This window comes from Aulonocara stuartgranti (genome assembly GCF_965226115.1).
Source record: "Aulonocara stuartgranti genome assembly, chromosome: 5".
Classification (NCBI taxonomy): domain Eukaryota; kingdom Metazoa; phylum Chordata; class Actinopteri; order Cichliformes; family Cichlidae; genus Aulonocara; species Aulonocara stuartgranti.
In genome coordinates this window covers 35,265,702-35,824,703 of record NC_138943.1, presented here as the reverse complement: position 1 = coordinate 35,824,703, position 559,002 = coordinate 35,265,702, and the positions used below count along the sequence as shown (strand labels likewise).

Genomic DNA, 559,002 nt, shown 5'->3' with positions numbered 1-559,002 from the left:
AAACAGCAACTGGGATAAAGCTAAGCAAGTTTACAGCTAGGCCTATCTTGTGTCTTTTATTTGAAGTATCCCTCTTGGGCGTCATTTTAAATTTATCATAAATTAGGAGTGTGGGTTCAAAGAGCACAGGGAGACCAAGTGTTTGGGTGGAAATGTGGCATGCATGACATTTGAATGGACTCACTCATCATGCTGCAGCAAAGTAACACAATCGTAAGTCTGGACGACACCCAGCAGCTCATATAAAAGTCCTAATGAGGAACTGTCAGGGCCTGAGGTGAAGTGGTGTGATAAACACATCGGCCCTGATCGCAGATAAGGCCGCTGCCAGGGGAGTGGGCCTGCTTTCAAGTGGAGATGAAAGATGAGGTAAAACAATAGATTCAGAGTGTTCAGAGCTGGGTCAGTGGAAGGACATGTCAAAACTTGCTAGTAGGTCTACTTTAAAAAAAATAAAATCTGCTGTACCCTGGCCCAGCTGTCTTGTTTTTCCACATATAAAAATAGATTTGTCTGTGCCACTCCTTTGAGTTAAATGCAGCTTTGTGTGATGTCGTACAGATGACACAGTGTACGATAACAAGATGAAAAACAGAGCTTGCCATGGTGTAGAGAACAAACTTGGGTTTTGCATGGACATAACAAGATCAGGCTAAGCCTGCTATAAAACACTGAGTGGGACTTCAAAACACATGAGTGAGATTTGTAGAAGCCCAGTGTGATAAAGGCAACGCAGCCAGACACAGACGAGCCTTTAGAAAGGCTGGAGCTGAGGCTCAGACAGACATACTTCACATGTGGGGTGACTCGTGAGCATCTGGCTCAGGGTTTGCTGGTGTCCTTGTTGTATGGTTTAGTGATCACATGGGGGCCAAACTGTTAGAACCAAAGGTTAAAATGACCCAGGATGATGTGGAATAGCAGGTTTAGTGCATAATTCCTGGTTGAATCCTTGCACTTCCCTGTATGATACTCACATAACTTTCAAAAGTAGATTTTTATTGATATTTCCGATAAAGTACAGAGACGTGATTGTACGTCACTTGTTTATTTCAATTATCAATAGCTTATTTTTCATATACTGCAGCCTGTCACTGCTTTTAGTTAATGGTGCTACTCCAGAAATACCCTTTTTTGTCTTTCTCCTCATAAAAAGTCAATAAAGTTGTGACGTTAATGCTGCTGTTAACGTGGGATCGCTTCACTCTCGGAGGTCTAGAAAGACACGAGAAAAACAGGAGAGGAGAGGAAAATGAGAAACTGTCTTCAAAGAAGAAGAAACGTGACATTCAAAGAAGAAGAAACATGACATTCAAAGAAGAAGAAACATGACATTCAAAGAAGAAGAAACATGACATTCATAGAAGAAGAAACGTGACATTCAAAGAATTCTCAAAATGAAATTAATGAAGAATTCTATCATTCTAAAAGTGGCAGCCTGTCACCAAAGAGCCAATAAACAGCTCAAACAGGAAACACATGAACTCTCTAGTGGGCTGACGTGGAATGTGTAGCAGCAGGCATATCTGCTACAACATGAATTTAGATTTGTTCCGCTGTCTGGTGGGAGACACCAAAGATGTTGCTCCTGTTAGTGTGTCTTTTGTCATGTCTCCCTCCCATCACCTCCAACTGGTTCCAACAGTTGGCTGCCCCTCCCTGAGCTTGGTTCTGCCAGAGGTTTCTTCCTGTTAAAAAGATGTTTTTCCTTCCCACTGTCACCAAGTTCTCGCTCAAAGGGGTGCGTCTGATTGTTGGGGTTTTCTTTGTATTATTGTCGAGTCTTTACTTGACAATATAAATCACCTAGAGGTGACTGTTGTTGTTATTCGGTGCTATATAAAAAACTGAATTGAATTAAATTTAGTGCCATTTTGTTCCTACACCCGCTAATTGTGTTGTTTAATCACCATGAAGCCACATTTAGTGAAAAGCAAACAAAGCATATCTGCACAAACACCTCATAACAACTATCATGCATGGTGGGTGGTGGGTGGTGGAGGGATGATGATTGGGGCTTGTTTTGTTGTCACAGGACCTGCGTATCCTGTAAACACCTTTGTATACTAAATCTTTCTAGAGGCAAAGCTTGACTCAGCCAGACTCATGCAAGAGGACAATAATCTAACGCTCACCAGCAAATCTGCAAGTTATTGTTATTTCTTGTACAAGGTGTTGAAGCATGGGGCACATTTACACAGTTTCAGCATTTTGGCCTCATTTTTATTGAATAAATAATTAATTTCAGTTCAATTTAATCAAAGCGCTTAAGCACACCGCACACATATCAGCACACATATGTGTTGCTGAGGTTGTGAATAAATAATCATTTTAGAACCTGGTCAGGACCAGATGTTATGATGACGATGATGATGAGTAATAACAATAATAATAATATTATATTGTCTTTTAGTTTGCTTCTTTGGCTACACATGACTCCCTATTATTGCCCTTTCAAAATTTTAATTGCGAAATGCACAAGCTATCTCAGACCACACCAAAAGACAAGCTGGTTCACATTAGCCACCTAATCATGCAGTCCCCTCATTACACAGGGCACACGGTGCACCTCAAACACCAGCATCTGCTCAGGAGTTCACACATGGGTCACCAAAATGCTGCATGTGACGTGATCATCATGCAAATGATCTACACATCCTGTCTTTATCATGTGTCATTGCTTTCTTAATAGTTTATACGCATTTCTGTTGATGTCTCAACTGACTCTAGTTTGCCTGGAATGGCATTATTTAATTATGGGTGGAAATACAGTGAAACATAATGGAGATATTTAATTTTTGGAATGTTTTTGATTCAGTCCGTCTGCGTGTTTCTGGCTAAAAGAATAAATGCATTAAATTGCTTCCAGGCTAACTATGTTCAGAGTGTAATGTGTACTCAAAGTATAAATAAAATATTATGGGAACATTTTTTCCAAATCACTGACTGACGGGGAGACTAAAAGGTTTTGGGAATTTCTGCCAAAACCTTTTAGTCTGCAAATTCTTGTAGAACACGAAGGATTAGAACACGTATCCTCTGAAGTCAGTGACTGACAGCATCATGGCAGCACTATAGAAATATGTAGCCTGCGCACAAAGAGTCAGCACATAGGCTCAGAAGATGGAGATGACTGACCTTCACATGGGCCTCAGTCTGCAGGCTGATTTGCAGGACAAAGGTGAACTGTGAAGAGAGGAGGGAAGTGGGTGTTGTCATGCTCTGGAATCTCCTTTGGCCAGGCACTGTAGGGGACAAAGCAGCCCTGCCCCATATCTCTAACACTGGGTAAAGTAGCTAAAGGCCATTTATAAGTAAGTGCAAAGCATGCTGTCAGTGGACTGTTTCATAAGAATAATATGTGCTGAAATCTAGACTCTAATCCCTGCATAGAGTGGATCCATGCTGAGCTCCATCTGTGTTTGGATTTGCACATGAATGTACCGAGCACCCACAAGAGCTATGGCTCGAGCTAAATCAAAAACTGTCACCTGGGTGGAAGAAACAAAAGCCCACTGTCTGACCACCTTTCTACCCAAAAGGGTGCCGATTTGCACAAAACAGAATGAAGCTTTCCACTTATATTGTTAAAACAGTGTCACCAAACACAGTCAGTTTTGATGAATAAAACTGGAAAAATGAGCATCACAATGCCAGGTCTGTGTTTGTGTCAGCTTGTCTGTGTTAGTGGCTGACCTGCCTCGTTTGGCAGTGCAGCTTGTTTGTGTGTTTGGACGGAGCAGAGCAAGCAAAGAGGAAGCACTGACAGACATGTGCTCTGACTGCTGCCTGTGCCAGTCAACAGGATGTTACACTTTTCTCCTCTGTGCACTGATTGAGTTTAATAGCTTCATGTTGACTACTGAGGAACAAATAAGCAATCATTTAGGTCAAGACTAAAATTAGCAAATGTGGGCTGATGCATGTGTGTGTGAATATGGAAGTGAATGAAATAGTATTCAAAGAAATAAAGTAATTTTGATGCATTGTGAGTTGCATCTAGCCTATAAATTACTGACTTCTTGTGGTTGACAATCTATGAGTGCATATATAGATTCCCATGGAATAGAATCAACCTGACTTCCAACTTTCTCATTTTCAACAAATGCTAGAGCTAGACTTTGGTTGTTTGCATAGTGTGGAAAACTTGTGGTCCTTGATGGGAAACAGACAGAAGACAAATGTGTTTAATGTGTGTTGGAACAGAGGTAGAACTACGAGTTAATGAGCAAATTACTGTAAGATTCATCATCTCAGCAGATAAGTTTTCTCTTAATGAGGACCTTGGCGATGCAGAGGAAATACAGCGTATCTAATTTAACACATTAGAAATTAAGGCCTTCATAGAGAAACAGACATCAGCTACTACCATGTTGGTTGTGATAAATGCGGCTCTGTACCAGGCAGACATGTGACAGGTCATTAGCGTTCTTATGGACTTAATGTGACATTAAGTATAACCCAAAACTAGCAACTGAGCCTTTAAACTCATCAGACTTTTATCTAATTTCTTTTGTCAACTGCAAGGTCTGCTCCCTCGTGGGGCCATTCAGTAGAACGCAGGTTACATTCATCTGTTACCCTGCCTATAGAAAATAAGATAACAAAATACTGGGTACTTATGTGAAACTCAATTTGGGGATGAAATGTCTTGCTCACGTAGAACTGCTGCAGAGTCTAACAAGTAAACCGGAGAAGAAAAAAGTTTTCTTGAGAGTTAGCTAACTAAGATAATAAAGTAATGTGCTTAAAAGACAGCTAACCTCTGTTCTTATTAATCTCTTATTACACACAAAAAGTGGAATCAGTTACTTCATAGCTATCCAGTATTTTATTTTATTTTATAGCGAATTTAGTTGTACTTTCCTTTAGTTCCTGCCAGTTAATGAACTGTTTTTGTGCACTGCAATTATAAATTAAAATATATGCACAATGTTATAAAATGTCATGTCTTATCTAAAAGGTAATTTCGCCTATACTAAAATAAAAAGATCTTTATATTAAGTGATTATTTTGATGAATCTGACTATTCGCACCCATTCAGTTAATCAGCCTCTGATTTCATGAAATATGCATGGGCAAGTAGCAGGCACTCAGCGGGGAGCTTTGGATTCCAGGGGATGTTGCTCGATACGGAGGAGGCATCCAAATTATGCATTGCTCCAAATTGGCTCCCCATGTCTTCACACAGGAAGAAAAAAACGTGGCATTACAGCCCAAAAGTTTCAACTGTGTAATTCTGACATCACCAACTGCAAATTGCCTGAAATGTTCCTTCATCCTCTTAACCCGTACGGTTAGAAAGACCGGCTGCAGCAGAACTGATTCAATCCTGCACTGACAGAAAGATGTGTTTCTGTTCTGAGCTGATGGATGAGCCCTCAAGTAATGCAAACATCCACAGCCTCAGCCTGTTATCGGCCTTTGTTGTGATGGAAGCTGGGAGTGAGCTAATGCTCTAAGCTTACCTTTAAACACAAAGCCACACCTGGAGGAGAGTCAGTGAAGCTGTGGCACTGAGAACTTCATCATGTCATAACACTCTGAACTTTGTCTTGAATGAACTTCGCTTCTGTTAGACAAGGTTTATAAATATTACACATTGTCCTTGTTTACTCTGGAAAATCCCTGCCTGCAGATTTCTGGATCCTCATCCAGCTATTTTGGTCATGTTCATATCTTTATCAGGTCAGCAGTGCACTTTATGGTACATGTATATAAAAAACAAACAAACTGAGAAGCAGAAAGGCTAATTCTGTCGAATTACAAATGTTATGATTTATTAAGCATAGCTGATGCTTTCAACAAACAAGCAACAGCAGATTACTCAAACATTCTAGATGGCATTAAAAATGCAAGGTGCAAAACAGAAAATGAGAAAAACAAAGACAAATGAAAGATGAATAGCAAGAATGGATATAAATGATAAACTGAAAAAGGATAGTGACAGTAAAAGACTAAGTCTTATTTCTTATTCTTGGGCTCCCCGGGAGTCAGCTGTGGAACCTTCACATTACCAGTTGTTAAAAATACTATGTCGACCTATTAGCATCCACCAGGTTACAGGCAACCCATTAATATAAGAACAAACATTTGTTTTAGCTACCTGCCAAATGGGTCATAAAGTTGCATACTTGGAAATAAAAGAATAAAAGTGCTCAGTGTGTTCTTTCTCCAATCAGTTTATTACAACAGCTACTCAAATGAGTATTATTATTAACCTTTATTTTACCAGGAAAAGTCCCATTGAGATTAAAAACCTCTTTTTCAAGGGAGTCCTGGCCAAGAGGCGACAACATGTTAAAATTACAAAGTTACATACATGTTATAAGTAACAATTACAGTAGCCCTTGAATTCTGCAAATGTCGCCCCAATCAACAGTCATGCTGAATGTCAACAGTACACCATTGTTTCATCCAGCCTTGAAAGAGCAGTGGTTTTGGAGAAACTACAAAAAAATGCTCCTACTCCATATGGACAGCAGATTTGGCTGAGTCGGGGGGGCTCAGGGATTGCCGGGACAAAATAATACAATGTCTTCTAAAGGTTGTTGAGAAATGTGACCGTCATGTTGCATCACCACATCAAGCCCCTGAAGAGGTATTCACCTAGCGTCTCTGTTTAGGAATGCACCAAGCACACTTTTTAGTCTCACAGTAAAACCCGACGGGCCAGATCAGTTGTACACCACTGGTCCCACAGGCCAAAACCTCCATTTGTGTTCTGCTTAGTGATGTGTGTGTGTGTTGCTTAGCTGCTCAAACAGACAAACTGACCAGAATAAAACATCTGTCAGGTGGTGCTAATCCCGTGACATTAAAAGAGTGTTAGGAGTAAATGTGAATTCTAAAGAGGTTGATGTGACACATTTGCTCCAGGACATTCCAACATGATGATTAAAAGGGCTTTCAGGTGACATAATCCACCCCTTGGGCCGGGGTGTTGGAAGTCTTAGGCTCTGTGGCAATAAAACACACAACATGTGCTCGAGTCTCTAAGTGAACATCTCCAATGTCTCAGCAAAAAAGCACATTTGTTTTGCTCTGGATTTTATATAACTAATACACATGCTTCTTCAAGCTCAATGCAAACTGGATTTATACATTTTTCTGTTTCCTACATACAGTGAGGCAAAAAAGTATTTAGTCAGCCACCGATTGTGCAAGTTCCCCCACTTAAAATGATGACAGAGGTCAGTAATTTGCACCAGAGGTACACTTCAACTGTGAGAGACAGAATGTGAAAGACAAATCCATGAATCCACATGGTAGGATTTGTAAAGAATTTATTCGTAAATCAGGGTGGAAAATAAGTATTTGGTCACCTCAAACAAGGAAAATCTCTGGCTCTCACAGACCTGTAACGTCTTCTGTAAGAAGCTTTTCTGTCCCCCACTCGTTACCTGTATGAATGGCACCTGTTTGAACTCATCATCTGTATAAAAGACACCTGTCCACAGCCTCAAACAGTCAGACTCCAAACTCCGCCATGGCCAAGACCAAAGAGCTTTCGAAGGACACCAGGAAAAGTATTGTAGACCTGCACCAGACTGGGAAGAGTGAATCTACAATAGGCAAGCAGCTTGGTGTGAAAAAATCAACTGTGGGAGCAATCATCAGAAAATGGAAGACATACAAGACCACTGATAATCTCCCTCGATCTGGGGCTCCACGCAAGATCTCATCCCGTGGGGTCAAAATGATCATGAGAACGGTGAGCAAAGATCCCAGAACCACACGGGGGGACCTGGTGAATGACCTGCAGAGAGCTGGGACCAAAGTAACAAAGGTCACCATCAGTAACACACTACAACGGCAGGGAATCAAATCCCGCAGTGCCAGACGTGTTCCGCTGCTGAAGCCAGTGCATGTCCAGGCCCGTCTGAAGTTTGCCAGAGAGCACATGGATGATACAGCAGAGGATTGGAAGAATGTCATGTGGTCAGATGAAACCAAAGTAGAACTTTTTGGTATAAACTCAACTCGTCGTGTTTGGAGGAAGAAGAATACTGAGTTGCATCCCAAGAACACTACTGTGAAGCATGGGGGTGGAAACATCATGCTATGGGGCTGTTTTTCTGCCAAGGGGACAGGACGACTGATCCGTGTTAAGGACAGAATGAATGGGGCCATGTATCGTGAGATTTTGAGCCAAAACCTCCTTCCATCAGTGAGAACTTTGAAGATGAAACGAGGCTGGGTCTTCCAACATGACAATGATCCAAAACACACCGCCCGGGCAACAAAGGAGTGGCTCCGTAAGAAGCATTTGAAAGTCCTGGAGTGGCCTAGCCAGTCTCCAGACCTCAACCCCATAGAAAATCTGTGGCGGGAGTTGAAAGTCCGTGTTGCTCGGCGACAGCCCCAAAACATCACTGCTCTCGAGAAGATCTGCATGGAGGAATGGGCCAAAATACCAGCTACTGTGTGTGCAAACCTGGTAAAGACCTATAGTAAACGTTTGACCTCTGTTATTGCCAACAAAGGTTATGTTACAAAGTATTGAGTTGTATTTTTGTTATTGACCAAATACTTATTTTCCACCCTGATTTACGAATAAATTCTTTACAAATCCTACCATGTGGATTCATGGATTTTTTTTTCACATTCTGTCTCTCACAGTTGAAGTGTACCTCTGGTGCAAATTACTGACCTCTGTCATCATTTTAGGTGGGGGAACTTGCACAATCGGTGGCTGACTAAATACTTTTTTGCCCCACTGTATCTTGTCTCACTGTATTCATGTTGCCATGTTAAAAGATGTTTTACACATTGCTTGCCTCACCTGATGGCTGCAAGAAGCTGTTGCAAAAAAATATGGGACATGGCTTTGGCCCTGCTCTCTGGTCTGGTTTAAAACAGAACACGGAAACACAAGGTGAGAAAATCTCTCGTTTGAAGTAACCAAAATGTTTTGAACAGCAGAAAAAGGTTTAATAGCCACATAATCACCATCACCATTATTGGCCACAAAAGGCTAACTGAGGTCCTCAGAGTCTATAACATATGACTTGAAACTGAAAACAGCTGTACAAAGAAAAACGTTCCAGATTTCATTTGGACTACTTTTTATTCAAATTTGCAAGTTAAAGCAATAAGATTATTAAGCAATAAGTCTAGACATCGGGGCTGCACCTAAATTGTTTCACCATCCCCAAAGGTGGAGGTAAGAGCCTTAGGCAAAGTGCCAGCCCAGTGTCACATTAGGAGGAGAGTTTTATGCATTAGTCATAATGGGTCATTCCACTCTGACAGTGCTAGCCCGTCCAAGGCAGAGTAAGTGAGACACTAATAACCTTACAGACTGGCTGTAAAACTTTACACATTTCAAATGTGTGTAAAGAGTGTCTTAATAAAATGTAAGAGTATCAAGGTGTGATTTTGTTGAAAGCAAAAATTCCGGAACACCAAACTAAAAGAACCAACGTCTACACTTTAATGTGCGTTTGGCCTCATGCCTTAATGAAACTGCTGGCTCTGCTGATGACAGCAATGGGGTAACCGTGGTTACTTAAGCAAGCAAGCCAAGCTTTGAGTGACATCATACATTTCTCTATTGGTCACGTAACCCTCACCACCTCCCACTCCCTCAAATATCACATCATTCACACCTTGAGAGGCAGGTGTGTCACCCACAGGCTGGTGGGCGGGGCTGCTGAAGTGGTGCACAGCTGTCCAGCAGTCAGGTTCTCAGGTCACATCTATATTTAGTCCACTTGTGTCATTAATGAGATAAAGATACATACACAGACACTCACACGATGTATGTATGTATATATATATATGTAAAATATATTTGTCCTCTTCAAAGCCGACTCCTTGAGAGGGGCTGAGACTATTTCACATCTCCTGTTAATATTTCAGACTGACCATCTGTGATTTCACCGCTGACACCAGGAGGGACCGGCCATCTCTTGGATTTATGTAAGCATCTTGCGTGTAGTTAACATAATTGCCTCATGCTTTAAAGTTAAGTGTAACTATATAGTGTAGAAACGACATGATATACAGAGAGATTAATTTGTTCATATCATGTTCAAGTGAAGTAAGTCAATAATATAGCAATGTTAAATCTTGCGACACCCTCCCAGTCTGAAATTTCATGTTTTTATCTTGAACGTAATAAAATCATGTAGGATCTGTATGAAATTCAAGAACTTAATTTGTTCTTGTTTAGATGTCATGATACAATCTAGTGAGAGTGGTAAGTTGCTGGACTCATGAAATTCACAAGATCGCACGAGATCTCAAACTGCAGGGAAATCACCAGGGTAATAAGAGGCAGACAACTACACACACACACCACGTGTATGCTATCGCTATTTATTGTGGTTTAACCTGTCAAGGACAAAAATGTATAGAAACTTCAGCATCAAGCCTTGAAATCATAGCTTTCCTACTTTTGTTAAGCCTGGATTGGTGGCGTGGTGATTAGTGCTGTTACCTCACAGCAAGAGGGGCCTTGGTTCAAATCCACAATCTGGCTCGTTTGCAGTGGTTTCTCTCTGGGTATTCAGTTAAAAGTCATGCAGTTATTAGATTTAGGTTAATTGGTGATTCTAAATTACCTGTGAATGTGACAAATGGTTGTTTGTTTCTATGTTATAGACTGGTGAGCTGTCCAGGGTGTACCCTGCCTCTTAACCTATCACTTCAGGGTTATGCCCCAGCCCCCCCCTGCAACCTGGATGAGGATAGTCATTGTAAATCCATGCAATTTTTAGGTTGAATGACCAGACTCTAGACTTTGTTGAACATTATGTAATATGAAGACAGCATGTAGTATTTAAGTGACCAAGTAGTACTGGGGTAAAAGTTATTGAATAGTGTTGAAATAAAATGACAAAATTGTGAAGCATTACAATATTCCTAGAGCTCAACTTACTGCATCTAAACATGTTTCAATTGCATTTTATCAACACAAAATGCACATGTTCATTGAGTATGAATAAGTTGTGTTGATTTAACTCAGTTGCTTAAGTTTCAGCCAAAGCAAAACAGTTGTGTGCAACCAATGTCCACTATTGAATTAAGTAAATCCAACATCTGATGCCCACACAGTGGGGTGGTGGTTAGCACGGTTGTTCCACACCAAGAAGGTCCTAGGTTCATCCCCACCATCTGTGCGGAGCTTGCGCGTTCTGTCGATGTCTACTTGGGTTCTCTCTGGGTACTCAATTATATTAAATTTTATTTGTGCCAAATCACAACAACAGTTGCCTCAAGGTGCTTACTTCAGCATCCTCCCACAGTCCAAAGACATGCAATATGCGGTATTAGGTTAACTGGTGATTCTAAATTCCCCAGAGATGCAGATGGTTGGCTAACACTCTGTGTTAGCACTGCAACAGACTGGCAGCCTGTCCAGGGTGTATCCTGCCTTTTGCCGTATTGGAGCTGGGATAGGTTTCAAATCCTGTTACCATGAATTGGATAAGTTGGAGAGGATGGATGGATACAAGACTTTATAGTTCAAATGAACTCTCGTACATTTTGGCATTACAGAAGAAGTGTAATGCCAAAATGCATAAGAGTAATCTGTCTTTGCATTTCCGTGTTCCAAATACAAAAAGAGGTGGAAGCTAACCAAGCTGTGAAACCTTTGCTCACACCCTCAATGAATGGTCAGTGAGCTGGATGCTAACAGGTTTCCATTCCAGGGTTCAGACTGTCAATACTAAGTGGGTCAGGCTTGCAGAGTTCTTTGGCTACACTAATACACATTTCAAATTAAATGTCTATTTGGCTCGCTGCAACTTTGCTTCCCAGAATAAAATTCCATTAAAAGGGCAATAGGCTTGACATAGTGGAAGAGATCCAGCACTGAAAATGCACCAGTACATCTCACTTTGGTTTTATTTTTCAGCCTTCTGGGCTGAAAACTCAGAAATGCCAAAAAACTGTTTTGTGTAATGACTACTTGACCACAGGTATTTTAAGACAGAGATGTAGCACTCTCAGACTCTGAATTTCAGTCTATGGGATAATTTGGTAGCAGCAAATATTAAGTTTAATTCATATTTCTACAGCGCCAAATCACATCAACAGTTGCCTCAAGGTGCTTTATATTGTAAGGTAGACTCTACAATATTACATACAGAGAAAACCCAACAATTATATGGCCCCCTATGAGCTAGCACTTTGGTGACAGTGGGAAGGAAAAGGAAAGAAAAACTCCCTATTAACAGGAAGAAACCTCTTCAGAACCAGGCTCAGGGAGGGGCGGTAAAATGTGGCGGTAAAAATATAACATCCTGGAGAAAAAAGGAAAAAAAAGCTTTTGAACCTTATTTTGATACAGAATCACCAAACTTTAAGTGCCCTGAGTCATTTCATCTGAGGATACAACAAAGGTTAACTTTAAGGACATGACTTCTTTGATTAGCATACACCCCAACAGAACCCGACACTGATGGTAGCGTTTTGCTATGCTTCAGCTCCTCTTAACTTTATCACTGAACTTGACCTCACTAGCATGTTTCTTCTGTTGGTGCCTTTTTGGAGCTGCAATTACGAGTCAAGTAGTATCACCTGCTGTATGGAACAAACCATCCAAGACCATGTGCTCTTGGATGGTTTGTTCCATACAGCAGGTGATACTACTTGACTCGTAATCCGGTCGTAAAGTCTGACGTCACTAGCCGTGTCTGGACCTAAACTCCGCTGCAGGTCCATATATCAAACGATCACTATGGCATTACTGAGAGTTGAAAAACTGTCTAAAGTCTTTCATCTTTAATAAAATGATCAGCGTTCTGCTCTACCAGGTGTAACAATTGAGTTTAACATCCAGGCATCCATGAAAATGGAATTTATGACATTTAACGGAGTTAGAAGTTAGCAGGAAGTTAGCTCGCTAGCTTCTATCTAAATACAATATAGCATGTCCTGACTGCAGGGTTTTGGAAACAAATTAAAACGTACAGCTCTGTTATCACTTCCAAGACAGAAAACTAAACAGCAGTGACGTTTGTAGGGTTACTGAAGTTTGGCTAGCTGGTATATAATGATGTGCTACGTGACCGCTAGCGACACAGCTATGTTAGCATAATATAAACAAGCTAACTTTTTTTCCACTCGATAAAAGTTGAACGTGAGTGTTCTCGGTGGTCAGGAACAAATGTAATCGCATGGCAGGATGCTGTAAAAGGACCAAACTTCAGCCAGGAGAACAACTGAGATAATCTATCCACAATACGAGGTTAGTCATTCATATACTGCTGCATGGGCTGGGCTGTAGTTACATCCTAAGGTTTTAAAAACTGAGCTTAAATAAATGGTTAGCGGTAATAAAAGCCGAGGGAGGTCAACAGTGATCACTGACTGTTTTAGGAGCTTTTTGAGATTAAATAGAAGAAAATACATAACATTAAACATGTTAACAACACAAAAGCCATATTAAACACAGACTACTTTAGGCCCGGAAGTAGGATTCGTCACGTCATCACTTAATGACCGTATTGCAGCTCCAAAAAGGCACCAACAGAACAAACATGCTAGTGAGGTCCAGTTGAGTGATACAGTTAAACACAACTAAACATCATTAGCTGATAACTTGGCATCCCACACATATGGTCACTGGGTTTGCTGTAGCTCAGGAGGTAGAGCAGGAGGAAGGTTGGTGGTTTGACCCCTAGGTATTCCAGTCTGCATGCCAAATATCATTAAGCAAGATACGTAACCCCCAGATGGTCTCATCCACCAGAGTATGAAAGTGTGTGAATGTTAGATAGAAAGTAGTGCTTTTAATGAGGCATGTTGTATAAAGTATTTTGAGTGCTCTGGGTTATTAGAAAAGCAGTTTATAAGAATGGGAATTAATTCTGTGAGTCTGTCATTATTTTATTCGTATTACTTTCTTATCTTTTATTTTATTTTTATCTATCTGATTATTTTATTGTACAGTACTTTGGTCAACAGTTGTTGTTTTTAAAAGTGCTACATAAGTAAAATTGATTGATTGATTGAGTCCGATTACCATTTACCACTGCAGACTTAAAAACAAACAAACACAACACAGACAGAAGCAGCCAAAATACTACAGTTGAGCTTCTGGTACTGGGTATCTGTTATTTATACCTAGCACCAGATCATGAGCAAACGTGAGCACAGATTGGATTTTGTCTTGTCCTCAAAGTAAACCTCCAAATCCAATAACCATGGACACCACTTGTAAAGGTGTGCAAACAACAGACAGAAGGCATCAGTGAAGTTTCCCTGGGAATTTCCTTTTGTTATTCTTTAACATCTGCTGTATCTTTCTCTGTCTACATCGAACACAATGAAAACTTTTGCTCATTTATGCGCTTGATTATTGTTTGTCTCCGTGACTTCAAGCTTTCTAACTGTCCCGGCTGTACAGAAAGTGGACTTTCTAACTGTATGGTGCTCATTCGTTCGAATCATCCTGAACCCTTAAGGAATTATACAGTGCAACTTTTTTCTATTCATGAAGGGGAAGGATGGTTTTTAGGAAAAAGATTCTGTCATTTTTGGGGTGTGAGCAGGAGATTGATGCCACCTGGCCCTGGGACATTTCCTGATCAAAAATAGCTATTCCTGTACAGGGAGGAGTATTTGTTATTTCCAGAAAACATGGGTTATTTTTATGTGGATCAAAAATATGAAATAGAACTTCACAAGCAAGGAAGAAGAGATATTAAAGTAAATCTTGTGCTGGTGCTGGAAACCTGATTTTGGCTGCCAAAGTAAGGGAACTTCCCTGTGGCATGTTCTCAGGGTGCATCTTATGTGATCCAGAGCTCTGCTGAGGCCTGTGGGAGCCGGGGCTGTGGGCAGTCTGCTGGATTTCACTGGAACACAGTTAACGCCATCTGTCTCAGCAGCTAATCAGTGTCTCACAACTTCCTGCACTCTCCTTTTCTGTCTGCAGCTAGTGGGAAGCAGAGACATGCAAGAAATCTGCAGAGGCTTTTCTCTCCTTTAGGTGCTTTGTTTCTACAGATAACATCTGTTTTAGCTTATAACATGACAATATACAGATCATCTGCAAGTCTTTATTGAACTAAAACTTTATAACTATTTATCCTCTCTGCTCTACCTTATGGGGGAAGATTGTGTTACAACTGGGGCGAACTGTGCCACAAAGAGAAATTCAGACAGCACAGAGGATGTGTTGCAGAATGACAAAAGCACTCAAAGCACTTGAAGGACTTGATTTTCAGAACAAAAGCGTATACTTTTCCATTTGATCTTCCCCTTAAAGTATTCAGGCCTCTGCACAGACTTAGATAACCCCTGTAGAAGTCCTCGACAGTCTCTTTGTCTCAGCCAATATAAAGGATTTTTGATGGTAGACACTGCAGGGTGCATGTGCTGCTTGAAAGGGCTTCGTGGCAGGGACAGTGTGGCTGCTGGGAAGGGAGCACACCAGTTTTATACCTCCATCACTGTCATTTAATGAAGATGCATGTGTATGCAAAACTACAACAGAGCCCATTTTTTAAATCATACAAAGGTTTACCTTTTGACATGACTGTGAAATAAGCAGGAGTCAGAAATTTCAATAAAACATACATTACAGTAAGCTCATTTTAAAGCAGCTCTTATTTTGGCATTTCGATCCCTTTTTACGTTGGGACAAGCATCTCTGTCTATCTCAACAACTGTTTATCTAATCTACTTCAAACTGATCAAGTGAACTGTTAGTGCAGCGACTGCTCACTCGTGATGTCTTTCAGCAACAGCTAAAAGCTCTCAGCTTGAGGCTTCACAACATCACCAACCAACAAAGAACATCTACATCCATCTTTATATACAGTCTGTGGCTGTGACCACACACACACACACACACACACATACACACACACACACACACACACACACACACGTACATAACATAACAGTGGAGTGGACCCTAAGTGTAAGTTTGCTTACAGTGGGGCAAAAAAGTATTTAGTCAGCCACCGATTGTGCAAGTTCCCCCACCTAAAATGATGACAGAGGTCAGTAATTTGCACCAGAGGTACACTTCAACTGTGAGAGACAGAATGTGAAAAAAAAATCCATGAATCCACATGGTAGGATTTGTAAAGAATTTATTCGTAAATCAGGGTGGAAAATAAGTATTTGGTCAATAACAAAAATACAACTCAATACTTTGTAACATAACCTTTGTTGGCAATAACAGAGGTCAAACGTTTACTATAGGTCTTTACCAGGTTTGCACACACAGTAGCTGGTATTTTGGCCCATTCCTCCATGCAGATCTTCTCGAGAGCAGTGATGTTTTGGGGCTGTCGCCGAGCAACACGGACTTTCAACTCCCGCCACAGATTTTCTATGGGGTTGAGGTCTGGAGACTGGCTAGGCCACTCCAGGACTTTCAAATGCTTCTTACGGAGCCACTCCTTTGTTGCCCGGGCGGTGTGTTTTGGATCATTGTCATGTTGGAAGACCCAGCCTCGTTTCATCTTCAAAGTTCTCACTGATGGAAGGAGGTTTTGGCTCAAAATCTCACGATACATGGCCCCATTCATTCTGTCCTTAACACGGATCAGTCGTCCTGTCCCCTTGGCAGAAAAACAGCCCCATAGCATGATGTTTCCACCCCCATGCTTCACAGTAGGTATGGTGTTCTTGGGATGCAACTCAGTATTCTTCTTCCTCCAAACACGACGAGTTGAGTTTATACCAAAAAGTTCTACTTTGGTTTCATCTGACCACATGACATTCTCCCAATCCTCTGCTGTATCATCCATGTGCTCTCTGGCAAACTTCAGACGGGCCTGGACATGCACTGGCTTCAGCAGCGGAACACGTCTGGCACTGCGGGATTTGATTCCCTGCCGTTGTAGTGTGTTACTGATGGTGACCTTTGTTATTTTGGTCCCAGCTCTCTGCAGGTCATTCACCAGGTCCCCCCATGTGGTTCTGGGATCTTTGCTCACCGTTCTCATGATCATTTTGACCCCACGGGATGAGATCTTACGTGGAGCCCCAGATCGAGGGAGATTATCAGTGGTCTTGTATGTCTTCATTTTCTGATGATTGCTCCCACAGTTGATTTTTCACACCAAGCTGCTTGCCTATTGTAGATTCACTCTTCCCAGTCTGGTGCAGGTCTACAATACTTTTCCTGGTGTCCTTCGAAAGCTCTTTGGTCTTGGCCATGGCGGAGTTTGGAGTCTGACTGTTTGAGGCTGTGGACAGGTGTCTTTTATACAGATGATGAGTTCAAACAGGTGCCATTCATACAGGTAACGAGTGGGGGACAGAAAAGCTTCTTACAGAAGACGTTACAGGTCTGTGAGAGCCAGAGATTTTCCTTGTTTGAGGTGACCAAATACTTATTTTCCACCCTAATTTACGAATAAATTCTTTACAAATCCTACCATGTGGATTCATGGATTTTTTTTTCACATTCTGTCTCTCACAGTTGAAGTGTACCTCTGGTGCAAATTACTGACATCTGTCATCATTTTAAGTGGGGGAACTTGCACAATCGGTGGCTGACTAAATACTTTTTTGCCCCACTGTATACTCTATGTATCACCCCAAGTAGAAATGTTTAAAATCAAATTTATTTAAATATATACATATACATATATGTATATATGCTTTTTGTGAATTTGGTCTCAGTAACAAAAATCATATTGCGAGCTGCCGTCTCTGTGACTTTGCCGACTCTCCGCTGCAGAGTTAGAGTCGTGGCCAGCCTGATCCATGTAAACCAATTTAACATGACCAATTTGATTGAGTTGGAATGCACGCCTGTTTTTGATTAAAACACTTCAAAATAATCCCTCTTTTAGTCAGAATGCATCGAGCGGTTCATGTTCAACTGAATTCAAATCCCAAGCCCTGCTTTGCCTCATTTATGAGGCCTGACATTATGTAGCTTTAAGTCTTCGCAGGCTTTTCTTTGCTCAGGTTTCTTCTTTTTTGTCCTGCCAAGAATTCCTGAGATGGAAGTCGTGAATCAGTTGCAGCAGGCAGAGTGTGGATGGGACTCCAGGCGACATGTGTTTTGCTCATTCCTTCATGTGCCATCAGTGAAATAATACTAACTGTAAGAATAACATCCCAAGGTTAAATTGGGATTTCGTGCCAATATGTGGATCAACTGAGATGGAAGTGTAAAGGCAGACTGACTTCATCTGAATGCAGATAAAGGTGAGGATAGGAGGACTACCTGCCTTAGAGAAGCTAAAGGAGTTATCACACTGGCCCAAATATAATATTTAATGGTAAATTACAATAAAATTCACTTTATAGACTTTATAGACTTTTCAGGCTATTCCACTGACTGAAAGTGGCTCCTTATATACTCCTGTTGATGCAAACACATTTTTTAAAAAACAGAACTGCGGAGCTCTGCCATGTCAGCTACAATAGTTGTAAAAAAATTTTTAAAAAACTTTAATAGATGATCCCTTGTTATGAAAGACTTATTGTGTTCTGCGATCTTTGGTCCTGCAGTAATTGACTGTGGCAGCTTGGATGTGGATAGTGGTTTCTCCACTTGTTTGTGGTGGTTTGAGAGACTTCCTGTGAGACGGCTGAAATAAATGCCTGGCTTCCATCCGAGGCCCACCAGCAGGTCGATCAAATGAAGGCTAGAATATGATTTCTTCGCTGCCTGCACAGCAAGAGCAGCCGGTTTCCCAGAGGAACAGTTTTAATGGGTCAGATAATCAACCTCTGAGTCTCCAAACATCTTCCCCGGTGTGTCTCCTGAACTTGAACACCACTCTTCCATGCTTTCTTTCACCAAATGTTACCACTTTGTCTCAGATATTCAGATAAATACAGAAAATAAAAAATCACTACCTGTAGCATTCCACTAGAAAATATGTTTCTGACTTCCTTTGAGGATATTTTAAGACCGTCTTTTTAAAATAGTTTTCTACACTCTAAGAAACAGGGATACAGTAAGGGTCAGATTCTGCTCCTAAAGGTATAACAAGTGCAAATGTCCCCTGTAGGTACAAATGTCTATAAGGTGGTCACTAAGACTAGAAAGGTGTCATTAAAAGAGAGTCTGTTTTGAGAAATAAATAAATAGAATTGGACGAATGTATTGATACCAAATCCTGCACCATTCAACACTACGTACAACAATAATACCTTAAGGTACCGCAACATTCACATTTTAACAGCTGATGCCTTTTGGTGTCACTCCTCCTGATAGTAAATTTTGAGTGCTTTTCCAACTATCTTGCCCACAGTCACTCTGATGGGGAAATTTAGGGTTCAGTATCCTGTCACCTTCCGGGCACTTCAGCCAGAGGAGCCTGGGATCAAACCACTGACCTTCTCATTTGGAAATGACCTGTTTTATCTCCTGAGAAGGGAAGGAAGGCATGACAGCATGCACGCAAGCAGTGGTAGCATATATTACTGTGGGGGTGCAGAAAATGTACGATTATACAGACGGAGATGCTGCAACAGCTTGAAAGGAGTAGGCTGCTTTAGACAACTTAAAAAAAACTAAAAAAACTAAAATCTTTTTCTATTTAAACTGTATTTTCTGAGTTATGACAACTGGTGTTCAGAAAAAGACCTCAGTGAGTTTCATGTGTTTTTTTCAGAGTTGTAGTGTTTTCTGGATTTTGAGACCTCGGTTCTTTATTATTGTGGTGATCTTTGTTTCGTAGTCTTGATTTGTGCTTCCCAGTTTAACTCTTTATATTTATAGTCCTTATTTACTTGGTCATGTAGTCTGTTCCCTTCCCTGTCCCTAGCCTGTTATGCCTCCCTCGCTCTCGGTCTCTATGTTGTGTTTCCTGTTTTATTTTGGTAGTCCTGTCTCATGTGTGTTGTGTTTAGTTTTGATCCGCTCCCATCTCGTTATAGCTGATTTGTTCCTCCTGTATTCCTACCTGTTGCCCATCACCTGTATTTAAATCCTCTCCCTCTGCTTGTTGTTGTGTCATTCCTGCTTGCGGTGTGTTTTGGGACCCTTTGGTTATAGTTGTAAATTCATAGTTGCAAAATTCTTAGTTTCTAGTCTATCTTTTGTTTGTTTTTATCAGGGTTTTTTTTTTTTTGTATTTTCATTTTGAGCACATTGTTACAGTAAATAACGCCGCCTCCTTTAGTTCACTCAAAGCCAGTATAAGTGGTTCCAGGGTTGTGATGACATAGTCTGCACTAACAATGCAGTGACCAGAAAATTGGTAAGGTACTTCATCCTGTGAGAGTGTATGACTCAACTGAGGTTGTGCAAGTAGACAAAACATTTTACAAAGCTTGGTCATTAAACCTCAGTGGATGCTGGACTGACTATGGTGTCCTGGTCTTGTTTTTCTGTGATTTTATTGGCATAATTAAAAGAGCAGCTCTATATTTTCATTTATTTTATATATTTTCAGAATTTCAACTTATTACAAGCTGTACTTCCTATTAAACAACCTTTTTAAGCTTCTAAAGACATAAATAGAAACGCTTGTAGGAGAAAAACCGTAATGCCAAAATGCATATTAACTACATTTGAAATTTGAAAAATCTTCTCTTTTCTGTGGATAACAAAAACTAACCACAACTGCACCAATCAATCTAGAAAGCCTGAACTAGTGGATGTTAAAGGTTAAGTAGCTGCTATCTTTAGCTAGCTCCAGTTTTTTGCAGTCGACTTTAGCGGGACAAAATTTAAAGGTGGCGCTTACAGTTGTTTGTTTTAACTTTGGAGCAGAGAGTGAGTTAACAGGCCAACTGATTCAAGGATCTTTCACATTTAATCCCGAGGCATGGCTTCGATGTGGAACTTCCCTTCTATTTCTCTGTTAGACAGAATGTCAACAAATTTCCACAAACTATTTCCTGAACAGCAGTTAAGGCTCAGGCCAAAGAAAGCTGTACTCAGCATCGCCTCTTTGTGGCTTTTCAGGCTTTGGTATAAAATCATCACTTTCACATTACATGATTTCTGGGTATTGAACACCTCACAGACCTGAATCATAAACTCTAATGAAAAAAAGAATGTAAGAGATGATTTAAGCAAAATACCATCTAAATCTCTCCAGAGCAGAACAACAACACACCGCAGACACCAGTGTTAAAGAGACGCAGACACAAACTCATCACTTACTCCCGTCACTGGAAGTCTGCAGTGATTCTTGGTGCAATACGTCAACAGCTTGATTGATTATTGTTCGGTTTGTGTCCAGGCAGAGGGCCATGTCTCTGCGGCTGTTAGTGGACTGAAGGAGGAAAGCTCAGTCTGGAGCCCTGTGTGGTCCAGCGGCTCCAGAGGTCTCTGGTTTGGCAGGATTTTCCTGCCTTGAACACACCTACAGACATCTTGTGAGATAATAGGAAGGGGAATACATAGTTTTATGAGTAGGAACTGGACAAAAAGCAAAATTTGGGGGAATGTGTTGAATTACTGACAGCTGAGAAATCTTTTCAGGGTACATTGTCTGCTGTGATTTGTAGCCTTGGAAAGCAGGAGACTCACCATGCCAACAATCACAGCAAGGGCTCAAGGAATGTTGGATGTAACTCCTGATCCTTACAGCGTGATCATACGAAAACTTAACCGCACCGTGAACTAGACTCTTATTTCAGACACTACTTATCTTATTGCCATTTTATACATACTGCCATTTTTCTATAATTTAGCAAAATTTTAAAATAAAAAGCTTCAATTAGAAATATATGGTCATTTAAATGAAAATCTGAGAATATGACAGTCACAGCAGACTGTGGATTTCTTAAGTATGCTGTTTTCTTAAGAGACTGTTCACCTAATGACCCAGAAGGCCATCTAGTGGCTGTGTTTAAAAGTGCATGTAAAATGTGCGCTAGTCGAGATGCAACATCCGGAACTGAAAAATGAAGACGTGTCGGTGGTAGCTCCTTTCATATTTCCAGGGAAAAACTTGGCAGATAATTAGTTAGGGCACTGCTATGGCTTAAAGTTCGGGGTCTGGCTGCTTTGACAGATTTGTCAGTGCTGCTGACCTCACTTCAGAACAAAACGTTGACACGATCACTTAGATCAAGGACTAAGGGGCCTTTGTTATCATCTGATAAACTAATGTTTGATTTAAACTCATGACTGGACAAAACAAGACTTTGAAAGCTTGGGTTGTGGGACATTTGGGCTATTTCTGGTAGACAAAACAAGTGAGTGAATCCAACAGACAGACTCACCGATGATAAATCCTCGTTGTTTAAATGTTGTGGTTGTTTCTTGCTGACAGTTGCTGGGTGCTCTTAGAAATTCAGTCTGCAACTTGATGTAATTTTACTGCGATTTTATACCCCTCTCCTGCACAAACCTCTTAATGTTTCCTCTGTTTAAAGCCAATTTCAATTCAACACCACCTTCCCCAAACACCACCAATGTCCAATCATATGTCACATTCATCTCCAAGAAGATCCGTTCGGGACAAGCTGAGCGCTTTGTGCTGCTGTGCATGTTTGTGTTGTTCAGTCCAGGCTTACATTCTCATGGCAGACATAATGAGCTCTTTTTCAGAGAAAATCTGTCTAATGATCACTGTGAACAAATGGAGGTCTACGGTTAACAGAAGCGAGGATCCTTGATTGCTGTGTAGCGTTTGCATTTTGGGAGTGTAATCCATTATTCATACTTCCTGCCCGTGTTATTGTTGGTTTCTGTTGCCCAGAACACTCACACAAACTAAAAGTTAAAAAGTCTCATTGTTTAACCCTCCTGCCATCCTTTAAAAAACTCACACCCATCACCCTAGGGACCATTCTCAGCCACGCCATAAAAAGACCATATATCCATATTTTATTCCACTTTAAATTAGCCAACCTTGTAAAACTACTTCTCCCTGAAATATTCATGTAAAGTTTTAATTATATTTTCGTTGTTTTAACCCTTCAAATCCCAGTGTTATTACATGAGCGCCCTGTGTTATAAGCCCCAAAAACCAAAAAACGAAACTAAATATTTCCACAAAAAACCAGTTGAAGTAATATGTGATTGTCATTATAAGTAGGCCTTTAGATGGACCAAAGATTGGCACCAACATACATTTTGACCTGCCATTATTTTTTTTGCATTTTTTTTTGCAATTTAAAAATTAAAACGTCAAGGCCCTGAGTCTTCATTGACATCCAAGAAAAGAAGAAAAAATAAAATCATATGATGATAATTTGGGGTTGAAAAATAGCGTTTATAATGGAAGTCAATGGGCAGAAAATGGTCCCCAGGGTGATGGGTGTGGGGATTTCTGCTGCTCAGCCATTTTAGGCTGATTTAAGGAATTCACACTGGAATATTAACATTGACAGGTAAAAACTATCCTGTGGCAAGTTTGGTTATATTCCACTGAACACAGTGGAAATGGCAGCCATTTAACACATAGCAGTGGCACAAAAAGGTCCCAAGAAGGCAGGAAGGTTAAGTGAGAAAACATGTTCCAACCCCAAAGAGTGCAGCATTATAGCCAGCAAACTGCCTTCTCTCATCACAGGGCCGCCTGTTGGTTAGGGGCTAGAATTACAAGTTCAGCTTTTGAATAATTCATGGCCATTTGTAAGGGTGCAGGAACTTCAGAGCAAGCCAAACAGCGAGGCAGCCTGACTCATACCGTTCAAGATATCAACAAATCACACACAGCTGCCAGCTTCGCTCTTTTGGCTCAACATCACATATCACAATACAGACTAGCAACAACTGTTTGAACGACAGTCTTCGCCACAGGAGGCATATGCACTAAGTGAGATATGATAAAAGAAGGCGCCGGGTGAATTGCCCTGAGGGGAGATGTAAAATGTTCCACGCTTCTGTGATGAGTTGTGTTGTTTTTGACTTCAGTGCGAAATACAAAGTTGGGAAAGGTGTAGTGTTTACTATTGAACACTTGGGTAGTGGGACATATTTTAGACTGAGCTTAAATCCCTGAGCACCTCTGCAAGCACAGATGAAGATTTTTGACATTTTTACAGTGTAGACTAAATTTTAATTGAATTTCCAAAAATGCATAATGAAAAAGATAAACGTGTCTATAAAACCAAAAGGCAAACATTTATTTTTTCAGACGTATGTAGAATTTTAATTCAGCACTTTGCAGTAAAACCCCTTTGGCAGCAATTACAGCTTTGAGTCTCCTGGGGTGAGGCTGGATTTGAGCAGTTTATTCACTTCTTCCTGGCTGATCCTGTCAAGCTCTGACAAACTGGCTGGAGATGTCTGTGAACTGCCATCACGAGGTTTCTCCACAGACAGTCTGCAGGATTGAAGGTTTAGCTTCGGGTGGGCAACTCAAGGACGGTCAGAGATTGTCCTTTGCTCATCTTGGCCGTTTGATTAAGATTGCTGATTACCCCAGCGACAGATCTCTGTACCTTAGACCAAGTTTCCTTTACCAGGCCTCTTTCAATAGAGGGCTACTTAGGCTAATTAACCTAGCTTCAAGCTTCAAAGTGATGTCCAGTGAGTGAATCACTCCTGTCTCTGCAGCTTAAATCTGTTGCGGGCAATTTAATGTATATAATTATAAATTTCACTTAAACACATAACCACTGCATTCAAAGTGGCCTTTTAATTATTTTATTTAGAACCTAACAAACTGCTCTGTAACAGTCTTGGTCTCTTTCAGCAGCACTCAACTTTATTTTAACATATCAGAAATCTGGCCAGGCATGCCAACATCAATATTTAATAAATAATCTCAAAATGCAACACACATGCTGTTAATCAAATACATGAATAAACAGGAAGCAAAACTGTGCCAAGGCAGCTCACGCTCTCAGCAGTAATTACTTTTAAGGCAATAACATTCTGTTTTATTTATTTTTTTAAACATACTTTAAGAAGTTTGTAGTGCAGTAAAAATCAGACAAGGGTAGCATGACAGGTATTTACTTTGATTACACAAGCATAATGTAGGAGTAGGTCATCGACGATGGGTGTTGATTTGTAAATAACTGGACACATATGAGCATCCTAGAGAATCAATAATATGTAATTATTATACTACAGTATTTTTTTAGACACCTCATTCTCTTTCTCTTGACAATGCTTTCTTTAAAGATAGAACGCAACCTGTGGCCAACTTGAAAGGAAAGCAGATGTGAAATGTAAAAGTGAGGTCAGAGGTCAAATGAGACATGATATTTGGATGAAAACTAAAAATTGATTCCCCATATCCCAGTATCATTCCCTAAATGCTGCCAAACAAACAAAGGGAGCAGAAAATTGAAGCACGGTTTAAAGATAAAAGACATACATCTAAAAAAGATAAATGTTTGAGCCTGAAAAAAGTAAGAAAGTGAAGCCGTGGAGTTGTTATTAGTTTGTTGTTTTCCAGAGTGCGTTCCTCCCCTGACCCCTCCATGTGGTTTAGCCTTGTCTTGCTGAAATTTGCAGGCCCTTTCCCGAAAAAAAGACGTTGTCTGGATGGGAACATGTGCTGCTCTAAAGCTCGTCTATACCTTTCTGCGATGATGGTACCACATGTACAGGCTGCCGGTTCCATAGGCACTAATGCACCTCCACACAATCAGATGATCGTATGGAACTGAGTGCTGTAACAAACTAGATGGTCCTCCTCCTCTTTAGTCCAAAGGCCGCATTATTCATGTTTAAAAAAAAGAATCTCGAGAATTGATTGGTGTGACCACAAAGCAGTTTTCCACTTTGCCTCAGTCCATTTTAAACGAGCCTTGGCCCAAAGAAGACAGCTTTCTGGATTACATTCACATACAGCTTCTTCTTTGCGTGATAGAGCTGCTGATTTTTGGTGTTTTTGTGATATTTTGTACTTTAGCGGGTGAGATACTGAAAGTCTTCATGGTGAGAAACATTATTCTGAAATTCAAACATTCGTAGAGGTTTTTTTTTTTTGCAGATTGGTGAACCTGTGACCATCTTTACGTCTCTCTAAGACTACACCAGCCGTGTCACTGACCTGTTGTCAGTTGGAAAACGTTTCTCTTTGTAACATTTAGTTTTCCACCTTTTTGTCCTCCCATCACAAGTTTTTTGACTCATGTTGCTACTGCCAAACGCAAAGTGATAATAGTTTTCTTAAAATATAAAAATCAAGTAAACATATCAATTATTTTGAACATTTAATGTTTTCTGTGTTCTATTGTGAACAAAATTGGGTTTATGAGATGTGCAAATCATTGTGTTCTGTTTTTATTTACACAGCTTCCCAACTGTTGTGGAGGTGGATCATAAAAATAACACCAGGTAAATGGAAAATGCCTTCAGTGAAAATAATAAAAGAAAACAGAGTGTCAAGCAAATACAATAATATCACCTCATAAGGCTGTGTACTCACAGTCCTTGTCTTTCACTGTAAGTGAACAAAGGCTTTCATGCACAGCAACTCTACCCGTTTCATTAAATGTTATACAGCAGCCCAGTGGGTGTTACCCTTTTGTTAGCGTTCAAATAAAAACGTGTACAGGGATCGCCTACATTTAATTAACAAATCAAAAAACGGCACCGTGGAATTTGTTGCTGAATAAAACCAGCATCCAAATAAAAGGACGAGCTGTGTAATTAGAGTGACATAATGGCTGCTGTGTTTATTGAACTGGCACGCTGGAAATGTTCCTTTATTGTTATTATTATCTGGGTTAAAGTGATCTTTGGCTGGTGGGGTAACACTATGATCGGTATAGCAGCGCTAAGAAACACTGGCCTGACTTATAATGTGAGCTTTCTTCATTGAGGACAGGCTGTGATCAGCTGACCTGTGCTGCTGCTCTCAGCTTTACTGCTCTTCGTGCATTTACACACTTGCAATGATTGTGTAACCTTTTAACAACATTTAATTGTTATTATCAAAACCTCCCTCAGTTATGCAGGCCTAGACTTCCCATGATGCACTGAGTGCTTCTTCTTCACTCACCTTTTGTCACTCACTGTGTTTATACACCATTCTGCATTTAATCATTAGTTACTTTTAGACTCTGGCTCTCTTCCACAGTGTTTCTTTGTCTCAGTCCCCTCACTCTGAATCAATCGCGAGGGTCATTGCATCTCCCTGAGCCTGGTTCTGTCTGAGGTTCCTGTTTCCCACTGTTGCCACATGCTTCCTCACTGGGAGTTGTTCAGTTGTTGCAGTATTCCCTGTATTATCTTCACCTTACAATCCAAAGTCCCATGCTGTGAATGCGGTTGAGATTTGCAGCTATAAACAACATTGAATTGAAATAACCAGATAACTTTTGCAGCACATTGTGTAGAGGTCCACTGCACATGAACACGACTGAGCAGTCCTTAAATGTCAGAATAATATAATAATATTTCCTCATCTTTCTCTGCTTTTCTTTTTTTTGTGTCTTTCTGCATCTCTAACAGTCAAGTTTGTTCTTGGAAAAAACAGCAACTGCACTTTTAGCTGGCAGACACAATATGATCCAAACTGCATAAAAACACCAGTTTGGTTGTATTTGGTAAATGGTTGGTTCCTATTCTAATATATATGTGAAACACATTTGCAGTTTTCTAAGGGTCACATTTAACCCTGACTGATGAAGCTGATTCAGAGTTAGCCATGTAGGCACTAATGCCTATGTGGCACTAAGGTTAGGCCTAAAATTCAGGTGACATTTGGGTCATGTTTGGCCCTCACAACACTTGCTCTTGCCCAAGGGTTAGACTTCTCTTCAATCTAAGACTGTTGCAAGCCACAGAACACCTGACAGTACTGTTACCAAGGTGAATGTTCCTGTCTCTGGGGATCAGATCCTGTTTCTATCAAATGGTAAATGGACTGATTCTTATATAGTGCTTTTTCTCTCCCGGAGCACTCAAAGCACTTTATGCAACACGCCTCATTCACACTATGCTATGCCTAAGTCCTTTCTATCTAACATTCACCTATGGATGCACTGGAGAGCAGCTTGGGGTTAGTATCTTCCTCAAGGATTTTTGCATGCAGACCGGGGATCAAACCACCAACCTTCTGATTAGTAGTTGACCTTCCCTGATAAACCCCAACCCCCATTTGTGGAGCTGTTTGTAACACTGCATTTGAAATTAATTGCCACTTCAAAATAAGCTTGTAATTATTCCTCCTCCGTGGCTAAAAGGATGGGTGAAGAGTGTGCAGGGTGAACCACGGGGTGAGACATTATTTTGTCTTTATAGATTTGTTTAGAAGCATTCAACAAAACTGAGTAGCATCAGCAGGAAGCGACCTGAGTTTGCAGCGCATAGTGAATGAACTGATACTGACATCACTATGTTTAAAACTTCGTGTTAAATGCATTGCTTATCAGCCCAAGGTGCCATGTTGTTTTGTTCTGGCACATTCTAATATTATTAGGTTGTCCTGCCATGTTCTTACTTAAATTCTGGCTGTTTACATTGATCGTGTTACCTGGCGTGCATTTATACAGCTCCATTAAATGTACTCAGATCTACCTGTTTATAGCTGAAAATGATGGATCGCTGCTTCTGGACAGGTGCTGTAGAACTCTTCTGATGTTTGGCTCTGAAAAAATCAGACAGTCTAACCCAGTTACTGCAGCCTTGAAGTCAGTGTGATGTGGGAGGACCAGCCTCGCTGCTTGTGCACAACAAATCTGTTCTTAAACTGCCGACTCATGGACTGCCTGCATTCTAATACAAAGAAAATATCCATTTAATGTCTTTGAAGATGGCTGCTAAGTCCTTGTGATTACATTCGAACCACTGGGAGTTTAAAAAACAGATAATACTCACCAGTGTGTGGGAAGTCTTCTTACAACACAAATCTGACAAGGAAGAGTGCAACAACTTAATATTCCCGCTGCATTGCAGGAGAAGAATTGCGTAATTTGTTACCCATTAGGTTGTAAATAAGTTCCATTGTGAAGCATTCAGTGAACTGGTGGGAAACAATGACAAAAAGTCTGTCTGCCACAAATATCTCACTGACTCTGAGCTCACAGGTGACTGAATCACTGAACACTAATCCGGAGGAAGGGAGGAGGGTAACGGAAAACAAGATTTGTTGAGATTTTTGTGGGTTTTGTTGTCAGACATGTTACCTAAGCTGTGACAACATAACTAGTCTGTCACAGCTGCACCTCACAGTTGTGTCACACTGGGATCAGAAGCTGTTAACTCAGAACCCAATTCTCCCCATTCAGGGTCTCAGTTAGGCTTGCATTCAGTGACATATTTCCCAGGAGAAACTTGGTGCCACTGAGTAATTGCAACACCGTTTCTGGATGTTGCTGTTTCTACCTTTTAATGACACTGGCTGATGCTTTGACCGATTAGAAATGAACTCAGAAACCTTTTTTAAAATTTGGCAAAAACCAAACTACTTGAGGAGAAATCTTACAAAAGGCATAAAAGACGGATGTTTCTATCCAACCATGAAGTGACATCCAAGTGAAACGGTGAATGTCTTCACACATAATGAGGAAGAGTTGGATTAGACCAAGATCATGGGGCAAAGGCATACATGTTGAGATCTGATCGTAGTTCTAGGTTAGAAGTATTACTTTTTATTTAGTTTCCTTGTTCTTAAATGTGTTCATTCATAGGACTTGACAGGTAAACAAATAAAAGAACTATAATGTGCGTTTTAGGAGCTTTCGCCTCATTGTCTGTTTTTCCTGCTTTGGTTCAGTCTCGGTGCTCTCGTCAAATACATTTTCAGGTTAAACAGGCAGAATTTTTTCATTTAAAAAATGGATAATTCACTTGTTTTCTTCATACCACACCCAGGGCAAAATGTCAGGAAGAAATAATAAAAGGTTAACTGATGATTGGATTGAACAGCAAGACTGATTTCTGACTCTAGGAGCTGCTCAACGCAAACTTCAATTCTGATTTATTTTTTAATAACCATAATTAAGTTTACATTTATTAACACGACTTGAAAGCAGCATATGCAACAATCACCACTGAAAGATCTCGAGCCGTTTTTGAACCAAATATCACCAAACGTCCTGCTTTGTCAGATGTTTTGGATGTTGAGCTCTGGAAGCTAGCGCTAAGTGAGCCATAAATAATTCTATCAATAAATAATAATTTTGAAGTAGTGTGCCCAAACTTAAATGCTGCTTTTTAATACAGGACAGCACATGTTAAGGGTCATTAGTTCACCAGGTTAAAATAAACTGTAATTATCCTTCAAACCTGTGTCTGGTTAAAATAATAGTATATAATAATATATAAAAGATGGCTACAGCTACTGTGACAACACCCACAGGTTTTTCTACAACACGTGTTTTGGCCACCAACAAGCACTAATTAGCAGATATGTGTTTAATAGTGTGGAGTAAAACACTAATAAAATAATTGACATTTTCACACTGAAGTGCAGACTTCTGTTTTATACAGTAAGCCATATTATTTATGAGATAATTGTGTTGCACAAACAGCACATATATGGTGAATCACTGCAGCTCAGTGAATAAATTGGCAGAGATGATACCTAGCAGACAGCTGATGACTGCAGGTTTTGTATTGGCACACCTGTCAGGGTAGCCATGTCTCTAACTTTAAACCTTAACAGTGGTATGCACCTGTACTCGCTGTGGCTCAGGATGTAGAGCAGGTCATCTACTAACTGGAAGGTTGGTGGTTCAGTCTCCTGGCTGCTCCAGTGTGCAGGCCAGATATGCAAGATGGGCAAAATATTTAACTTTGAGTTGCTCCTGATATGAATGTTCAATATAAAGCACTTAGGTGTAGACAATGAGTGAAAGAGACGTATTGTGTGGAATGCTTGAGTAGAAAAGTGCTACACATTTAAATGAAATTCTTCCAAACACTGATGAAAAGGGTCAATTATCTACCATCAACAACTTTTAATGTACCAGGTTGTAAACATGCTCACAGTCTATGGAGACCGACTCAACCTTCACAGCCAACTTCACATTAGCTTTTCTAACTAGTTTCCTGAACTTTATATAGGGATGCAAATCAAGCTTCATCCACCTTGGCAAAACTGTCAAACAGAAAAATTGAAACTGACATTAGTCAGTCCTTTTGGAAGGCCGCCATGTAGCAAGTGGTTAGTTTAATGCATACTTTAAGTGACTGATGAAGCCAGAGTCAGTTTGAATCTTCTCCAACGTCCCTCTCATACGTTCAGCTTGACCAGAGACCAATGGGCCAAAGGTCTACCAACATTTACTCAATGTTTGGCCAATAACCCAGAAAATGAGGCACTTTCATGCAAAATTTGCTCTCAGCTATTTTATGGCCATGCCAGAAACTCACTTTGATCTGCAGTTATAAACAGTCATTAGGAGTACTTAGTGAAACTCTCTTTGCAGAAGGCTTTGTTGTAAGATGGCCGAGGCACCAAGTCTGTGTTCTTTAAAAGATCGCGTTTCTCTGTGAGGGCTGACCATGTTTTTGCAAATTTCTCAATGACAGATAGGCACAAGAAATACAGCTTTGAACCTGTTTGCCAGTGAATGCGTTTTCAGCAGACTTTGATTGGACGCAACGGCAGACCTGACATTATGCAAAACACGCCAGTAATTGATGACTTAGTGTAAACACCTGAGAAAACCCCAATACAACTGCATGATCAAATTTCCATTCCTGTAAGATCTCCTTCCCGTTCTGCTGGCTTGGCCCATTTATTCTGACAGCACAGCCAGTGAACCTTGATGTTTCTTAATCGTGGTCTTTTTTAATAATTTTGCTTTGATGGGCATGTAGGGAGATGTCATATTTACCACTATAAACCATAACCGGAGGGGAGGTGAACTTTTATTTCGGGACAAATAAAACCATTTAAAATCTGTGAAGCAGGTACTGGACCACTGAATACAGTTATTTGCTCAAAGAATGAAATGGATCTCCAGACAGCACTGCATGGGTATCTGAAAACAGCAAGAATGTCAAATGTAATACACAAAACATTACTCTATTCGATTTAGGATTCAGCTTCCAAAATTATGGACTCAAAGGTTAAAATCAATCTAATAATACTCCTGCACTAATATTCATTAGCTTAGCATCGTTGTGGATCAGCTGCCCTCCAGCAGATTTTGATACAGATGAACAATGTGTGTCACAGTGTCGTTATTATAGAACAAAAAACAAGTGCAATCCAGGATTCAGTAGTTTGTAGGACCAATTTTAGCACTTTTAACTTTGTTTATGCACAGCTCTCTTAAGGTCCCACCACAGCATCTCAGTCAGGTTGTGATCTAGATGTCAACTCCAACTACTCAGTTTTATGCAAATCTTTAGCCTTAAACAAAACAAATAAAATAATAAAATAAAATGAAAATGGCTAAACACACACGTGTTTACCACACTATGCGATACACAGCGTGTTACCAGCTTAAAACAACATCACCCACCTTTACTTGTGATGTATGACAGACCTAGTTCAACAAATGAGCTCGTTAGTGATGCAAAGTAGGAAAGCTATTGCAGTAATGGGTGCACCATTAAGTGTTATTATACTTGCTGAAGGAAACTCTGAAATACAGTCATGCAGAGTCTGTGGTGTGATGTGGCTATCTGGTATTGTTATGGTAACATATGTCTGCTCACAGGCAGATAGACATCATTTCCTGGAGACCATGTGCTGGTGCGCTAGGACAAAGAAACCTTGCAGGAAACATCATTAAACCGGATTCCCTGGCTGTGTGCCTGGCCCCTGGACTGCGTCTTACCTCAGATGAACCGCTTCAGGAGTTCATCAGGACATGCGCCGAGACAGCTGAGCAGTCCTCGTCGGTGCTGCTTTCGCCTCTCCACATGATCCAACCCAAGTGAGGCATGAACAGCGCCCAATCAGCTGCCCCGAATTAGGCTAGACTAAAAACAACATCACAACAAGAACACTCTGCTCAGTGTGTATCTCAGCTTGAAAAGGAGCAATTTAAACATGAATTTTGTCACGTGTGCTTAAATTTTGTACATTTTATTTATTTATTTTTTTCCGTGAGCCTTTCGAGCAGCATGACTGTGGGATGGAAAAGTTGGGCTGTCAGTTGATTCATCACAACTGTTAGACGGATTGGGGCAGAAATGATGAGTAATAAGTAACAGCACAAGCTATTTTAGTCATCATGTTGGTCGTTTTGGAATCTAAAATAGGTTTAAATCTTAAATCTTTAAGGACTTTGAGAACCCTTTTAGGGCTCTTTAAAAGAAACAACAATATCCCCCTGAGAGCCGAGGAAACAAGTATCTTTCAGTTTAACTTGTTTGTGATTATTTCGAGCTAAAGGAGCCCCCCAAACACATGACAGATCATTGGAAAGGCCAGGATGTCCTCTTATTAGGGTAGCAAATAAAGAAATAAATCAAATAAGTCAAACGATAGAGCCCAAAAACAAATATCCATTAAAGGCGAAACAAATGAAAAGGCTGGTTCTCAGGAGCCAATACACAGCAAAGCCTCAAAATACAGAGTCCGAAATCAGCTCATTTTATTCCAGTGGCTAAATTCATCTTGAATATACAGTGTATGATTGACTGCATATGAGTAAATGAAAACATTGTTGAGCACTTTGTAGTGTATAACTAGGTTAAAAGGCATTCTTTAAGAGCACAGCATTTAGGATATCAATTACAACTATTCTGTTTTTTGAATGTGTTTTAGCCTTTAACAAAATAAACAAAATAAAAATACCTTTAAATGAGTAAGCACACAGGTGTTTACCACACTATGGATTTCGAGGTGTGCTGCCTGCTTAAAACAACATCGCCCACCTACTTTAGAATATTCACTATGAGGTACGACAGACCTGTTTCAACAACAGCTCCTTACTAATGCACGTTGCTGTAGTATTAACGAGTGCACTGGAAGTATTATATTTACTGTGATGTCCATAGGACCTCCGTGTACAGGCTATTTATAGTCCAAATGTGGTCACTGTGTGTTTTCAATATCAAACTTAGACTCATTGTAGACGTGGTTTTTATACTGCTTCTATAGGCTCTGTAGGCCTGTTTTCTATTGGTTAGTTTTTCTGCAGCTTTATTTAGACTTTTCTATGCGTCTCCAGTTATCATCTGTGGCTGCAACAATCAAATGAAGTTAATGGAAAATGATCTGGAGCAGTATGCTACCTTCTTCTGACACCTTCAGGATGTCTATATCTATAAATCAGCAAATATCTATATGATCTTTACATATCATGAATCCCAATTTGTTTGATAAATTATTGATATATTATGCTAATTTCACCATCCACCTCTGAATGATTCTGATGTTTTCCATTTGCATTGTTGTTTCATACATCACACTCAATGCAAGTTGTCCGTCTGTAACGTGGTCACCAGAAGCTGTGTCTGGAACAGAAGTTTGTTCATCTCATTGTTAAATGGAATCAACAATTTGAGAGACTGCAGGAGGCCTGACTTAACATTTTTGAATTACATAATTCATGTAAGACTGGAGGTACTGGAATTCAGAGGGTATCATCCAACTGCTGCCCTCCTTAATGTGTCTGTAGCAGATTAGCTAATGAGCTAAAAGGTTTGTAAACTGTCAGTTAGCAAGCTTGGAGAGCTTTGTGTTTCTTCTTCATTGGTGCACAATATTAAACAGCCAAATTTAGGTGATCAGTGACTTGACCGGCAATTAATTTGAATTATGTCAAAAATCTTGTTGACCCATTTTTTTCTTAAGGACGACTGTCTTTCGGATGTTGCTTTGTGCTGTCACCGCTACTTTTAGTCCATTGTCATTTTAGCCTCTTTAATAATCGGCTGCAATAATTAAAACACTGACACTGCGATTGTGTTTTTAAATCTCACTGTATAAAGTGATAGTATAAATGGGCTGCTTATTTTCTGAACTTGCATAGAATTAAGAGCTAATTTAACAGCTTGTTGTTGGTGGGAATCATTAATTTTCAATTATATAACCACCAGTCACCACTGTTTTGTGAAACGCACTGCTAGCTGTAAACAAACAAAAAAACTAAAACCGTAAAAAGAATTCAAAGCAGCTAATTGTCCTATTTTACAGGAGTCTTGCTAATTAATCCCACAAATATTCCTACTATCAAATACATGATAATCATCAGAATTTCCTACAAAAGTCAGATCTGCAGCTCCTTATTACAACTTTACGTTTATCACCTGGACAGCTTTCTGTGACATCCAGCTACAAAACTAATATTCATCTCAATTTAATTATAGATAAAAAAAATATTCTGTTATACTAATTATACTACAAATGTTACATTGATACTAGTAATAAATAATAAACACAGTAAAAGCCACCAAAGTATGAAGGCACACTGTGGTTCCTAAATTATTTTCAAGGAACAAAAAAATCTCTTCCCCTCCTGTTTTAAATTATCAACATCTTTGTGGTGTGTTAGATAGATGTAGCTTAAGCAGCAGACACGTTGACAAGCCAGCTCGTGGACTGGACCAATCTGCAGAGCAGAAAGAAGAACTCTCAACAGAAGAGAGTCTTATACAAAACACATATAAAACACTAAACTACAATGAATTTGGCCTGGACCATATATAGCCACAGTTTTAAATGCACATTTTTTTAATGGCCACTAGGGGATGAAATGTGTGGTTTGAAAAAGGGCTTCATGTCCTATAGAGGTCGACAGCATTTAGCCAGTGTTGGGAAGGTTATTCCACTACAGATTACAGAATACATGCCCCAAAATGTATTTTGTAACGTATTCCGTTACTCAATGAGAGTAACGTATTCTGAATACTTTGGATTACTTAATATATTGTCATGCTAAATGAATGTACTATTGCTGTGTGATTTATTACTATTAATGAACATTGTTAGCTGGTGTTAGCGGAGGCTAGTTCATAGACTGCAGACTGTTAGACTTGATGGATAACATTAACAACCTGCTACCTGCAAATAATCATGTGCAGTCCTTCCCTCCCCATCTCCAGCTGCCTCCCTCTTCCCGCTCCACCACAACCACCCACACATGCAGGGCCTTGGAGTAGGGGTATGTCACCAGGGTGCAGAGGAGGCTACCCCCCCTCTGTCCCCTTCTGGCTGCCTCTGCCTCAATTTTATCCCACAACTTAGACATTCACATTACTCACACTCTCATTACACATACATATAGGATCTTGGGGGTGGGCACGATACACGGAGTCCAAAGTACCATCAGGGTGTACACCCCACCCCTGGCATCGTTGCCCACCTCTCAATTTTAAATACACGTAGACATTGAGGGCTAGCAGGAGGGACCATGCGCTTACCTGCTGCTCTCTGGCAGGTAGCTCCATGCCCTCCTGGGTTTTAAATGCACCTTAGAACACACATGCATCAACATTACAATGAGCGGGTGGAGGGAGGTTTGGAGTCTTCTCTCACCCCCGTTCTCTGCGACCTGCTGGAGCAGGGGGGCTAGGACTAGGAGGAGGAGTTGGCCGTCCGACTGCGGTCTGGAGTGTGGAGCCTTCCTGCTGCTGCGGAGTCGGGGCGGTCTGCCTCCCCCCACCGCAGGGAAAAGGGAAACACCACCTGGGTCTGGGTGCAGTTCCCCCCTCCAGGGGCGAGGGCACCTAGACCCGGTTTGTAGAGTACGCTTGGGGAGTGTGATCGTGTGTACAACGTCTCTTTATGTCTGTCTGCACGTTGGTTGAGTGTGGAGTAAGTGCATATGAGAGCATGAGGGTGGGAATGGATGTTTGTATCTGTGTGTGCCTGTATGTCTGTGTCTATATGTCAGATTGGGTGTCAGGCGCCACCTCTCTGGGGACATCTCAGGCCCTCCAAGGTTTGGAGGCCTATCTCCCCCTACCACCACTTCCCCTGCCAGTGGCGGACCCCCTCAGACATCGGTGCGTTGGTGGTTCTTTGTGTCCGGGGATGGGCGTCCAGGTACACACCGGCTCACTCCTTGGCGGCCGCTTATCGGGGCCTGGAGCCTGGGGCTCGCTCGGGCCACTTCGGAGGTGGGGTGCCCCCGGCCTCTCGGCCTGGGGCTCGGTCACTCAGGCGCAGCTGGCTGCCGGCGGAGCTCACGGGCGCGTCACTGCAACTCCCCCTGGCTTCTGCTCCGCGGCTGCTGAGTGAGCCCTCATCTGGGACTCTCCTCAGCTCTTTCCGGGACAGTGGCGCGGCTGCCCCTCTGTTGGTCTTCCTTGGTCTCTTGTGTTCTGGGGGCCTCTGGATGTCTGGAGTTTTGATCTCCTCCACACCTGCTTCATGCCCTGGAGGACGGGGCTGTGGCCCCCCCACACCCTCTAGCAGATTATTACATGAAGGAACCTTTTAAAAAAACAAAAAACAAGCGCGTCCATGCTCACAGGTGTACACACGGGTGATCACACCCACAAACTACACCCTTTTTGGCTCCTACCTCAAAGCACACTGTGTTCTGTTGATCTTATGTGCTGCACAATAATGTTTAACATTTAGTATTTACTGTCATATTCCCATATATCATTGTGATGTTGTTTATTCTATTACTCTTGTTCTCTTCTGCTTGTTTTCTTTTTTCTTTCTCAGCAGGTGATCCAGGTGATTGATATATGCATTTTTTTTTCTCTGCCCGTTCGGTTGGTTTTTGTCTTTTGCCCTTCTCCCCCGTCCCTCTTCTCAGCTGTTTCTCTTTCCCTCTTTCTTTCTCCCCTTCTTTCCCCCAGTCAAGTCTGTCCCGTATTCAGTAAGTGAAAATAAAATAAACAATAAAAGGTGAATCAAATGGACCATTACGGCAAGGCTGGGATGGTCAGTTTGGTAAAGTAAATCCGTTGGGCATCTTTCTTTGCCTTTAGACAACAATTCTGATGGCAAAAGAGCCAAACGGGACAGGCCAAAAAAAAAAAAAAAAAAAAAAAAAAGTGCAGTTCTGAAAGCAGTACCAACTAGATTTTTCAATCTTAATGGAAAATGAGTAACAGTAGGGTGGACATAAGGTAAGGCTGCACCTTTTGCAGTGATCTCATAAAGAAAACTATTTCTGTACCAGTAATGTGTTTTCTTTCTGTCTGCTTTCAGAACTGCACATGATTATTTGCAGGTAGCAGGTTGTAATGCAGCCTTCAGTAATGGTAATATATTACACAGCAATAGTACATTGAAGATGCTGAAGTGGCACGTAATCCAGGTAGCTACCACAACCAAAACAAGGTAGTTGCAGTAGGCTAATGTGAGTTTTTAAACAAGAACTTACTTCCAGATGTTTCTTTAGGTTGGAGGTGGAGTCTTTTGACACTGAGAGCAGCTTGGTTGCACGGTTAGATTCCACCCTTTCTTCTTCAGATGTGAAGATTTAAGCAGTAACTGTAACAGGATACAGTTACTCATATTTTGTATTTTAAATACGTAACGCTTGTTCATGTATTCCGTCACCCTCGAACACTACATTTAGCCATTTCGTAATTTTTTTGGAGCATGTTTCAGAAAGGAAGATTATCCAGGATATGCTCATTGATTACAAACTTATGACTGATAACTCAGCAATCATCACGGGTGTGGCAAAAACACTCATTTCAAGGCTTCAGAATCAGACTTCACAATGTCTTAGGTGAGGTGGCTACATCCACTTTTATGCTGCCTATGGCTATGCTAAGGAATCATAAGGATCGGTTGCTATTATATTGTCTGCTTGTTTATGTATATATGGGCTTCGCACTGAGGAAAGAACGCCAAAACTGAATTACCCCCAGGTGACCAAGTTTGATTTCTGTACATGAAACTAAACAGCTACTTTTACAAACCTGTACCAGGACATTTAGTCAGTAATGTAAAATTGTATGACCTCCTTTGCACAACAGTCATGTGGAATATGATCATTTTAATAGATGAAGAATTAATTTAAGGTTTAAAACATGGAAAAGAACCTCATTGGTTGTTATAGAATTTATTCATGTCATGATAAATGCATAGAAGGAATTTTCAGTGTTTACACACAGCAAAAACATACAGTACAGCTTTTAAGTTCTATTTTGGCACATAAGATTCAGTAATAAAAACTGGCTGACACAGAAAGGCTCTGACGAGCTGTGATGGCATTGTGTATTAAGAACAAACCTCCAACAGCAACACTTTCATAGTCCTAATTAAAGGTAGACTGCACTAAACCTTTTAGCTGCATTCAAAAGCAGCATGCCAGATCAAAGGCTTTAACTAATTAGCACAGACACCACTATGGCCCGCCTTTCAGTTTGGTTTTGAGTGTTTCCAAACAGCTTCCAGGATAAGTACCCCAATACGGCTTTCACGCTGTTCAAAGATGCACCTTTGAATCTTTCAAATAACTGCAAGTCTGCATTACAGCCATAAACTTTCAGAGTACAGCTGTAGCAATGGCAAACAACAAACATGAAGATTACAGCCACTTCAGGTCTAATCAGCCACAAAATAGCAAAGAACAACTGAATGCAATGACAAACACTAGGATTAAAACCCTCGTACCACCTTCACGGTGATATTGCAGAACCCTTGTCTGCTGTTATTAAACACTTAAACATGCTTTCATTGTATGTTACTGGGCCAAATGGGGAAAGTATTTTCACACTTAATAATCTGAAGCCAAATCCAAACTGTAGCCTCAACAGCAGAAATGAATTAGTACAAGGGGTTTAAGGTTTTCTTTTTTGATAATTATTTCCATCCATTTTTTAAATACACATTCAAAACAGGGTTGTAGCTTGGCTGTAGCCAATGCCTGTTCACTATAGGGTGAAAGGTGATTGGTCCCAAATCCACCACATGGTTAACACTGAGGGACAACTGCACAACTACCCTACGACCAGTTTAGTTACCATTCAACTGAACATGCATGTCTTTGGCCTGTGGGAGGAAACTATTTAATATTCCAGAAAAAGGCATCCCAACATATAGGGCAACATTTACTGTGTAAGTGCGAATACCTACGTTTTTGTACTTGTTCAATCAATCAAATTACTCTGAATTTAACACTTAAAGCATGCATTGTACCTAATGTGGTTTTGACAGTTGCAACCAGGAGTGTTCATTTAGTATGAATGAGAGAGGAGGGTTCAGAGTGAGTTCATAATTTGATGTGGGTGGATGAGTCAAAGCTGTCGCTGCAGTGCCCAAGCTTTGGCTCAGTCCTGTAATCCTAATATGTTTCGGGGAGAGCACCACATTTTCACCTTTCTGCCTAAAGCAGCCTCAGATAGGTTGCCAGTGACCTGGTGGATGTAAAAAGTTGAAAGCCATTTTTGTAATGCTAAGTGAAAAAAGTTGTTTACCATAGTGGGATGCTTGGGTGGATTTCACGTTCACACAGCATTTATGGCCACGTGTCTGTTGATGTTTTAAATACATGTGGCTGGTTAACTAGCTTTAGCTATACCGACACCAGCGGTAACCAGTATTTGCAATGTGGCCATCATAGCTGCAAGGCCAATTATAAAGTGCTCACAAAATGTTTTCCATTGATGTTTGTCTTTTGATTTGGGGTAGATGGACACACACAAAACTGTACATATAAAAAATAGCAACTTTAAATTCTCCTATATGTACATGAACAAATACATCATTGCAATGCCAAAAACATGAGACACCCAAAATAAAATGAATGTTAAATGATTCCACAGCCAACACTGATGTATGCATCAGTGTACATCAGATTTAAGAATATGTATACATATTCTTAAATCTGACAAAAGTTTCTTGTTTTGAGAAGAAAAAAAATCTGCCAGTGGGCTGAGCAAAAGTTGCTTGACTAGAATTGTCAAAACTAGAAATTAATCGATGCCTTTTAACTAGACAAAACTGTCTAAAATTTGTGCTTAAATGAAGAAAATTTGACTTATTACAAGGAAAGAGAGCCCTGCGACAGACTGGCAACCTGTCCAGGGTGTGCCCCGCCTCTCGCCCTATGACAGCTGGGATTGGCTCCGGCGCCCCCCGCGACCCTGAAAAGGATAAGCGGTAGCGAATGGATGGATGGATGGACAAGGAAAGAGACTGAATTGTTTCTTTCTTGATTGAGTTAAATATAAGAATTAAATCTCAACTCTGAGAACAATAATTAGAAAAAATTGCTGAGAATAAGACACCATCTGTTCAAAAAGCTACAAAAAATATGAGACTTTAGCAAGACACCAGAAGCACTCTTATTTTTTGCACTTTTATTGACACAGCAACGGGTCAGTAACTCAACTTTAACAGTACTGAGGTCTAATTCCAGGAGACTCATGTCTCACAGTGTAACATGGCCACTGTAAGAAGTGCATATTCCAGATACTCTTAACAGGAATAATAACAGTATAAAATACTCATGACTGAATGTATCAAAGATACATTTTGCTGCAGCTTGAAGCAAGCAGCATTCAAAATCCTAGATTGCATAACTTTTTAGAAGAACAGCTTTAAAGATCACACAAACAAACGTGTCTTACATGAAGATGCAGCGACTGAGCATAACAGAGTGGAAAAGGTTACAGCTCCTGGTATTGCATAAACAGATTATTTTGATTTTGTGCAAAAATTATGATTACTTCACATTTTAATATTTTTAATGATAACATTATTAGGTTTTTAATGTCCCTTACTGCAGAATAAAGATTTCTTATGAAAGTTTGGCTTTGTTTTGGTTTTATCTTTAGCTCCATTCTAAGAAAATGACCAGCTTCAAGTGTCCTCAGTGTAGGACACATACAGGATGCCATGCTGAAATGTAAAGCACTTACAATAGAAGCCACTAGAAACAAATTATTCCAGCCTAATTGATGACATTTATGGCACTTGTTTTCTGTGCTGACTGATATGCTGCTCAGTGCTTTGCTGCCTGCTTTTAAATCAGATGTCACTCTGAACATAAACACAAGCTACATGTGATGTCTCTGATGTTTCTACCCGTGCTGATGCTACCGTGACTAAAGCTAGCCAAGCAGCAGTAAATATGTGAAGTAAGGCAGAAGGATATACTCATCAAATAAACAGGATCATAAGAATATAAGACCATGAGCACTACAAATGTAACAGAAATATGCTGACATAAAATGGCATGTTATTTGAAATCTACATGAAACAATGACACAACTACTTTTTTTTCAATTTTTCTAATTTTTTTTTTTTTTTACCAATTGTCCAAATTAGTCTGTGATTGGCCTTAGTGTGACAGAAATCATATTTATATACAACTAAATATGCCTCAGCAAACATGTTTTAAATGGATGCTTCCTCACTTGATGACGAATGATCCTTTTCCATATTTGCTGAGTCTTAAATTTGATGTCAGTGAGCTTATCAGTGGTTGGTGTTAAAAAAAGCCCCCAAATCCCCTATGAGCAAGCACTTGGCGACAGTGGAGAGGAAAAACTCCCTCTTAATGGGGAGAAACCTCTGACAGAACCAGGCTCAGGAAGGGGTGGCCTTCTGTCTCGACCGAGAGGGGTTCAAATGTTCACTGACAATTTAGTTGTATATAAATATGATTTTTAGGACGTGATGTTGAGACCAATTAGGTGAAATTGGGGACGCGCACAGTTCCGCTTCTTCTTGTTCTTCTTCTTACTTGGCGGAGTCTCTGGCAGGCTCTTAACTCCAGTCTCGAGTTCAGCCACCTTGACATTGAGCATTTTCTGTTTGTCTTGTAGACTTTGCAAAGATTCCTGTACAGAGAATGCAGCTGACTCTTCTTTTTCTATCTTCTGTTGTTCTGTGGTGTCCTTTTCTTTCTGAGGCTCCTGCAGAGACATTGCAGTGGATGGCAGTGAGTCCTCTTTTTCCATCTTCTCCTGTTCTCCAGTCTCGTTTTCTTTCAGAGGCTCACGTTTGAGCATTTCATTTGCAGCAGTGGAATTTTGTTCTTTGTGCTGCTGTGGGATTTTAAGGGAGGAAGCTTTGGCCTCTCTCAGCTCTCGCTCAAGAGACTCTACCTTCAAATCATGAAGGGCCTTGTTGGGGCAGAGCTGGGATTTCAGGTCACTGATTTCCAGGTTGAGTGTCTCCTGCTCCTGCCTATGTTTAACGGCCTGCTCTTCAAGCTGATTTTGAGCTGCTAGGAGCTGTTTATGGAGCATCTTAATCTGCTCTTGCTGAATCCTACATTTGAGCTCAAATTCAGCCTCCTTAGAGGACTTCAGTCCTACAGAGTCAGTGTGTGAAGCCTCTGTGGTTGGAGTGGCAGACTCCACACACTGCTCTGTGGTAGGGTGGCTGATTTGGTCCTGCAGGGTAACCATCACCTCATCCAATATGACAATAGCTTCATTGTCATTTGCGAGAGTGTCTGTCTCACTGATGTCATTGGGCTTATTACCAGAAGCCTCTTCCAGCTGCTCTAAGAGGTCTTTAATCATTTCCTCATGATTTCGCTTGTTCTCGTGAATTTGTTCATGAAGCTTGTTCACCTGAAACTGGTGATAAGAGGCCCTCTTGTTTGCACCTACCATTTTCCAGTAAAAGTTGTTCTGATGGTATTGGGAGGCTTCCAGTTGGTGTCTGAGAGCAGCAATCTCGTGCCAGGGATTAAACGGGGGTCTAAATGTGGGAATGGTTTGATATTAGCAAGTCCCTCCATTAGGCCCAGGGTTTGGTCTGCTGAGGTTCTTCCCATTTCCCTCTCTCTCCATGTCCTCCTTTGCATTTGAAATGGGGAGGGATTCAGCCTTTTCTTTTTCAGAAGTGGCTTCAGTGTTTTTTTGCATTTCTTCTTTTTCCGGGTTTGCTCCATCACCCATGCTGTTTTGAGCTTCAAGAAGAGCCCGAGTAATTGGTCTTCTTGGTTCTTCAGCCACTCTTTTCTGTTTTTGCTTTTTTTGTTTCTTTGGTTTCACAACCATTTCCTTTGGTGGTTGTGCCACAGGAGACTTTTCAGTATTTGGTTGTGCGGCTTTATCAACCTCAGGTTTTGGTCTTTCTAAGACTTTTGGTGTGACCAGCCTCTAACCAGCCAACAAAAACATGTGTTCATAATACAAAACAAGTTTACTTTGTGAAATGTTAAAAGGTACAAAAAATAAAACAATAAAATAAAACAGATTTATTGTCTTAAATTTAGCCAGTCCATCTTGTTTTGAACATTACAAGCTAGTTTCCAGTCTCATGTGTGAGATGATTAGACTTGTTTCAAGTATATATTACTTATTTTTCTTAGTTAGTCTGTAAATCTAAAAATGAACCATTTTACATTTATTTCGGGGCGATCGTGGCTCAAGAGTTGGGCGTTTGTCTTGTAATCGGAAGGTTGCCGGTTTGAGCCCCAGCTCCGACAGTCTCGGTCGTTGTGTCCTTGGGCAAGACACTTCACCCGTTGCCTACTGGTGCTGGTCAGAGGGCCCAGTGGCGCCAGTGTCCGGCAGCCTTGCCTCTGTCAGTGCACCCCAGGGTGGCTGTGGCTACGCTTTAGCTTGCCATCACCAGTGTGTGAATGTGTGTGTGAATGACTGAATAAAATAAATAATGAATAATAATAATAATTTAAATGAATAAAATACTGCACATTTATGAATGACATCTTTACCTATAGATTTAAGATTCATTTCCGACAGATTATGATTAATCATATAAACTATTGTACGTTGGAGATGTGAACTTACTTCCAATTATTTATGTTGTAAACTATTAATATAAATCAGGTCACTTTAACCTTGCTGAACTGAGGTAACTTTTTTTCTTATGGATGAAGTGGCCTAATCTGAGCTTTGATCATTTGTTGAATGATTTGACAAGCAGTTGGGCACTATTAGTTTTAGTTTGAAAACTAGTTTGGAATAGCCTTGTCATAAATTTTATGTGAGCAATTTTATAAGACTTAACCATGGAATTAACACGGTCTCTACTTAGTCTGTCTTTTGCACCTTATCCAGGTGTCTGATTGCATAGACTTTGGATCCATGGCAGGTGGTGTCTTGACTCAGTTTTTCTTTTGACCCAAACATATGTTTTTCTGTCCTCAGGGAAAAGTTCTGACAAAAGCTACACCAGAAAATCATGGAGGGTTTGGATGATTGCAACCTTTCAGTTCTAAATGGTAGGCCAAGCATATGCATATTTATGCAAATTAATGTCTAAATGAATTTTGTGTTGCACACACTGACAGTGATCCTACATAGAATCAGTTTTATGTTGTCAAATCAATAAAATATTTAAATTACATATAAAATGTATTTGACAAAATGACCATTTGGAATTGTTTCCTTTTTTGGACAGTGACATGTATACATTTAAAGAGATGTACAACTTTGACATTTCTGAAAGTTACTGACTTTTATTTACAGCTGCCAACATAGACGAGGTCTTGCTCCACACCCTCAGTAGGGGCGATTTAAGGGACCTGCTTCCAGGGCCTGAACATTTTATGAGGAGGAAACAGTTGTGGGCTCAAGTTCACAAAGAGGCAAGTTTTGCCACTTTCGATTTAAAAACACCTAGCACGACACATTTTGTTTAGGACTCCTGTAATATAACTATTTTTGTTTTCTTATTTAGGATGAAACTAAAGAAAAGGCGTCTCATGGATATCTCACCATGCGACCAGGGAGAAGATTATGATGCAGATTCAAGTGGTGGATCAAACATGCTTTTGCCACCAAGGAGCAGTTCTGGTGACGACAGTTGTAAGTGAAACATTACAATTATGGCTATAATATTGAATATTCAACTGAAAGTTGATTTAGTTCTTTCTTTCCTCTTCTGTTTAAACATAGCCCTGTTCAGAGCACTACCAACTCTCTTCCCATCATGAGCTGCACCACCCAAGAAGATGGGACATGCCAGTGAAGCACTGATTCATGTCCTTCAGGTCTGGGTTTCTTCACATTTGTTATCAAATAATGCCCCTAAAGCCTTCACTTTAACAGATTATTTGGCATATGGCCTTTTTATCCATGCCAAGTCCTCCAACAATGTAGTTTATATTTGGAAAAGTGTGCAGAAATCTGAAATGGCACAAATACTGATAGATCAAAAATTTCAATAAAAATAATAAAGAAAATCATAAAGAAATTAAAAACAAAATGGAAATAATTACATATTTAACTATCACAGGTGCAGTACCTTTGTCATTTCCTAAAGTGTGTAAAGACATAATCCTAACGGTGATGAGGCAGAATTTATTACATTTTTCAATGGCATGAATATTAGGGAATTTCTATACAGTATTTGTCAATCTAAAGAAAAATAACATTAATATGGTCTGTAGCACATCTGATCTATGGTTGTCATCATTCATATATCACCCCAAGGGTGCACCCCAAAGGGATCAATAAAGTGAAGTCTAAGTCTAATACATACTTGTGGTTAAGTATTTGAACGACCCTGATAGCTTTGGAGTTTCTCCGTACATTGTAAAATTTTCTTTGTTTTTCTTTTTGCCAACAGAAGATCCAGCGTCAGCCCTGTTCTGCTCTTAGAAGGGTCCCGTTGTCTTATTGCAGTTGGAACCACTCCCATCACCACATTTGCCACAGATGACCTTGGAGAAGGTTTGCTGTATCTTATGGCATACTACTACACCCTGCATCTCACCTATCCTAAATGTGTGGCAACGCTTCTGTCTGTCATTCAGACTGAAGTGTTAAAGGACAAAATCCATGAGCAAGACACCACAGGCTCATACAAAAAAGTCATGGCAGGCTGTAGAAATTTTTATTGAAACGTAGAGCTGTTTGAGCAAGATTAGGTCTGTGTTGGAAGGTTTGGACTTGATAGCTTTGAAGTTGCAATTTACACTTGAATTCTTTTTTTTTTTAAATTCTTATTAATGTAATACAGAGTACTTTCTTTCTTTAAACACATCTGTTCTGCAAATTCTGTTTAAAATTGCAAATGCTCTTTTTATTACATTTTATATGTTGAGTAGCTAACTGGTTTAGTACGGAGCCCCGCAGGGGACATTGGAGAAAAAAAAGTTTTGTGAGATCTCGCAAAACAAACTCGGGATCTCGCAAAAGTTTTAGCCGCCAGCTCGAAGCCGACCGGGAGGTCCAGGCACGATGTGCCGGGAAAGCGGTGTTCCTCCCGGCTGTAGTAGGTCTCGACCTCCCGTTAGCTTCGAGATGGTTGATGTCAGATCTCCGAAAATGTCGGAGCACTTTTGCAAATATGTGATGTCTTGTAAACCGAGCAGATATCTGACATTTACACAACTACATTCACGCCTCAAAATATCTTAAAAGTGTATTTTATGATCCAGAAAGAGTAATATTACAACTAAGTAGCTGCCGCCATTGTTGGAATTCAACTTTTGTGAGTTTGTTTTGCGAGATACCGAGTTTGTTTTGCGAGATCTTGCAAAAGTTTTGCGAGATCCTGAGTTAGTTTTGCGAGATCTCGATCTCTGTCTGTTTCAACGTGTGACCCCGCCCCTCCCTCGGACAGTCGGGGATGAGTGCGCTAACATACAGTGGGGCAAAAAAGTATTTAGTCAGCCACCGATTGTGCAAGTTCCCCCACCTAAAATGATGACAGAGGTCAGTAATTTGCACCAGAGGTACACTTCAACTGTGAGAGACAGAATGTGAAAAAAAAATCCATGAATCCACATGGTAGGATTTGTAAAGAATTTATTCGTAAATCAGGGTGGAAAATAAGTATTTGGTCAATAACAAAAATACAACTCAATACTTTGTAACATAACCTTTGTTGGCAATAACAGAGGTCAAACGTTTACTATAGGTCTTTACCAGGTTTGCACACACAGTAGCTGGTATTTTGGCCCATTCCTCCATGCAGTGATGTTTCGGGGCTGTCGCCGAGCAACACGGACTTTCAACTCCCGCCACAGATTTTCTATGGGGTTGAGGTCTGGAGACTGGCTAGGCCACTCCAGGACTTTCAAATGCTTCTTACGGAGCCACTCCTTTGTTGCCCGGGCGGTGTGTTTTGGATCGTTGTCATGTTGGAAGACCCAGCCTCGTTTCATCTTCAAAGTTCTCACTGATGGAAGGAGGTTTTGGCTCAAAATCTCACGATACATGGCCCCATTCATTCTGTCCTTAACACGGATCAGTCGTCCTGTCCCCTTGGCAGAAAAACAGCCCCATAGCATGATGTTTCCACCCCCATGCTTCACAGTAGGTATGGTGTTCTTGGGATGCAACTCAGTATTCTTCTTCCTCCAAACACGACGAGTTGAGTTTATACCAAAAAGTTCTACTTTGGTTTCATCTGACCACATGACATTCTCCCAATCCTCTGCTGTATCATCCATGTGCTCTCTGGCAAACTTCAGACGGGCCTGGACATGCACTGGCTTCAGCAGCGGAACACGTCTGGCACTGCGGGATTTGATTCCCTGCCGTTGTAGTGTGTTACTGATGGTGACCTTTGTTACTTTGGTCCCAGCTCTCTGCAGGTCATTCACCAGGTCCCCCCGTGTGGTTCTGGGATCTTTGCTCACCGTTCTCATGATCATTTTGACCCCACGGGATGAGATCTTGCGTGGAGCCCCAGATCGAGGGAGATTATCAGTGGTCTTGTATGTCTTCCATTTTCTGATGATTGCTCCCACAGTTGATTTTTTCACACCAAGCTGCTTGCCTATTGTAGATTCACTCTTCCCAGTCTGGTGCAGGTCTATAATACTTTTCCTGGTGTCCTTCGAAAGCTCTTTGGTCTTGACCATGGCGGAGCTTGGAGTCTGACTGTTTGAGGCTGTGGACAGGTGTCTTTTATACAGATGATGAGTTCAAACAGGTGCCATTCATACAGGTAACGAGTGGGGGACAGAAAAGCTTCTTACAGAAGACGTTACAGGTCTGTGAGAGCCAGAGATTTTCCTTGTTTGAGGTGACCAAATACTTATTTTCCACCCTAATTTACGAATGAATTCTTTACAAATCCTACCATGTGGATTCATGGATTTTTTTTTCACATTCTGTCTCTCACAGTTGAAGTGTACCTCTGGTGCAAATTACTGACCTCTGTCATCATTTTAAGTGGGGGAACTTGCACAATCGGTGGCTCACTAAATACTTTTTTGCCCCACTGTATCTGTAGGTTGCTGTTTTAATGAGTGTTTGATGGAAAACAACAATGGCGGAGTTTGCGCTCTCCAGTCGCATGATAGGTGAGTCCTAGTAAATAATTTTCCAGTACGTGTACGTTCCACATGCTATTTTAAAAAAATTATGATTATTATTTTGCTAGCTATCAAACTCGCTGGAGAAATGATTGAAATGCACTGAGTGTGATGCAGTATGGCAGCGCTATTATGGAATATGCTGTGAACTTAGCTAACATTACTTAGCAGTGATATGAGTTAATTTACTCAAGTGAAAGCTTTAAACATTAGCCTGATACATAACTAGCTAACTTAAGGCTTTCTGGTTAACCTCTGGGGTCGACGGACCCAGAGTCTCCATTTCAACTTGGGTCGAACGTGCGAACTTCAAACTATATACTAGTGTTTAAATTGTGTAGGCCACGTAAAACCGGTGTTTTTTGTTTTCAATAAAACAGTGGCGTTTACTCTGGAAAGAAACGGAAAAAACAGCGTTTTCTAAGGAGAGCGCTAGCAAACACGCTTTGCTTGTGAGTGAAAAGCAACAGTCATTGGTGAAAAAAGAAAAAAACACTCCTTCCCTATTGGTGGAAAAATGTACCACGTCGACCAATCAAAAAAATGATATGGCAACATGTGGCATTTGGTTGTTTGGGAAGAGGGGGAAGTTTTAGGAGTGAGCGAAAGAGAGAGCGAGACAGTTTTGATACATGAGAAATTTGTGAGGTTTACTGTGTTTGGAGTCTCAAGTTAGTGTGTTGTCTTGTGTAGTTAGTGTGTAGTGTAGTCGTTGTTTTGTGTGTCAGTTCTACTAGTGATCGTCACAGTTGCTGCAAAAAAGCCACCAAAGGCAGATTGCAGTGTAAACGCTGAGTGACACAGATGCTGTCAGACCTGCAGGTTTATCCCTGTGCTGTTCTCATCTGTGTTATAGTGGACACAAACTATTTTTGGAGTTGCATAAATAATTTTTGTGCCTTCTTATTTGATGCAGAACAGCTGATTGTTCTGTAAATAGTTTGAAATGGTTATATAAAAAACGTCTGAGCCTTGGCTGCATTTTTAGGTAAATAGTACCATATAACTTTTTAAAAATGTACAATTTCTATTTGCAATTTAAGTTATGAAAACGATTCGTTAAACATGCTTGTGGTTTTTACAGTCAAAAATATCACTTTCTACTTGTAAAATTTGGTCTGTATTTAGATAAATTGTGCTGATACAGTTTGTCAAAATGAGAAAATAACAGATTGGCAAGATAAAGTTTTTAAAGGTAAAATTTAGAGGCCAAATCAAAAGTAGTCAAAAACGGCCAATTATACCCTGGACCCCAGCTTTTTTGAGTATTTGAAATAATGGTAATATGAGTGATCCATATGGTCACAAAGAATAGCCACTTGTTTCTGTGCTACCAAAGTTCCCCAGCTTTCATTCAAAATGTGTTTATCTTCAGCACCTGCACATTAAACTACTTAAACATTATAAATGTCTTCAAGCTCACACTGAGGCCTGTGGAGCACTATCAGCCACTGAGATAGTTCACACATTTATATGTGTATTTGTATATGAATATTTCATACTTTAAGGCTGCCTGTTTATTTAAGGGAGATGAACAAAATACATTGGACTTGTACATAATAATATCACAGATGATAAATTAAATAGATTTTAAGTAGATGCTTGTGCATTCTTAAAGCATTATATGTTGAATTGAACTATGTGATCTGTTCAAAGCCTCTCAGTGCTGTTCTCCATGCCTGTCTGACTGTACATGATGTTATTAGCACAAACACTTTAAAGGTGACGTTTAGGACTTCAACAATAATACAGGCAGCAATGTAGTTAGCAATAAAACAGTTTAATTGGGAATTAACTTAAAAAACAAACAAACAACAAACAAACATCTGTCTCCTATTTTTTGTCACACAGGAAAGAAGCATCAATTTCTGATGAGAAGACTTATTTAAAATGATTTAATGTACTAGTTTTTTAGATTATTTGCCTTGATTTGTTCCTTAGAATAAGTGTTTTATGCCCATTTTCCTCAACATTTTGCTTAGAACAAGTGGTTAAAGCTTATTTTAGGTTTCAATTGCCATGATTGGTTGCCTGGAATAAGTGTGTAAGGCTTATTTTAAGATTTAACGATCTAATTGTTCCCTAGAATAAGTGGTTAAAGCTTATTTTAAGTTTCAATGTTCTGATTTGTTCCCTGGAATAAGTGTAAAAGACTTATTTTTTTAGCTTTATTTAAATTTAGATATTGTTCTTGTTTCAAGAAATCTTAATAAGAAAAAATAACTTACCCCACTGGCAGATAATTTCACTTGTTTTAAGCAAATCTTCACCAAAAATAAGTGTATTTATCTAGTATTAAGGAGGTGGGTTTTTGCAGTGTAGGTTCACGTGGGACCACCACTATGCCCTGTCATATGATATCAGCTTATATTAGCAAAGAAGGACAATGCCAGTATTTCACAGAAAGGCTGGTGATGCACTGTGACCTCAGTTCGTGCATGTTTTAGGCAGAGATTGATAGTAAAATGTCGTAGTGATCATTACACCCCAGCACACAGCTTGTATTCAGTCTGTGTCAGACGATGTCTTTAGTATCGTTTGGAAGCGGTGATTTTGTTTCAGCTGCTGCATTAATCATATTGATCTGAGTGTTTTTGTGGCTCCTTTTACAAAGTTTCGACATGTGTAAACATCATTAGGGAAGCTCTGTGTCTAACTATAAACAACCAATCAAAAGTGAAAGCCACTGGAAACCCTGCTGTACAGGCTTTCTCATTAATCACTGAACACTCTGGGTTTTAGACTTAAATCTAGACATGCTGGAAGAAGCAGACTGAATTTCAGGAGTCTAAAACATTGGGGGACGTGAGTTTCAGCAGTTAAAGTGCTCAGTCAAAAGTTTTAGTGTCTCAAATCTTTCCAATTACAGGGACAATTAGTACCTGTAATAACTTTAAACATTAACTGTACATATTAGATTGGATTCAAAGCACAAAACTCATCTCAATTAAGACACTAGTCACTTATATATATAGATTTGATCTTCTTTCAATGTTAAAATTCACCCAACGATTACTTCTGATTAAGATAATTACACTTTCATGTGCGGTTATGTTTGTTTTTATATTATATATGTTTTATATTTATAACTTGAGACATTATTTACACATACATTGGAAGTATATTATTTAAGTACATCAAGCCTTAATATAGCATATGCTTCATATGCTATTATTAGTTTTGCATTTCCTGAGATTAAAGATTACCTTTAGCCAAAATGCTGATCACACATTACACATAAAACCCATAACTCTCCTACTGATTAAACATTTAAAAAGCTCTTTTGTGCCATATGAAAGTCGTAGCTGTGAAAACACGGTTGTTTAAAGACAGCTTTTTCCCTCGGAATGATTATTCTCTTTGAGTACGTGTCAACCTGCGCATAACAAATGTGAAAATGTTACCAAAGCTTGTGAATATTTAAGTGTACATGTGCAAACTTCTTGTTACATAATCTGAGTTTAGACAAGTGTTGAATGTTACAACAGCTGTCACACGATCACAGCACAATATAAAGTTACTTAGTGCTTTAAAGTCAGGTATCTTAGTGTTAGCTCCAGGATTAAGGCTCCTCAGACAGCTGTGGATGTTGACCCTGCCGATCCAGAGGTGGGCGTCATGTGGGTCGTCAGCGGTGTCGATCCCTCTCCTTCCGCCGCGTTGCCTTCTATTAGACCTTGCCGGTGCAGGTTGAGGATGGAGTCTGCGATTATGCGGGCTGTTTTCTTCTGATATCCTCCGGATGTCATCATGAGTACGGGGATCCCCCGACGCTTCGCAGCCCTGAACACGAGCTCATCTCTCTTTATAATGCCCTGGCAGAGAAGAAGGAGAAGAAAGTTAGAAGAAGAGGCAGCCTGTCTATGCTTTCAAGCACTACCTTCTCTGGATTCTCTGGACTTCTTTTCTCATCTCTGCATCTCATTGATAAAAGATTTGATAGAACATGCTGATAACATCGGCATGTCTAGTCCAGAGTCCTGATCTGAACCCAAGGACAAAGTCATGAAATCCACTACACTGAGTTACTGAGCTCTGGAACAGCTAGAGGAAGAAGCACACATGCATGTCTGTGGAGGGATTCAAACAGTCAATAGTTTGTGTCAACACTGTCATTTATTATGGAACATCTGTTAAAACACTGAGTGATTTGGAACATTATTAAGCATGGCAGAAACACATGTTCAGCCAGAACTTCAAATAATAATTATTTAAGCTGCACGCTGCTTTTTTTTTTTAAAGGACATTTACCAGTTTAAATGAACAAAATAGGTCTGCAACATACAAGAGCGTGCCACCACAACTAACACATCCTGCACATTTACCTTATTTGCGCCAATTACTTTCTGGGATTCACAGGATCACTGGCTGGAAATCTCTGCACAGTAAGTAATAAATTCCAATTTGGCTCATTTTGACCAGCTCTCAGTACAATTTGAAATTTCCTGATAAATTAGTTACATGAAGAGCCCATGTGGCCTGATTCAGCTGAGCCTGCCAGTTACACATTTTTCTTTCCTGCTACTAAAGCAGTGCAGATTCATTCAATATTAGACACGAATGGGCTGGAATCATAGGCCTGGGCATGTTATAGTTCAACACAAAAGAACATCTGCATTGCACCAAACAGATTTACCTCATCCATAACATTAAATACCTTACAGTACACAAGGCCTAACTTAAAAGATACTAGCAAACCCAGATCTTAAATCAAAAACTATTAAACAGGCCCTGGATCAGGGGCATATCATTTTTTTCACAGGTTTTTTCCAATAGTTAGATAGCAAATTCATAAAGGCAAAATGAACACAAGGAAGCGAACAGATGCTGGGGTCTCCAATGCCAAAACAACAAATTCTGTAACAATGTGTTACAAGAAAAGTAAAACCCTGTTTTGGCCTCCCACCTGGACATTCAATTCAATTCTTCTTTATATAGATACTGACTAATTGGTGCCACCCACACCATTTATGAATGCATCTGCTAACTAGCTAATGTTAGCAGCCAAAACACCAACGCTAAAACTTCAAATTGTGGGACTCAAAACCCAACTGTTGACATCCTGGTGTGCAAGTGACAAACATACAAATGACTTTAATGTTTAACCATCTATTAACCATGTTAATACTACTTTGCTTCAAAATACATTTCAGTGAAACCTTAGATTCAGGCTACACGGCTCAACTTCACACAGCTGCACAGCAGTTAACAGCTGGTTTTGTATCTCGGGCCCCCCATTTACTCTAATGACTTAATGCAAGCGCTCCAACAAATGCAAATACATGCAGTCTATCCAAAACGTGTTTTTAATTAATGATTAATCACTTGCTGTCTACACCCACGCACATTCAAACACCACTTGATACTGGTCTGACAGGAGAAATAATGAACCAGTTAGCACTGAATAAACATGCTTGACACAGTGTTTTTTATTTCAGTAATTAGAGGAAATTAGTAAGGCTTCCATCTGCATTTAAAATTGATTGTGGTGAAAACAAATGATTTACAGTTATACAAGTCTCTGTACATACATTTAATGATATACACTAATGAAATGGTTCTAGGAAAGTTAATACACTATGTAACGAATATCAAGCACATGAATTCAAATTGCTGACTGCCAAAATGAAGTACAATACTCAGTGATCAGCTGCAGCTACAGCGTGCTCTCATTCTTTGATGTGTGCTTCAGTCTACCAAAACATAATTGTTATTTTAAATAAATAAAGCAGACTAGGCCCAGTCTTGAGTCTTGTCTTCACCCCACTCACTTAAACTGCCAGCATAGTCAAGCATATTTAGTAGAGACTCGATTCAGTGAAATGTGGTGCATACTCAGAGTCACTTCTGACTATCCAGGCTCAATGAAAACCCTGTTTGAGAGAAGGAACTGAGTGGCGCATTTTTCTCACATATAAGACAGTTTGTATGTTTCCCATTTTAAACCAAAATCAGCCTAACAAACAAACGAAAGCTGTTGAAATTCTATGACATCAGATATTTAATTTCTTTCTTTCCTTTTGTTTTTGCATCTTGTAATTTATATACTGGTTTCAGTGACCTTAATAAATCTTAGTAACTTGAATCTTCATTGTTTTTTGTTCCCAAATTAATCACATCCTGATGTTTTCCCTCCAAGTCATGGTTGTCTCAGCTAATAATCCCGGCTGGCAGTGTACAGGACCGATGGTGGGAGAGCAAGTAACACTTAAATATTTGAGGCTGAAATCTGTATAAAAATTTGCACCTCCAAGTTGCGTAGTGTATCCAATGAATGTTGTCCTAATTGTGTCAAACCCAACCATGCTTTTGCTTAGTTGTGGTGGACAGGAAAGCTGTTTAGAGCTATTATTATTTATTTAATAAAGAAACCTACACAGTTCGTCTGATAAGCAATGTCTGAATAAGACATAATAATACAACGTAAGATTATGAGCCTAAAGACTTTTAACACTGTGTGTCCTCTAATGTCCCAAAATCATCTGATAGAGCATCCAGCTGCCAATTACATGCAACTGGTTCTAAGAAACTGTGGGATACACAGAAACGCTGCGCCCAGATGAATATGATTATTAGCTTTAACCCTCACATCTTTTAACTGCTTCATTCATTCTCTGTTTTGCATTGACTTTTGAGCTGCAGGTCGTCCTCATTAAAAGAAATGTCTCCCACTGAGCTCTGCCATAGCTCGGCTACAGACTCAGCACCCGAGTGCCTTTATTGTGATCTCGGGTGACTTCAACCATGTATCACTGGACAATACACTACCAACATTCAAACAATATGTGGACTGTCCCACCAGGGGAGAGAAAACTTTAGACTTACTGTATGCTAACGTCAAGGATGCATACAGCTCCTCCTCCCTCCCCCCACTTGGTAGGTCAGATCATAACCTGATTCACCTCACCCCCCGCTATGTGCCAATTGTGAGGAGGGAACCTGTGACCACCAGGACTGTTAGGAGGTGGTCAGAGGAGGCAATAGCGGAACTACAGGGCTGTTTCGAGGTGACCGACTGGGAAACACTCTGTGAGCCTCACGCCGAGGACATCAATGGGCTTACTGAGTGTATCACAGGCTACATAACTTTCTGCACCGACTCCATTGTTCCAGCTCAGACTGTTCATTGTTACCCAAATAACAAGCCGTGGGTGACTAAGGACATCAAAGCCCTCCTCAACAACAAGAAGAGGGCTTTCAGAGGGGGCAACAAAGAGGAGGTGAGGAAGGTCCAGGTGTTACTAAAGGACAAGATCAGAGAGGCTAAGGACAATTACAGGAGGAAGCTGGAGTGGAAACTCCAGCAGAACAGCATGAGAGAGGTGTGGAGGGGCATGAAGACCATCACTGGATTCAGGCCAACCAACAGCAGGGGAGCTGAGGGAGGTGAGAATAGAGCCGACGAGTTGAATCTGTTTTTCAATAGATTCGACAGCACAGTGTCTGCTCCCACCCCCACAACCTCACCTGCAGTCAGCCTGGAATCCAGAGCCACACCACTGTGCCAGCCTCTCTCTTCACATGTTGCCTCCTGTGAGATTCCTGACACCCCTCCCCCACCCATCACCTTCACTCAATACCAGGTTGAGATGCAAATGAGGAGACTTCACTCAGGCAAGTCTGCTGGACCAGACGGAGTGAGTCCCCTTGTCCTCAAGGCCTGTGCCCCCCAGCTGTGTGGAGTCTTTCATAAACTGTTTATGCTGAGTCTGAGTCTGCAGAGGGTCCCGGTGATGTGGAAGACATCATGCCTCGTCCCTGTACCAAAGACGCCTCGTCCCAGTGGCCCCCAGGATTACAGGCCCGTGGCACTGACCTCCCACATCATGAAGACCCTGGAAAGGCTCATCCTGGACCAGCTGCGACCCATAGTAAGACCACATCTGGATCCCCTTCAGTTCGCTTATCAGCCTCGTCTCGGAACAGAGGACGCCATCATCTACCTGCTCAATCGTGTCTACACCCATCTGGACCAGCCGGCGAGCACTGTGAGGGTCATGTTTTTTGACTTTTCCAGTGCTTTCAACACCATCAGGCCGACCCTCCTGGGTGATAAGTTAGCAGCGATGCAGGTGGATGCTTCTCTGGTGTCCTGGATTGTTGATTACCTGACAGGAAGACCACAATATGTACGTCTCCCACAGTGTGTGTCTGACAAGGTGATCAGCAACACAGGGGCACCACAGGGGACTGTCCTCTCCCCCTTCCTCTTCACCCTCTACACCACAGACTTCAGCCACTGCACAGAGACCTGCCATCTTCAGAAGTTTTCTGATGACTCTGCGGTGGTTGGATGCATCAGCAGGGATGATGAGACAGAGTACCGGGCTGTGGTCGACTCCTTTGTCACGTGGTGTGAGCAGAATCATCTGCAGCTCAACGTGGCAAAGACCAAGGAACTGATCGTGGACTTCAGGAAGACCAGGAAACACTTGACCCCTGTTTCAATCCAGGGGGTCAGTGTTGACATTGTGGAGGACTATAAATACCTTGGAGTACACATTGACAATAAACTGGACTGGGCTAAAAACACCACAGCACTTTACAGGAAGGGCCAGAGTCGTCTCTATTTTTTGAGGCGACTGAGGTCCTTCAACATCTGCCAGAAAATGCTGAGGATTTTCTATGAGTCTGTGGTGGCCAGTGCGATCCTCTATGCTGTTGCATGCTGGGGGAGCAGGCTGAGGGTCGCAGATGCCAACAGACTTAATAAACTGATCCGTAAGGCCAGCAATGTTGTGGGGATGGAGCTGGACTCCCTCAAGGTGGTGTCGGAGAGGCGGATGCTGTCCAAGATAAAGACAATGTTGGATAACACTTCCCACCCACTCCATGACATGTTGGTCAGTCACAGGAGCTCGTTCAGTGAGAGACTGAGATTACCGAAAAGCACCACTGAACGACACAGGAAATCATTCCTGCCTGTGGCCATCTCCCTGTACAACGCATCCACTTAACACACTGTTTGCTGCTACAGCTACACATGTTTCTTTTCCAGCTATTTATTTATGAGTGACTTATGTATGTATGTATGTATATATATATATGTATATATTGTACTATTCTTAGTTAGCGTATTGTCTGTCTTGTCTTAATGTTGGTTTAAAATGGAGCACTGTAACAAAAAATTATTTCCCCCAGGGATCAATAAAGTATTCTGATTCTGATTCTGATTCTGATAAACCTCCAGAGAACCACTCTGTCACCGAAGCAAACATTTGAAAACTTCCAAATGTCACAAACATGAGTTTTGGGGCAGGCCCAGCGATTATGTTTTGTAGACATGTTATTATAGGATTAAGGTGAGGAATGAATTCAGCAGCTGTGGTGAAGTGATTTGGCCCCAGCTGAAACAATGATGTGGTCTAGATTTACTACAGCTACAGAGATTTTTCTCTGCCTAGGCTCTTCTCCATGGCAACAGGAGCTGAGCGCATGTGTCACATTATTACCAGACACTGTTTTCTCTTTTGGGGATTTCAATAAACACACTTCCATACATTTAAGCTTTTTACAGTAATTAAAAACACTTCCAGAATCAGCTATCCCTACTCAGTGCCCGATTCATCATGTATACCTATGACACATTTCAACTTTCATATCAACTTTACCTTTATACATTTTTCCAGCACTGACAAATGTTTGATCATCCTCTGACTGCCTAGTCCAGGGGTCTGCAACCTTTAACACCCAAAGAGCCACTTGGACCCGGTTTCCACACAAAAGAAAACACTGGGAGCTGCAAATACTTTTTGAAATCTAAAATGAAGATAACACTGTATATATTGTTTTTTTTTTACCTTTATGCTTTGTGTGAACAACTAAAGTAAGTAAGTAAAGTTTATTTATTAAGCGCTTTTCACAGACAGGCACTCACAAAGTGCTGTACACAAATATTAAAATAAACAATACAATCAATAGACATTATACACAATGTAAAAGATCAAATGTAAATAATGTAAAGAATATAAAATGCGTAGATCAACAAAAGGCTTGTTTGAACAGAAAAGTTTTTAACTGCTTTTTAAAAGTAAAAAGCAACTACAGTGTGTTGCTTATGAGATCCATGAAGTGCTACAGAGAAAATTACATTTTATTTATGTAATTAACACATTTTGAACTCTTAAAGAAATATGACAAAAGGAAAGCTGAACTAAAATGATCCATGTAGCAAACAAAAACTGTCGTGAGCCACCCTTATATCTCCTTTGGGCTTTTGGAGCCTTGACCTGACTTTTAAAAAGTAATTGGAAAAAAAGCTCCATGCTGCTAAAAAAAAAAAAAAATAGATATTTGCAAAATTCTGCCTAAATATGTATTTTACCTGGTTAATGTGTGTGGCGGGGCGTGGTCTGCGGACGCACAACCCACAATCACGCCTCGCTGCCTTAAAGTCTCTGCTGTTGTGTTGGTATGTGTCGGGCTGTGAGCTGAAAAGCTACAGCCGGCTGTATGCGTACAGCAACCGTGTGAAAAGTGGTCAATAAAGAGATGCTGAAAAGCGTGTTCATGGAAACATCGTCGGGTTTCTCGTGATATGTTTACAATAAGACTTATGGTCCCGAACCTCTGCGCACAGCGTCTGCAAAACGGGGCTTTCATCTTTACGCAGGACTGTAAGCTGTCGTCTGTGAGGCGTGAGCGGTGTTTGTTTTTAACATAGTTCAGCTGGAGAACAGCTGCTGACATAATGTGGATCCGAAGATCCATAATTGGCCTACCTGGGGATGAAAGTCTCGATAAATGCACGGCGTTTCGGCGGGTAAACCGGCTTCCGCGAGTGTGACGCTTATTTTGAGTGATGAAAAAATAATAAGATATAATTTTATTTTTATATTTCAATATCACAATAATCTTCCAATTTAGAACTACAAGTTAAAAAAAGAACTAAACACAAATAAAATACACTTCAGCTAAATACTTCTAACTTATTTTCCCAAACCACCCGGAGCCGCAAAATAAAGACTGAAGAGCCGCATGCTCTTTATTCAGCCGCGGGTTGCCGACCCCTGACCTAGTCATAGGTGGTGAAGTTCTTACAAGACTGCACTGTATTTATACTTCCTGTTTATAAACTACATACTACAATAAATATTGGGTACAGGACATTGACCACACCGCTAAAGTAATAAACCTGGATGTGAGGTAAGTATTAGAAGCAGGGCTAAATATAAAAACATATAGTTCAGTAAAACCCAATGTTATGACCTCAGTGCTAGGGCTGTTCGATATAACGATATATATCAGATGACGATATAAAAACGTCTATCGTTTCATTTTACGCTATCGTTTGTTTCGTGGTGTTGCAAAATAAACTGTGTACGGCAATATTTTTTCATGGTTTTGATGGTCACTGTAGTGGTTCTATTAATTCCTTAAAGTTCTCTCTTTCTCTTATATTTAATATAACCACACTACAGATGGACAAGCGCCTGTTTTTATGCGTTGTCCCTAGCAACAACAACGGTAAAACCATCGCATGTCCGCTTGTTTATTTTCCACATAAACCTTTCACAATAAAGCTCAAGATCCTGTTGAGACTTTTCAAAATAAACTGAATCACGTGAAAGAGCAGATTATTTACGGGTGAGAATTAAAAAAGAGCCGCCAGGTGCTAAAACATAAACCTTAGACTCAAACGTTAGAACAGGCTTTTCCCCGCAGCACGCCGTGTAACAAATACAAAGAAAACGGCGGCCGTTACAACTTATGTCTAAAAATGTATCGTTTCATGCAAGGGCGTAGATTTGGTTTAGGCATTGGTGGGGACGGATGATTCAACCACCGAACACTGCCTGTTTCTTTTTTTTTTCCTTTTTGTCTTTGCTTCTTGATAAAAGGAGAAATATTCTGGCCTACATATGCTATTCTACATGCTTTTTAACCATTTAAAATTACAATTCGTAGTTTTATAAGTGAATTATATAATGTTAAATTACTATTAGGCAAATGACTAAGTATTTTAGGCTTTAGTTTACTTCAGCCATAATCCATATAAATCAAGTATCATACAAAAATAAAAATAGCTTCAAATACAGTTAAGACAATAAAAGAATATGACTTTAAGGACTTCACAACATTGGTTCAGTTATAGTACACCAACATCTCTTATACATTAGCACTAAGGGAACACTGAATGACCTGGTGGCTTTTGTCCATAAAACTACTCGTCTAAGATTACCACAAAGTAAAAGATCTCTCAGCAAAATTATGCAACATTTTAGGCACTATTGCTCCTATCAACTCAGTGAGCTGGGATTTTTTATTCTCAACATGAACTACTGTTACAGCAACAGACATGGACTACTGGTGTCCCACACAACAACTCAATGTCCACTATGTGAAAGAGCCAAACACATGCCTGCTCCTCTCGTTAATCTATAGCACCAAAACATCAGTCAGTCACCCGTGACCTCGCCTCTTCACCTCTGTCCGAGCTACAACACGGCAGAGCTGCCTCTGTCACCTGATAAATAACAGTAAGACATTCCAAATACATGCAGTCACACATGTGCTTCAAATACAGTCATGAACCAACAGGTCATCAGCCAATAAGACTAAAATGTGTAGCTGCTTCAGTGTTTCTGTCAGTTTGTGCAGATCTAGACTCATCAGTAATGTTTGTAGTGTGAGTGCATTTTAAAAACAATTTGTGCAAACTGCACTACGAGGTGGAATATTTGCAAAATCATGACTACTTTGTGATATTTTGTCTCAAAAATTAACCCTATGAAATTATCATTACCATTAGGATGAAATTATTGTGTCTCCAACATTTTAACGTTAGACATATAATTCTAACAGCCTCTGTAAACTAATATACTGGCTTGCTCGAGGCTGCTGTTTTCTCTGACACTTTCAATCAAAAATAGAAATGCTGCTCTGAGACCGAGATAACTAATAGTGCTGCATGTTGTGCAGGTAGTTTCCAAAAAACGTTATTCGTGGTTACATACAGTTTTAGACTGATGTGGGCCAAAGCCTAGCATAGCCTGTAACGTTATTGTGACGGACACATTTTATGAGTTAACTTGGCTTTAAGTGACTTACAGGTTTCTTTGAAAAACACTTTCTTATATCCAGGTTCTTCCTTTTTGCTGCCATCCTCCTCTCCTCCTTGCAGGTCCTCGCAGCGCAGGCTTGCTGCTGCTAAAACTAAACAGAGCTCCCTGAGAGGCACAGCCAATCACATTGCCCATATTTGTCACATGAAGTAGGACTCCAGTAGAGAACGTAATTTAGCTCTTTCTGCACCGCTGGGTGAATGAGACGCTGACAGATCGTTTTTTTTTTTCTTTCTATCTGTTTTTTTTTTTCTTTACTTGAAGAGATCAAATTATTCGTGGGGACATGTCCCTTCCGTCCATGCCAACTCTACGCCCTTGGTTTCATGCATCGGTTAAAACACTTGACTCAAGGTACACCACGCCCAGCTGGAAACACTTCACGCAAGTCAAGCTGCCCGAGATTCACAGAATTTACAGAAAATGTAAAATTTTTGTGATTTATATCGTTATCGGACGATAGATGTCTTACATCAGGATATGAGATTTTGGTCATATCGCACAGCCCTACTCCGTGCTAAAATAAGGAGCTGAATCTGTGACACTGTAGGGATAGTCACAAAAAACAAACAAACAAAAAACAGAACATATCAAAGGTATCAGACTAACATTAGTTCTCTGAACACATGCAGCCCAATTTTTGGTTAAATGTTGCTAATTTTTAACTGTGTGGTCGCTCAGACAGACTGCATATGTGCAGCTCTGGAGGGAGAGGACAGAATGAGACACCATGGAAAAAGTAACGCGTATATAACCAAAGGAAGTGTGCCGTATCATATTCATCCTCAGTCAGATACAGCAATAAATGGTTTATTTTGATTAGCTGACAAAAACGGATGGATATTGTCAGAACAGATAAAACAGTAATATGTTATAGGATTTCTCTGGTTTTTAAATGTCCTCCATTGTTGCTTTTAGCAGTGTGTGTGTGTGTGTGTGTGTGTGTGTGTGTGTGTGTGTGTGTGTGTGTGCATATCCAGTACATAACTGGTTTTAAAAAGAGGTAAATACCACCACAAAAATAAAGCCAAAATACAGAAGCCGTGTGTGAAAAACAAAGTACATTGTTATGGCTTCCATGGGAATTAATAGGGTTAAGTATCATCCAGGTATGGATAATCCAAATGTATGTTAACACATTTCCCAGGAAGAAAGACATATACAACTATCCAGTTGCTGTCGATTAACATGGACACGGACTTAAAGGGTTATATAACTTATATAACCCTTTAAGTCCAGCAGTCAGTTTTCCCAGGAGTGGTTGTCCTAGCAAATTCATCCCAAGATCAGACTGTACAATGCTTATGTTATAGATAAGAGGCAAAACAAAATAGGAGTAAGCTTGAAGGAAGAGAATGTGAACAGTGTTGTGGAGGTGAAGAGAGTGTCAGACAGGAGTTTGTGGCTGCAAGTCAAAGGGCTGATATTAAACATTGTCAGTGCATATGTCCTACAGGACATGTAGGTGAAGGGAACAGAGGTGATGAGGAGGAGTTGGGTAGGTAAGGTATTAGGCAGAGAAATTATGTTGTTGGTTAGGGTGATTAAGGACAGAGATGAAAATGTACTAAAGACTGAAGAGAGTGTGTTGGACAGAGCACTTTGTGAAACTCATTAAAATAGAAAATATGAGAGAGAGGAGGACAGATGGAGGACAGTTAGTGAATCACAAAGTGTAGAGTATTAGTAAGGAGGAAGTGAGGGCAGATATGAAGAGTGGATCCAGATGTCGAGGACAGAGGGCACTGGACATTTTCATCAGACTTTTTAACGTGATTGTGGAGACTGACAGGATGCCCGAGGAGTAGAAGAACTGTACTGGCAGCTATTTTCATGAACAAGGGTTATGTGCAGAAGGTACAGAGAGATAAAGCTGATGAGCTATACCATGAAGCTATTGGAAAGAGTAGTTGAAGTTAGGTTTAGAAGAGAAATGACAATCAGAAGAGCACTGCAGATGCGATGTATACTTTCAGAGTGTTGATGGAGAAGTATAGAGGTCGGAAGGAGCTTCATTGCTTCTTTGCTGATCTAGAGAAAGCATATGACCAGTGTTGGGAAGGTTACTTTTAAAATGTATTCCATTACAGAATACAGAATACATGCCCCAAAATGTATTCTGTAACGTATTCCGTTACGTTACTCAATGACAGTAACGTATTCTGCATACTTTGGATTACTTAATATATTATCATGCTTTTTACAACAACGTGAATGTACTATTGCTGTGTGATTTATTACTATTACTGAAGGTCCGTGACTCCGAACTGTAGTAAAGGGACCTCTGACTAATACGGCGGGGTCCCTGTCGGCTCGTAGCCGAAAAATAGCTTTACTTTGTTGTGTGGGTCAACTCTGCTTGCCAGAGACAGAGAGAGGCGTTGAAAGGCTGCTCCAACGGAACTTATTGTTTTCGGAGGAAAACAGGAACACGGTGTACAGTCGAGTCTTAATAGCTTACTTACAACTGGGCTCGTCAGGCACTCTTCTTGGCTGCAGTGGTTATTATTATATTTACATGCTTCCAGCTCCCGTTTTTCCTCGATGACAACTCGTACCTTTCCACTCCCCTTTTTCTCCCTCCTCGCGCTCACAGACCCATAACGTGTATGGCAGTCCATTCTCTCTGCAACACGGACTACACTGCCCATGATGCTACATTCTTTAGAGCTATGCTTGTAGCATTCTGCCTGTTAGCTTAGCACAACAACAACAACAACAACGAAAAGGCCTCTCTCACCCAGGAAACACACAGTCGCAGAGAGAGAGAGAGAGCGTCGCCCTGTAACCATGGCAACCGTAACGCTGCCGCCTGGAACAACAGAACGTAGCTGTCAAACAAAACCCAAACAGTCCTGACCCGCGACAAAGTGAAACAGGAAAGTACCGCAGTGTAATCCATTTATTTCAACAAAGTAACTGTATTCTGAATACCACCTTTTTAAACGGTAACTGTAACGGAATACAGTTACTCATATTTTGTATTTTAAATACGTAACGGCGGTACATGTATTCCGTTACTCCCCAACACTGCATATGACAGGCACAAGAGAGGAACTGTGGTACGGCACGAGGAAGTCTAGTGGCAGAGAAGCATGTAAGGGTGTTACAGGACATGTATGAGGACAGCAAGACAGTGATGAGGTATATGGTAGGAGTCACATATGGGTTCAGGGATCAGCTCTGCACCCCATGTTGTTTGCGATGGTGATGTACAGGTTGACTAATGAGGTCAAGCAGGAGTCTCAGTGGACAATTATGTTGACAGATGACACTGTGATCTGTAGTAGAGAGCAGGTGATAAAGAGCCTGGACGGGTGCAGGTATGCTCTGGAGAAAAGGCGAACTGAAGTTAGTAGAAGCAGGACAGAATACATGTGGATGAATGAGATGGAGACAGCTGGAAAGGTTATCATGCAAGGAGCTGGCAGACAAAACAAAACAGGAGCCTGAGCTCCTGACAGAGTTGAAGATGTTAAGATTTTCATTGAGAGTGACCAGGATGGGCAAGATTAGAAATAAGTACATCAGAGTGACAGCTCAGGTTGAGCAGTTCGAACACGTGTGGAGGAGGGACGGAGGATACATTAGATAAAGGATTTTAAAGATGGAGCGTCGAGGCAGGAGGAAAAGAGGAAGACCACAAAAAAATACATGGATGTAGTGCAGGAGGACAGCATGGATGGATGTGATGGAACACTATGGATATGGATAGGGTGAGATGGAGAAAGTTCATCTCCTGTGGTGACCCATAAAGCAAATTAAGAAGCACGTTCTTTTTACCTGACTATAGGTTTGCTGGGCTGCTAAACTTTTATTGCATGAGTGGAAACTCCACTGATGATGACCCAGACATCTGGACCGTCATTAGCAGAGGTCATTTGCCAGCTCAAAAATGGCAAATGAATGCTACTCTGAAACCCTTGTATAAAATAATCAGTAGTGACAGTACCTGTGGTGATATTGAGAGTCCCCCAAGTGGGTCCCCATCCAAGATGTCTGTCCCTGCATTATAAACGATGATATCAGGCAAGACCTCATTCAGTGTTCCCTCCATGTGGAGCTCAACCTTCTGAAGGTACTCTGAGTCTTCCGTGCCCCAGTCCAGCTCCACCTTCCTTTTTATTGCTCCTGTTGTTGAATAAAAAATTAATACAAGACTGGTGCATAAAAGACACAGTGAAGCTACCGGACATAGCAACTCAATAATCCAACTGATACAAAGTAGAAGCATTTATGGGGAGTTGATTCCAAAGACATCACTTATACATGGTCTAGGAATTGCTGCAGTATTTCAACAGGATTTCTTTTAGAACTGGCAGAGTTCTGAGAGCAATAAAAGAAATGAATATTATGAGAAAGTGTAAGAATAAATCGTCGACTGACTGTAATAAAACTGGTGTGGCAATAGTGAAGGAAGCCATTGATGGTATTGTAAAACTTCTGACTCGTATCTGTAATATGTGCTTCCAAATGGATACTTTTCCAAGTAAATTGAAAATCTTTCTACTGTTAGATAAAGCAGGAAGTAGCCATCATCTTTCCAACCTCAGATTTGTGTCTATACTTCCCCTGTTTTAATACATATTAGAAAAACTTTTTATTAATAGGTTAGACAGTTTTATTGAAAAGTACAAGCAGTTTGACATAGTATGACACTGAGTGAGACCATTAACCACCAAGTATAAATCAGTGAAATGGAAGGGTAAAGCTTAGATTAGATTAGATTAGATTAGATTAGATAGAACTTTATTAATCCCTCGGGTGGGTTCCTCTGGGAAATTCGATTTCCAAAAAAGCACAGCACCGACAGAAGTTACAGAGTTACAGAATATTATATATATATATATATATATATAATACACACACACACACACACATATATATATAAATACAGAGACAATATAAATAAAATATACGAAGGGGATAAATAGAATAAATAGGAATAAAAATAAAAATACAAGTGAATTGCACATTTCAAGTATTGAGTCTATTGCACCGTTGACTATTTACAAAAGTATTGCACAAAAGGTATTGCACAGTGAGGTGAAGAGGCACTACAGCTTAGTTGTTCCCCCCTCCTTTGTCCTCCTGTTTCCCCTCCCTCTCCCCTCAGGGAGGAGTTAAACAGTCTGATGGCGTGTGGGACAAAGGAGTTTTTAAGTAAAGCTTAAACACGGCCCACGCCATATTTTTGGTTAACAGAAGTCACACAGGAGTGGGGCTACAGACAGAGCAAATAAAGCATTAATGATACTTTAATTCGATTTACTCATGGATGCTAATCGTAGTTTTCATTCTAAAGAGCATTTGCACCTGAAAAACGGTGGTGTAAAAAGACAATGAATAAGATATTGAAATCAATGCATATCTACTTTGGAGTCTTTGTGTTTGTATATGGATACTTTATAGATACCTTACTGGTCCCAGGTCGGAGCCCTTTCTGCTCTCAGAACTCCTTTAATTCTTCATAAAACAGACTCAACGCAGCGCTGGAAACAATCCTTAGAGATTTTGTTCCATAGCATCACATAGAGATTTTTCAGCTTTGAATTTCACCAAATCCCAAGAGTGCTCTCTTGGATTGAGATCTGCTACTGAGGCCAGCTTTGTGAAATCATGCTGCGTCCTGTGGAAGCATCCATAAAAAGATGGCTACACTCTGGTCATACAATACTACATATACGTTGTGTTTAAATCATGCTCACTGGGTACTAAGTGATCCAATATGTGCCAAGAAAATATCTTAATATATTTTACACCAAATCCTGACCCTACCTTTCAAATGTTGAAATCAACACTGATCAGGCAACATTTTTACAGCCTTATGCCGTCCTATTTTAGTGAGTCTGTGTTTCTTGTTCTTGGTGCTTCAAAGTTCAGTAAGGATGCCCTCTTTGTTCCCATGGTTATAATGTGTTTATTTGAGTTACTGTTGCCATTTTCAGTCAGAGAGCTGCTGTTCATTGGAAAACTATGAGCTAGCTAAGACTATTAGCAGAATCTAAAATAACAGCTGTCAGTTTAGACACCTGTGTATTCATGTTGCATGCCTGGTCTGTACCACTGCATATGACCACATTTCATTAATGGGAAAAGCTTCTAATTCCTTGTAATTCTTTGTTTCTTATTTCAGAGCTAGACACCTAAAGTTACACTTGTAACTTGTGAACATTAATCTTACATATTGCACCTTTAAAGTGTACTGAATACAGTGTTAATTTTTACAGCAAATGTTGATTTAGTTTTAGTCATAATTTAGACATCAGATTTATTTTAGTTTAGTTTCAGTTGATAAAATATAAGATTATCACAGATAAACTCTGAAGTAGATTCCTTTGACTAAAATGTTTTACCGGTGAGAGTTTCTCCACACCGTTTGCAAAAATCTTATTTTCCTTAACATCAAACACGAAATGTGTCTGCTCTTCTCTTCCTCCCAAGAATTCTCATCACGTTGTGTTTTAATGGGAGCATTTAATTCATCGACGAAAGTGTCAATACATTTTATCATAGTGTTTTTCCTCAAGCATTCGTTCTTGTCGCCAACGAAAACTAATGAAAATTATAAGTTGACAAAATTATCACTGATTGATTAAAGCGCTGTGTCAGTAGGTGAAAGTGGCTTTAGGTGTAAAAACAACTTAAATTACATCTTCAGCATCCCCAGTTTAAAAAAAATAAACTAACCAAACTTCTATAACAAGGATGCTGGATGTTACGTGTCTGATCTTCAACACAGTGGATGTGACATGTAAAAGCAGCACCCACATCAATTACATGTTTAACCAGCAATACATTAAACTGTAACAATAAGGTCAACATTGCTCCCTTTACCTGTATTTGTGTATGACGGACACTGGAGAAGATGGCTAATTATTTATAACAAGTATCAAGTAAGGATGCCAGACCAATGTGTGATTTAGCTCTTCCGACTTTTGTTTATGAGACCTTTTCATGTATATTTTACAGTAGATTTTATTGACTTTCTTTAGTAATACTCTGTTTCTAACATGATTAACAAATCAAACTAAAACAACATCTGATTTTTTTAATAGAATATCAATGTAGGTAACTGGATTTCTTCATTCTAAAATTTTACAATTCTGCAGAAGTGCTTTAACTCCATTGATACTAATTAAACTTGAAAATTATGAAAAAGGTTAATTATTCTGTTTTTAAACAGAATAAGGCAGTAAAAGCAGGACGAGCCAGTGCAACGGCACATTAAAGTCAAACAAAAAGTTCTTGGTAGTTTTTACAAGACTTTCAAGAAAAAAAAAACATAAGCTTGGGCTCTAAAGGTACAGAGAAATAATGTGTCTCAGAGAAAAAATATGAAAAAGAATACGACGGCAGTTTTTTTTATCTTAAACAAGCCAGAATATACATTTATTTTACTCTCTTAAGGGGACAGACAATTATAAAATGTCTTAAATTCAATTAATTGTGCAAAGCAAGATAACTGGATGGAGGACGGAGAGAATTTTTTTAAAGGCAGACTGCGACATTTGCTCTGCAGAGTATTGTTAGAATCGGGGCTACACAGTGGAATGTGGTCCCTGTCAGAGGAGCTTCAATGTATTGACAGATTAATTTGTGCAGAAGCCATGATTATGGTGTTGCAGGGACTGCTGCGTGCTAGATTTCCCACTGAGTGCTAACAGAGTGAGTTGTAGTGTTCGGGGAAATCACAGCATAATTAAAACACAGTGACATCTAAGGGATGGGAGTGGGGGAAGGCAACTAACCACTGCTACTACCTCAACCTTGATGGGGTATTTGGACAAGTGTTGGGTTTGTTTTTCTCATGCATTTACGTCCTATAGAACATGTGAACGGCATAAACCTGTTTGAAGGTACGAATTATTTCAAAATTGTTATGAATTGAAAGGTCAAAAGAGGCAGTTTGAGAGGAAAATCGACGGTGCTTTTCACTCACTTTTGGCATATTCGTCTCCAGGATAAATGTAGCGATTGTACATATCCATGATGAACACTCGCCTGTCGTCCAGAAAGTCACGCTCGTGTCCATTTCCCTGTAAAACAGCAGGACCACGTGCCATTAAAAAAAACCATGAAAACATTTTGATGCTGTCGCTGTTTCTCCAAACATCATTAAGCACTGACAAACTGAATCAAGTAAGCCTTTTTCACCCTTGAAGATGTCTTTGACAGTCAGCTACAGTACATCATTTGAAAGTGGCGAGGTCCACACAGGTGTCCCTCAGACCCATTTGTTTACCCGAGACATGCTGCGCTGACTGACAGCAGCAGATGAGGAATAAATAGTCTTGTCATCTGGCGGCATTAAATGTTAAAAATGCTTTCAAAAAACTCACAGCTGTTCCATCACTCATTCCCTCCCCTCCATTTGTCACTCAAAGTGTCTGGCTGCTGTCAGGAGATTAGGCTTTGTGCCAAGTTTAGTAGTACTGGATGGAATAATGGCTGTATGGGACGTGAAGGACTGTTCTGTACCAGCTGAGCATCATGCTCAATGACTGTGTAATGCATTTTTATATGATGAATGGTAAAGATGGCTGCTTGATAGGCTCTCATGTCTGGTTCAACGACAAATCCAAAGTAAAGATCAAGTGAGTGAGTGGAGCAAAGCAGGGCTTAGGACTGCAACATCTATAGAAATTCATCATTAAACTTAAATATTACATTTATGACAAATGTCACAGATAAATGCAGAACTAAATATAATAATGTTTATATAAAAAATAGCATGGATCTAAAACAATGACAAATGAACAAAGTGGTGGGCACAGTGTCACCGAGGACCCAACATTAGCTCAAATGCTGTGAAAGCAGAGAAGGCAGATGCTGCATCGAGAGCAGACAATTAAATAAAGAATCACCAGTCTCCAGAACGCTGACTCCACGATGCAACAACAGCTTCACTGTGTGAACAGCTCAGTCTGACGCTGTGGGTTTGCTTGTGAGAAGTAAATCTCTCCCAGCTGCAGTCAAAAAAGGAACGCTTTCAGTGGGTTGATGCCATGATGTCCGTCATGCATGTCACTCCATGACATGCATGACGGACATGCAGTGGCAAACATACAATTTCTAAAAGAGCAGCAAAAAACTACACTGAGTCTGTAACCCGAACTGTACTTCCGCTGGATTGTTCATTATTAATTACTTTTAATTTAATTATTATTATATTATAAAACTCCCTGATACCAAACTCTGACTTCACTTTATGTGAAGGCTAAACTTAGTAGAAAACATGACTTTTTTAGATGAACGATATTAACAAACATTCTTATAAATCCTGAAGAAACTAGATGTACTAGTTATTTAGTGAGAGTGAAACTGAATATTACAGCAATTATTATTCAACAAGAGGGTTTGAGAATATGTTTAGGCTTAGTTTTTCATGAATAAATAATGGGACAGTTTAACATGTGACATGTTGTTGAGGTTGTATTTACCAAATCTTAAGACCTGCAAAGGACCAGATGATCTTTTTATTATATGATGATGATGCATAAAACCTCCAATTAAAAGAGGGCACATTTTTCTTTTACTCGATTATCAGCTATAGCGTTGAATGTCAATTTGGACTAAGCCTTTAGATTTTTTCTGGTCTCAATTTGCAAAAAATGTATTTCAATGAATATTACAATTTGATTTATAATAAATTTCCTCTCATCGAGGAAACCAAGCCAAGCAGCCAAGTCAATTTTGATGAACAACTTTATCAAGGCCGTGCAGATATATTACAGCCGGTTTGCTGTCGGGTAATCCAAGAAGAAGAAAAAAAAGAAAGAAAACCTTTACATTTATTTTTATTTTTCTTAAACCATTTGCAATCAGCTCTCCCATCATCCATCAGCAGCCCATATAGACATATAACCCAGATAACTTTAGGTGTGTGAATGAAAACAACTTCTGAATAAGGGGGAAAAAAGTCTATATTAGAGATGTGCTGGGACATTTTTTATGATCCTATTACCCTGGTCAGAGAGGACAGAAGAGTATCATAATAATCAACAGATACAGTTATAAAAAAACTTCACTCCATTAGTGGAATTGATTCATCAAACCAAATAAAAATGGCTGACTCCAGTAATCTATATATTCATAATCATAAACTTTGAAATCAAAAATATCATGCATGGTTGTCCCTCTAAAACAAAAGGTTTTGAAGAGCATGTGGGTGGGGCTACAGTGCTCAGCCAGACTGGTGTGGCAAATAGCAAATCACAGGTATTTATGCAACAATTTTCTGCTCTTACTGAGCACTTAAAGTGCTTCTATACTAAAAGCCATATTCACCAAGGACACTTCGACATGCGGTTTGGAGAAAGGTAAGTCACGTTGCCCCCTTACAGCCACCGAGCTCTGTTCCTTAGACAACCACATTAAAGAGGCATCAAAACAGGAAGACAGTAGTAGTGACGTGGCAAGCAGAGATCACGGGATGTCAGTTAAATTGAACAATTGTACCACTGCGGGGTCCAACAATGAGTCCAAGGATTTCATACTGATACCTAATGGCAGCCAGGGTGCCATTGCCTAGTCTGTGGAGGTCTCTGTGTCCATGCATGGTTAAGCTTTCACAGGCCATCAAGGACTTACCACCAGACTGCTCATGGTGGCCAATGTTACAGGCAGGATAATGTTCCCCACAGCTTTTCCAGACCCTGAAAATCACAGGGTGCAAATACCAAATATACAGGACCTATACTAGAGGAGACTGGGTCCTCAGCCCACCCTAATGAAGTCAGTCTCTGATTGTTTGGTTAGAGACATTCACACCAGTGGTGTGTTGGAGGGCATTTTGTAGGCACTACAATGTCCATCCTGTTCCTCTTTGCATATCCAGTCAGAAACAATGATGAGGGAAAAACTGTCCAACTGTAAACCCATTCCAGTTTGGGGATTGTCTCATTGTTGACCCTTTAGTGCATCAGTTGTTAATTTCAGTAACAGCAAAGCAGCTGAAACCGATTAACAACACCCTCTGCTACCTAACTGACCAGAGGTTTCACTGAATAAACTCTGTATAATAGTATATATATGACAGGAAATACAGAAAAGCAGAATACATCCTATTTTAATTGGTAACTTTGGATGGACATGTAATGATATACACACAGATTGTTTTCTTTCTCCTCTCTTTTTTAATAGTTTGGAGAACTTGAGATGAAATGGGACTGCATGTAGCACATAGGTTAAAGAATTTGAAAGACCCACCTGAAGCTTCTCCAGAACAGCCAAGACATATTTATTTGCTCTTAGGTTATTTTAGAGATGCATTGTAGACATCACATAATAACAATCAAGACACGGATGCATCTGAAGGTTATAGACAACTGTAACTTTTGCATGTAGTTGTATTTTATACTGTATGAATAAACCAACATACTGAACTGAGGGGTCACACTGACTTCTTTTAGAAAATGACTACATAAGTGAATGCCCTGTCCTCTAAATCCAAAAGATATGCGGAGACTATAAATCATCTCATATGCTGCCTGAGCTCCTGCTGCCTCCAGTCTTATTCATCTTATCTTCTTCCTCACATCCTGTACTGTACAATAAAAGACTGCTGTTTCACTGTCATTTGTTAGTGTCAGCTGAAAGCCTTCAAACAGGATTTTTCCCTCAGTTCTTTGGAACATATCCTCCCTAACTTAGCTTGAACATCTGTATTAAATATAAGAACCATCCATTAATGCTTAACAAATCATAATCAAAGAGTATTAAAGAAAAATCCATTTTTTCCATCTCAGAGATGCAGAGAATATTTTTTTAGGCTGCTGACTGTTTATACACATACACTGTAGTTGTGGTGATTTATAATTAATGTCTGTTTTAATTCAATGCCAATAAAACAGAGTTAAAGTCAAAATTGGAACACAGAATAACAAGGTTTCAGTATGGAAAAGAAAGATTGATTTCAAAATGAGAAGCTGTTTAGAAAACCACTTCTCATACATGCTCACCCACGTAGTGATAGCATATCCCATCATTTCATTTCACTCTCACAAATAGAGATTTATAAAAATTAATATAATCCTCAGGCTACAGACACAAAGACAAATTTCTGATCTAATGAGGACACACGTACGATTTTTCTCGAAAAGGTATTCATACGAAAGGTATGAACACAAAGCGACAGCACAAAGCAAAGATGGAAACCGGCACAGAGAGACTTTAAAGAGATCCCTGCGGTGATTCAACTGTAGAAACATTAACAAGTACAAAATGAAGATGCAGACTGACTGCTCATCAGTTTGTTAACTGTTCAGAGTCTGGCTGCTGGCCTGGGTTCAAAGTTCACTCAGCTTTACCATCACTCTGGGTTCTTGGCTAGTTTAGCATTAGCATGCTGTCTGTGCAGCTGCTTGCTAATGCCAAAGTTGTGTAAGCAACATAATGCAGCTGTTTCTGTCCTGGTGCAAGTGGAACCAATAAGCTGAATCGATAAGCAGACTAAAAATTCCAAGTAATGGAAGTACTGGTTCTTGTTTCCCCATCCCTACTCATAAAGCATAAGATGAGTATTTGTCCCTTTCTTTGTATTCTATATTAAAATATTCCAACTATTATCTACGTTCCAGAAAAAAACTTTTATAAATTTTATAAAAACAACACAGGAAAAAAAGAAAAGAAAAACACAAATTAGTGAGCAAACAAAAACTATCAAGATATTGACGAGCAACATCTTAACCCCCTAATCTCCTAGAATGGGATTATTTTACCCACCATCATCATAAAATTGTTGCATGTCAGTGATGGTGAACGGTCCCTGGAATTTCTAACTGTACTAATGTATTTGTCAGCATCAGTTGTGTTTTACCAATGTATAGTTAAAACATTAAAAGTTTCAAATACAATCTTGAAAACCTTCAAATGCTAGAATGAGGACTGCCTGAAGAAACAGAAGACCAAGAGTTCCCTCTGCTGCAGAGAATGAGTCCATTAGTGTTAGCCACCTAAATTACCAGCTAACTTCACCTCACATTAGAGCCTGCATCAATCCTTAAGAGTTTAAGTAGTAGACCTTTCTCAACATCAACTGTTACAAGAAATTGTGTGGATAAAGACTTCATGACTAAATTGCTGCAAAGAAACCAGCACTGAGAGAGGCCAATAAAAATTGGGTAACTTCTTAGGGCAAGAAATGTAAGCAATGGACTTTGTGCCAGCGAAATCTTGACACTGGCTTATAGTGTATGTTTGTTTGTGTGAGTGTGTGTTTGTGAGAGCGAGAAAGCAGTAATCATTCAGTCTAAGCCTGGTTGAGATGATTTGGAATGAACTCCTAGGAGAATGAAGGTAATAACTTAAAAGCTGGTTGACAGTCCCAAGGGTCTTTGTGAAAAAGTTTCAACTTATTTCAACAGTTTGAAGTATTGTAGTTGTACATCGCCAGCAGGCAAAGATGTGTACATGAAAAAAGAAGGCGCATCCATGCTTACTTAAATACGAGGGCTGTGAACTAGTGTACACAACAAAAACACAAACCCAGACATGTCTGAAAGCGAGCACCACTTGTCGGCCACTGATGATGATTTGGTACAAAATACAATGCAGTAAAATGCTGCGGCTGCGACCTTGTGTCGCTGCTTGGGCCTTCCTGCGTGGACTTTCTCTGGTTACCTGAGCTACTTCTCACAGTCCAAAGACATGCATGTTAGATTAACTGTGAATGCGAGTACGAGTAATTGTCTGTCTCTCTGCCTTAGCCCTGTGCCACCTTTCCAGAGTGTACCTCACTTTTTGCCCTTTATAGCTGACATAGGCCAAACCGATGGTTGGGTAAAAAATATACATAAATATTTCATTAATATAGCTGGCCCACCCAAGCATTTATTCAAAGTGACGAAACCTGTGATTAGGGCTGCTCAATTAATCGAATTTTAATCACGATTACGATCTGGGCTTTCAACGATCATTAAAAATGACTGAGCCGATTATTAGCCCCTCCCTAATTTATCCGCGACACCTTAAAGGCCGTTCCGTGAAAATATTGTCGGGCATAAACCGGTCCGTGGCGCAAAAAAGGTTGGAGACCGCTGATTAAGAGGACCCGAGGGAAGCTCGGAAAGCTAAGCAGAAGTTATTTGGAGAGTGACTGCCGTTGGTTGAAAAGAGAGTTTTAAAAAAAAAAACTTCAGTGGTGTTGCACACTATTTTATATTATTTTTTTAAAGTCATTGTTAACCCTTTAAAGCCGGTCAGAGCAGCACGCTCCGTTTTGCGTAACTATTTTTAAATCCCTGAAGAACCCTGAGCCGTGTAAGCTAGCGCAATAATTTGTTTTGCATATGAAACCGGAGGAGTTGTACTTACATCTGATGCCATCAGCTTGTCCTCGGTCACGGTTTCGTTCCACATATAGCTTTGCAAAAATTGCATAAAAAGTGCTTGCAGCAACAAAAACATAATATTCCAGAAACACGCTTTGCCGTTCCATCAGCTGTTCGTAACACTTCCCACAGTGAAATGATGCACATGCTGTTTTCTTTGCAAATTTGCATCATAGGATTGTTTTTTGTTTTTCCTGCAGTATATAAAAATTGCTGTATCTCCAAAATAAAACTATGAAGACACTCAAAATAAATTTCCTGTTGTTGTAAACTATTTTTTGCAACTTTATTGTATTTAAAGTTTTGAGGGATAAGCCTCTTAAATTTCTCCAAGTAGAAATATATGTAAACAAAACAAAAGCGATTTTCAATTTTTTTTGTAGTTTATTGCACTTTTTTGCAATTTATGTAATTACTATGGACTTAATGCATACATATTAGTAAAATATGGGCTATAACAGTTGTATAGCAACTTGAAATGCTCCCACAAATGGCACTACAGCATGTAAAAAAAATAATATAAGCTCTGGTGGACTTGGTTCTATAGTAGGTCTTAAAGGGTTAAATAAATATCGTCAAATAATCGTGATCTCAATTTCAGTGAAAATAATCGTGATTATCATTTTTGCCATAATCGAGCAGCCCTACCTGTGATGCAATACTGAGCTATGAAAAAACACACTGCAGAGATGTCATCATAGCAAACGATTTTAGAAAGCATCAGTGATTGTCCTGGTACAGGTAAGTCAGGTTTGAACAGATTCTCTCCTTCCAGACATAGTGTTGCTCTATATTGCAGAAAATAATTAACTGTTCCCCTTTATTAAGCATTAAGTATTATAGACTATATAATGATCAATAGATATCTGTATCTGAGATCACAAAATCCATATTTTCAGTTTTGCATCACACAGGTGATGCTTTATAAACGTAACAGACAGATAAGAATATGCTCTCAGAGCTGGACTCCAAGCAAGCGTCTTATAAACTCAACCTAAAAATCATTACTGCTTCGCTGTGAAAAAGCATCACAGCGTCGTAGAATCTATTACACTGCTCACAAGAAAACGTTATATGTCATAGTAAATGGACCGATACTTATATAGTGCCTTTCTACTCAATTTGAGCACACAGAGTGCTTTCAACTACAAGTCACACACACATTTGTACAATGCTTTTTCTCTGTACCTCAGCACTTCTATCCAATATTCACACACATGCTAACCTGAAAATCTTAGAAATATGGTAACTAACCAGATTCTTACTCTGGATGGCATTACCTTGGCCTCCAGTAATGCTGTGAGGAACCTTGGAGTCATTTTTGACCAGGACATATTAAACAAATATGTAAGACTGCGTTCTTCCATTTGTGCAACATCTCTAAAGTTAGAAATATCCTGTCTCAGAGTGACGCTGAAAAACTAGTTCATGCATTTATTACTTCCAGGCTGGACGACTGTAATTCATTATTATCAGGATGTCCAAAAAACTCGCTGAAAAGCCTTCAGCTAATCCAAAATGCTGCAGCAAGAGTCCTGACAGGGACTAGAAAGAGAGAGCAGATTTCTCCTGTTTTGGCTTCCCTTCATTGGCTTCCTGTTAAATCCAGAATTGAATTCAAAATCCTGCTCCTCACATACAAGGTCTTAAATAATCAGGCCCCATCTTATCTTAATGACCTTGTAGTACCATATCACCCTATTAGAGCACTTCGCTCTCGCTCTGCAGGCCTACTTGTTGTTCCTAGAGTATTTAAAAGTAGAATGGGAGGCAGAGCCTTCAGTTTTCAGGCCCCTCTTCTGTGGAACCAGCTTCCAGTTTGGATTCAGGAGACAGACACTATCTCTACTTTTAAGATTAGGCTTAAAACTTTCCTTTTTGCTAAAGCATATAGTTAGGGCTGGACCAGGTGATCCTGAATCCTCCCTTAGTTATGCTGCAATAGACGTAGGCTGCCGGGGCATTCCCATGATGCATTGAGTTTTTCCTTTCCAGTCACCTTTCTCGCTCACTATGTGTTAATAGACCTCTCTGCATTGAATCATATCTGTTATTAACCTCTGTCTCTCTTCCACAGCATGTCTTTTATCCTGTCTTCCTTCTCTCACCCCAACCGGTCGCAGCAGATGGCCCCGCCCCTCCCTGAGCCTGGTTCTGCCGGAGGTTTCTTCCTGTTAAAAGGGAGTTTTTCCTTCCCACTGTCGCCAAAGTGCTTGCTCACAGGGGATCATATGATTGTTGGGTTTTTCTCTGTGTCAATGAAGCGCCTTGAGGCGACTTATGTTGTGATTTGGCGCTATATACAGTAAATAAAATTGAATTGAATTGAATTAACACTGGATGGTTGCACTGGGGGCAACTCCGACACATGGACAGGAGAAACCGGGGATCAATCCACCGACCTGCTCAATCACCTGAGCCACAGGTTACTGCTTTTCTCTCGGCCCAATTATCTGCTAAGAGGACAGTGTAGGTTTATTCTTTGGTCTTAATGAATAATTCACTCAGCATCTATATTGATCCCTACCATTTGTCAATAGATGTAGGTTATTACGTGCAAACTGGTCTCAAAAATGAATGCCAGGCTATTACAGTTTTTCTCGATTGCTTAAACACTATAACCAGGCCTCTAAACTAAAATTTCAAAACCGTAACGCTATTGTTCAAAAAGCTCACCCATTTCCCTGAACTATAAACACTATTCCCTGCTTTGACACATGACTCAAATTTGGTGAACTGTTACTGCAAAACTCTACACACAAATCCCTACATTTTACAGTGCTTACACCATGTAGTCATTTAGAAAGCACTAGCATGCAATAATGTTAACTTAAGTCAGCATAGCTTGAGCTCAATTAGCACACAATTAACCAGGTGGAAACACTAGGAGTCAAAATTTAGCACACACCAATCAGAACCTGCGATGGATAGATAAAAGGGCCAAAGTCAGCTCATTCAGGTTTGAAACAATGGATCCAAAGAGATGCAAAGGAAGAGGACGTGGTGGAGAAAGAGGACGTGGTGAAGGAGGAGGACGTGGTGAAAGAGGAGGACGTGGTGGAAGAGGAGGAGGAGGTGTTCTAGGACAACAGGAAGGTGGTGGAGGAGGAGGGAGAGGTGGAGGAGGAGGAGGACGTGGTGAAGGAGGTGGAGGTGGAGAACGACGGCGACAAGGAAGGGGAAGAGCAAGGGCAAGAAGACAGTCAGTCTCGGATGAAATTCGAGCCACTTTAGTTGACCATGTCCTTGTCCATGGGATGACTATGAGGGAGGCTGGGCAACAAGTACAACCAAATTTGAGTCGCTTCACTGTTGCCTCCATCATCAGAACCTTCAGGGAGGATAACAGGTAGGTGTACTTGCAGTAAGACTGCTTTGTACAGTAACGTTTAAGTTACTGAACTTATGTGTCTTGAGTTTCAGTATGTTTCCATTATTTGCCTGTAAAATGAATGTGTGACAGTTACAGTAATGAGTGCTTCTATTTTTGTAGGACACAGAGACGACCACCTGGTGGAGGCAGGTTAAGGCTTTTGTCGGAGGAGCAAGAGAGGGAACTTGTAAACATGGTAATTGCAAATAATGTAATCCGCCTGCAAGAGATTCAAAGGAGAGTGATTGAGGATGATCATCTTTTTCGAGGCATAAATGCCATCAGCCTCTCCACAATTGACCGCATCCTCCGAAAGAATCAATTCCGGATGAAACAGGCATACCGAGTCCCTTTCGAACGAAACTCTGACAGAGTGAAAAACCAACGTGTGGAATATGTTCAGGTATGAGTTTTGATACTGTATAAAGTATTGTGTACCATCACAGCATGGCAGTTTATGCTGCCATTTCAGCACTCTTGAACTGTGGTTCAGGGTACCGATTGACTCTACTGTGTTATGTGTTTTGCAGAGAATCTTTGAGATTGAAGGACGGCCTGTTCCCCATGAAATAATCTTTGTGGATGAGGCAGGTTTTAACCTGACCAAAAGAAGGAAAAGGGGGAGGAACATAATTGGCCATCGGGCTATTGTAAATGTCCCTGGTCAGTGTGGGGGGAATGTCACTATGTGCGCAGCCATCTGCCAACGAGGGGTACTCCACCGCCATGCCGTACTAGGACCCTATAACACTATGCTTCTCCTTGCTTTTCTTGATGGTTTAAGACAACATATGTTCCAGCTGGACTACAGGGAACCAGCACAGCCAGAGCAGCCTCACTACGTTGTTGTGTGGGATAACGTCAGCTTCCATCGCGCTGCTCTGGTTCGTGACTGGTTTACCAATAACCCAAGGTTTTCTAATATCTTTCTGCCTGCATACTCTCCCTTTCTAAACCCAATAGAGGAGTTATTTTCGGCATGGCGGTGGAAAGTGTATGACCGAGAACCTTATGTCCGTGTTCACCTCCTTCAGGCCATGGAAGAGGCCTGCCTAGACATATCAGTAGATGCATGCCAGGGGTGGATCAGGCATGCAAGAGGATTTTACCCCCGCTGCCTGGCTGGGGCCAATGTAGCCTGTGATGTGGATGAGATTCTCTGGCCTGACCCAGACCAAAGACAAGATGCTGAGGTGGGATAATGTTTCTGGTGTGTGTTGTACTGTATAGTACATGAATGACAATGTGCCACTGTACATACATTGGTTGCGTCTTTTGTGTTTATCATGTGACAAGGGTTTTGAAGGGGAGAACCATAAGCAACCTATTTGTTTTGGAACTATTGTTTTGAATTAATTGTACCAGTGTGCAAAACTCTGTTGTAGTGTGTGTGTTTTTGAGGGCTTGTGTTTGATGTCTGAGGGCAAAGTTTGGTTTTTCAGCAGGAGTGAATAGTTTTGGGTGTAGAGCTTCATTTTGACCTGGAAATAGGATGTTTGGGAAATTGAGTGAGATGTTATGGATTTGTGTTTACTGTTGTGAGGATATGAGGCGTAGTTTCAAGAAATGTGTTTTAGCAATCGAGAAAAACTGTAATACAATGCAGCCTTGAACACGGGTTGTTAAGACATCATCAGTGTTTGCATAATTCTTAAGCCTAATTGGTGGTGGATACAAGTCATTATGCTGAAAATACATCTTAAGGCAAATATATGTTAATCAGGGTCTTAAAAAGGTTGAGTCATTGTTTTCTACAGCTTAAGAGAGTTCAGCCCACAAATGATGCACAGCATTATTATACAGTGTTAAATGTATTACACCACCACCTAATGCAAGTTTATGTCAAAGCTGCCTTAAACTAACAGCACTGGTAATTACCAAATTAATTGTTAATCCACCTGTATGCACAACCTCTTTAGTCATAATTTATTTTTAATTTCTAAAATAAAACTATTGTTGTTACTTATGATTTTTTTTTACAAATGTACTGTTTTACAAAAACAAAGAAAAATAATAAAGAACATTATTATTTTTGATTAAGATGCCAAATTACAGCTACTTGCATTCATAAACAAATACACCCCTCCACCTTTTAACATAGCAAGAGGCACCCGCCATGTGCCCAGAAGGACACACGAACAAACACGTGAGTGAGATGGGGATTAGGTCAGTGGGGAAGTATCCCATGATGGACGGAGATCCCTGCATTTATCAAAATTCTCACAAAGTATATCAAACAGTTTTTGGAAACATGCAGGAATACAGAAATATGATGTCTGGATGCTGGTTTTTCACTCATTTTCCTCAAATCTCCACAACAAAGGTGAAATGACCTTCAAGAACAGCATTCATTCTGTTTTTTCCAACATTATTGAAAAAACATCAGAATGAAATTAATCAATATTGGCCTTAAACATTTTCAAGCTGTAGTTGTAAGAATAGCCATTGTTTTAATTAAAAAAATATCAAAAGTGATTCTTTATCATGGTTAGGACGCATTTTTCACAATATGAAAAAAGCCCAAACAAACAAGGTACCTAACATTGCTGAAGACATCCTACTGTTTGCATAGGCCTGTATTCATTCGGCTGTTTGTCAGCGGAGACGTTTTAAGATATATTCTGCTGAATCTGATGGTAAGGGCCAAATTTGCCTGCAGGGAGGCTCTGGCAGTAAAAGTGGGGCTATTTTGTCATCAATGATGGCTGCTAAGCAGCGGTGTGAATTGACATGGAGAGAAGTGATGTATCGGCTCACCTGATGAGCATCCAGATCGATGATGGTCACCCTGGAGATGCCTTCGACTCTCTCAAACAGAAACTGAGAGATAAATCAGAAAATATTTGCTTTCTGAACACACATCCCCAGCATGAGAAAAACTTTTACATCTCACATAGAATTACATTAAAAACTCAAGCAGAACAATGTTCACAATGCCCAAATTAATCTTTTAACTCGTCCATAAAGAACAATGAGCTTCATGCGATTCCTGTTTGTACTTTATGGCTGTTCTGGTGAAAACTTTCCTTTTTCCAACTGTGCGTTTGGGTTCATGCCTTGATTTTTAATAATGGCAGTTTTAACAATGAGTGTCAAGTCAATGTGTTAAATAATGGGGAATCTAAAAAAAAAAAGTGTCTGATTCAGTTTTACCTTGATGGCCAAAGTGATGTCAGCATAGGCACAAAATCCACCTCCTCTGTCGCTGGAGCAGTGGTGGAAGCCTCCTCCTGGGAAACAGAAAATTCACAGGCTCTGTCTCAGGGCCATTAGACTAACCGAGCAGGTTTCTAAGAAGTCCATTATTCAAAATGGCTATAAATGCCGATTTAAAATGGGCTGTTATTGAGTTTATTGCACCTTATAAAAATGGCTGACACCAAATGGGACTGTTCTAATGCTGCTGTAATGCTAGGACAGCAGCAGTCTACAGGGAAAAGCACTGTGTGAAGAGACCTTTTTAACAACTGGGATGAGAAGCCTTCGTTCAGGTTAAGAAATATAGTCTCCTCTGACCTGATTTGGTCACGTTCATTAAAATACAGAGTATTAAAATACAGAGAAATATGTGGTGGCTGGTGAAATATGACCATCATTATTGCCTAGCTTTCAAAAACAGTCCTTTATAAGGGTTCTTCATCCTTATGGTGTTGAGAAAAGATGTTTCTATATTTGTGTAAAGCTAACTGAAGGTGGTGCTATATTAACATACAGTTGCTCTCATAAGTTGATTTACCCTGAAAGAATTTATGATTTCTTAACCATTTTTCAGAGAATATGAATGATAGCACAAAAACTTTACTTTCATTCATGGTTTCTGGAAGGCTAAACACATTTATTGTCAAACAATTGTGTTTATTCTTTTTAAATCATAATCTCAACACAAACTACCCCAATGACCCTGATCTGAGGTTTACATACCCCAGTTCCTAATACAGTGTACGGCCCCTTTAACATCAGTAACAGCTAAATGAGACTCTTTATCTTCTCGGTCAGTAAAGCTGCCCATCGTTTTTTTTGGATACTATTCAGACAGACAGCAATTTAAGGAGAACATGCGGCTAAACATGTCACTCCTGATTTGATTGCTGCTAGCGAGTAGGCTAGGAGCTAAGGGGACAAGAGAAAAGTACTGTGGCGGGGCGTGGTCTGCGGCGCGGCTGCTGGGGAGGCGGACGCACCTGAGCGGCATCCACAATCACGTCTCGCCGACCTGTCGCCATCGTTGTGCAGGATGCTGCCGTTTCCAACAATGGCGGCAGCTGGTTAGTTTTAATGTTACTCTTATTATTCTTTCTGGGTCACAAAATAAACGTTTAACATATTTTCAGGCGAGAATGTAGCTGTGTAAACTTCAAATATCTGCTCAGTTTATCAAGACACCACATATTTTCAAAAGCGCTCCGATGTTTTCAGAGACGTCTGTTACCCACCAGCTCGATAGCTAGCCGGGGGCTAGGCTCACTAGAGCCGTGAGAACACCGGACTCCCGGCAGATCGTTTTCAAACCCACCGCCGTCTTTCGCTACTCAGGTTAAACATGATATATAAGTCACTTAGATAACTTAAAAATGTTATTGTTTGGCTTTTTTTAGTATTTTATTTGTTCCTGAGTAAATCGGTTTGGCTGAGATTAAAGTTATAGTTTTTACACAGCTGAATAAACGTCAAGCAGACAGCTGATTATCAGAAGTGTGAGATGCTCGAGAATATACTCCGGTGTCCTGTTATATTTTAGATAGCAAGGAGTTTATTAAACTTCACCGAAACAATCTGCAAATTTCATTAAAATTTAATAAACTATCATCTTGTCTTTATTTTTAGTTAGCACAGACCTTAAACACTTAAAGCTGTAAGATAATGATAGTTATATAAGAGCAGATGCTGCTGGTGCAATAAGCTGTACGTTGTACATCCAATGGATGATGATCTGATTAGTCGACTAATCAGAAAAATAATCGGTGACTGGTCGACTATCAAAATAATTGTTTGTGGCAGCCCTATAAGAAAGTAATAAAAATATGACCATGCAATAATTTCAGAAACAGCAATGATGTGTGTCCAATGAGGAAAAAAGGGAAAAGTGTGTTTTATGCTATATTCTCAGTGTTGTCATTGTAATATAACAATATGGTTGGGTGAATAAGGAAAGAAAATACAGTGCACATTTTTTCATAACATGCTTTGTAAAACTGTTGGTGCAAAAGTGTATACAGCAATGTGGAGCTTGTTTATGTCTTCAAACTGACGCGGTTCCATTCTTTACGGTTTCCCTGATGCCAACTTATAAATAAACTATCGTCAGTTGCAGCCCTGTCTGAAACAGCACAGCTCATCAGAGAGGACAACATTTAATCCAACAACAAAAATGAACAAGTCACTAAAACCTCACTGGAGTTCTTTGTCAGGCTATAAATTAGCCAAGTTGCTACAGGACTCTGATAATCAGAAGAGGAAGCTCGCTTCACAAGTGGAAAAGCTGAAGAATCAACTCCAAAGTGCTGAGACTCTTTGTGCTTGCCTAGAAAAAAAGGCTGCTCAAGGGGCCGCCAAGCTGGAAGAACAGAAAACTGAAATAGAGCACCTCCAAAGGCAGATGAAGGAAAAGGATACGAATTTGCAGAGTGCTATGAGACACGGTAACAGACTTCTCAGTCAGATCAACGTCATGATGGCACAGAATACATCAATGAAACAGTCAACTGAAAAGACGGATCGGCTACATCAACAGCTGGACAATGCGACAAATAAACTAAAACAGGAGAAACGTCTGAAGAACAAGTACATGAATGCAGAGAAGAAAGCAAAGAAAGAGGCACGAAGGTTGCAAAAGATCTGTGACAAATTCAAGCAGCAAAAGAATAACAACAGGGAGCTACTAGCTAGCGCAGCTCTTCAACAAGAACTCGGGCAAATTCAACATCATCTAAACCAGGAGAACAGACTGCACGTAGAAAACGCATTAACAGATCGGTTCCTCATCAGAGACCCGAGGGCCACGAGGGAACACCTAGAACAGCAAATATGTGAGCTCCGAGCCCAGCAAAATGATACCTCGGAGAAGGAGCGGTCACTTATCCGAGAGGTGGAGAGATTAAGATCACAAATCAAAGAAGTGATTGCAACCAGCCTCAACACTGCTGAGAAGGTTTCAGAGCAGGAGGAACACCTTGTCCCCGAATCACAGGCCGTCCTGGGGGAAGCTGCTGCTCCAGTAGAAAATCTCCCAGGAAAAACAAAGAAGAATACATCGTGGAAAAGACTCCTCGTGGCTGTGGGCCTAAAACAGAAAAAGAAGGCCCCAGGGTCCACCGAAAAATGAGATTAGATCTTGAATAACAAGATCTTGAATAAAATGCTAATATAGAGTCCTAAGAGTTTTATTTCTTTTCAAATTTATTAAGAGGTCCTACAGTCAATACTAAATGCTTCCAAACCTATCTTTTCAAATTGCTCCTTCATACAGATGAGTCTCACGATTTCTGCTTAAATCAGAGTAGTTGATTTCATTTAAGAATTGCATACATGTATTTTTTAAGCTTATATTACAGATTTGTAGGTTTAATTAACAATCAGCTCTGATTAGATACATTTTAAACAGATTTTAAAATGATCACTTCTAGTTTAGTCAGGTCTTCTATGTATTAGTTATAGTTGTGGTGTGATGCACATGTGGTAACCTATTATTTTGTGAAATGTTCAGGTGTGCTTGGGAAAAGAAATGCTGTTTTATTGCATAAAATAGTGCTGCACGGTACACACGGCCAGAAGAGGGGAAAAAAATCCCAGTTTTTCTGACTCTAGCTTGTTTCAGTGAACCACCTGTCACCTCACTCAAAACAGGCTCGAACCTGCTGGTTTCTTTGGTTTTTCAACATGCAGTATAAAAGTGACGTCATGCTCTGTACTGGCAAAAAACATGCTCTAAAAATTTTAAGCACTTATTTCTTAAATCCAGCTTCACTGAGAATGTTAACGTCCTAAGACCCGGAATCTTCCACGGCATGCATTTTTAATTTCTCTTATTTCTCTTACTTATATTTGGGCTGATTGTTTTTACAGTCATCAGCTGCCAAAGCATTACCAGATTTGTTTTTTAAACCAAATTTTGTTTCTGAGAAAAATGAGATCCACATATGAGCATAATTGTTTCAAATTTCAATAGAACAGTGGCAGTGTAATGTCCTCATGAGTGGATATCAAGCCAGATCCTAGGAGGTTAAGTTTAAGTTTTTTTTAAAACCAGGGCTCCATGTAGTATTTCATGTCCACTTTAATGTCATTGTCTTTATGAATGACTTTTATATAGATACACCCTGCATGTTTCTGCTGTGAGCCTGCAGCAAAGTTTACAACAAAAAAATCCCAAATGAAAACATTGTGGCCGCTTAACTGAGCAATTTATTTGTTTGACGCTTCATCACAGAGTCAAACAAACGCATTTATTTAAGCTGAGACATTAGCTGCTGTGATACAGAATATCCAGGAAAGCAATGTGTACATATACCTGACTCTAGCTGGCTGCTGCTTAAATGGCAGACCAGTAGCACTTGTAAAAATGCTAACGTATTTTCCGCACTATAAGGCGCACTATATTAAAATCCTTTAATTTTCTCAAAAATCAACAGCGGTGCATCGTATGTATGAATTATGTATTTTTTTAAGCATCTTGCTGCATTTTGTATAAGTTCATACTCAAGTTTTAAACAAAGCAACACTAAAGCTATTCTGTTATACCTGTATGCAAAAATACACTGCACCCAAAATATTTCATAGTTCAGCAACACTGATCAATCTAATAAACTTAAACCTGCACCATCCTCCCTATTCTGGTATTTTAAAGAGTACTTAGTGGAAATATAAAACAACCTAACTAATAGGGCTGCAAACTCCCAGCAAAAACAAAACAAAATAGGGAACCACCCTCCACACTCATGCTTAATTGATGTAATGGACTTTAATTTAAAGCACGTATAAAAAAAAAAAAAAAAAAAAAAAAAAAAAAAATGCACAGAAGTCAAATTTTTTTTTACAATAATTAAATAGATTCAACATCTTTCTTCAACAGAATTGCAAAGGTAAAAGTACTGTAGCTTTCTAGGTTATAAATTTGACTTTATTGTTACTATATACAATAATGGACTTCTATACATTGAAAAATGAAAAATTATTTATTAAAAGCTAGACATGACAATTAGAAAAAAAAAAGTATGTTTTTGTGCCCCCCTTTCCCTGTTAATGCCCTATCGAACCCCCTGGCAAAACTTTGCTAGACCCGCCCCTGCACAGTTACCAGCCGTCAGCTGCATAGAAAAGGATCCTGGTGTAACAACAGTTTATCAAGCTTAAACGTGCGGCTGTTGTTTATCCGCTGGTTTCCTCTTTCTGGCGCGAAGTGGGCGATAAACAAACAAGACAGACGGGAGTCGCGACAGAAAAGCCAATCAGCTGATCATTGATCAGTTTCATGATTGAAGTAGCAGCAAGAGAGGGAGAGGAGAGAGAAGAGGCAGTCGCTCCATATATCGGTTGTTAAGCTTTACTAACATACAGAGATGAACTTACACACTTGCTTTACTTCTCTGGGATAGCTTTCTCAGAGATGAAATGCCGGTTTGGAAGCACGCAGCGAGGCTCCAAATGCTCAACCAGACTGCCGACAGGTCTCACACGCTACAGCCGCTCTATCACGAGACGCATACTGCTCCGACGTGCTAAGGTTATGAGCTGGGATACGTTATTTTATTTACGTTTTTTATTTCTCTTCGATATCTGATACAGTAATTTAGGTCAGTATTGGACAGATACTGATACGTAATATCGAATCGGTCCATCTCTAGTTCTGCCTGAGAGATTTTTGAAAAAATTCAAACGTACAGCTCTGCTATCACTTCAAACATAAAAGAAGACAGAAAACTAAACAGCAGTGACTTTTGCAGGGTTACTGAAGTTGAACTAGCTGGTATATAATGATGTGCTACGTGACTGCTAGCGACACAGCTATGTTAGCATAATATAAACAAGCTAACTTTTTTCCCACTCGATAAAAGTTAACGTGAGTGTTCTCGGTGGTCAGGGACAAATGCAATCGCATAGCAGGATGCTGTAAACGGACAAAACTTCAGTCAGGAGAAAAATACGAGGTTAGTCATTAATAAACTGCAACAACATGGGAATAGAGCAGCTGCCAGAGATTTCAGCATTAATGAATCAATGGTGTGGAAGTGGAGGAAGCAAGAAGAATGAGATGAATAAAATTTGACTTGTCTGACTGTTTTGTTTTGCTTAACGCGCCTTATGATGCGAAAAATACGGTCCATGTCTGGCGAGTGTTATGTTTGCGCCACTCCTCCTCTAGGCGATAAGCAGCTAAGGAAACTGATCAGCATGTTCTACTTTACGTTGAACACTGTTTCACTCACAGCTACCAGAAACAGATGCTGATGTTGAAGAGTTTATAGCATCTCGTTAACACGGAGCATTCCCTTTGTAAATGATTCAAAAACATATTTGTGCTAAGTGGGGAAAGAAAAACAAACATTTTTTTGTTTGTTTTGTTTAGTTTTTCCCATTCTAGCAGCTGGTGCTGTTAGTTTTCTTTTTTTACTAAAATAAATAAAAAATAATAATAATTCACCACCTAATTTAAGCTATATGCAAAGACTGCATACAAATACCACTGTGGGAAATGAAGGCTTTTGTTGCATGCTGAAGACACTGGAAACCTGGCATGTGACACCACTATCTTATGGAAACCTCCATAGCTAGGCTCTATAGGGAGGTGAAGAGTGTGGGGTAAACCGTTTCCCATATCAAAGCTAAACATATATCAGCTGATTGCAGATAGACGTATTACTGATGCATGGATCAGTGCATATATTGCAAACTCACCTACGTTTATGGCCCACCCTCGCTCAACAGCAAGTTTTCCTGCCTGTGAAAGAGACAATATTTCAGTTCAGTTGCCTTTAAGTGACCATAAAAATGTATAAATGATCCTTTCTGGTTGACAGAGACAGAAAATCCCCTGAAAGGAAAATGACCTTTTAAAAAATAAACTACAGAATGCAACAGGAATCTTCAAGTGGCTCCTGCAGTCACCATGAACTGATTCATGTTGACTGAAAAACAACAACAAATAAAAGGTGCAAAGTGATGCATTCTAATGCTGGTTTTCTGTGCATGGCACGGATTTAAAAACGAGTAAGTACCACTAGTGAATCTGACTTCTAACTATGTAAAACATGTACTATTTCTAAATATGCATATGGACAACAACAGACTTAATTACTGCCAAAGTTAATGGGTTAACCGGAAAAATAAAGTGGACTCGTGCTCTTTTCTTTTCTTTTCTTTGTCCCATGCGAAGCGCTCTGCTCTGCTGAGACTTCAACAGTGACGTGTAATTAAAAGGTGACAGGTTTCCAAACAACTTGTCCATGGGAGCCCTGTCACTGTGTCATGGAACAAAAACCCGAAGCCACACAGACCAGCTTGTGGTGTACAGCAGGATATTATAAAAGTCAAACAAAAAGAAATAAAGAAAGTGGGACTAAAGAGCACTACCCTCCAAAAACCTAAAATCTTTAAAAGTTAATATATCTGAAGCCAAGAATTATTCAGCAGAATACCAACGTAAAAGGAATATTTACAATTCCTTTTGGAGATTTCATTGCAGAGCCTCACTGATCCAGATCTACTCCTGAGAGTAGCTTTCTTAAGAAACATGAGACGGGCAGCGTTTCAAGTTCATTAGTGTCTTCCTGATGTGCCTGCTTACACCTCAGGAAGACATTAATTGGGCCTGGTTGCACTCCTGGTTTAGCTAAAGGCTTATTTATCTAAGCCGCTTCACAAATAAAGGGCATTCTTAGGAAAGTAGTTTCAATCTTCAAACTCAAAATGTTCTCAAGTATGTCGTCAGTCAGACGTTTTTTGTTTTTTTTTAAACAACGATAAGGCCGTGGTAGGTCACGATTTCTCTCTTGGAAAAGGCAAGAGTGGCTGCTCTGCCATGTTCTTCTACAGACCAGCATGTGTGAGAGCTGATGAGAGGAGATGTGACCTGGGGAGATTGTGTGTAAATGCCAGTATGGTTCTCTGATGGATGAGTAATAATACAAATTTGCATGTATGCACACAGTCTGGCTATGAACAGAGTGTGTGGGTAACACTCCACTCTGTCTGGGGAAAACAAGAACTCTGTTTCAGAGCGTATCAGGCATATTTTACAACAGCCCTCGAATCTCATGTGCACCATCGACCACCAGGCCCAGAATGCAGTCTTCGAGAGAAAATACATTTGTTATCAAGCGTATGCTGAGAAAACCATATGATATGCGTTGTTTGCATTATAGTGGGCATATAGTTCAGGTTCATTTAGGTCTTCTTCTTGTACTCCATTTATTTCTTATTCTCTATTTCTCCGTTTTCAATAAGAACGCTCCAAAAGGCAGATCCCAGATTCCAGTTTCTCCCTATGCGCCACTAAAAACTACCTGAGAAAAATCTATCAATTTATAGGATTTATGATTTCCACTGGACTCCCACCTTTCAATTTAATATTTTCTTAACAATCAGATCAGCCAAAAATATTAAGATATAAATCCAAGAGAAATAATGTGTCAATATGAGTTTTAGCTTTTATGCGCCTGTCAGACAGAAAGAATGCGTTCCAGATAAACTTGGATATAAATATTAATGTTTTCAAACCAATTTGCCTCACACACACACACAGACAGCTAACAGGATTTTAAAGAAGAAACCTTCTACATAACCATTACAGATTTAAAGAAGTGAATCACAACAAACGTTTCAAATAAAGTCACATAGACTGTTCATCCTACTTAAAACAACTTGAGTAACCATTCCCCAAAACACATGAAAGAGAATTTCCATTTAAAAGTGCAAACACACGATATGTTCAACAAAGAAAACCCATCTTCCCCCTAAAACTCTGTCGCCACAGAGATTAGCTTTTATATATGAAATATATATATTTAACACAGGTTTTCTATTAGGCTGCTTTCCCTTGGAAGTCTCCACCCTCACAAGACAAAACAAGAACCTTTATTTCCTTTGAATTCACAACTTTTACAGAAAGCATCAATTTAAAGCAAAGTCTGCACAAGTCTTTTCAAGAAACCCTTTTGTTAATACAAAATTGTCACAGAGCTTGAACATGAAGGTAATGTAAAGTTTCTAAAGGTAATAAAACAATGTGAACACCTCAGGTTCTGTAGTTAGTACTAAATGTAGATTCTGCAGCTACATAAAAAATAGCCCTGTGTAAGCACAGTCTTCCATGCCAGATAAAGCAGTATATGGTCGGCAACAGGCCAGAACCTTCCAAAAGAAAAAACACCTAAAAACTTAAAGAGCGTTGCACTTTACTGCAGAACAGTGATCTGTGTGCTGGAATGTGGCGGCGTTGTCCTGCTCCTGGAATTTTCTGCTGAGTACTGTACAGTTATTTCATGCATCTAGATGTTTTTTTGTAAAACACACACTAAAACCATATGCAGATTATCTACTAAGGTGGGCAACTTGAGTTCAACTTAAGGTCATTGAAAATTCAAGGCCTTGTTGTGGAAGAACCTCATTGTGTTGGCTGGATGCTGAGTGCAGTGGGTGTGAACTATAACGTTTCTGCTGCACTCGTATTAGTTGATAAAAGTAAACGGAGCCAAGAGTGGATCTCATCATTATGTGATGGTGGTACACTACAGGACATTATCTCCATTTCTACTTCTGACAAATGAGGCTAGATAACATGTCATTATCAGCCACAAGCATGAAGAGGAAATGAGGGTGTCAGATACCTACCATTATTGTTCCCCCTGTCTGAGTCCGCAAAGGCCTTAGCACCTTCCGCTGCACCAGGAAATTAGGCAGAAACAGGAGAGGTGGAATTTCTGTGATGGTTGCCACCACCAGAGACCACTAAATGGAAGCAGAACATAATTAGAGCGGTATAGATTTTTTTTCTTTGCCATCTGTCACAAGACAAACTAAGTGAACAGCACGGAAAGCAAAGCAAAAAAAGAAAGGTAAAAAAGGATGTGGATATAAAGGTGGAGAAAAACGAAATAATGATGCCAGGGGGTTCAGGCTGAAGCTTGAATTCTCATGAAAAAACGACAGTAAAGAATAAAGCTATTGCACCTCACTTGGGCAGCTGAGGGAAAACAGAATAAATACAAAGCCTCTGAATGTGACAGAAATACTGTTATCAGCTTTGCTTCCTCTGTAGCAGGCACTCTACTAGAAGAGCTTTACAATGAAACGTCAGCATTCCTGACATCCACAGACAGCTTAAAATTCCCAAATCCGCTCAGGGAAAGGTAAATAAATGTAGACACTAATCAGTCCCTCTAGATGATAAATTAAAATGACAAAAGCTCAAAGGAGATTTGCCATGTTGTTAATATGCGTGACATGATATTCCCTGAGGACTAAGGATTAATCAGATGAGGACTGATTGGTGACTGATAACTGACTGGAGAGAAAGAGAAAGAAGAATTCTGATGTAAGATGAAGTGATAGAGACTGTCACCCACCTGGTTGGGTGACAGTTGTGAATTGAGCAGACTTCAGTGGACATGAACAGAAGTAATGAGGAGGTGCTGGGAAGGTATGGTGTTAAAGAGACAAAAAAAAGTATAATAGAAAAATAGTGATTGATTTTGTGAAAAGGATAAAACAGGAGTAATGTATAAGAGTGGAGGAGACTACATCTTATGCAGAAGGTGAAAGAGAGAGCAGACTGCAAGGTATTGGCAGGGAAGAAGCAAGTGAAGCCAAGGATTAAATGGTGGAAGCTGAAGAAAGAATGTTGCATAGAGTTCAGGAAAGAGTTAAGACAGGCAATAGGTGTTACAGAAGAGTTGCCAAAGAAGGGGAAAAGGGCTTGCATTGATTAGTTAGGCAGAGAGACAGAGCTGGAAAAGATGTGCAGTAGGGCTGGGTCATATCATACCGTTCACGGTAACACCGGTGTAATGTTGGGCAACGATAAGAAAATGAAATATCGCGACAGAATATGAGTAAAACGCGCATGTGCAGTGCCTTTGTTTTCATACGCACATGGCGGAAAAAGCATGTCGGTGACGGAGAATGAGAAGGGCGAAAGCGGATCGTTGAATGAAACAGATGAACCAGAACTGGTTTGTAAAAATGCTGCAGCTTCAGTGGTGTGGAACTGGTTTAGCTTTCGCCTAGAGCTGGGCGATAGAACGATAACGATATGTATCGCGATATAACTTTTACTCGATAGAGAAATTAAGCTATCGCGATAGACCTCGCCGCTCTTGTCCTCTTAAAAAAAAAAAAAAAAAAAAAAAAAGGTCAGCCAATCCAAATTCAGTAGCGCAGAGCCGAACCAATCACAGCCGCAGCGTCACGTCGCGTGACTTGTTACGTACAGCACAAGTGCCAAGCCGCACGTGTGTTTGTTTGGGAAGCAGCCAGCGGGTAATGGAGCCAGCGCGTAATGGAGGAAATGAGTGTGCCGACTAGAAAAATCAACCGAGCGTGACCGAAGAGAAAACAGATGATGGTTCCAATGCCGGAGAGATTGTCGAACGGAAGAGCCATAGAAGGTCCGTAGTGTGAAGGTATTTCGGCTATTTCAAGTCTGACAAAAAACAGAGTAGCGTGCACTGTAAATTGTGCCGAAAGCAAGTCTGGAAATACAATAAACTGGTGCATGCGTCACACTGTGCGCCACGTTATTGTTTCGGTGAAATGAATTTCTACAATACTGTTACTGTTAATTCTACTCTCTGCAGTGTTTAAATGCTTACATATACACACAGTTACTGTCCCTCCACACATACGACTCGGTTCTGCTTCTATGCCCCAGCTTTGTTTACTTTTTCCCACCGAGGCTTCTAGACTTCTGATTGGCCAACATTTCTGCACGGTTAGGAATCTAGCTACACCTGCTGCTTTGGCATGTTCATAGCAGCGTTTTCCTTCATTTCTGCCTTTATGTGTGGACGGGATTATTTTTTAAAACGAAAACGGAAAATCTCCGTTTTCAAAAATACCCGTGTACGTGTGGACGTAGCCTCAGTCTCTGACTGGAAGCGCTAATTCGTCATTCGGCTTTTGTCAGACTAAAGTAACTGTTAAAACTGTTTGAAAAGCTCAGCTATACAACAAGGAGAGATTGAGAATTTCCTTTTAGTTCTCAGTTTATTTGATATTGACAAAAGTTAGTCAGTTTTGTCTGTTCTTCTGTAAAACAAACTAAGATTTATTTTTAGAATTAATATTTTGTTTCTAAGTGGAATTGACAATTTAGTCTGTTTCGTTTGTTCTATTTTGAAACTTAAACGCTTTAGCGGCTGCCTTTTGTGTAGTTTGCAATATTTGCCTTTATTTATCTGAAAAAGTCTCATGTTCCTTAAGTACATCTACCCTGTTGAATTTATTATGGGAAATAAATATTTAAAAACAAGCTGCTGATAATTTCACATTTTACTTGTGAGCAACGGCACATTTAAATCTTACAAATACAGTTATTTGGCTTATATCGTGATAGATATCGTTATCGCCTGAAATAAAAAAAACATATCGTGATATGAAAAAATCTCATATCGCCCAGCTCTACTTTCGCCCGTCAGATACACAACAAAGCAGTATTTTTGGTAGCGCATGCTAGCGGGCCGTCGTTATTACCGTGTTTTTTGGAAAATACGTCACACTTAAAATCAATCCTTTGATTTTTCTGAAAATCGACAGAGCCTCTTATAATCCCGTTTGCCTTATGTATGAACTCTGGTTGTTTACTGACCTCGAAACGATTTTATGTCGTACACGGCGCTGGAAAATCTGTCACGTTTCAGTACAACTTTGCTAAGCCACGAAGCCGCACCGCTTGATGGATTGTCGGAGCATTACAGCTATCGTAGGCAGGCGCCTCGCGGAGTGATACGTACTGTGCTTCAACATAATATTACCGTATTGTGTGTGTATAACCTCTTTTCAAGTTTTGTGGATATTAAACATGGTTGTGCTGAGGATATGTCGGCCAGTTTCCACTTGGTTAAACTGTCAGCGAGGAATTTGCATTTGCACTTTAAATTTTTACATAACTTTAATGCTGCTTGTTTAAGTGAAAATACATTGATTTATTTTCTTTTGCACTAATAAAGTTGTGGAGTTGTAAAGTATTTTGTCTAGTGTCAATTATATCGTCAGTTATATCGTTATCGCAAATTTTCAAATGTATATCGTGATAAATATTTTTGGTCATATCGCCCTGCTCTAATGTGCAGCAGGTTAGGGTGAAAAGATTATAGGGGCAGCAGTCAAAGTAGAGGCTAGACCTCCATCTCCTGGGCAACCTCCTCTAATTCTCATGCAGTGGAAAGCTAGACATCCCCAAGCCAGCTGAAAGACGTAATCTCTACAGTTTATCCAAGCAGGCCCTCTTCCCAGTAGGACACACCTGAAACACTATACCCAGACCTCCAGGAGACATCCTAGTAAGACACCTGAACCATCTCAAAGGGGAGACTGATCCCCCTTAAAGTTTGTGCACACCCTCTGATTCCCTGTCTTGAAGAGGGGAATCGTCACCCAAGTCTGCCAATTCAGAGGCACTGTCCCCAGCTTCCACGTGTTGCAGAGGTACATCATCTAAGACGGAGCTACAGCATCCAGAGCCTTAAGGAACTCTGGGCAAATCCCATAAACGTCACAATGTTCCCAACGCTTTCACTTCCACCTGATCCAACTCATCACCAGGTGGTGATCAGCTGACAGCTCTGCTCCCACCTTCACCTGCAAATCTGACAATTTGATTACAAAATCCATCAACCTACAACCTAGAGCATCCTGGTGCCATGTGCACTTGAGAATAGCCGTCTGAACTGCCACAGATGACAGTCAGCACAGAGCACAGTACCTGTCTGCAACCTCTCACTGCAGGTAACTCCAGTTTTGTATAAAGTTTAAAACATGTTCAGGAGATTCGTCTCAGAATCCAAGCTATGCGTTGAGGTGAGCCCGATTACATCATAGTCACTATGTCTTGACCTCGCATACAGGTTCAGACTTCATCCACTCCAGTGAGATGACACTCCATGTCAAATGAATTTGATTAAATTCATGTGTTACGGCAGGAAAGATGGAAGAATAATGATGCCAGTCAAAGTGATAGATGCTGCACTATGGATGAGATAAAGCAAGCAACTCTACCTTTAATCTGTTGAGGTAGCGTTTGGTGTGAACGATCAGCAGATCCTCCTCAGCAGCTTCACGAGCTTCCACAAGGTTCCCATCATTGATAAACTGCTCCTCTGCAACACATACAGAGGGAGGGAGCACAGTTACAAAACGCTGGATGTTAGAGGGGGAGCTTCTACAACTTTTGTGCTCCTCAATTTGTAGGAATTAGTTTGGTATTCAGTATGTTTTACTAAAATACAATATCTGAACCAAGATGTCAGCATTCATTGAAACTCTTATCAGTAACCAGACTAATTTGCATGCAGAAACAGAAGAACGTAACAAATCCTACATTTATGAAAGCTGTAATATTTAGTTTTTCAAAGCCGATTGTCATTAAACTGCACAGGAATTATGAGGCTGCAGTATGTGGTGCTTATTGCATTATAGCAACAGGAGTTTCTATTCTAAAGAGAGTGGACTGTATAACAGAAACAGTTCTCTTGAAAATACAATGCAGTATGAGAGGACCATGTTGAGGACCACAATTTTAAGAGACTTGGTATGAAAAAGATTTTCTGAGCATCTAGAGTTCAGAATATCATTTTACAATGAGGGCCACAGAAAGGAGTTTCACTTGCCCAGCCCACTTTACATCAAAGTGAGCTGGGCAAGTGAAACTCTCCTTTCTGTCCGCATAAAGACATTTAACTACACATTTAACCCCAGGGATATATTAATATAACATTTTTTTTTTTTTAACATAATTTCAACAGTCCACCTCAGTGTTTTTACAAGACAAATGTGTAAAATTACAGAAAAAGTTCTGGTGGCTCATTGCCCAGTGTTACGGCCCTAGCAGGGCCTCCTCCTGAAGGTGCCTGTGTGGGCGTGTCCCACCACCTCTTCTGCCTGAGGTGCCACCTTTCCCTGTTACACAGCTGACTCACATCAGTAATTAAAAGTATTTAAGCCCAGGGAAAGGTGAGCTCTGGGCCAGAGTGCCAGTAGTGTGGTTACAGCTTGTGAGCTGAGTGGTCGTTGTGTTTGCAGCTAGTGAGCTGTGTTTTTGGTGGTTTTCAGCTAGTGAGCTGCTCTTTCTTTTTGGCTTACGTTTTACTTTATTGACCAACGCCTGAGTTCTGTTTGTTTTCTTAAATGGTGATAGCGGCTTGTCCGTCTCTTTTAGTTAGTATAAATTGAAACTTTAATAAAACTCTTTAATTTAACCCTTTTGCCTCCCTTGACTCCTTTTTCTGACCCGGTCACTTTTTGTTACTTCCCCCTCCCCGCTTAGACCCCTCAGGGGAACGTAACACCAGACTGCCCCATATTTATAAAAACGAGTATCAGTTACTTGCTTAAAATTCTTTTTTTTTTTTTAAACTGAAATTTCTATAGCAGACAATGAAAAACGGGAACTTTTCTATAATTGTTTATTTTTTTAACTACTTTTGTGTGGCTAAAACACAAAAGTAGTCACTAAAACTTATAAATATACAGTTAAAAGTTCAAAAATATGCATCTTTCCCCAGACCCTTTGGGCCACCCCTGACAGTCCTCATTTATAAGGTGCTTTACAAACCCAAACAGTATAGCTAACGGGTGGATTTTCCCGGAAACAATGACTGCTTAAAGACAGGCAGTGTGAAAGTGGATAGTACATCCTTGGTTTCTTAACATCATTGCTGCAGCCAGGGGTACAAAAGTGGCCTTAGAAGCACCTTAGACAGCTTTCTTAGGTTTAACCCCCTTGTTTTCCAGTGAGTTATCAGTTCTGTTACATAAACAAATCTAAGTCTATGTTTATGACACTATATTGCCGAAGATATTCACTCAATCAGGTATTCATCCAATCGCTTTCATAGCCAGATGGCAAATGGTAAATGGACTGGTTCTTATATAGGGTTTTTCTACTCTGAGCACTCTACGCGCTTTACATGCCATTTTATTTTTTACTCTATGCTGTTTCCAAGTGCTTACTACTAGCATTCATACAATCCATTGGAGATGGATGCATTCACCAATGCAATGGGGCAACATGGGGTTGGAATGCAGACTGGGATCAAACCTCCAACCTTCCAGTTAGTAGATGACCCACTCTACCACCTGAGGTACATCTGTATAAAATCAAGCACGTAGGCATGTGGATTTCTTCTACAAACATTTGTGAAGCAATAGGTTCTCAGTATCTCAGTGAATTCCAGTATGGTACCATGATAGGGTGCCCTCTCACTGACTTGTTAATTACAACTCAACAGCATCATCTTAACTGCTGTTGAGTTATCAGTTCATTACTGAGATAAACACGGGCCGCGTGGGCTGAATTGTAGACGGCAACGGTGACCACCCACTTTAAGGGCTCTGGTTTCAGAAGCGAATTCCCTATTCATGTGACATTTCAGAATGTCGTTAGATAAAAAATTTAAGCCTTGAACCAAACCTACAAGCTACATGGTGAATCATGAGCAAAAAAAGATTTGATGTGGATCAAAAAAATAAAATAAAAACTGAAAAAAGAAAAAGTTGAAGGTACAGGACCGTGTACATAGATGCTGTTGTTGGTTGCTCTTTTATTCAGAAGGGCTCATTGACTCATGAATGTTTGCTTGTTAGGCAAATGTGTAAACAGTATGCCTCCCATAATGCCTTAACCTCTTAAGACCCGAACTCTTTCATGGCATGCATTTTAAATTTTTCTTTGCTATTTGGGTTGATTGGGACCTGAAGAATATAAAAACAAAGATTTATCAGATATTCTTTTACCTAATTTTCGTTTCATAGACAAATGAGATCCATGTATGAGATTTTGCTCTCACTAACTGACCTGATCTTGATAGGTTTAAACATCTCCATGGTAACAGTAAAATCCACCAAGCAGAGGCATTGCCGTTTCAATACAGGATTATGGGCAAAGTAGTTTTTTTCCTTGGTATTGCAAGGTTGAAATAATACAGATGTGTGTTTTCTACGGGAGCACATACCATCATTTCACAACCTTTCATGTTAAGTTTACATTATATGGTTACATTATGGCTCATAACCAAAATTTCTATGGAGAATATGAATGGGACTTTTGCATCCAGAACCTCAGTGTTGCACTATATACATTGTTTATACATACAAATGCATGTATATTCTTTTAAGAGATTACATGAGAAAGCACATGGTCTATGGTTTGTTCGCCACAATTTTTATTTCAATAATTGCAATAAAAAAAGAACTGTTGAAAACTCATAGCTGTGATTGGTGAAAACACAAACACAGACCTGAACAGACAGGCCAGCTAACCTGTCTGAATCAATTTTGAACTGATAAGTACAATACTTGTCAAGTCCTGTAGCTTCAAAGAAAGTGCGCCACAAAAATGTTTTTTGGATTCATTTAATTCTTAGAGATAAATATTTTAGGCAACTTGTGCTTTTTATTTAATGCTAAAATTTAAACCGTTAACCATGAAGCCATGGAGCTGTAGTGTTTGCATAAGAAGTGATAAAGCATTAAAGAGAGGTTTGTAAAATCAGGCAGAAACAGTCCCAAAGTAGCTGCTTAAAAGCATGGAGTTTAAATTTTTAGTTTCATTATAAATTAATGTCACTATATCAAGAAGCGTAGGTTATTTTTGATGAGCACCAGCCGGTCAATTGTGGGCCATTTTACATGTTATTCCCTTAGACTGCTGAAACGCGGTGGTCCAAAATTGGCTTCCAACTCTGGACGTAACACAGAGGGCTCATTAAAAACCCAGTGCACAACCAGTTCCTTTGTATCACTCTCTAAATATGCTGAGTAATTCTGCAATATCATCCAGTTTTCTTCCAATTACTGCATGGCTAAATTTAGAAAAACCAAGGTTTCCCTCTGTCAGCACAAGCTCAGCTCTTTATTTGCACTCTTAACTTCTGAAAGTTTTGTGAATTCATTAAGCTGCGTGCGACACGTTTAACAGCACAGATGATCCACCGTGAAGCCTGACAACAGCTCTGTGTGAAGTCATGCCAGTTATCCAGCAACTGTTTTCCCTCAGCCTCCAAAACCACACTGGCCTTCATCTACTATACCTGCACAAACTCCCACAGGGACTTTTCTCTAATTATCTGTGCTCTATTGCTCTGCCTCCCCTACTCCCTCTTCTTCAACTACAACTACCTCTTCCACTGTTTCTGCTTTGTTCTCCGGCTCTTTTCGCCTTTATGACCTCAGTCTGAGTGCTTCAGTGTTCATCAGCTCAGGGAGATATCCTCCCCATCTGCCACTCTGTTCTTCACTCGCTTACCTTTCAAGAAGCGGATGACTTTCCCCCACTTTCCCGCATCAAACGGGTGAAGCTTTTCAAGGCCCATAAAAGTGATGTTGTAGTCTGGGTGGTACACAATAGGCAGACATGTTCGAGGGATGCTGGCATACAAATCAGTGCGGTGGCAGCTGAAAGAGGAAAGTCAAAAGTGTGTATTTCATTTACATGCAGTGATTTCCCCAGTGCGTTAATAAGGGCTATTGAAAGTGTCATGCTGTTTGTTTGTACTCCTTACCGCCTCTTCTCCTCGTTATCTTCTTTGTGAGACATGTTTTTCAGGCATTGCTTCTTTCATCTAATTGGAAAAAAAAGGAATGAGATAAAAAATTTCATAAACTTGTGACTGCCGTAAATATGCACAGGAAGTCTCAGGACACAATTCATCTATTTTAAAAGAAGACTAAGAGCTTGAAATGCCTTCAAAATGTCTTTGTGTCACACTGTAACCAACTGTCGTCATTAGTACACAAACGGTACACGAGGACCTAAGCTTTAGCTCGTCAAAAAAAGGGGGCTCGTGTCTCGCGCATGCGCAGTGATTTGTATACATATTAGAAAGACGCAACGGGACAAGGAAATGTTCCTGCCGTAAACACAGCCGCCAAACCTGTTTGAGTGCTGGCCGTTTTCAACGATAAACACGAATCATTTTTATGTTTGTTTGTTTTCATCGTGGAGGACAAAAACAGCACCAGAGACGCTGTATATGGCATAGCAGCCTGGAACCGTTTCAGAGAACAGAAACTAGCAACAACCCGATGTGACTCACCTGCTGCTGTTCTGTGGAATAACGCAGGCCACCAAACAGCAGCTGGATGTAAAGAGACGGAGACTCTCTGTCCCTGATGACGGTGTTTAAGCGGGGCTGTTGTCAGAATTGAGTGAACGAAACGAAAGAAAACGTTTTTCTTCAGTGTTTCTTGGACAGTTCGCTTAATTTCTGTTCCAGCTCCACGTACGTGCGTCGACTACGCGCGAGCTCCAAACCCGCGTAACTGACGTACAGTTACGCTGTTAGCGGAGATTTAAAGAAGAAACGTGTTCGTAGTGTGAGGGAGCTTCTCGGAGTATTATCTGCCTAATTGTCAGCTCAACTTAACGTTTTCACAAAGTGGCGTCGTAAACTTTGTTGTGCATTTTTCAGTGCGGATTATTTTGTTTTGCTTTTATTTTGAAAGGTAACCTTGTGTTGTGGTTGAGGTCCGTCTTTAATTAAAGGCCCGTTTTTGAACTCAGTGAAAGGGAAACAAACTTGTTTCCCTGCTGCGCTTAATTTTGTAATTATGATATTTTTTTATTTGTTTCATTTAATGTGTTTTAAATGTAAAACGTGTCCTTTTGATATATTTTGCATTGTCTGAACAATATCACATAAACATGGATAATGTGTTGAAAATTTTAAAAAAAAGTATCAAAGAAAGATGTGAAACCTTTAGCAGGTCCACTGAGATCTACGGTGAGCAGGGACACTTTATTGCCCTATTGTGTAATCTGTTTTGGAATTAGTGTTCTTTATATTTTTGTTAAATTCCCGAATGAATGTGAAAACTCTTCAAATAGCATACTGAGGCAGAACAAGTCTAAATACTAACTGTAGGCCTCTAACAGCAGTTTGATCCTAACAGCAGTGAATAGTGCACTTGGTGTTTTTTCCCAAGACTTGTACGTTCCTGTTGATAATATAAATGGAGATGAGATGTGAAGCACTCTTAAAGCCTTGGCAGGAAAGCTTTAGAAATAAATCAGGTGGCTCCTATTTCATCATCACTGTATAATACAAGTCCATCCAACCTTTTGAGACAATACTGCATCGTTATATGAAGGGTTTAACCACTGGAGCATTGATGAGACAGCATGATGATGAGTGTAGTGAATGCCAGGCACAGTGGCTTTATGACTAGAAGATAACAGAGACTTTGATTCTACACAACAGGGCTACTGATTTTTTTTTATTCATATTTTTTAGGCTGTGTGCCACAGAATGAATTTGAATTTGAATCTTCTATGAACTGGAGCTATTTTAAGTTTTGCTTGGAAGAAAAGTACACATATAATAGAAGAGAAGCAGCATAGGATTCAATTCAGGTATTAGGTGTATCAAGCTCATTTGATCCAGTTAATTTTCTTTGTATGTTGAATGATGTATACACAGAGCCCTTTTCACACATGCCTTCCAGCTATGAACAGTGCAGGACATATTTGCATATAGGTGACTAATATGCATTAAGTCATAGAGCATATGCTGTAACAGCCAGCTTCCTAATTAACTAACCTTTATACTAATTTCTTTTGCCATCCACAATTATTGTACTTTCACAGGCCACTCTAATGAGTATCTTTCCCAGCGGCATTTACAAAGTTTTACCTCGTCAAACTGTGCAACAAGGGAAGAAGAAAAACCAAATCCTTTCATTTCACAACCGCACCACGGGGTGTGCATTGCAACCATAGGGATCAATGACATTTTTATCTTATCTGAGCTCAGTGTGTGTGATAATGTGCAGTTCCTCGTAATAATTCCCCTGAAATGTTGCTGGTATGTCTGTGTTGCCACAGAGCAATCATGAGTTCACATACTCACAGTTTTCACCACTGCAATGGAGGCGGTGGCTGGCAGTGTTACCTGCAGTTGCAGTGAACTGTGATTCTGCCATTTGGCAGCTGAAGAGGCAGTGCAATCAAAAAGTATTTGGCCTCTTCCTGATGTCTTGTTTGTTGCATATTTGTCACGTTTGCATTTCATAATGCAAATCCAATGATCATTTACAAAGCAATCCAAGCCCACCTGGCCTTTGTGAAAAAGTAATCGCTCTTAAACTTAATTGCTGGTTGTGCACAAGAACTGCAGACAAGCTGTTGCAGTAACTGACCCTTTCACATCTTCACTTTGATTAGGTCACTCCAAAACCTTCATGTAGTTTCATGTGTTTTGTTTGTGACCCATCCATAGCTGAACTTGCTGCTGTGTTTCATATCTTTGTCCTGCTGCGTAACTCAAGTGAGTTTGTGCTTCAGGGCCTGAATTGATGAACTGATGAGCATTCTCCTTCAGGATTTTCTGGTGTGGGGCAGAGTTCATGGTTCCATCATTTACAGCAAGTCGTTCAGGTCCTGAAGCAGCAAAGCAGACCCAGACCATCACACTAACACTACCATGACTGATTGCTGGTATGATGTTCTTTTTATGAAATGATGTTTTTAGTTTGATGCCGCATGTAACGGGATTCAAACCTTTAGGAAAGCTCAGCTTTTGTCTGCTAGCTCACAGAATGTTTTGGTCAGTGGTGGTTTTCGCGTGGGAACTCCCGCATGAATACAAGTTTTGCAAACTCTCTTTCTTGTTGTTGAATCATAAACACTGAGCCTGCAGTTCTTCACATGTTGTTCTGGGTTGTTTTGTTAACACGTGGATGAGTTGTCAATGCTAACTCTCACTGTGGTTCACTGCAGTGTCAAAGCCTTAGAAATAGCTTTGTAACCCTTTCCAGTTTGATGAATGTCAGTGGCTTTGTTTCTGTTCTGTTCTTTAGCTTCATTAGATTGAGACACAGTGTGTTGCTTTATGAGATCTTTCAGCCTACTTCAGTTTGTCAGACATCTTTTATTTTAGTGATTTCTAATTCAGCAGCTCTGCCAGTAATCAGGTCTGAATGTAGTACAGTTGAAATCAGCTTTCCAAAAAATGTGGCTGATCGCAGTTAATTCATGATTTTACTTTTTCACATAGGTAGTGAAAAAGGTAGTTCTGGATCGCTGTCCCCCCTTAATACATGAAATTGTCATTTATAAACTTTAAAAAAAAACATTTAAAAATTCACCTCCATCTGATATTAAAACATCTTTGATGATGTGAAACGTGTGACAAATGTGCAAAAACCTAAGAAATCAGGAATTCACATAATTGTATGTGAATACCTGTGAACCAATACAGAGATTTAGAGATAGAGATTTTTTGCTTCTGATGCAAGGAGAGCTGTGGTCCCTCTCCTGGGTCAGCAGTCTGAAAACGTTCAGTCACACACGCTTGTGATACTCGAGTACAATTACCTTATTGTGGCCTGTGGTGTATTTTTAGTTCATGTTTATTCCCTTTAGTGGATATAGTGACGTTTATACACAATCTCTAGAGACATGTTTCAGTTATCTCTCTGCAAACATGGCTAGAACAGAGATTTTATCTTCTATGTCGAACCTGACGGCAAAATGTGAACAAACATTGAAACTGTTTTAAGCAGAAAAGACATCTCTTCAGACTGTCCCAGAAAATGAGAAATATTCATCACATTATTGCAAAGAAGGAATTAAGTGCATGTTTTTTTGTAGTTGTTGATGTGTGATGGTGGAGTAGGAGCTGTTCAGAGTGTTATTGCAAGAGCCTGCTGTTTGCATACAGAGTCACTGGTTAAACCCAGAAATAGTTATGCTGAATATCTGAATTGACAGATATACAGCAGTCTCTTTAAACCTTTTTTTATATATCAGCTACCACAATTTCAAGGAGTGAGAGAAGAAGAGCAAGGTCAGCAGGGATTAAATCCAGGAGACACTGGATCTTCTCATGTTTGTTTATATTTTTGAAAATGCAACTTAATATATGCATGCAGTTTCACGATAAGATGAATATACATTTCAGACCATTAAATGTGTATGTGGACCTAATTTAAAGGTATTTTTCACATTCATTATGGTTTACACATTAACATCTGTGAATGACCTTTCCTTGTCATTTCCTATTCTGTAATATGAAAATGCATTTTGTTTTTTGTGAGCAGAGCTGGACTCTGAACACATAAACATCAGCATGGCAATTTGTCTGATGTTTCCCTGACTTAAATTCAAGTATACGCTGCTTACCTCGAACCTATTCTCGTCCTTCTTCTACCACCACACCTCTCCTTCCCACCTCATCTACAGCTTTCCTTTCCTTCATGTATTCCTTCATTTTAATTCATATAAAATAAACACATTTTTGTGAATTAAACATAATATACTTTGTCATTATACTGGAAGTACTGAATGTGGAGTTCGCAGGTTAGAGTTCTGCATCCCTTTTATATACAACAATAGTCAAAGGTCTACACACACACACTGACAAAATACTGAACCAAAACCCTGAATCTTTGAATTCATGTAGCACTTCCTTTGCTGTATTTCAACCATGCCAGCCTAATTCAGAAAAGTGCCTTCAGTTGATGTTGAAAATGCATCTCACACATGACATAAGATCTATTCTGAGGTAAAGTTTACAGCTCATTTACATGACTGGTAATCCTTGGATTACCTAATCTGCATCTTTTTACCCAACTGACCTTCATGGCTTAAATGCCACCCCCCCTCCTTTTTTTTCCCTTCATAATATAAATTAGATCAGTAGAAAAGGGCTCTAAACAAATAGTCTTTGACAAAACACAACTACCTCCAACACATTAAGAAGGCAGAATATCCATCCAGTTAAGATGGACAAAAGTCCATCTGTTACCTGGAAGCCATTCAAGTGGATGTCCACCTGAATCTGTTTGACATCAGAAATCAGGTTTTAAAAACAGTTACAGCTTGCTATAATCTTACCTGCCTGTCTCCTCTAATGAAGTAGAATGTCTAAAGGCATTTCCAGCACACTTGACTGCTTTACATAATCATTATGGGCTTGGTAAAAAATTATATGAGAATGGGTGAAAATATCCTGTCCATGTGTGAGATAATTGCTCCTTCTGGCTTTGGTTGTGCAGATGGTAACGGTGTGTTTTGATCCAAGAATACCTCCCTGCAGACTTTGAGAAGCTCCTTTCTCATTCATTTCCAAAACAGCCCTGAGTGACACGTGCAACCATATGGAGCGACTGCAAGCTCACACATACAGGAAGATCTATGACGTCATCGTATAGATGCTACTGTTACATTAGTGCTTTGCATGTACCATCAGCATCTCTGCGTCACATTTATTTTTTCATTTTGGCTAGAAGGGGTGGCTGTAAAATCAGCTTTGACAGTTGCCATGGTAACCCATAGTGCTCAGTATTGTTGGCGAGGTGTTTATTGCCCAAAACAGGCTGTCTAATTCATGTCAGATCTGGGATTCAGACTGTCAATCACTTCTACTGAGGCAGCAAAAACAAACTTACAAAGTGACTCAGAAGAACATTAATGTTGCTGAAAACAGGATCTGTTCATTCAAAATCGTATGTACATTAAAGTGTGTCCTATTTCAGATAAGACAGTCATTAATTTGCACACACGTCTTAAAAAAGACACACACAGAGAGATACAAGGCTAGAGTTTTACAACCTTACAATAGTTTGTCATTACATTAATTTTAATATATCTCTTTATAAGTTACTATACCAAGTAGGCTTTCTTCAAAAGGTTATTGTACATGCACCTGGTTAAACGTTTAACACATCTCCCCATTCAGTTAAAGGCAGTATAATAACAACAATCAACCAAAAATAAACTATTCTTTTTTGGATTGTTCAGATTAGCCTTACCTTTATAACAAAAGTGCCCACTATTGGGAGAAATGTTACATTTTGATTAAAAGTTACCCAAAGCTAAACAGTGTAGAGGCAGAGATTTTGCAAATAGTCGTGGTCACTTTAGAGGCACTAAATCCTTACCACAGTATATTTCCACTCAGTATGGCTGTTGTTGCTCCATAGGTCACTTCCACCATAGAAATGTAGTAAATTCTGAAGTTACAATGTGACTGTAAAAAGCAGTAGTGCACAGTATACCCCTCCTGCCCCCTTCAGTAATTAAGCAATATAAAAATAAAGCTTCCTTAAGTCTTTAGACCAGTTTAAAACATACCATTCTGACAGCGTCTTGCTGCACCTTTCCTGGATACCTTTGCTTCTCTTCGCTACCTTCTGGCTGTAGAATTTTAAAATTTTATTACTACTATAGTTATCTACCTATTTATTACTAGCTGGCAGTGGCATTTTTACTGGTAGGCTCTGGTTTTTGGCTGGACTGAACAAGTTGAGACAAAACGTCTAGGGTTGCTAAGACAAATGAAAAGCCTTGTTTGATCCTCTCCCTCTACCTGTGATCGGTTTTGCTTGGTTATCCTGCATCGACTCCTCCAAGGAACCTACTGAGGAAACTGGAATGAAACTGGAATGAAAGAGGAAGGCAAGGAGGACCAGGAAGTGGAAGCAGAAAGCATATTATAATTCGTAAAGGGTTGGGACTCGATTCAATTATCAATTCTGATGGTCAAGATCATCAAACCATCTAAGGTTTTGCGTTCATCACAGATTGGTCACTCCTCCTTTATTTATTAATTTAAAGAGTAAAATTTAAAGAGTAAAAAAATGTCACTTTTGACATTCCTCACATTTGTTATTATGATCATTATTCTATTTTTAGAGAAGAAAAATGGATGAGTAGCTTCCTTTCACATGATATGAGAAAGTCACACCCTCAGTATTACTTGGCTTGGTGAATTTCTTTATAGCGTGTACTCAATAAATACTATTCTTTGAGAGGGATCACACATCGTCTGTTTTGCTTATTAGACTAGTTTTTGGTTTTAAAAAATGCAGGCAGGCAGTTAACAAATAGCAGAGATAAATGAATCTTGTCAACATTTGTTTGGTCTCATTTATATCCAAAATAAATAGTCAAGTTAGAGCAAATTTGTGTAATGTTCAGCCAATGTTTCAAGGGACAACACTTTTAGTTCATTAACAGGTTTTCGGCATGGGACCTTCCCTCCTGAACTTGTGAGTCTTATTGTCTGATTAGAAAGAAAAATGTTATTAAGGTTTAAAGTTATTTAGAGAATACATTCCCAAAGTCATGACTGCAGCAGCCGGTTTAAAAACCAGAAGCTCCCACAGGGCCCACCCAATCTTCACTCTAAACAAAATACAAGAGAAAACTTTATTTTTAAAAAAGGAAAAGAAAAGAAAAGAACAACAAAAAACAAACAAACATACACATAGTCTCTTGGCTATATATTGCTGATGCTACCCAGTCATATGCAAAGTTTTAAGACCAATGCTGGACCCACTGTCCACTGGGACTTAATACAGAGCGATAAAGGTCAGAGTAATGAATAACATCACTAACAAACCCCTTCCTATTACCATTTTAATTCACTTTAATTCACAAAATATCTAATTGTACATACTTAATGTCAACCTGAACACTGCCGTCCACCTGCAGTACCCTTGTGGCCAAAACCCTGGGAAACACAGCAAAGTAAAGTACAGTAAAGGTTGAGACTGGTCATTCTTCAAAAAACAAACAGCGGATTCTTGTGTTAAAGGGAGATGTTTTGTTGCTCCATTCATCTATATCTTCTAAATGTGAACTCTATAAAATTTGTACCTTTTGTCCAGTGTCGATTTCCATGACCAATAATTTGCATCATACTTGTTATACTTCTGACGAAAAAAAGATGATAACTAAATAAAACTAGTGCACAAGGACAAACTCTGTAATGAAATGTACTGACACCTTCTTCAGCATATAGTTAGGGCTGGATCAGGTGACCCTGAGCCCTCCGTTAGTTATGCTGCAATAGCTGTAGGCTGCTGGGTGATTCCCATGATGCATTGAGTGTTTCTTCTTCAGTCGCCTTTCTCATTCACTATGTGTTAATAAACCTCTCTGCACTGAATCATGCGTATTATTAATCTCTGTCTCTCTCCCACAGCATGTCTTCATCCTGTCTTCCTTCTCTCGCCCCAGCCAGTTGCAGCAGATGGCCCCGCCCCTCCCTGAGGCTGGTCCTGCTGGAGGTTTCTTCCTGTTAAAAGGGAGTTTTTCTTTCCTGCTGTCGCCAAAGTGCTTGCTCATATGATTGTTGGGTTTTTCTCTGTATGTATTATTGTAGGGTCCACCTTACAATATAAAGCACCTTGAGCGACTGTTGTTATTTGGCGCTATATAAATAAAATTGAATTGAATTGAATTGAATGTTTTAGTTTGATGCCACATGTCACGAGATTCAAAGCTTTAAGAAAGCTCAGTTTTTGTCTGGTAGCTCACAGAATGTTTTGGTCAGTACTTTTTACACTTTTTACTTTACTAAAAAGAATGTAAATGCCTAGATTATGACGAATTTAGCCTTTTAACAAAAACTAAACTAAAAAGTTTTAGTCAAAAGACTAAGAAAAGACTAGAAATAAAACTAGATTAAAATTTGCCGTCAAAATGAACATTGCTTTCATCCTTCCAATTTGGTCCATTGTTTGTTTACTTGAGTCAAAATGAAATACTATTCCAATAGTTTCTTGGCCTTTAATTCAACTTCCACGTTTTTGTGGCTGCTTTGATTAGGGGAGTGGCTTATTCAGAGAAATGTGTGTCACCGGGGTTTTGTGGTCATCTGAAGGTATATATGAACCCCAACAATCATGCTGGGTTCTTCTCCAGGTTGTTTGATATTTGTTTTAGTTCTTGTGTTACTTACACAGCAACGTTTCACATGTTTCTAATGATATATTTAACTTCTTAATTTTGGACTCTACATGCTTTAAATTCAATTATATAATCACAAGGACAGTTGCCTCAAGGTGCTTCATATTGTAAGGTAAAGACCCAGCGATAATACAAAGAAAACAGAGAAAACCCAACAATCAGATGGTCCAAGCTTGGAAACCAATGCCAGTGTTTCCCAACCACTGTGCTGCGGCACATAGGTGTGCCGTGAGAAATGATCAGGTGTGCCATGGAAGATCATTTGGTTCCACCTGATTAGTACTCTAAGCGATTGGCATGAGTAACGGGCAGAACAATTACATTCTCTTCCACTAGAGGGCAGTACCTGATCTAATTTAATGGGTTGCCAACTGCCAGTAAAACAGAAGACGAAGAAGAAATTACATAATAGTCATGCTGTGAAACGATGCAGCAATAGATAAATATTTGAAAAGAAAAAGTAGTCAGTCTGACCTGGGTCCTGGAGAAGATTCGGACCCAGATGAAGGCCCTAGCATGAGTGGTGATCAGAAGAAAGGTATACAGGGGACAAACTGAGCCTATTGCACTATGCCTGGTGCACAGGGAAAAATTATCCATATGCTTTGTGTGACATTTTTGTTTGGTGATGTGTCGTGTGATTTTTCTAGTGTGAAATATGTGCTGTGGCTCCAAAGGTTTTCCGAAACACTGCCCTATGGAACTCTAAAATTAACCTCGGTGTGTGAAGAGGTCTCCCCGTTTTCTACAGAGAAAGGGGAATGACATGCAGGAAATGGTTTGGATTAGAGTGAAGGCTTGAAACTAATCTCAGGAGAAACGTTGTAGCCTTAATATTTAAATTTCGTTGTTTTGTCTGCACATCTTTTGCTCATTGTTACTGGTAATATGTAAGCCATGAAAGCTGCCATTCATATTAACTAAAGTCCTCAAACCAGTGGGTGACATCATGCGAAAACACGATGACACCAGCACTCTTTGTAGACCGATGCTTTCAGCCTGCTCTGAATATATGAGTGAACATTATTACTGCTCTTGAATTTCATTAGGAAAATCTCTTGTTTTGTGAGTCAATTTCTCCACAAGGAATACTTTATCATTTGGTTTCGAGAAGCATCACACATCATTCGTTTTGCTTACTGCCTTCACTTAAACAATAATTTAACTGCAGGGAAAAGGACAGTGAAATTCAGATCATTTCTGTTGTTGTGATAAAAGTACACCATATAACTTTGCTCATATTGTAAAGGAGATGTAATGTTTTATATCTCAAACTATTTTAATTGACAGTGGGACAGTACTGTGCTATAATGCAGCTTGAGATTTTTTTCTTGGACTTTTAGTTGAGAGAGCAGAGACAGAGCACAATTTATATTCAGTCAAACAATGCCTTTCTGTCCATCCAGGCTGCTGTAAACATCATCTGATTCTCAAAGCCAGGCAGTGATGAATCACGAAACACTGCCTTTATGGGTGTTTGCCTTGCTATCCTGCCAGCCCTCTGTTGTGGTTCTTTCACTCGCCAAACCAAACCTCATGCAATATGCAAATCATCAGTGGATAAATTGTAGATCACAAATGGAGTCTGGCTATAAAACAGGACATAAAGCAAAACTTTTAACAGAAAACATAAATCCAGCTAGCATCCTAACATCTATGTATTATCATATGCTGACAAACAAAACAAAATAAACACAGGAGCCTCTGAGGAAGAGATGCTTTACTTTTGGAAACCTGGTTTCCTTATTTTGGTTTAGAAATTCTGATCTCACACTGACTCACTGAGTGAAGAAAAGTGAAGCCCAAGTGTAAGTGAAGGAGACTGTAATGTGGATGTTGCTTTGGTAAGAAACATACTTGTGTTTGAGGTGTGACACACATGTAGTAACTTGTTATGTTGCAAATTGTTTGGATGTAATTGGGAAACAAGATCATTTATTGCATAAAATACTGCTGATTCTTGCGGAGAGTAGCTGATTGTGGCACTCAGTACACCCAACCAGCAAGGAAAAATCATCAGTGTCAGTTTGCAGCTTCACACTCCTCATTCATAAAGTGCTCTAAAAACCAGAACATTATAGCTAATAGGTGAATCGTCCCTTTTCAATTCTACTAGCCAACTACGAAGAACCACCTACGGCTAAAGAGATTGATTACAAGAAGGCCTATGACTCAATGCCCCACAGCTGGATCCTGGAATGCCTAGAATTGTACAAGATCAATGGGACCCTAAGAGCCTTCATCAGGAACTCAATGGGGATGTGGCGTACAACACTAGAGGCCAACTCCAAGCCCATAGCACAAGTCACAATCAAGTGCGGGATCTACCAAGGAGATGCTCTGTCCCCACTGCTGTTCTGCATAGGCCTGAACCCCCTCAGTGAGATCATTAACAAGACTGGCTACGGATACCGACTACGGAACGGAGCAGTTGTCAGCCACCTCCTGTACATGGATGACATCAAGCTGTATGCCAAGAGTGAACGAGACATCGATTCACTGATCCACACTACCAGGCTATACAGCAATGACATTGGAATGTCGTTCGGACTGGAGAAGTGTAGTCGGATGGTAACAAAGAGAGGGAAGGTAGTCAGAACTGAGGGGATTGAACTACCAGAAGGCAACATTGCAGACATAGAGGACAGTTACAAGTACCTGGGGATCCCGCAGGTGAATGGGAACCATGAAGAGGCCGCTAGAAAAGCTGCAACCACCAAGTACCTGCAGAGGGTCAGGCAAGTCCTGAGGAGTCAGCTGAATGGTAAGAACAAGATCCGGGCCATCAACACGTACGCCCTGCCTGTGATCAGGTACCCTGCTGGGGTAATAGGCTGGCCAAAGGAGGAGATAGAAGCCACTGACATAAAGACAAGAAAGCTCCTTACCATGCATGGAGGGTTTCACCCCAAGTCCAGCACTCTGAGGCTGTACGCTAAGCGGAAGGAAGGGGGCCGGGGACTGGTGAGTGTCAGCACCACAGTCCAGGATGAGACAACGAACATCCAAGAATACATTGGGAAGATGGCCCCAACTGACCGAGTGCTCAGTGAATACCTCAGGCAGCAGAAACCCAAGAAAGAGGAGGAAGACGAGGAACCATCATGGAAGGACAGGCCCCTGCACGGTATGTACCACCGGCAGATAGAGGAGGTGGCTGATATCCAGAAATCCTACCAGTGGCTGGACAAAGCTGGACTGAAAGACAGCACAGAGGCACTAATCATGGCAGCACAGGAACAAGCTCTGAGCACAAGATCCATAGAGGCTGGGGTCTATCACACCAGGCAAGACCCCAGGTGCAGGCTGTGTAAAGATGCCCCAGAGGCAATCCAGCACATAACAGCAGGGTGCAAGATGCTAGCAGGCAAGGCATACATGGAACGCCATAACCAAGTGGCCGGCATAGTGTACAGGAACATCTGTGCCGAGTATAACCTGGAAGTCCCGAGGTCAAAATGGGAGATGCCCCCAAGGGTGGTGGAGAATGACCGAGCTAAGATCCTGTGGGACTTCCAGATACAGACGGACAAAATGGTGGTGGCTAACCAACCGGACATAGTGGTGGTAGACAAACAGAAGAAGACGGCCGTAGTGATCGATATAGCGGTTCCAAATGACAGCAATATCAGGAAGAAGGAACACGAGAAGCTGGAGAAATACCAAGGGCTCAGAGAAGAGCTCGAGAGGATGTGGAGGGTGAAGGTAACGGTGGTCCCAGTGGTAATCGGAGCACTAGGTGCGGTGACTCCCAAGCTAGGCGAGTGGCTCCAGCAGATCCCGGGAACAACATCGGAGATCTCTGTCCAGAAGAGCGCAGTCCTGGGAACAGCTAAGATACTGCGCAGGACCCTCAAGCTCCCAGGCCTCCGGTAGAGGAACCGAGCTTGAAGGATAAACCGCCCGCAGGGGCGTGCTGGGTGTTTTTATATATATATATATATATATATATATATATATATATATATGTGTATATATATATATATATATATATATGTGTGTGTGTGTGTGTTATTCTACTTTATCTTATTCTATTCCATTATTTTTCTTGATTTTTGCTGCTCTTAACTTTGTACTTTCTGCCGTAACCAAAAGATTTCCCATGTGTGGGACGTCAATCCAGTGAGGTCACGTTCTGTACTGGCACAAGGTGGCTTTAAACATGCTCTAAAATCATTCAGTTTAAACACTTATTTGATGAATCCAGTTTCAGAGACATATACATAGTGTTAGGATATAATTCTGTGATTCAGGTAAAACGATTTCTAGTAGTTTTGGTCAGGTGATCAGTTGCACATCACCTGCATGCACACAAACTGCTGCTGCCAAATCACACATTTCTCAGATATATTGAAATTCCTCACCATCTTTGTTGCAGTACTTTGACACTGGTAATAAGCTCAGGGAGTTACGTTTCCCTCACTCATATTTTTGCATCAATGTTTTACTTATGAAATTAACCTGCGATCACCAATTAATAGTCACAAGGAGCTATGTCAGATGGCCTGTCTTGGGTCGTGCCTGGGTCAGTGGTTTCAATGAGGTGTGAAAAACAGAAGGAATTTTATTTGATTAAATTCTAACACAAATCCCCCTGCCTGCTGGGGGACTAAGGATGCCCCTTTCATTAATAGTGCATATAGTGATATAGTAATGCCATATTTTCATGCTCTGGATCTGATTTCACTCTTTTACTCTCTAGATCTCGCTTTATATTTTCCAGCTCTACGACCCTCTTGCAGAAGATGCTTACACCATCTGGTCTGGTCTGAATCAGTGATAATCACCTTAAAACGCTCAGTAGAAAGCTCCACATTTTCTTTACCATTTTTGGTCACCGTGAACACAATTAAGTCATGACAGAGAATGACTTCTCTGCACTGATCTCTGTCTGAAGAATGATTGGAGATATCCATTGGTGGGTGAAGCACATGAGCAAACACTGATAAGTGCACAGGACTCTTATGGCTGTATGGGGGACATAGTATCTACTTCAGCTGCAGACACAGATGTCCTTATACATTTACACAGTTTCCATTCATTTCCCAACATCTCTGTTCTGCACTATTTACACCAACATTGTTGCATTTGCTATTTTGTTTTAAAATATTGTTAATAGCTGTTCATTTAAACCACTTTACTGAAGCAGGCGAAGTGCTCAGTGAAGGCTCAAATGATGTGTCAATTACACCCTTTATATCAGCGTGCACAGAGGGAGTGTTAACAAAGAAACCTGATAACTGCTGCGATGACAGCCATTATCTGATTGTGGCTTTAGGTTTCGTTAAGCCAGCTCATGCAAAAAGCCTTGCTATCGTTATGGCAAATGCAGATGGACCCAGGGAGCAGAATGCACGGAGGCAGAGTTGCGGTGAAGACAGTTTATTTACAGTGATGGGGAGGTTTTACAAGGACAAAGCATGTACAATAGTGCATGAATGGGGACGCGGAGCCAGGACGTGCAGATGATGGAAGCACACACAGGTAGTGCACTCGATTTGGTACTGTTTATTGCCAAAACCTCCAGACGGAAACAAACCAGACGGGGCGAAATCCTGGGGAGGAAACAAAACTCCTTACAATCACCAGAAATAATCCAACGGCTCCAGCAGGCAGGGGCAGAATTACAGACTCTCCAAAAACGTCAATACTCCGACACTAGTCTTCTGTCAGGTACTCACCTGAAACTGTGAGATGTTACAGTATGAGTGAGTCACTGAACCTGGCACACCTGTTACTCAACAGGTGTGCCAGGTTCAGTGACTCACTGCCCCGCCTACCTATACAAAAAGGGAGGCGCCAATTGAAATCATTGAAATCTGACCTTTGCTACACATGTGTTTACACAATCAGCATCGTTAGATCTACACAATGAGAAATGCAAAATATGTCTTTTCCTTTTAACATCTCACAGTTTTCTCTGGAATGTTTCTAACTCTTCAGATTTGTAAGTTATTTCTATATTTGCTTGATAATATAACACATTTTTGAAGTGGTCTCAGAGTTTTCACTCAGCTTGACTTGATTTGTCTGTGTGCCTCATAGAGCAGACGTTATTACCTCTGCCAAAGAGGTCATGTTTTTGGCAGTGTTTGCATGCATGTCATTCTTTCTGTTTGTAAGCATCAAGGCTCAAAAAGTTTTTAATGAATTCGGATCAAACTTTGTAGGAGTGTAATGTTGAAGTGTAACATCCAAATATTCCACTTCTTCAAGGTCAAATAAAGTCAAGCTTTCATAAAATGTCTTTTACCTTTAACACTATGTTTAAAACTCTGCCTTTGTTTGTGTTGCCACCATTTAGGAAATGATACTGATATATGGGGATTCTAAATATCACATTATGGTTTGCATCCAATAATGTCGTTGACATTTGACCTCTAAGCTCATTTTGTTATATTTCACATCTGTTTTCAGTCAAGTTGCCTTCAAAATGTTTTATATCTCTAAAAAAACTGTTGTCAAAAGAAAGAAAGAGGTAGAAATTTTCTGTAGTGTAATATTATATACTAAGCTCAAGTTATTCATTCCCAGTCATTTACAAATCAGTACATCTCATCCATTATCTACATCTACATAATATTTGTTTAATCAAAGCAAACATCTGTCATGCTACGCTTATTTTACTGCACTACAAACTTCCCTAAAGTGCATTTCAGAAGAACAAAGAAAACTAAATTAATAGATATAAAATACAATACCCTTAAAAATTCCCTTTGAAGTAAGTACTGCCCAGAGCTTGAGCCACTTCAGTTTGTGCTCTCGGAGCACTTCTTGTTCCCATTAGTGTTGCTGCTGCACATCAGAAAATAATATATGCAAATACAGTGGACTAATGACATTTCACTGGGCTAAAGAGAGGTGAACTTACTCAAATCTATAAAGATATGGGCTATTTACAAAAGTCTTTCTTGGAGCAAGAATCCCTGTGTAAGGAATTGCTCCAACACACGTCTTTGGCTCAAGATACTGGTATACTGTTTGGTATATTGATTTTCTAAAGACCACACTAATACCATGGACAGTTTGGAGATATTTTACACAATAAGTAATAAATCTGAGCACGGTAAGGACAAGCAAAGGCTAGCACCCTGTTTCCTGTGAATGACTGTTTCTGCATATCAAATAGTCAGCTAGACATAGACAGACTTCATTTGATCCCACGCTGGGAAAAATCGTATGGTTACATTGTCACCTTGGTTCTCTGAGTGAGAGACTACCTCTCCACTCCGTTACATATATGTACGGGGTATGATGCCACGACCAAGGGGGGTCATACCCCGTACATATGGAATATGTAACGGAGTGGAGAGGTAGTCTTGATGTCATAGAGAACACGTGTTATTGCAGCACAAAATGGACCAAGATTTTTCTTTTTTATATGTACATAAAGTGCAGTAGTGTGATACTAATATGCAAGTATTTTTAAACAGTATTGTTTATGTGTGGATGTTGTCCAGTCTGACTACCGATGATATGAAATTCCTGGGTGGTTGTTTCCTCAAGAAGTCAATCACCATCTCCTTCTCATTGGTCTTCTTACTGGTGCTGATGTGGAGGTAGTTGAGTTCACTCCAGATGACAAAGTCATCAATGATTAAACTATGCTTGTTTAGCTTGTGAATAAAATGGAGCCGAAGTGTAACTCAGTGTGGTTTAGCTGTAAGAACGTGGTTGGTGTTAAGAGATGAATTCTTCAGTCAGACTGTGGAACGTTTCCTGAGCTAACAACAGTGGCTGATGTCCTCACTGTCCTCACTCGCTGTATATTTCCTAGTGAAGAACTGAGGCTCTTTCCCTTCTCATTATAATAAACATGATGGCGTTAGCAGAAGCCACAAATGATGAACAATGTTTCCCTCTTTTAGCTTTTTTGTTCATTTATCCTTGTTAAAGACAATTTTAATGATGATTACCATGGTAACATCAGTCTTAGATACCATATTACTTGGCTAACTCAGGTCAAATTATTTTATCATTAAATTAATTAGTCTATATTTTAATCAACCTAACTTGAATTAGATTAAGTCACCACCAAGCTTTTTGAGATGTTTTGTGGCAATGATCTGTAACAGTTGGTTGTTCTTGTGCAGCTGTGAGAAAAAACTGACTTTGAATATCATTTAGCTTTAAACCAGCTCACAGCATTCTGTTCATGGCGGCGCACTGTCACTGTCCTAGGATTTAAATTGTGTGCCCTAGCATGTACCCATGCCTCCCACAGGAGCCTTGATCACTGCCACTCACAGCACAATGGTCCTGACAGAGAATATGCTGTGGAGCCACGGGAGGGAGTGGTAGACCCCCACAGCACGGACATCAATACGCTGTCACAGCGTGCACCCAATTTCCTCTTATCCAGCCACACATCTGACAGCTGCTCCCACGTCACCACAACACTCTCATTCCTGACAGGAGAGGAGCGCAACACAAAGAGACGCCACTCTGTAGGGTTTTCTTCAGACAAGAGTTCAGGCAGTGTGTTTCATCATAGCTGCAGCATGGATCATGTTTTGACCCGCGGCAGAATTATCTTTCTTCATCAAACAGAATTAAAGATGTGTAAGGCAGTGATCCTCTGGCCCAAACCAAACAACAACAAAAACAAACAAATATGAATTGTGATTTAATAAAAGTGTGCAATAAAAAAGTAAAGAAGCTTAAAGGAAGTTTTCTTTGGGGTTTTTTGCTAAATATAATAAACAGCTGAAGGTTGTGTATTAAACTATTTACTACCTAGAGTAGTAAATAGTTGCCATGTACAAAAAAAATGCCAACATGAATAGAAGAATTACAATAATGGATGTTTCTGGGACATGCTTTTCTTAGCAGAACTTATAGTGCACGATTGCCTCCACACAAACGTTTGCATGTAGTCCTGGATGAAAAAAGGGTGACCACAAACTGCACACTGATTGGCAAGAGCATACTCTGGATTGTTTTTGTCAGCGGACATTTAGAATAACCAACATTCACAAAATGGACAACTGCGCCTGTAATGTCCAGTGAGTCCTCAGGAAAGTGGTCACAGAGGTCAAACAAGAGGAGCCCATTTTACATGTTCTTCCAAATATTTGATGCTGACTCCTGGTAGCAGTACATAGCTAAAACATGGTTCTGGGTGTTGAAGGTAGTTATGCCAAATATCAACTTTCAAGCTTGTTTTGTCTATTTTTACCCTATATACTATATTCTGTGTATATCTGCAGATGTTTGAATAAATTGCTACCCCTGTTTCTCATTTAACTAGTTAAATACTTTTTTAGAAGTGAGACTTTAGCACAGTACGATATGTGTCAGAGTGAGGCTTGTTCCTAAACACCATGTGTCAATAAACAATGTAGAACAGGTTACAGAGAAACAAAACCCAGGAAAGAAAGACTCCACCCAGACAAGCTGAGAATCACCAGCCTACCCTAACCCTTACCTTATCTACCAGGTTATATTATACTTTTATTTAATTAATTATTATTATAATTATTTATAAAACGCCAGATCAGAACTTGAGTACTCTGGTCAGGGCGCTTTACATTGCATTTACATTACAGCTAATTTACTGCTTATGTATTGAGGTTCGAGTACCTAATTACACCACCATCTAAAAAACTAAACATGGACAGAAATCAAGCTACGAGATAAATAAAAAACCTGTACTGCACACAAAGGCTGAAGACTTAATGTAGACTAAATGTAACTCAAGTTATAAACACAGACAGTTAATGAGTGAGCGAACATGGCTGGATATGCACAGTGAGCTTACTGGGAAAACAGACATATGGTGTGAACAAACAATCAGGAAATGTGGAAGCAGAACAAAGGCAAGCGAGTATAAACTGCAATCAAACAGAGGAGAAGCTTTTCAACTCTGTATAACTGAAAGAAAAGTATCACTGACAAACAGACAAGCGAGTACAAGTCAGGAGGGAAAGATGGAACTGAAAACCAAGAAATATTCAAAGACTGTAACAGGATGCAAACTTCACTGAATCACTGAACACTTTATGTGCAGTTTATAATTTCAATAAATGAACACATTTAGAACACGATGGTTCTAAATGCACAAATATGCAAACATATGTAAAAGCATCAGCATGTCACTGCATTGACCATATTAGGCATTTTAGCATGAAGTTGATATGAAGATCCCAACCATACCGTCCTATTGTAGGAGTCAAACAATTATTATTTAATAGACTATTCCCTCCATGGTCGCGGATAAGGTCATAATGTTTGAAGCTATCACACCAATAAGTTTAGCAGCTATAAATAAACCTAATGATGGTATTAATGAATAGGTGGCAGGTGGGCACACGTAGTCATTTCATGTAGATGTTCAATTCAAATCAATACTCTCAGGAATACAGATTCATGTAAAAGGGAAAAGCACCTGTAAAACAGCAAATATGATCTTGACCTTGATCACGAATGGGATGAAGACCCATTAGTGATCTTTGTGTGTACGTTTGATTAAATTCTGACCAGTGATGCAGAAGAATCAGTGACTCTTGTGAACTGTCGACAAATGATCTGGTGGACAGTGGACACTTCACCTTGGGAGGAGCTCATTAGTCCTTTGGATGGCTGACCTAAAGATGTTCATTTATTATTTAAAGTGGGCTTTGTAAAAATGGAAGAGACATTTTGTTGTATCATATAATAAATACTGGAATAGATGCTATTCTTCTTGTACTTGGAGTTGAATTTAGATGAAATACTCCATTCCAAAAGCAGAACCTGTCATTATGAAAACCACAGCTGTTACTAATAACATTAACAATGGCTCTGTTCTGTTCAAATGTCCCTGTAATCCATTACAGCATGACAGCGAGACGTGAGCTATAGCCCCTGAAACTAAAATAGCCGTGTGGATTTCAGCCATTAATCATTATATTATTTTGATGTAATTGTGACATTTGCACTGTAACATTTAAAACATTCCTTCTGGTGTGGGGGAAGAAAAAAACATTTACAGCTTTGACATTACTGTAACGGTGTACATGGTATAAACTGCTTTTTAATAGTGAACTGATGCACAGGGAGGGAAAAACTGCTGGTTGCTTATAACAGGTCTTGATGCGTTGCGGGAACTGAAAAAACAAATGAAACATACAAACTTGCCGTCTTACTTCATGGTTAACTTCATTTCTGTTGTTTCCAGTAGTTCCAGATATTTCAGAGAGCACTCAGTTTTGATTAAAATAGGTCTTGAGACATAACAGTTTGCTTTTCACGTTGACTGTGCATGTGTCACTGTTGTTTTAAGGATGTTTTCTTTTGCTTTACACAGTGATGCATGATGTTGAGCCTTGAGTTGTAATCAAACAGCAAGTGTAGCCAATTATCTGTGATGGCCATTAAACTGGAAAGATGGATTACCAATTATTAATGACACTAGTGGGCATTCAGCTCTTCAGTCCCCAAATCTTGATGTACTAAACACCATGAATCTTGGTTAGAACTATTTTTTATTTTCACGCTGGAGTTCATGTTCAATGGGAAAAACCAAACGCAGACAAAAACAGGATGCCAAAGGACAAGGCATGTTGACTGGTACTGAAATAGCAAGAAAAACTATTCTCACAAAAGGTGGCAGAATAAATTTGATGCTACATGGAGCCAGCGAAGCATAATAAGGCAGATACACATACAGTGGATCTAAAAAAGTCCACTCAAGGAGGTGAGGAGAAGGGTAATGAAGATTTTTCAATGCGTTATAGATATACCATGGAACATGGTTTTACAGTAATCCACAAGTGAAGAACTAGACATCCCTCCAAAACTGATGAAAAGAAAAGACTAAACCTGTTCAGGGAAGGTACCCAAAGGCCTACATGTGACAGCAGCCTCAGTATTTTAGGGTTTCAAGATGGAAGCAAAACATCCATACACAACTAAACCATACAAAGCTACACATCAAGTCTTTCAAGGCTTTAAAAGCAGCAAATATGTTCAGGTTAATTTTGGGGGCTATAATGGTATACTAGGAGCAACGGAGCAAAAACATTTCTACATATCACCAAAAGAGCAACCTGCCAATGGTGAAGCATGGTGGTGGCAGCATTAAGCTTTGGGGATTTTCTTTAGCTTAAACTGAAATTTTGATGAATGGTGAGCAGTGAGGACACAGTAATGACGTGGAAAAAGACTGAAAAAAGAGAATTAAACTAAATGTTGGTGACCTGGTTGTATTTTTTCCAGTGTATGGTTGTCCGACTGATTTTACTTCATTTAAATTAGCTCAGCCCAATCAGACCTGACCAGTCAAACCATCGTATAGTAAGAATTATACAAAACGACTGTTTTCCTTTTATGTAGTGTAAAGATATACCAATACAGTATAACAGACTGAGATGAGAAAAATACAGCTCCTCAATATGTTTGCTTTGTACATCCAATCAGTCTATTGTCATTGGAAAGAAATGTCACTGATTAAAGAAAAGCATTTGGTTTTATTTGGCAGGTCAGGCCAGCCTGTCAGTAAGAAGCCTGTGTTTTTGATATGATGCTTTTTAATGACTGCAACAGAATACCATAAAAAGTGCCCCAAATCTTCCCGTTATCTGGAAGCTTTACTCTTTGCAAATCCAGTTTGCCAAAAAATTCCCCATCGAAGTGTGCAGGATCTTCATTGGCCAGAATTTGGAGGCATTTGAGTGAACAAGGGGTCGAAGGTCACTGAATAAACTGCTCTCCATTATGGACAGTAAGTTTTATTTTCTATTTTACTTTAACTTAGTTTATATTAAAAAATCTGTCGGAATACCTCACATTATAAGGCTTTCACCGTGGCCTGTGGTTTTAACAATGTAGCCTACACTAGCTTTATTCTTTATTTTGCTACTTTATCCTGCTTGCAGTTGTGCAGAAGAGCAGACCAAGATTCCACCACAGTGATGTGAAACACTCATAGCCAGTTATCACAAACACTTGTTTGCAGCTCTTGTTGCCAAAGGTGGCACAACCACTTATTACGTTTAATGGGCAATTGGTTTTTCACATAGGGTCAGCTAGCTTTGGATAGGTCTTTTTTCCTTAAATAAAAAATATCATCATTTGAAAACTGTATTTTGTGTTTAGTTGAGTTACCTTTGTCTAATATTACAGTTTTGTTTTTTTTTAATCTGAAACAGGAAAGTGTGACAAATGACTTGTTCCACTGACTCATAAAAAGGAAGAGATGCCACTAAATTTAATGTGGCCTAATAAAGACAGTACAGTGCTCCAGCCAAAAGTGGTTAATGGACTCTGCTGGAAACTGAATTTAGTTATTTCTCCTGCAAAACAATAAAGAAAATTTACTTTATTCAAAATAGATAACAGCGCTGGGTGATTCAATTATTGAGTGACTACACAAGCAATTTGATAATAAAACAATAATAAAAATTGTTCTCTCTTAATGTAAATGATTTCTCATTACACACTTACACTGAAGTGCTTCAGTTCTTGGCATTTAATTACTTTTTTAAATTTGGTGTGAAAGGCTTGAACACGAAGCTAAATAGAATCATGATTATATGAAAAATGTGCCAAATGGTCATTTTGTGATCTGTGAGTCATGCAGTCAGGCCTGGTCTTAGCACAGTGGGAAGTGCTAATGAAAATATACATTGAGTGTGTTCATGTGTGTGCGTGTGTGTGATTTTTCTCTCTGTGTGAGCTGAACGGGATCAGTGAGAGTTTGTGTTGCAATCCTATGTTTTGAGAATCTACGAAGCCATGGGACTTCAGTGTGTCATAGTCCTGATTCGTATTTCACAAGGAAAATCAATCACGCTAATGATAATCACCGTGGAGGAACCTTCCGATGGGTGCGAGCTGTTCGTGTTCATTCAAACTAATCCATAATGTGGCATAGCTTCCAGCTAACAGCCTTCTCTTTCATTCATCAGTCACTAACCATTTGGGCTGGGCCTGTGTTGTGATTGATTGTGTTTATACTTTGTGCCTGCTGTGTGACTGATGAAGTGAAATGTGTGTGCACCGTTCATGTGCACTCTATGCATGCTGCACACAGAATCAGTGGTACAGTTGGAGCTGCTCTGAGACACAAGTTTAAAGAAATTGAAACTTTTCAGCCTACAAACCAAAGTAATCCTGCTCTTTCAATTTCAGTTGTAATCACCTTTAGTTGGTCACCAGTTCTCTGTAAACAAGTTTGTTGCCTCTTGAAGACTAATGTTAGCCTAGTAGAGGCATTGGCTGGAGGGACCAGGTTATCTATTTGTTGGGAAGCACTAATGTAACAAAGTGTTCTGCAGGTTACCTCTGTGGCGGCCATCTTGTTTTCCCTGTAAAGAGGAGGCCTGCCTCAATTGCAGCTCTTTTATAGGCCAGTCTGAATTGAGAAGGCGTGGTCTTTAGAGTATTTAAAGTGGGCAGGAAATGGATTGGGGGCAATTTTGAAAAGATAGAATAGAATAGAATAGAATTCAACTTTATTGTCATTGCACATGCACAGGTACAGGGCAACGAAAGATGCTGTCTGTATGTGCATGATATTGGCATGAGACAATAAAGTAATTACTTCAGTTAAGATAGAGTGAAGACTGATGTTTCCCTCACCACACCTCTCTGCGTAACAGTGATGTAGGAGTGGGATTTGGTTATGCCTGTGAATGAGGGAGAGAACACGCTGAGTGAGGGGTGTAGGATGTGGAAGAAACCGTGGGACATGGAAGAAAGAGAAGGAGGACTAACAATTGAGCCAGGTCCACCACCTGAAGGAGCAATGGCTGATGAGGATGATTTTGAACCAGTAGTACGACCTAAGCAGACTGCAGTTGGTGTCGTGAGTAAAGAACTTTCTGAACCAGATATCTTTGATGAAATTAGAGAATTTATGCGGCATTCCAAAAGAACAGAAGCAATACTGTTTGAACAGATTAAACAACTGAGTGACAATATACCAACATGATGTACATTCTGAACTTCAGCCTTCTGTCCAGAGTGACATTTCTACAGCAGCTGTTTTCCCAAAGCAAGAGGCTGGGCAACTGGCTCCACTATCAGCTGTGCAGCCACCTCACGGAGCCACTGAGCACCAAGCTGAGCTGCCTCCTCCATCTCAACCACTGCATGCACAGCCTCAAATGCATGTTGTTCAACCTGCTCCAGTGCAGAGAGCAGACAAACACCGTGGAGGTGAGCCAAGAATACCTGACTTCAGGGAAGGTGAGGATTCTGAAAGTTTCTTTGTACGATTCAAATGCATAGCTAAAACGTGGGGATGGCCACAAGTGGAATGGGCGGCTAGAGTGGTCACGTTATTGACTGGAAAAGCCCTTGAAGCTTATGCTGGCATGGATGAAGAACAGTCTGACTCTTATGAGGCCATTAAAGCTGCAGTGTTATCCAAGTTTAATGTAACAGAGGAGACCTACAGATACCGGTTCCGGAGCACCAGTGTACCAGTGGGAGAGAGTGTGCGTGAAACCTACAATCGGATAAAGGGACTCTATAAGCATGGATGCGTCCTGACAGTCGGAGCAAAGAAGAGATTGGCGAAACCATTATTTTGGAACAGTTTCTTCCCGCGCTGCAGCCAGACGTCTGCACATGGGTGAAGGAGAACAACCCAAAGACAGGAGAGGAAGCTGAACGTTACCTAGCTGCTCATCGTGAACCTTTAAGTCAAAGATGACTGTGGGGAGACCAAGGTTTGTGGAGGTAAAACCTCCAGGGGTGACTAGTGTTGAAAGCTTGGACACTAGGGGTGGTAAGAAGCCTATACATCGCAGTCAAAGGTACAACCTCATTTGCTATTACTGTCAGCAGCCTGGTCATAAAGCTTCTTTATGTCCCCTAAGAAACCAAAGTCAGTAGAGTTGTGTGTAGTTCCCTCCACAGGTCTTGAGGGTGAACTAATGATGGTTTAGTGCCACATAAACATGTGGTAGATGTTTCAATAAATGGCCATACAGTAAAGGCTCTTGCTGACACTGGTAGCTCACAAACCTTGGTTAAATCTTCTATGTTGAGCAATGTATTACCTAACTTTAACAAACCTGTAAATATTACTTGTGTTCATGGGTGTCAAAAAGATTATCCAACAGCAGATGTCACTATTGAAGTTGAGGGCCAAGCATTTATGTTAACTGTAGGAGTGTTGGATCAGTTAGCATATGATGTCATTCTGGGAGAAGACTTGCCAATTTTAGACAGTTTGGTTCACAATAACTCTGAAGCCTATTCCTGTGCTGTTGTCACTTGTTCATTGAAAATGGGTTTAGAACCACTGCCAGATGTAGATGATGACTTATTTGAAGTAAGGAGTAAAATCAGGAAAACAAAACGACAACGCAGGCAGGAGAAAAATAACAACAGGGGTAGGGCAAAACTTCCGGAACCAACCGTACCAATGTCTCCACCTATTGATCTTCAGTGGGAGTTTCCCAATAATTTTAGAGAAAGACAGGAAAATGATCCATCTTTAAAACCTCTCTTTAAGAAAGCATGCAACGTGGACGATGGAAAAGAAAATGCTGTAGGGCTTAAAAGTGTAACTGGAGAACCTTTCATAATAAAGGATAAACTTCTGTATCTAGCAGACATGGAGAAACCCAGACTTGTTGTACCAAAAGAGTACCGATCAGTAATTCTGCATTTGGGCCACACTGTACCATGGTCAGGACATTTGGGACAGGCAAAGACTTATAATCGTGTTGCTCAACGTTTTTACTGGCCAGGATTGTACAAAGATGTGGTTGACTACTGCAAAACATGTCATAAATGTCAGAAAGTGGCTCCCACCAAAATTTCAGACCGAGCCCAGTTGAAAACATTACCAATAATGGATGTAACTTATGAGAGAATAGCTATGGATATCATAGGTCCTTTACCTAAGAGCAGTAGTGGTCATAAATATGCATTAGTCATTTGTGATTATGCCACAAGATATCCGGATGTTTATCCACTGCGTTCTCTGCAGGTCAAACACATTGTTTGATGCTTAGTAGACCTTTTTTTCCAGAGTTGGCATTCCAAAGGAGATCCTGACAGGTCAGGGTACCAGTTTTATGTCACATTTGATAAAGTCTCTTTATGACCAACTTGGTGAAAAAGGTATTCGAACTACTCCCTACCATCCAGAAACGGACGGTTTGGTGGAACTCTACCTCACCACACCTCTCTGCGTAACACTATTTATACGTGTGTGTGTGTGTGTGTGTGTGTGTTACAGAGTATAGCATGGTGGAAAAGGATGGAGAGAATTCCCCACTAAGCTTTTGGGTTGGCATTTCTTTAGATTTTGTTTTGTATTAATTGCATGCTTTTGTGTTTTTTGTGTTTGATGTGAGGTGTGGGCCACACCCATGTGGGAGTGGAGATTCTACTCTAGTCCAGCTGCCAGCTATTTGGAGTTGAATACAGGGAGCAGCTGATTGGGGAGGACTGGAGCCCTTCTCTATAAAGGGGAGAGGAAACAGGAAGTAGGGGTTGTCGTTGTTTTTTTTTTTTTTAGTAGGACACTGGTGAAGCAGGGAAGCCTCGAAGATCCAGGATGAAGTGTGCACATTTTAATGGAAAAGATTTTTAACCTGGCCTGGTTTTGCTTTTAAAATAAACTGAGGATGTTGGAGGGAGGACTCATTCTTATTGGGATGTGAGTGGATGTGCTGGAAGGCAGGAAAACAAACACTGGACTGGAGACTCTCTGTGCCCTTGACAAGGAAACTGGACCAGTTTTGGGGAAGTTCCAGCTCCCAGGATGTGATGTGGAGACCCAGCCTCGAACGAAGTCAGGCCTGAAAAGGTGGGTGGCAAGCCTTTTTGAGGAAGCTGCAGGATTGATACGTTTTGGCTGCTTGTTCTTCCAAGTGACCACCTTTCCCCTGTTTGTAACCAGGCTAACAACCCTGACCGCGGTGGCTTTGGGCCTTGGATTCCTGGCCAGAGTTGTGTCTTCAGCCAGTAGTTTTACCCGGAGAAAGAACAAATAAATCTTGTGTAACCCATTACAGTGTGCGTGTGGTGGTTCGTTACTGGTCAATATTAGAGCTACTACTTTCTTGTACGGAGGCCATTTTGGGCCTTACGTAACATGTGCGTGTGTGTGTGTATGTGTGGACCATATAATGATGTCCATATATATTCATATATTTTATGGACATCATTATATGGACAGATCATAACAATCTAGCATAGCTACACTCAATCAGCAGGATCACAAGACCTGGTTGTCTCTAACGGACTCTCCTGAACAACCTGAGCCCATCACCCTCCCTCATTTATTATGGGTGCCCTTACTTCCGTTATGCCCAGATAGATGAGCCTGAACCAGGAGATTAACTAGCCAACTATTCAATAGTTTGTTCCTATATCAGCCCATTCAAAGGATATCACAAGAGCTCACACAACAAAATTCACCCGGCACCCCTTGAAGAAGACTTTGACCATGTATGATGCTGCTATAAAAGTTGGAGGGCACTGCCCAAAACCTCAAATGAAGCATTTGGCCCGAGATTGGGCCCCCGTGCCAGAGTATGAGTTGTCGCTTTTTTCTTGAGATATCCTCTTAAAAAAAATTGAAAACATTGTCGGCTAAATTTTTTGGGCACTTTGAAATTGAGTGCATGATGACAGAATGATGCCTGATTTTTTATTTTTTTTATTTTTTATGCACAGCAGCCGACACCCGTTCTGCACTTTACTACCAAATTAGTATCTTTTTTTTTTAACAATCATTCAACATCTTTATCACCTGTCTTTCTGAGGATGTCTCTGATTGGAGGCAGTCCTCAATTGATCACTTTTGTGCAGAAAAAGAGTCAGTGACACATCAAATGTATGCATAGCAATACAGTATGACCATCTGCCTATTGTGTTGGTCCCTTGACCCATCACAGATTCCAATACACCTCTGAAGGTGTGCTGTGGTATCTGGCAACCAAGATGTTAGGAACTGATCCTTTAAATCCTGTAAGATGTGAGGCGGGCCCTCCATGAATCAGACTTGATTGTCCAACACAGATGCTGATTTGGATTGAGATCTGGGGAATTTGGAGGTGAAGTCAACCTCAAACTTGTTAAACTAGCAGTACACATTATCATGCTAAAAGTGGCCACAACCATCAGGGAATACCATTTACATGTAAGGGTGAATGCACATTTAGGTGCCAGGTGTTCTGCAGGTAAGCAATGCATACACATCGGCAATCCACATGATCCCGGCCGCCTTCTTCCGTTGCTCCGTAGTCCAGTTCTGATAGTGCCAACAATGTGCATGAGAGCACATTGTTGGCACTATTCAGCATGAATACCCTGACTGGTCTGCAGATACACAGCTCCATATGCAACGAACTGCAATGCACTGGATATTCTGACACCTTTCTATCAGAATCAACATTAAGTTTTCCACAGTTTCAGCCAGAGTAGTTCACCCGTTGGACTGGACCAGAAGGGCCGGTGTTCACTCCCCACATGCATGAGTGATCCTTGGCCGCCCATAACCCCGTAGTTTCCTTTACTTCTGTTGGTTCCTTGAACGACTTTTAATACATACTGACCACTGCAGATCAGGAACACTCCACAGCACTCTCTGACACAGTCATCTAGACATCACAATTTGGCCAAAAACCTTATGCTTACCTATTTTTTCTACTTCTGACAAATCAACTTTGAGAACAATACATGTACTTGCTCCTTCATATGTCACAGGTGCCATTGCTCCTTTTGTCCTTTGTCATGGTGTTGTTCCTCTCCTGCGTATATCCTGCTGTCTGCTAACTTTTTGGAATTTGGTCTTGTTTGAGTTTTTGTATCAACTTTGGAGATTTGATGAGCTCAATAAAGGCTTGCCTTTTGTTTCAAATTCTGCCTGCAATGTTGTACATTTCCATGTTATTGTGTCATTTGACACATTAACTGTGTCAGACAGGGCCTTACCGTGTTCCAACATGTCTTGGCAACACCAATTATGAAATGTACTTAACTGAAGCAAAAAAAAATCTAGTGGTTCATGTAAACGCTTTGCAGTCATGATGCATTCTTTAATGTTCCTTTTGCGTTACAGACTGACATCAAAAAGAACATTAAAATATATAAAATGACCAGAATGCGATATACAATTACCACAAAGCAAAGCGACATGACCACAAAATAGGAATACATTTACAGACAGAATGGGCAAGAAAACACAGATACAGAATTACCACAAAGAAATGAAAATCAACTACCTGAGTGGTCATTCCTTGTCTCTTTGTGCTCGTCTTCCATTCCTAAGAGACGCACAATGACCACAAACAAATGCAGCACAAGTACAAAGATAGTGATTTAAAAGAGAAATCCTGACTATAAACTAAATACAAAATGACAGTTATGTAATTTAAATTACTACAAGTGGATGCAACAAGGCCATAGAGAGATGCAGAAGGATCATTGACACAGAATGGAATTGCAAATAAAGACATTACAGGGACTCAGAATGACCACAGCGATGAGGATGAGGAAATGAAGCTATATATCTGAATCACATTGCATTTTGAAAATGATGTATGCATGCATATAAATATCAAAACTGTGTGGGTTTTTTTAATTTATATTTCTCAGTGTGCCCTTTTATTCTTTTGCTATAATACAAGTGTAGCAAGTGTGGGCTTGTTTAACAGTTAACATAGCCTCTGGAGCTGAAAAATGAAGCTAATGTGCATGTGTCAAAAGTTTTCCTTAGAAGGCCACTGGAGGCTGTAGCTGAAAGTAATACAGCCTGCAGAGTTTCATACTAAAGTGTTCAACTTTTCTGTAAAAAATAAGAAGATATTCAACCTGGAACAAAAACAGCTTTGCTCTGTAGCTCATCTATTAAGGATTAGAGTCAGGGGTGTGACTGCTTTGACGAATGTGCCGATGCAAGCACCTGTAGCTGATAGCTGTCACTGAACTGTACATATCAAAGAAAAAAACATAATCCCCCTACCAAGTCTGTGCACTACTTTTTGGAGTGTGGATAGAGCAAAGTTTTGTTAAACATGTTTTTAAGGATGTCAGACTCTGCTTATGATTTATTGTATGATGCCTGATAGCTATGATCTTCTTTGTGTATACCTACAGTATGTGACTGGATCACATAAATCACATGGAAAATATAGTTTTAAAAATAACCAGACAAACAACAACAAACGCTGTGCTTCCTTTTTAAATGATCCAGAAGAAAAAAGAACATTTGCACGTTGCATGTGAGGAAATGTGCTATGCTGAGAGGAGTCAAGTCTTTGTTCAAGTACATGTGCCTTCCTTTTGTGTGTTTAATTAAAATGTTACTTGATTATTATGTTTGTTTTTCCCCCTGAACATCATCTGTCCAAGTTCTAGCACAGACTGTTACTTCCTGCCCAAGGGTGCCTTTCAATTGCTATCTCTGTCTTTCTGGTCTGCCCTCCTCTCTCCTCCCCCTCCATAGCTTAATCTTCACTGCCCTTTTCACAGTTACGTCCATAAGCATTTGAAGGATGTGGCACATTTTGTATGACTTTCCTTCATGACACAACCAGAGTAGATTTTAGATCAAACAATGAAAATGTGACTGAAGTCCACATGTTCAGCTCTAATTAAAGCAGTTTAACAATAGTATTGTACTAACTGTTTAGGAATTACCATTTTTATAAATAGTTCATTAATTATTTACAGGGAGTTGCACAATTGACTGAGAGGCAGTTTCATGTCCAAGTGAAGCGTGATCCACCAGATTAGATTATGTATGTGTGTGTGTGTGTGTATATATATATACAACCCGTTCTCACTCCCAAAGCGTAACATTTTACGCTAGGTGACAAATCGTCACCATATTACGTTTTCGGCTACCCACCACGTTCCTAAATGACGACCTCGGAAAAAGAGGAAATATGAGAACCGTCTGGACTGAACCTACACATGTTCGCTCTTTTTCTTCAAATCGCTTAGAAACACGCTATTTAACGTCATTAAAGTCCTGGTTAAGGTCAGGAATAAGGTTATGGTCAGGGCTAGGGATAAGGTTAGGTTTAGGGCTGGAATACAGGGCTGGAACGTCTACTCCCGCGGGAGCGTCATTGCACTGGATTCCAGCCATAACCCGCCGCGTACCATAAGAACGCCGAAGGTCTCCTTTCGCGTTCCTCAGGAACGCCGCGGGACGTGACAAAACGTCGACATGTTACGCCTCGGGAGTGAGAACGCTCTGATATATATATATATATATTAGGGGTGCAACGATATTCATATCGATATTGAACCGTTCGATACAGTGCTTTCGGTTCGGTACGCATATGTATCGAACAATACAACATTTGTAATTTATTTTATTAAATTTTCCTTCCGACGATGCTGTCTGTGTTGAGCGCTCAGTGAATCTGTGTTTGACTACTCCGCCTAGGCTGCACTGTCCAGCGCAGATCCACTGAGCGCTCAACACAGACAGCATAGTCCAGGGGTGGGCAATCTCAGTCCACGAGGGCCGGTGTCCCTGCAGGTTTTAGATGTGTCCTCGAACCAACACAGCTGGTTTAAATGGCTAAATTAGCTCCTCAACATGTCCTGAAGTTCTCCAGAGGCCTGGTAACGAACTAATCATGTGATTCAGGTGTGTTGACCCAAGGTGAGATCTAAAACCTGCAGGGACACCGGCCCTCGTGGACTGAGATTGCCCACCCCTGGCATAGTCAGAAGGAAGAGCGCAGGGCAAGCTAGCGAGACAGAAGTTAAGCTCTCCTTTTAACATGGACCTCCCCCACCCTCATTCAGATCTGGCGTTTGGAATTATTTTGGTTTTCATGTGACGTATGACCCTGAAGGTAAGCGAGTCATGGACTAAAGTAAAACAGTATGTTGGATGTGCCATGCAATGCTCAATTACATTGGTGTGAACTAGTGTGTTAGCGCAGTTAGCTCGTTAACGTGTTGGCCGTCTAGCCCCATGCACGGAGCGATCGGCGGTAGCTCGTTAACGGAGATTTGCCGTGTTGTGGCGTTAAGGTCATTTCAACGAGATTAACCTGAAAGCACTAGTGGGAACACAACGAATATGACTGCACATTTACGCCGACATCATCCTAGTGCAAAGACAAAAACAACAAGCATGCTACTAACTTTAGCCGAATCATTTAGACAGCTGTTAGCACATGATTCTCCTTATGCTGCTGAGAATATAGCCCAGAAGAAGCGGATAGTATAGCTTTTATTTTGGAAAGAGCCATTTCTCTGTAATAAACTCTCTTTTCCAAAGATGAGTGATTCCTCAATCAGATACAGGGTTTGCAATATCGCTAGCCCGACGTCCTGGAGCTAGCGATTTTTTCAGTCGGGCTACCAAAATCTATCTCTTCCCTGCCCGTCGGGCTATTGTAGGAAGGAAAAATATATGTCAATGCTTTTGCATTCTTTCAGAAATGTAGCTGGGTAATTATGTCATTGGCATCGGTGAGCCACTGTCAATATGTGACATATTGAAATCGCGTTTGAATTTGCGCTTGTTTTCTTGCTTTCACTTTGAAATCATGCGAACTGTGTATAGAGAGCGACAGCACTGATCTGTGAGTGATGATAATTTGTGCACCAATTCCTCTGACACCGTCTTATTAATCGTTAGCTTACTATGCAAACATGACAAGTGAAATCTCCCGCAGCTTACACATGTGAGAGGTTGATCGCGCAGAGAATCGCTGAGCTTATGTGAGTCCGTGTGTAAAAGCATTTCAGTTCTGCTGAGCCAAATAAGACAGGTCAGGGTGAAGAAGTGACAGCCAAAGAAAAGCTTACCACAAAACGGAAAAGTTATGACAAATCAGATTATAAGGCAAAAAGAAAGTGCAGCTTTATGGTTTCATGGACAAAATAATTTCTGTGGCTGCAATATGACGAGCTAAATAACCAGGGCTGCACATAAGTGGTCCGCAGGTGCGCATTCGCTGTCAAAATAAAAAACACGCACAAGGATTAGGGTTAAATTTAAAAACTGTACTTTTGAGTTAAAATATATATTTATAAGTTTAATAAATGACAAATTAAAAAGACATGAACATTTTTTTGGATCGAAAACATATCGAACCGTGACACCAAAGTATCGAACCGAACCGAACCGTGAATTTTGTGTATCGTTGCACCCCTAATATATATATATATATATATATATATATATATATATATATATATATATATATACATACCAGTGTGAGAGGAAGAGAAAAATATTGAGAAGGAACGAACAGCTCATGACACAGAGCATATTACAAACCCAAGAAAGTTGATTCTGTTTTTCAGAGGGAGAAATGTTTGCTATTTGAATTCTGTGCCATAAAACAGTCACACAAACATTTGATCTTTTATGTAACAAATTCATTTCCACTTGCTCATCATAAATCCTTGCTCATGAATTCCATAAATCTAAAACTAAGCAGCCAAGTGTGGAAGCCATTGCCACCATCGATTTCACTTGCAGTGTAATCACTGCTGTTTTATAAACTAATTATTTACAATAAAGCTCGACAATATATTCATTGTCAGTGCTATTACTCATGCGCCAGTGATGGTGAAGAAATCTAAAAAAAAAAAAGGGATTTATGGGACATTTCTTTTTTTAAATTTTTTAAATTTTTTAAATTTGTGCCTGTCCCGTTTGGCTCTTTTGCATCAGAATTGTTGTCTAAAGGCAAAGAAAGATGCCCAACGGATTTACTTTACCAAACTGACCATCCCAGCCTTGCCATAATGGTCCATTTGATTCACCTTTTATTGTTTATTTTATTTTCACTTACTAAATACGGGACAGACTTGACTGGGGGAAAGAAGGGGAGAAAGAAAGAGGGAAAGAGAAACAGCTGAGAAGAGGGACGGGGGAGAAGGGCAAAAAACAAAAACCAACAGAACGGGCAGAGAAAAAAAATGCATCTATCGATCACCTGGATCACCTGCTGAGAAAGAAAAAAGAAAGCAAGCAGAAGAGAACAAGAGTAATAGAATAAACAACATCACAATGATATATGGGAATATGACAGTAAATACTAAATATTAAACATTATTGTGCAGCACATAAGATCAACAGAACACAGTGTGCTTTGAGGTACGAGCCAAAAAGGGTGTAGTTTGTGGGTGTGATCACCCGTGTGTACACCTGTGAGCATGGACGCGCTTGTTTTTAAAAGGTTCCTTCATGTAATGATCTGCTAGAGGGTGTGGGGGGGCCACAGCCCCGTCCTCCAGGGCATGAAGCAGGTATGGAGGAGATCAAAACTCCAGACATCCAGAGGCCCCCAGAACACAAGAGACCAAGGAAGACCAACAGAGGGGCAGCCGCGCCACTGTCCCAGAAAGAGCTGAGGAGAGTCTCAGATGAGGGCTCACTCAGCAGCCGCGGAGCAGAAGCCAGGGGGGATTGCAGTGACGCGCCCGTGAGCTCCGCCGGCAGCCAGCCGTGCCTGAGTGACCGAGCCCCAGGCCGAGAGGCCGGGGGCACCCCACCTCCGAAGTGGCCCGAGCGAGCCAGGCCAGGCCCCGATAAGCGGCCGCCAAGGAGTGAGCCGGTGTGTACCTGGACGCCCATCCCCGGACACAAAGAACCACCAACGCACCGATGTCTGAGGGAGTCCGCCACTGGCAGGGGAGGTGGTGGTAGGGGGAGATAGGCCTCCATACCTTGGAGGGCCTAAGATGTCCCCAGGGAGGTGGCGCCTGACACCCAACCTGACATATAGACACAGACATACAGGCACACACAGATACAAACATCCATTCCCACCCTCATGCTCTCATATGCACTTACTCCACACTCAACCAACATGGAGACAGACATAAAGAGACGCTGTACACACGATCACACTCCCCAAGCGTACTCTACAAACCGGGTCTAGGTACCCTTGCCCCTGGAGGGGGGAACTGCACCCAGACCCAGGTGATGTTACCCTTTTCCCTGCGGTGGGGGGAGGCAGACCGCCCCGACTCCGCAGCAGCAGGGAGGCCCCACACTCCAGACCGCAGTCGGACGGCCAACTCCTCCTCCTAGCCCCCCCACTCCAGCAGGTCGCAGAGAATGGGGGTGAGAGAAGACTCCAAACCTCCCTCCACCTGCTCATTGTAGTGTTGATGCATGTGTGTTCTAAGGTGCATTTAAAACCCAGGAGGGCATGGAGCTACCTGCCAGAGAGCAGCAGGTAAGCGCATGGTCCCTCCTGATAGCCCTCAATGTCTACGTGTATTTAACATTGATTTTTGGGACATTTCTGAAGTAGTCCCACTTTGTCCCAATTCATGTAGAGTTAATTTGAAATGGTGAAACTGCAGGCCTACAGACATGTGAAGAGAACAGGCATCACTCTTTTATCCAAACAAACCGCACATGATGTCAGAAGTAAGACTTTTGTTGACATTCACACAATGAATATTTCCTCCATGGTGCTGTGTGACCAACTGGAATTTAATCATCAACATTCATCATTTGCTCACCAACCAACCTGTTCACCAGATGTAATTGACTTTTAGGGTTAATCGAAATAAAGTAGGAGTAGTAGAAACAGCCCTGAAGTGGAGGAGGAGATGACCTTGAAGTGGTTTTAAGATTTCTTCAGCATCAAAGTCAAACATTCACACAAGGAGCTTCCAAGAATGCTTTGTGCTCTTGATACTTGTCTTCCCATACCATTATTTCCTCAGCTAGATTTCATGGCTTTAAAAGCTGTATTGATTTTGAGATTACAGTTTAGCCCTACAGTTAAAGTCAAGAATATTTGGGCAATACTCTGCGATGTATTTATAGTTTACTTATAGGGTAAACAGTAGATTGCATGTCTTTTTAGCAGAGCAGGCAAAGGTAGTGATAAGTGGAGAAACAGATATCAGTGGGAAATGAGGTGTTATTTTCTCCAGAATCTTTTCTTGAGCTTGATAATTGAAGGTGACTTTGTCCTGCTGACTACTTTAAAAGCAGTAAAGCTGTCTAATCTGAGACCTAGCATGCCAAAGCATGTCTGACCACCACACAACATTTGGAGACAAGTTTCTAACATTAACATTTTAGTATGCACAAGCTTTAGAGGCAGGTCCATTTAAGGGTTTAAATTCTACTTGCAGGGGTTTTAAGAAAAGGATTTTTGATGGATTGTCCTCTGTGCTTACTCTGCCTCTCACCAAGCTGAGCAGAACACACGGTGTCATGAGTGTTACATAACCCACCATGAAAAATAGTGCAGTCTAAGGTCTTGGTGAGGTTTTCGGCCTCGTTGCTACATGCATGGTGATGGAGCAGTATAATAAAATGCTAATGAGAAGCCAGAAGCTGGAGCTTAATTCACTGTGCTCTCTTCTCAGTAAGAATATTGACTGTTTCCCCTCCCTCTCTCCTCGTTTAATTGCTGCACAGCGAAACTCACTAAAGACTCTGGTGTACATTTATGACAGCGTTTCTGTGTGCAGTCTCCCCGGATAAGACCTCAGTATCATTAAGTCAGGAACTTAGGTAATATGCCTCAGAATGCACACCGGGGATTTGACAGATTACGATGGGTTGTAAATCCAAGTGGATGTAACTGTAACATAATTAAAGTGAGCTATTAACAACAAGAAAGCTTCTCGGATGAGAGGTGAAACGTCTTCAAGCAAACTTAAAGAAGTCCGGATGCTTTTCTTTCCAAGCTCCTTAGACTCCTCATTAATGTATTGCATTAGTATCATTGATGTGCTAAGATTCATAATGTATTACATCTGAAAAGCCATAGCTTCATGTGCCACACCCATGTATAACTGACATATCACATGTGTCACATCACAGATGTGTCTGGGTGTGCAAGGCTTTCCTGTCAATATTGGCTTTCAATACAGTTTCATACACTGGACAGGTCACCAGTCAGTCACAGGGCTGTATTTGATCATGGCGTATCCAGTTTCAGGTACATTAGCATGGATGGAGATGACTGGTACTTGAAGGCTCTGGGTGAGTTTGAAATTCAGTGAGGAACTTTTCAGCTGGACTTTAGTAGATCATCTTCAGGAAAGCCAACAAACATTCATTTAAAACCATGTCCAGGTTGGCCTTGTGATGCTACCAAACACAACTGGGAACACCAAAGAACCATCAGGCTACCACTTCCATCTAACCATTATTATTCATGTCTTCTTTGTCAGTAAATGTTGCCTGGGGTTGTGGTTCTGGCTCTGAAAGTTATTATTAGAAAGTCAGTGTCAAAAATCCTATTACAGAGCTCAATAGTAGAACCATTTCCATGAATGGTTTTAGTAATTAATGTTTTTGTTCTGTTTTTGTTTGTTGTGTTTCAAGATTTGGGGTAATTTGGGGTAAGTGTTGGGAATTAGTTTTGATAACATATTTCAATTTCATTCTTTATTTTTAAGGTAAGGACACTCAGAAGAGCTAATCTTTTTTCCTTTCACATAAACCAAACCTGCTGGCTTTTTAGCATTTGCTTCTATCATCCAAATGTGTGCATGTAAACTTTGTTCTCCAATAACTCAAACTGAGTTGATTTATTGGCCTAGTGTTGATAAATTAAACATTGTCATTTCAGTTGCTGCTACAGGCTCCATCTAACGTGTTGGGGTAAAATAATGACCTTTCACGCGTACATCTGCATGGCTTATTTTTATTGTCTTTTGTCTAATTTATTTGTTTCAAAGAAAAGCCCACTATATTTGTTGCAGTTAGTGGGAGTGAAAAGCCTCTTCTCCCAGTTTAATGACAACTGAATGACCCTTCTTAATGTCATTAACTGCCAGAGGCATAGTGTGTGACTAATCTGCCTGTGCTTTATCTTAGTGGGTATTATAGTCCGTATTTACAAAGCACTTTGGATCAAGCTGTATACAAATTAGCTCTCTGTGTGTGGTAAATATGTGCCATATGGATGTTAAATAATTGATTTGCTATTGGACTTAATTTATTGCTGCGTAATGTGATTGACCTGATGTGTCATTTGAGCACATTACCGTTGTTGTTTTTTCACATCACCTTAATTAATAGCAAATCAAATATATCTGCAGTGTCTGATTGAACTACCCTTTGGGGAAGTTTTTTCAACACTTATGCAAACTTTGGCTTCATTCTGTTTCTTTCCTTTCTTCTAATATGTTGAATCACTCTAGAGTTCTTATAGTTTCTCATTAGTTTTTATTTTTATTTCATTTCAAAGGTTATGCATAAGTTCAATAAGGAAGATCTGTATTCAGTGTAGGCTGCTGGGGGATTCCCATGATGCATTGAGTGTTTCTTCTTCAGTCACCTTTCTCACTCACTATGTGTTAATAGACCTCTCTGCATTGAATCATACTTGTTATCAATCTCTGGCTCTCTTTCACAACCGGTCGCAGCAGATGGCCCCGCCCCTCCCTGAGCCTGGTTCTGCCTGAGGTTTCTTCCTGTTAAAAGGGAGTTCTTCCTTTCCAATGTCGCCAAAGTTCTTGCTCATAGGGGTCATCTGATTGTTGGGTTTTTCTCTGTATGTATTATTGTAGAGTCTACCTTACAATATAAAGCACCTTGAGGCGACTGTTGTTGTGATTTGGCGCTGTATAAATAAAACTGAATTGAATTGAATTGAACTGAATCAATCACACACCTGCCTGCTTCCCAGGAGTTTGGTCTCTAACTATGCTTTACATCACATCCACTTTCCCACGCTGTCAAGCTCATTGGTGACTTCACTGGTCTAGTCCAATTATTTTTTGGCCTGCCTTATGTTTTGCTTTTTTTTCCTTCATTTTTGTCTTTTTATTGTTATTTTACTTACAAAAATGAAACAGAATTTTAAAACACATTTCAATCCATTACACCACCACCAATGAGACCTAAATATCATATTTCATTATTGTCTAAATTATTGTTTTAGCAACAACATAAACTACAAAGTGTCCACTGAACAATGAATAGGTGTTGGGCTAACTTGGTTTTCTGTGACATACAGTAGAGGAGGCGTCAGTGGAATATTACAAGACTAAAGGAACACAAATGATGGAGGAAGAATATATTTTGTGTTCATAAGTTTACACTGACTTTCTTTATCTATTATCAGGAAAGCATTTATTTTACACACGCACGCACGCACGCACGCACGCACGCACGCACACACACACACACACACACACACACACACACACACATATGTGATAATCCCAGACATAATCACCTTTGCTCTTCACAGACTTCCCCTGCATCCTGACGGACAGATAATTGACCTCAGGCCGAGTGTCCATCTGGAGGAAAAAGTCATCAGGGTAAATAAGACAGTGCACAAACTGTTGGACCACACGAATGTTCCTGCTATCACTCAGGACAGCGATCATTAAGGACAGCGTGTTTCACTTGCGAGCTGTCTTTCAATCAAATATTGTCAGATGACAGCAGCACTTCGGATTCTTACCTGCTTAATCGACGATGAATTTCAAGAGGAATTGCACACATCTTTCTATGAAACTATTTTTGAATTAATTGTCCATTTGATAGAATTGTATCCTTGATAAAAAACAAACAAATGCTATTTAAAAATATATATTTTCGTGTTAGTGCAATCCCATGAGAATAAAGTGCACTAGAAAACATCTGAACATGAAATATAAAGTCTATGGGACTGTGACTGTTGTATACCTTTGTCTTTTTGCCATATTAATTGTATTAACAGTTTATGATGGAATATATTTGGGCCTGAGGCCATACCTGTGGTGCATAACTTTAGAGATGTAAAGGCTGGAGAAGATTGTTCAGGTAAATAAGAGTGTGATAGAAAACGGCAAGTTCTGTAACTTAGATCATCGGGGAATGATAGCATCTTTAATTTGGATCTTATAATCCCTTTCCATCATTGATGGTTATAGAAATTAACAACAACAACAACATAATAATAATAATAATAATAATAATAATAATAATAATAATAATAATAATAATAAAAGAACAATAATTGGGTGAATGAGAAAAGGACATCACATATCATCAGCTGCTTCAAGGCTCAGCATGAGAGATGACATATGGAGAAACTTAAAAAGTAAATAAAATAAAATGTTGGTTAGATTGTTTGTTCTCAGGTTCCTCTCATTCAGAAAATCCCCTAATGTCAAAGTTAATAAACCCAGTTTTCACTAGGCCTGTTTCCTGTAATTCGCCACAGTAGTTCACAAAAGCATTTTGGATAAGGTTCAATAAAAAAATATTGGTTCTAAACAAATGTAACACATGTTGTGTCCAAGTCATTGTGGACCTTTTTCTGTGTGAAATTGAACCATATTCTTTCCATTACAGTAAGAGAAGATCTGACAGTGTAACATAAACCCTAAATGGGTGAAAAATTCTGTAGTCATTACAAGTAAATAATACACAGACAGATTATAAAAATCACCTGTCACTGAACTTCTTTAATTGGTATCAACACATTTGTTGTGATACAGTAATTAAAAACTGACTAATTACAGATGTAATCAGACACAGCTGTGTTTCCTTCTTCACATCATATTTGTTGTTAAAGTTTAGCTGACTAAAAGTGTAAGCAGGTAATGTGGAAGAACAGACTGACTGTTGATGGTTTTTAGCTCGGAGAGTCAACAGCAGAAGGCTTCGTCTGCTTTGTGCTGCAAGAATAGAGTTTTATGACAACAGTTAAGGGTCAGTGAAATTTTGAGCCTGGGTGATTACAAATCATTTCAAAGTTGACTTTACTAATCAGCCTTTGTACACTTCATGACAACTATTTAACCATGAATGCAAAAACAATAATCACATCCTTCCCACAGATGTATCATCACAGTAGCTAACCACAGTGCTAACCTCAATAATTACTTCCTCCAAATCATCAGCATGTTTGTTCCTACAAGACAGTTCAAAGATGTCTTACCATTAATTAAACCCCCAATATTAAACATGATCAATTTATCTTTATTAATGGGTCTTTTAATGCTGTTATAATAAAGTATTATTTAAAAAGCCTTCATTCGAGTCAGCTGTCTTTGCCAATTGTACACCAATTTGCAATCTAACCACCATGTCAAGAAGCAATGTTGTAAATCAGCTGTGTGGTAAGTTGAGGAGGAACGGTAATAGCTATGTGTAGCTAAAGAGTTCATCATAGCACAGACAACACTGGCCTATGGCAGGGGATTGGCTTCTGTGTTTGTCCTGCAAGACCTCAGTGTTCAATACTGGAACGTTTTAATAGAATACATAACTGTAAGCAAAGGAACTGAGCAGTGCTGACTTAAGTTGTACTTTGTGATAGATTGCACTTGGTTAATATGAGCAATGAGTCTTCTTAATACAAAAAAGTTAGCATTGGAGTTCCAAAGGGTTCTGTGTTAGGCCCAATAGTATTTGGATTATCCAGACTTCCAAACAAACAAATCAATTAATTAAATAAAAAATAATTAGACCCCTTTCATCAAACTTTGTTGAACTGGTTGGGGTTTTTTGGAGTCAGGTTATGTTGAGAACAGTGGTTATTAAGTTTTTTGTTTATAATACATCAGGTTTTAAATGAAAAAGCAAAAAAAACCAAACAAACAAAAAACTGTGGACCACCTGTGTTGAGTATAACTTTACCATGTGAGACATCCTCTCTCCCTGAAAAACATCCTTTCATTCGACGGGAGCAAAGCCTCTGTAGGAGTACCAGCTGTTCAGAAAGAGTATACTGGGATACAAGCTGAGAGATGATTGCACCTTCACAGTGCAATGTTTGTAACCTTACTTCTGATCACAGTTTAGATACTTTTCTGAATGAATGAACATCTGTTTCTTAGTAAAATCTGAACAATACTAGAACACATTACCAATACATGTCTAGCAGGTATGTACCAGATATTCTACCAAAGTATCCTGAAATTAGAATGCAACACAAGTAGAAAGTCAATCTTTTATGTGATCACAATTTAGAGGACTGCATGCTGATTTACCCATTAGCTGTTTGTACATTGTACCAAGGCTCAGTTCAACACCATTAAACAGCACAACACTATTGCAAATGCAGCCTGAGACTCTGGTCTATGTTGAGGCTCTAGTAATGAATTAAATGAGCCTCTGTGTGTGGTACATGTGTATTTATGTGTTGCTATCAGCTGGGAACGTAATGGCAAATCAGACCCATTTTCATTTCTGCTCTCCCCTGGAGGCCCTTTGTTGACTGCCTTTATTGGATTACACCGACTCTAATGGTGTCCCCTATTGTGTATCTGAGAATGCTAATTGATCCACACCAGCAGAGAATATCTTCCGTGCATTTAATATGTGTGGACACTGAGAGTAAAAACACCTTCCACCTTCCTCAGCAGCCGTTAACAAACGCTTGCATTCAGTGCACCCAATCTTCAGTCGGTATAAGAGCTGATGTTTAGTACATCGTGGGAAACACTGCATACGTTGGCCAACCCACATGAATGGTTTTACGCTATGTTAAACTATTTACACTGTTAACATTAACACATTTAATAGTGACTTACAAGATCTAGAACATTTAATTGTGACAAATGTAAATCAGAAGGAGGGCAAACAGTTTTCATGGCACTGAAATACAGATATGTACAAATACATACATGCATACATAGGCACACAAAAATATGAAATGTTTGAATTGTTTCCTACTGTCTAATAGTATCTACTTCATACTTATACCAATAAATTATTACTATTAAGATATATCATAATTATTATGATTTGTTTTGCAGTAATAACAATAACAACAGATTCGATGTACATGTTGCTCTTCTAGGTGTGGTGCTATACCATAATACTATAATCTGATATTCTTCCTCAACGTCATCATCATTTTGTTACTTTTCATGTTTTTATTTTTAAAATGGATCTGATGTTGGTTATCAAGGATTACTGTGTGTTCTGAGTACATGAAACATGCAGTGTTTTTTTCATTTAATTAGGTGAGATTACAACCCCGTATATTATTCTTGATCATTCACTGTATCATAACTGTATCATACTATAATCATATTACAAGATTATTTCTTTCATAAATTGTAATATACACAGTTATTCATTTAATGCAGTACATTTACAGAGTGATGACACATTAATATATAATAAACAATTATAAATCAACTCTCCTCAAAAGGGGGCAAAATGCGGGCTGGAGAAAGAATAAAAACTAAACAACAAATTGTTTTTACATTTTTTAAGGCTTGAATTTCATACAGGAAGTTTGCTAAGTATTTATTCACTCTGATTTTCTCCTAATCATTGTTTTGTAAAATCTGGCTATTTAGCAGTTAGATACTCAGTGTAGGAGGCTTAAGCCACAGGTGACATGCAGAATATCCAACAGTGAACACATACATAAATACTAGCAGTGGTTCTGAATACTAATAGTGTAGCCTACACAGTTTGTGAGCCTTCTAGAAACTGGTTACATTGTATAATCTCTTCTGACCTCAACCACTAAAAAAGTACAGAGAAGTCTAACCCTGCATCTTATCAGAACTTCATATATATAAAAATGTATAAAAAATTTCAACACTTTGAAACTTGAAGTTTTATTATTACTGTGAGTCACTTTATGCATTACTTAAAATGATAGTAAATTTAAACTAATACCCCTCATTGAATTCCTACTTGGTGTCTCCCAGAAACTTAAATTGGTGTTGGGAGGTTTTGGGGAAACTTTTAGTCAGAAGACCTTGGAGAAGGAGATAGAAGAGAAGAGGTGAGAAGTGAGCAAAGAGAATTCACTTTTATCTTAATTACTTCAAAAACAAGTGACTCTAGTTAAATTAAACAAAGGCATTTAATTTAAGTGTTTTGGAATGGAAACAACAATGGGAACTAGTGATCAGTGTTGCTGCAAGTGCTTTTTAACAGGTGGGCAGTGAATTGAAAAGGGTTGTGCAATTTAGTTTTTTAATGATTGATCCTATAAACTTGCAGTCTTTTCATATAAACTGCTTTTGTTGGTTTAATCGTGTCACCTTGCTTAATGCCTAACTTAAAGACTGATAATAATGTGCTTTTAATTCAAAGGTAAACAAACAGGCCACATGAAGAAAATCAACAATAAATGTGTTTTTTAGTTCAACTTACAAGGAAGGAATATCCAGATTCTGGCCTGCTGTCGCCTTCAACCAGCTTGGAGTGAGAGTAGAAATATCAGATGAACACTGGAAAAACTGGGCCCATAAATCAGTGGAGTGCCCTTTTAAACTGGAGTGCATAATATTTGTTTTAAAATGTCTATTTTATGGTCTAGCAACTTGGATGTGATTTCACTTTTATTAATGGCCAAAACTATGCAGAACTTGTCCTTTTATTACTACTTGACAACCGTATTACCTCAAAACACAATTTTTTTATATGACACTTAAATTGAGATTTATGTGTCGAGCATCAGAGAAGCCCATAGCTCATTTCTCTCATTGTTCTCATCATCTTAAAGCTCAGATTTGAGTTATTTTACAAGCTAAATCAGTACTTACGCTGTATCTAACAAAGAAGCATTTGGAAAGAAAAAGTGATTTTAGCCTCCACAAAATGTATTCCACAAGCTGTGGCTGCTGACAGCTCCATATGGTAATGTTTCCACTCTGCTTCAGCCCTGAGGCAGTGATTCCAACATATTAAGGTAGTCTGTTATTTTAGATCTTAAATCAGAAGGCCTATGAATTTTTTATCAGATGCCTCATAGGATCAGTTGACTGCAGGAAATGGACCCTGTCAATGAACAAACCCTGTAAGAGCTTACACAAGGTTACTGCTGATAGGCACTTTCCCTGATAGTATGTAGAGATGTTGGCAAAAATGAGGGGACATATAAAAAGTATATGATATAAATGTGATCCACCTCCTTAACCCCTTTTCCTCTCAGTGTTATCGTTCACTTTGTGTGGCTATGTAATTCACTTCTATTGTGTTCTGCAAAGAACTGTGTGATTTCCTCCTATAAGCGTCATCTAATCCTGTGCCTCTCCCGAGCCTGACAGGGTGTTAAAAAATTCTTTACAATGGGATTAAATAGCCCTGATTTAAGCTTTTAGTGTTTTAGTGAAAGATTTAATAGTGCTGTATGACACTCACTGCACCCCCTCAATGCTGGATGGGAACCATCCCGTCTACATCTCAATTAATCTGCAACTGCATGCATGGTTCATGGGTTTCAGTAATGAACAGAAGACTGTGACATTGGTATCATAGTTGATCACTGAAGTGTTTTGTTGCTTAAACCTGCACACCTACACAATGTTGCTCAAATGTGGCAAGGTGAAAATGAATGTTGAAACAAGTAGTCACCTTCACACCGGTGCTCTTGTCACCCCAAATATTATTTTTGGCTGTGGTGAGTTCATGTCAAGCAGCAACGCCCTGGAAAATGACATGCCAAAAACTGGGGCATACCGGGGCAAAAGGTATGGTTACCCACCAGGGACATTCCTCTAGGGCTGCCTTCCCGCAAGTTGGTCCCCCGCTTCGTCGGCCCATATGAGATTGACACCATCATCAGTCCAATGCCAGTGTGGCTAAAGCTTCCTGCATCCTGGAGAACTCCTCCGAGGTTCCACATTTCCCAATTTAATCCAGACGAGGGAGGCAGTATCTGGTGGACTGGGAGGGTTATGGTCCGGAGGAGCGTTCCTGGGTTCCACAGTCATTTATTCTGGATCCCTGTCTGATCACCAATTTTCACGCTTCTCTCCGCAGGCTCCGGTCTGGACGGCCACCAGGAAGCAACCCTTGAGGGGAGGGGGGTTGCTGTGATGGTCCATGGGAGCAGATGAGGGTTTTTTGCATTTTGTTATCAGGATGGTTCAATAGCTACTCTCCTGGACGGAGCCACCTGCGTCGCACCCGACCCCTACCCACTGCCAGTTACAGCCGGACTCATCCCTAGTTTGTTTACTCACCTACTGTGGTAACTAGGCGTTGTCTACGCTCCGCTCTTCGAGTTTAACTTGTGCATAGGTCTCTGCACTATCCCACCCTGGACTGTTGTTCATTTCCTCCAGCATTGGCTTCCTCGTTCCACCTCCGTTGTCAGTTCTTATTAAGGAAATCATCTGCTCCCTTACCTGCCAGTAAGTTCTCCCTCTGTCACAGAGCTCCCAGGGTCCTGATCGCAGCCTCTCAGGACAGCCTTCCTTATGAGCTGTGCCGGTCCCTCCGGCTCCTGCTTCACTCTTAAAAAATAGACATAAAACAGTAGTAGTTGTATCAGCTACAGAGCAGTTAGCTTCACTTATCCTCGCTTTGCTCCCGTTCCCTCTGTAAATAAAGTCTTGTACATAGTTCTCAGTGAGTGCATTGAGTCTGCTTTTGGGTCCAGCTCTTGTATGAACCTCGGTTCATGACAGTGTAACAGACAGAGGGAAAAGATAGACGTAAAATAATAGTAGTTGTATCAGCTACAGAGCAGTTAGAAAGAATGATAAGCAAAGTGTAAGAATTAGTAATATATATATATATAAATAGATACCTAGAATCCCTAAAAGTCTGAGTGGTAAATGGACTGGTTCTTATATAGCACTTCTACTGTACTTGAGCACTCAAAGCTCTTTATACCATTTGATACAAGCACTTGTTTCTATGTCTAAGTGCTTTCTACCTAACATCCACACTCTGATTAACACATCACAGCACTTGGGGTTCAGTATGTTGCCCAAGGATACTTGGGCATGCAGACTGGAGCACTCAAGGATTGAACCACCAAATTTCAGATTGGTAGATGACCTGCTCTGTTGCCTCAGCTACAGCCATCCTACTTTTGTCTTTTACAGCAAAATGCTAACTCTGATGCTTCAAAATGCAGGATGCAAAAACCTGTAAATAGCTTTTTGCACCCTCCGGATGCCTTTTTTAGTTAAAGGAGAAAAGCAGCAGCAGCCTCAACTACATGGTTGAAACAGAAACACACTAGCAATAGTGTAATTCCTAATGCCAAGCAACTGCAGTCTTAAATTGATGATATAGTCACCTCCTCTGCTTTATGCCATCAGATTATTGCTGCTGTCATTTATTTTCCTCTATGCCATCTTTCTCTTGTCAGCGATTAATGAAAATAAACTTCAAATGCTCTGACGGGTCCTTTTCCCCTCCATTTATGCCCCTTCCTCGCTACTCATCATCACTTCTTGTCAGCTTGTTTCCCTAGCCCCGGGAAAAGGAGTGAACCTACTGTGATAACCACTTGTTTCCGTGGATATACATGGTCACCAACTGCTGCTTTTTGTCAAACAGCTTGAAGCCTCATCTGGGGCAATGCAAAGCTCCAAACTCAAACTAAACTAAAACCCATATTCCAACAGCCAGTTGCACAGGTGCAATGTTCAATCAAAAGACATCACTAAAAAGACAGAATCCCCTTATAGCATCATATGTAGACCAATTATTTTTACCCATTGCCATTCCTCCTTCAGACTTCACTGGAGCCTCTAAAGTCCAAGAAAAATAACGACTGTTCTCATTTGTTTAACTGTTAGCGTGTAAATGATCTTGAGTGTCAGCATAAAGCTGTTAAACATTAACATGTCAGACTGCTTGCAAGTTGGGAAGCTAATGTTATTCTATCCAAAGTTGTTCTAAATACTGGATCTTAGTGGTTGTTTAGTGAAGCAACACTGGTTAAAAAATGTGCCAATGAGTGTAGAATATGTAGCACAAGAGCAGAGCTATCTCTACTGCAATCTGTCATGCACCTTTAATGTTGTTTTTACAGTGTAGGGCACTGCAAATCTCAGCCGATGTATTGTGTCTATCATGTTTCATAAAAAATACAAAAAGACTGATGCATTTGATTCGTTAGCTACAGCTAATAGCGTTGTAACTTTTATAGAAACATTTATGGTGCAATGGGAAACAAACTCTTCCTGTTTTGTCATTTTTTGTTTGGTTGTTTTTATTCATAAAATTTATAGTACTTGGTGAGGCGGTGATAGCTGATGACAAATCATCACATCAGCTTTTGTAATTACAAGCTTTCATCATATTTGCATTTCTCATCCTCCTGAAATATGATGCAATAACTAGTACAGTAGCTTATCCTCTTGAAGTATGATGCAGTGGGGTTACATCAGTATTTCTGCCTGAGCTTTTCACTTTATGATCATAAGTTCTTCACCTCATCTGCTTGGCATAAATGTGAACGCTCTCATGACTTCCGTGACTGAGTGTTGGCAGACTCATCAAAAGCTGAGTAAAGCATTTGGAAATTCAGTTTACATTTAAGTGACAACAGTGAAAAATCATGTTTTTGTCTGAATTGGTTTGTTCAGTAGAATATTTGAAAAATCATATGACTAAACAGGAACACTTGAACTTTTAAAACAACAAGCACTGATTCAGACTCCCCCGGTTCTCGCTGGCATGACTTGTCATTTCCTCGTTGGAGAAAACTCTCAAACCTTAGTAAATATTTCTGTGGGGACTGAAGAGATCATGTATCCAAAGACAGATTATTGCACCAGGAGCTGGGATTCTTCACTGTGGAGGAAATCACGTCTTTGTTGGAACTGTTTTGCACATTGTTAATCACTTTAAATAAACAAACTGTCACTGTCTTCCTTCCCTCACCCCAACGGGTGGCAGTAGATGATCACCCCTCCCTGAGCCTGGTTCTGCTGGAGGTTTCTTCCTGTTAAAAGGAAGTTTTTCCTTCACACTGTAGCCAAAGTGCTTGCTCACAGGGGGTCTGTAACAGGAATGACGGACAGGACCACATAGTTCATACATTCAATACTTTATATTTCCAGTTGCTGTTCTCACAACACTCGGCTGCAGCTTTCCAGCTACAGCCACACAACAACAACAACAACAACAACAACAACCTCAGGTCCTGGCACGCTCTTTTATGCAGGGGAGGCAGGATGAGCTAATGGAGCTCCGGTGTGTCTCAGCCTCCCCTGCAGCTCCGCCCAAGCCACACCCCGCCACAGGATCATATGATTGTTGAGGTTTTTTCTGTTGTATTATTGTAACGTCTACCTTACAATATAAAGAGCTTTGAGGTGACTGCTGTGATTTGACGCTGTATAAATAAAACTGAACTGAACTGAATTAAATGTGGTGGCTAAAAACATGTGGCGCCTAAAGCTACATCCAGACTGGGAGCAATTAGCCCATCGCACATCAGCTTGAAGCTGATGGCCGGTTGCTTGAGGACATTTCAGGCTTCACTTGCCTAGGTAACCCGCTAATATATTTATTACCAGGTCATATGTCATATTCTTCACTCTCTTGGTATTCACTTCATTCTCTTGTCTGGAAATGGAGACATGTTTATCTTTGGTCCCACACACCTCCTGTCGCCAGCAGTTATACCTACTGCAGCACTGATTACCTAACAATGATGTCTTAGCAAGAAATACAACATAAAACAAAATAAAATTAGTTTATTCATCAAAACCATCAACATATGAGATGAAAACGAGTAAAAAGAACTTAAATAAATAAAATGAAGAAAACTTACATTTTCAATGATTTCTGCCAAGCCTACTAACGTGTCATGAAAAGGAAAGTTAATGAGGTGCTAGAGCCAGAGTTTATGTAATCAGTTTACACAAGAAGCATAAATTTTGGCTCAGACTGAAAGATTTTTACAAGTTTTTGCTGTATAGCCATGGAGTTTTGTACAGACATTCATGGTCCTCAGAGGATGAATGCGAGGGATATTTAAGAAACTGGTTGCACCATGACATTTACAATGTTTTATATTCCTATCAGCTACTGTTTGTTTGAGTGCTAGCTGACAAATGTTGTTCAGTAACATAGTGAAACAGATCAAATTAGATCCAGTGAATCCAGTATATTTATGGTTGACATTAGAATGATGGTGCATGTAGCTCATAATAAGTTTGCCCAGTTTAAACCAACTACTAGCATTCTTGTTCTATGAGCAATGAAACAGCGTTAACCAAGATCCCGTAATATTTGTGATAATTAAAACCTATAAATCTATTGCCTGTAGTTCTCTCTAAACAGAGGTGTCAGTTAGGCATGTAGATCATAAACAATGACTCTAGGTGCATGCTAAATGTTTCATCAGTACTTGTGTTAAAATAATTAAAACCGGCTTGTTGTTGTTGCTGTACTGATGTGGTTTATCACTCAGTTGTGCTTTTTGGCCCTCACTCTCAACAAGCAGGCAACTATTTAAACACATCTCCACCTTGTATGTTAAAACCAAAGTGTCAGCAGATGAAAGAAGGTGCTTGAGGTTAAGGGTAGTTGCCAGGATGCCTTCTGTTCAGCCTAACTTTCAAAACTCCTCTTCATGTGGTGTCTTAACAAGTTAGGATGCCTCCCTAAAGACAATACAGGTCAGAAAAGGTCATAACAAAGTTGAATGGCAAACAGCACTTACCACGATGAGGAGTGAACCACCAAGCTTTATAACCTCTTTTTTGCAGTTGCTGCTTCCTGTCAGATTTTCCCTTAGTTAAGGCTCACAAGGCTCATATGTTAATATTATGGAATAACTGTTGAACGTTTAAATGAAAGAAGAGACTTGGACCATTACATTTTAAAGCATACCTTTTCAGTGGCATGAAAGCCTGGACAAGAGTATGCCCATCTTCCGCCAACAGGAGCAAAATATAATGATACAAATAAATTCACTGTGCTAGAGGTTCTTGTTCAATCTTAATGTTGTTTAGAAATATTGCTGGTGATACTTAAAAATATCTGAATATTTTATTAAACATGGATCCTTGTATTAAGATGAGTTGACAGGTTTGAGTTGGATAACAGGGAAAAGTACATGTAAACTGTTTCGCTGTGACTAAAATGTACATTCTGTTTGGATTTCATTGATTCCTGAAGCTTGCAGCGTGGTCTTATGCGCTCTGTACCTGTTGTTATTGACCCCTTCATATTCCCTTTGTGTCCTGCTGTTTTTGATTAGTTTCGGACCCTGTTTATCAGACATAGTCATATTAACTACATTAATAATTTCAAACTTGTGCACCCACTTCTTGTGTTTTCATGAATGATGTATGCTTTACAATCAAACAATACAATGTAAACCATCAATATGATTCTGAGAGCATGATCCTGACAATTTGCTCTATAGTCATGGTGGAGAATATCTCCTTGTCATGATCTGGTTCAGCCCCTGTTTGTTAGACATAGTCAGGTAACAATATCCTGGTAATTGCTCTGTCGACTTTATCCCTGCTTCCTTATTATTAGATCATCATTTGATTGATTGATTCATTAGCAATACTAAGGTGAAAAGACTTGTCTTAAGGACTTTGAACACAATTACATAAACATGCATTTTTTGTATGAGTATCAATGCTAGTACATCACCATATATGAAGAAAGCAGCTAAGATCAATTATCCACTCATCAGGAGAAAAAAACCCAACAATCATATGACCCTCTATGAGCAAGCACTTTGGCAACAGTGGGAAGGAAAAACTCCCTTTTAACAGGAAGAAACCTTCAACAGAACCAGGCTCAGGGAGGGGCGGGGCCATCTGCTGCGACCGGTTGGGGTGAGAGAAAGAAAACAGGATGAAAGACATGCTGTGGAAGAGAGACAGAGGTTAATAACAGATATGATTCAGTGCAGAGAGGTCTATTAACACATGTTGAGTGTGTTCAGGTGACTGAAAAGGAAAAACTCAATGCATCATGGGAATCCCCCGGCAGCCTACGTCTATTGCAGCATAACTAAGGGAGGATTCAGGGTCACCTGGTCCAGCCCTAACTATATGCTTTAGCAAAAAGGAAAGTTTGAAGCCTAATCTTAAAAGTAGAGATAGTGTCTGTCTCCTGAATCCAAACTGGAAGCTGGTTCCACAGAAGAGGGGCCTGAAAACTGAAGGCTCTGCCTCCCATTCTACTTTTAAATACTCTAGGAACAACAAGTAGGCCTGCAGAGCGAGAGCGAAGTGCTCTAATAGGGTGATATGGTACTACAAGGTCATTAAGATAAGATTGCTCAAGGAGGACTGGCGGTGCTGCTGCCGTAGGCCCCGGTCTGGATGGGCCTGGGCTCCCTTGCCTTGGTGGGTGCCGAAGGACAGGGGTGCCTACTGGGGTCAGCAGGGGAGCTGGCCCCAGGCTTCTTTTCCTCCCCATTCCCGGCTGCCTCCCTCTTCCCGCTACAACACGCCCACCCACACAAGTAGGGCCTTGGGGCGATCGTGGCTCAAGAGTTGGGAGTTCGCCTTGTAATCGGAAGGTTGCCGGTTCGAGCCCCGGCTTGGACAGTCTCGGTCGTTGTGTCCTTGGGCAAGACACTTCACCCGTTGCCTACTGGTGGTGGTCAGAGGGCCCGGTGGTGCCAGTGTCCGGCAGCCTCGCCTCTGTCAGTGCGCCCCAGGGTGGCTGTGGCTACAATGTAGCTTGCCATCACCAGTGTGTGAATGGGTGGATGACTGGATATGTAAAGCGCTTTGGGGTCCTTAGGGCACTATATAAATACAGGCCATTTACAGGTGTGTCACCAGGGTGCAGGGGAGGCATCCCCCCCCCCCCCCCCCTCTCTGTCCCCTTCTGGCCACCTGTGCCTCAATTTTATTCCACAACTTAGACATCCACATTACTCACACTCTCATAACACATACATATAGGGCCTTGAGGGTGGGCACGTTAACAGCGTCCAGTGGACGGTCTGTGTACTCAAACCTACCTTTGGCGCCGGTGCCCACCTCTCAATTTTAAATCCATGTAGACACTGAGGGTTCTCGGGAGGGGCCGTGCTAACACCTGCTGCTCTCTGGCAGCAGCACCATGCTCTCCCGTGTTTTAAATGCACCTTAGCACAACACGCAGCAACACTACACATGAGCGAGAGGAGGGAGGTTTGGGGTCTTCACACACCCCTGTTCTCTCTGCTGGCCATTGGGGCGGGGGGCTGGAAGGAGGTGTTGGTCGTCCGATTGGGATCTGGGATGCGGGGCCTCTCTGCTGCTGGGGAGCCTGGGGCGGTCTGCTTGCCTCCACCCCGGGGAAAAGGGTAACATCTCCTGGGTCTAGGTGCTGTTTCCCCCTCTGGGGGTGAGGGTACCTGGACCCGGGGTATAGAGTATGTTTGGGGAGTGTGATTGTGTGTACAGTGTCCATTTATGTCTATCCCTACGTTGGGTGAGTGCTGAGTATTTGTACATGTGTGCATGAGGGTGGGAATGCATGTTTGTGTCTGTGTGTGCCTGTTTGTCTGTGTCTATATGTCAGATCGGGTATTAGACTCCACCTCTCTTGGAACTCCCAGGCCCTCCAAAGGCCTGTCTCCCCTCACCACACTCCCTGTCGGTGACTGATGCGCTCAGGGGTCGGTGCGTTGGTGGTTCTTGGTGTCCGGGGCTGGGCGCTCAGGTATGTACCAGCTCACTCCCGGTGGCTACTGGACGGGGCCTGGCGCCTGTTGCTCAGTCAGGCCTCTTCCGGAGTGTAGGGGGCCCTCGAGGCTCCGGCCTCTGGGCATGCGGCTCGGTTCACTCTGGCACAGCTGGCTGCTGGCAGAGCCCGCGGGCACGCCAGTGCAGCCCCCTCTAGCTTCTGCTCCGTGGCTACTGGGTGACCCCTTTTGAATCTTTTGAATACAAGCGCGCTGATCCACACAGGTGTGCACACGGGTGTTCACTGTTCATAGACATAAACTACACCTTTCTTGGCTGCTATTTCCAAGCACATTGTGCGCTGTCGGTCCTGCGTACTACACAACAAGATTCATTATTTAGTATTTACTGCTGTTTACACTTTAGATTTAGATTATCTTCATTTCTAATGAACAAACTTCTGTTAGGACATTTAAGATTAATTGTTCAATAGCCTTAATTCATAAGCTATTAAATTCATTGGTACAACCGATGTTTAGATGCAGAAAAAAAATCAGTTTAGTTTTAATTCATTGACTTGTTCAATTCTTTAAATCCAAATAAATGTAAAATACATGACTGAAACTTGAAGTGCAGGGTACAGAGCTGGAGACATAAACTGCACCTACTACATGGATGCAGCTATAAAGACATTCCCTGTTACAGTGGGGCAAAAAAGTATTTAGTCAGCCACCGATTGTGCAAGTTCCCCCACCTAAAATGATGACAGAGGTCAGTAATTTGCACCAGAGGTACACTTCAACTGTGAGAGACAGAATGTGAAAAAAAAACCATGAATCCACATGGTAGGATTTGTAAAGAATTTATTCGTAAATCAGGGTGGAAAATAAGTATTTGGTCAATAACAAAAATACAACTCAATACTTTGTAACATAACCTTTGTTGGCAATAACAGAGGTCAAACGTTTACTATAGGTCTTTACCAGGTTTGCACACACAGTAGCTGGTATTTTGGCCCATTCCTCCATGCAGATCTTCTCGAGAGCAGTGATGTTTTGGGGCTGTCGCCGAGCAACACGGACTTTCAACTCCCGCCACAGATTTTCTATGGGGTTGAGGTCTGGAGACTGGCTAGGCCACTCCAGGACTTTCAAATGCTTCTTACGGAGCCACTCCTTTGTTGCCCGGGCGGTGTGTTTTGGATCATTGTCATGTTGGAAGACCCAGCCTCGTTTCATCTTCAAAGTTCTCACTGATGGAAGGAGGTTTTGGCTCAAAATCTCACGATACATGGCCCCATTCATTCTGTCCTTAACACGGATCAGTCGTCCTGTCCCCTTGGCAGAAAAACAGCCCCATAGCATGATGTTTCCACCCCCATGCTTCACAGTAGGTATGGTGTTCTTGGGATGCAACTCAGTATTCTTCTTCCTCCAAACACGACGAGTTGAGTTTATACCAAAAAGTTCTACTTTGGTTTCATCTGACCACATGACATTCTCCCAATCCTCTGCTGTATCATCCATGTGCTCTCTGGCAAACTTCAGACGGGCCTGGACATGCACTGGCTTCAGCAGCGGAACACGTCTGGCACTGCGGGATTTGATTCCCTGCCGTTGTAGTGTGTTACTGATGGTGACCTTTGTTACTTTGGTCCCAGCTCTCTGCAGGTCATTCACCAGGTCCCCCCGTGTGGTTCTGGGATCTTTGCTCACCGTTCTCATGATCATTTTGACCCCACGGGATGAGATCTTGCGTGGAGCCCCAGATCGAGGGAGATTATCAGTGGTCTTGTATGTCTTCCATTTTCTGATGATTGCTCCCACAGTTGATTTTTTCACACCAAGCTGCTTGCCTATTGTAGATTCACTCTTCCCAGTCTGGTGCAGGTCTACAATACTTTTCCTGGTGTCCTTCGAAAGCTCTTTGGTCTTGGCCATGGCGGAGTTTGGAGTCTGACTGTTTGAGGCTGTGGACAGGTGTCTTTTATACAGATGATGAGTTCAAACAGGTGCCATTCATACAGGTAACGAGTGGGGGACAGAAAAGCTTCTTACAGAAGACGTTACAGGTCTGTGAGAGCCAGAGATTTTCCTTGTTTGAGGTGACCAAATACTTATTTTCCACCCTAATTTACGAATAAATTCTTTACAAATCCTACCATGTGAATTCATGGATTTTTTTTTCACATTCTGTCTCTCACAGTTGAAGTGAACCTCTGGTGCAAATTACTGACCTCTGTCATCATTTTAAGTGGGGGAACTTGCACAATCGGTGGCTGACTAAATACTTTTTTGCCCCACTGTAGCTAGATTAACATGATGGTGTTGTGTTTAGTATGTTGCTCTGTTTCTTTTGCTTGTTTTCTCTTCTTTTTCTCTCAACAGGTGATCCAGGAGGTTTTTTCTCTCTCTCTTTCTCTTTTTAAGTGCTCTCTCTCACTGTCCCTCACCCCTTCTGTTTTTCTTTTCCTTCATCTTTCTTTCTCCCTTTCCTATCCCTCAGTCATGTCTGTCCCGTCTGTAACAACTGAAAATAAAATAAAATAAATAATAACAACAAAGGCCGATCAAATGGACCAATACGGCAAGGCCGTGATGATCCATTTGGCAAAGTAAATCCATTGGGTATCCTTGTTGGTCCACAGACAACAATTCTGACGGCTAAAGAACCAAATGGGACAGGCAAAAAAAACTGTCCATGACAACTCACCTGCCTCCTTATGTTTAACAGAAATACAGCTATGTTGTTTGGAAAACTCTCAAGAAAATTTACATTATATATTATGTGATAACCATCATTTCCTACTGCGACTTCCCATGTGACTATTAGCTTTATAATCTCCTAATTGCCCTCTATTGTATTTTCAACTTGTGGTGGCAGCATGAAGACAGCAACTCAGCAGGAGTGTATACACTGTATGTGGCTTTTGTTGTGGATTTATTAAACACCTGCATCTCTTAACACAGCCACAGGCATTATACCTTGAATGCAGTGAATTACAGGCTTTAGTCGATCCACCTGAATAAGTCCCATTACAGAGAAGTCATCCAACGAATAATGTTTATTGGAGAGTAAACAAAGCACAGAGTGCAAAGCATTAGGGGGCTCCAAAGAAGTAATTTTGTTATTTTCCCACTGAAAAAACTGAGCAATAGGAAATGTTCAAGACAAATTGAACTTTAGATTGAAAGAACCATGTAGTCAGAAAAGAAAACCCTAGTAAGGATTAGATTAGATTTTTAAATGATGATTTGATTTATTAAGTGATAAAACAAAACTTTCCATACCTACCTTGCCCTATGTGAAACAATATTTCTTCATCTTGTTAAATCATGAATTAACTATGAGATGGTGGCCACGTGGAGGGAGCAGGTGGCGACACCGACAGCAGGAAGAACTGCAGGACTGGATCAAGCGCCGCATGCAGATGATTAAGAGGCTGTGGACGTACATCTTTGTTTGACCCTTGCACTAACAGTGTCCACATCAAAGAATAGTTTGACACTCCAGTGCATCAGCTTCAGTTTCCAGGTGCTAACACATTGGAAAACCTGTTTGATTGGAAAGACAGCCTTGGTAAAGGGGTCTTCCAGTAAACACCACATAACAACAAGCCTGCTATGTTTGTGGAAGACAAAGTCTTTCTGGAAATAATGGACAAGGAGGCTTTCACGAATTACTCACATAGTTGGGTGGCACCACTACCCTTCAAGCAACCAAGGCACAAACTCACCAACAATTGAGCCCAAGCAGTCAACCATCCTTTGATGTTACGGCACTTGCTGTAAAAGAGGTCAGACATGAAAGAACATATGATTGCCTTTATGAAGAAGCTCTTTGAGGCAGGTCATGCTGAACCAGTGCCACTACCCACTGGTGAACAAGAGTGCTGGTATTTGTATCTTTGGAGTGTATCATCCAAGTTAACCAGGTCAAGTATGGGCAGTGCTCAACTCCAGCCTTAAGAATGATGGTGTCTCCCTTAATGACATCCTGCTATGTTGCCCTAACTTAAATAATACACTTTTAGGTGTCCTCACTCACTTCCGTAAGGAAACTCTGGCTCCGATGTAGAACAGTTGTTCTATTTTTTCATGGTCTCCCAGGATCACCAGGACTTCCTACGTTTCCCCTGGTTCAAGGACAATGACCCCACCGAAAAAATTGCAGAGTATAGGATGAATGTACATTTATTCCCCAATAGCCCCTCTCCCGCTGTTGCCATATACGGCTTGAGAAGGGCAGCTCTGCAAGGAGAGGAAGAACATAGCACAGAGGCAAAACAATTCGTTCTAAAGAACTTTTACATTGATGATGGTCTTGCCTCATTCCCCGCCGGTGATGATGCCACCCGACTCCTGAAAGAAAACAAAGAAACGTTAGTTGACTCAAACATACGGCTACATAAGATGGTGCTGTGCCAAACATGGCGTTGTGCAGAAGAGACCAAAGTAGAGAATACTTTGCTGTCTTCTGTCCAAAAAACATTGTTTCAGAACATTGTTTCTTCTCATTTGTTCAGCTGCAACTTTGCAAACCCGAGCCATGATATCATGTTCATGCTCTTTTCAGAGTGAAGCTCTCTCTCTATTTTTCTACGAATAAGTCATACTCAGTCTTTTTCTGATCGTACTGTCATGGATTTTAACATTTAACATGCTTGGTGAGGCCTGTGGAGTTTGAGATGTAGGTCTGACCTTTGGTTGAAATTACTCTTGGATCCACACTTAAGGATATTGTGATATTGTGTTTACACACAGCATATCATAATGCTCTGACAAATCGACAAAACTTCCGCTGTTATGGAGGTGGTCACACCTGCTGAAAATAAACTAATTGAGTGCGTTTGATTAGCAGCACCTGGCTGCTACTTACCCTTTTAATTCCCCTGGCAGAAGATGTACCTGGTTTTTGTACATCCTGTTAAAACTTTTAAAAAGGGTAAAAATTCAAAAACAACACAAACTGATGTTAAATTAATGCACTGAATTTGTACTATTTACTACAGCTTGTCCTATAGTTGTGATTTAATATTCTTACTTTAGAGGTGCTCCTGAATGTGCTCTTAAAGACAGGAAACCACATTAAAGAATGTGTTTAATTTTGGCCAAGAACGCATTAAAACTACTTTAACAAGAGTAAAGTGTCATTTTCTGCTTCCAGACTTAACAGTAACCTTTCTGTAACAGCAAAGAAAATACCTTATTCAGAACCTGATGGAAAGCTAAAGCACTTTGTGAAATATACAATGAAATATAATAGGATGATATTATCACCAGAAGCCAGCAGAAAAATGATTTAAGGGTGTGATGTATAAAGTAAATGCAGAAATGGATACATCGTTGGCATTTTCAGTTCTACTGGGTTACCTACTGCAACCACCGCTCTTATTCTGATCAGCCCTGTGCTGACTGTCAGCTCAGGGACTGATTTATTGCACACATCAAGAAGAGTACATGCTTCCTCCTCTGTGAGAGATAGCTAGCACACTAGTACTGACAATGAGGATAGAGCCAGGCAGCAGTGGTTTTGGGTCTGTGCTGCTTTTCCAAGCTTTGATAGTTCTAATAATAAGAATGCATAAAAACCAAATGAACAATGCTCAATCAGTACCTTTACTTAAATCAGATACCCAAGCAGGTGACTAAGCATCACGCCAATATCAATCCCTGATGAGAGTGAAAGAAGCCAACATTCAGATACTGATGGACCTATTACTATTTTGAGTGGGCTGTGGTTATCTTTGGAATAACAAGACAAAGTGTTTGACACATAGTCTTCCTTTTTTCTATTTGTTAGGGAGGAATATGACATCTGGCAGTTTCCTCCTTAAAGCTTTGTCTGCTCAGTGCTATTTTGATAAGAGACCCTTGTTTTGATTCATTTTCAATCACTGCTAGTGTTTACAAAACTGCAAAGTGCCATTTTGCTGAAATGTGTTACATTTATTTCTCCTCTCTCATTATGTGGGTCTGCAAGCAGCAAACCATGTATTTAACTCTGCTGACAGTAAAGAAATTTTTTAAAGTGTCAATTTTATTCCCAGCAAAAGCATCAGTATTGGTATAAACACATATTCTAGCTCAGGTAATAGCATCTGTCGGTATTTTATTAAAAGAAAAAAGAATGCCAGTAATCTGCATGCATTTACTTTTGATTTTGTATACATCTGAAGATAAAATATAAAATTGCTCCCTTACACAACATGAAAAACCAACATGGTTGATACCCACAACCAGATAAATACCATGACCTTTTTAACCCCTGGGTTAAAATCTGTTTATTGGACCCCTGCTGACTGCTATAATATATGTCAGCTTCATTATTTCCCCAGGAACTGTGAAAGTGAAATGATTAGTTGATTAATCAGTGTAAAGATCAAATGTTGCCATTTATTTTCCTACTAGCAGTATTTAAAGAAAAAAAGTGCTCGTGTCGGCTTTTGGGCAAAGTTAGTGACAAAATATTTGTGAAAATGATAGCTGGTGTCAGGCACACAAGACTTTTGTGGTTACATAGCAGTTCCCTGAAATAGAAAAAGGGAAGCAATTTGATCAAATCTGCTTTAAAACAAATGTCAGTAAGGCCAGTGTGAATTCAAACTACCTGTCAGTATTTTACCTCCATGGTACAGATTTCTAATATTTTTTGTTTTGACCTTTTTCAGCTTTTATTTGACAGATACAGTGTCTAAAGGACAGGAAAGCAGGGGCAGAGCGAGAGAAGAGCTGCAGGTCGGACTCAAACGTGCGCCGGCCGCTCTCAGCCGTATGGTATGTGGTCGCCCTTTCAATGCACTGAGCTAAACCAGCAACCCATTCTAATACATTTCTGGCTTTCAGTCCTATGTCAAACCCTTCTTGATTTCTTTGATTTTGTTCTAGACTTGTTTAGATATACGTTCATTTGTATGTCAAAGTAAAATTATATAGTTGGGTTCAGAAGATTGTGGAAATTGGCACATTTTATATATAATTTTGATCCTGTATACCACAACATTAGATCTGAAATGACATGAATTAAGATGCAATTAAATTATTTCACTGCAGTAATCACTGTGTGTGAAAACAGTTCACCATGCCATCCACATTCAGGTTAAAGCTTCATCATGCAAGAAGTCAGATACAAACATGGTCCAGAAATAGTGATTTTTCAATATTTCCATACCTGAATTTTTGTTCAAAGACTATTAAATTCATGTATTTATACCCATGTACTCCCATTAAATATTTATTCTAATTAAAATATTTAATCTACCAGAAGCAGGAAGTTTTGTTTTTTTTTGTGATGTAGCCAATAATGACAGAACAACTTAAATTTCTGGTGCCACAGAATTCCACATATGTCATTAACATATGTAATAACCTGCTCTAAGTTATTACAACCTGTGGCTTCAAAAGACAGCTACTCTTCAGAGACCAAGTAAATATGAAGAGAGTGATGAATAACTTTTCAGCTGTTTCCAGCTGCAAAGAAAGTTTAAAAAAATTCCCTTATGATGACTAATGTCAGAGTAACATGCTATGGGGTATGGCCCTGCGACAGACTGGCGACCTGTCCAGGGTGTACCCCGCCTTTCGCCCTATGACAGCTGGGATAGGCTCCAGCGCCCCCCGCGACCCTGAAAAGGATAAGCGGAAGCGAATGGATGGATGGATGCTATGGGGTATTCCATGGCATTGCAGGAATACCAGACACCCCTGGAGCAATAGACTGAACCCATCTACTAACTCCATTCAGTAAATGCATCATAAAAATTATCAGTGTATTAATGTTCTGGTAATATTTGATTCTGACTCCCACATGCTCGACATTGTAGCACATTATATATTTTTTTTTCATTTTAAAACATTTTCAACTTTTTTTTTGTCATTTTGGGATATTGTGTGCAGAATTCTGAAGTGAAAATGAATGAATTAATCCAAAATGTATTGAATCCATTTTGGATTAAAGGCATAATGTAACTGTGACTGAAGGTAAGATATAGTATAGTATAGAGTAAATTGGATAAATGTTTTATGTAATCTAGTTTTTAAACAGCGGCTCCCACTCTGACGTTACAATTCTTCACTTTTTAGATTCCAGGTTTGCTTTCACGTTGTGCAACCATCGACCCATGCACACCAGTATTTCCTCCAATGGCTCCAGTCACATGTTACTGCTTCATAGACTTTAAAATGAGATGATTTCATACGAATAAAACATGTTACGATTAGAAACCTTACATGGACCAAAAATTCACAAATTCTCCTCTATGGTACTGGCAATAAAGTCGTTTTTTAACCATCAGTCAAGAGTTTATGACGTTTGTAAGTGAAACTAGCACAAAATAATAAAGGCCTGAATAAAGACCAATATTTATGAAATTTAAAATATACCATCTAACCACAATATCAACATAACGTTGTGTTCTGTATGCTGTCAACATAGATGGCAGAGAAGTTTTCTTACTGCTGCACTGCATCCCAGATATTCTAGTTTCACCTGAGCTCTCTCTACACATCAGCTTTTGTATTTTTGCTTTGGGGACCAAATTGAATAGAAAAAGCGATGATACATATTATGTTTTGGTGCATAGTCTAAAGCTTTCCTGTCGATCATTTTGACAAACCACCACAGATGTCAGATGCCAGATAGCATATCTGTGGTCACATTGCTGGCTCCAACTCGCTGCTCATCCTATCAGAGACAGACGATGAAAAGTGCTGATATGGTTCTGGAAACAGAAAAATAAAACTCACTGGTTGGTGGCCACTGATGGATCTGAGTATTGAGCATCCAGACAGGCTGTCGAAATTCCCTGCATTCAGCTGAGGATAGCTTTGTTTGCCAGACAAAGAGGCACAGAATGCATGCATTTTCAGTGGGCATTGTATTGTCCACACCATCATATATCTAAAGACATCCGATAGTTGTAGAAAAATCAATATCCCAGTCTGGTTTGCTGCACTACTGTGGATCCTTTTCAACTATTACAACATTTACATGGATACGTGTTGGGACATGCAATGCATGTGTGTCCAGCTGAAAAGAAATGCAGCATCTTCTTGGCAGCAGATGAAGAAATTCTCATTTATTCTTGCTTCAGCTGTGGGAAAGAAGCTTTTTAAATTCCTGTTCCAAGAAAAAAAATAGAAGACTGAAATGCCGTGCCTCTCATGTAATCAAAGGGTTACATTCAGATATTGCGCAAGGACAAAACTCAGATGTTGCAAGGCCCAATCATTCTAAATAAAACACCCCAAACAGCAGGGGAGCTTGAAAGTAAGCTTTTCTCAACCTTCAGTCTACTTATCGTTCAACCTGAATAACAAGGGAGAGGGAGAGAGCGTGCTGCATATTAACAGCTGCCCGTGTCTGTTTCTACATACTGGGATCTTTTGTGCGTATTAACAAATCCCATGTGAGACACCTAACACAGGGTCATCAACAAACAGTAACACAAAACGCCTAGGTGCATCAACAAAATGTCAAAATTCTGACAAAAAGACAGACTCTCATCATCTGTCAGCAGTTTTGTTAAAAGCTGCACCTCCTACACCTGAGTGCAAACAAGTCTGAGAGTCCAAACTCTGCCAAACCCTGACCATATGACCCATGAAGGAAAAATGCTCGTTTTGTGTTATAATAAATACAATAGGAAATTTATTTTGACTAACTGTCCATCACAAATCATTAGTTGCAGCAGTGAAAACACTCAGCTAAATTGTTATAACAGGGCTTCACTATATAACAGGGAATGTCTTTATAGCTGCATCCATGTAGTAGGTGCAGTTTATGTCTCCAGCTCTGTACCCTGCACTTCAAGTTTCAGTCATGTATTTTACATTTATTTGGATTTAAAGAATTGAACAAGTCAATGAATTAAAACTAAACTGATTTTTTTCTGCATCTAAACATCGGTTGTACCAATGAATTTAATAGCTTATGAATTAAGGCTGTTTTAATTAATCTTAAATGTCCTAACAGAAGTTTGTTCATTAGAAATGAAGATAATCTAAGGGCAGATTAACATGTGGAATCAGACTAACTCTGTTAAGATCACTGTATTACACATCAGGCAGGAAAGCCTGCTCATTGAAGCTAAAATGTATTTTTTTTAAACATAACAGCATTTTTACCTTAGGGATTTTTGTGTTCTGTACACATGCAGTTACACAATGAACAGTAATATTGTTGCAAAATATCCCAGTTCATATAAATTTATGAACAGTAGCAGGCAGATTTTTGTGTATTTGGCCTTGTAGGAGCATTTATACTTTGCACAAGGTTTAAGAAGTTGCACAGGTCTTTAAAACAATCTGAGGTCCCTTAAAGTGAGTCCCAATGTAAATGCAACCATAAGGATAAATTCAGATTAATTCAATTTATGTGAAATATCTGAAATAGATTTAAGAGCATCCTTGGAGGAAAACGAGGTCTGTAACCACAGCCACCACATGAATATAAGAATCCTGTGACATACTGAATTTATTGGCTTTAAGGTTTTCCTTTAATAACAGAGTTACAAAACCAGTAAGGTTACAAAACCAGTAAGGTTACAAAACCAGTAAGGATTTGACATATATGGTTAGTTCACCTCCTTAACTCACATAAAGGCGTTGCAGAGGGTCGTGAAAACTGCCCAGCGCATCGCCGGAGCACCACTTCCTGCCATAAAAGACATCTACAGGAAGCGGTGTCTGAAAAGGGCTGGGAAAATCATCAAAGACCCCAGTCACCCATCACATGGACTCTTCACCCTCCTGCCCTCTGGGAGGCGCCACAGGAGCCTCCGGACTAAGACCACCAGGTACCGGAACAGCTTCTTCCCCACAGCTGTCAGACTCCTGAACTCTGCCTCCTGACATCTGACCCACGTTAAACTCATGGACTGAACATACACACACCCACAATGGACAACTGTACCCTCAAACACAATAATAACATGGAGTGAACCACCACTCACAACCACTAGCACTTTATATAGCCTCTGTAGAAACTATCTACACCCTCACTTATCTTAACTGCACTACTGTATAGCTCTGTGTAAATAATCATTCTGTACATTCAATAATCTTTAATCCTACAACTGTTTACAACTTGCATAGTTCCCATTTCTGTATAGCTGGATATCTCAGATTTCTGTAAAGTTATTTATTTCATATTCTGTATAGTTTTTCATATTTATATCCTGTTCATAGCCTGTACTCACTACAGCCTGTACATACTTAGTTATAGAATATTCACAACATACTTCATACCGTGTACATTATAACATACCATAATAGACCCATTTCTGTAATATACTTACATATCTATACTATTGCTAATATATATTGTAATATATCTATATCACTAAAGCACTTCTGGATGGATGCAAACTGCATTTCGTTGCCCTGTACCTGTGCATGTGCAATGACAATAAAGTTGAATTCTATTCTAATTCTATTCTATTCTATAAACAAGCCCTTTGAAACGGTAGATGTTGGCTGAACAACCTCTGGTAGAAAAAAAATATTAACATTGTTAAACAGTTTGAATTTCTGAAGATACAAAATGTTGTTAATTTGTACTTTTTTTTAAGTCTTCAGTGGATAAAATGGGCTGATTAACTGATGTAATGTGATGATGTTGCTGTCTGAATGTAGGGTGAAATCACTCTCTCCATTATCCCTGAGTACATTTAAATATACATAAATACACAATGATGGCTTCAGTGTGTTTTGTTGGAAACAGAAGTATATAAATTTAACCTGAACAGTCACATCAGCAGACCAGGAAGAGCACTCTCTCCCTAAAAATGATTCATCCTCGTAGTTTGCTACAAGGCCATGAGAACCAGAATTGAAGAGAAACAGATGTAATCCACATCCATAGAGTGCTGCTATTGCCCTTTTAGGGGCTACATGTAAACTCCAGTGGGCAGACTCCAACAGTTTCAGAGTTCAGAGGTAATCTGCAGATTCCAAACTAAGAGGACTTGTTGTTCTTTCAGGTGCTACTCACTCAGGTTTAAATGTCATACATAGAAACATTCATTCCTAAACTTCACGTGCAGACATACAAAGAATAGAGCTGCATGGCTGCTATCTTGGAATGATCGTATGTGTCTGTGTGGCTAAAGAGAAAAATATCCAGCTAAAAATTGACCAAATTAGCACAAAACTCTCACCAGTTGTTCATTGGTTAGGTGAACACTGTATGACTGTGTGCGTTGGGACACTGTGCATTTTCTGTGATTAACACAACCCACTCAGAGAATCTACAGTGATGTTTAAAGGGCTGTAATGTTTGCTATAATCAAAGACATAATTAAGAGAACAAAAAAATGGTAACCAGAGTGCAATGCTGAACCCTACGTAGCTTCGGGTTTCAGCATTGCACTTGTGTTCATGTTTTGTGAGTTGTGAGTTTCATTTCTTGTTATGCTATTATTGATTCTTTTTTCCTTTTTTTTTTACTTTTCCCCTTTATGCTAAACTCCACTGTCACCACTTTTCCTGTTCAGGCCTGCTTCTTAACCAATCAGCATTCAACATATACCATCATCTCAATCAGGCAAATTGCACACAAGCATATGTTTGTAGGTTTCATACCCAAAATTCTTCACTCTGCACAGCTATAGACCTGAATCCTGCTTTAGTCCTCATTGCATAAATGCTCCTGTCCATCTGTGCTACTCTGTTGTTTTTTTCTGTTTGGATTTGGTCACCTTTATTAGTTCTTTAAATAAAGGTCACTTTTTTTAACTCAGTATTTTTGGTCTACATTTGCATTCACCTTTAAACTGATCTCGAAATCTCCAGATCAGTTAAAACTACAAAAGGGCTCATGAGTGCCTCCTAGAATGGAGGGATTATTACAAGGTAGGCAGAAATGAAAGCTATTATAGAGCTGTTGGATAATTTCACTCGAGTGCATAGAATATTTTACAGTTAACCCACCAACTACACTTAATATTGTAATAAATTGCTTCAGGTGCTCATTTTGTTTATTTCCAATTAGGCTTTTTTTTTTTTTTTGGGGGGGGGGGGTCTGTTGTTCATTTATCTGAATTGCTGTTAATTTTCTTTTCATTACTGAAACACTTTGTGGACTGCCATAAACCAAAGCATTACTGATGATGGCTGAAATATCATTGCTGCTCGTTGTAAACATGTGATGGATTGATGTTATGGCTGTTTAAATATGCTTATACAGCCGATGTGTAATGGTGGTGGTGATGCTAGGAGCATTTATTACAACTGTGCTTCTTATTTGTTTTTGGTTTTTTTAATCAATGCAACTGAACTGACTAAGATGGTGGATTAGTCAGTTACTTTCTTTTTTGTTCACTAAGGATAAGCAAATGGCACTAATGTGTAAACAGTATTTATAATTTGCATCAAGAATTTATTAGTTCACTTTTTCTCAATTCTTTACACATTCAGCAAAGGAGCAGCCAGTGTGGACAAAACTGTAGATCTGATGAGGCACAGGTGTTTCCTCCTCCGAGGCCGTGAACCCATAATGAGTTCCACCCAGGTGAGAGAGAGAGAGAGCGAACCAGAGAGATAGAGAGAAACAGCTGATCAGCGACCAGCTGAACCTCCAGGCCGTGGCACCTAAGACCCGAACTCTTCCACAGCATGCATTTTTAATTTCTCTTTGCTATTTGGGCTGATTGGGACCTGATGAACGTAAAAACAAAGAATGATCTTTTTATCCGCTGTAGTTTCTAAGAAATGGATACCAGATCCTTGTAGAGTAAAATTTAGTATTGTGGTCTAGACAACCCAAAATGTGATGTCCACACATGTGGATGCCAGGTCCAAGGAGGTTAAAGATAAACTGCACACCATGCTGAGACATGCTAAGTTTTCTGCTAATAGTTCTTTGGCAGTGTCTTTGTTGACAAACCATTTCATGTCTTTCAAACTTTTTATCTTTGGAATTTTTTCACATTCTGCTAAAGAAATGAGAACAAACTGCGTATTTTTGTGTTGAATTTAAATTTGGTTCATCCACTGAGTTAGGTGCCTTTTAAATGATAAACGATTCATTTTTAAAAAATCATCTATTACAATCCTGGTCAGATACAAGGACAGATACATCTGTGAAGACGATGATTACATGCACTAGTTTATTATAAAGAATAGTGAGGGTGTCCCAATGCTCATCTCCATATTTCTATCCTATCCTTACATTAAAGATCCATTCGGTGGCTTCAAAGGACTCCACATGGAGTTAGACTCTTCACAAAGTGAGAGGGTGAAGGGGCCAGATTGGAATTGGGCAATGCAGGCTAAAAGGTCAGGGGCCATAAATGTATTTTATATTTGTGTATTTCATCACAGATTTCACCATGCTCAATGCCTCAGCAATTTTTAAATGTAATTTTAAGCTAGGTGATTTAGCTAATCCATGTTATTAGCTATGTTATTTCCGGCAACTTTTTTTTGCCAGAAAGTGGAAGAACATCAGCGAATGAGCTACACCACGCAGGTCAACAGCAAATTCAGCAATTCATATCTTGATGTTGGTACAACTACAACCATGACTAGTCTTTGAGAAAAGACTGCCTGCAGTTAGTCAGTGTTGAAATGTTTTCTGGGATACAGCCGGACTTACATCTCACCCTACAATTAAATTTTTTCTGGTAAATCCACAGCTTTGTATTCAGAATTTGGGAGAGACTTTTTTTTCCCACAATCAATTGTTAATTTTCAACAAATACCTAATCTTTATTTATTGTTTTCTCAACAATCAGATTTAGAATATTCACTGACAAAATAGTCATTAACCTTGAAACCTCAATCCTTCACAAATTTTCCCGAGGGGTCAGTTTGTTTTTCATCAAAACTAGATGAAGCAGCTGATGGAGTAGATACAATACCCTAACTACCTGCTTGAAGTCATAAGAATTAATAAGAGGCTGTAAAATCATATCTTCATCATCCATCACTGACACGAAACCATCTCCTCTCTGCAGTGAAGGAAGGAAACGGTCCACTGAGGTTTTTGTAAAAAGGCCATCTCTCCGTCTTAAAGCAGAAAGAAGGATAGCATCTCTCCACAGCTGAATTAAATCGCAAGCTGTGAGCTTGACAAGAATAACACACACTCCCATGTGTGTTTTCCAATTTGCCACCCAACACAGGTTCCTCCTTATCGACGTCTGAGGAGGAGAATATGAGGCTCACGCTTCAGCCACTTCAGTCTGTATTTCTTTCAGGGGTCACATGGGTTCTGGCGTTACAGCCACTCCTGTCACTGTTACTGTAGCAACCTTTGGCACGATGGCCTTCTATGAAATGAAGCTAAAGATTCACCGTGAGCCAGAGATCAAGAAAATATTCTCTTCGTGAGCATGCGCTGTGACCATGGAGCTCCGATACAAGACTGAACTTATTTCATCATCAGACAGCAAAGAATACCACGGGTGTCTAAATATAACTTGTGAAAAAGAGGAGGGAAAAAAATCTCTCTTTTTCTACAATGCACTCTGTCTCCACTCTCCTCCATGCTTTGAAGATTTCTACAAGCGAATGATCACAGGATCTTTTTTGGTGAATTATGCACATTATCATTCCACGCTTTCTCATCAGAGCTGTGGTGCAATGCATCAAAGTGGCTGGCAGGTGATGGCAGAGAGGATTTGGCTTGCTGTACTGTGTTTGTGAGTCCTGCAAATCCAAGAATTTTAATTTGTTTGTATGTTTTGACTTAGTGTGATTTTTGTGCATTACTGGCCATGCACAGAACGAGCAAAGGTTGTCAAAAGTCACTTACCCTGTCACTGGTGAATGTATGTGTCCTGACCCCAGCAAACCACTAGAGGGCAATCAGTGTGTGAAACAACCACTCAGCAGTTCCAGCATGTGAGTATCAGAGGTAATGACAAGCTTCACATGTTTGTTTGTTTTGTTTTCTTCTATATTATATCCCAAAAGTGCAGAAACAAGACAATTAAGGTTGCAGTTTAAGATCTATATTATGCGCTACGGTGTGGTTTCAGCACCAATATGAGATGAAGGTTGCATCTGCTTATGTTGCTGCAATATAGCGAAAAACAAGATAAATGGCTGTATTAACTCATAGGCTGTGATGCACCGTGATGTAAGGTGTAGTTAATCTAAAAGATGTGCACACTGCAGCAGCCTGCACACATCGGAGGCAATACTGTTCTCCTATTGAGGAGAGGGGGGTTTCGCTTACCCTGGATCATAAACCATTAATTATTGCATTTATTTGACATTTATATGACAGGATTAATTTTAAAATGAGTACTGGTTTAATTTATTTGTTTGATTAGCAAGCTTTTTTTTTTATTGTAGGAAGAAACTTTATTTGATTCACTGTTAAAAATAATAATTATCTTACACTGGGGCTCGGTGTCTGAAACATTTCCTAGTTCCCCTCCAACTGTCTTTTGATTGAGTGCCCATGCAGAGTGGAGGTTTGAACAGCAGTTGGGTGGAGCATCTGCACTCACAACCAAAGCACCGTGCCTTAGACGACCATATTAGGGACATCCTGTCTCTAGTGTATTAAAAAAATGTTTTGAGAAGGTTGAAGCTCGAGTTTTTGGATCAGAGATTACTTCACATACACCATCTGAAACTATAGTCATGTCTAATATGAGCAAATAAAGTAAAGGCAGAATAACCACTTTAACTCCAGGTGATGTAAAAATATAAATGTACTCTTTTGGTCATTTCTCACATACAGTGCAACAAGTAAAACTGAAAAAAAAAATCTTTTACAATTAAAAACAATTTTTTAATTTTTCAGATTTCATTACTCTTTACAACTGCACTCAGCTGACCTTTTTTGCTATTACTGCTTGACCTTCTGATTGCATTTTCAATACATCCCTTAGGCCATAAAGTGCAATACTGATAAACTGGCTGCCGGCGGAGCTCACGGGCGCGTCACTGCAACTCCCCCTGGCTTCTGCTCCGCGGCTGCTGAGTGAGCCCTCATCTGGGACTCTCCTCAGCTCTTTCTGGGACAGTGGCGCGGCTGCCCCTCTGTTAGTCTTCCTTGGTCTCTTGTCTTCTGAGGGCCTCTGGATGTCTGGAGTTTTGATCTCCTCCATACCTAGCAGATCATTACATGAAGGAACCTTTTAAAAACAAGCGCGTCCATGCTCACAGGTGTACACACGGGTGATCACACCCACAAACTACACCCTTTTTGGCTCCTACCTCAAAGCACACTGTGTTCTGTTGATCTTACGTGCTGCACAATAATGTTTAATATTTAGTATTTACAGTTATATTCCCATATATCATCGTGATGTTGTTTATTCTATTACTCTCGTTTTCTTCTGCTGGTTTTCATTTTTCATTCTCAACAAGGGGAAATTAAAAAAGTATCTACTGTTATCTATTGTTAGCTAGTTTATTGTGATGGTGTTGTTTTTATTATGTTGCTCTTTGTTGTTTGTTTTCTCTTCTGTTTTTTTTCTCCATACAGGTGATCCAGGTGTTTTGTTTGTTTTTCTTTTTTTCTTCCCCCCTTTCTCACCATCTCCTCTCCCCTCTATTTTTCTTTCTCTCCCTCTCTTTCATTCTTCCTCCCTGTCCTATCCCCCAGTCATGTCTGTCCCGTCTTTAAAAAATGAAAAATAAAATAAATACATAATTATAATAAAGGTCAATCAAATGGACCAATATGGCAAGGCCATGGTGATCCACTTGGTAAAATAAATCCGCTTGGCATCTTTCTTGGCCTTCAGACAACAATTCTGATGGCTAAAGATCCAAACGGGACGGGCAAAAAAAAAATACTGACAAGCTGAGAAGTCACACTGTTACACAAGTTATCCATCCACTGTAGCAGTGTGACCTGCTACAGTGAGCAGCAGTTGGCTTGGCTGCTCTTGACATGACTGTTCTTCCACGTTCATATATGGTAATGCTTGGATGAGGAGGCCCAACCAAGTGGTGCATGGCATCCAGAATAGCAATTTACCAACCAAAGGTCAGGAGTGTGGGGTATTGAAGAAGGTTAGGAAAAAATGCACCAGCAGCAGCTGCATGTGCATGTGATTGGCTGCAGAGCTTCAGGGGGGGATGAGGGCTTTATATATAACAATGGTAATTTCATTGCTATTTGAGACACTGCAGCGTTCCCCTTTCGTTCCCTTTCTCCAGAGACGATAATTCAGCATTTTGAAAAGATCTCTTTTCTTAATAGATTCTTGTTTTCTTCTAATGAGCTCTCTTCCCTCTAACACCTGTACTCGTGCCGGAAGATTCCTCTTAAAAGGAATATTCTAATGCTGAAGACAGCATAATGTCTATATTATAGCCCAACTTTAATAAAGTCTAATGTAGCATTAAAAAGCAAAGCAGCTGTGCACTAAAATGTGTAGCTCATAATACAAAGACCTGTGTTTTAACACAGGTTAATGCTGGCAACTCCATTGCAGATATCAGTTTAATGTTTGGCTTCTGGAGCAATATTGCTTTTAAAGTTAGTGAATGTTACAAGATTACTGCCATTTAAGAGTACTTTTATCATGAGTAAACACCCCCTTTACAATTATCTTGCACATATTACGTCTGAGAACATTTACTTCTGAGTGTACTCTGCATCATTAAGTACTGAATGAGCTCATATTGGTAGCATCTTGATCACACAACCAGCGTCAAGCTTGCCAATTCCCCTCTTCTCGGGGTCTTGAAACTATCTCCCTTACTGTGTAATAAAACTAGCATATTGTCTAAGAGGTCTTCGTGACTTAAAAAAGATATAATTTTACTATAATGGATGGATGGATGGATGGATGGATGGACAATCAGCCGTACAATCTATGGTGGATCCTGCTGGCAACGCTGATAAGTTAGCCAGGAAGTTATTTGGTAATTTTTTTGGTAAAAACAAAGCAAGATGATGATACCACACCATTAATTTTAATTGAATTCACTGTTTTATTGAAGCGAACAGCATATCCTGAGGGTAGACTGCAATCAGACTAACCCCTGGGATCGCACAGAGGTGGACTGATGTAGAAGCTTCCGCTTTTACTTGAATAAACATGCAGTTATGCAGTGACGTGGGTTTGCACCAGTGTGAAGGAGCAGCGACGCTCTACCTGTTGATTAGACCCACGTGCAAAAACCCAAACTTGGTGTGTGTGTGTGTGTGTGTGTGTGACTGTGTGAGAGTGAGTGTGAGCGAGACAGCTGAGCGCAGGCGGAGCGCTTAGCCGCCGGCCGTGAAGGGGTTAAAGAGTTTTCAGTGTGCGGAGCGGCAGGCTGGAGGTTAGAGTGTTGCGGTGCAGAGCTCGTGGACGCGGCGGCAGTAGCGGCGTACAGCAGCGCACCGAGCGCGGTCAACTTCGCCACTACTGCACAATAAACACGCCATGTCGGAGCGAAGGAGACTCTGTGGATCTGACTGCGCGCGGTCCTACTACTAGCGAGCGTGTGTGCGCGCGCGTGAGAGAGAGAGAGAGAGAGAGAGAGAGAGAGGAGTGAAAGAGAGAGACAAGGAGAGGGCTGCTCTTTTGCTTTCTGTGGATATCGCCTTCATGGACGGGCAACGGGGCTTTTACGAGATGGAGAACCCAACAGAGAACCCCAGCAAGGCGGCGGAGTATCTGAAGGAGCTGAATAAAATCATCGAGACCCAGCAGGGGCTGCTGGAGAAGCAGAGGGTCCGGATTGAGGAGCTGGAGCTCCAGGTGACGGATCTTTGCAAGGAAAACGTCTGTCTAAAAGATCAGCACCAACGGCACCTGGCCACCTGCAGGCTCCAACAGGGCAACCACTCCGCCCTGGGAGCCATCAAAGAGAATGTCATGCAGGAAAAGTAAGTTATCTGGCATTGGGTGGTGCTTGGTTTGGCTGAATAGGATGCTGTCAAAGTTTATTTTCCTCATCTTGTTATTCGCTCCGCGGCTGGAGAGATATGTTGTGTGTCTGTTTCATCTCAACAACCAAACCAAATTCCCAGTTCTTCGCCACTTTGTCACGGATCAGCTCTTTAATTGTCCGTGTAACGTGCACACTGTCAGGGATTATTTCAGGCTTACACAAGGCTGTGCGAGCTGTGCACGCGTATTGCGTAATGGATCCCGTCAGGCGCATCGCTCAATAGATATGCAACCCCATGAAAATGATATTGTGTGGAGCTCAAACTGTATCGGATCATGGTGGTCGAAGTCTGAATCAGTGGGTGTGACTTTGTATTTTCGCAGGAGAGAAAAGCGCGACCCGTCTGTAGTTGCGTTGTGAGGAAACAAGTTTACGCATCCTTTGCTTAGTTAAGAGTTCAACCCCAGGCGAGTGGTCAGATGCTGTGTGTCATACATTTCCTGTGCCAGGAGCTCTCAGTGAGATGAGGAATTAATGTATGCAAACACCTTCAATTTGACTTGGACTCCTCACCAAAGTGGAGGGCTTTTACAATTGGAAAAGACGTAGTTGTGTTGGAGAGCAGCCGAGTGCCACTATCAGGAGAGAAATGTTCAATCAAAGCTGCCTAAACATGCTGGGTTAACTGCTTAGCAGATGGAAGTACAAAATCAGGCTGTGATACTCTTGTGGTATTGCATCTAAACAAGGATTCCCCATGGATTTATTGTGCACTGTGTTACTGACAAAAACAAGCAGCTTTACACATTCAGGACACTGCTCCCTGCTGATGAGATTACTTATTTGTACTTTTTCATTATGTTTGAATATGATGGACATATAAATTAAAAAAAAGTATTTATTAATTCTCACTCAAAAATATATATCATTTCACACACTTTGAGACACTTATCTCGAATTGGACACGGAAAGGAAATGTCTGAAAAAGCAGGTCCATCCAGGACTACTGCAGAGTGCTCAAGCTGCTCGCTTTCAGAAATGTTGCACTGTCGATTAATTTTCCATGAATCTATGCAATCAATACATGAAATGCAAAGTTAACATGAGACATTGATCACCAATATAGCAATGTTACAGTCTACTTGTTCATGTACTTCATGGGCCATATGCATCCTTGTTTGATTTCACAGTTTGAGCAGTTACCCTACGCAGGTTCCTTATCAGTTCTCTTATCAGTTCTCAATTCTTTAGTATTTAGGTATGAGCACAAAGCAACAGTACAAAATAAAAATAATAAACAGCACACGCAGACTTCAAAGTGGTCACCACAGAGATTGTGCTATAGACAGTTGAACAGGCGGAAACAGAGGATGCAAACTGACTGCTCATCAGTTGAAGTTCATCTACCTGTTGAAGTTCAGGCTGCTGGGCTGGGGTCAGCACTCACTCAGCTTCATCATCAACCTGGATTCTTGGTTAGCTTAGCCTTAGCATGCTTTGTGTGCAGACCCTTGCAAAGAGCTGAAGTTTTGTTAGCAGCATAATGCGTTTGTTTCTGTTCTGTACGCAGTTTGCACTTCACCATCGCACTCTCATCCTTTTGTGCAATAAAATTAAAAGCAATATCCCTAACCACGCTGTAGACTGTGCCACTATTTTCCTCCTCCAGCAAACAAACTGAAATCGTGATTGTAGTGCAAGTGCAATTGGAACCAATAAGCACAATTCATAGGCAAGCAGCTGTGTTTGATTAACAATGAAAATATGGAGCCAAGGAGGTTCCTTCCTGTCGAAAGGGACTTTTTCCTTCCTACCATCGCCAAACTGAAGTAACATGGAATACAACACAGTTACACAAACATGTTCATTCAGACCTTGTGAAATAAAAGTTGGTAGCCTTCAATTGGGCAGTAACCACTTCATGGGCATTCTTTGCATAAACTTTTAATGAAAAAGACCATTTGGATTTATTTTGTGATTCTTTCAAGTTGCTTGCACATTACTTGAAACACTTGCTATCATCAAGTGAGTTAGCTTTTTCAATATCCCTTCTGTCACAAACCCGCTCACTGTTATGAACGAAGCTTTGACGGAGACGTTTGACTTCCAGGAGATATAAGATACACAGCATACAGCCCTGCATTAAAGGATTTCTTTCTGGAGTCATCTGAAAATTTGTTTTGTGGTGAATTGCTTGAACTATAAAGTGTGAAAACATAAAACAGAGAATAGCAGAAAGTGATAAATGACTACAGCAATTATTTTATTATCAAAGCTGCTGGGAACTGACTAAATACAGTTGCATTTAAAAATATAATACTGTATGGAGGGTATGATCTCTGTTTAAAGCCTGTCCAGTGAATGAAACACCTTGAAGTTATCTTTTGAAGTTTAAGCACTAAACTTTAAGAACAATTTGAAAGCGAAGCAGCTGAAGCTGCAATATTCTGACATGTTTTGTGATTGTCAGCCAAAATATCTACTGGCTTTGTAAAATAAGGCAGTTTTGTCAGATGCTGTCTGCATCGATTACATTTATCATTTTTACATTACATTTGCCTTTAATGTACAAGCTGCCGGACTGCTGACCACAAAGAGAAAATCAGACCTGTGCATTAAAATGGGCTTTGTCACAGGTTCTATGGATAATTTCTTTCAGTGGTGGTTTGACTGCTCCTTGCAAATTATGGAAATCTACTCACTGTTAATTTGGATTTGTGGTGTTAGTTTGAAATAACTTCTACCATCCGGCAACTGTTCCGACTGACTTAGGAACATTTTGAAATGTTTTTAAGGGTATAAATTTAGACTCATTTTGTAAATACATTGTCCTGACTTTTTGGACTTTTATATTGCACATAGACAACATAAAAAATGAATGTTGTTACCGTGACTTCACTCGCTGGGTAGTGAAGGCTGGGTTTGAAGCCTCGAGATGAGCCTTTTTGCTGCTGTGAAAGTATTGATAACGTTGCCTGAGGGGATATTAGATACGATGTGATAAAATCTCTGATTACAGTGCTGTCATGGTTTCCTTCACGTCCTACATCCTCCTATGTGCTTTTAATGTAAATGTGAAACTACAGCATCTCCAGTGGTGAATGATCAGCTCTACAGTCTAATGGCTCGTTTAATGATCCCTGCACAAGTTCAGACACCAACAGCAGCTACTGCTCAAAATGCTGCCTTCACAAAAAGTAGTTCTGCTCAGAAAAGCTGCTTCTGCTGCAATAACCTGGCTGTTTATGTGTGCAGTGCGTGATGCAATAAAGCCCTTTTTCACCTATGACATCATTATCATATTTACTTGCTTACCACTTGTATGGGACTATAAATAGCTCTTGGTGCGACACAGATGATGGCAGCTCGTTTCACCTCCTGGGATTTTCCGTCCTATTATGGCTTTTTAGTTTCCAAGTGGGGAAGATATGTCTCTGAATTCTCCCGAAATTTTGTAAAACTGTATTACATAAGAGTTTGGTCAAAATCACTTCTTTTATGCACAAACACACACAGCTGACAGGGAGTCCTGTCCCCTGTGTTCTGTCCACAGTTGGGCCACGTCAGCTGTTCTTTTTGTGCTGACCACAGTCAGCATATAGTCCTGGCCTTGACTGGAGGACCAATGGGAGAGCTCTGTTCCTCGTGGGCCCTCTGACAGACGTCTACACACAGACACGGAGTGGATAATGTTAGTCTGTCACCACACAGTCACCCTGTTACTCTGGGTAGTCAGTGAAGTAAGAGCTGCTTCAGAGTCTGTTTGTGTTTTGCTACAGTGGGATCTTGTTATTCTCAACTTTACTCCCTATGAGCTAATCCTCTGTGGAAGGGCTGCTTTCCCCTGTTTACGCTTAAATGTTTAAAGTTTACATAGGACACAAGGTCACCCAGCTCTTATCAAGGTCACGTGTGATGTGTTGTGGGATCTGGAACAGAAGTGTGTAGAAGATTCTTTTGACATTACAGTTTTCATGTCCATTGCTAAGTTTTTAAGAAGGATCAGTGATATAAAGAACAATATATAATGTTTCTAGGCAGGGTCATTTTACCATTCAAGATACTTTTGGATGCTTTAATGGAGGGCTACACATACAGTACATCATAGTTTTTGAATTGCAGTGAAAGTCAATAAAGGGATTTGAGGTTTTAAGGGTATTTAATAATCCACATTCATTAAGTGAATTCCAGCGTATTTTGCATTTGCACACAGCTCAGGCTCAAACATTATATACAGCAGAGAAATCAGTGATGATACACAAGACTAGCTGCACAGTTGCATGTACTGTCATTTATCTTTTACATCAACAGACAGAGCAATGCATATGTTAATAATAATAACACATTTCCTCTCTATTGCTGAAAGTCAGGATTTCAGCCTGTCCTTAGTTTACAAGGATCTGTCAAATTTGAATAGCTTTTATAAATTGGAAATATTTTGCGCACACAGATTTCTGATACATTAAGCGACACGTTGGGCAGTATCCCTTTCAAATAAACTGACTCGTAAATCTGACTAAACTGGCTAATCACTTAGAATACTTCAAAGCAAAACAACAAAAAATCTGCAGTTTTTCTGGCTTTGGCTGGTCTGGACAAAAAAGATATTTGAAGACATCATCTTAGGGTCTGTGAAGCTGCCTGGAACTACTACAAGAAATCAGCAGATAAATGAATGCACACAGACCTCACGTGTGCAAATGTGAGTTTCTGTTTCATCACTGGGGCGATCGTGGCTCAAGAGTTGGGAGGTCGCCTTGTAATCGGAAGGTTGCCGGTTTGAGCCCTGGCTCAGACAGTCTCGGTCGTTCTGTTCTTGGGCAAGATACTTCACCCGTTGCCTACTGGTGGTGGTCAGAGGGCCCGGTGGCGCCAGTGTCCGGCAGCCTCGCCTCTGTCAGTGCGCCCCAGGGCAGCTGTAGCTACATTGTAGCTTGCCATCACCAGTGTGTGAATGTGTGTGTGAATGGGTGGATGACTGAATGTGTAAAGCGCTTTGGAGTCCTTAGGACCTAGAAAAGCGCTATACAAATACAGGCCATCACTTAGAAGTTCATAACAATGGCTAAATAAGGCCCACGTGAACAAACTTGTTTCAAACAGAGAGAATTCTGTTAATATTCTGGGTACCAGTTTCAGCTGTAAATTAATACACATTTGGATCTGCGCAGTAATGTGTTTCTAATAGTTTTTGGATGCAAGTACGTGAGCAGACTTAAAAGCCAAGAAGAATCAAGTATATCAGACTTCGATGAACAGACGGTAGACGGTTCACATCACGCTCATTTTTCTTTTGCATTTGTTCACAAGAAGAATTTGAAGACGTCCTTCTTAAGGGGTGGATCGTTACTATCATTTGGTTTTTTGGGTTTTTTTACAGGTCAGAACAAAGTGGTTGTAACTAATCTGGCTGTAAGGGGTATTAAGTCGATCAGCTGTTGGGAATTATTTGCTTAGTTGCTTTTGCTTTAATGTCATCTCAGTTTGAGTATGAAAAAGACATTTGACTACTTTAGCCTTGATCTGTGAAACTGGCAAAAAATAACCACACGAGTAGGTAATAAGAAAATTAATTATTAACTAATTATTAATTATGAATTTTGGAATCCCTACAGCTGAAATTTTGTCCTTCCTTAATCGCTATATTTTGGTATTTCTGTGAGTTCAAATTGCAACCCAAGTTTTAATATGGAATTAATTTAATATTTCCTTAAAAATATGATTTCTAGACCATTTATGAGCATGTCCTCTGCAGCATATAGAGCAGTAGCTGCTGTATAACATGCTTTAAAGCCTTATACTTAATAGGGTTTATTCAGCCAGCTCTGTGTCACATTGCGTTCCCTCAAAGGGACCGGAGAATGAACAATCCCCTGGACGTCCTTCACCCATCCCAAGAGCTGTTCTTTTGAAAGGGTGTTTATTTCAAAGTTGGACTCGAGGCTTTATCACTTCAGTGTTTACATGTGTGTGCGCAGCGCTGCAGGGAATAACATCTCGCTGGTCAGCAGCTCAGATTTCACAGCAAATCGCGAGTCAGAATTGTTCCCTGCCAGAAGACATATGAAAATTGGTCCGGAATACAACATCGTTTTGACTTTATGAGTAAGCACATATGCCACAGATGCTGTGGGAGAGCTGTGAAATATGAGCTGTTCTTTTAAAAATATATATTTATTTATTTGATTTAAAGCCAAAGCTGAAATACATTTCACACAGAGAACAGTGTGGATTTTGAACCCCGAGGGTGGTCTTGACAGGCTGCCATTTGAATGCAGAAGATGAGAAGAATAAATAAAGTTTCAAAAGGAGAGAACACATTTTGCAGTGAAATGTTCATGGAGACTGTTTTGGAGGTAGAAGAGACCTTCTGCTTTATATGATTCTGTTAATGTTTATTCTCAGTATGTTACACCCTCTGTTGTTATGATGTGGGGTAAACTTTCAAAAGAGTTAATAGAAAAACATAAAAAAAAACCTGCAACCCTGCACATGAGAAGTGCAAAATGTGGTGATTTATCACACAATCAGGACAGGCATTAGAAGGCAGATGGTAATGAGAAATTGATAGATTGCCAGACCCAAAGGGGAGAAATAAACTCTAACTTGGTGAACACAAACTCCAGGACTGCATTCAATCAAAGTTGAGAGACTATTTCCTCTAATATACCAAATCTTTTCCCATGATGCTCCTCTTACCCTGTGGGGTCTGATCACTGTATGAGATTGAAAAGTTAATTAACCTTCTTTTTTATTCCTCCTTGAAAGGTCTTTATTGTCTGTGTTGGTGTCAACCAGATATAATTTCCAATTAAAACATATTTTTGTGGATAATAACCGTAACCAAACTGTGTCACATCAGGGCTTTTTTTTTTTTTTTTACAATGACTCCTCTTGTTGTGGAGCTACAACAGGATCTGTGGTGTTCTGTAAGCACGGCAGCAGTGCTTGACAAGTGAAGTCTAAAACTAGATTAATACACGCCAAAGTGTCTGTGGCCCATTAAGGTTGTCAAGAAGCCCAGTAACTTATTTTGGTTGTTTGTTGCATTGTGGATAAACCTAAGGTCTTTTACAGGAGACTCAAGGGGGACCGACTTGCTAGATAAGCTGTGAGATCAATTGGCATCTATAAAAAAAATCACTGTTTAGAATGAATGGGCAATCTGCTGTTTTTCTCTCCAAGACCATCTCTCTGTGTTAGCCTCGCAGAAGACTAGCAACCTGTCCAGGGTGTATGCTGCTTCTCGCACTATGGTAGGTGTGTTAGGCTGGTTACAAGTTTCACAAGTTTTGGTGTTGCAGATTCCTTTGGGGTTGGGTCGCCAAGGACATCCAGCATCACAAATGTGCCAAATCAAATGGAGTGGACCCTCATGAATAAGGGAACAACTGAACGGAGCCTCTTTGATCGTAACTATAGATAAAATGATATTTTACAATTTTTCAGATAGAAAGTGGTGCAGAAAGGTGAAGATGTCAGTGCACAGCTCAAAATATCTAACATAAGATAAAATCGCCAGCATTAAATGATGAAACTTTAAACCTTAATGTGGTCCAATTCCAGTTTGTCTTGTTGTTGATGGTTAGTATATCCATTTACAATGCATTATTCTGCAGCTGTGACGTGAGCTGAAAGAGATGCTTATTAGCTATACACGCTTTCACACAATAACTGCAACAGAGTTTCTATGTAACCATAAGTAACAATACAATAAGGCTTGTTTTCAACTCTTGGACCAACAGAATATAGCACAAAGCTTATGTCGAGCTATATGAATAATTTGATAATAGACTGTAATGGTTTTCACCCTGGAGGCTCCTGTACTGGCACCAGACAGTATCTGTTAACATAGTAGAGGGCTCTGATAGCCAAAGGCTCTCCCTCCTAGGAACTACAAGTAAGCCTGCAGTCTGAAAGCTCTATTGGCATAATAAGTCCATGAGACTCAGAGCCCGTAGTTGCTCTGCCCCAAGACTGTGGAATGCACTTCCACCAGATCTCTGGTTTATAAATTCTTTCTACTTTTAAATCACCTCTCAAAACCCGTCTGTTCAGGACTGCACAGCCGTCATTATTACTTGGCCGTAGTGGATTGTTACCTTCATTAGTTTTATAGTTGTGGTTTTATTTGTTTCCTTTTTGTGTATATGTTTTTATTTTGCTTTTCTAGTGTAAGGTGACCTTGAGGGTCTTTAAAGATTATTATTATTATTATAACTGTGAGGATTTTGACATTAGAGGCACCAGAATTCCAAAAAACTGGCCAGACTGAGCGACAAATAAGCTGTTTCTTGAAGAAGTTATTACTTAAGTTTCTTCTAAAATTTGTAATTTTAAATAGAATTTGATACAAACAAGTATTTAAGATTAATTTTGGGGGGCTTTTATTAGTTTTACAAAGTTCAAATTAATTTTGGATCACATTCGGTCGCACGGTGTCATTGTGAACAACTTATTGCCTGCATTTTAAAACTGATCTCACAGTTGGCTCCAACAGCATAGGAAGCACATTTTAAAGAATTCATTTGTGCTTCACGTGCAGCCTTTCTCTCACTGCTGCGACTCAGTTCACAGCCCTTCACCTCATCAGCTCTTCTCCTCAAGCCCGAAACCCATCCGATTCTGCAGCTCCGCTACAGATTTTCACTTTACTTTTCTTGGATTAGTTCTCCACACTCTGTGACTCTGTGTTCAGTTCAGCTACGCTTCCCTGCTGCTCTACACCGCCAGCAACCTGTCCATTTTTTCACACGTTCCATTAAACACTGCTCTGACCTGGCTCAGCACCCTGTTTGTGTCTCTTTCAGCCCTGCAGTAATTCTTCATCTTTCATCTAACTTCATTTCCCTATATATTAATCAATTACAGCTAGCTAGCTCATGTTAGAGCAGCCCCTTTGGTGGAGTTACTATACTCATGTACTTAAATTGTTCTTTGCTGGTTATTGGTTTTTGATTTGGTGGTCTGTGAGCACACACACACACACACACACACACACACACACACACACACACACACACACACACACACACACACTCTCCGGAGGGAAGTTTTGGGGAGAAGACAGGAGGAGAGGAACTGAAGAGCAGCATATCAGACTGTAATTCTGCTTCCTGGTCCCAGCTCTGGACAGTCGTGTTTCGGGGTGTTTAATACATTTGTTCACATTTCTAGAACTACTTTAGCTCCATCTAAAGTATGATGGATGCCATCTCTCTTCTAATTATGTATGAAGCCAATGTTCTTTTCTGGTTTCAGGAGCACGTGCAGCAGAACATATCACTACTGGTAGTATCAGAGTGCTACATGGTTTTAGCAAAAGTACACACTGACTGGTTATTCATTTTAGTCACCTCTGATGGATGTAGATTACCAAATCTGTACTTATCCACAGTTGTATGTAGTTGATTATGTTCATTTTTGTAACAGCTGATTGTTTATGGTCATTTTGACACAGGAGGCTGTGGGGATTGAGTCGTGTGGCTATTCGGTTTGTCTGTGTTTTTCAGCCCTGCAGGTGTCTCCCTAATAAAGAGGCCACCTTATGGTGTGATCATTAACAAAGTTAGCTGAATTGCTGTTGCGTATATTTAGAACTGATTCAATAACACTGACCCGTGACTCATTGTTAAAAGGATAACTGATTGGACAGAAGTAAAAATGTAAATTATTTTGCATATAATATCATATCATAGCCTGGTGATGATAATGAGGAATTTTATTGATAGCAGCCTATGATTGTTCTGTTTGGGTTTAGTTGGGCTGATCCTGATTGAACCAAGTTCATGTGAAAAATGTAAAGAAAATTACTGCAAACACAAAAGAAAAAAAATGGCATTATTTATGCAAAGTGCATACTTTGTGCTGTCTGAAAGGTAATGATCTGACCTTAGATTCAGTTTCTAAAATGAGTTTTAGTAATATATAAGAGATAATAAGACAATAACATATTTTTAAAATATTGTAATACCATAAAAAGCTCCAGTACGACTGCTGGGGTTGAACAGTTGAATTTTCAGATTCAGCCTCTTTGTGTTCTTGTTCAGGCTCCAGTGTCATTACTCTTTACTTGTTACTTTTAAAAACGGTAATGTGTTACTCCTTGGAGCGTGTGATTCATTATCATAGTACCGTGATGAATTACATTCTCATTTAATCCTGGATGACTACTAGTCAGCTCTTCTAGCACCAATGTATGAAATGCATAATGCATACGATAGCAGATATGAGAGTTATGAGGTTGATCGTCCGTTGCATCACCTTTGCATCAACTTTTTTAGTAGCAATTAGCATAAAGATGGTGCTTTGGATGCAGTTGAACTGTCACGAAAGACTCTTTTAAGAATTCGTATTAAGATTCAAATCAGCTGTGACTGTTTCCTTGAAATAAATCGGACCCCTCTGGGAGCTCTGTGTTGAGTCATGCTTATCGATAATCTCATGGCAGTGCAGGAGCACATAATGTTTACTGGAACAGAACGGTACAAATTAGATTTTTTTTTCCTGAGTTTTTGCCAAGAAGTGTTTGATGTATGAGGTACCAGTGTAAAGATGCCCAGAGTGTTAAGAGACAGTTTTATTTGCATTCGTCATTAATCATGGCAATTGGTTTAAGACCAAACAAACCTTCACTCATAAAACACCTGTAAAGTTCCTTTTGAAGGTTTAGAAAGCTCTGTTGTTCGCGTTAGCTTTCAGCGGTCCTTTCTGTTAGCGCCTGTCTGCCTTTGACAGCACTTTAGCCCCAATAACTGTCATCTCAGTCAGCAGATTTCCACGTGACTGTTGTCAGAGAACTGTTGTGAACCTGCTCTAATATTTTATGGGTTGTATTCTTTATGATGTGAATGTCTTTACTCACACTGTGCTACAATCAAAAGAACTTGCTTGCAAAACAGATATGCACTTTCCTTTTCAAAGTATTTCAGTGAAGTGCTCAAAATTTCAGCCATTTAATGGTCATTGAATATGGTAATGATCATATATTGTGCAGGTTGTGTGAACAGGGAAGGGAAAAGTCTGGAACCAAAGGCATGGAATATGCACGGCTTGTTGGAGGATGGGGGAAATTGTCCAAAAATGTCCAAAAAATGAACCTTTTATGATTGATGTCACCAATTTCTACCTATTTACTCACTGATTGCACTCCATTAAACAATAGGCACCTACTTTCCTGCATTGTGGTGAATTTATTTACACCAATTTTGTGTATTTTAATAGCTCACACTTATAGTTACTTACAGTTTACTTACAGTTTGCAGTTTTAGTAACTTACAGTTACTTGAAAAAGTCGTTTCCGGTTGGTTAACAAACGTGTGCAGCACACAAAGACACATACCTGCTAGTGCAAAGTAAGAAATTCATGAAGTACTGAATTACATTCAGCAAAACAGAAACAGAAATCAGAAGACACGAACAACATCATTTCTCTACTGAGTGAACGTGAGGCTTTTACACACAAACTCGCTACAGCTGTAACTGGTCATATCCTTAACTCAAGTATCCAAAAAGATGACTTATGAAAGAATTGACCCATAGAACCATTCAAGGGGGGAAGCTGTCCATAGAGGTTTAACCCTGTTTAGTAACAGGCTGTAAACATTCCTAATGTTAAAAAGATGGCGATTTTAACAAAGGAGGCAGTCTCCACGTGGCCATTTTTGATTTGCAAGACATATTTCAGGAGTCTGAGACATTACTCACTGAGAAATGTCCTCATGCTTTTCCGTCTTCTTTTCTGTTTTTATGGAAAATCTATTATGTACAGCAGTCCTGGAATTTAGTCAAAGACATGACATTAAATTGATCTACCCTGGCACCATCCACTTCAGAGGAGATGATAACATTTTTCAGTAGGATTTTATCAGGTGTGCAAATGGAGGCCATCTATCATTGAGGTGAATCCATTTCTCTGCCAGCTGAAGGACCTATCATGTAGACTGCTCATCTGTTGCATTGTTGTGCGCCCAAAGTGCAAAAATGAGCTGGAATTGTACATTTAAGTCACTAACCATATTAGGCAGGAAGTTGCGTGCATACATGTAGGTTATGTTAAAGTTTAGCATGGTATGAGGATTTGTCAGCTTGATTCCACTCTCCTCTACTGTTTCGTATTCAGTCACTAGTTTAACAATAGCTGCACGGGATGCTTTCTGGAGAACATATGATGAACACATTTAATATGAAACAGCGCCCCTCCTCTTCTACCCTCAGCCTTGCACCCTTTCAAAATACTTTATATCCAGGTGTGCTGGCCTCGGGTGGATAGTTGTTTTACAGGATTCTTAGGACAAACTCAATATATCTAAATTAAAATTTACAAGTAGCTGTTTCATGTATTTAGTCTCGGGAACAAAGGAACATTTTCTACTTCCCTAAAAGACCTTTGGTTTTAATGGAGAGGTCCCATATATTTATTAACCATTTGATTTATCGGTTAGCTGATCTTTGTTCAGTATTTTTATGAAATATCGGTTGGCTGATGACTAAAAGAGTGATTTTGGATTCCATTCATTTCAATGGTGGTTGAACATAAGGCATTCGAGTTGTGTTTGCTGGATATGTTGGTGAACTTGTCATACAAATATTTCATGTAGATAACTGGCTTATCAACACGTTCTCACTCCCAAAGCGTAACATATTACGTTTTTGGCTACCCACCACGTTTCTAAATGACGACCTCAGAAAAAAGAGGAAATATGAGAACCGTCTGGACTGAATCTACACATGTTCGCTCTTAGCTTCTGAAGATTTTTACAGTTCTGGCTGGTTACACCAGCTGTGGATGAACTCCCATTCCCCGTGCGAACACACCTTTCAGCAGCCACCCACACTCCATCTGTTATTACAGGTAGTTCAAAGACTTGTCCATCTGGTAACAAATCGATGTGTCTGTTTCTCCCAGACAACAATTAAAAAATTAGAGAGGGAACATGAGCTTACTGTTTTTATTTCATGGCTTATTATCAGGAATGCAGACGGCAGAATGACCCTTCTGTGGTTTGGCTTTGTTGTCCACAAGGACCAAGATGATGGAAAGATGGACATAGGAATCTCTATAGAAAAGGCCAATATTAAATAAGACAAATGCATTCAAGTATAGCCCCACTGTTTGATTGCATCTGTCAGTGTTAGCAGTGGTCCGTCAATACAACCGAGAACAACTCATTTTAGAAATTTTTTTATTTTTATATCCAACTCAATCCATGTGAACCGTGTCCTTGCACTTAATTAGAAGACAGACAGAAAGTCACAAACAAGTACTGTTAGATTATTTCAGGAACTGAGTGAGTGGGACTATAATGACATGCTGAAAAAGAATTGTGTTTTTAGAGAAAATGTTATGCTTTTAAGATCCAGTCAGTCATTGTGCTGTAAGGTAGTTGCGCATCGGCTTTACACTGTAGCTATAGTTATTGTTTGATTTGTACTGGCAAATTAGTTCAGTGGCGCTGATCACTGTCTGTTAGTAACATTAGTCTAATTAGACACATCCTGCTGGTCTCTGTGTATGGCTGCCTCTCCCTCAAACTGGTTCTGCTGGGGGCTTATTCCTGTTAAAAGGGAGTTTTTCTTTCCCACTGTCGCCAAGTGTTTGTTCATCGAAGGCCATCTGGTCATTGGGTTTTTTCTGTACTACCCCATGGTCTAATATAAGTCCCTAGACTATTGTGATACTATTGTGACTGTTGATGTGTATGTTGTGCATTGCTCTTGCCTTCTCATGCATCTTTTACCATGGACTATTGCTTATTAATGTTTTACAGCATCACAGAAGTAAGGAAACTTCAACTGGCACAATCTAGCAAGCTGCATGCTTTTGGGAAATATCCAGAGGTGTCAGTGATACAACAAACTACAAAAGTCATTGTTTCTGTTGTGGTCTAAAATTTAGATCACAACATAAAGAACGCAGAGATTTAGAGATTTTTACATAAAGCAAACTTTAACTAAAAATAAAGTATGACATGAGAGGCAGGATCACCTTGAAATGGGGCATTGTCCCATTAATTTATTCCTAATCTACATATTGTTCCTGTCCATCAAACATAAAATGTGTATTTTTCAGTCCATGATCAAATATTTGTTATCCTCCTCTGAGGGCAGAATATCTAAAGGTCAGGTGTGAGTATAAATGAGCTCTGTGAAAGATCCACTCACAGAGCTACTTTGTTAAATTCCTATGTGAGATGTCATCTTGACATTTTCGGTCAGAACAGTTTAGAGGTTCAGTCTGATGTCGGTTTGAAAGTCTTTTGTTGAATATGGTTCAGAACTTAAAAAAAGGGACATGAAAACATAAAGTCGTCGAGTTTCATAAATGGTATGATGGTGATGTGTTCAGCTGTTTCTTGCCACCTTTGTTTATTCAGATAATTTTATATATGTGTACTGGAACGAGTGGTGTTGGTCATGATAATGCGTGGCTTCAGTAATCTTCATGAAATACAACAACCCAAGACAGCTGTTATCTCATGAAACCACATGGTGAGATTTTAAGTGAAAAAACTCTCCAAATATATTTGCCTTTTTCTTTTCAGCTGAAATGTTGACTCTGCAGTCTTGACCTGTATTGGTTTTAAGCCACCCTCTACCTGCTCATGACAAAGTAAAAGCTTCACAGATGTTGACTGTAGCTAAAATGTATTTATGATATTACTGCGGTATCTACCCAGTCTGTGCTTGGGGTCAGACATGTCCTTCAGGGCCAGGCAGCCGATATGGATCTGTTGACAGCATTGAGGTGAGTTCTATTTGATTTCACATCCCCCAGAAGACTGAATACTTGAGCTGCTCTGGAAGCACAGATTTTCCACTCAGCTTATTATTGAATGCTGCAGGTTTTCTCAGCAGTTATCGGAGGTTCAGTATGGAGTTGACTAACGGTTAGTGTTAATGACAACTTTAACTTTCAGAGCCATGCACATAGTTAAATGATAACATATCCATGCCAGTTCTCAACTGTAATGACCAAACTATCAATCCCTAAATGTTAAATAGCTCAGATTCCCAATGTCTGTTTTTTTAAGTAATTTATTAATGAAATATAGAATACAAAAATATTAGAAATACTTAGATTTGGAATTTGTTTTGCTCTCTCCTTCCTGTTTTTATGGACAGAAACCAAACTAATACCACTGCTTCATCATGCATATTGGTATGTTTTATTAGAACGGTATCAAATGTGACATCCATAGGCTCGAGCCAAGTCGTTACCATAGGCAAGAGGCAGGGACCACCCTGCACAGGTCGCCTATCTGGACTAACGCAGAAAGAGACAACCATTCACACTCACTTTCAAACCTGTGGACAATTTAGAATCACCAGTTAACCTAGCATAACATGTCTTTGGACTGTGGGAGGAAGCTGGAGTACCCGGAGAGAACCCATGCAAAAACAGTTGTGTTTTGAAATTATTTACATTTTTGTATGATTTTAAGGCAGTTAAGAGGTAATCCAAAAACACTATAAAAGTAAAGTGTAATTTTAAAAAAATGTAGTGGTGGTGTGAAACTAATATGAGATACCAAATATATGAAAACCTCTTTGGTATCAGTGAAAGAACATGCTTGTCTGGGTTGTACACTGCCTCTCGCCTACTGTCAGCTCGGACAATCTCAAATGCCAGTGTGCCCCAGAGTTAAATAAGCATTTACAAAATGCATAGAGGGATGAATAGATGACTGACAATAGCACTGGATGGAATCAGATGGAACTGGTTTTGGAAAAACATAAAATTAAGTGATTAGACATCCTCAAAAACAGGAGCAGAGTCTAAAGTCGTGCCAGTAACTCTCTGAAAGAGCATTCTCACCTAGCATCTAATGGTTCTGTATGAGAAAAAGTCTTGACCTGGCGATTGCAGAAGATAAAAACCTCATTTACAACTTGTTATTAATAGAACATTCATGTTCATACAAACAGAACCGGGATCGGGATCGGGTGTTAATGCAGTTCTGCGCAGCATGAATATAGTGCGAAAATAAAATCAGTTCCAGAAGTTCAAAGGCTATCTTATTTTTGTTACCCATTCCTGTTAACTCAGAAAGCCTGATAGAAGCAACGTGTAGCTGCAGTGATGATATCTCAACAGCAGCACATAATTACCACACAGCAGTGTTACCTCTTATGAGCAGCACTCTGTGATATTTTGGTATGTGCATACCAAAGTAAAATCAGATTGTATCTCGAGTTTAAATGCAAACCCTTCTCATCCATTTGGAAACATTAAGGTTTCAAGTAAGAGGCTTGACTGCTTCGATTGACAAGTGTGCCAACATAGACAGTGGTATTGTTAGGTGTCTGCTATGGTTGTGCTGTTGGGACTTTTTGATCATTTTTATTTGAGTTATCTGATAAATTATGAGCTTCTCTGTGATGCAGTTTTTCAGGTTTAGTGAGTGAAATTCTGCCATTTCTTTAGCTTGTTACTTCACACTGTGTCTGTCTGTATGTGTTTTAGTGATGTAGCTACCTGATCACTTTACTCTCATCAACTTCAAAATGTCGAGAAGTGAATAGGTGACTGCATCCATCTTTTATATACAGTCTATGGATTTCTCTGATGATTTGTCTCCTGGTATTTGAGTAATTTCAGTCGACACATGTGTCTGGTGGCGACCTGGCAGCCTCACCTCTAGCCTTGCCACAAACTTGTTTTCATTAACTTTGTGCATCATAAAGAAAATGAAACCCTGAGAGGTATTTTCAAAGTGGTAAGATTAGATATTCCAAACATGTGTGGCTGTTTTTTCAGGAACTATGATGGGAGCCCACACTGCCCATACTATTTATTTCACTAAACTGTAGCACAACATTGACGATGTTCCAGATTGCTGCAGTCTTCACCCTGAGCCTGGCTATGCCAACCTAATCTCCAGTTCTTGTGACATAATTTTTTTCGTTGTCTTGAACAGTCCAAAGGTCACAGCAGGTCACGGAAGAGCTCTTCTTGGTTTGTCAGCCTTTATTTCACAGCTACATTCCAGTCCCTGTGGTTATATAATTACATATCTCTGGTGCACTGGTAAAATCTGGTTGTATGGTCCAGTTGCTTGTGTGGTTTGAAACTGTAAGTTGTGCACCAAGGAAGAATTTCCAGAGAGTAAACAAACACTGAGTTTAAAATGCAGAAAAGTATAGTGGGTTGTCTGTATAATATACTTATGTAGTTGTTAGTTTACCTAGTATGGAGTTGTATAATTTTAGAAATATGCTTACTTTACTCCCCAAAAGGAACCGGCCCAATGAGCTGAATGACTTCCGACCGGTGGCACTGACGTCACATCTTATGAAGACTCTAGAGCGGCTCTTCCTCAACCTCCTCCGACCACAGGTACAACATGCCCAGGACCCACTACAGTTTGCATACAAGGCGGGTGTCGGAGTGGAGGATGCCATCCTGTACCTCCTACACAGAGCCCACTCACACCTGGATGGGGGAAAAGGCACGGTCAGGATCCTGTTTCTTGACTTTTCCAGTGCCTTTAATACCATCCGGCCCTGTATGCTTCAGGAAAAACTGAACAGGATGGAGGTGGACCCCTGCCTGGTGGCTTGGATCTCCGACTACCTCACCGACAGACCACAGTACGTCAGGCTGAAGGACATCACGTCTGACACTGTGGTCAGCAGCACAGGAGCACCACAGGGAACTGTGCTGTCCCCTCTTCTCTTCACCCTGTACACCTCTGACTTCTGCTACAACTCTGAATTATGCCAAATTCAGAAGTTTGCAGACGACACGGCCATCATGGGGTGTATCTGGGATGATCAGGAAGAGGAGTACAGAAGTCTGGTGAGGAACTTTGTCACATGGAGTCACACAAACCACCTGCAACTCAACACCTCAAAGACTAAGGAACTGGTTGTGGACTTCGGGAGGTCCAGAGCAGGTCCACTGCCGGTTCAGATAGAGGGGGAGGAGGTGGAGGTGGTCAACAAGTACAAGTACCTCGGGCTGTGGGTGGACAATAAACTGGACTGGTCATGCAACACAGAGCACCTGTAAATAAAAGCCCAAAGCCGACTGTACTTCCTCAGGAGGCTGAGGTCTTTTAACATCTGCAGGAAGCTCCTGAGGATGTTTTACCAATCAGTGGTTGCTGCAGTACTTTTCTATGCTGTGGTGTGCTGGGGGAGCAGCACAGCAAAGAAGGACTCATCCAGGCTGGAGAAACTGATCAGGAGGGCTAGCTCTGTGGTCGGCATGAAGCTGGACACTCTGGTGACAGTGGCAGAGAAAAGGACATTAAAGAAACTGATGGACATTATGGACAATGCTGGGCATCCTCTGCACACGGCCATAAACAATCAGAAGAGTCTGTTCAGTGACAGGTTGCTTCTCCCCAAGACAAGAACTAACAGACTTAAAAACTCCTTTGTCCCACACGCCATCAAACTGTTTAACGCCTCTCTGGAGGGGAGAGGGAGGGGGAAAAGGGGGATAAAGGAGAAGGGAACAACTAAGCTGTAGTGCTTTTTCACTTCACTGTGCAATACCTTTTGTTAATAGTCAATGGTGCAATAGACCTCAATACTTGAAATGTGCAATTCACTTGTATTTTTATTTTTATTCCTATTTATTCTATTTATCCCCTTCGTATATTTTATTTATATATGTCTCTGTATCTATATGTGTGTGTGTGTGTGTGTGTGTGTGTGTGTGTGTGTGTGTGTGTATCTATCTATATATATATATTATATATCTATCTATATCTATCTATCTATAGAGATAGAGATAGATAGAGTTACAGAATATTATATCTATCTAACTTCTGTCGGTGCTGTGCTTTTGGAAACCGAATTTCCCAGAGGAACCCACCCGAGGGATTAATAAAGTTCTATCTTATCTTATCTACTTAAACTTTTGTTTTATTTTGAATCCTGTCATATTTCATTCATGAGATAAAGCCTGATATGTAATAAATAATAAAAAGTATGAAATGCCAATAAATGAGTCTTGGGAATTCAGATCTACCTTTTAAGTACATGAGCAGCAATGTTTCTAAAAGTGTTCTGGATTTCTACTGAGGAATTCAAAATAAAGATGTGACAATCAGTTGGTTTAAAAAAAGAACAAAAGCATAGGAACATAAAAATGGCCCAATGCAAATTGATGGCAGCAGTAAAAAAAAAAAAAAAAAAAAAAAATCAGTACCAATGCATGAAAACCTGCAGGGTTTGTAATGTCACATTGTGACATCTTTACTGCAAATGGCATAGAAAACAGATCAAAAACAAACTGCAAACCTTGGGACTCGTCTACAGTGAAGTCATGCTGCTGTGATAAATACAGTTTGGAGTTTAGTCTTAGTGAAATTTGCAGAGCCTTCCCTGAAAAAGACGTATTCTGGATGGAAGCACATGTTGCTTTTTAACCTGTATATACCTTGATGGGGCCTGTAACTGGGACGTATAGGCTCCCAATTACATAAGCACTAATGGACACCTAAATACCTAAAATACCTGTTCTTCACCGAATCATATATTTTAGTTTGCACAATCCAGCCAACATGTGTAAAGTTGTGATAACTGCTGCTCTTATTTCACTTAAATCTGGGTAAAACTGATCAGAATATCTCTGTGCATTGTTCACAAAGCTGGTTTGAAGGGGAACGTTATTGTAAATGTTGTTGGAGCTGGTGACAGTTTTGTGATTTTGCAGGATGGTTCTGCAAACTGCTCACATGCTAGTTCTGTACTAGGTCAGTAAACAAAGGCCCTGGGGGTTTCTAACTGCTGTTCTGGCAGAGGAGTCAAAGAAATGCCCACTGGCCAAAAGAGTACTGAGATCCAAACTCGGCTCTGTTCTGTCTGACAAGTGTTTGTATGTCCTACCCTCCTGCCAGTTTGTCCCATCTGGCACAAGGACACAGCTTGATATGGCTGAAAGGTGTATTTTTAATAGTATTAAGCAGTGAATGACTTTTGTTAGAAATAACAACCTGTGAAGATGCATACAATAAGCAAAATAAAAAATGGCAACATATAATCTGATAAATTGCTACATAGGAATTTTTCACCACAATGTTAAATACTCCTCATGTGTCATTGTGGACTGGGGCATCATTGATGGTTTATAAGCCACCCCACACAGATCTGTGCTGTGTAGAAACACAACTCTGTGGAAATCCTGCTACGTGGCTTTAGGCTAAATCACATGGCTTTTTAAAATTGGTTGTATTAAAGTGTTGCCCCAGTTCTCTATCCATGTGCAGTACACTTTGCAAGATAACAAGGTTAAAGCAATATTTTGTTCAGGTCAGGTCCAAATTACATTTGATGAAAGCATGTTTACCTGAGTAGTTGCTGAATGCTTTTGGGCTGCGATATCAATCCCTAATGTGTTTTTTTTTTTTTTTTTTTTTTTGAGGATGAGGTTTTCTGTTTGGGATTATGAACTAATTTGTAAGGACAGAAATATTGTTACTCGGCTGCTGAATTAGATCAACTGGGACTGGACTTTGAAGCTGTGATCCAGCCATAGCTGAATGTTCAACCATGGAATCAAGTACTGGAATCATGGGTATTTCTTAACAACCACATTCATAGCATATTTAGGCTTTAATTCAAAGATCTCTACAGTTCTCTTCAGTTCTGTTTTCAGTCAGCGTAGCTAAAAGACGACTGATATTTTAATAAAACGAAACTCGAGTCAATGGCAAAAGATAAGACACTGATTATGTCAGATACTGTCATGGTTCTGGGTCATTTGACCCCACCTTTTAAGTTTATGGTGTTATTTGTGTGTTGGAATATTTGGGTTTTCAATTTTTGGAGTTTTGAGTTCTCTTTATTGTTCAGTTATATTTCCAGATTTACTGTTTTCTTGTCGAGACGTCTCTTCTCCCCTTCCTGTGTGTCATTCCATGTTTCCCCAGCCCGCCATGTCGCTCTCTCTCCTGTGCTCTCTCGCTCCCTCTCTCATCTGCCTTTCCTCCTGTGTCAAGCTCATGTGTCTACGTTTCAGTATTTCCTGTTTTATTTTGATAGTCGGGTGGTCAATGCCAGTGTGTTTGTTTTTGCTTCCCCTGTGGCGTCAGGTTCATTTGTCTCAGCTGTGTTCCCCATGTGTTTCCACTTCCCTCATTGCCCTTCTGTGTTTTTAAATCCTCTGTCTTCCTTTGTTCATTTTCAGGTCTTCTATGCATCTCTCCATGTTTTTTTTCTATAGTTTTCCCACATTCCTTGTGTTTAGAGCTTGCTTAGTTTTCCCCCAGTTTAGGTTTTTAGTTTATCTCCAAGCTATTTTGCCTTCGTTCCTCTTAAATAAATACAGGGTCTGCCGCCACAAACCTGTAACAGATACAGCATGATTCCATTGCAGTTCCATTTCTCTTGAGAGGCACCCAAACCTACCCAACAACACTTTACTTCACCTTATGTATGAAAATATACAGTTAAGTATGCCAAGTTCATCAAACTCAGTTGGACAATGGGAATGTTATACAGTTTATACAGCTGGTGCTATATAAGGTAGAATAAACCCATTAAAACGTGATTTAGACGAGGTAGACAATGTTGCATTTTTATTTTGACTATAAATAGCACACACACAGAGACCCCACGTCACCTCGTGAAGACACTTCACTGCTGTTTAGTCTAAGTGTTAAGATCTCCAATGAGTAGGTGACTGTGGAATTTGTTTTTTTTAAATCTGCATCTACAGTGGTTACAATATGGATGCGGAGGTGCTTGTTCAAATTTGCATCCTTTTCAGACCTTAAACATGTGATTGGAGTTCCTCTGTTGCTCTGCTACTTCCCTAAACTCATGATTAGGACACATGGTGCAGTATGTGGCAGTTGGGCTAATAAGAAAAGCTTCTCTGCAAACTAATTTGGTATAAATGTGACCTGGCATTACCCTGCCTAAAGGTAAGATCCAACATGCCTCCTAAACATGCAGGCAGCTGACTGACCGTTTCACACACTCATCAAGTCCAAGGACTCTGCTATTGATTAAAGATTCCAAGATTGTCTTTTTCTCTTTAAGGCTGTCCAATCTGCCTCTTAACAACCAGCTTTGCCTTAGAATGATCTAAAATAGATCAAGCAGCATCTTTTTTTTTCCAACAAAGTTGTGCCGTGAGCAAAGGCACTTATAGCCTTTTCCAAAAATTCTTCACTCGAATGCTAAATAGCAACTGTCAGCAGAATGGTTGTTTTCATCCTTTAAAGAGTTATAATTGGCATATTCTAAAGCAGCCGATGACGAAGACTTTATTATAGCAAGCATCTGCATCTACACCTATTTGCTCACTTCCGTAGTCCTGTATTTGCCAGCTGCTCCCCCACCTCCCCCAGCATCAAGAGAGCACGTTCCTTTTCCAGTTTCTTTGTAGGTGAAGAGGTCTTGAATGTGATCTCAGAATAATGAATGCCATGTATTGGCAGCGGTCTCCTCACAGTTTTCTGTGACAGATGAACCCCTATTGGATGCCAGATCGCTATGACTCATCTCCACTTTGCTGTGCGACTGCCTCACTTCCAATTAAATCTCAGTGATGAAAAGCTGCGGTTAATACCTGTACCTATAATAGGCGCACTTTACTCTCTAATGATCCAGGGAAATTATGAATATTCGAAAAAGGAGCTTTTGAGCAAGATTGAAAAAGCTGCTCTGTATGTGTACATATAGAAAAATGCAGCTTATGGAGCCGTTTTTATTTGAATTTGTTGATCTTTTAATTGAGTGTGAGTACATACAAAACAGTGATTTATGATGAGGAATATGATGTGACAGCCACAGCACAGAAACAGCGACATTTTTATTGCAGTAGCTATTTAATGGACAATACTATTATATTTTGATTTAGAGCCTGTTTCATGTTGGTGTAAACAGTATGTGTGGACATATGGATCAAGTAATAGCAGCTGAGAACTGTCTTGGTAATGTGCATTAACTGCAGATATACTAATCGCATGCTTTTATTTGTCAGGCTTAGGTTTTCCACAAATGTTTGCTAGCTTTTATTCATATATGCACAGCCACTGCAGATGAAAATGAGCTTATCTGTATCTGTATATCTGTGAATTGTCCCTGCTAAGTAAAGTAACTAAGTAAATAAAGTATAATCAAATAAAATAGAATTTAAATATTATAATATAGCTTATGCTAGCTAACCATGTAGAGCTGTTAATGGCTAATTAAAGCATGTTAGTCTGATGAAGGCTGGTCATGAATCAGATAACAGGGTTTATTCATGATCCAGTCTTAACTTAGATATCATTCAGTTTGTCATGTTTAGCTCCTGAATAGCAAAACATGTATGAAGCGTCACTTTAGCCCCTTTTCTAGTGTTGAGTTTTGGCCTACTTTTTTAGGGTTCCCAAGTTCCCATTGTGGGATACTGTTAAGTCGAGTTTAATGTGGAATGCTTAATTTGGATACCCATCCAACCTAATTAAGCAGACTGGGCATCAGTGTAACAGACCCACATGAAAAACTGTTTCTTTGTCTTTTAACCTCTAAAGTCTCTTACTTCTGCAATCAGTAAGAGACTTTAGACTGACTTACATTCACTACTGTGAATGTAAGTCAGCTGCACTCACAGAAAAACAGAGATTTTAAATAAATAAGTCAAATTAAATAAATAAATGAACCGTTTTACATCAAGTATTTACTCCCTGATTCATTTTTGAATCGGTTGCGGATGACACCATTTGCAGTTGAGTTGCATCAACTAACCTTAACCTTAAGTCAAACACAGAAAAATGATGGGCAAACGATGCAGGACTTTGGCTCTGCAGTAAGGATTGCATTCATCAACTTTTAATGCTTTCTACAATATAAACAGAGTGTAAGCGAAAGAGTAAATACAGGGCTTACCCACAAGGCCACGAACTGAATTTTCTTTAGTTTTATTTTGTCTCAGGTTCCCACCTCAGATGATTAACTTTAGCTTGCAGGGATGAACTAAACCAGTGGTATCCTCATAAAGCCAAACGTCAAGGAGCAAGGACATCAAAGTTTGTCCCAGGAGTCTATCCAACAACGGCCTGAGCTGAGAATAGTGGAAACCAGTTAGGCGTCAGCCTCCCAATATCCTGGCCATTTCCCACGCCGGAGGGTTTTTGCCAGTGAGTAATTAGCCTTTGATTAATGAGTATAATTTGGATAGAACAGTTTAGAGTGATGAAGATCTCCATGGGCAATTTATTCACCGGTGATTGGGGGAGATGTGATGTGATGGGCTGGGATTGCGTCTAAGCTGCATTTTGTTTGTTCATTATTTATTTGTTGCAAACATGAGTACAGATTGATGATAATATGACAGCATAATCTCTGTCCAGCATTTGAAGCTGAGTCAGTTCATTTATTCAGTTCAATTTTATTTTATTTATACAGCACCAAATCACAACAACAGGTGCTTTATATTGTAAGGCAGACCCTACAATAATCAGTGTTGGGACTAACGCGTTATTAAGTAACGCGTTACAGTAACTACGTTATTATTGTGGTAACGAGCACGGTAACTAGTTATTATGCCAAAATCAGGAACGCGTTACTCGTTACTGGGATTTAGATAGGGTCGTTACTCGTTACTTCGTGTGGTGGCTATCGCAGAGCTTCCACAGATTCAGTAACATTAGCAAGTGGTGGAGGCCAGCAGGTGGATGAAGGAAAAGGGACGCAGAAGGAAAAGAGACCCGAGGCGGCCGCCGGTCCAAGTGTGAACTGAACTTCAGGTAAGAAGTTATGACCTGCAGTCTCTCTGGGTCAGATATAAGTTTAGGTGGAGTTTATTTTCGTTATTCTGACTTTTTCCGTACTGCGTGCTAGCTAGCATGACAGAGTTTCTATACAGCTGGGTGGGTGCTATGAAGTTAATGATGTTGCACTTTATTTTGTTCATAAGTTATTAGAGTTGCCAACCGTCCCGTCTGGTATTCAGAGAAAATATTACGCGTTTCTTATTGAGGTGAAAAGGAACAGTTTGTCCCGTAATTCAGCTACAATGGAAAAGGCACAAAGCTGGAGTTATTCTGTGTTTACGCTGCACAGCTGCCTCTTCTTCTTTCATTCTCCCCCTCCCTCTCCTGTTTCTACTTCAATCATGAAAACTGATCAATGATCAGCTGATCGTCTTTTCTCTCTTGTTTGTTTATCGCTCACTTTGCGCCAGAAAGAGGAAACCAGCGGATGTCGCGCTAAACAACAGCAGCACGTTTAAGCTTGATCAGCTATTGTTAGAATTTATTTAATATTAATTTCTAGTATCAGCTGATGTTTGCTGGAGCCACAGCTGTAAAGCTGCTGGTCAGGATGTCGGTTTGTATATGTGGTGAGAGGGAAACATGAAGATGAAACCAGGAGATGTCCTTACTGAATCATCAGAGCTGAACAGTGATGGAGAAACAGGTTTACCTTTTAGGTGACATGAATGAGTTGAAGGGAAGTTATGAACTGTTTCTGAGAGACAAATAACACCAGGATCCTTTTTTACGTAGCTGACAGCTGGTAACTGTGCAGGGGCGGATCTAGCAAAGTGTTGCCAGGGGGGCATGTAGGGCATTAACAGGGAGAGGTGGGCACAAGGAAATACTTTTCTTTCTTATTCTCATTTAAAATGTCTCGCTTTTAAAAAATAATTATCTGAATCTTACAACAAACGATTGATAGATTGATGCATATATACCATCAAAACAGTGTACATCACTGTCACAACAGTGTTTATTTTCATTCAAAGGCGTTATGATTTTTCCTATAATGGTGGGCCGGTCTCTAGTCAAAATGTCCGGGCCAATTTTTTGTTCCAGTCCAGCCCTGTAAGCAGCTCATCTGCAGTCTGGTGTTGCCTACATCTTCCTATTCAGAAGGCAGAATTTCCGAGTTCTGAGTACAATCGAAAGCACCACGACTGCAGTTTTTGTGTTGGATGTAAAAGGCGCACATGACACTGTGACGTAGGCTAGAATCATGGCAGCAGTCAATGACGGTCCAGGCGTGGGATTTCTCTCGTGGAAATATGCACATTATCTTTTCCTTTCTATTGGTAGGTGGCACAGTGCACTTGTGGCAAGTAAGCAAGCTAGAAGACTGGCAAAGTTATGGAAGCAACACATTAACAAGAGAATTCTGAGTAAAACCAAAGTTACTTTCCCTAGTAACTAGTTACTTTGAAAGTAACGAGTAACTTGAAGTAACTGAGTTACTTTTGAGAGAAGTAACTAGTAATGTAACTAAGTTACTATTTTAAAGTAACTTACCCAACACTGACAATAATACATACAGAGAAAACCCCAAAAGATCATATGACCCCTATGAGGAAGCTCTTTATGGACATTGCTTCTTTTCTCTCTATATCTCCTACCCCTTGGGTCTATTTTCAGGAAACATGGGATTTCTTTCCACTGCTACGCCGATGACTCCCAGATTTATTTCCCACTTAAAAAGATAAATGGCTTCTCAGTAGACCCGCTGCTCAGATGCCTTGATGAAATAAGGACTTGGATGGCTTTGAACTTTTTACATTTTAATGAACAGAAAACAGAAGTGATGGTTTTTGGTGGCGCTTCTGAGGCCACTATTATAGATCTTGGTTCACTGGCACAGTATGTTAAACCAGTCATCACTAATCTGGGAGTTAAAATAGAGGCAAATCTTAAACTTGAAAGCCAGGTCAGAGCTGTTGTAAGATCTAGCTTTTTTCATTTGAGGGAATTAGCCAAAATAAAGCCTATCTTATCGAAACAGCATTTTCAGACAGTAATCCATGCCTTTGTTACTTCTAGGCTGGATTATTGTAACGCACTTTATTTTGGGGTTAGTGATGCTTCCATTAGGCGCCTGCAGGTTGTGCAAAATGCTGCAGCACGTCTTTTAACTGGAACAAAAAAGTTTGAGCACATTACCCCTATTTTAATTTCACTCCACTGGCTACCTGTACATTTTAGGATTGTTTTTAAAATTCTCTTATTTGCTTTTAAATCTCTTAATGGCCTGGCCCCCCCCTACCTCTCGGAGCTACTACAACCATATACACCTGCCCGTTCCCTTAGGTCCGCCAATCAGCAACTCCTTAAGGTACCGAAAACTAAGTATAAACTTAAAGGTGATCGTGCTTTTGCTGTAGCTGCTCCAAAGTTGTGGAATGATCTGCCCTTGCATGTTAGGCAGGCCTCTTCTCTCTCTGAATTTAAAAGTCTTCTTAAAACATATTTATTCGCTGAAGCCTTTGGCATTGATTAGAGGGGTTGACTCAGTTTGTTTTAACATGTTTCAATTTATTGTATCTATTTATTTTATTGTATCTCATTTTAATTTTCTTTACGTATGCTATTAACATGTACAGCACTTTGTGAAACTCTGGTTTTATGTTAAAGTGCTTTAGAAATAAAGTTGGTATGGTATGGTATGGTATTGGGAAGGAAAAACTCCCTTTTTACAGGAAGAAACCTCCAGGCTCAGGGAGGGGCGGGGCCGTCTGCTGCGACTGGTTGAGGTGAGAGGAGGAAGACAGGAATTCTTGCATTCTGGATTTACTATTTAAAAAAAAAATAAAAATTTCTGGAACAGCTACATGAGCCAGCCAGTGAGTCGATATCTTTAGACTGTCATGTTAAAATTAAAATTTTTGAGGCTCTATGGATAGTTTCCTTTTTGATAATATGCTAATATTCAGTACAAGACAGAGAATTCAGGGCTTGTTCACGTTATTACAGACGTGCAACTCAGATCTCGATTGTGTGACAGGAGTGAAAAATTCCTTCTCTAGAGGGTGATATGCACACATCCTTTTTGTGTCCTACAATAACAATGGCAGAAATTTCAAGCTTTAAAACGAGCAGTGAAACAAGCCGTTACTCCCTGTCCCACACAAGTTAACATTCTGTTCACATGACCTCATTTACTACCCACACCATCCTCAGCCTCTTCTTAGGGATTCACTCTGGAATTGTTACTGTGTTACAGGAGGCAGTCAGATCCCATGTCTGGTTTGAGTGTTGCAGGTCTGGAAACATATTGGAGTAGAACTTTAAGTGCAGTCTTTTTATTTTATGTATATTTACCTGAATCTGTGTGCATACACAGTAGGCTTAAGACATAACTTGTGTATAACCAGCTTTTAGGTAAAGGACATCATGGACATCGCCATCTGGCAAACATTATTATCACTCATTTGCATATGAGTCGATATAGTTACATAACAATTTAGCCACCATTTAACTGTTTTCACAGTTCTTTTATTTATAGGGCATTTCATCAGCAAACTAGAGACTTAAAAATTACACAACAGGATGGACAGCTGTTTAAAATTCTCAGTAAAACATCTGGTCAACCATTTAAAAGAAATGCACATTTCTTTCGTCTCATTTTTAAATTGCTAATGCGATTACAAATGTGTTGCAGGGAGGACTATGTGACCGCAGTGTTTTAATTCATTTTCCATGTCTGCTTGTAACACTGAGGACAAACTGCATAGCCTTGATATTACTGCTGAGCTGCGGAAGGATGTTCATGTGCTTCACCCTGCAGAGGAAATGAAAGAACACAGAGGTATTTCCTATAATCTCTTGATATGTCCTGACGTCAGGATGAAGAGGGGTATTATTCAATCTCTGGCCACTCTGCTGATGGCTGGTCACAGATGTGCAGTCACTGTAGCTGGCGTTATTTCTGCTATGGCTTTAATCACGCAGGTTCTCACACCGCACCCCAGGCCGGCTGCTTTTGCCAATCTGAACTGCAATGAACTTATAAATCCGGGCTGCTACTCTAGATTTAGGCACTTGTTGTCAGACGGAGGAGATTATAGCAGCTCCTACAGCTACAGTTGCATAATACTGAATGGTTGTTGCTGTCATAATGTCATGACCAGCTCAAAAATGACATATTGAATTTTTGGTTGTCACTTACTATAAGGTTGCTATTCTGTTTTTATTCACATAGCTAAGCCATTAAAGCAAATCAGAGTAAAGCATAAAGCATTAAAGCAGCACTAATCACTGTTTTTGAAGCAACAATGTCTTAAATAGTAATAACTGATGTGAAAGGCACTGTATATAGGGAATGACCCCACAGATATTTATCAGCCTCATCTTGATGTTTTAGGAACTTTTAAATATACGAGCTAGCTAGTGACTTTGACAAGTGTTTGGAAGCATACAATTGCCCGTGGTTCACTACATTAGATGATAGTATTTTTGTTTATAGGCTGTATGCCCAAAATAGTGTGAAAGGGGCCTTAATCAAAGAATTAAAATTTGATACTAAGAGTCCTGCATAGCTGAGAAGGTGATGTAACTGAAACTGATAGTTCTCTGGGATTCTGGCCTTGACTGATGGGTGTGTGACAGGAAAATGGTGCCTCGGTTGGGGAAAATCTTTAGCCAACTGTTCAAATATTGAAACGATACAGACAGTCAGGCTGTCCTATGTAGACACAAAGACAATCAGGACTTTTCTTAAGATTGGTTTGGATCGGTATAAAGCTGTTGCAAGAGAAAAAGGGAAGGAAAGAGATTTCTTTGAATTGCCACATTTTGCACAGTTACAAAAAAAACAAATCTGGATTTTTGTAGTTGTTGCCATTTTCATTGCATTTTGACCCGACTCAGCTACAATTGGGAGCAGAAACCTGTATTTATTCATGTGACATTTACCTTTACGTGCTTTTTTTCTCTGCTGGGTGTACACCATATGATTACAATCTTCCAGTCTGCCATGAACTGAATAGAACTGCTGCTCTGGAGATGATCTCCAGGCTCAGCTACTGTGTCTTTTGTCCGCTCCACTCTCGTTGCCACAGGCTCTGTGTGTGAATGTAAGTCAGTGGTAGAGAAGGATGAAGTGTGTGTGTAGTGAACCAGTTGCCCCCTACCTGTGATTGATAATGTGCCTCAATATTTGTGCCATTTCATCTGAGGCTTCTAGGGAAAGCATCAAGCTGGGACTGTCTGTCTGCTTGGAATACTTGCTAATGATGGTGCTGTGACCTCCAGCCCTCCCCCATCTTCCCGATGCGGGGCACCCAGAGAGCAGTCAGGTCTTGCCAGCAAGCACAACCTTGGCTTGAGAGGCAGACATAAAGACACACACTCATTTGGACACATGATCCCTCCCAGCACATAAGCGAGGACATCCATTGAAGCTGCTTTAAGCTGTGTCCCAAATGGCCCAATCATAAGACTGAATTATTCCACACTAAAAACTATTTATTACTTTTAAGTCAAAACTTAAAAAAACTTCTCTGCCAGTATTTTATTGCACAAATTGTCTGTTTGGAAAAAAGTGGGCTTCTTTCTATCATAGACTAGCTAAAGTGCATCGCTCAGGGTTTGGGGGGCACGCTGTGATCGTTAATTTATTGGTTGATCTATGTCCGTACATTCACCTGTGGCTACAAACTGAGGGAAGTGACAGAAGGAAGAAGATGAAGGATGCAAATGGCAGGTTTCTCCAAAAGGTGCCTAAAGTCATCCTTGAAGGGAGGGTGAGGGTGAGTGGCGTCTGACTCCTAGGGTAGGTTTTTCTGCAATATTGAGCCAGAAGGAGACCCTGGAGCTGACCCGGGACAGGCTGGAGAGATTGATGGCTTAGGAACTTCTCTGTGTCCTCCCAGAAGAGTTGGAGGCTGTATTTAGGGAGAAGGACGTCTGAATATCTCTGCTTAGGCCGCTGCATTGTAACTGATAATTTCCCTTATAGGTAATTGTGGATTTTGGATACTTCTTATAATTATTCACTATACAAATAAAATTAACTCAATCCTCTCCGCTTTTACGGCCTGGACTGGACTCATGTCACAGAAAAGTGTTGAAAAATGTCTAATCAATACTTTTCTACTCGTTCTACAAATTAAATGACAGCATGCATTACTCCCCTGACACATAGATGCATTTCCTGATTTAACACTCAGAAAATCTTATACAGCTATTTGATATGATGCGTCTAAGGATAAAGCTTGTAAGTTATTAAAATTATACACTAAACTTGTTAAGAGTTTCACTGTAATTATTACAGGTTTGAGAGGATTTGTCCCTTCAACACAAATCCACGTGTTTAAAGCTTAATAAAATGGCCAATAGAGTCAAATTTCCCAGTGCAGGGTTTAGGGGATCTGAAATGTGACCTGGAGCCAAGCCTTGGAGGGCTTTCAAAGCAAATAATAGAACCTTGAAATAGATTCTGCATTTAACTGGCAGCTAATGTAAAGGTGCAAGTATTGGAGTAATACTCTCTCTCTTTTTGTTACCTGTCAGGAGCCTCACACCTGCAATTTGAACAAGCTGCAAGTAGGACAGGCTTGACTGACAGATGTCTAAAGAGTTTCAGTAATCAAGACGTGATGAAATGAAAGCATGGATCCATGCTTCCAGATCCTTATATGACAAGCTAGTTCTGAGTTTAGAAATGTTACTGAGCTGGAAAAAAACTGCCACGAACAACTGAGTTTGTTTGTCCAGCTTGAGAGTAGAATCAAAAATGAAACCAAGGGTTTTTAATGTGGGGATGTACATCAGCCGATAGTGGTAAGTAATTTCTTATGACACTAACATAATGTCAGTTTTGTCGTGGTTTAGTTTGAGAAAGTTCAAAGACATCCAGCAGTTTATTCGCTAAGACAATCTTGAAACCTTCTGCAACGTACTATCAACACCTAGCTTTAGACAGAGACAGAACTGTGTGTCATTTGCATAACAGCGATAAGAAATTTGGTGTTTCTGAAAAATTAAGCCTAATGGGGGCATGTATAGGGAGAATAAAAGAGGGCCCAGAATAGAGCCTTGAGGTATTCCACAGGTAGGCGTAGCAGAGGAAGAGTATTTGTTACACAACATCACAGAGAATGTTCTGCTCTCTAAGTGAGAGGCTAACCATTTTACAGCAGAACCTTAAATACCAACTCATCTCTTCAAACGTTTTAATAGGATTGTGTGATCAACGGTGTCAAATGCTGCACTCCGTACTTTTTCCAGAGTCAGCAGCTAAAAGCACATCATTGAGCACCTTCAGTAGAGCAGACTGTGAGCTGTGGAAAGCTCTGAAACCAAACTGACATTTATCCAGAATCCAGAAAAATGAGGACAATTGGTGGAAGACGACTTTCTCCAGAACCTTAGACAAAAATGGCAGCTCAGAGATGGCGTAGGTAACACATCCAGATAGCAAGTAGTTGGTTTTGTGTGCATGATTATATCAGTAAGAGGAAATAAAGAAACTGGTTTGAAATGGGTGAGAAAAGATGAACATATTAGTGGTTCAGAAGGGTCTTGGGATGGGAGCAGAATATGTGCTCTGAGATTATCGAGTTTTTCAGTAAAGAACCTTTGAAAATCCTCACCACTGTGTGAAGTAGTCTCAGATATGGCTGTAGTGCTGGGATGCAGGACAGAATTGACTGTGTTAAATAGGAATTTAGGATCACCAGAATTCTTTGTAATGATCTTGGAGACATATTTTGCTCTTTCTGCCTTGATGGTGCACTGATAGCTATTCAAAGAATCTCTAAACACTTGGTAAGAAACATGGAGCTTATCTTTCCTTCATTTTCGCTCTACTTTCTTACAGTCCTGTCTGACGGCTCGAGTGACATTATTTAACCAAGGCTGTGTTTTAATTTATGGCGTCTACATTTGAGAGGAGTCCATAATGTTGGTGCAAGCTGAACTAAAGCATGCAAGGAGCTCATCTGGGTTATTGCGATGAGGAGAACTTTCATTAAAGGTGGCTAAAGGAGATGTAGTAAAGCGGCTGAAAATTGGGGAGCAGTTTGAGCCATTATAGGGCGTATAAAAGAGGCGGTCAGGGTTTGTTTAGAAAGTGAGTGAGAAATATTAAACAAAATGAGTTTATGATGCTCATGCTTGTCTAATTATAGTCATGCACAACACGAGCAAGAGAGTCTTTGCACTGGCTCTGTTTCTCCTCTTCCAAGGTGTGCAGCATCTGGAGGAGGCCATGGTTACATCTCTTCACTGGGTTATTTTGCAGATGATAATACATCGTTCATGAATGACCAATACCAGACAGCTGCTGTAGCCTGCTGAACAAACTATTCACAGGCTATCCAAAGTGAGTGATAAAGTCATGGAATATTTTGTCAGCTGCTGTTTTCCTGAATTTATTCCTTGTTAGGGTATCCTTAGGCAAAGCGTGTTAAACGTTATGCAAGGACAAAAATAACCCATAGTCATGACTGTGCTCAAGGTGTCAGCAATTAATACAAAGAAACTTGAAAGCACTACTGTTGGTGATGTGTTCCACAGGAGCCTTCTGTGGGAGATCAAGAGACGTGTTAGAAGAGGATTTCATACAGGCAGATCTTTTGTTAACATAGTCGTCTAATGTCGTGCTGCACGTTGGGCCAATAAACCTTTGTCGGGTAAGAGGTGTTACTTTATCAGCGCTAACATGTTAGTGCCCATGTCACCAGGGACATTAAGTTTTCAGGGAGAACGAGCTGTCATCTTCCTATGCTACATGAATATTTCAAGTTGCACTACTGGAAATATTCTCAGGTGGCAAAGCCTCTGCATTTCCACCATTCACCTACAAAGTTCCCACCCATTTTCTTGTACTACTTTGCTTCCTTGCCATACTGAAGATATAACTTCTGGTGACATGGTGTCTGTATGTTCTGTCATTCTCTCCTGAAGTTTTAATAGGTGCCTTGACAGTGTTTGCGTCTGTATTCATGTTTTGTGCTCTGTACTTAATATTAAATATTATTTTAATATTAAAATGGAAGTCACCAACCCGCCTGTGCTCAACAGCACTTAGTCTAGCAGTCCTAGGGACATATATTAAAGGCTTGATATTAGTGTACACTGTGAATGTTGGGTCATGATACAAATAGTCTTGAAAAGTATCACAGATGGCCCACTTGAGTTCCAAGAAGTTAAGATTACCAGAGAGAAGGTGGTAATTTCTCTCAGCAGGTATCAGTGTTCTTGAGCCATATTTGATGACGTGTAGCTTGTTGTCCTGATGTGTCAGTGTGTAATATGAATGGAAGGTTGAAGTTTGGGTATGCAAGGATGAGTGGATTACACAGCATATCCACAAGTGGAGCTACAACAGTCTTGTGCTCTACTATCCAAGTATTGGGTATTTTGATGATATCTTTCCTTTAGCTTTGTGCTTTGCTCTGCTTTTATTTCCATTTCTCACGTATTGATTGTCAACTTTTTCAGACTTCCCTTTGTGGGTCAGTCTTAACTCCATCTCCTGACACCAAACGCCGAAGATAGTGAGCGTCTCTTTTGAACAACTTACACTTTGTGGGTTTCAGTTTAATTTCATGTTCTCTCATAAGGGCTAAGGGTTTGTCTACGGTGGTTTACATGGTTTTCAAAGGATGTGGAATAACACCGCTGTGGGGCGCAGCACTTACGTGTAATACCTTCCAGCACTTCCTCAATACACCTCTGAAATGCCGCAGGTGCATTTGTCAAGTCAAAGGGAATCCAAGTGAATTCATAAAGAGCCCACAGTGTGCTAAAGGCTGTGAGACGTCTGGATTCCTCACTGACAAACCCTTGTTGGTTCACTCTTCCTTGATATAATATGGAGCACCATTTGTTGCCACCCAAGTTTTCAAGCAAGTCTTGAATTTGTGTCAAGATGGTGATTTGTGATGTTTTTTAATCTTCTTCTCTCTTGAATCAGTCCACAAATGTTAAGCTTCAGATCCTCCAAGGATGTTGAACGTAGTCTTTAACCTCCTTGTACAATGGCTAAGGATGGAGTTACAGCACTTTTATCTACCCCATTAATCTTCAGCTGAAGTTCGGTATGAAATCTAAGTCTCCCTCCCCTCTTGCCGAAGAAAAACTATAGGGTTTACCTGCAGCAGTTCAGGTACTAAAGATATTGCAACTAGGTTTCATCCATTTTCATTAAACTCACCCAGGTCTCTTCCAATGTCATTTTTCAATTTGCTCTTATCTCTTAAATCTAATATTTTCTACAGCATCTGCTCGTCTCGCTTCTTCTTTTATAAATGGTGTGTCTGAGCTAGCTGTGACCCATTGACTCTTTCATGAACTAGTCTTTTCATCCAGGCCTGATCTTTTTCCTGTGAATCCTCAGGACTTATGAGTGTGCTAGCTATGCGCTTGAGTTCTGTCTTTAGTGTCTTTGGTTCGACTCCCACAGCTTATTGGCTATCACAGTCAAGGTGTCTTTATATTTTCTCCTCATTTTAAAGTAACTTGCTAAAAACGTTCATGCCAAATCTGCTTAGCATTAAACTGCAGACAGTGTTAGGAAGTTGATGAAGAATTTAGCAGTAAATGACACAGACATTTATAAGGGTATCTGCTTTTTCTATGTGGCTACCATCTTTTCCAATTTTTGTTTTATTAATTTGCTAACACCGGTTTATTACCATCTTCCTAAAACCTACTGTAATAACACTGAGTGGTTATAGACAGTCAATTATTTATGGTTGTGCAGAGACTGACACATTTATTCAGCTGCACATTATATGCTGTCTTTCTTCCACATAATGTGCAAAGTTATTGAATTTACAAAAACAAAGTCCAATTAAATTGAGCTTTCTGACCCTTTTTCATGTCTGTTTGTGATTGTGTGGCATGAATATGACATCAGATCCACAGTCTGTCTAACAGATGGACAGAGGCAGTAAACATATTTGTTAGAAGCTGAAAGAAGGCCAATTAGTATCAGTGACATTTTTTACCTCAGCCCCTCACTAACTGAACGTCAAGGAGAAAATGAAATACAGTACTGTAGAACATATGGGCTAAATTAAATTAAGCTTCTGCACAATGATATTGTACAAGTGTGTCATTTGTGCTGGTGTAGAAGCAGCAGGGTTCAAGTAAAAGGCAGGAAATGGTTGAGGAAGTGAGGTCAGAACTGCAGCATGGTTTTGAAAGAGGGTCTGAATGGCAGGAACACAGAGGAGGGGGAGATAAGGCAGCCGGAAGACAGTGCTTTGAAAATCCTGCCTCAACTCTGACTTGTATCATCCATACTGGGAGCAAAGGGAAAGAGACAAAGGTCTTTGAATGACATTCTCCAAAAGAGTCACACCCTTCATACATTATTAAACAGTCCTCTGGTTTCTGGTATCAAGACTATATTTACTGAAGGCGTCATACAGTGCCAATTGTATAGGATTAAAATAAGGAGCTGTAGCTGTAAATGACAAGTCATGTTTGGTAAATTGTTTTGTGCATATTTGTTATGCAACATTTTACAATGCTGTCATATGTGATTTGCCGTCTTTAACAGTTATTCTTTCAGTGCACTTCACAGTCCAGACCATAATTGTGTGGTTTTTTTCCCCATATTTCTACCATGCCAGTTTATTTTGTTGTGATTTATTATCAACCAGACCCATATTTGCTTTAAGTGACAAATTTATTTAAGACGGAGTGGTTTGTGAAAGTCTGGGATGGATTGTGTTAATAGCCGCTCATAGATCCTACCTGCCGCATCTTCTTTTCATTGTTATTGCTGTTATGACTGATGAGGCCGAGCTGGTGAGTTTCTGTGTTGACTAAATAACGTGTTAAAGTAGAGCTGGGCGATAGAACGATAACGATATGTATCGCGATATAACTTTTACTCGATAGAGAAATTAAGCTATCGCGATAGACCTCGCCACTCTTGTCCTCAAAAAAAAAAAAAAAAAAAAAAGGTCAGCCAATCCAAATTAAGTAGCGCAGAGCCGAACCAATCACAGCCGCAGCGTCACGTCGCGTGACTTGTTACGTACAGCACAAGTGCCAAGCCGCACGTGTGTTTGTTTGGGAAGCAGCCAGCGGGTAATGGAGCCAGCGCGTAATGGAGGAAATGAGTGTGCCGACTAGAAAAATCAACCGAGCGTGACCGAAGAGAAAACAGATGATGGTTCCATCGCCGGAGAGATTGTCGAACGGAAGAGCCATAGAAGTTCCGTAGTGTGAAGGTATTTCGGCTATTTCAAGTCTGACAAAAACAGAGTAGCGTGCACTGTAAATTGTGCCGAAAGCAAGTCTGGAAATACAATAAACTGGTGCACGCGTCACACTGTGCGCCACGTTATTGTTTCGGTGAAATGAATTTCTACAATACTGTTAATTCTACTCTCTGCAGTGTTTAAATGCTTACATATACACACAGTTACTGTCCCTCCACACATACGACTCGGTTCTGCTTCTATGCCCCAGCTTTGTTTACTTTTTCCCACCGAGGCTTCTAGACTTCTGATTGGCCAACATTTCTGCACGGTTAGGAATCTAGCGCCACCTGCTGCTTTGGCATGTTCATAGCAGCGTTTTCCTTCATTTCTGCCTTTATGTGTGGACGGGATTATTTTTTTAAAACGAAAATGGAAAATCTCAGTTTTCAAAAATACCCGTGTACGTGTGGACGTAGCCTCAGTCTCTGACTGGAAGCGCTAATTCGTCATTCGGCTTTTGTCAGACTAAAGTAACTGTTAAAACTGTTTGAAAAGCTAAGCTATACAACAAGGAGAGATTGAGAATTTCCTTTTAGTTCTCAGTTTATTTGATATTGACAAAAGTTAGTCAGTTTTGTCTGTTCTTCTGTAAAACAAACTAAGATTTATTTTTAGAATTAATATTTTGTTTCTAAGTGGAATTGACAATTTAGTCTGTTTCATTTGTTCTATTTTGAAACTTAAACGCTTTAGCGGCTGCCTTTTGTGTAGTTTGCAATATTTGCCTTTATCTATCTGAAAAAGTCTCATGTTCCTTAAGTACATCTACCCTGTTGAACTTATTATGGGAAATAAATATTTAAATAAAAACAAGCTGCTGATTATTTCACATTTTACTTGTGAGCAACGGCACATTTAAATCTTACAAATACAGTTATTTGGCTTATATCGTGATAGATATCGTTATCGCCTGAAATGAAAAAAACATATCGTGATATGAAAAAATCTCATATCACCCAGCTCTATGTTAAAGCTATAAATATGACTATTACCAAACTGTACTGCCATTAATTACTGCCAATAGTGTTGCTTTGTTAATGTTGTATGGTTGTTTATTTTGTGTCTTTCAGTTGATTACCTGGCTTCTGTAAAGGCACGGTTACTGTACTGGTGTTAGCTTATACTTGTGCAATAAAGCTTGTAAAAGGCAGCAATCAGATGTCCGAGCCTGAGTAAGACACAGTTTCATCAGTTAAAACACACCCTTATGGTGGGAGTTTACTAAATTAAAGGTAGTTAGCTTAGTGAAAACCGTACAATCATTTATATTCACCCCCCCCCCCCCCCCCCTTCATACTTTACGCACAAGTGAGCGTAAAGAGGTCAGCGTAAAATTCATGTCTTGAAAATCTCATATTAAACATGTTGACTTGCTTAATTAAATCAGCAGCTGGGTTCAGTTATGTTGAATGATATAGTCCATTCAAGTTCTGGAGCTACATTCCTTCCATGCAGACAAAATCCAAGATCTAGTCCACATTTAGTGCATTATTAAATTAAAAATAGAACGGAGGCCTTGAACTGTTGAGCAACTAAAACTCTACATCAAGCAAAAGTGACAAACCAAACTTTCAATTTGTTGCTATTGGTTTTGTAAGTTCCTGAACATTTAAAGAATGTTGTTAATAGAAGACATGATGCAACACAGTGGTAAACATACCTCTGGCTCAAACTCACAGAGAGCATATATAACAAGTATGTAAGTTTCCCTGTCAGCTATGGAGATTACTGTTCATGAGCAGAACTTCAGAAGATTCAGCATAAAGTCTATAAAAGCCATGGAAAGAGTCAGAAACATACAGCCTAGGCTACAGTTAAAAGACCTACAAAAAGAAACTGGGGACACTGTGAAACAACTTTCTGTAGACTGATGAAACAAGAATCAACCACTCAAAACAAAACGATGGGAAGAAGAAAGTGTGGAGAAAAAAGGATTGGCTCATGACCCAAAGCACCTCATCTGTCAAACTTGGCAGTGCTTGTGTAATGGTTTGGGCATTCGTGGCTGCCTTTTCAACCCTGGGCACTGTGTGTTAAAACAGCTATGCCTCCCGCACAGTCTTTTCTATTGAAATTACAGTTGCCTAAAAAAATTATATAAAAAAATTATATATATATATATATACACACACACACACACACACACAATACACATATCAGAGATCTCTGTCCAGAGGAGCGCAGTCTTAGGAAAAGCTATGATACTGCGCTGGACCCTCAAGCCCTCAGAACTCTGGTAGAGGACTCGAGCTTGAAGGGGTGAAAGGGGGGGTTGTTTTTTTTTGTTATATCTGTATATCTATAGAAAGATAGATATAGGTAGATAGAGACATATCTATATAGATATAATTTTTTTATATACATATGTATATATAAAAAATATATATATTTCAAAGGTGCTATTGACATTATATTCTCACCATATGTTGATATAAGCCATCCAATCCACACATGCAAAGACGTCAGTCAAGGGAAAATGAAGAGAAATTCCCTAAGTTTAATAACCATAATTTTGTGAGTACAAGGTAAAAACTGCAGGTCAATAAAAAGCATCAGTGTTGTTTGTATGTTACAGCGTTTCGGGAACCACATTGAGCCCAGCAACATTTTTTATTTGAACACAGGATTGCAGAGTTGGAATGGAGTACAGAGCTGACAAGATGAAAGGGTGTCAGCATCACATCTCTTTGGATCAATTTTGGATTTGGCAGTGTAACTTTCCCACTCATGTCCATAATTACTCTCGTCTGAAAACAGGAGGACAGTAAACAGAACACTGTTTCTGTTTCATCCAGCATTGTTAGATATTAAAGTTTTTTGTTGTTATATTATCCTTCAAATATCCAACTACTACAAATACATACATATAACCAGAAATTTGTACCAAACCTTCTAACAATATAGGGTAAAAAATTACCTAACAGCATTTTATTGATGCTTTGAGGCAGCAGCATATATGCATCACGGAAGCATAAATATGTTTTACCATATATTTTAATATCCTAATATTAGGATATTAGCCATCATGGAATACCAGGGTGTACAAGGCTATACATAGCACTTACCTACCTTTTATAGAGTATGTGTCAAAGTAACATCCACGTAGATAGCAGGACCCAAGGTTTCCTAGCAGAACATTGCTTCTGCATCGCACTGCCTCTGCTGACTGGCCTTCTTCACATAGTGCCTCCTGGTCCCGAATGTTGCTGCTGTCGCTGGTGGACAGGGGTCACTATTAGGCATCATGACTGTTTTGCGGCTATGCAGGTTCTGATAGACCCAGTTACTGGTTCAGCACTGTTCCTTCCTTGGACTTTTGATACATACTGACCACTGCATCCATCATTTGTGCTTTCTGTCATATTGTGTGTAACTAGTGAGTGCTCCAGCAGCGCTTGGTAGCGTCATTTGTGTACATTTAGGTCTCACATCTCTTGCTGTTAGCATCCTAACAGCTGGTTCGCAGGCTGGTTGTACCTGATGGTGTGTTTTGCATCAACTGGCAAAACAAGTAAAAGATGCATGAAAATTGTTCCGGCTAAAGGTTGAAATAACAAGTTGTTGTTGGAAGTTGTTGCAATAGCTCCATTTGAAGATACTAAATTGCTTTTTTTTTTTAAGTAGTATGCAACATGAATTATTTGGTTTGTACCTAAAAGAGTAAATAATGAATGAAAAATGCATTTGCTGTTGGTGTCATATGAAGATATGCTTTCATGGTTGGGTACTCTGTAATGATACAGTAGGCAGAACCTTGTGAACATAATTCTTCAACTGTTGGCAAACAGCAGATGCAAAATTAATTCAGACCCTATTTTCACAATTTGTCTCATATTTTCAGGTAGCAGGTCCAATTTCAGGACATCATGGTGCTGTCTAAGCAATCTAGACTTTAGTATCCTATTTCAACATATTATTTAACATTTAAAGACTTTAGTCTATATTCTAAGGAGCTTGGAAAGGAAAGGGTCTTATATTCTTCAGTTCTAACACTAAATGGTGGAGAGTCCCAGATTTTAAGCTTAGTGGGAGTTGTCCTTTAAGAGGGTCGTTGACTCACTATTGATCATGTGCCTTATCACATGAACCAACTCAACTCCAAAGCCCCATTCTTTAGCTACAGATGTATGGCTGAGTCTTGTCCTGTTGGGGTGGCTCTTCTATATTATGCCAATCTAGGACTCGCCACCAATTGGTCTTATAACTAAAGAAGCTTCTTGTATGAGAGGTGAAACGTCTTCAAGAAACTTAAAGAAGCCCAGTCGCTTTTTTTTTCTCTTTTTTTTTTGCTATACTTTGTTTTATGTTTTTATTTATTTCTACAGAGCTTGGCTAGCTTGTAGGTACAGCGAGAAGTTCCAGTCGGGCTTCAAAACCCACCACAGTACAGAAACTGCCCTCCTAAAAGTACTTCTATGTATTAATATGATATTTTATTAATCACCAACTCAGGAGACTCAGCTGTGCTCCTGCTTCTAGACGTAACTGCAGCCTTTGATACTGTTGACCGCAGCATTCTGATCTCCCGTTTGGAGCAATGTGGTATCAAAGGTATCCCTTTGGAATGGTTTAGGTCTTACCTCTCCGAGAGGACTTTTTCCATGAGCCTTGATGATTTTATTTCTTCCCCAGCTCCTTTTACTTGTGGTGTCCCGCAGGGTTCCGTATTAGGCCCAATTCTCTTTTCAATCTATATGTTACCCCTAGGCCTGATCTTTAGGAAGCATAACATCTGCTTTCACTCCTATGCCGATGACACCCATATTTATCTTCGGTTTAATAGAAACACCTCCACTCCCATGGAATCGCTATTTAAATGTTAAAACCCAGATGGCCTCACATTTTCTTATCCTCACATAAGTCCAAATCTGGGGGCACTGAAATTACAGCTTGGTCCAAAAATAATTATTTCAGGATAAAACTGAAATAATTATTTTTGGACCAAGCTGTAATTTCAGTGCCCCAGATTTGGACTTATGTAACTTAACATCTGCTGTTAAAACACATGTAAAAAATCTGGGGGTTTTCTTGGATAACAAACTTGCATTTGAGAAACAAATTAATTCAGATGTTCAGCGGTCCTTTTTTAAATTAAGGCTCCTATCCAAGGTGAGATCATTTTTATCCTTTAAAAACTTGGAATGAGCAATTTATCCGTTCGTCTTAACTCAACTGGATTACTGTAATTCACTATACGTTTGTGTCGGTCAGGTACAATTCCTGGACAAAAATGAATGAAAAGCAGACAATGTCCACTTTAAAAAATACAAGAAAGTCTGAGTTTTTTGAAGCCAAAGATAAATAAATGAGGGGTTACCCGTGACATTTGCACAGTACTATAGTTATTCCAAAGATTTTTATTAGATCAAAAATGTTTTTGTAGCCACAGGTATCTTCCCCTACCAGATATTAAAAATAATCCAGGTTTAAGTCACTTCACTGGATTTTCACACCCAGAATCCATATCCATCAGCAGATGTTCTATTTTTTTGCTCTTCAGTGCTCTTTAATTATGTACCTCACATTATCTACAGCTTTCTTTCCTACACTTTCTTTTTATGAACTTGAAGAAACAACATTCCATTCAGTCCGTGTTGCTTCCTGGTACACAGGCTGTTACTTTTAGAGTCACAGGTTTTTCTCTTTGGCTTTACAGATGGGGATAAACATGTTGGAAGTCACTTTTCAGTTTGCCTCTCACTCCTTACTCCATCTGCCGCTGGCAGAAAACTTTGACAGCTTCTGTTCCATCTGCACTGGCACAACCGCAATTCCTTGAACTCTTTTTGTGCTCTAAAGCAAACCAGCAGATTTCTAGCCAAATGGGATGTGGTGGCACACAAAAGTGAAAAGGCAGGGAGTCTGCCAGACCCTCTCCCAGCGGTGGCCTCATTTGTTTCTGCTAATTATACTAATTTATCCAAATTACTTATTGATGTGAAAATGCTCCGCATTGCCCCCTTTAAGTCGTTTGTCTAAACTATTGTTCTTCTTAACTAGATTGAATTGATTGCGCACTGCCGTTAAACATTTCACTGATGTATTGAATTGACTTTTGCCATGTAGCACAAGCATATTCCATATCAAGACATTACATAAATCCATTATCCTACTGTTGGGTGCTCCAATTACTTAATGGAATATTCCCAGATGTATAGGAATTGTGTATTGATTTCACTCTGTTTCTCCTGGAAAGAATGTTGTAATAAACTCGCATCTCATTTAAAGTACACTGCAGTGTGTGTTATGGCTGTTTTTGACTTCAGTTAAGTGATCCTTGGAATGTAGCAGGAATGTGTATGATGGCTACTAAATATTCCCTCAGATGTGTCTCCTCTCAGATGAACATGTCTGCTGGGAATAATTGCCACTGACTCAATGGATGGAGAGAGGATTGCATGTGCAAAGTGATTCATAGCTAAAATTGTCAAAAAAAAAAAAAAGGACTGCAAACATCATTGCTCTCTGGCCTCTTTTTACAAAGCACTTTAAAATAGACCCAGAAGGTAAATGATGTGTGTGCCTTCTGCTCTGTAAAGCTGCTGCCGTTGCTGGCAAGTTGACGTTGATACCTCTGACTCTGTCATCTCTGGTCAAGGAGGTGATAGATTTAGATCAGCCACCTTCTTTTATAATCCATGTTCTTTAATGAAGAAGCTATTAGCCGCACACTTCTTTTTTTTCTGTCATGTAGTTATGACTTCCCTGTGGTCATAGATGTAATAAGGAATAATATCTTTGCAGCATGTTGGCACATATTTAATAATCTCCAGAGGACTTAAAGGCATTAGTGCTCACACCTCAAACCATAGTCACAATGTGCTGTGGAAATCTTGCCTGTGGCACTTATTATACCACAGAGAATTAAAACACAACAGCCATTAATATCAGGCATTAAGTGATTCATCACCTCTGTGTGCTCACAGCGCAGTATTATAGCTGGTACTCAATCATCCTGAGCAACGTGGAAGTGCAGCTACACTGTACGGCATGTGCAATCAGCATTTATGTGTTTGCCCATTAACAACCTCTTTGATTTGCCTCCACTGCGTGTTCAGTGTTAGTGCATTGCTGCATGCATATTACATTTTATAACATTTTAAATCAACTGCGTAGAACCAAAAATAATCTCATCATCATAATCATGTGGAGTTCCCTCTTCATAGGCAGACACTTAGATTATCAAAAATACAATTTCACCAGATCACCCTTTTGATGAGATATCACATTTCTTGTCCCAGTCTCCCACTTTCACATCGCCCAAACACATCTTTCACAAATAAGAGTCCTCCTCAAATCCCTTCTTCATTTTCTGCACAAACGACAAACTGTAAGCTAGGCTTTTTTTTTTAATATATTCCAGCGTTTGTTCCATGTAGGATGCAATCTCACATTGCTATCAGAATATTGCATTGGGTGACCTGGTAAGACTGAAAAGAGTCAGTTATAGTGCCAAATTTTTATTTAATAATTTTTCAACAGAGACTGTTCATGAGTACAATCCAGTAGCATGAAGTGAATCGGACAGGGTCAAGTAGTGAGCCCTGTGGACACCTTGTGTGACTTCAAGAAAATCGGGTTGATGATCATCTGCAACTATTCCTTAAGTTCTACCATTGCACATTCATGTTAAGGCCAATTAATCCAAGTAGATTAAAAAAAATAATGGTTCAAAGCATCGGATGCGTTAGACAAGTCAATGAACGGTGAAATACAGTATTCCTTGTTGTTTCTATGACCAGTGCTTATCACGCTGCTCAGAAAAATAAGTGATGCTACTGAAAGGTTATGTGCTGTTCTGAAATTTTAACTGGTATGACAGTTTGGCTATATACCCATAGATGTTTGGATTGCTTGCGTCACAATCTTTTATGCAGATGTGGCACATATGTTACTTTCTAAACAACACTAATACTCCTGGTAAATGCTTTCACATGTTAACCAGATAATCCCTACACAGTATTTGTAACTCCTCATATTGCGATGGTGGTGACGTTGCTTCCACTACACTGTGACCTTGCTGTGTGCTGGAACAGACTATGTCTGATAAAAGTGGCACCAGGCACTGTGAAGTTTGGGTTTGCACAGACATTATCAGCATGTGGTCCTTTGATTGTGGAAGAAGAAAAGAGGTTAAAAATAAAGAAAAGCTGCGCTATGGAGTCTGAAATCGCTGATTTGCTCGAATGAGCAGCCAGACAGCTCAGTCTCACAGACTTCCTCCAATGCAGATTCTCTGTCAACATGCTGAGAGTCATCTGGCTAATGTGCCACAGAAAAAGCACAGATGGCCACCAGTCAGTTTGTGTCGTGGCCTGGCATGTCAGGAATCTGACTTTAAATGACAGTGTGTGCATACGTGGGCACAAGCCAAAGATTTTTGCATCATTGTCTGTACTTTCAGTTTGTCGGATCTCCCCAAGTTACATATTTCTGCTAGAACTGTGGTGTTATTGGAATATAGACCTTTTTCAACTCACTGGTACAGTAAATGTAATGAATGAACTGAGTGAACTCCAAACAGCTCTCTGATAAGATGCAACAGAAAGTACATTCAAATCAGTGTGGCTGTGAAAGTAACAGTAGGTTTCACTTGATTACCCCAATAAATGCACCAATTAAGTGCTTAGTCACTTCTGCTCCACTATTAACATGAACGAATTTTGACGATTTCAATAATCATTCTGCCTTTTATTTAAAAAACAACAAAAGACTGACTCAAAGACTTCTGACTACACATGGCTGTCTTGTTGTCTTTTCCTCTGCCTCGCCTGCTGTTTCTGAATATATTCATATTTATGCAGTAAGATAAATTGGTGGGTCTTTTCATCAACTCAGTTCAATTCAGTTTTTCATATAGTGCCAAACAATAGTCAGCTCAAGCTGCTTAATATTGTAAAGTAATGACTGTACAATATTAGAGCGAAAACCCCAACAGTGACAGAGCAAGTCTTTGATGACCGTGGGGGAGGATGGTAGTAGACTTGAAATTCAGTGAATTTGCAAATTTATGTATCTATTTTTCCATACAAGTCCGGGCAATTCCTTTAACTTATTACATTGCACAGATCCTCATCTGTACTCCAACGCCAGAGGCTCAACTGACCCGATTGCAAATGCTTCGTAATGCAGCTGTTGACTTCTGGAGCAAAGAAAAGACAGCAACTCCCGTTTTGTCTCAGTTTACCCGGCTACCAGGAGGTAAAGCAGGTCATATACTAATCAGAAGGTTCACAGTTTGATCGCTGGCTGCTCCAATCTGCAAGCCAAAGTATTCTACCAGTGCATCTAAGCTGATTTTAAAAAATCGGTCCCACAGCAAGAAGATTCTGAGCTCTAACCTCACATTTGGCTGGATTCTCTTTCTGTGTTCATGTGCTCTCCCTGTGCCTCGTGGGTTTCCTCTGGGTTCAACCCGTCCACATTTTAGAGACCGGGCGACCTGTCCAGGATGTCTCCCACTTCTGCCCTCTGGAATCTGGGATATTTCCCAGCATTCCTGCAACCCTGAGCTGGATAAGCAGTCAAGAAAATGGATAGATTGTTTGTTTTTAAAGCCTTCTGTGATTCACCTCCACAGTATATTAGGAGTGTCTGTGGCTCAGGACGAAGAGCAGGTCATTTACTAATCGGAAGGTTGATGATTGCTCCAGTCTGCATGCCAAAGCATGCTTGGGCAAGATACTGACCTCAGAGTTGCTCCCATTGCATTCATTGAAGTGTGAATATGAGTGTTAGACTTAGATACAGTAAAAATGCTTGTATGAATATGTATGCAAATGACATGTGTTGTATAAAAGAAGAACCAGTTCACTGATCCTTTATTACAGCTCTATTTTATATACAGGTCTCTTACGTTGGCCTCCTATCAGCTCTTCTCACCTTCAAATGAAAGATGCACATTTTCCTCTGTTGTTTCCTACACAAGTCTTGTCCAAAATAAGTGACGATTTTTTAATCACCCACCTACTTTTCCTAATGTTTCTATTAAACTTATGTTATTTATTCTCCTAATATGTTTTTTAGATGATTTATTTAATTAAAATTTAAAGGAGTGCTTTCGAGCACTCAGAGTAAATGAGGACAGCCACTGTATTGCGTCATGTGTAGTAGTAATACTCTTATTCTCTAGACATTAGCATAACTGTGGTGACAAAACATGGGACTTTGGTTTAAAAGAGAGCTCCTCATAACTAGAAGATTACAGTTTCATTTAAATTGCAATGGAATGCAAGGCTAAGGTTTCTAGGATGGTATTTAATTTGATCACTATGTTCAGAGTGAGGAAGGGTCTTTAAGTGAAACGTGCTCAAATACACAAGTGGGAGTTTAGTGTCACCTCACAGCCCAAAGTCCGTCTGTTTGTGGACCTTACGTGGTTTTGACTGTTCTGTTTCCATCAGCTGTTCTGTCTTTCTTCCAAAGTTTAGATACCTGAAACTAGAGCAGGGCGATATGGCCAAAAATATTTATCACGATATATATTTGAAAATTTGCGATAACGATATAACCGACGATATAATTGATGCGAGACAAAATACAACTCCACAACATTACTAGCGCAAAAAGACAACCTTCCATTTATTTTCACTTAAACAAGAAGCTGGTTTTTATGTATATTAAAGCTTTATAAAAATGTAACAGTGCAAATGCAAATTCCTTGCTGAAAGTTTAACCAAAAGGCATTTCCAGTAGAAATGGGCTGACATATCCTGAGCATAACCATGTATAATATCCACTGAAGTTAAAAAGAGGTGCTTTGCAACATTAAACTGCAGTGTGCAGTACGCATTTTTCGGACCATAAGGTGCACGGGATTATAAGGCACATTAAGCGAAAAAAAGCAGTCAGATAAATCAAACTTTATTAAACTCATTCTTCTTGCTTCCTCCACTTCTGTACCATTGATTCATTAATGTTGAATTCTCTGGCAGCTGCTCTATTCCCATGTTGTTGCAGTATATTAATGACTAACCTCGTATTGTGGATGGATTATCTCAGTTGTTCTCCTGACTGAAGTTTGGTCCGTTTACAGCATCCTGCCATGCGATTGCATTTGTCTCTAACCATGAAGAACCTTCACGTTAACTTTTATAAGTGGAAAAGTGTTAGTGTTGGTCCTCCAGCTTCACTGTTTATGTTATGCTAACATAGCTGTGTCGCTAGCGATCACGTAGCACATCATTATATACCAGCTAGCCCAACTTCAGTAACCCTACAAACGTCACTGCTGTTTAGTTTCCTGTCTTCATTTATGTTGGAAGTGATAGCAGAGCTGTACGTTTGATTTTTTTCAGAAATCTCTCAGTCAGAACATGCAATATCATGCTTAGGTAACTAGCGAAACTAGCGAGCTAACTTCCGCTAGCTTCCTGCTAACTTCTAACTCCGTTAAATGTAATAACTTTTGTTTTCATGGATGCCTGGAAGTTAAACTTTATAGTTACACCTGGTAAAGCAGCAATGCTGATCGTTTTATTAAAGATGAAAGAATTTAGACAGTTTTTAACTCTAAGTGATGCTGCAGTGTTGCATACGGAGTTTAGGACCCAGATTACTCCCAGATTTAAGAGCATCTTAGTCCGACAAATACGACAATAACAACGGCCGCTTGCATGTTCTGCAAAAAAATGTGCTTTGTTGTGTATCTGACGGACAAACACCAAACCAGTTCCACATCACGGAAGTTGCACCATTTTTACAAACCAATTCTGGTTCATCAATTTCACTCAACAATCGGCCATGTGCGTATGAAAACAAAGGCACTGCGCATGCGCGTTTTACTCATATTCTATCGCGATATTTCATTTTCCTATCGTTGCCTAACATTATACCGGTATTACCGTGAACGGTATAATATGGCCCAGCCCTACCTGAAAGTCGGATGAACTGGTCATTGTGCACAGCTGCTAGTCATTTGTTCAGGTATAATGGTGTTATCAGTTAAGTTAATTTCTCTGGCTACCTTGTAAAATCCTACAAATCATATTTTGTCATTATAAATTAAGATTTAGTTATCACTGCAAACAAGTACATTCTCATTTCACCATTCTCTCTGCCTACTTGGTGCAAGACGCACATTTGAAACACTGAGATGCAGGAGTTATTGATCAGCTTATCTGATTAGAATGAAGTCGATGCTGTGACGAGCTGAAATTGCATTGTGTCTTTGTGGTAGAGCCAGCACCAATCAAATTGGTGCAAATCATACGCCGACCTCTAGAAAAGAAAAAAGAGAGAATGCTTTTCATGGCTTACAAGTCCTCCAATGATCTAGAGAAAACAAAAGACAGCTTTGTGTGATAAAGACGCAATTTCTCTGAGAAATAAGCCATTAGCTTTTCAGGTAATGAGATAATTTAACCTGTTATCGCGAGAAAACGAGCTTTGTTATCTCCAGATTACAGCTTTTAATAGCAATTGTGAGAGGAGACATTGTGGGCTTCTGTACATCCTGGTATATCCTTTTTTTGGTGACTTTGCCTTCACTTGATTCTCATCCAGCAACATACATCTACTGTAAGAAGATTAGTGTGCTAGCTATTGAGAGATTTAACCAAGAGGGCGAGCCAGGTCTGCAGAAGAGCACCTGAAGTGGCCTCCACTTTACTCAGGAGGACCAGGGTGCAGCTTGAGTACACCTCTGTGTAACTGTCTCCAGATCTCCGCTTCCCCCAATCTTCTCTTTTGACCTCTCTTTTTCTGCCTCTCTCTAGGATGCGCACACACACACACACACACACACACACACACACACACACACACACACACACACACACACACACACACCTCCTCTACCTGCTGGCAGACTCCCAATATTGCTGTTTAGTACTCTACTCACAGAGGGAATGATACTATCTTCCAATAACACTGAGGGTTCATTTTTATTCCATCATGTAGATACCAAATTGAGGCCAGTGTGGGGCTAATATTGATGGCATTACCTTCCATCAAATGCTCTATTTACTTCTTCTATATCAATCTTATTCCTGCACCGCTCATTGTCTCTCACAAGTAATTTCATTCCAGGTTAATTTCATGACTCGATTTGGAAATATACAAAAGAACTAATCAATTTTCTTGTACTTAAGAATCTGCCATGTCTCTTATCCCTCAAATAAATATTGCTGAATGTCAGTGAAGGATTCACGTTATTGTTAGAGAAGGCCTGTTGTTTCTATTAATATCCTGGGAAGTAAAAGCACTATGGTGGGAGGATATGCGCTCGTGTAGAGACTGCTCTTTTTGTTAAGTCTGTTTGTGGGCTCCCCAGTGCACTAACAAGCTAACTAACTTTTTCATTCCCTCACAGTATAAAGTACAATGAAGGTCACATTCAGAGTGAGTCTTAAAAAATAAAAGACAAAAACACTTGTGAGGACACAGACTTTGTATGAATACTCATATGTTTCAAGCCAAGTTCACTAAATCCACTCACAGTGCATCAGCCTCATTACAATCGTGAGCCCGATACAGAGAAGTATCATACAGAGACTATACAGACTGTAGAGGTAGCATAAGTAAATTCCCCATTGGGTTTAAGCATAATGTCAGTGCTTATAGCACCACTAAAATCCCATTTGCAGTCTCATCCAACTTGTCCAAGTGCTCCATCAAGAGCAATTACCAGCTGTTCATGAGCAGGAAGTCAGTGAGGGATCATGTCCTTTTAGCAGAACTAAAACCAATGAATTAATGGATTATATGTAAAACTGTACTTTATTTCTCACTTGGGTTTCAAAGCAGGTAGTTGGGACATTGCATGTATAAAAAGAGACACATGACAGTCTGAAGTGACACCATGTCAATCTCCAATAAGAAAAAAACGTGAAATACACTCAGCAAAACTATCATTGCGGTAAAACACTAAGTCAGGAAGTGGCTGAAACATGAGTCAAACCGGGCAGGGCTGTAGAAATACATCAACCCAGCAGCAGGACTGGGATCTGCTCCTTTGTGTGAAGAGGAAAAGGAGGAGCACTACCATAGCCCTACAAATCACCTCCAGCTGGCTACTCATCTATGTCAGAATCAGACTCAATAAGGGTGACATGAGGTCCTGACATCCTTTAGTGGGACGTGTGCTCACAGGTCAGCATTTATGCTGCCATTTGTGGTCATGCTACTCTGAGGGAGAAACTTGGAATTACTCTTTACGTGTAAGGCAAATATCAGGCTCTTCTTGCTTTAATAATATTAGAAATAAATACACTCAGCAAGATTCATTCATTTAATAAATTACAACAGAAGATAAACAAAATAAATAAATGAAATATTTATACTAGTTTGATTCTATCTCAGTCTGAGATTCTTTCCTGCTGTCACTTATGGTCATGTTAGTTTGTGCTTTCTCTGCTCGCACTGTGAGTGCAGGGCCTCACCCACAACCACATGGCACGTGGAGGCGAGCTGATGAGAAATAAGTAAAAAGCAATAAAATAATGGAGTTCATAGGGACACATTATGTTACTATGATTGCAATAAAAATAGTCCCAACAAGTGCTGGGAGAGAGATCAAGAGAAAGCATCATTATCATCATCATCAGAGCTCTATCACTACTTGCCAACAGTTTGGACTTAAGTCAAAAACTTTGTGCAAGCATCCAAAGACAAACTGTTGATACCAATAACAATGAAAGCAAAGCCAGACACCAATATCATGTCTGTTTGTTTTTGTTTTTATTTTTTTAGAAAAGTCATGAAACAAGGTAGTCTAGCATTGACTAAGCTAAAGACCATTAGCTTTGTTGTCCAGTTTTATATCGTTTTTATCCCTCATTTGCATTAGTGTAAACTGCTCTTAATGTAAAAAGCTTCTTTGCATACAGCTATGTTTTAATAGTTTATGTCATAATTACATCATTTGACTATTTGAACCTATTGCTCCATTAGTCATCAAGCTGATAGCTATCTCAGTTCATTTGGGTCTTTTTAAGGAAAGGAATAAAGAAGTGTGGGAACAAACCAAAAAATATATAAAAAATAGATTTAACTAATATTACAATCATAATTTTAAAATATATAGCCCTCCAAATAGCCTATATGATTAATTATTTTCTTTTATTTCACAATGATGATGGACACATTTTATTGTACAGCTAAGTCAAAGACAACCACCAGTGTTCTCTGTAGTTACTTGAAGCCAGTTTAGCTTTAGAAGAGGTTGGACAGCTTAGCCAAACTAGCATCACAGTTTCCAAACTGACATTGTGAAGTTGCTAATTAGAGGACAGTTCTGACATCTTTGTAAGGAAGTAATATCCCACTGTCTGCAACAATTGAATAATAACCCTGCTTTATTGCTGGCACAGAGGCTTCTCAGCCTTTATTTCCTATCTCTTGAAAGGCTGGCTGCAGTTAATACCATTAAGTTAGCTTCAAAACACCAGCTAGTGTTTGTTCCAAAACACAAGTACATGTTTGGAAGCCCAGAACTCCACATGCCAAGAATGTGAATAATTACTATTTGCTGGCACAAACATTTTATGAAACTTTTAGAGGCACAGCTAGATTTCATCCAAGATTTTAAAAGTACTTAAACTATTTTATTTTGGAAACCTTTTTTTCTTATTTAATTATTAGCATGATGACTATTTGGATCAAGTCATTACAAAAACTGATATTAATAAATAATAATAATCAAATTTCATCATATTTTGTTTAAAACTGTTATCAAATGCATTTCAGATTTAAATCTACTCCAAGTTGACTTCATGCTTTTAGAAATGCAGTATGTTGTGGGTCTGCAGGTTAACTTTGGGGTCATCCATCCTGGTTTCCCAGGGCTGATGCTGACAGTCTGCCTGTGCTCCCCTCCCTGCACTGCTTGTCTTTCTTGGCCGTGATGTAGTGCCCGGCATGTGGAAAGGTTAATTCCATTAGCCTGTTTGCTTATACAAGGATCCAACTGACACAACAGAAAAAAAGAAAACTTGGCATGAGGCTTTGTCAACACAAGGGGACTTCCAGCAAGAAGGCTGCAGCGCTTTAAAAGAAATGAAATATGGGAGAAATCACATTTATTAGCTTTTCACACTTTTCAAAGCTAAATTGTATTATCCCAGGTCCAGCTTTGAGGGCACAGGAAACTGAGATAGCAATTGAAATTTGGAAAGGCACTTTAGTTCTTACACCTTAGCCCGTACAAAATCTTTGAAAGTGCCAGTTGAAAGTTGTAATGAGAGGAGTAATCTATTTTTTTGGTGTGAAGGCATGAAGGTTTCCTACAACTAGTGCATTGCGAGATGATGAAATTTAGTTGCAGCAGTTTTCTTGGGGTCATGAAATAAAAAGCACTTATTGCCAGGCTCATATCATTTAATTGGCTTGGCTGTGGCTCCCTGCCAGTTCATTACAAGATGCCTGGATTACATTTGCCCACATTACAATGTAGGATTCCTGCCATTCCCTTAGTAAATATGGGAAATCTCCACATTTGAGTGTGACTTTGATAGCTTGGCTCAGAATCAGGTCTTGAATTATTTTATTTTATTTTATTTTTTAGATTTTACTTGAAATCAGCAGAGAACTGAATATAGGTAATTTTCACTCAGATGCAATATATTTCCAGATGGAAGGTGAAGGTGCTGTGGGGAAGCTTGAACATGTGTGACGCACAATTCCCTGCAGCACCATTCATCTGTGACTATTCAAACTTTATACTTGATTAGAAAACTCTGTGGGTAGAAAATGTTAATTATCCTAATCCTTGCTGTGATTGGACTGACAGCTGCTGGAGCAAAGTTGATTGTTAGGGAGGAGCAGTTCCCATAATATACTGGTGCAGCAGCTTTTTTATTTAGACAGTTCTTCCTCATCAGGATGTTTTTTTCACCTCATTAGGACCGGATGTATTGATTTGTGTGTGCCAGTGGAAGAGGGAAAAGTATTCTAACAATGACCTCAGCAATATTTTTGTTGCTCTGCGTAAATCTTTTTTTTAATGGACATTAGTCAAATAGAGGTGAAACATTTAGTTCTTGTGGTGGCCAGTTCTTGGTTGTAACTATGTTATAATCATAATTAAAAAGAAATTGTAACTTGTCTTATTTTGCCAGTTGTTCATGAATAATGCAGTTTTTCCAACATCAGTGATTTGTTTAGTAAAAGTACTGATGTAATGTTGGTAAACCTACCTGTTTCTGGGGCTGTTTAAATGATTTGTTGACATAATCGATGATGTCGACTATAAAAATTGGTCGATGCGATGTATACTAATAACACGTAAATGTGTTGTTGGAACTGCAATACACTACATCAAACTATGGGGGCAGTATTGCCTATGTCGCCTGCCAAGACAGCTCTCAATACTAAGGAAGAAGAGCGTAGCGCTAAAACAGGAGGAGGGAAGAAAATGTAAGCTGAGATTTTAAAAAGTGTGAAAGCATTTAACAGAAAACAAAGTTTAATGCACGGCACTGTTGCAGTGCACGGGCATTTAAAAACGCCGGCAGCGCAGAGCTGTGACGTCAGCACTGAATGGATCAGTTTTAGTGAGTTAAGTTAGTGCGTTGCATTGATACCTGCGAACATCATCTAACAGATAAGAGCAAGCCTCACTCCAGAGCATGTCTACGGCGATCGTGAATTCTTGAACAGAATCATCTTTAAACTGGGAAACTTGTTATTTTGGATTTAAAATAAATCCGTTTTGATTTCATTTGAAGCGATATTTATAGACAGAAGGCAGTTTTAGTTTCCTATTTGCACATTATTGCTTTGTTTAAATACTACTAGCACTTTTTGCTGTGGAGTGGGATGAGACAACAGGGTGGGCAGACTTGAGCAGGTAAGGTACTTGAGCCTAGAGCAGGAGGTTTCCCTACAGCAGGGGTGTCCAAACTTTTTCACTGAGGGCCACATACATAAAAATATAGGAGCGGCTGGGGCACTTACCAGAAGTTAGGTATATGACCTTAACTTTAGTGTATTAAAGTTAGAAAAGTCACTTAAAAGTGGTCAAATATGTTATATTGTTGAATATAATTAAAGACAAAACTGCCTTCATCACAGCTTTCCATAAATGGATCTTTATTGATTTATTCAGAAAAAGCTTTAGCTTCTCAGAACAGCAGCCTCTTCTTAGACAGAAAATTTACAGCACAGAGAAAAAACATCAGCTGAGATCAGCTGACTTTGTGTGCTGTGCACAGAGGTGTGTACTCTGTGTGTTAACAAGAAAAACGCATATAAGAAAGTGGTGTGCAAAAGCAGGGTAGTGGTGGCATTGAAGCGCATTATTGATATTTGAAGCATGTGTACCTGCACATGCATGCTTATTAACACACGGGTACTGTGGAATATATTTTTTACTCACCTAAAGTACTCGGGCTCTCGTCCACTCCCGCAAAAAAAAAAAAAAAATAGCAGCTGTGCGGTTTAATGTTGGCTGACGAGTCTTCAATGCGTCGCACAACTGGATTTCTGGACATGCTGACATTGTTGAAGTCCTGCACTTTTTTTCGGGCACATTATTTCGGAGACTTTAACGAGGCCGTGTTTTATGAGGTCTCCATTTTTTTAAAGCATTTTTATTGTAATCACTGAAACTGAGGGATTATTTTCAACATTTTGGGTGGCTTTATCATCAGATAGCTAATAGCTAAAGTCTTTGCTCATTTAAAACCTGTTTTCTGCGGAGCCATTAAAGTTTTATAAAACTTATAAATACGAAACATTGTGAGCTGGCCAAAAGCACGACTCCTAATGAATAAAGGAAAGGGTACCTGTTTATACAGTCATTGGATATTTCCTGTTTTGTGATTCTCCATAAACTTGTGTGGGAAAATCCCAGCAGATCAGCGGCTGCAGAAATACCAGCCTGTTTGACACCATGCCATGTTCACAGTCAATTAAATGGTTTTTTTCTCCATTCTCATGCTCAATCTGAACTTCAGTAGGTCATCTTTACCATGTTTTCATGCCTAAATGTCTTAATTTGCTACCGTGTGGTTGGCTCATTACATAATCACATTGTTTAATGAGCAAGCAGGTAAACAGTTAATACAAATTCCCTGAATGAGGTTTTGTTCGTGGTGGTTCAGTGCTACACTGATCTTAACTTTTTGTTTCTTGTATGCTGCTCAGCCACATCATACAATTCAAACAGCTAGACCCAAGTTAAAAAGATGATTAGCAGGTACCATAAACCCAGTGTGTAAATACTCCTTATCAGACTTCTTAATGTGCTTCTATTAAAAACCATCTGCTTTGGCACCATGCCTCTTTTTCCTTTCAATTAGTCAGGCGTTGTGCATGTTTTCTGTCACATCCTGTGCTTTTATGCAGTCTACCAGCTGCCCTTTTTATGCTCCTTTTATTTTGTTTGAACAAAGAGGGTCATGCAATTAGGACCCATCAATCTAGAAGGAGGATACAGCAGGAATGCTGGTGTTTTTGACACAGTGTTGATTACAGGAGAAGCAGGCTCAGTATATTTTGAGGTTATAAACATAGAAAGTGAGAAGCTGAGATGGATCTGTTGTGGTCAAAAACGAGCAAATGAACCATAAGGCATGGAACTGAGCCTATTTCCACTTATCATCTGGTTGATTTTTAAATAGTTGGTGCTAGATTGGATAAAACAGAAGAACTCCTGTCACTGCTTATTCCACCTAGTGGCTATCATTGGTTCTGTTGCTCATATTTTACTTGTGTATGTGGCTAAATTGCATGTTTAATGTTTTTTTCAAAGTCACTTTCTGCTGATGGGGAACTGAAAAAAAGCTTAACAATCTCTGAAAGTGACGATATCATAGTGCTTGCTTTGTCAAAGTGGATATCAGAGCCAACAGCCCGAAACTCTAAATTACTGTAATTACTGAAGAGGAAAGTAGCTTTTCCACATTTAAAAAGTTGTAACCACCAGCATTGTTTTACAAATATTTCAGCTCGGCAACGCTTGTTTTCAAGGCTCTTGTCCTTGTCTTCATTTTGTTACCTTTAATATAAGGCCAGGCGAGGGTTTTGTTAATATAGACATAACAATAATCAATCATAGCAAAGTGTCCCCATGGTTGATTAAATCTACCACCATATGTCATATATAAAATATGGAAGTAGCCAGTGTGGCACTACCTGTGGTATCTTCACCGTTGTGAAGACTGCAGCTTAGTAATTTGCTCATAGGTTAGTGACAATTTTACAGTGTAGCAAAAACTGTTTTATTTTATTTATTTATTTATTTATTTACTTACAAAATATACATCATCTGTGCAATAAGTTAGTCCTACCTGACTGGACCATTAGCACCATACTATTCACATTATCTGATATATCTTATGAGTATGCATTTCCCCCCTTGTTAGTATTAACTGTGTTTGAGGAATAAACTGATAACTTTGTCTCAACTAAACTGGCTCTCTAAGGCTGGTCTGCTGTGGATGTTTGTTAAACCTTTAAATATCAAGCACAGTTACCTCAACAATAGAGTAGTATGCTGTTTGTTCATAACAGCAGTTATTATGTTAACAAAGTAGCAAATGCTGTCAATCATTATCAGGGTCCGTGGGTCGATGACATTAGGTTTTGAGATTTGGTTGGTTCACATTTTATTTTGGATTTGTGAAGCAGTCCTTTAGTATTTGGTCTTTTAAATTTGGTTTTATTTCAGAGTGTCTCTTGAGTTTTTGTTATTTATGTTTCTAATTCTTAGTTCTTAATGAAACGATGTTAGTTCCCTTTTATGTCACCTCTCTCCTAGTTTCTAAGTGTAGTTGGCCTTGTCATTGTGTTTATTTACTTTTGGTCCAGGCCTGGTTTATAGTGTTGTGTTAGATTCATGGGTCTTAGTCCTGGTTTCCTGTTTTATTTTCTAACCTTGTGTGTGTTCAGCGTTGCTTGTCTCTGTCTCAGCAGTTAGATTTTTGTCACCTGTGTCTTGTTTTGTTCCCAGATGTTTCCTCTCTGTTCCGATCTCCCCTCTGTGTACAGGGAGTGCAGAATTATTAGGCAAATGAGTATTTTGTCCACATCATCGTCTTCATGCATGTTGTCTTACTCCAAGCTGTATAGGCTGGAAAGCCTACTACCAATTAAGCATATTAGGTGATGTGCATCTCTGTAATGAGAAGGGGTGTGGTCTAATGACATCAACACCCTATATCAGGTGTGCATAATTATTAGGCAACTTCCTTTCCTTTGGCAAAATGGGTCAAAAGAAGGACTTGACAGGCTCAGAAAAGTCAAAAATAGTGAGATATCTTGCAGAGGGATGCAGCAGTCTCAAAATTGCAAAGCTTCTGAAGCGTGATCATCGAACAATCAAGCGTTTCATTCAAAATAGTCAACAGGGTTGCAAGAAGCGTGTGGAAAAACCAAGGCGCAAAATAACTGCCCATGAACTGAGAAAAGTCAAGCGTGCAGCTGCCAAGATGCCACTTGCCACCAGTTTGGCCATATTTCAGAGCTGCAACATCACTGGATGCCCAAAAGCACAAGGTGTGCAATACTCAGAGACATGGCCAAGGTAAGAAAGGCTGAAAGACGACCACCACTGAACAAGACACACAAGCTGAAACGTCAAGACTGGGCCAAGAAATATCTCAAGACTGGTTTTTCTAAGGTTTTATGGACTGATGACATGAGAGTGAGTCTTGATGGGCCAGATGGATGGGCCCGTGGCTGGATTGGTAAAGGGCAGAGAGCTCCAGTCCGACTCAGACGCCAGCAAGGTGGAGGTGGAGTACTGGTTTGGGCTGGTATCATCAAAGATGAGCTTGTGGGGCCTTTTCGGGTTGAGGATGGAGTCAAGCTCAACTCCCAGTCCTACTGCCAGTTTCTGGAAGACACCTTCTTCAAGCAGTGGTACAGGAAGAAGTCTGCATCCTTCAAGAAAAACATGATTTTCATGCAGGACAATGCTCCATCACACGCGTCCAAGTACTCCACAGCGTGGCTGGCAAGAAAGGGTATAAAAGAAGAAAAACTAATGACATGGCCACCTTGTTCACCTGATCTGAACCCCATTGAGAACCTGTGGTCCATCATCAAATGTGAGATTTACAAGGAGGGAAAACAGTACACCTCTCTGAACAGTGTCTGGGAGGCTGTGGTTGCTGCTGCACGCAATGTTGATGGTGAACAGATCAAAACACTGACAGGATCCATGGATGGCAGGCTTTTGAGTGTCCTTGCAAAGAAAGGTGGCTATATTGGTCGCTGATTTGTTTTTGTTTTGTTTTTGAATGTCAGAAATGTATATTTGTGAATGTGGAGATGTTATATTGGTTTCACTGGTGAAAATAAATCATTGAAATGGGTATATATTTGTTTTTTGTTAAGTTGCCTAATAATTATGCACAGTAATAGTCACCTGCACACACAGATATCCCCCTAAAATAGCTAAAACTAAAAACAAACTAAAAACTACTTCCAAAAACATTCAGCTTTGATATTAATGAGTTTTTTGGGTTCATTGAGAACATGGTTGTTGTTCAATAATAAAATTATTCCTCAAAAATACAACTTGGCTAATAATTCTGCACTCCCTGTATGTATAGTGCTTTCTTCCTTCCTGCTGTTGTCAGAGCATACTGTTAACTTCACACTGTTAAGTTACTGTTTCAGTCCCTGTTTGAGTTCAGGTTCTCTGTGTCCTAGTGTGTCCTAGCCACAGTTTTTAGTTGCTCTTCTCTTGGACTTGTTTTTTTTCCGTTTGATTTTGTATATTGGACAAAAATCAAATGAAGGACTCGCCTTTTGATCAACTCCACCGTCCTCTCTGTCTGCATTCTGGGTCCTTACTTCCAAGTCCTTCACATGAACCTAACTATATGTGTTTTGAATTTGGCTAATGATGTTACATTTAACAGCTATGTGCCATTTGTGAATGAGCCAAATCGGAGAGCTGATTCTTTGTAGTGAATGAGATGGAAGAGCAGAATCTTCAGTCACTCGTTCTCAGTCCATGCAGGCAGGGCCAGGACTTTATTTTGATGGGCACAACATGTGCCAAATCACAAGCAAAGACAGACTACGGTCATGCAATTATGTGAAAGGAGAGGGTTGTAAGTGCAATGGTACAGGCCAGGTCCACAGAGAGGCAGAGAGATGGGGAACTGGATTTAAATATAATTGCACTGAGAAAAAGTGAAGAAACAAACAAAGAGAGAAAAGGCTACAAATATGAAAATGTAAAGCTATAAACTGTAAAATGAAGATTTGGCCAAAATAATACCCATTTATAAACCCCATGTATTTTATTCCTAGTATTAATAAATGCATAAAAATTAAGGCTTTTATGAGAACACTGAATGCAAAATTGTTTCTCCGCACACCAACAACTCACAATTGTTAAATTAGGCTAAGATAAAAGGCTCTGAACGAAGAGCAGTTTGGAAGACATGAAAGCCTGCTCTTCTGTCTGGTATTGGATGCAAATTCTAAGAAAAGCTTGGCTATCTGGCATCCTTAGATGAGATCATTAAGTGGGTTTTATCTGCCTTCTTCTATCTCATCCTTGCCAGTTACCAGTTAGTTTAAGGGGGAGTGTCACGTTTCCCCACAGCAAACAGGGGACCCACACTTGCAGTCGGAGGTCTCCCTGCTGCAGTTGCCTTGTTTACAATTTGCCGTTGATTTTGCTTTTGACAGAGGACAGGTGAATCTTTTTGTTGGTCTCACACTGACAGATCATGATTTCCTTTGGGCACATCATCAGTTCTTGCTTACTTTGTTCTTTCTGTTCCCCTCCTATCGTCCCCACTCCCAGCCTCCTTCCGACACTCCCCTTGCTGCACTCGCTCTCCATGTCATCTGAAAACAGTAGTGACAAAGTAGAACATCTAAAGTTCAGAAGTGTCTCATCAAAGCAGCTTTGTACAGGCAGCGTACCATTATGCCATTAGTAAAGGATTTGCTACGCTTCAGTGACTTTGTCTCGGGGAAAAACATGGCATGGATGAAAGTGTCAAAGCACTACCACCTCTGCCAGCATTTGTTTCACCTATCTCTATAGAGTGGAATTCACTAAAGTGGAATTCAATACAGATCACACTCATTAGCTGAGTATTGAGCACCAGGAGCCAAAAAGGCTGACAGTTTTTCTACTGAAGGGAGAGTGAAGAAGACAAGAGCCCTATTAGCAAGATGTGCTGAGAAAGACAACCTGCGTATAATGAAGGAGTCCTTAAAGCCACATACGTCTGGCTGGTCTTATGCTCCCTCAACTGGTCCAAAAGCGGTGAAATAGAAGAGTCCCTATCATTTTCCAGAGTGAGGCTGATGGACGTTAACGACACCCTCATCCTTTCAGGGCCTTTTTAACGATGGAATTTTCCTCCTCTGTCTTTGAAAGGATCTGTCCCTTTATGTGACCACAGGCTCTGACATGACATCCTTTGGAATCTGTGGGGAGCAAAAGTCATGCTGGCATCTGTCATTACACACATGCCTACCCACACATCTGGCCAAGGTCAAAAAACCAAATATGTCATGTTCCTTTATAATTTAGGTCATTTTGCTTGTAATTTCCTGCGTGCTTTAAGCTTTAGTTTACGTGCCAATTTCTGACCATCAGCTGCACTGAGACAAAAATGCAGAAAAAGGCATCTGCCAGCTCTTATTAATTTCACATAAAAATCCTCTGAGCCAGACTATGATTAGAGTAAAATGTTGAACCAAGGAAAAACAAGTTCCCTGCAATGTTTGTGGTTTGATCTAGGCTAAAGCAGCTCTGAGGTATCAGAAGAATATTTTGACAGTGCTGAGGTACAGCTAAAGTAAACCTCATGCATAATTTACACTGCTTGTAAATAAGTATTAAGCAAAGCTACAAAATCAGACTGGATGTAGAAGATATGGTTGGTGTTCTTGTTTTTCTGGCCTGTGGGATTTAACTGTCCTAGACCTGCTGGTCTGGAAAAAGCAAAGAAGGCAGTTTTACTTTTTTAATTGACACCATAATGTTTCACTGAACTGCCTTCAGATATGTATGATACAGAAATCCAGCCAAATATGGCTGCTTTCCCTTTATGAACTTTCATTGTTCATTTTGACCTGGTCAGAAGTGCATTATCTTGGTTTTTGGCTTCAGATGAAGTTGCTATTATCAGTCTTTGCAAGCTGCAAAACAAATGCAACCATTTTTTCTTTTATTTTTTTGAGTATGTCGCTATTCCACTTTTAGTTCATTGTTTTTCCTGATTGATATTTTTGTCATTTGCAGATCTGAAAGTGAAAGTCCGAGACGCGTCAGGTATGTGGTGCCCGGCTCGCTGTACATACGCTGTCATTCTTTTCTTATGCCCTTCTAGACGTCTGCTGCTGTGCACTCTCACTTATCAGCACTACCCTACCCATATAACTATACTGCTATCCTCGGGGAAGCAGTGATATCATAGTGCTCCCTGCTGTGTTTTCTCTCTGATTCTTCTTTTCCATCGATAGATTTATTCCTCCAGGACTGTTTTGTTTTGTACTTAAAAAAACACATTTACGTTTCGTATCAAGGACTTTGCAAACTCTGACTGGTTTAAGAGGAGAATTGTGTAAACTAGATAGATATCAACTCAAGTTACGCTAGTCCTAACAGATTCACTGATTTTAATGCCAGTCCACTTCAGCTGATTCCCTTCATGCTCTTTAGGCTGCTTTAGCATGGCTGCAGTTACTGCATATCTGCAAAATGCTTTGTAAACCACCTCCACCCCAGCTCCTTCTTTCATGCTGTTTCTGTGGCTATGTGAGTGTTCCTTTGACTGCAGCTGTCCTGGCTGGAATATATTAGGTTCACACACATGAACGGCTGTATATGACTGACCATCTCATTCTAAAATCCTAGCTAATATTATGCTGGTAAGATTTTCATCATAGGATGTGCCTAGCTATAAAAATATCAATGACAAGGCTCTGCTTTCAGCTGATGTTAGATGTTGATTTGGATAACGTAGTTTCAACATCAACAGTACAATGATCGTAACTTCTTAGCATCCACAAGGTAACCCCAGCTCATGGTTATGTTTTTAAATAATCTGTTAAGGTTTTACATGTAGGTGTTCTAGACAGGCCAAAATGGACTGGGGTGTGTCATTAGCAGTGTTGGTCAAGTTACTTGAAAAAAGTAATCAGAAAGTAATTACTGATTACTTCCCAAAAATTAATCCCATTACTTTACTGATGACTTATATACAAAAGTAATTAGTTACTTAGTTACTTTTAAAAACATGATTTACACCCTAAATAGGTGATAAAGCAATAGATCTTTCATCCCAATTCTACCTTTTCTGCATAATCCATCATATAAAATGTAATCAAATGAAAAAGTCTCTATTTAAAACTTGTTTCATTAGTTTTAATCTTTTAGCTTTATGCATCAAGCAAACATTAAATTATATGCACTCACTCTTTCAAATAGATGCAAGTAAAACACAGCAGAAAATAAGTAAAATCAAAGACTCAGCGGTCTTGTTGCTCTATTTTCACCTGTTTATCAGGAGTGGGGCAGGCGGAGGTTTGCCCTGGTACAGGTCTGTTGCAGCCGTTATGTCAGTGGAAGGCAGTTTCTCTGTGAATTTTACACTATCGTTGCAGCATACTCGGTGCTTGCTCGGAGGTTTAGGGGTTTTTTTCTTACCATGCAGTGAACAGCGGACACTGTTTTTGTCACTTTTTACGGAATCAAACTCAAAGTAAGGTCAGTACTTCCACGCTTTAAACGCTGCACGGTCATACTCTCTCCAGCACTCGATATATTATATTATATATTACCTATTGTTGATCTGCACACAGCTGTTGCCACGAACGTTGCACTCGCTTACGTCATTGTCATGAGACACTCTCACAAAAAAATCACGGTTTCAGTAACGCAGTGTGCTTATGGGAAAGTAACAGTAATCTAATTACCTTTTTTGCAATAGTAATCACTTACTTTACTCGTTACTTGAAAAAAGTCATCAGATTACAGTAACGCTACTGCCCATCTCTGGTCATTAGTACGATCATCTGTCATTCTCAGCTCATCTATGTGCTTGTGCCAAATGTAAAGTCTTTACAATGAACACTGAGAACTGCATGTCCAAATCCCTTTCAGCCTGCAAAAACACCAATGTTTTTTCCCCAAGACAACTCATTATTAACTGGCATACTGCTAGTGATGGTAATGGCTCTCGGTGCTTCTGGAACTCCACAGTGTCCTGAAAGAAAGCAGCGTGTCTGTGTGGGGATGAATTGAAGGCCTGTCCCTAAGAGACGGAGGAATCAGACAACGTTCCAAGTTAATCACAGGGCAGCACAACACTTTCATCACAGCTATAGATGCTCCGGCTGGATGGGGCTGTGACTCTGTAATATGTGCCTGTAGTTCTGATGGCAGATAGAACTGGAGTTACCTGGGATATAAATGGAAAGTTGTAGATGCACCAGTTTGTCAACGCATCAGCCAGTTACTATTGTACTATAGTACCGCTGAAATCTTTAATTGCATATAGTTTGTTTTTCGTAAACCCTATCCCCCTATTATTGTGTGTACATATATACATATACATACCATTTGTCTGATTTAATAGTGCTACTGTGACTACTAGGGGTGGGCGATATAAACGATATAAATTTGGCCAACGATAGAGATTTTGACTATACCGCTCTATCGTGATAGCGCATGTTGATGATGTCATCAAGCTGCACCTGTTTTGGTCAAAAGCATCACAGCGGCTACAACCATTATCATCTGCAAATTATGCCGGGCGACAGTCATAGCAAAGAGATGAAGCACTTTTGAAATAAGGGGAAAGCCAAAAACGTTTTAATTAGTTTCAAAAATCTCTCAGTCAGAACATGGTATTGTCATGGTCCTGGGCCATGTTGGCCCAGTGTTCTTAGTTTTCTTGTATGTTTGTATTTTGTTCCTTATTTAGGCCATGTTTTCTGAGTTGCCCTGTTGTGTTGTTCCCTAAGTGTTTTCCCTTCATGGCTTTTACCCCTGTGTGCCCCTCTGTGTATCTGTGAGCCCTCGTCTCTCCTTATGTTTTATTCCATGTTTCCCCTGCCCATTATGTCCAAGTTCTCCCCGTGCTCTCTCTCCCCCCCCCCTGTGTGCCCTGTGTATTTATGAGCCCTCGTCTCCCTTTGTGGTTGTTTCATGTTTCCCCAGCCCGTTATGTCTGTGTTTTCCCCGTGCTCTCTCTCCTCCTGTCTGAACCTCTGTGCACTTCCTGTTTACTTTGTGACTCTCACGCCCGTACATGTCATGTTCAGTTCACCCCGCCCTGTCTCGTTATGATTATCAGTGTCACCTGTGTTCCCCGTGTGTTCAAACTTTCCTCGTTTACCCTCTGTGTATTTCTGTCTGCGTCTCCCTCTGTTCGGCGTGACGTCGTCCCTCATGCTGTGTGTGGATCTCCCTGTGTCTCCCTGTGAGTTCTTAGTTTATGGTTTCCCAGTTTAGCCTAGTTTGTATGTTTGTTCTACCAGCAAATAAAGCTGTGTTTTGAGTTCACCTCCCCGAGTCTGTGAGTCCTGCATTTTGGGTCCAACTCCTGCCTGCCGCACAGCGATTCATGACAGTACGACGTCACCACAACATGGACCCAGCAGACTTACCCGGGGAGAGCGATCTGATACGTGTCCAACGCCTAGTCGAGTGGATAACCCACACTTCCAATACAAGGGCAAAGATTGTGGGGATAAATGCTATCGAAGCAATCCTCAAAGGAAATTCTCATCTCCGCCAGGTCAGAGGATGTTTGGACTTATTGGCCAATTTGAATGAAGCCCGGGAGGCGGCGCGAACTCGGGAAATATCAGACTTGGCCCAGCAGCAACAGACAACAGCCACCCTGGAGCAGCCGCGTCAGTTTCACCGGCCGGATGTGGTTTTTCCCGGCCCTTTGGAGCCATCTGCGGGGAAGAAACGTCGATCACGCCGCGGGCGCGCCACCCCACAGCCGGACGTTCGGACTTTTACATCGCCGGCTGTGGTGAATAAGGACTCTTTTTCTGTGTCGAACCGTGGGACTATTCGTTCAGGGGTTGTGTTTTGTGCTACGGATGGTAATGTGAACAGTTTATTAGCTGCCCAGCCTCCTGAAGCTCTCTTAGCTGCCCAGCTACAAGCTGTGTCTCCTGTGTCCCCGCTAGCACAGTCATTAACTCCACCACAAGCTCCATTTTCACCTCTACCATCGCTTCAGTCATCAGTTCGGTCTGCCACTCAGTCGCCCTTAGCTCCATCATCCACACTACCACCTGTTTCTCTTCCACCACAACCGTCACTACACCCAGCCATTCAGGCTGCTACTCAGTCAGTCATTCAACCCATAGCCCTGCCATTAAGGCACTCTGTAGCCGAGCCATTAGCCGCCCAACCCGCAGCCACTTCAGCCACTCCTCCACCCGTCACACCTCCACTACAACCATCACTGCAGTCTCTAGCGCAGTCTCCTGCAGCTCTGCTTTCCCCAGTGCAGTCTCCAGTTTGGACATTTCCTGACCTTGAAATTGGTTTTGTGTGTTTGTGTTCTATTTTGGGTTTTGTGGTAATGTGGTGGAAAATGAGAATAGTGATCTCAGAATCACATCCTTTTCAGAAGCACCGTCAGTTTGCTGCATCAGCAAGAGCAAAATATTTTAGAAAATATAAGAATGATTCTTAAAGTCTGTATTCAACATCAGCCCTCAGCCCTTTGCTCAAAAACCTAAGAAAGAATTTTGTTTAATGTGGTTGTTGCAGGACCATCTGTAAATCGCTCTGCATCAACGTAGAAATTAAGGAATTTATAGGTAAATGCATCAAAGGAATGACACTAGATTTTGCTTAGACAGGCTTAGAGTTTGTCTTTGCACTTAGACTGCTTAGAGAATAAAATGGGTTATGGGCGTTAATATACTGCTAATTTAGGTTATGCTTCATATGACATTTGAGGCCAACATAAATAACACACTACTTGATGTAAGTGGCTTTTTTCTGTGGTTATAGGCTGACAACATCACATTGATTAAAAATTAGAGGACTTGTGATTGTCTTTCACCAGCTGCTGTGTGCTTGTTTACCCTCTTGAAGTAAAGTTTCTGTGATGAAACACAGCTATATGGACTGTACCAACTTAAGCTAATTAGGGAGGTGTTTTTTTCCTTACGTCTGTCCAATTTATTTTGATTCAAGTGATGACCTCTGCTGAAAAAGTGTTAAAATAAGTGTTAAAATCTGCAGTTGCACTTGAGACTGGCTCCAATAGCAATGTTAAAATGTTTAAATTAACAATATTAAGAATCATGTTTATAACCTGCTACAGAAGACTGTGTATAGTTTTTTCCCCCTCTTAATAACAGCTGTGTAGGATTATTCTTAAATAACTCAACTGGATACTCGTAGGGCTTAAAATTATGAGCATGGCTACTTTGACAAGTGTTGTGTGACTCCACTGGACCTCTAGTGACACATATAACTGTGAAGCTGAATTTAAGAAATAAGTGCTTAAAGTTAAGGTTTTAAAAACATGTTCAATGTCATCTTCTGTCAGTAAGGAATGTTTTGTCACCAGGTTGGTTGGATGGTTGTCATCAATAGACTTACATTAGTTTATGTTAGCTAGCTATAAACAGAACCACTAATTCAAGAGAATCAGTCTCAGGGGGTCACTTTTGTGCTGGCCCTGGCTGATATACCATGAGTTTTATGTTCAAACCGTGGATATGCTGCCCACTTTCACTAAGTGGTTCTTAGTAGTTTGGCTAGCTGCACTGACAGGAAAATCCTCATGTTAGCTGTAATGTTGGGGTTTGTGAAGCACTTTCTAAATGAGGACTGTGTGGAGGAGAGCCTGTTAGAGCCTCTAATACTGTACATGAGAGTTATGATGAAAATCTTTAAACTTTATAGTATTAGATATTGTGCTGGAGCAGGGAAGCATTCTCACTTCTGTTGGAAAGGATTGCTAACACCTGATGAAGCATACAGTCACAGCTCATGGGTTATGTTTTTATATGTTACTGGCCCCATTCTGAATACATTAAAGTTTGGAATAGGCTTGATACATTACGCAGTTGGCCAGCCAGACATGTTTCTGATATCACAGTTCTGTGAAGCTGCAGGTATGGTGAAAGTGGAAAAGGATTTCATCAGCCTATAAAAAGGCAAAGACTTACAGGACTGAATTGTTGACAGAGTAAAGCCTCTCTCTTTATCAGGTCAAGCATAAACTCTCATGAGCTTATGCTTGGGAAGGATATTGAAGCTTTGTAACAGCCTTCAGTGCACTAACAGAACCTCATTCCAGGAAAATGGAATTACCTCAGCTGTAAGCAGTAGCCCCACTTTAGCAGAAGACAGTGTGGGATATTGAGGGGAACAGGGGGTCTTTGTGTGTGGTGGCTTACAGAAATCATCACCAGCTCCTGAGAGATGACTGTCAGCTGTACTGTTCCACTTCACGTCTCCACTGTGGGACTTTAAAACTGTCAGCAGTGTCTTATTGCAAGATCCTGCCTGTGGCTGCGTTAGCTGCAGTGGCGTTTTGATGAAACAGTAGGACACCATACTGATGACTCCAAAGTGGTGGTTCAGATTCACTCCGCTGACAGGAAAATTACTTTTTGTCCATTGACCACAGAGGTTAGCAAATTACCAATAGACCTGCCACTCCACTCTTAGAAGCTATATGAGCTAGGTTTTAACTATGCAGCAGAGTGGAACAGAGGTGGGAGTGAAGGTGTTCAGGCTGTACATTCAAAATTTTAACAGCAGATGGATGATAGTAAAGCTGCAGTGTCTGTTGTCTCTGTTATTAAATTTGCAGTGGAGTGAAAGTAATGAATATATTTGATGATTATTTTTCAGATCTAGCAGCTGGAATGCAAATATTTACTCCCCAAACAAGAGCTTTTCACTCTTTTCTTTTAATCTGAGCTTTGTATTTTATATTAGTCTCAAAGGAGTCGGACATGAGAAAATGTTTTGTTTGTTTTACTAGATTTGGAGAGAAGGGTCTGGCTGCAGCCACTGTGGAGCTCCACAGTAAGCAGAAACACGTGACCTCGACAGCAGGTGGAAACACGTGACCTGCATAGATTCAGTGGAAACTGTCAAGTGGATCATAAAGGCTGGGACAGAGTCATTCATATAGATGCCCAATATTGCTGCATGGCTGAGAGCGGCCGGTTCGAATCCGACCCATGTGTTCACTGTACCCTTTCAAATAAAGTCATAAAAAGGCCAAAAACCCAACATGGAATCCTAACCATACTGTGGAGGTAACGTGTTTCTGCCTACTGTGGAGCTTCACAGTGGCTGCAACCAGGTCCTCTTGGATTTGGAGGGATAGATCTTTTCTCAAGGAGAAGTGTCACACAAGTGTTGCATTTCCACCGTGTCATCCCTGGTGACAACCCCCAACGCTAGCTCAAAACTCAAAATCTTATGGAGTCGTTCTTTGTTTCCTGATTGTTGAAACTTTTGAGAATAGAGTTGTTGGTTTGTTTGTTTGTTTTTTTGGGGGGGGGGGGGTTGCTACAGTGCTAATCACTGCGCCACCAAAAATACATTTTTTATATACTATTTTAATAGCAAAGTGTTAGGGTTAGAGTCATGTACTGATTCTTATATAATGCTTTTCTACTCTAGTTGAGCGCTTAAAGCACTTTTTAACATGCCTCATTCAGCTGCTTTCTATCTGAACTGCAACTGTGAGCAACTTCAGGTTCAGTAGCTGGCCCAAGCATACTTTGGCACAGAGACTGGAGCATCCAGTTATCACTAATCTTCCAACCTTCCAGTTAGTGGATGATTTTAAATATTGATATTTATTTATTTTTGTGAGTTATCCAATAACTAGCACTGTGTTAATCTCTTAAAATCAATCATGTCACTGGCAACCCATGTGAGGAAACGACTGGAAAACTAGGGTATATTACAATTGCAGGGAAATTTCCTGAATGCATTTTGACAAACTATTTTATTTTTACATTTTTTGCATTTGCAAATGACCTAAAACAAACTACCCGCAACCCTAGACAATGTGCCAGTAGCCTGATAATCTCATCAAAGCATTTTGCCGATGCTCATTTTCATGAATCTAATTGGCTAGTTTTGTTGGCAAATGATTTGACATTTTATTTCTCCCAACACAGCTCTATCCACTCACCAACTGTCAGAGATGAAGAAGTTGCCACCAAACAATCCAAAGAGAGATCAGTTTGAACTGAATAAGAAATCTGAGATGCAGATCGAGAGGTCCGGAGCTAATTATAACTGATACCAGCTCATGCTGTGCCACATCAAGGAGATCAAAAATACATAGATCAATAAACAATTGAAGACACGTTCTTCTAATTTGCCTGATGGCAGTCCAAGAAAGTTAAAGGACATTAGCATACCCCATGTATTCCCATGTCACCTTAGAAAATTGAAGGGTCAGAATTGCTGCAGAAGGTTAACTGTTAATAGTGTCATTTTATTTATTTCTTTATGACTGTGCCATTGATATTCATTTTAATAGCAGGCTTCAGGATAGCTATGACAATAGCTAAACCAAGACATTGGACAGAGTGAGAGAAAATATGGTGTGTATCCAGAACTCAAGGTCGGATTTGGCAGCGGGGAAAACCCTAACTTCTGGCAGAGGAGTGCAGCTTGTGGAAAATACTCATAAAACCCACATAATGAATTCTTTGTGAGTCCCATGGACTCTCTTTCAGAAAGAAACCAAAGAAATACACCTCTGCACTTACTCGAGTAGTCATTTTTAACCATTATCTAACAGAGAAGAAAAATCTCTTTTTTTGGAAGTTTGCTAAATTGCCCACAGATACAGTAGGGGGAGAAAATTATTTGATCCTCTGCTGAATTACAAATTCACTTCCAAAGAAAAGAGTCTTAATTTTTGTAGTAGTCTCATTTTATTGGAGAGAGACAGAATATTAACCAGAAGTCTGTGGAAAAACAAACACATGGCATAAAAGTTATCAATCGATTTTCCAGTGACATTAAGTGTTTGCATACCTACAACCCAGTCAGAATCTTGGCTCCCACAGATTGCTTGTGTTTCCATAGGTTTCGTTACTGCGTAAACTTAAGTTTTAAGTAGTTATAGTGTACTTTTACTTTACATTTACATCTCCTGGCAAAACACAAACATCTATTCTGCTCCTGTGCTTATATTTGACTTATGCATTGTATATAAAGCTGTGTTACTACTATTGTACTGTAATGCTGCTATAACTACTAACACCTTGTTTTGATGGATTCACACTTCAAATTAACTTCAAATCAGTGTTTGGAAAAGAAGCAAAATGCCCTCTGTATACATGTTGCTGGCTAAGCATCCTTCTAAGTGATCTTAGGAAGAGACTGTCTTAACACGAAATTAAGGTATCGAGGAGTAATGTTAGAAAAAAGGCTGAAGATTTTTATCAAAGTAAAATCTATATGAATATCTAAAAATATGTATATATTAGGGGTGCAACGATACACAAAATTCACGGTTCGGTTCGGTTCGATACTTTGGTGTCACGGTTCGACATTTTTTCAATACAAAAAAATGTTCATGCTTTTTTAATTTGTCATTTATTAAAATTATAAATATATATTTTAACTCAAACGTACAGTTTTTAAATTGAATGGTGCTGAAACAACAAACGGATAAAATAATAAATCTATCTGATCGAGGAATCACTCATCTTTGGAAAAGAGAGTTTATTACAGAGAAATGGCTCTTTCCAAAATAAAAGCTATACTATACGCTTCTTCTGGGCTATATTCTCAGCAGCATATTAAACATATCAGGTCCCCATAAGGAGAATCATGTGCTAACGGCTGTCTAAATGACTCGGGTAAAGTTTGTAGCATGTGTGCTTGTTGTTTTTGTCTGCTTCCACTTGTCTTTGCACTAGGATGCTGTCGGAGTAAATGTGCAGTCGGATTTGTTGTGTTCCCACTAGTGCTGTCAGCGTTAATCTGAAATGACGTTAATGCCACAACACGGCGAATCTCCGTTAACGAGCTACAGCGGATCGCCCCGTGCATGGGGCTGGACGGCCAACACGTTAACGAGCTAACTGCGCTAACACACTAGTTCCCACCCATGTAATTGAGCATTGCGTGGCACATCCGACATACTGTTTTACTTTAGTCCATGACTCGCTTACCTTCAGGGTCATACGTCACATGAAAACCAAAATAATTCCAAACGCCAGATCTGAATGAGGGTGGGGGAGGTTCAATTTGCCATGTTGCAACGAGCTTAGCTTCTGTCTTGCTAGCTTGCGCTGTGCTTAGTGGATCTGCGCTCGACAGTGCAGCCTAGGCGGAGTAGTCGAAGGCAGATCCACTGTGCGCATAACACAGACAGCATCTTCAGAAGAAAAGTTGATAAAATAAATTAAAATTTAGTATTGTTCGTACCGAACCGAAAGCACTGTATCGAACGGTTCAATATCGATACGAGTATCGTTGCACCCCTAATATATATGTATGTAAGTGTGACATGTATCATTGAAATGATCAAACTGTAAATTCATTGAAACTATGCAGCCATCCAATCAGTTTTTACAGCAGAATTCCATGTCAGCCACCAGCAGCATTCTCGAACCACTTCTGATATGATTTTTTATTTTATTTAATATGTAACAAACCAGATTGCTGTGGGGCCACAGCAGTCTCAGGGTGGACAGGTTGCCAGTGTGTCGCAGGGCCAACACATGGACACAGACAACCATTCACACTCACATTTCACACCTTCGGGGAATTTAAAATGACCAATTAGCCTGTTTACTTACTCATTTATGAGAACAGTCACTGTGCCTCAGTGGCCCTTCCTGTGCATGGCTCCTGACCATGCCATTGTAGCGCTGCTATGTTGTTCTCATTGCTCTGCTATGGTACTTGGCAACTCTTTTGAATGTACTATGCTAGAATTTCCCTTTCCTTGCTCAGTTTCTGGTATATGACTTTTTTTTGCCATGATAGAGAAGTGATATAAATAGTAATGGTTTCAACATCACCTCATTTCTTTAATGCAGTATATGGAAATGAGACTGCTTCATATTCCTTCATTTTGCTGTTGATACCAATCTTCCTTTCTTATTGCTTTCATGAAGGACTCTCCAAACCCACTGCTGCCTCTACATGACAATTTAATGAGCGCCCCGAGTAACAAACTCAAATTTTGTTTGTTGCCTTTGTTGGGAAGGTAAAATTGTGACGCTCACTAATAATGTGAGTATGACCTGAAGTGAAATCCACGAGTGTTCTAACACCCTGAGTGTTTTAACATGCTGAGGTTAAGAAATGGATTTGTCGTCAGAGTTATCCCGGAGATTATTTTGTAACAATAATATATGGCACACCAGCTTTTCAGCCTCAGCTTCCTTTCGTCTAATTGCCGTACCACACTGCCTTTTGTCTGCAACAGATGGTAATATCCATGAAATTAAAGCTACCCCGATAGTGTGATGGATTTCATTTCTTGTGCTTTTTAACTTTTTTGTCCTTTATCTCTGATTTCAAACTGCTAATAGGAAGAATGTGGGGCCTTCATTTAAAGCCCTGTATTTCCAGTTTTTACCAGATGTGAAAGCATAATATTGTTTTACCTTGTGACTCAGCGTGTGTGTGTGTGTGTGTGTGTGTGTGTGTGTGTGTGTGTGTGTGTGTGTGTGTGTGAATGGTTTTATGATCCTAGAGATGTCTGTTGCTGCATGAACTACCAAAGGAGATATTTTGGTAGGCAAGCAGTCACCAGCATTTTTTTTAGATGTGGACTCCAGAGGTTTGTTTTTCATAGTTTCATGTTATTCAGCTTTAAATTACAAATAGGTTGAATTTATTTATTTATTCATGTTTATTCAGACATATCTCTCCATTGTATTGCATTGCTCTATTCGCTTTTCTCTTTTTTGCCTTTATATAATCTTAACCTTCAATATTCGCTGCTTTTCTCGCTCTCACTTGTGTCACCTACTCTCTCTGCCCTGTCAGCAGCTTCATGGTTTTCTCTCTCCTTCTCTCATTACTCAAGCACTCCACCACGCTGAGCATAAAAGAATATCAGTAAACAAGTGGTGTTTTTCTTCATGATGTTCAGGAATGGATTATTCTCTATTTCTGACCTGAATGACAATGATTATTAAATCAGGAAACACTGACTCATCTCTTTCACTACTATATAGTCTACTTCTCTCATCTGACAGCTTCTCGTTCCTCGGTGCTCTCAGATTCTTTTTCTTTTCTACAGCTGTCCAGGAAACTGATGAATGTCAATGCCACCCATCCTCTCACTCACTGTGAATGGCTGTGAATGACAACTGACTGAAATAACACTGCGCACAATCTATCAAAAACGACTTCTTTCAATAATAAGCAAATATACGACCTGAACACTCGATATATTCATCTTTCTGGTGTCTACTTAAATTACAGCACAGCATAAATCACTGACATTGTACTCAGACTTCAAGTGAGCTTTCTGACAAATACGACTTAATACATATCTTGTGGTTTGTTGGAAATGTTCATGAAAAACCTTGTTAGAGTTAATTACCTTTCAAGCTAACTTGGCTAAGATGGTTAATGTTACTGATGTTTTTTACACACACAGGCGTGCATACATATACAGGGAGTGCAGAATTATTATGCAAGTTGTATTTTTGAGGAATAATTTTATTATTGAACAACAACCATGTTCTCAATGAACCCAAAAAACTCATTAATATCAAAGCTGAATGTTTTTGGAAGTAGTTTTTAGTTTGTTTTTAGTTTTAGCTATTTTAGGGGGATATCTGTGTGTGCAGGTGACTATTACTGTGCATAATTATTAGGCAACTTAACAAAAAACAAATATATACCCATTTCAATTATTTATTTTTACCAGTGAAACCAATATAACATCTCCACATTCACAAATAAACATTTCTGACATTCAAAAGCAAATCAGCGACCAATATAGCCACCTTTCTTTGCAAGGACACTCAAAAGCCTGCCATCCATGGATTCTGTCAGTGTTTTGATCTGTTCACCATCAACATTGCGTGCAGCAGCAACCACAGCCTCCCAGACACTGTTCAGAGAGGTGTACTGTTTTCCCTCCTTGTAAATCTCACATTTGATGATGGACCACAGGTTCTCAATGGGGTTCAGATCAGGTGAACAAGGAGGCCATGTCATTAGTTTTTCTTCTTTTATACCCTTTCTTGCCAGCCACGCTGTGGAGTACTTGGACGCGTGTGATGGAGCATTGTCCTGCATGAAAATCATGTTTTTCTTGAAGGATGCAGACTTCTTCCTGTACCACTGCTTGAAGAAGGTGTCTTCCAGAAACTGGCAGTAGGACTGGGAGTTGAGCTCGACTCCATCCTCAACCCGAAAAGGCCCCACAAGCTCATCTTTGATGATACCAGCCCAAACCAGTACTCCACCTCCACCTTGCTGGCGTCTGAGTCGGACTGGAGCTCTCTGCCCTTTACCAATCCAGCCACGGGCCCATCCATCTGGCCCATCAAGACTCACTCTCATTTCATCAGTCCATAAAACCTTAGAAAAACCAGTCTTGAGATATTTCTTGGCCCAGTCTTGACGTTTCAGCTTGTGTGTCTTGTTCAGTGGTGGTCGTCTTTCAGCCTTTCTTACCTTGGCCATGTCTCTGAGTATTGCACACCTTGTGCTTTTGGGCACTCCAGTGATGTTGCAGCTCTGAAATATGGCCAAACTGGTGGCAAGTGGCATCTTGGCAGCTGCACGCTTGACTTTTCTCAGTTCATGGGCAGTTATTTTGCGCCTTGGTTTTTCCACACGCTTCTTGCGACCCTGTTGACTATTTTGAATGAAACGCTTGATTGTTCGATGATCACGCTTCAGAAGCTTTGCAATTTTGAGACTGCTGCATCCCTCTGCAAGATATCTCACTATTTTTGACTTTTCTGAGCCTGTCAAGTCCTTCTTTTGACCCATTTTGCCAAAGGAAAGGACGTTGCCTAATAATTATGCACACCTGATATAGGGTGTTGATGTCATTAGACCACACCCCTTCTCATTACAGAGATGCACATCACCTAATATGCTTAATTGGTAGTAGGCTTTCAAGTCTATACAGCTTGGAGTAAGACAACATGCATGAAGAGGATGATGTGGACAAAATACTCATTTGCCTAATAATTCTGCACTCCCTGTATATGTATATACAGCATCTCACAAACGTCAGTACACTCCTCACATTTTTGTAAATATTTTGTTCTATAACACTGAAGATATGACACTTTGATACAGTGTACAGCCTGTACAACAGTGTAAATTTGCTGTCACCTCTAAATAACTCAACACACATCCATTAATGTCTAAACTGCTGGCAACAAAAGTGAGTACAACCTTAAGTGAAAATGTCCAAACTGTGCTCAATTTCCCTTCCTGTTGTCATGTGGCTCGTTAGTGTTACAAAGTCTCCAGTGCAGAGAAGGTGTGTTGAATCTGGTGTTATTGCTCTCACACTCTCTCATACTGCTCACTGGAAGTCTAACATGGCACATCATGGCAAAGAATTCAAGGATGCAAGGATGTGAAAAAGAGAAATGTTTCTCTACATAAAGATGGCCTAGGCTATAAGAATATACTCAACACCCTGAGACTGAGCTGCAGCACGGTGGTCAAGACCATACAGCGGTTTAACAGGACAGGTTCCACTCAGAACAACCCGCACCATGGTCGACCAAAGAAGTTGAGCGCACGTGCTCAGCGTCATATCCAGAGGTTGTCTTTTGAAAACAGATGTATGAGTGCTACCAGCATTGCTGCAGAAGGCGTGGAGGGTCAGCCTGTCAGTGCTCACACCATACGCCACACACTGCATCACATGGCTGTCGTCCCAGAAGGAAGCCTCGTCTAAAGATTGTGGCGTGGGTGTGGTCTCTGGCCAGCTGCAGAGGAGGGGTGATGCAGTGAGCTCCCGGGGCGGCGCAGGGGCGGGGTGAACAGGTGTGCTGGGATCTGACAGTGATTGTGTCTCTTTATATGTCGGCAGTGACAGTCGGAGGGGGAAAGCGGACGTGACAGCAGAGAGAGAGCGGGAGTGTCTGTGTCCCAGTAAACAAACCACAGTATTAAATAAAAGTTCTGCTGTCGTCATATTCGCTCCAGCGTATGTTTCTTGGGTCCCACGTTACAAAGATAATGTACAAGAAAGACCAGAACATTTTGCTGAAGACAAGCAGACTAAGGACACGGATTACCTGTGGTCTGATGAGACCAAGATAAACTTATTTGGTTCAGATGGTGTCAGGGGTGTGTGGTGACAACCCGGTGAGGAGTACAAAGACAAGTGTGTCTTGGCTACAGTCAAGCATGGTGGTGGGATGTCATTGTTTGGGGCTGCAAGAGTGCTGCTGGTGCGGGGAGCTACAGTTAATTGACGGAACCATGAATGCCAACATGTACTGTGACATACTGAAGCAGAGCATGATCCCCTCCCTTCAGAAACTGGGCAACAGGACAATATTCCAACATGATAACAATCCCAAACACACCTCCAAAAAGACCAGTGCCCTGCTAAATCAACTGAGGGTAAAGGACTGGCCAAGCATGTCTCCAGACTTAAACCCTATCCGGTTGTTCAGTGATGACGCGACGAATCCTACTTCCGGGTCTAAAGTAGTCTGCATTTAATATGGCTTTTGTGTTGTTAACATGTTTAATGTTATGTATTTTCTTCTATTTAATCTCAAAAAGCTCCTAAAACAGTCAGTGATCACTGTTGACCTCCCTCGGCTTTTATTACCACTAATCATTTATTTAAGCTCAGTTTTTAAAACCTTAGGATGTAACTACAGCCCAGCCCGTGCAGCAGTATATGAATGACTAACCTCGTATTGTGGATGGATTATCTCAGTTGTTCTCCTGGCTGAAGTTTGGTCCTTTTACAGCATCCTGCCATGCGATTACATTTGTTCCTGACCACCGAGAACACTCACGGTAACTTTTATCGAGTGGGAAAAAAAGTTAGCTTGTTTATATTATGCTAACATAGCTGTGTCGCAAGCACGTAGCACATCATTATATACCAGCTAGCCAAACTTCAGTAACCCTACAAACGTCACTGCTATTTAGTTTTCTGTCTTCATTTATGCTGGAAGTGATAGCAGAGCTGTACGTTTTAATTTGTTTCCAAAACCCCGCAGTCAGGACATGCTATATTGTATTTGGATAGAAGCTAGCGAGCTAACTTCCTGCTAACTTCTAACTCCGTTAAATGTCATAAATTCAGTTTTCATGGATGCCTGGATGTTAAACTCAATTGTTACACCCGGTAGAGCAGAACGCTGATCATTTTATTAAAGATGAAAGACTTTAGACAGTTTTTCAACTCTCAGTAATGCCATAGTGATTATTTGATATATGGACCTGCAGCAGAGTTTAGACCCAGACACGGCTAGTGACGTCAGACTGAACAATCGGATTGAACATCTGTGGGGCATCCTCAAATGGAAGGTGGAGGACCGCAGGGTCCCTAACATCCACCAGGTCCGTGATGTCATCATGGAGGAGTGGAAGAGGATTCCAGTGGCACCCTGTGAAGCTCTAGTGAACTCCACGATCAACAGAGTTAAGGCAGTGTTGGAAAATAATGGTTGCCACACAAAAAAATGAAACTTTGAGCACAGTTTGGACATTTTCACTTAAGGTTGTACTCACTTTTGTTGCCAGCAGCTTAGACATTAATGGATGTATGTTGAGTTATTTAGAGGTGACAGCAAATTTACACTGTTGTACAAGCTGTACACTGACTACTTTACATTGTATCAGAGTGTCATAACTTCAGTGTTGTCCCATGAAAAAATAGAACAAACTATTTACAAAAATGTGAGGAGTGTAGTCACTTTTGTGAGATACTATATATCAGGAACCTGACCTGTGTTGCCACAGTTCTCAATAGCCTGAGTACAACAGAACCCTCTGGTGTTCCAAGGGTGTCAATTAGCAGAAGTCAGGTCTGTCAGCAGGTCTACTTTTAACCTTCTCTTTTTCCTTTGACCTCCTGCTGTCTCCTTCGTCCCTGGGGTGAGAGCAGGATGAACCATTTTTAACTTCTTTGACACACCAGGTCACACGGGGTTGATGCATTACATATTATTCCAGCTGAAAAGTTGCTCTGCTGGCAGAAATCCACTGTTTTGTTTGCTGACATTGCATTGTATAAGAAGAAGCACCCCCAAGGATAACTTGGCTGTAGAAGTGGTTATGGACTATCACGTGGCATCAACACACCTGTGTGAGGAAATTTCCCACGGTCATGACTGTGTTCAGCTCTGCTCTGTCTAACTTCTCTAAAAACAGCCCTCTTACACTAAAGGCACTCACTGTTAACACCAAAGTCTTGACATTCATACTGTCATGAGAAATGTCAATTTTTGTAAAGCTACCATAACACGTTACTTTTTAAACAGTGTTTTTAGGCTTCTTGCCTTTGTTAGATTGCTTAAAATTTGAATCGTCATTATGGCACTAAATATGCAGAGACATACAACAGCTTGACTCAGGGCAGGAATGGACTGCTGAAGCAACTAGGACTGTTTTCCTCAGAGAAACTGTGGATGCAAGTTCTCACGTCCACGGGAACAGCAACATAAGATAAGATAAGACTTTATTGATCCCACAACGGGGAAATTTTTGCGTCATACAGCTCTGCTAATGTGTTTGACAGAGGATGATAAATTGTAAAGGCCTGACTCTTTGACACATTCCGTTTTGTTCGGCGTTCCCCTGAAAGTTGTATGTTATCCTTCATGAACTGCGCTGCCTGGCGGGCTGGCATTCCTAATTGTGCTTATGTGTTACGAGGCCTCTGTTTATTTTTCCGTTCCTTGATCTGCTCCTGGGGGATAAGGAGATATAGGCAGTGAATGCACTATGAAGCGATTCTTTGAGCCTGTGGTGATGACGAACGACACAGCCGAGTGGCCCAGTTGTAAACAAAGATTCCCCTGTAACACAGATTCCAGACACTCATGCTCGAAAGTGCCATAAACTACAATAATTAATTGAGAGGTTTTCCTCCTTTTCCCCCCTTCCTCCTTACATGGTAATAACTGGATAGTAGGCTCCATGAATAATTAACTCTTTGTATTTACTACTGAGGCTTATAAATGTCTCTCCCTCTGGACTCCAGTGATGCAAAGCTGATGAGAGAAAAGAGATGGCGAGAACGATAGTGGGAGGCACACCACAGCAAAGCCGATTTCCAAAAGCCTCACGCTGAATCAGGAAAGGTTAATTGGATTCCTTCAATATTTCACTCTGTCAGATTAATCACCATTTTTACAAATTTCACTTTTAGCAAAAACAATAATCTGATCTTGTCATAATCAGCACACGTCAATATTTTAAATCTATCAGGACATGAGTTCCCTGTTGTGTAAGAGCATTTGCCTTAGAAAACACAAACCCATAGACTAAAAGAATATCAGGATATCTGACATTAGAGAGCTGTGGCCCTCTTGTTTGAGTAATGCCATTAGTAAGCATGCTTACGGCTCATCTAGAGGAAAGAAAAAGATTTGGATTTTTGTATTATGTAAAGGAAAACCGCTTAAACCTGTTGTTTGAGTAGCACAGCAAACAGCCGACTCTGTGTTACATAACTAGCGGATGTTACTCATCCAACAGGAACAAGTTAAGAAGTCACAGTGGGTTTTTTTTTTTTTTGTAATTGTTGTTGTTGTTTTTTCCTGAAGACTGTGCCGTCACACGCCCATGTTCTTGTGTCCCGTGTGCTGCAGCAGGGCTCGGACACCACCACCACAGATGGTGCTGGATCGGCCACGGTGCAGCAGTTTCCAGAGGAGCTGACCTTGTTGTAGTGTGCTGATTAAGAGAGGGAGCATACAGTATTGACTCCTCACCGACACCATTACCAGTGGAACCTGACCCCCAACCTCCCACACCCTCCTCCTCTCCCTGCTCTCTTCTCCCTCAGGAAACCAAATGCAGATGATTGTTTTTTTTGTACAGTCAGTGTGGCTGCAGTGATGCATGACCCTGAAAGTAAATAACTCACTGACCAGTGTTCGTTGCCTCTGCAGTGGGGGATGGGACAGGTCACTTTCAAAATATGCAACTGCTGTAACATGCTCCACCCGTGTTTGGAGACCTTAGACTGTATAGAAAACACGGTGGGCTCACAAAATATCGTGGTTGTAGCTGTATAGTGATTAGTAACAATGTAAATTGCATTTACAGACAAATGTAATGATGCAGTGTGCCTGTTTTATAATACAGACACACTGCATGTGATCAGTGGGAGAAGTCAATGAGTGAATCTAATCATCATCATCAACTTTTATTTTAATAGATGTTTGCTACACTCTAACCGAAGCCTGACCATGAAAACCATGTCTGGTGTCATTGTAAACTTCACCACAGTACTGCAAGCTAACCAGAGTGCTTTGGACCAAACTGTACTATAAAGGTTTGATGCAGTTTGAATAACATTAATTTACTTTATTTATTTTTTGCAAGATGTTTTACGAAACACAATTCAGCAGAAAGTCTCAGTTTTTGATTTAAAACCTTTAAAATAAATTAGGACGGTAAGATTTAAATTTCGCGTTTGCTAAATTTCACCTGCTGATCAGTGCTTATCTTTGCAATATCCCACTTTTACAACTTCCTCCATCTCTCAGTGTTACACATTCATCTGTTTTTTCTCTCCCTGGGTAACACAGCAACTGCACACTAGTGAAAAACTGCACAGAAACAGTTTTTGTGTTTAGTAATATTTCTTCAGCTGCTTAAAAAGCTGTTTGAAATTACCTGCAACTTAATCTGTTACTCGCTCGCTCCTCTTTAGTGGCATTAACTGGTTGATGAAACACCAGCTGTAGCTTTAAATCTGTACCATGAACACATCACAGGGATAAAAAGAAAAAAGGATCTGTTGAGAGTGTAAGTGGGTCATGAGATGCTTTTATTTATTTATCTTTATCTCTGAGCAAAGTATCTCCATGCCATCATGAAAAAAAGATCATTACAGTAATATACATCAAATGTGTGTCAGTTTTTTTGCTAATTGACTGAAGGTGGCAGAACACTGTTCCAGATCATTTGGCGCTGTCACTTGGTGTTCGCTCGCTCTGCGGTAGAGTATCACTTCCTGTTCCTGCTCAAACACAGTGGTGTTTCTGAGTAGCTTATTTGCTTAGCAATTTAATTAACAACTTTTAAATACATTCTTCTTTCATAGTATAATTTTCACGTGCTTCATCCGAAGCACACTTTCTGTGTACTCACTACCTAATTTATAGCCTAAGTATTCACTCACTGTCTGTACTGTTTCGCTAGCTTAGCTCGTAGCCGACTCATTAGCACCATGGCTACTTCACCTGTCCCTCCTGCACTTTCTTGCTCATTGTGTCAGATGTTTAGTTACTCCTCGGCCTCCTTTAGCAGTAATGATATCTGTAACAAATGTAGCATATTTGCAGCTCTGGAGGCCAGGATTACTGAATTGGAGACTCGGCTTCGCACCCTTCATTCACCTGTAGCTAGTCAGGCCCCTGTAGCTGGTGCAGCCGAAGATAGCATAGGCCCCACTAGCTGTTCCCCGGCAGACCCCAAGCAGCTGGGGAAAGAGGGCGGCTGGGTCACGTTGAGGAGGAAGCATAGTCCTAAACAGAAGCCCCAGGTACACCACCAACCCGTTCATGTGTCTAACCGTTTTTCCCCACTCGGCGACACACCCTCCGGGGGTCAAACTCTGGTAATTGGTGATTCTGTTCTCAGACATGTGAAGCTAGAGACACCGGCAACCATAGTCAATTGTCTTCCAGGGGCCAGAGCAGGCGACATTGAAGGAAATTTAAAACTGCTGGCTAAGGGTAAACGTAAATTCAGTAAAATCATAATTCACGTCGGCAGTAATGACACCCGGTTACGCCAATCGGAGGTCACTAAAATCAATATTGAATCGGTGTGCAACTTTGCCAAAACAATGTCGGACTCTGTAGTTTTCTCTGGTCCCCTCCCCAATCAGACCAGGAGTGACATGTTTAGCCGCATGTTCTCCTTAAATTGCTGGCTGTCTGAGTGGTGTCCCAGAAACGATGTGGGCTTCATAGATAATTGGCAAACCTTCTGGAGGAAACCTGGTCTTGTTAGGAGAGACGGCATCCATCCCACTTTGGATGGAGCAGCTCTCATTTCTAGAAATATGGACAAATTTATTAAACCCCCCAAAATATGACTATCCAGAGTTGGGACCAGGAAGCAGAGTTGCAGTCTTACACGCCTCTCTGCAGCTTCTCTCCTCCTCCTACCCCCCCAAAAACCCATCTCCACAGAGACTGTGTCAACTCCCAAACAGACAAAAAACAAACTAAAAACCAGCAACAAACGACTTAAAAAACATAAACAATTACAAAGAAAGAACAATACAGTATCCACATCTGAACCAAAGAGTAAAACAGTGAAATGTGGATTATTAAATATTAGGTCTCTCTCCTCCAAGTCTCTGTTAGTACATGACTTAATAATTGATCAACAAATTGATTTACTCTGCCTTACAGAAACCTGGTTGCAGCAGGATTATTATGTTAGTTTAAATGAATCAACACCCCCGAGTCATTCTAACTACCAGAAACCTCGAAGCACAGGCCGAGGGGGCGGTGTGGCAGCAATTTTTCACACCAGCCTATTAATTAATGAAAGACCAAGACAGACTTTTAATTCATTTGAAAGCCTGATGCTTAACATTGTCCACCCCAGCTGTGAAACTCAGAAACCAGTCTTACTTGTTATCATCTATCGTCCACCTGGGCCTTACACAGAGTTTCTCTCTGATTTCTCAGACTTTATATCTAATTTAGTTCTGACCTCAGATAAAATAATTATTGTGGGTGATTTTAACATCCATGTAGATGCTAAAAATGACAGCCTCAACATGGCATTTAATCTGTTATTAGACTCAATTGGTTTCTGTCAAAATGTAAAAGAACCCACCCACCACTTTAATCACACTCTAGATCTTGTTTTAACATATGGCATAGAAACTGAACATTTAACAGTGTTTCCTGAAAACCCTCTCCTGTCTGATCATTTCCTGATAACATTTACATTTACAATAATTGATTACACAGCGGTGGAGAGTAGACTTTATCACAGTAGATGTCTTTCTGAAAGCGCTGTAACTAAGTTTAAGAATATAATCCACCCACTGTTATCATCTTCAATGCCCTGTACCAACACAGAGCAGAGCAGCTATCTGAACGCTACTCCAACAGAGGTCGATTATCTTGTTAATAATTTCACCTCCTCACTACGTACGACTCTGGATACTGTAGCTCCTGTGAAAACTAAGGTCTCTAATCAGAAGTACCTGACTCCGTGGTATAATTCTCAAACATGTAGCCTAAAGCAGTAACAAAAAATAATTTCCCCCAGGGATCAATAAAGTATTCTGATTCTGATTATGATGACTCGTAATCTGGAGAGGAAATGGCGTGTCACAAATTTAGAGGATCCTCATTTAGCCTGGAGAATTAGTTTGCTGCTTTATAAGAAAGCCCTCCGCAAAGCCAGAACATCTTACTATTCATCACTGATTGAAGAAAATAAGAACAACCCCCAGTTTCTCTTCAGCTCTGTAGCCAGGCTGACAAACAGTCAGAGCTCTTTTGAGCCAACCATCCCTTTAACGTTAACTAGTAATGACTTCATGAACTTCTTCACAAATAAAATTTTAATCATTAGAGGAAAAATTACCAATAATCATCCCACAGATGTAATATTATCTACAGCTACTCTTAGTACCATTGATGTTAAGTTAGACTCTTTTTCTCCAATTGATCTTTCTGAGTTAACTTCAAGCCATCAACGTGTCTTTTAGACCCCATTCCTACAAAACTGCTCAAAGAAGTCCTGCCATTAATTAATTCTTCGATCTTAAATATGATCAGCCTGTCTCTAATAATCAGCTATGTACCACAGGCCTTCAAGCTGGCTGTAGTTAAACCTTTACTCAAAAAGCATCTCTAGACCCAGCAGTCTTAGCTAATTATAGGCCAATCTCCAACCTTCCTTTATATCAAACATCCTTGAAAGAGTAGTTGTCAAACAGCTAACAGATCATCTGCAGAGGAATGGTTTATTTGAAGAGTTTCAGTCAGGTTTCAGAGCTCATCACAGCACAGAAACAGCTTTAGTGAAGGTTACAAATGATCTTCTTATGGCCTCTGACAGTGGACTCATCTCTGTGCTTGTCCTGCTAGACCTTAGTGCAGCATTCGATACTGTCGACCATAATATCCTATTAGAGCGATTAGAACATGCTGTAGGTATTACAGGTACTGCAGTGGTTTGTATCATATCTATCTAATAGACTCCAGTTTGTGCATGTAAATAGAGAGTCCTCTTCACACACTGAGGTTAATTATGGAGTTCCACAGGGTTCAGTGCTAGGACCAATTCTGTTTACAATATACATGCTTCCCTTAGGCAGCATCATTAGAAGACATAGCATACATTTTCACTGCTATGCCGATGACACCCAGCTCTATCTGTCCATGAAGCCAGATAACACACACCAATTAGTTAAACTGCAGGAATGTCTTAAAGACATAAAGACCTGGATGGCCGCTAACTTTCTGCTTCTTAATTCAGATCAAACTGAGGTTATTGTACTCGGCCCTGAAAAGCCTAGAAATATGGTATCTAACCAGATTCTTACTCTGGATGGCATTACCTTGGCCTCCAGTAACACTGTGAGGAACCTTGGAGTCATTTTTGACCAGGACATGTCCTTCAAAGCACATATTAAACAAATATGTAAGACTGCTTTCTTCCATTTGCGCAACGTCTCTAAAATTAGAAATATCCTGTCTCAGAGTGACGCTGAAAAACTAGTTCATGCATTTATTACTTCCAGGCTGGACGACTGTAACTCATTATTATCAGGATGTCCAAAAACCTCACTGAAAAGCCTTCAGCTAATCCAAAATGCTGCAGCAAGAGTCCTGACAGGGACTAGAAAGAGAGAGCGTATTTCTCCTGTTTTGGCTTCCCTTCATTGGCTTCCTGTTAAATCCAGAATTGAATTCAAAATCCTGCTCCTCACATACAAGGTCTTAAATAATCAGGCCCCATCTTATCTTAATGACCTTGTAGTACCATATCACCCTATTAGAGCACTTCGCTCTCGCTCTGCAGGCCTACTTGTTGTTCCTAGAGTATTTAAAAGTAGAATGGGAGGCAGAGCCTTCAGTTTTCAGGCCCCTCTTCTGTGGAACCAGCTTCCAGTTTGGATTCGGGAGACAGACACTATCTCTACTTTCAAGATTAGGCTTAAAACTTTCCTTTTTGCTAAAGCATATAGTTAGGGCTGGACCAGGTGACCCTGAATCCTCCCTTAGTTATGCTGCAATAGACGTAGGCTGCCGGGGATTCCCATGATGCATTGAGTTTTTCCTTTCCAGTCACCTTTCTCACTCACTATGTATTAACAGACCTCTCTGCATTGAATCATATCTGTTATTAACCTCTGTCTCTCTTCCACAGCATGTCTTTATCCTGTCTTCCTTCTCTTACCCCAACCGGTCGCAGCAGATGGCCGCCCCTCCCTGAGCCTGGTTCTGCCGGAGGTTTCTTCCTGTTAAAAGGGAGTTTTTCCTTCCCACTGTCGCCAAAGTGCTTGCTCATAGGGGGTCATATGATTGTTGGGTTTTTCTCTGTGTCAATGAAGCGCCTTGAGGCGACTTTTGTTGTGATTTGGCGCTATATAAATAAAATTGAATTGAATTGAATCATTTCAGGCAACTTTAACCTGTCCATTATATATTGTTATTATTAGATTCACCAATATCATAGAGATTTCATTGACCAATTGATTCATTGAGTTTTTTCCCAGTTATGTCTTTATTTGCCTGATGTTAAACAGTTTAGGGGTCCACAGAATTTAGATAACTTTTAACTTTTACAAAAACATTATTTCATTATTTTACAGTCTATTCACCATTATATGCTACGACAGTGAGTATAACAAAACACGTCTGATTATCTCATTTTACTTCTTTATGACAGATGACAGCAGCCAGCAACCAACCCTTACATAGTAGGCAGTGATGTTCAACCTCACTTTGTACTTATATAATTTATGAACGAATAAATAAATATTCTGCCACAGTAGACATCTACATGTCAGATTTAGACTGACTTCCAGTTTGAGTTAATAATGTGTGAAAACATCTCTGTAAGCTCTGTAAATTTCTTCTACAAATTCTTGGACTCTAAGTTCTCATTTCTGAATGATCAAGTGAATAATTGGTTATGGTTATGGTTGATATTTTCACATTGGAGCGTGCCTACTCCACTATATGGACCCAGCGCCGCAGCAGCACTACTGTTTGTAAAGCCAACAACCCGTGTTTGTAGTTTCTCCAGAGGTGCTTCTTATAACTGCAGGATGCTGCAGGGAGCAGCCCAGTGCATAGCTGCAATTTAATAAAATGAAAGAATAAGCTGAAGATTTTACATTTGCAGGGAATTCTGGTGTCAAAGATTAGGCATGTGGTTGGCACAGTAGGAATATTTCTAGGAGTTCGGGGATTTTTTTCACTCTAAAACAGTAACATTCACATCAAGCTTTGGCTTAATGTGAATTTAAAAGTTGAATGAAGCTGACAGTCATTTTATGATTTGGTTGTTCTTTTCATTTTAGACTGTTTAATATTGTCAATCAGTTTCTGGTGTTTTGGGAAATTTTATTCCTACTGAGGATAAAAAATAAACTAGCACTGATTGAAACAGGAGGAAGGAATCTCCCTCCCCAAAAAATTTCATTGCTGTTAACTTGGATAAGCTTGTCATTTTGTATATTTGATGATAGCAGTATAGCAATATAGTGTAATGAAAAACTCTCCTGACACTACCATTCGTACTGTAACACCAGAGCTGGCTTATTTAGTGTCTGATAATAGTGTGAAAAAAATGACCTATCACTTTAACAGTACCTCTGTATTATTTTGCAATTCTAAACTTAGACATGTGGTATTTTGAGGAGGTGTTGATAGCGGTGGGTCTTTCCTCAAATCTGAACCAGTGTATGTATGTATTGATTATGTTTGTGTGGGTCTGTAAATGATTATCTAGCATATCCCCCAATTACTGCACTCAATTAGTCCTTGAAAGCACTTTGTAAGACTTTGTAGTTTACAGGTTTTGGGAGGAAGTGTTTAGCGATTGCAGAACCTGCATTCCTGTGATAACAGAAGGCTTATGTGGGAGGCAGTGGGAAATCTTCCTCCAGGACTTAACCTCCACGGAGGAGAGATTATTACTGGCAGCTCCAGGTCACAGAAGACCACAACCCATTTGTCCTGTAGGGCATGTTTATCCACACAGCACACTACTGTGCTGCTTTACATTTTACACAGGGTCTTCCAATCACAAGTGCGGTGCCTTCAGAAGATTTACATTTACTTTTACTTTTTTCACCAAGGTGAAGAGGACACATCAGACTGAACACTGTCAAACCAGAAATTATCTGCTTATTAGAATAATGAGAATGCTTTGAATTGGGACTATAAAAAATATTAGCTTTGAATGCTGTCCTTGATTCATTTCTGAGTTCTCAGATGATTCTGATGTGCCAGCTCAAATTTAAGTCTAAAAAATTAATATTAAATTGTATTTCCAAACAAGTTTTTGACACATTTCTATGTGTTTTCTCCTGATAAAGTTGTTAAGCACTGTGTATATGTACACTGAAGTAAGGAAGCATTTGATTTCTTAGTTTTTCAGATATCTGTTATACTTAAGTGTTTCAAATCATTAAACAACTATTTTTCAGCCCGGTATCTTGAAACGATCTACACCACAAACATCAGTCAAATGACAAACTTTCACTTTCAGTGCTCTGTGTGTATGGATGTTCCAGCTTTGCATTAAGCCAAAGCACTAACATTTCAGAGTGACACCTAAATAAAAGACAAACCGGATTCAGAACGTTGGAATACTGCATAATTGACCTCAGAATTCCCAACAATAGTGACATGTGCAGCTGGGTATTTCATCTTATTGAATTGCAGCTTTGCACCAGGGTCTCTGCCTGAGACATCATGCAGAAACTCTTGCTGCAAAGCTTTGAAGAAATTATGTGCACAGTTTGATGCCTTTGTGTGACGGTGCAGCTGCATTAAAAAAAAAAAAAAGATCAACCCTCACTGCATCATTCACAAGTTAGAACTTGCAGTTCATGATACTGTAAAACATTACAGAGTCATTTTTTAACTCTCCAACTGGAAAGTGTGCTGCTGATCTCAGTGAATGAACAAGGTTGCCTCCTTCCCTGTAGGGAGATTTGCAGAAGCTGACTGTTTTCTAAGTTAGATGTGTAGGAATCTACCACAGTGGAATATCTGTTTATGATCATATTAATGATCAAGGAACTGACCTCCCAGCCCATTGTTCATTCAGTGGTGCTAGTTTCAGTCATTGCGCAAATGTACTGTTTATAAGGTTGGGGAGACCTGCAGTCAGCTGAGACTGAAGAAGTCACTTGGATGATGATGAAACACTACGTCCAGATGAACAGAATCAACTTTGGGAGATTTGCTTACCTGGATGATTGAGCATGCATCAAGACAAATATTTATTTAGCTTTATTTAGGAATCCTATTGAAAATCGTCATCCTTTCCATGTTAAACCATTATTGGTATTCCTCACATACAGTCTTGTGCTTATATCAAGCTGATCAAAGCAATTTTTTATGCTTGTCTATGTATCAGCCTTACAGAAATACCTCTTGAAGTTAATTCTGCCTAAGCTCAAAGGTTTACAAGTTCATCAAGCCCAATCTAATTTGCTGCATTCCATTTAAGCATCAGTTCTGCGTTTGCACTGCTGCTTACAGAGCTCTTCTGACACCAGAAAATGCTCTGTTTCTGTGTGATTGATGCATGTGGGAGTATCACACAGGGTAGAGAGACAGGAAAATATCAGTCCCCAAAGAATGACTTTGCAAGGACTTTAAAAAAAAAAAGAACATAGCACATTTTATTCTCAGAACTTGGGAAAGTCTTTAAAATCCCTCTGTGAGGTAAACCTCCCTTGAAAGTACATTTGCTACGTTTGGAGGTCAGGACTTGTGAGCGTACAGTGTGAACAGGCTCAGTACTGTCAGCTGACCAGCACGTCCTCAGCATCCGATAGCAGCACATTATCTAGTGGACCAGTTGGCATCAGTCCTCACTGTAAGGGATTCAATGACAAGTGTCTACTGCTTCCATTTCTCAGCTAGGTGCAGCAATTAGACACCGAGGGGAGAGCTGGTTTATTTATGGGCAGTATAGTATTCGCCCCGATGGCTGGTTCCTGATCCCACCTTGCCTCCTCACTCCTCGTTGTTTAGCAAAGCCTTGACTTGACTCTCTGGGATCCTGCGAGGTTATTTGCACAAAAACATTTTGTGAACAACATGCTCTATGAACAAGTGTATGCTCTTTGAAATGAAAGACATGTAAATAACACTTTTCTAGTGTTACTGGCCATTCAGAGTGCTCTATACTTCAGGCCACATTATATAATCAAACAGCACTTTATCTGTTTTGCATCCACACCTACGAATAATTTAGAATCCCCAGTTAATCTAACATGCACACCAGAGCTGCATGTAAAAGAAACAAGCACAGAGAGAACACTGTTGTTAAGATGATTGTGCTAATCCGCACAACACCATGCCGCCCAAGTGTCCTCGCTCTATGATGTCATCATTGCTTGGTGGATTTCAGAATTTTTTTTATTTCAACCCACCAATTTCAAAATCCTATTTCAGTTATGAGAACATGATCTCAATCTGCCCAATTCAACTGAGTCGTTACATGTACCTCAGAGAAATATCAGACTTTTGACTTATTAGGGATTGGCAGTATTTCCCATATGGAAAAGAAATAGTAAAAACTTACATGATTTACTCATGAAAGTGGCCACTTTCTCATTACTTTCATATATTGTTTTAGTAAGTATCCAAAACATACAAGTTTCATTTATATAATTTTTCAAGGGATCTTATATCTGTTTTCACTCTTATATGCTTTTCATACAAGTTTCACACAAGACAGATACAAACTTTATTGTCATGGTCCTGGGCCATGTGGGCCCAGTATTCTTAGTTTTCATGTATTTTTGTATTTTGTTCTTTATTTAGGCCATGCTTCCTGGGTTGATCTGTTACGTTGTTCCTTATGTGTTTTCCCTTCGTGACTCTTACCCCCTGTGTGCCCCTCTGTGTATTTATGAGCCCTCGTCTCTCTTTGTGCTTTATTCTATGTTTTCCCCAGCCCGTTATGTCTGCGTTCTCCCCGTGCTCTCTCTCCTCCTGTTTGAACCTCTGTGTACTTCCTGCTTTACTTTGCCCATCAGTGTTACGTTCACTCCTGCCGTGTCTTGTTATGATTATCAGTGTCACCTGTGTTCCCCGTGTGCATCCACTTCCCCTGATCATCCCTCATGTGTATTTAGTCTCTGTGTTTCGTACAGTCTGTGTCGCGTCGTCTGTGTTCTCACCTCCATGTTTTCACGGTCAGTCCTTGCAGTGATCATCATAGTCTGAGTTTTCTTAGTTTGTCGCAGTATTAGTTTTCCCAGTTTAGTTATAGTCTAGTCACGCCATCCCTGCTTTGTTTGTGCACTTTGTCTTCAGCCATAATAAAGGCTCGCTTTCTGTTAAGTCCACTCCCGTCTACTCACTTGTGTATGCACCTGGGTCCATCACACACACCACCGCACGGCCTGTCTCTGCAGACCGTGACATTTATAAGATTTATATCTAGCTTTTCCATATAGGTTAGCCTGTCCTTTCATAAATACATCCCAGCTAATATATTGTAATGTAATATAAATTAAGCAAAGTATTGCCACATTTTTGCATTTTTTGTAAACCAGGTCAAACGTTTAGGTACTGAGTAGTTTGCTTGTTACGATGACTTAAAGAAACATGTTAGCATTAACACCCACATGGGGAGGAAAACATAGCAGACAAATGGGCCAGAGAGAAGACTGGAGTTCATGTCTTGTGTAAAATGTGAGGTTATCATGATTTATTATATATAGATTTTGCTGGTGAGTTGTTGTTTTTTGTTCATTTTACTTTTCAGAAACATTTTGGTTTAGTTTAGGAATCAAAACCTGCCTGGTTACATTTAGAAAGAGATAAGTAATCTAAGCAAACACTTTCTTGATGATTTTATGGTCTCAGTTGCTAGTTTTAAATCTTCCGTCAGAGTTTCCCCGTCTGATCCAAACCTTGCTTGTCATGTGTGGTGTGAAAACTCGAAGATGGTGACAGCCAAAAAAGCCACTCAGCTCGTGGCTTAACGACAGGATTTCATTAAGCAATGCATGATGCCACAGTGGATCTGTTCATCTTTTAAACGGGTTAGAAATCCTGAAGGTGAACTTCCTCCTCTGTACTTTAGGCACAGGCTCCTGGAAAGAACTGAAACAATCATCATTTATTTATAAAATGAGCAGCTTGGTGTGTGTGTGTGTGTGTGTGTGTGTGTGTGTGTGTGTGTGTGTGTGTGTGTGTGTGTGTGTGTGTGTGAGAGCGATACAGCGGGTTTATGCAAGACGTACAAAGATGTTCTTGGAGAAAATAGCCACAGATGATGACTTTGTACAGTGGATATGAAAGTGATTCTAATTTAAATACGACACTTCACAACTCCTCGGATTTCTGTATTACGTGCAGCACCTTTAAATAATTTTCTTAAAATATGACAAAGTTGGTAATTACTATAGACAGTAACTGACACTTCAGATTGGAGCTATGAAGGTAATTGATGCTAACAGTGTAGATAATAGAGAGTAATTGAACCGCTTCCTCTTGTCTTCTTCTTCCTTCCTGTCCTCTGGTATCGTCTCACGTTACTCTCAGCCTGGTACATTTCGATCACGCCTCAGCTCCTGCCTCCCTCCTCCTCTTCCTCTCTCTGCTCTCTACCTGGCTCAGAGCTCTGTGTGCTGATTCAGCCCACTGTGCATATATGCGAGTTCTCAGCTCTGATTCGAAGGCATTAAAATGCTGCAGGCAGTGGACTGAAGTAATCTCTCTTTCTGCCAAGCACAACATTCAGCTTGGCGGGAGTGAGCCGGCTGCCCTTCTTGCTATACAGTACACCACAGTTCATGCTGCAACATGTCATCGCCCATGCATCACTTGCTGTCTGGTTCTGAGTGAAAATGTGCTGCTATAATTTCTTGAACTTCACAAAATGTGCATTATGAACCACTTCAACATGCCTCTCTCTTTTTATGTTGCAGGCGGCACGCCTCATTGCCCGTAGAAGTCTCTGAGATCCCTCTAAACCTTTTTGCCCCTCCATGTAGAAGGAGTTACCCCTGTCGCAAATGGAAGTCTGCATCTTTTGGGTAAATTGAAGGGTTTTGCTTTTGTTTTTTTAACTATTCATCAGCCCAAGAATTTGTAAGACCATTTTCTGACAGTCTGTCTCCATTACAGCTGTTTCTGTCCTGGTGGTAGTCCATACAGTTTTTATCAGCCTGATAAAACACCTCATTTCTGATCTTCCCATTCCCCATTCTGCTTTTCAGTGTTTGTCACTCATTTCCGTTTGCTGGTGAAAGCTTCCATCGCCTGTTGTGAGCTAGCTTATGGGTGGCCTCCTCAAATCCACTCAGATAAAAAATGAACAACACCCATTACGACCAGAGCTGCGAAGCTGAAGCTTAGTGGGGTAGTGCATTCCTTTGCAGGATAAAGAGGGTACGCATCTCCCCTTTCCGATGCCTCTCCCCTTCAGTATTGAACAATATGTTTGAAAATGAGTAACAAACCCTGCTGTTCTAAAACAGATTTGTAGATTATTACAAGCAGCTTGTTTGCATAAAGCAACCTCCAGCATATACAGTGCATGACTGACTGGCTGTCCATTACAGTCCTCCCCTCTATGGATTCTTTTCATTTTTTTCCCCTTGGAGTTCATTACAGCTGCTCAGTGAGGCCCTGAGAGCTCTGCAAATGAGGAGAGATGGGGAGAGATGAAAACCCTCAGCGAGCTGAGCAGTGGGACACGGGCTTCAAAAGCTTCATGGCAATTTCAAAGGGTTTTTATTCCTGACAGCACCCTAGCTATATCTATGGAATATCCAGCACTGTGCTCGAGAGCGGTTCTAAAGGCAGGTTTGTGGGACGGTGGCAAAGATGAGGTTAAGACACCTCACCCTCTGGGCTTTGGTCTGTAAAAGGAAATAGCGAAAGCCCTGATGATTAATGTTTGCTCACCATGTTTATTGATTCTAATTAGGCATGGTGATGAAGTGAGTACAAAGAATGAGCGCTAAACACTTGTGATTACAGCGAGGTCTTGAGCTGTCCTGCTCTATTAACAAGTGTTTGCCGAGGAACACGAAGAGCAAGTGCACATCAATTACAATTGCCCAGGGAGTTGTGCTCCAAATGAAGTTTGGGTCAAGCTGGAGCTTACAATAAGACGTAGGTGTGCAGACTGGGTAATGAATGCAATTATGTTAAAATTACAGAGAGACATGGTGACACACTGCTGCAGGTAGAAATCACACTGTGAAGCAAAATGCAGCCATATAGTGGATCAGCTTTAGAGACAGATTATTGGCTTTTATATTTGGTGGAAATAAGATTAAGGGTGTCAGCAGCAGGAAAAGGTAACAGCTAGAGATAAGATTACTCCCTTCTTTTGGACTTTGGTAGTCTTGCAGAATCGCTGTGATTCTGCTCTTTCCTCTCCATTATTGCATTTTCAAGCAAATAAAACTGAAATTGTTTAATAAAAGATTATTACGATTCAAATTGTGAAATCACACAGAGAACTGCTTTCATACTGTGTAGTGCAGAACACACAGTACTGAATTTCAACAAAGATGGCCAAAGCTGTGTTCTCGAAATTATGCTTAAAATAGGAATCTAAGACAGACCTGCTCTTCTCAGTGTGCCTGATATTCTTACCTCAGCCCTCGAACCGGTTTTGCTCCACAGTTCAGATCAGCAACACGTCCAGCAAACTTACCTGCTAAAGCTGCTCCTATTGGTCAGCTCCAAACACCTGAGCGCACGCAGCCAACGACTACATTTATCTAGCCAAGGAAGAAATTCAAAGAAGGAAAAGGGAAATGATTTCATTGAATGCAAAACTGGTACATGCCCCAAAGTACAGGATACATCATCAACATGTTCCCAATCTTTGTTCCTGAATTTACTTCTATGTAGAATAGCATTTTTTTAATCATTTCTGATATAAAATTTGGGGAAACTTGATGTACAACCTGTATGAACTGCATCTGAGTCAATAGGAGAAGCTTAGCGTAGGGGAACTGAAGGGTCCATGGGTCAGCACGACTGACCACCAGCTTCAGTTTGCTCTTTTATTTGAGACCTTGCAGCTGTAAATGTCACGGTCCGTGGAGATAGACCGTGTGGGAATGTGTGTGTTGGACCCAGACGCGAACACAAGCGAAGATGGAGGAGTGGATTAAACAAAAGCGAGCCTTTTATTATGGCTGATAACAGAACAAACCAGAGCGAGGGCAGTATAAGGGTAATAGTTCAAACAGAAAACCTAAACTGGACATAAACTAAGAAAAAGCTATGGCTGGAGATACGGAACACAGGGGGTGGTAACACAGACGACGCGACACAGACTACATGAAACACAGAGACTAAATACACAAGAGGGATGATCAGGGGAAGTGGCCACACATGGGAACACAGCTGACACAGATAAACATAACAAGACATGGCAGGAGTAAACAACACTGACGGGAGACTGTCAAAGTAAAACAGGAAGTACACAGGTGCAAACAGGAGGAGAGAGAGAGCACGGGCATAGTGGGCTGGGGAAACATGGAATGAAACAAGGAGGGGAGATGAGGGCTCACAGATACATAGAGGGGCACACAGGGGATAAAAGTCACAAGGGGAAGTCAAATAAGGAACACCACAACAGGACAACTTAGGACACATGGCCTAAATAAGGAACGAAATACAAAAATACAAGAAACTAAGAATACTGGGCCCACATGGCCCAGGACCATGACAGTAAATGTGCTGGATTGTGTTCATTAGTGCAAATGTCTGGCTAGAATTGCATTTGTTTGTGGGTGTTCTGTTCAGACTCACTAATGTGCAGGTGTCCCCTCCTTGGTAATGTTTAGCCAGGCTTTATCTCAGCATATTGCCAATTCTGAAAAAAAAAAAAACATAGTAATTTTGCATTTGGGAAAAAGCCCAAATCCACAGAGCCACATACTGAAAGACAATATGTTCGTGTCTCACTATGGTCTGCTTTGTCTTGTTTATTTTTCTCCAGCTCCTTTTGGATGCTTTTTAATGAAAGCTCAGTGAGTGTAACTCCAGGCTTGCAAAGCTGGATGTTACTTGAGTTTTAGGCAACTGTTATTTTTGTTGATACGGCCACTGCCAGTGGAGGTGCGTCCAGATTACTTCCAGTTTGAGCTCCATCAGATGATGTGAATCTGACAGCAGGTAGTGATCTGTGTAAATGGTTTTCTGTAAACCTCAGTATCCACTTCATCTTTTCCTTCTCTTCTATCTGCACTCTCCAGAAGGCACAGTTGGAACCTGATGTCCCTCTGTAGGGTTTTATCAATGTAAAACCCGTTTACACTGAGAACTGCTGATGAACTGGTGATGGCGTCATGTTTTTATTATGTATGGCCTTCAAGCAGAGATCCAACAAAAGAGTATGCCTGGTCTAGGTTAAGATTCATTTTCTCACTTTGTGCTCTGCTCTTATCATCGCAACATATGCACGAGTCAGCATCCATTTTGATTCATTGAAGCCTGATGTGTTTTTTTATTTATTTATTTGTGTGTGTGCGTGTGTGCACTATACACCGTGAACATAATGTGCTGATTGCATTAAAAGTGTTCCAATATTTCCATTAGCTAGTGAAGAAACTAAGTTCTTTGCATCAAAAAAAATGTGAAAAACAATGAGAATCATAGGAAGTTGTTCCTGTTCTAAAAAAACAGACTATTTACAAGCTAATCGAAACTGTAAATTAGTGCCTCTAGATTCTGTGATTTTCAAGTAGGGCCTTTGTAACACCAGGTCAAATTTTGTTGGTGATTTAGTCTCAACCCTACTATTATGAAGTATGCGGTGAGAATCACAGAATACTGTAACAAACAATACCAAATCATCTAAATGTGTGGTTGGTGATAGTGATGGTTGTGCACTATTTGTTAATTGCTCACCAGAGAAAGTAATTTCTTACACTACTCGGCATTACTTTCTCGTTACTCTGAACATGTCTTACCGGAAGTGCACCGTCACCTAATTACCAGTTAACAATATAAACTACAGTTCCACACACCAACACACATCCCTGTCCTAATGAGGACACACATACAAGCTTTCTTTTACTATTCATGTATGAACACACGGCCAGCAACACAAAGCTAAGCTTATAACCTACACAAAGAAACTTCAAAGCGATCATCACTGCAGAAACATGAACAGATAGAAATGGAGGCTACAAACCTGACCCGGCATTGATTTTGTTACAGTTCAATTTCAGTTCAGTTTTATTTCTACAGCGCCAAATCACAACAACAGTCGCCTCAATGCGCTTTATTCAGGGAGTGCAGAATTATTAGGCAAGTTGTATTTTTGAGGAATAATGTTATTATTGAACAACAACCATGTTCTCAATGAACCCAAAAAACTCATTAATATCAAAGCTGAATGTTTTTGGAAGTAGTTTTTAGTTTGTTTTTAGTTTTAGCTATTTTAGGGGGATATCTGTGTGTGCAGGTGACTATTACTGTGCATAATTATTAGGCAACTTAACAAAAAACAAATATATACCCATTTCAATTATTTATTTTCACCAGTGAAACCAATATAACATCTCCACATTCACAAATATACATTTCTGACATTCAAAAACAAAACAAAAACTAATCAGCGACCAATATAGCCACCTTTCTTTGCAAGGACACTCAAAAGCCTGCCATCCATGGATTCTGTCAGTGTTTTGATCTGTTCACCATCAACATTGCGTGCAGCAGCAACCACAGCCTCCCAGACACTGTTCAGAGACGTGTACTGTTTTCCCTCCTTGTAAATCTCACATTTGATGATGGACCACAGGTTCTCAATGGGGTTCAGATCAGGTGAACAAGGAGGCCATGTCATTAGTTTTTCTTCTTTTATACCCTTTCTTGCCAGCCACGCTGTGGAGTACTTGGACGCGTGTGATGGAGCATTGTCCTGCATGAAAATCATGTTTTTCTTGAAGGATGCAGACTTCTTCCTGTACCACTGCTTGAAGAAGGTGTCTTCCAGAAACTGGCAGTAGGACTGGGAGTTGAGCTCGACTCCATCCTCGACCCGAAAAGGCCCCACAAGCTCATCTTTGATGATACCAGCCCAAACCAGTACTCCACCTCCACCTTGCTGGCGTCTGAGTCGGACTGGAGCTCTCTGCCCTTTACCAATCCAGCCACGGGCCCATCCATCTGGCCCATCAAGACTCACTCTCATGTCATCAGTCCATAAAACCTTAGAAAAACCAGTCTTGAGATATTTCTTGGCCCAGTCTTGACGTTTCAGCTTGTGTGTCTTGTTCAGTGGTGGTCTTTCAGCCTTTCTTACCTTGGCCATGTCTCTGAGTATTGCACACCTTGTGCTTTTGGGCATCCAGTGATGTTGCAGCTCTGAAATATGGCCAAACTGGTGGCAAGTGGCATCTTGGCAGCTGCACGCTTGACTTTTCTCAGTTCATGGGCAGTTATTTTGCACCTTGGTTTTTCCACACGCTTCTTGCGACCCTGTTGATTATTTTGACTGAAACGCTTGATTGTTCGATGATCACGCTTCAGAAGCTTTGCAATTTTGAGACTGCTGCATCCCTCTGCAAGATATCTCACTATTTTTGACTTTTCTGAGCCTGTCAAGTCCTTCTTTTGACCCATTTTGCCAAAGGAAAGGACGTTGCCTAATAATTATGCACACCTGATATAGGGTGTTGATGTCATTAGACCACACCCCTTCTCATTACAGAGATGCACATCACCTAATATGCTTAATTGGTAGTAGGCTTTCGAGCCTATACAGCTTGGAGTAAGACAACATGCATGAAGAGGATGATGTGGACAAAATACTCATTTGCCTAATAATTCTGCACTCCCTGTATTGCAAAGGAGACCCTACAATAATACATACAGAGAAAAGCCCAACAATCATGACCCCCTATGAGCAAGCACCTTGGTGACAGTGGGAAGGAAAAACTCAGTTTTAACAGGAAGAAACCTCCAGCAGAACCAGGCTCAGGGAGTGGCGGGGCTATCTGCCTCGACCTGCTGTAGATCGCTCCACTATTTTCCTCCTCCTGCACATGAACTCAAATCAGCTGATTGTAGCTCGAGTGCGCAGGAAGATAAATACACATTTGTCTGATTTATTTTTTCCTTTCGTTCTGCCTGCCGCACAGATAACTGAAGAACCTTTGTAACGCAAGTAACAACATAATTGTTTTTACTTGCTAAAACATAACCGTTCTGATCAACGATGACCCCGACCCTGAACCCTGACCCTATGGTTTGAAGTCAAACAAGAAGTACTTTTGTTTTTTCAAAACATGTTAAGAATTTTTCATTTAAAATTGCCAAGACAGTGAGATTGATTTCCAGAGTGTTAAGCAGGTATATCACCACCACCCCACTAACATCTTTCTCTGCACTTCAAGCAAAATTCTTATCGTTGACTTTAAATGATAATTTGTTCCCATGCCTCTTTTTGCCATTGAGTGGAGGATTAATCAGAGCCAATGTTGACCACGTCTGTGTTGCTCCGGGTAGTCACAATACTGAGTTTGAATGGGATGAACAGATACTGATACCAACGTTTAGAACAACATTTCCACTGTGTTTTTTTTTTTTCATAAATATTTTTCATGCATTAAGCAACACAAAATTGATGTAAAACTGAGGATACACATCAGTGACTGTTATTATATTAGTCATCTAATTTGCTGATAGGTAGGCTCCTTGTTAGGTAGGCTGATAAATTGTTGCATTAAATGCAGTTGTCTTACAGTGGCTTGCAAAAGTATTCGGCCCCTTTGAACATTTCCACATTTTGTCTCATTACAGCCACAAACATGAATCAATTTTATTGGAATTCCACGTGAAAGACCAACACAGAGTGGTGCACACGTGAGAAGTGGAACGAAAATCAGACATGATTCCAAACATTTTTTTTACAAATGTTAATACAAAGTGGGGTGTGCGTAATTATTCAGCCCCCTGAGTCAATACTTTGTAGAACCACCTTTTGCTGCAATTACAGCTGCCAGTCTTTTAGGGTCTGTCTCTACCAGCTTTGCACATCTAGAGACTGAAATCTTTGCCCATTCTTCTTTGCAAAACAGCTCCAGCTCAGTCAGATTAGATGGACAGCCTTTGTGAACAGCAGTTTTCAGATCTTGCCACAGATTCTCGATTGGATTTAGACACCAGACAGGTCAGGGATAAAGTTATTGAGAAATTTAAAGCAGGCTTAGGCTACAAAAAGATTTCCCAAGCCCTGAACATCCCACGGAGCACTGTTCAAGCCATCATTCAGAAATGGAAGGAGTATGGCACAACTGCAAACCTACCAAGACAAGGCCGTCCACCTAAACTCACAGGCCGAACAAGGAGAGCGCTGATCAGAAATGCAGCCAAGAGGCCCATAGTGACTCTGGATGAGCTGCAGAGATCTACAGCTCAGGTGGGGGAATCTGTCCATAGGACAACTATTAGTCATGCACTGCACAAAGTTGGCCTTTATGGAAGAGTGGCAAGAAGAAAGCCATTGTTAACAGAAAACCATAAGAAGTCCCGTTTGCAGTTTGCCACAAGCCATGTGGGGGACACAGCAAACATGTGGAAGAAGCTGCTCTGGTCAGATGAGACCAAAATGGAACTTTTTGGCTAAAATGCAAAACGCTATGTGTGGCAGAAAACTAACACTGTACATCACTCTGAACACACCATCCCCACTGTCAAATATGGTGGTGGCAGCATCACGCTTCTCTTCAGCAGGGACAGGAAGCTGGTCAGAGTTGATGGGAAGATGGATGGAGCCAAATACAGGGCAATCTTGGAAGAAAACCTCTTGGAGTCTGCAAAAGACTTGAGACTGGGGCGGAGGTTCCCCTTCCAGCAGGACAACGACCCTAAACATAAAGCCAGGGCAACAATGGAGTGGTTTAAAACAAAACATATCCATGTGTTAGAATGGCCCAGTCAAAGTCCAGATCTAAATCCAATCGAGAATCTGTGGCAAGATCTGAAAACTGCTGTTCACAAAGGCTGTCCATCTAATCTGACTGAGCTGGAGCTGTTTTGCAAAGAAGAATGGGCAAAGATTTCAGTCTGTAGATGTGCAACGCTGGTAGAGACAGACCCTGAAAGACTGGCAGCTGTAATTGCAGCAAAAGGTGGTTCTACAAAGTATTGACTCAGGAGGCTGAATAATTATGCACACCCCACTTTTCAGTTATTTATTTGTAAAAAATGTTTGGAATCATGTCTGATTTTCGTTCCACTTCTCACGTGTGCACCACTTTGTGTTGGTCTTTCACGTGGAATTCCAATAAAATTGATTCATGTTTGTGGCTGTGATGTGACAAAATGTGCGAAAGTTCAAGGGAGCCGAATACTTTTGCAAGCCACTGTATAATAGTCAGTAATTGCTAGTGAAATGAGATTATATTTTAGCATCTTTACAATCTGCCCTGGTTAAAGTGTTTTCCATTTTATATTTAACTTAATGTAGTAAATGTTTAATCTCAACTGGAGGTCATTTGAATAGCAAAAAAAATCAAGTTTGCAATGCATGCTATGTTTTTATGTCTTTAGCTTGGTGAGGTAAGAAATAGTCTTGTCTTTTTGTGCTTTTGTTTCTGTTATAAGGCAACAATCCTCCCATCAGATGCTAAGTTGCTTAATTCATGACAGACTGCCTGATGCTACAAAATATTAATTTTGTTATGCTGTGCTGAGATGTTAAGTGAGCGGCTGGTTTAGTTAAGCTACAATACCCTTGACAAATGGCTGTGCTCCTCGGTGCCTCTGAAGTTGCGGTGGGAGTGGCTGCGTGTGTGTGTGATCGGCATGCAGGCAAAGTTAGCCTTACCCCACTCAGTCAGCTGCGTCTTCATTTCATCCAGGCTCACTTTGATGTCGACTTTCGTACTGATGCGTCCGTCCCCTCCTAAATTGCTGCCCTACATCGTTAAACCTGTTGCTTACTCATGTTTCTATTCTGCTTTATCTCTGCTGCACCACACATTGTCACACATCTACTTGAATAAATGTTTTTTTGTTTTTTGTTTTTTATTTCCGGCTAGCTGTGTTGAAGTCACTCACAATAGCGCTTGGGGATTTAGTTGTCTCTGCAACTACACTGCCTGATTGTGGAGCCGCCGTCTCCGCTCTGTCTTGGAAGCATCTATTGTTTTGTTTGTAATTAAAAATGTGTTCAATTTTCTGCATGGCGCTCATGCTTGTTTTGGGGAGTTGCAGATCACTCTTTGCATCTGTGTGATTGTTTGGGATTTGTGACGCAGCGTTCGGCACATTCAGCTGAATGGGATTTATAAATAACCACAATGCCTGTCACTGGAGCTGTGGGAATATTTATAGATTTCTGTGAATGTTCTGTCCCAGTTACATTCATCTGAACGCAAGCGGGCGTCGGTAGAAATACATTCTCTGGTGTTTGCTGAACACACATTTAGTGCGGTTAAATTACCTTGTGTCTGTTTTGCTGTTAGTCCCCGTGAGTTATAACACTATTTTCTATTCTGAGCAATGTGAGAATAACACTTAGATAACTTTAAATGGCCAGAAGTACTATTCTGCCTGTAATACCCTTCCATTAGTGAACTGCGTTTTTAAAAATAAAAAGATTGAGTTTGAAGGACTCATCTACATAACATATTATTTTTAGAGTACTATGAGACATTACATTACATACAGACATTATATTTCTTTTATTTACCTTAATAAACTGGGTTTCTCCTTTTTGCCTTACCTGAAGTTAAGTGAGCTTTGATATCACTTTTGACTAAATTCAAGTTCTTAAAGTTAGTATTTGCCAAATCAACTGTTTGGATCTCTACCTGCAGCTTGTGGCCATAGGTGAGGATGGGAACACAGACCAACCAGTATACAACAGCTTTACAATCCACTCTGCCAATTCCTACTCTTCTCTTCTCCCACTTCCAAACAACAGATACATGAACTTCTTCACTTGAAGCAATTACTGATTCCCAACCTAGAGTCGGCCGTCTGTCTTTCTCCAGCTGAGAAAGCGGCTTCATTGTTGGACATGTTAATCATCATAAGTTCCTCAGTTGTTTCCCTGTTGTGCTACACAATGAGTGATATGTAATAATTGACTTATCGCATTACTGGAGTAACCCAGCACTGCTCACAATGTGAGTTATATCACATTATGGGAATTGCAGTGTTTCTGGGCTGAAGTTATTTTAGAGACTGAGAGAATAACTCTTCATCGGCTGCTTTGATTTTAACTATTCTTTTAAACTCTGTCTCTTGCAAGTGTCTCAGCTTTGTCCCAGCGTAATACTAAATTCCTTTAGTTCCCCTCAAAGTTGTGTGTAGTGTGGTGATATTGTACAACATGTTCATCCCCAAAGAATACTGCAGCTTAGTGCAAATCGAATGCACCTTCAGCACAAGCAGCACCCCATTCTTTAAGCATTCTTCCTTCAACAGCAGGAGAGAGTTTCATGTTTTCCAGCCTACGAAGGTTTCAGTGTCCACTAAAGAAATAATTCTTCCCACTAAGACACAGAGAGATAGCAAGCATTAAATTGTCCAGGCCTAAATCAATCAATTCTTTACAAATTTCAAGTTGCTGATTTTTTTTTTTACAAACAATATCTATTAAAGTATCCATAATGTCACATCATGTTTTTCACAATCAGCAGTTGAGAGAAGAGGCATAGAGGCATACTTTGCTTATTGGGTATTAAACCAAGTTACTAACACGAGCCACAACCCAGCCTCATCCAGTTCAGACGTCTGTCGAAAACCTCCCAGCATGGACGAAGGGAAAAAAAGGAACTTGGGTTTCAGTATTCCAGTGTCAGGGGTTGCAGTGTGGATGAGAGAAGGAGGACCCAAACGCTGGACTCACAGGTAGGTGAAGGTTGGTGTTTATGGTAGACGGAGTGAACGAACAGAACAGAAGCAGGAAATGGCTGAATGACTGACTGACTGACGGAACTGAACATAGGACATCCTAACAGCGACAATGACACGACAGTGAACTGGTAAAACTGAGGAACTTAAATACACAGACTGGACGATGACAACAATTGGCAACAGGTGAGTACACGGCTGAAGATAATGAAACAGGAAATGGAACATGTAGGAAATAAACTGTGAAGAACAGAAAACACTGGGTCAACAACCCAGGAACCCTGACATCCAGCAGTATGCAAAGAGCCACAGAATCACTTTGAGGACTGCTTCTTCTCGTTAGTCAATATTTCTGGATCCAGGGGTGGCTATATAGCTTAGGAGTTAGAGTACATCATCTGCTAATGGGAAAGTTAGTGGTTTGATCCCTGGCTGCTCAGTCTGCTAGTGATGGGTCGTTCGCGAACGAAATGGCTCTTAGAGCCGACTCTTTGACGTGAACGACGCGAGCCGGCTCCTTATCGCGAGCCGTCACGTGGGTTTTTTTTTTTTTCTTTCTCTCAGCCTCTCTCTCGCACTTTTTTTCCGCTTCACTCCGCACGCGAGCCTTGTGCTTTACGCTGGGCAGAGGGGGGAGGGGCGGTAGTTACACTCAGTAGCACAGGAACAGAGCCAGAGAGAGAGAAAGAGAGGCAGGGACAACAACATTAGAAAGGTATAGTAATCATCCACAACTATTTTCGGTTGCAGATGATAAAGGATTGAGAAAGTTTATTCATGCAGGTCCATATGACAGAGAATATGCATGTTCTTTTTGTTTTCATATTATAATTTATATTTAATTGTGTTGTGGTTTGCAGTGTTTTGTGTTCTTTTCACTTTAAATTTGTGAAAGGAAAAAGCTGAAAATTTAAATAGTTAAAACTTGAAATGTGAATAGTTGATTTTTGTATTATATGATTTATTTATTACATTTTATGTGGAGTGAATAAATAAAAGTATATTTACGGTGGCCCCTAGAGACAAAGCACATACAAACTTCAAATCACGTACGAACTCTGAAGCATGTACAAACTCCAAAACACGTACAAACTCCAAAACACGTAAAAACTCCAAAAACACGTAAAAACACGTACAAACTCCGAAGCACGTAAAAACTCAGAAGCATATAAAAACTCAGAAGCACATAAAAACTCAAAACACGTACAAAAGACAACAGAAGTGCTCCAGGATGCTGGGCGCAGTGTTGAGCCTTTGTTATCTTGTGGCTACACAAGCCAGCAAGTACCAACGACCGGATTTGGTGTGTGGTAATAACAGGTAAATGAACTTTTTTTAAAATTATTTGAATATATATATGAGTGCCTGTGTATAAATATACAAACAATACACACATGCTTTCAATTGTGTAATTTAAGTGATCTAGTAGCTCTGCTTTGGAAGTTCAGTTCATGCTAGAAATGTGTTTTGGAGTTTGTACGTGTTTTGTCTCTAGGGGCCACCGCATATATTTATATATAAACATATATAAATAAAACCACTTGTTTTTACGTTAGTAATTCCTTTTGTGCATAATTTTATATTATTGTTAATAATAAATTAATTAAAGCAACAAAACAACCTGAAGAGCCGGTTGGGAGCCGAAAGAGCCGGCTCTTTTTAGTGAGCCGAACCGAAAGAGCCGGATCTCTAAAAAGAGCCGGAAATCCCATCACTACAGTCTGCATGCCAAAGTTGCTCTCTGATGCATTTATCAGTGAACAACTTGAGATGTGAGTAAATGTTTAATGGAAACCACTTCAGTGTAGTAAAAAGTGCTTCTGTGGATGAGGCATGTTGTAGGAAGCACTTTGAGAATAATTTTTTTTCCTTTTACAGTTTCAAAACGAAATCATCTACCGGTTTCCCTAACATGCCCTCAGCAATGAGATCTATACCACATTCAGATGAAATACCACCTCTCGTTTTTACTGGCTAACTTAATGAGAGAGAAGAGTCTGATGATAGTACTGTTTGTCTATAGATACATAACATTCTAGTGATGAGGACTTTGAAGCTCCATCTTCTAGCTGCCCATCTGTCCCCGAGTTATTCACCCAACCAGAGTTAAATGACAGTACGAGATTTGGATCTGCCAAAGGAACCAGCTGAGTTGCTTGGGTCTAGGCTCAGTGAGGAAAAACCTCCTGGCTCCAGAAACCAAATGTTTCTCTTTATAGGCACGGTCTTATTCTATTGTATGAAATGGATGACGACTTTGTCAAGGTTTTTTGAGTAAATAGCACTTTTAAACCCAAAGCATTTTATACAACATTCTCCCATGTTTTCTACATCAAAGATCTTTTAGTGAAACATTCACACTCTAATGAACACATCAGAGAGCAACTTGGAGTTACTATCTTGCCCTAGGATAGGAGCAGCCAGGGATCAAACCACCAACCAAATTAGCTAATGACCTTCTCTACCTACTGAGCTACAGTCATCCCAGTATGCAAACTGTTATTTGCATCTGAATGTGACTGACCGCTTTTATTGGTGTTTTTGAACATTTAATCAGTGTTGGGGAGTAACGGAATACATGTACCAGCGTTACGTATTTAAAATACAAAATATGAGTAACTGTATTCTGTTACAGTTACAGTTTAAAAGGGTTATTTCAGAATACAGTTACTTTGTTGAAATAAATGGATTACACAGCGGTCTTTTCCTGTCTCATATGTTAGGCTATGCCATCTCTATTGGTAATTGGTAATCCTACGCCGGTGGAAACCCAAACAAAACACGCATTAAGAGGCTCTAATGCCTGTGTCTCAATCTCGCTGCCCATGTCACCTCCACTTGCGGCCCGCAAGTTGACGTGAAGAAATATTTTTAAAAATTATTATTCAAAAAATTATTTAATATGAAGGGAATAGGCAGAGTGTTACAGGCATAGCCCTAAAGAATGTAGCCCAGGGGTGGGCAATCTCTTTCCACGAGGGCCGGTGTCCGAGCAGGTTTTAGATGTGTCCTCGAACCAACATAGCTGATTTAAATGGCTAAATTAGCTCAACATGTCCTGAAGTTCTCCAGAGGCCTGGTAACGAACTAATCATGTGATTCAGGTGTGTTGACCCAAGGTGAGATCTAAAACCTGCAGGGACACCGGCCCTCGTGGACTGAGATTGCCCACCCCTGATGTAGCCTCATGGGCAGTTTAGCCCAGTTGTAAGTAAGCTATTAAGACTCAACTGTACACTGTGTTCGTGTTTTCCTCTAAAACAATAAGTTCCGTTGGAGCAGCCTTTCAACGCCTCTCTGTCTCTCACTAGCAAAGTTGACCCAGGCAACAAAGTAAAGCTAGTTTTCGGCTACGAGCCCGACACGAACCCGACGTATTAGCTAGAGGTCCCTTTACTAGGGTTCGGAGCTGCGGACCTGTTTTATATACGCACAGAATAGTTTTCTATACGAGATCGCCGCAAAAAGTGCAGCCTTACCTAATGTCCACCTACCGTTACTCATTTATATTAAGATTTAAAAATCTAGTTGGTGTTGGTATTGCGAGTAACCAGTAATAGAAATAAATCACACAGCAATAGTACCTTCATGTAATTGTAAAAAAAATATATTAAGTAATCCAGAGTATTCAGAATACGCTACTCTCATTGAGTAACGTAACGGAATATGTTACAAACTACATTTTGGGGCATGTATTCTGTAATCTGTAGTGGAATACATTTTAAAAGTAACCTTCCCAACACTGCATTTAATTAGGTATTATCAAGGATCTTCTGGAAAACAACAGAAAGTTTTGCAACAACCCAATTTTTCCAGTTTTCTATTGAAAATTACACAGTTTACTGTCTCATTGCACTCTAAAATGAAAGCATAGTACAAATAAACAAGTGGAGATAAAAAAAAACAAACAAATCATGGAATCAATCTATAGACCAAAATGTATTCTAAACGTTTTGGCAGATATATGGCAGTTATAACAGCTGAACACACCTGCGGCATTCTTTCTACAATAGAAATCAAATATTCTTCAGAAAGTTCTTCCCATATCTGTAGCAGAAGTTCCCATAAATGTGGCACTTGTAGGTTTGCTTTCACTCTTCTGTCCAGTTCGTCCCAAACCAGCTCGATGCCGTTTAAGTCTGGAGACTGTGCTGCCACTCCATGTTTTAAAGCTCACCATCCTGTTCTCTTTTCCTGAGGTAGTTCTGGCATAGCATGGACTTATGTTTTGGTCCTTATTTTGCTGTAGGATGAACCTCTGACCAACTAGGCACTTACCAGAGGGTACTGCATGGTGCTGCAGAATGCTGTGGTAGCTGTTTTTGTTCAGAGTGCCTCACTCTGCACAAGTCACCGACCCGAGATCCAGCAAAACAGACCCAGATTATCACACTTCCTCCTCCATGTTTGACAGTTGATGCCACACACTCTGGAACCATTCTTCCACCTACTCGACGGTGTACAAAGATTCTGCGTGATGAAATTTTGATTCATCTTTGCATAATACCTTCTTCCAGTCTTCCAGTCACTGTACTCCGGTGTTTCATGGCCCAGACAAGTCTCTTTGTCTTACTCTGACGTCTGGCTTTCTTGCTCCAACTCATCCTGTCAAACCTGCAGCTCAAAGTCTTCTCTTCACAGTTGAAACTTAGACTTGCTTATTATGACCACTATTAAGCTGTGCTTGAAGCTGTTGTCCTGTCACCTATCACGCAAGCTGTTAACTCTCAGAAACCTGTCCTCTGATTCAGTTGTGGCTTTGGGTCTGCCAGATCTTCCTGTCAGAGCTTGTTTCTGAATGCCTTTTGATGGTGAAGGAAACTGTACTCACTGACACCTTGACTTTCTTTGCAATTTCTCTGTAGGAAAGACCTACATTTTTAAGTATTATGATGGTCCGTGTCTCTTCCATTGTTAATTGCCTTTTTCTCACCATTTTTGTAGCAACACACTACATTCTGCAGTACAGTACTGTTCAACTGATGCTCACGAGGGTATGGTACCACAGTGTGTTCCAACACTGCTTTTATGCAGACAGAGGAGGTTGTAAGTAATCCAGAAACGTTGGAACACTTGTAGGAATTAGTGCATAGTGCAGAACAGTTTTAAAATTTTAACCCATTGTGTGTTTCCTTTAAAAGGCCCTTTTGTATAATTCTGAAATGTACATTATTTTTCAGTTTTGGGTAACCTTACTTTTTTTTTCTCACCACTTACGTTTGTACCATTAGAGCTGTTCATTGGACTTGAATGGTTTCAGCTGCAATCAATAACTGGAAAAATTGGGGCGTTCTAAAACTTTTGCCCGGTAGTGTGTTGCAATATATTATTGTGAGGTTAGCATATTGCTATAATTGATCTCTGGCAGAATAAAACGGGAGCCATATGTGTTACAGCTATACCATCATTATCTGCTCAGAAACAATGGGAAAGCAGGGAAAAGGCTGCTTATTCCCTCTCTCAAGGTAAAAGAAAGTAATAATCTTCAATTTCCATTAATGGATTTTTTAGTATAATTATTGTTTTGGTTTATTGCTTGTACCTTTCCCTTTCCTCCTCTTCTAAAAGAACTGCAATCTGCAACCTCTGTTGGTTCTACCTGGTGTACAACATACTAGAGTGAACTACAGCAATCTTTCCCCTGGGCTCAAGTCGCCACTTATATGGGGGGTAGGCAGGAGAGAAGGAGCAATAATTCATCACTGCTAAAGGCTGCGTAATGGGGCCGCATCAGTGGCTGGGCTATCACAGACCTGCCGCCTCAAAAAGGCAGTTAATTAACTTTCCATCAGCTGTGAGAGGATGCATGAGTGTGTGTGAGTGCTGGTGAGAGGCCTGGATGCAGCTTGTGGAGTGTGAATATGTGAGGTCCAATCCTCAGCCCTGCTCGGAGGTTGCGCTCACTTGCAGGAACCACCCTTAAAGTTTCTTTAGGACATGCTGCCGCTCTTTTAGTTTGGAGGTCGATTCTTGCCCATAAATACTTTAAATAATAGTTGTTTCATTGAGTCTTCTTTTGAGATCCTTCTTTATAGTACAGCATTTAAGTGATTCTTATTAAAAAAAACCTCAGACATGTGCTGCTCAATTTTATTTGGTACTTAGATGGAAGATTTATAGTTTATGACGCTGGTGTACAAGACCAAGCTGAAGCTGTTTATAATGCTTGCTTTGAGCTGATCTCACAACCTTTCAAAGAAAGCCAGTAGCCGGTGTTTGCTGTGGAGTTGCTGTTGGATCTATTTTTCCTCTCTCATGTGTTGAACTTACTTGCAATACATTAGCTTCAGATAGCACCCTTGCATTTTGCACTTTGTCATGTTTCAGACAAGAATTTAAAGTGTTTAGGTTTTTCATTGTAATTTTATCAGCTGTTTTAAAGCTGCTGTTTCAGGTGTTCAAAGTGCATAGTTTAAAAACTAAAGACTTTGCACATCTGGATTTCTACTATTATTCCCGGGGAGCAGCTGTTGGTTCATGATGACCTCTTTGGTGACTCAGTCTAACCAAACCAAAAAAGAAAACACAGGGAAGGTTCTGATGGTTGAAAACGTCTTACATTATTCGATATTGATGCGACTGTACTTGCTTGCAAGAACTCTCAAAACAACTCAGAATAAAGAGTTGCATTGTTGAAACGTTAATAAGTAACAATCACACCTTTCTATAATGATTTAACATGGGATGTAGTCAAAAGTTCCATACAAATTCAATAAAATAAAAAATCTAATAAAATCAACACCTTACACTTTATTTTTCAATCTAATGTTGTCACATAACTGAAATGTGAAAACTCTAATTTAATGGAATCTGGTCAAATTTACTTGATTAAGTTTCCTTAAAGAGCAACCTTTGATTTTATATATTCCTGTTCCATTTTACTCAAAATTATTGCCTCATTTTTCAAAGAATCATATGTTGAGTGTATACAACTTAAACTTGGCTGATCTCGTGTTCAAGATTATCGTCTAGAGACTTTCCAGCACATCTGTTATTCTTAATCACTCCCATTCTGACCACTTACTGTGCAATCTGTGATTTTACCACATACCTCATCGTGGGCTGATGACTACTGATGGATTTGGAAAACACCAGTTGTCAAATAAACAATACAATCAATATTTTAGTCTTTTGCAATAACCTTCACAGCTGAATGTCTGTTTAATAAATACTCCTATGTTTCCTTTCTTTTGTTTTTTTGCATGCACCACAGCAGTGTAGTAATGCATAATATCACTACAGACGCTCACTGAAGTGTTCCATAGTTCAGAGATTCACACGCTCCAAATGAAGAGCTCGTTCGATGACAGCCATCACTCCAACTTCACAAGCGCGCTCAGAGGAGATGAAAGTGTGTGGCGAGATTATGCTTTACTTTACACTGAAATGACCCTCCTGTCTGTATAGATATGTGCAGAATAGATTCAGTCCCTTTCACTTCATCACTGTGATCATCTTTTTCGGTCAGGCCCAATAACTACCTCCCGCCTCTACTTCTTTTTCCCCTCTCTCTCGATCTCTAAGAGCAATCAATTGTGAATTGGGCTCTGCCGGTAGGTTTTCTGCTCTCCTCTCGGGAGTTCTTACCATTGAAATAGACTCTTTGGACCGAGGTTCGGCACTGCTGAGAGGGTGTTTTCAGAGTGAGCGTGCTTCTGGCCAGCAGTAACAGCGACATTGATCCCTCTGCTTTCTCTTCGTTAGCCTCAACCAGATGACATAAAAACTTCTCCACATCAAAAGAGCTGCATGAAATCAGACACCACAATGTGGCACTTGCTGGACTTTTAACAAACAGCCAACTGGTGTCACAGACACAATATGTTCACCTCCCACGCAGAAGCAGTTGTTTCCCAGAGAAACGATCTGGTAGTTTCCTCCTGTTTAATTCATCAGTGTGCACATTTTTAGTTCAAAAACTGTTAGCCTGGTGAGAAGGTAATGTATCAGAAAACTTTACTTTTTCCTCCTTTTTTCTTATTTTGTTGTTGTTGTTTTTTTTTCTTATTTAGTCAAGTGTGAGCCTTTTTAAAAAACTCCTACTGATTAATGGTGTGCAGAAGCGATGAGAATATGAGATTTTACATATTTCTACATTTTCTGACTGTTTTCCTTTTTTTCCTCTTTCTGTGCTCACAACAGGAGAGGCGGTGCCTGCATGACTGCACTGATTGATTGTTTCCCTGTTGTAATTGATCTGCTGTTAGTTATGCATCATTGTGTTTTTATTGGCAAATATTTTTCAGGAAGCACCTCTACGTGTGTGTCGGTGTGTTTGTGGAGAACGATACCCCACGGTCCAGGATTTTTCCATTTCTCCGGCTTTCCTGAAATGGTTTGTAATTTGAGATTAGGGGCCATCTGGGAGGGAAGAGGGTGAAATGTAATCCGAGCGCATTCACTTACTCAGTTTCAGCCCAGCTTTTGTAACAGAGCAGCATATTGGATTTTTCTGCAGGCGTGTTGGTGTGTTATTTTCTGTGAGTGAGAGAGCGAGTGCGGTCAGCATCGATAACGGCCGCAACATGTAAAATTTATAATGTCCAGCAGCACCCAATGAACCAGTGGTCAGCTTGATATACTAGCACAAGTCCCGTCTAATGCCTCCTTTCTTCGCTCTGACTCCACTGAACCACAAAGCAATACAGTTGCACTGATTAGAAGCTTTGTTCTCCTTTATAGTGGTCATTAGCTGCATCCCTGCCAGCTCTTCCTATGAGAGCTATTGGCTGCGCTTCAAGTGATGCCAAACTCTTGCAAGTTTTGAAATTAATGAATGTGAATGAGGGTGTTACTGTAAAATCTGTCAGCTCTTCTACAAACATAAATAACAAAGCGAGGATAATTGCTTCCATGGTGGCACCTACATTGTAAGTGACAACAGGTGCCAGCATCAGCTTCAATTTAAGACGTTCATTACAGTGTGACATGTCACGTTTCAGCATCAACAAATCATTACCGTGTTAGTGGGACTCATTAGTTCAATTATTGAAAACAAGAAAGCTTTTGTGTCTCTGTAAAGCCAGGTTTTACTTGTTTTTTCCTATTGTCAAAGTGTCAAACCTTTTTTTTATCTCTTCATTAGCTCATCCACCTAGTTATTAGTAATGACTGAATCATATTAATTAACTTTACCAATGGCCAAAGAGGAAAATGGTTTGAGTACCCAAACACAGGGATTCCACAGTAGGTCGTCAGGTTAGCGCTGTAAAGGGATTGTTGATGTGATTTGACGCTATAACATTTAAGTCAATTGAACTGAAATAGCTAAGACTAATCATTAAACATTGAAAATTAACTCTACAGTTATGCTATCAGCCCTGGTAGGCATTGGCATTCACCTTGTGGCTCTTTATGTGTTTGCTTTGGTTTTGTTCCACATATACAGGAAGGACCTCACATGACAAAAGCTTTACACTCTTGAAATTAACTTACAGAGTTCGTGTTTGTTTCAGTTAACTTTGATAAATATGTTAAGTTGGCAGTGTGACTCCATTCAGTCATAGCATAGTGCAGTCATAATATTAACACATTTCTTGAACTGACCTCTGACGGGCCTGGCTGGGCGACGGTGGGGCTCAAAGGCTGGGTAGCAGAGGCCATAAGCCCCAGAGTGAAGTCTAGCAGGGCTGAAGCCAGATGGCCAGAGGTGACTGAAGTCACTGGCTGACACCCCGATCCCGCCCCCAGCGGCCTTACGTCTTAACGTGGAAGGCAGACGAGGAGAGTTGGGTGCTGGGCTGGCTAGAAAGGAAAATTATGGTAAACTTCTCATTGGTAATTATGGACAATACAAGATCTATCAGCAACCTTTTTAGACTTTAGATAATTCACATGAAACCAGCTGCTCCCTTATTTGCAACGGGGTCACCACAGCCAATGGATTACATACTTGAATTGGCACAGGATTTTCTGCAAGATGTCCTTCTTGGTGCATACTTCCCTGGAATTTATGCCTCCTCCTGGTCTTGGAATGGCAATGTTTTTGGTATTTTAGGTGAATGTGTTAAAACTACACTGCGGAGCCACTACACTGGGTTCTGTAAGAACTGAAGGGGTGACATGACCACCTCCTGGAGTGTCATGTGCGAGTGTGTGGTTTGCAGTTAGCGGATCCAGATTGCAGACTCAGAGGTAGATTCAAAACAAGAGAAATAAACAGCCTAAACTGGAATCTAGAACTTACATGACTGAGTAAACAGGGCACACACACACAAGGAGGGAATGACAGCGACATGACGAGGAACAGAGACAAACTGAGGATCCAACCAACAAAACAGGGGAAGCGAAAACTAAACATAACGCACGCAAGACTGTCACAATAAAACAGGAAACAGACAGAGACCAGCCACAGGAAAACATGGGAAACACACACTGAACTCAATGACTAAATACAGGGAATGAAGGAAGGCGACAGAGACAAGACTAGAAAGAAACAGAACGAGGGTGAGAGACGGAGGAACAGAGAGAGAGGAACACAGAGAGAACAGCGGAAAGCTAACATTCACTGCAACAAGGTTTAACTGCCCGCCTGTAGATGCACTTGGGGAAAAAATGACAAGACTTTGGAGCATGCTCAGTGGAAAAAGTGTCCAATGCTGAGAATAAAGCTGGTTTCTTAATTTAGAAGCAGCAACCTCCCTTGTGTAAGTGGTTTTAATTTGAAGAAAAACAGCACGTATCCTCTTTAGCAAATGAAATTGTGGCCTAATTCAGGTAGTTTATATATAAACTCAAGACCACAGCAATTAGCTATTGATTGCCTTAATGGTGTTTTCAAGTGATTTTTGAGTGTGTGTGTGTGTGTGTGTGTGGTGTGTGTGTGTGTGGTGTGTGTGTGTGTGTGTGTGTGTGTGTGTGTGTGCGCGCGCGCCATGGACCAGGCAATATGTGTTTCAAGATACTCAATTTGATCACAAAGACCACAGGGTATTTCAGTCTGTACTGAACACACACATTATTTGATTGAGAAAGTTTCTGGGTATTTGTCTTGTGTGTAATCATGCGCTCAGGCACCACAAAGGGATTGAGCTTTCGGAAGGAGCTTTCTGTTTTCACTTGCTATTTTCACAATCACCTGTTATATTATATTTAGCTCGTGTGTTCCTCCATAATGGAATTAATATTGCCTTTCACTAAGATTTCACAAAGTGAAATCTTGCTATCTATAATAGCGTTTAGAAATACTTAAGGGTTATGCTGGAATATGTCTGAGTACACTATCCTCTCATGTATTAATCATTGCTTTCAACCTGAGGCAGAGGAGAGCTGTGTTTATCAGCAGCTATGATGAACTGCACCCTTTCTCCTCAGCAGCAGAAGCATGTTTAGTGCTACAAGCGATGAAAATGTTCCTCAGTCATCCAGATGTGTAATCTGACAAAATGCAAACTTGCAGCTCAGTTATGAACTACTTTTTGTTTAGTTTATGGTTATCAGTGCATTTTGTTCACTGTTTGTCAAACACAGCTGTTGTAGAAACTGCTGCTATCATAGAGATACATCCAAGATGTCCTCTGACATCACTGCACTGGCATCACTGGAGAACACCAAAGTTCAATTCAGTTTTATTTATATAGCACAAAAGCAAAAAAGCACCTTGGTACGCTTTATATTATAAGGTAAGGACCTTAAAAAATAGAAAGAACCCTCCAACAATCAGACAACCCTCTATGAGCAAGTGTTTTGGCAACAGTGGGAAGGAAAAACGCCCTTTTAATAGGAAGAAACCTCCAGCAGACCCAGGCTCAGGGAGGGGCGGGGCCATTTGTCACGACTGGTTGGTGATGAGGGGTGGAAAACAGAACAAAAGACATGCTGTGGAAGAGAGCCAGAGATTAATGATAACTACCAGAGGTGACTGAAGAAGAAACACTCAGTGCATCATGGGAAGCCCCCAGCAGCCTAGGCCTATTGCAGCATATCTATGGGAGGATTTCCAGTCACCTGATCCAGCCCTAACTATAATCTTTTTAAAAAAAGCAAAATTTTAAACATATTCTTAAAGGTAGAGAGGGTGTCTGTCTCCCAAATCCAAACTGGGAGCTTGTTCCACAGTATAGGGGCCTTAAAACTGAAGGCTCTGCCTCCCATTCTACTCTTAAATATCTTAGGAGCCACAAGTAAACCAGCAGTCTGAGACCAAAGTGTTCTGTTGGAAGGAAATGGTACTATGAGGTCCGAGTTAAGATGGAGAATGTTTTTAAATTTGATTCTGGATTTAACAGGGAGCCAATGAAGAGAAGCCAATTTAGGAGAAATATGCTCTCTCTTTCTAGTCCCTGTCAGCATTCTGTATCAAGTGAAGGCTTTTGAGGAATTTTAAGGAGAGTCTGATGATAACAAATTATAATTAGCCCAGTCTCAAATTTGAATGGGGTGGCTGTAGTTCAGGACTAAGGCTACGTTCACACTGCAGGTGAAAGCGCATCAAATCTGACTTTTTTGACCCTATGCGACCCATATCCGATCATGGTATGACAGTTTGAACGGCACAAATCCGATATTTTCAAATCCTATCTAGGTCACTTTCGTATGTTTTAGAAAGCAACTGCTGTTTGAACGGTCATGTCACATCAAATCCATCTTTTACGTCACCGACACAAGACAGATGCCAATTATCAGCGCCGGAGAAGACAAACAAGAAAGCATGGCGGCCGTTGTTAAAGCACGGGCTCTATTTTTTCTTAGTGTCCTTCTTTCTTTAATTAATTTGTCAAAATTCTGTCGATTACGACTGTGTAGAAATTGATAGACTGCTGCAACAACACCTACTAGCTCTGTAGCTGCTATTGTTACTTCTGTAAACAGAGTGCGTTGTGTGTGACATCTTCTTTTGCGAATGCGGGCTACTTTGAGGGCCGTGAACCGTTCGCACTAGAGCGCATTTGCTGTCACATTTTATTTGTAGTGTGAACCACCAGACAAAGAAAATCGGATTTGATCAAGAACTTGGAATTGAGCATTAAGACCTGCAGTGTGAACGTAGCCTTAGTGCAAGGCATCTACTAATCGGAAGGTTAGTGGTTCAATTCCTGGCTGCAACCGTTTCCAGTTTGCACGCCTTGGGAAAGATTTTGAACCACAAGTTTCTCTTGTTCCTGGAGTATGAATAAGTGTAGAAAAAAGTGCCTGTATAAATAGGTGATTGGTGTTTCATAGAGCGCTTGAGAGTAGAGTGAAAAATCACTATCTAGGTGTTTCAGCATCACTCTGTGACAAGATGTTTCTAAATTTAAAAATAATATGCAAATGCAAGAAAACACTCCAACATGTTTGTTTAATATTCACATTGAAAGAGAGATCCTGGTCAAAATTCCTCACAGTGTTACTGCAGGCCAAAGTAATACCATCCAGAGTAAGTATCTGGTTGGACATCATGTGTCTGAAGTCAGACATTGGACATTAAATAAATGCTGTCCAATGTTGAAACAATAAAACAAATATTTTACATTCATATAAATTGAATTATTCTGCTTGCAGATAACAGCTTGTATCTCCAAGAGTTAGGTTTTGATAGATTTTTATTGTACCACTAAAGTTTCTTTCTGTGCTCCAGGGGGAAAACAAAAAAAGAGAAAACTATGAAGCCTTGGTCTGAACACCAGTGTTTGCTTGCGCTCAGAGCATGGCCATCGTTTCCAGTGGAGGGAGCAGCTGTGCTCTCCTAGACAGCCGTCTGACCAATGGCAGCACATACTGCCTTGATTTACTGCCAGGATCTATGGCCAAAGTCCAGCTAAATAGAACTCTGGCCCTAAAGTGAATGACCACCTCAGAGCATGTACAGTGGGAGTCAGGAACTTTAAGAGTACTTAAGACAGAAAAAAGTTGCTGTAGAAAAAAGTAGTAAAAATGTTAGTTTCAATCCAACCAGGACTAAAATGTATTTATCATTGCTGTGAATGTCAGAAGACGAGGTACCAGGTTATAGTACGGTTATTGTTTGCATTCTGGAAGAATGATATAATCTATAACGCTTGTTTATTTCTTTAATCAAATGGTTGGCATATCATCACCAATTAAAACTTGCACACCATCCATCCATCACAGTTCAGCCCAGCCCCCAAACCATCCTTTTTCTGCTGCTAATCCAGGCCTAGTCGCAGTATGAGCAGAGATTCCCAGATTTCCCTCTCCACATCACCTTCTGCAGCACATCTGGGTGAGCCTATTGTCCCCTTAAAGTCCTGTCTTTCATTTCCATCCAAGATCTTATTTTTTTTGGTCACTGCCCACTGTCATCGCCATAGATAGATATGTAGATTGACAAGTAAATCAATAGCTTCACCTTCACACCTTCAACAGTATCCTCAAATACTTCAATTCCTCCACTTGAAACAGCGATACGTTTCCAACCCAGAGTGGGCATTCCCTTTTCCCAATGAGAAATATAGTCTCTTACTTTGAGGTCCTAATTCTCATCCTGGCCACTTCACATTCTTCTGCAAACCACAACAGTGTGAGTCGGGCGTTATCCCAAAGCCAAGAAAGAACCGAATTAATTTGACACCAGCGTTGCTACGTGATGCATTCAAGCGACACAAAGCTACATACTATGGTTTGATGCCTGAGGTAGCAGCAGGTGTTATGCAGGACTAGTACTTAGCAAAAAAAAGCTTGATTGGTGTCCTTAGAGAAGCCTGAAGGAAGCAGCTGGGATGAAGGTAAAATCAATGTGGATATGTTCATTAGATGATCTGAGGTTAATAGCATTACTGATGCTGCTCTGCTGTCTGGCCTTTGTGACAAAAGGTCAGCCTGAACCTATTAATACACTTGCAGGTCATACTTGGCTGCATGCAGGGAGTACTCTACTGAAACCACAGTAATACAAACCTGCACAGCTCGATCATATCCCCACCATGGCTGTCGCCGGCTTTGTGTCAAAAGTAATTAGTGATGGGTTTCTAAAACAGCTCAGCGTGAATTGCGACCCCACCCACTAACGCTCCCACTCACCTAAACACGCAGCCACACATCCCCTCCGCTGCCGGGTGCAGCACGAGCCTCCCCCCTAATGACAAGGGCGTGTGTTGCAGTGTGAAGGGCTGTTATTTTCTGACATGGGAGCAATTTAACACATCGCGGCACATTGTGAATTAAAGTGAAATTCTTTTTCTCACTTCGAACAAGATTCGGAGTATGAAATGTGACATCAGACTCAGCCACTGACAAAAATGACCTTTTCCCCACGGCCGAACAACTCAATCCACCTCTCGTTTGTCTTTTGGGTGTTCTAAGAAGTTTTCAAAAATTACAAAGTTTTTTTCTCTTTACAAAACCTGAGAATTTCTTTTCTTTCTTTAGACGGGGAGAAACGGGGGTGAATAAGAACCATTTGGCATTTGTTCAACAGTTTTTATTACCCCTTGATTTGAACCTTTGTGGCTCTCTTGTACGAGGCACAGCCTCACATCAGCTGATGAAAGAAGCAATTTCCCTGCAAATCTAAACTGGTAGTCCTGCTTTGCTTCATTAAAAGGAAAGAGATTACCATGAGCAGGGATTTACCCATGATGTTGTACAATAGCAAATCTATTTCTCTCCATGTTATGTAACTTTCTGGGCCTGGAAGAATGCCACTTGCCCTCTCTCACTTGCTTACTCACCCTAAAACTGCAATTTCCCTTTAGGATTAATAAAGTGCTCTGTCTGTCTGCGGCCACTTAACTTGATGGCTGGATTTTACTCACATTCCCTCACGAGGCGACGACTCAAAGGGCAGCCCTCTGGCTCTTCACTAGGGTTGCCAACCGTCCCTTAAAATACGGAATCGTCCCGTATTTCGAAACAAAAGTACACGTCCCGTATTGAGCTAATAAGGGACGCACTTTGTCCCGTAATACAGTGAGAATCAAAAGTAGTCTATAAATGTTTATGGATTTAACGCTTTGTTTGAAAACATAATTCCCAGCCCCTCTCCTGCTTTGTGACCAATGAGCTGACAGCACACTTATGACAATTCGAGTATGACAATTCAGATTACCGCTCATCTCATTGGTCGAGGAAAGGTCGCTTACGGAGAAAATACCGGAAGACAACAGATGACCACAACAAGAAGCATGGCCAACAGGGAAACAAACGCCGACACTGCGGTGCAAGTCTCGGACGACAGTACACCTAAAGCTGGGCAGACACTGTGCGATTTTTTCAGTCACGTTATTCAGCTCCTGCTCAAACTGCACGATTGACTCGCAGGGGTTAGAAGTTGGTAGGTCACGATGCAGGTCTCACACTATACCGCCCGATGCTCTGATGGGACCTGAGTGCTCACACTGTGCCTCCATAAAATGAAGGTTATAACAGAAAATCTGTCGCTCGCTCTCTCTGTCTCTCACTCACACAGACACACCACCACCATCAACTTTGCTAAATTGCTAATGAAAAACATGATCAGGCAGCTGTGATTTAGCAGCGATGTAGATCCAACTATTTTCACGGTTGTTGTGGTCGTGATAATTTTGTGAGGCCACATCGAAAAGGCTCGGATGAGCTTTCCAAAGTTCTACAAGTTGTGCCTCCGTCGCTTGTGTCCAGATCACACGCTGCACAGCCGTGCTGCTCCGTCTTTTTCACGGCATTTACGTGTTTGCGCGCGAGCAGTGTGAGCGGCTCACGAGCGATTGATGATCGGGAGCTGGTCGTGAGGTGTTAATCACTTCTCGTTACCCCACGTATACTACACGATGAAGGCCAAAATCGGTCCGATCACTCAAAAATCGGCTCAAAATGGGCCTAAAACCGCACAGTGTGAGCCCAGCATTAGAGCAGCAATGTTTGTTCCCCTCAGACAAAGGGAAGAATGGGAAAAGGAAAACACCTGGCTGGAAAAAGTTAATATGGGCATGTGCAGTGAATATCAGCGCTATGTGGCCAGAAGTGTGATAATATAATTTATTTTGTGTAATAAACGACTGCAAGGATAGATGATTACAACAAATAGATGACTAATACATAAAAGTAATACACAGATGAATAATGATGATGAGTTAAGATGCGTAATCATGGGAACAAGCGGGTTTACAAACAGGAGCAGCTGATTAGCATTAGAAAAGCTGAAATAATACCTCAACTGAAGCCAATTGTACTAAATGCACTAAATGTGCACTGTTACAAGAATATTTTTCTTTCTATTGTTTTCTATTATTTTAAGTTAAGCAGGACAAAGTTCTTTTAAAGAAAGATTTACTTATATTCTCAAAAGTTAAGCATGACAGGCTTCTGTTTAAGAAAGAGACCTGTTTTATTGTGTTAATGTTGTCATTTTGAGCTAAAAATAAATGGCTAAATGATCATTTGTTTCACATGTGTTCATATCACAAAGAATACACATCTACTTAAATCAAATTCAAGTCAAAGGGTTAAAAAAATAATTTCACACACAAAAAAAGAGCTAGAAAATTCACCACACTGGGAAGGGTGAAGACAACTGGGTCGCCCGGCCCTGGCCACGAGGTGTCCCTTATTTATTTTTCAGGGAGTTGGCAACCCTACTCTTCACCCTCAAGGAAGCCAGTAGGTGAAGCCGCAGTGCATCTTCCTTTAGCCATGTGCATTTGATGGATGACGGGGGATGAGGTATAAGCTGGAGAGTTGACTGGGAGGCAGTAAGTGCATGCCAAAGCATTGGTCACATGAAGAGCCATGCCTAGCTAGCCTTCAGGACAGAGGATGCCATGACCCGGTGCCCACAGGAAACATTTCTACAGATTGAAAAAATAGAAGCACTCAGCTGAGAGTTACTGCTCATGTGCTTCTTTCTGATGGCCTCTGGACTGAAACTAGTAATGGATTATAAGAATATTACAGAGCCATATGCACTATGCAGCTTTCATTTTAGGCTATTAGATGATTTTCATTGCCAGTGTCTGAAAAGCTACCCTTACGTTCTTGTTTGTCTTTAACAGCTGGGACTGATGATGACGGACGAATTTTCTGTGTGATGCTTGTTCTCACTTTGCTTTGACATCAGTGTTTTCTTTTGCACTTGATAATGGTAATCCTGACATGTCCATTAATAAGTCCACTAATGCCTAGTGTCTGTGGCACATACTCCAACAAAAACTCCACACTGGGCTGAAAAACTTCAGGTAATATTTTGCTAGAGACAACTCCAGCAAGCAAGCCGATTAAGGTTGGTCAGCTAGTTGTGAAATTAGGTTATTTTTTAATTCATTTTTTCTGCTGGCCTGCCTTGCCACAACAACACTCAACTGCTATATACAGTGATCTCATACGGACACCAGTATGTACTGTTTTAACTGATGATAGCTACATGCAAGATTGCATTCAGTTACAACACTGCAGTTCATTCAATGGCTGACAAGTCAGTTTTCATTAATAAATGCAACTATAAGGTTAAGTGGCGGCAGATAGAGTAAGCAGTGGTCGTTTAAGGCAATGCTTTGTTCAAATGAAAGCTATAGATATATATGTATTCCATGTATTTCAAAGGGAGGAGAAACAGTGTGTTCCACATTTCACTTTTTGTTTTGCCTTGAAGGCCAATATCATTGGTGTTAAGCAGCCGTGTTGCCCTTCTTTATTGATGTGCATATTACAGCAGCAGTGGGCTCTCCACCCGTCTCATGTTTGCAGGAGGCATTTTAAACCAGCAGCCCTGCGTGGAGCCTCCATGTCAGATCTCTGGGAGAGGGACATTGATCTCGTTAAAGTGTGCCTCATTGTGCCCTCTGGAAAGAGAGAAAGGGTTGTGTTGAACTGTAATTGATAGATTGATAGTTCACCCTCTAGTGACTAAATGTAAGCAATACCCACCCTTTTCTTGCACTTTCAGTAATCATACACAGCTATGCACACATGCAGCAAGATGCTGGGACTGCCGGATGGAACCTAGAGATGGGCTCTGAAACAGATTCACAATGCTGCATAGTATGCCTTTCTTTTATTATTCCTTGTAATCAGAGTGATTGTGTGCAACTGCATATTGATCTGGTCCTCTGGCCACCAATCTAGAGGTTAATTCATGCCAAAGGGGGTAGTGGCCCAGCATGGCATCAGTCAGATTATCTGGTGCAGTTGTAATCAACTAATCACTGACCGTCAACATGAAGGGTCACATGTTTGCTGCACCCATGATCCACAGGACTAACAAGTCCGATTTTTCCTGAGGCTGATTTATTTTATTGAATTTAGAAATGTTCTTAAAAAGTGTGTGTGTATTTACAGGTATATACATACTTTAGCTTTGGTTATTTAACCCTAGCAATCCAGTTGGCTCATAAGATAAGATAAGATAAGATAACCTTTATTAGTCCCACACGTGGGAAATTTGTTTTGTCACAGCAGGAAGTGGACAGTGCAAAAGTTATGAGGCAAAAATTAGAATACAATAGGAATAAATACAGTACACAACTGTACAGAATAGAATAAAATAAAATACTATATACAGTAGAATAAAATAAAATAAATATACAATAAGATAAAAATAGAATACAAATACAAATACTATATACAACTGAGTAAAAATACAACGATAGTTTTCCAGCTGTTTTGTTAAAGCATATTTGTAAACCTAATGGTTTATCTGCTTCTTGGCTAAAGAACCAGATAAAGACAGCATCGTTCTGATTGGTTAGTCTTGCAAAAAAAATATTCAATCAGCATGTGACTCGGGGCTCAATGGGCATATTAATATTAATCTCTCTTTGTGACATCATGAAGAGCTAGGAGTAGAAAAAACTGTCCAAAATTGAGAGTTTAGAGGAATCTGAACTCTGACCTCATTATTTCAAACTTTGGTGATTATGAAGGAAAAGGACATTTGACTGTAAACAAGCAAAAGCATAATATGACAGCACTATTGACTCCTGATATACATGAGTGTCTTTTGTCATACAGATCAAAATTAGATGGAAGGAAGAACTGCCAGGTTCAGTGGGCCACATAATGCAGAAAAACTTGGACTAGAAAACGATTTTGCATCAAGTGCCAGGCATGCATATTTAATTCAAATGACTAGGCGCCATATTTAAGGCAAGTACCCTTTTATTTCATCAGTATTTCATTTCACTCACATGCTTCACAGATGGCTAAAGTTTGCGTTTTGGGAAATTGTTCCATGAGCTTCGTTGTATTTGCGTGTAACGTGATCATGGGCTAGCTAGGTCTAATAGGAAGTGAAGATAGTTTAATGCTTTAATGTTTGTCTTCAGAAACCTTGCATGGAACAATGAATAACCCTTGTAACTGATACACATTAATAATTAATAATAATAATTAATAATTAATAATTTCCTCCGTTTGGGGATGTCACAATGCTCTGTATTTTTGCATCAGCCGATGCAAGACTGATGTTCTTTTTCTATTGTAAGCATAATTCGTAGAAGCCTGACTTATTTCAGTTTATTTAGAGTAGAAGCTCATCTCTTCAACTCAGTGCTCTATATTTCATATGGCAGTTAACCAATCTGTCCTTCACATCATATTATCTCATAGCAGTCTTATTAAATTAAGCAGTCTAAATTAAAATTGTAATGTTTTAGCAAAGACTGTACATAAAAGATAGACTATCATGGTCTTAAGGTTGGATTATGTTTCAGAGTTATAGATTCTTATTTAATTCTTGTTCTTTATTCTTGTTTTATTTTAAGTTTTCGTTTCTTTTAGTTATTATTCACCAATGATTTGTTGTAGCGAGTTTTTGGTATATGGCTAGATTTTGGTTTAGTTTTGATTCTGTTTTTTATTCTGCCTCCTGAGTTGTTGGAGGCTGCCTCTCTGTATTGTTTTAGGGTCTTTTCCTTACAGTATAAACCACATTTAGGTGACTGTCATGATTTGGTGCTATATAAATAAAACTGAATTAAGCGAGTAATAAACAGTAATAGAATAAACCATATTTCTGTGGTCTGACTTCTATAATCAAGTGCAACATGGAATATCCACATGGGCTTTATTGGATGTTGCCAGAAATCTTTTGAAACATTTTCCTTGGTTACCCTGTAGTAAGTACATGTGAGAGACAGAAGATGCATTGGTGTGTAAACATCCAAATTGGATAACACAAACACAATCTGAAGCTTTTCCATTGCAAATGTGGCGCTACTTTAGGCTATAACATTAAATGGGGTCTTCTCAGTCTTCCAAATTCATGCAAAGCCTCCACCGAATGCCTTGAGCACTGCTGCTGAGAGTGATTTAAACTCCATCACCGCCCGTTTGGGATATTTGATCAATTGTAGCCATGGTTACAGAAGAGGAGTGTTTAAGGCAGTTTGAGCTCAAGGATAGAGAGGGAAAATAAAGTTGAGGAAAAACAATGAGATAATGATAGAAGTCCTTCAGTAAAGCATCAAAAAATGAAAAGAAAGCGACTAGACGATTGAGCAAAAGTGAAAAATGTGAGTGAGACTGAGCTTTTCAGCTAAATAATTCTTTTCACAGCTTCCATTGCTGTGGATCCTTCCCGCCTGGAGCCCAAGGTCAGCTCAGACCAGGCAGCCAAAGCTTGAGGAGCTCTGCTCTTTCGTTTTCAGTGTGCCATCCACACTAAAGATATGGGTGTTCATCTCTATTTCACTTTTTTTCTTGAGACCAGGATAATAGGCACATTAAGTCTTCTGTCATGCCTGCAGCTGTAATTCTCTTAGAGTTGTTCTTCTTTCTGTGCACATGGCTCACTTCCTGTCTTCTTTAATCATTGCTATCATCCACAAGCTCCAGATTACCTTACTTGTCTCTTCTTCCCCCTCTTATATCCTGGTTTGGGTCTGAACAGTGCCAATACAACATTATAGTTATACTGGATTGTTACTACACTTTAAAACACATGATGTGACTACACTGTGGGGTAAATGATCCATATGGTCTGAGTGACTAGTGTTACTAAATAAGAGCTGAGTTAATGTAACCCAGATGAAACCAATTTAAATGTGATACTTACATGTTAAGGTTGTTGTTATTCATAGATTTACATTTGCAGCCAGAATCTTACCTGGTCCAGCATAAGGAAGGCAGGGGGTGACTTTTCGCACACATGCCCCATTAACTAGAATTTAGGATGTTTTCTGAAACTTGTCATAGTGTTCATGTTCAAAGAGGTGAAGGCTGTTCCAGAGCAGTTTGTACAGAGTAACAGAACAGTGCTAAATGGCTCTAACAGAGGTGCTCAACAGAGCAAAAAGACAAGTACATTAGAATCTCTAGTTTTAGAAAATGATACCTCACATCCCAACAGGCAGTTTTATTGAATGGCCCCCACTAAATGCTAGCATTGAGCACTTTAAAATACTACATTGGCTTCAGCTTCAAGCTATGCTGGTTTCTTATTGGACAATAATAGCAGCAGCTGCCCAGCCAGCTCAAACTTTCAGATATCTCGGGTGGTCTCTGCTGTCGTAGGGTAATGGTTGACTCTGCTGTAAGTTCATATACTATAACTGCTAACAAGTGTCAGCATTAAAGCCACAGCTCTATTTTCACACTCTGCCAAACATACTGTAGTCTTTCACTGTCTCTGGGCAACAAGATTTAACATTGGGATCTTTCCCATATCCTGTTTAACCAAGGTCTCATCTATAGGTTGAAGGAGTCACCGCTTTGTGACAAAGAAAAATCCCACTTGTTGGCAGTTTGACAGCTTTTTTCCTTGTTCGCTATATATTAAAAGGAAGGAGAAAAGTGATCATTTCAGTTCTGTTGCTGGGGTGCTGCTGCCACTGCTGCAGAAGAAGAAAGTGCTGCATGCTCTCTTTATCTCCCTCCCTCTTCTTTCTTTACCAACATCTAAGCTCTCATTTGCTCCACTTTTCTGCACTGAATGCAGAGGATGTGATGATAGATTTGTGTAGTGCACTGAGTCATCTGCACAGCAAGGGCATAAAGTGGATCCATTCATTGTGAGGACCAAAAACTGAATTGCCATGGCACTGTAATTCAATAACATGTATAATCCTGCCTTAGCTTTCCAAATGAAAGATGTTGTCAGCCACTGTGAAATTAAATAGAAATGTAGGATATGAACATGTGAGACTTGGATCATCTCCTTTTTAAAAGGAAAAACACAGTCTAAGTTCTCTTAAAGTAGTCTGACAGGATGTAAGCTTGAGTGCAGCAGACTTAGTTAAGCAGCTTTAAGTGAGATGCGTCCACTGTGTGTGTGTGTGTGTGTGTGTGTGTAGGTGTGTGAACATCACACACAGTCAATAGGTTTCTGAGCCACAAGCTGCACTCTTGGGCACAACTAGGCTGTGCTTTGTTGCAAGACAGAGATATGCAAACGTCACCATTGTCATTCAGATCATATCCTTGCTAAACTTGAAAAACAATAAATATTTTAGTTTGCTTCCAAGACCTCTGGATCATCACACAAAACTCTGATTTGAAGAGGTTTGGTGTTGTGTTCACTAACTGGAACTGGAAAAGTCATCAGAAATCTGGAGGGTGAAGAGTACCTTAGTAAGTCATCATCGCAGCTTTGTAACCTTGGAAGACTCAGAGTCTTACTAGTCATCCTACTTATGAACTTGGAGTGTGTATTACGCACAATACAGTTCAATCACACACAGTAGTATAGTATACACTGTGGTATAGTTTAACATGCTGCTGGGGAACCTGTTGGAGTGGGGCTAGGGTTAGAGTTCCATTTTAGAAACATGCTAAACAGGCACTGTAAAAGAAATTCGAACATGTTACCTTTTAAATGAAGTCTCTTACATGCATTTTGGCTTCACAGTTTTACTCTGAAATTATGTGAAAATGCAAGATAAAGGGGTAGATGTGGATCAGATTTGTTTATTCACATGTGAAAATCTGAAAATTCCAAATTGAGCCACAAAATCAATGGTGCAAATTCATCCTGCAAAATTACGTGAGTCAGAAAAATATTTTTAACTACCGAAATGTTCATAGATTTTACATGTCCAGTGGGTAAAACACTGAATACTTAATGGTTTGTTGGTAAGTACAGCTGGCATGAGGCCCTGGGGTGGACACAAATAGCTTGAGGATCATTAAGGGAATGGACATCAGGAACACATTGTTTAACTTATGCGCTGACCAGTGGACAGATGTATAGTCTGACTAACTGTTAGTAGGAGTATCACTTTGACTAGAACCAAATTCATGGTGGTCTTCATTGACCTAATCCAGCGGTGGGCAGCACTGCTTTCACTGGCACTGACTGGATTCTCCCAGACAGCTGATATTAATATGTTTTATTTCTAATCCCCTGACAAAAGACTTTTTTAGAGCAATATGTTAGGGACGTATCACTCTCTTACATATGTTTAGACTCATGCTGTAACCATCATAGTTGATATTTTGTTGCACACTTTAAGTTTAGTAATCTTGTTTTACTTTAATAAGTATCCATCCTTAATTTAAACTGCTATGTGTTAGACAGTCATGGATGGCTACATTACATTTTACATCAGCTACTTTGTATGATTACTTAGACCTGGGTAAGAAGGCAAACGCGGAAATTACCCAAAGATATATGACTGTTCATTGCCGTGTTTAGCAGTGCATAAAATTAATAATGATTCAGAGCAGATTAATCAATTGGTGTGTTTCTGTTTGCGCAGCAAGGAAGAAACAAAATGATTTTGTGTGTATTTCACTCAGCACTCCTCTAACATCTATAGTAATGCTGAGAGGAACAGAGGAAACTGTTTCTAATGTTCTGCATTCATTAGCCTACTTCCAAATCACTTGTTTTGATCAGCAGTGTAGCTGAGATGTTGTGTGTTGTGTGTGACCTCGTTTTGCTTGAGTAAAGATTCAGCCCATGTGGAAAGAAGTTTTTGTTTTCTGTAGATTTTGTGTTTGTAAGTCCTTTAAAAAAAATCCACAGACATTAAACACTCACCGGCCTTTTTGTTAGGTAAATCTGCTCGTTAACACGGATATCTAACCAGCCAATCACTTGGCAGCAACTCAGTGTAGACCATCATTATCTCAGACTGGTTTCATGAACATGACAATGACTTTACTGCACTTAAATTGCTTTTACCTGATCTCAATCCAATAGAGTTGGATGTGCAGGCTTGGAGATTTGCTTCATTGATGCGCAGATGACAAATCTGTATTATCTGTATGATGCTGTTCCTGTGAACCAAAATCTCTGAGAAATGTTTCCAGCACTGTCAGGACCTTGTTAAATCTATTTGTAAATAACCCTAAATACTATTATTTAGTTCCTTGCACCTTATTTTGCCACTTATTGCCTTTATCTACTATGAGCTTTCTGTTTGAGTTTTGAAGCTATTATTTTGAAGGGACGACTCCCTGTAAAACTGGTTTAACGGAGCCCATGGAGATTTATTTTGTCATTAGCAGCCCCCTTGATAGAGGCGCAAGGTATGTTTATGACGAAGATAAGGACATGTTTTCTGTGACAGAGGTTACATTTGTTAAATTTTATGTAGAAGGTTAGTTTGTGTTGTAAAGGTTTAAGATTGTAAGAGTGTGGATTTTCTACTTGCACGCAGTTTTTGTGTATACATTGCCAGCTCTTACAGTGAGATTGAGGGTTTATTGCCGTTAAACCTGAAAACTTCATCAGTAAAGACTTAAAAACTCCTTTGTCCCACACGCCATCAGACTGTTTAACTCCTCTCTGGAGGGGAGAGGGAGGGGAAACAGGAGGACAAAGGAGGGAACAACTAAGCTGTAGTGCCTCTTCACCTCACTGTACAATACCTTTTGTGCAATACTTTTGTAAATAGTCAACGGTGCAATAGACTCAATACTTGAAATGTGCAATTCACTTGTATTTTTATTTTTATTCCTATTTATTCTATTTATCCCCTTCGTATATTTTATTTATATTGTCTCTGTATTTATATATATGTGTGTGTGTATAACTCTGTAACTTCTGTCGGTGCTGTGCTTTTTTGGAAATCGAATTTCCCAGAGGAACCCACCCGAGGGATTAATAAAGTTCTATCTTATCTCTTATCTTATCTTAAAGTGTCATCCTTCATCGGATGCCATAAAGACTTATGGCACTTCCGAAGGCAAAAGCAGGTTCAACCAGTACTATCAAGGTGTACTTAATGAGATGATTTGTGAGAGTATATCTGTATAACTTTGTATATATCTGTATATCTGCTGTAAAACATTAACCTAACCCAATCCTACCCATAATCCTAGATACATTGCTCAGGACAGTGTGTCATGGGCAGTGTGTCTAGAGAAATGGAAAGCTTGACAGACCAGTGATGCCTAATTATTTATGAGCAATTATTACAGAATTTCTGATTGCTGTGTTTTAGGGAAGCAGTTTATTGGTGCAGGCAGTCATACTGATACTTTGTCGCATTTTGTATAGTCTCATTTGTTTACTTACCCCGGGGCCTGTCTCAGTGCAGAGGGATTAGGCTACATCCGTGGATGGATGACAGCAGGGAAAGAGATCACTGTTTGTTCTCAGAGTCTTCCCTCAATCTGTTATTGAAGGACACAAATGGGTAAGACGCAGGTCCAAGGCCAGATTGATAGTTTGACTGGGTTACTGGGGGAGTAATGATGCTTGCCTTCTCTCACTAAGATTTTACAAGTGCCAAAGGGTAGAAGTCAAGGCAAATTGGATTACATCCTTTGAAGATGAAGTTGTTCTTGGTGTTGACCTTGGAAATTGTTCAATTGTGATTCAATTTGAAGCCCATACAATCAGTTGACTGATCACTGTAAACACAATGACAAATGCATCCCTCGTCTGCCTCTGTCACACTAGTAATGGATCTTCCCTGCAACACTGGCTTACATTGTGAATATTACCCTGCTCCTAATCTGATTGTCAGATAAAGCCGTTTTCATATTGCAAAATCTTAAACAACCAAATCTCATTGCGGCTGTGAATGTCTCTGCCTCAAATTATTCCCGCACATTAAAGGATCCCAGAAATGTTGAGTCGGATTTCTGCAAACCCCCAACTGTGAGAATCACAGGGAAATATTCACATACACCTCCTGTGGAGTCGTAGTCTCTATTGTTCTGACTCAGGTGATTGCTCTACTCTTTGTTCGCTTGGATGAAACAGCTCGCTGTCACACTTTGCATGCACTGGAATGGGAGATAATTAACTGTAATGATAATGGTCGCCTTTTGCTGTTTCGATTAGTATCATTTTAATCATCATTACATTGTTGTCTGGCTGTGACATGATGTTAATAGGATGTGGTGATAGTGTGTATATAGGGAGGGCGATGGCATTGGCTCAACAGGCCGGAGAGTACCAGCTTTCAGCTTTGCATGCTTCAGAACAGCTCTACTCATCACTATCAAATCATTTCCATTATGGATCATTGTGTTTTGCAGGTTAAAATATAATGTTTCAGGCATGATAGATTTTGTTTTGCCTTTGAAAAGTGTTTTGTAATTGAGTGAGTGCACTGCTTAAGGGTATCTAACCCTGGCATACACATCTCAGCACCTTCTTTCACACTTCAGTGAAAGTGTTTGTCTTCAATGGCTGCACTGATTTAATAAATTAGCTGTGGAATTTCTCTCCGTGTATTTTAAAAAGCACTGGATGCAGTTATATACATTAGGCCTTATCTGCCTGGTAATTAGCAGCCAACAGTTTAGATATCACCAGCATTACATGAGAAGCCACGCACATTTTTTAGAGAAACCCGGGGAGGCTGGGGAGGCATTGAGTCCGAATGGACCATGTTCAGCACCTCCATTGCCGAAGCCACTGCACTGAGCTGTGGCCACAAGGTAGTTGGTGCCTGTCGTGGTGGTAATCCCCGAACCAAATGGTGGACACAGTGGTGAGGGGAGCCACCAAGCTGAAGAAGGAGTCCTACCGGGCTTGGTTAGCCTGTGGGACTCTGGAGGCAGCTGACAGGTACCGACAGGCCAAGCGGAATGTGGCGCAGGCAGTGGCTGAAGCAAAAGCTCGGGTGTGGGAGGAGTTTGGAGAGGCCATGGAAAAAGACTTTCAGACTGCCTCGAAGAGATTCTGGCAAACCGTCAGGCGACTCAGGAGAGGAAAGCGGTATTCTACCTGCACTGTGTGTAGTGCGGGTGGAGTGCTGCTGACTTTGACTGAGAAAATTGTCGGGTGGTGGAAGGAATACTTTGAGGACCTCCTTAATCCCACTGGCACATCTTCTGTGGCTGAAGCAGAGTCTGGGGATGAAGGGGATGACCCGCCAATCTCTGGGGGCGAGATCATTGAGGCAGTTAAACAACTCCTTGGTGGCAGAGCCCCTGGGGTGGCCAAGGTCTGCCCCGAGTTCCTGAAGGCTCTTGATGTTGTAGGGCTGTCTTGGTTGACACGTCTCTACAATGTTGCATGGAGATCAGGGGCAGTACCCCTGGACTGGCAGACCAGGGTGGTGGTCCCCATCTTTAAGAAAGGAGACCGGAGGGTGTGTTCCAACTACAGGGGAATCACACTCCTCAGCCTCCCTGGGAAAGTCTATGCCAGGGTGCTGGAGAGGAGAGTCCGTCCGTTAGTCAAACCTCGGATACAGGAGGAACACTCCTGTTCCTGGTCGTGGAACACTGGATCAGCTCTTATCCTCTCGAGGATACTTGAGGGTGCATGGGAGTTTGCCCAACCAGTCTACATGTGTTTTGTGGACTTGGAGAAGGCATTCAACTCTGCTTTTTGCAGATGATGTGGTTCTGTTGGCTTCATTGGGTGATGGCCTCCAGCTCGCCTTGGAACGGTTCACAGCCGAGTGTGAAGCAGTGGGAATGCACCTCCAAATCTGAGGCCATGGCCCTCAGCCGGAAAAGGGTGGTGTGTCCACTCCGGGTCAGGGACGAGTTCCTGCCCCAAGTGGAGGAGTTTAAGTATCTCGGGGTCTTGTTCACGAGTGATAGGAGAAGGGAGCGGGAGATCGACAGACGGATTGGTGCAGTGGCCACAGTGATGCGGATGCTGTACCGGTCTGTTGTGGTGAAGAGAGAGCTGAGTGTAAAACCTCCACATCAAAAGGAGTCAGTTGAGGTGGTTCGGGCATCTGACAAGGATGCCTCCTGGACGCCTCCTGGGTGAGGTTTTCCGGACATATCCCACAGGGAGGCGGCCCCGGGGCAGACCCAGGACACGCTGGAGAGGTTATATCTCTCAGCTGGCCTGGGAACACCTTGGTGTTTCCTCGGCTGGGGAGAGCGAGGTCTGGGCTTCTCTGCTTGGGCTACTGCCCCCGCGACCCGGCCCTGGATAAGCAGAAGAAAATGGATGGATGGATGAAATCTTTACCGTGTTAATGAGAAACTTCTGTTTTCTTTTACTTTATTAAACTGTGACATCTCTGTATATAAAAGATGGACATCTGAGATATTACCTGTTTGTTTTTGGACATGCATTGTGAAGCCTTATGTTCTGGTGCCAAAAGTGACCATAGTTTAATTAGAAGGAGAAGTGCCAGCAAGCTAAGCTAGCAGGCCAGTTAGCAAACTGCATCCACAGAATGCACAGGATAATGCTTGCTCACAGGGATTTGCTCACGGGATGGGCTATCCGGTTGTTCAGTGATGATGCGACGAATCCTACTTCCGGGTCTAAAGTAGTCTGCGTTTAATATGGCTTTTGTGTTGTTAACATGTTTAATGTTATGTATTTTCTTCTATTTGATCTCAAAAAGCTCCTAAAACAGTCAGTGATCCCTGTTGACCTCCCTAGGCTTTTATTACCACTAATCATTTATTTAAGCTCAGTTTTTAAAACCTTAGGATGTAACTACAGCCCAGCCCATGCAGCAGTATATGAATGACTAACCTCGTATTGTGGATGGATTATCTCAGTTGTTCTCCTGGCTGAAGTTTGGTCCTTTTACAGCATCCTGCCATGCGATTACATTTGTTCCTGATCACCGAGAACACTCACGTTAACTTTTATCGAGTGGAAAAAAAGTTAGCTTGTTTATATTATGCTAACATAGCTGTGTCGCTAGCGGTCACGTTGCACATCATTATATACCAGCTAGCCCAACTTCAGTAATCCTACAAACGTCACTGCTGTTTAGTTTTCTGTCTTCATTTATGCTGGAAGTGATAGCAGAGCTGTACGTTTTAATTTGTTTCCAAAACCCCGCAGTCAGGACATGCTATATTGTATTTAGATAGAAGCTAGCGAGCTAACTCCCTGCTAACTTCTAACTCCGTTAAATGTCATAAATTCCGTTTTCATGGATGCCTGGATGTTAAACAGGACAAAGGAGGGGGGAACAACTAAGCTGTAGTGCCTCTTCACCTCACTGTACAATACCTTGTGCAATACTTTTTGTAAATAGTCAACAGTGCAATAGACTCAATACTTGAAATGTGCAATTCACTTGTATTTTTATTTTTTATTCCTATTTATTCTATTTATCCCCTTTGTATATTTTATTTATATTTGTCTCTGTATTTATATATGTGTGTGTGTGTATATATATATATATATATATATATATATATATATATATATATATATATATAACAATTCTGTAACTGTAACTTCGGTCGTTGCTGTGCTTTTTGGAAGTCGAATTTCCCAGAGGAACCCACCCGAGGGATTAATAAAGTTCTATCTTATCTTATCTTATCTTATCTTATCTTAAACTCAATTGTTACACCTGGTAGAGCAGAACGCTGATCATTTTATTAAAGATGAAAGACTTTAGACAGTTTTTCAACTCTCAGTAATGCTATAGTGATCGTTTGATATATGGACCTGCAGCGGAGTTTAGACCCAGACACGGCTAGTGACGTCAGACTGAACAACCGGATACAGTAACTGACAGCATGTCATATTATTTTTTAAGATAATTTCTAGAAAAATACCTTAAAAGACATCAATACTACAATCATGGTGTAGTTCAATGATTCTGCTAGGCTTTACTGGAGGTAAAGCCTAGCAGATAACAAGAGGATTTATGTCCCTGTTTTTGCAGACCTGAATATCCAAAAGGCCAAGCCCCTAATTTTCAAACAATAGTATAACGGAGTTATAAAAAATGACCCACTGTGGAGTTGTTGGGAAGAGGGAACCTGCTTTTTTACCAGACTCGGAGTATGCTTACTGCTGCTGTAGAGTTAAGAATTTCAACATGATAGTCTATGGCAGTAGTTCCCAAACTTTTTTTGCTAGGTATAGTTTGTTGGGTTTCTTTTGTTTTTGTTTTTTTTCCACTATGTAATAATATTCAACATTGTCATCAATACATTTTTTAAAAAATGTGCAAAATGGGTTTAAAAACATAAACAACTGTGGGATACAGTTTGTCCGTGACTTGAACCGGGAATACAAATTGTGGCAGGATCAGTGTTGTGCCAAGGTATGCATCCCCGACAAAACCCGCTCCCCACACTTAGGGAGCATTCGCTGGGCACGTAGTGCGGATCCAGTTTACTCCACCTCCATTACAGATTGGGCGTGGAAGCAGTGATATTTTAGTTTTGTGAAAAGTGAGTGTCATTACATTACCATTCAGTTTGAGGGTTACAACAAAAAATTATATATTTATTGTTCTCACGTGGTATTGGACAGGGTTATTTTAATAAACGAAGGACGTTTTACCTGATAATTATTTTTATCCTCCTATAACTTTCCTGAACAAAGAGCTAAAACCTTAGTCGTTATAAGAAATGTTTGTGAACTAAAAATCAAGAATTTGGGATACTGTTTTTGGAGATCCCAGCGTGTGCTCCCGATGCAGGGGAAATTCTGTCAGGGATCCCTACCTTGGCACGGCAACTGTCGTGGAGGTGAATCCAGTGGCAAGATATGCTTCATCATATGTTCTAGTCTTTGGCTTGGAAGCATATATAGCAATGCTTCAACCTCTGCTTTGCTTTGCATTTCCATTATGCTAGCAGTGTCCAAGCATACTTTTTTTTTTTTTTCCCATTCCGCCCACTTTGGGAATCACTGGTCTATGGGATTGACTAGCTTCTGTCTCCAGTGGCTATTAGTGGAACTACTGTTTTTAGCACTTCCACGTTGCCTTCACTTTTTAGTCCCACAAGTTGCTGCTTAAGTATAGGCAGCTGAAGTTTCTGATATGGATCAATGTCTACAACTGCTTTTATTTTTAAAGGTTACACTCCATCAACACATATACATAATACATATAGTACTAATGTTTCTGGACTGATATTGGCACACACACAGTCTTTGAGTTGCTTCCAATCAGACAACTAAACCAGTCTGCTGTAGCTAAATCAGAGTTGATGGTATCTTGACGTAAGAGTAGTGTGAAGACGGGTCCATTTCCATGGCTAGAGATAGAAAATAAATTATTCAGGTGTGCCTTTGGCCTAATGTGAGGCATGATGAAAGTAGATTTTAGATTAACAATGTGCCGACACTACCCTTTTGCTCTGAAGCAGAGGTCCAGTGGGACATGTGGGACAAGCTTCAATCAGTGAAAACACACTGCCATCTGTTGGGCCAATCAGTTTTAGTGACTCCACACACACTCAGCAAGACACACACACACACACACACACACACACACACACACACACACACACACACACACACACAGTGAAGCCTCACAACTCTGACTTAGTCATACCATTATTAAAACTTTGTAGCCATTTTCTCAGATGATATCAGTGACATCGGAGGGTCACCATGGTGAAATTAACCATCTTTGTAACAAGAAACAGGGCACTTATGCTCCTTGTCACTTTTTTTTGCGTACATGCTCGCTGCACTGATATGTTGAAAACTGCTTTCGGCTTGGCTGTCTCATGAAGTTAATAAAACATGTGCAACTGTATGATCTTGCACAGCCCCAAAGTGTCAGCAAAGAGGAGGGAGCAACATCATTTTAGGGACTCTATTTGCCAAAAATCTGGCAACAGGACTGACTGGCACCATGTCTTTTGAGTCAGGGCTGTTAGAATTTAGGATTTCATTCTAAACACAAACTCTTCATCAACTTTTAATTAAGCCTTAAAAGCATCAGTAATGTTCTTGTTACAGACAAAACAGACAAAACTTTAAAGTTGCCTAACGTAATTTGGTGCTTGTTTGCATGCTCCCAAAAACACCCCTCACCAACAAAGCCCTCAGCTGTAAAGATGGCCGGTAAATATCTGGTCAAAAGGTTTTATCAGCAGATCCTTCAAGTTGTGAGTTCCAGCCAGCACATATAAAACTTGTTCCCCTGAATCTACTAAAACCCTGTCACATGGTTTCTGAGTAGGTACTCAGCATTGCTTGCCATTGGCATTTCAGTGATGCCAGTCGGTGACCCGGTCATTCATCCGTAACAGATTTTGCTTTTGCGGAAGTCGCTTAAGTCTTTACAACAACATATTCTGTTCCTACTTCCAACACTCTTACTATAAGAAGGGACTGTTCAGCACTTACAGTGTCTGCTGATTGGTGCTGGGCAGGTAGCATGCCGTAATGCTGCAGCTGCTGGAAACAAGACTAGGGCTGACACAAACGATTATTTTGATAGTCGACTAGTCACCGATTATTTTTGCGATTAGTCGACTAATCAGATCATGCATCCATTGGACGTAAAACGCACAACTTACTGCACTGCATAACTATCAGCTTACAGCTTGAAGTGTTTAGGGTATGTGCCAACTAAAAATAAAGACAAGATGATAGTTTATTAAACTTTTAATGAAATTTGCAGATTGTCTCAGTGGAGTTTAATGAACTCAGCTCCTTGTGATCTAAAATATAACAGGACACTGGAGTAAATTCTCCACCATCTCACACTTTTGTTTAATCAGTTTTCTGTTTGACGTTTATTCAAGCTGTGTAAAAACTATATAACTTTAATCTCAGCCAAAACGATTTATTCAGGAACAAATAAAATACTGAGAAAAGCCAAACAATAACATTTTAAAGTTATTTTTTGGCTTTTCTCAGTGTTTTATTTGTTCCTGAATAAATCGACTTATACATCTGAGTGTGTGTGTGTGTGTGTGTGTGTGTGTGTGTGTGTGTGGATGTATTGCTGCTATCTTCTGTTTCAGGATCTTACAAAGCTTCAAACGGCATGTCGACTATTAAATTAGTCGTCGACGATTTTGATAGCTGACGTAATCATGTAATCATGACTCGTGGACTAATCGTGGCAGCCCTAAACAAGACTCATAAAAGAATTTAGAATGAGCCAAACCATTTAAGTAGTTGGCTGCAAAACCCAAAAGATGAGCAGTCAATCTCTCTGGTGTGAATGACACTTTTAACATTAAATAAAGTATTTTAATCTGTGTTTAAGGATGATTGGCGCTTTGTCAAGAGCTTTGCACATGATTAAGATAAACTTTCACTGTCTCTAAATCTTTGAGACCCAGCTGAACTAAACCGATTCTATTAAAATTAAGACCTGAGGCAACAGTTTTACATCTTTAGATAAATGCTGCTGACTGCCTGTGCTACCCCTCAGCCTTCAGTGACTCAGTTATTGATTTCAAAATCCAACTTTGCAGAAAACATAACCGCTGACTGAGGTCGCGGTCACTGAGATAAGAACTCGTCCAAGGTTGGTAGTAGCTACACCTATACTATTGATTTCAAAATTCTAGCTGACTTCCTTCTGGAGTTATCGCATTCACAAGATTTTCCAAAAAGTTGAACTTAGACCTCTGATCTTTAGATCAAGGTCACTGAGCTTTGTCACCTCATTCTCAAGTTATCGCAGTCGGAAACTTCGGTGTCCACACTGCCCCCACACTCGGACACCAGCCCAGCAGGGTGACAGCAATATTCAGCCTTTTACAACTGAGGGGTAAAAAACTGTAGTTGACTGCTTACTAACAGAGCCAACAGATTTATTTCACGCCATCTCTTCCACCTTCTCACTTGGTGTTACACAACACATACTTGACATGTTGTATTGGCAACGTCATTGAGGGAAATGTGTGTGAAGCTGTAGTAACAGGCCTAAAGGCATTAATATATTAATTACAGATTTTATGAAACTACATTATGTCGCCAGGCTTTGCCAACTATTCTATATTGTGTTTTATTTATTGTGTTTTCCAAACTGTGGTGCTTTCCAGAAGGTGTTAGTTTTAGTCGTTTTTATAGTATTGCTTGGCTATTTTTCCTGTTGTGTTACATTTACTTTTGTACGGTGTTGTATTTTGTATGCTTTGTCTGATGATATTAAAGTCACAGTAAAAGGGTCATGTGATCCTGGGTAGAGAAGCTTTGATTGGGCTCTGATCTAGATGTGAGGCAAGACAGCCGGAGGAGGGAGACAGTGACCGCAGAGATGGAACTGCCTCTTAGCTCCTAACTTTCCTTCACACCCAGAATATGCTCGTGCACACGTGCTCATACACAAACACAGAGTTCATTATCGCCGTGCATTCACTCCCATCCTTCCTGCTACTGCCTTGAAGTGATTAGCAAAACAATGACACAATCTGCAAAATGTTTTTCCCACAGAAAAGCTTGTGCTCAATAAACTGCCATATCATCTACTGCACTAAAGAACCTCATGATTGAGCTTCCTCTTCACAGCCTCTTTCCCATCCTGCTTCGTTTTCTCCTGACTCCCAGCAGGGTACTGCAGTAACTGGAATTATGTGTTTGTGTGATGTTGTTGCTGTTGTGAGCCCCAGGCTTTTTTCTCTGATCAAGAAGGGGCCTCATGTCTGGGCCTTAATGCTTGCCTAGCAGTATGACTAATGCATCGTGTCCCTAGTACCAACCATATGGAATTTAGATAAACTGGACTAAGAGCTCCTTCTGATAAGACTAGTGTAAAAATAAGCTATAGAAATAAGAATGGAAAAAATAAGACATTAAGATTCTATGTCACGTTTTCTGTGTAGCTCTTGAATTGATATTACAACCTTCTTTTGATGTTTGTTATTGTTTACTCTTGTTATTGTTTAATCAACTGACCAGAAGAAGACCTGGCCTTATCCCAGAAGGCATATTAATCATAAATATCTCTTCCGGCTATATAATGGTAGGTTATTTCTGCACAGAGTAACCTTATTTCTGATTAGAATCAGTTGAGGAATCTCGGCACAAGACAGAAGGCCACACAGGCCTTCCCATGTGCACGGTTTGATTGTTCTCCTGTCATCCTGAATCACTTTGGAATGCTTCACAGCCACATATCTATGTTTGCTGCTTCTTTCTACCTTGCCTCTTGTCATGTCAGAGAAGTTCAGTCATTCCTGCACATTGTGTATTCCTGTGAGAGATGTGCAGCCGAGCACAGCGGCATGTGATACATACAAAGCATATTCAGCATTTCTGTTATCAGCTGAGTGATAGTACAGCTTTTTATTTTGTTGTTAAGCAATTTACCTGCCTCCCCCTGCCTATTTCCAGCCTTCTGTGACTGTCTTCACTCCCCCCTTTCCCACTCTGTGATTGGGGCATATATCTTCCACAATGCTACACAACTTCACTCTTGCTCTACTCTTTAATGGAAGGTGTCACTGAGAAGCAGTCACCTCATTCCTGCTAAAACCAGCGTTTCCTCACCTGCTTTCTTGAAAGCTTTTAACCCGACTCGACGAAAAAAAGGCCAGCACACAAGAAAGGTGTGGAACCATTTCTACCCAGGCTTACTCTGTTGTGTCATTCTGATTCCTTTACCTTGATAATCTTTTGTTTAGCAGGTTACAAGATGTGACCAGCTGGTTGGACGGATTATACATAGGTAACTCTTTTTTTTCCCGAACCACTGCAGTCAGGGTTCAATCGCAAATCAAAGTATAGCTGGCTCAGTTATGCATTTGTCAGAAATGCAACTTAAAACCGATGCATTTCAACTGGGAAGTAAAGCTTTGCAGTCATCGGTGCTGGTTGCCTATGGCACTTGTGAAGAGTCAACGGAAACATACATCTTTTCCATTTTTCTGAACACTGTTCCTTGACCTAGAGTTTCAAAATGCCATGTGAAGAAAACAAGTTCATAAAAACTTTGGAAAAGACAAAAACATTGCCAAGACAGTCCAAGTGCATTACACAGCCAGAAGGGAATTACTCAGTGTCTTTTGTAATGAATACTCCTGTGCAGTCTATATTCAGTAAGATACCTATAAGAAAAAACAAAGGGACTGCAAACAAAGTGTTAATCACCTACATCACTTCTATTTTATTTATATAGCGCAATCACATGACCCCGTATGAACAAGCACTTGGCGAAAGTGAGAATAAAAAACTCCCTATTAACAGGAAGAATCCTCCAGCAGAGCCAGGCTCAGGGAGCTGTTAGGAGTGAGTGGAAAGAGTAGAGCAAAGACAGAAAAGAAGGCGACCTATAGTAGGGAGAGGCATGTACTGTAATGAAAAAGTATTTCGGAGTATTTTTTATTTTTTTTGCATAATTATTCTAACATTTTATTTTCAAAAAGGATCAGGCAAAAGAGGATTTTTATAGAATACTGTTAAATGTTACTATATCATTAGAATCAGACTACTTTCATAATCCCTTAGGAAATTATGTCCATATGTTCGGACAAGATCGAGTGGGATCAAAACAGTGAGTGGGTCATTTACATTTGAGAGAAGCAAATTGAGTCTACTAATAAATTAAATGCTATATTTAAGTTCTGTGAAATCTACAGAAGGTTTTCTAGTTTTTCCTTGATGCAGCGCTCTCTCACTGTAGCTACATTAACTGAGATTAAGGTCTGTACTTGCACAGTCGTTTCACTGTAACGGGACTCATCAGCTCTGAATCAGAAGTGTGGACCAGCCCTCATATTGACCAGCAGGCCAATCGAATGTCAGCACCTCAGTGACCTGATGTTGACTACATAGACAGGATCTAGTCCTTTAAACATTTCTAGTCTATTTGCATGAATATAAATTAAGTGGAGAATTTGTGGTGCGATGTGTAGCAGCAGTTATATCACCAGTCAGCTGTACGTGAGCCATCTCAACTGCTGCTGAGCTTGAATGAGTGGCACACTAATTCAGTGTGTGTGTGTGTGTGTGTGTAAGGAGTGGGTAGGAGATTTAACTGTGTGGTAGTCGCTGTGTACCTAAGCTTTCTGCTTTCCTGTTCCCCCCAGACCAGACACAGAGGTCCCCAGCTCCGTCATGATTCACAGACGCCACCATCACTCGTGAGTAATTATTTGAATGTTGTACATATGGGAATTTTATGCCCATGTGCTGAAGTGTTAAAGCTGTGAAGCAAAAAACATCCAATCAAGAGAAGGGAAAATGTGTGCTTGGAATGCTAAGTCCTAGCAATTGATCTAGTTTCTTATTTCTTCATATGAAGGAAGAAATAAGGAGGAAACACACAGTGCACTTTTTACTGTATGCATGCTGATCTGTGCATATGTTGTGTGTGCATGTTGTCAGCAACAAAAACAACCAGCGCTGCTCCTGGAGGCTAAGAAGTGGCTTCAACATTTTTCTGCTGCACTACAGAAGTAAAGCTGGACTTTATTTACGTAGCGCTGATGATGTCACACCAGAAGAGCTATTTTTAGAAAATGGTCTGAGGAAAACTGGTGGGGTTTTTTCTTCCTCTCCTTCTTCTTTCCTGCACATTTCCTGGAACATTATTACTATTCAGAGCCCTTCACATGTGCATGTTCTTCCCTCAGCGCGTTTAATCTCATTGTTTTGGTCAATTTAGAGAATCTATGAGCCACTGATTGCTTTCACAAAGCAAAGTTTGTCAGGCAACAAACACACACACACACACAGTCAACTTACTGTACAGAAGAATTTCCAGTGTGGTTTCATAATTACATGATACGTGTTGTTTATCATTTAAAGTGAGCGACTGCATATTAGTCTCAGTGCTAGCAGCCAGCAGGCATGATGGGAGATGCGGTGGGGTGGTGTTGACCTCCTGTTATTCCCACTACCCATCTGCCTACAAATCTCATCTGTTAGTCCCATGATCTTCATTAGGCGTTTTGTTTTCTCCGACATCCAGGGAGTCACATAAAAGTCATCATTTCTGCCTCACTAGTGCTGGATTGCATAAGAAAGAAGGAGCTTCCATCTGTTCCACCCAGGGCTGGCTTGCCTGCACTGAGCAGACTTTTCATCTTATTATCACACCAAAGCTGCCTCCCCCCTCCCACTAGAGCAAGGCACAGCAGCAAAGCTGTTCGTCTGTGATGGATGATCATGTGACCTGACCAAGCTCAAGGTCACTAGATTTCCTGAAGTTCCCCAGCTAAACATACCCTTCACGTGTCCAGCTGAGAAACATGGGCTTTCTTGTCTGCTTTAGTGTTAGAGAATAAGTAAACCTACTTCCATGACCTTACATGCACTAAGTAGATGCAGGTGTGAAAAAGCTGATGGCTCTATTATAATGAAGTCCATCTGTGTAATACACTGCTGGCCTGAATTACCTTAAAAATGGAAGGCCACGCTGAGTGCTCAGCATATTCAACTTGAAGTATAATGATGGATGGGACATTAGAGTGCCAAGCAGAAAGCACCAGGTGCTGAAAAATGAAGCTCATGGAGAAGTGCCAAAAACTGCAGTACTACTCCTGGCCACTTGAGGTTGACTCCAGTGAGCCACTCCTTATACTTTCCCAATGACCAACAACTATCAAATTTAAATGATAAACAAAGAATAGATTAGGTGGCTATGCCTAATCCATTATAGTACATTCATGGTGGGAATATTTTTGACTGACAGATGGCCTGACATAGGCTGCTGTAGTCCTTGTTAGGCAAAGATACACAGTACTGTTGTGAAGCCTTGAACTGAGTATGATTTTACTTGGTGTTTTGAAGGTGGATGTGAAAACCAATGATTGGACTTGACTTTGAAACAGCAGCCATCTCATCCTCACTGGCTATCGATCTGTAAAGGATAATTAATATAATAGAGTAAGAAAGTGGATAATTGCCGACATTCTTACTTTATCAGTGACTATAGTTTACACACTTTTACTTTTACTCTCAGGATTAAATTTGGGATTAAAATAAGAATTTAGCCAATAAAGTCATCATCAGTCATAGAGCAAAGGAAAAAAACTATTTTAATTAGATTTATTATATTTTCGACATAATTCTTTTCATTTTTCAATGGGATGGTACAGGCAGTGCCACTGCAACTGCTGATGTTGCACTTACATTCAAATAATGCATTAAAAATTATCATAAAAGACCTTGTTTAAAGAGTTACTAAGAATCCCATTTGCAATTTGCACCTGTGATTTATGAATTTCAAATCAGCTTAAGTTTTTCAAGCAGAAAGAGGATTTAGTAGTGGATCCTAGAAAACTGATTCTGTTCATCTGGTTGTAGCATTTTCTGAGTTCCCTCTGAAAATGCTACAACCAGATGAACAGAATCAGTTTTATGTCACTCATACAAGTCACTTTTTCAATCTCAATTGACTGCAGGTTTGCCTAACCTTATAAATTGTACAGTTTAACAAGACCATTTAAGGAGACACTTGGTGTCATTTTGAACAGAAAACCTTTTTTACAGGAAGAATCCGCGAGCAGAACCAGGGTCAGGGAGGGTTCTGCCGCAGGTCATCCAGGCCTTTATGTCTTTAAGATTGGTGTGTGTCATCTGTCCTCTTGGATAGATAAACCATGGTATCATCTACATAGCAATGAAAATGTATATTGCCTTAGGAAATCTTTTTACATTTTTACGTAATGTAAAAAGAAGTGGTCCCAGCACAGAATCTTTTGGAACTAATTTTGTGAAAAAGACTCCCCATTTACATGAACAAATTGGATGGGAATTGATAAGAATTTAGCAATTCCGATTCCATTATCGATATCACTTATTGATTCGATTCCTTATCAATTCTCGTTGGTTTCTCATTGGCTCCACTTTGAGAGTCACCATCATCTCTAAGCAGTGTATCAAAGACATTAAATTAGTGCAAATTAATTACATGTTGTGTGGTCAAAAGTTTGTGGATGCTGGATGTATTTCCCCTTGCCTGTGATCAGCATTGGGATCATTACGCATATTACACAGAACACTTTTCTTAAAAGTAATGCATTACATTACTTAATTATTCCCAGGGGAAAATAACTTGTTGTAATACATTACTTTCATGTTACTCTTCCAAACAACCTAAAAGGCACTGTCTGATAATTGCCATTCAACAGTATAAACCTATAGGATACAGTCCTACACACCAACACAAATCCCTACCCTAAGGAGGATGCACATATGATCTTTCTATTAGTAGTACACAGAGCAGGCAAAGAAAAAAAAATAGCACAAAGGGGCTTTAAAGGGATCGCCACAGTGATTCTACGAAAGAAACACGAACAGCTAGAAACAGAGGCCGCAGCCTTACTGCTCATCAGTTTGTTCAAGTTCAGAGTCTGGCTGATGGGCTCGGTTCAGCATTCACTCAGCTTTAATATCACTCTAAGTTCATGGCTGGGTTCTTGCTGTATATGCAGATGCTTGCAAAGAGCCAAAGTTGCATGAGCAGCACTTTACCATTGCATTCTCATTGTTTTGCGCAGTTAAAAAGTAATGTCCATATCGACAGTGTAGACTGTTTCCTTCTCTGACACAAAAACTGAAATCAGCTGTAGGGCAAGGAATTGGACTGCTCAGATTCCCATCCCTACTGGAGTCTATGAAATAGATATGATTCAAACTACAGTGGCAAAATTCATTTGATACCAAAGGTACGTTCTAATCTCTCTGGTAAAATCTTGTGGTTAATGGTACTAAATGCGGCACTGAGTTCTAACAAGACAAGCACAGTAAGGTACGTAACCATTAATAAAAATTCATCATATTTATGGTTTAAGTATTAAATACTATTTGAGCAGTCTGACAGAAATAGGGTCTAAAAGGTACATATATAAATGTTTTGGGGGTTTTTTGTTACAATTTTATTGTGAAGCAATTCATGAAGTCATTACTAGCTAAAGTTAGGGGAATCCTCAAATCAACAGACCTAGGCTAGAGTGCTGAGAAGAAATCTGGGATTGTTCTTGCTGTCGTCTTTCAGTGAGGAATTCTACGATCGTCTTGCTTCAGGGAAGGAGTGTTTTTATAGAGCAAAGACCTGTTTTCTGGGCCAATCAACGGACTTCTAAATCATTGAATTGCCCTTTCATCTCCATTTTATGGGTTTAAAGTTTTCTTTTTAGAGAGCTGGTCGATTGGTATAATTCACAACAATACACTATTATACTATTACTCTGTTTGTTCTAAGGACAACCTATGCATCCTTAGGTTGGACCAATTTTTGAAATGGAGTGGGCTAACCACATTTACTTGAAGCCTTTTTGATACGATGTTGTCTTGCTTCCCTGACCATTGTGTCTGCAGGCACAGTGTTCGCTCTGTGTTGTAGAATCCTGATGACACCCAGTTTGTTCAGCACTGGATGATGAGAGTCAAATCTTACATACTGATTGCTTTACCGTAGAATATTAGCATTGTGGCGAGGAAGACACTGACATCGCTCTGTGAGGACAACATTATCATCCTTCCGGCAGAAGAGGGTAGATGCATGCTATTACTAGACCAGACAGACTGTCATGAGAAAATTTTCTCTTCTTAGTGACAAAAGTTCTTATGAGCCCTCGAAATGAGAACCTGGTGGCGAATACAGGAAAAGGGTAATGGTAAATGGCCTGTATTTATATAGCGCTTTACTAGTCCCTAAGGACCCCAAAGCGCTTTACATATCCAGTCATCCACCCATTCACACACACATTCACACACTGGTGATGGCAAGCTACATTGTAACCACAGCCACCCTGGGGCGCACTGACAGAGGCGAGGCTGCCGGACACTGGCGCCACCGGGCCCTCTGACCACCACCAGTAGGCAACAGGTGAAGTGTCTTGCCCAAGGACACAACGACCGAGACTGTCCGAGCCGGGGCTCGAACCGGCAACCTTCCGATTACAAGGCGAACTCCTAACTCTTGAGCCACGATCGCCCCATATAGATTAGATTAGTTTGTAAGAGATTGTAGGGTGACCCCACCCATGACAACAGGACCAGCTTCCCCAGCTTCATCTATTGTGGCTGACTTTGATATGGAGGACATGGCTCTGTTGTCCTCTCTTGGAATATCACTGAGTCATTGGTTCAGGTATGTGATGACACCTGTATGAAAATTACCTTCACAACAATTCACAGATCAAATTAACTCAGTGGACAAACATATCAAGTTCACCAAGGAGGAAGTGAAAAATGACAGACTAGCGTTCTTGAAATTGCCATTAGGAATGGGGGACATTTAAAAGTCAATGTATACCATGCCAACACAGATCAGTCAAGCCAGGATCCTTCTGACTGGGGGTAGCTGTAGCTCAGGATGTAGAGCAGTCAGGTTATCTGCTAATCGGATGGTTGGTGGTTCTAGCCCTGGCTGCTCCAGTCTGCATGCTAAATATCCTTGAGGAAGATACTAACCCTAAGTTGCTCCCTGATGCATCCATCAGAGTTTGAAAGTGTGTGAATGTTAGATAGAAAGCACTTATATAGAAAAACCCTAGAAAAAGGTGCTTGTGTGAATGAGGCAAGCATGTCTTACTGAAAACTGATTGCAAGTCCGTTTTTTCAGTTATGCCACATCACCATAGAAGTGGATCGCCTAAACTGGCTGCTGTTTTCTTTACCATTACCAATTGTGCTTGTGTTTTTATGGCTCTGCAAAGCCAAAATATCACCTGTGAAAGAAGTGCAACGCACAGGCAGGAGATCTATGCCTTTTATGCCTTTTATGGTCATTTTGTTATGATAGCTTTAGGCTCAAAAGCAGCCCTTTCAGCTCGAGGGAATCATTTGTATTTAGTTTTAAATAGAGGACCTTTGTCGTTATTACAGATTACAGTAATAAATTGGTGGTTAAGGTCAATTTAATTCAGTTCAATCCCAATTTAGCTTTTATAGCAAACCATAACATGAGTCATTTTGGGGCACTTTACATTTTGGGGTTAAGACTTTGTAGTGTTACAGAGAGAAGCAGCACTTGGCACAGTGGAGAGGATAAAGTCTCCATTAGCACTAAAAGAAGCAGAATTAGTTGTGGAGGTTTAAAGAAGAAAGAAAAAGAAAGAAATTTTAGAAATAACAGATATTTAACATTGAGCAAGCAGAGCATCAGTAGCTACAGATCCACATAAAGAGATATTTGCAGAAAGACACAAGCTGCACTTGGCACAGGCTTCTTGACAGGAGCCACAAGAAGCCAACCAATGAATAATATTTAACAACAAAAAATGGAGAACAAAAGCTGATAGAAGAGAGGAACTGAGCGTAACACATATCCCGCAGCATACATCGATTTTCTTAATTTTATCCAAATTAGGGCAGGGGCGCTGGAACATGGGGGCACGGGGGAAATGAGATAGCTGCGAGTCTCACCCTGAGCATGTTTGTAGTCCAGTGCAGAGGTCCTCCAGCAGTCTTGGCATAGAGTTATATAACTACAGGACTGTTTAAGGCCACCTAATCAAACTGCAGTCTTATACGTTTCTTAAGATTGAGTCTTAACACAATTTTGTGGAGGAGAGAGTGTCTGCATCCTCAACTCAAACTCAGAGCTGGTTCCACAGGAGAGGGCTCTGAGAGCTAAAGCCTCTAGCTGCTGTTTTTCTTACTGTGGAACATTTAGTATTAAGAGAAATCGTTCAATTATCAGTGTGACTGCTGGCATGGCCTATGTCTACTAACCAGCAGGAACCAGTCTACTAACCGGTAGATATCCTTTCATTGACCTGTGTGATCTATGTAGACTTGCAATGAACTTTCACACATGCTGAACCAATGTGTAGAGGTCTTTAGGCAAACTTTGTGGTTCTACAACATTTTACCTCATCGCTTACTCCTGTCCAAATAGCTCTAATATACAAATATCCCAACATATTACACAAAACTGCATGTAGATAAAGTTGAAATTCAGGTACCTTCTTATCAAACTGGCTTTGCTCTTTTCTCTGATGTGCCAGTATTAACGGTGTGCAACTACTGCAGTGTGTACTTATGCTCTAGATGGAGGATTTGGACAGAGAGATGGCCACAGGCAGGAATGATCATTCAGTGGTACATTTGTGTAATCTCAGTCTTTCACTGTAAATGCTCCTGGGACTGCCCAGTACGTCATGGAGTGGAATGGGGGGGTTCTTAACTAAGATAACATCTGCCTGTCCAACACCAGCTTTAGAGAGTCCATCAGATCAGTTTATTGAGTCTCTTTCAACAGCATAAAATATGGTCAATAATTCTTTTTACCCTTTTTTCCTGCACCTTTGTATAACACTGTTTAAAATCAATGTGGAAAAGTACCCATGAACTTGACTTGCAGACATAAACGATTGCATAACATAATTGCACCAAATAACAACCGTTGCTGAGCTTTTATGGCAAACAGCTGCCATCGTTTAATCAGGAAGTCTTTTACAAGATCAATGCTGCACCCATCATTTTTTTCCATTATTTCCCTTTTAAAAAAATAAATGTACCACCACTGAAAAAATGGTTAGTGTGTCAGTTTAAAGTCATCCTCAAACAAAGCTATTGTGTCTATTTATAGCATTGGTAATTTGCAAAATTAAGGATCCCGGTTTCTTAAATAATAAACACTAATAGTTTTTTTAATTTTTTTAAATTTATTGAGTACAGCTCTCAAGTGCAACTTAATTTCATTGTATATTTCTTTTACAATGACAATAAACATTTTTCAGTTTTGAATGACTTAAGTAACAGAAAAGATGTTAAGAGGACTTCATGCTAGTCTTCATGATGTGTGATCCTGAGCAATCAGGAACATTAATGAAAAAACAGATCGCTCTCAGGAGCTCACTGATTTCCAGTGTTGTACTGTGATAGGATGCCACCTGCGCAACAAGTCCAGTCGTAAAACTTCCTCGCTACTAAATATTCCACAGTCAGCTGTAGAGCAGGGCGATATGGCCAAAAACATTTATCACGATATATATTTGAAAATTTGCGATAACGATATAACTGACGATATAATTGATGCGAGACAAAATACAACTCCACAACATTACTAGCGCAAAAAGACAACCTTCCATTTATTTTCACTTAAATAAGAAGCTGGTTTTTATGTACATTAAAGCTTTATAAAAATGTAACAGTGCAAATGCAAATTCCTTGCTGAAAGTTTAACCAAAAGGCATTTCCAGTAGAAATGGGCTGACATATCCTGAGCATAACCATGTATAATATCCACTGAAGTTAAAAAGAGGTGCTTTGCAACATTAAACTGCAGCGTGCAGTACGTATTTTTTGGACCATAAGGTGCACGGGATTATAAGGCACATTAAGCGAAACAAAGCAGTCAGATAAATCAAACTTTATTAAACTCCTTCTTCTTGCTTCCTCCACTTCTGTACCATTGATTCATTAATGTTGAATTCTCTGGCAGCTGCTCTATTCCCATGTTGTTGCAGTATATTAATGACTAACCTCGTATTGTGGATGGATTATCTCAGTTGTTCTCCTGACTGAAGTTTGGTCCGTTTACAGCATCCTGCCGTGCGATTGCATTTGTCTCTAACTATCAGGAACCTTCACGTTAACTTTTATCGAGTGGAAAAGTGTTAGTGTTCGTCCTCCAGCTTCACTGTTTATGTTATGCTAACATAGCTGTGTCGCTAGCGATTACGTAGCACATCATTATATACCAGCTAGCCCAACTTCAGTAACCCTACAAACGTCAGTGCTGTTTAGTTTCCTATCTTCATTTATGTTGGAAGTGATAGCAGAGCTGTACGTTTGAATTTTTTCAGAAATCTCTCAGTCAGAACATGCTATATCATGCTTAGGTAACTAGCGAAACTAGCGAGCTAACTTCCGCTAGCTTCCTGCTAACTTCTAACTCCGTTAAATGTAATAAATTTTGTTTTCATGGATGCCTGGAAGTTAAACTTCATAGTTACCCCTGGTAAAGCAGCAATGCTGATCGTTTTATTAAAGATGAAAGAATTTAGACAGTTTTTAACGCTCAGTGATGCTGCAGTGTTCGTTTGACCTGAAGTATACGGAGTTTAGGACCCAGATTACTCCCAGATTTAAGAGCATCTTAGTCCGACAATAACGACGGCCGCTTGCATGTTCTGCAAAAAAATGTGCTTTGTCGTGTATCTGACGGACAAACACCCAATCAGTTCCACATCACGGAAGTTGCACCATTTTTACAAACCAATTCTGGTTCATCTGTTTCACTCAACAATCGGCCATGTGCGTATGAAAACAAAGGCACTGCGCATGCGCGTTTTACTCATATTCTATCGTGATATTTCATTTTCCTATCGTTGCCTAACATTATACCGGTATTACCGTGAACGGTATAATATGGCCCAGCCCTAGTCAGCTGTATTATAACAAAGTGGAAGTGATTGGGAACAACAGTCACTCATTCAGGGATGACTCTGCTCTGATGTCTCCTTGGCACTTTCCAGGAGAACGTCACTCTTCTGACTGCATTGCCCCAAGTAAAAAAGACGGGGGGTTATTATGGTGTGGGGTTGTTTTTCAGGAGTTGGGCTTCGACCCTCAGTTCCAGTGAAATGAGCTCTTAATGCTTCAGCACACCAAGACATTATGGAATAATTCATGCTCCCAACTTTTGTGGGAACAATTTTGGGATGGGCCCTTTCTGTTCCAACATCTCTGCCCACTAGTGCACAAAGTAAGGTCCATAAAGACATGGATGATGTCTTTAGTGTGGAAGAACTTGACAACTAAATAGAACACATTTGGAATAAATGAGAGCAGAGATGACAAGACAGGCATTCATATTCCTATAAACACACTTCTAAACCTCGTGGAAAGCTTCCCCAGAAGAGCTGAAGCCATTATAGCTGCAAAGTGCGGGCCAGAATCATGTTAAACCCTATGGATTAAGCATAGGAGGCCACTCAGGTTCATATTAGTGTGAAGGTAGATGAGTGAAAACTTTTGATAATATTAGTGTACACTCAGATGGAATATCAATGAATAACATGTTGAAATATAAATCTTAATGTTGGCCTTTTAACTTTACCTTTCAAATAAGGACGATAGTATACCTTTGCACTCTGGACAACCAGCTGCCTTTTGCAAGCTTTTGCATTCTAATGACAAAAGCCGGTCGTCACTCCCTAAGGCTTCATCACATCTGACCATTTGTGCTCCTCTTGCAAATATAGAAATCTTTATAAATACCAGCGTTAACTCCAAAAAGTCCATTAGAAGTTCCACCACACAAGGCTTGATTCTCACAGATTTCTAGCAGCTGACATGTATGTTCTATCTGAACTCTATGTAAAATAAATATGGGAAGGCAATGTTATCGGAGCATTTGTTGGTTTCTGAAAGAGGACTTATAAAGAACTTGACATTTTCTGGGCTAGACTGATAACATCTGATAACTGCCAAGTGGTTCTTGGTACAATATAGATTAGTAAAACAAGATCAATGCTGCACCCATCATGCTGACCATGCTGAGAAGAAATTTGTGAGAAAAGTAACCATTCAAAGGTCATTCTGAGCAGTCTTTAAAAGGCAATAATTAAATAGTACAAATTGATGAGTTTTTCGATATATATTTAACTAAAAACCTCTTAGCATGAATCTTACTGTAATAAACTTGATCTAATCCATTATATGTCTTTTTTTTTTTAAGTGTCACGCTTTTAAGATTTAACAAGTACAGTACAGTATTAAACTAATGACAGTGTGAATACAGGCACTGCTGACATTTTGCTTCACCTTTCATCTTGTTTGTGGCAATGCACTGACACACTTGCCACACACAAATACTTCAAAGACCGAGGCCCCAGTTCTACCTGCCTGAGGCAACAAAAACGCAGCGAGTCACGCCAGATGGTTACTTTATCTCTGCTCGGAACACAATTTCACAGCTCATTTTCATCCAAATCGATAAAAATGATGTGATCTGCAGCCTGATATAGCAGCCTTAGCAGTGAATCTCAAATGACATGCTGAGACACCCTGGAATGCCTGTAGAGAATTCCAGGTCTAACATCGCATTTTATGGCAAACATACATTAATATTGTAATATAAATCTATAGATGATGCTATGAATTCATTGTTAATTTCTATATCACATTTTTACTCCCTCATTTTCCATTTAAAATAGAAAAAAAAAAGAAAATCTTAAGTTTTCTTTTAAAAATTATTGCCCAAGTCCCCCAAGCTGTCAACGTGACATGACAACGACCTTAATTAACAGAAAAGAGTATTTCAAAATATCAACTCCCTTTAGCCACATTTAGTACTTAGTTCTATGTACTTTAAGCAACTGTGTGGCACGGGAAGCTGTAAAAACTCTACAGAGAAAGGTCTCATTCAGCTCAAAACCAGAAACCTCTTGCTGTAAGGCAGAGTGTGAACCACTGCATCACTGTGCTCGACTTGGCTGATGCTTGGTGCCAAAGGCTTAGGAGGCACGTGCAACTTTAAATTTAGATACCACAAAAGGTCTGCAAAAATCTACAAAAAAAGAACTAATCATGTGATCACTCACCATAAAGAGGACAAGCTGAAGAACAACAAAGAGACTCTTCTCCAGCTCTGTAGATGTGGCTCATGGACAGTCCAAAAAGTTAGCATCGCTCAGTGCAGCCCTCCAGGAACAGTGTGTGGGACCTTCCATCTGTCTTTGGCTGTCGTCCTGCTTGGCACCTACTCATCAGTCTTCCAGGGCTGAACTGGTAATGTTTGGTTGAATGACTCTAAGATTTTTCACAGTGTTACTGGAAGTCAAAGTAATGTTATCCACAGCAAGTTAGAATGTTAAACACCATGTTCAAAGATTTTTAGGGCAGAATGAAAGAGTATCATTTTTGGTTCAATTTAAAAGTAGGAAATTAGAGCTCATTCTGGCCTTTATGTCTCTGAGACATGCCTGTAGTTTAACTAGTTCTCTGGCTTTGTGGGTAAATAAACTTGGGTATCATTTGCGTAGCACTGAAAATGTATGAAGTATTTTTTTTAAACATTTTACTTGGTAAATTGTAAATGAAGTGGTTCTTATATAGAGTTTTTTCCATTCTACTTGAGCTACTTGTCAAAGCAGTTATTGCAACCTTTGACCCACCTGGGGTGGCTGTAGCTCAGGAGGAAGAGCGGTTCGGCACTAATTGGAAGGATGGTGGTTTGATCCCTGGCAGTTACAGTCTGCCTTGGACTGGATACTGAACCCCGTTACTCTCTGATGTATTAAACAGGGTGAAAATGGACTAGATCTGCCTAACGTTCAACAATACTTCTTAGCCAGCAGGCTTCAGTTCATCTCAGGATGGTTAAAACATACACGCTTAGATGAGCCTTGGTCAGATGTAGAACAGGCACTATGCAATAATCTAGAGATTTCAGACCTACCATTTATCAGCTTAAACATCAAACGACATGAATGCTTTAAAAGCACTAACATCAGCTCTCCTCTGACAGCATGGTGGGAGTTTCTAAAAATTACGGAGTCTTCATTAATCCCATGCAAATGTACACCGCATTCCAAATTATTATGCAAATGATATTTTTCTCGGTTTTTCCTAAATAGACGATTCAAATGACATTTGGCATAATTTTCGAGTCATCTACCAATAGAGTACAATTCAAATGTTACTGAACAAAACTCCCAATGAAAACAGTATGTTTTTCAAAAATAAAAAACTTAAAATGCACTGTTCCAAATTATTACGCACACACAGTTTCAAAAGATTTTATAGGTTGTAGAGAATTGAAAATGGTCATTTGTTGAATTTGCAGCATTAGTAGATCAATTTCACTGAAATCAAAAGCTATTTCAATCCAAGTTATATATTAACATAGGACCCCTTATTTGATAGCAGTTTTACAATTCTTGCATCCATGGAACTTGTAAGTTTTTGGAAGGTTTCTACTTAAATGTCTTTGCAGGATGTCAGAATACCCTCCCAGAGCTGCTGTTTGGATGTGAACTCCAATGATGTAGAGGTATTCCTTGTAGCATGAGATGGTGCATTGTCTTGCATGAAGATAGTTGTGTTGCAGAAGGCACAGTTCTTCTCTTTCTACCAATGAAAGAACATGGTCAGTCAGAAACTCCACATACTCCACTATTCTCACCAGCAGGAAATAGATTTTTCCCACAATTACATCTTTCAGATGGTACTTTCCACACCTTCAGGAACCCTAAAGGGGACGACCAGCTCTCTCCCCGTGACTCAAAACCTGACTCCACTGCATCCATCTGGACCATTCAGGGTTGCACTGCACTCATCAGTTAACAAGACTGTTTGAAAATTAGTCTTCATGTAGTTCTGGGCCCACTGCAGCTGTTTCTGCTTGTTAGGGGTGGCCGAATAGAGGGTTTATGCACAACTGCAAGTCCCTGGAGGATATACACCTTGATGTTCGCAGGGCTCCAGAGGCACCAGCAGCTTCAAATATCTGTTTGCTGCTTTGTTATAGCCTTTTAGCAGCTCCTCTCTTAATCTGATGTATTTGTCTGGCAGAAACCTTCATCATTGTGCCTTTATCTGCACGAACACGTGTGTGCTCAGCCACAAATCTCTTAACATTATGGTGATCACGCTTAAATTTTCGTGAAATACCTGAGGTTTTCATTGCATGTCCAAGGCATTCAACTATTTCACGCTTTTCAGCAGCAGAGAGATCATTTTTCTTTCCTATATTGCTTGAAAATGGTGGTCAGCTTAATAATGTGAAACATTCTTCTTTAGTAGTTTTTCCTTTAATTGGGCTCACCTGGCAAACTAGTGATCATAGGTGTCCGAGATTGATTTCAGTGATACAAAGAGTCATGAGACACAATTCCATCCATGGTTTTGAATGAAAAACAACTTATTTAATCTTTATGACACTTAAACACAATTTGCATAATAATTTGGAATGTGGTGTACACCTATCTGGAATAACCCTGACATATTACAAAACAATAACATGATTAATTTTCCAGATTGGAAAATTGTAAAGGAATGAAATACTTGGAACATATATTAGAAGGAACAGACTTTATTCCGACAGAGTAGTTATACAATATATGATCAACAAGAAAAGATTTCTAGAATATCAACAAATTAAATCCATAGTAAAAGAGAAATTTAAACCCGTGAGGGGCGTGGGGTTCTGGGATGCTTCAACTGGTAGGGAGGTGTTACATGCTTGCAGAAGTTCACTCTGCAGGTGGGGGTGAGACATAGGAGAGGTGGAGAATAAACTGGTGTCTGGGCTGGGCGCTCAGGTATGTACCGGCTCACTCCCAGTGGCTGCTTGGCGGTGCCGGGTACCCTTGGCTCGGTTGGGCCTCCTCCGTGGGGGTGGGGGGTCCTCAGGCCTCTGGCCTCTGGGCCTGCGGCTCGGTTCACTCTGGCACAGCTGGCTGCCGGCAGAGCCCGCGGGCACGCCACTGCAGCCCCCTCTGGCTTCTGCTCCGTGGCTGCTGGGTGACCCCTCGTCTGGGGCTCTCCTCAGCTCTTCCCAGGAGGATGGCATGGATGCCCCTCCGGTGGTCCTCCTTGGGCTCTCGTACTCTGGGGCCTGGATCTCCTCCATGCCTGCTTCATTCCCTGGGGGACGGGGCTGTGGCTCCCTGCACCCTCTAGCAGATCGTTACATGAAGAAACCTTTTAAATATACAAGTGCATTCATCCACACAGGTGTGCACACAGGACAGACGCAAAAAACAAAAAAATAAAACAGAGTGTGAATGTTAGATAGGAAACACTTAAACACAACACAAAAGCTCCTGTGAAAGAAGCATATATTGTAAATGCTAGTGGTCCCAGTGTAAAACTCTGTGACATGTGTGATTTCATGTGTGATAAAGACTCCCCATTGTCTTCATCACCAACTGTGTCCTAATCTCTGTACTGAAATGTTGTGGTCAGCAGTGGAATGCTGCGATCTGATATCATCGTGGTTGTGTTGTTCCCACATCATCATAATAAATGTTGTTCCAGGTTCAACATTGCAAGTGACCAATCACATTGTTAAGACGTCATACTTTTGCGACTTCGGGAAAAAAAACTTGCCTCTGTCTGCCGATCCAGCAGTTTGAGTTCTTTGCATTTCAGGATACTGTTCTTTGATAAACGGTAAGCATTATACATATTGTCCTTGCAACACTGGAATTTCATAAATGAATGAATCACTTGGCTTGCAAAAGTATGACATCACAACATTCTGATTGGTCACGTGCAATGTTGAACCTGGAACAACATTTATTATGATGATGTGGGAACAACACCGACACGACGATATCAGATCATCCGCACTAAAGTCGACCAAGACAAGCACAAAGATGAGTCTAAGAAGATCATTCATAACCTTCACCAGTGCTGTTTCTGCACTTTTTTTACTACCATTCTCTATAAAGCTGCATAACAAGTCTTTATTTTGAGATCCCAAACATATTTTGTATTATATCTTCATGCACAGTGTACATACTATTTATTAATGAAGTTTGTACTCCTTTCTTACACACATATTACGTGACTGTTTTTAACTAACTTCATTTTTACTTTTCTTTGGTTTTTATTACTAATGTAAATTCATACATTTCTGTATTATGGGTTTAGGGCAGGGTGGTACGTACAGGGATACGTAGAGAGTTGGTGTGACAGAGGAGGATGCTAGGGATAGGGGACATGGAGGTAGGTAACGCACCACTGCAACCCCTAAAGAGAGCAGCTGAAATAAGGAGCTAAGTTATGGTTACTTACTTACTGCCACCTTTAAAGCCTGTGTTACATAGTCTTTTATTATATTTAAAATTGAAGGATTAGTTAATAGAGATCCTTCTTTGAGCAGTCTGGTAGGAACGGGTTCTAAAAACATTTCGAGGGTTTAAAGGGAGAAAATTTAGACGTTAATTCATAAAGATTGATAGGAGAGAAACAGTTGATGTACATAGTGACACTTTTGTGGGAATGCTGTGAATATTTTTTTCTCTAATGTTTGAAATGTTATTTCTGAAGAAATTCACGCAGTCATTAGTGTTTAAATCTAAAGCTCAACAGGGCTTTGACTCTGTCAGCCTGGCTGCAGTCCTGAAAAGAAAGCTGGGGTCACTCCTACTTTCTTTGTTTACGTGCGTTTGCGTACATACGATTTTCTGGAGGAGGACAGACATTTTTTTAGAACTCTTAAAGATGTCGAAGAAGCAAATTCCTTTAAGAAATTACTTTGGTGTTCCTCCACCTCCAAAGAAATGTCAGAAGGAGACCGAACAGCAAAAGAAGCGCGCATTCTTGGAAAAGTGGTTGCAGAAGGTGAGCTGGCTTCAAACAAATGATGAACGCACAGAGATGTGGTGCAGAATATGCCGTGAAAATCCCACTCTAGCGGACAAAAACACTGCCCTTATATGTACGCGAACGCGCATTGCAATTTTTTATCTGGTGCGCGTCTTTTATTTTGACAGCGAATGCGCACCTAAGTGCACATAAGTGGTCCGCACCACTTATGTGCACCCCTGCAGAAGAAGGTGTGCTTTGATAAGGCATATGTAGACCACAACAGGAAGTGATATGATACAGCAGTGAGAGCCAATACCAAGTGTGGTTATATTCCAGTGTTACAGTCTGAGTTTTTCTTTTCGTCCTTGTGCATGAAGTGCAATAGCAAGTTCAGCCACAGCATCACTTTTTTGTACAAGTTGTTCTTTCTCTTCCCAGACCGTGAGCACTATACTGATCTACACTGTGTTTCGAGGCATCCTGTTGTCTTCTTACTTCTGTCTCCAAATAAACACAGTCATCCATTAAACTGAAATGACCTATGACCGGCCTCAAAATGCTCCACATGGTAATTGACCATTACCTACAGTCATTAATTCTCCAGAAAGTCATTCTCACATGTAAACAAACTGTCATGCATGGATGGATATGTGCGGTGATTAGATCATGAGGCAAATATCCCCAGATGGAGATCCCTAATGCAGTGAGCAAATGGCTCGACAAGGTGTCTAATTCCTGTGTTTATTTTTAGTTAGACTCAAAAACATTTTTTAAACCACGGGGGCTTTGTCCTTGTTGTCCCAATATACACTGTTCTGTGTTGTTTTTTCTATGTTTGTTTTGTGCAACTCCTAATTTTCCCAAATAGCTAAGAGAGTTGAAGAGTGAAAAGTTAGCACAGGGATAAATCAACCTGAGAAATAACAGAATTATCCTTTAATATGTTGAAGCATGGAAATGTTTTATTTATTTTTTACTTTGCTGATTATAAAAAAGTAACATTTTGAATTTTCTAAGCAAAATCGAAACATCTTGAGATCTTTATCATTATGTTTAGATCATCTTTTTACTTGATATTGAACAATATGAACATTGTGCTCTACTGGACAAGACTTTTCTTAACAGCTTGTTCAGTTCAGGGTTTCAGGAGAATGAAGCATATCCCTGCTGCCACAGGGCGAGATGCAGGGGACACACTGGACCACTGGCCGCCCACCAGTCCATCACAGGGCTAACGCAGACAGACAAGTATTCATGCTCACTGTCACACCTGGCCAATTTAGCGTTGTGCATTACCCGAACATGGATGTCTTTGCACTGTAGGACGAAGTCTACGAGAATTCATGCAATAAGAGGGAAAACATTTGAGCCCAGAACCTTCTTGTTATTAGGCGACTGTAATGACTACTTAACTACTGCACTGCTGTACACAAACAAAAGGTACACACTTTTAATTAATAGAAACGGAAACAAGGGCTATAACATGTATAGTCATGCAAGGTTTGACCCCAAAAAACGCAATAACACTGTATATTTAACCACCCTGTATCCAATGATTGTACTGCTCATGTGTCACTTACTCTTAATTACAGTATAATTATGAGTTAATGCCATCATTCAAGCAAGGCGCATTCTCATGAGGAAACAGTCTGTCTGTGATTTTTAGCAGCCACATCTCAGTGAAGTAAGCTCACATGAGGTGAAACACACTAGCATGTGTGAGGACACCTCTGTTGATGTTTACCCACCAGTGTAAGTCTTTAGGGCAGGAATCCACTAGGTGGAGCACAGCTCTAAGGCTTTGCTAATGTTCACCCGAGAGCATATTAATCCCCAGTCCAGAGGACTGGGAAGCTGCAGCGGTCGATGGAGATAAGGACAGTCTGGGAGAGAGCCACAGATGCTCCCTAATGCTGACTGAGGACTGCCTCGGGCATTAACAGTGTTATCTGCTCCACTTACTGATTAAAAGAGAGTCTTGAGGAGTGCAGAGTTAGATCTTTAAAGGTTGCATCTTCCCAGTATATTTATTTGTGGTGCTAAACCAAAGTTGTGTAATCCCGGAGCTAGACACCCAAAGGCATAAAAGGTAGCAAACACACAGAGCTTCAGGACACAGTTGGCCAAACAACAAGTGAGATTAGCCAGTTTCCTCCTGAAGCGTTTGGAAAATACACTCAGTCAGATTTCCAGTTTTCAAACATGTAGCGTAATTTATGTTTTGATATATTTGTATTATTTGTGCCTGAAAGATGGGGGTGAAAACAGTCTGATCATTTAATTATGGCAAACTGATCCTAATATAGACTAGGAGCTGTGTATTTTAATTATACTTTATTTGGCCAGTAAACATTCACCGTCAAACATCAGACTCTGCTCTCCAGTACATTAATTTAGCATTTAGTTGATAACCATGTTGATATTGAATACAAAAGATAATGAAGCATTGATAAGAAGCTAATTTGAAAAGGCTTTTATCAAAGCAGACATTTTGGCTTTCAGTAGTAAAAGCTGGTGTATTTCTGCTGTAATTAACACGTCATCTGTTCTGTTCGAGTGTAACAGTAATTATTTTCATTATTTACATATTTTTTTCTACTCTTATAAAATGTCTGCTGTCATGTTTTAGGAACTATGACCTGTTTGGGGTAAAAAATAAATAAATAAATAAATAAAGTGCTATTTCTTTTGAAACATTCAATTCAATTGCATCAGATGAAGAGCTGTTTTTTGGTGTTGGTCTTTCTGTTGGAGGAGCCAGGGTGAGGGTTGAGTTTTCAAGAAGGTGTCTTGGACTCTGGGAGATGACAGCGAATCATTTCCATACAGTTACATGTTACATTGTGACTTGTGGTCTAAACCAGCAATTCACGACAAGGAACCAAGTTTTGTTTTCTTTCCCAACAAGCCCATCACGCTTTTATCTAAGGTTAGATAAAAGCATTGTTTCTGAGATGTTTCACTTGTTGAACTACTACACTGATGCCAGGTCCACATGCTCTGTGGCATTTTAGTTTCACAAACAATATTTTCCTAATTAATAGCTCTGAAATCCTGAAGCACCACTATACAAGCATCCTTTGAGTGTTATGTATCACCTGGAGTGGTAACTGAGCTGCTCAGGGGGGGTCCCACACACCAGGAACACACTACTCTGACTTCACAGAGACACTCTTTTTGTCAGGCTTCCAGCTTTAGATATTGCTCATAGCCAATTCCCTCGCTCTTGTCTCTGTGGGATTTCTCCCTTTTTCTTCACCCAAAAAAGAAACTGCCATACAATAGCTAAAAAATACAGATAGTGCAGTCTGCCTTTGGGTAATCCTCTGCAGTATCTAAAATAAATACCTTAAAAAGCTCTGTTTCACTCAAGTTTATTATTTAGAGCTTGTAGAAATCAGTCTTGGTACTTTTAACTCTTATAATTCATATGTTCACTTTCATATTTGATGTTGTAGCTGCTGAGACTTTCTAAGCTTATCCTTCAGCAGCTGTTTACAGGTCTCCATTATACAATGTTGGAGATGCTCATATATTACCAATAGTGAATAAAATTCAAATACAAAAAAATAAATTATACTAAGTCCATCCATCTTTTTCTGCTTCTTCAGTTGAGGCTCTTGGGGGGTGCTGGAGTCTATCTCCGTTGGCATGGGGTGGGAGGCAGAATACACCCTGGACAGGTCGCTAGTCTGTCTATAGAACCATTAACGTTCACACCTATGAGCAATTTAGACTCACTAATTAACCCAACCCCACTCGCCAAGAGGAGAGCATGCAAACTTAGTAAGACCTTCATGTTGTGATTCAACAGTGCTAACCACGGTACTAATATCAATCAATATGATTTAGAATAATAAGCTGGAAATGTAATTACATTATAGAAATTGCATTAAAGCAGAAATAAAAACATGTAACCCCATCTTCACTGCAATCAGTCGGAGTGCTCACAGGGTTAACCCTGGTGTCAGGATGGAAATGGGACAAAATGAGTCAGCCTTTTCTATTGAGCTTGAAATGTCAAACAACATCAAGCGAAAGCGACGGCTGCAGGATTTACTTGCTAGCTACAACTTTTATTTGATATAAGCTCTTAATATTTGGCCTAGCCATTATTGATAAAGGCAAACGAGACTTTCTGTGCTAGATAGAATCTGAATGTTTTCTATTCCAGAGATGTTTTAGTGTGGTGGTTTAGACAGTTCTGAACTTTCTTCGTTGCATGTGATATATGATGGATTGTATCAGGATTTCAAGCCATACTCAAGAAAGAGTGTCATCCAAAGCTTTGTTCAGTCAGTCCTAGAAGTCATAAGGAAAAGAGCTTTATCCTGTGGCAGATCCTGTGCTAAAGCTGAGGCAAATAGCCATCAATCAGTGCCTAGTGAGAGCCACGCGTGAAGGTAATCTGCCTTCACAACATAACCTTCTCATCTTTCTGCTCATCACTCCTTCTCAGACCTCAGCTGGCCTCACAATAGCTGCAATTACACAGGCAGCGGTCCCCTGGGTACCGACAGGCTCGCGGGGGCTGTTATGGCCGAGCAGGGACGCCGTGGGCCACCTTTGTTGGTGTCAGACCGTAGAGATAATGATAATGCCAGCGTTGACTGTTTATCACTCTGTAGAGAGAGCTGCATGTTCTTCTTGAGGAATTATCACAGCATTCGAGCACAGCGGGTGAACGGGGAGGAAACCTCGTATCGGATAAGGAATCCTATTATGCCAGCAAATGACTTCTTTAATGAACTCCGAGGAGAGCAGGTCAGAGTTGAGGTGCTGCCCTGAGATAATGGCACAAATGTGGCTTTTCCCCCTCATGCTTCCTCAGTCATGCCTGTAAAGATGTTTCCTCTCATGCAGGGGGAACAAGGCATCAAACTCGTATTTTGATCATATCGTGCAAATTTCAGACTCCCTCTAAAGTCACCCGCAGCACTTCTCACTGGCTGTCTCAGACCTGCATTTGCTGAGAAAATGTACACCACGTGGTAAACCGTTAAATTTCCATGAGGATAAACAAGATAATAGGATCTGTTCTGCCAAATGAGTGAGCAGAATAGTATGACAGCTAGGAGAGGGTTTTTGCCAGAGGTTTTTTTTGTTGTTGTTTTGCTTTTTTTAAGGAAATAAAAACTACTGTATTTTTCCAATACCCAGCTCTTGCTGGAGTGGCAGCACAACAGAATCGACAAACTGTGACTTTGCCTTTCTTCATTGCCTTTCTCAGCCTTCTTCTGTGTAATGTTGACAGAATTTCAATAATGATATTTCTTGGGGAGGAGCTTAAAGCACTCATCAAGCAGCAGCCTAACAAGCTTTTCACTGGCCGGGGAGGTGCTGAATAAAGCGTCTTACTCCTGTTATGTTTCGTTTTTCTGTAGGCATCATGTGGTTGCCACTTTGAACTAATGCTTTAGAGTTTTGTTGCCATGACGTTCTATCCAGCAGGGATTGCAGTTTGAAATAAAAATACTTTTATTCATGTGGAAAGAGAACCTGGAGGACAAACCCCCAATCTTTCTAATATTGTCAGATTCAATTAGAAATCAGCTTTGCAGAACTGAGCTGCATTGCTATGCACGTTGGTAAAAGACAAAAAGTGATTTTTACTTTCAGTTTGGATGATTCTTCAAAACATGATTTCCAATCTTTAAGCAATTCAGTATTCAGTATTCAGTCCAACAATGTTTCGCTAATGCCTGTTAGCTGCAACAGTGGCAAAAACAGCAGCACGTACCAACAGAAAAGTTCAAGCTATCCTCAACAATTCACCTCAGCATCACTTTACTTGGTCAGAAATGAGCTTCACTGGCTCATTGTCTCATATCAAACTTCAATTTTCACAAATAGATGTGGACACTCTGCATATTGCCACCGCAGCCACATTAAACAGTGAACAGTGAACAGTGGACAGCCTACACATGGATGGCAGCCACAGCTGTTTGTCCTATAGTGACCACTGTAGGATTATGAACTTAAATTGAGAGGGGTATGAAAATGAGATTTTACATACTGCATATTAAAAGTGGGGGGGATGCTATTTTATGGTTTATACAGTACATCTGAGTCCAGAAGTGGGTAGATGTGCTGCATAGAGTCACTCTTTAAGCTGGGATGAAAAGCCTGTCAGTAAAAGGGGAAAACACCTCACACTTGTCTTTTCTTGGAGGTAGTCATGATATTGTTTTTGGTTGTGGACACAAAATAAAAAAGAAACTACTTTGTAGTGTGTCATTTCAAAAACCCTCAGACCAAATTAGTCATAGAATGATTTTGAAATCATAAATTTGGTGGACAACTACCAGAATTTCCTTTTAAAAGTGTGACATTAGCCACTGTGCGTTTTACTCTGTTTCCATGAATTTCAAGTGTATTGTGGCAGTCTTTATGTACATTACACAGTGAATAGGATACCCATATTGCTTGTTGTTCATGGCCTGCCGGAGGTACACCTGGTGTTGTAGCGTTGGGTTTGTTGTTTCCGAGACAGCTAAAGCCTGTGAACTAAAGAAGCTCAGCTGGAGTGAAGGGCTTGTCCTTCCCCAGGTGCCAAATGGAATCTGCAGTTATTACCATAATGCTTTCCTCCAGCTCATTTTACTCCAGCTTTCTGCTGGGTTCAGGAGTTAACCAGTTAAGCTAATGCAGCAGAATCTACTTTCTATCCTTCACTACTGGAACATATTCACTGATAGAAGATGTCAGGCTGTGAGATTAGCATCACATATCCAAAAACATGAGTTATACAGAAGTCTGTATTTTTACATACTATGTATGAATAATTACGAACGCTGGTGTGGGATTTCTATTGTCTACGCCTTGTGAGAGGTGAATGGTCACTGTGACATCTCACTTTGTCTGCTTACACACTTCAGGCTCTAGAAACCACATGATAGATGAGCTCCCATCTGACTGCATCACACCTCTCAATAATGTGCTGCTCCCATACCCCCACCCACCACCCCCCTCACTGCTCCTTAATAAGCTGAGAGGAACGTGTGTGGCTCAGTCCATGACCTGACCTCTGGTGGCCTTGAATAAAACAGGGACATTTACTGCAGTGTTGTTAGTGCCTGAATTCAAACACGCATTTCAGATAGCACATTGCAGTGTGACTGTAGACTTTTGAAAACTAACACATCAGGTTCAGCGTTTTGAAAAGCTATTTTATATCTGTCACTATGGTGATGGAAGATAGTATCTTAATATTCCAATTGGCTGGTACTGCCACAAAGATGAAGCTGCAAGGGGCTTTAAAAATGAACTTTTAAAGGAGTCGATCATGTGTGATTATGATTTAACCAGATTCATGCAAGCCCATAGGGGCTCTTGTTTGGATTTTGTGTGGGCAGGTCTAATAAGGGCAAGTGTGGTGTGCCCACAGATTGGCACTGAGGCTCAAAATGGCAAAACTGCTGTGGACCCCTTATAAGGTTGCCTTCATTGGCACCACATGTTTTTTCTGTGAGTAATCCTACCAACAAAATTCCCACTTCACGACCCAAATGGGCAAAACTGCTATAGGCCCCACATGAGGTAGCCTGCATTATCCCCACATGGGTTTTCTGTGAGGTTCTGTGAAGCACAATAGTGTAGGGCCCACAGGATTCCCCCATTAGGCCCCATAAAGGCAAAACTGCATTGGCTCATGAGCCTCACATGGACCCAAAATCGGTGCCACATTCTGTTGGCAAGCCAGTTATGGATTTGCCCATAGGAGCTGTGCTCCACACAGCCTCACACCTGCCCACTGTGGGCTCACACGGACATGCTTGCTGGTTAACAATATGCAGTAACACAAAACATTCAACAGTAAGGTAGCAAAGTTAACAAAATGCTTTTAGTTTACCTTTGCAAAGTGAACAAGTCAGTGAATGTTAGGCAGTGGGCCAAATTACTGGGAGCCAATATGAAGGGGATTTCATTTTTTAAAAAGCTTTCAGTGCATATTATTTTATTAATTAACATGTAAAATTATGTTTACAGTAGTGCACTGAAAACAGTCAAAATTCAGGAGGGTGATGACACCATAGGCATCTGTGTAAAAGTTACATTTGTCCAAAGCCTGGATGTCATGAAGTTCTTATTTAATCATTTGTAAATCTCTCAGTTTTATTAAAGAGAGGAAGAAATTCACTGGGAGCCCCTTTAACATTTCTGTCAAGCTTAGCTGGCCGGTTTGTTCACTTGGTGCTTCTATTCTAGTATAATGCTGTATAATTACCAAAGACTTCATATAAGTCATTAGTGTTATTAGTGTAGGCCTTTAACAACTGGCTCATCCACATAACACACAGAATAGGATTGCATTTTGAGTTTGCAGCATCATACTTCAGTGTACTGTTCATTACTGTAAACTTTTCTCTGACTCGCAGCCTTTTACAAAATGCTGTCTGTTCTCACTTCAAAGCTGTTTGCCCGGCTGAATAATTGCCGTATCGTTCCGTGTGGCTCCCCACCCAGCCCACTCTGTGGCTCTGTGAGCCGATGGAGCTGAAAGCTGTAGCAGTGATTGTCTTAAACCTGGCTGACAGGATGCTACTGACAGCTGAATCATCATGGCAGAGAGCAACACCGCCCATCCAACAGGGATATCTGTATTAAACAGAGTGATCATGGGACTTGTTTACACTGGTTACGATAAAACTGATTCACTTATCATCTCTTTGATTATTATGAAAGTATGTTTTTCTTTTTCCAAGTAAAACTTGTGGAGTAAAAATGGTGATATGTGAACACCATGATTCGTTGCAGGTTGTAGATTTGTACTTGGAAGAACACGTTATGATAAGCTAGTGACGGTGTTCCTGTATTCGTCATTAATTCATTCATGCACGTGAATCGTCTGTTCTCTTTTTTTGGCATCATTTTAATAATTTGTACATAAGACGTTTTTGATGTTGGAGCGTGTTTTGTTTGGTTGGGGATTTTTGTTCTTGGAAGGCTTCTGAGAACTCTTGAAATTGACCCTCACCTCTCATCTTCATTCAGTGAGAAAGATTCACATCAAGGGTCCATTACTTTCTGTAAATCCTGTGTTTGGAGTTGTCTTGGCAACCAGCTCAGGCTTTATGTGTACAAAACGTGATTGAGGTTGGCCCTCATGGGTACTTGCCTCGCCCCTCTGCGCACCATGTGCTGCTGCTGATTAGCCTCTCCCTGAGCAGGCTGGGCTGGTGCAGGCTGTGCAGCATCTGATAAAGCCTAATTGATACGGTCGCCGAGGGAGGCCTTTGTGTGCTTTGTTGGCCCAGCGAGGCGCAGCAGAGTCAGACCTTGTCAGTGTGGCTGCTTAGACAATAGGAGCAGCTGTAACTCAACTCTGAGGAGCAGCAATGATGGAAACTGAGACCATCTCTGCTATTGATTAACTTGAAAAGATTGAGCATGGTGGGACGGAGTAGGTTGAATCCACCATAAGATTGCCAAGGTGAACCTTTTGCTCAGGAACCCCAGACAGATCCACGGTGTCTGGTCTTTGACATCTTTATCACACCAAAAGGAGCTTATAACTGGACATATAGCACAGGACTGCAGGCGACCGCTCAGCGTTAACAAAGGCAGCAGCAGCAGAGGGATGCAGGTTCAACCCCCTCCATGTGGCCCAGAGACACACAGGCAGACGCTGAGATGGGATTGTACCATGTGGGGTGTCAGTGTTTTTGACATGCAGTCTGAACTGTGCATGATTTGTTTTGTTCCTCTAAATGTAAGCCATTCTTTTTAAGCAAGTTCTTTTTTTCCATGCAGAATGACATTTTTAGTCTAAGCCTTTTTAACTGGCTGACAAAATGTTGAAGTTCAAAGCTTTTTGTTTGGACTACTGGCAGTTCCTGTGTCTACAGCCTCTGCACGGTTTCTATAAAAGGTAAGATGCTCGCTGTGTTCATTAAGAGACTTCAGAATCTCACATTTTGCATGACTAGGGAAAAAGCCAGCTTACTAAAAGAAAGAATGTTTTGTCACATCACGTCAGTTCCTCTTGCGGAAATGCAATCATATATGTAGTCTTTTAGTTCCCATTTTAATTCCCACATGAACACAAAGTGTCATGTTTGACCCAGTCGTGGCTGACAGACAGCGGACACTTTTCACCCTCTCTGCTTTTTTTATGTCGAGAGAGGATGAAACGGGGACAAAGGACCCACGTGTCAGCGAGGTCAGCTGCTCTGAATGGAAGAGCTATTGTTGTGGTTTGCCTCGGACAAGCTCCAGCGCAGTATTCAGTCTATTGTATGTGTGGTCCCATCGGCTCAGGCAGCATGAGGAGGCACGTGCTCTGTGGTCCTTTGTCCAGCCCCAGTATTGCATCCAGATGGGGGTCTTTTGTTGTTGTTTGTTGTTGTTTATATTTTTTCTGAGTTTGTACAACAATATCCATGTTTACCTTCATGTACTTTATATAAACACATTTTAAAGAGTTTGTACAAAAACACTTATTAATTCCTGCTGGTTAAAGTAGAATTTTAGAGAATTCACACATCAGCAGCTGTACAGTCAATCTGGGAAGCTGTAGTACTCCGCTGGAAATCCATATCACACCCTGGAGGCTACAGTGTGGAAAACAACTTTATAGAGCTATTGAATTAAAAGAATATAATCAGATTATTTTGATCACTATTTTTTGCTTTAGTTTAATGTCTACATTATGAAGAAAAAACTATTTCTTTATGCCAATTATTTGTTTCCATGATAACTTTAAGTCCTGTTGGACCTCTCTCTCTATACTTGCTATAACCTACTTGCTACAAATAAATATATACCGTAAAACATCTGCGTGTAGAGAGAGAGAGTTGTTTTTTTTTTATTAGCAACATCATCATTGAAACACACTTCTTATAACTGCTTCTGACAGTTTCAAGTATAGACATAAAACCTGCCGTGTGCTTGTCAGCTCCAATACAATACAAAGTCAAGCTCTTCGGAAAAGTTTGTTGTTGGTGGTGTTTTGTTTATCCATGTTCCAGGGCCCTATGTCGCAGTTTACACACATTAGCTAAATAGCTAAACCCCTAACCCTGTCCTGTAGCTGTTTGTGTTTTTCAACTTTCGTTTGGGAACCTGAACACGTAATGTGTTTCCATTATGTTCGTATAAATCAGCACAATATGAGACCTTGCCAATAACATATTAACATTAACAACTTGTTTTAATCATTGGTCCAAAGCATACTGGTTACAGTGTTATCTTCTGGCTCAAGAGTTGGGAGTTCGCCTTGTAATCGGAAGGTTGCCGGTTCGAGCCCCAGCTTGGACAGTCTCGGTCGTTGTGTCCTTGGGCAAGACACTTCACCTGTTGCCTACTGGTGGTGGTCAGAGGGCCTGGTGGCGCCAGTGTCCGGCAGCCTCGCCTCTGTCAGTGCACCCCAGGGTGGCTGTGGCTACAATGTAGCTGCCATCACCAGTGTGTGAATGTGTGTGTGAATGGGTGGATGACTGGATATGTAAAGCGCTTTGGGGTCCTTAGGGACTAGAAAAGCGCTATATAAATACAGGCCATTTACCATTCTGTGAGAGGGTTGCTATTTACCCCAAAATACTTACAGCATGTCAAAGATGTGTATGTTTAAGCTAATACAAAATTAATGATGATGACTTTTCTGTCAAAAACCTATCTGTTGGCTTTTAGTATGGTTACTAATGATCTATTACACCAGCAGGATGCTTTTTAATGCAAGAAATGAAATGAATTTTACACTGTGTGATAATACAGCCAAAATCACTGACATGTTTGCTTCAAAGCTAATTTTGTTGTTTGTTTGTTTTCTGGCTTGTGTTTTATTTCATTTTGTAAAAGTAATGAGAAAGACTGCCCTGCGGGTCGGGTCAAGTGAAAAGAAAAAAGGGGAATATGTGATGTGGAGTTGATCATCTAAAAGGATGAACTGTCACACACCCCAAGGCCATCTTTATATCTATAATTGTTTTAGAGTCCACAAAAAATAGCATAACCCCCTCCTGATAACATGACTTAATACTCTGTTTTCCATTGAAGTACAAGTCAGTGTTTGCCTGGTGGAGACACATTTCATTATGCTTGAGGATGAGCCAAACTCAACAGCAGTGTTGTTTTGGAGTGTGGTGTAAATGGAAAATCTTCATTTGCTGTAGGCTTCTGAGCTCCGCTTTGGGAGCCAGACAGTAATGAGTTGCAGTTCTTTGCTTGGGTCAATAAGAGGTTGTATACAAAGAACACTGTTCAGTCTGTTAAAATGGAACAATCAGCAATATGCTGTATCTGTCTGTTTGCTGTTCCTCAGAGTTTTCACTTATGTGTAGAAAATTCAATGCATCTCTTTAATCTGAAAAATGCACATCAGAAAGTGAAATAGAGCCTTAAGGAGCCTTTAAATTAAACTTCTGATTTCAGGTTTCTGTGTTTCAGCCTCTGTGTTTTGCCTGTGATTCCAGTAGATCGGTGACCTTACTGATAATATTTCAACTCTTGCCCAGTGTCTGCTAATGGATTTATCTCTGTTTTAATAGCTATGGACGGACCACAATAACGGGTGTTGTGTTGATGGGACCAGAAACCTGTGATTGTGCCGTACTGAGAAATACATTTAAATATTGTCCAAACATGGCAGTTCATCAGCGCTGAAGCCCCCCCCAACACACACACACACACACACACACACACACACACACACACACACACACACACACACACACACACACACACAAGCCTCCCCCCACCTCTTTCATCATTCACACTGACTTGACTTCCTCATCCATTTTTCCTCATGTCGATGTGACCTGAGCCCCAACATGTACAGCTGCCAAGTCCTAACAGAATAATTGTTCGTATAAGTGGCTCATTTATGGATCTCAATTCGCCCGTACAAAGATTGAGACTTTGGCTTTTTCCTAAAGGATTCATCAGATTACAGTGTTTCTATCTGAAGTTAGCAGGCAGAGCAGTGGCTTTTTAATATTGCACATTCACTGTGGCCTGGATTGAGAGGGTTTCACTAAATGCATGACATCAAAAGCCATCCTAAAGGCATCAGGCAGGTCTGTGGTCCTTCTAAGACAGATCCCTGTGGAGTTTGCCCAAAGTCCTCGCAGACACCGATGAATCCTGATAAATCTCCAGATGCTTTTCAGATTCTTACCTACTCACCCAAGTGATTGAAGTGTTTTTTTATTTGTTTTTTATTTAGATGTACAAAAAAATAAGCAAACTGTTTAACACTCACTATATAATATAGGTTACATTAGAAAGAGAGTTAATATAACTTAAAGTTGCATTAATGTTAGTGTGTTAAAATATATGCTCATTTTAATTTGATGCCAGCCACACTTTTCAGAAATGTGTTTCCTAATGTGTTGGACCACCTTTTTTAATCACAATCAGCAAAAAGTGACCAATTGCTGTCATTTTAAAAGCAAAACACGTTTGTTTGATACAAGATTTCGGCTGCTCGGCAGTTCAACGCCTCATTTGTCATGTTTCGTTTCAGACAGGCCAGTTTAGCACCCAGATGTTTTAGTGAACCATGTTGGTGGAATAAATGCAGAATGTGGTTTGACATGATCTTGCTGAAAAAAGCAAGACCTTTCATTGGATGGCAGTATACTGTATATTCCACCCCAACATGTAAATATCATTCAAGATTAATGAGTTAGTCGAGCCATGTGCACCAAATTACTGCCGTGTAATTACAGGTTACATAATATTACATCCAATGATCCTCTGCTTATTCAAAGGGGGTCTGTAAGTGTTCCTCAGCCAGTCTGTACTGACTGACCATGCAACTTTGTTAAAGAAATTACAGTGTGGACATTCTGGTGTTGTCTGGCCTGCGAGTGAACATTTTGTAGCTGATACACTAGCAGCTTGTTCGCCCAGACTGCACCACCCAGTAGCAGATATGGCTCGTAGCGGTCAGTTTGATATCAGTCACTCTTTCTGTGATTTTCTCCATGGCATGAAATGGAAACATCAAAGTACGAAGCCCCTGTCAAATCAATCTGCTGTGTGAATGTGTACAGAGTGTGGCAGTGCGAGCCTGGAGCTGCCGTCACTGTGGTTCACAGCTCTGGTGCCTGTGGCCACTGATTCTCCCTTTTGTTGATTAGCTTGCATTACATATTAATTATATCTGCCATTTTTCATCTGTTTCTGCTCTTGTTTCTTCATTGAATTGAAATATTGTGAAAATATTGTGAGTCTTTATCAAGCAGATAATTCACACTGACGTTTTTATACTGAAGCATTAGTATCAGCATTCATTCTAACTCTTAGTAGCTGACCCAGCCATGAGAGTGGAGGTCAAAGATAGACAGAGAAATGTTTGGCAGCTGCTCATATAGGAAGACACAGAGACCAGCAGGCAATGGAAATACTTGGTTATTCTTAAACATCTAAAATAACAAAGGCAAAGGTCTCAGATGGTCACTGTAAGGATTTCCTTTACTATGTGTCAGCATATCGTTTACATGCAGCTGAAGCTTGTTTGGAGCCGTTGATATGCCTAGCTGTTATGGTTATTTAGGTCACTACACTATAATACTCTAGTGTAGATGCTACCTACAAAAAGTAAATTCTAATCAGTTCTTTACCTTATAATATATGAATCGAACTCAAATACACTGTATATACAAACATAAGAAACCAAGGTATCTTATTTAACTTTCCAAAACATTTCAAAAGTTTGTACCTGTAACAAAGGATAGATTATAGATGTGTTTTTAAATACTGATATTTAAAATAAAATGATTTTTAATCCATTATATTCTGATAAACAAACAGGTAGTAATGATGATTAATGTCCAAGGGTGGTTTTATGTTTTCAAGTCCAGGATAAAAACAACATGCATGAATGCCAGCTTACTGTGTGAAAAAGATCCATTCAAATGGAGACTGCAGTATGCACTGAGGGCAACATCTACAGTCCTCACTCAGTGCCAAAATAAAAAATAAATTCCAAGTAATCAGTCGTAGAAAGATGAGCTTTGGGAGAAAGCGCTAATAACCGGTGTCAACATTTAAACACGTACTGATGGAGGCTAGTTTTTTGTAACTCTCCCCATGAGTTCAGTTGAGCTTCTTTCAAGTCTTTGTCTGCATCACGAGTTACCCTGCATTCAAAGTTCAAGTTTCCTTTGCTGGAACACGGAGCACCTCTCCTCCTTTCTGTCATTCTTTGTAGAAGGATTTTCAGACTGCACAGCTGTTCGCAGCTAAAGCCCCTTCCAGACACGCAAGTCTTACTCTGATTGCAATTGAAGGTGTCAGTGTCATGTGTGGAAAAGCTGCTGACTTTTCTACAGAAGAAAGATCTTAGACCTCAGACCTGGTGATATTTATGCATTAGTATCATTACAGTAGAAGAGTGTGTGAATGCATTAACACTGGCAAATATGAATTAGTGGCATAAACTCCATAAAGGCAGTGTTTTTCTACTTCTTATTTAATAGCACCATTACATGACATTTTTCATTCGCTCCATCTAGCCTGTCCTTATCTTGCTTTTTAAATGCTCTTGAAGCATGAACAAGATTACTGCCAGACATGGCAGTTTAAGAAGTGATGCTTAAAAAGCTGCAACCTAATCCCAGACTGCACCCAAAGCAACAGTCTTTACAGAAAATCAGCTATTAAAAATATAAAAATAGGAGAGTAAATACTTGGTCCAGTTAACTCAGTTGCTTAACTGAACCGTAAACCCTCACGCGTTACACACTGGGTGCGTTGTCTCTCATGAGACAGATGATAAACACCAGACATCAAAGAGTTTTTTACTTTTTCTTTACATTCACTGACTCAGCATGTTGACTTGGATGTTTTATTTTCCTCTTACTGCTGTTTAAAGATAGCTGACGCATCACACCCACTGTAGCATGACCAAAATAATCTTATTCAGCTGCAGCATGTTTCACGATCCTTAGGTCAGATACCATCTATTGAGAGTTTGTGAAAAACAGTGAGACTTGACACCACAGGAGAAAACAATACCTGAACCTTTGCACATCCCGTACTCAGCCAGTGGGATGATTTAGAGGAGGAATGGCGTGGCAGCAGTAAAAGATAAGCTACTGAGGAAAGGGGCTGCAGCCAGCTAGTGGAATGTGAACACTCACTAGTGTTACACACTAAAGCAAGAAGGGATTTTCCTCCCTGTCTGGTCCACTTAGAAGCTGGCCTTACTTGGTAATGCTGGATAAGTCTCTGCTCTGCTCTCCTCAGACAAGAACAGCTTGTGTCTACTTTTGCAAATGTAGAATAAAGAAATGAAAAAAGAGGAACTCAGAAAGGAGCAGTGACTGAAAAAACCCAGCCTACAGGATGGAGAATTAGTCATTTTTTCTCAGGAGCGAGCAAAGACTAGTACATGTTTTGTGGTCAAGTGAGGAGAGAGAGAAGGAGTGGCATGGGTGGATGCTGCTTCTCCTGAGGCAGGCTTTTCCCAGCTCTGAGTTGCCTAAAAACATTTGGGTCTCTCACTCAAGAACTTAAACAAGCCAAATCTGTCCTGACGATGTCAGGGGCATGTGGAATCTAATGTGGAAATACTGCATTTCAGTGCGCACGATAAGGTAGGGGGATCCTCTTACTCCAGAGCTCAAAAGTGTGGTGTTGGTGTGTGGCTGGGAAAGCATTCGGGCTCATGCTGGTTCCTTCCCCGGGGTAACGCGTTTTAATAAAATTGGACACCTGTAGATCAGGGGTGGTAAGTTAGCCTTTTCTTTTTTTAAATAGATTATTGCAAGATGAGTTAGGCTGCACTGTGAGACTGTATGGTTTACCACAAGTTTTAAAACAAACAAACAAAGCTGTGGTATGCAATAAATCATCAGATGATTTAAGATCAAAAGTTGTTTAGTTGATTTCTTGGTGTTTTTTCTCTGTTTTAAATCATTTAAATCCTTTGTTTTCAACATTTAGTCCATCAAATGTTACAGAATAGTGAAAACATCCATCTTGAAACAAGTCATTTTTATACAAGAGCCCAAACATCCAAATGTATGGTACTTCAGATTGAAAGTACTCGTTTAATTAGCTTAGTGTTGATCCAGTAAATACTTTTCTTTGAAAAATGGCTGCTGAGCATGTGAGTGGTCCCTGTGACCTTTTGTGATTGAGTATCTACCAGTTTCTTAACAGCTATGATTTTTTTAATCATGTTCATCTTCCCAAATAAACAGAATTATATTATCCACGCTGTGACCCTCCAGTGCTGTCTGGGATTTAAAACTAGAGGTCTTTCAGTTACGCCGAGTTTTGGACTTCTTAATCTGAGATGTGTCCAAAGGGGTGATCCAAGCTCTGCAAGACCCAACTCTAATACAAAGATAATTAGATCTGTGTCAGGAAAATGAAACCCTACCCAACTTTATTAGACTAGAGCAGTTAATGTAGAATATGGTCCCAGTACGACACAGGTACAATCAGGTCAGGTCTCGATTCCTCTGAACCAACTGGACCCATAATGACCCCTATCAGGAACCACTTACTGAAAGTATTGATTATTAAATTAGTCGTATAATTTGATGACTTAATGGGCAAAGTGTTTCAGCAGTAGCTTAGAAAAACTGTTGTTTCTTTGGAGATGACTGGAAGAAGACTTACTATGCTTCGTTCCATGCAGTGCCCTCCATCTGTGTTGTCGTATTAAACATACTGAAGATGCTGCAGGGGATGGGCTGAAGCATTAATGGTTCCTCGCAGTGGTTTCACCACAGCAAGGCTAAAATTAGTGGCCACTGTGGCTAGAGCAGCCTGACTCAGCAGTAGACAATCACCATTCATAAACTGCTACGGCCTGTAATTCCAGTCTCCTTGGGTCTGCCGGCCACAACACAAATGTTCCTCCTGGGATTCTCAGCAAGTCCAGGCGTTATATTGAATTTCTGATCTCTGTCTGGTTCTGCGCACGCAAACAGCCTTGTGTAACTTGGCCATCAGACATTTTCCGTCCGTGCCGATTTCTCATGAATGCCACAGTTACATGCTTTTTCCTCTTGGCTTGGAGTCCCTTCTGTCTGCTCTGCTAAAATTGACCACACATTTACTCACACATGCACACATGATCTGGAGGCAAATGTGTGGTGTTTTTAAATAGCTGACTTTAATTAGCCTGGTCTATATTTACGCTAGAGTCTTTTTTTTTTTTGCCACTTTTTTGATAGTAACAGTGGCAGCAGAAGAAAATTCTAGCACAACATTTAAGAAGATCAACGTTTTCTGCTTTCCAGCATTGTCGTGGTGCTTCGTCTTCTTTTACCCACATCCACAAAATCTCTGTACAGGGAATGATGAGGTGGACTTTCAGTTCAATAAATATGTGAAAATTACAAGTAGTTGACACAGGATTTTTTGGCGTTCTTGGGTTGTTTTGCATAATTAAAACCTTTTGCAGTGTTATTGCTGTCTCTGGCAGAGTGACCTTTTGTAGCCCTCCTCTCTCTGAGCTGATGGTAGAGCAGCATGTCTGCAGAACATTCCTGAGGACAGAAGTCATAGCTCAATAACTCACGTGCTCACATGCAGGTCCTCACCCTGTTTCTCTGATTCTTCTCCTGAATGTCTGTCTGCATACCAACCCCATCTGTGAGTGTGAGAGTGGTCCCCCCAGGTATTCACTCTCTGTAGGGAATTTTAACCTGCTTTTGTAATAAATTCCCTGTAAAGAGCCTGGCTGCACAGCAGAGGCTGTCCCAATCTTTGTTTGAACTCTTAGCAGACCGTGTTTAGTTCAAAGACTGTGTTCATGCAGCCCATTTAAAAAGGTTTGCCAGTGAAATAGTAGAAGCTAGCAAACCTGATCTGCTAGGAGTGCAGACATTATTTATTTAACTTGGGGACTCAGACTGGAGCTGCAGCCTGTTTGAGGTGACCTACAGTGGAGTACGTGTCTGTGTGTCTGCTTCCTGTGCTCCTAGTCTCCCCGACGAGAGGAAATACGGTTTCCCTCCTGAACTGGACAACAAACCCTCAGCTGTCTGGACAATTACTGTAGCTCTGCAGCTTCCTGGCATGCGTGTAAACACGGCAGTTGAGAGTTGTCTACAAGCAGATGTGCGCCTGTGTTGTGAATCGATACCCACCTGGTCCTCCATAAAGGCTGCACTTTAATGGTAAAGTCATTTCTGCCTTAAGCGGGGAGTGGTGGTGTAGAGGGCCTTGTGTAAAGAGTACGGAGCGGAGTCAGTGAGCTGTTGGCCATTCACTGTCTGACAGAAACTCCCTCTGCCCTGTCACTGGTGAAGAGCAGCTGCAGTATCTCAGGAGCTTTCTGCCGTCGAACACCTGAGGCAGGCAGGCGGGAGGCAGACGAGCTTTTAACACAACCGAGAGACAGACAGAGCACCTAGGAGGAGGCGTATGGTGAGTGTGGGTCTAATTCACTGGTGTCTGCTGAACGGATTGTTTAAGGAAATGCAGATGTTAATAGATGTTTGCTGGTCTGCAGCCTAGAATAATGTCACATGATGATAAAACTGCATTTTATGTTCTTGTGCTTTGTGTGTGCTGGGATGTCAGTCGGTATAACTGACGTGTGTCTGCATTACTGTGTCACTGTACTTCTGCCATTCCTCAGCAATTTCACACTTTTTGTCGTTAATGTGGAAGGAATTCTTTTCATCCTGATTAGGCTTGTTTGACTCACTGTGGTGTCACTGACGACCGATGCCACACTTACGATACAGAAACTCTATAGCTATAATCTAAATCTCTGCAACTAGACACAGTGTTGTGTTTAGCTGTTTCTGTCGTTACTTTTGAAGAAGTCGAACGTCAGGATAATGCACAAGTGCACATTTGTCCCTTAATAAGCTGCTTGTTGTTGGACTGCATGCCAATATTGTGTTATAAATAATTTAACACCACAGTGTCTTATTGCCGCCTGTAATTTGATCCAGGTCTTCTTTCTTGGACTCCTGTTTGGACTCTGTGTTTGTTTAATGTTTTTTCTCTCTCGTGTGTTTAAAATTTTTATCATATTTAATCCAAATGTGTTCACCTGGATCCTGATTGATAAAGTGAGCTACAGGGCTCAGCCCAAGACATTATCAGAGGCAAAAAATGGCAAGCCAGTACTAATTTACCTTTTAAATATTTCATAGTTTGTGTAGTTCATTTATTTTAAATGAACCAGCCTAAGGCAGTGCTAACTCAACATTAGCTCTAGTTCCCCCTCACCTTTACTCCTATGCCTAGTCTATATAAAACAAGAAGTGGTTAAACGCTCCAGCTGGTGAGGTATAGGCTAACCCCAAATATCATCATTTTCCTGTTTAATAAAGTTTAGAAATCAGTTTCACTGGTGAGAAATCTGAGCAAAAAACCATATTATAATACAATAAGTACTTCAAGAGCTCAAACTTTCCTTTATTCTTTTGAAAAGTATTTCCAGAGGTTTGCAGTGAAATAAAAAATTTGAACCCTTTTTGATATACTTTACACAATATTTTATTTATGATGATATATACACGTGTAGCATTCATTTCATCGTTTACTTAAATATGTTTAAATGATTAATAATAAAGATCAAGTGAAAACGTTTTTCTCAGGAACATTGTATGTGTATTCAGATTGTACAGTTACTGTAATGTACATGAAAACGCGTTATAAAATGAGTCTACTTCATTTACATGAGTGAGTGCCAGTTAAATGACTATGGAGGTTAAACATGGACACATTCTGTTGGTAGATGTCACATGTTCCTGCCCCTACTGAAACAGAGAGCATCTGAATGTTTAGCTTACAGTTCTGTAGGAAAAACGGGAGAAAAGAGGGAATAATGTTAATGTTTCATTTGAAACCTTCTTTTCACCATGTCTGCATATACACAGCAGGTGAGGAGATAAACCATAATATTTCAGTTAGACAAGATCTCTTTCTAATGATCTCAGTACATGCTTGGATGAAAGTATGATGGATTTAAATTGCCATAATCAAGAATAAATCTCTCAAAAATAATGGCGTGTCACTGTAGCTCAGGAAACTGCTGTGCTCTGAGTCCCTTTTTTAATCACTATCAGGTGCTACTACCGGTGGCCGATGGCCCGGTCAATAATGATCGGATAGTTGCTCTTGGGGGGAGGGGGACGCCACAGCCACCTGGGGTCCTCCTCCATCTTTTATACATGCCAGTGAGGCCAAGCTCATCAAACATTAATGGCCAAAGCTTGGATCGCTCTACCTCCGTCAGCTAGACTATGACCCTGAGCTGTCAGTGGTCCAGGAGAGGTACTCCCGACCCGGCCCTAGCTGCCCCGTGAAGCCTAAATTCACTCCGACTCTGGTAACAGCAATGTGCCACTTGGTCACGGCCCTCTGATGGATTAGAAGCTCGGCAGTGCTCTCATAGTATCCCATAACCAATTAAAATCTAAACTATTGAATGCTAACCATATTCACCAGGACCTTTCCCTTCCAAAGTGCTTTTCCCAGTATGGTGTGAGCCAGGCCATTATCCTCAGGAAGGGCTCCGCCTCCATCTTTGTAAACTCAGAAAGGATTGCTAGGTTCCAGCTGGAAGTGGCACTCACCAGCATTTACCAGTGTGAACACCCTGCTAACACCAGGCTAGTCACATATTATGCATTTGCAATTGTTTGAGTCGAGTTATCGCCCCAAACCTCTGGGTAGTCAAGTAGAAGGTTTTGAGAAGGAAACTTAAGCAGCTTATTAAACAGAATTTCGAATATTACTCTCTCTCTTAAAAAGGCTGAATTCATCTTCACCTGGAATGTGCGATTTAGCTTTTTGTTTCAGTTTTCATCTCATGAAAACAAAGGAGCAAAGCTATGAATGAATAAAAGAGAGAGGTTAAGCTCTCGGCTATTCACTTCATGAACAGCTTAGTTAATATGACTGCAGCATAGTTTATAATGTTACGTAGCTAATCAATAGGGGGCTAATGGTTCCTGGAACACCTCCTGCTTCGTGCCCACACCCTTCGGCTTGTATTATGGGAGAGTATCGTTCACTGGCAGCTCGGGGTTTTTGTTTTCACTGTTGTGTAGCATATGCCAGGAGCGGCAGTGTGTCAACAGAGGATGGACATTAGTGCTATTACTGCTTGAGGAAATGCATGTTGTTAATGGTGTGGTGCATTTGCAAAGGCTGCAGGAACTGAGTGTTTTATTATATGTTTGGACTGCATGTTGTCACCCCATGTGTTTTGCATCGCACTGATTAATTGTGCAAATCTGAGAAATGCACTTTTACAATAGAATAATAACAGTAATTAGAGACACACTTTCCTTATTTGTAAGCTGCTGCATCAATTGTGTTTACCCTTTCTCCTCCCACTTCCACCTCCTGCTGGCCACCCGCCCTTTAAATAAACCCCCCATCCCCTAACTCACCCCACCCAGCTTTCATTCTCTTTCCCTCATCTCCTCCTCTTCATCCGCTTTTATTATTTCTGGTTGAAGTCTGCAATCAATTAGTATGAGAGAAGGCCCAATCAATTCCCACTCATTTGCAATTCCTGCCCGTTAAACACTTTCCTTTATTACCAATGTCATAATTAATGCGGAGGAGATTGAGGGGCGGGGGGTGGGGGGATTCTGGGGGTGGGGGAGTGGAAGGGGGTGGGAGAGTCTTTGCCTTATCGCCTGCTGCTCATCCAGACATCACTAATCATCAGTGTAGCGGGCCATGCTTGCTTTGTACAGCAGGCCCAACAGTAAAGAAGTGAAGCTGGACTTGGCGACAGACGCTTTACAGTTCTGTCCATATGACAGTCAGTGAATGCACTGCTATGGAGAAGTAAATATATATTGCGTATGTTCTGAACGTCGTCACAAGAGTAAACTCGAGCAGCCCGTGTTGGTAACTGTCCCCCAAGGACAAACTGTCCACAATGTCAGAATTTGCTCAAGGACATCCTTCATTTTTTTTTAATTAATTTATTTATTTTGCATGACATTTCTCTTCAGTGGAGTGTGATGCAGAAAACTGTTCGGGCCTTTTGTGCCAAACCTCTTGCAACAAAGATAAGCACATTTTCTGCAGTGCTGCAACCCCAAATGACTGCAAATTATGCTCTCGCGTTTTTGGCTCATTTAAAATCAAGCCAGAAAAAGAAAAAAGAAAATGTTGAAAGGTGATTACAGCTGAAATCATTATCACTTAGAAATGCCTGAAATGTTCCTACACTTGTCCTGAGCCTGTGGACCTGTGGTTTTGGTTTGGATTATTATCTTATGTTTAAAGTTAATTCATGTTAAGATTTTCTTGTTCTTAGGTTTGGTTTCTGTTTTGTATTTTGAGCTCCTTTTGTTCTGTGTCTCTGTGTTTCCTTCCTGTTGCCATGTCTTATGTCTCGTGTCTGTGCGTGCCTGTTGTACCTCCTGTTTTACTTTGATAGTCCCTGTCCTGTGTGTAGTGTGCCTGGTTTTGCTTCCTCTTGTCTCGTCAGCTCTGATTTCTCCCAGTTGTGTTTCCCTCCTGTCTCCCATTCCCTGATTGCTCCTGTGTGTATATAAGCCCCGTGTTTTCTTCTGCTTGTTACTGGTCCGTCTGCGTTACCTCCACGTGTCATCCTGTGTTCCGCTCTTTATGTTTTCCTGTGAGTTATGGTTTTAGATTTGTTGGTTAGATTGTCCCAGTTTAGGTTTGTTCTTAGCTTCCGTCTGTCCCATCTTGGCTCTGTCTGTATTATTACCTCATGTCAATAAAGCTCACTCATTGCATCGTCAGTGCCTGCGATTGGGTCCTTTTCCCTTCGACTTCACATGGCTGCCGCGGCAGTCGTGACAACACTATCTACAAAACAAGTCTACAAGTAAAATTAGATTAGTGAAACCCGTGCATTGGCTGCTTACTATTAACCAGCATGCATGTTAATGAATCAGAATAATTTTAAATCAAACTTTCAATCTGCTATCGCAAACACCACCAGTGCCCAACTTTCATGGTGTTACAGGATTCAAATGTGTGACTTCTGTGACTATAGAAACTGACATAATAGGGTCCAAGAAGGAAGTCACAAAAGACAAAGTTTCCTTGGGAGTGGTGATGGTTCACTAATGTTTTTAACGAGATTTCAGATAATAAAATAAATCCTGTATTTGTGTGTGCACTGTTTGAATGTAGTCATACACTCTCCAGAGTATATGACCAAGTTTATTGCACAATGAGTTTTCCAGCAATGCTGCACAAAATAATAAAAGCACAGAGTAAGGGCTATAAACAAGTACAACATTTCCACAGAAACGCACAAAAAAAATCACAAATTAACAAAACATGAAAACAGCTGTGAAACCACCACGCAGAGATTCAAACTGACTGCAAACGGCCCTCGCGTCCTCAATGTGACGTTTCCAGGGGTCCATTGTCTCAGATAGGGTCTATGGCTAGTAGATGTGCACAGCTGTGTGGAAGCATGTTTTATGAGCAGCAGGATGAGATGGTAGTGTGACTGGGGAGGGAGGGTGCAGGTGGTGGACCAGTGGTAATTACTGGGAAGCCCTGCTGCTCAGTTAGTGGTCCCAACACACCAGTCTGTCTTCTTCTGGACCCTAATGAAAAGCCTTTTAATATCTGATTAGCTTTTAATGTCACTCTGTGGGAGTGGGTGTGGTCTGGAGACTTTTATTAGAGACTAGGAAAATGGGCCTGCTTGCCGGCAGTTTGTCATTTTTGATTGAAGAGCCGAGGGATGCAGGTGGAGATATAATTACACCGGAGGTCAGTAATGTTTTCATAAGTGTGCGGTTGCGTGTTTATGTGCAGCCTTTTATGGTTTCTTCCTAGTCTCCATTTCGGCCCGCAGAGGTGTCCCTTTGATGGATTGTACAGATAAAGTATTTGATGACACAGGAGAGCCCGGGCCCATTAGAAATTCATAGCAGATTATCCACACAGCTCAAATGAAAATGGACATCAGAGACATAATGGCTGTCGTTGGCATTTTCCACCACTTTCTGTGATATTGTTTCCTTTTCGTGACTTAACCACTCTCATTTTTGAAAACAACAATTCTTCAAAGAGTCTCTAACAATCATATTGTTCTGCTTGTGCTTCACGCCGGCAGCTTTCATCCGATCGCCTCTATCAAGTCACGGTGACAAGAGCTCTCTTGCAGAAATGAGCTCTCATGCTGCATCAATACGAGTTGTCTTTGAAGGAAGTCCATGCAAACAATTTGTGGACTTTTTGTTGTATTCTATTTCTATTTGTTCTTTTTTCAAAGGTTTGTTTTCACTCTTTGACTAAAACCTCGTCACAGATGTCGCTGAATCATCATTTTTCACCAGAGACAGCACTTTGGAAGGATGCTTTGTAGTGACAGTGCAGAAGCATGCCACACATTACTTAATATCTGGCTGCGCAAAGCAGCCAGGACCTAAAGGTAGTGGGTTTTTGCCGGGCTGTTTGATTGCCGCTCAGCTGTAGCTGTGTGTGTGTGTGCTGTGTGAAATGTGTTCAGCTGTTATGGTGCATCCTGCATACTTGTTAAATATAAATGGCCGCCAAACTGATCGTGGCAGGTGAACACTAAAGCTCAAAGGAAATTCCTGTCCAAGTCTTTAGTCTTACAAGTTTAGCTTTAATACATTTGCACATGATTCAGTAGCCCATTTGCTGACCTGTTTAAACCTGAAACATGGGTCAAAGCGGTTTTTTTAAACACTTACATACCTTGATTTGTTTCTAACTTAAGACAATGTCAAAGTCATTTTACATTGCAGGCCACGTACAGCCCACTTTGATCTTATTTGGTTAGGGTTAGAGATAGCTTGATATGAGAAAAAGAAGTGAAGTTTCAACATTGAGTCTCAGTTTTTCTACATGATAAAAAAAAGGCTCTGCTCTGTCAGCACCCCTCTTTGGGCTTAAATTGTTAGAAGTAAATGTGTAAAATTAAGAACTCTGTAATTACACAATTTGGTGTAGTATGAATGGCCATGGGGGACATCTTTGTCACTAGAAAAAGCTATAAAACTTGTAAAAAAAATAGAGTGAAAAGTCCAGAATTTATGTCCTACTTCACATTTTTCAAAGCCATCCAATGAGCCACATTGACTGGGGCTGACTCTGGCTCCTGGGCCTTATGTTTGACATCCCTGGATTAGGCCAATGTATCAGAATCCTGTTGCCCGTGAACTTTCCAAGGTGTATCATTCAAAATAATAAAGAAGCAGAAACATATTTCCTTTAAAACGATAAATTTGTCCGTGTATCCTCCACAGACTCGTCTTTCAAACAGCCTGCTCTGACTCGTCACAGAGTCACAGCAGCCACAGCGATCATCAATTAGTCACTTGCTTGGTTGATGCTGTTTATGATGCAATCCATGGATGTCTTCAAGGGGCATCAATTAAGTGAAAGTCACTGGCATGTCTGTTTTGCACAAGGTATCCTTTAGCAGCAGTGAATGATGCACCAGTTTATGCTATTAGTGAGACATATCTGTCACTCCCAGCTCACCTTTTTTCTGCATGCAGGATCGCTATTGTGATGAGACATATTTTACCCCAAACCAAGATCTTGTCCTGAATCTACTCTGTCAGAGTAGATTTGAGTGCTTTAATCTCCCCACAGAGGTTTTTTTGTATATGGGCAAATCTTTTAAATGTTTAAATTTATGGAATGAATGCACACATGCACGGCACATGTTCGATAGCAGACTTGATCTCAGGACTAAAATCTCTCAATAACCAACGTCAAGGCAGCAATGCTAAAGAATGCCTTCTTCATAATGAAAAGAAGCAGATAGCATCAGATTAAACTGCATTTCATGAAAACCTGCCATAAGAATATGTCGTCTTAGCCCACTGGGCAATCCACTGATCCCTAAGGTTCACGTGGCTTGCGTGTCTTTAGCATACCCTAGTGTGTCAGAACACGCTTGCTCAGACACGGACCAGTTGGAATGGACACAGTGCACGTCTGTTGTGGTCGCTAATATGCAAGGAACACTCAAGCACTGCTTCTATGCAGCAGCATTAAAAATTGCCGCATGAACACACTGATTAATTTATAAGTCATGCGAGAGGGGCATAGGCAGCGCACCCAAAAAAATCCCAGATAAGCTGCATAGTGTGAGAGTTCTTTTCTTCTACACAGACAGATTGTGATTTGCGTGTCTGTGCGTGTAAATGGGTATGAGAGAGAGAGAGAGAGAGAGAGAGCATGAAACTGAGATGCTCCTTTCAGTTCAGGATGAAGAGAAAAAAAGAGGCCTGAAATATTTGGGGAAGTGGGGATTGGTAAGGGGGGGATTGGTAGGGGGGGATTGGCTTCTAGTCTTCTCATATCTTATAGAAAGACTTGGAGACTCTTTCCAAAGAATGATTCTGCCATTGTCCCACTCTGGCTCTGCTTTTAAATGATCAGATCATCTGATGAAAACCCCTCCCTACAGTCAGTAGCAGTACATCTGCATTTATGGTTTGTTAGCATCCAAACTGTTATATTGAAGACGTTTCTCTCACAAATCCAGCAACAGTACGCTTCTTATTGAACTCTCGTACTACATCAGATTTATCTTTAAAGTGATGCATGGCGTCGGGCCATGAGGTGGCACTCAGCTGCCTGACGGTAAACACTCATTAATTCCAGCTCTGCCAGAACACACAAACATCTGCCGTCTGTTGCCGTGGTGACTCAATGGACCCCATCCAGCAGGCACCGTAGCATGCCTTTCTGCGCACCGTATTTCAGTGCACACAATGCCAGCCGGTCCTGGTACCAAAACAAAGCAGCCGCCTCCTCGTGGCTTGAAGCAGGTCCGCTGTGTGTTAGAGGGAATCCCGGATCCTGCGCAGAGCCTGCTGCTTGCTCACATGTGCGTGGACGGATGTTTAAATGCTCCGACAGAAGCCCTGACGCAGCACAACCCAGGCCCTCGCTGCCTTTCTGCAGACGGCGTCCGTCCTGATATCGCAGGCTGTGGGGCAAGGCCTGGTTTCATTTTCGAGGATTCTCCTCAGATTCTGTTTCCTGTACAGAGGTGCTTTTCTGAGGAAGTGACTTATCATTTCTATCAAAGTGATAACATCAACCTGGTCTGTGTGAAGTGTCTGCTTAGATTTGTGCAGCCGTTATCAGCTTGAGCTGCTTTATTCATTGTACCACAAAAAGTAAAAGTCACAATTCAATTTGTGGTTCCAGGAGGCCGCTGTGAGAAAGCAGACATGCTGTGAGCGCTGTCTTTAGTAGCGTGTTACATCTGGACACCTTAATGTTGTGACAGGCTGTCAGGAGACGGTGTCTTGCTTTCTTACGCCGACTCGTTTCTCTTCGTGGCGTTGAAGCCGACAGTGCTGATGTGGTGTCAGAAGTAGTGCCAGCACAACACCAAGCCGCTGGGCTGCGGGCGCCTCTAATGAGCTCCCCTGAGTGGTAAGCAGGCCGATGGAGATGGCCCGTCCTCTCTCCTCCCCCTCGCTCAGCGTGCTCGCCTCTAATTGGTGGGAGAAGAAAGAGGGACTTCACTCTAACAGGAGACAAAGCTTTGTTTAAAGTGAGTGACACAAAAAGTAAAAGAAAAATCTATTTCTGCCTCATGTGAAAGCAGGTCCTCTCACCCCAATTATAATTTCTGGCAAAGGCCCGAGGTTTACGTCGTCCAGTATGTCCTGAGCCCGAGGAGAAAGACATGGGTGACGCGAGCAGAGTCAGGTGTTCGTTTTGGACGATGGGAGACTCTGATGTGCCAAATGAATGCTGCTTTTTCACCTAGTTTTAATCACACTGTTGGCTCTTAATGTCAAAGTGCTCTTTGGAATGACTGGAATAATGACGCCCTCTACTGCTCAGTTAGCAACACAGCCAACAGAGGGAAACAAAATCAACAGGGGACCGTGGTACATGTTAGCTCAGCTCAACCACCAAAGGATCCAGAGGGAAACACAGTGAAATGTCTTTATTTTTTTATTAATTCTAGTAAAGGCATGGCTGTAGTTTAAGAGGTGGAGCAAGCCATTTCTCATATTGTTGCTATGAGACACGTCTGGACAGTGTTCAGTGTGTGTGTGTGTGTGTGTGTGTGAATGCAGCTCAAAGCAGAGGCTTGAAAACTGCTCAGGGCGTGAAGCTCAGGCAATTATGACATGAAATCTTTGTGTTTCGGTTCTCTTTATCAAAGCAAGCTTGTGGCAACATTATTCAAAGACATATTTTGGATTTTAAAAATGTATTTAAGCATTCTGGTGTCACAGTAGCACACCCACGTGTGCCAAGATCCAGGGTTTCCAGGAAGAACAGTGTACTCGTGTCATTTGGCTCACCAAATTGTGTGCACACATCACATTACGTGGATACAAAATGTGCGGAAACAAACTAAATTCTTATGCAAAGTGTGATAAAGTATTAGCAAGAAGAAAAATGGATGCTTAAATAAATTAAAAGGCCTGGTGTGTTGATTCTGTTGATCATCCATATTTATTAGTCATTTAGTCCATCACTTGCACAGCCAAATTAAATTGCTGCTTGGGGGCCAAAAATGAGCTGCTGGGTTCTTTTGCTCTGTTATCTTTAGAAGCTGATTTCTAAAACACCAATGATGCACAAGCAGTAAGTTAGCGTCCAATAAAATTCCTTTCTTAGGTTAGTCATATATGAATTTCTCCACAAAAACCTTTGAATCTACAAACATTTTACATTTACTGTGGTTATAGTTGATTATCATACACATTCAGAGTCAGAGAGTGTTTATTATATTGATCTCTGAGTGTATCGGAGCCTCGTGAAAGATTGGTGACCTGTCCGGGGTGGCCCCTGCCTTTCACCTTAACAATAGATGGATGGCAGAAAATGGTAAAAGTTCTTCTACCTCAGCCTTCATCAGGATGAAATTGCAGCTTCTTTTGCTCTGGATTGTTTGCCCGGTGTGAAAATATTAATTGAAAACCACACAAAAGTACTTACAGTGTACGCTTCAGTGGACTACACTGTGCTACTATGTTCTGAAGCACTGTTACCATAGTGTGAACCCGGAGCTTCAGAGAAACCAGTCTTGATCATTTAAAACGCTCTGTTACATCAACTATTTCTCGAGGCTGTACCTCTGTTAAGTAACTCCTACATCTGCCCAGCTCTAATTACAAACCCCGTCTGAGCTGTCTCAAGGATGTCACGCCTAAAACTTTTCCTTGATCTTCTTCTGTATGGCACTGACTTTACTTCTACTCCACTCTCTCTCGTGTTTCTGAGATCACTCTGTGTCATGCATTCAAGGCCGTTTTTCAGAAGTCGGCTGGATACAATAAACTCTCATTTTCTGTGTGAATGCCTTCCATTTAAATGCATTCACACTAAGCTTAAGAATGGTCGGCCAACATAAACTTTAACCTGCCTATTTGTGTCTGGATTCATCTTTGTATTCAATAAATGCCTGCAGTAATTCTGTTCTCAACTCTGAGATGATGCATTCACATTTCTTTTCTTTAATTCAATCCAAAGTTTAGAAATCCGAAAATATTACACAAAATATATCAAACAAAATGTGAAAAATCAGCGCGTTGCTAATTGGCTAATGTTTGGATTTATTCATCACAAACCTGTGATCATGAGTCTTACTGTGCAAAAATGATGATTGGCTAACTTCATATGAAGCGTAGTGCTGGCTGCTTCAGGCCAGTATAGCACGGTGGCTGCTGTCACTCCAAGGTGCTTTGCAACCCACCTCAACCCTTTATATTATTCATGCTATGTCATGTCATGGTTGTTGATATCTGCTCTATTTTTAAAGGGAGTTTTGTTGCTTCTCTCCCTGTATTTTGGCCTTCAGGGTATGAAATTGGATAGGTGTGGAAGTCTTTGAACAGAGCTGTAAAACCAAATATGTATAACTGCCATATGGTTAATTTTCATGTAATTAGTCTTACAGCCCAGACCCAGAACTTAGCCACTGAGCACTTGCTGCTGCATATAGTGACTTGACACTCTGGGGGCACTGCTTGTTGAGATTTATAAACTGTAAGTGAAGCTGAAAATGTGAGTGAAGAGGGGACAGTGTGTTGTTGGCTCAACCTGTGAATGATCTAAGAAGCAGCTAGCCAACTAGCCAGAGAGCTTCATAATTACGTCACCACCTATCATCCTGATATAATCTGTTCTTGTTTCTAAGAACTGCTGTTTTAGCAAAGTGAATATGCTGCTCTAAAATTATGCAGTACTTAGATAGTCAAGACTTGGTGGAGTGGTTTCAGATCAGGTTTCTTCTTCCTCCTTTCTTCTTCTACTTTTGTTTCTACTTTTTTCACCTGCTCCCTTCAGGGGTCACCACAGGGGATCATCTGGCTCCATTCACAACAACCCCAACATCCTCCTTCATAACATCAACTCTCTGCATGTCACTACATGCAAGAACCCCCTCTGTGGTCTTCCTCTTTTCCTCCTGCCTGGCAGTTCCGTCTTCAACATCCTTTGTCCAATATATCCACTATCCCTGCTCTGCACATGTCCAGACCATTTCAATCATTCCTCCTCCAAACTGCTCAACCTGAGCTGTCCCTGTGATGTACTCTTGGTCATTCTGATTGGAAACCTGAACATCTTAACCTCTTCAGCTCTGCCACCTCCAGCTCAACCTCATGATTTTTTGGTAGTTCCACCATCTCTGAACCACAGACCATAGCAGGTCTCACTACCATCTTGTGGTCCCAGATCAGGCACTGGCTCTGAATTTTTCCTCAAACTGCCAAATAGGACAAGGAACATCCAAGAATCTCTTCTATCTGAAGTCAGAGCTACATTATTTATTTTATACATAAAACACATAAATAGGAGCCTCTTTCTTGCACATAGAAACTTAAACTGGATTCAAACTGGAAAGTCTTACCATATACTAAAAAAATATACTTTTTAAAAATTGCACTTTTTTAAAATTATCAGCCTTTTCCAGCTAGATTTAAAAGGCTGAAAGATCTCTCTGGCTTTCTTCGTGCTCTTCCTCTGGTTTGCTCTGCAACATTTGAAGCGCTGCCGCTGATGCCTGTGATGTCACAGGCTGTCCTGCTTTCAGAGGCTTATGGAGAAACGATAACAAGCTCCTTTATCCTCATTAGCGCCATTACATTATGACGTAGCCTCTAGCTATTGTTGTCTTTCTCCGTCTCCCCTTTGTTTTCCTTCCCTTCCCTGCCTGAGACACAACCAGCCAGACAAGCTGTATGTTAGTTAACTTTGTCTGGAGAAGAGACACGTGAGGAAAGCATAACATTGTCGAGGAAATCTCAGGGCTGCCTGCTACAACTCTGTCCCACTAGAAATGGTGGAAACAGAAAAAGTACATTTGCTCAAGAGAAAGGTGCTAAAAGCAACTCCTGAGTGTCTCTTTAAAACAGATATTCTGATATACATTAGATGGACATGTAAAATCAAATCAATGTTTCTGACCCAGAGCTTATTCCATATCTTTTTATACAGTCTGTGCTTCTGACTGGTGGAATTCAGTTAGTGTTGTTAAAGCTAATATGAGAGCACATACAGTTTTTCCCCTAACTGAACAGCAACTTCTAAGACTGAGAAATGAAGCTAGTGTGGAAGTTGAAATAGCTGCCGTGAGGCTGACTGCATCATTCCCCACAGAAAGCTCATAGGGGTTATTCTTAAACTTGTTCAGGCTCGAATTTGTGCATTATTATATTCGGTCTCCGTTGAGTGTCAGATGGGATCCTGCTAGGTTTTTGTTAGCTCAGCTAATACCTCTCTGAACTCGACCTCTCTCTTGTGTAATGCTGTTTGTGGCTTTTGGAGCATTTTAGTGGAAATAATTTGACCTGCTGTGGGGTTAAACTCATCCATGCTTCAGGTTTTCTGACTAAAATCCTAGCATTGTATTAGCCTACATAGGTAGGTATATGTACTCCAAATCCACCCGTTTGCCCTGTCTTTCTGTTTTTGCTGTCTTGAGTTCCATCTTTTAGAAACAGCAAACTAAAAACACGATTTGATTCAGTAATCTGGCTTTCTTCAAGGTGCTGTCATGTCGGTGTCACTTGTTTGCAGAATGAATTATTTGACGCTACTAGTAGTTATTTTTATTCTCGCTGCAGGGAACACGCTGGTGTAAACAGCTAAGGCAGTTTTTTTTGGCAGCACATGGAAGAGAAATATTTAAACCTAGGTGATGTGATCTAAACTGGGACGCCACCTGTCAGGAGGAGCCATTAGTGGGAAATCCCATTACTAGTAATCCTATAGGCCCAGTGATAGGAGCACAGTAAGTAGTCTCCACTCTCTCCTTATGTCAGTTTCTCGTGGTCTTGCTGTATAAACAGTAGTGGCCACAAGCCTGTGAGTGCCAGTCTTGGAAGAGGACATGACCCTTGGCAAACTTTCAGCAAGTGGACAGAGAAACGAGCTCAGGATATTAATGCCGTTCCATGCCAGCTGCAGTTCATTGTCGAAACAGTGAGTCGTACACTCTTAGAAGCTCCTTCATTTAAAAAAAGAACGCTTCTCTCTGTTAGTCTGTTTAATTGACTTCCATCGTCTGTCAGATGCAGGACTGCGTGCTTCATCACCACCTTTCAGCCAGTTTTGTCAGCTTCAGCAGTGCTTATCACCTCACAGTTTTAGCTAAATTTAGACCATTGGCTTAATGCCACGCTGCTGTGTTATTGTTGTTGATGGTGGTGGTGTTGTAGTAATGGGTTTCAGCTAAACATAGAAACCAAGTAGAGCTCAAAGTCAGTACTAATGGTAGTACTTAACTTTAGTAATGATTTGGAGGTATTTTCAATTCAGATACTTTGGGTTATTATCCAAAAAGTAGCATTATCTCACAGCTAGAAGGCAGCTGGTTCAAACCTGCTGGTAGGTAAAGGCACATCTCTGTGTGTTTCTCTGTGAGTTTCCACAGTTAAGTTGTTACGTTATCTGGTAATTCAAAATTTGCCATGAGTGTAATACAAGGTAGATAAATTGCTCAAGTGCGTGGATTCATAAATGCATGTGAAAAAGGTAATATGGCTTTTTAAATACCACTTCATTCCAATCCACAAATAGTCAAAGTTCTTAAATGAAAGCATTTAAAATTGGTCAAATCACAAAAGGTTACCAATGTGCCAAAGCATCCTGACCACCTAAGTAGCTAATATGCTGTCAGTCTTTGCATGCAGCCAAATTACCTCTAACCGATCACAGGTCTTCTAGAGTCCAGGCCTCGAAGATTCCTCTATCTATCTGGTGCCAAGACATTAGCAGCACATCCTATAGGTCATGTAAGCTGTGACTTAGAATGGGATGAGGCTTATTCCAACACTTCCTCCAACATCCTGCTGCTGTTGATGGTAAGTCACACCACCATCAGAATGTGGTCTCTCTACTGTCAAATTACCATCATGTGAACTTTGCAGTTTGGGTCCTGCCTTTTTCAATCATATCTTTATACCTGCTGATTGATCCCACATACAACATGGAGGTAATATTTTTTTGGTTTTGGCTCAATGGAGTAAATATACACTTTTTTTTTCTCCAAGCAAGCTATCAGTTATTGGCATCACTGTCAGTCTAAAATCTTCACAATATCAAACTCAGAGGCTTACTCAGCAAAAACAGATCATTTCTTGTTCAGTCATACGGATTAAATTCACCATTTTCCCAGAAGAATCACTGATGTTTACGTCTCTTTATTTCCCACTTTGCTGTCTGCATGTTTCCCTGCAATCAAACTCGGAGCAGTTCATCTCATTAATTACTGCACATTCGCCCAGAGAGGAGAATAAGCCGCTGCACGCACTCAGGTCTCAGTGCTGCCTCCCTCTCTCTCGCTCTCTGTCAGTGTGAAGGACTAGGTGCAGAGAAAAACCTTGACCTTGCTGTGCTGCCAGCGAGCGGCAAGGACTTGCCGGGCTGCGTCAGGCTGGACACACAACTCCACTGAGAGGGAGGGAGTGAGTGGGGGTTAGAGAGAGAGAAACAGAGAGTTAGAGAAAGGGAATAGAGGAGGGGCTATGCTGAGAGAGTGACAGAAAGTGGTGGTGGTGGTGGTGTTGAGGGGACTCAGAGTACAGCAGGGCCCGAGCTGTCTCTCTCTCTCTCTGAAGCTGGAGGTGAATGTGGAAGGATGGTCCCCTGCCTTCACGCTGCCAGTGTCGACCATATGCCGGGCTGCTCGCTGTCTCTCCCTGCCGGTAGGGCTGCTTCTCCTCGTGCTTCTGTTATTTTCATTTTCTGTCATGTCATACCTGCATATTGGCCTAGCTGGGACTGCTTTTTCTTCTTTTCTAATCTTTGGAGTGTGTGTGAGGTGAGAGCAGAGACGGAGAAAGAGAGTGCTTGCGGGCTACGTATGATCTTGTTTACACCCGCTGCCTGAGCAGGTGTCTGGCAGGGATGACTGCAGCAGCTGCAAATGCACTGTGCCCACCCCCCACCCTACGCCCCACCACTTCCACCCTCGCTCATCACTCCCTCTTCCCATCTCTCTCGAATAGTCTGATGTCATGGCAGCTGATGTTTGCTGCCTGCTGCTCGCTGTAGCAAACTGGGGTTGAAGGGACAGTCCAACTTCTCAGACAGCGCCTGGACTGTTGTTGTCCTTTATCTCTCTCTCCCCCCCATCTGCTCTCCCTCTATGCAGAGGCAGATGTGTCCTCCGAGCAGCCTTGCAAACCAGGGGTTGTGCACTTGTTGTTGATGTTTTTTCTCTTTGGTGTTGTCTTTAACTCTGCTGCATCCCGGTTCTACTTTTGCTGAGGGCAGGCGTTCGTGTGATGAATTCCTATTGATCATTTAAACAGACCCAGGAATAGTTCATTACATCAGGCTTCTCTCTGCTGACCTAGACAGCATTCAGCGTACAAAGTGGACAGGCTCCTGTGCCATACTAACCATTATTGCAAATGAGATGGAGGGTCCTCAGCAGTCACTCCCCTCTGCCTTGTACCAGTACTCATTGGCTTGCATGTCTTAATACGGTTTAATAATATTAATTCAATATTAATTCATCCTGCTTTGGCCCGCAGCACAGGATTACGTCTAACTTGTGTGATTTTTTTTTTCCTGTATGTAGCCTGACAGCCCACATCCAGGGCTTTCAGGCTCTGAGGCCAGAACTGCTTTTTCGGTTCTTGGTTTCTGTCCTCAGGGGCAGGATTTTCAGGTTGGGTAGATTATGCAGCATTAAGCTGCTTGGTATCAGATAATTCTACAATGATGAAATCCTCTAGGGTTATGAATTAAAATGGGTTGAGCTCTGCCGTTGTGTTGCACTCATGAGAATGTTTGTGACTCTACACTTTTTTTAGGGTTTAGATTCAGTGCATCACAGCTGTTGCTAAACAGGAAATTTGTTGCCTTGTCCAACGTTTAGGAAGACATTTCCTGCCTGTTTTGAATCTGCAGCTCGGGTGCAGAAAATAAAGCGGATGGTGCCATAAGTGTTCTGAGAAGAGAACACATCCAAATCACTCCAAGAGTGAAGCACGCAGAAAGGTTTAGGCTGTTTTTTAATGCAAACTACATCAGCGAGTGCTCGATAAATCACAGGCTCATCAGAAGGAGGAGGACGAATCAAAGGAGGTGAAAAGGAGCCAGGAAGCTTTGACAAGCTCCTGATGACTCATCTTGCATATGATTTGAAAGGCATTAGGTATGGGCCCAGCCGGCCGGACAGAGGCTCACTCTGCTGGCCCATCAGTCATTATCACTCCAAGGAGACTCGACTCCAGGATAATGATTCTGATTGGAGTTTGCTGAGGTTGAATGGAATCCAAAATCTGATGCACAGAGTCATCAGAGCCACATTTGTTCTCATCTTTAAATTTGAGTTGCCCTCTTTGTGTTTGGTCAAGTGAATCATATGCAGCAAGAATGCTAGAGTGATATCACTCAAAGAATCCTGAATAGAAATGTTGAGAGATTTTTTAGATTATAGTTACTCTTTACATTTTTGCACATGCACAGTCCAACCTTTCTCATTCGCAGAGTGTCATTGACCATTTGGTCAAAGCATGTGGTCTGCCAGTTTATGCACACAAGATGTCCTTCAGTGGTGGAGCGTGAGGCACAGGGTGAGACAGGCCTTTCACTCCAAACTGGTGCAGGCTCACTGTGAAGGGAACAAACTTGTTCAAGTCCAAGCCGTCATGTTTTGGAACCACCACAATTTCCCATTCTTGTTGTCTTTTTTATTGCCGTGCTTGATGACCACTCGTGACTTTTGACCCCTGCATGGTTCTAGAGAACAGGCACACAAATGGCCTTATGGTGGCCGTGCACTTCTGATTGTTGTGTTACTAATTGATTGGCTCTACGTTATACCTGAGGATGTGGGCATTACTGTTTAGACGAAAGTACAAGTCTTTGTATACACACAATTCTCCACCTCTCAAATGCCCAGTGATAAGACGTATGGTTCCAGCCAGTCTGCCATAGAGATTACAGCCTGTTTATGCCTGCCCAGCATTGGTCCACTGAGTCTCTAGGATTGGTGTCAACAGGCTGCCATAAAGCCCAATAACATGTGGCAGGGAAAGGCTGCAGGGGATTATTATGCTGGTGCTCACCTCGTCTCTTCCTATTATTACCACAATTACTGTCAGCAGCTATAACAGGGGTTCTTGAGATGCTCTAAATTGTGGACGATCGTGTGTCATAGTGATTTAGTTTCACTACTACAATGCATTTTTGATGCAGAATGGCAAACCCACTACAGGAATGAGTATTCTGCATGCTGTAACAGGCTGACAGTTTCCTGTGGGATGAAATCAGGCCTTTAAATAAAGGGTGGTTTAAGGGGTGGGAGTGACAATCAAGTGAAAAAGAAAGTTTTTACCCTACTCTGTGTCGTCATGTGAAAAATATAGTATATCCCATTATTCTGTATCATTTTCTCTACCTCACTATGGAGCAATCTTGTTTTTGCCAAGTTGCTTCAGTTCATTGACATTTGCAGGGATTTGTACATGCACAGCTCTCTTATGGTCCTGATACAGCATTTCAGTCATGTTGAGAAATGAAAGCAGTAACAGAATGCTTAGGTTTCTGCGGACCATGCAGACTTCTGTGTAAACTTTCTTCTTCATGTGACTGTGTTTTTCTTGTTGGGTGTGTAACCTTGCAAAGGAGATTCCTCCATTTGATCTGTTTTTGATGTGCTCGTGGTCTAAGTCCCCCTTAATCCCTAACCCTAGTTCTAATCCTAACCCTACATGAAAGTGTAAATTGTCTTAGGAAAACTGTTCATCAAAGTCCAGAAAAGCAAAACAGCAAATATTAAAAATAAAACTTGGGTGTTTGTTTACCCAAACCTAAATGAACCTAAACTCATAGAACTCAAAAAAAACAAAAAAACAAAAGACATTCATAAACTTCTTCTGTTCGTGGCTTTCAAAATGTGCAAACACACTGTAAAGACATACAAATGAAGCTTGTTTTTGTGACTCTAATGGTTCAAATAAATCCACACTGTACCTCTGTGTTGTTACAAACATAAAGTGAATGGAGCTTTCATAGCAGCCATACTTTTCCTGTACTCTCGCCAAGGAAAATGGGAATACGATTGTGTGCTTTGCATTTAGGATCAGTGGAAAATCTCCTCACACGCTTTGTGTGCTGCTTAAGATTATCTATCCCTGTGTCAGTGTGAACCATGTGGTTCTATCCCGGCTCATTTGTCCACATAAACAAAAACCAAACATTCAATAAACAGATGCTTAAGCTGAAGTAACTTACTGGCCCTCTGGGAATTAATGCACTGATTATGAATTGTAATATCTCATGTTCTCTGTCCCCTTGCACCCTGTCATTTCTCTGAGTTAGTTGAAATGTTATTGTTGAGTTATAAAGTACAGTGTATCCTGAGTCTACAGCATGTGGTGTGAAAAGTTGGAACAGTTTTTTTCCATTTGTACTCTAGGTCTGCACCAGATTGGCCATGGTGACTGTGGCTTGGCAGCTGGGTTTTCCACATTTCTACTCAAGGAAAACATTTCCACAGGTGCAGCTAGTCAGCTTCCAATTGCTGGAATGTGAAGAGAGAGGATGTACCGCTGGATGTAATGCTTAAAAGAAAGACTTATTAGAGCTGTTGGAATTTCATGATAAGCAAATAGCAGCTCATTTGCAGACTAATTTTTGTTATTTCTCAAATGAGACTTGATGTGATTCTTAAGGCAGACTGAGGTCAGATAGGCAAATAATTTCGGCCATGTGCTTTGTGCTCTACATCAAGTAGGTGACCTTCATTGAATATGGATTTTCAAATAGATTCCTAACTGGAATTAAAACTGCTAAATGAGCTTAAAGTGAAGAATGTAATGCTGTTAAATGCTTAATTGATGCACCCAACTGGACGTTCAGCAGCTGAAACAATTGTGTGAGACATTTACAATCTCTATTTAGTCTAAGAAATGTTAGCCATTTTCTCAGACCCAAAAAAACATGTTTGTTGGAATGAATTAATGACAAAATTTAGATTTCTTTTTGAGCGTGATGAGTTTTGGCACCCAGCTGCTGGAGTTGGCATCAAATTCCCGCTTGTTGGTAAAGATGTAGTCCACATTCATCTCTTATTTCCAGCTTAGTACAATTTAGGATGAACTGAGGGTTGTACTGAGCCTGAAACATTGTTTTAGCATTATTTCCCCTGTTTTAAAGCAAGCTTCCATCCCACTGGCTGTCCTTTACACACAAAAGTTTAAAACAAAGGTAGGCGGGGCTTTAGTGCAATCAGCCAAGCTGTGTGAAAATGTGCATATGAGACACTCCCAGTTTGTATGAAATAGAGAACCGAGTTGAGAAAAAACTGAACTAAAAGATAAACATGAAGTAATTTGGTTTAAATGGAAAATGCATAAAAAATAAACTTTGCTGAGAATCATCACCGTTTTTAAGTTTTAAAGAAGTGCAATGACAGTCTCACAGCACCATAGCAAACATGAACTGTTGCTAATTTGGTGTCAAAATGTCACAGTTCTGTGGGGGAGTGGGGGGGCTCATTAGGGGATGGAACAATTTTGAGTTTGTACTCAAGAAATTATTTCTTGAATATATTAGCTGTGTACATGGGAAATTTCAGAATCAGTTCAGTAGATCGTGGTGATAATCTCGCTTCTTGGAAAGAAAATGTCATGTCGTTAAGCGTACACGTAACCTTGTGAAGGGGAGGGAGTGGATGGATGTGCCTGGCAATCGTGTTCAAACCTACAGGTCTTATCAGGCCATTCAGCTGCCTGCTTGGAAAGATATTCAAATGGTGTATTCATAGTCTCAGGAGACAGAAAAAGATGATTGTCTTCTGGGAATCTTGCTGCTGGGAATCCACCTCAGTAGGATTTTTTTTAGAAAACAGCCACTAGTCATCGGTACCTCACAGTCTGCTTTTTCCACCAAACACTTCAGAACACTAGTTGACAAATAGTTTCTAGGGACACGTGATGCTCACTTCACTAAAAAGCTTTTGCTAGTTCTTGAGATTGAGGCCCACAACAGTGTAGGAAATGATGAGTGGAAATGTTCCTTCCTCTTCTTTTTGATATATCGTGCTGTTCACCTTCTCATTCTTAAAAACAATTCCATCTCCTTCCTTTTCATGACATCCATATTTTGTTTAGCTTAGGGAAATAACTTCTAACTGTCCAAATCATATTTCCCTGAAATTTACGGTTATTCTACAGTGATTTTTTTGCACTTGTACGTCAGCAGTAGTACTTGCATGTTTTAACACCACCCAGTCTGCCTGCTCAGATTTGTCATGTTTTGAAGTGTTTCAGGTTTCCTTTACATGCTAGAGTAAGAGCGAACTGTGGAAAAGGGGCCCCTTGGCGTGTAGATTTGTAGAGGAAGTGCTGGTTCAAAAGGTTAGCAGCATTCCCATTTGAAGAGGAAGCGTTCAAGGTGAGGAGAATGGATCTCTCGGGGAGAAGGAGTGAACCAAAAATCCTTTCATCAGTCTAAGGATCTATTTGGGAAAGAGTAAGCATTTTCAGTGGCCCCTGGTTGACCTCTGCTTGGCTGAGTCTTTTCAGCATGTGCCGTCTTGAATGGCATTAAAATAAATTTGCGCTTGCCTCTGTTACCTAACTGGCAGTGTATATGTTGGTATGCATGTTGGACCTCTTTGTCCTGCTCATTAAAACTAATATCGACAGCTCGGCCAGCTGGCCAATTACTTATGCTACACAAATGTACAGGATAAAATGCGCCTGGCAACATACATCATGAATGCAAATGAAATGTTTAAAGCCTTAACAACAAGTACATGCCGCAGAGCATGATTGAAAGTGGCCATTTCAAAGCCTGTATCAGCAAATTAATGGGAAATAAATTATACTGATTGACTTTAACATATGGTAGATTGCTTTTTGAAGTATTAAGGATTAGGCTATAGCTGAGGCAGTGAATGGGAGTTATATGATTGAACTGCAGCAAAAGTTTTAAATTAGTGTAGAGTGGGTGATGGTGTATAAGCTCAGTTTCTGTCTGGAGAACAGAAAAAAGAATGAGGGTCTTTAACTGCACTGTATATTTCTTGTAGCTGTTTTGTCTGAGGATTTATTACACTTGTTTTGACTGAACATGGCTGCTGACTGTTGGTGGAACTGATCTTTATGCTTTTAGCTGGCTAGCTAACATTTTAACAGGTCTGAGTACCTTGAGAATTCACCTAGCTTTATTTGAAGGTCTTTGTGTAAAGACCACGCACATGTCTTCAATGCAAATCAGAAAATTTAAAAAATACACATATATTTGGGACAGTACAATAAGAAAGTGCTATTTCTCCCACTTAGATGCTTCAGATCATCAAACAGATTTTAATATTAGACATACAGACGATTGATGCTATTTTCAGTGAACGTAGCTGTTGATGCTAGTTGGAATTGCTGCTGATGTTGTAGCTGCATCTTTAAATCTGGAGTTGTCTTATGTAAACATTGTTATGTTCTTCGCTGGCTTGCTAACCAAAGCTCTGAGAACATTCAGAAGTCACTTAGCTCTATTTGAACTTGGTGGTCACTCATCCAAACTGGATAGCTGCCTGTCTGTTAATCTAGAATCTTGTTTTCTGTTTCTACACATGTTAAATGCAAGATACAAGGTGTGTGTGGAGGATTTAGAGTTGGTTAGTCTACCTGACAGAGGTGGGGTCAGTTGTAAAAGTAAAGCACATTACTTTTATTGGTAGGCAGTAATAAAGCTCATTCTGCATTCTTTGGACCTCATTTAATCTAACAGCTAACTAAATCACATGCTAGCTCACCAGCATTCAGCAAAAAAACAACAACAAGATATCGTGAAACATTTTCTAAAGGGGTCACAGTTGGATATAGACAATGGTTGCAAAACAAAACATTGTATCTTAAAGTCACTGCGTATATCTGTGTCATAAACTGTATATAAAAGATGAAAATAGCATTTAGTTTCTGGACTCAATGCTAGCAAGCTTAGTTAGTTAGCTACATCACATAGAAGTAGATAGTACTAAGTAACAGACCAATAATATACTAGCATTTCACCAAAACTGAAAGAACAGACTTCTTGAATGGCCTGCACCACACAGGAAATTCTCAAGTTTATCCCATTAAAAGAACAACTAAAGGTACCAACATGACAAATGCAGTGGAGAGGTCCCAGTGAGAAAGAGACCTAGTAATCAACTTATCTGTCTGATTAATCTTTAACAAAATCAAACAGGTAAGAAATCCCTTAACATTGCATTTTTATGAATTTGTAAAGTTGGGCATTTGGGTACTCGAATCGGGTTGGCTTTTTTTAGCGCCAGCCTCCAGTGGCCAAAAGAGTAACTGCAGTTTAAGGAACTTTTATGAACGTGTGCATTGGTTTTCTTTGTTTTCTTCAGGTTGCACTTGATCTGTGTTTGATGGATTTTGCCACTTCCCTGCCCCTTCAGTAGACTAGTGGCAGATTATTCTGTCTATTCAATTCAAACTGGACATGAACGCACATACAGTGGGGCAAAAAAGTATTTAGTCAGCCACCGATTGTGCAAGTTCCCCCACCTAAAATGATGACAGAGGTCAGTAATTTGCACCAGAGGTACACTTCAACTGTGAGAGACAGAATGTGAAAAAAAAATCCATGAATCCACATGGTAGGATTTGTAAAGAATTTATTGGTAAATCAGGGTGGAAAATAAGTATTTGGTCAATAACAAAAATACAACTCAATACTTTGTAACATAACCTTTGTTGGCAATAACAGAGGTCAAACGTTTACTATAGGTCTTTACCAGGTTTGCACACACAGTAGCTGGTATTTTGGCCCATTCCTCCATGCAGATCTTCTCGAGAGCAGTGATGTTTTGGGGCTGTCGCCGAGCAACACGGACTTTCAACTCCCGCCACAGATTTTCTTTGGGGTTGAGGTCTGGAGACTGGCTAGGCCACTCCAGGACTTTCAAATGCTTCTTACGGAGCCACTCCTTTGTTGCCCGGGCGGTGTGTTTTGGATCATTGTCATGTTGGAAGATCCAGCCTCGTTTCATCTTCAAAGTTCTCACTGATGGAAGGAGGTTTTGGCTCAAAATCTCACGATACATGGCCCCATTCATTCTGTCCTTAACACGGATCAGTCGTCCTGTCCCCTTGGCAGAAAAACAGCCCCATAGCATGATGTTTCCACCCCCATGCTTCACAGTAGGTATGGTGTTCTTGGGATGCAACTCAGTATTCTTCTTCCTCCAAACACGACGAGTTGAGTTTATACCAAAAAGTTCTACTTTGGTTTCATCTGACCACATGACATTCTCCCAATCCTCTGCTGTATCATCCATGTGCTCTCTGGCAAACTTCAGACGGGCCTGGACATGCACTGGCTTCAGCAGCGGAACACGTCTGGCACTGCGGGATTTGATTCCCTGCCGTTGTAGTGTGTTACTGATGGTGACCTTTGTTACTTTGGTCCCAGCTCTCTGCAGGTCATTCACCAGGTCCCCCCGTGTGGTTCTGGGATCTTTGCTCACCGTTCTCATGATCATTTTGACCCCACGGGATGAGATCTTGCGTGGAGCCCCAGATCGAGGGAGATTATCAGTGGTCTTGTATGTCTTCCATTTTCTGATGATTGCTCCCACAGTTGATTTTTTCACACCAAGCTGCTTGCCTATTGTAGATTCACTCTTCCCAGTCTGGTGCAGGTCTACAATACTTTTCCTGGTGTCCTTCGAAAGCTCTTTGGTCTTGGCCATGGCGGAGTTTGGAGTCTGACTGTTTGAGGCTGTGGACAGGTGTCTTTTATACAGATGATGAGTTCAAACAGGTGCCATTCATACAGGTAACGAGTGGGGGACAGAAAAGCTTCTTACAGAAGACGTTACAGGTCTGTGAGAGCCAGAGATTTTCCATGTTTGAGGTGACCAAATACTTATTTTCCACCCTGATTTACGAATAAATTCTTTACAAATCCTACCATGTGAATTCATGGATTTTTTTTTCACATTCTGTCTCTCACAGTTGAAGTGTACCTCTGGTGCAAATTACTGACCTCTGTCATCATTTTAAGTGGGGGAACTTGCACAATCGGTGGCTGACTAAATACTTTTTTGCCCCACTGTATCGCTTCCAAAAATCAAAAATACAGTATAGTACAAGGACGCCTATAAAACTCATTTACCTCTACTGATAACAGCATACAGTACACAACTCAATTTTATTTTATTCTATCCATGTAATGTTTACAAGACTTCCAGCTGTGCCTACTGAAGATACAGGAAGTATGTACAATTTCATCCCATTGCAGTGCAGCTTGTAATGTCTTGATCTTTGTGTTAAACCATCTTTACATGGGACTTTCTTCATTCTAAAAGAAAAGGCCATCCCAGCTTTTTCAAGCCTGATGTTAAAAAAAATGAAAAGTCTACTCAGGTCAGTAAAATGCTAGAAGGAACTTTTCGGTAGTTAGTGTGGATTTAGGATTTTGTTGTCTTCTGGCAAAATATGGTAGTAATCAGCCGTGTTTTTTTTCTGTCCAAGTACTTTTAGGGCATTCCAGATGGCTAAGCCGTGAAGCTATTTTGTGGCTCGCCCCACTGATTATCAATAGTTAATTATCTGCAATTAGATTAAGAATGGAAACTCCATTATTACTCGCAAACCACGCAAGTTACCATGTGCTGTTCCAGAAATGCTGATAACTCTAACTTACTGCCACTCCTACTGAACTCACTGTTTCTTGAAGTTCGCACAGGGTGTCAGTTGACAGGGTGTCATATGTTGCACTTTAAAAAGATTGGTTATGTGATAGCGTGTTTTCCTCTAAATAAAACAGGGTAATTTGATGTCAGATGAACGATGGTCAACTAATGCAACGAGTGGAAGAGGTAATTATAGGAGAAAACGCAGTATAGTGTTTCGCTTTTATTAGGGTGCCAGTAGAAGCCAAAAATAATCCCCAATCAGCCAGTGTAATTGAGTGTGTCACACCAGGCTGCCACTCCCTTCCCCTGACAGGCAGGCACACACAGGCGGCACAATGCCGTCATACAACCTTTCTTCCATTTCAGCCTTGCAGCTCTCCTTGGCAGAGGTGAAAACTCCAGCGGGAAGGCAGGAGTGCACAGCAAAGAGAAAGGCGGTCTTTTTTACAGATGCCAACATCAGCAGCGCCCAAAGCCAGCGTGTATAGACAGAGGTGCTGCCTGTCCTTCACAGCCTCAGTGTGTATATGTGTGTGTATGTTCTACATCACAGAAAAAGGGGCGGGAAAGGAGCCGTCTACTACTCACACTAACCAGAACTAGAGCCGTGCTTCTCTGGAAGTCTGTCGGTGTAGAGTGGTAGTAGCGTCAGCCGGTGCCCTGCTGCCACAGGCTGTCTGGACTTGTCAATGAACAGTCTAGCTGGGTCTCCCTAGGTCGAGACAGGCCTCTGTCCTTACTTGAGCTTCTCTACAATGAAGGTAGGTTCATGTTCTTAGCGTAATCTTGCCATGGCTTTAGTTTGTCTTTAAACCTCTGGTGTCTTTGGTTTTCTTCGTGTCAACAGTCGTACAGCATGCGTGCTTCACAGAGAACGAATTTTCTCTTCTGTTTTCATTTTCTGTCTTTAACACAGAATGACATTTCATTTCTTTGTTAGTTTAAGGTCCTGATTATTTCCATTTCTTGTCCTGTATCATCTGTGACATTTTGGGAACTATCCTGTTAGGCCTGAACCAGATGGGTTTCGTCTCTTCTCCTGGTTGATAATAGAGCACCCACACACCCCCACTCCACCACCACCACCTCCATCATTTGTGTCTTGCAGCAGATGATGTACAGGTGCTTCTCCTGAGCCTCTGAATTGTTTCCCTTGTCTGGATAAAATGCCCTTGAAACCAGCAGGGGCAGCAGGCAAATCCATAACCTGTCATGATCGCTCAGCCAGGATCTCAGACTGCATAATTTTGGCCTGATGGTCCTGCTCAGAGCGGACAGCGGAGGGTGCTGCCCATCAGTCACTTTGGCAGCAGTGCTGCCCACTCGGTGCCAGCGATGAGCAATGGATAGTAGAGAAGGGACATAAAGAGAAAGGGGAGGTGATCCGAGGGACCCGTGAAGGGTATTCAGCCGTCATCAGTTTCTCTCATTTCCTGTGGCCTGGCAGAAAGCAAAGAAGTTTGTCTTCAGTTTGTAAAATCTAAACCATAACCTTTTACTAAACTTGACTTTGTAGTTCTCTTGCCTAAAACTAACCAAAGAACAACTGAAAATGGGAAAAGACTTGAAAGTCAGTCTTGTATGCGACGTCCTGTGTTTTAGCCATCCATCCATGTCTGTTTCCCTTTATGCCCTTTATCCCAACAGCATTCACACCAACCAGTCAAATTCTGCAGACACTACAATGCAGTTTTTCAGAATTTCACTTATCAGTGTTTATTACCCTTATGCAAACTGATATTTAATTTGCCTGTAAAGGGTGTAAATATGCAGTCTATAAAAGCTAAGTTAAAAGTTGCAACAGAAGGACACAGCTTCTTCTTAAGCGTGTGGAAGCTTCAGGGAAAAGGAAACTTGGCAGCGCGTCTCTGCTCCACCTAGAATTAAATCCCATTTCACTAGTTTGACGCACCTGGTACCAGGAAGCAACTTTCACATTCAGAGGTTACTGAATACCAAAGCTCAGTCTACTGATTCACTTCTAGGGAGTTTGCTTAGCCGTTGTTGCTTTCGATTTTATACAGTCTCAAGCCATTTGATAGTTAGTGTGGGTGGGTAATACCAAACCACAGTGGGTTGAAACTTTGACTTTCCCTCTTCTCTCTTCTTCCAAGACTTGTTCATTTTAAAACAACATTGTCATAACATGCAAAAAATGCAAGGCTTTAGTGGAACAAGGTAGCAGATGTTAGTTTCATATGCAGCAACTTCTTATAGGTTGAAACTTGTGTGAGTATGCCACCTGACATCAGAACTTTAGATAAGAATTTCAAAAACAAGCACAGTTAATAATGATGATCGGCACACCACTGGTTGTTAGTAGTTACACTTTGATATGCTGTGAACTGACCAGTGGACAATAACTGGATTGGGTAAAAATTTTGGAAGAAATAAAAATTGCTTTTATGCACAAGGCAAATGAGGAAAGATTTGGAAAGTCAAAATTGTCCCAGTAAAGTGCGGACTGAGTGTTTCAGCATCCTTGTTGTGAACCATGTTCCTATCCTGTTTCAGTTTATCTGAAGTCAGCGCGCCTTGTTTTTTTTATTCCCCTTGGTACTTTTGCATTTTCCCATCACGCATAGCCAGTGTCCAGCCATTCTCAGACTCAAACTGAGCACACTCAGCCAGCCGCTCTGCCTGGAATAGAAAAATGTTTATGAATACTAATGAAGCAGCAGCAGCTTTACAGAGAGCGCCTCAGGTTTACGCCACTGCAAGATGCTCATCTGTTTTTACTGCAAACTAAACGTGTCGGGATCTGCCATGTGTTCTGTCTGAGACACCGACACGATGAGCTTCAGTAAATGTTATCTACTGTCATTTGGTTGGATGAAATCTGATTGTTTTACCTTTTGTTTTTCTTAATGGAAAAAAATCTGTAAAAAAGAATGACGAGACAGCATCACCATCTGTGGGGGACATCTGAAAAATACTTCCTGTCTTGAATCACCTGATAGCATCATGGTTTGGGTGGATTGAATGCACAGACATTACAACAACAAATACTGAAGATAGGATGCGGTTCTAAAAGCTCAGCCCTGTTTTGGAACACATACATAAAGTAGAACTTAACACCATGCACGGACTTATACCCGAGAGTGACACTGATTGATTTTAGAATCCGAGGCAGCGATAAATCTTGTTTACTAGAGCTGGGAATAAACTGGCTTGATTAACAGATATGTGTGGTTTATTAAAACTTTGGTTTTATTTTAAGTAATACTGGAAACCTTTAGCAGATTTGAAAAGATTTTAAAATATAGTTGGATTGGTTTAGTCAAACTTCTACTGATGAGGAAAATAAAAATAAATCAACCAGGGTCAAATAATCTTGACATTTACTATAAACACTTTATCTGAACAGATTAAACCTTTACAGTGCCCTTAAATGTCATATTATATTAAAAAGTATTATTTGTATTTGTTAATGTAGAAAGTAACATCAGCAAGTTGTTGCAAGTGCAAGCATATCACTGTGAATTTATGTGATCGGCTATCTGCCACGACTGGGCAGCCTCCCTGAGCCTGGTTCTGCCGAAGGTTTCTTCCTGTTAAAAGGGAGTTTTTCCTTCCCACTGTCACCAAAGTGCTTGCTCATAAGGGGTCATATGATTGTTGGGTTTCTCTATGTATGTGTTATTGTGAGGTCTACCTTACAATATAAAGCACCTTGAGGTGACTGTTGTTGTGATTTGGCGCTGTATAAATAAAATTGAATTGAATTGAATTATGTGACCTCTGCAAGGAAGATCCCAAACTGAGTAAAACTGACGTCAACTGTTTTTGAGAAATATATTAATTTGTTTTCTACATAAGAGCAAAGTAGGAGAATATTTCTTTTATTCTCTAAGAGAGGCCTACATTGTATCCTGGTGAGTGCTGCAGAACCACTGATCCAGCATCCATCACTGTGTTCACAGCTCTTAAAAGTGAAACGATACATGATAAGACTCGGGTTGTAATAACGTCCTGTGATGCTGCTCAATATTTACTTCTCCCTGTGCTGCTGTGAGTTAACGGTTTGGTATTAGAGCTCATGGGCAGCTCAGATACAGGATGGAGGAAGAGTTATGGCTTGAGGATTAGAGGAGATAAGCTAAATAACTGCGTGGTGGTCGGAGGAGCTACAACAGCAGAGCATAAACGTGAACAGATATTATTCCATAAGGACACCAACAAACCATCAAGTATGTTTTCATCTGCCAGCTCTTGTATCTGCAGTATGTGTGTGTTTGTTTCATAGCTTTTAATGGGTGATGCTTGCATGTGAATGTTATTTGTTTTTAAGTAATGTGAGCTGTGCGCTGCATGTGCTCTGTTGCTGGCTAGGAGCAACATGACCAGCACAGAGCATGAGAACCAGCGGTTAGTTAAGTTAATCCTCCCTCTCTCGCTCTCTGTCTCTCTCTCTCATGAAGAGGCTTGAGGCTGAGAGGGCAGGGCCACCGCCTCCCCGTGAAGGCCACACGTGGGTGGGTTCTGTGCTCAGGGATTACAGGGCTGAAGTGGAGCCAAACAGCTTTAGAACGGGCAGCCAGACGCCCTGTCTGCTTTCTGGGTTGGGCCTGAGGAGCGCTCAGTTTGGGTTGTGGGTGGTGTGACCAGCTCCAACAGAGCACAAGGGCCTGGATCTTTGTTTTCACTTCTACATGAACGTATTCCCTAGCGTCTGTAAACAGGAGATAATTAGGAATGAGCTGGTACTTGTGAAAATATGCTACAGCTTCTGCTCCAAGTCGGTGTAGGTTAATGGAAAAACGGCTTTTATGGCTCCACTGAATTTTTGAAATGGTGCCTGTTTGTGTACGTTTAGTTCTGACTCATAATTAAAGTGAAGTGGCTTGTAAAAAGAATCAGTTCAAATATAATCTCATATTTCTAACTATAACAAAGACATTCTCAACTCTGAAAATATTTTTACTTCCTGAGTCACATCAGTGTTTCCCATAGAATTAGACTTTGTTGTGGTGGTAACGGGGGGGAGGGAGTGCACCGCAGACCATGCTTATTGTATAGCAACTGCAAACAAGGTTGTGTTTTACTCTTTGTGAAATCTTCCAAGCACCTTGAAAAGTGAGTTTTCCTTCTCACTTTTTTACATTTTTACATGTATGAAAACAGCTTGGTAGAAAAAAATGGGGGAAAAGGTGATTCGTTGCTGTAACTGAATGAGGTCAGCTGCTGATAAAATGAAAAGAAAATATTTTTAGAAGATCTCTTATTCAGTATGATCTTATTCAAGATCATATTCTCATGAATCACATTCAATGGAAGAGCTGTCATTTCTACCATACCTCTATGGTTCCTGCTGAATCACCTCGAGTGTGTCAAAACAATGCCTCAACTTTCAGGCACTCAAGTGTGGCAAGTGATCTGGTGATTAGCCGGGATTGTGTTGGTTTGGCTAAAAATCTCCTGAAAAGCTCTAAGCCAGCACACAAGTGCACTGTGGCACTGCTCTGGGTTCTCAGAAATTACAGTAGAGCTCAACATTGACAGTCTCACCCTAGAAGATGAATTCTTGGTGAATGTCAGACAAAAAGAAGATGCACTCTCTGAACATTCAGCCACTATCCGGCCTGGAAACCTCGGGTCCTTCAACCCAATCGTAGCTGGAGGAACAGCTCTCGTAACCAGTGATGCAACATTTGAGTCTGTTTGAAACAGAAGCTGATATTTGTTCTCTGTGCGAGAGTGCAACTCATCAGAATAGAACTTACAGGAAGTAAACAGAAACTAAAAATAGCAGCTCCATGGCTGTGACCAAGCTTCCTTAAGTTTTTCAGATGTGTCTGTAAAAATGTTTCCCTGCTATGCGGGTTATCTAACTGTCAGGTTATTTAACTAGCAATGATCTAACACAGGGAAAAGCATCAGGCCCCCAGATCTTTAAAGCTGATGATCTCATTATTTGATGCGACTTATTCATCACCTCTCCCTGTGAAAAATGTCTCTCCTCTGAGACTCTGCCTAGTGAATCCGGGTAAGCTCCCTGAGCTTCTAATCAGTGCTGCTGTTGTTTTAAACCACAGATCAGAGCATCTGGGGAAGGTGGACATGCAGACACATTTGTCTCCAGGTACCCGACTCACACAGACTGCTCAATTTACACCAAGTGAAGCAGAAAATGTAGTGTCTGTCAATGACTCTATTTTTGCCCCCGCTGGTGTCTCGTGCAGTATGTGAAATGTGCCACACCCACACAGCTGTGGGTGTGGCATGTTGTCATCCTGGCTGTATAAGGAGGTGTTGGTAGTGAGAAGAGCTAAGGTTTGCCTGCCGTAGACGGAGACTGAAGTGTGTGTAAGACGAGAGTAAGATCTGGTCGTTATAGTTGGACCGGAGCTGTCACACCCTCCGTCCTCAGCGCTGAGGAACTGGAAGTGATATAGGGATTAATACAAGGACAAGGAGCACTGCTGTTCCCACTTTGGAGTCTAGACAGAGTGTGACAGGTGTGTCTGTAACTCAAGCCCTTAAAAGAGCCATCCTGTGATGAGTTGCCACTCTTTAAACTCGCTTTGAATGCACTCAATTGAAACTGTTTGGCTGTTTGAAAAAGACCAGCTGCTTTATGAATTCCTCCGTGTGCTTTTGTGTCGGATCAATAAAGGGTAAACACACGAGGACGCACATACCAGTGCAGTGAAAAATGGGAGTTAACTGTAAGCACAGAAAAGCTAGCTTACCTTAAAAAACTGACAACATGTCTGTAAATCAACACATTTGTAATATTAATGTTCTGAGTTATTCCTGTCACATACAGACATTCAGATGATGTGATTCTGCTCACGTAGCTCAAAGGTCACAGGGGGAACCTGATGTAAGGTGGTGTGGGGGAGAAGTAGACAGCACTGGATGAATAATAAGATCTGTTGTGTCATATGTATTTTAATGGCTCACACAGTGAGTACTAAATTTTGAATTTTATTTTATTTCACAAACTATTGATTGTCTCTTAGTTGTGCTGAAATTTTAATATAAAAATTATATGTATGTCCTTGTTGCTTAATTTAGAGAGTATGTGAAAACTATATCAAGATGTAAATTGGTTAGCTTAAAGTGAGCAATGGTTCAACCTTGGAAATAGCTTGAAGGTCCAGCAATGCTACAGTCACACTAGCTAAAATAGTGTCAGTCAAACATGTTCAAACCGTCTTTGATGCATCGAGACGGCAATAAAACAAAAGCTGTACCAATCCGCCTGCGATAATACAGTGATTAGGTGTGATATAGCTGTGAATATCTCTTGCCATTGATTGCAAATTTGTTGCGTCTCCATACACAGAAATTCACATTAGTTAACATCTTAGATTAGGGATCCAGCTGGAACCCTAATCTAAGATGAATGAGAGGCAATCAGCAACTTTGCTTTTATATGGAGCAGGCAACACTTAAGATTATTTTAATGTTTTTACCAAGCTGCAGTGTGTTTACGAGTCCTTCCATGTCAGCTTATCGCACTGTCTCAAACTCATCTGGGAGGTAAGAATACATCCCATCTCTGTTAACTACTGTACCGTAATCGCTGTCACGATAGAGATGCGAGAGACCAAAATAACCCAAGGTCTGATCAAAGGCAGCTGGCTCCAACTGTCCCTCTCTGCATTCAAGCAGAGTGAGTGTTAAATGCTGCTGCTCTACCTTAAGCTGCGCAGTCATGATTAAAGCTAAAGGAGAACCAGGTTCCCCCGGCGATGTTCAGTGGGGGTGAATACTTTAATTAATAAATAATGACTCAGCCAGTGACGGGGACTTTGCGGGATTTTCAGATCTTATCCAGGTTTTTGCATCACTTGAGCTCAGTTCAGACCCGTTTTAGTTCAATATTCTTCTGCTGTGAAAACATTTCTGCTGCTAGCTGAACTTCCCTTGTGTACCACAGGTAGCAGTAATGAATGCTAAACTCTTATCACTACACTCTGCTGCACCATATATAAAACCTCCATAAGGGAGACATTTTGTCCTCTTTTCTAAGTTCTGTAATGGCTTATTCACTTCATACTCTATCTTTATTTTTACCTTTGACTTATTGTATTCAGGATTATTTTCCATTATTCTTTGTTTCCTTGAGGGGAAATAGGATATAAGATGTGTAACCAGAGAGGCCTTACAGTCCCAGCTACCACTGTTAGCTGTCTTATCACACTGCTTTACTATATGTGGTTGATATAATCTTTGGTCCACACCCATCTTTTTTGGGGGGGAGAGGTAATGATGTCATGAACCGGAAGTGGAGGGGCCCTCCTCAGGGCTTTAGTTTATGTGGTTGAGGTGGGAACATCATCAGCACAAAGATGCAAAGAGTTGTGAGTCAAACATTCCCTCTAAACTCGGATTGTTTGTTTAAAGGATGGTTGAGCCAGTCAGCTGGCTGAGCAGCTGTTCCTTGGGTAATGTTGGCTGGAAAGCTGTGGCTGTGATACTATCTTCTAATGCACACTTTCAAGGCCTTTGATCAGCAGTCCTAGAGAGCTGATTATCAGGTGCTGATTAAAGCTGAACGTTGGGCAGATCTACTGAGGTGAACTGATATTAATGCAATCCCAACTCCAGCTAAAACGCTATATCCAGGGGGTTTTTCCCAGGCCTCATCCTTACTGCAGTTCTCTCTCACCACCAGAGTTTTCTCCCTCTCTGTCCAGTTTTAACTTCTTGCCCCTTCCTGCTAAAGACCCTCCAAATCCATGGGACACCAGTGCCCCCGCTGCCACACGACCCAGTTTTCCTCTGGAGGAATTCCCTCCCTCTTCCTGCGAACGCCCCTCCTCACAAGCCGAGAAGGGAGGCCAGAGCTTTAGTGGAGAAGAGTTGAAGGAGAGGGGAGCCGTCCTCTGTCAGAACACAGCACAGTCAGCCAGCAAATGAACATTTAGCCCAGGGATGGAGTAAGCGAGGTCAGGGCGGTGATGGGTCTAGAGTAGGGGCTCGCAGGGTAACATGTGGTGTCTGCAGTGTGCCTCTGACAGGACTCAGTCCTTACTGGAGCTGGAGTCATACAGCTGGTAAGTGTGTGCGTGCTTGCTCTGAGTCTTTTAATAGCTGCTGGACACGTACTTAGCTTCTGATTTGGCTCTGAACGGGTCTCGTGATGCAGCTTGAACATTTCACTAATGGCAGCTGCTGTATTTAGGGGCCACTGCCAGCTCAATTGAAAAAGCATTAATAAATGTCCAACAAAACTGCTGGTACTGCTTATTAGATGAATTGCATTTAATGAAGTAGATTTTTGTGCCAGGGTGTAGCTGCTGATGAAGAAGCCCGCTTTGCATGAAAGCCTTTGATTTTCCCACTGAGTGCCAAGCAAGTGAATGCAGCTGACTCATATTTTACTGTTCCCAACTCAGTGCCCTCTAACTCAGGTTTCATCAAGTTAGGCTTAATCAGCTCACGATGAAACGTACAAGTCAGCGTGGCTGCACGGCAAACGTGTGAGTGGCAGGTCGCAGTAATTAATTCATCACTGCAGAGTGACACAGTGAGAAGAGACTCTGGTTTTTGAAGAAGTCACACAGCAGCACAGGGAGGATGTCTCCAGGGGAGGTGGTGACACCAGCACTGTCCTCGCATCACCTGCCCTCCCTCCCCCTCCCTCCCCCTCCACTTGCTCTGACACACCAGCGCCCGCTACCAACACATCATTAAAATTCTATCAGGCCGCAATTTATGCACTGTCATGGGACTCTGAGGCACTTTGTGAGTTTCTGATTCGAAACGGCAGCTGTAATGAAACAAGAGGGAAGGTGCACCCTGGAGGAAATGTGGGTGTGATTGTTTGTGTTAAGACTTCACGTTTTAACACCACATCTGGCACCTCTGCTGGACGGCAGGACCTCTAAACGTCAGGAAGAGGTTAATATTTTGAAATGGTGAAAAGAGTTGCGTAATGTCTTCAGTGGCTCCAGTGGAGTTTTCTGAAACCTGAGATTTGCGACGTCACTGGAGTAATGTTAGCTTGAACCAGGAGACTGAAGTTTTATCATGGAAAGCGGAAGAAGCGGCTGTTTATAAAACAGGGCGGGTCTAATGTGCAGAGCGTCTCACCGATTCAGCCACTCTGTAAATAAATCGTTCGCTTTGGACCATTTCTCAAATGGACTTTCCAGACAGGGAAGAAAACAACTCCTTACGTGATTTTCTGGGGTTGTCGCGATATTATTGGTTTGGGTTTGTGTTATACACACGTGGGTGGCTGTTATGTTAGGGCTTCCTTACAGCTTGTTACAGCCATGCTGAGGATTTCAGAGAACTTTGGCATCTAATTTAGACCAGGCGGTGCAGGAAGTTGGGTATTACGTGTAAGACCTTTGCAGTCCTGTTAAACACTCGTTATCTTATCCTTGACATGAAGGGAGAGCAGTTCTCTGATCTCGGCATCAGACCAATTTCTGCATGTATTTGCAGTCAAACTGACTGTTTCCAAGTGAAATCTGGCAGTAAGGCCCAGTATTATGTATCTGACTCCCTGACATAAGAGGAAGTTACACTTTCTTTACATTTCTTTCCACAGAAATGTAAATACCGTGACGTGCAATGTCTTGTCTCAGAGTGATGCTGAAAAACTGCTTCATGTATGTATTATTTCTAGGCTGGATTATTGTAAATAATTATTATCAGGCTGTCCTAAAACCTCCCTTAAAAGGCTTCAGTTGAGAGTACTGGCAGGGAAAGAGACAGCACATTTCTCCCATAGGGGATTCTCTTTATTGGCTCCCTGTTAAATTCAGAATTAAGTTTTAAATCCTTCTCGTCACATACAAGGTCTTGAGTAATCATCCCCAACTAATCTTACAGACCTCATGATGCACTGAGTCTTTCTTCTTTGCTTACCTCTTTTCACACTCTCCCTTTAATCGTTAGTTATCAATAATTAGTGTGTCTTTTGCCCTGTCTCATGTTTCTTCCTGTTAAAAGGGAGTTTTTGCTTCCCACAGTCGCCAAGTTTGATTGTTGGGGTTTTCTCTGTATTATAGTAGGCTCTACCTTACAATAGAAAGTGCCTTGAGGTGACTGCTGCTGTGATTTGCCATTATATAAAGAAAATTGAATGGAACTGAATTATGCACGTCTGTCATAGTAACAGTGAAATATCTGCACTCAGATGCAGCTGTTTGTTGAATCAGATTTATTATTAACACATAGTAGAAAAGAGGTTGGATGGATATATAATTCAAACTAAGTATTCTTAAACTAATTTCTAAAATAATCAATGCAAATAAACAAATGCCTGCCGTACAAAGAGTCCTCCTGGGGGAATTCTGCTAAGGATTAGGCTCTAGGATTATGTCACGTGGCTGTTAGGCGTTTGTCAGTTGTCAACTGCATTCGTGTTTGTTCTGCACTGAAACTCATTCAGAAATGTTACTCGGTCTAATGTAGTAACAAGATGGCTGTCAATCACTGAAATATGAGCGGGGTGTTCAGATGTAAGGCTGAAATGTTCCACTGCTAACAGGATAAGTGAAATAGAAAGAGCTACTCTTATGAAAGCAGTTCAATTATTCAACTGGCTGACATTTTGGAAGCTGTAGCAGTGTGTTAGGTTGAAGCCAGATTATAGTTAACACAAGTGGAGTCCCAACACGGTAACACTGATACACTTAGCTTAAACAAATATCAGTGATCCGGGTACTTCCTGCTTCAGTCATGCTCCCCACAGTCGCTGCTGCACCTCAGTTTATGGTCCAGCACTGATCCAAACACGTACCAAACTGCGGTAGTGGAATTACCTCCATCAGCATCTCAAACATTGGAGGTGCCAATCCCAGTTCTTCCAGCATCTTTATGATATCTCTTTAGCAATAATATGTAGTTACATTCTTTTTAGAAGTTTGCTAGTTAATTGGCTACATGTATAACCTCTAATTAATATGCACCTATACAGTACTACAGTATGAAGACTGGAGCTATCTAGGAAGGAGATCCTTTTGCGTTTTCTAAAACCTGTCACACTCATTCTTCCTGCTCTGAACAAATCTCTCTCTCTCCCTCTCTGACTGCTGGGGATATTTCAACATATACTTCATATATGTTGAAATATAAGCAACATACTCTTCAGTCATTCTCATGCAACATAACCAGCTAACTGAAGACATCAGCATGCTGTAAGTGGTTTGAGTTTGGTGCCACGTTTCGAGCATGCCAAGCTCTTCTTCCGTCTAACGGAATTGATATTTCCAATTAAACTTCCTCTGCTGGAGCAGATGTATTATGGCCCGCCCTTCAGTCTAATTAAAGGGCTCTCTCTGTCTGATTAGATTAGTTCCTTTAAAAATTAAAAATGTGTTGAGGGTGCACAGGGAAGGGAATGAAAATGCTGAAAGTGGTTTTAAAATGAGCGTGAGTGTCCAGCTTGGAGAGCGGGGACGTTTTCCCTAATGAGAGATGTTATCACGTGACAGAGAAACTGTCGTTCATTACAGTGACTTGGCCAAATAAACATTATTGCAAAGTATCCCACAGGAATGTGCGGCCTTCCAAATTTGTTCTAAATGCCACTACTAAGCTATTGTTAATTTTAGGCACATTTTTTTTTCCCCAGTACAAACTTGAGCTTAAAGTTTTGAAGAAGGGAGAAATAGTTAACGTAGCTCCTCTCAGTGTTTAAATATCTGTCGACTCACTCATCTCAAAGTTCACAAACTAACACAACCCTTCTTTTTTTTGTTTAAATGTTTTACACAGAGCAAAACAGGAACACAGTAGTTTGTGGTTTCAGGAGAAGTTACACCACAGCTGTTTTTCAGAGTTGTTTAAACTCCATACTAACCATGCAAGGACAGGAGTAGAAAGGTTTCCATGTCAGCGAAGCATTATTGGAACCAAATTGGAACTTGTCCAAAGACTAGACTGAAAGAATAAAATTGCACAAACAAATGTTAGAAATGGACTTCTCAGATTGTGTGGGTCAGAGTAGAGCGGACACCTCCCAGTGTGGAGATGAACACACATTTGGTTCTTTAGAGCATCTGAACAAATGAATCATTTTTCAGATTTATCTCAGAACACCACCAATATAAAATGTAGCTGTTTTGCTTTGATATGTCATATTTCTCAGCAGAAGTCTAACTTATGTGAATGTAGCCCCATTTAAATATCATCCTCTTCAGAATGATGACAGGAATCATTAGTCTACCGCTTTGACCCTATCCTGGATGTCAAATCTCTTTCCTGTTCAAACTTTTACTTCACCCTTTATTATCTAATTTTGACACATTCTCCTACAGAGATGAGCCTTTCCACCTCACCCATCACACTGATGACAAAAGGAACATTTTTGTTTTAAGAGAAAACTGCTGAAATCTGGTCAAACTGATTATGCATTGTTTTTAAAGTCAGACCCCACCACGTCCTGGCTTGATGAAGCACTGACACATTTCTGTCTCTGACTGACTGTTCAGGTCAGATGGTACACAGCCAACAATAGGCCAACATCCTGCAACATGGATGTCTTGTTTTTTCTGACATTGCCGTTGTGTACTGCTGTGTGAAATGAATTGATAATGAAAAGCATATCTGCTAAGTGTTTCTGGATGTCTCACTCCTCATGCCAGTGCAGTAGTTGGTGTGATCTTTTACAAATCACGATTGCACATGAAGCTATTGGCAACTTTCTGATTTGTGTGATGTCTCAGCCTGGTTGCTGGTTGCTGGTGGACTTGTAAATTTGCTTCCTGAGGGCCGAAAAAGAGAGTCTGTCATGCAGAAATAATTGTTTAGGAGATGCAGATGAAGAGTAACAACCATGGATGCATGTTACAAAATATCAAGAATTGGGGAACAAATGTTACATCCCATTCTTCTGCACTGATACCACAGAGTTTCTTAAACAGCAGTTCTCCACATACAGAAATATGCCTACACACTATGTATAAGCAGCTGGGCTGTCCTTTAAGTACCCCACTTGAGCCAAAACACATCAATGGTCAGAGGCCAAGCTCTAGGCTAATCTATTTTTCAGGCCTCCCCAAAGTGAGACCTCACCAAATAAACCAAAAAAAAGTCATGATATATACCACATGTGGTTCTTAGATGGAGGTGGTGAACAGAGGGGTTCGCAGCCAGCCTTAATGATAGGCTTGTCTTTTTTTTTGTTGATTAGCAATTTAATGTAGTGTTCTGCCTAATTTAGAAGTGAGCTCGACTGCAGTTGACGGCTTACACTAATAGGAAGTAGCAATTGGAGTTGTACTATATTATACCTGTTCTTGTAGTGTTGATTGATATCTTTCACAAAACAATGTAGACACAAAAATTCAGTTAAGCTGTCTCCAGTGGTTGCTGTCTAAATGATTAGTACTGAAGAGCAACTCAGACTCATATGTGAGAACTACAACAAAAGATACAAGTGTAGTTGTGCACCATGATTATTATCCCCACCTCACTGCATATTAAGAGGCCACCAACCTGAGGTGTTCACCAATTGCTTCAGTGTGATCTCCTTCTTGTTGTTTTTGCAACAAATAATTCCATGACTACATTCACGGGAAAATGGCATGTGCAGAAAGCAAACCAACTGCATGCATGAGAAACATTCCACTGTGAACATATCAGCAGTCACCTTTTGTTGGATTGTATTTGCAGTTCAATCAAAACCATGGCATTTAAAGAGAGGCAGCTATTTCATCTGCTGTCATTTATATTTGGCTGTGTAGCTCTGTTCTGGGACCTCCACACATGTGCATACATGGAACACCATGGAGTAAGAGCATCAGCAAGACCCAGTGCAGAACAGAGCAGGAATCAGTGACATGATGGCATGAAAGGAGGAGCTGGGGTGGAGGGGGATTGCAAAGCTAATGAACCTTTAGTAGTTGCAGTAATGCTTAAGTAGTAATGCTTGTTTAAAGGATGTAAAGTTTAAAGGATGATTCATGTCGTGGACCTAAAGTCATGTCTCCCAGCTGTAAGTCATTAGAATACCCATCAAAGCTAGCCAAACGTCTTTTTTAAACACCTGTATTAGGCTAACAGGTTTCCTTTAATTTTGTCTCTGCCATTAGTATTTCAGCTCCTTATGGTAAGTTCCCAGTAGATATGCCCTTCCTGTTTTGGTAGCCATCATCATCATACAAGGTGATAAACAGAATTGCATAGTAAATGTGTGACTGATAGGGAACATGCATGTTCTCATTATTATAGCCACTACATTGTGAAATGAACATTTATTCCAAAATGAAGAAGTAAAAAGAGAAGTAAAAGGAAGCCTGCCGATAGCAACTTTAAAGTGAGCCACACAGCTGTCCAGCTGTATGACCGACACGCTGCTGTCACCTGCAACTCTATACTTTGTGTTTTAAGTGTGTAGATAGCAGTGGATAGTATAAGCCGTAAATGAGCAAAAAATGATTTGCAACTATTGGGAGGGAGGAAGTGCAGTTTCACTTTGATTCATGATAGATTCATTTGCCATCTTTTTTTTTTCTATCGTCAGCAATCCTCATTTCAGCTTCCTTCCTTTTTTTGACTAAAATGTTTATCTGCAGTCTCATAAGCATTTAATGTCCTTACATTGACATCCAGTCTTGTACAAAGAAAAAGTTTCTTAAATCAAACATTTGTCAGTGGAGAGGAAGGTCTCACTACGTCAAACATTCAAAAAGCAGTCAGATCAGTCCTGTAAGGCAGAATCTTTGATTCTTTACAGGAATACTTATGGAGCTGTCTTTGAGAACCAAATATATGGTAGAAAATCACAACAGTGTAAGATGTGTGGAGACCAGCTGTATGCTGGGAGAACCGATCTATAGTCTGGAACGAGCCGGTCGGTCATTGCCAGTTTATCCAAACTGATGCTTGAACTTCTGTGAGAGAACAAAGGTCTGTATTGATCTCAATATTCAAGGCACTACTTCACATGCTTTAATCAGTTCTGACATGGTGCCCCTTTGTTTATAGTAAGATTGGGTTTCTGATAATGTTGTGGTAATTTCAGCATCGGTGGAGTTAAAGTGTGTCTTTAACAGTCAGCTTTTATTCACAGTCATTTCATTTGTTTTAATTAAGACATAGTGCCTCGCTCGTACGGCTGCTTGGGATAGCCTGAGGTTTTTCCTGCTCTGGAAAGAGAATGTGTAAAGACGACAGGCTGCACACTGACTGCTGCTATAAATTCACTCGCTCGCATTTATACCCTGCCAGCAGTATCAAAGTTCACTTTTTCCATCTGTCACGTGCTCTGTGCTGACACACACAAGGGAGTGTGTGCACTCAGGAAAATGACTAAGCAGACTAACTTGGCGTGCTCTCTGTGTTTGTGTGCCGCAGTGTGGAAGGTGATGCTCCAGGAACTGAAGTGGGAGCTTCTGTGGACCCTAGTGGTGGCTACAGTTGTGTCCCAGTGACCCACAGCGGCGGGCTCGGCCCCGACCACCTGGACAGCCAGCTCTACGGGCACATCTTGCTGCCAGGCCACCCACGGCCCAGACGGCCCAAGCTTCAGCACTCTCAGTCCATCCTCCGCAAGCAAGCAGAAGAGGAGGCAATCAAGCGCTCCCGCTCGCTGTCAGAGAGCTATGAGCTCTCATCTGACCTACAGGACAAGCAGGTGAGACGGGAAAGGGCCACACTAACTTAAATTTGTTAAAACTTAGAGTAATGAGTAGCTTGAACACAGAGGCATTATGAGCAGATGTGTAGTAGATCCTAGTTTTTCGTGGCACATCAAAGGAGAATTATTAGCCAAAACTGCAGTTCCCTGCCAAGGTTTTTCCATTTTTCACTTTCTGACTGATTCATTCTGAAAGTATAAAAACAAAACTTCTGTCAACATTAAAAAAAATTGCAACCTGTTGTATTGTATTCTCATAATGTTTTCATTAGTTTGCTGCCCACCATTATCTATTAGCTTTACACCCCATGATATCTGATGTGGTGCATCAAGTCCTTCTAGTTTGGAAGTCCAGTTAGTTTGTAATGTGTATTTAGGGCCGTGCAGACTGTTACAGGCTTTCAACACATAAAAAATTCATAGTCAGAGTCATTTCTTTTTCCAGCAGTAGTAGGCATGGATGGTTTGCTTGGTCTTCAGCCATGTACTAAGGCTCCACATGACAGTGAATCCCTCCATTTTTTCCAGAGGACACCAATAACTTAATTAGCAGCAAAATTAGGCATCAACACAGTCAAAGGGTCCTGTTCAGTGACTTAAATAGGAGTAAGTTGAGCGTATATTGAGATTTGCTACCATCCTCAAGTACCGTATTTCCCGGACTACAAAGCGCACCTGAATATTAGCCGCACAAGCTAAAATCAGGGGAAAATCCTGTTTTGTACATACATTAGCCGCACCTGACTAAAAGCCGCAAGTGTTTCAATGTTGACTTATCATATAAGATAAGATAAGATAAGATAACCTTTATTAGTCCCACACGTGGGAAATTTGTTATGTAAGAGAATATGCACAAAGGGAATTGTCAGGAAAGAGATGGCTGTTTGGAGACACATCACTTTTATTAATATTTTGAAAAACAAGTTATGGGTACATATTTGCACAACTTTTTAGGTATATGTAAAAGTAGCGGTAATTACAAGTACGAAACATGTGCTGTGCTTCATAAACGAGTAACAAATGTAGTACATAACAATGACCTACAGCACACCAGAAAAATAGATTCGGACTACCTTTTAGGCTCAGGTGCAGTGACACGGCTTCAACAAGAAGAAAAGTCAGTCATTCACCACCATCTTCCTGCGCACTAAAACCACCAAAGTCCTCTCCTCCAGTGTCGGATACAAACAGGCTCAGGATGGCTTCGTCATCCACTCTCAGCTTCTTACAAAACCAAACAAATCCTCGTTGTCAGTGTCAGAGTCAAACACCCTCTGAAGGGCCGTGGCGGTGTCCTCCTCTCCATCATGCAGCAGTCCAGCCCTTCGAAATCCGTTGATGATCGTGGATGTTTTCACACTTTTCCACGCTGTCAGATTCCACCGGTGGAGTTGAGCATGACTTGCTTTTCGCAAGTTTATTGCCGCTCGTCATCCACGCCTCCGGCTGAACGTGTAGCGCTACTTTGAAGTTTGTTTTTCGCGCTACTTGTACGGCACTATGTTGCCTGGCGGATGGACACGTGACCAACATACCACTCTTGAACCCCGATACTGTGTGTCTGATCACATGCCCTTCCGCCAGGCAACGTAGTGCCGTACAACAGCGGAACAAACAAAACAAATCGTCTTACGATATCACAAAAATCATGGACAATCCATAGAAAAGCCGCACCTGACTAAAAGCCGCAGGGTTCAAAGCTGGTGCAAAAAGTAGCGGCTTATAGCCCGACAATTACGATACTCATTAGAGGAACTGAAGTTTTTGGCATTTTAAAGTCGACTTCATTGTTCAGCCTCAGAGGTTGTGGCTTGACCACAACATGGAGAGGACTATGGGTAGTGGAAACCATACAGCGTATTATCTGTAAGCAAGCCCAAAGAAAAAGCAGGCAACTAGGCATTAAAGTGTGTTGCTGAGTAGAATTTGAGACTCTTGTATAAGGACATGACAGGAAAATATGTGCATGGCCTTTAGAAGAACTACATAAAAGATCATCTAGTGACTTTGGTGACCCCAGTAGAGAGCATCATTCCCTCCTTAGCTCTGGTTGTGTGCCAACCAAACAGACTCACAGCATAGTTTGTTTATATAGAGTATCTAGAGTCTGTTTGCATTTATTTATTACTTCTATAGTTTCATATAGCTGAAGCCCACAGGAAAGCACTAAGAACTTAGAATGAACCAGAAAGACCAGAGTTACTAAGCACACTGTCAAATGTAGCTAAATGCTCTTCTGAGTTATTTATCACATGACACGTCAAACTGTCATTGTTTCAAAATAATAGTGTTTCAATAATAAATAGCATCTGTATGACATCTATATTAGTAATACATTATCGATAGGAAATGATATCACCGCTTAATCCTTTTGTCACTGCTTAACTTCTTGCATTGAAACTTCCTGTCATGTTCCATTTGTGGCAAGTATAAACCCACTCGCCTCCTTGGCCGTCCCATACAGAAGTGGTATAGATTTAGTGTCATTTTTTACCCCCATGAGTCCATAGGTGGAAACCAGGTCAGTGTAAGCGGTACGGGAATGAGAGGGGGACAATGCAATTCAGCCCTGACATTATTCTAATTAGAGGCATATAGTTTGAGACTTTTCAGTATAGTCATATACAGAATACAAGACAGGATACTGTTTCTCTCAAGCACTGCAATGATTCAGTAGGATTTGTTCTTTTCAGTTTCAGAGAAAAAAGCAGTTTCTGGTTATCTTACATTTATGTTAATGAACTAAAGTGGTCATACAGTTAGAAAATGTACTGTTTCTCATAAAACAAGCCACCTGTACCTATTGTGCTTACAGGCTGTGGCGTACAGACACACATTTTGTTGTTTTGGACAGAAGGATTAGAATCCTTGCTAGTTTTTTCAGAGCTTTCAGCTGTTACTCCCAAGGCTTCATTCAGTGAACAAAGCTTGTTTAGTTATTGGTGTTAGCATCTCTTAAAAATAATGTGGTCAAGTCTCTTTAATTAGACTGTGTGATCATAGATGAACCATCTTTATCATAACGATGTTTTTTGTGTGTCAGACAAATATATTTTGCCAGAGAGCTCAGGAAATTAGCTTTCTGGGTTTTCTTATTTTTGTTTAGTTTTTTGTTTTTTGCTTCGGTTGTACCATTGTAGGATGCTTTTGCAAGTCTCAAGTCTCGTAAGAACACGTCTAAAGGGACTATTGAGGAAAGTGTTCCCATGTTTCCAATACGTTTTCATTTCTCTCAAATTCCCCTCCTTTCCCTACAGGTGGAGATGCTAGAGCGCAAATATGGTGGGCGTTTCATAACCCGGCATGCTGCCCGCACCATACAGACAGCTTTCCGCCAATACCAGATGAACAAAAACTTTGAGCGTCTTAGAAGCTCTATGTCTGAGAACCGTATGTCCAGACGGATCGTCCTATCCAATATGAGAATGCAGTTTTCCTTTGAAGGACCTGAAAAAGTCCATAGCTCCTACTTCGAGGGAAAGCAGGTCTCTCTCACAGATGATGGCACTAAAATTGGTGCACTAAGGCAGTCAGACCATGGCGGGGAGATGGGTGTGCAGGCCAAGACCCCCACCACACAGAGCGACTTCACAGATGCCATCACAGAACTAGAAGATGCCTTTTCAAGGCAGGTGAAATCTCTAGCCGAGTCCATAGATGATGCTCTGAACTGCCGCAGCCTACATGGTGAAGACAGTCAGTCAGAGCCAGGGAGAGGCCTCCAGGATATGGACAGAGAGGTCACCTGTCAGGTGAAACCCTCCCACAGCGCCTCAGAACACCGTAAACTCGATGAGATGACAGCGTCTTACAGCGATGTCACCCTGTACATCGACGAAGAGGAGTTATCACCACCCCTTCCTCTTTCTCAGTCTGTAGACCGGCCCTCAAGCACAGAATCAGACTTGCGCCAGCGTTCGCTCAACTCCTCACAAGATTATTGGTCTCTTGCTCATAAGGATGAAAAAGGGGACACCGATACCAGCTGCCGCAGTACACCTTCCTTGGAATGCCAAGAGCAACGTCTACGGGTAGATCACCTACCCTTATTGACCATAGAGCCTCCCAGTGATAGCTCAGTGGAGCTGAGTGATCGTTCTGACCGCAGCTCTTTAAAGAGACAGAATGCCTACGAACGAAGCATCAGCAACCAGCAGAGTAGCCCTAAACAAGTCAGCCACAGCCTGCCACCTCGAGGGCCTTCCAGAGAAGAAGACACTTCCCGACATCGATCGCGACAGCTGGAGGCCCATCTGGCAATCAATGGTACAGCAAACCGGCAGAGCAAGTCAGAGTCGGATTTCTCAGATGGCGACAATGACAGCATCAACAGCACATCGAACTCCAACGATACCATCAATTGTAGTTCTGAATCCTCGTCCAGGGACAGCCTGCGTGAACAGACGCTCAGCAAGCAGACGTACCACAAAGAAACTCGCAACAGCTGGGACTCACCTGCATTCAGCAATGACATCATTCGCAAGAGGCATTACCGCATTGGCCTAAATCTCTTCAACAAGTACGTCCACACGATAGAACGTCACTTAACACATGATACATTCACACTCTTTGGCTTGTTCAAGTTCGATGCAGTTCATTTCACATGACTTACAAAATGGGATTTTTGTGTTTGTTTTGTCTTAGAAACTCGAAATGAACCTCACATTAAAATGCAATGAAGTTGTTTGGAACAAGAACTATCTCTGCCTGTTCTGCGTAAAGTGCAAGCAAGCTTCAAACTCATTCTGCTCCAGTTCGTTTGAGCCCGGCTGAATCTGTTTAATCATTGCTGATTGTGGATTTGGTTGCTTTCTGAGCCCGCTATAAAATGCCTTTTAATCATTTGTGATCAACACCGTAGAGAGTTGTAACTCTCTCCTGGCTTCCCTACGTCCTGTCCCTCATGCGACACACATTTGGCCGGGTTAGGAGCGCAACGGGATAATCACAGATTTGGAATGTGTCCTCACCCACTCTCATTTTGCCTCTTTCTTTTTTGGTCTCTCTTTCTCTACTCTTTCCTGTGTCTCTAGGAAGCCAGAAAAAGGCATTCAGTATCTGATAGAGCGAAACTTTGTTCCAGACACTCCGGTGGGTGTGGCCCACTTCCTGCTCCAGAGGAAAGGCTTGAGTAGGCAGATGATTGGCGAGTTCCTGGGTAATCGGCAGAAACAGTTCAACCGGGATGTCCTCGAGTGAGTCTGCAGCAGATCATGCCGGTGTACTCTTTTGGAATATTTGTATTTGAGGATGAATCATTTCAGGCTTTTGATTTAAGTTGCCAACTATGCCAGTGCACAGAATGTTAGTTTATTTGCCTCCTGGGAACATAAATATAAATCATCATTTAGTTGCACATAAGGTTGGCAGTTTGTAATTTACCCTCATTCACACTGTCTAAGGACTATATAATGACTCAAGTTACATGCAGGAAATAAGCAGAAATGGAATCCACTCAGGAAATTGCCATGATGCTCAGATAAACATACAGATCCTCTTTATAGTTTCCAGGTTTTTTGATATGAGAGAGCAGTCGTATAGATTGTCTACTCTCCACTCCTTTGTATCATTCCAATAGTGCCTCATGCTTTAGATTGCACAGACTTATCTTAGACCCACTTGAAATACACCAGCTCTGTCAGAGCCTATTGAGATTCATTGGAGGATAAGGCCAGAAAAGGTCCGCTGGTGTCAGGCATAACTAAAGGGCTCCTTGAGAAAATGTCTATAAATCCAGACATGCAAGGTATCACTGCTCTGGAGTGCTGAGTCACAATCCTCTTCTCAGCAGAGGAAGAAATGAACATTTCTTCTACTTAAGTGTCAAGTGAGCAGAAAAACTCTTGCTCCCTTTCATGTCCTGCATATAATCTGAAAAATCAACAGCAGATCAGCTTACTCACTGACAACAGCCAAGTTTGTAGTCATCCTTAATCTTAAACTTCTGCAACTGTTCTTCACCTATGTGGCCAAAAAAAACCCAACAACTTCTAAAATATTCTCAGTTGAACTGGCAGGTGCTTGTTACACTCCCAAACTTCCTGCTCACTGTGAACTCGTGTGTTTTTCACCAGCTGCGTAGTGGATGAAATGGACTTCTCAGCTATGGAGCTGGATGAAGCGCTCAGGAAATTCCAGGCACACATCAGAGTCCAAGGGGAAGCACAGAAGGTAGAGCGACTGATAGAGGCCTTCAGGTAAGGCATGCTTTTAAAAGTTGGGTGCAAAACCATGGCTTTAGTTCCCAAACCAATGTAGGTAGCTTAAATCTAAACCACTTCATGTGCCTTTCTGTAGAAAGGAGGTGTAAAATGATGTTTTTGCAAATAGGGTCATACATCAATTTAGACTAACTGATTATGTGACAGGATGGTCATTATGGGGTTCATTGCCGTGTCTAGTATTTACCACCAATATAGCGTTTATGATTAATGGATAGCACAAACCAGCTTTGCTCCATTTCAACAACACCATTATCCTCTAAAACAAAGGTGACACCAAAAAGTCTAAATGTAACGGTCGCGAGCAGAAAGCAATAGAGCGGTGCAAAGCCATTTCAAATCCAGACTTTTGTTCGACCAAGGCATTGTAGAAAATGATTTAGAGAAAATTAGTTCAAAGAGTGAAGGAATACCTCCCTCAGGGCTGCTGATAATGTTGTTTGTGCCTCATTTACTTTTCCAAAACTTCCAGCAGAAAAGGTGCCCTCGTGTGCATAGAGAATTCGCTTCGATCAGCAGTGAGCAAGGACATTTCGGCCTCAGTAAACAGCACAGTTACAGGGGAGATAGTGATGACTGCTCATCTGGTGCTCACCTGCAGCCATATCCAGATATGAGTACAAGCTCCCTTTGTGGTGGTTCAGAAATTGCCCGTGTAATACATGGAGGCTGTATTGACAAATGTTACTGTACTTGCACATTATTTCTTTGACTGCAGAACAGATAGCAGAGAGCTCAATATTAATATCAGGTGAAGCATTGATACCTATGCCCCGAACTAATCGCTTACAGGGAAGCTTACACCTTTACTTTGCCAGTAAGTTGTCTTACTGATGCCTTCTTATCAACTAGCTCCTATGTTCAAGCAAAACATTGCATTGTAACTTTCCAGAATGCATCTAACATAAGTCAAAGTGAAATTGATGTAATATTATTTGTGTTATTTCAGTAGCATTAAGGTCATTTTTAGAAACTGGCTCAGGTCTCAAGTCTTTGGGTAGTCTAAATGAGCTAATTAGTCTAGCGTGCTAATTTTAGCATATTGTCACCTACTGTACGTTAGTCAGTACTGATGCATTTGGTATTTGGTATTTATTTATTTATTGTCATTGTCAAGAACAATGAAATTGCGTTTGGGGCTTCCATACAACCCAAAAAAAAAGAAGAAAATAATAAATACCCCTTAAAACCCAAGTGTACATATTTAACCCAGTGTGACTCCAATGCAATAAGACAATCCTTAGCAATAATGTTCGTAGAAATTCAGACAAAGACCTGAGAAACATGACAAAATACAACAATGCAACCCATTCAATATTATTGTACTGTGAGATATGATATCAGATATGATAGTTATCTATTTAAGAAAGAGGGGGGGGGGGGCAGGAGGGGGAAGAGAATAAAGATATGATGCACCAATGCAGACCAGTTCATTGCTATTAAGAAGTTGGATATGGTTATTGTCCGTGAGAGGGGGGCAGAGAGTTCACGAGCCTCACAGCCTGTGGATACAGGCTGTTGGCCAGTCTGGATGTTCTGGCCTGTATAGACCTGTACCTTCTCCCTGAGGGCAGCAGATGGAAAAGGTGGCGCGCAGGGTGATGTTGGTCCCGCAGGATACTGTGCACCCTCCTCAGACAGCGAGTGGGGAAGATATTACTGATCTCTGGCAGACTTGTTCCAATAATTCTGCCAGCTTCTTTCACCACCCGCTGGAGTGCTTGCTGATCGGCCTTGGTGCAGCTGGGGAACCACACTAGAAATCCATACGTCAGAACGCTGCTGATGGCACAGTTGTAGAAGTTCAACATCAGAGATCTGGGAATGTGTGCGCTCCGCAGTCTCCTCAGGTAGTAGAGGCGCTGTTGGGCCTTCCGTACAACTGAGGTGATATGGTTGCCCCAGGACAGGTCCTCGGTCACAGTTACCCCCAAGAATTTAAAACTGCTCACCCTCTCCACCGCCTCACTGCCAATGAAGAGAGGCAGATGGTTGTTATGACCCCTCTTCCAGAAATCTACAATGATCTCCTTGGTCTTTTTGGTGTTTAAGACCAAGTTATTGTCGTGGCACCATGACTCTAGTTGTTGCACCTCTGTCTGTTAATGTAATGCTTATATTTAGATGTAGACTATGTAAAGACATCATAGTAAATTCTTATAATACATACAATAGCTCTGTTAATATATTAGTTTATCTAGCTAAAGTTAGCAATGGCTGCACTTTGATAGCACAGTTGTGCTATTAAAGTAAATAGTTTTGCTTTTGTCTGTTAGGGGTAAATATAGGTGGATTAATGGCCCAAATATTAATTTACACACATATTGTTTTTATCAGAACAATGATTTTTGCATTCAGTTTCTGCTCCTTACATATTCTTCCCAGCCAGCGTTACTGCATCTGCAACCCCGGTGTGGTGCGACAATTCAGGAACCCCGACACCATCTTCATCCTTGCCTTTGCAATCATCCTCCTCAACACTGACATGTACAGCCCCAACGTCAAGCCTGAGAGGAAGATGAAGCTGGAGGACTTTGTTAAGAACCTTAGAGGTACTTTGTTCTCCCTCACTGCACCACATCCAACGTTCTGTCACAAAACCAGTATTCCCCTGACACATTACTGTTTCTCTGAGGATAAATATTCATCTTAAAATTGAGTTTTGTGCATGCACATTGCCTTGATTAATGGCCATGTCAATAAGGTATTTATTTTTTTGGAAGTCATGGCCAAGAAAGCTTTCCTGTCGAAGCAAAGTACTTTTTAGTTGTCCTCAACAGATTTTGAGGGTATTAGGAAATGGCTTTATGGCATGACTGAATAATTTTTCTGCCTATTGAAGTGTCTGTAATTAAAGTACAGTATTGAATGGAGGAGAAAATACTTGTCCACAAAGAGCTTTGAAGGACATTTCTGTATGTATTTTGAGATACATAAGCAATGCAGCAAGTAAGTATATTTAGAGGTTTGGCTTGCATAAATCTGCAATTTAATCATTAATCCCTCTTTTTTTCTCTATTTCTCTTTTCCTCTTATCCCCCGGCAGGAGTCGATGATGGGGAGGACATCCCCCGAGAGATGCTCGTAGGGATATACGAACGGATTCGCAAGCGGGAGCTCAAGACAAATGAAGACCACGTTTCCCAGGTTCAGAAAGTGGAAAAGCTAATCGTTGGAAAAAAGCCAGTAAGTTGGAGTTTGACCTTGGACAGCTACATGTGAAGTGTAACTCCTTTTCTTTTAAAAACCTCCACTCAAGAGCTGAATCCAAGCAGGAGCATTAACACTAAATTACCCAGTGTGCCTCTGAACTGCTATAGTGTGATGGTTAATTCATGGCCAGCTTTCTTCACCGTGCGACCCTTCAGGGCTACTATACCATTGTGAATTACTGCAGTATGTTGTTTGCCCTGAGTACCAACCACAAGAAAAGTCTGAGCTAACAAGCTGTGTAAAAATGAGATAAACAGCCTCACTCATAATGATCTTGAAGCCGTTTATTTGAAAACTACTCCTTCTGTGAGTCGATACCTGAGAGATGATCCTTATGATGTCATGACCATTATGGGGGACGGAGTCGGAAAAGAGGAAAGTGAAGGACTCTGGCAGCGTGGTTCTGTCATCCGTAAAACTGTTTTGGTTTTTAATTTGGTCTTAAACATTGCTTGAAACTTCTTATCATTCTTGTTGCATACATTTTCACATGTGTCCCTCAAGCTCTGAAATGTGTTTTGTTTGATTTCTTACTCCTTAGATTGGCTCTTTACATCATGGTCTTGGCTGTGTAAGTATTTCCTTTCAATTATTTTCATATTAGCACTGAGTGGGATTTTTCTGTTATTCCTCAAGGCTGTATGAGGCATAAAGTTTGAAGCAGCATGTTTGAAAGCTCTTTGTGAAGCACCAAGAGACAGAATAAGAAATTATACTGTATTGTGTTGTGCAGGTACTATCTCTACCCCACCGGAGACTGGTCTGTTACTGCAGACTTTTTGAAGTGCCCGACCCCAACAAACCTCAAAAGTTGGGCCTGCACCAAAGGGAGATCTTCCTTTTCAATGACTTGCTAGTGGTATGGCAGATGTTACTTTCAGTAAAAAGAGAACAAACTCTGTTTTAGAGTGAAAGACTCTTAAAAAGAGTGTGTGCTTTGCTTTTTTCACAGGTTACAAAAATCTTCCAGAAGAAAAAGAATTCTGTGACATACAGCTTTCGACAGTCCTTCTCTCTTTATGGCATGCAAGTCCTCCTCTTTGAGAATCAGTGTAAGTAGTATTTGCATGAAGCACTCACTGTGATATAGATGTGTGTCCACCGAGAGTCCCCAGACCCCTTAGTTCTAGGAACTAATGTTAGGGAACTAATGTTAGGGAACCACAAGTTTCTTCAGCCCTGTTTTTGGTCTGATCTCATAACGCAAATTGATTAGCGGACATTTTCAGAAACTATTACTTTTAAACTGCATCTTTTTAAATTATTATTACGAATGTTAAAGCTGACTTTCTCATTGTAGGCTGTTGTGTCAAATTTCATTTCATTTGATTCGTTTTTATTTATATAGCACCGACAAAAGTCATGCTTGAAAATCCGGTTTGATGCCTTTCTATGCAAAAACTTCCTAGACAGTTCAGGACTTCCTCTGTAGCTCCATGACTTTTCAAAGCTAAGCGGGCACAAAAAATAACTGTTTGCAGTTGCAGGTTCTTATAAATGGCCAATGGACACTAGTGGGAAAATACAAGAATACAAATGAACAAAGTCAAAGATCCCAAATGTTCCATCAACAGAACCTCCTAAACAAGGACTGTTTGAAGGTTAAACTCTCGCACTTAAACTTAAGTCACATGGTTCCTTTAACAGAAATCCCAATGGGAAAGTCTATTGGAAAGTTCCTTTTTGATGGATAACAGCCAACCTCAGAGCTTGCCATCATGGAAACTTTGAATTATATCTATAATCCAAGTCACATACTCCACATACACATACTTTAATATCCTAAATCTGTTGTCTCTGATGGTAGTTCTGATATCCCGCAGCTGGTTTCAGATCCTATTATGTCCTACTGGTAACATCAGTCCTAACTCTAATAGACTTCAATAGTATAATGTCTGAAATGTTATTTTCATCATTCTTTAGACTATCCCAATGGCGTTCGCCTGACTTCAGCCATTCCTGGAGCTGATATCAAAGTCCTCATCAACTTCAATGCACCCAATCCTCAGGACCGCAAAAAGTTCACTGATGATTTGCGAGAATCTATTGCAGAAGTCCAAGAGATGGAGAAGTACCGGATAGAATGTGAGTAAATTGTTCCCATTTTTTATAGACGATATCAGCAGCTGTCTCGCATCAGTAGAAAATATGTGGAAGCCAGGAGTATATGGCACATATGTATTTTCTCCTTGCACAGCTGAGCTGGAAAAACAGAAGGGCGTGGTGAGGCCTAGCATGTCCCAGAGCTCCGGGTTAAAGAAGGATGCAGGAAACGGAAACCTGAGCCGAGCAAGCCTCGACGACAGCTATGCCATCGGTGAAGGTCTGAAGAGAAGCGCCCTCAGCAGCTCCCTACGCGATCTCTCAGATGCAGGTAAAGTCAGGGGTTGCCATAGTAACATGCTGTCTCATCCCTCATCTAGGCTGAGTAGATTGTGTACCTGTGCTAGATGCTGGCATGACACTGTTTACTCCTTCTGGATGTTAATCGATTTAGAAACTTGGAATACGGCATGGCGGCCATCCTGCCGGTACAGAGTGTCTGAGCCAGTGAAGCAAGGAGATAGAGATGGGTGTGTTTGCTAATGGGCCTACGTATAATTTACCAGAGGCTATCAACTAATAATCCTGCATCGCAAGGGGGAGGAGGCAGAGCTATGTAGGTCAGTGCGATCAATTTGAGAGTCTTAGCAGTAAGAGGAATTAATGTTACCATTCAGGCGGGGTGTAGACAGTCGGCTCTGCACAAGCACACTCAATGACCTCAAAGTGAGGAAGCAACCTCGAAGACTGAAGTGAGCTGTCGTTTTTTATCAGTGTGTCTTTTTGGTAAATGAGGGGACAGCCTTTAAAAGCCTGATCAATATCTGGATTTCGGAAGCCTAGATGTTCTCGGGGAACGTTCTCTATCTTTAAAGGGGAGCTCTACACATCTACAAGTACCAGTTATGAGGAGAGCCACAGTTTTGTGGGTGTAATAGTTCCTTTGAGAATTTTAGACCATCAGCCTGAGTCAGTAACATTCATTGACATTCCTTAGTTAGTGACATTGAGTTTAAAACACTGAATATTGCTTATAATTGCATATTTTAGCCCCTGATTTCACCCAGTCTTTTTTAGAACTGTCCCTTGGGAGTCTTTCATCTTAATGGACATGAGCATCATTTTCTTGCAGTCAGATCAGTTGTTTTGCTGATGGGAAGGTTTCCTGCCAGCAGTGACTCAAGTTGACTGCACAGATTTATCTCTGACCTTGTTTCGGAGCAGTGTCTTGTTCCTTTCCCATTTCCTTTAGTTCTTATTCGCCTCCCTCTACCACGCTAGTCTGCCACCAGCTAGCCGTGTACCACTTTAGCGTGTTAGCATCCTGCCGTCGCAGACAAGAAATATGTGCACCTCCATATTTTAACCAGGCATGTCTTATCTGTCATGTTACATGTTCTGGGCAGGCAAGCGTGGGAGACGCAGCAGTGCAGGATCACTAGACAGCAATATGGAAGTAAGTTTGGATCAACTGATGCTGAGCTGTCCTCCGACTTTACGTTGCTCACTGTGATCACAAGTTTCTGTTTCATTGTTTCTTTGTAGTGTTTTTCTCTCTTTTTTTGAGTGTCTGTGTTTTAGTCGTGAGCATATTGGCTGCTGTGCATGTTTTGAGTAGAACGGGAATGATGTTGCATCTAGCATGTTAACCCTTCACGTACACAGCATGGCACGACTAATAAAGTCCTGACAGCTCCGTTGATGATCGGCTCTTACGTTTGAGTTATCTTGGCTTTTGTAGTGGGAACAGTTTTTAGCCATTACCCGAATGTTGTCCTTTTTTTGATCACTCAGGATGATCCTGACAGTTCTACTGCATGCTGACACAGTTTGAAGTTTCTTTTACAGACCTCTGACATCAACAAGAAAGTCCTGTCCTTTTTCACTGTTGCACTTATCCAACATAGAGGATGATATGTTGTACCTACTCAGAGTGGGACTGTTCTGAACTTCCTCCAGTTTGTGCTCCAGTCCAGTGTTCTGCATTACCTTTGTATTACAGGATAATATGGAAGTCTTTACCCTATTGTTTGCATTGATAACTTATGTTAGCAGATTCAGATGAGTAATTCAAAAATAAAAAAATGATACTGTAAATTATAAAGTAATGAGAACATGACCTGGTCTGTTTTATATATGGCTGACAGAGTTAACTTGATTTAATGATTTGAGACTAGCATACATTTTTAGTTTACTTCAATGCTAGCTTGAATCTAACTATTACTACACAAGTCCCATGAAGAGATACCACAACTTACTATTTCTCCATCTCTGAAAAACTTCAGACTAGATTCAGAATCACTGGGACTGAAGCATGATCGCTACGTTACCATTTTTTAAAATGTATTTTATGTTTTAGAACAGAACACAGAAATATTAAAGGCTTTAAAACACATTTAAAACACATTTACTTTGAATCTACTCCATCCCTTCTCCCCCAAGCTGTACTGGAGGTTTCTTCCTGTTAAAAGGGAGTTTTTCCTTCCCACTGTCACCAAGGGCTTCCACATAGAGGTCATCTGATTATTGGAGTTTTCTCTGTATTTTTGCAGTCTTTACCCTACATTATATCGTACTTTGAGGTGACTGTTGTTGTGATTTGACGCCGTATAAATAGATTGATTTAAATTCCTTCAGCACTATAAACCAACATCACAAGTCAATTAGTTCCAGCTCAAAGTGTTTAACTTTTAAAAACAGTTCACAACTACCCTTCCTTGTCATTTAAATAAAATGCACTACCTTCAAAGCACGCTGACACCATCGCAAATCATTCAGAATATTATGCAACTCTGTTAATTTAGCAGTATTCATGTGTAAAAACACACGTATAGATCATAATTAAATAGGCTGAACTTTTGGATTTTGAAGATCATCTATTATAAGTTCATTGTGCACTTTATGCATGGCTTTATTAATTTTGGTTAGACTGTGTTGTATTTATCTTATGTTATATTTATCGTTTATTGTGTGTTTTGTGCTATGAAAATGTAAAGAAAATGTACAAATTACTTCTTCACCAGGCTTGGGGGAAATTTCTGTTTTAAGTTAAAGACAGTAAATCTAAAAGTATGAGCTGCATGCAAATGGCAAAAAACCTTATTCAGGTCTGCAGTGTCAGATTGTTGTCCACAGATCCATAAGTGATTTTACATGTATTTAGAGAGCTCAGAAACCAGAGGTAGGAGTGATGAAAACTCACAAAAGCATCTGCTGTCAGAGCTGAAGACGTACGAGCTGTGTGTCTACTCATGACAGCGCAGACACTGCAGGCTCTGACAGGCTCGGCAAGCTGAGCCTCCAGACCATTTAGGGAGAGTGGAGCGTGAGATGTTAGCATGGATAGACAAACAAAGGCAGTGAACTGGAAAAGGAAATGGCGATGCTTTTCCACAAGGCAGCACAAGCAATCATGGGAGATTTGAGATCAGCTGTAGCTGGTCATGTGGTCGGTGTCGCTGTGAAAAGAATTGAGCGAGGCTGTGCACGCTGCAGAGCATACGAAAGTGCAGGTGTGCGTTTGTCTGCTGTGGATCTCGTGATTGTCTGTGTGATCTGACAGCCTTCTCTCTTGCAGGGGTCCATCATTAGCAGTCCTCACATGCGGCGGAGAGCCCCGTCCAGCCGAGACTGCCCATCCCGTCACAGCGCCCAGTCCCTGCCCAACTCTTCCTCGTTGCTCGGATCGTTGTTCGGCACCAGGCGTGTGAAGTCGCCAAGCCCCACCCCTCAGCCCCAGCTGCACCCTACTCTCATCTCCCACACCCCGCACCCAGCCAACCTGCACCACACAGCCCGCGTGGAGACGGAAGGACCGGTGCCCATGCACCCGCACCACGCCCAGTTCTGCCACATGACCCAGAACCCACCCCCTTATCACCACCATCACCACTACCACCCGCCGGCCCACTTGCAGCACCCACCGCACCAGTACCACCCTCCCCCGTCTCACAGCCAGCAGCAGCCGTACCCGGCTCATCCTCACGGGCCCCATGGGCACGGGAGCCACCCACCGCACTCCTCCACCCACCCCACTCACGGCCCTCCCCACCACCACGGCGCACCGCCACCATCCTCCCAGGGACCCAGCAGCACCAAGCCCAAGCACAGCGGCATCAGCACAGTGGTGTGAGGGGCAGGTCGTCCTCTCTGGACCCTGCAGCTGAACTTTTTCCTCCTGGGCTGACATGATGGTGGCACTGTGCATCGCCGGTCTGGGGCTACGAAGCCAGACGAGATCCCGTTGTGCCTCCTTCAGATTTTTTTCCTTTCTTTTAGAGCCGCTTCTATCATTTTGTTTCAGGACATAAGACATGTCTACCCGCTTCAGGAGCAACAGACAAGAGCATGCACAAAGACCACAACTACTGTTTGTTTCTCAGTAAACTACCGGAACTCGCTTACTAGTATTTTACACAAGAAGTACATATTAATCTTCACACAGTAACTTTAAACGTTGTCAAGACGGTTTGGCTGAACAGACACGAAGACGACAGCTCAGCCTCAGCCGTGGCTGTGCAAGTATTTAATGTAGCAGTAGCTCACAGTGCACTGTGATATCTCTGTTAGCAGTGATAAATGTGCCAATTATTAAAGCATTTACTAATTTAGTCACACAGATTGCTTTATGTATATTGTGCATAGTATTTTGTAAAATAATAATATCAAATGTTATTATTATAGTTATTACTACAGAACAAACAGCATCGATGAAAACTCTCAGTATTATACTTGCACATAGATGGCGTAGTTTCACTGTTAAGAAACCAATCAAAGCTTTTCTTAGTTAGGCAGTCGGACGCAAGAGTACTGCTGTGAATGGTTGCCTTTGAGCTAGAAGTTAGATTGTTGAGGGCTGCTGCACTCCAGCCCACCTACAGTCTCATCCACTGCACGTGTCTCCGGGCCGGAGCTCTCTCTCTCCCCTGCTCTGAAAGCAAAGGAAGCCAGCGGCACTCGCTGCTTGCCTGCCCTCCTTTTATTTTTTTAACTATTTTTTTAGAATCCAATGAACAATACGAATATATAAAGGCTGTCCTGCAGCCTGGTGGGACTCTGCAAGTCTGTCCTGCAGGGGGAGGAGGACGACGCTGGATGTTTTTCATGTGGAAACTGAGGGAGAAACTGTGCAGCAGGGAAACATGTCCCACTGTGGAAGCTCTCAGCTGGCTGAGCGTGGCCTCTCCCTCTTCGGTTTCCCCGTGCGTCTGCTGGAACGGCGAGCGTGCCGTAACTGACTGTTTTGTTTTGTCTTGAGGTTTTTTCCCTGGGATGGACGCCACAGAGCAAAAATCAATAATTATCATTCTGTGATGGTGACAGCGCCCTTATGCTTGACTCATTACGGAGAGCGGTTTTATATCAATCATCTTTCTGACATATTATGGGATGGCTGCTTGTACCTCCCGGTCATCCCGTGCACAGTATCTGTGGTGTGTGTGTGGAGCGGAGGCAGGGGGGCTGCTGTCCTGGAGCATATTTTCTGTTTCTGAAAGCAACAGATGCAGCGCTCATTCTACATAGCTGATATCAATGGCAGGAGTTAGTCTGTATCTGCTTAAAGACTGTGAGATGCATTTTTTAAACTAGTGCAATATGTATTTACTGTTTTTTGTTGTTGTTGTTGTTTGTTTTTGTTGAAGAACAAGTTCAATCTGTTGGTCGTTCTGTTAGTTTCGCCCTTTACTTTCTCCCTCCGGCGTCCTCTGGCATTTCTTTCTCAGTGTTTCAGTGAAGTGCAAGTATCCACATGGATTTGGAGGAACTGGACCTTTCACACTGATGCAGAGTGTCACAGAAAAGAACTGCATGTAACGTTATATCTTGAGGCTATTTTCAAACTGTGTACTCCCAAACTATATCAGTGTTACAGTTGACAGTTGTTTAAAAAAAAAAGAATGGTAGAATAGTTTTGACTTCTTCAAATACAGCTAACCGAAGTCAGCGATGTGTTCATGTCACTCCAGACGATAAGTAACCAAATCTGTATTTTAACCCGATCCACATGCAGTACAGTAGTTAAACTGGATCGTTAGTGTTCAACTGTAGTTAAAGCAGGACCTGATCAAAGCTGTAACGGGGAAGCTCTGTGTGTTCTGTCATTTGAAAATCAGAGTGATAATCGATTATTTAAAAAGGAAACTTTTATCTTCACATTTTCTCTCTGTCTGTCAGCGGCGCACACGTTACCATTTTCAAGTGGTGTCCAGTAGATCAGTATTCTTAAATATATATGCCCTCAGTTAAAGCCACACTTTGTACTTGCTTCATAATGTTTGATTGAATAATACGCTTAGAAATGCTCTTTGTATTCATTATAAGACAACTTTTGGGTTGCCAGGTTCTGGAAAGTGTCTTGTGGCCTAATGTTTACCCAGTTATACAGGAAATTACACATTTTTATGATATACTATAAATTACACGTTTTTAAGGTTTCTCTCTAACAGTCTAGTAGTTTACACATTCACCCAACAAGCCAAACGTCCCCTCTTCAACCCAGAGAAGAGACACAGATCCCTTGGTGTTTGTGTAAGGACGGGCATCAAACATGAGGCGCTAACTGCTTTGGCAAAGAGCAGCCAAAAGTAGCTTTTTTTTCCAGGAATCCGTAGTCTGCAGCTGGCTGATTATTATAAATGGTATTTGCTACACTGTTTTTTAGCTCTCTGCTTTTATTGCAGTAGCTTTGCATGCTTTTCACTGTTCAGAATAATCCATTACATACTCAGTTTAGCGCTGTCTGAAACAAGCAGTTACAGCTCTGTTCTCCTTCTTTTTAAGCCATTTAGTTTCTGATTGGCTGCACAATGTTATCAGTATATAGATTTTCAAATGTAATTTTCAAATTTTTTCCACAGGCTAAAGGTGCTCTGTTGAGTTTCCAAACATTAGTAGGTTTAATAAGCAATTTTATATGATTCCACTCTGGTTTGGAAAGCACAAGTAAAACCTCCCACGTGTGCAAGCAGAATTTAGAGTTTGTGCAAAGTCCATAGGGCAGTTTCAAGTGATTTTCGTTGATATACAAAGCAGGTTCCACACTTGGCACAGTTTCCCCTCCACTCTCACATAAAACAGTATAACCTGCCTCTTATTGAGGTGATACTCTAAGCAAATAAGATACAAAAACTATGAGAACTGCTTCAGTATTTCCTGGAAATGTTCAGTGAGGATGTAGATTTGCCAAGACCTTACAACCTGGCAACCCAGAGCTTGTGCTTCTTAAAGTTTTATTACTGATTTTGTAAAGCATTTAGTAATGTTTAAAAAAAAAAAACCAATTAGATTCTTTCTTTTTTTTTCTTTTTTTTTGTAGAAAAAGTAAAATTTTATTTAAAGGTACGTATTTAAAATCTATTCCATTAGAATAAAAAACTTCTGAAATGAACTGAAGCTGTCAAATAATGTGGGGGGGAAACCAAATACTATGACTTCATCGACGTCATCTCTGTATGGGATTAACCCTGAAAAGCCTGAACCAAGAAATAACTGCCAGAAAATTCATTTGAGAGTGTTTATTCAACCTCACTTTTCATTTTTTACAAAAAAAGAAGTGAAATATCAATTTGCATATATGAGTTTTAATTTATTGCTACAACTGGCATTTTTATGCAATTGATTGCTTAAAATTTTATTGTGCAGTTTATTCAGGTTTTTCAGGAAAAAATAAATCACACTGATAATGTAAGGGTCTAAAAATCTCATGTATCAATTATGATATACTTGGCGTTACAGGGTTAAGTTAAAATAAGGCCCAGCCGTACTTTCATGCAATGCACATTTGTTCCACAAGATGGTGCTGAAATAAATGTAACTTTACAACTTGTAAATCAGGTAAATCATTACGAAAACATTGCTATTTGCAATGGTAGCCTGCAAAAGGCAACACAATAAAAAACATAAAAAATGAAAAGAACGACGCCTCCGTAAACATTTCAACACACCTGCTGAGAAAACCACTGCCTCCTGGTGGTGAAAGTTTGATTAACGCATGTGTACAATTTGCAATATGTCCTTACAAAAAGTACCTTTAAAATAGATTTTGTTGTGTCCGTGCACTGTAGGCTCCTGTAACTTTCACACCTTATAGTTGGCTGCAGTTTCTGTGCTACAGTGTCAGGAAAGTGCCAATATTGCATTGTTAAAATCAGTTTAACATGAAATCTACTGCGGGCTGTATTTAAAACCCAACGCTGTACCCGACCAATCACAAAGTTTGTCTTCAGACCAGGATTCGAACACCAACAGGCTATTAGAGAGTAAAGGTACAGGCAGATCCCAAAAAAGGAGCCCGAGTTACTTTTATTACCCTACAACCTTCCAGTTCCTTCAGAGCACTGATCTATTGTGAAACCTGTCCAGATTCCATGTGAGGTGCTTTGCTGCATGCCATTGATGCCTACTGTTTCTTTCTTCTACTCTCTTTTTTTGGTTTCATTTGTTGTTGTTTTTTCAACCGTTGCTCTGTCAAGCGGCGTGCTTGACTAGAACTTAACCTTCCAGCATAGCTACGACTTCCCTGACTTGTGCTTGTTTACATCTAGACGAGTTTTGGCCTGCTAGTGTGTCTTTTTGTTTGTGCATCATTCTCCTCCGGCATGCATTTCACCCATATTTCCACTGTAGAGTATAAAGACCTGGCAGCGTACTGCTGAGTGTAAATATGGAATCTAATGTGACTTGAAGTAAAAGTAAAGAGGGCTGGACATGGAGGAAATATTTTAATGGCAAGCTGGTAATAAAGAATGAGTAACATATGTAAATAGTCTGTAAATTATTGTTATTAATTATTCTTATTATTACTATTCAGTGTCTACAGTTACATTGAAGGTGCATTCCTGCTCCCTTGTGATCTTTACATAATCAAACTGCTTCTCTCTGCCTCCGACAGGACTGAATTATCATAGGATCTAGAGATGAACAGCCAATTGTTACACGGCTAACACCGTTTCTGTCGTCTTTCCTGAGATGCTTCTGTTTTCTCACACTCACAGCCAGACTTCTGAAGTCAAAGGGAAGAGAGGAGTGCTCTTATTTTATTATGCATTCTGTTTCTAAGTAGAAAAATACCCATTGATGTAAAACTAGTACTGTGACAATGTTGAGAACGCAAAATAAAATGATATACAGTCAAATCGGAGCAGTTGTCTGCCTGTTTGCATCCTGCTTGGTATTTCTTGGTGTCAGATGAATGACTGGGAAGATCAAGGAGCTACACTTCTTGTAGGCTGAATTCAGATCCCTAAATGAGTGAATGCGTGAAAGCAGATGGAGAGGAGGAAGTAAATATGGCTGAGCTGTAGGCTCCTCTGTACCCTGACCTGAAGGCTGCATTCCTGCTTTGCTGTACAGCTTTATTGTCCTTTTTTTGTAATGCAAAAGTGTCTGCATCCCAGAACTGAACTGGCATAGTCTTCCAGATCAGTCTCACCTGCAAACATTTCCCAGGTCAGTCTTGCAGTATTGCAGGTTACTGTTTTGACTGCAGGTCTTTCACTGCAGATCTGTGGTGTATACATTAGAACCAGAGTTAAGCAGATATGTTCTAATAGCCTCAGCTGTGCAGATAGATGTGCCTTATGAGCTCTCTGTATATTTGCTTTACCACTCCCTTTAATGTCCACACTCATTCTGTAATGAAATATGATTTCTCACCTGTTACTGTGTCTTAAGCTGGTTTGAACAACCAACCAAGAGCAGACGCTGGCAGGTTTAGATGTTTATTGAAGTGCAGCAAGACGGATACTGGTAAGAGTGAGAGTTTTCAAGTGTCTTACTCAGAACTCAGGAGGTATACTTGGTTAGCTAGTTGCTGAGAGGAGATGGGTGGAGAGCTGGCAAGCAGGTGGAGAAGAGGTTAGTCCTTTGAGGGTGACTGTGCTGGCATGCCAGAGCTGAGAAAAGCAGCTGATGGTGCTCACAGTCTTCAGGAATGTGTGACTTGGAGGCAGCATGTTCACAGAGAAAGAGCATTACACAGGCACAGGAGATTACAGACAACCACAGCAAGGACAATCACCACCCATCAACAAAATTATTCATTAATCACACCATTAGGAACAGGCGTGGGAAGAACTGTCCAGACAGGAAAACCTGAGACTTAATGCCAGTCCAACAACTCCACCTGAGACTGAGAGCAAAAGGTTACCAAAAAATGAGGAAAATATAAGAAACTAAAGCGCATCCAGACAAAACATGTCAAAGTGGCCACTTTGGACTCTATCAGGTGCCAACAGTTGAAAATAAATACACCAGGCTTTTCTACTTCAAAGGGTTCTGTGTCGGGAATTGAGAAGGTTTTTCCTAACCTCAAACATGGTGTGGTGGCTGAGAATCTGGGAACTCTATATGAGTCCAAAACATCTTAGGACAGCATCTCTGTGATGCAGTCATCCTAGTCATGTGACCAGACTTCCTCAAGACTTCTTCCTTGGCACCTTTGGAGAACCAGCCTTGTTTTAGAGTTTTAGAACCAAACACTGTCATGGAAGCTGCAGTGACTCCAATGGGAAAGGAAATGTTAGCACACTGGATCAGCAATCACCCGTGAATTTCTTCTGATTGCCACTGATCTTTGGGGTACAAATTTAAGACCAGCATGTGGGGCTTTTCTGTAGCAGTGTGGTCTTTAAAGAGTTTAAAGAGTTCTATTTTAGCCACTGGCACTGCATCAGTGGAAAAGATGTACTAGAGCTCCAGAACCTCTGGCTGCTTCTTCATTCTTCTTAAAGGTGTCAGTATTACATTTCTGAGAGAAGTCATAGAATATTCTCAAGAGTGCTTTAAAGGCTTCTCTACGCAATGATGGTCCCATAGCTGTAGAAACTAGGGCCTTTAAAGAACTGTTTTTTAATATGTATATGTGATATATTCAGTCTTTATAGCCTATTCTTCTTAAAAGTGTCCCTTATGTAGATTTTACTGAATTAAAATAGACTGCATAGTTGTGGAACCAGACTTTTTTTGGCTTTTGTATACTCAGCCTACAGCCAGTGTGACAGTACACAGTCTACTCTAGCAGGATAAAGTGCTTTGAAATATCTAGCACTGCCAGTGTTTACACTTTGGGGATCAACGTCTTGCTCAAGAGCAGGGGTTAAAACTATTAACCCTGTTAGTTAACCACTGGCTCCTGAAACAGAGTGTGCAAGGACAGGACTATCTACAGTAACTGAGACTAGATTAGCTCAGAATTGGTCTTCTTAGAGTGTTTCCATTATTAGATTTAGTGCACACTATGCATGTATTCGTGCATTTACGTATTATCTTGTATTGGTCATGAACTTTCATGCAAACCTGAAACTCCACATCCTCACTTTGACCTGACAACATCATCTAGATTTTATTTTCAGCTTTAAATTCAGCAGCACAGAAAACATTGTACAAGTACTCCAACAGGGCGAGTACTACCTTGTGACGAATAAAATGACCTTTATGTGTGAATTTAGTGGAACTCCCCTTTAAAATCCCTACATTCCATGAAACAATAGTGAGGATATGATATCCACTGTAGCTATATTGTCCTGCCCATGAGTGATACATATGTGTTTCTATTTTCCTCCCCTTCACGTAGCTCCAACAATACAGAGGCCACCAGGGACGCTGAGATATTTCTATCAACCTAAACAAAATTCTCAGGAAGTTGAAGCCTCTGATGAAGGTCACAACTGCAGTACTCTTATTCTTTTTTCAGTCTCGCACAGCCAGCATGCCTTGGCTACTTGCCTAACTGTGGCAGGTGGTCTGAGTGACAGTTTGCCCTGTTTGTCTGTCTGGCCCTTGAGGCTGGATCTAAAAATAGATTCCAGCAATGAGGGCCACATCCGTAGTGTCAGCAGGACAACGTCATCATGCGGCCTGGGAGGGACCAAGTACAGGGCTTCATTTCCTCTGCCAGCAAAGAACAGCATGTATTAGACAAGTACACATTCAATGATACAGAAGCAAACCAGCTCCAGGTTTTTATTTCTGTCAGTAGGGTGTGTGCAAATTTTTTTTTTATTTCTTTTATTTATACAGCTTTTAAATATCTTAGTTGGTGGTGAAAATTATTCTACACACATGTAGATAAAGAAAAGAAAAAAGTTATTGTCCATAATTTAGGTCCAGTTTCCAGCACAAGTCAGAAGCAGAGCCCTCTCTACTCTAGGGCTGAGTGGTTTCTTTGCAGAATACGTCATCTAGTGGAGTCCTGCATGTATTGCTATGATATGTTCAAGTACCGTCGGAAAATTTGAAAAACCAATGGCACTAGTATTCATGACGTACACGAAATTTAATTTCTTTGAAGGTCTTGTGCTTTCCAACTTTAAATTCGAGGGCTTATAGTCAGCGAGACGGAGGATCATGGAGTCACGTATGGGTTTGTTTTTGTTTTTTTCCTGGGATTGCTCTACTTGAAAGCTACAAATACGAATTGCATATTTTTAGTAATAAAACATGAGTGAACATATACATTATATACAGATAACATGGTAAATAAAATAAAATAAAATTCAACAAACACTTTTTAAAAGTCACAGTCTTTATGACCGCGGTCTTCTGTAAAGAACACGTGAAAAATAAAAATCAAAGTTGGTAAGAGAGTTATTTTTTACAAAGATATTGATTTTTTTTTGTAAACACAAACACAAACAAAACAAAACATAATTTTTATTCAAAGTTACACTACCAGTAAGCTCGGTATGTATGTGTTAGAAGACCCATAGAAGACCGGTCACATTTGTAAGTCTGTAGTTTACATGGGTCAGAGAACGCCTCTCGAACATATCTCTTACGTCATCAGCATGGGACAGAAACGGGTGAAAGGTACTTTGCTGCTTGGGTTCGGGAGCAGACCGATGGCTGTATGAAGTAGAGATCTTTGCTAATAGAATGATGAACATGAACAGATTAATCGTCTCTCGAACCTTTCGAATCGGAGAGCGGTTGCTTGGCTGTCACGCGAGGCATGCTGGGCAAGAAGAGCTGAGACTGCAGCAGCGGAGGAGCATTAAAACTCACTGCAGACACCTGGCGTATGCGAAGGATCTGTTCCTCGGTCAAGTGAACAAGGTAAAGGAAAAGAGCTGCCAGAAAGCCTCTCCAAAGTTAGTGACGGGCGGAGGAAGTCGTCTCAGAAAAGACTTTGTACTTTAGATGATAACTATATTCAAAGCTAACAATCACCAGCGTTCTAGCTTTGAAAGAAGTATCGTTTACGAAACAAAGGGCCTTAGACGCAACACCAGAAAAATAAGACGCATAAAATGCAGGGAAGCTTGAAAAAACTGAGGCTGAGGCACTGTCTCACCTGTTTGGGGTAAATGGTGAAAGAGACTTTAAATATCTACCCAAAGGAAAACCAGCTACCGTGTAGGAAGGTCGGTTTATCTCACACAGTGGAAACGTCTTTCTTTAGAGTCCTCCATGTTGACATGAATCATCACACCGTTCACGCTTTCAGTCTCCCTCTATAACACATCCCAAGGCCTCTCTGCAGGATTTGTTTCTGGAGTCTGGAAAAGGCCATTAAAAGAGGGTAAATCATGGCGATAAAGGGATGCACATGGTTACCAACAACCCTTACAGTGCTGTGATTGCTTCAAGGATCTCAGAGTGTGGAGAGAAAAGATTCCCTACACAGCAACATCAGTCTTTACTTTTGGCACAAGGCAGGTCAGCACAGGGGAATCATGCTCTTGATTCACCACACCAGCTTTTACTTTTCAGTCACGTTTCTGCTGCCTGCAGTCTTACAGTTCTGTACCTGCCACTCACTGCGTGGTTTCTGCACCATTCTGAGTAAACCCTGGATGCTGATGGGCAGGTGAGCTGGTTCAGAATCATTTAAAACCAGCCCAGGCCACAGTCAGAATTACAGACATGACCTTTTTCTCCTTTCTCATAGTTAATATGAACATCAGCTTTATCTGCAGGATTTCATGCTTCACACTGTCACCACATGATGGATTAGAAGCATATAACTATATAACACAAAAATATGACTTGGACGGTAACATAGATGCATAACCCTGTTACGATCTCTAAAAAGGCCTGTTTCGTTCTCCAGGCTGAGGTCTTCCCTTATCCAGAAATTGGAAATGATGAGGTGGAGGAGATAAAGCAGCTTGTTGCACCGGTAGAGAAGTTCTTCAGTGATGATGGTGAGGTGGAAATTGAGTACATGCACGTGATTAATGACTTTCAGATATGATTTATCAGAGGAATTAAATGACTGACATTGGAATTGCTGGATTTTGTTTGTTTTTGTTTTGGGGTTTCTTTGCCAGTTGACTCAGCAAAAATTGACAGAGAGGCCACAATTCCCCTGGAGACTCTGCAGGGGTTGAAGGATCTCGGGCTGTTTGGAATCATGATTCCTGAAGAATACGGTGAGATGATTTTAACAAAGCCCTTCTAAAAGATAGTCTCGTGTCTCGGGATCCATCTGAAAATATGAGTGAAAATTGATTTCAAAGCATTTTTGAGATGAACTTTAACTCCACCCGACTTTGCCCCAAAGTGAAGTTAGAAGTTAAGAGCAATGTTCTGGACATTATACTAATACTTTGATCTGTGTTGTTACTTATTTTTACATTCTTTTATTTAGGGTATTTTTTAAGGACGACACCTCCCTCATATAATTTGTGTGACTATGTAGCTTTTATACACAACTCTTCTAAGGCTACTAGTTAGTTTCAACATTGCACTATACATAACAGATGGATGCAGCTCCTTCTTTCTGAAAAGCAAAGCCGGTGAAGCAGTGCCTGAAACTTGCACTCTTTTCATTGGCCAGCAGAGGGCAACTTCCTCCTGTGGTTGCAGAAAAGAAGTCTGATTGTGTGGACACCCGTAGTGGCATTTATTTCAACTCACTTTTATTTATTTATATATTTATACAGCACCAAATCACAAGAACAGTCACCTCAAGGTATTTTATATTGGCAGACCCTACAAAAATACATACAGAGAAAAACCCAACAATCATATGACCCCCTATGAGCAAGCACTTTGGCAACAGTGGGAAGGAAAAACTCCCTTTTAACAGGAAGAAACCTCCGGCAGAACCAGGCTCAGGGAGGGGCGGGGCCATCTGCTGCGACCGGTTGGGGTGAGAGAAGGAAGACAGGATAAAGACATGCTGTGGAAGAGAGACAGAGGTTAATAACAGATATGATTCAATGCCGAGAGGTCTGTTAATACATAGTGAGTGAGAAAGGTGACTGGAAAGGAAAAACTCAATGCATCATGGGAATCCCCCGGCAGCCTACGTCTATTGCAGCATAACTAAGGGAGGATTCAGGGTCACCTGGTCCAGCCCTAACTATATGCTTTAGCAAAAAGGAAAGTTTTAAGCCTAATCTTAAAAGTAGAGATAGTGTCTGTCTCCTGAATCCAAACTGGAAGCTGGTTCCACAGAAGAGGGGCCTGAAAACTGAAGGCTCTGCCTCCCATTCTACTTTTAAATACTCTAGGAACAACAAGTAGGCCTGCAGAGCGAGAGTGAAGTGCTCTAATAGGGTGATATGGTACTACAAGGTCATTAAGATAAGATGGGGCCTGATTATTTAAGACCTTGTATGTGAGGAGCAGGATTTTGAATTCAATTCTGGATTTAACAGGAAGCCAATGAAGGGAAGCCAAAACAGGAGAAATCTGCTCTCTCTTTCTAGTCCCTGTCAGGACTCTTGCTGCAGCATTTTGGATTAGCTGAAGGCTTTTCAGTGAGGAAGTAATAAATGCATGAACTAGTTTTTCAGCGTCACTCTGAGACAGGATATTTCTAATTTTAGAGATGTTGCGCAAATGGAAGAACGCAGTCTTACATATTTGTTTAATATGTGCGTTGAAGGACATGTCCTGGTCAAAAATGACTCCAAGGTTCCTCACAGCGTTACTGGAGGCCAAGGTAATGCCATCCAGAGTAAGAATCTGGTTAGATACCATATTTCTAAGCTTTCCAGGGCCGAGTACAATAACCTCAGTTTGATCTGAATTAAGAAGTAGAAAGTTAGCGGCCATCCAGGTCTTTATGTCTTTAAGACATTCCTGCAGTTTAACTAATTGGTGTGTGTTATCTGGCTTCATGCATAGCAGTGAAAATGTATGTGATGCCTTCTAATGATACTTCCTAATGGAAGCATGTATAATGTAAACAGAATTGGTCCTAGCACTGAACCCTGTGGAACTCCATAATTAAACTTGGTGTGTAATTGGATATGATACAAACCACAACCACCAACCTTTGGTTTCTCAGTCAGACCCACATTTAGCTCATAACAGCTGGTTTCAGAAAACCAAGATGGCAACATTCAAAGCATGACGTCACAGTGGCTGGATCCATATTTTATATATAATCTATGGTTTCAAGCTAGTGATTTACACTAATGTGCTGGAGCTGTCCTTCATTTCTTTACATTCTGCTCAGAAAATGGGAAATACACGGAGAGATTTATTGAAATGTGTAAACATAACAAACACAGTTTGTACAATTCCAATAATGTTGGAACTCCATATTCGTATGACTGTCTGAACTATCTCAGGCAGCTTTGTTTAAGTGTTCTTCAGGAATATCTCTCCAGGCTGTTTGGATGATATTCAAAGCTCTTGTTTGGATGTCGGCTGCCTTTCGTTCTGTGTTGATGATCTCGATAATGTTGGGGTCTGGGCTCTAGGGAGGCCAGTGCATGACCTATAGTGTGCACTGCGTCTTTGTCTCTCCAGGTATGGCTTTACTGCGCTGCTACTGTGTTTGGATTCATTATCATGCTAAAAAATGAGGCAGTTGTCAATCAGATGCTTTCCAGATGGTATTACATCTGGTCAGGAGGTTGCAAGCTAGTGTTCACTTAGTGCCAGCCAACACTGGATAATGGAAGGGTTGCATCAGGAACTACATCTGGCATCATATCTGTGCCAAATCAAATATGTAGCTGCACCCACTGCGGGGATTTAACTTCCCAGAACATTTTTTTTAATGTATGTCAGTTTAAAACAAAGCATTCATCTCGTGGCACGGCTGATGACAATTGTATGGTATTAGAGAGAAGCCCAGCAATCCCCTGTAATCAAGCACTTTGCAACTGTGGGGAGGAAGAACTCCTTTTTAATTGGCATATCCAGGCTCAGTGATGGCAGCCATCTGCTATGGCAGGTCTGGTGTTGAGGATAGACAGAAGAAGAAGAAGATCACAGACTCTACAAACAGCTTTGTTTTACACATGGAGACATGAATCCCAGAGCGCAGTTTAAAATACTGAAATACTGTTTGAATGGACTTTAAACATTTAACGTCATTACTTTATGAGTATATTAGTATGTTATCTGCTGTTAATCAGCAGCGTTTCAAGTATCAGGTCAGTATATTTGGGTGTATTTTATGGCACAAGAGGTTCAATTAAGCTCTCACACTTGACATCTAAATGGTACTCTGTCTGAGCTCAGCGCAGAAATGCTTTAATGAACAGGTGGCATGCTGTTAGATTTAGATATGGTTCCTGCCTCAGTGCAGCTTCTACACGTACAGATTCAAGTCAAAGCTACATATCGACCGTAGTGGGGTTTCCCTGAAACATCACTACGATCCTGACTTCATCATGGCTCCACAGCTGTCTCTCTGACACATCCATGCTAGATGGAAATGCAGAAACTGCCCCACTGCGAGACACAGTGGGGCAGTTTCTGTTTTTATTGTTTATCATTTGTTTTTCAATCCCAGGGGGTCTTGGATTATCCCACACCATTTATGCACGACTGAATGAGATCATCGCCTTAGACGGCTCCATCGCCGTCACACTGGCTGCTCATCAAGCCATTGGACTGAAGGTAAAAATACAATACGGAGTTGTGTCTGCAATGTGGACAATCTGGAGGATTTGCTAACACATTTGTGGGCTCTCAGGGGATCCTGATAGCAGGCAATGAAGCCCAGAAGAAAAAGTATCTGCCCAAGCTGGCCTCAGGGGAGCACATCGCAGCTTTCTGTCTGACAGAGCCCGGAAGGTAAAGAACACCATGCACATGTCATCCGCAGCGTTCTCCTCTGTGGCTCCAACTCTGCTCATACAGCAGTGAAGCACAGTCTGATGAACACAAATAACAGGTTATCTCTACACCCACTGGCCACTTCATTAGGTACACCTGTTGAACTATTATTAGAACAAATATCTGATCGTCCAGTCACAAGGCAGCAACTCAATATCAGAGTCATTTAGGCATATAAACTCGTTCAAACCCAGCATCAAAGTGGGGAAGAAGGGTGGTTTTAGTGCCGTTGAATGTGGCCTGGATCTTGTATCTCAGAAACTACTAGGATTGTCTCATACAACCATCTGTAGGGTTTAGTCAGAAAAAGAGAAACTATCCAGTGAGTGACAGCTGCCTGCGAGAAAATGTCAGAGGAGAGTCGCCAAACTGCTGTGAGCTAAAAGGAAGGCAACAGTAACTCAAACAAACACTCACTATGCAGAAGAACATAGCTCTACGAACCCTCTATGAACACACAACATTTTGAACCTTGAAGCAGATGTGGTACAACAGCAGAAAAGCTAACAAACAGAAAGCTGAAGCTACATTTCACACAGGTTTAACAAAGCTGGACAGGAGAAGACTAGTAAAACATCTGAGGTAGGCGGCGTGGCCCCTCTAATTTTTGAATAAGATAACCTGAGAACGAGGTGACGTAGGTACAGCTACTGAAAATCTCAGACGAGCAGTGATCCTGGAGATCTTGACCTCAAAATCAGATGTCAGCTTTCCTAAAAATCACATTTATTCTACGTTTGCATCTACTAGGGGGCTGTGGGGTAGCCTGGCAACTGTCAGTAGACTCCCAGTATGAAAACTGTCAGTGTGCGTCAGGCTCCATCCAGGTAACTGGCTGCAGTTTACGTTTTAAAACCCAGCAACCTGAAAATAAGCGTCTCAGCTGATTGTATCTGCAGGTTCATTCTCAGTCACTGCTCAGCGTTGACGCCCACAGGGCACCAAACGGTGGTTAAAGATGGCGGTTACAGGATTCAGGACACTGTACAGAGCACCATGATTACAGCCTAAATCAGGACATTGTTTAATCAAGATAAAGACTGATGTCACAGATGTTGAATCACTTCCCAATGACTTTAGAAATACTATGTATTGATAGAGACCATTAGCTGTTTGGATTGGACTCCACAGAAACACCCACAGAACCCGTGTTCCCACTTTTCCTTCCTCTGATTAGTACTTGGTGATAAAGGCTCATTGTGTTATTTGCTTGAAGTGAACTAAACAGTGAGGTTGTTTTCAAATCACTGCAAGCCAAAGTCATCATTGAAAACCCAATGTGATGCATCAGCCAGCGTTAACACAGTGATGATGGCATCTACGCCATGTGCCTGAGCACGTAGCTGTCTTTGCTCCACTGACACTCAGCCTGTCCGTTACAGTGGCAGTGACGCAGCCTCCATTCAGACCCGTGCAACCCTGTCTGAAGATGGAAAACATTACCTGATCAACGGCTCCAAGGTGAGAGGAACAGTTTCCACCAAGTTTTAATTCAGACTTCAACTCAGCCTCTGACTGAAGCTCCTGACTTGAATCATGTTGTCAGATCTGGATTTCAAACGGAGGCATGGCGGACATCATGACCGTGTTCGCCAGGACTGAGGTGGAAGTAGATGGTGTAAAGAAAGACAAGATATCTGCATTCATCGTGGAGAGGGCTTTTGGAGGGATCGCCAGCGGCAAGCCTGAGGACAAACTGGGCATCAGGGGATCCAACAGTAAGCCTTTCATCAACACTTAAAGGCAGTTTGATAGACGCTGGGCCATTTTCATGTCATTTATGTTTCAACGCTGTAACCTTTTAGCCTGTGAGCTGTCCTTCGATAATGTCCCAGTACCAGTAGAGAACGTGATCGGAGAAATTGGAGGTGGATTTAAGGTAAGCTCTAAAGCCAGCTTCATCTGTCTACACAACGGAGATTCTGTAATATTTGTAAACATGTGCTGCGTGTCGGACAGATCGCCATGAACATCCTGAACTCGGGGAGGTTCAGTATGGGCAGCTCCTGTGCTGGAATGATTAAAAAGCTGATCGGTAAGCACTCAGCTGTTGTTTTAACTGGGTAGCGGTTGTGAGTGTTTTAAGTTTATTAAGTCTGGCTTCTCTGTCTGGCCTTCTGTAGAGCTGACATCTGAGTATGCTGCTACCAGGAAGCAGTTTAACAAAAGCCTGAGTGAGTTTGGTATGATCCAGGTATGCTCTCCCCTCACTTGGAAGCTTGTGACACCTTCCAGTCTGATCAGAAGTCTGATCAGAAGTGACTAAATACTGTGATTTCTATGCTTTCTGTAGGAGAAGTTTGCAATGATGGCCCTCAATGCCTTCGTGATGGAGAGCATGGCATACCTGACAGCAGGGATGATGGACAGACCGGGCGTTCCAGACTGTTCTCTGGAGGCAGCCATGGTCAAGGTACCACTTGCTCTGTCGTCTGTGTTCAGGTGAAACTTTTATGAAACTACTCACGGTGTGTGTTCCTCATCTTCGGTACAGGTGTTCAGCTCGGAGGGAGGCTGGATTTGTGTGAGCGAGGCTCTTCAGGTGCTCGGAGGTCTGGGTTATACCAAGAACTATCCCTTTGAGCGCTTCGTCAGGGACTGCCGCATCCTGCCCATCTTTGAGGTACTCATACATAAGTGTTTAAACTCTGAGGGCTAGATATAGTCTTGGTTTGTGCTAGAGTGAAACCGTATGTATTTGTTTCCTTTTCAAAAAACGAATCTTGCCTGCCCTTCAGCTTTTTGCCCAGCCATAGTTAAGATGAACTCTGTGCCCCCCTCTCCTCTCCATGACACACATCAAAAAACTGTTAACAGTTCATTTGTTAAACCTTGTCTTCCAAACTGTAATGCTGTATCAAATCCCAGTATTTTTATGGTCATTGGGAATTTGAATCTTCTGCTTAACCTTGTCAGGGTCGCTGGAGCCGATCCCAGCTGTCTTAGGGCGAGAGGCAGGGTACACCCTGGACAGGTCACCAGTCTGTTACAGGGCTAACAACACATAGAGACAAACAAACATTTGCACTCACATTCACACCTATTATCCTAACCCCACTAACTGCATGTCTTTGGACTGTGGGAGGAAGCTGGTACCCGGAGAGAACCCATACAAATATGGGATAAACATGCAAACTCTACACAGAAAGGCCCCAGAACTGGAACTGGAATTGAACTCAGGACGTCCTTGCTGTGAGGCAACCACTGTGCTGCCAAATTTAAAATCCTTGTGTGAAAGATACTGGACTGTTGAGACGGTTCATTCTGTCAGCAACCACCAGGTGGCATATTTTACTGTTGAAACAAAGCTCTTAATAGATGAAATTGAAGTAAACAGTTAATTTTGAGGTGAAACACATCATCTTCGGGCACTTTACATAGAAAGCTCCAGACCCATCATTATCAAAGCCCCTCACTGTGTCAGTCAGTCACACTCACTGTTACTGATAGAAAGTTTAAAATTTGAAAATACAATGTAGCAAAATTCCCTGCTTACCTACAGCAGAGAATCCCACACACTCCTACACGCACACCTGCGGGGTACAGTGCGAGGGAAGTTCAACGCGGCCATCCGTTCTTCGTTAGTCAGAGATAACAGGTTTCACTTTGGTGGATATTGACTGTGCAGCTGAGGTCGGCTTGGTTTGTGTGTTCTGTGATTAGAATCAAGTGTATAAACATTTTCTGCATCACCAAATCAGTACATGTAACTTTACAGCTGGGCTTCATTTGTGATGTGAGTATGGTACAGCCTGCACGAATAAAACGTGCTCCCCAGCAGAGAATCAGCATTTCACTTAAGACATGCAGTAAATAAAAGAAATCGTTAAAACGTCACGTTTCCAGCTGATTTTGAAAGCAAAACATTGCCTGCTCACAACCGAGTTCTCTGTTCAACCATCAGAGAGCCACTTCCCGTGACACAGAAAACTCTTAACTTAAGTCCAATTCCACTGTTTGCTCACAGGGTACCAATGAAATCCTGAGGATGTACATCGCTCTCACTGGAATGCAGTACGCTGGCAAAATCCTCACAGGGAAAATAAAGTAAGAATCTGAAGGTGTTGTTGAGGTTTGAAGGTTTTTGCTTTTAAGTCCTACATCGCCCCTTCTGTTAGTTGTGTTGTGTTCACACTTCCTAAGAAAAATATGGAGCTGTTTGCCTGTGCTTAGAGGCACGTGGTTGTTTGTGCCCTCAGGGAGATGAAGAAAGGAAATATAGGTCTTGCGATAGGCATGGTCGGCAAGAAACTGAGGACCTCGCTTGGAGCTTCAGTAGACCTCGGCCTGACGGGGAAAGATGGAGTGGTGCATCCCAGCTTGGAAGTAAGAGAATTGTGGTGTTAGATGAGTGAAGTGTTTTTTGTCGAAGCTCTTCAATCTTCTGTTTCCGTTTGCAGGACAGTGCAAAGAAGCTGGAGCAGAACGTCAGCCTGTTTGGGTCGACTGTGGAGAGCCTGCTCTACAGATATGGAAAGGTAGCGTTTGATTCTGGAAAAGCAGCTGTGGGATTTTCCCGCTCAAAGCTTTCCAGTTTCTATGAGCAAATTTCCCATTCATCATGTAAATATGAAAGTTGTTTCATAATGAGCGGTGGTGTTTGTCTGTTACACAGCTGCTTCAAATTGTGTTTCGCGACTGTGCTTTTGTAATCACAGCTTTACCCAAAGAAGCTATAAACCTTTTGGTAGCCGGAAAGTTTTCCAGATTCTGTTCCTGTATCATTTGACTGGTTTAGATCCAGCACACACAAACTTTCCTCAGAGGACTTAAATGTTTGCCAAGAGTTTGAATATCGAGGTTCAGGCTGCTTACATGTAAGAAAATAAGCAGTGAAAAGTTTAAAGGCTAACAGCACATGCAAATCATTTCTTCTTCTCTTTAATGATATTTTCAGGAAATTGGGACAAAGCTATTAAAGAAGATGGTCTCATTGCAGGCAGGGTGGAGGAACTGATGCATTTAAGTAGAAAATTGTTGCTATGGATCAAAGCCGTGCTCTAACAGCTCATGCTGTAATTGTACAGTGTCATTACAGGACTGATTATCTGTAGTGTTACAATGCAGGGAAAACTCATTCCTTAGCTCTACGTGTTAACTGCCCATCAGCCCCAAGCTGCTATTTCACTCTGAAATCTAGATGGAAATGGAAACTATGTCAGTTTATTCATTTGATTAGTTTTACTCACATGTTTTACCCATGGCAACAGGACAACAATAAAGCTCGATGCTAGTTAACCGTGTGCTTCTTCAGTACTTGCACAGTGACTCGACTAGGTTTTCGTCACTAGAATACAAAAGCTAAAGTTGAGGTAACTGTCCCTCACATGTCTCTCCTCCTCTCCCCCGATGATGTCAGACCATAGTGGACGAACAGCTCGTCCTGAAGAGGGTGGCAGACGTGCTGATCCACATGTACGCTATGACAGCCGTCCTGTCCAGAGCGAGCCGCTCCATTAGCATCGGCCTCAGGAATCACGACCACGAGGTTTGTACGCTCTGTGCACACTCACACAGTTTAGAAGTCTCGCACACGCAGAATAAATATTCATATTGAACTTGTTTGTTTGCCACAACGAGAGCAGTTTTCCATCGATCTCATAGGATTTCTGTACACATCACTTCCTCTGTGTTTACGCTGTTTAAGGCTGACAGTAAACAGCTGCCTCACTTAGCCCACACTATAAGCATCGGTATGTTCACTGCAGAGCCTGCAGCAGCCCAGCTCACACCTACAGCGGCTGAGTTAATGTTTTCACGTGCGTGAGGAGTCTGTAAAGAATTGGAGTTTACACAACTGTAATTTCAGCTTGCGTCTTAGTGTTGGAGGAAAATGCAGCAGGTGAAATTTTGAGCCATGCCAACCACTTCTGGACAACATTTCAACACGAATGCTAGAGAACTGCTCATCCACATTTATCGTAAGAAACTAAAGACAAAAAGATTCAGATTAAATCGTGTTCACTTGTCCAGCTGTCTCTGTAGGACCCACTTTGAGTTTTCGACCGTCAGCATGAGGACACTTTGGTTACAAGTAGTTTCTTTTGGCAGTGTTTCCCTTGAACGGCTCATTGGAGGGGCCTAACCGGACAAACTTTCTCAACGTATGACGAATCACATTCAGCAAAGCACTTACTCAGGTCCCCAGTAACACACATGCCACGTACACATGAAGTGGACCGGATGTAGAGCTTCCTGATTTATTAGTAAGATGCAAGAAGAAAATCTCCCAAACATGCAGTGCAGTCACACTCTGCTGTTGGCCAAACACTCAAGACTTTCACACTAACAGCAGCATAAAGCAGGATATGTCTCAGCTCTTTGAGGTGAATTACAAATTTAGTCACACAGCCAATCTTATCAAATTTAATCCTTTTTCATTATCGTATTGTGTAATTGTTTTGAACTGTGTGTGTGTACACAAACATCTACCCTAGTTATTGATATGGTATAGTGCTTTATTTGTGAGTTTGATGGTTACCACCCAAACTGATGTTTGTGGCTAGACTAGTTCTTTGACATCACACAGATGAGGTTTCTACAGGAGCACATGTCATCATTCACACATTTCAGAGTCTAGCAGCTCGTGTGAAGTTTACTTTGGATGGTTCCAGCATTACAGCTCATAATCAAAGTCCCCACGGAGAATTTGAACGTGATTTTTATTCCTCACTATTAGGCTCTATTAAATCGTATAATCTTATCTGGTGTGGTTTGTTTTGGCTGTTTTGACTTACTGCAGGACAGCGGTTCCTTCTGCAAACAATTAAAACAGCTCCACGTCTGTTATTCTATATTTGTGTGTTTTTCTTTTCTTTTTTTTTTTCCTTTCACTTGCTGACGTGTTTAATTAGGCTTTTGATCAGCTTGTGTTTAGACTTGTTAAATAAAACTCGCCGTCACTTTTATTACTTTCACTTTACTATTTGATCGAGGTAAAAGCTGTAGCACACTACCTTCATTTGAACAGCGGTTGTTCCTGGAGCAGATTTAGGTGAAGGGCAGGACGATGGAGTGTAAAGACGACTGAAAAAGAGTCCTGTTCGTAATGAGAAACAGCGATGCAAAACAAAACCTCAACACAAAGACTTTAAGAAAGAAAGCCTTTAAAGAGGGCAGCGAATGCTTCATATTATCCTCTGTGTTTCAGATGGGCAGCGCTGTGCTGTCTCTGCACTGTAGTTAAAAGCCATAAATGTGAGGGTGCACGCAATACACCTTTGGTTTTCAGTAATTATGTGTACAGTATTTGCAGATAGAGGTGCCAAATGTTTACTGGTGTTGCTTTTTTAGGTGCTGCTTGCGAACACATTCTGCAACGATGCCTTCTTTAAGAACAATTACTGGATGGTTCAGCTGCAAAAACGTAAGTACAACACAAAACGGTAATTGAGAACAGCACCGTGATCCGTGTGGGACTTTTTTTTTTCTTCTTTCAGCAACATCTTAGTACAAAAGACTTGCATGTGTTGTGGAATTTCCCCACCAAACAGCACATACCAACACTGGAACCACCCGCTGCTTTTCATTTTCACACCGTGCACTTTTTTAATGACCTCTAAGCTAACCAGCGCTATGATCAAGTGCTGTGTTTACGTCTGATCGGAGTGTGTGGCGTGGTTTGTGATTCTTGTCTCAATTCGTTTCAGACTCTCCTGAGAACAACGATGCCAACATCAAGAAGATTGCCAAACAGGTCCTGGAGAACAGAGCCTACATCTGCTCTCACCCTCTCGAAAGAACTTACTGAGCTCTCCACTGAGACCATAATACTGTTTCCTGTATTCTGATTGGACTATTTTGACCAGTCCCAATGATGCGTCTCCAATCTTGTATTAGTGGTTGTTTTTACATTCAGTAAAACATGAAGAGATTAATATTAGCTGTTTTATATTAATAATAACTTCAGTGGGTCAGACTTCTACTCTGATGGCATTACATGAAACTCAATCCTAAGTGCTCTTTCACTTTAATGCTATAATGAATAATTTTGCAGGATAGCAGTTTTAATGAGCCTGTTTGGACACCAGGTTTTCCTGAATGGCTGACCTTTACTGTTGTTTAATGCTACTTTTGAAACCTGAAGATGCTCCTCTCCCTGTCTGTCAGAGGCAGGGCAGTCCGCTTGTACAAAAATGAATGCTGCTCACAGAATCCACTGTAAGAGGCAACAGAAAAAAAGCATATATTACTTCAGAAATCTTTCTTTCATTTCTCCAGCATTTGCCTTTTCAAACAGCACTTGAGCTCACTTGTAGTGGTACTTGCTGTACTGAGAGTTGTGTCTGGGAAAGGCGTTTCTTCCCAGGCTGCAGGCCACGCATGGGCCTGGAGCCAGAGGCACTCTCTCCCGTTCCTCTGCTTTGTTGTCAGCAGCGTTCATCACGGACAGTTGAGGAAAAGGCTGTAACACAAAATGCAGCTCTTGGCTCAAAGATTTCCTCAGTTAGGTGCACGAAGAGCCACGACGATAAAAGAAAAACAAGTATACAAGATCTAAACTAAACATGTGTAGCATAAATGGCCTTTAAAGTTGCATTTTTGTTAACACTTTTGTGAACTGCTGTAGCTGGAAAAAAATGCATGGGACTTCAAGTGGACATCAAAGTAGCGTGACAGGACCTGGCCATCGGATCCCCAGCTGTCTGCGTCCACAGTGGATTATAATCTAGGCTTAATGTGTTTTTGATTGATTGATTGATTGGTTGGTTGATTGATCATACTTTATTCATCCCGAGGGAAATTGGGTTAAGGCTGCCAGCCGTGCCAGCGCCATCACTATTTTGTCACTATGGCTAGTTTCTCCTTCCATAGCAACCTCCTAAACAAGAAGCGCTAGCTTCTGGACTTCACTGAGGTACCACCTTTGCTAATTTAAGGGAGTGAACCAGACCTCTAGTCCATAATTGTCTAATCTAGCAAGTTTGTGCTCCAAATTTGGAGAGTGAAATTATTCAATTTTATTTATACAGCGTGAAATCACAAAAGTTGCTTCAAGGTATTGCAAGGTAGACCCTACAATAATACATACAGAGAAAAACCCAACAATCCTATGAGCCCCTATGAGCAAGCACTTTGGCGACAGTGGGAAGGAAAAACTCCCTTTTAACAGGAAGAGACTGTGTCAATAGACACACAGTGAGTGAGAAAGGTGACTGAAGAAGAAATACTCAATTGTGGGAATCCCCCAGCAAGATACACCTATAGGGTCACCTGATTCAGCCCAAATTATATGCTTTAGCAAAAAGGAAAGTTTTAACCCTAAACTTAAAAGTTAAAAAATACCTTAATTCCAAGCTGGTTCCATAGAAGAGGGGCCTGAAAACTGAAGGCTCTGCCTCCCATTCTACTTTTAAATACTCTAGGAATTATATTAAATATTAAAAGTATTTTATTAATATTGGATTCATTGAGTGTTCATGTATTACACCTGTACAGTTTTGTGTTGCTGACCAAGCATTAACTGATAATCTCAGCCTCTTGTCTGGTATGGTGACTTCAGGGTCCCACAAAAAATGCATCTTTGACACAGGTGACTTCACAGTTTTATATACAGTCTATGCTATTTGAAACTGAACCATGTAATATATGAAAGATTTATCCAATAATAATAAAAAAAATCTTGATTATCAAGCCATTTGTCATGAGAATATTATTGTAACCCTTGAATAAACACAAATGCAGGTCTGTGAAATAAATAAAACACTTTATAGTCATGAATAAACACACCTAGCTGCTCGTTTGTTAAGTGCCTCTAGCTTACCGTAAGCTAATCCAGTCACATACAAGAGTTCTGACCTTAACTTTCCCTTAATGATCAGTTTTAGTTGTCTGCATGGTTATTCTGAAGGCTTTTCATGTTGTTGAGCTGTACTCTTTTGTACTGAATTCTGAGTGCCACTTGGAATGAGTGGAAATGCTGTACCTTAAGTATCATGCCTGGTTTCCTCAGTGAATATTTCTTTGGCAGATCTTTCAGTATATCCTGAGTTCTCTCCAGGTTTCCTTTCATGTGACACTTGAATTGTTGGACGGGGCTGTTGTCTGCTGAGTTAACGTTGCTGCCGTCAGGAAGCAGCTGCTTCTTCCAGCGGCTGTACTGAGCTCTGGCTGCTTGGAGCTGCTCCTGCTGTAGACGATCTCCTGAGGATCAACAGCGCACACGCTTAACTCTGTGGATCAACAACTCCAAAGAGTTCATCCTGTAAACTTCATACAGCTGATAAACTTAACAGGCGTGGTGTGGTTTTAGCTTACAACAGAGTTGGAAAAATATAACATGGCACACATTAACGAGTAACTCTGTACACTGCTGAGATCAATTAAGCTTCTGCCCGACCAAATTTATTCTCCAGCTCAGTCTGGGAGTGTGTTACTCAGCAGCAAAGACTTCTACTGGCTTAAATATCTGCCATCTGGAGCTTCAATCAAAATGGATCAATACTGGCCTTTAGTACAGTGAAAAAGCTTGCAGCGTACACAGACATAGGAAAATCCACTCTTAGATATTCTGTGCTTTGCTAGATGTTGGCTTTGAGACTATAGGCTGTAACTGTCACATGATGTATGCTCCCATGTTTTTGTCCAGTTTTGTCTGCTTTTAAAAATGAAGCTGAGCCTAGTCTTCTCATGAAGTTGCAGACAAACTCCAATAAAGTTGCAGACAAACAGTTCGTGAGTGGAGAAAAGTAAAAGTGCATCACAGCTCCACTGAAGACTTGACAGACTGAAAAAGACAACATTTCAACCCCATCAGAATTACAACAAGAGCCCAAACTGTGACATTATTACATGCACTTTTGTGAATTCAACTAAACTTCATATGGTCTTCTGACAATGTGTTTCTCTGTCTCACTTAATATTAAGGCATTTTTGGACATATGTATTTGAAGTAGGGGAGCTATCCCTGATCTGCACTTACATATCTAATTCACAGTGTCCCTGAACAAAACACATACATGAAATGTAAGCACACCGTATGTCTCATTAAATGTTACCAAACATGTAACTCACTCGAGATCATAACTCATGTCATAGTGCTGAAATCTAAGAAATATGTTTTTTGTTAGTTGGACAGATCACAGATCTGCCTTTGTGCCACAGGAAAATAGTTCCATGGTGGAGTTACATCTGAAAGGAAAACTGTCTCTTGAAAATGCATTAAAGATGTTGCCCTCTGTTGTGAATGTTTAAAACCTTATAGGAGTGCTGTGTTGTGGTTTTTGTTAACTGCTTTCATTTGGCGTTTGTTTATTTCTGTCTGACAACCTGCTGGCATGCCGGGATACATCATCCACTGGAACCACTGTGTCTAATTTCCAACTAATATAAAAAATTTTAATATTTAATCATTATTATGTTCATGTAAATAGGTCACTTACTACATACTTTTTTCCTTAAACTAATTCTTGGGTGCTTTGTTTTGATCAGAATCAGGAAAATCAATGTAGCTCTACGTCAGCAGTACAGCTTTAAATGAAACCTTGTGGTTTCATGACATGCTTGTATACTGAGTTAGTGTCTGCATCACTTGTGAACTAAAGAATTGTGGGATTTTTCACCTTTCTGAAAGGTCAAAAAGGACCCTCTTACACAAATAAAATAGATAAACTACTCTCGGTCAGATACCAGTAAGGCACAACATTATGAGCACCTGCCTAGTATTGTGTTGGTCCCCCCCTTTTGCTGACCCATCATCAAATCCATTACACACCTGAAGGTGTGCTGTGGTATCTGAGCCAAGATGTTCACAAAGGATCTGGGGAAGGTTAAGTCAAGAGCTCAAACTCATTGTTGTGACTCAAAAACTATTCCTGAATCATTTTTCTTTGTGGCAGGGTGGATTATGGTCTGCAGCAATGCTTAAGTAGGCGACACATGTTAAAGTAGCATCCACATGGGTGAAGGAGGACCCAAGGTTTCCCAGCAGAACATTGTCCAAAGCATCACACTGCCTCCATTGACTTGCTTTCTTCCTATCATGCATCCTTGTGCCAGGTGTTACCCAAGTAACCAATGCACATGCACCCAGCCATCCACGTGATATGAAAGAAAACACAATTAATCACACCAGGACACCTTCTTCCATTGCTCCGTGGTCCAGTTCTGATCCTCACATGCCCATTGTTACAAGATTCAGCGTGAGCACCCTGACTGCTCTGCGGCCCCATGCACAACAAACTGATGTGTTGTGGGGAGGCTGTAGCTCAGGAGTTAGAACAAGTCATCTGCTAATCAGAGAGATGGTGGTTCAACTCTTTGCTACTCCAGTCTGCCAAATATTCTTGGGCAAGATGTTGAATCTAAAGTTCTGTTCTGTTCAGTTGAGTAAGAATGTGATAGCAGGGCTCTAGACTAACTTTTTGCCATGGGTGCAAATATTTGGTTGCACCTGTGCGACCAACTGTTCGGGTAGCAAAAAAAAAAAAAAAAATCTGCAACCTTCCCTATGGTCAACAACAGACACACATTTTGCCCCTATCGTGGACTAAACCAATCAGAGATAGTCAGGGGCGGGACCTCTCTGATTGGCCGTGGTCCAGTTGAAAGTGCAGGTGGAAGTGGGAGGTGAGTAGCTTGAATAAAGCGATATCAATTCATTAAATCCTGAATCGACTTTTAAATATAACTGTGTTTTGCCAGAAACACCAGATTCTCAGATTAAAGCTCACAAAACCATTTCAACAACAACCGAACAGCAGATGAGAGCAGGTACACGGACTCCACACAAAGACGTAAACACAGACCCGACGCATCAGAATCAACTTTGTCTTTCTCGGCTTTCTCACCCGATGGCCCGTAGACGGTCACGCTGTTGGAGCTCAGCGATTCTGATGCGTGCGGTCCGCGCTGTGTTTACGTCTTTTTGCGCTGATTCTGAGCTGCAGGTTTTGTCTCTCTCCAACCAAAATTCACCGAGCCAGCAGCAAAAGAAGCAGCAAACTGCGCTTCACATTTGATCAATGTCGTCATGAATTTTGCTGTTTTGCTTCCACGACTATTAAAATCACACTCCATGCACAGCTAGCTCTCTCTCTCTCTCTCTCTCTGTACTTCAAGAACAGTTTCTCGTCTCCAATCTGTTTTCTGTATTATTCATTCGCTTATTACCCACCAGTCTACCGCTGTTTACAGCGCTGTCGGCTGCTGTCTTTTTCTTTTCTTTTTTTCACTTAAATGACCTCGGACAAGAAAGCCTGTTTTTTCTGTTGTTCAATACTGAAGAAATTTAAACTTTATATGCAGAACATTGTAGAATATTTTTAAGGTTATCTGCTATAAAAAGCCAGACCAGGAAAATCTCCTTCATGTTTTCCTGTGTTTTATTCTCAGTTACTTTCACACAAAGGCATCTGCTGTGATGTTCACAATTCTGATGAAGTCAGTACTGATAAATGATCAGAATTATAATATTTCTGACTGTCTGAGGCTAAATTGAATCGAATCGGGACTTTGAAAACCAGAATCGAATGGATTATAGAAATCAGTGATGATACCCAGCCCTAGTGAGCAGCCTAGGCACGACAGAAGTGGATGTAGCTGTAATAGGAAAAGAACTATTGCTAACTTTTCTGTTAAGGCCAGATCCTTCTGAAATTCATAGCCAGTGCTCTGACACGGTGGCATCAATCTTTGAATGCTGAAAAAGCACAGTGTATCCAGAAAAACACATTATATTATATAAATTATTATAAAATTTGTGTGCGCCTAACTTTTGTGCCGGTACGCCTAACTTTTTAAAGTTAGGCGTACCGGTACGCCCATGGCAAAAAGTTAGTCTAGAGCCCTGCTCTAAGGGCATTTTACGACACTGGGGTGGCATCTGCTATCTTTTATGCTGTGGTCTGCTGGAGGAGTGGATTGGCAGAGAGGGACAGGGGGAAACTCAACAAACTGGTCAAGAGGGCCAGCTCTGTCCTGGACTGTCCGCAGAAGTCCATCGAGCAGGTTGGGGAGGAGAGGATGTTGTCTAAGCTAACATCCATCATGTGAGACTGTACAAGCACCGAGCAGCTCGTTCAGCAGTAGACTTTTACACCCACAGTGTAGGAAGGAGCGCTACCGCAGGTCATTCTTACCAGAAGCTGTCAAACTCTATAACACAGTTTAACATCCTTTGGTCATCTTACTCACCAGCTGTTTGTTCACTGTATATTTTATACTGTACATATCCCTGTACAATTTTTCTATACATATTTCTGTACATTGTTACCTGTGTATACGAACTTCAGTTGCTTATGTATATAGGACCACTTTGTGTCTTCCTTTTATATTTTATATTCCCCTTGCTATAAGAGCTGTGTAACACCGAAATTTCACTTTCTATTCTATTCTATTCTGTTCTATTCTATTCTATTCTATTCTAACTAGTTAAAGTCAGGGTGATATTTCTCTGGACCAAGGGAGTCTGAATAGAATGTCCCAGACTAGGGATGTTCGATATAACGATATATATCGGATGACGATATAAAAACGTCTATCGTTTTATTTTACACTATCGTTTGTTTCGTGGTGTCGCAAAATAAACTGTTTACGGCAATATTTTTTCATGGTTTTGATGGTCACTGTAGTGGCTAAATTAATTTCTTAAAGTTCTCTCTTTCTCTTATATTTAATATAACCACACTACGGACGGATAAGCGACTGTTTTTATGCATTGTCGTTAGCAACAACGACGGTAAAACCATCCCGTGTCCGCTTGTTTATTTTCCACATAAGCCTTTCACAATAAAGCTCAAGATCGTGTTGAGACTTTTCAAAATAAACTGAATTACGTGAAAGAGTATGCCGTGTTTATGGATGAGAAGCAAAAAAGAGCCGCCAGGTGCTAAAAAATAAACCTTAGACTCAAACGTTAGAACAGGCTTTTCCCCGCAGCACGCCGTGTAATAAATACTCACAAAGAAAACTGCGGCCGTTACTTATGTCTAAAAATGTATCGTTTCATGCATCAGTTAAAACACTGCTCCAAGTACACGACGCCCAGCTGGAAACACTTCACGCAAGTCGAGCTGCCCGAGATTCACAGAATTTACAGAAAATGTTACATTTTGTGATTTATATTGTTATCGGGAAGATAGATGTCTTATATTGGGATATGAGATTTTGGTCATATCGCACAGCCCTATCCCAGACTAATACACAAGAACGGTCAAAGAAAAATGAAGATAATGTTTTGGAATGTCCAAATTAAAGGTGTGACCTTAATCAAAGAGAAGTGTTGAGAAATAACAGGAATGATGAGTGGACTAGTTCTTATATAGTGCTCTACCTGTCTCATTCGCCCATTCTTTCAATGCTTAAGCCCTGTCTCTCTAAAGCTGACACATCAAAGAGCAACTTGGGGGTCTGAAGTACCTCCAGGGATTGAACCATCAACCGCTCAATTAATAGATGACCTGCTGCTACAGCTATCCCAGTTATACTTGAAAAAAGGAACAAGTATAATTATCTCTACTTGGAAATTGTATATTTACACAATTGCTGAGGGGTTTGTGAGCTTTTTCTTGCAACTGTAACTACTTTAGTGCAGATCATGGATTTTGTCTGTTTCTCGATGAACTCCACAATACTAGTAAGATGAATGCAATAAAAATCCTCAGGTACGAACACTAAGTTCCAGATGATGCTGCAGTCATCGAATAAAACACAGATGTAACCACATCGTTTCAATTATGACCATTCATTCATTTCTACCATCCTGCAGCAAAGCATTTCATAACAGTGCGAGCTAAAGGACAATTTGTGTTTTCATATAAAGATAAACTCTTTCATTTGAAATATCAGCAACTGTATATGGTCTTAGAGGGTTGGGGCAGCTTTTTACTTTTTTGAATGTTGTTTGTCTGATATGCCACGTGAGGCTGCATATTACATTTTTAGTAAGATTCAGTCATTAATCTACACACTTCAGATCTGTCCTTTTAATTGCTAAAATTTACATACATCTTAATATTGTCTACAATACTTTGCCTCACAGAGTTCAGGCTGTGCTGAAGAATAAAGGTGGTCATACAAAATACTGACTTCCAAGTGGATGAGAAATGTCTGTTTTTGGCTCATATAAAGTATTTCCATGTATATTTGAACATGTTTTGCTTCTCAAGCAGCTCAAGACTTTTGCACAGTACTGTGTAACAGATATAGTACTACAGAAAAGAGTAAGAAATGTACATTAAGTGCCACTTCTCTGAAGACACATCTGCAATAAAGACAGTGAGGCCAGCCACAAACACACCTCTGTCCATACTTTTCATTTACAAACTTGACACGGCGCCTCTTTAGTAAATCCTGACAATAAATGTTCAACCCTAAACGTTGGTTTTACACTTTAGTAAATCTGGATTTCCATTTGAGGAACCAGAGTCTAAACAAAAAGATTCACATAGACTTGCCACACACGAAAGTGTGTACAGTGAGGTTGTGCTTTCCAAGAGTTCAGGAACTCTGATGATGCACTGAATCTACAGTGATTGGTCAAATATGCTAGATTTTTTTCTCCTGTCATTTTTAAATACTACATCTGCCAACACATTAAGTTTGTTCGTGTATGGTCTTAATGATGGAGAAAGATTTAATGATACTGGGACTGCAGGCAAAGTTCAGACATTCAGAGGAACCTTGTTGTGCTTTGGACTCTTCAGAGGGTAAATAAGCATAAAAAGGCACTTAAAGATCCTGCACTTCAGCTATTAAGTTCCTTAATTGTGTCCATACCAGCCAGGTAGATGGTCACGGGAGAGGTGCTGAAGAACCGGGGAGGTTTCCTGTAGAGCTCAAAGTCCTCCGAGTGTTGAGTCCAGGGCCATGTGTCGCGTGAAAGTGTGGGTTTCAGTGTGTTGGCATGTAGGATGTTCTCCCTCCACGGCTGGAAGCACACTGAATTATCAACTACAAAACACTATCATCACATAACCTTTGAAGATTAGGCAGATGTTTCAAAGAACTTACAAATGTTTTCTTACTGCCATTGGATAATAAATAATTGTGTGCTCACGACAACTGAAGCAACAGAAGGGCTAATATTATTAGTCATGTCATATTACATGCTATTCTATACCTAACCTAAACATACTGGCTCATGGTCATGGTCATCCTTGTCCCATGTGTATTCATAGTAATACCAATAAACCTATTTCTCTTCTGTTGCACAGTACTTGCAAATGAACTTTACCTTTCTCAGCTCTTCCACACGAGCTTCATCTGGGTGGTTAGGGTGCACTTTGGACTTGCTCGTGCTAATATTCCAAAATGTAGATGTAGAAGAAGATCTAGCATTGGTTTTCCATGGAATGTCTCCTGGGTCCACTGTTGCACTGTTATACCGTTGACTGTAGGTAAACCTGCGCCCAGGCACCTGAGGCAGTCAGAAAAATTACTTAGCTTCATTATGTTCATTATGTATAGACTATTCTGCAAGCTAGAATGACACCGTGTGTCAGAAAAGGTTGAAAAATACATTTAAAGATACACTAAGTCATTCTTGAGGTTATTTGATAGAAAAAAAAATGTTGTACTCATAAATATACATTGATTAGGTTTGTGTGTAATTACATTTATTCCATTAAAAATACACAGGCGCAGGTGCCGGTTGGATCCCCGCCATCTGGAATACAGCGGCCGAGGTGGATAGCACCATTCCGCCTAATCACATTTTATGTATAAGGCTAATAATCAGCCACATGTGTAGCACACCTCATAAGTTATTTTTAAATGACTCTTTTAACGAGAGAGCAGTGGTGGAAGAAGAGAAAAACCCAATGTTAATGACAATATTTTATGTCTTTGTGATGTGACTGGAAAAGCTGGTCAAATCCATGAGATTGTACAGACAGAGGGCTTTCTTACAATGGCATTGTAAGAACACCTTACAATGGTACTTTCTTGGTACTATACTATACTCTGATATGTTAGAGACAGCATGCTACACACACCTTGGCCATCTCTTTGCAGAGCAGTTCCCTAGCTCGCTCATTTGAGTTGAAGGTCTGGATGCTGTAGTTGTGTGCTGTTCTTCCTGCAGCCATGTCTATCCTTAACACTGCAGCCTCTGGCTTCTGCAACTGCTCTCTCTGCTCTTGCACCTTTTTAATATTTTCCTGGAATATAATGATACACATGACTGGATCTGTTAATAAAACGCTTCAAGTAAGTGTATAGTACTATAGGATATCACAAACCTGAACAAAGTCTTTCAGCTGCTGGAGAGGCCTGTTCTGTTTCCATGTGATGTACTCTGTGTTATGTGTGCTGATGGGCCCATGTCTTTTCATCCTGATAGGCAGAGTGGGAATGCTCCCTTCAGTGTTTGCCCGAACCTTTTGCTCCCTCTTTTCAGCATATAAACCAAATACACTGCTCAAGCTGAGAATCATGTCAGCTGAGGGGAACAGGTTGTACTCCACCACCTCTTTAAGCTGCTTCACTTGACAAAGCTGGCTTAACCTAAGAAAAAGGATAAATTACACAATTTATACATTTTATACCGAATTGTTTGTTTTATATTTGACATATTCATTTTGATCCAAGGGTCCTTTACTAGCCAACTAACCAAAGACGAGAGTCTTTTCAGATCAACTTGGTTAGCAAGAAGTGAATCTGACTCTGAAACTGAGTACACCACACAGTCACTGTATACATAAAATGTAAAACAAAACAAAAGAACAAAAAAATGCCAAATATCCAGTATAAGGTGGAAGCAGTCAGTCAATGTGAACCTCTCAATAAGACATGCAAATTTTTGCTAGCTGTCAGCTCATTGTTCTGGTTTAACAGCTTGCACCTTTCTTTGCTCTTTTTCTGTTTACTCCCATTAACTCTGATTTTCAGGTGCAGTTGTCTTTACTGGCAACCCTTTACTTTATTAAATGTAGGCTCCAGATTGTAGAACAAAACAGTTGGGGACTACCTGATGAATAGAGAACAGCAGTTAACTTTAACTTAAGGGCTGGATATAAATAGAAGCTGGTGAAGACCAAATCATATTTAAAAAGGGACTGAGCTTTGGAGTTACACACACCAAGTAGCAATGTGGTTTCCAAAAAACACGTCAAATCGAAAGCTACGGTTGTTCTGGCTCATCCTCCCACCACCATTATTCACTTAAAATAAATATGTCTAATTCAGCTACCTTGACAAAGCCTGAAAGCAGGGTTGGGGGATCGTGCCTCTAACGTAGATCTGAGACTTTTTCATGATGGTCTCTAGTGACTGACTCAGATGGATAGGACTCAGGCTCATGTCTAGTGAGTCATAGATGCGTCTGAAGAAAACCAGGTTTGAATTATATAGCACTGTCACCTGCTCCTCCTCACTCCCACGTAGCCTGCAAAACATCACACAAACTACAGCACCCTCAATGGAATCTCAACACTTTATCCAGCAGGCAGCACAGGTGAAAATTGTTAACACCGGCTGTTGGGACAAGACAGCACGGGTTGGCTTACTTCATAGGAATGGCTTCCCAGAGTCTCTTCACTGTTTTTTGTTTGAGCCCTTCAAGGACAAAGATGTGGGTCTTCTTATCTATCACATGAAACCCTGAAACAAAATCCAGATCCTTGGTCTCACTGTGCTCAAAATTCATTTGGTAATTTGACAGGGCTGTCTCTATGTTTTCCACTGAGCGTGAGCCCAGATGGAAAGCTGCCGCATTGATTTGCAGTATCTCCGACCTCAGCTTGGTCATCGCAGAGGAGTTGCTGTATCCAAAGAGGTAGACAATGCGGCCAAACGGACCCTTACAGGAGTCCTCATCACAGCTGTCATTCTGAACACTGAATGGGCAAGTTATCTCGACTTTGACTTTGAGTTGAGAATTGGCAGCGTAATAATGGCCTTGTGGCATTGGCTTCTCTGACATCTTCCTCTTGTGTGGGCTTCGCTCCCTGTCCAGTAGCAAAGGGCTGCATTTAACTGGCAAGCACACCTTTAGACTTTTCTTCCCCAGCAGTAGCTCAGAGAGGTTTAGTTTTGCAATACCATGAGGATTAATGGCTGAAGACTTCTGCTGTAATACCGATCCACCGAACTGGATGTCATGCTCTGACACAGTCCCAAGTGTCTGGGTTTTCAGCGCTTCCGATTTCTGGTCACGATCATGAACCTCTATCTCCAGAGGTGGACCGGATAGGAACTCGTATAGCTCTTTACGACTCATCAAACCAGTCAAGATTACATTCACATCTCTGAAGTAGATGTTGGTGTCCTGCTTGTGATAGTTTGTCCTGTGTTCATTTAAATTATGGAACTTATACTGGCAATAAACGGGCATACATTTCTCCTGAAAAAGAAATCATCCAGAAAATGACTCAGAGCTGAAAGTTGAAACCACAGCCCACTACCAGAAAGGGCAGACTGGGTAAGAAATAAATTGAACACATAGAAAGGTGTCAAAACTAAAACGATGTGTACATCCCACCTGTAGGATGTGAAAAGGCACTGACGATGAAGGCAGTGAAGTGGCTGACAAAATTGTGATAACAAGTGGATTGAGTTCAGCCTTCAGTTGGTCTGACATCAGTGGTTCATCCAGAGAAATGTTGAAGATGATCTCAAAAACCCCAGAAGAACAGACTGGGATGTTCTCAGTCAGTGAGTTCTCACCTGACAGTCAGAAAATACAAGCTTACATAAGAAAATAGGAACAGTGCTTTGTTTTCAGCTGACCAGCACTGGTCCAGGCTGTGCCCGTGATTATGAGATTGACTCACCTGCCAACAAACAAACAGGGCTGATTTCAAATGATGCAGTGCCACTATCTCTGATGGCATCGAGGTCATGATAATCACTCGTGGTTTTTTCAAAACCTGTTTTAAGTTTGAAAAAATGTATTCATTAAGAAGTATAAAAGTATGACACACTGATATACATAAAATATTCATTGTTGTAATGCACATACCCGTTTCTGGTCCCACATCTGGACTGAGATCAACACAAAAATTGCTTCTTTGTCTTTTAGATGTGTGTGTCTTATTTTCACACAGGCTCCTCAGCTTGTTCACCATCGTCTCAATACAACCTGAGTAAAAATATAAAGTTCATAATTCCATAACACAATAGGAGGGTTTTTCCTGGCTCACGCCGGGTTTCCGGGCTTTGGATGGTGACTAATCACAGAGACTGTGTTTCCTTACTTAACAGACGTCTCTGTAGTCCCCTGTAATTTCTGGCCATTTGATTCTTGAGTCAATTGAAGCCCTTGTAAATCAAACTGGTTAAAGCATTTCTATCCCTCTAAAGACAAGTGTGTCATATTTGATACACGGGTTTTTGTGATTATAAATTGCCAATGGGTGTGAATGGTTGCCAGCCTCTTTGTGCTAGAGACAGCAAATCTGTCCAGGCTGTACCCTGCCTCTCGATCTATGATAGCTGAGGTAGGCTCCAGCCCCCTGCGACCCCAATAAGGATAAGCGGAAGAAAATGAATGGATATAATTTTCTGGCGATTACTTCATGGTTCAGACAGAAAGCTGAAAACTCTTTTTATGCTGAATAGGTGTAATATTTTGATCATTTTTAAGAAAATTGGAAATGGATGCTCACCGCACTCTGTTTCATCCTCAGACAGCTCCTGTGACAGTTTGAAGGCTCTGACTCTTTCGTAGCGGGCTTGGCTGCAAAGTTTATCCTTAGTGTTCCAAATCTGAAGCCTGATCTTATGAGGTAGAAGACTGATGAGCACATCCCTGTTGAGTCCGATGTTAAACTTCTGGGCCCAGCCAACCCAAATCTGATCTCCCTCAAGCCACGTTCTTAGAATCTGTTCACATTTATTTTTGCATTAGACAAACTCAAAGTTGTATTCAACAGCAGCCTGAGCAGTCAACTATTTACCGTAACTCTACACCACGAGATACTCCCATCCACTTATGATGTTCATGAATTGTTCATTAATGTCACACACACACATACACAAACAAAGAGGATCCTATTTACCTTGCACTCGTCTTCTCTGTATATTTTTGCTGCCGGCCCAAATACTAGTATGTCCACTTTAACCGTCTCAGTATCACCTGGCAACAATTTGTATTCAATATGATAGCAGCTCTGAGCTTTGTGGACCGACACATTCTTTGATTTCATTGCTTTCTCAGAATCTTCAGGAGCACTGACTTCCCCTGCAAGAGGCCAAATGTGCAGGAATGAGATTTAGAATCAAAACACTATTACATTACAGCAGATATGTAGAGCCTGTCAAATTCAACCGTCTCACTCTGACCATCTAAACAGAGCTAATAATAATTGTTTATATGTTCTGTGGACCATCTTACCCTGTGGAACGGCTAGAGCTATGTAAACTGTCCATGTGACGTAGTAGGCACTGTCATCTGTTTGCACTTTAATATCCTCATATGAATCGGTGCTGGACAACAGTTCAGTCTCAAAGACGAGGACTTCTTTCTGTTCTTTCTCTGAAATGTTTTCGTCATCACAGGTTGGGTTACAAACACTCTTCTCTGACATGTTGCCTTTTGGGTCAGACTTTGCTGGAATAGTTTCCCTGGAAAACACTGAAAGAAAACAGCAAATGAAGCTACGCCAAAACCTTTTGGGATTTTCTTACCTGGATGATTGAGCATGCATCAAGACAAATGATGATACATTTTACATGGAAATGTGTAATTGTGAGGAAGCAGCTTATCACAATCCTAGCCCAATCCCTTGCTTGACCGCTATGCTGAGTGGATCAGGCAGTTTTCTTATGCAAGGGGGTTTGACACCAAGGTCTGGCTCCACTTTTCTCTTTGAAAGAAAGAGTTGCTGTAAATCCAAACTGTTCTGTGTAATCAAGTTTATCCTGTGATGTAACATTTCTATCCTGATGAAAATGCCTCATCCACAGTGCACAGAGGCTCGCTGAATGGTTTGATGAGGACAATATGATTCACAGATCTAAAGCAAGATGGAAGGTTTTAGATAGAGCTCTCCACTACCCTCATCAGACAACCAAATGAGAGAATATCCTTTGTTAGAATGGTTTTCAGCCTTCAAGTAGCACAGAGGTAAAGCAGAGAATCAATATACAGGCCTGATGTGTTCATGGAAAGATGGCCCAACACTGTCCTTTGTGTATCATTGTGTAGCATGAATTTGTCCTTTGACACATGTTTATGAAACAGGTATAAAACTAAAAATATTCTTACTTATTTATTCCCTGAAAAAAATGCCAAGCAAACAATCTAGAGCAAGATGCTTGACTACATCTTAATGACACTAATTTTAAGTAACAGAAACAAAAGCTGACCAATACCTTGATCTCAATAACCTTTAATAAGCAGATTTGAAACACTAATACGAGTGTAACAATTTCCAAAGAAAATATGTTTTGGTTCGCACTGAAGTAGATGAATGAATGAATGAATGAAACTTTTTCTTACAAGCTTGATCCTTTGATTATGACATGGAACATGAACAAAAAATAGACTCCTTAATTGTTACTGTTATGTACATATTTTCAGTTCACTAAATACCTAAATCATTTTTGAGAAAACTATTCACCTGACCAGTACACCCTGACACAGATATCAGTGTGGTATGTGCAGCTGGAATTGGGAGATGATATAACTGATGTTTTTCTTGCAGTTTGTGGTGTTGGTTTCAGAATTATCACAGCCCCGCAAACAAATCAGAGATTACTGAGAGATATCCTTATTAAACAAAAGCACAGTAAGTAAGCAACTGAGTTGCATTGTCAAATGTCAAGATACACAAGGGATTAATTACTTATGTAATTGTTCTTGAAGGAAATCTAACTGGAGAGAGGTGGTCCAACCTGTACGTGTGCCATCGCCCTGCCATGTGGCTGTTTCAGCAGGACAATGCCCGCCGCCCCCACCCCGCCTTTGCCAGAGTACCGTAGGTCTTTCTGGCTGCAGGTTCGTACCCAGAAACAGCCAGCATTTAGTCCCAATTATTCATGAAAGGCAGCCGGCTCAAATTTGAGTACAAAAATTTGATTTCAGTTTTGCACGGCAATTTCCGCAAAATGTGTAACAGGCCTATAAATATTACAAATTAATTATTAGCATACTTTACCGCCTTCGCTCGGTCTCTTTCGTCTCAGATGAAGGTTAGCTTACAGCTTCCTGCAGCCTTTAGAGTCCATTAACTTCAGCGTCACTCACTGTAAACCCGTGACCATGACAAGAGTTTACATTATATCTCAGTTTATATAAATTACACAACGAAACGACATAAAAAGTTCAACCTACGTGATTTTCAGGAGTGCAACGCATGGTGACAACGCAGTGGTTGTCCATGGCAACGGCTGTAGTGAAGGACGTCAGGCGCACCCCTGCCCTCACGCGCCGTTCAGATAAGGAGGCAGCGTCTTTTCCTTCGCTTTCTTTCTTTCCTTTTTTTTTTTTTTTGTTTCTTTTCCAAGTTTAATGACAAGTCCAAAATATCCTAGGTTCAAAGTTTTAGGCGGGCTCAGCGCCCAATAATAATATCACGCAGGCAGTGCCTTAATTGATATTTAGGGAATATGCTGTTTGCAATCGTAATCAACCCTTTTCACATTTACAAACCTCAGTTTAACTGGATAAACATTACAATGATACCTTCAAAAGCAACTGAGTTAGTTGGATAACCGGTTGTGGTGTCTAAGAATATGTCTTGGTCTGAGTGAATAATCAGAGATTTCAATTTAATCCACCCGTTTTAGGGTGGAGCCTTTAGTTATCGACCCCAAGGCGAAATGGCTCAGTCATTAAAGAGGTTAAAGAACTATTTGTGGCAAAGCAGATAAGATGAGAAACATGCACAGCATTATTTCACTCTCTTAATCGCAGAAACTGGAAAATCACCATACCACTCCACAGACCTATTTACTGAGCAAACTAGCAACAGAGGGGTTTTTATATCAGTTTTTGAATTCATACACTACAAAACCTCCCTTTATTATGCAGACTCGGCATTATGTATCTCAGTTTCAGGAGTGGAGAACAACTTTGTAGTCCATCACATGAAAGTAGTGGCAGCCATCCTGTTCAGCCATGTTTCAGTGGGAATCCTGTAAATTGCTGCCATTAATATTCATTTTCTGTACAGAATATTCAGCATTTTAAGTGTGTTACTGGAAAACATGCAAAAAACCCATGAAAAATATGAAAAATGTTATAGCATAACATTCTGAGCTTGATCAGTATGTTTTTTTCTAATAGTTTATCAAGCTCTCTTTCCCATTAAATGATAAAATTGTGGATATTGCTAAATTTTGCTAATACGCTCGGCCTTTCAAATTGAGTCTCACACACTTTGCCATTGCAGTATTTATTTTATTTTATTTTATTTGTTACAAGCTTTTAAATTTGGGATTAGAAGAAGAGGCAGGTGTTTACCGAACCTGAAGTCCCGTCCCTAGCTCTAACCTTTGATGCTGGGTGACTTGGTGGACATTAAATATATTAATAGCTCACTTATTGGGAGGATCAACAGGCTTACATGTAAGTAGATGAGATTTTTCAGGGTACCAGCACTTAAAATAAAATGAAAATCAACAGGGAAAAGTACAGAAGATAACTACAGAACAAAAATGTAACTCCACAGACCGAGCTCACGCATTACATCTTGCACAAAGCAAGGTGCAAAAAGTACAAACCCCCCCATAGAAGAGTGTGTTTTCCCTGCACACAGACCATGGAGTGGAATTTTCTTCAGCTTAAAATAAAAGACATTATGCAGCACGGGCTGTAAGTCTCTGGGGCGCCTTACATCTTAACAAAGTCTAACCCAAGTGAATGAGAAAAGTTTACACACCTGGTGCCAATTACAGTCAGACGCACGGCAGTTGGAGGCCGTTATAATACGCGGAGTGTTGGAGCTGCATTGCTGAGCGCTGTTTGGGACCCCTTGTTGTGGATTTTGGGGGCAGTGCTAAATTCAAATCTGCTCGGGCTCAACACACGCCTCGTTTCGAGCTGCGCCACTGTGCTCCAGGTTTTCGCGCAGAGCGAGAAACGAAACGCACACGGGATGCTGCGAGGAGAAACACAGCAACTCCAGTTCAGTTCGAGGAAATATGACTTTGCTCAGTAGAAATGATGGATGCGATAGACTCCGTTGATCCATACAGCCGACCAGCGCGCAGGACACAATGGATAGTCAGCACCCTGGCTTACCATTACGGACTGGACCGGGGAGTGGAGAACGAGATTATTGTTTTGGCCACCGGGTTGGATCAGTATCTGCAGGAGATTTTCCACCACATGGACTATCAAGGTGCAGGCAAAATCCCCGTGGAGGAGTTTAACATCCTGTGTGAAGTTTTGGGACTGGACAAAGACTCGGAGGACACAGAATGCGTCGACGTTTTAGACAATTTGCCCAGCGAACTCACTTTCAGACAGTTCCACGCCAAACTGTGCGGGTATTTCAGCACTAAGGCTGGCTGCCAGTATGAGAACGGCCGGCTGCTGGTCGGGATGGACAGCGAGCACATAGAGACTCAGATCCGCTTGAGGAGCCCGCTGAAGCGCCGAGAGAAGCTGTTGTCTGTGGGAGCGAGCAGCGGCCCCTCTCCTCTCCCGGAGGGGCGGCACGCCTCCGGCTGCAGGCTTGGCTCCTGCACCCGGGAGTGCTACGAGGAGATCGTGGCCCTGGAGGAAGCGGAGGATCGAATAGCCAAACTGGAGGATGAGAATGCGAGTTTGAGGGAGTTGATCGAGGACATGCGAGCCGCACTTCAGAGCAGTGATGCCCGCTGTTTGGCTCTGCAGGTGAGAAGCGGGATTTTAAATACTCTGTCTGTCCATATAGTGTAATTTTTAGGATGTAATATCTTTCACTTGGATCTTCCAAGCCCATAAAAATATGCAATATGCGTCCATAGGCCTTTTGTAAAAGAACAGGAGTGCTGCTGGGGCCCAAGCTTTACTGAGGGGACCAACGCTAGGAAGTAGTTATTCGTGACTTTGAAATTGTTAATACATAATTTCTAACAACTAATTACTGACAAGAAAGCAGATCCCATTTTTCTGGTTTCTCCTGCAGGAAATATGAACATGTCTCCTGTGGTCTCACTCCCCAGAAAACCCCCCAAAAGCCACAGACTCAGCCCCCTTCGATACTTTGGACAATTTCATTCATTAGGAACAGTGACCAGTAAATGTCGACTGAGTCCTAAATTGTGAGTTTGTTTCCTGGCCGGTGTTGTGGATGGGTCCATTGTCAGACTTTATGAATTAGCACCAGCTAAGACACATGTTGTTTCAGCTTTACAGGCTTGTTTGCACAGGGCTTATGAGGACTTGGCAGGGCTGGAGAAAGGGTTCATATTCAGATGGTCATAGGAGGGGTTCAATCTGGACCTCCTAACAGGTTCAAGCAGCTCCTCTGCAGTTGTAAGCATTCATAAGGTTTTAATGAAAAGCAAAATACATTAGCATTAAACTAAAATGTCTGCTAGACGAAGTTAAAAAGCTAGTCAAGTTTAAAATAAATTCATTTATATTTATAGAGTACCACTTCACAGCAACAGTTGTCACTGTTTAAATTGTAAAGACCCTACAACATTAAAGAGAGAACTGCAATGATCAGACGATCCATAACCAGAGGTTTAAACAACTGTTTAACAGGAAGAGACCTCCTTCAAAAAAATCAGTCAGGGATGGGGAACACTCTGCCACAGGGGAAAAGAGACCAACTTGGCAACCTATAGCTTATACAATTTCACATCTCATTTATTCATTAAGAAATGAATTCAAGCTTAGCAACCCTTTATAAAGGGTGAGAAACTCATAAACAGCTGTCAACAAATCACGATGAGATGTAATCCTGATACTAGTTTTCAAGAGAAACATTACATTCCTGGTTTTTATTTTGATATGTGCCAGTTAAAATGTTTGTTTATTGGTACAGGGATTGGGGAGACTTGGAACAACAATTTCCAAAACCCACATATTTCATATTCTGATAGCACATACAGCACAAGAGCAAGTTGGTTTTAGATATATGATTGCTGACACCTTAACACCAAGAGATGTTTTTCACAGCCTCGCAGCCCAAAGGAGTTATTCATTTTCGCAATCTATTAAAACAACACTTCTTTATGGTTTCCTACAAATGCAAGACCTGCTTAGTCATGTTTTAGTAAGTTATGGGAATATCTCAGTTATTTCATTTGTTTCGATTCAGGTCGGACTGTGGAAAAGCCACTCCAAACACAAAGCAGACGAAGGCTGTTTTGTCGCTCACCAGAAGCAAGCCATGCAGAAAAAAATGGCCAACACCAACCTGAAAAGCTTACAGAACATAATCCACGAAATAGAGCTGCTGCGTAGCTCGCAAGATCGGCAGGTGGAGGAAGCCATGCGTTGTAATCAGAGACTGGAGCAGGAACTGTGGAGCTCTAAAGAGACTGTGGCTGCGTTGGAGGACTGCAACAGGGCACTGAAGAGGGAGCAGGTGGCCATGAGAAGGAAGGTGGAGGAGGCCCGACAGGCGCTGCTCAGCGGGCTGGGTAAAGTGAAGGAACTGGAGGCAAAGGCAAATCATGTATCAGCACTGCAGAGACACATCCTTCAGCTGGAATCAGAGCTCCTCTACTACAGGTGAAAACTCTCAGCTTCACATGTAGCATTTAAGTCTGAGCAAACAGCAGTATTTTAATGTTTGGGTTGGAGTATAGAATTTTGTCAAGACTCGATCCTGCACCATGTTGACTGAACTACTATTGGTTTTATATTAACTACTTATTGTAGTGATAGCAGTTGCTTGGAACAGTTAACTTACTTTCTGACGTACTGTTATTCCCAAACACTAGTTCTATTTTTTACCAGAACGCAGTCTTCAGTCTGTAAAAAAACATCTTAATGACATTTATTCCTTTATAAAACATTTGCCGCATCTTTAATTTCTCATATCCTGCATTTACATTTTCTTGGTGGCCTGTTTCTTTGTCATTGCTTCATTTCTTGGCAGTCATTAGAACAGGGGAAGCAAAAACATAAGGTCTGAGTTTGCTTCTACAATGGCTAACTGCATTCATGCATACCCCTCATTAGATTTACCTGCACAATGCAGTTTTGCTCATTGTGGTTCCATCACATACAAAACCTTCACAGATTCTTAATAGATGGAAAGAAAAAAAACTCAGTTGTGTTTGTAGTCTGTGTCATTTATTTGGAAAAGTTTTCTTTAATGGCAGTCCACTGTTTAAAAAACAAAACAAAAGAAAACACACAATGTATTCGAGTTACAGAAGTTTTTTTTTTACCCATCTTTTTGAAATGACATTAGTGATGAAGAAAATTAGTAGCATAGCTCACAAGCTGGCAAGCACATCCACCAGGAGATTGGAGAAGCAGTTTCACCATGGTTGGCGTCACCAATTGGTACAAGTTTATTAGATTTATTGTGGAGGGTAAACTGATGATTATCATACAAACATAAATATATTTCCAGAAAATCTGCCAAAACAAAAATGCATGTCATTTAATGCATTGTTGTTCTGAGCTGGATGGTCAAGATTTAACAGCTGGTCAAATTCTCTTGGTTTTTTTAACTAGAAATGACTCAGTGTATCTTTGTACCTTTACATAAAGATGTGGGGTGATGACACTACATGTTTATAGAGAGAGCGCGTAGACTAGACATAAGCCTTTCTGCTAGGTTCAACCAGCTGTTAAACCCCCAGCATAGCAAGTGTCATGAGAAGCAAGGGCTTGTTTTGGCACGTTATTGCATTAGAAAGGCCTTTGTGGCGAGAATCAACCATAACGAATTATAATTCCTCCTACAGTAGGTTGAAATGACTCTATTTACCTCTGGCTTCATGCCTGGAAAGCTCTCCCATGCTATTTATAAAGGCTTGATGTGGCCTTACTATTCCAATTTTCAGTCTTGTTGTGTTTGAGTTTATTGAATGAGGCTTCGTGTGTGGCAGGTCAGTCTTGCCTGAGCTCCACTACTGTTGGGAACTATTCATTTTGGTGGAAGTAAGGGTGTAATTGCACTTTTAAAGTACAAAGCCTTTGGTTTAATGTTTATCTCTGGGTCTGTTGTCCCCACTGCAACCATGTAATCAAGTCTGCAGGTCTGGCAGATGTCTCTAAATGCTTGTAATGTCTACATAATGCTGCTATTATAGCGTCATGGACAACCAGAGCTGTATGATTAAAGTCTTCACTCCTACCTGCATATATAGGTAAAATCACTTTTAGCAGCCAAGGTGCCCTTCCTTTTTTAACCCTAAACACTGCTAATATATGCACACTGTGTTTCAAAGGCTTTTCACTGCCCCTCCATTGATGCCCTAATGGCGAATAATTCAATAACACAAAGGCGAGAGAGAGTTCCATTGAGTAGGAGCCTGAACAGACTGACCGTTCTCATCAATCTTTGTTCACTTCTTTCACTCTGCTCCCACATGAGCAATAGCACATAGGCACCCCCAACCTATGGAACTTAGCAACCAAGCCCCTATTCTCAACGAAAGCCTCAAAGCTTGCTCGCTCACAATATATCCAAGGACACAGTAAGAAGAAACATGTGAGAACTTTCTGGTGCTCTTTTATGTCTTTCATCAAAATGATGTTTCTTTAAAATAAAATCATGATTCTTTCAATTTGCTGTCTGAAATATCACAGATGATATGTTTTGACAGGCAAAATAGGTCTTTGAAATGATTGACTATAACTTTATCCCCACGGCTTATTTCTAAAATGCTGTGACAAGTAATAAGATTATCTCTGACGCTGCTGGATTTTCAGAGATTCTGCTACAGAGCCGTAGGAAAGGTACAGCAGAAGCAATTTAGAACCAGATAATCACACATCCTTATGATGATGAATCCTTATAGTGTTCACCTTAACTTGACAGGGCAACAACTGATTTTTTTTAGACTGCTTTGAGTTTGAAGAAAGCTTATAAAGATAAGGATATTTGAGGAGATTTTACTATGAGAAACTTCTCATAGTAAGATGGGTTTACAGTCTGATCAGCTGAAAGGGTTGATCAGCCATATTTTGTATAATAAGCAGGAAATTTACCTGAGAAAATGTAAAACGCACATCCTTCTAAGCATTAATCCACCAATTTTAAAAAAAAAAAAACGTTTAACCAACTAAGACTACCAGCTTTCCACAGTCAAAGATAATAAGTAATAATAAATTGTTCCACTAATTCATCAATTCTTCATCCTTGATTGACTCTGCACATTCTTTTTACATACTAATTACACCTGTGTTTATTTACTTTTATCAGAATTTGCTGCCATTCCTTTAGGCAGCGTTCTGGAGGAAGTCCTTAATAGAGAAATGAGCTAAAATAAATACACTTTTTCAGTAGTTTAACAATTTTTTTTTTTTTTTTTTTGTCATGTCAGTTTTGTTTTTTTGGGGGGGGGTTGTTGTTGGGTTTTACAATGACTGTGATTGTTTTTTTCCTAGAAAATGGTAGAAATATACTAATGAATAGTCACTGGCCAGTTATAGATTTAAAACCAATAGGGCATGCTTGATGGCATCTCTTTCAAAACCACTACGTTTATAATGGACCTTATTATAAGTGTGGTAAAATCAAACCAGAAATAGCTGCTTGTTATTATCAGTGATGACAATTACCAAAGAAATCTGTTTTCTTTCAGTTTTCTACCAAAAGCCATTAAAAAAATTGCTGCTCTCAAAAATACTTGTGATTATATTAAAGTTACTGTCTAGCTTTAGAACAATGGCATGAAACCAAGTGCAAGTTAGCTTAGCAAAGGGTAACCAGTGTACACAGAGGGAAATATCTAAAAAAACATTATTTTGTTTTAATATTATAATATAGATACTATTTTAATACAATAAACATATATTAGTACAATAAACATCAACAATGTCGTAAGCTTACCGCTAGCTGTTTAATGCTAACAATCTGTGGGAAACACAGCAACATATTAGCCAATACGTTACATTTTGTTTTGCATGGTATGCTGAGCTTAGTTATCTCTTGGGTACTTGGGGTGGCTGTAGCTCAGGTGGCAGAGCAGGTCAGCCACTAATCAGAAGGTCGGTGGTTCGATCCCAGGCTGCATCCTGGCTGCATGCCAAATATCCTTGGGCAAGATACTAACCAGTTTGCCTACTGGTGGTGGTCAGAGGGCCCGGTGGCGCCTGTGTCCGGCAGCCTCGCCTCTGTCAGTGCGCCCCAGGGCAGCTGTGGCTACAATGTAGCTTGCCATTGCCAGTGTGTGTGTGAATGGGTGAATGACTGAATGTAGTGTAAAGCGCTTTGGGGTCCTATGGACTAGAAAAGTGCTATACAAATGCAGGCCACTTACCATTTATGCAGTGAATGGTCATGAGAGCAAATACCAGTCTTTCTAATATTATCCATGGTAACGAAGCCAATACGCATTTCAGAAAAAGTAGCCTTTTCCTTTATTAGGCTTTCTTATAACTTTTCCTTCATGTGTTCTTTTTTTAGCATTCAGTGATATACAAGTTTCTTTTCTAGAAAAATCCCTTCTCAACTTTCCATCAGTATCCCAGCAGAGGTCCAATGTGCTCATCGTTACGTGGGTGTTGTTGCATAACATGTCTGCCATTACTTTGGATTGAATGCGAGAACAGAGCAGAGGCTGAGATTCAAGTGGGAACCACACCCTCAGGAGGACTTGATCAAGCACATCTCTGGAGAAGTCTTGGTGCAGCTGCAAGGATATAAATTTGTTACTTTTGGTTCAGTTCGTGCTCTTTAGTTCCAGGAGTCAAACTGAGCTTAAATCAGTCACTGCAGTGTGTAGAGCTCTGTGGGCCAGACATACTAGACAATGGGAAGCACAGCGAGAGGAACAAAATGAGATGAGGGGGGGAGGAAAGCTTACCATCTGGAGGAAGAAGCAAACACTCAGCTGTTTGTTCATGAAATGACGGACACTTTTGCAAGGGACGAAAGTGAGAGGGACAGATGTGTTCATTAGTTTCGAGTCCCAGAGAAAAGACATGAAGCAGAGAGTGCAAATAAGTCATTAAAAGTGAACTTTGGCTGCTTTTTATTCAAAACTTCTTGACCTTTAATAGTCATGTAGATCCAGGTGTCTCACTTTATAAAGTCCAGGGATTTCTAGCAAGCATACCAAGCACATGCGTACTACATGTGCAAGTTTAAAACTCACTCACTTTCATTTGCTGGCTTCTTCTAACCTCAGGCCATCTGAAGCCAGGCCCCAAGGGAGGCATAATCTCCTGGCCCTTTCATGCTCTCTGTATGGTGCCTGAGAGCAGAAAGAAGAGGAGGGTCTAGCATACCATTTATCTGCCTCAGCTCTAGAGCTGCAACATTGTGGGGAGCAGGTGCTGCCATGGCTTTCCTACCCTTTAAATAATGTGGAAAACACACTTGGGGATGTCTGGGACCTGTGGCATTCTGCTGTTGCTATCTCGCTGTAGTTCTTGAGCAGCCTTCAAAGCCCCACACTGCCAAGTGGACTCATTTTCACGCTGAAGTGCTGCCCTGTTCTCTCTGGTTTGGAGGTATGCTGACATCAGCAGAAAAACATGGCACACAAAATATCTTATAGGCGTGCGCCACCCACCCTCACTGGACTTCTCTCCCTTTAAAACTTCCCTCTGCTTTTAATACCGTCGTTTGTTTGACTTTAGAGGTTTCTTTGCACTTTGCTTGCTAAGGAAAGTTTAACCACCCTCTGTAAATGTTACAGCCATTAGTTTTTGGATTAAGTTCTCAGCTAGAGCAAAACAATAATCTGATCCCTAGAAGTGCTTTATTTGTATCCCAGAAACCAGCACATTGTTGGGCAGCCCAAGAGGACTTGATTAATAACCGTCAGCTATGTAAACAAAGCCCCCTCGCCTTTCCCTGTCAAGCTGCAGGGCATCGACAACTGACAAACTTCAAGTGCAAGCTCAGGTTTACAGTGTGCCCTCAGTTTTAACCTGCAGGGAAAGCGGACTGTCATTGACTGATGACACCTGAAAAAGGGAAACTGCTCTCGTGGGAGTGGAGGCAGGTCGACGATGATGGGGGAGGGGAGGTTATGTTGATGAAAAGTTCACTTCAGCGCCATGCTGTAATAAACACAGGGAGGACTCTGGGTGTCCTGGCTCTAACAACAAGCAGCTGGACTACCTCCCACCAGCCGAAAGAATGGCTTTCAGCTTTTGCTAATACAGTGCAGGATGCTATTAATTACAAAAGTCATGACATAGCACAGTAAAACTCTTTGTGTGTGTGTGTGTGTGTCTTTAGGGATCAATGATAATTAGGGTATATTATATTCCAACAAAAGAGCATTTTTCACTGTCAATATCAAATCAATAATACATGTAGCTCTATAAATGCATTTGTTGCTCCTGGCACATACATGTACTTTATTGAATTTCCCACATTAACATTATGAGCTCGTTCCAGGTCTAAATTTCATTTTGGCTAGAGATCAACCAGAAAGTGCTTTTTGATACATGAATCTGGTAAAAGAGAGTGAGAAGGAGAAATTGATCAGCCTCTCTATCGGTCCCGCTTGTAGAGTACTTCCTCCAAAATGATAAAGTCTGTTTTAAGTTTCCAGCAGATGTACATGACTAAATTCTGCCTTGATTCTCCAGCTGATTTATACCATACCCACGACCTCAGTTTGTTTCTGTTTTCTCCTTTTTTCTTATGAAGTGACAAAAAAGCTATTAAAGGGGACATGTGCCCCAGATTTTTGTCCTTCTAGAGCAGCTTTGTGTGATTGATAGTTCAAATTAATCCTTATTGTGTTTTACTGGGCCTTGGTACAGGCCCTCAATTCATCCTCTGTCTGCAACACACCACTTTCCACTCCATTTAAGCCAACTTTCATTTGACTCGCTGCCTCTTATAAACCTACATTTTGAACAGCAAGTGGGAGAGGTGTCTTGGTTTGACATGAATGTAGGTGCCATGCACTGTCAGTTTGGACATTTGCTTCCTGCTGTTGGGTACCGGTGCAGTAGTAAATGGTCAGCCTTTTCACTGCCAAGAACATACTGTAGATTCGTTTAGTTATAGTAAACAACAGTAATGCTTTTTGAAATTGTTACTGACCATCTCTGCAAATGACTGCCAGCCCAATAATATTTCTTAAGATGAAATAAATATATGAGGTGAAATTATTTTTTCAAACACTGGAATTTCCCCACATGCAATACTGTTCACACATCTTGAGCACGTTACCACTTATTGTTTTTTATTTTACTAGGAAAATTTTTACTAGCAAAATACATCAGTATTTGGTATGACCACCTTTATTCATCAATACAGCCTGAACTCTATTGCTAGCTTTATAGATGCCTGTAGACACTCTCTCCTGACCTCCTCCAGACATACTGATGACGATGATTTGAACCAAAAATTTCAAATATGAGTTCATTACGCTATAAAATTGGTTACAGCTTATTTTCAGTCCAGTCCTTGTGCAGTTTTGTATACCTCAGCTCTTCTCTTTGTTGCTTAACTGTCACTGAGACCACAGTGAGGCTTCAGTGAACAGTAGATGGATCAACCAAAGGGCCAAATGTGTCTCTCGGTTCCTATATCAGGTGTTTGTAGCTACTTCTTACAGACAAGACTTTTGGATATTGTTCATCTACTGTAGATAGTTTTTGTTTGTTTGTTTTTTAGTGCTGATTCTTCTTCTTGGCCTTCTACTGTTATCCACACTGGATTCTTATAAGGACGGTGCACACCATATTGAGAGATTCCAAATTTTCAACTAATAGCTCTTTGAGAATCTCCTTGTTGGTCCAAACCATGTTATTTCTGTCTAACTGTGTTGTCTTTGGCATGTTTTATTGATTCACCTAAAGAAATGGAAACAAATGATGTGTTTTGTGACAGGCTATTAACAGTTTTCTTAGATACAACACTGATTCATCCTTTGACTTTGTTACCTTTTTATGTTTTAATGATGGACAGATCAGTGTTAAGTGGCTTAACAAAACAGAAGTAAAAAAACAACAACATTGTACCTCACCATTTTCAGAGCAATTGACTGAAATGAGTGAAAAACGGTGTCAAAAGAAAAACAATGAAACAGCTTCAGAAAGTCTGGGGAAGTACTGCTTAAGAAAAAAATCCCAATAAAGTCTGAAGAAATAAAAAAAAAAAATGCCTCAAAACCTTCGCACAGTGCTGTATAATAAAATCTGCAGCATCTTTTTTTTCCTTCTCTGCCTCTCAACAAAACACATTAATAGTTATTTTTCATTTTGGCAGGTCAGACACATCCATGCTGGCCGATTGACAAGAATAATTGCTGATCAAATTTTGACTATGTCTGCTGCATCCCACAGACTAACCACTATCTGGGACGTCTGCCTGGACTCCTTTCAGGTGTCTCTACTCATCCAGTTGGAATTCCCACATTCAGCACTGCCACCACCAAACACTGTCAAAACATGTGATGGAAGCTTTCTTTAAACAGAATAAATCGCCTGAAAAGGCACACGTAGATGCAGATGCAAACTAAGTGAAGTAAACAAAAGTTGGGGAAACAGAGAAGAGGGACAGGCGAACAGTCAGGACACAGCAGACAACCTCAATATTGGGAAACAAGGCAGTAACCTCCAGAGTTGAAAATGAAGCTACTATGGCAGTACTATTATTTATTTATGTATGTATGTATGTGTGTGTGTATATATATATGTATGTATGTGTGTGTGTGTGTGTGTGTGTGTGTGTGTGTGTGTGTGTATGTATATGTGTGTGTGTGTGTGTGTGTGTGTATATGTGTATATATATATATATATATATATTAGGGGTGCAACGATACTCATATCGATATTGAACCGTTCGATACAGTGCTTTCGGTTCGGTACGCATATGTATCGAACAATACAAAATTTGTAATTTATTTGATCAACTTTCCTTCTGACGATGCTGTCTGTGTTGAGCGCTCAGTGAATCTGCGTTCGACTACTCCGCCTAGGCTGCACTGTTGAGCGCAGATCCACTGAGCGCTCAACACAGACAGCATCGTCAGAAGGAAGAGCGCAGGGCAAGCCAGCGAGACAGAAGTTAAGCTCTCCTTGCAACATGGCAAACTGAACCTCCCCCACCCTCATTCAGATCTGGCGTTTGGAATTATTTTGGTTTTCATGTGAGGTATGACCCTGAAGGTAAGCGCGTCATGGACTAAAGTATAAGCATGTATGTTGGATGTGCCACGCAATGCTCAATTACATGGGTGGGAACTAGTGTTAGCGCAGTTAGCTCGTTAACGTGTTGGCCGTCTAGCTCCACGCACGGGGCGATCAGGGGTAGCTCGTTAAAGGAGATTGCCGTGTTGTGGCGTTAACGTCATTTCAACGAGATTAACGCTGACAGCACTAGTGGGAACACAACGAATATGACTGCACATTTACGCCGACATCATTCTAGTGGAAAGACAAAAACAACAAGCATGCTACTAACTTTAGCCGAGTCATTTAGACAGCCGTTAGCACATGATTCTCCTTATGGGGACCTGATATGTTTAATATTGTGGCGAGCTCAGACAAGGTGGAGACGGAGGTGTCGTTTGGTCTTGCTTCCCGTGAGCTAGCCAGGGAGCACAGCCGTTTATTGACATCTGCAGAAGAACACTGCCGCTAGCTAACTGCTCAGCACAGCAACAACAACAACGCCACACAGGGCGCCCTCTGACCCCGGAAGGACACACCGTCGCAGCGAGAGGGCGTCACCCGTCACTATGGCAACATAAACAAAACATAACTGTACAAACAGAACCCCGAACAGCCCTGACCCGCTACATAGCCCCCACCTAAGGGGTCAGTCGTCCCCGACGACCCCATTAACCCACACAAAGTCCTGCAAATGTCCAGGTGCCTTCTTACGGAGCACCGGCCGGTCACGACCGGCGGGGGAAAAGTCACTCGGGTCAGAACATGGGGTGCCACCATCATCCCACTTCTGACACCAATGTGGCGAGCTCAGACAAGGAGGAGACGGAGGTGTCGTTTGGTCTTGCTTCCCGTGAGCTAGCCAGGGAGCACAGCCGTTTATTGACATCTGCAGAAGAACACTGCCGCTAGCTAACTGCTCAGCGCGGCAACCGCACAGCAACAACAACAACACACAGGGCGCCCTCTGACCCCGGAAGGACACACCGTCGCAGCGAGAGGGCGTCACCCGTCACTATGGCAACATAAACAAAACATAACTGCCCTGACCCGCTACAATATGCTGCTGAGAATATAGCCCAGAAGAAGCGTATAGTATAGCTTTTATTTTGGAAAGAGACATTTCTCTGTAATAAACTCTCTTTTCCAAAGATGAGTGATTCCTCAATCAGATACAGGGCTCGCAAAATCGCTAGCCCGACGTCCCGGGGCTAGCGATTTTTCCAGTCAGGCTACCAAAATCTATCTCTGCCCTGCCCGTCGGGCTATTGTAGGAAGGAAAAATATATGTCAATGCTTTTGCATTCTTTCGGAAATGTAGCTGGCTAATTATGTCATTGGCATCGATGAGCCACTGTCAATATGTGACATATTGAAATCGCGTTTGAATTTGCGCTTGTTTTTTGCTTTCACTTTGCAATCGTGCGAACTGTTTTATAGAGAGCGACAGCACTGATTGGTGAGTGACGATAATTTGTGCACCAATTCCTCTGACATCGTCTTATCAATCGTTAGCTTACACTGCAAACATGACAAGTGAAATCTCCCGCAGCTTAAACATATGAGAGGTTGATCGCGCAGAGAATCGCTGAGCTTATGTGAGTGCGCGTGTAAAAGCAGCAGGATATATATTTCAGTTCTGCTGAGCCAAATAAGACAGGTCAGGGTGAAGAAGTGACAGCCAAAGAAAAGCTTACCACAAAACGGAAAAGTTATGACAAATCAGACTATAAGGCAAAAAGAAAGTGCAGCTTTATGGTTTCATGGACAAAATAATTTCTGTGGCTGCAATATGACGAGCTAAATAACCAGGGCTGCACATAAGTGGTCCGCAGGTGCGCATTCGCTGTCAAAATAAAAAACGCGCACAAGATAAGTTGCAACACGTGTTTGCGTACATAAGATTTTTCTGGAGGAGGACAGACATTTGTTTAGAACTCTTAAAGATGTCGAAGAAGCTCCTTTAAGCAATTACTTTGGTGTTCCTCCACCTCCAAAGAAATGTCAGTAGGAGTCCGAACCACAAAAGAAGCGCGTATTCTCGGAAAAGTGGTTGCAGGAGGTGAGCTGGCTTCAAACAAATGATGAACGCACAGAGATGTGGTGCAGAATGTGCTGTGAAAATTCCACTCTAGTGGACAAAAACAGTGCTTTTTATATGGACGCAAACGCGCGCTGCAACTTCTTATCTGGTGCGTCTTTTATTTTGACAGCGAATGCGCACATGCGGACCACTTATGTGCACCCGTGTAAATAACATAATGTTCTGCCGGGTGTGTTGTTGGTTTTCTCTCGATTTCTGAGTCGACAAGCGCCTTTGTTACTGGGACCAGTCATTTTAAGAAAGCCCCCATTAGAACCCATGAGAAATGCAAGAAATGCATTATTGCTCAGTCTGCAATATCTTTCAGTTCATAGAAATTTCTGTTCAATTAGAACCAAGTATTTGAGTTGATGATTGTAATTTTTATACAATGTTGTAATTTGTTTTTCAACAATTTTTTGATTAATGTTTTGTTTCCTTTACAATATTATACTTTAATGTATAATATTATAAAGGAAACAAAACATCAATCAAAAAATTGCTCTCTTTTTTATTCGGGCTACTTAAATTTATTTTGGGCTACCAAAAACTGAAGAGCCCCTGCCCGAAGGGCTACCAGGGATTTTGAAATTTTGAGAGCCCTGAGATATATTTATTTTTTTAATTACTTTTGTTTCAGCAACAATAAATTTAAAAACTGTACTTTTGAGTTAAAATATATATTTATAATTTTAATAAATGACAAATTAAAAAGGCATGAACATTTTTTTTGTATCGAAAAAATATCAAACCGTGACACCAAAGTATCGAACCGAACCGTGAATTTTGTGTATCGTTGCACCCCTAATTTATTTATATATATATATATATATATATATATATATATATATATATATATATATATATATATATATATATATATATATATATATATATATATATATATATATTTTTTTTTTAGTAACTCAATTCAGATAGAGTGTAGGGTGTCTCCTTTTTATTGACAAATGTCCTCACAAGCAGTTGCAGCTAGCTGCCTGTTAAGCCTTACTTCCACTAGTATCAGTATCACTATGTTACTTAGTTACTTAAATAGGAGATATTGATGTCGGTGCATGTTATATGGGTAGTTTGTGGATGCAGCCTGCTAGCTGACTATATTAACATCAAAGTCCTGATCCTGCGGCTGTGGCCTACTGTTAGCCTCCCTTTAACCGTTGCCAATTAAAGTGCAATCAGTCACATGAAGCCTGTATTTGAAAAAGCCTTCCACCGTTTTGCTTAAGAGTCCGAGTGTCTCCACAGCAACCAGTTGAATTTTGTGTGTGTTCTTGTCTGTGCTGGTGTGACTACAGCTGCTCCTTCTTTCTTCCAACGTGGCGCCCTCTATAACTTAAACACGACTCTCTGATTGATTGCCTGAAATCTTGCTAAAGTTAACAAGTGACTTCAGTGGTTTCTCTCCAGTGTTGCACAAAGCTAGAGTAATCCACAGATGCAGAGCATAATGTCATCTTACAGCAGGGTTTGCCTTGTGCCAACAGGATATAAGCATGAGTTCTCTGTGACTCTTAAAAAAATTAATTGTTTTTTCAGAGAGTTAGGCTGCTGAAACACTTTCCGAGATTTTCTCTCTGCTTTTTTTTTCTTGGGCAAGACATCATCATCTGGAAACACTTATTCTGTGATTTATGAAGGCCCCCTATCGGATTTCCCCCAACACAAAAGAGCAGACAGCAGAAGAAGCCTAGAAAATTCAAACCATTACAGAACGATTGATCCGCCCAAACTCAGCCTCAGTCTTTTTTTTTTTCAGGAGGGAATGTTTGAATGTGATCATGACATGAGGAAATATGTGAAATATACACTAAAGGTCTTACACATCTTCTCCTCTGCAGATCAAAAGAAACGTTGCACTTAAAAGTCTTGCATGCTTTACCTCACAGCTTGCAAACTCCTGCTAACTCCTGCACACTTAGAGTGGCTCTCTACCACTGACCCACTTTACTGTAAAAATGCCTTAAAGATACAATGTCTGGCTTCAATTACCCCACCCAGATTTGGCGTACAGCATCACAGGCCTCCATAAAATTATCATGGCGGTTGTAGATGTGGCGTAATACACACTCCCTTGTGTTACATGATATGTTCTCTTTGATGTTGGCAATTGGTTTGGACGGAACTTTTCTCATCTGTGCAAATGTGACGAGCGGTTTTAGCCCCTTTGGCCACTGTCAGCTTACATGCAGCAGCACATGTGACTATATTTGCAAAAAAAAATGCTGAACTCGCAGCGCTTTCTTTCAGGTCAGAAGTGTCGAAACTACAACTCCCAGGCAGCACCAGTGCAGAGCAGCAGCTGAGTGTCAGCAGCAGGCCAGGACAGAGATGCTGCCTGGATACCCAGCACGACCGCTGTTCCCCGACAGGATGTGCTGTAACGACTCCAGACAAGAGTAAGACAATATTGAATATTAAAGTACAGAATGTTTTTTCTGATACTAGCCACTCATGTATGAGCTTCAATGCAAGTCTAAGCAAAATAAATACTGAGCTTGCAGGTAAGGTAATACTTACCCCATTTTGAAGTGGTCATCATATTCATTAAATATGCTTATACACGCCTATGTTGTTTTAAGGCAACAAACTACACCACATTTTAATTCACTTGTACCTGTAGCACCAACTAACATATATATTTATACTGGAAGCTTAACTCTGCAATATTAGAGAGAGAACCCTCACAGTCTACTGCTGGCAGGTACTTGCTAAGAGTGGGGGGGGCACTGTACAATTAATTTTTGTTAATGAAGACCTCTGGCTAATACCCTTTGCAATGATCGCAATAACAGTTGGTGATGATGATGATGATGATAACAATTATGTACTGTATGTATTGTCCAGTGGAGGAGCAGCTGTTTCGGTCAGTGGAGGGCCAGGCAGCCTCTGACGAAGAAGATGACAAGTGGACTGGAGATCAACAGAGACAAGTGGATGAGGTGAAGAGGATCTTAGCCAGGCTATCCTGCTGTGGGGAAAGGTATTGCATGTTCATGTTATCATAAAATATATCATATATCTGATTGCAGGAATAAGTTAGATTATGGAAGTCTTAATCTGTTACCTCAGTAAACATTGCTAGTCACTACTTTCTATTCATCATGAATGAATGATTTTCTGTTTGGTTCTATTTAAATTAAACAGACAGTTAAAACAACATCATAGTTATATTGTAATTGACAGTAAATGCTCCTCTGGAGTTTTCAGGAAAATCCAACCTTATTCAATCATGGCAATGCTAAAAAAAAAAAAAGGTCCACAATCCAAAAGGTGATGTCACAGTGTCCATGTCCGTCTCTTGTATACAGTTTGTGGGTCGGTCTGACTGACTTTCCATCTTCTATTATATGTTCCTTAATAAGGTGCGAGGACAAGGCATTCAAAAAGTTAATGTCTAATTTCGGGAGCTCGAGAAGCGAAGAGAGCTGCAGTGCTGTGTTGGAGCTCCTTGAGAGAGTGACCAGGTTGCATAAGCAGCTGGAGCTGAAGGAAAGCCAGGCTGAGATAAACATGGACCAGGTACAACCCAACTCTGTCATTCCTCACCCTAGGGTGGGTTTCTGTGGTGCCACCTGCCCTCTGTTGGATCTATTTCTATGAAAGGTTCTGTTATTGATATTGTTCTGCTTGCCTTCAATCCCAAGCCTTTTTGTGGCTCTGCACGGTGTGAAACTAGATTAGAGATGACTGCTAAAGGTTCTTCTGAAAGTGGAGGTCTTCATAGGCTAAACCACAGCTAATGCTACAATCCTTCAACTTAAGATAAGATAACCTTTATTAGTCCCACACGTGGGAAATTTGTTCCACCTAACCAAACCACCAGGCCGTCCCACACACAGACACGCCTCCCTCTTTCTGGGTGTGGGTGTGTTTGCAGCTGTTTGCCACTGGAGCCGACCACAGAAACACTCCCCTCTTTGTTGCTCCATGACACTTAAAAAAATATAATGAATTTAAAGCCCTCTCGTCACAGTCGAGTGGTATTTTCACAACACAGGAAGACAGGCAGAAGGGGAACCGTGATGTAATGTGTTCCCAGAACATCTCAGCACTCAGAGAGGAAAAGTTCAAACCAAACAAAGTCCTGACAGCGAGGCTTTGTTTATGAGCAGGATGTGTGGGGTGAGACCTTTGTCCTTCAATACACCATGACGTAAAGGTGCACTGCAGGGACTAACATTTCTTACAGAAACCTACAAAAATGGGTTGAATTTTAATGTATTTACAGTTACAGTTGTAGGATAAAGACATGCTGTGGAAGAGAGCCAGAGATTAATAGCAAGTATGATCCAATGCAGAGAAGTGTATTAGCACATAGTGAGTGAGAAAGGTGGCTGAAGAAGAAATGCTAAAGCCTAATCTTGAAAGTAGAGATAGTGTCTGTCTCCTGAATCCAAACTGAAAGCTGGTTCCATAGAAAACTGAATGCTCTGCCTCCCATTCTACTTTTAAATACTGTAAAGTGCTGTAATGGGGTGAAATGGTACTATAAGGTCATTATTGGACCTGATTATTCAAGACCTTGTATGTGAGGAGCAAGATTTTTAATTCAATTTAACAGGAAGCCAATGAAGGGAAGCCAATACAGGAGAAATATGCTCTCTCTTTCTAGTCCCTGTCAGGACTCTTGCTGCAGCATTTTGGATTAGCTGAAGGCTTTTCAGTGAGTTTTTTGGACACCCTGATAATAATGAATTACAGTAGTCCAGCCTGGAAGTAATAAATGCATGAACTAGTTTTTTCAGCGTCACTCTGAGACAGGATATTTCTAATTTTAGAGATGTTGCGCAAATGGAAGAAAGCAGTCTTACATATTTGTTTAATATGTGCATTGAAGGACATGTCCTGGTCAAAAACGACTCCAAGGTTCCTCACAGCGTTACTGGAGGCCAAGGTAATGCCATCCAGAGTAAGAATCTGCTTAGATACCATATTTCTAAGCTTTTCAGGGCCGAGTACAATAACCTCAGTTTGATCTGAATTAAGAAGCAGAAATTTAGCGGCCATCCAGGTCTTTATGTCTTTAAGACATTCCTGCAGTTTAACTAATTGGTGTGTGTTATCTGGCTTCATGCACAGATAGAGCTGGGTGTCATCAGCAAAGCAGTGTAAATGTATGCTATGTCTTCTAATGATGCTGCCTAAGGGAAGCACGTATAATGTAAACAGAATTGGTCCTAGCACTGAACCCTGTGGAACTCCATAATTAACCTTAGTTCTTTGTTAGTTTTGGACATAATTAATTAAGTACAAAACCAACAAAGAAGTGGTCTCACATCTTGTGGATCAAAAGCACTGGAGGTCTACAGACCTAAAATAAAAAGTTGTTAGTTAGCCTCATTGTTGTACTGGGTGACATGTTCATTCATTACTTGTAATATATAATAATTTTAACTGCAATTTTTCCATTCGTTGTCTTGCCATTGAAAATGCTTTAATACCAAATCAGTGTTAATGAAAGTCCTTATATTTAAGGATGTCTTCAAAGACCAGATGTTCTTCTAAGATGAACTCACAATGTGATTCTTGATTCTGATGCCAGGAGTAACTGGTTCTTGTGCCATGTCTTCCAGATGAAGGACTCCCTGATGCAGGAGCTGCAGCAGAAGGCTGAGGAGACTGAGCTGCTTCAGATGGAGCTGCAGATGCTGGAGACAGAGAGGGTCCGTCTGTCTCTGGTGGAGGAGAAGCTCGTGGACATCCTGCAGCTTCTCCAGCAGCTCAGAGACCTGGTTAGTCACAAGGTTTTGGTTTTTTAATTGTTGAGATAAATTTAGAAAGGACGTTTTGACTTTGTAAGGATATTCAAATATTTTTAATTCATTTTAAGGCAGGAAAATCTTGCAAACAAGCATTCAATCCATCATGTGAACTGAATTTCAAAGTAATGAAAATCATTTGCAGGGTTGATAGTTGAGAGATATCCACTGATGGCGCACTGGAATTAATTTGTTCTGGTCAGATATCAAATAGGAAAACAAACAGAAAGCATTTTCCTTGCTACAGGCAAATTCTCCACATGGACATTAACTTGGGAATGTTTTCAAAATAAAAGGCAGCTTTGTGCTGTTGAGGTTTTTATACATTCTTTTGTGTTTGCACTATCCCTTGTCAAACATATGTGAAAGCTTTGCAGTTACAAGATGCAGTTTTCTCATGAAAGTGGCTGTTAAGCACCTGATTCTGTCATCTGGCTCTCTGCTGATTTCAGAACGTCTCACGGAGGTCTCTCGGGAAAATCTTGCTCAGCACTCTGGAGTCTTGCAGCGACCCGCAGCACGGTTAGTAGACCTCACACACCCAATGAAATCAATACAACTCTTGTGACATGAAACCATGAAAATTTACAGTTACTTGTGGGAGGGAGTTAAATGGAAATAAACTGAATGGCCTGTCATGTGACTTCCTCAGAAATATCACATCTGTTCTGTTTTTAACACAGGCAAGGCCCATATTCTGGAGGTGCTCAATGCCCTCTATCATGAACTTACTGCTTGTGAGATTCTGTCTTCTGGTAGACCTTTGGAAAAGACACACAGTCAGCAGTCTCTTGATGCCCTCATCATCTCCTGCTAAACAAGACTGCCTCCTGCTGGCCTCGGAAAATGCAAGCGTCTTTTTGGAGGACACTGAAAGCTCAATAGTTTTGATATATGAAGCTGATTGATGTGTATAGTGTATTATATTATGGCGATTATAAGCCTCTTGCCCTGTATCTATAAAGGGATGTTAATCTAGAATTATTGTAGCAAAGAGCTTTATTACATATAACTGAAATACATGCTCACAGATTTTTTTAAAAGCTTCTATTGCACATAAACTTTCAGGATGCAAAAAAAAAATTGTTTCATTTGAACTTTTTCACAAAAGATACGTAAATGTGAAAATTCAGAAGTGAGTTTAACTTTAACAGGACATAGTACTCAACCTCTGCTGGTCAACCTCAACCTCTGACATAACCATTCCACATCTGCTTTTTAAGATGAAATAAGCTGAAAAGATGATAGGCTACACAAACTGTAGAGAAATATGCAATCTACAGTGTATTTTACCATCTCAGGAGACCACACATGCTTTTATTTTGCAGCCCTTAGGATGCCTCCGTGTTGGGAGATAATGTGGGATCATTAGCCACTTTGTATCTAACTGTGTTGACATGGTCATCTGCGACTATTAAGCAATAAATAAAAATTTGGATAGAAAATGTATTTCTGCTCAACTTACTCAAGTTCCTCTTACTCACTTTTTGAACACAACACAGTCTTCATCAGCATTACTAATCACCTGACAAATTGTACAGAGCTAATGCCACTGGTTGTCTTCTAGCTGCTGACAACACATCCTTATCCTGCCACATCTTAAAGCTGTATCTCATGAGCGCACTATTTAATCTGGAATTCACCATCTTTACCTCTTCTACTGAAATCATTTTAAATATTTCTTGTAACATCAACTATTAGTAGCCTACATACAATCATAGACTGTATAACAAAAACAAGCTATCAACAACTTATTTTGGCAAACTTTATTTTCTAAGAAGTAAATAATACTCACCATACCACTTTTGATTAAAAGGGAATAAGATTTTTCATTCAGGCTCATATTTATTGTGCTCTCAAGTAACAGTGGTGAGTGATGCACAAGTTAACTGTTGAGTATGAGAACAAAATTTGGTGAATAAAATGCACTCTGCTAAATTTTTTTACATTTCACTATTTAAAGGATTTTGTAGCCTACTCTAAAACTAACCAACAACCTGGTCAGTGACATAATTTTTAACGCAGTTTAAAAAAATAACTGGAAGGTCAACAGAAATGAAACAACTAGAGGTGGGCGGATCGATCCAAATATGGATAGTATGGATAACAACTCTAGCATTGGTATCGGATCGATACTAGCACGATTGGATCAATACTTTGCTTTTTAAGTTCAGCATGTAGCCCGCTGAACTGTGTTAATTATTTCTCTGGAAAAAATAATCCTCAAACATGCACTATGAAAAATGTCCGAACATTTTTGTGTGCTTTAGAGACAGAACATTTTACATTTGAGGTCTCCGAAAACCCAGTTTCAAAACACACGAAAAGCTGTTGAAATTTCCAGGCAAGTATATACATGTTAAATGACAAGATATAGTGTTCAAATAGCATCAATTAACAACTTCAGGTTTTTTATTTCTATATGACAATTTTTCGTGATTAAACAATAAGAACAAGTAGTCTGATGTCCTGTAATCATTACATTGTAATCACAGTCCCCTCTGTGCATCCTCCGACATGCCAAAAAGGGAGGCTGTAAAAAGAACAAAACCAATAAATATGAGTAAAGTAACAAAATAACTCACCTTATAAACACAAGGATTTAGGATCCTTTAGCATCTGCTGTTATTTTCAATCAATTCATCCAAAAAAATAAAATAAATACATAAATAAATAATAGATGTGCTTACAGTCTGAGGAGATTGTCCCCAACACCACAGATCGCACTCACAACACTGTCCAGTGATGCTGCATTTCCCTGCAAACGATCATCTCCTCCTCTCTCAGGCACCTCACAGCCATCACCTTCTCAAAGACCTTTCTCTTTGTCTGGAGGTCAGCAGCAGCTACAGTTTATCAACATCAGAAGGGAAAACATAATAGCATATTATCATTCAAGAACAGAACATCCAACTGCTGCTCAGATACTGGGAATTTGTTTAAACAGGATACATTTGAAATATTTATAAATGAAGAGCTTACATTCACTTGTGCTCTGCCAGGGCCAAATGTCGGTCTGGATGAGGGCATCACTGGACACAATTTGCTTTGTTGGTTCAGCAAGCTTGGTTCTTCTCATCTAAGATGACCTTGTGAATTCTTTGTCGCCTCTTGTTGCTATCTGTAAATAATCATAAAAAAGGCACACCTTCACATAATGTATATATTTAGATTAGAATCCACACTCTTCAATTTGTTTGCTAGAACATGCATCACATCCAGCTAAAACAAACCTGGATAAGATTTTATTCTGTTTACAAAGTAGCCGTACATGCACCAAACTGCAAAAGTATCAAACGGCCCATTTCAAAGAAACAGGGACATACCACTTTGTCTTTGTTTGTAAAGATTTTGTTTGCACTCTGATGATGGCGACAAACTCCTCTATTCGTGCCTGCAACGCTCCAAGGCTGCCATCGGTTTGATCAGTTTCTAAGTGAGAGGAATATTAATAAGAATACAGGATGAGTATAATACATAAAACTGATCACTCACATTCAGCAATCAGTCTTTGAAGCAGAATTTCCAGAGCTAGACTTTCCCTTTAAGGGGGGCGGTACTTTTCACACAAATGTCATAAGTGTATTGTTTCATTTAAGTGGCTGAGACATAACTCCATGTGCCTTTCCAAGAATACTGTAGAAAAGCTGTACTACGTGTGCTATATAGGGTTTGAAATTATCACCAACCAAATGCAGGAAATCTAAACTACTATAACGCACACAAAGTTAACAACGCAGCGTATGCTGTACAGTGTAGCGAGCAATGCTCAGACCTCTACATTGGAGAGACCAAACAGCCACTTCATAAGCACATGGCACAACATAGAAGAGCCAAATCCAGGGGCCAAGACTCGGCTGTCCATCTCCATCTAAAGGACAAAGGTCACTCTTTTGAGGATGCCAACATTCACATTTTGGACAGAGAGGACAGATGGTCTTAAAGAGGAGTGAAAGAAGCCATTTATGTCCACTGTGAGCGACCATCTTTGAACAGAGGCGGTGGTTTACAACACCAACTGTCTGCCATCTATAATCCAGTTTTGAGATCCTTCCCAGACGCCTTAGAGCCCACTCACATCCTGGGCCATCTGACTTCAATAAATAACATAATACGGTGGGGCTAGGTTTCACAATGGGTTCACCCAAAACCTTGGCTGATTGGGACCTACAACTGTTTTCACATCTTGGCTAATGATAGTGGATAAATGATGATAGAGGATAAATAGGGGGTCCATGTCCCTCTTGAGGGGACACTCCCATAGGGCTTAAAATCTGGGACTCTCCACCATTTGACCTTAGAACTGAAGAAGCTTTTCAGATGAGAAAAGATGAGATGAACATCTTCAGGGAAACTTAAAGTCCAGAGGCTTTTTTTTCCAAGCTCCTTAGACTTCGATGACCTGGATGACTGAGAACCTTCACAGACAGACTACCAAGTGTGATGCAGAGAGAATGAAAATAATACCATAAAAGAACATAATAACTCTCTTTGTTCAGCCTAATGTTACTCTACAGTTCTGTTGTACATCAGTGAGGTGTATGGACTGAACTACAGTGCAGTCTGTTATCATTGACTTGACAGATATTGATTATAAGACATCTGTAGCCTTCATGCGCTGCATTATCATGAGACAACAAGTACGTTGGTGTTCAGGTTTATAAAACCATCTTGTACAACAGCATTTCAATCCAGGTACAATCCCATTTGATCAAATGCAACAACTCTGCCACGAATTCTGCTTTTACAAGCCTTATGTTTCATTGTTGACACTGTCAGAAAGATATTAACTCTACCTTTAGTTCATTAATGAGGCCATGGTGGGTCCTATCATTGTATAGGTGTGCATTATATTGAGAGTCACCTTCAGCCCAGTTCTGCACATCAACCACCTATTGCTGTAGTGTGTTGTCATCCACATTTAGGCTCTCCACTTGTTCTCTAAGGATCCTCTGATCTAATAATACATTAATAAATGTCATTCACTTTGACATTTTTAGAGTACTGGTGCTTTTCCCCATTACCACACACATCAAAATTAGTGTTGAAAAACTTACCTTTAGATATCTCTGGCTCAAAGTGCAGCCCAGCTGCTTCACTTTCCTTTTGTTCCACCCCAAAGTCAGGTGGGTCAGCATGTCTGTTCACCCTGCATTTTAGTTAGTCTACAAATAATAATTAATCAGCAGGAAACTAAGTGGAATCTCACACACAGACACATTAGGACCACATTAGGCCACAGCAGGTGCAGCTCACCATTGAGAGGCAGCTGGCATTGAGAGGTTATAACGGCCTGTAGGACGGATAAGTTTAAGTTAATAAATTAAGTAACAGGTTAAGGTCAACAGCACCTACGCCACCAAGGAGCCCACAAGTATGTATGCCTGGCATGTATGTATGTCAGTACTAAGCAAAATATTTTGACCTAGTTTTATCTTTTTTTTCATGTTGCTTTCAAATCAGTCTGGTAAATCCAAATGACCTTTGATAGGTGCATATACCGTGGGCCAAGGGTAATTCCAAACAAGATAGCAATGCACAGTATGCACTAAAACCTGTAAACACGTCTATTGTGTATGTATTGTGTGACAAAAGGGCCACTTACCATTTATGGTTACAAGAGCCACTATTGCGCCAGGTGAACCCTCAACGTTACCTGCTGTGCAGCCACACACATCATCTGGCCTTTGCACAGGCAACAGCCGCACTAACATTAAAACACACAATATATATAAAAAGAATTGGAAGTCCACTGATACACAATAAATATACAATAACAGCACCCACTCATAGTGCATAGTAAGGAATGTATAGGACTTAAAAACTGTACCTATTTGCTGGTGAAACTCTGATGAAGGCTGCAAAAACCCTCCTGTTACTGCCTCTCTGTTGTGCAGGACAAAGCGTGTGTGAACTGCAATATCACAGTGGGCACAAAGGAATGGAAGAGGCAGTCAGTCCAGGCACCTCACAACAACTTGTTTGCCACACTGACACACACTGTGTGGCTGTGGAGCCAGAGGAGCTAACATATTGTCAATAAGACAAGGCCTGGCCTCTTTCTACTTTTGCAAGGACACCATGTTTCTGATTTCCCAGTGAGTAGCAGCCAACTCAGACGACGTCTCACAAGTCACAGCTGCATCCTCTTCTCCATCCTCCAACAACTGAAGGAGCTGCTGACGAAGCAACTCAGTTCCAGGCACTAACAGAAAAAAAACATTAAGAAATAAAGAAACTGCCACAAAGTGAACTAAATACTCTAGGCAGTGTGGCTTAGGTTGGAACAATGACCTTGTCCAGCTATGCCGTGGCTTTGGTGAGAGAAGCTTTGGTGCAGAAACTGATGAGTCAGTAAGATAACTAAATCAGTACCTAAGACTGAAGCTCCTTGAATGAGTTACTTCAATATGGCAGGGTGAAATGTCACTTTGATGCACCACCAGAAAACATGGATCAGGTAACCTGCATACCTGCACTTTAAAGAAACTGGAGAACCTGAAGGACACATGAACACTTCGAACAATCCACAGCTATGACAAGTGCACAGAAATCTGCAGTAACTCCACATTTAAACATGTTCAGTTGCTTCATTCAACAACCTGTCTTTAGATGAGTGACTGTGACAGCATAAAACTTTTTTCTCACCTTCCTTTTTACTCCAAACCTGGAAGCACACACGACACAGGAAATACAATCAGATCTCTGACAGTGAAGACAAATAAACGATCTCGACTTAGCTCTGCTAATAATGACTCAGAGAAACAAAAATGTACATGTGTGTGTGCAGATTATTTATACACTTATTCACAAAAAAGATTACATTTGTTCATTTTTCATTCACCAGTTCACTAAACCAGTCTTGGCTACATAAAAATGCACAATAAAGCAAAACTGGAGAAACCAATAGACATTTTTAATCCTTCTCTTATATGGTAAATGGACTGGTTCTTATATAGCGCTTTTCTACTCTTCTGAGCACTCAAAGCGCTTTACACAACTTGTGCATTCACCCATTCACACCCATTCGCACAAGCACATTGTTCTAAGTGTTCTAAGTGCTTTCTAAGAAGCATTCACACACATTCATACTCCGATGGATGCATTGAAAAGCAATTTGGGGTTAATATCTTGCCCAAGGATATTTGGCATGCAGACTAGGGGAAGCCAGGAAACCTGGCAACCTTCCTATCAGTAGATGACCTGCTCTACCGCCTGAGCTACAGCCGCCCCTATATATGTTCTCATTTTATTTTTACCTATAAACTGAAGCACAAGCGTAAAGACACACAGACATTTGAATCTGTCTGAATGTAAAGATCTTATCTCTCAGTCTCTTTTCTTCTTGAGTTTCTAACAAAAAAATGTATTGATTTGCTGTAATTACACTGTAACATTACTTTTTCATTGTGAATTTCAGCCTCCTTTTTCACATTTCTGCTGCTATTCTTATGCAATCAGACTGTCACAGATTTCATGTTCCTCATTTGTTACCAGCTAGAGTTGGTATTAATTAATTAGGTTGGTTCTCAGGAAGCTATGGTGTTAAATCCTTACCTCCCTGCTTTATATTTTGCTGCATATTTCGTATACAGCACCTCCTTCTGAACGAAAAGGGATTGTTACAACAACGAATCCAGAAAGAAAAAAAATCCTAAAACAATAGAGGCAATATCCTTGTTAGAACTGGCCGATTTATTTATGTCCTCTTTTATGGACATTTGTTTTTGTTCTAGGGATTGAAAGATTCTATGGGCTCAAATATTTATGACCACAATTTGAGCCCATATCGAATCCGTATCGTCGATACCACTCTGAATTTTACCTGGTATCGGATCGGAAAGGAAATCAGTGGTATGCACATCACTAGAAACAACGGTCTGGAAACACCTTACGAGTTCTCGTGGTCTCGCGGGATTTCCCAGCGTTGCCTAGCGACGTGACTCTCAATCGGTTCCGCGAGGGCTTTTCTGGCTTTCAGAAGCATTAATGTTTTCTGGAAGTGTTTGTTATGCGCAGAGACACTCTTCAGTTTTCAAGTCTGCTGCTGCTGGCATATTATTATTATTTTAAGTGACATCTAAAAATGTCTTTTGTAGTTGCTCAGTCCCATTTCATTTTCGGTGTACGGACTGGTGTGAGGAACAATTTGTGTTTCTTTGACGAGCAAACCGTCGTCTTCCCCAGCGGAAACAGCTGCGTGTGTTTCAACACTGTCCAACGATGGCAGCGGTTCATTTCAGGTGCGCTCATTTTTAGATGTCTAAGTCATAACTAACTAACATAAGTAACCTAAATTTCTACCCTGGTGGTGCTCTTGATATAAGTACGAAAGTTGTTTTTTTAGTATTTAACAGCATTTATTTCTGTTGGTGTCGTCTCTCCAGGCTCAGAGAGAAGTCAGGGAATGCGTGCTATGACCATCAGCTCCAACAGACGCTACCTGGCAGTGTCAGATTATGGAGAGAGAGCCACCGTCACTGTGTTTGACCTGCAGCATGAGCAGGGCAGAAAGAGAAAGGTTTTGAGTGCAGGAGACATGTCTGTTCAAGAGTTTATCTGCATTGCTTTCTCTCCTGATTCCAAGTACCTGATAGGCCTGACAGGGAGCCCCGAGTGGATGCTGATCCTCTGGCTTTGGGAGAAACACAAACTCCTGGCAACACTGAAGACAACAAACACAAATAATCCTGTCACCCAGGTGAGTCATCTGTGCTGCATCAGTGAAGCTTGTATAAATGCAGGCATACACATGCTGAACACGTTATTATTATAGTAACTGTTTCTCATCAGGTCAGCTTCAACCCTTACAGCAACACACAGCTCTGTGTGAGCGGAACCGGTGTTTTCAAGCTGTTCCGCTACTCAGAGGGGGCCCTGAAACCAAGCAGTGTTGCAAAGGTTGAGTCCATCAATTTCCTGTGCCACACCTGGGTGTCAGAGCACAGGGTGATCGCTGGCACAGACACTGGCAGACTGCTGGTGTTTGAGTCTGGAGACCTGCGAAGAGAGATCAGCATGACTTGTGTGCAGGGCCAGCCTGCCAGGTGAGAAAGCTGGACCACATGAACTGGTGCTATTTTACATGAAGCAGCCTCTGTAACTCATCTCCACCCCATGCTGTTCCTGCCATTTTTGACCCAATCAGGGTCAAGTCCATAATCATAATGGTGAATAATCTGACCTCAAAACCAACTAATTTTATTGAATTCTGTCGGTTGTACCCCAAAAATATCTAGCATAGAGCTTTTCATGGCTACCAAAAGCACCTGCTAAACTGGGCAGATGGGCAAATATAAATGATTCCTGGTGTCTAACTTCATTGTTGTCCAACAAATACACGCCGATGGATTAAATAAAGACTTTAAATGTCTGAGCAGCTAGTATCACTCATAACGTGTGGCAATGATTTAAAAAAGTAGTGGAAAAATTGGCAGACATGTTAAAACATGGAATGGAAATGCGTATAACAAATGATAACCAGCTGATCTCAGACCAGATGAATGGGTTCACTGTGGTCACTGCAGCGATCCATCTTTGATGAGTGATGTTCTTGCTTATACCCGCTTCACTCTGCACAGGCAGGTGGAGGTAAAGAAGATCAAAGATGCTAATGTGAATGAAGGTCCCTCTGTCCCTTCCATCACAGCAATCCTGTCCTACTCCAAAGGCTTTGCATGCTCTAGAGGTCCTGGCACCGTTTTTCTGTTTGAGCAGACAGATGAGAATGGTTACAGAAAGACCAGGGAGATAAAGGTAAATGTTCAAGCTTTATTTCAGAAAAGGTGGAAAGTGAAGTCTTTGTGTGCACATGGGTATGCTTGTGTCAGATCCCTCTAGATGCATACTGCAGCGGTGTGACCTTGGCAGAATACCAGCAGATTGACACCATATGCATCAGTCCAGCAGAGGAGACTTTGGCCATCAGCACAAACCGAGGACAGCTGTACAGTGTCAGCCTGTCCTCTGTGGACATGAACAAGGTGCTCTGCAGTTACACCTACCAGCACCACCAATGACGGGGTTCATCATTTGTATAAGTGAAATTACTGCATCAACTGTCCTAGCTGGTATTTTATTTTCTTCCACATGCCCCCATCAATTCAGATTATGTAGAGCTGTTTGCTACATCCATTCTCACACTGACCTCCTCTGTACTTGAAACATTACTATAGTAGCTGGTCGGCAGTCAGAAATACATACATATTATTTTGCTGTTTTACTTTTTCTTCTATGTATGATCTCACTTCCTGTTGGGTCTGTGTTTCCACAATCCCCGCTAATTCTAGAGACTTATTCATCATGAAGAAAACAAGACAGTCGATCGATCAAACACTTGCGCAAGGGAGGCCTGTGTCCACCACGAAAATGACCTCTACCACGACCTCCCTTGCTGCCCTTTTTATTGAGACACAGTTCACACAAAACACGTCAGAACAAAGCCACGCCCCCTTGGTTCTGAGACAAAGCATTTGTATGTATATGTGTGAACTTCTGTAAGAAAGTGTGTGTGTGTGTGTACGTGTGTGTGTGTGTGTGTGTGTGTGTGTGTGTCAGACCTCCTGCTGACCAAAGGGTCGTAAACCCAGGAAGCTTACAAAAAAAGAAACAGATCTTTCAGATAGGATGTATCTACAATAAAACCTCCCCGAGCACAGAGTGGTTGGAGAGGTGGTCAGGATCAAAGGAATGGCTTTGATCCTACTGCTTGAACTAAGACTGTACAAATTTAAGAAACACAATGGCAACATTCAACAATTAGACTTAACACTTCCTCTTCTTTTTTTGGTGGATCAATTGTGCTAATTTCCAGTTGGATATTTTTAACAGTCTTTATATGCTGTAGCAAAGAAAACAGTAGCGAAGTCTTGTGAATGAAAAGAAAAAGGTCAATCCAAGAAACATGGAAAACAGTTCAAATAATCCAGCAAAAAATAATTTTGTCTTTATTTGCAGCTCCATATTTTTATTCATGGACTTTGTTAGAGTAGTTGTCTTATACTAGGCCTCGATACATCCCCTCAGTTCATTTTTTATCTGAAACAAGCTTCTCTGCCTTTAAGTTAGTTCTCTAAGGTAACCTTTTTACAGATATTTCCTCTCTTTGACATCATCTAGAGTAGATGTGGCCCACATGAGGTCAGTGGTAGATTAGGATTTAAATGTAAAGACATTGCACCCTTTGATAAACTCCCCATCAGAATTGATTTGAGAATATAGGCTGAACTCAATTCTGATGTAGCATGGCCCTCCACAACAGTGCCAGTTTCTCATGTGGCCCCTTGAAAAGTTAATTGCCCATCCATTCTCTAGAGAAAAAGGGTAAAAAAAAATTTTGTTGTTGTTTTCTCCTTCTCTTCCTTCATTGTCTTCTTTCTGTTGTCTACCTCCACTCTCTTTTTTTCTCCACTTGTTTAAGGCATCAGAGTTCTCTTTAGATGTTTAAAGTTATCTTTGCAACTCCATTAGGAGGATAAACTACACTTTGAGTTCCTGTCCCAGTCCTTCCACTTCAGCTCCATCACTGGTTTGTCCATCTGCATACGCAAGCCCCTCGTAGCCACCTGCTCTCTGGACCGCTCTGTCCGCATCTGGAACTACGAGACAAAGTAAAACACATACACACAATTCCTTTTATAGATATATATCAATCAGTTTTCGTCAGGTTGATACAATATAAAACTGCATAACAGAATGACATGTCGTCTTTCTGAGCTCTTGCTGTTCTCTCTGTTTTGTCTCTAGAGTGTTGGAGCTGTGCAAGGAGTTCCAGGAGGAGGCGTACAGCGTGGCACTACATCCCACAGGCCTCTTCATCCTTGTGGGGTTTTCAGACAGACTCAGGCTGATGAACCTGCTTATTGATGACATCCGCACCTTCAAGGAGTTCACTGTGCGCAGCTGTAGAGAGGTAGAGGTTGCTTTGCATTTGTGTTTGCAGTAAATCTGAACAGCCAATACTGAAATAATCAGAGTATTACTAAATTCAAGGGTGAAATGATTGATCTTTACCCCCTTCTGTTGTGTCTCATCCAGCTGTGTTCTGTAAATCCGTAAATACTGAATCCTGGGTTAGCGTTTTCAGCATTTACTGCGATATCTGATAATTCATCTTAAAGTGGAGCATTATCACATTTTCCACTCAAAACTTTTGCGCTTGGACTCTGTCTTTGTCTCCTTCACTTTTCAGTGTGCTTTTAGCAATGGTGGCCACATGTTTGCAGCTGTCAATGGAAACATCATTCAAATCTATTCTGTCACCTCTTTTGACAATATCCTTAATCTGAAGGGCCACAATGGAAAGGTGAGTCAGCTGGAGTATGTGTTACAGAGGAGTCCCAGTGCTTATTTGTCATTCTTATTTACTGGTATTTCAATTAACAGGTGTGTCGGATTGAATGGAGCCTGGACGACAGCCGGGTCGTGTCTTGTGGGGTGGATGGGGCAGTGTACGAGTGGAACACGCAGAGTGGCAAGCGGGAGTCAGAAAGCGTCCTAAAGTCCTGTAGTTATACAGGTGTGGCCTTCTCCTCAGACTGTAAGACCATCCTGGCTGTGGGAACAGACCTCACTCTGAAGGAGATCCAAGACTGTCAGGTTAGCAAGCACAGCTGACTCCTGGATTTGTTCTTTTAAGTTGCTGCAAATCAACAAAACATCTCAAGCAGCAGCAATGTTGTTTTTTCTTTCTTTTTTTTGTTTAAAAAAAACTGGGTTTATTGTTATATCCTATCCACAGGTACTGAGGGAGGTTCCAGCTGATGAGACAGCTCACACTGCTCTTGCAGTGTCCCATTCTGGTAGAGTGGTCTTCACCGGGACCTCCAGTGGGACTGTAAGGGCCATTAAATACCCATTACCTATCCAGAAGGAATGGATGACATACCAGGCTCACTCTGGGCCTGTCACCAAGGTGAGCAGAAGCACTGATTTGCTCTGATTGAGATTTGCACTGATCAGAATACTTTATTGATCCCTAGGGGAAATTATGTGTATTAATGTGATGTGAGATTGATATACACACAATCTCACATCGTGTATGAAAAAATCGATTGACTATGATGCTGATCATTCAGACGCAAAGAGTCCACCCACTAAAACATGTGTGTCCTCAGATGGTGATCACGTATGATGATCAGTTCCTGCTGACAGTGTCTGAAGACGGCTGTCTGCTGATTTGGAAAATCATCGATAAGGAAGGCAGAGGTCTAAAGAGCAACAAACACATAGTCCACACGGAAGAGATCCTTATCACCAAGTCAGACCTGGAGGAGAAGGTGAGTAAGTGCATAGTGTGACACCCCCCTGTTGGTCTTGTTCCTAAAGCATTGTAAGTTCTTGATCCTGGACCATCAGTGCAAGTGGTCAGTTATGTGTTTGTAATGTTATAGCTTTGGAACATCACTCAGTGCAACACTCAGTGCATCATGGGAAGTCTCCAGCAGCCTAGGCCTATTTCAGCATAACTAAGGATTCAGGGTCACCTGATCCAGCCCTAACTATATGTATCCTATGTATGTGTATATTTCATCTAAAAGAAAAGTTTTAAGCCTGATCGTAAAAGTAGACAGGGTCTCTGAAAGCTGAAGCCTCTGCCCCCCAGTCTACTTCTACTTCCTAGAAGGAACAATCCTTAGTGCTGTACTGCATGTGAGGTTTGCCAGATGAAGCCTCCCCATACATGGCTAGCGCATCCATCCATGCATACTTACATACACACACGTAGATACAGAGGTGGCAAAAGTACAGATATTTCGTACTTAAGTACAGATACTAGTATCAAAAAAGCCTGTTTTAAAAATGTGAGGAGTAGAATGTAAAGATATTTGATTAAAATGTAGGGAGTAAAAGTAAACAGCTGTCAGAAAAATACCTACTCAAGTAAAGTATAGATACCTGAAAATTCTTTTCAAGTACAGTAACAAAGTATTTGTACTTTGTCATGTTGTTCAGTAATAACATGCGCCGTTAAAATTGGGCGCTCTTCCTTCCTTTTTAGTTTCAAAACACGAAGGGTGTTTGTTTCACTTTAAGGTTGGATTAAGAATTACTGTGTGAGGAACGGTTTCACTTTTGACTAGGGAAATAATATGCTTACTTTTGGGTTTATGAGAATTGAATTACAGTGAGAAGGGGATCTTCTGAATGCGCAGGTTGTTTGCTACTGTGAGACAGTGGAGAGAACTTACGAAGTTACCTTCTTTCACCAATTAAGAGTGGAAGATCTCGTAACATTCTGGTGGAGATGCCGGGGTAAAAAGAGTGAGTTCGGACGAGGAAGTCCGAGAAAAGGACACCTTGAGTTGAGCAAGGTGTTTAACTGACTCAGGATTTCAGAGAATCGAGTCAGCTGTGATCTTGAGTTCTGATGGTAAATTGATTTTAAAGGAAAATCAATGTTTACTATGATGAAGTAATTCTGATGATATTACTAGATGTGCTGTGATACCAGTGAAGAATAAGTTGTGTACATGAGGATACACAATTGTGTTGAAGATTACTGGACCCGGCGAGGTCCATTTGATGAAGTTCTTGGGCAGATAAATGACAAACAGTTCTTCAAGTGTGTGGAGAATTTAAAAAGAAAAAACTGAACTTGCAGGTTCTCCGTACTGTGTGGACTTATATCAGAGTTATAAGTCCAAAGGTTATGCCCTGGAGGCCAAGAGTTGTGTTTAAAGAAGAACATGACTTAGAAAAGGACATTTAAGGTCACATTTTGTCTAAGATGGGGAGAATTGTCCCATATGTGTTTATTTCTCTTCTCTTTTAAGAGGACAGACGCAGTTACTGAGTGTTGTCTACTTCCTCTTTCTGATTCTTGAAAGCATGTTTGATAAAATACTCTTAGGAAAGCGTATTTTGAGTGATTCTAAGTGTGTGAATGTTGTGAGTACTCGATTTGAATGATTCTGTGTGATTTGTACAAAATAATAAATAACTAATAAAAACTCATAGTGTGTGAACAGCGGAAGTCTGAGAGAGAAGTGTGTGCGTAGGCAAACTGCAGAGTGTGTGCGTGGAATAAGGGTGTATTGTTTTTACATCAAGATTTAGTAGAACTAAAGTAGAACGTCACAAACAAACAGATAAAAAAAGTAAAATAAAGAGAGAAAATAACTGACAATTACATTAATGAATAGAAAACACACATACACAAAGTGCCATATGTGAAAATTATTTTAGGAAAGAATCAGAAGTTCTATGTCTGCTTATAGCTATTAAAAATGTACGATTAACTGTGACTAATGTCTGGAACCTATTTTAATCTGTATTTGACGCCATGGGGGGGCGTGTACCCCACTGCTTTAGAAGTGTCCACAACATGTATTTTGGTCAGAAGACATATGTTGATGTTTTCTCCGGGCTGTTAATAAACTCATCGTTTGATTGCACTTTTCTGGGGCTTCCGTGGTTTGTGACACTGCTCTACATTGATCGATTTCGCGACAGCTTTGGTGGAGGATGCGGGCACCATCAGTCACCCTCAGAGCACAAATCTTGAGCTTGGGGATATCCTGAATCCTGACATCATCAGTGACTGTTCCCACGATGACAGTGATTTGTTCTCACGGCCGGGAAGCTTCATCTTACGGATCAGGCGGGAGACAGCAATGTTGGTTCTGCTCATGAACAGCCTCTGTTGGTTTGGATGTTCCCAGCTCTGTACATACGACCATTTTCGGCTTCTTATGATGCCCCAGCAACCAGGACCAAGCTAAGGTCCTGGTTGCTGGGGCAGCATCTCAGCAGAGACCTCACTCTCACCACTAATCCTGGTCTTTCGGGGACCTTGAGGTGTTCCCAAACCAGATGTAACTTCTCCAGCATCTCTCTTCAGCCTTTCTCTCTTTAGTACATGCCTGAAACACCTCGTTTAGGAGGCCTCCTGGTCAGATGCCTGAACCACCTGAGCTCACTTCTTTTGATGTGATGAAGTAGTGGCTCTACTTGGACTTCCTCCTACATGAACAGGCTCCTCACCGAGCCTTTGGAGGAAGCTCATTTGCACTGCTTGTATCCATGGTCTTCAACCACTACACACAACTTGTGGCTGTAGGTCAGGGTGGGAATGTAGGTGAGCCAGTAAATCGACAGCCTCGCTTTCACACGAAGCAGAGTCTGGGGTTCACATTACTGCAGACGCTACAGCAATCTGCTCTTTCCAAGTAGTATGAGGTACACTTCATGTGTTTATGTGTCTGGTTTAAGTTATTTATGTACGACACTTTAGAAGAAAGCTAAAAGAATTGCAACAAGGTGACAACTGTCATGTTATGGTTAAAAGAAGAGGTATTGAATGTATGTTCCTGCGTCTACTTTCAGACCCAGCACATGCTGGAGATGAAGATGCGGCTGGAGGAGCTGCAGATGGAGAATGAGTACCAGCTCCGCCTGAAGGACATGAACTACAACGAGAAGCTCAGAGAGCTGTCTGACAACTTTGTCCAGCAGATAGAATCTCTGAAAACATCCCAACAGGTGTGCCTCTGTTACACGAGAGCTCAGCTTCACATAGATTTACAACTTAAAGGTCAAAATGTCTTCCCAAGACTAGCAATCATCAGTGGGTGACTTTTGACGTTGATTAATTGAGTCAGTAGCTGCTGCCCTTGATGAATCAGGTATCCTGCTTTTACTGCAGGCCATGAAGACAGAGATGGAAAAGCAGGAATGTGAGAATCAGCAGAATTCTGCAGAGCTTATTATGAAGCATTCGAAAGAACTGAAGGATTTAGGTAACAGGAGAACAGGATCAGCACAATCTGTTATCTTTATTTTTGTAAGTGTTTGGTGTTCATACTCTTTTAATCACACACAGAGCTATCATACAGCCAGAAGCTGATTGTGGAGCACGAGAAGTACCAGGATCTTCAGCAAAAACATCAAAGAATGCAGGAAGACTATGAGAAGCAGCTCAAGTCTGCAGAGGACAGAAAAATCCAAGCGGTGGAGGAGCTCACAAAGATGTACGAGGCCAAGCTACAGGAGAAGGCCGAGCTCCTCGCTCAGGTCAGTAATAAGGAGCAGGAAGAGGAGGTGGTGGTAAGTTAAATGGTGCAGCAGTTGAATGAAACCGGTAATCTTTCGTTTAGTGTCAGGAGGACACCGAACAGAAGATTAGTGTTTTTAAAGCAATCATAAAGCAGGCTGAAGAGGACGAGGAGAGGAAGATTCTCGAGATCCAGACCAATTATGAGAAGAAAATGAAAACTGAGAAACAGACCAATACAAATCTGAAGGGAAAAAATAGCATCATGGCACAAAAGGTGAACAAAGCTTCTGTTATTCACTGAATGTTTGGTTCTGTTGCAGAGCATCAGCTCTGTCTCCTGTCTGTCTGCTCACATCAGCTGCTGTTCTCTGTGTGTCTTCTCTTTGGTTGGTTGGACGCTGGTGTGTTCACAGTTCATCAGTCTACAGAAGCAGATTGATGACAGGAGCGCTGATATAAACAAACTGAAGCAAGAGCGGCAGAGGCTGCTTGGGCTGATCCGCTCCCTGGAGAGTGACATTGAAGACCTGAAGAGGCAGATCTCTGGACATGAAAAGACCAGTCAGGACAAGGTGACCAAGATCAGAGCTGTCATTTCCTGTCAACCAAACGTCCACTTAGCAGAATTTTAAACAGTTTTACATTTTGAAGCCTCGACGTTACACATATGGAGTCAGAAGTGACGACATTCATTAACTTATCATTTAACACTAGCTTTAACTCCATAAAGCATAAAGTGACATTTTAATGATGAGTTTTGACACCCAGCTGATAGAAACAAATAAGATTTGGGGACTTCTCGCCCCCTCGAGTTCCTGCTCTTTGTTGTGCTCAGCAGTGTTGGTCAAGTTACTTGAAAAAAGTAATCAGTAACTAATTACTGATTACTTCCCCAAAAAGTAATCCTGTTACTTTACTGATTATTTATTTTCAAAAGTAATTAATTACTTAGTTACTTAGTTACTTTTTAAAAACACGATTTACAACCTGACGAGGTGATAAAGTGATAGATCTTTCAGCCCAATTCTACTTTTTCTGCATAATCCATCATACAAAATGTAATCAGATGGAAAATTATCTCTTTTTTAAACTTGTTTTATCAGTTTTAATCTTTTAACTTTATGCATCAAGCAAAATTTTAATTATATGCAACATTCTCTGACTGGAAGAAATTAGTTTAACATTTAAACCTATTTTCTACACATTCCAGCTCATAAAATAAAATATTTTTTGTGTTTACACTCAGTCTTTCAAATAGATGCAAGTAAAACACAGCAGGAAATAAATAAAGTCAAAGACTCAGCGGTCCTGTTGCTCTATTTTCACCTGTAAAGCAGGACTGGGGGTAGGCGGAGGTTTACCCTGGTGCAGGTGTGCCGCGGTCAGTGGAAGAATCAGCGAGTTTCTCTGTGAGTTTCCCATTACGGCGTTGCGCACTCGGTGCTTGCTCGGAAGTTTAGGGGGTTTTTTTCGCTGTAAAAAGAAGTTTTCTTCGCACGCACGATGGACGCTAATGTTTTTGTCACTTTTTATGGAATCAAACTCAAAGTAAGGTCAGTACTTCCACGCTTTAAACGCTGCATGCTCATACTCTCTCCCACAATCGATATGTGATCCACTGTTGATCTGCACACAGCTGTTGCCACTAACGGCGCACTCGCTTACGTCACTGTCGTGAGACATTCTCGCAAAAAATCACGGTTTTAGTAACGCAGTAACGCAGCGTTCCTACGGGAAAGTAACGGTAATCTAATTACCGTTTTTGCAATAGTAATCCCTTACTTTACTCGTTACTTGAAAAAAGTAATCAGATTACAGTAACGCGTGTTACTGCCCATCTCTGGTGCTCAGTGCTCACTTATTTGTTCCTCAAGTTTTTCTGCTTCTTTGTACTTTCCTTCATGACCATCCTGACAGCTTCACAGATCTCCCTCCAGGAATTTGCTGACATTTATGAGTCATTATAGATGAGATGATGATTGCGTTGAAAAATAGCCAGAAATACACAGGACGAACAGGCCAGTCACAACAGCTGTGGGCTGTGTTGATATGTCTTCTGGTTCTACAAAGGAGTGCGTCAGGTTATGTTGTAGGTTTATTGAAGGGTGTCAGAGGGGTTGCAGTTGTGATGCAGGTGCAGTGTAGATTTCTCAGCGAAGCTTAAGTGCTGTGTTACTGTGCATACATTTATGGGAATATGAGCATATTATAAGCATATAAGTATAATATAAGCATATTTTAAAGCGCTGGGTTACTGAAAGACAGACAAGTTTTCCTACAATGCACTTCAACTCTGAGCTCTTCTCTACATTAGCTGTAAAATTGTACTGTCTAATTCAGTTTGACTACATGACATATGGAGACTGATCTGGACCAGATTCTCTTGACATTGTTCAGAATTCATGTATGAAAACCTTTGAACTCTAAAACCGTTCAACCTGTTCATGTTCTCACAGGATCACATTATCTCGTGCTTGAAGAGAAAGAATCAGGAACTGGAGAAGTTAAAGTTTGTTCTTGAATTCCAGCTGAATGAGTTAAAGCAGAAAACTGAGCCTCTGCAACATGACATCAATGTGAAGAAGGAGCGGATCAGTCAGGTATGTGAAAGATGGAAAAGCTTAGCACTGTGTTAACACATGGTTAGAAAACATATGTGGAGACTGTTGAATACATAAATGTAGATGATTCATAAGGGTTCCTGTACATTTTCTTGCCATTTGAATAGTGTTGAGTTAAAAAGTTAGACAGAAATAAAGTTTGCTGTGCTCGGTTGACCTTGTTTTAATTGATCTGATAGGACTGCATTAGCAGTCAAGTTAAAACAGTGTCAACACTACCAGTTACAGTGTCGTGCTATTTCTCGTGTTCGGCAGCTGGAGGAAGAGCTGATACAAACCGACAAGAGCAATGCTCAGCTGAAGCTCACCGTCTCTGAGCTGAAGCTCAAACTGAAGACCAGAGACAAAGAGATGTGCAAAGAGAGTCAGAAGGTCAGTAAACAAACAACGCTTCCTTTTTAAAGTAAAGAGGCAAAACTACATAATCTGTGTCATTGTGCAAATAATTGTGGACCTAACTCTTTTGAGAAAGAAGTGGCATTCAGAGAATCTTGAATTGAAGTCTAATGGAGAAATCTGCAAAGAAAACTTTTTAAACCCACTGGGCCAGAATCAAAATCAGCAACTCTTTTTTTTAAAATCAGATTTGAGGTACTGCTAACATTAATGCCAAGTGGCAAGATTAGGTCCTAGAAGGACTTTGGCTCCACCCAAAAGCTCTTGCTTACAAGTGGCAGCCAATCAGAGGAAATGTAGGGTGGCGGAAACTAAAACCTGTTTCAGACACAAGGTGAACAGCTGCATGAAGGCCAAGTATAAGGTAAATGATGATTGTTTTTAACTGTGAATCTACTGGGCTACATATACTGTAGTAAAATCGAGGAATAAAAATATGAAGCTGGAAGTGAGCAGAATAGATCCTCTTTAAGCTTTGAGGATAAAAGTGTAATAAAAATCATTCCTTTTTTAATATAAGAATGGGCTTCTCTTATTTTTTGTTGTCAGGTCAAAGATTTGGAGACGCATCTCCAGCGATTGGAATCAGACCTGCACAACTGTGTCGGCTTCATCCAGGAGCCTAAAACTCTGAAGGACAACATACAGATGATATACGCTCGATATGTCCAGCAGACTGAAAGGGTAAGTGTGCTAAGAAATACCCCAAGAGCTGCCTGGATGCTGGGAGGGCTTGAAATCAAACTGTCAAGTGTATGTCCCGTTTGAAAGGTGGAGAGAACCAATGCAGATGATACTGTTCAGAAGGCGCTGCGTCACCAGTGTGATCGACAGGAGAGGACAGTAAATGGCCTCAAAATGAGGCTGGTCAAATCTGCAGAGGAGCACGAAAAGGTCTACACCAAAATCATGAAGGTTAGTCATTACCCAGATCACAACAGTACATTGGCATTAGTCATTAACAATGCAACTCTGAAGTCTTAACATATCCTGTATGACAGAGTGTGAAAGTGTAATGTGGAGTAAAGACCTGCTGAATTGATAGTTATCTAGCCACGACTTTGGACTTTGCAGGAAAACATGACTCTGATTGCTGAAATCAACGAGCTGCGGAAGGAGCTGCATTTGGCCAGGACTCAGGCTAAAGATGTCAGAGCTCAGCTGGCTCTCTTAAAGAAGCCCAAGAAGTCACAGCCCATCTTAGAAGAAGCAGCCTACCAGGAGCCCAAACAGCTAGGAGTCAGCTGATCGTCTTTTACCTCAGCAATAGCTCTGCAACTAACACACAGCAGCAGATACACATGAAAATCATATAAGAAGAAAGTTGTTAGTAAGATTGTTGTATTCACTTTGATAATGAATGTGTGGATTTGTATGTTACCATAGCAATTTACTGCAGAAAACAATCACATTGATAAAGGTTTGATCACTGACCAGTGAACCTGTTCTCATTTCCAGGAAGTCAAATACTGATGTTTAGCCAAAGACGCTGGTGTCTCCAATGTATACAAAAGATGTCCTTTAGCAGTGGCCCTGTGTAGTGAGGCGAGTCTTATTCCTCATGTCACAACTGCAATATATATATATCATTTTCATTTTTAGCCTAAACATGTAGTTCTAGTGTCTAAACCAGAGAAAATAAAAACAAAATTGAATGTTGAGTGAAAGGACACAAACCAATATCTCCAGGTTCTTGTCATTCCTACCATCCTACCTACTTGTGTGCTCTTTAAAACAGGTATCATAAACATCAGCTTTATAGCAGCCATGCAGATATTGTTTCTAAAATAATTTCTTAACCATCTATAGATCTGCTGCAGCCTCACAGTAACCATCCACATGTTCAGATGGTTTACAAATCTTCATTTCTCTGCACTTTGCAACTTCTCCCCTCCTATTGGTGAGCGCTTAAGAAATTATTTGTGTATTCATTGATGTTCCTCAACCACAGAAATTCCCAACAGCCACACAATATTTACATTCTGGAATTAACACTTCAATGGATAAGGCTACATTTCCGCTGTTAAAGCTAGTCCCTCCATGGTGTCCCAGCACCACACGTGTTAGTTTAGTTAAAACATACACGTGCTGTTGGTCTTGCTTATGCAGCATCTACATCAGCTCTGCATATTTTGCACATATGAAATCAATGGTAAGGTGATGTGACTTTTATACATTTTACATCAGATAAAAACTTTATTTGTAAGATTCAGATAATTATTTATTAAAAGCTAGACATTTTAAATGAGAATAAGAAAGAAAACTATTCCTTTGTGCCCGTCTTTCCCTGTTTATGCCCTACCTGACATCCACTGGTTTCCTCTTTCTGGCGCAAAGTGGGCGATAAACAAACGAGAGACGGGACGTGCGACAGAAAAGCTGATCAGCTGATCATTGATCAGTTTCATGATTGAAGTAGCAACAGGAGAGGGAGAGGAGAAGAGGCAGCTGTCCAGCGTAAAGACACATTCTAGGCTAAGTATGGGAGAAATCTCATTCCTTTTCATCTCAGTACCGTGATGAAATTGCTTTCAGGACCATTGCCCAAGCAAGGGGGAGGGTGCATCTGACCTTGGCTGTAATTGGTCCAGCCCAGAGTTGATTAACCAGTTGTCCAGTCCACCACCTTTCATTGTTCATACCGTTACAAACAACATTGCCCCATAAAAACGAAAAATCACCGGTGGGCTGATGGCCAGTCCAGCTGTGTGAGGTTGTATTGTACTAGTCGGTCGATGTTTGACATCAGTCGTCTTCCTGGACTGGTTTTATTTATGTGTCAAAATTCAAGTTCATTAATGTACAAACTTTATTTATAGAATTTAAACACTCAGAAAGACAAAGTCAAGAGTAAAAAAACAAAAACACCCGACAGATTAGTAAATACAGGTTTTCAAAAAAAAAAAAAAAAAAAAGGGAAAAAAAGAGAGAGATTAGAAGTTTGCAGACATCTTGGTTAGACTGAGTTTCAGGTCCATGGTGTGCATCTCAATCCTCTTGTGGAGCTCATCCATGGATGTGGACAGTGTGTCATAGAGGGCCTGGACACAGAAGGGGATCGTGTTACTCTCAAACTATGAATGAACAGCGAGCAGACGGGAGCTACCTGTACCTGAGCCTTCTCTGTCTCTTTGCTGCACACGTCTCTCAGGCTCTTAATGCTGGTCTTCAGCTTCTGCGTCTCAGCGGAGATCTCTTGGATTTTGTCAGCCATGTCCTCACGCTTCTGGTGGATTTGGTCACACTGCCTGCAGAAAAGTTAAGTTTGGTTTTTAATATGTCAGTTTATCACATTTAAGTCTTTCGGAAATACAACGCTCTTGTGAATCTACTGCATCAGGAATCTTGCAGTTTATTAACTCCACTAAAGTTAATACCCCAACACTTCCTGAACGTGCTGCTCCTTCATCTCTCTCTTCTTCTGCCTGCGGATGTTCTGTTTGCACTCCTTATCCTGCTTCATGCCCAAAGCTCGCTTCAGCTGGCCTTCCTCCATGCACAGGTTCTTCAGCTCCTTCTGCTTCTTCTCATACTGAGCCATCAACTCCTGGTGCTACTCATTCACACAAACCACATGGATACACAAATCAATGATCAACTGCACTGTTGAGTTTGAACTATAAACACAAGAATTTTATTTTATTTTTTTAAAAGCTAAATGACTTTATCTCCTATAATATAATAATATAGTGGTATATAAGGACTATATAGTGGTATATATAGCCCTTTGGCTGTGTCACATCAGCTCAGGTCAGAGAAGATTGAAAAGAGTCAAAAGCAAGTACAAATATGATTTTGGGCCTCGGTGCAGCTCAATCGTTCATCCTCTCTTTTGAAAAAAGCTGTATTAGTTCCTCTGTTTTATCCCTCACAAACAGCAGATGGATGGCGCTTCTGTGCTCATTGTCAGAAAATGCACAACTACAGGGCACTTGGGTAAGTACCAAAGTAAGCAAAGTGTCTTCATATTACTTTGACTTTCAATTTGTTTAAAGCAAAAACAATTTACTCAAGCATTGCAGCTCGGCAGCTTGTTACTGGATTAACAGGCTGATTGTTTTTGTGCTGCTTTCTTTTAATGAACTTCTGACAAGAAGAGAACTTCCCGTCAGTCACAGCTGGGCCGACAAGTTCTTCAAATCTCAATCCCCAAACGTTTAAGTGTGTATACAACTACTTACTGTCTCCATGCTGATAATAAATATGTCTGATATTAAATTAAATAGAATATACTGCAACAGTGCAGTGTATAAAAAAAAAAAAAAGCTCATAGGCAGTGAGCAAAAGCTTCAGGAATAGAAAAGAAAATATCAAACAGACATTACATAATTTTCTTCCAGGTGTCCCACTCTGTACATCCGGTCTATGTGTGTATAGATAAAGAAGAGAGCAGCTGCTCTGACATTGTACCTCTTCCAGCCGCTGCTTGGTGTTGCTCATGCTGCTCTCCAGGTCCTGCAGAAGGCTGCACATCTGCTGGATCTCAGCCTCGGTGTGAGTCACACCCTGCACCATGTTCTGGAGCTCCACCACACGCTCGTCTGTTTCTTCCTGAAAACAGCCATCATACACGTGGATCACAAACACATCAACTCAACGCAGCAGCTTTTGGAGTCAAAGACGTTTTCCACTCACAATGGAGTTCTTCATGTTCTTCACATTCTCCCTCATCTTCTCCATCTGGCTCTTTAGCTCCTCTGGAGACTCCACGATCTGAGACTTCAGTTTGCTGATGTCTTCCTTCAGGTTGCTGACATCTAGCTTCACCTGGGCCTGATGCACAAAAACTCGCACTTATATTTGCCAGTCAAAACTCCGAGTGCACACAGACAACAGTGTAAAGTGCTCGGGCAGCTTACCAGTTTCTGGGTCTTCTCTGCTATCGTAGCTTTCCACTCTGTGATGCTGTCGTTTTTGGCATTCTGAAAATAAAAGTGTTTTGTTTTTTTATTTACTGATGGCACACACAATACCTTTTACTACACTGAGCATGCTTCATCACCCCCTACCACTTCCTGGTATTCATGCATGGTGGTGGCCTGTAGCTCAGAGAGAGCAGCTGCCAGCTCATCAGCCTCAGCTTGTTGCTCTGGTGGGATGGTCCTGAGTAAGGACAAGATAACTGTTCATTTACTCATAAGAGACAATTGATAGATTATTAGTCAATCATTCTGTTGCTTTAAATAATTTAAAAAAAAAAAAAAAAAAAAAAAAAGGGTCATACATTGTGCATTCCCAGACAGTGAGATCGGGAAATAACATATGTCTAGTGATGCGCGAATCATGAACGAATCGTTCAATAATACTGAAGAATCACTTTACTGACTCATGAATCATGATTCACAAGCCCAACTGACTCACTGACTCATCCCTGTTGCTGTTAGCAGCAATGTGTCTAGCCTATAATTAAAATTGTGGAGAAAAACACAACATCCAGTATCGTAACAAAAAAATTTCTGCTCTGAACTGGAAGAAAAAACCCTGAGTAGAAGCTCACATCAAGAAAATAGCTCCTCGGTTCACAGTAGCATCGCTCTGCTAACATGCTAACAGCACATTTGAGCTCCTCACCCCCTCCCTTCCTGTGCTGAATCGTAAGCGTATCACTCAGGACTCGCTCACCCCCTCCCTTCCTGTGCTGAATCATAGACTGAATGGTTGTATCCCAATTCAGGGTCTGCAGCCTTAAAGTACACAGCCTTAAAGGTCCACAAGGGCCGCGTACTCAAAGACCGCTAAGGCCGGAAGTGCGAGGCTTGTGAAATGGGAAGGTCTAGCCTCCGTTGCGCTGCCAAGGTTGCCTAGCAACCATGATACTAACAGCTGGAAACGTTTCATACAGTTTTGTTTGACAGAAATGAAGGAGAAAATGTTTTGTTCATTTGTTTGTTTGTTTCTAAGATAAAGGTCAGCTATTGAACGGCGTATATTTTAAAGTAAAGGCTTTAAAACCAAGTTAGCACAAACGTCACTAATGTCACATAACTTTGCCAACATGTGGCCAACAGTAATGTTTTAATGTTCTTCGTTATTAAACATTTGCACATAAATAAGTGCCATAATAGTCAGTACTTAAAGTTTACTCTTCGGGCACCCCTCATCCGCCGTTTTTTTTCGGCAAAATTATCCACACCCAACGCATTGTGCATAATGCATTCTGGGATATGTTGGGCCATGAGGTCTACACCGCCACATCCTTAAAATTCAGGGAAATGAAGGACGCATTTGAGGGCCGCATTTTGAGCAACCTTTGAATTGGGACAGCCTTCGTTGCGTCGCTGTGACGTAATCGGCCTTAAAATGCGGCCTTTAAGGCTGCAGACCCTGAATTGGGATACAGCCAATGAATCACTCACTCACTCACTCACTCACCCCCTCCCTCCTGGCTCACAGCTTCTTCTTCTTCTTGGTTGGCAACCAATGTTAAGGCACATTACTGCCCCCTGGCTCACAGCTCAGTGGACATTTAGATGAGAAAATATATATTTAACACATTTAAGGAAAATAGTAATAAAATATAAAATAAAATAAATGTTTATTAAGCAATTTTGATAGGAAATTGCTTAGTTTTAAAATGTTTCTGCTCTTTTTTGCTGTTTAGTTGTTTTCTTTTAGAATCATTCATCTTAGCAGTAGGATTTACATGAAAAGAGAAACAAATTAAGTTTGAGCGAAAATGTACATTTTTTTGCACTCTCTGGTCGACTGACTCAGTGAATCAAATGACTCATTAAAACTCGATTCAGTAAAAAGAATCAAATTTACCATCACTACATATGTCATTACTTTTCCATGTAGAAGCTCAGCCACATAAACTGTGTGGGAGATTCCTGTTGGACAGGAACCCATTTTAACACAGGGATCACCTTGTGTTGAAATGTAAGGGATCCCCTTACCTTAAATATCTGCCTATAGTGGCACACGGGGATCAGAGTTATCTTTTCTTGTGAGTGAGACAAACAAAAATTCAGTCTGTAGTTTCTCATTTTGAGCCTAAGCAAAAGGAAAGAGTTCTGATTGAGCAGACAGCCTTGGATTAGCTCTTCTTTCTGGAAAAATTAGCAGCTGTCTCCACTAATGAGCATAAAAATGTTATTAAATGGTTGTGGCCTGGATTGTTTCAGGGATGGCATGTTTTTCCAGCCATACACCAAACAACACCGACAAAAGTCACAGAATTGTTCCTCCACTTACGTCAGCATCTCAATCTTCTTCTCTGCCTCCCTGATGCCTTTAGTATAAGCCTGCAGTCTGTCCATGTCTGCCCGCTGAAAACACACAGAGCAACAGTATTACTGCGAGGCTAACAAACACATTGGAATGGTATATAAAATAATAATCCAACGTACTGAACCTTATTCTACTCCATATTCTACTCTCATGATTAAAAGTGATTTGCAACATGTCGTCTAAAGTCTTAGTAAACGGGTACAGTTATGCACATCGGAGTCATTTATGAGAACAAAATGTTCATCCTTTATTTTACTCCCCATTCCACACAATTCTCTATGTTCCCCAAGAAAACATACAAATTTAGTCTGCTTCTCCAAGACGACCTCCATCCTCTGCTTTCTGAAGTGGAGAAAGTTCATGATGGCGCTCAGAATGGTTAGAGTCCTCTGTTTTTCTGGAGAAATCAGGCCAAGATTATCATCAAAGAAAATTGTACATTAAACACAATCTCTAAATTTGAATATTTGGGAGATCTAGACTGCTGATAAAAAAATAAAAAACAAAAAGACATTTGAATGTATGAGGGGTATTTTATGCAAGATACAAACCACAAACTATTGAATGAAATCAGTGAGACTTACTTGGAGCCAGCAGATCATTGAGTGAAAAATCATACACCAAACACATAGGCAGAAACTGCCGCCTAGAAAGAAACGATAAACACACAAAAAACATTTCACAGTTGTAAACTAAGATTAGACAAAACCAGCAGTGTACGCTACACTTTGTTCCCTCATACATGCAAAAATATCTACAGTTTGAACCTCTCTGCTTTATTTCAGGGTGCAGCACAATCATTTATTTCTCCATTTTACTTCACTATAGTGTTGGTGTGCATTTATTATTATTCAATTATAGTTTTGCATCATTTAAGTTCCCAAAAAAGTTCCATGTGAACAAAATATGGGTTTATGAGAGTTGCAGATTCATTCATTCTGTTTTTATCTACATTTTATACAGCTTCCCACCTTCTACTGAGTTGGACTTGTAATAGAAATATTGATATTTGGCCCCAGTGAACTGATAATAATGTAATAGGAGGAAGTCATATGATATAGCAGGGGTGCCCAATCCCGGTCCTCGAGAGCCTGCAGCTTTTAGATGCATCCTTGTTCCCACACACCTGAATCAAATGAATGGCTTGTTATCAGGCCTTTGCCAAACATGATGGCATGCTGAAGAGGTAATCAAACCATTTGATTCAGCTGTGTTGGAGTAGGGATGCATCTAAAAGCTGCAGGATAGTAGCTCTCGAGGACTGGGATTGGGCAGCCCTGTGATATAGCATAGCCTAGCCAGGGCCTAACTGCCTACAGCAGGGGTGTCGAACTCCAGGCCTCGAGGGCCGGTGTCCTGCAGGTTTTAGATATCACCGTGGGTCAACACACCTGAATGAAATGATTAGTTCATTACCAGGCTTCTGGAGAACTTCAAGACATGTTGAGGAGGTCATTTAAATCAGCTGTGTTGGATCAAGGACACATCTAAAACCTGCAGGATACCGGCCCTCGAGGCCTGGAGTTCGACACCTGTGGCCTACAGGATCACACTGTGTCATCAGTCTCAATAACTGTGTTGAATAATCAAGGTTACTGTCACTCATCACAGTCATCGTGATTGGAATTTCTGCTATAACCAAGCAGCCTGATATCCCAGACAGAAAATGGGTAAACTCACATGCGTGTGTAGACACTCATGATAGCAGTTGCCCCTTCGTGATAGGCTGGATACTGAATGTTCTCCAGAAGCGGAACCTGTGGAAAACAAATTACAAATCCAGACCACAGACAAAAGAAACATCAGCTGCAAACTGAACATGTTGCATTTGCTCTCACATCAGAAATTGACATTCATACACTCAAAAGGTTCTATAATGTTTCTGTCTTCATAGCATTTTCACTGCTATGAAGACAGATCACACATATCAATTCAACTACAGGCACTGCAGACATAAAGGCTTGGATGCTGTGTGTCATATTTGAACACGTTCCTTCACTGTGAACTAAAATACAAGCTTGCAAAAAGGTCACAGATCTGCAGAAAAGACATCATCATCATCAAGCCAACTAAGAGAAGGAACATTCACTGTCTGAGCATTTTAGAGCAGAAGCAGAATTTGATATTTAACACTCACCATGGAGTGACACTCAGGCCTGAAACGATACAGGAGATGCAGCACTCTCATGTATAAGGTCTGAACTGCTTCTGGCTGTAAGAGAGGAAAGTGCTCTGTTAATGATCTTTTTCTCATCCTTTATCATATTCGACACTATGTTTCCACCTGAATCTCAGGGTACTAAAAGACAAACAGACTGAGGCTTACATTCACTCTTCAGTGTCCAAGAGTGCAAGAAGAGGTCCTCCTGCTACCCCTGAAATCTTGTCTCTCTTTGAGACATGATTTCAGTTTAAGAAACAAAGGGCAAAGTTTGTTCTGTGCAGAAGTAATAACCTGGGGTCAGGGCTCTGAATAAAGAGTATTTTCATTATTTGACTTCTTTGTAAATGTGACTGTGACCAGAATAGTTTACTGTTTTACAAATTTGGTTAGAGGGGTCGATTGCGCTCATTTTTTTTTTCTAAATTCTTTGAATGATTCAAAATGCAAAATAATCCTTATTTATCTTATACTGGACCTTGCTGAAGTCCCTCAATTTATATTCTATCTGAAACAAGCTAGTTTGACTTCCCCTACTTTAAGCCAATCTTCTTTTGATTGGATGTCCCTCATAAACAGGCCTGAGTAACTGAGATGACCATATTAGTGCTGTCTACTCTCAGTGAGCTTTTGACTCACAGAAATTAGTTGTTCACATACCTCAATATCAAATCCTGGCCATGTTTAATGTGAGCAGATAAGAATGAAACAGTATCCAAGGTGTGACCAAAAAGGTGTGAGCTGTTTTCAGCTGAAGCAGCCCATTTCCAAAACCGCACATCAGGTAAGGAGTAAGACCAGAAGAAAGACTGTCTTTCTTCCCTTCTCTCCAGCTCGTATGTATGGGGTTATATCAACAATCTGTATTCTACAAAGTGAGAGGTTACGTGGAAATAACGAGAAATGTGGCGTTTCCAATTCAGTAAAAGCATAGTAATTTTTTGTGCCAATACCCACCACACTGGACCAAGTACAAGAGGACATGAAAAGACTTTCACTGTAAGACCTCAAATGAGCTGGCACCACTTACAGTGGGGCAAAAAAGTATTTAGTCAGCCACCGATTGTGCAAGTTCCCCCACCTAAAATGATGGCAGAGGTCAGTAATTTGCACCAGAGGTACACTTCAACTGTGAGAGACAGAATGTGAAAGAAAAATCCATGAATCCACATGGTAGGATTTGTAAAGAATTTATTCGTAAATCAGGGTGGAAAATAAGTATTTGGTCAATAACAAAAATACAACTCAGTACTTTGTAACATAACCTATGTTGGCAATAACAGAGGTCAAACGTTTACTATAGGTCTTTACCAGGTTTGCACACACAGTAGCTGGTATTTTGGCCCATTCCTCCATGCAGATCTTCTCGAGAGCAGTGATGTTTTGGGGCTGTCGCCGAGCAACACGAACTTTCAACTCCCGCCACAGATTTTCTATGGGGTTGAGGTCTGGAGACTGGCTAGGCCACTCCAGGACTTTCAAATGCTTCTTACGGAGCCACTCCTTTGTTGCCCGGGCGGTGTGTTTTGGATCGTTGTCATGTTGGAAGACCCAGCCTCGTTTCATCTTCAAAGTTCTCACTGATGGAAGGAGGTTTTGGCCCAAAATCTCACGATACATGGCCCCATTCATTCTGTCCTTAACACGGATCAGTCGTCCTGTCCCCTTGGCAGAAAAACAGCCCCATAGCATGATGTTTCCACCCCCATGCTTCACAGTAGGTATGGTGTTCTTGGGATGCAACTCAGTATTCTTCTTCCTCCAAACACGACGAGTTGAGTTTATACCAAAAAGTTCTACTTTGGTTTCATCTGACCACATGACATTCTCCCAATCCTCTGCTGTATCATCCATGTGCTCTCTGGCAAACTTCAGACGGGCCTGGACCTGCACTGGCTTCAGCAGCGGAACACGTCTGGCACTGCGGGATTTGATTCCCTGCCGTTGTAGTGTGTTACTGATGGTGACCTTTGTTACTTTGGTCCCAGCTCTCTGCAGGTCATTCACCAGGTCCCCCCGTGTGGTTCTGGGATCTTTGCTCACCGTTCTCATGATCATTTTGACCCCACGGGATGAGATCTTGCGTGGAGCCCCAGATCGAGGGAGATTATCAGTGGTCTTGTATGTCTTCCATTTTCTGATGATTGCTCCCACAGTTGATTTTTTCACACCAAGCTGCTTGCCTATTGTAGATTCACTCTTCCCAGTCTGGTGCAGGTCTACAATACTTTTCTTGGTGTCCTTCGAAAGCTCTTTGGTCTTGGCCATGGCGGAGTCTGACTGTTTGAGGCTGTGGACAGGTGTCTTTTATACAGATGATGAGTTCAAACAGGTCCCATTCATACAGGTAACGAGTGGGGGACAGAAAAGCTTCTTACAGAAGACGTTACAGGTCTGTGAGAGCCAGAGATTTTCCTTGTTTGAGGTGACCAAATACTTATTTTCCACCCTGATTTACGAATAAATTCTTTACAAATCCTACCATGTGGATTCATGGATTTTTTTTTCACATTCTGTCTCTCACAGTTGAAGTGTACCTCTGGTGCAAATTACTGACCTCTGTCATCATTTTAAGTGGGGGAACTTGCACAATCGGTGGCTGACTAAATACTTTTTTGCCCCACTGTAAATCAGTTCAGATGTTCAGCAGGAGATGATCTTGAATATGAGACCACACCTAATAAAACAATAATGAACACCCGATTCTTTACTAGAATCAGTTTAAATGATCAATTGCAAAATCTGTTAAATCAGCAACTGTTTCCAGATGATTCATGTAGAAAATAAACAATTCAAAACCCAGTTGTATTCTTTTGGCTGTTATATATTTTACTGTATTTAGATCGCCTGTTTGCTGAACATTGAAATTGTGGGCAGTTCACTCATCATAATGACCTCAGCTCTATCCACCTTCGTTTCTATGGACAAAGAAAAAGAGTATTTTTTTCTGAACAAGACTTTTAATGCACAGTGAGTTATCAGGATCGCCCTCCCCCCAAGAACTTAGTGAGGAAACTTTAATACTTGAACAACTCGTCTTTAACATTACAATATTAACATTTTCTAATAATGATTTATCTATGTAACACAAAACAGCATAATGCAGTTAACTCAGCTCCACTTTTACATTCAAAAATAGTATATTATGCTACCATAAGCACAATATAATATTCTCAAGAGATGTGTAAGAAAACAAACTGTCATGTCTCTGCATCACGTCAGCATGTCAATTGTGAAATCAAACTAAAGACCTTTTAAGACTTTTCCAAGGAGATTCTTCAAAATTATCCTCTGTGTTTCTCCCTTTTTATTTGCATTTATCCACGACAAATTAATTAACTGCGTGAAACTGTAAAGACACACACACACACACACACACACACACACACACACACACACACACACACACACACACACACACACACACACACACACACACACACACACACGAAAAATAAATAAGGGACACCTCGTGGCCAGGGCCGGGCAACCCAGTTCACCCTTCCCAGTGTGGTGAATTTTGTAGCTCTTTTTTTGGGTGTGAAATTATTTTTTAACCATCTGACTTGAATTTGATTTAAGCAGATGCATATTCTTTGTGATATGACCATATGGGAAACAAATGATCATTTAGCCATTTATTTTTAGCTCAAAATGACAACATTAACACAGTAAAACAGGTCTCTTTCTTAAACAGAAGCCTGTCATGCTTAACTTTTGAGAATATAAGTAAATCTTTCTTTAAAAGCACTCTGTCCTGCTTAACTTAAAATAATATAAATTAATAGAAAACAATAGAAAAATATTCTTGTAACAGTGCACATTTAGTACAATTGGCTTCAGTTGAGGTATTATTTCAGCTTTTCTAATGCTAATCAGCTGCTCCTGTTTGTAAACCCACTTGTTCCCATGATTACGCATCTTAACTCATCATCATTATTAAAATATGTATTACTTTTATGTATTAGTGATCCATTTGTTGTAATCATCTATCCTTGCAGTTGGTTATTACACAAAATAAATTATATTATCACACTTCTGACCACATAGCGCTGATATTCACTGCACATGCCCATATTAACCTTAACCAGAGGGTTTAAAAAGGCAAACCAGTGTTTACATACCATATCTGCTTCTGCCGTGGCCTGGTGGACAAAAAATTGGTTAAGGGTTCCCCGAGCTTTCACGCCCCTCATGTTCTTCATGTGCCCACCATTAGAAGCATGCCTATGGAAAAAGTGCACCGGCACACAGTGCAGTGCGCTTTATAGGTGTTATCGTGCATTTTCCCAGCCAGGTGTTTTCCTTTTCCCATTCCTCCTTGTACTTTTGCAGCCTTTTTTTCTTTCTCTGAAGGGAACAAACATTGCTGCTCTAATGCTGGGCTCACACTGTGCGATTTTTGGCCCATTTTGAGACGATTTTTGAGTCGTGCGACCGATTTGGTGATCGGCCCGATTTTGGCCTTCATCGTGCATCGTTTAGTATACGTGGGGTAACTGCTCACGCGCAAACACGTAAACGTCGGTGAAAAAGATGGAGCAGCATGGCTGTGCAGCGTGTGATCTGGACACAAGCGATGGAGGCACAACTTGTAGAACTTTGGAAAGCTCATCCGAGCCTTTTCGATGTGGCCTCACAAAATTATCACGACCACAACAACCGTGAAAATAGTTGGATTTACACTGCTGCTCAATCACAGCTGCCTGATTAATGTTTTTCATTAACAATTTAGCAAAGTTGATGGTGGCGGTGTGCGTGTCTGTGTGCGGCGATACTGATCCGATACCGATACTCTGTACAAAAAAGTGTGAGACCCTGCATCGTGACCTACCAACTTCTAACCCCTGCGAGTCAATCGTGTAGTTTGAGCAGGAGCTGAATAACGTGACTGAAAAAAATAAATAAATAAATAAATAAAATAAAATCGCACAGTGTTTGCCCAGCTTTAGGTGTACTGTCGTCCGAGACTTGCACCGCAGTGTCGGCGTTTGTTTCCCTGTTGGCCATGCTTCTTGTTGTGGTCATCTGTTGTCTTCCGGTATTTTCTCCGTAAGCGACCTTTCCTCGACCAATGAGATGAGCGGTAATCTGAATTGTCATACTCGAATTGTCATAAGTGTGCTGTCAGCTCATTGGTCACAAAGCAGGAGAGGGGCTGGGAATTATGTTTTCAAACAAAGCGTTAATTCCATAAACATTTATAGACTACTTTTGATTCTCACTGTATTACGGGTAGTGATGTGCGATACAACTGATTTCCTTTCCGATCCGATACCAAGTAAAATTCAGGGTGGTATCGGCGATACTGAGCCGATACCGATACTCTGTACAAAAACTTAATGTTTCATTGCATTTCATAATACAATATATAATTGTATTATGTAATTGTAATAATAACATAACCATATTGCTTCATAATGATTAGAGGACATCAGACAACTTGTTTTTATTGCTTAATAATGCAGAATAATCATATAGAAATAAAATAAAAAAACTGATGTTGTGCGCTATTTGAGCACATTGCCTGCCTGCAGCACTAAAGGACTCTGCGAGAGACATCTGTCTCGCCCTAGCAGCACCTGTCCCTGTCCTCCTCTTCTGTTCGCCTCAACATAAGCTTATCATATTCTGTGATATGATTTACTCCGAGGTGTTTGACGAGGTCAGTGGTGTTGCCACAACAACGTGTCCACACAGGACTCTGTTTGCGCTCAGCCATTGTTGTGAGTGTGAATGCCAGGGGCTGCAACACATTTATACAGTCGTATTCCGCATATGACTATTAAAGGCGTAAGAGGAAGTAGTTCCTTCCAAATTAGACGATCCGAATTGTATAGTTTCTTTCCACTGCGTTCATTTTAATGGAAAAACTACAAATTTACCCCAGAGTACTAAAATATCGATATAATATGAGAATTGATTCTAGAACATAAATTGCTGGTATCGAAGAATCGATATTTCAGTATCGATCCGCACACCACTAATTACGGGACAAAGTGTGTCCCTTATTAGCTCAATACTGGACGTGTACTTTTGTTTCTAAATACGGGACGATTCCGTTTGTTAAGGGACGGTTGGAACATACATATTAATTTGGCCCGTAATACCAAATCTAAAATCAAATGACAATGAGCCTTTCCGGGCTTTACCTTCTTTCTAAACCGCGGAACATTTTGTAGGTAGACTCTGTAACACCGAGCGGACCTTACCTTTGGATGAGGAGTCAAGTCGCTCTTTGTAAAGTGTTTTGCTTCTTGACCAGTGAGAACTTCAGTTCGATAAAAGTTCACTATCGCATCCGCTGAGTATACAGGAAAAGTGTTTTCAGCCATTGTCGCAAATAAATTGGAAAAATAAAGCGAATGCAAAGAACTGAAAACGTCAACTGTAGCCAAGGATAAAACTGGCGCCTTCCTTATTTATTTTCAGTCGGGAGATCTGATTGGTTATCGTCACTTCTTCTGTTGTGAGTAAAATATTACTTTATGTACTGGCGCCATCTAGCGCTTAAACCAAGTGACTGTTTTGATTCGGGTGACAATTAAGAAAATTAAACAGTAGCAAATTTACAACTATAATAATAATGATAATAATGATAATAATAATAATAACAATGATATAACAACAACAACAACAATAATAATAATAATAATAATAATAATAATAATAATTATTATTATTATTATTATTATTATTATTATTATTTTATGAGTATTTATATGATGAGTTCCTTCAGAAAAATACAACAACAAAAAACAAACAAAGATACAAACAAGAACCCTGTAGTTAAGATGTTGTCAATGTGGTGGCGAGACTAAAATTTAAAAGTTTCCCTCGCTGTTTTATGCTCGGGTTTTTCATATGAAAAATGAAATCTCACTTTATTACACAGAATCATGACATGTTAAATTTTTTAATGAGGACCATGCTGTTTCCTGAGCTTCTGATGCACTTCTGACTTTCAAGGAACTGAGGCACTGAGCTTAGTTGACTGGGATTCTACATTCAGTGGCTGTGTCCTAATTCAAGGGTAGGAAATTCAGGGGTAGGGTGGATCCTTCGAAGCATGCTACCCCTGAATTTGGACACAGCCACTCGCTCTTTAGAGATATGCCTTGGTTTAAAAAAAATTTTTCTTTGGATATATCCTCCAAAGCAACAGGGGGCGGTAAATATAGCACTGCAAGTATTAAATGTGCGCGTGACACAATACGGAAACGGCAACTATCAACAGTGGATGCTGTATGTTTGCGAAGCTTGGTTTCTTTAATTCTCAAAGACAACTTTGCTAGCAGCGGATTTCAGTAACAGTTCCTGAAATGATAACTTGCAAGCCGATAAAGTTTTGGATTTGAGAGACAATGGCGGCGAACTGGGCCGAGAGGATTTCTGCTTTCTCCCGCAGACCGTCCGGCTTCCTCTCCGGGACCACCGCGGAGGCTTTCCTGGCAGAGTTGCTCCGCGAGCTCCGCGATGACAGAGCCACTTACAGCGTTAAGGTAAATATAGTGAACAGAAAGCGTCGGTATTGTGTCAGCTGGCAAACATGTACAGTGCAGTGTGTCATATTCATTGTCTGTTCCCTTATTTCGCTCTGGAACGTGTGTACCTTAGCCACTGACACTAAATTAGCCGTGTTTGACTCTCTACATTCGCAAGACAGCAACGAGCAAACTGTGTTGTTTGGTAGCTATGGGATACGGAGAAGTTTGAAAATGTAAAGCAGTAACATATATGTGACTGTACTTACAGACTTGCTGTTTTTTTTAAGGATTTGTGGCAGTAACCTGGCGGAAGGCCAGGCAAGCTAATGTTTTTGTGTGCAGTGTTCTTATCTTCTATGTGTTTCCCACTCGCAGATCCTCCTGCTATCGCCGCTGTGTGAGCACCCCACCCTGCTGTGTTGTTCGGACTCTGTGGGTGAGGAGACAGCCCTGGAGCTCATGTCAGTATTCGCCCAGTGTCCTCCTAAGTCTGTCCAGTTTCGTTGTCACCTCCTCCTGGCTCTCACCTCCGTCCTCATCTGCACTTCCTGTGTGAAGAGCCACTCCCGTGCATCTCTAGACTTTCTGGATGTGCTCCTTCAAATAGCCCAGGACACCAGCGACATCCATACGGATGGCAGCCAGCGTCCTCTTCGGGCAATAGCCTGCGAGTGCCTGCGGGAACTGGAGGCCTGCTGCCCCGGCCTCCTCTCCCAGCGCCTTGAGCTCTTGGGTGGACTCTGGCAGCAGGAAACATCGAGGCTCCACCAGGCTTACGCGGAGCTTTACACTCTGGTGTTAAGAAATGCCATCTATCAGCTCACCCAGGAAACAGGAGCTGGTGCTGAGCACCTTAAAGCCCTTCTGGGAGGGAACACATCAGCTGCATGGGAAGCAGACCAGGAGTCAGGCCTGGCAAGCAGCAAGGACTCAGCCATACTGTCTTCTCTCATCCTGGGACCCATGGGTACAGTACCAACTCTGCACACCGGCCCTGACTGTAAGGAGCTGCGATCAGTCCTCTCCACCCTCCTGGATGAGTCCTACCTGCTCACTCCTCTGTGTCAGGCTACACTATTACATAGACTGACAGAGGTGGTTGCCATGGTGCCTGGAGTCCCTCCAGCTATATTCAGGACTCACCTGCTGCGGCTCCTGGGCACCAGTGAGGTTTGTGTTACATGGAATGAATTGAAGGGGGAGGGGAATCAGTAAAGGATGAAGTGCTGTGATTCCTTAAAGCAGGAAATTAGTTGGCGTTTTTGCACTTCTAGTTCCTTGTTTATAATCTGACTGGGTTTTTGGTTAGATGGCTGAAAGTGTGTGGTTAAGTCTTTCAGCATTTGCATGTCTTGTTCTACAAGATAAAATATGTTGGTGTCTGTCCTCAACTTTGAAGGTACCGTCAGTCAATTTTAAAGTTATTTAATAGGGGGAAAAAAAGAATATTATACTCATCAATATATATTGATTAGTGTGTAATTACATCTTCCAACAATTTGATGAGGAAACCACCCTGATCCCACGCCATATTTTGAATAAATCAAGTTTTGCCTGTTTGCCTAGAGACCAGTCACATACGTAAGACGTCAAAGGCAGAGGAGAAGAGAAGTAGTAGTTGTTTGCATGTTGTGGAGGAACATTTCAATTTATTCCTGCACCTTCAGACTCATTATATGAAGCGCCTTACATGTTTTATCGTCAGAGAAGCGGTCCCCTCCAGCAAAGACACAGAAAATGCAACACAAAGCGACAAAACCACCACTATCATAATGAAACGACACCCTCTTTCTCCTCGCCTCGAGCCTCATGTTCTGAATTGAAGTCATTTACATTTTATGACCTAATTTATTTCCAAGTGTTACTATTCATATATGTTAATATATAGTGTATACAAAAATGTGCTTTTTACACAAACACCACATAACGCCAGCCTGTCGTGGCCGTTATGGGACACAGCTTATATTTCATGGTTTTGATCTCTCTTGACTAAAACGTGTTCTACAGCAGCCACCGTAATGAGATTACATACTTGAATTAAAGGTTAAGAAAACAGAACTGAGGTGCGTGGAATATCCACAGGCCCCGTTGTGTGGAGTAATGGGCTATTGTTAAAAGAAGACATTTTTCTGTTTCAGTCTGATCGTTTCAATTCAAAACACGATTTATTCTAAAAACTTGTTATTGATTACCGCCAAATATGTGTTTTCTGTTTTTCTTTTTAATAAAACAAATTGTCTTTCCCTTTGGTAAGTTTTGGGATGTGATCAGTCTGATTGTTTTGGTGTTTTTCATGCCGTCAGGTGAGCCTCCTTCATGCCACTCTGCTGCTGAAGTGTGCCTTCACAGACAGCCTGTTCAGCTCTGAAGACGAAGCCTTCATCCTCAAACGGCTAGTGGTGCTCTCCCAGCACCTGCTCCTGAGCACGCCTGAGAAACTCTTCTACATGGACTGCATCCTGCACTTCCCGGAGAACCGGCCCATCAGCTGCGGCGACGGTGACGAGACCCTCCCCGTGCTCCTCACGCCGCAGCTCGCTTCAGCTCTGGTCCCCACCGTGTTTAATGACAGCGCCACCCTGCTCGCCCGGTTCAACATGCTATCCCTGGTGTACCTGGAGGAGGGGGAGGAAGGCCAGGGAGGCCAGGGGCTGGCCTACCTCTACGAGCACCTGAGCTCGCTGCTGAGCATGGTGGAGAACGGGTGCGGCAGAGAGCTCGTCGTCACCTTCTTCAGAGCGGCCTTCCTTTTCCTGTATTATTTCTGCCACGTGGAGCGTTACTCCAACGACCTGACCAAGCAGCTGTGTCAGCTCTACCTCAACCACACCAAGCTGGCTCCACATTTCATCAACCTGGCTGACCAGACCCAGGACAGACTGTCTGAGTCCAGCTGGTCTGTGGGGCTCCTCAAAGCTCTGCAGAGGGTCATTACTGAGGCACCGCTAACCCAGCTCACCTCACACGACCTCAGCCGGCACCTCAAGATGCTGGCCCGAGTGGCGGAGGAAGGAGAGATCATCCAGCAAAGCACCCTCACCTTCCTCTCCAGCATCATCACTCCCTCGTCATCCTCGTTGTGCACAGGTGGTGATTGGCGTCTGGGAAACGAAATCCTCAGGGTCTGCCGCCATCTGCTCGTCCACCCAAGTCTGGACTCGCTGCTGACTCCTCTGGCTGACGTCCTGCAGCTCCTCGTCTGCCACTACGCAGACATGGAGATCCAGGACCACGCCCGTCTCTACTACACCCTCCTGACCACGCTGTCAAGGGAGAAGCTGGCTGGGGTGTTGGCACAGGGCATGGAAGAGGGAGGGCGTCAGGACAAAAAGCAGTCACTGTCCTGCCTCATAGGTGAGGGGCTGACGAGCACACTGACCATCCAGCAGACAGAGAGAGCTGTATTCAGGCTGATCGAGGCCCCTCCTGAGCCACGAGCAGGAGACATAAATTCAAATGAAGTACAGAAAGGCCCGGAGGAGGCGAGCGCATCGATGGAGGCCTACAGAGATCAATTCAGTGACTCCAGCTTTGCTTCAGAGATCACCTTACAGTACCAGCTGGTCCACATCAACTCTCATGACTCTCACTTCGATCAACTCTTTAGCATCCGCCTTCACTTCAGCCTCACAGACCATCACTATGAGGAGCTGGGCGACATCAGCGTCCCATGTCTTCTCAGAGAGAGGCCGTCGGCCATAGTTCAGCTAACACTGAAGCCCAGGAAGCCTTACCCTACCAGCCTCCACGCCAGCGCCATCTTCACCTCTCCAGATGGCCATACATGGCACACCACCCTACCTGACATCCATGTGGCTTTCCAGCAAACTTTCCTGCCTCTGCCTGTCCCCTCAAACTGGGGACGAGGCGGCACACTGAGCGTGTTCGAGGGTTTGTGGGACGAAATCTGCTCAGAGAGCGGAGACAGTGCTATGAGCCTATTCTGCTGCCAGCTGAAGGAAGCAGCTCTAAATACACTGGTGGAAAAGCACTTCCTCCCCTTCCTCATATCAGACGCGTCACATAAAGAAGAATTCAAAGTGCTCTTCTTCCTCCCACCACGCTCTCACATCCTGCTGAAGGTAAGCTCAGAGGAGGACGCCGTGCACTTCAACATTGCCACGGATAACTGGGAGCTTCTGTCTCATATTAACTCTTACCTTCTAAAAATTACATCATTATAGGAAGACACGCTCAGCTGACTGTGATGGACAATATTTTAAAAATAGAAATGCACTTTTAACATCCATATTTTTCAAAGTAAGATGTAAATGGGACTGACTGGGGACAGTTGATTTAAAATGAAGAAATTGCACTTTGATTTTGTTGATATGCAATTAAACAAACATGAAATGACAGTTTATTTTCTGGAGACAAAAAATCTCATCTTTACACTTTTATTTTTAAGAAAAGCCAATTTATAACTTACGAGTGTGCAAACTCATCAACCAGATAATTAACCATTGTTGCCCTCACTTCTGTACCAGTAATGCAATTGTTTATATTAACAGTGGCCATATTTGACTACTGTACAGTGATGTTAAACAGTAAAGTAATCATTAGGAACATCCCGAACACTGTCATGTATTAGCCATTGGTCTAAATATTGGTAGTGGTCTTCTCTCTTTTGGCTGAAAAGCTAGAAAAAATAAAGACACCGGAGAAACATGCTTCAACCACAAGTGTTGACATTGTAGTTTGTCCACTAGAGGGCACTGATGGAAATGCCACAGGGACGACAACCAGCTGACTCGTCCAGTCAGACCATAAACAAGTAAGTTGTCACATTATCCTAGTCCTCACTCATAAATAACTACACATAGCACATTTGGGAAATCTCTTGTGTGCATGAAAAAAAATATTGGCTTTTTTAAATCACCATATATCAATATTGTCTTACAGTTGGGCTTTAATCAAGAGCCCAAGTTTCAAGAATACAGCTGGATAAGGTGCCTTGTTTCACCACTAATGGTGCTAAAAAGCTAAACCTTTCGGAGTGGTTCAGTTTTTTCTTAAACTCTATGCTAACCTAGAATTCTGCTGAAAAATTGCAGACTGATGCTGTACTAACATGAGACGCAGAAGTACAATTCCTTTTGGTGAGAAAAGCTGGATGTCAGCTTCTTGTGTTTTTGGATGAGCTCTGTGGTGCAGCTTTATATCTGATCCTTGTGCTGAAGGTTGGTGGAATATTCTGCTACACGAGTTCTAATAAATGCTCTCATACAGTAAAAGTGTCCAGACACAGTCTATCAGAGATTTTCACTTTTAGAAAAGATTTGTGTGTGTGTACAAACATAAACTTAACAAGTTGTGTCCTTAAGGCAACATGAGAAAGTCGGTGAAGCTTTTGTGACTGACACGAGCAGTTCTGGAATCCTTTAAGACTAGCGTTAGCATCTGGCTCATGTCCTTGAAAAGCCCAGTGTGTACAAGTTGGAGCAGTCTGTTCTTTATTCAGTGAGGCCTCTGAAGTTGGGTCCTGCGTACGTAGGTAAGGCTGTCTGCTGGCTGACGAGTTTGTCCATGACGGCAAGCTCCGCGTCTCTCTTCTCCACCTCGTCGAAGGGGGTCCACGACATGTCGTGTTGAAGTTTGAATGCACCAAGAAATGGGTGAGGGGAGCTTGGACCCCATTCCTGTGGAGGAGAGGAGAGGACTGTCATAATAAATAGAATATGTTTTGAGATCAAAAATCCACCATGAAGGAAACTCTCTTCATTGTCCTTTAGTTTGCTAACGTTCAGCACATCAAAGTCTGCAATACCGACAGCTTTTCTTTATGTTTGTAAAACGATTTCACGTAAATACAAACTGCAGTCCAGTGAGGTGATGTAACAGAAAAGCTCTGATCACGGTTCTGTCAGATTCACTTTTTTTGTTTTAGTCCTGTTGTCATTTATTAGCTACATGCTGCTTTACACATAATGATTTCTAGTTTCGGGTTACAGTTTATTGGTGTAACGCTGGTATCAGATCAGTATTTGGTATGGACAGAAATCAGGAGCTAAGGAATCGAATAAGAAAGAAAAAGAGTAGCATTGGCGGTATCTCTAATTCAAACAAATAAAAAACGTAGGAGTTTTATCCAAATTGGATAAAATTCTAAAAAGCTTATCCTGCTACATTTTTTTTAACAAATGTTTTACATTTACAATTGAAAAGGTTAATCTTCTTAAAACCAGTTTGTGCTTCCAAAACCATCCACAGCTGCAGCGTAACCAGCCACATCCAACCTGAGCAACCTGATCATCTGATTTATCAGCTCCCTTCTGGCTGCACGACCTTTGAACACTAACACACAGACGTGCAGCGTCACGTTGAGTATTCACGTGTGTGATGTAACAGCTGCTGTACTGGAGTTTTGTAACTGCTGTCAGTCTGGGCTGACATAACATGAACAAGGCTGGTGCCTACCATAGGCGAGAGGATGGAGAAGTATTTCTGTCCCGATGGCCTCTGATAGAGGTAGTAGATGTTGCCTGGCTTTTTCACAATGTTACAGGCAGCGTGGTGCAGTTCAGAGTCTCTTTTGGCTTCTTCCAAAGCCTAGCAGAGAAGCAAAGATGTTGCCTTTAGATCAGAGCAACGTGACCATGCAGCTCATCCAGCGTGCACGGCTCTTACCTTCCTCGCCTGCTCCTGCAGGTATCTGATCTGGTCTGCAATGACTGTCAGTTTGTTGCAGGCATTGGCTTTTACAAACTCATCTCCCTGGGGGGGAAACAAAACACATATTCAGATATAACACATATTCATTATGAGAATAACCTGAAAGTAAAAAAATAACAAAAACTGAGTCCAATCCACACCTTCTGGACTTGCTCTGCAAGAGCAACCAGATTCATGGGGTCTCCAACTCTGTTGGTCTGGTAGGAACTAACCAGTTCCAGCCCACTGGGAGCACTGCTGCTCTCAACCAGAGTCACTGCAAAAAAATAAAATAAAAATGAAAAACTAAATAGTAGATTGTTTCTTAAATATGGTGCTGCCTTCATGGCACATTTGAAAATCTGCTAAATAAAGAATTCATTGTTTTTTGTTTTGTTTTTTCCAGCATAGCTTACACACTTTATGTAAACACATGTAGCCAATATATCTATTGTAAATTAGTATTTACTACCTAAACGTTTCTATATATATATATATGTGTGTGTGTGTGTGTGTGTGTGTGTGTGTGTGTATCGGGGGAAACTTGGGCTTCAGTCTTACTGATATATCACATTTTCTCCTCCCTAATAATGATGACTGGTATTACAGAAGTTCATAGAAAAATAAAAATTATCAACATTTCAGAATTGCAGTAACTTTAAGATGAAACAACCTTTGTCTCAGCACATTTATTACAACTTTCTAACGTCTAAAGTTTTAAACTCCATGTAGAGACGGGGTTAACCTGCTGGGAGCAGCTTCTATACGAAAAGCTACAGGAGTCCTACCTCTGAACACTTCCTCACATGTGACACAATAATGTTATTAAAACACTAACACCAAATTATTTTACATGCACACGGTCCCCCGCCTCGCTGTTGGGCTCACGCAGCATTTCAGTAACCACGCAGACTGCACTGGTTACGCATGTAATGTAGAGCTGGGCGATATGAGATTTTTTCATATCACGATATGTTTTTTTCATTTCAGGCGATAACGATATCTATCACGATATAAGCCAAATAACTATATTTGTAAGATTTAAATGTGCCGTTGCTCACAAGTAAAATGTGAAATAATCAGCAGCTTGTTTTTATTTAAATATTTATTTCCCATAATAAGTTCAACAGGGTAGATGTACTTATGGAACATGAGACTTTTTCAGATAAATAAAGGCAAATATTGCAAACTACACAAAAGGCAGCCGCTAAAGCGTTTAAGTTTCAAAATAGAACAAATGAAACAGACTAAATTGTCAATTCCACTTAGAAACAAAATATTAATTCTAAAAATAAATCTTAGTTTGTTTTACAGAAGAACAGACAAAACTGACTAACTTTTGTCAATATCAAATAAACTGAGCACTAAAAGGAAATTCTCAATCTCTCCTTGTTGTATAGCTGAGCTTTTCAAACAGTTTTAACAGTTACTTTAGTCTGACAAAAGCCGAATGACGAATTAGCGCTTCCAGTCAGAGACTGAGGCTACGTCCACACGTACACGGGTATTTTTGAAAACGGAGATTTTCCGTTTTCGTTTTAAAAAATAATCCCGTCCACACATAAAGGCAGAAATGAAGGAAAACGCTGCTATGAACATGCCAAAGCAGCAGGTGGCGCTAGATTCCTAACCGTGCAGAAATGTTGGCCAATCAGAAGTCTAGAAGCCTCGGTGGGAAAAAGTAAACAAAGCTGGGGCATAGAAGCAGAACCGAGTTGTATGTGTGGAGGGACAGTAACTGTGTGTATATGTAAGCATTTAAACACTGCAGAGAGTAGAATTAACAGTAACAGTATTGTAGAAATTCATTTCACCGAAACAATAACGTGGCGCACAGTGTGACGCATGCACCAGTTCATTGTATTTCCAGACTTGCTTTCGGCACAATTTACAGTGCACGCTACTCTATTTTTTGTCAGACTTGAAATAGCCGAAATACCTTCACACTACGGAACTTCTATGGCTCTTCCGTTTGACAATCTCTCCGGCATTGGAACCATCATCTTTTTTCTCTTCGGTCACGCTCGGTTGATTTTTCTAGTTGGCACACTCATTTCCTCCATTACCCGCTGGCTACTTCCCAAACAAACACACGTGCGGCTTGGCACTTGTGCTGTACGTAACAAGCCACGCGACGTGACTCTGCGGCTGTGATTGGTTCGGCTCTGCGCTACTTAATTTGGATTGGCTGACCTTTTTTTTTTTTCTTTGAGGACAAGAGCGGCGAGGTCTATCGCGATAGCTTAATTTCTCTATCGAGTAAAAGTTATATCGCGATACATATCGTTATCGTTCTATCGCCCAGCTCTAATGTAATGTAACTCTAGAAAATGCTAACCCACACGCTCAGCATGAACTTGAGTGTCTAGTTGCGAGTACAGTTCAGCTTTTACTTAAACAGAGGGTCAGCTCGTGTGACAGTGCGTACAGTCAGATAACCGAGAAAAAGGATTCACGTGAGATTTTTGATCAAGTAAGTGTGTACATGTGTTACCTGTTGTGGTTTTCTCGGGCTGGTTAGGCAGGCTGACCGTCCTGTCCATGTCGTCTTCCTTGAAGTTTTACTATAAACTCCTCTCTCGAGTAATATCAATAATCACAACCTATCTTTAGGCTGTCCACTTGCCTGTTTTGCAACCAACTCGTATTCAACTAAAAATACTGTAGGGATCACTGGGTCCTAATCTCCGCCCCGTTCTGCTCAAAATAGTTGTCCATATTTATGCCTTTTTAAAATACATTTAATTATGCAGTTAATTTTAGCTTACTGGTGATTATGAATTTGTTTTGTTTTAATATAATTATGTATTGGGATTAATAATGATATAAACTTTTATATTCTGTATTTCGTACTTCACTACATTTACGCTTGTTCTTTCAGGCTCTCAAATAGCAGGTCGACACGAGACAGAGCATTTAAACATGAAGATATGTCAATGTTAAGAAATATACGAAGTTGTATAATACACATAAAACGGAAGCTGTGCTCCACTTTTGACTGAGTCAGACTGCACTTAAAAGCTTCTAGCTAAAGCTCACATTAAAGCTGACACTTTCACTAAAAGATGTATTTTTATTGGTTTCGCTCGATCTTCCTCGCGCATACTACGTTCCCCATAATACATTGCGTGCTTAGTTTCATTTTTTGGTAAGTGAACAATTTTTTGGTAAGTTTTTTTCTATTGTGACAAAATTAAAATCCTCTGTTTTGTCTTTATTATTTTACTATTTGCGCAAAGTTATAAATAAACACAACAAAAATAAAATTACACATCGTCTGCAGGATTCGATGATATTCTTTGACCATCTTAAAGCGGTGGAACAGCGATCTTGATTAAATAGAAGAATGTTAAGCTTTACAATATACTGTGACACATTTCAGATGTACTGCCCATCATGCTGTTTGGGAATTCTCTTCCAACATCCAGCATCACAGCAGTACAACTTCATTAACAGCTTCAGTCAGACACGTTGAAAACTTTTAAAAAGTACACTTTTAGGCCATTGACGGGCTCTATCAGTGGCCTATAATACGAGTTTCTCCACAGACTTCAGGTTTCTTTGGGTGCCGTGTCTTCTCCTTGCCTCACCAGAACCTCACTGCTGTGTTCCTACGCACCAACAGCTGTATTTGGGAGCCTGTGAAAGTGTGAATGAGGACAATTCCAAACAGATCCATCAGTGGAAAAAAGCAAACAGTTAAAAGTACAGTTTTCATTGGTTAGTTGCCTTTTCTCGGACTTTTGTCAATAAACTTTCATACATTTTAACCAGACCTTTTCAGAAATCTGTGTCATTTTGTGTTTATTCAACTAGTGAAAATATTTTGCTCTGAAGCTCTGAAGCACTAAATCAACTCGTATCATGTTGCATACGGCTGATGCGTATGCATATGCATAAGGATGAAGGGTGGGGGGGGGTGTTGCCGAGGGGGGCTCCGCCGCTCAAATCCCACCTCCAGTCAAGCTCCTGGTGGAGAAAGGAGTAGTAACAATTCTCTCTGCGTACCGGCTCGTCGTCGGCCACAGGCCCAGGCTCAGGTCCCGCTGCAGAGCCCTGACACTTTGCCACCATGGAGCTCCGTTATGCGCTCACATTCCTCTGTGTTGTCGTGGTGCCTGCGTGCACATCGGACACTGAAGTGAGCAGCCACTTTGTTTTGGAGCCTTATGATTTCCTCTTCGACACGGCGGTGGAAGCTTACTATAAGGGGGACTGGTTATCGGTGATTCTGAACATGGAGAAGGCTCTCAAAAACAAAGCCACTTTGCGCAAAGTTAAAGCTCAGTGCCGCCAGAGCTGCGCCAACCAGACCGCTTTCGGCGAGCCTTTGGCCGGGTTGGGAGTTCCCATACCGGGGACCGGCTCTGTGGAGGACCTGGGCTTCTTCCAGAAATTCCTGAAGCGGGCCGACTGTGTTAACTCCTGCGAAACTGAGAAAGTCGGCGCACCAAGTTTGCATCTCGTCAGCGAGGAAATAGAGCTGGAGTTCAAGAAGAGGAGCCCATATAATTACCTACAAGTGGCGTATTTTAAGGTAGAAAAGGATGCTGGCAGCTACAGTGTGGCCTGTCTCTCACTGCACACACACACTCGCTTTGCTCTAGGCGAGCTAGAACAGTAAAAACTTTAGCACTGATTCTTTTTTAGCCTGTAAGTTAGAGCTGATGTGGAGCACATTACTGTTTTGCCCCAACCCCCCAAAACCAAGACAACCATGCCACGTCTTAAGGTGGAGTCAGCTTCTGCGGGGTGTGACGTTAGGACGTGAAATTGAGCGATTTAAAGGCCTAAAATTTTATTTTCAAAAGCTCCTGCTGGCAAACCACAAACGCTTGATCTGTGAAATAAGTAGGGACTAGCAATTATTTATTTTATTAATTTTTTTGTAGACTTAAATTCGTTTTTAACAAGATATTTTCCCAACTAAGCAAGTTAGGGGGCGTAAAGATGAATGGGTTAGTGTGAAAATAAGGATTTATTTTCTGCTCTGATGAAAATATTTTCTATGAAACTCTGTGTGACATGGCAGAGGTGTGCGGGACAAACGTCAAACAGGACGTTTGTCCCGCACACCTCAGCCTGGCCCCTAAAAGCTCAGGCTGAAGAAAATGTTAAAGTTAGTTTTTATCAAAAAGTCATAGAGCTGTCATAACTCATACAGTACTGTGAAAAAGTCTCAAGCCACGACTCATTTCTTCTCATTAGCTATTTTAGGGGGATATCTGTGTGTGCAGGTGACTATTACTGTGCATAATTATTAGGCAACTCAACAAAAAACAAATATATACCCATTTCAATTATTTATTTTTACCAGTGACACCAATATAACATCTCCACATTCACAAATATACATTTCTGACTAGGGCTGAACGATTATGGAAAATAATCTAATTGCGATTTTTTGCCCCAATATTGCAATTGCGATGCGATATGCGATTATTTTTTAAGGTCTTTGTCTTCTGTATTATTAAACAAAGACAAGCAATACATCATATAGTATGGCCAATACTATATTACATTAATTTTAAACTGTTCTTTCCTGGAAGACAGACCTCTGTTATGATGACATGAGGTGATGCATGAATTGATGACTGACATTTTTATTTAACTTCTTCAATCACAACAGTATATTTGAACATACACAATAGTTTATTTTTAGCTTACAAATATCTGAGCATAAAGTGCTGACAAGGAACCCTGGTGTAAACATTAAAATGAAAGTCAGTACAATGTGCAGATTGCAGAAATATACATAAACAAAATCAGTGGCTTTACCACACTCAGTTTTTCGACATCTGTGAACTACTAGACAGTCATTAAATTAAAAAATAATATTAAATAAATAAAACTAATAAATAAAAAATACACACATCTTACTGATCTCTGCAGTCAGTAACATTACACATAAAGTGCAAACATAATAGCAATTGTATAAACACACACACAAATACGCCTTTAAAATTTAAAGGCGTGAAATTGGACGGTCTAGCCTTCTGATTAGCGTCACCGCTGTCTCGGTGGAGTTTAATAAACTCGGCCGTCTGCTTCTTGCTATCTAAAATATAACCAGACACTGGTGTAAATTCTCGACTGTCTCATACTTCTGTTTAATAAGTTTTCTGTTTGACGTTTAGTCAGCTGTGTGAAAACCAAGGAGGAACCCACCCGGGGGATTAATAAAGTTTTATTTTATCTAATCTAATAACTTTAATCTCAGCCAAACCGATTTACTCACGAACAAACAAAACACTGAAAAAAGCCCAACAATAACATTTTTAGGTTGTCTAAGTGACTTATATATTACGTTTAACCCGAGCAGCGAAACTCCGCGGTGATCTGAAAATGATGTGCCGGGAGTTGTGCCGTTCTCGGCCGCATCAGTAATCCTCGAGCTCCCGGCTAGCTGTCGAGCTGGTGGGTAGCAGACGCCTCTGAAAACGTCGAAGCACTTTTGCAAATATGGGATATCTTGATAAACCGAGCAGATATTTGATGTTTACACAACTACTTTCTCGCCTGAAAATATGTTAAAAGTTTATTTTGTGACCCTGAAAGATTAGTATGAGTAATTTTAAAACTTAGTAGCGGCCGCCATTGTTGGAAACTGGAGTTTGGCTGGGCCGCACTATGAATTCTGGGATATGGTAGTAATTTGGACAGCCTTCGGCGCGTCGCTGTGACGTAATCGGTCTACAAATGCGGCCTCAGGAGGATGCAGCCCATGAATTTGGACATGTCCAGCGTATAATCGCAGCCTTTGCGGTTAGAAAATTGCACTTGATCATGTCGCGATATTATCGCAAATGCGATATATCGTTCAGCCCTATTTCTGACATTCAAAAACAAAACAAAAACAAATCAGCGACCAATATAGCCACCTTTCTTTGCAAGGACACTCAAAAGCCTGCCATCCATGGCTTCTGTCAGTGTTTTGATCTGTTCACCATCAACATTGCGTGCAGCAGCAACCACAGCCTCCCAGACACTGTTCAGAGAGGTGTACTGTTTTCCCTCCTTGTAAATCTCACATTTGATGATGGACCACAGGTTCTCAATGGGGTTCAGATCAGGTGAACAAGGAGGCCATGTCATTAGTTTTTCTTCTTTTATACCCTTTCTTGCCAGCCGCGCTGTGGAGTACTTGGATGCGTGTGATGGAGCATTGTCCTGCATGGAAATCATGTTTTTCTTCATGGGCAGTTATTTTGCGCCTTGGTTTTTCCACACGCTTCTTGCGACCCTGTTGACTATTTTGAATGAAACGCTTGATTGTTCGATGATCACGCTTCAGAAGCTTTGCAATTTTGAGACTGCTGCATCCCTCTGCAAGATATCTCACTATTTTTGACTTTTCTGAGCCTGTCAAGTCCTTCTTTTGACCCATTTTGCCAAAGGAAAGGAAGTTGCCTAATAATTATGCACACCTGATATAGGGTGTTGATGTCATTAGACCACACCCCTTCTCATTACAGAGATGCACATCACCTAATATGCTTAATTGGTAGTAGGCTTTCCAGCCTATACAGTTTGGAGTAAGACAACATGCATGAAGAGGATGATGTGGACAAAATACTCATTTGCCTAATAATTCTGCACTCCCTGTATTGCTCAAAACCACTTCAAAAAAGCCTCATAAAGAAATGAGGGATTGCTCAGGACTATTGCACAGCGCTGTATTATGCTTACGTATGAGTATGATGTACCACTGCAGGAAAACCAGAAAAAATGGCTTACTGCTTTCAAGTTCGGTTGTTTTTAGGATGTTGTTAGGTTGTTAGACTATTTTGTGACCCACTAAATCCACACAACTGCAACCTGGGCAGTTCAGTCAGGCCTTACATTAGTACGATTCACTTACTTGTGATTTCATTGTAATATATATTCTGAACTTTTGAAATATTTTAAAATCTGAGAAATACGACTGGTACTATATTGCTTTACTACTCTCAGCAATCAAAGCCCTTTCCTACTAAAAGTCTCAGTCTCTGTTTATACAAGGATATTTTTCCTATGCCTAAATACTTTTAACCTACCATGATCAAAGTTACACTGTGATGGATGCATCGGGGGAAACCTGGGCTTCAGTCTTGCCAAAAAATCTTTTAAGTCTTTCTACCTACTGAGCTGCCTAAACGTTAGCGTTTCAGATAGTAAAGAGTAAACTGAAATCCACCCCAGAAAATGTAAAGATAACAGTTTGGCCCTTATGGGTTACCAGACCAAAAATGTGAACATTTAAAATGATATTGCATCAAAAATCATTTATAGCAGATTAATTACCCCCAAAATAAAAGTGAGTGAAAGTTGACAAACACAGTCTGAAGTACCTGTACAAAAACATACAATAAGAATGATTAAACATAAATATGTAACATAATTAGTTAAAATAATAGCCTGTGTACATTACTGATGTCTCAATATGAGTATGTCAGGATCAATATTGGCTGGTGTATATAGTTAGCTAACATTTGGAAAGTAAAGAGCAACTACTGGGCTTAGTGCACCAAAACAAAAGTAAAATCAGAGTAGATTAAATGTATTCCACTACTACATTAACTAACTGTTAATGTATCTGTGCCTACATGAGATATTTTGATACCAAGTTAGCTTGCACGAGTTTTCCAGTTGAATTAAATAGAATAGAAAATAAGCTTGTGTATGTGTGTTTTTCTTCCTTTCAGATCAATAAGCTGGCCAAAGCAGTAGCAGCTGCCAACACGTTTTTCCTGGCCAACCCAGATCACATGGAGATGAGACAGAATCTGGACTACTACAGGATGATGGCAGGAGTACAGGAGGATGACTTCAAAGATCTGGAGGCCAGGCCACACATGGTGAAAGCAAACTCCGTCTTTGATAATGCTGTTATGTTCTTGTAGCCTCATCCTCTGCTGATTGTCTATAATTCATCTACAGTTTATTTTTATTGACATTTCATTAGTTTGGTCAGTTAAGTCAAATTAAGGAACAGTCAGACGATCCCCTGTGAACTAGCACTTGGTGACAACGAGAAGGAAGAACTCTCTTTTAACAGGAAGTGGCTTCCAGCAGGACCAGGCTCAGGGAGAGAAGGCAATCTATCATAATCAGCTGGAGGGGAAAACAGAAGAGAAGAAAGGAGGGCATTTTTCTTTACATGTTGCCACACGATGCAGTCTCTAACGATGATTCAAGCAGAAAGATTTAAACTCCTTTGTCTGCCTGACTGACCTTGAACAGATGAAGCTGACTGTTGCAGTAGCTGTGATGTGCCCTCTCTCTTCAGGCCCAGTTTCTGCTGGGAAAGAGCTCCTACAGTGACGACTCCTTCATCCTGGCGGCTGAACACTTTGAATCAGCCGTAGATGAGTACTTCATAGCTGATAAGGAGTGCAGAGTTCTGTGTGAGGGAGCCTACAACTATGATGGATACAACTACATGGAGTACAGTGCAGACCTGTTCCAGAGTATGAGTGGTGAGGCAGCATATCCTTTGCTTGTGAGCACTAAAGATTCCAACAGAGCTGAGAATTTGATGTGAAGCTGCATGCAAGGGAGACATTTGTATGGCAAATATGAAAAATAGGCTGCATGTGCTATAAATACTTGTATAAATGTGTCTGTGTCCCTCAGACCACTACCTGCAGGTGCTGAGCTGTAAGCAGCACTGTGCTGTGGAGCTGGCCTTAACTGCTGGCAGAGACAAGCCCTTTGAGGACTTCCTGCCTTCACACTTCAACTACCTGCAGTTCTCCTACTACAACAGTGAGTTTCACAGTGCTTTCTATAAGTCAGGTGTGCCTGTATCCACTGTCCTTAGCAACAATGCAGAAAAGAAGTCTAAACACAGAAATGAACAGCTATGGCCTCATATACACGGATCATCTGTTTGACGACTTTAATAGCAAAAACACAGACCTGCACCTAACATGAACGAGATTACCTCATAAATAAGCCAAATATTATATGATAATAGATCAGCATTTATTGCTGGACTCTGAATGGAAGTAATTCATGTGAATTTCTTTGTATTTAGTTTTCAATTGATTTGCAGTTTTTGCCCATTTGTTACAGTTGATCACAGATTAAAAGATTATCGCACATAATTGTCAACATTGACAGTGGAGTGATTCCTGTTTAATCATTGTCTTTATGCACCAAACTTGCTTTGCAGAGCCCAACTCACTGCAACTAATTGCAATAATTCTGGTCATGCCACATTTTTTAAAACTGTTCTGTGTGACTGTAGACTTAAAGAGCTTTTTGGTACATATGTTAAATACTTTAACTATTTATATAGTAAATAAAAAAGAGAAAATTCTCTTGTACTGCATGTATTTATAATGTATTTCTTCAAAATTAACCAAAAGAATTGCAGCGTTTTATGTAAAATTTCATATTGTTATATTTTACTTCTCCCTAGTGGCAGCCTTTAAAAGAGCAATATGAAAAATAACCCTGTCCTGTAAGAGTTTAGGCTCTTAACCTCTGAACTGCCGCAGGTTTCTTCCTGTTAAAGGAGAGTTTTTCCTTCTCTCTGTCACCAAAGTCCTTTCTCTGTTTTTATTGTAGGGTCTACCTTACAATATAAAGCACCTTGAGGCGACTGTTGTTGTATAAATAAAACTGAATTGAATTGAATCACCAGGTGACCACTGACCAGTCTCAGCATAAGACCAGGTTTTGTTTTAGCCAAAGAGGCAAATATTCTGAAACTATAAGATGTCATGTTAATCATTTTACATTGTTTTGTTTTGTTATAAGTTCTTCCATGTGGTTGTTCCAAACTTAGCATACTAACTTCATATAGCAGTAACACAATGAAGGTCTTTAAAATATTTTCATACTTTTATTTTTATTTTTCACACTTTCTTCATAATTTGATTTCATTTTTTGAATGTTTAACAACAAGTTTAAGCTAAAATTCTTCCGTGCTGTAACTTTAGAGTCCCCTGTAGGTACAGGATGTTTGTTATGAAATAGTCACTGGTGTTTAAGAACAAGGATATATGCTGCAAATCCAATAACATCCTTTTTGTTCACATCCATGATTCCATGGATTTTTGTCTTTTCTTTCCAGGTGAGAAGTACGAGAAGGCCATAGAGTGTGCTAAGACCTACCTGCTGTTCCACCCTGAGGATGAGGTGATGAACCAGAACCTGAACTATTACTCTGCCATGCTGGGCGAGGACAAAGCAGCAGCCATATCAGCCCGACAGGTACAGTTACACTGTGTTTAACAGAGGCTTTCAACCTCTTCTTCAACCTCACCGTGAGTGCAGTTATTCCTAGCATTGTGTTATCTTAATCCTTAGTGATCAGCAGTAAATTAGCCTGAACAAAGTGTGGTGGCAGAAAAATGGTCTTCATCAGCACTCACGTGTACTCAGGGGCACATTAAAAAAAGGCTCTGGTGGTGATCTAAGCACATAACTGTTTGCTGATTCTTAAAAAAGATTTGAGCTGCCCTGGGCCCTAAATGTCCACATAACACACTATTTAAAGTGGGTTATTATGGTTATCCATCACTACTAATGACTAAGTGATTATTTCCCAGGTGGAGGTTGCTGGCCTGTGGCCTGTGTTTTAGAATATAAAGGCTCCAAAGGTAGATGCAGGTGTATTATTACACCTGCATCTGTTGTCCAGACATCTGTATCCACAGCCTGACGGTGTGTATGCACCATGAGAGCAGAGCTGCATGAGCTCAAACACACTGCAACCTAAGAAAACACCCTCAAATCAAAGAATGCTACAAAAGCACAGGAGATAAAACAGAAGCTGAACAAGCACAACACAGATTTGCTCTCTGAATGCATACATCACCACTAACACGCGTCCGTCAGAATCACTGTAAAAAAAAAAGCCAGACCAATTTGTTCCTACTAAAATAAAGGAGAAGACAGCTCCAACTGGAGCTAAGGAACCAGAGATATAACGACGGTCTTTATAGCGCAGGCTTTGTGATTGTTGAATGTGATTTTAGGAGCTATGTTACAGGCTGCTGCTGACTTGTAATCCCTAGGTGGTGAAACAGTACATTCAGCAGTCGCTCCTGGAGAAAGAGCTCCTCTACTTTGGTTATGAAGCCTTTGGAATCACTTTTGTAGATCCGGTAAGTGTATAACTCAGTTTACATCTCGCCACATTCTGCACTACTTATGAAGTGCTGGGATATAAATAAATGTGATCTTTGAATTCTCTGTTATTTTTGCTTAAAGGACTCGTGGACCCCCGACGATGTCATGCCTAAGAAACTGAGAGAGAAACAGAAGTAAGACTAAGAGCACCGCCACACGTGTGCAGGTCGAGCATGAAGGTGCACTTAAAGTCAGTGTTGTTATCTGCGTGTGTGTTGCTGTGTCTCAGGGCTGAGAGAGAGACTGCAGCGAGGATCACAGAGGAGATAGGAAACCTGATGAAGGAGATTGAGAATCTGGTTGAGGAAAAGAAGAAGGATTCTTCAGAAATGACCAAGATGATAGTGCCACAGGAAGGTGAATGTTTCAGAGAACCAGGGTATAAAATGTCAGTCTTGTACAACCAGTCTTTATCCTCACGTCTTTATCTGTGACCTTATCTTGTAGATGGCGCTCTGCTGTACAGTGACATCAAGGTGACCATGACATCCAAGCAGCTGAATGGCTCCCAGCGGGTTTTGCTGGACGGTGTGATCACAGATGAGGAGTGCAGGGAGCTGCACCGTCTCTCCAATGTGAGTAGCCCCAAGGAATAAAGTTCAGTCCGTGTCAGCAAAGATTTCCTCACATCACCTGCATTCTGATCGTGTCGCGTATGTATGTTTTTCAGCTCGGCTGTTATAGGAGTTGCTTAATGTTGCATTTATTTCACAGACAGCTGCTCTAAAAGGCGATGGCTATAGAGGACGACCATCCCCACATTCCCCCAGCGAGATGTACCAGGGAGTCACCGTCCTGAAGGCTGTCAAGGTCTATAAAGCAGAAAAATTCCAAATAAGAGATGCCAACACAAGCACAAACGTTCACCTTTAATCATAGCTAGGGGAAAGATCAAAGCTGGTTCTTTATGTGGAAACAAAAAATACGTTTTTTAGTATAACAGCAGACTTTTTCCACATTTCAGCATCAAAACAACAGAACATGCAGCATATAGCTTATGTGCTCGAGCTGGCGGATGAGAATAAAAATGTTTGCAGCAGGTTAATCTAGAGGCTCACCTGTAAATGTAACCTGATGCTTATTGCTTCCAGCTGTTTGAGGTAATTAAATAGTTGCAGCTTCGTAGGATCCAAAACGACACGTGTGACTCAGCACGTCAGTTATTGTCTACACAGAGAGGAACGATCACTTAGAACCTGACAGTATATCACTTTTCCACGACATAATGCAGTCCTGTGAAAAACTGTTGATTCAGTAGCATGTGGAATTATATTTAGCAACAATAACTTGAAGTAATTGTTTGATGTATTATTTTATCAGCATCTCACATGATTGTGGAGGAATTTTGAACGACTCTTCTTTGTAGTATTGCTTCAGTTGATTGAGGTTTGCAGGCATTCGTTTATTCACAGCATGGAGCAATCATCACCCCTTCACCACCGTGCTTGACACTTTGTACGATGTGCTTGTGCTGATAGCCAGTGTTTGGTTTTCTCCCAACATGTCGCTGGGAATTCTAGCCAAAGATCTCCACTTTGGTCTTGTCTGTCCAAAGAACCTGAAGCTTTGCAAACCTAAGACGTGTTCTCTTTAGAGAGAAGATGCTCTTTCCTGGAACATTTTTCATCTTCAGTGCAAACACTTTTGTATTTATAGTTCTATATAAAAACAGACTCAACATTGTTTTCCTCCTTGTCCCAGCTTTTACATGGTTTTTCTTCTTCTCACAGCTTGGCCAGGAGGGGAAGGTCCCTCTGAAGAGCGCTCGTCTGTTCTTTGACCTCAGTGAGAAAGTGAGGAAGGTCTTAGAGTCCTACTTCCGTCTGGACACTCCACTCTATTTCACATACTCCCACCTGGTCTGTCGCTCTGCCATCGATGGTAAGCTAACCACTGACACTGTGTCATTTTTTCCCCATCCTGATTTTGTGTCTAGGAGTTGGTTCAGACATCACTCCCAAATGACCTCGTTTATCTGTTAGATCTGCTAGGACATGCCCGTCCTGCCCCGCGCTACAATATAAATGTCATTGTAGACCATTGTTAGGTGGTTGCCAAGTAACGTGATGCCATTGTAACATATCGTATATCTAATAATAGTTGATTTTTGTCAATATAAACTAGATGTTACTGTTGTGAAATAAAAATCATACGATGGTTAGACAGGTAAATGGCAGTTGGTTGGTGGTTGCTAGGCAACATGGTAACATCATAATGTGTTACATAGATAACAACCTTCAGGGGTCTAAGATGTACCTGTGCCATGTGTTTGGTTGCTCAGCTCCTCATCATAGAGCTGGCAGACAGACAAACAGAGATTTAGTGAATTAATTCAAAGTCCTGGACTGAAGAAGTCACTGGATGAGTGACGAAATGTTTCTCCCACTGAAAATGCTACATCCAGATGAACAGAAACCTTTTGGGATTTTCCTTACTTAGGTGAATGTGCATGCATCAAGACATAAAATCAGCAGACTGCAGCACCAGTGGCAGGAAGAAAAACGCATGTTTGTTTGATTTTTATTTTTTTCTTGCTGTCTACCCAGCATGCAGATAACTTTGTAGAGAAGAACCTTAGAACACAAGTAAAATTCAGTTTTATTTATCTAACACAAAATCACAATAACAGTTGCCTCACGGTGCTTGCAACAAAATTGTAACTGTGATGTAATAACTGAAGTTAGTACAGTCAAATATACTGAATTCAGTACCATTTTGGTCTCCACTACCTCTGACAATAAATACACAAAGAAACATATTTAGCTGTTGAATTCTCAGCTAGCTTTGTTTTTGGGCCCAAATTTCTCCAAATGTTCTCTCTGTGCTCCTGTTTGTTCAGAGAAGCAGGACGACCGTAAGGACATGAGTCACCCTGTCCACGTCGACAACTGTGTGCTGGTTTCTGAGGTCAACGAGTGTGTAAAGGAACCTCCTGCATACACTTACAGAGACTACAGGTATGGTTACACACACACACACACACACACACACACACACACACACACACACACACACACACACACACACACACACACACACACACACACACTTAAAATTCTGTCTACACAACCCACCCTGATGACAAGGACCGGCTGACCTCCTGGTGTCTCACTCCTGCAGTGCCATCCTTTATTTGAATGAGGACTTTGAAGGAGGAGAGTTCATTTTCACAGAGCTTGATGCCAAAACAGTGACGGTAAATATATATCTGATGTTTTTTCCTTTCTTTTTTAAAACTGTAAAGTTTTCTTTCAGACTGCTTTAGCTGCCTCCAAATGTTTTTATTTATTTGTTTTTTGATTTGTTAATGCTAAGTTAAGTTAATGGTTAGCAAGCAGCATCCATAAACTGTGTGCATATCTGCAATTTAGTGCTGAATAAAACACTAGTAAAACAAACTCTGACTGGAGTTTAATAACTGGCTATGGATGGAAAAAAATCACCCCAGTCAGAGTTGTTTCAATCATTCTCTACTGCTTATCCTTATCCTGTCTCTAACCCTATCCTAGATGGGGAAACTATCCATAGGGATCAAACATGTGTTTGTCCCAGGCTGTAAATGTGCTTTAACTGTAAGCTTGTGCTGTGTTTCCATAAGGAGTAAAAGTCCCACAAATAACTCTTTATGCCCGGAGCAAAGCCAAGCCATGAAGTCCAAGGAACTCTCTGTAGACCTTTGGAAAGGGTAAAGTGTTGGGTGGTCTCAGTTTTTGTGAGATTTAAAAGTTTGGGACCACTTGGACTCTTTATAGAGTTGGCAGGCTGTATTTTGCTAACGGCATTTAAATCTTAAAGCTATCACGATTCCCTGTGATGGGATTGTCTCTCGCTGTTACGGAAAATGACAGTGGGCTGAAGTGAGGAGGGATGCTGTAAAACAAAAAGATGTCCTTTAAGAAAACCTCACAATGAAAAGTCTCGCACATTTAATAAAAGTATGAAATTGTCTAAAATTCAGTTTGGATGGGTCACCACGGGAATTTCAGCACATAATCTTGCTATTTTCTCCCCTCTACATTATTTTAGATTTGCCTGGTTGTTTTGGCTTTTCTGTAGTTTGTGTAAACATGGTAATAGGATTCTAATTAGATTCATTAGCTTTATTAACAGTTGCACCTAAAAATACAAAAATCTCTGATGCATAGGACCGGCAAGTGGTTAATTTAGACCTATAATTACCTGTGAAAATGGCATATACGAGACAATTACAAGGCCTTTCACAAACACATCTGGATCATGTAGGATGCACATTTTGAACTCACGTTAATGTGCTTACTTTTAAGGAGCACTTGATGTGCACGTCCTTTGCAAATTTAGTATTAAATTTGATGTAAAGTGGTTTAAATATGCACTTAAAAACACTGACATTAACTATTGCTCTAACTATAGACACCTGAAGTTGCTCTAGAAGGCAGAGATCAGAGAATGGGGTCAGAGTTTACTTTTCAGCACTTTAATGACCCTAATCAAATAGTTATGACAGCACTGGAGTTGCTTCACGGCAGATGTTTGACTTTCTTTAAGGGGCCCAACTAAAAGGCAGGAATTAAACCCTGTGGAACACCTGCACAGAGATCTAAACTGTTCATTTTAATGAGGTTCCTGTTATAGATTATTAAGTGTACATGTGGACAAACTGCTAAGTTTATCCACAGGGTTTGACTGACAGAGTCTGAATACTTTTTAAAGCCACTGTGCATTTAACAAAAATGCATTTTTAACCACATCGATGTTGATTGTGTTGCGTGGTGTGTGTCTTCTCAAGGCGGAGGTGCATCCAAAGTGTGGTCGCGTGGTTGGTTTTGGAGCAGGGAAAGAAAACCCACATGGTGTCAAAGCTGTCACCCGGGGTCAGAGGTGTGCTGTTGCTCTGTGGTTCACCTTGGATCCTGCTCACGAGGAAAAGGTAAGGAAAACCACTGTAACCAGATGTGAGCATGCATAGGCTTTAGGTTTGGGTCTGTGTGCAATCCTTTTAAACAATAACTTCTTCCAAAATGGAGAAAGATGGGTCAGGATTTAGCATGAATTGTTCAAATGATCCTTTTTTCTAACACCTTGAATTCAGTTCAGTTCCATTTTTTTATATAGTGCCAAATCTCAACAACAGTTACCCCTAGGGACTTTATATTGTCAGGTAAAGACTCTACAATAATACAGAGAAAATAGAGAAAACCCCAACAATCAGATGACCCCTATGGGCAAGCACTCTGGCAACAGTGGGAAGGAAAAACTCCCTTTTAACAGGAAGAAACCTCCAGCAGAACCAGGCTCAGGGAGGGGCGGGGCCATCTGCCTTGACTGGTTGGGGTAGGGGGAGGAAGACAGGACAAAGACATGCTGTGGAAGAGAGACAGAGATTAATAATAACTAATGATTAAATGTAGAATGATGTATGAACACATAGGGAGTTAAAAGTGAGTGAAGAAGAACTACGTAGTGCATCAGACTATTTCCACAAAGTTATAAAGACAGCCTAAGTTGAAAACAGTGCACACAGTCAGTTATTGCTGTGCAGAAATATGAAACTCAGCTCTAGATAATGATGTTGTGTTTTCTGACTGCCAGCACAACTTCAAAGAAAATTTGTGATTCATACCTGTTCCTTGTTTCATTTTGCAGTCTCCCAAACATTTTCTTTTTTTGTCCCATAGGAAAGAATCCAGGCTCAGGATTTGCTGAAGATGTTTTCTACACCAGTGGATGCAGAGTTCAGTAAAAATGAGGCCATGGAAACTGAGTCTCAACCGAAAGCTCCCGCACAGGCTGACCAGGAGGCAGCCAGAAAAAAAGAAGTAGGAGAGCAGAAGCTCAAGCTGAACACGTCGGGCGATGCACAAACTGACCTGCTGAAGGATGCGGGGGAGGCCAAAACAGCCAGTAAAGGAACCACTAAAACCAAAGCTGCACCTAAAACAAAGCCTAAAGCTGGAGATCAAACGAAGGCAAAGACGACAGGCAAAGTTAAAGCTGCTGCTGCAAAAGATGGAAAACAGACAGCAAAAACAAAAGCAAAGCAGGGTGATAAACAGAAAACAAAACCAGCTGCAAAAAAGACAGTAAAAGCAGTTAAGAAGGACTCCACCTCAGCACCAGACTCTCAGAGCAACAAGGATGAATTGTGATCAAACAACACGTGCCTCTGTTTTCATGTGGGGCCAGCTACTGTCTACAAGATCTTCTCTGTGGGTGGTTAAATAAAAAGCTGTGTTACAAAATGTTATTTTTCTTTAAATACATTCATTATTTTGGATGTCACTTAAATTGTTCGCTATTTATGTGGTATGTGGTTGCTGACAATCTGCCCTCTGATTCCTTTTGCCCTGTGACAGCTGTGATAGGCTCCAGCACCCTGTGACCCTGAAGTAGATAAGCAGAGGAAATACATTGATGGACAGTCTTCACATGTGCCCACAATCACTCTCTAAACATGTGTATTTGGCCCTAGCTCTGAATCGTCTCACTTTAAACTCCCATGTCTCTCTGTTTTACTTGACTGGTGATGTCATGATATGAAACCTGGCATAGGTGTGAAAAACCTTCATATCAACTGCTCAAATAATAAGTGATGTTTACAATATATGCTTGTTGCAGTACTCCGGACAGACACTGGATGGCAGCACAGACGCATTCTTGAGTAATTTGACGCTCACTGAGTGTACACTGAGCTGCAGCAGTTTCACTTTGAGTAAGAGAGTTCCACAGAATCACTGCTGTGATTTGTTTTGCACCTCCTGAAGTTCAGCAGATTTCTGCGTCTTTATAAACCAGCAGGGAAAACTGCAACCTGAAAGAACTCCTCCAAACATGCTGAATGTTATTGCTTTTCCAAGTTCGGGTGAGTTCAAAGAAACATTCTGTGTTTAGCAAAAACACGTTAAAACTGTATTGCAGTGTATGAACGGTGCATTGTCCTGGATAGTGAAGCATAAACGTCCAAGAGAGGGAACAGAGGGAAGGCACCGGGACATCTTCAGTCAAGAAAACTCCATGTAGGATCCTTATCAAATGGATCAAGGCAATATAGTTCAACCATATTGTGGTTTACTTTTGTGCTAAATGAAAGCAATGTTATCATCGGCCATTAGCCAATCAGCTCCAGTATCCATGTCAAGTACTGAATTATCCTACATGCAACTTCAGTTTAGTAATTTAAGACAGTTTTCAAAGCATAATTCAAACTGAGGTAAACCACCTCACAAAGCTGTATCTCTACACACACGATGCAACTCAGTGCTGCCTAAGTCACTGCTGTTTCTTGGTTTACGGTTTGAAAGACTAGCAACTGCTGTGGTGGAACCTAAAGAGGATCCCAATACACAAATAAACAACAACAAAAGATGAAATACTTAGTAGAAGCAGATAACACACAATGTTATTACTTAGCTAAGACAATGTGTTGCACTTCTACAACTACTTCACAGAATATTATTTCAAGGAATTTTTGCTAGAAATGCTCTACCGGATTTATACCCTACTCCAATTTAGTATACCCTGGAATCATTAAGAACACATGAGTTAGAATGAAGCATGTTTGAATTGGTGGGTCCGCAGCTGTTCTGTTAAGGGTGCACAGAGCCAGGAGCCAGAGTCTGCTTTATCTGCAGCACGGTGGTTAGCACTGTTGCCTCACAGCAAGAAGGTCCTGAGTTCAATTCCAACATCAGGCTGGGGTCTTTCTGTGTGGAGTTTGCATGTTCTCCCTGTGTTTGCGTGGGTTCTCTCCAGGTACTCCAGCTTCCTCCCACCGTCCAAAGACATGCAGCTTGAGGGGATAGGTTAATTGGATAATCCAAATTGCCACTAGGTGTGAATGTGAGTGTGAATGGTTGTCTGTCCCTGTGTGTTGGCCCTGCGACAGACTGGCGACCTGTCCAGGGTGTACCCCGCCTCTCGCCCTATGACAGCTGGGATAGGCTCCAGCGCCCCCCGCGACCCTGAAAAGGATAAGCGGAAGCGAATGGATGGATGCTGATACTACTCTAGTCTTTATTTGTTAAATTATAAAGTCATATAGCCAAGAGATGGCTAGCTTAGATTACCTCAGTTCGAATATGCTCCAGCCAACTTCTTCCATTCTCCATTTTAGAAATATTACATGACACATCCTGAGCTTTAGAAATGCTGGTAAGTGAACTGTGTAACTTGCTTTGGACAGGGTTGGTTTGCTTTCTTATGCTAGGCTGCCATCAGCAGCATCATATTCACTTCTCTTTAGTGTAAACCTCCTCATTAAATTGTCTTGAATACAGTAATAAGTGTCCATTCTAAAATACCGATCCAGTTTTTTCGAGGCGGGTGAGTTCATCACTGGTAAATCAGGTTTTCCTATCTTCTTTTTTGTTTGTTTCAATCTTCCTTGGCCAATTTGAGGCAGCAGAACTGATTGTGGATTTGGTAATAATCCCAGCAAACACTTTCTCTGCATTTGCAGTGTAAACACTTTGATATCGCCCGTATGAAATTATGTTATCTTTCAGGTCAAGTCAACCTAACAGTTAATAGGAAAATTTACCTGCTAAATGCAGCATTATGTTTTTTTCCAGTTAACTAACTTTATTTCTCTGTTCTTTAGTGTTAATCACTGAGCTTCTCCTTAGAGATTTTACTCTGAAAACAGTGAGTTGTGAAAGTGGACCAAAATGTAATAAACACAGTTGTAAACACTGAGGCCAGCTCAGACTGCTCCAAACACACCACACAGTTTTTTCTGCTCTTGACTCTGTATGATGTCATAGAGTGTGGGTATCCCTAATAGGGTCAGGAACACAGCTTTGGCTTTGAGCACAGAAGCCCCACCCACCTGCTGTTTTCTGTATACAAAGGCAGCCAATCAGAAGTAAGCTAGCTTAAAGGGAGGGTAAAAGGGGTGGAAATTTGTTTCAGACAATGTGTGAACTGAGTGGAAACATCAAGGATAAATAGAGATTATTTTAAACTGTAAAGTATACTAAACTACAACAGTAGTGTTCAAAAACACTAAGAAAGAGCTTTCAATAAGCGCAGTAGGGCCTCCTTAGATGACCTAATCAGCATATAGTTAAGCTTTTGACCTTCTGTGTTTTTTAGCTTCCATGTTGGGAAGTAATGCTCACGCACGATAAGACAAAGGGCTGAATTATCAGCAGCATATGATAATTCAGCTCACATTATTTCTTGAATAACCACATTTGGTTCTTTTATTTCTCTGTAGAACACAGGTCCTTTTAGAAATGTCTCTTTTATCTGATGTGCTTCTGTGTTGAGCGTAGGCAGCTATGACTCTGGAATATGTGATGTGATGTCTGTGTAGGTTTAGCATGTGGATGATGTCATACCAACACAGAAAGGCCATCTGTACACACACACACACACACACACACACACACACACACACACACACACACAGATGGTGAAAGTATGGTAGTCCCGATAATATGTTAATAAATATTGTAGCATCATTCACAGAATGCTAATAGGTTTTCAACAGTTACACACACACACACACACACACACACACACACACCTACTAACTCACACTCTTTCTGACCCACATACTGTATTTTCTTCAGACATACAGATATGTGGGCATGTAAGGATCTTGCTAAAGATTTAGCAAGAAAACGCTGATTGAAATTGCTTGAATTTAGTTAGACTGAGTTTGTAGTGTGATTAATGTGAAGGGCAGATGCACTCGGCTGCCATGCATAAACCAGCTCCCAAACTCCTACAACATAGAATAGATGAACAGGAGCCCTCTGCTCCTCTGCAGTGTGTGCATGTGTGTGTGTGTGTGTGTGGTGTCAGTGCCCTCTTTGTGTTTTCTTGCTCTTGTTTATTTGAAAGCAGCAGGGACGTAACACAGGCCACTTTGTTTTTCTGTGTGTATTTGTGGCCTATTGATTTGACCATTGTCTCTCCAAAAGCGAGTGGGAGAGAGAAGGAGGGGTCTACAGTACAGTAGACTACAGAAGTCTAGTCCGTGTTTGGTACAGCCGTCTCTGACTGTTCAGAGAGATTCAGTATATTTTCATGTGTATTGCAACTCAGAACATCTTTCATTTTTATTCTTTAAGTGTGTGTGTGTGTGCCTTCGTGCACAAGCTTGCCACACAGCCTGTCCCTGTTGCCATGGTGATGTGGCGGGCACGGAGACGGTGGTGGCAGGTTGGGGTCGGGCACAGTGGGGCGCTGAGCTGAGATTAACTGTGACTGTGACTCTGGAGAGAGGAGAATAAAACAGCAGGCTATCAAGGGCGGACATGACCTCCGTCTCTGTGCTCCTCGGGGTGACGGGCGCCACATCCAAAGGAAACTTTCTATAGTCCAGTGCTTTGGCTGCAACTTTCAAGATCAGCCTCTTGCTTATCTCTATAAAGCCTTGCTCAGCGCTCTGGGAGATGTGTGTGTGTGTGGTATTGTCCCTTAACTGAGAACTCGTGTACAGCCACGGTACATTCCTGTGGCTGTTCTTTTTCTGGACATTTTTTCATTTTGGCCCAGAATATTACAGTTTTCAGTGGGAATGTTTAGCTAATTGACCTGCAGAGATACCAATGATCATCAAACAGTGATGAGAGTACAGAGCAAACAAGGTCAAACTGTATCTGTTAGTTCCATTGCTCCTGCCAGTCCGGCCTCTTGTTTAAAATCAATCTTGTGTTAGGGGGACACAGGGATGCTTTGTTTTGGTGGTTGTTCTGGCGGATGCCTTGCCGATGACTTCAGCTCCACCATGAACTGTCTCCTTATTCCTCTATAGGACTGCGATCACAACTGTGCGGGTCTGGGCATGGTACCACAGCTGAGAGGGATCTATAGATTGGGACTGCCACAGGGTGACAGGGAAATGAGCTTTTTTCTCTTTTCAATTTGTAGTCTATTAATTTTACAATTTATTTGCACCATTTCACTTGATTTCCTCTGATCTGGGCCACTACTGATTTACTAATCTACAAATATATTATTATCGTGTTGTCTTTTGGATAAATTAGAATGTAAATATAAGAAATCTAAACAAAAAAAAGATAAAAGAATCCAGCTGTCAGCTTAAAACCCTAATTTCAAACAATGTTGGGATGCTGTGTAAAATATGTAAAAAACAAACAAACAAACACAAAAAAAAACTACAATGCAAACATCTGCAAATCACACAACATCCCAGCAGTACTAGCTGAACAGTCCTGGCTCTTCTTTCTCATATTTAACATTTCAGGATCTACCAAATATTTTCAGTTGGTGAAAGGTGTGGACTACAGGCGGGCCAGTTCAGTATTCTAACTCCCATGTTACGTAGCCATGTTGTTTGGAGCATCGTCTTGCTGCAATATGGAAAACCTTCCCTGAATGTTGCTCTAAAATCTGTATGTACCTTTCAGCATCGATGGGGCTTTCCCAGAAGTGCATAGGTATTAATGCACCATCAGAGATACAGGCTTTTTGAACTGAGTGCTGATAACAAGCTGGATGGTTCCTTGCTTCTTTAGCCAAGAGGACACGGCAGCCATGTTTCTAATTTTGATTAATCTGCATGTGGATTTCTCTGGATTCTGTGAACCTGTTGATGTCATCAAATATTCAAAGTCTTTGAAATTTATGTTAAGGAGCATTATTCGGAAATTTTCTCACAGTTTCTCGTAGTACTTTTATGCTGATTGGTGAACCTGTGCCTAGATGTACTTCTGAGAAACTCTGACTCTCTAAGATGCTCTTTTTATACGCAGTCATGTTACTGCCCTGTTACCTCTTAAGCTAACCAGCTGCATAATGTTCATGCGCCTGTTTTTTTAAAATATCCTTTTTCCAGCCTTTTGTTGTCCCCTCCCAATTTTTTTAAGATGCTTTGATGAAACTCAGCTAATATTTTCATGAAACAATTAAATGTCTCAGCTATAATTTACACAGTATCCCAGCATACTTGGAATTGGGCTTGTGATTACATTACAGAAGCATAGTTTATATTTGCATGCAATGGTTCATATAATTTTCTATATTTTTTATAACACAGAAACAAAAGAAATAATACACACAGTCAACACAAATACATGACAGTACATCCACTGTTTATTTTGGTAAGTCTGTACAGTGTGTGCAAAACGATCTAGTTTGATTTCATTGTTTGTCTAGCTTAATGCCCCCATAAGCTTTGGTTTGTATTTCTTAGCAAAATCTGCTTTAACCTCCTAGGACCTGGCATCCACATATGTGGACATCACATTTTGGGTTATTTAGACCAAAATACTCAATTTTGCTCTACAAATGATGTCTATTTACGAGGACATTATACTGCTACTGTTCTATCGAAATTTTAATCGAATATCCTCATATGTGGCTCTCATTTTTCTTAGAAACAAAAACAATCTGGTAATTCTTTGTTTTCACATTCATCGGGCCCCAATATGTCCAAATATCAAAGAGAAATTAAAAATGCATGCCGTGGAAGAGTTCGGGTCTTAGGAGGTTAAGTAGTACTACTACATCTCATGATGTTTTTTTTTTACAAGGTCATAGATCAAAGTCTTGTTATGTTTTTTATGTTCAGTTTTACTTTTTCTTTGTCTGGTGATCATCTTGATGTAGTAATGTTATTAATGCTTGCATGTTTGAGTCTCGTGTTTGGCAGGATCTGGCTGACTTAGTGTTTCCGGGATTAGCCTGACTGTTTGTTTAGCACAGTGTGGAGGAGTTAATGGGCCTGAATAAACTATAACACTATTCGGCTAATGACATTTTTATCGGAGCTCTTAAAATAGGATGTGGAAATAATGACTTTTTATGAATTCCACACACTCCACATTACCACACAGACGCACCATTTCACTGCATCTAAAAGCAGAGTGGCAGCAGCTTGCTTGTGTGTGTGTGTCTGTATGTGCAAAGTACAGGGATCTATTACATTTTGCCCTGTGAGATAGGATGAGCTACTCTTTAGGGAGTTCCATGTAGTATTTCAGGGAGGTTAAACACCACAGTGATGTATAACTGCCATTTCCTACCTGTACGTTCTTCCTAAACTACTCATTCCTGAAGGCTGGGTGTAGCACCCCCAGCCTTCAGGAATGGCAGTGATTCTTGGATAACCTTCAGTCCCATCAAATCAAGATGTTGTAGCTGGTTGTTATGGTGAAAGCAAGTTGGTCAGTACTTGGCTCACTGCCACCCACTTACAAGAAGACAGATGGGAGAATAAAGTTGGTGGGAGCGAGTAAAGGAGACATGAAAATGTGGTGGAAGAAGGTGTTATGGGGTCAGACAACAGGACACAGCACATGAGGAGCAAATATTTTCACATGTAAATGTGACTGAAAATACATAAATAAGTGGGAAAGAGAGCAAAAAGGGGAAATGAAAGAGACAGAGGAACGAGTGATTCTGCTTCATGAGACAGCAGGTACATGGCAAATTTTTGGAATAGCAGCCAATAAAAAGGTGCCAAAAACAGTAAAAACGGTTTTGTAGACACTAGTTGAAACCCTGTGCTAACTTTCTTTAACTGGTGCTTCTGCCATCCTTGTGGTTATTTAAAATTTTCTCTATTTATTTTGATGGCTTTACCACAGCAGCTCTGTCACCTTATGATGAAAGCTGCTGTTTCAATCCAAAAACAGGCCAATTTTTCATTTTTCCTTAAAAAAGGTACATAGTTACTGAGGGATGGTGTTTCATGAGAATATTAAGATCAGGCCTTCTCTGGGAAGTCAGATTATACCTGCACATATTCCTGAAAGTAAGAATCTGTTACAATATCATGCATCAAGCTTGGAACAGTCATTTAGTCTGTTAAGCAGGAATGTTCCTAGAAACAAATGTGCTAATAGTTTAAACGAATAAACAAAAAACAGAGTAGTTGATTACAAGAACCACTCTAACGAGCTGAGCTCACTTTACTGGAGTTATGCACTGACCACACAAATGTGTATTTCAGGAGCTATATGAAACAAATAATCACGTTCCCCAATGATGGTAAAATTGTGTTTATGTGTGACTGAAATGTGCTGAATGGCCAATCCACGATTGACAGAGTTCCATAGTCTTCCATTTTCCTGCTCCGATGGTTGTTTGGGATCATCAACATGCTGGAAAATGAAGCTTTTGCCAGTCAGGTACATTCCAGATGGCACTGCATGGTGAATCAAACTGACACTATTTTTCTGCATTCATAATTCCATCAATTTTGACAAGATCCCCAACCCCACTGGTTAAAATGCAGACCCAAATCATGACAGAGCCTTGGGCATGTTTTACACACAGCTGCAGACAACAAGGGGGGGGGGGGGGGGGGGTAGGAGAGAGGTAAACTCAGAAAAACTCAAAACTTCTTGTGTAAATTTCACATACCTCAGTCTTTTTTCCCCGATTCCTCTTCCTTGATTCTAGACAGCTTCCTCTGAGACCAATGAGGCTTTGGTGAGCAGTAGATGGATTAACTGAAGGGCAGGTCAGATATTCACTGCATGTTTCCCCCCCAATTTCTTAAGGACATAACTTTCAGATACTTTTCATCTGCTGTATACTGTCTCGTGCTTGTCCAGTTTCCTCCGAATTTTTAAGGGCACAATGTCCACCATGTCTCTGGTGTGCAGTTTACTCTGTGGTGTGCTCTTTGGAAATCGCCTTGTTGCTGCAAAATACTATGTTTATGCCCATCAAACTTTGCTGCCTGTGGCCTTTTTGCAGATTCAACTAAAGACACAGGAACAAATTATGTGTGTGTGACAAAGTGCCTGAAGACAAAAGTTGAAATGGGGTTTTTGCAAAGTTGTCTGTTATGTGCAGAAACAACACCGGTTCATCACTTCAGTTAGGTGCCTTTTTATGTTTGAAGCATTCATAAGTCAGTGTTAAGTGGCTTAACAAAGAAAAAAGCATTCATCTGAAATTTTCAGTCTGAAGGACTAGACTGAAAAGACAGCCACAGAAAATCCTTCAGAGAGCCTGAAGAACCAGACGGCTTCAGATCACTTCAAAAGAATTACAAGTCTGGCTCCTTGGAAACAAAATACAAAGAAACAGTGTGGCTCAAGACTTTTGCACAGTACTGTACCTTTTGCAGGAAGGGGATGAAAGGCAATAATGTTGTGTAACACTTTACTTTTTAATGGCAATAATCTTTTAATTTTACAAGGTACTTTGCACTGATTTAGTGACACTTCAAACATTTTGTACTCTTTCAATTTTGGGCCTTAAAAATGAAAGATTTCTGTCAAATGTGGAGATCCTAAGGCTTATCTTTGCTCAATCCACGTTTGCCACAGTGCAATGGAATCAGTCACAGTTTTTCTTTCCATTACATATTTCACCTGCAGCAGTGCCAATCACTGTCATTCCTTCATGATGTTTTCATTTAGTCTCATTTCAGCTCTTGAAATATAACCCTGTCCTGTGTTTTTCAACTTAACAAATACAAAACTATGTTCTCTTTTTTGTCTAAATAAAATTCCTCTTTATTAGTTGCAAAAATACAGAATATTCCCATTAGATCAAAACCACAGGCTCGCTGCTCAAATATATTGAAACCCAGCACTGTTTGCTTCACACTTCCAGGCAGGAGGTAGATGTTTGAATATGAGCAGCGAGGAATTTGACCTACTTCTCTTACGATGGGAAAGGACAGAAAGTCGGCATCTGGAAGGAAGCGATTTAGTGATATGGCAAGGTGATGATGCCCTAATCATTTATCTCGAGCTGCTTGTACTATCTTTGTATGATACTTCAGATATTTTACTTCAGTATTCATGCTGAGGACGGCATTTTGATGCATTGCTTAGCAAAAGCTGTGATACACGCAAAAGGCACTGAATGAGTCATTAACTTGATGTCAAGTGTTCATGGTCACCCTGTGCATGTTTGATGTAAAAATCAGACATAACTTTCCCCCCATTACTGAAGAGATCATGTATAAAAAATCCTTTTGAACAATATTTATCGATTAATCAAAGACATTTAATTTGTGTATTTTTATTGTACCAAGATAAATTTGCACCTGGTAAAAGAAACGTGTCTTTTATCCCGCCCCTCCCTGAGCCTGGTTGTGCCAGATGTGTCTTCCTGTGAAAAAGGAGTTTTTCCTTCCCACTGTTGCTCCTGGTTGCTCCAGGGGGTTGTAAGATTGTTAAAGTTTTCTCTGTATTATTGTAGGCTCCTTGAGTTACCTATTGTTGCAATTTGGTAGCATATGCATAAAATTGAAGTGAAAAAAAAAGAAAAATAAAGCTGTGCACCTCCACTTTGTTCAATATGGCTAGTGTAGTAACAACCTGCTTGTGACATAGCTGTGTAACTGGGGGTGGGAGGGTGAAGGAGATGGATTGTGCGTGGAGGTAGGGGAGGAGGGCCGGAGCGGACCAGAATTGAGGGGCTGTTCAGTGTTTGGTTAAGGCCAGATGGCTAGAGAATGGTGTCTGTAGCCCCTGGTCTGTGTGCTGTGTAGTGAGGACTGGGAGGAATGCTGGCCTTTTCTTTGCCCCTCTCAGCGAGTGGAGGCTCAGAGGACTGCGATACAATAGTGGATTAAGACCCACATTCCCTTTTTAATCTCACTATAGTCACACTCAGCTGTTCACCCTCAGGCCTTTGCTCCTCTGCCTCCCACTGTCGGTTTGTTGATGTTGGATTGACATACAATGTGCACACTCACACACATCATAACTACAGAAAACCCCCTCACTCACAGGTCATCTTAACGACCCCACTGTACTCGTATACTCACCCCTTTGATCGTGTAGTGTGATACATGCACATTTAATTTCTCACGTTGGGTCTAGAGCTTGAATCTCAGATCAGAAAGATCTGTAACAGCTGCTGATAGTTGTTGAGGAAAGATAACGCTGAAGTCCAGTGAGAAACAAAAAAATGAACTTCTCTCAAGAATAATTCAGAATTATCACAACCTAAGTCTCATCTATGTCAGGAGCTCCTGACATAGATGAGGAAGATGGGGCAATGAGAAACATGTGATTAACCTGAAAACCTAAAATTTAATAAGATGACAAGTATCCAAACTCTAACCCGTCAGCTCTGAGCGGTTAGACTGATTCTAACCTGATAACTGATAACTGATTCTCAACATGTGTATTTTGGCTTTTGAAAGTACTTCCCCCAGATAATGTAAATCAGGTTCTGGCTTGTCAGAATTGGCAGAGTTCAGTTAAACTGGTTGGTTTCCATGGTTTGCCCTGGCCAAATGGTGGAATCAAACCCAGGACCTTCTTGCTCTGAGGCAGCAGTCCTCTAGCTCCAGTGAGCTGATGAGACAAAGATTGAGTTATGTGGCTACAATTACAAGAGACATGTTTGGAGGAGTAAAGGTGAGGCTTTCAAACCTAAGAACATTGTACTGTCATGTACGTTGGTAGTAGCATCATGCTCTGGGGCTCTATTTGCCAACAGTGGTACTGGTACTCTGCGCTAATTGGATGGAATAATGAAGAAGGACTACCTCCAAATTCTTCAACTTCACCTCAAATCAACAGCCAACACGACAATGATTTCCATCAAAGCTGGTTTTGGAACGGATAAAGCAAGCTTCTGGAACGGCCTTCCCAAAGCCCCAAACTCCAATCAAAGGTTTGTGGACTATGTTTAAAAGCTTTGAATTGCAAAGGGACATTGAATCAAATACTAGTGGTGGCATATGCATATACTGGAGCCTCTATGTGTCATGTTCGCGTACCGGCAGGCAAGGAGAGAAGGACCCAAAATGCAGGTTTCAGTGAGGCGAAGTAGAACTCAAAATAACCGCTTTATTAGCAGGTTGCCGGTAAACAGCGGACCAACTAAACTGGGAAAATGCAAACTAACAGGCAGATACACACGGACGGGAAAACAGAGTACAGAATGAAGGTGAGTAGACATTAACGATGCGACAGAGAACAAAGGTAACACAGGGCTAATATATACACGGCAGTAATCAAGGGATGAGGCACAGGTAGGGTTGCCAACCGTCCCTTAAAATACGGAATCGTCCCGTATTTCGAAACAAAAGTACACGTCCCGTATTGAGCTAATAAGGGACGCACTTTGTCCCGTAATACAGTGAGAATCAAAAGTAGTCTATAAATGTTTATGGATTTAACGCTTTGTTTGAAAACATAATTCCCAGCCCCTCTCCTGCTTTGTGACCAATGAGCTGACAGCACACTTATGACAATTCGAGTATGACAATTCAGATTACCGCTCATCTCATTGGTCGAGGAAAGGTCGCTTGCGGAGAAAATACCGGAAGACAACAGATGACCACAACAAGAAGCATGGCCAACAGGGGAACAAACGCCGACACGGCGGTGCAAGTCTCGGACGACAGTACACCTAAAGCTGGGCAGACACTGTACGATTTTTTCAGTCGCGTTATTCAGCTCCTGCTCAAACTGCACGATTGACTCGCAGGGGTTAGAAGTTGGTAGGTCACGATGCAGGGTCTCACACTATACGGCCCGATGCTCTGATGGGACCTGAGTGCTCACACTGTGCCTCCATAACATGAAGGTTATAACAGAAAATCTGTCGCTCTCTCTGTCTTTCACTCACACAGACACACCACCACCATCAACTTTGCTAAATTGCTAATGAAAAACATTAATCAGGCAGCTGTGATTGAGCAGCAGTGTAAATCCAACTATTTTCACGGTTGTTGTGGTCGTGATAATTTTGTGATGCCACATCGAAAAGGCTCGGATGAGCTTTCCAAAGTTCTACAAGTTGTGCCTCCATCGCTTGTGTCCAGATCACACGCTGCACAGCCGTGCTGCTCCGTCTTTTTCACCGACGTTTACGTGTTTGCGCGTGAGCAGTGTGAGCGGCTGTGGTGACACCCTCACGAGCGATTGATGATCGGGAGCTGGTCGTGAGGTGTTAATCACTTCTCGTTACCCCACGTATACTACACGACGCACGATGAAGGCCAAAATCGGTCCGATCACTCAAAAATCGGCTCAAAATGGGCCTAAAACTGCACAGTGTGAGCCCAGCATTAGAGCAGCAATGTTTGTTCCCCTCAGAGAAAGGGAAGAATGGGAAAAGGAAAACACCTGGCTGGAAAACGTTAATATGGGCATGTGCAGTGAATATCAGCGCTATGTGGCCAGAAGTGTGATAATATAATTTATTTTGTGTAATAAACAACTGCAAGGATAGATGATTACAACAAATTGATGACTAATACATAAAAGTAATACACAGATGAATAATGATGATGAGTTAAGATGCGTAATCATGGGAGCAAGTGGGTTTACAAACAGGAGCAGCTGATTAGCTTTAGAAAAGCTGAAATAATACCTCAACTGAAGCCAATTGTACTAAATGCACTAAATGTGCACTGTTACAAGAATATTTTTCTTTCTATTGTTTTCTATTATTTTAAGTTAAGCAGGACAAAGTGCTTTTAAAGAAAGATTTACTTATATTCTCAAAAGTTAAGCATGACAGGCTTCTGTTTAAGAAAGAGACCTGTTTTATTGTGTTAATGTTGTCATTTTGAGCTAAAAATAAATGGCTAAATGATCATTTGTTTTACATGTGTTCATATCACAAAGAATAGAATATGCATCTACTTAAATCAACTTCAAGTCAAAGGGTTAAAAAAAATAATTTCACACACAAAAAAAGAGCTAGAAAATTCACCACACTGGGAAGGGTGAAGACAACTGGGTCGCCCGGCCCTGGCCACGAGGTGTCCCTTATTTATTTTTCAGGGAGTTGGCAACCCTAGGCACAGGAGGGGAACACACCTGGGAGAAATCACAACTGACAAGACAAGGGAATAGTAAACCGAACACACTGACGCCAGACACGAACCTCCAAAGTAAAACAGGAAACCAGAAACAACTTACGAGGAGGCAGAAGACGCTGCACTTAATCTAGAATAATAATCGACACTATAGAAACATACCAAAATATAAAGAACTGAAGAAGCTGGGTCAGAATGACCCAGAACCGTGACACTGTGCATACTTTTGACCCTGTGTGAATTAGAGAAAATCCAAAATAAATTCAAACTTGTGCACATGATTCTTGTTATTTAAAATCATCATCCCACCCTGGCCACAGAACAGCTTAAAGAAATCCTTAAGAGCCCAAGATTATGTCACAATCATGCCCATGAAGAGTGTATGTAACTGTTTGATCATAACTATAAATAAGGCCATTGGCTTTGTTCTGATGTCATAAACACAACAGGAATGCAAAAATTTGAAAACACTGTGAACTGCAAAGTTCTCACCATCAGGTTTACGGTCACATACAGTTGCATGGCCAAAACCCCCTTCTTTCCATATTTTCTGTTAACTTGTAGAGTCTTTGTTTTTGAATGCCTTTTTCCTGGTTTCAAAGGAGCTAAACTTTATTAAAATAGGAGAACTTTCCCAATTTTACTGACCAAATCATTTGAATTGCACATGCATCCTCTGGCTGCTGCTATAGGTCGCCCTTGTGACAAAAGTCTATCCAAGTTTTAGACCAACGTGTGCATACTTCAGGAAGACAATGCTAAATTGTATACTGGAGGAGGAGGAGGTGAAAAACGTTATCTACTAATTGGAGGGCTGTTGGTTCCCACGTCTGGTTCATACCACTGGTTAGTGCTATGTATGAAAAGATGAAAACGTGATGGGGAGATGGCTATTCCACATCTACTCTTAAGGAGAGTAAATTTGCTTCTGTGTTCCTAGTGACAAACTTGAAAAGAGTAAATGCAAACCTTAGACTACCGTCACTCCAGAGCCACGTGCTGAGGAACACAGGAAGCAAATGCACTAAAGACCAGATATATTCCCACTAATTTTGTTGACAGTAATTATACACAGTTAAAAAGGCAGCCTCCATAATAGGCATAGTGAAACACAATGTAACCCAGTACCTCTGCAATAACTCTTTCATTATGTAATCATGACATTCAGCATTTCAACAGCAACAATTGAAATAATGAACTAAAAAGTGCATGTTTGTGTTCTGGGCCTGCACACGGACAGCACAATGGGACAACAAACTAGCATTGTTAGTTTCTTATTGTTAGTAATTAGACTCTGTGTACCTGTGTTTCAGTGCCAGCCACACCAGAATCAAATAAAATGCTGAAAATGTTTTTCTCTGGGGTCCATGCTCTTTTTTGTGGTCTGTTTCCTTTCTTTTTATTTTTTTTAAAGGCTATCATATCAAGTTTACTTTGTACATTATTGCTATGTTGACATAACAGTTACAGAGCCCAGTGCTGCAGGGAGGCACACATTTCCAGTTTAGGGTTTTTTAGGAGGGCGCGGGTGCAGAGTGGTTAGCATTGATGCCTCACAGCAAGAAGGTCATGAGTTTGACTCTGCAATCAGGCCAGGGCACTCCAGGTACACAGCTTCCTCCCACAGTCCAAAGACATGCAGGCACCCACAGAGATCTGACTTTTTTCAAGTAACAAGTAATGTAAGGAATTACCTTTGCAAAAAAAAAGTAATTAGATTACTTTTGCTTTCCCATAAGCACGCTGCTTTACTGCGTTACTAAACCGTTGTGATTTTGTTTGTGAGAGTGTCTCATGACAATGACGTGTGACGTCCGTGGCAGCAAGAGATGTGTGCAGATCAACAATGGAAAATATGGAGTGATTACTAAACTTCAGATCTGAGCGAGCTCCGAGCACGCTGCCACGGGAATGTGACATTCACAGAGAAACCCCCGGATCCTCCCACTGACATGAACGCTGTGGCACCGGGCAAACCTCCACCCGCCCCACTCCTGCTAAACAGGTGAAAATAGATTTAAGAGCGACAGGACTCAGTCCCGCAGAATCTTTGCTTTTATTTATTTTTTGCTGTGTTTTACTTGCATCTATTTGAAAGAGAGAGTGTAAAAAAATGTATATGCTGGAATATGCAGAAAATAGGTTGAAATGTTAAACACATTTCTTCCAGTCAAACACTGTTGAATATAATTTAATTTTACTTGATGCAATGTGCATAAAGTTAAAAGATTAAAACTAATAAAGCCTTTTTAAAAAAGAGGCTTTCCATTTGGTTAAGTTTTATATGATGGGTTATGCAGAAGAAAATAGAATTGGGCTGAAAAGTCTGTTGCTTTATTACTTATTCAGGTTGTGTATCAAGTTTAAGTAAGTAACTAATTAACTAACTTATTTCTGTTAGTAACTAACTAACAGAAATAAGTAACTAATTACTTTTGAAAATAAGTTATCAGTAAAGTAACAGGACTACTTTTTTGGAGAAGTAATCAGTAATAAGTAAGTAATTACTTTTTTCAAGTAACTGGAACAACACTGGACACCCATAAATGTGAACATGTCTCTGTGTTAGCCTGTGACAGATTGAAGATTATCCTGGTTGTACCCTAATGTAGTTTAGTTTGCATGTGAATAGCTGGCACAACTCTTTCAGGTCTTAGAGTTTCAGTGAAACTGTGTTATGACTGAACAACAGGATTTCATATCAACATAGGGTGATTTGAAAAAAACAGACACAGGCTTGAAACATGAAATCTAACAGTTTTATTTTTAATATTTGGTTTAAATCAAGTAAACTGAACTTTAAGATTGAAATATCTGTCTTTAAATTTTTGTGCAACATCGTCATATTTATCTTTAATTTTCTAAGGGTAATTTATTACTTTTTATTTATTCCTTCTTTTGCAAATTTTGCATTTACAATCACTTAAAAAAATCTTTGATTTGTAATATTTCACAAGACACACAAAACATTAAAGATTCTTAGACTCAAACCTGTATTAGAGGTTCCTAAATGTCAGACTTTATATACCTGTAAAAAGCCTACTCCATGATGAGAGGGAGCTGTAGTGCTACTGAAGAACAGGAAGAAGAACTTAGAGGCTCCACTCCAGACTAGAAAGCCTTTTTTCAGAGGGCCCTGTTAAAAGCAGGCATTTTTCAGCATCCTGGTTACAATAAAGCTCCTTCCGGCTGCAGATAAATGCATACTCATAAGAGGAACCCTCCCCAGCACCACCACCATTTCTAAAAGGTTTACTGCTCTCCTTTCTGCTTCCCCCCTTTTTTCTTTTGCCCTCCTTTTCACAACCCTGTTTTTCTTCAAGGGCCAGATCAACACAGTGGTTGCAGGAATTTAAGGAAGCGGATAGAGTCTGAACATGCAGGTGCAAGAGATTTGGTTCCAGCAATGGTATGGTACAGAAGGAGGAGGGTAATAAGGTGCCAGGAGGTGGAGGACAGGAAGGCAGTGACAGAAGAAGCCGAAGACGTGAGGAAGTGTAGGCAGCTTAATTTATATTTGTTGTGTGGATAAAGAGCAGGGTAAAGAGAGCAGAGAAGCATTGTTACTAAAAAGAGAACCCTTTCTATTCACACCATGTTTGTTCATGCTTAAAATCTTAAATCTTAGTCTTCCTGATGATTTTGGTAAAGAGCAGCTCCATTTAATTAACTTTTAACAGCAGCTTCATCAGCAAGGTGGAGTTTTCCTCAGAGGATCAGTGTAACTCCAGCTTGTTAGACTCCACTCTCATCAGCTACCACACTACACTACATGGCTCCTGTCTTTTTATTCAGTGTGGAAGCTGCTTTCAGCTTCTCATTTATTCACAAAGGGTTACCACAGCAGGAAGCTCCACATGTTTAATTTGGTCGTGTTTTTAAGATCGATACTCTTCTTGATGAAACTGCAGAGGGATTTGTGTCTCCTTACCCAACTATGAGATATGACTAAAAGACCTGGAAAGGCAAGACATGATGCACGCATGCATCACGCATACATGATGCTCATTTATTAGTGGTGAATGCTCTAGACAGTTAGCTACAGTATTTGAACAGTGGGACCATCTGACACAAAATTTACCAGCATGGAAAGTGACTTTTCCTGTAGAAGAGTTACTAACATGTATGAATACCTATTACTCCAGAGGATTGTAGTTTCATTCCTGTTGGGATCAACCAGCAACCCTAATGTGAGGCAACTGTACATAGAGGACAAATGTCATAAAGGACAAAAGAAGAAACTGGGGGAAAGGGGGAGTAGGAAGTGGAGCCTGCTAGGGCTAATTAGATTGATAATAGTGGGCCTGAGCATGTAGAGGCAACTGTAAGGGGTCAACGTGACAAGAAGAGAGGTAAATGGAGAAGAAGGAGGGGCTGAGGAAGAAGCAAGTGGTGGGAACATGACCAGGGCCTTGCCCACACTAAGGGCATGACAGGCGATGGAAGGTGGCTCTTGTTGCAGACATAAAATCACTAGAGTGGACCAGCACAACATCAAATAGACTTGAAATCAGCTTCTGGATGAATAGTTTCCTTTTTTCCACTGAAAACAGACAGACATTTGTGTTTGTGTACATGGCTACTCATGCACGCCACACAGGAATAGTGTAAAATCAGTGCAGGTCCCTCTACTTTGATTCTACTTACAGTAGGTCTATGTCATTGGAAACCCCTGGGAGGTCCTGTGTCGTTGGGAACTCTCGCCTCTTGTTAGCCACTACATGGCTACAGTCTTTGATCAGCTCAGCTGACTCTTAAGCTCAGCTTAGAGCTGTAGAAGTTTGTGGAGAGGGAGAGAGGTGGCGAGGACAGAGAGACTGATGGCACCCACTGAACCATGTATCCTCTGTTGAGGATGGAGGCAGGAAGGAGAGGGTACAGATGGAGAGACATTAAGGTGATGTGGGATAAGCAGAATGGAAGGTAAATGGAAGAAGAGCATGGCCAAATGAAGAGTGTCTTCCATTCCTCCCAATCCAGTCAGTCAGTGAGACGAGGGTTAACCACAGTGAGTTTAAGAAACAGCAGCACGAAAAGAATTCAATGTTTAAGACTGTGGAACATTCATTCAAAATGCTCCCATAAACCTCTCACAGGGTGTAAAGGGGGTGTCTTTTTAGAGTGTAGACACCCAAAATGACATAATCAGTGTAATTAGGCCATCAGTCAACAGGCCTGTCTCTACTGCATTGTCACTGTTGATTCTTTGTGTATCACAGCACTTGAAACTGCTGTCTGCTTTGTGGAGAAGACGGCCTGTTCAACTCCTAATGAGGAGAGCCAACAGTCTCTTCAGGGGTACTTGAGTTTGCCCAGAGGAGCTCTCCTTGGGGCATAAGCATACATTATTCATTTGTGTGCTTAGTTAGCATTCATTCAGGCACCACCCTCTCATGTGGGCTCTGAGTAAAAACCATTAACAGGAAAGGTTTGACATTCTGTAATTACAGAGTACTGGAGAGGACTACAGGCTCTCTGGGAATACTTCTAATTCATGCACAAGCTCGCTTCCCAAGTATTCCCAGTTTTGTATTATTTTCTTGACATGTAACTTTCCTTTATGTGACATCAAAGAGAGTCTGCTTCACTGAACAATGACTTTTCTCAAATACAGTAATCCATGACCTGCCCGTTGATTTGCCTAATTCTCCTCCAATACTGTTTACATGTCCACATGTGCTTCACACAGCAATGGTAACACTGGCTAATCTGATTGGCCCCTGATGTTTTAATTGTGTGTGCGTGGGTTGTTAACCACGTTTGGTGGTTTCGTGTTTAGGGAGAGTCGCATCAAAGAGGTAAGAGCAGAGAGCAGTGAAGGGGTCTGTCCACAGTGATGAGGGCTAGAGGTCATACTGATGGTACAGGGATCCTGAGGTGAAATAAGACTGGGTAATGGACTTTGTTTGTTTCGCAACACATTCACTAATATCAGCATAATCTCATGTTTTAATAATTTATTTCTTAGAGCAGCTCACGAGTGTTTCAACCTGCAGTGAAAGGACATGACTGATGCAGAAAAATCAACTACCAGTGGTCTTTGTTCCATCTAGTTCTTCGGCTACACTCGTGCATCATTACATGAAATAGCACTGATATCTTAAAAACACAAAATAACTCAATTAAGCTAAAAAACTGTATAGCCTTAAGAAAGTCAACAGTGACAGTAACAGTTGCACAAAAAGCTTTAATTTTCTTGGAAGTATTGAACTCTAAAGTAAAAGGTCATGTGGTCAGAGTCTAGATTTACCGTGCTGCAGAATGATCAGTGCATTGCGGTAAGGTAAGAAAGGTTGTAATGCACCCATCATGCCTTCACATTTACGGTACAAAGGCAGTATTATGGTCTGGGGTATTTTTTCAAAAAATGAGGTCAGGTGACTACTTGAATATACTGAATTACTAGGTTTTTTTTCATTAATGGTATATATATATAAAAGCTGATAAAAGCTAATGGCAGCCGATACCAGGACATTATGCACAAGAACAGTGAGCTCAGGGACACCAGGCTCAGTCCACTCCTGTGCATCCTCCTCACCTACAACTGCATCCACTTCCAGAGCAATGCCTCTATCATCAAGTTCACTGTTGCTATGCTTATTATTCTTTACTTTTAGTTTATCTAAACTAGTTAGTTTATTTTAGTTTAGCAGTTTATAAGACAATAAACTTCTTGATTGATTTGTTGGTCAATATTCCAGAATGACACTGCCATGAGTAGTTCAGGGACCATGGGACATAACGGCTCCAGACTCATTCAGCATCTTTGGGATGTGCTAGAGAAGAATTAATGCAGACATGTGACTTTCGCATCATCACTACAAGCTCGTGACAAAATACATGGACAGAAATACATGTTGTGAACTAATGGACACAATGTCATGGTAAATGCGTGCGGTAATAAAAGCTAAAGACAGTCCATATATATTTGAGTCCGTGACATTTTTTTCATTTGTTTTGACTGTGTAGTGAATATGCTGGTGTATTATCCTCTGCTTAAACATGTACTTGGCACACTGTTGTGAATTCTCAAAGCAATATGTTTCAAATTCAAACAATGCTCAGCCGACTTTCAGTTTTATTTGTACTTCTGTAACCTCACCAGCAACAGTCTTTTGTTATGACTCAAAATCAGAAGGGTCTTCAAAGCCTCACTAAAGCCCCCTCTTTACCACCCCACTACACATGACCCTGAGCACTTGTTTTGCCTCTCTTTCATCTCTTCTTGCCTCTCGACCTCTGGGTCACCTCTGTGCTCGAACCAGAACTCGCCCTCATATGTGAAACCTCTCATTAAAACACACAACAGTCACAGTCATGTACGCACAGCCAGATCTACACAAACAGCGATGATAAGAAGTGGGGAAGGTTGTAGCTCTCCATGTAAGGGTCTGTGCAGGTGTTCAGAAAAGGTCAGTGGTTTTAGTTAGGTCACATGCATGTTCACATGTTTTTGATGTTGTTGTTGCTCAAGTTCAAGTCTGACTTGGTAGGAGAGGTAGACGTGACAGACAAAAAGACAAGCTGGAGAGCATGTGAAGAAAAGGCAATTTTCATTAAACTACTCTTTGTTCTTTGGTGTCCACCCCAAAACAGCTTTGAGGATACTGACCAGAACATGTTTACTATGTAGACAGTGCATGTGTGTGTGTGTGTGTGTGTGAGTGTGAGAGCAGGGTGGGGGTGAGACATGTCTCTTATAGATGTGAGAAACTGGCCGTGTCTCTCAGTGTGTCGACACTCTAATTGGCAGAACAGAATTATTGAGTTAGTCTGGAGTGAACTGAAGCTAATTTGATGAGGCGAGTTGAAGGACAGCTGATAGGGGATGCAGCTATGGGAAAAACGGGTTCCTGCACTCTCCACACACACACACAAAGGGCCGGAGTGTGTCTTCCATTTACAGCTGGTAAGGATGTACAGTTGGCTGAACTCTCTCGCGCTCTCTTTCTCTCTCTTCATTTGTTGGGGTTGCCATGGTGATAAGGGGAGGCTTGCCTTGGCGGCCCATAATTTGCAGAGAGCCTGTCTGGATGTGACATGCTCTTTACAGGCTCGGCATTGTTTGGAGCTGATTTATGTACATTTGTTGCGCTTCATCACAACCTTCCCCACACCTCCAACGGAGGGGGTAGACTTTGAAAGAATCAGCACATGTACCATGCGCTGATTCTTTGGAATTCCTCGGTTGGATTAGCACAGTCTTATAAGAATTGCCTAATTCTGTCTCCACCCATGGTGCTTTCCCTCCAAAGCCAGATCTTTTTGCTTTTCCTTTCCCTCTCTGTTTGAAACGGCTCTTACTCTCCTCTATCAACCCTTTCCTCCTCCCTCCCAGTAGGCGTTGCTACAACACAGTCCAATCAGAAACCAACCCATTTATTCATCCCTCCATGGTCAGCTTGTTGTGTCCACATGTTTCTTTTTTATTTTTTCCCATTTTTTCCTTCTACCCCTCATTGTGCCACATGAGCCTGGAGTAGATAGAAAGACTGTAGTGGAGCGAAAGTTAGCAAGCAACCGAGAGAAAGACAGAGAGAGAGAGACTGGAGGAAGTCATGCAGAGTGTGAGGCAGCCCAGCGGCAATGCTTGATGAACTGAACTGCTGACCAGTTCTTTCTTCACTTTGACTGAACCTCACAGGGATCAAGAAATCAGACGAGAGATTCCTGATCTGAAGAGATCAGCTCGTTGTCTTCACTGAGGGGCAGAAAAACCAGGCAAGGACGTGGAGAGGAAAAAGAGAGCATTAGAGACAAGGAGACAGAGGAGAGTTCTACAAATGCGAATTGGAGCAGAGGAGCACAAGGAGATGCTCAGAGGGACCAGATAGTGGCAAGAAAAGCAAGACAAGTAGCAAGTGTGCCCACAGAGACCGCTCAAAGAAAGGGCGACGCATTAGGAGGAGTTAGAAGCTGTTGCGAGTCAAGCAGGGAGAGAAAGAACAAGACAAGACAGAAAACAGAGAGACAGTGTTAGAGAAGAATGGCTAACTCAGGTCTACAGTTGTTGGGTTACTTTCTGGCGTTGGGTGGCTGGATTGGCATCATCTCCACAACTGCCTTGCCCCAGTGGAAGCAGTCATCGTACGCCGGCGATGCCATCATCACGGCTGTGGGTCTGTACGAGGGGCTGTGGATGAGCTGTGCCTCACAGAGTACGGGACAGGTGCAGTGCAAGATCTTTGACTCCATGCTCTCGCTGGACAGTGAGTACCACATTTGAATTTGCTCCTAAAACCCAAGGATCTCTAACTTGTAGCAGTGCCCTTTTCCTACTCACGGTGATGTCCTTGTCTTTAAAGAAATCCATGTTAGGTATCACTTCTGTTTGGAGTGCAGGTTCATTGTAAAGGATTTTCAGGTCTGATTCTGTTGGATGTGAAGTTACTGTGAAGTTATATTCAATGTACAATTACTCAGATGACGAAGAGTAAAATTCAATTAAACTGCTAATGTGCTGATAAACTTTTTTCACTTTTCAATCACACTCCTTCCTTTCTTTCAAACTACTTTCCTTCTTTTATTTTATATTTTTAATTACCGTAACATTTGTCAACCTTTTGTTCTGCTTTGTTATACAAAATTTTCCCAAGAAACATCTTTTGTGGTACACTACACATATATTATAGTTATTATATACTACGGTACACAGTTATTATAGTATGGCCCATTCATGTGTGCCGACTCTTGCCATTAATCAGCAGCAAAAACAGAAGAAAAACAACTCCCTGAGTGCTAAATGCTAACTGGGATGCAATAAACATGCAAGCTATAAATCTTACTTCAAATGCTGCTGTTCACATCTTTATTACAGCTTAGTTTCTTTATTAGAACTCCAAAACACCATGCGTAGAGTGTGATGAGTAGGAGGGGGTTCGGAATGTGGGGTTCGGACGTAAATTAGCTCAGAATACGAGTCTCCTGTCATCTCCAATCTGTGAGCTGGACCTAGTGAGTCATAATTAAAGGCACACAGATTATATGAATCCATCCATCTACTGTCTGCTTAAATTATCCTATTAGAGATTCTAATGAAAGACTAGCGGGTGTTAAGGGGGGGAGGCTTGGTCAGAAGGCACTTTCACAATACAATTCATTTGTTTTTCTCTGTGGTTACTGCTGTGGCACGCTTTCCTTGGAACAACAAATGAGGCACTTTGCAAACATTTTGGCGGTTCTGTGAGTCCTCCTATCAACACACTTTCTGATGGCGATCGTTGTGATGGGGCGTCCGAGCTGATCTCCCATCTCCTTTGGTTCCTTGCAGCAATAAGAACAGTGTATTGTCTTTGGGCATGAATAGAGGCTGTTAGGAGAAGAAAAGGGTAGTTGTTGAGCTAAAGTCCAGAGATATTCCCAGAATGTGCTCTATCGTCCCCACACGAGCACATTGTTCCACTTGTCCGTTAACCTCTTAACATCCATCGAGTCTCCTCGAGTTATTGTTGGATTTTGCTAGATGGACAATTATTCCGAAACTAGAAGATGTTACCTTTCAAATAAAGACTACACAGTCATTTGGCATGACAGATTTTATGTTCCAAGCTTTTCCATTTAAATCATATAAACAGGTGATACATTTATAAAACTCTATAGATGTTAACAAATTACCAGAAATTCATCTAGAAAACAGGGGGCAGGGTTAGGACTAGGATAACATACCCAATTGTTACAGAATAAAACATTCTTGAACAATCTCTGCTTTGTTTAGATTTCCCCCCAGACACATTACGAAACAGAACTGATTTAATCACATGTCCCGGATCAGGTCGGAATCTCGGGTATTGGTTTGATCAGGCACAAATAGGTCTGAAGGAGCTCCTCTCGCCTGGGTATGTTCGCAGCAGGAGCAGCATGTGACGGCGGGTATAATTGTTCACTAGACTGTGCTGATGTGGCCAAGCAAATGTGGTGGAAAGTGCTGCAGGTTTACTGAGCATTTTGCTCAAGAAGAAGACAGTGGTCAAAATAACAGATGGCTGTTATTTGCCAGATGAGGTGAAGGAGGATGGTGGTGCTGAAAGGACAGCTCTTTGCATCCAGTAAAATCTGAGCGTGACATTGACCTGCCTCTGCCAATCTGTGTGTCGCACTAAATAGCAACCTCTTGCACATTTGACATAAAAGGCATAGATGTTTCCTGTGGATGCCAGACATTCATGTAAAAGGTTAAGTCTGCTTTATAAATCGAACTTGACAATGAGTTTCTGAAGACACTATTCATAGTAAAATAGTTTCTATTATACAATACATCTTGAAATGTATGCACATTTGGTCAGTCAAACCTACTTTATCTATGGCCAGTTAGGTAGAAATGTTCTTGTATTAGATTCTTGTATTTCTTTTAAGATCAAAGCCAACAACGTGTCCCTCCAAACTATTTGACATTTATACCCATCTGTCAGTCTTTGTCCCCATGCTTTGCCTACTCCACGATTCTTGACCTATGTCTTTAAAAACACAAATACATGTGTTGTAAAAAGGCTAAAATGTCCATAATAAAACTGTCAGTCAGGACACTAGTTTGACATCCAGGTGGGAGCTACTTTCCTTTTCACTTTCTGTTTGTGTAAGTTCTGGTAAGCCACAAAGTCAGCTCAGCTCGGTAGCGATTCTGGCAAATCAGCTGATTACTACATCAGCCCACATCAGCTGATGGCTCAGCTGATACCATTCTACACATCCATTTGGAAAATCCTATGAGAGCTGCTTCAACCTAACACACCCCCAACTGGTCGTGGCAGATGGCCCCGCACGTCCCTGAGCCTGGTTCTGCCGGAGGTTTCCTCCTTTTAAACTGTTTTTCCTTCCCACTGTCATCAAAGTGATTGCTCATAGGTGGCTGTCTGATAGTTGGGGTTTCTCTGTATTATTGTAGGGTATTTACCTTACAATAATAAGCAACTTAAGACATCTGTTATTGGGATCTGGTGCTATATAAATACAATTGAATGGAACGGAATTAAAATTCTGCAAAGCAAGCTACTTTGCAACCCACCTCCATGCTAGCTCTTCTTTTGATACTTTATCTGACTTACTCACAAGGGTTGTCATTGATGCCTCCTCTGATCTGAGCTGGGGTCTTGCTTCTGCCCTTCACACCTTATGCTTAACTTGTATGCACATTTAAGGGTGGTATCAGATAAGTCATGCAGATGTAATTAGCAGTTGTCTTAAGCTACAGTAATCTATACTGAGTAAAAAATATCATGGTTTACACAGGTTCACACTGTTTAGAATAAAAAACAAGCTGAGAGTCAGACATGGTAAAAATGGTTTTATAGGACAAATATTTCAAATATTTAGTATGCATCCAAAACAGCCAATGAGGGTTTGCAGTGTGTGTGGACTCACACAGACACTAATATTGATATTTACCTACAACAAATGCTTCAAATGCTGTGTGAATTGCACAGCATTCACACAGCATTGTGTGAATGCTGTAGGCATTCACACTATTGAGTTGGCTTTGACAAGTTAATATGGGTCCTTTAACTGGTATACACTGAAAAGAAATGACTAAAGGGTCAAGAGAAACAGAAGTTTATTCTTTGAGTTGAAATTGCATTGGAGGACTAAACTGTAAGTGTAAGGCACCGAGCAGGCAGAGAGCCAGTCTGTACAAAATAGACTCAAGTGACCTCACAATGGGACCTTACAGAGCCTACACACACACACACACACACACACACACACACACACACACACACACACACACACACTGAAAGGTTGTGGCTGGTACTGCCAATCTTAGCAGTGGAAAAAGAGAACCTAGTGGGTGGGTGAGCCAGCCTTCAACCAACTCTCTTTTTCACTTTCAATCCCTTCTTCTAGTCTCACCAAGGAAAACCGGCCAGTGGAGTCATTAGCCTAAACCCCCACACACCAGGAATGTCTACAGTGAATGAAAAACAACAGCAAAAATTTTCCAAATCCCTCTCTCTGGAAGACCATTCAGATACTCCATCAAAAGGAGCAATGGAGCCATAAATCAGACTTCAAAGATTGTTCCCCCTTCAAGTCCCTTCAGATCAGCTTTTGAAATGCTGCTTCACTGCCGCACCATGAATGATGGTGTGTGTATTTCTGTCACAATGACAAACGGTGACTTTAGCTTTCATCTCAGGCTGATACTCGACTGCTCTTTTTGAACTTACAGTTCATTCAGCGAATGGGGTACAGAACTCAGAGAATCGGATATTGGTAAAAATCATAGAAGCACTGCAGCAAAGAAAAAAATTAATACCTTGTTTTGGGAAAAGACATTTATTTAATCAGATCTGACTGGCAATTTTAAACATGCACTTTTTTTAGTCCCAAAGATCAATGCCCTGAAAGACAGTGTTGGCTGCTCAGTGGCAAAAGTTGCTCGTAGGAGGAATTAGTTTTTTGCTACTTGAGTCACAGAGCAAGGAACATCTCTACTTGAGCATTTGTTAACAGTAGAACAAGTCAACAAACACTTTTTCTGACACAGTTCTTGAAATCCTTACTACACACCAAACTATTCAGTAAGAACTTACAATGTTAACCACAGTGTAATAAGGGCACATTTAAAATGTCAATGTTAATGTTACTGAAATGATAACTGATAATATTTACAAGTCATTATTAAAGTTCTACATTATGTTTATCTATAACATTATAGTTTGTATAATAAAAAAATGGAATTAATTTTAACATGTGGTATATTGTATTGTATTGTGTATCGTACTGCAGCTGATTCACTTCAGTTTTATTTATAGAGCGACAAATCACAGCAACAGTTGCCTTAATGTGCTAGAGATTATGACAATTATATAACAATTAAATCCTTGCATTTACATTTTTTTATGCTATACCATAATCAACAATTTTATGATAAAGGTTTAATTTCTGACCTGTTCTCATTCCTGGGGGATCAAATATTGATGCTTTAGGCACGTGCGCTTTGAAGATTCAGTGTCAGTGCTGTGGGAATAGTGAGACCAACACCCCTGACTTTGGCCGTATGGTGAACCAAAGCAAGTCAAGACTGTCTAAGAATAAAAGGAAACTAAATACTTAGTAAACATTTACAAACCAATATCGTCAGCAGACACTTTACAGCTACCACCAGACAATGTCCTCACATGTACCACTGACCTACTATTATAAATTACCATTATATTGTTGGTGCACAATAAAAAAAACTACCAAGTTATTATTTAGTAATAACCAACAGTGCTCCTTCTTCTTCTTCTTCTTCTTCTTCTTCTTACCTAGTAACATCCACAATGTTTTCAGGAGATAAATAAAATGATATATTTCAAAGGTCCTGGAATATAATGAGTGCATAATGGGATTTTTTTTAATGTGTCCTGGAGCTGTAAAAGCTAACAAAGGGGCAACACTAAAAAAATGAGTTTGCTGACTCTATTGAATTGTTTTCTGTTCAGCGTGTTTCCTGGGACATGCAAACACAACACCGGCTGCCGTTTTTTGAAAGTGATGCCTGTGATCTTGGCTGTGAAACCTCTATGAGAAATCCCCCTGTTTACTTTAATTACCATATTTGTCAGCTTTGTCAGATATCACAATCGAGATGCTGGAATGTTTTCTACCGCTGCTGGGATTTCAACAACCCCCTCGCTTGCTGTAAATAAGGCACGCTCCATCAGTATTTTGACGGTATTATTAGGCGCTCAGCATTGCTTTGCCTTTAACGTGTCTTTGAGTGGCTGTTGTTGAGGCAGTACACTCACATCGCTGTGGTGACGGCCCCGCGAAAACAATCTTTCTTTGTGACAAAGCCACACTAATCCCACTGTTTGAAACATGTAAAGTGGGGCCTCCTACAGTCAGTGTGAGCCAGAGAGAGACTTTCATCTCAGTCTGTTCCACCTACAGTCAATGTGTCTGTGCTCATATTGTGCTCTTACACATATGTGAGTAAATATGTGTAAATATGTTCCTCCCACTAAGTTATGTGTGTGCTGAGGCCTGTGTGGGTAGAGGATTCGATTTTAGAGACGGCAAAA

At 40.8% G+C, this 559,002-nt stretch overlaps 11 protein-coding genes and 3 long non-coding RNA genes across 35 annotated transcripts in view; 9 read left to right on the top strand and 5 right to left on the bottom strand.

Moving 5' to 3' along the window:
• The first annotated feature begins 13,073 nt into the window (after positions 1-13,073).
• Positions 13,074-45,829, top strand: LOC309706803. The gene is made up of 3 exons (XR_014276801.1): positions 13,074-13,201; positions 44,708-44,781; positions 45,029-45,829. It is a non-coding gene; the product is annotated as an uncharacterized lncRNA (long non-coding RNA).
• Positions 45,830-50,592: 4,763 nt separating this feature from the next.
• Positions 50,593-105,701, bottom strand: hdac11 (histone deacetylase 11). The gene is made up of 11 exons (XM_082533606.1): positions 101,846-105,701; positions 101,312-101,371; positions 101,056-101,204; positions 96,810-96,910; positions 92,427-92,543; positions 89,493-89,535; positions 82,755-82,831; positions 82,359-82,421; positions 69,838-69,934; positions 65,848-66,026; positions 50,593-52,646 (listed from the first exon to the last, which is right to left on the bottom strand). Exons 2-11 carry the CDS (start codon positions 101,344-101,346, stop codon positions 52,404-52,406), a joined length of 1,104 nt encoding a protein of 367 aa, XP_082389732.1. The 5' UTR covers positions 101,347-101,371; positions 101,846-105,701; the 3' UTR covers positions 50,593-52,403.
• A 22,079-nt stretch (positions 105,702-127,780) lies between these two features.
• Positions 127,781-128,459, top strand: LOC309707344. Its single transcript, XR_014276971.1, has 2 exons — positions 127,781-128,257; positions 128,351-128,459. It is a non-coding gene; the product is annotated as an uncharacterized lncRNA (long non-coding RNA).
• Positions 128,460-173,908: 45,449 nt separating this feature from the next.
• iqsec1b (IQ motif and Sec7 domain ArfGEF 1b) lies at positions 173,909-413,445 on the top strand (the record flags this gene model as incomplete). Of its 13 annotated transcripts, XM_082533534.1 has the most annotated exons (17): positions 173,909-174,465; positions 236,561-236,590; positions 267,618-267,725; positions 316,468-316,521; positions 393,891-394,170; positions 397,431-398,692; positions 399,207-399,368; positions 400,248-400,370; positions 402,780-402,946; positions 403,441-403,580; positions 404,149-404,178; positions 404,341-404,466; positions 404,560-404,659; positions 405,531-405,692; positions 405,805-405,981; positions 407,057-407,106; positions 409,228-413,445. In XM_082533534.1, the coding sequence occupies 17 exons, from the start codon at positions 174,185-174,187 to the stop codon at positions 409,780-409,782; spliced, it is 3,807 nt and encodes a 1,268-aa protein (XP_082389660.1). In that variant the 3' UTR covers positions 409,783-413,445. The 13 variants fall into 13 exon arrangements, with proteins under 13 accessions (XP_082389660.1, XP_082389665.1, XP_082389663.1 ...); XM_082533539.1 differs by lacking the exon at positions 236,561-236,590; XM_082533537.1 differs by lacking the exon at positions 407,057-407,106 and having other exon boundaries at positions 409,228-409,350.
• Positions 413,446-418,420: 4,975 nt separating this feature from the next.
• acad9 (acyl-CoA dehydrogenase family, member 9) lies at positions 418,421-431,877 on the top strand. Its single transcript, XM_082533575.1, has 18 exons — positions 418,421-418,703; positions 419,701-419,794; positions 419,921-420,022; positions 423,352-423,458; positions 423,535-423,635; positions 425,060-425,138; positions 425,224-425,395; positions 425,483-425,556; positions 425,637-425,712; positions 425,801-425,871; positions 425,971-426,090; positions 426,172-426,300; positions 427,645-427,724; positions 427,877-428,003; positions 428,078-428,155; positions 429,037-429,165; positions 430,971-431,043; positions 431,327-431,877. The coding sequence occupies exons 1-18, from the start codon at positions 418,524-418,526 to the stop codon at positions 431,425-431,427; spliced, it is 1,893 nt and encodes a 630-aa protein (XP_082389701.1). The 5' UTR covers positions 418,421-418,523; the 3' UTR covers positions 431,428-431,877.
• Positions 431,878-431,925: 48 nt separating this feature from the next.
• On the bottom strand, positions 431,926-449,530 carry cfap92 (cilia and flagella associated protein 92 (putative); the record flags this gene model as incomplete). 4 transcript variants are annotated; one of them, XM_082533552.1, is made up of 16 exons in its annotated part: positions 449,441-449,530; positions 447,711-447,803; positions 445,951-446,190; positions 445,616-445,797; positions 445,223-445,439; positions 444,577-444,696; positions 444,389-444,484; positions 444,097-444,281; positions 443,123-443,958; positions 442,807-443,001; positions 441,857-442,121; positions 441,611-441,775; positions 440,851-441,033; positions 440,394-440,544; positions 433,603-433,820; positions 431,926-432,081 (listed from the first exon to the last, which is right to left on the bottom strand). In XM_082533552.1, coding segments are annotated over exons 2-16 (3,210 nt in total). In that variant the 5' UTR covers positions 447,712-447,803; positions 449,441-449,530. The 4 variants fall into 4 exon arrangements, with proteins under 4 accessions (XP_082389678.1, XP_082389679.1, XP_082389680.1 ...); XM_082533553.1 differs by lacking the exon at positions 449,441-449,530 and adding an exon at positions 447,892-448,838 and having other exon boundaries at positions 447,716-447,803; XM_082533554.1 differs by lacking the exon at positions 447,711-447,803 and having other exon boundaries at positions 449,441-449,513.
• efcc1 (EF-hand and coiled-coil domain containing 1) lies at positions 449,492-470,082 on the top strand. The gene is made up of 8 exons (XM_082533574.1): positions 449,492-450,399; positions 451,817-452,232; positions 465,122-465,270; positions 465,719-465,854; positions 466,237-466,393; positions 468,448-468,606; positions 469,086-469,155; positions 469,317-470,082. The coding sequence occupies exons 1-8, from the start codon at positions 449,722-449,724 to the stop codon at positions 469,448-469,450; spliced, it is 1,899 nt and encodes a 632-aa protein (XP_082389700.1). The 5' UTR covers positions 449,492-449,721; the 3' UTR covers positions 469,451-470,082.
• A 119-nt stretch (positions 470,083-470,201) lies between these two features.
• On the bottom strand, positions 470,202-477,293 carry LOC309706797. 4 transcript variants are annotated; one of them, XR_014276790.1, is made up of 10 exons: positions 477,224-477,293; positions 477,077-477,124; positions 475,009-475,300; positions 474,464-474,838; positions 473,691-474,340; positions 472,409-473,590; positions 471,960-472,065; positions 471,616-471,754; positions 471,324-471,479; positions 470,202-471,166 (listed from the first exon to the last, which is right to left on the bottom strand). It is a non-coding gene; the product is annotated as an uncharacterized lncRNA (long non-coding RNA). The 4 variants fall into 4 exon arrangements; XR_014276793.1 differs by lacking the exons at positions 477,077-477,124; positions 477,224-477,293 and adding an exon at positions 476,191-476,466 and having other exon boundaries at positions 473,691-473,782; positions 474,239-474,340; XR_014276791.1 differs by lacking the exons at positions 477,077-477,124; positions 477,224-477,293 and adding an exon at positions 476,191-476,466.
• On the top strand, positions 476,564-490,332 carry cfap57 (cilia and flagella associated protein 57). 3 transcript variants are annotated; one of them, XR_014276786.1, is made up of 22 exons: positions 476,564-476,876; positions 477,021-477,334; positions 477,427-477,680; positions 478,215-478,389; positions 478,464-478,616; positions 480,103-480,242; positions 480,379-480,544; positions 480,824-480,937; positions 481,018-481,230; positions 481,373-481,546; positions 481,749-481,910; positions 484,960-485,115; positions 485,279-485,372; positions 485,456-485,646; positions 485,730-485,903; positions 486,043-486,201; positions 488,086-488,229; positions 488,506-488,622; positions 489,196-489,330; positions 489,418-489,561; positions 489,721-489,976; positions 490,105-490,331. XR_014276786.1 is itself a non-coding variant. In XM_082533548.1 (21 exons), exons 1-21 carry the CDS (start codon positions 476,720-476,722, stop codon positions 489,892-489,894), a joined length of 3,477 nt encoding a protein of 1,158 aa, XP_082389674.1. In that variant the 5' UTR covers positions 476,564-476,719; the 3' UTR covers positions 489,895-490,332. The 3 variants fall into 3 exon arrangements, 2 of the variants coding, with proteins under 2 accessions (XP_082389674.1, XP_082389673.1); XM_082533548.1 differs by having other exon boundaries at positions 480,136-480,242; positions 489,721-490,332; XM_082533547.1 differs by having other exon boundaries at positions 489,721-490,331.
• Positions 490,333-491,431: 1,099 nt separating this feature from the next.
• nuf2 (UF2 component of NDC80 kinetochore complex) lies at positions 491,432-504,471 on the bottom strand. Its single transcript, XM_082533604.1, has 13 exons — positions 504,250-504,471; positions 498,014-498,088; positions 497,557-497,633; positions 496,461-496,522; positions 496,176-496,273; positions 495,841-495,914; positions 493,656-493,749; positions 493,506-493,568; positions 493,282-493,419; positions 493,057-493,197; positions 492,024-492,199; positions 491,759-491,894; positions 491,432-491,687 (listed from the first exon to the last, which is right to left on the bottom strand). Exons 1-13 carry the CDS (start codon positions 504,370-504,372, stop codon positions 491,580-491,582), a joined length of 1,365 nt encoding a protein of 454 aa, XP_082389730.1. The 5' UTR covers positions 504,373-504,471; the 3' UTR covers positions 491,432-491,579.
• A 707-nt stretch (positions 504,472-505,178) lies between these two features.
• On the top strand, positions 505,179-510,206 carry ap5b1 (adaptor related protein complex 5 subunit beta 1). The gene is made up of 3 exons (XM_082533560.1): positions 505,179-505,539; positions 505,900-506,694; positions 507,828-510,206. Exons 1-3 carry the CDS (start codon positions 505,402-505,404, stop codon positions 509,706-509,708), a joined length of 2,814 nt encoding a protein of 937 aa, XP_082389686.1. The 5' UTR covers positions 505,179-505,401; the 3' UTR covers positions 509,709-510,206.
• Positions 509,906-514,893, bottom strand: cUnh1orf50 (chromosome Un C1orf50 homolog). Its single transcript, XM_082533630.1, has 5 exons — positions 514,670-514,893; positions 512,337-512,452; positions 512,152-512,238; positions 511,942-512,073; positions 509,906-511,163 (listed from the first exon to the last, which is right to left on the bottom strand). The coding sequence occupies exons 1-5, from the start codon at positions 514,716-514,718 to the stop codon at positions 510,978-510,980; spliced, it is 570 nt and encodes a 189-aa protein (XP_082389756.1). The 5' UTR covers positions 514,719-514,893; the 3' UTR covers positions 509,906-510,977.
• A 1,230-nt stretch (positions 514,894-516,123) lies between these two features.
• p3h1 (prolyl 3-hydroxylase 1) lies at positions 516,124-530,521 on the top strand. Its single transcript, XM_082533561.1, has 15 exons — positions 516,124-516,712; positions 520,860-521,012; positions 521,444-521,633; positions 521,791-521,922; positions 523,238-523,377; positions 524,184-524,273; positions 524,380-524,432; positions 524,528-524,655; positions 524,746-524,873; positions 525,013-525,108; positions 526,029-526,179; positions 527,138-527,255; positions 527,419-527,494; positions 529,064-529,204; positions 529,953-530,521. The coding sequence occupies exons 1-15, from the start codon at positions 516,248-516,250 to the stop codon at positions 530,421-530,423; spliced, it is 2,532 nt and encodes an 843-aa protein (XP_082389687.1). The 5' UTR covers positions 516,124-516,247; the 3' UTR covers positions 530,424-530,521.
• A 21,874-nt stretch (positions 530,522-552,395) lies between these two features.
• The window catches only part of cldn19 (claudin 19), a 12,615-nt gene continuing 6,008 nt past the window's right edge, over positions 552,396-559,002 (top strand). The window contains exon 1 of one of the 2 annotated variants that reach the window (XM_082532996.1): positions 552,396-553,209. In XM_082532996.1, coding sequence (XP_082389122.1) covers positions 552,987-553,209 — 223 coding nt within the window. In that variant the 5' untranslated portion in view covers positions 552,396-552,986. The remainder of the gene's footprint in view (positions 553,210-559,002) is intronic. The other variant, XM_082532995.1, reaches the window with a different exon arrangement.

Bases quoted from the DNA above. Each gene is read 5' to 3' on its own strand.
- nuf2 (XM_082533604.1), bottom strand. From the start codon at position 504,372: ATGGCTGAAAACACTTTTCCTGTATACTCAGCGGATGCGATAGTGAAC. The intron at 493,569-493,655 runs GTAGGGGGTGAT...TTTTATTTTCAG, and splicing joins TGCATGAATACCAGGAAGTG to AATGCCAAAAACGACAGCAT. The intron at 493,198-493,281 runs GTGAGTGGAAAA...GGCTGTTTTCAG, and splicing joins AGAACATGAAGAACTCCATT to GAAGAAACAGACGAGCGTGT.
- acad9 (XM_082533575.1), top strand. From the start codon at position 418,524: ATGATGAACATGAACAGATTAATCGTCTCTCGAACCTTTCGAATCGGA. The intron at 428,004-428,077 runs GTAAGAGAATTG...TTCCGTTTGCAG, and splicing joins TGGTGCATCCCAGCTTGGAA to GACAGTGCAAAGAAGCTGGA. The intron at 428,156-429,036 runs GTAGCGTTTGAT...CGATGATGTCAG, and splicing joins TGCTCTACAGATATGGAAAG to ACCATAGTGGACGAACAGCT.
- hdac11 (XM_082533606.1), bottom strand. From the start codon at position 101,346: ATGTCTCACAAAGAAGATAACGAGGAGAAGAGGCG. The intron at 92,544-96,809 runs GTAGAGTTGCTT...GCTTCCATTTAG, and splicing joins GCTACCTCAACAGATTAAAG to TGGTCTCTGGTGGTGGCAAC. The intron at 66,027-69,837 runs GTGAGTGAAAAG...ATTCAACAACAG, and splicing joins TGGAGACGAATATGCCAAAA to GAGCAATAAAAAGGAAGGTG.
- efcc1 (XM_082533574.1), top strand. From the start codon at position 449,722: ATGATGGATGCGATAGACTCCGTTGATCCATACAGCCGACCAGCGCGC. The intron at 465,271-465,718 runs GTAAGACAATAT...TGTATTGTCCAG, and splicing joins TGTAACGACTCCAGACAAGA to TGGAGGAGCAGCTGTTTCGG. The intron at 465,855-466,236 runs GTATTGCATGTT...TTCCTTAATAAG, and splicing joins CTATCCTGCTGTGGGGAAAG to GTGCGAGGACAAGGCATTCA.
- ap5b1 (XM_082533560.1), top strand. From the start codon at position 505,402: ATGGCGGCGAACTGGGCCGAGAGGATTTCTGCTTTCTCCCGCAGACCG. The intron at 505,540-505,899 runs GTAAATATAGTG...TCCCACTCGCAG, and splicing joins GAGCCACTTACAGCGTTAAG to ATCCTCCTGCTATCGCCGCT. The intron at 506,695-507,827 runs GTTTGTGTTACA...TCATGCCGTCAG, and splicing joins GGCTCCTGGGCACCAGTGAG to GTGAGCCTCCTTCATGCCAC.
- p3h1 (XM_082533561.1), top strand. From the start codon at position 516,248: ATGGAGCTCCGTTATGCGCTCACATTCCTCTGTGTTGTCGTGGTGCCT. The intron at 524,433-524,527 runs GTAAGACTAAGA...GCTGTGTCTCAG, and splicing joins AAACTGAGAGAGAAACAGAA to GGCTGAGAGAGAGACTGCAG. The intron at 525,109-526,028 runs GTCTATAAAGCA...TTCTTCTCACAG, and splicing joins CCGTCCTGAAGGCTGTCAAG to CTTGGCCAGGAGGGGAAGGT.
- cfap57 (XM_082533547.1), top strand. From the start codon at position 476,720: ATGTCTTTTGTAGTTGCTCAGTCCCATTTCATTTTCGGTGTACGGACT. The intron at 477,335-477,426 runs GTGAGTCATCTG...GTTTCTCATCAG, and splicing joins CAAATAATCCTGTCACCCAG to GTCAGCTTCAACCCTTACAG. The intron at 480,938-481,017 runs GTGAGTCAGCTG...TTCAATTAACAG, and splicing joins TGAAGGGCCACAATGGAAAG to GTGTGTCGGATTGAATGGAG.
- cUnh1orf50 (XM_082533630.1), bottom strand. From the start codon at position 514,718: ATGGACAGGACGGTCAGCCTGCCTAACCAGCCCGAGAAAACCACAACA. The intron at 512,453-514,669 runs GTAACACATGTA...ATTTTTTTGCAG, and splicing joins GCCCGAGAAAACCACAACAG to TGACTCTGGTTGAGAGCAGC. The intron at 512,074-512,151 runs GTAAGAGCCGTG...CTTCTCTGCTAG, and splicing joins TGCAGGAGCAGGCGAGGAAG to GCTTTGGAAGAAGCCAAAAG.